This window comes from Cupressus sempervirens, chromosome 2, assembly GCF_028749045.1.
Source record: "Cupressus sempervirens isolate cs-2001-9-10 chromosome 2, ASM2874904v1, whole genome shotgun sequence".
In the NCBI taxonomy this organism is placed as follows: domain Eukaryota; kingdom Viridiplantae; phylum Streptophyta; class Pinopsida; order Cupressales; family Cupressaceae; genus Cupressus; species Cupressus sempervirens.
In genome coordinates, this window is record NC_143119.1 from 345,913,662 (window position 1) to 346,490,377 (window position 576,716).

The window sequence follows — 576,716 nt, forward strand, 5'->3', positions numbered from 1 at the left end:
ACCTAATGCCTCATTCAGTGTGGTAGAGTAGATGAAGAAGACAAATGTGAATATTTCCATGTGGGATATTTTTGCTACTATAACCATGCAAAAGAGGTTGTTGTAGCAAGAATTGGAAAGTATTGAACCAAAGGATCAACCATCAAGAGAAGAAAGTGCCACAAGTCTAGTACAACCATCAAGAGAGGTAGAAACAAGTAAAAAGGTTAGAACTCCTCCATTGTATGTTTCTCTAATTATAGGGGATAAACTAGTCCACAATTGCATGATTGATTCAGGGGCTAGTAGTTTAGTGATGCCTAGGTGTGTTGCTAATGTTTTAGAGATGAATTATGAGCCCATTGTTAGGGATGTAGTGCAGTTGAATGGTAGTATTGTCAAGACTATAGGGATCTTTGGGAATGTTGAAATGGACCTACATACACGCCCTGGTTGTACTATAACTCAAGTTATATCAGTTATTGAGGTCAAGCCACACTTTGCCATTTGTCTTTCAAGAAACTTCAGTACACAAATAGGTGGTTACATATCTTCTGATTGGTCATATATGTTTTTTAGAAAAAAATATGGAACCAAGGATTCAATCAAAGTAGAGCCTCTAGCACTCCATCATATTGAACCCTATACCCCTAATCTCATCAATAGCATAGTAAATGAGCCTGCCACTTCTCTAATAGAGACACCTGGTTTTCTCTTAGATGAATGGGCTATTGCATATCAATTTGATCCCATATTAGAAACCCTTGAGATAGACCTTGGTACATACTATGTGTCAAAAAAGGATGCTCTTATCTCTAGCCTTATAAAGGCCAAAGAAGATATGTGTGGCCTATAAAGTATGTATTTTGATGGATCAAGGAATAAGAATGGATCAGGGGCTGGTGTGATGTTGATTTCTCCTGCACAATTAAGGTGCTACTTCTCCTTTAGGCTCCAATTTAGTTGTACCAATAATGTGGCCTCAAGTAAGAGGAATTCAAGCCTTAAGTGTATATGGAGATAGTGAATTGGTGGTTAATCAAGTAAGAAATTAGAATATCACTAAGAATGGTTTACTCAAGTCTTATAGACAGAGTATGGGATTTTCTTGAAAGTTTCAATGTATTTAATATTCAGAGCATCCCTAGAAAAGAGAATAGGCATATTTATAGACTTGCAATAGTAGGTGCATCTTATGATATCCCAAGAACCTTGAAGCTAAAAAGAAGAAACTGATTAAAGTGGTAGTTAAGCCTACTATTTTTGACAACAACACCAATTGGCCAGCATTTGAATCTGATGTACAAATTGTAAGTTTCTTTTAGAATGAAGTAGAATTATCAAAGAAAAATTAGTCAAGATTACATGGCCAATATGGGGATCAGATCATCAATCCCAGTTCTAATAAGTTTCCTAAGGGTCTCATTACTTTAGAAAGTTTCTTCAACCCTGATGACCAAGCAAGAAACAAAAGCATGTAGCTGGCAACATAGATGATTACACACCAATTGTGTTGCTAATGGAAAAACCTTAAACATGGGGAAGGTATGCTTTGAAACTGGGCAAGAGAAATTCATTCATCTATCTCAAGAATTTAATGATATATTTGCTTGGACATTTGATGATTTAAAGGGTTTTGACCCAAGTTTGTTTTAGCATACCATAGATTTAATTGATAATGTCAAACCTATAAGGTAAAAATAGAGCCCAGTGAATCCTAAGATTGAACCATTAATGAGATAAGATCTATCCAAATTGATTGAAGCCAATATAATTTTCTCTATCAAGCACTCATCATAGGTAGCAAACCATGTCCCTGTTAGGAGGAAGAATGGAGAAATCAGATTGTTTTTGGACTTTTGAGACCTTAACTAGGCCTCCATTAAGGATCATCACCCTCTCCCTTCCATGAAACAAATATTTTCTAAGGTCAGTAGTTCAGATAAGTTCTCATTTCTTGATGGATTCTCTGGTTACAATCAAGTGTTGGTCAAGGAGACTGACAAATATAAGACTGCATTCACCACCAAATAGGGCACCTATGCTTATAGTAAAATGCCTTTTGGGATAACAAATGTAGGTGCCACATTTCAAAAGGAAATGGAGATGGCATTAAAGAACATGATTGAAAGGTTTGTTTTGGTCTACCTTGATGATATCACAGTGTACTCAAAGGATATAACAGATCATTTTGGTCATCTCAGACAAGTGTTCATAAGATGTAGAGAGTTTGGAGTATCTTTAAATCCAATTAAGTGCGTCTTTCTTACTAATCAAGGAAAATTGTTAGGACACATTGTATCTAAGAATGGTTTAACCATTGATCCAGAAAGAACATAGGAAATACTTGCTCTCTCCCTTCCTAGTCATAAGAAAGGTTTGCAAATTCTTCTTGGTAGAATAAATTTTGTAAGGAGATTTATCCCTAATATAGCTACCACGGTGAAACCTCTTACGGTCATGCTTAAAAAGAATATGGTCTTTTCATGGACCAAGGAAGGGAAGGTAAGTTTTGAAGAGATCAAAGCATCCATAGCCTTAACCCCTACTCTCATTAATCTGAACTTTGAGAAAGATTTCATTCTTTATACCTTAGGTGGTGAGTAAAGAATTTATATTGTCTTGACTCAAACAAATTATAAGAATGAAGAGAAACCTATTGACTTCTTCAGTGAAGGGCTTAAGGAATATGAAGATAAATGCAATTATATAGAAAAGAAATCCCTTGTAGTCATAAGATCTTTGAAGAAATTTCGGACACCTTCTGTCTCATACAAGATCCATTTGTTAGTACCCCATGCCAATGTGAAGGAATTTCTTTTAAGAAAAGATATTAGAGAGATGAGAGAAGCTTGGATCACTAAGGTAATGGAGTATGATGTTGACATCCAGATTACCAAGTTGGTAAGAGGGAATGGATTGTGCAGACAAATGATCTCATCTCAGGAATTAGATGAGGATGTCGCTATGGTATTGATAGAACAAGAAGAAGCAAGAAATGATAATCCAAGGAATTGGATGGATGACATGATGACCTTCTTGTTAGGAAATGGATATCCTCAAGGATTGGATTGAGCTAAAAGGAGACAATATAGGTTATAGTCAATTATTTATGCCATAGTTGATGGTATCCTTTTCAGGACGGATTTCAATGGAGCCCTATTGAGATGCATTGATACAAACCAAACTAAAAGAATGATTAAAGAGCTTCATGATGGTCTTGATGGTGGCCACTTTTTAGCAAGGACAACTAGAATGAAGATTATGAGAGTTGGTTAATACTAGCCATCCCTATTTTGTGATTGTCATAGACATGTGAGGAAGTGTGAAAAATGTGGCTTCTTCTCTAGTAAGAAAATATTTGCAGCTCTTCCACTTCATCCCATTTAGGTAGACCAACCTTTTACTCAATGGGGATTAGACTTTATAGGCCCCATCAATCCTCCTTCTAGCTCTAGTCATAAATGAATCCTAGCAGCTACAAATTACTTCACCATATAGGCAGAGGTAGTTGCATTGAAGGATGCTATAGAATTTTCAGTTGTTGAATTCCTTGATGGATTTGTGACTAGGTTTGGTTCCCCTTCAACCATTGTTTCAGATAATGAAAAATATTTTATAGGAGCCCAAATTTGCGTATGGGTTGTTGATCATAATATCTACTTGAGCGCATCCTCAAACTGCTATCCTCAGGGCAATGGATTGGATGAGTCATCTAAAAAAAACTTAATCAAGATTATGAAAATGACTAGAGGATAACCAAAGGTGTTGGCATCAAAAGTTGAAGACAACACTATGGGCTGAAAGAACAACACCTAAGAGGGCAATTGGAAATTCACCCTTTATGTTGGTATATGGTAGGGAAGTAATGCTTCCAATTTCATTAGAATTCCCATCTCTATAATTGGATCGTCAGTTGGAGCTAATGGAAATTGATGCCATGACATTAAGATGGCAGAGTTGATGGAGTTGGAAGAGGAAAGAAACTAGGCCATGCAGACCCTAGAAGCACATCAACAACAAATGAAAAAGAGCTTTGATAAGAAGACTAAGGTCAGAATTTTTAGAGAGGGTGACCTTGTGCTCAAGTGGGATGCAGATAGGGAAAAACCATGGAGGCACTCAAAATTTGTTGCACTATGGAGTGGTACCTATGTGGTTATTAGTTGCAAATAGGCTAATGATTTTCAATTAAGAAGGCCTAATGGTGAAATTTTGTCTATTCTAGTTAATGGAATATATCTTAAGTCTTGCTTCTGATAAAAGATGAGTATTTCATGTATATAGTTAGATTAGTTTCCTTCCCATGGTTTCCTATTTTCTAAGAAGTGCACAAGCACATGTGTTTTAAAGGTTGCAGAGGATTTTGATTCCTAGTTTCAGTTGCAAAGAGGTAGTTTTGAGGTTCCTGGGCATGTTTTCTACAATTTTAGGGTTTTTGCTGGGTGGATATTCATGCTTTCTATGACTCTATTTCCCAATGAATGTGCAGGTTGCTGGTCTATGCATAGTTATCTTGCTTCACCCCTAAGTTGCCAGATTTGTTGGTCATTTTTGCCTTCTTGCCAATATTGCCATATTGGAATTCAAACCTAGTTAAGGTTCATAGTATTCAAATATTTAAATATGGGGCATATGAGAATACTTTGGTTATGCATGTTATATCCTAAGTCCCAAGGTTAAGTCATATTTTAATATTTTTGCGAGGCCACAACTTTTCCTACCATCAGATCTTCCTAGATCTGCAGCCATTTCCTTGTTGCCTTATAAAGTTGCAAGCATTTTATTCAAGGAAACATAGTAACATTGTGATATGTGGATCTGATGACATCTTTCCCTTAGTGGGCCATAAAAGCATAGACTTGTTAGACAAGGTGGCACATGGACGAGTCTTGATTGGTTTGTATTCTGGCATGGTCAGTAAATTCGTTGCATATTCTGGGCCATCAGATGGAGGGAGATCAACGGTCCTCACTATGTCATTATGTAAAGTTGCGAGTATTTTAATTTATGTGACATAGCGAGAGGTTGACCCGTGGCATGTGGGTCCTATCTTTCTTATGGCTAGTAATGTGACAAGGTGATGAGTCAGACTAAACTAGCGTATGATGGGCATTTCATTGGTTGTCTCTGACATGGTCAGTTTGGTGGGCTACATGTTCTTAGTTTCTACTTTTGCCATCAAATTTTGGTAGATCAACGTCTCTCATTGTGTTGCTATAGGAAAAATGATCGATCTTTAGTTATAGTGACATAGAGAGGATTTGCTACATGTCTTGTTGGGCCCAGTTTGGCAAGCGCAACTAGGTTGACATCACAGTTAAAATTAACAATATTGTTAGTCATTGTGATCAAGTTTTAAAGGGTGGCACAATTAGTTAGATGATGCGGTCAAATGCATGAAGAATATATGAGGTGGAAAAAAGAAATAATATGGTTGGTCCACGTGGAGGTTTTTGGTTGCTTGACCAAGTTGACCTGCTGACTTTACTTATTCATAAGCCAAAAATGAAGGGAATTGGGTTTTCTTGCACAATTTGATCTTCTTGATCGATCCCAAACACTTCTGAATAAATGCAAGGCTAGAAACAACATGAAGGACACTTCTCCCACTATTTGATTGCCCATTTTGGGGTTTTTTGCATTGAATTACAACATTTCTAACATTTCCAGGGTCCTTCTAGCAAGGGTTTTAAGATTATGCTATGTCTAGGGTTGCTCCTGTATGCACCCAAAAATGGTCGCCTAGACTATGGGCCCCCATTATTCAATTTATCAATTTATCAAATTTTCTGAATCAATGGTTTGTAATATTTTATTAAATCAATTCAAATCAATTTCCTTGATCAAATTCGATTTATTTCATTTCTAAGATTGATCATTTTATTCCAAGTCTTATTTAATTAAAAGAAAATCTTCTCTTTTAATTAAATAAAATAAAATCCCCATTTAATTAAAAGAAAACCTCTCTTTTAATTAAACACTTCATCCACATTTAATTAATTAAGAGAAAAACCTCTCTTTTAATTTAATTAAATATCTTCTATTTAATTAAAAAGAACTTGCTCCCTTTTAATTAAATAAAAATCCCACTTAAATATCTCTTTTGATGAAAAAAGGAAATAAAATAAATTCTTTTTATTTAATTTCTCTACACTTAAAAATGTGATCTAAGTGGGATTTATCTTTCCACTTTCTCCTCAACCACTCCTCTTTTCTAATTGGTGGAATCTTGTCTCACATGGATCACCACTTTCTTCTCAACCACTTCTCTTTTCTCATTGGTGGAATTTTGTCTCACATGGATCAAGCTCTATTATCCCATATTGTTTGTGAGAAGCCTCTCACCTCCATAATTTCCTTTATAAGGGAGAGCCCTCTCCTCATGTTAGACACCCATGATTATGCTATCGTTATGTTGCAGGTTTGAAGACCAATTTTTGAAGGAGTTTGAATACAAAAGCTTTTTGTGGAGAACTTCTATTTTCTTGTCTTTTTCTCTCTTGCACCCATCATGGGCTTTTAGCTTAGATCTTGCATTTATAGATTAGATTTTGATTTCATAGATTAGATCTTATTTTCATGCATATTTGAAGATCATGGAGACTAGCATTCTTGCTTTTCCTCTTTGAATCTCTCATCTCATGGTGTACTTGCATGGGCACAAAAATAGGTCAAACTGAGGGCCTCCATTGCAAACCCTTGCACTCTATGAGTAGAGAGCTATGGATCGATTTGTGAGGGCTCATTCTTGAGTTTTCTTACATGTAATGATTCATAGAAGTGTGACAAAATTTTAGCACACAACTCCATGATCAGATTTCTTCCAAATTTGCAATAATTGTTGAGCATACTAGTTGATTTTGGTTCAGGGTAGAAAATATCTTAGTTATGCCCAAACTATGAAGGCAGATTTTGTATTTTTTGAAAAGGATTCTATACTATTGATTCCATGCATACTACTATAATTTCTCATGTCTCTGAGCCATTTCAATTCTCTACTGAGTCTCTTTTAACCATTAACATATTGTGCAAGACTTCTTTGCCTCTAGTTAATGTTCTTGTCTATATTCTGTAATTTGCATGATTGTATCTTCTTATGGCATTTGAATGATATTAAGTGAAGTTTCTTCCTATAGCATTATTTTGTTGTCTATTCTACATGTGGTTGTTGAATTAAGAAAATTTTGAATCTATATTCTTTGAGGTTATAACTGGTTAAATGTGCATTTATGGGTAGAGATAAGATCAAACACTCTATTTTGGTGCATCATCCCCTTAGATTAGAATAGGTAGACTTTTTTTCTTGCATTTTATTCTCCCTTTTCCTCTCTAAGATTAGTTAGGTGCATCCTGATAGTAGAGGAAGTCAGCCTTTTCTAGAGACTCACCTCACAGTTCAAGTCCCATAGCTTGGAGGTTGTTTCCATGTTTCACAAGGTTTTCCTTAGGTAAAAACTTTGGACAAGAGTGCAAACTTTTGTGACAACAATACCCACTCTTCATATCTATTTTTGTGAAATACACAACTTCACTCAAACAATCTATAATATTATCCATCCTTGGCAATGGAAATCTATACTTGATTGTGATCTTGTTAGTAGCCCACAAAGTTGTGCACATCCTCCATTCTCCATTCTTCTTTAGTGCTAATATAGTTGGTACAAAACATGGACTCAGACTCTCTTGTACCAACCCCTTCTGCAACAAGTCATGAACTTGCCTATTCAACTCTTCACTTTTTGCTAGTTTCATTTTGTCTGCTACTTTGTTTGGAAAACTAGCTCCTAGAATTAAATCCATCTAGTGATAGACCTTCTTCACTGGGAGTAATCCATCAGAAGCATTATCTAGCATGATATCACTTCTCAACAAATCTGCAACTTCTATAGGTACCTCCTCTATGTCTTATGTGCCATCTTTTTTTATTACGGTAAAACACATATGTTCATACTTTATACCTTGCAGAAAATCCTTTCCATCAACAAAATATTTTCTAGCAGCACTACATACCTTTTCTTCTTTCTCCTTCAACAACTTTAAGTTATGTTTCACTCCATTCTTTGTTAGAGTGTAAATATTCAAACTATCGTGACCTACCCAACAACACATGATATATGTACATAGGTATGATATCCAAAATAACCTCATCCTAGTAGCTTCCAATCTTGAAGTTCACTAGGCAATGATCACTGACCATGACCTTGTGGTCATCCTGCACCCAGGCAATACGGTATGGATGTGGGTGTTTCTGCCTTCTGATATTTAATCTCATGACCATATTTTATGACACTAGATTTTTAGTGAATCCACCATCAATGATCATATTACAACACTTATCTCCACATTTCAACCTTGTGCGAAACAAACTCCTCCTTTGATCAAGTTCATTCTCACCACTCAGCAAGACTCTTCGATTAACTAGGACTTCTCTTCTTTCAACATCTTCATAATGGGATGATTTTTCATCTTTGTCAACATGCACAACTCTGGCCTAGCCTTTAGTTCTTCTATTTATTCTTGCTTGGCACTCAGAACATTTAAAAGATTTGTGCCTTTTTTCTCCATCATGAAAACATTTTCCAACAAAAACCTCCTCTTCTAGATCCTTGTTCTCTTCCTCTCTAATCTCTATTGTTCAAATCATGGAAATGATTGAAATTATTTCCCCTCTTGTTTTGATCGCTACTATCAGCCTCATCCTTGTTCTTATGATCATCATTTTGGCCTCCCTAAGACCGTCTACCAGATCTTCTACCATGACCTCTTTCATTATTCTTGTTAACAAACTTCTTCTTCATTTTTTCCTCAAATCTTAGGGAAAGCTGGTATTCCTCTTTAATACTATAAATTCAAACCAGACTTAGCTCATACTGAATTCGTGGCCAAAAATTGTTAAGATAATGGTTGACTTTCTCCTTATCATCTTCTACATGGTCAGTTCTAATGAGAATTTGTTAGAACTCCTCAGTATACTCCTAAATAGATCTTCTCATTTGTATCAACCCTTGCATTTGCTTTAGTAGGTCTAGCTCATAATCCATTGGAATGAATTGTTTCTTTAATTTAGCTATCATCTTATCCCATCTCGTGAATTTTTCCTTCCCTCTTCTATTTCACTCCAATTGAATATGTTGCCACTAGATCTTCACATGTCCCTTCAATTTTTTCTTCCCAAACTTGACCCTATCAAGATCCTCAATATCTTCACACTCAAAGTATTCCTCCAATTCTTTGGTCTAATCAATCAAATTCTGTGGGTTAAGATTTCTCAAAAATGTGGGAACCTCAAACTTAGGTCTTTTTTTCCAATCTTGGAGATAACCTTGAAAAGTTTTTCTTCTTCTAGGTTCCACACTATCTCTGCTTCAATATTTTCTTCTTCTTTGCCTTCATCCTCACTTTCATCTCTTATGACAAGATTTATTCCTCTATACATTTATTCTTCCGATGCTTTCATCTATCTCTAGAGAGCTCTAAAACCTTGAGATGTAACACTTATGACTCTTCCACCATGCTCTCTTTGTGGAGGCAATTTTTGTGCTTCTATTGAAACCCTAGTGCAAATTGTTACACCCTTTATATTGGTGTATTGTTGAAAATATAAGAGGAGTAACTAAGAGGGGGGGTGAATTAGTTACCATTAAAATAAATTCCAGATCCCTTAGATGTCAACTATAAAATTCAAACTGATAAAATTGATTACTGTTGATACTTGATAAACACATAAAAATTGTTGAAACTCGGTAAATGTAAAGTGTGAATTACTTTAGTAAATCTTAAGATGTTATCAGTAATTACTTGCAAGCACGAAAGAAATAACATGAACACATGAGAAATCAAGATTTAACGTGGAAACCCAATTTGAGAAAAACCATCAATGTAACTAGTTACTATTTTTCACTCTTCTGAAGTGAGCCCTGCTAGGAGCCAACCCTATTAAAGGTTACAAAACACACTATTAGGTGTGACCTTGTTAAAGGATTTAATCACATGCTAGGAGTGGCCTTGCAAAAGGTCTTAAGAAAATTCAATGGAATCACCACCTTGTTAGAGGATTTATAAATGGTTGTTAAACCAACTTTGTTAAGAGATTTTAGTTCACTACTACAATGGTTAGAGAGTAACAATGATATGACCTGATTGTGATGCAACTAAGTTGTTGATTACAGATCTTTGCTCTGGTTCATACTTGATCCTTTCTGATCGAATAATACTTTTCTGCTCCATAAGGATATTTTCTTATCCTTCAAGTTTCCTTCCTCTTCTTATCTCTTTCAACTTATTCAACTTACATCTCATACACTTTGAAATCACAACTTGACCTATTTCTTATACCTTTCAGATTGTCAAGTCAGTTCAAATACAAATTAGAATAACCAATATTCATCACCTTAGTCGGCTAAAATCAATAGGTAAATAATTAAGCTTTTAATGCCAAAATAAGAAAATCCTTTGGTAATTAGGAGATGATTTCCACAGCTAGTCAAATTGTGATGTGAATATCAGGATTTAACTGTGTGATTTTTGAGTCAAACTCGATGACCCATGTTTCATGAGTAGTGATTCAACATGAATCCATCTCTCATGAGAATAAATGGAACACTTAGCACTCATTGGATCTAGGTGATGCTCACAGGGGTGAAGCACCAGGACTTCCCGGGAGGTCACCCATCCCAGTACTACTCCAGCCTAAGCGCGCTTAACTACGGAGTTTCCTCCACAGTTAAACCCAAAGCTTGCAACCCTCCCGGGAAGTCTCGGTGCTTCACCCCTATGAGCATCACCTAGATCCAATGAGTGCTAAGTGTTCCATTTATTCTCATGAGAGATGGATTCATGTTGAATCACTACTCATGAAACATGGGTCATCGAGTTTGACTCAAAAATCACACAGTTAAATCCTGATATTCACATCACAATTTGACTAGCTATGGAAATCATCTCCTACTTATCAATTGATGAGCTTAAGGGGCTTCCTAATGAATGGTTCATAAGGCACAACACTTGGTGAAGGTTTTGCAAATGGGGTTGCAAGCTTTGGGTTTAATTGTGGAGGAAACTCCGTAGTTAAGCGCGCTCAGGCTAGAGTAGTACTGGGATGGGTAACCTCCCGGGAAGTCCCGGTGCTTCACCCCTGTGAGCATCACCTAGATCCAATGAGTGCTAAGTGTTCCATTTATTCTCATGAGAGATGGATTCATGTTGAATCACTACTCATGAAACATGGGTCATCGAGTTTGACTCAAAAATCACACAGTTAAATCCTGATATTCACATCACAATCCTTTGGTAGCTGACCCAGCTCGATAGAAGTTGATTCTAAAGCGATTTCTTGTGTTAAAAAATAGAAGCTCGATTAACACTGCAAACTTACAAAATTTCTTTGGTAGCCGAGTGAGCTTGGTTAACACTGACTCTGTTCAACTTTCGCTTCATTAACCGAGTGAGCTCGATTAACACTCTTTTCTTCTTGACTTCCTTCAATGCCTGAGTGAGCTCGGTAGAAATTGCCTTCTATACAAAGTAAACTTAGGAATACTCGGTAGACTAGGAAAACTATTTTCATTGACCAGTGAGCTCGGCATGCACTGACTATCAACTGATATGACATTTGTGTAACATCAAAGACAACACACAATTAATCAATTGTATCCAACAGTGTATATAGGGTTATGAATAGTCAACTTGTGGCTATCTTAATCCTTAATTAAGTCATGTTATCATTATTATATCATTATTTAGGTAGGTAGGTTGGCTTAGGTGTTATGTAGGGTTGTGTCTATTCAACCTAAGCATAATTAGGTATATATCAGAGGTTGTGAGTCTTATTTCAACATCATATTGTGAAATGTGTTCTCATTGGAAATATTTGGAGGTTTCCCCCTCGAAGTGGCCTATTAATCTCAATTATTATCAAATATATATATATATATAATATTTCATATTATTTCTTCTATTGTGCAAGTCATTTCATTACAAGTAGTATTAGAGCATGATCTTGGCACCATAGAGGCAAGAGTTTTTCTCAACATTGGGGCAATTTTGGGAAGAGCATAACTTTTAGATTTGAGTGAATTTTTCAAATATTTTTAAAGGGTTTTTGAAGACCATATTAAAGAAGCTATAGCCCAAAATTTAACAAAATTGGAGAAAATTTGAGAAAATTATTTCAGAATTACTATTTTTACACAATTTACTGAGATCTTCATATCTCTCACATCTAGTCAAATTGGAGTATAACTTGTATTTGGTTTTGGAATACATAGTAGAGGAGCCTAAATTTAAAATCTTTGAGAAATTGGAAAAAAAAAAAGTAAGATGTTGCAAAATTAGGAAAATTCTCTCTCAAGGCAGCAAATTTGCTAATTTTTATTTGGATTTTTTCTGAGTAAGGGTATCTTGGCCCTAGTAAGTTTCAATTAAAAAAAAATTAAAAATTAAAGATTAGAGAATTTACATTTCATTTTTCTGATTTATTTCAAAAAATATTGGTTTCCATCATGACAGGGCCTTCAACAAGACGCAAATAGAATGTTACCACACCAAGAAAATTCTCTGATCAAGATTGGGAAGCAACAGAGGATAATAATCCCAATGAGGAATTTAGTAAGTTCAAGGAAGAGGTTAAGAGGGATATATGTGACCTACGAGGAGATATATCAGATATACATAGCATGTTAAGGACCTATATGAATGAAACAAGGAGCTCTCAAGCAATCAAGGTGAAACCTTCAAGTCAACTAATAATGACACAAATTTTAATAATCCTATGTTATCTAGGAATTTTTTTTTCCAAAGGTGGATATGCACATATTTGATGGCAAGGATCCTCTAACATGGATAAATCAAATGGAGAATTTTTTTGAAGTACATCAAATCCCACATGGAGAAAAGGTCACAATGGCTTCCTTATATCTATAACTAGATCAATTCACTTGGTATAGTTGGATTTGTACTCATAGGAGGAAAAAGGGTCTCACTATATCATGGTCAATTTTTACAGAAGAACTCTAAGTACAATATAGCAATAGTGTGACAAAAAACTTCTTTAGCCAACTTGCTAAGCTTCAACAAACAACATCTGTTAAAGACTATATTCAAAAATCCCAAAATCTATCCTTAAGAGTGAATACAATTACAAAGGAGAACTTGAATGATTTATTCTTGGGTGGTCTCAAGGATCACATTCAATATGAGGTACGCATGTTTTGTCTCAGCTCAGTAAATGATTCTTTTATATTGGCACACAAGGTAGAGGAGAAGTTCTTGATTCCTAGAAAGCAAGGGGCTAATGTGATAAGAGAAAAAGTATATTCAACATGTTCTCTTCCTCAACCTACTAGGTTGACTCCACAAAAAATTGAGGAGAAAAGAGAAAAAGAGTTGTGTTTCAATTGTGATAGCAAATATACCTGATGACATAAATGTAGTGAAAATAAATTGTTCTATATTGAATGTCCAAGTGACGAAGAAGAGGATGAGCCCATATCAAACAAGGATAGAGAGTCAAGTGAGGAATCACATGATTCTCAACCAATCATTTTTTTTCATGCACTTTCAGGTTTCAGTGCACCACAAACCCTCAAGGTAGTGGTTTTCTTAAAGAAGCAAAAAGTAACAATGTTGATCGACTTAGGTAGTACTCATAATTTCATCAATAAAAAGTTGGCAACTCTTCTAAATTGTTTTATATATCTAGCCCCAGAGTTTTAGGTTTTGATTGCAAATGGGGGCATAGTTAGTTGTTTAGGGAAGTGTCATAGCATCAAATTATCCATGGGAGATTATCAACTTGATACCCCAATGTATGTGATATATATGGGTGCAATGGATTTTTTTTGGGAGTACAATGGCTTACTACATTGGGAACAATTGAGATGAACTTCTAAGAACTATTCATGTGATTTCAATCAAAAGGAAAGATAGTGGATCTAAGGGGATTGAAGGAAAAATCCCCACATATGGTAAGCTTTCATCAAATGAAAAATTTTCTTAAGAAAGGTGCGAATGGATTTGTGGCCCAACTGTGTTCATTAGAAGTCTCTCAATCTAATGCTCTTACTTGTCCAAATTTACAAGGAATAATTGATCGTCACTCAGTGATTCTTGGAGATATACCTAAAGGACTTCCTCCTAAGAGGGATCATGACCATGCCATACAACTATTTCCAAGGACCCGACCACCAAACATCAGGCCTTATAGTTTCCCACACATACAAAAAAGTTAGATAGAAAAAATTGTTGAGGAAATGCTAGAGCCAGGAATTATCAGGCATAGCCAAAGTGCTTACTCCTCACCTGTTGTGATTGTGCATAAGAAGGATGATACTTGGTGCATGTGTCTAGATTATAGAGTGCTCAACAAGTACACCATTAAAGATAAGTTTCCTATTCCAGTCATTGATGATCTTCTAGATTAATTAAATGGAGCTATGTATTTTACAAAGTTAGATATTAAAACGGGTTATCACCAAATTTAGATTAAGGAGGAAGATATTCATAAGACAACATTTCAAACTCATGAGGGTCATTATGAATTTTTGGTGATGCCATTCAATCCTACCAATGTACCATCTACATTCCAAAGTTTGATGAATTCCATTTTTAAGAATTTCTTGAGAAAGTTAGTGTTAGTGTTTTTTGATGATATATTAATTAATAGCAAGACTTGGGAAGAACATTTGTAGCATGTAGATCAAGCACTAAAATTACTCTAAGATCATCAAATATATGCTAAGCCATCCAAGTGCGCTTTTGTCTTGAGGAGGCGGAGTATTTGGGACACATAGTTTCACATGAAGGAGTAAAGGTGGACCCTAACAAAATTAAGGCTATCATAAAATGGCCTATTCCAAAAAATATTAAGAAGCTAAGGGGTTTCTTGGGATTGCTAGGATACTATAGAAGATTTGTGAAGAATTATGGTCATATAGAAACACCCCTTACCACTCTATTGAAGAAATATTCTTTTCATTGGAATGGACATGCTAATGTATCATTAGAGCAATTGAAGAAGGCTATGTGTACAACTCCAGTGCTTTCCACTCCAAACTTCACCAAGGAATTCATTATGGAATGTGATGCTTCTGTAAATGGGATAGGAGCAGTTCTCATGCAAGAAGATCAACCAATTGCTTTTGAGAGTCATCAATTAAAAGGTAAAGATCAACTCAAACCTATTTATGGGAAGGAAATGCTAGCAATCCTTCATTCAGTTAAATTTAATGGGTTGGCACTTCAAGGTTAAGACAAATCATGATAGCCTAAAATATTTTTTGGAACAAAGACTATCATCAAAAGAGCAACAAAAATGGGTCACTAAGATGTTGGGATATGACTTTGAAATTGTATACAAGAAAGGAAAGGAAAATATTGTGTCCGATGAACTTTCCAAGAAGGATGAAAAAGATGAAGCCTTATTGTGCGCCCTTTCAATATTACAAGAAAATTGGGTGGTAGAAGCCAAAGAAGAGTGGCAAAATGATGTTGCAACAAGTAATCTCATCCATCAAATAAAAAGTGACCCTAGTAGTTTAGATAAGTTTTGTTCAAAGGGAGATATTCTTTGGTATAAAGAGCACTTGTATCTCTACAAGAATTCTACTCTTAAACACAAGATTCTCAAAGAACTACATGAGTCCCCAATTGGTAGTCATTCAGGATTTTTGAAGACATATCATCGAGTCAAGCAAGATTTATTTTTGGAAGGGCTAAAAGGTGATGTTCAAAAAATTGTGGCTAAATGTTTGGTTTGTCAAGGAAATAAGAGGAAACAATTAAGACACCAGGTCTCTTGCAGCCTTTATCTATTCCTAGCAACATTGGGAAGAGGTATCCATGGTCTTCATCACATGGCTTCCCAAATCTAAAGGTCATAATTTCATCATGTTAGTAGTTGATCGCCTCACTAAATATGCACATTTCATTGTAGTATCACATCCTTTTACAACAAGTATAGTGGCAAAAGTTTTCTTGGAGAATATTCAAAAGCTATATGGTACACCTAAGGTCATTGTTCTTTTTAAAGAGGGGTAAACACTTTAACCTGGAGCTATGAACCAGTGAGGTCACAAATGAGGGACCTCATCCCCATGAGATTTGAACCTTGATGGCAAGGATAACATCACAACAAGTTAACCATCACAACATGACACTATTGGCAAACCTAAGGTCATTGTTAGTGATTTTGATCCTATCTTTACTAGTCACTTTTGGATAGATTTATTCTCATGTTTGGGTACTCAATTGGTTCATAGTTCTTCATACCACCCTCAATTAGATGGGAAAACTAAGGTTGTTAATAAATGTTTGGAAGGATATCTACGTTGTTTCACTTCAAAAAAACAATCTCAATGGGTAGATTGGCTACCTCTTGCAGAATGGTGGTACAATACTTCTTTTCATAGCTCATCAAAAATATCTCCATTTTTGGTACTTTATGGATATCATCCTCCTTCCATCACATCATCATTAAAGGTGTCACCAAGAGTTTAGGTAGTAGAGGACCACTTGTTTCATCAACAACAGGTACTTTTAGGACTCAAGGAGAATTTAGCTATGGCACAAAATCAAATGAAACAACAAGTGGACCAACATCATAGTGAAAGAAATTTTGAAGTTGGGGATTGGGTCTTCTTGAGATTGTAGTCTTATAAACAAATCTCATTGAAACAACAAAAAATGAATAATAAGTTATCTCCAAGATATTATGGACCATACCAAATCATGCAAAAGATTGGTATTGTTTACAAGCTTGAGTTGTCACCAAAAAATACATTCAATTTTTCATGTTTCTTTTTTGAAGAAGGTAATTGGGTAGAATATTCCTACTCAAATAGCACTACCATAACTTGATGAAGAAGGAAGAACAATTTTGGAACCAAAGTGCATTCTTCAAACATGCATGAAGAAGCTGAGGAACAAAATCTGGACTCAATATCTCATCCAATGGAAGAACTTACCAGTTGAAGAGGCCACATGGGAGGATAAGGAGTTCATTCAAAATAATCCACACTTGGTTAGCATTGAGGACAATGCTTCTTTCAAGGGAGGGGGCATGCTACACCCTTAATATTGGTGTATATAGGGTTATGAATAGTCAACTTGTGGCTATCTTAATCCTTAATTAAGTCATGTTATCATTATTATATTATTATTAGGTAGGTAGGTTGGCCTAGGTGTTATGTAGGGTTGTGTCTATTCAACCTAAGCATAATTAGGTATATATAGGAGGTTGTGAGTCTTATTTCATCATCGTATTGTGAAGTGTGTTCTCATTGGAGATATTTTGAGGTTGCCCCCTTGAAGTGTCCTATTACTCTCAGTTATTATCAAGTATTTATATAATATTTCACTTTATTTCTTCTATTGTGCAATTTATTTCATTACACAAAAAACTTCACAATCAATGATCTATCTACATGCTTCGCCCAAACCATAGTCTTGGTGTAACTAACTCATAGTTGACAATCTATTTACACACTGAAGAACTCTTTCTCTGATACCACTTGATGAAGGGTACTCTCCTTAATACCACAAACACATAACAAAACCAAAGGAATAACATCAATTTGCGAGAAAAAAATATGGGCTTCTTATTATCACCACAAATGTGGAATTACAAAATTTTAAAATATAATATGCAAACCCACATGGGCATTTTCCTTACAATAATTTGTAATACAAATATGCAAACTATCACCTAGAGCTATCCTAGACAATGTACAGGCATTCCTTAAGTAGGCATTTTTACACCATCCAGGAAGTTTCTAGACATCAAACCCTAACCTTGAGACCAACTAACTCTAAAGTTAAATATAGACTCAGCTCGATACACCTTTGATACTTATTTTGGAAATTTTGGTTGGCCCAACTTTGGAAAGCCATAACTTTTGAACCATAGCTCTAATTGGCTATTGTAACCTCTTTTTAGAATTATCAACTTCTAATCTATAGGGCTTGACTCGAACAAGCTCTAGTTGACCCCATTTTGGAGCCCAGTTGGGGCCTCTAAGGTTTTTAATGCTGAGCATAAAGTTTTTATACCAAATTTACACACCAAAAATCTGCAATAACTCCATGAATACTTATGATATGGCACTAAGCCTCAATTGGTAGGCTAATATATCCAAGATGAACATCCACCTTTGGAATTAGGACATTTTGAGCATGTATGACTAACTTACTAAGTAGCAAGCCTCCAGAAACAACAACTCTACACTCATAAAACCCTTATTCAAGAAACAAAAATGAAATATTTTTGGGTGATACAAGAGTGCTCTTACACCCAGGATGCTCCTGCATCAACCTCTTATTTGACAAAATCATATGTCTCACTACAACATTATCTAACTGTAGTCTATCCATACTATTATATAAATCATAAAACTTATTAAGCTATGCAAAGTTGCCATTATTTATGATTGCAACATTAAGAGTTTCTACCTTAGGCTTCCAGGGCTTTCTCCCAATAGGTGCCTTCACCTCTACCTTTGCTTGCTCTACCTATCTTTCCTCGATTTCCTCTTCTTCAGATTCATTTGATTTAGACTCAATTACACGTGTCTTCCATCTCTATGTCTAGTCCACTTGCCATTTGCTTTGTTCTTTTATGTGAAGGAGATTCCATTTTCTCTTACTTGGCCTTAGTTAACATTGCAAACCTCCAAGTGCTAGGCAGTTAACATTTCAGACCTCCAAGTGCTAGGCAGGGTAACTATTTGAACCTTAGTGATCTTCTTCATCTTTTTCTTTCTAAACTTTTGGTACAACTTATGGTTGTAATTATGATACTACTATGTATGGTGCACTAATTGATGGTCCAACTACTGTGACCCCTTGTATTGATCTAACTTCAATTTCTAAAGGTTTATCCATTAGTATCTTAGATTGACCACTTGCTCTCATTTGTAGACCAATTCTCATTGCTTCCTTGTATTCTTCTCTTGTTATACCTAATTCCTAGAGAATTTCATCAATTTTCTTTTGTACTTTCTTCTTTATTTCTTTGTCATGAATTTACTATAAACTTCCTTCACTTTCTCCTCATAAGTTCCCCATCTAGGACACTCCTCATCTCTCTCATATTCTAGGATTATCTTTGTATGACCCTCTATCTGGTCCTTGGTCACTTCATACCCCATAGTATCAATGAACTTGACCCTTGGTTCAACTACCTCCATGCATGTTACATTAGTTTCAACCATGAAACATGTGTTATTCATATAATTTTATACCAAAGATCGAGGTATCATATACCTTTGCTTCATAGTTTCTTGAAAAAATTTCATCATTTTTGAAATGTCATTTATCATCCTATCTTCAATATGCTTCCTATAATGATAAGTAACTGTGCTCATTATGCAATTATTACTGTCTCATTCATGATCAAGCATTCCAAGTAATCTTTTGATTACTTGAAAGAATAGTTGTGTTAACAAGGACTCAAATATGAATATTTTATTATTTGTCTTTTTAAATCTATTAATATTATTCAATAATTGTTGTTTCTGAATCTCACACATATTTACCTTTTCCCTTTTCAATGTCATAATGTTGCATGAATTATTCCAGCAGGAACTAAATTAAGTCTTGAACTATAATTCATTTTGTAACCAATGATTTTGCTTATCATTCTAACTTTTGTCTTAGCCATCATGTCCAATCTCATATTTCTTCCATCAGAGTTAGTTTTTAGGTTTGTTTCTATCAATTTCTTCACACTCTTCTCATTTACTTGATTACTGCCCTCAATTCTTAAACTAGTAAGCTTATAGATTAGCTCATTGTCAAACATAATAGAGATTTCACCTACCCAAAAAATATTCTCATGAACTCTACTCAATATGATTATGATCCACTTGTGATTATCAAATTCCATTCAAAACACATGTCTGATAATGTTCAACACATTCAAATGTTCAAACCCTTGTTTCAATGGAAGGGCATTGTTACATACTAGGTCTATGTCTTTGTGGATGTCACTATCACTAATACTCTCAAATTTTCAATGTATGTATGCCCTAACATTTTCAACATGTAAAATTTTATAAGGAACTTGTGAAAAGGTTCCCATGGGATCATCTTCCATGGAAATATATGGGGTCTTATTAAACTTATACCTAGGCCTCTCACTTACATCATAAACTATAGGATTATCCATTTATTAAATTAAAATCTCAAATAATGACTGTGCACGTGGTAAATACCTTAATTTTGTGGAACTAGGGCTTGCTTCAATATATTCTTAAAACTCTTCAAATTCTCCTTATATTTTCTCCAAAGATCTCCTTTAAATCTTGCATGTTCTAATGGTTCTCAATGACTCAATTTCAACCCTTATATCACATCTAATTCATCTCTATATTAATTATGCAAGTACACAATCAACAAAAGTTTTTTTTGATTACTAGGAGACTTGTTTTCATTCACACACTCACAAAAAAACTCCAAATCTTCTGCATACTTAACCATAGCTTCACCTTATCACATTTTACCTCATACTAATTGTGCATACCTTAACCCTTTCTTTGATGCTTTCTCTACCTTTCTGATGTTAATTCCTTTATGAAAGTGCTTAATTCAATTAGGATGAATTAATCACTACAATTTATTTCAATCTGCCTTTAGGTGCTTCATTTGATTGCTCTTCCAAAACCACATGTAAGCTTGATGGGTCTTTGGCTTTGACAAATATTTTTAAAAATTCTTATGCATGTTCTCTTAGACTACCTTTTTGGGTATCATTAATTTTTTCATTTCTTCTGGCATTCATGTTCATGTTCCTTCTAAAATTTGATTCCTTGAATTATTCCTCATGTCCATTCTATAAAATCTTGCTATATGACCAAAGTTGTTACATAGCTAACATGCTGGTGTATTATTTCCAAATTGTGAAAATTCCTATTGCAACCACTAATTATTAATTTGCAACCACTAATTATTAATCTCCTATCATAAATGATTATTAAACTGCTAAAAAGATAATTCATGACTAATATCAAAAAATAGCACAACTGTAACTTCATGAATAAAATACAGAAATAAATTCACAACACAAAGAACACAATATTTTTGGACAAATCATACTTGTAAAAACCCCTAAGGGTAAACCAATTATGTAGATGGAAAATATATTAACTTCAGCAATCAAGAGATACAAAATTCCTTGCCTTTCACTAGTAGAATTCAAACAACCTCCTAATTTCTCCTATTAATATTTCCCACTTCTATCCCCAACACTATCATTGCACCCTTGCTAACACTACAAGAGTGTTCGCTATCACTGCAAACTCATTTGCTAACACTGCAAATGCTTCTACAAATTTGTGTTCACCAAATGCCTCTCTTGACCCCCTTTTATACTTCCTAAGAAAGAGGTCTCTAGTTGCTTCTTGGTGAAAGAAAACCTAACCAAGAAGTGTCTAGTTGCTTCTTGATTAAAACAACCTAACCAATAGGTTACTAGTTACTTCTAGAAGGAGTCAATTAATTAAAAAATATTTTTCTTAACTCTTACCCATTAGTTAGTAAAATAGTTATTTTCTAATTAATCACATATAGATTAATAGCTTTCCAAGCTACCTAAACTAACACTCCCTCTTAGCAAGGAAGTTGTTATGCATGACACCCAACTTATCTCTGAAGAAAATGAATTTTGCCTTCCCCAATGTCTTAGTCACAATGTCTGCTATGTGCTCCACTATAGCTGAACAACCCCCCATTGTACACAATCTCTAATGAAGTGATATTTGGTGTCTATATGTTTAGACCTATCATTAAATACTAAATTCTCAGATGACTTGATGCAAGTCTGATTGTATCACAATAGTCTCAACCTTTTGACCAAACAAGGCTACTAAAAACTTTTGAAGCCATATAGCTTCACATGTCACCATGCTAGCTACTTTGTATTTTTCTTTTGTTGAACTTAGAGCAAAAAACTATTGCTTCCCGCTAAACCAAGATACAACTCTTGATCTCAAACTGAAACAGCACCTTGAAGTGCTCCTTTTGTCCATTGTACTTCTTGCCCAATATGCATCAGTATAGCCTATCAATCTAATACCTTCACCTCAAACATATCTAATCCCATAATCAACTATACCAAACAAGTAACATAATACATGTTTGGTCATTGTCCAATGCACTGTCTTTGGTTTAATCATGAACTGACTAAGTGAGTTCACTGCAAATGCAATATCTAGCCCACAGTTGACCAAGTACATAAGCAAACCAATCAACTACCTATATAAAGTGGGATCTACGTCCTTCTCCTTAGATGTATCTACCTTCCTCCAATATATGATCATGGGTGTAGACACGGCTTTGCAATCCTACATCCTGAATCTCTTCAAGATCTCAATGCAATATTTCCCTTGACCAAGCAGAATCTCTCCATCAGTTTGCCACACCTCCATGCCTAGAAAGTAGTGCATGAGTCCCAAATCCTTCATCTAAAACTCTTCTATAAGGTCCCTCTTGCAATATTCTATGAGCCCTAGTGCACCTATAAGAAACAGGTCATCCACATAAAGAACAAGAATGAGAACTTCACCCCCAACCACCAAGTAGTAGAGGTCAACATCCACTTCACTCTTCATAAAGCCCATTTCCTCCAAGTATGTATAAATGTGCTCATACCACACTCTAGGAACCTTCTTGAGTCTATACAATGCTCTCTTCAATATGCACACGTAGGTCTCTTTGTTGTGTGCTACAAAGCCTTCTGGTTACTCTATGTATACCTCCTCCTTCAATTCACCATTAAGGAATGTTGTCTTGACATCCATTTGATGGATTTGACATCCCATCTGTGTTGCAAATGAGATCACAACTTCTATAGAAGTATACCTAGCCACTAGAGCAAATGTCTCATAGTAGTTTAATCCCTCCTTCTGAAAGAACCCCTTGGCCACAAACCTTGCCTTGTATTTCTCAATGCTACCATCTACATCATGTTTTATCTTATAAATCCAACATGATCCAACTATTACTCTATCTACTGGTCTAGGCACTACCTCTCACACATCATTCTACATAATTGAGTTATACTCCTCAACCATAGAATCCTACCATACTTGATGTCATGCAACCTCCTGATAACTGGAAGGTTCATCATCTATCAACTAACTAATGGCACATAGTCATTGAACTTGGCTGGTTTTCTCTACTCTCTAGTACTCTTCCTAGGAGCTCCCACAAACTCCGAAGTATCCCTTGGTGTCTCTTGAATCTCACAGTTCCTACTACCAACTGTAGAGGATAAAATATCAACCTTTAAGTCTTCTAGATACATTTCATGCTGCACCTATTACTCCATGCTCTATGAAACTTCACCAGCTAAGCCTACACTTGTACAGGTAACTGTACTTGTGCTTTGCTACGCTTGACTAGGCCTTGGAGCTTTTTTTGGCTACTCACTTTGATCATCTACTGGAAAATATTTGGACCTTCTAAATGCCTTGTCCTCCATGAACTTTACATCATGTTTGAAAATAATTCTTCTAGTCCTGGGGATAAAAATCCTATATGCCTTTTAAGTTTCATTGTACCTGACAAAGTACCCTCTCTATGCAATCTAATCTAACTTGGTATGTGTATCACCTAGAATATGGAAATATGCCAAACTCCCAAATATTCTAAAGTGACCAACATTTGGCTTCTTTCTTGTGAAAGCTTCCTCTGGTGTCATCTTCCCTAGTGCCTTGTGTGGAACCCTATTCTAAATGTACTCGCCTCCATTATCTAATCACATAACCTTTATCTTCCTTCCTATTGAGTTCTCTACAAGAGCCTTAAACTCTTGGAACCAACTAAAAACCTCATCCTTGGTCTTCAAGAAGTATATCTAGGTCTTCCTAGAGAAATCATCGATAAAAGTAACATAATATTCATATCCTCTAAGAGACTTTGTCAAAATTGGTCCACAAACATCTGAATGTACTAGATCAAGAACACCCTTGGATCTGGTATCACTCCTTGGAAAATATGCTTTCGCAAACTTCACCAACACACATCTCTTTCATACATCATCATACTTTGTGCTCACCTCTGGAACACCTATCACTATCTCACGGAGTAGTTTAAGCACTTCATGATGAATATGGCCCATCCTCATATGCCATAGCTCTACAAGATCTCTAGGATTATTGCTAATCATGAGTGCCTTACGAGTATCAAAATGCAACCTATAAAGGTGACCGCTCCTAACTCCAATAGTTATGGGTGATTTCCAATCCTTGTGCTTAATTAACACATGTGTCCTTCTAAAGAGTACATTATACCCCCTTATCCTAAATAATGGATATAGAAATCAAATTCATACCTAATCTTGGCACATGCAACACATCATGAATTATAATTATCTTTCCATTCTCCTTCTGAAACTAAACAAGCCCTTTCCCAACTGAGTTGAGTTTGGACAAGTTTCCCATAGAAATCTGGATATTGGTGTTCTCCTCCTTATAATTGGAGAAGTACTCTCTAACTCCTATCATATGAAATTATTCCCCACTATCTATCTACCATCTATAGTCTATGAGTTTGAGCTCACCATACAAACTATAAGTGCAAACTAATCTTTCATTCTATTGGAGATTTCTTCTGCACTTGTTGAAGTTTCCACCTACTTCTTTGCCTTCTTTCTTTCTAGGAAATTACTGACATGATAACCATACTCATGACATCCAAAGCACTTGATCTTAGAAAGGTCCTTCTTCTTCTCAATTTGTGAATTCAATCCTTTGCTAGGAGCCCTCTTTGCTTTTCCTTTCCCCTCTAGGGAAATGTTCTCATGTTCCACTTTACTTTTCTAACTCATGTTGGCCCCATTGACAAGACTTAGTCTAAACTCCTCCTGAGTGAAATTAGCCCATAGTCGATCTGACTCGATAAGGTATCTTGTCCACTAACAACTTGAAAAAAGATACTCCATTGTTTAGAAAACCCATTTAGGGCTATTCTCACTAGCTCACATCACTAGGACTATCTCCAATAGTTGCTAACTTGTCCTTGACAAGTTTAAGCCTAGTGAGGTAACATGTAACATCTTCTCATGGTTAATCTGAGTATTCTTTAGCTTCTCTCTGAGAACCATCTTTATGTCAGTGGTAGCATTCTGGTATAGATTCAAAATGGCATCCCACATCTTCTTCGTCATATCTAGCTCTGAGATATGTGGAACAATATGATCCTTGACACCATCGAGGATAATCCTCCTCACATTGGAATCATCCTTTTTATATGTTGCAAGTTGTGTCACATTCATTGGTATAGCTACAACATTGGTAACATTATCCTTGATACCATTCTCTTCCTACAATAAAGAAATTTTGGCCTTCCAAACACCAAAATTTGAGGCACCATCCAATCTATCTTGATCTCTCAAACCAGTTGAAACCATCTTAATGGATTAAAGCAATACTAAATCTAAAGAGATCAACCTAGGTTATATAAACCCTTAATTTCTTTCCTAGGGAAAAACTCTTCTACCTCATCAATGCTCTAATACCATGTGAAAATTCGTATTGCAGCCATTGATTATTAATCTCCTATCATAAACAATTATTAAACTATCAAAAAAATAATTCACGACTAATATCAAAAAATAACACAACTGCAACTTCGCCAATAAAATACGAAAAGAAATTCACAACACAAAGAATACAATATTTTCAGACAAATCATCCCTGGAAAAACCAGTTCTATAGATGTAAAATATATTAACTTTAGCAAATCAAGAGATACAAAATTCCTTGCCTCCCACTGGCAGAATTCAAACAACCTCCTAATTTCTCCTACTGATATTCCCCATTGCTATCCCCAATGCTATCATTATGCCCTTGCTAACATTGCAAGATTGTTTGCTATCACTACAAACTTATTTTCTAACTCTACAAATGCTTCTACAAACTCATGTTCACAAAATGCCTCCCTTGACCCCCTTTTATACTTCCTAACCAAGAGGTTTCTAGTTGCTTCTTGATGAAAGATAACCTAGCCAAGAAGTTTCTAGTTGCTTCTTGATTAAAACAACCTAACTAATAGGTTACTAGTTGCTTCTAGAAGGAGTCAATTAATTAACAAATATTTGTCTTAACTCTAACCCATTAGTTAGTAAAACAATTATTTGCTAATTAATCACATATGGATGAACAACTGTCCAAGCTACCTAAACTAACAAAAATCCAGATCCAGATTGATTAATAGATGCTCTATAATTTCTAGTGATTTGTCCAAAGTTGTTTCACTTGTAATACACAATGTTGCTTCTCATTCCATTATTTCCTTTGCCAGATCTTCCTACAAGGTTAGTACCTCTAAACATTCTACTATTACTATCACCACTGTCAAATTTAGGTTTCTTACAGTTAACTACTCTATGACCAAAACCATGAAAATTATAACAATAAAAATCAGTAACAAGTTTAAATGACTTACCTATGCAGTCCCTCTTCTTAAGAACAATTTAATTTCATGCATAACATCTACCTTTGAATTTTTATATCACTTCTTTGGGTGGTTTAGTTTTCTTAGGTTTCTTGAGTTTCTCAACATCCTTAGGTACATCATCAGATTTATTTGACTCAATCTTATTCAAAACTTCTTTTTCTTGTATAGGCTAAGGATTAGGTTCCTTTGTAGCTTTAGATTTCTTAGCTGGATTTTCTCCAATGAAATACCCAAGACTAGTCTTTGATGTAGTGCAAGGCATGAGAATCCCCAAAAGAGATGTCCTAGCCCCCAACAAATAACCACACAATAGAAACAAAACACAATAAACAAGATCTGATACCAAACACAACTCTTTATTCATAAGATAACTGATTACATGCAATGTGTTTACTAATTACATGTAATGTGTCAGGTTGTAAGGCCTTCCCAATTGCAGCCAAATATAAAACAATAATAGTTCTACAAGATCCCTCAAGATCCAATCCACATCTTGGCTAGTCTAGATCCACACTCTGATAGAGACCTCCAAGGAAGAGTTATACTTGTGCTTGCAAGCCCACCAAGCAATATCCTTGTTTCCCAAGCCTCAGCTAATAGCTCTTCTCAAAATTTGCTTCGTTGCTTCATTCTTATCCAAGCTAGATGATATGATTAAAGACTCCACAAGACCCCTTACTTGTACCCAATTGAGCCATAGGTCGGCTTGGTATGTTAAGAATTAAATAAACCCTTGCATCAAATGCACATTTAAGCCACAAGTCAGCTTACAACATAAATTAAATACAACCAAATTAATTACCAAGGTTAGCTCACACTAGAAACATAACACAAACAACTTTGGAAAAGCTGGAACCAAGACATGACCAAGCATTAGAAAACCACTTCTAAGTATTAGAAACTATCATTTTCACTCAACACATGAAGGAAAACTTGGTTAACACAACAAAATCAATTAATACTACAAACTCAATTAAAATTGTTGGCTAACACTGAACTTAGTTAACACGATAAGTCAATACTTGGTTAACATTGCATCCAAACTACAAAGTAATTACTAAGCCACACATATTTCTTTGACCAAGTTCCTTACCTCCAAGGCCAAAACACTCCAACATGTAGGATTTCCAACTATCCTAGGTTTCTCCTTCATCAGTCTTATTGTTCATCAATCTTCTCACTACTAGAATATAGTTGCTCAAGTTGTTTCTTAGACTAAGCTAACTCTCCTTTCATAATACTGTTATACTTATCAAGTTATACATACTATAACTTGATAGTTTCAAGCTTACATGTCACTTTGGTAAGGTTGAAACTCAGGTCTACTTTTTTAGACTTCAAATATTATTCAACTTTACTATCATCAATCTTTAGGCTCAACTTTAGACATGTAAGCTTAAGTCATGCTTTATGATCTCATTTTCCTTCTTCGGTCTTTAAACTTCATCACTTTCCTCGATCTAATCTTTAGGCTCTTTCTTGGATTTGAGATGATCTATCTTATATTTCAACTTTGTAGTGTAGTCTTTAGCATCTTTATATCTTTCTTTCAAAGCATCTCTTTCTTGAGTAAGAGTATCAATCTGCTCAAGAGCTTCTTCTAGGTTCTTATGTAAATATTCCATATCCACAGGGATATTACTCAAGCTATTAAGCTTTCTCTGAGTAACTATTCTCTAATACCAACTATTAGAAATTGGAAACACTGAGAGGGGGGTGAATCAGTAGTTCACAAACTTTAGCCCAAAATTGAATATCTTTAACAACTTTATAATATGCATAAGAAAATAAACTAACTATGGTGAACAATAAATGTAATCATGCAATAAGAGAACTCATAAGACCATATTTTTTTAAATAGGGAAATCCTAGCAAAGGAAAAACCCTTATGGGGATGGTACCCATAAAATGATCCACTAATCAAAGGTATATTGTGAAAGATATTGACCCTATTAGGAGTTTATTACATCTGTATAGTATCTCGGTCCTTGTTAGAGGACTTAGGCCTTGTTAGAAGCCTCAACCCTATTAGGAGTTGTTATATACAATTAGAAAATGTATGCAAGATGAGCTTGATTCCCAAACATGCAATATACAATATAGTTCTTTCAATGGAAAGAGATGGATACAAAAATCTCTTTACTACTACTGATATCTTTAATAGATGATACTACTTTTTCTTCTCTTTAAAACTTTATCACAATTCGCATTCCTCTAATCATAGATCAAAATTTGAATCATCAATATCACATTATATCACATAACAATTCACACAACTTCGTATTTGTAATCTTTCCTTTATACCTTGCTAATTACAAATATTTGTCTAGTTGGCCTTCATGCCTATACACAATTATCAAGATACAAAATTAACTTTTGTTGACTTAGGGTTAACATCTAGGATGTCGTCCCTGATTAGTTAGATCATTATTTTGTAAACAAAATAATCCTCTAACCCAAAAGTGCCCATTTCCTTATTATACTATGTTTTGCCTCCTGTGGTCTAGATTGTAGCATCCTCATATTTTGTACTATCTATCCTCAAGTGTGCATGTGCTAATATAACCTCTATAAACTATGTTGACTAAACTTTATTTGTTCTTACAGATAAACTATGTTACACTTAGACAATTTTCTAACTATACATGCCATAACTTCATCTTACTATTTTTCTCATTTCATACAGCTAATATGTTGCCATAAATGACAACATAAAAAATATCTAACCTAGCCAAATTTCCAACATATAGGTCTCAAGAAGAGGTACCTCAACATGTTGTGGAATAGCAACATGAAGGATATCTAAGGAAAGGGAATTAGCAACATCACATGTAGGAATATTGTACTTAGATCGAGTTAAATGTGTGATTTTTTGTTGTAAAGCAAAGACAGTTTGAACCAAGGCACTTTGGTAGGATTGGAAGTGATGCTAGTAACTATAGGTGTGCTAGATGGATTAGGAAAGGTATAAGAAGTGGAAGGAATATGTAAAGATGTTAGAGGAGGATGAGAAGGAAGGAATAGGTAAAGGGTTTGAATAGGTAAAAGGAACCACATTATATTAAGGTAATCAAGAAGGAATGGAAGTAAGAGGAACGAGAAGTGAAAGACTAGGAAGACCAACACTTAAAGGAGTGGAAACTTGGGTAGAAGTAGTCATAAGAGGTGGAGCATATATAGGTATCCTAGAAAGAGTGGTAGAAATTGGGATAGAAGGTTAAACACTTATGGAAGGAGGAGGATATCATAACTCTTGAGCACATTCCATCAAATACTTAACACAAGTATTAATAAGGTGAGATATACCATGCAAGATAGAAAGGTTGTTGTCATCATTATTAACAATTTTTTAAGAGATTCAAAAATAGAAACACTAACGAGATGTTGATTTTCTTTTCCAATTTAGCTATTTCATTAGAAATATTATCAACTTGCGAAGGAGGAACTCTTAAAGAATCATCATCATCATGGGATGGGTGAGAAGAGTTATGTTTTGGAATAGGATTAAGATATTATAAAAAGATGTGAGTATCATCATGAGTCCTAAGAAGAAAAGAGTAATCATGATCAAATGAGCCCATGAGTCTATGACTTTGCCTAAAGGGAATGCTATAGGTTAGGCTTCATGAGATTAAGCTAATAAAAAGTGAGATCACAAAATGAAACCCTAATGAGATCTAACCACAGAAATGTAACAAAGAGCATAAAAGAGAGATCTAACCACAAACAAGATAGTTAAATCTAACTCTAAGAAGAAAGAAGAGGAAGGGGCATAAGTTGGGTTGACCAAAAGAAGGTAAACACCTAATGAAATTAAAATAAGTGATCTAACACTACAAAATCAAGAGCTGACAGAGTCAACTCATGTGATGACACTTGCCCACTTACATAGTAGATTTCCTACGTGTCTATGTTGCCTCTGGGATTAGTTGATACTTGTGTCTTGGTACCCTTTGAGATAGTCTGATTTCAGGTGATTCCTTGAACCTAGATGTTGGTTTTGACTTTTGAGTTTGTTATCCAATTTGGGACTCAATTTTATCTCCTCAGGGTGATGGAAGTGGACCTTTTTGTGTTTCACAAGGTCACATGGTAGTGCTTTTTCTTATACCATTGAAATCCAACAGTTTGATGTTGTGGTTGAAGTTCCCTATTTTGTATTCTCTTTCATTCTAGTTCTTATGTACTATGATAGATGTTTATACTCTAAGTGTATTGTATTTGATTTCATTGATCTTACGAGATGATGTAATCTATTTCATGATGTATATTATTTCTGCCTCTCATACCCTGTGATCTATACAATGGATGATTGTGTATTCCATTTTTTGCCAAGTGGCATCTTTTAATTGTATATTATTTAAATGGATTCATACTTGTAGTTATTCTTTAATGTGGATCATATATTGGATTTAATATTAATTAATCTTAAATGTTATTTAACATCGTGGAACCCTAAGAGATGTAATCTATTTATGATAGTTGTTATGTATGTGATTATGCTTCTGCTATATTTTATCTTCTTGTTTATTATCTTTAAAAAAATGTTTAGCAAACTTTGTGAAACTTTAGGTTAATTCCTTTCGAGTTCCCTGGTGGACCATTACATCTGGTATCAGAGCCTAAGTTTCTACGTTGGGAGCTCTGGGTATATTGGAACTCCACTAGTTGTTAACTAGTTGAAGTGAAAACAAAACATGAACTGTTATATGTATTTATTACAAACTTGAACACTTGAACAAGTTGAACTTAAATGGAACGTAAACAATGTTATGTATCTTTTACAACTTTAACATTTGGAAACTTCAAACTTGAACAATTGAAACTTGGAAACTCATAACATTTATGTTCTTGACTTTTGATTTATGTCTATACATTATAACTTATATGTTTTCTGATGAATTTATAGATGTTGATCTTTTGTTTAGAGTGTTTTAGAGGATCTATTTCAGTATTTGTTAAAAAGATGAATGTTGGATCAATATGGTTTTTGGTTTATTATTAAACTAGAATTGTATTGCTCTAAGTGACTAAAAGTGTATACATAGTTAACTTATTTGTGTTAGTTTCTCAAATGAGCTTTCTGTTTGACATTATAGATAGTACTCTTCGACTTTTAGTTACCCTAATCATTGTAGTACGCTTCTAGGAGTAAGCCTAAGTTTAGGGGGAGTGGGCGTAATGCCTACCCCTAGTTGACTTTTCTGATTGTATTGCCATATTCTTTTAGGTCAATCTTCTAACTATGTTTTATGATTATCAATGCTTGGTTATCAGATTTGATTAGATGTTGTTTTATAATCAGTTGATTATATGTAATGAGTTACTAATTATTTAATGTGTTTATGATTATTTTGATGAGGATATAGGTATGCTCAGTTAGTGATTTCAATTATCTCATGATGGTTAGATAGATGGATTTATTATATGTAGTTTCTATGGTTACTTACCCCATACTTTCATGTGTATGGTGTATGTGTACATTTTTTTTATGTTTGGCATTTCTAATGTGGTTGAGGGAGGGAGTCATAGTCACTTGCTAGTTGAGATCTACACAATATACCACTTCCCACCATTGCATATTTAGTTTAGAATATATGTGTTTGTACATGTGTGGATTTTATGCAGATTGCAAGTATCGATTATTGACTTCCCTGAATTGCCAGGATGAGCGTACCCTATTGCAGTATTTCAATGGTATAAGTGGGGAGATAACTCTTCTGTCCAAATCCTAACCTAAGCCAATTGTCCTAGAAAATAGGACAAGTATTTGAGTTAGTTTCACCTTTCCAATTTCGTCAAGTGATGTGAATTCATGATTTTGACCCTAGAGTTTGTTTTGGTATTTTTATGATGGGTTTTTGTATTTCATCTTGTGGGTTTGTGATGATTTTCTATTTTAATTAAATCAAATTAAAAGATAATTTAATTATTTAACTTAATTAAAAAATTATAAAGAAATTCAATATTTAATTATATTCAGTTAATTAAGAAATTAATTAAATAAAGGAACTAAATTTAAAGATTTTATTAAAGTTCTAATTTTGACGTATTTATATTTATTTTATTTAATAATTATTATTCAAGAGTTTTATTTAAATAATAAACTCTAAATAATATTATTAGTTGAATTAATAAATATATTATTGAAACGTCTCGTAATTAAATAAAGAGAAAACATAAAATTAATAAAGTTTATTTTAATTATATTGCATTAAGCTTATGCATGAAATTAAAATATAATAAATTAATTAAAGAGAGAAAGAAAATTAATTTAATAAAGATATTTAAATTGTTAAAATTGTGCATGAAGATGTAAAACATAATAATAAAATTCAAAAGATAATGATCAATGACTTCCCTCTTGTGATTGCACAATTAGAGTCCCAAATTTAGGGGGGGAGAACTATTTATTAGACATTGGAAGTTCATTTTTCAATAATCGGGAATTTGGAGAAGCGAGTTTCAAGGAAAAGTTTTCAAAGGAAAGGGATTTTCTCGCGTTCTTTGTCCGATTATGTGTTTGCAGGTTAGCATCAAATTCAAGTAGAATCTAGTGTTTAATTTTGCAATAGTTTCAATTTTCCAATCTTTTGTTTGCTTCGTGTCTGGAAAGATCCATTCTTGGATAATTATTGATTTGTTTGATTTCTTTAATGAAACCCTATTGTGAATCTAAGTTTATTTTCATTTAAAAGTTTTATGTGTTGAGGAATAATTTTTTTTGGAAAACCCTCATGCTTGTAAATATTAATCAGTTGGGTTTTTTGTTTAAAAACAAAATTTATAATGTAAATTCGATTGGTTTATCTGAGTTTCCCTATCAGATTAAATTCGTAATATAATTAAAAAATATATATTTAAAAAAATGTATAGGGGGGTCTTGTTTTAAATTGTTTTTAAAATAATTTATATTTTAAAAAAATAGGGAGGGAGGTGGGTCCCACACCTCACTCCCCTCCCAGTGGCAGTACTAGTCACGATTGCACATAGCAGGTGTTGCAGCAGCAACAACATTACAAAGTACTATTGTTGCTGCCACAAACCGTTGTAGTAGCAATTTTAAATGTTTATTTTTAATTTTTCTATTTTAAATTAAATAATTTAATTTAAATTTAATCAATTTTTAATTAATTTAAATTTTAGTTTGATTAAAATTTAGTTAATAATATATTTTATTAATCATTTTCTTTTAACTATTAAAGTATGTTAATTTATTAAGTATTGCTTTAAAATTTTATGTTATTAGCAATTAATTTAATTAATTAATTAATTAATTAATTTGTTAATATAATGTCAAAAGGAAATTATTTAATGAAATTCTTTTTATTATTTAATATTTTTAAATAATTATTGGTTAATTATTTAATATATGATCCTATAGAGACAATTATTTTATGAATTAGTGGTAATTAGGTGATCAAATTTAAAAGTAGAAATGGGTTCTATTATAGGGGAAATTTATAAACTTTATAAAGTCAAAAACTTAGAAATGAAAACCTGAACTCTTATGTTTTGATAATGAATTAAATGATGAACAATGTTTAAATGACTTTATATGAATTATTGAATCATCTGGGATTCTAGTGGAATCAGAAACCATAGTAAATCTAGCAACTAGAGAAATGGAAACGTGATCCCTGATTGAAATTGAAAACTTTATAAACAGTCATACTTGGAAAGGAAAATTGAAACCCTGATTGTTATTAAACCTTGTGTTTTGAAAATGAAAATGAAAACTTGGAAACCTGTAAGTGGAAATTAAACCTTTGTGTTTTCATAACCTAAGGTATTGAAAAATTTATATTATATATACTGTATGCGATGTGTGGTTTACTAGTGTTGGGTTTCCAGAGTTTGACTTAGCTTTGACCAATCATGTTGTATCACCAGAGGCTTGGGAGTTTTGTCTTTGATGTCATGATGATGCTTTGTATAGGATCTTTGATAACCAACCATGGTAATGTGTAATGTTTTGTGCTATGATGAGTTTGATCAAATGATGATTATTGCTTTCCAGTGTTCTTGTGTGAAACTGAGGTGGATAATGTATCTTTTGTGATATAACCTTTGAGTCTTCAATCAATTATCTTTGGTTTGCTTTCCACTTTCTTGTGTAGACTAAGGTGATTAAATGATATGATATAGATTTGGTTTATGCGTACTTGATTTTGGATCAGTCCTATTAGGATGATCGTATTGGTGGAATCTGTGATTATGATCAGTAATATTTTAGTACATTCCAGTTGCTTGTTTAAGAATTAATGTATGGTTTTTAGTCATTTGAGATCTTTTTCTTTTGTTGAGCTTAGGGTAGGTTATCTATATGTCATGTTGGGAAGTGGCTTGCAATGGAGGTCAGAGCCCTAAAGAGGTTGCCTATGTAAACCATTGTAGGTTGTTTTAATAAGTGATAACATTTCATTAAATGGGTTTAAAATGAATTAATAAGATATGGTACCACATAAAGTTACTAGGGAGCTAGAGTCCTAAGAGATTACTAGGGTAACCTTAGAGTTGACTCATTAGTATGCCTTGTCTATACAAAAGGATATAGATACCACATAAAGACAATAGGGGGTTGGAGTCAAGAGAGGCTACTAGGGTAACCTTAGAGTTGGCTTATGCAATGACACTTGCCCACTTACATAGTAGATTTCTTACGTGTCTATGTTGCCTTTTGGATTAGTTGACTTGTGTCTTGGTACCCGTTGAGATATTTTTCTTCCAGGTGATTCTTTGAACCTAGATGTTGGTTTTAACTTTCAAGTTTTTTATCCTATTTGGGACTTGTGTTTACCTCCTCAGCACGATGGGAGTGGATCTTTTTGGGTTTTACAAGGTCAGGTGGTAGTGCTTTTTCTTATACCATTGAGATATAATATTTCAATGTCGTGGTTGGAGTTCCCTACTTTGTTTTTTCTTTCATTCTAGTTCTTATGTACTATGACAAATGGTTATACTCTAAGTGTATTGTATTTGATTTCATAGATCTTATGAGATGATGTAATCTATTTCATAATGTATATTATTTTAGCCTCTCATACCCTATGATCAGTACAGTGGATGATTGTGCATTCTATTTATTGCCAAGTGGCATCATGTAATTGTATATTTTTAAAATGGATTCATACTTGTAGTTATTATTTAATGTGGATGTGTCATATATTGGATTTAGTATTAATTAAAATTAAATGTGATTCAACATCATGGAACCCTAAGAGATGTAATCTGTTTATGATAGTTGTTATGTATGTGATTATGCTTCTACTATATTTTATCTTGTTGTTTATTATATTTAAAAAAAAATTGTTTGGCAAAATTAGTGAAACTTTAGGTTAATTTCTTTTGGGTTCCCTAGCAGGGTGTTACATATGTATGTATGTATGTATGTATGTATATATACAAAGAGAACTTTTTTAAGGCACTAAGTGACTTACCTCAAGATGCTCGACAAAAATAATGTAGAACAAGAAAAATGGGCAGAGTTTGCAAGAAATTTTACAAAAGCATACCGTAGAAGATATTTTTAGAAAGAAACAAGCCATAACCCAATTAAATAGGTCTATTTTTTTATTAGTTGGGTTGATATATATATATATATATATATATATATATATATATATATATATATATATTTAACTGGGTCATGGCTTCTACAAGGGAACGAGCCTCATGATTATGGCATTTACACCAAAGCAGAACTTGCTTCTTCAACTCCTTACACTCAACTCTTTGTTGAAGTTATTCTTACAATAGTGAGAATAGTTGCTACAAATTCATGGGAGCTAAGGGACCCTAAACCTATACTACATTTTCTAGAGACATGGGAGAAGTTACTATTAGCTTCAGTGCTTCATAACATTCTGGATCATATAGTGATGTCCAAATTAATAGCAATAGTACATACTTGGGATGCAAAGATCACAAGGGCACGACAACAAATTCCTATTGAACTGTCATCATATTAGGTACAATAAAATGAATGAGATGTAGATATCAGAAGGGCATGAAAATGAGATGCAAAGATTACAAGGGCATGACAATAAAATGCAGTGATCACAAGGGCACGACAATGAAATCCTAGATCTCCACATGATATATACATACATAAATACATACATACATACATGTATACATGTATGTATGTATACATAGAGATCTTTTTTAAGGTGTTTATTATGTCTTAGCACAATAGAAAAATTGATCCAGCAATCCAAATAATAAAACAATAAAACCCACTCAACCCATGCTAAGTGACTTAGCACAAGATCTTGTAGAAAAATAATGTTGACTGTTCCTTTTATTATACCTAATCTGATGAAAATTCTACAAGAATTTGTAACCAACTCAGGTAATCAGCAACTAGACCCATTTAACTGGGTTATGGCTTGTATATATGCATATATTTAACTAGGTTACAACTTCTGCAAGGGAATGAGCCTCGTGATTATGGCATTTAAGTACATAGAAGAAGAACTTACTTCTTCAACTCCTTGCACTCAACTCTTAACTGAAGTTATTCTTCTAGTAGTGAGAATAGTTGCTACAAATTCTTGGGAACCAAGGGACCTTGGACCTATGCTACATTTTCTGGAGACATGGGAGAAGTTACTACTGGCTTCAGTACTTCATTACATTATGGATCATATAGTGATGCCCAAAATAACAACGACAGTAGATACTTGGGATCCTCGCGGGGAGAGTGTGCCAATATATGCATGGTTACATCCTTGGCTTCCATTGTTGGGCCAGCGTATGGAGCCTTTATATCCAACCATTTGTTATAAATTGGGAAATCTGCTTCATACTTGACATTCAAGTGATGCATCTGCATATGCAATTTTATCACCTTGGAAAACTGTATTTGATCTTGCTAGTTGGGAGTAGTTGATTATTATTTTAATTGTACCTAATCTGATGATAGTTCTACAGGAATTTGTAATCAACTTAGCTAATCATCAACTAGAACAAATTAACAACAATAATAGATACTTGGGATCCTCACAGGGAGAGCATGCCAATACATACATGGTTACATCCTTGGCTTCCATTGTTGGGCTAGTGTATGGAGTCTTTATATCCAACCATTAGTTATAAATTGGGGAATGCACTCCATGCCTGGCATTCAAGTGATGCATCTATATATGCAATTTTATCACCTTGGAAAATTGTATTTGATCCTTCTAGGTGGGAACAACAGATTGTTCATTGTATTGTACCTAATCTAATGATAATTCTATAAGAATTTGTATTCAACCCAACTAATCAACAACTAGACCAAATTAATAGCAGTAGTAGACACTTGGGATCCTTGTAGGGAGAGCATGACAATACATGCATGGTTACATCCTTGGCTTCCATTGATGGGCCAGCATATGGAGCCTTTATATCCAATCATTCATTATAAATTGGGGAATTTGCTTCATGCCTGGCATTCAAGTGATGCATCTGCATATGCAATTTTAACACGTTGGAAAGCTGTATTTGATCTTGCTAGTTGGGAACAACAGATTGTTTATTTTATTATACCTAATCTTATGAGAGTTCTACATGAATTTGTAATCAACCTATCTAATCAACAACTAGACCAAATTAACAGCAGCAGTAAATACTTGGGATCCTCATAGGGAGAGTGTGTCAATACATGCTTGGTTACATCCTTGGCTTCCATTGTTGGGCCAATATATGGAGCCTTTATATCCAACCATTCATTATAAATTGGGGAACGTGCTTCATGCTTGGCATTCAAGTGACACATCTACATATGTAATTTTATCACCTTGGAAAACTATATTTGATCCTGCTAGCTAGTAACAATAGATTGTTTGTTTTATTGTATCTAATCTGATGATAGTTCTACAAGAATTTGTAATCAACCCAACTATTCAACAACTAGACCAATTTAACTAGGTTATGGCTCAGGCATATGCTATTCCCATTTATCATATGGTTGCAATGTTGGAGGAAACCTTTTTTATTTGTGCAAGATATGGAGGAAGAACAGTGGTGTTGGTAAACATTAAAATTTAATAATGCAAAGTCACCTTGAGGATCCTTCACACACCTAGTGCTCACAAATGTCTACTTAAGAATGTATGTGAACCTACAATGCATTGCTATGTGGTGAAATATGTAGAAAATCATATAATCCTTCATCACATAAGGTCTTTCACTTGGTGTGCTCATTCATTAAGTTAAATACCCAAGTTTTCATTTCAAATCATGCTTTATCTATTTTGGGCTTAAGAACTAGTACAACAACCTAGAAAGAGTACCTAAGAAGAGATGGATCTCACATTCATTCATTAATAAAATATAAAATTCATTCATTATCACATGAAGTAAAAAATAGTTATGAGCATCCTTAAAATAATCTCATAATGTCCAAGCTAACATCTAACATTAGTTCATCCTTTAACATTCATTAATAGTAGCACATAAACACATAACATTCAATCTCCAATTGATTAGTATGTGTTTTAAAAAATATATTATTGGACTGTGAGTCAGGAAGAAGAGAAATATCAAATTTGAAAAAGATGTACATAAATGCAATTAATTTTTAAACTTTAATTTTATAAAATTACAAAGAGAACCATAGAAATATAAGAAACTATTGTGATTTGTACTATTTGAAAATTAAAGTTACAAGTGATAAAGTTATATACCTTTGATCTAGAGAGCGCAAATAATGGAAATGAAGTATTGTAAAAATTGCAAGCTCAATTACCACCCTGCCCCCCCAAATGTGGATGGCACTATTAAGTAGAGAATAGTTACATTCATATATACTTACATACATACATACATGGTTAAGTGCTACCTAACTATGTCTAAGGCGTTTGCACACTGGAGGCATACTTTGCCTACCAAGCTACCTACATACATGTATCCACTGGATCAAGACCCTTGAACTACTCACTCTAATGAATATGTAGTCTTGGTTTCTAATTATTTGGATGTACTTGTATTCCTATAACCACTGGTGAGCTTTACTCACCTAATACAACTCTTCTCCATCATACACCCACTCAGACAAATCAGGCGATTTTCTATAATTACAATACCGTAATAGCTTGGTGAAACCTTTGTGTTGTAGTATAAAGTTAATGTAAGTTTAACCTATATACCTCCTAACTCATTCCTTATATAGTTATGTTTAAAAGCTTGTGACAATAATCGATGGGTCTAAATAGACCAGTCAAGTTAATGCTAAAACACAGAGTTTAGCATTCTATTTTCAAAAGTCAAGTACACTAGGTACATATAATGTCTTAAAATATAAGCCTCGTGAGTTAACATATAATATCTTAAAATAGTTAAGTGCTACCTAACTATGTCCAAGGCGTCTGAACACTAGACGCATACTCTACCTACCAAGTTGCCTACATAATCATATCCATGGGATCAAGATCCTTGAACTACTCATTCTAAGTAATATGTAGTTATGGTTTCTCATTTTTTTGATGTAGTTGTATTCCTATAAACATTGGTGAGCTTTACTTGCCTAACACAACTCTTCACCATCATACACCCACTCGGGTGAATCAGACAATTTTCTATAATTACAGTACCATAATACCCTATGCAACCTTTGTATTGTGGTTTACAGTTAATGTAAGGTTAACCTATATACCTCCTAAATCAATCCTTATATATTTATGTTGAAAAGCTTGTGACAATAATTGATGGGTATAAATGGACTAGTCATTTTAATGTTGAAATGCAAAGTTTAGCCTTCTACTTTCAAAATTTAGGTACACTAGGTATATTTAATGTCTTAAAGTATAAGCCTCATGAGTTAACATATAATGTTTTAAAATAGTTAAGTGCTACCTAACTATTTCCAAGGCATTTTCACACTGGAGGCATACTCTACCTACCAAGCTACCTACATACTCATATCGACAGGATCAAGACCCTTGAACTACTCACTCTATGGAATATATAGTTAAGCTGCCTACATACTTGTATCGACGGGATCAAGACCCTTGAACTACTCACTCTAAGGAATTTATAGGTATGGTTTCTAATTGTTTTTATTTAGTTGTATTCCTATAACCACTAGTGAGCTTTACTCACCAAATACAACTCTTCACCATCATACAACCACTCGGGTGAATCAAGTAGTTTTCTATAATTACAATATTGTAATACCCCGGTGCAACCTTTGTGTTGTAATTTACAATCAATGTAAGGTTAACCTACATACATCCTAACTTACTCCTTATATAGTTATGTTTAGAAGCTTGCGACAATACCCGTGGCCATGCTACCTATTGAGTGAGCTTTATTATTATTTTATTGTGCCAAGAGCTCTTTGTTTATATACATACATACATATACACATATACATATACATATGTATAAATACATACATACATATACAGAGATCACAAGGGCATGACAACGAGATGTAGAGATCACAAGGGCATGACAATGAAATGCAACGATTACAAGGGCATGATACCAAAATCCTAGATCTCCACTAATCTCCAAAGTACACAAGATCTCTCTCTATATATATACATGCATAGATATATACATACATACATATATATACACACACATACATACATACATGCATCTGCTTATGTAATTTTATCACCTTGGAAAACTATATTTGATCCTCCTAGATGGGAACAACTGATTGTTCATTTTATTGTACCTAATTTGATGACAATTCTACAAGAATTCGTAATCAACCCAACTAATCAGCAACTAGACCAATTTAACTAGGTTATGGCTTGTTTCTTTCTAAAAATATCTGCTATGATATGTTTTTCTAAAATTTCTTGCACATTTTTCCTGGGCTGCATTATTTTTGTGCAGGATCTTGAGCTAAGTCAGTTAGCATGAGTTGAGTGAGTTTTATTGTTTTATTATTTGGATTCTAGAATATGGGCTTTGTTTTATCATTGGCTTTGTTAAAGTCCTGATTTTAATGAAGTAACAAAGTGGTTTTTAGGGTGGGAAGGACTATATAATGAAGAGGAAACTCGAAAATTTGAATGTTGAAATGTTGAAATGAAAGCTATTGAGGATTAAACACCTATGAAAAAGTTACATAATAGTGTGAAGTTGATTTTAGATATTAAAAAAAAAAAAACACACACAATATAAATCATTCCCCATTTGTTTTGATTATGGAGAGTTGTGTGTGAAAGAGGGTGGAGAGCTTTAGACGAGGGTGAAGAGATTTGAATGTTGGTGTAGATTTCATTATCGTGCCCTTGTCATCATTGTATTTCATTTTTGTGCCCTTATAATCTTTGCATTTCATTGTCGTGCCCTTAGTGGAGATCAGTGAAGATCTAAGATTTTGTTTCCATGTCCTTGTGATCTTTGCATTTCATTGTTGTGCCCTTGTGATCTTTGTGCCCTTGCTTTGTGATTTCATTGTTATGTCATGCCCTTGTGATCTTTGTGCCCTTTGCAACACTACGACATATGGGGTCAAATTGTGATGACAATTTGTGATGACAGTGTAATTTGTGGTGTTCGGGCCAAATATAGTAGTGCTCGCTCTATGATTTTCTTCAAGGGGAGAATAGGTACCTATGTATATGTTCTTTTCTTTTCCTTCTAAACATATATCTCTTTATATTTTCTTTAGTAGGTGATTAGAGAAGCTTCTCTTTATGTATATGTATGTCTATATATACATACATACACACATATGTGTGTATGTATGTATATATATATATATATATATATATATATGTATGTATATAAATGTATATACATACATAAACATACATATACATAGATCACAAGGGCACAACAATGAGATGCAAAGATACATATATACATACACGCATACATACATACATATATTTGCATATGCAATTTTATCACCTTAGAAAACCATATTTGATATATACTCAACTACCAAGAGATAATATAATTTGTAAGTACATATTTCATTGTACTTAGTTAGGTATGAATAGTTTCAATTGAATTCATCTTAGGAGAGTGAGTCTACTCATGATGATAATGGCTCCATGTATTGGGTATTTAGAGGAGAGAGACTTATAGAAGATTAGATGTTGTTTATGGATATGGGATGATTCATTTGTGTGAATGGTTGATTAGGCAAGTTGTAGAAAATTAGGGTGTAAGTTGTAAGTAGTTTCATTAATTTGATAAGGGAATCAACTTTGAAAGAAAGATGAACAAAATTGCCATGTCCATCCTTATAATATATGTCTCTATCTCATAATAGAAAATTACCTCAAATGACAAGCAACAAATTATTAAAGATATGAAAAATCGGAAGTACATTCACCTATAATATTTTTGAAGGACAAAAATATAATAAAAGTATAATTTTATGGAAAAGGCCATGAGCTATGTGGCTCCACATTGTGGCTATTCCACTGTCCAGTAGTGGAAACACTTCATGTTAAATATGAAGATCTTGAAATTAAAAAAGATAACTATCAAAGATCTATATTTGTGTTTTAGGGATAACAAATATACTATCTAATTTTGAGAGAAATAATAGTCTTAAATGTATATGATTAAATAAAATAAACAAGAGTACTAGATGTAGCTATATAATTCTAGTATTACTGATTATGTTAAACAAAATGTTCAATAAAACAAGTATGAAGTAACATAAATGGATCATCTACTCGATCCTATTATGACTTAATGTGAATGCATCTGATCGTTACCTAGATGATATTATGCATGAGATCTTTACTCAATCACCAAGAGATAATATAATCTGTAAGTACATATTTTTGCATACTTAGTTTGGTATGAATAAATTTGATTGAATGCATAATTGCTTGTGTGAATACAAGACATGAATGATTAATTTAATTTAGAAAGTACTATGCAAGTGTCTATGTATGCATGTAAAAAGGTTTACATAATGAACTAATTTACATACATACATGCACATATGCATACAATCATCATAATCAATTATCCTTGAATATGACCAAAGCTATTATATATGAACAAGAGATACATGTTTAGAATGAAAAAAAAAGAACAATTAGATAGGTGCCTCTTCTCTCCTTGTAGAAAATTACAGAGCAAGGGCACGCAGATCACACAGGAATGAAAACAAAATCCTAGATTTGCACTGATCTCCACCAACGTTCAAAGCTCTCCACCCTCGTTCAGAGCTTTCCACCCTCTTTCGTGCACAACTCTCCACAATCAATCAAAACAAATGGGGAATGATTAATGTCATGTTTTCTTTTCTTTTTTTGTTTATAATCCATAATCCACAATCCATGAGATCTCTCTGCACACACACACACACACACACACACACACACACACACACACACATATACATACATACATAGATATACATACATACATGAAAACAAAAATGCACTTTCTAAGAGTTTACAATTGTTTGACAAAATTAATGTTCTATAAGAAATGCATTTAAAGAACTTTTAGGTCAAAAGCAAGAACATGGTGTTGAAACAATACAAAATGTGCTTGATATGAGAGGTCCACAAGTGAGGGTGTTGACCAATCTTAAAAAATTGAATGCTAAAATGGAAGCTATTGGTGATCAAACACCTATGCCAGAGCTACAACACACTATAAAGTATATTTTAGATAAGGTAGAGGCAGATATTTAGAAGTTTGATAATCAAAATTTAATGCACAAGAATGAAAGAGAAGGGGCGGTTTTAGAAAGAGAACGAGAAGGAGCAACTTTAGAAAAAGACTGCACGGCAAAAAAAATAGCTAGACAACATAGAGAATATTATGAGAGCCACTTGTTACAATCCAAGAAAGTGTTGCGGTAGGTACTATGACATTGGAATCACTTGCAAGTGTCTTTGAGAATTTATAGTCCAAATATCAAAAAATGCTTACAAGAGTGTTTGAAGGTTGGGAACCACTTCAACATCTTTTGCATGGTTTAGAGATAATATCATTGTGGTAGAGGGTTTTGGAAGGGAATGAGCCTCGTGATTATGACATCTACACAGAAGCAAAACTTGCTTCTTCAACTCCTTATAATCAACTCTTTGCTGAAGTTATTCTTCAATTCCTTGCATATGCAATTTTATCACCTTGGAAAACTATATTTGATCCTGCTAGTTGGGAACAAATAATTGTTCAATTTATTGCACCTAATCTGATGACAGTTCTACAAGAATTTGTAATCAACCCAGCTAATCAACAACTAGATCCATTTAACTAGTTATGGCTAGTTTCTTTCTAAAAATATCTACTATGATATGTTTTTGTAAAATTTCTTGTGAACTCTGCCCATTTTTCCTAGTCTACATTATTTTTGTGGAGGATCTTGAGGTAAGTCACTAAGTACGGGTTGAGTGAGTTTTATTTTATTATTATCTAGATTATGGGATATGTATGTGGTTGGATCAATTTTTTTGTTGTGTAGCTTAGATGTAATAAGCACCTTAAAAAAGATCTCTAAATATACATATTCAAAAGAAGATATAAAGAGATACCTATTTAGAAGGAAAAGAAACCAACATTTACATACCCTTGAAGAAAATCACAGAGCTAGGGCGTGACAACAAAATCGTAGAGCAAGGGTACAACACAACAACCAAATTGCACAGGAAGGGCATGACATGGCAAAAACATCACAGAGCTAGGACATGACACTGAAATCATAGAGCAAGGGCATGACAATGAAACACAAAGATCACAAGGGCACACCAAGCACATATGCATAATCACAAGGCTCATTCCCTTACAGAAGCCATAACCCAATTAAATATGTGTATATATCAACCTAGCTAATTAGCAACTAGACCTATTTAACTGGTTATGGCTTGTTTCTTTCTAAAAATATCTACTATGATATGTTTTTGTAAAATTTATTGCAAACTTGGCCCATTTTACATGGTCTACATTATTTTTGTGCAGGATCTTAAGGAAAGTCACTTAGCATGGGTTGAGTGAGTTTTATTGTTTTATTATTTGGATTCTTATGTATGTAGCTGGATCATATATGTAATGAGCACATTGAAAAATGTCTTTTTAAATATATAAAGAGATACATGTTTAGAAGGAACTATAAAGACATACATGTTTAGAAGGAAATATAAAGACATACATGTTTACAAGGGAAAAAAAAAAACATTTACATATGTACGTGTTCTTGTCATTGAAGAAAATCGCAAAAAAAGGGCACGTAGATCACAAGGGCACAACATGACAATGAAATTGCAGAGAAAGGGCACAACACAACAATGAAATCACAAAGCAAGGGCACAACATGACAATGAAATCACAGAGCAAGGGCACAACATAACAATGAAATTGTAGAGCAAAGGCATGACACAATAATGAAATCACAGAGCAAGGGCACAACAACGAAATATAGAGATCATGAGGGCACAACATCATTCACATCTCTCCACCTCTTTCGTGCAAAACTCTCCACCTCTTTCACACACAACTCTCTCCAAATTCAAAACAAATAAAAAATGATTGGCATGTTTCTTTTTTGTTTTATGCTCACGAGGGTGTCACAATTATGACACAGACATCAGTATTGTGATGATGTTGAGGACAATTGCAAAAAAAACATGAAAATGACCACAAATTGCATCGCCATCACAATTTGACCCCAAATGTTGTAGTGTTAATAATTTTTTTGAGCTCTCTTTTCTCTTTTCCATCTCTTTGTCATTGAATCAACATATTTTGAGAAGGATGCTCCAACTAGTGTTCTTTGGTCTCTTTATTGAGCACCCCCCAATTCCAATCTGGTTATTTCAAAATCAATAATGCTTAAGTTTGTGGAATCTCATTTGAATTTATAATTAAAAATCTCAATAGTGACCTCCTCTATTTTCAAATCTAGGAACATTGTAGTGGCATTTTTTGTTCTTTTAGACCTAGGAGTCTTGGTGTTGTACTTGCTCATAATGTCCTTAATTGGAATGGACATAGGTACTATGATACACATTTTAGTTACAAAATTAGTCAACTAATTCGACATCAATTTTAAAATTCTTTCATTAATGCATCTTTAAATGGGGTAGCCAACATGCCCATCACCTAACAAAGAATATCCATTATCCCTTGAACCTAAACTTCACTACCTATGGACACACCATTGTAATCTTTATCTTGGTCCAAATCCATTACGATGGACTACAAGGCTTCCTTTCCTATATGCTTATGAGCTTTAGTTTTGTATCTAGATCTATGAACTATAGGTTGGTTACTAATTAGTTCAAGTTTTGTCTCACTTGAACTCTCTTTCTCACATGCATGATCAACTGAAAGAATTACATTAGCTATAGGGGAAGACTATGAGTTTTTCTCTACTCTTTCTAATTGTGTGCTAGGTGTTTTCTCTTTTCTCTTTTGTTTCAGCTAGGCACTTGTGCATTCAATAATGGGTTTAATCTTCTGGTTGATGTCATCCTCTTCACCTTTTGTCCAATCAATAATAAGTAATATCAATTTTTTTTTTCAAATATTATTTATTCAACAACCACTGAACCATCTTCTTACAATCCATGTATATTCATTTTCAATTGAAAAAGGCTAATTCAATATAGTGATAGTATTGAGTGATCCCTCTTATCAACTTCTCTTTCATTGAGATAATCCTCCAAAAAATATTTAATATTAGGAGATGGTATTATCTGCACTTCTAACTCCAATGTTCTTCTTGTGAATCCCTTATTATCAAAACCTTCTCTTTCCTCATAGAACTTGAAATCAAAATTACACAAATTGCAACCAATACTGAGTGCATATTTCATTAATCCACATGAGAGTTTACCCAATTCGATAGGAAATATAGTCTCCCACTTATCCTTATGAAGGTATCTATTTACTACAAAAGTAAGTTGTCTACACACCTTTTCTAGTACAAAAGAATATTCAACATATCTCGGTAACCTTATGGGTTCATCTTTAAAATATTCTACTCTAATGTATGTGAACATGGGGTACTAAATCTATATGCTACGATAGATTCAAACCAATTGATAGGATTCAAGAAAAATCCTTTGTTCTGATATGCCAACTAATTCAAAACTTGGTTTACCCATGAACAAGGATGACATGCTAGGGACCAACAACCTTTTTGTAAGGAAATTGTGATGAGCGCAAATAGAGTTTGATAAAAAACTGGTAGTGGATGTTACCATTCCTTAATGATCATAACTATCACAAAATTCACCTCCCAAGAATTTGAGTTTCATATTAGCCCGAGAAGTGATGGGTCGACCATTATTCAAGTGATAATAATTCACCTTTTTATTATTGGCAAGAACATGATCTTTCTATAATTTGGCATAGTAGTTGTGGCTAATCATGTCACTAATCCAACATTCATGTGGGAGTCTTGTGAAGTTTGTGTGCATGCTAAGCAATACATCATATATAAAGATGTAAAGAAGTCCTTCTTAATTATTATGGTAAGCTTTAATAATTTTCATAGTGAGCCAAAAATTAACCATCCCCAATCTTTATACTATTTTACATCTAATATAATCTATGTATAGCCATACATCCATTCCTCAAAAAGATAAGTTTCAACAGAACCTTAAACCTGTGCAAAAGTACCACCGAATTACATATATAGGGTTTTATATTATCTTTATTTGAACTCTTAGCAAAATGTGAACCTCCCTTGTGGAAATTATGTGTCCAAGTCTTAGCTATAAAACTATTTTTTTATTAGGAGCTTCATTGAACAAGGCTAGGGATTGTGTAGGAGTTTAATCCAAGGTCTCATTTGGGATTTTGAGACTGGACATAAGGGTTTCCCAATTTACCCAGAGTGATACTTTATCATCATTTCCCCTAATTCATTTGGATTTGATATTATAATGTCTTACTCATTCTAAAATTAGATTAGGGCTCACAATGACTAGTGGGAAAGCAATGACTGACAATAAACCACTGTCAAGAGGAATCACACCAATGAAAGGCTTGTTGGAAATATGGTCAGTTAGATGTCTAGAGTGTTGTCATTTATGGCAACATGTATTCAACATTTCATTTATGCATTTAGAGTTAGAATTCTTTTTAAGTGTTAGAGACAGATGTGATTTGTACAGATGACAAAATTTGAATTAGCTCATGCACAAATGGGGATAGCTTTATGACAATGTCATAATGAAGTATGCCAGTGCACAGACGTTAATGGACTGTATGATGCAAGTTACAATTAAAATACTAGTTTGGGTATTGAACATAGCATAACAGAGCTTTGTGTTGTATGACTTAACGAATTATTTTGGTAACAAAATAATTACTTATTCATGGTTAGCTGACATCCTAAATTATATTTGGGCAAGCTTGTGAGAGCATGAAGGCTAAAACAGCATAGTTTTATAATCATCAAGGTATATATGAAGATCTTATCTTGCACAGATAAGTGTGCAATGTGTATGAGATGTGTGAGCAATATATGTTGATTTGAACTATTGTGAAGATAGTGTATGTGATGTGCGAACATATATGATGTGAGATCTAAAGTGAATTCAAAGCAAGTGCAAGATACAATAGTAAGAAAGTATTGTGTGCATATCTAGTCTTGTGGAGGAACATTATTGTATAATTGCATGTTAGGGTGGTGGGCTCTTCTTGCATACATTGTAATTGATCTACTAACTCATAACAAGTTTGGAGAAACTCCTAACAAGGTTAAGGCTTTTAGTAGGGCCTAGTCCTTTAACAAGGACTCAAGACACTATATGTACTTTATAGACTCCTAACATGATCAATATCCTTGACATGATTCTTTTGTTTAGTGAATCATCATGATGTGGGTATCATCCCCATTGGGGTTTTCCCTTAAACAGTGTTTCCCTAGTTAACAAATAATGGTATTATGAGATTTCTTTGTGTGTGGTTATATTTAATGTTTTGCATTGTTGGTCTACTTTCATATCCAAGTTATAAAGTAATTAACAATATTCATTTGTGGGAAAAAGTTTGTAGAATATTGATTCAGCCCATCTCTCAGTATTATATATTTCTAACAATTGGTATCAAAGCACAGTTACTCTAAAGAGGCTTAATAGCTTGAGTAAGATCCCTATGGACATGGACTAGTTAAAGAGAAATCTTGAAGAATCTCTTGAACAGGTTGATCTTCTTACAGAAGAAAGAGATAACCTGAAAGATATGTATGAAGATGCAAAAGTTTACATTGGCAAACTGAAAGACAAGATTGATGATCTAAAACTTGGTAAGGAATCAAATGTGCAGATTAGAGACAATCATGAAGTAGTAAATCTCAAGAAAGAAATTGAAATCTTGAAACTTGAGTTCAAAATTGTTGAACTTAAGTTGAGCCTTAAGAAAAATGGTAGTAAGAATGAACCTAATCTAAAATTTGAGAATGTAGACCTTAGATCCCAGTTGAGTCAAGTAACATCTGAATTAGACTCTATTAAGATAGAACACAGTTGACACAAGCCAAACAACAATTAGAGAAGCTTTACTCCAATTTTGAGAAAATTGATGAGCAAACTTTTTATAGAGACCCTCTTATGAAAAAATAGGTCTTGGATGTCTTATTGGAGAAAAATCAGCCAAGAAAGTTGAAATTAGGAAAGAACCAGATCCAATTGTAGAAACCCCTAAAGAAATTGATTAGAATAAGATTGAGTCATCTAAAGGAATTGAGCTAGTTGATTTGTCTGAGAAATCTAGTGAACCTAAGATAGCAGAGCAAGTTGATCAACCTAAATAAGTTGAATCACCCAAGGAAGTTAGGCATGAATTTAGAGGTAAATGTTTCATATGCAATGAAGTTAGTCATATGAAGAGAGATTTCATAGGTAAGTCTTTTAAACCTGTTACTAATTTCTATTTTTATAATTATCATGGTTATGTACATAAAGCAGTAGAATGTAAGAGACCTAAATTTAATGGTAATAATGGGAATAGTAGAATGTTTAGGAATACTAACCTTGTAGGAAATGAAAGAGGAAGATCCCAGAGTAGATCCAATGATGGTGAAAGACCTAATGGTGAAAGAAAAAAGATTGTATGTTACAAGTGTAACAATCCTAGACATATTGCAAGGAATTTAAAAGTACTTGATAATCATAATAGAACTAATCAGAGGAGGAATGCACTTGTATGTCAGCTATGCAATAACTTTGGACACAACAAGATTTTGCAAAATGGAGAGAAGGAACTTGAACAAGAATCCTAATCGTAGAAGAAGCAATAACATAAATAACATAAGGAATGATAATGGCAGTAACAACAGTTAGAAGGAAGCAATCAAACAACATGTTGATGAATTCAAAGAAGCATTTGTGAAAGCTTTTAATCTAGAGATTTATTGTATCATTTTGGAAGAATGGTATTTTTGTGCTCCTAAAGGGAAATTGAAGTAAAAAATTATTTGTGACTCATCCTATGTGAATTAAGTAGTTTCACCAAGAACAAAGCATTAGTTAATTAGAATTGATGGTAGAAGGTGAATTAGAAGTTGTACAGTTAACAATAGGTAGAAGATAGAGAGGAAGCTATGGTCGAGTGTGCAAGCTTAGATATGATCCTAGGAAGTTGTAAGACAGAAAACAAGTTTACTGGTGATTAGTGACATTATTTAAATTTGTGGTAGATGTGCATTTAATACAAAGTCCAATTTGAAATAATTTAAAGATTGTGAACAATATTGTGAGTATCATTTGTTCATGTGAAGTGTTTAGAGAGATTTGAGAGTGATTTGATAGCGATTTCAAGGGAGAAAAAAGGTGTTTGAAGTGTAAAGTTGCAGAAGCTCTAAACACGACATTTTAAGGAATTTTACAAAGCTTGAATTGAATTTCTAGTGTATACAGTTAAGAATTATGGAAAGTTAGATAGTATATGATGTCAGTGATAGGTTGAGGTATAAGTTCAAGAAATACCCATTTGATTCTTTAATGGATGTCCTGTTAGGCATGTTTTCACAAATCTGATGAATGCGCTTCATGTAGAGGATGTTAGAAGTTATATTCATTGCAACATTGAAAGTATTGGAGATGAGGACATACCTAAGGATTTCAGAGTTATGTGTAATAGTGACCTAACCCTTAAATCTAAGTACGTGCACCTCAATGAGTTAAGCCAAGTAAATTATATGTTCTACACAGAGTTTGACAATCATGAGTGGACCAGAATCATTCTGAGCGGAGTTGATGATGAGATTTTTTGGGTAGGTGATGTACCAATCACAATTGACAATGATTTAATTCACAAGGTCACTGGTCTAAGTAATGAGGGATGCAACCCAGCGAAAGATAGAAATGTAAGGAAGTTAGTTGAGACAAACCTATATACTAGATTTGATGGATGAAATATGAAGGTGGACATGATTCAAGACAAAGGAGTCAAGGTGTTAAATAAAATTTTAGGATATACATTTAACCATAGTTCAAGGGCTAACTTGGTTTCAGTAGGATGTATGCATACATCCTATGTAATGGTAGTTGAGAGAAGAAAAGTGAACTTTTGCAAGATAATCAAAACTCAATTACTGGACAACATTGTAAAGTTAAAGAAGACTAAGAATGTAGTTTTTAGATTTGAGTCTTTACTGACACATCTATTGTTCTATGCAATCAAACAATTCTCGGGTATGACTAGTTGGGAAAGTAATGATTGTTCTACGAAGATGGTAACACAATGTTATAGGGATAGATTGGGGATTATTAGATATAGTGACATTGGCAAGATGATGAAGAAATTTCAGACTAAGATGAAGCAGAGGTATGGAATCCCTCCCTCCATGGTGGAGAAGTATAGTAATGAATTGTGTTTTATGGTGGAAACTGGCAATACCTATATGGAAGTAGTTGAACCAAGGGTGAAATTCATTAAGCCCGTGGGATATGAAATGAGTGTAGAACTCATAGAAGGGTTGATGAGGCCAATTATTGCCTCTATTTTATGTTAATTTTAATACTCTATTTTTAATACTGGTAGGACATTTGTGAACTTATAACTAGTTGAACCTATGATAAAGTCCAAATAGAACTGTTAAACCATGGGTAGATAATTATGTCATATTTTGCCAATATTAAACATAGAATGCAGTATTTCATATAACCATCTGAATGTGTGTTCTAATATTTGGATTTAATTTGATTATTCTTATTTGCATAAATATTTCTACATCACAACTAAATTGCTAAGAAAGCAAGAAGCTAGAGAGTGGTCAACAACATTCATGAAGGAGCATTAAAGCCTAGCTACAATGGAGGAATCATTATGGAACTAGAAGACACAACTACTACAAAGGAGAAACTATTATTCCAAGAATGCAAGGATGAAGTGTTGTTATATTCCCTCTATGTTTACTATTGTACTGAATTGGTCGCCCAAACTTTAGTGCTTATACCGCGAGCTGTTATATTTCCCTCTTCTTCTCTAGCAGATTTTTAGTTAGATTGTTTTCTTTCCTATTTTAGAATAAGTGTCGATCATCTATTTATAGTGATTGGATTGATAGTTTTAGAAGGTTGGAAAAAGTTTATGGAAAAACATTGTTGTCTCTTGTAGCAAGTTATCTGTAGTTTTGTGTATTCTTCTTATGTAAGGAGTTTTTTAAATATAATGAAGTAATTCTTGGCTTACATTCTATGTTAGTAGATTAGCAAAATCCAACTAAGGGAGCCCACTTGGGAGGTGGATTATATTAGAGCAGTGTAGATTTACTTCCAACATTTCCAATATTTTAGATAGGAGTTATAAGTTTCTTCCTACATCATCATACTTTGTGAATGTTCCTACAACATCTGCAAGAGAAGTTATAGTAGATGGCCTGGGTTGAAATATAGGTTAGCATAGAGTTATATTTCCAACATTCATTTCAGTAAGGAGTTAAGTGTGTTGCTTTCTTGCAACACTAGTGTAGATTCTTTATATGCATTTTACTTTTTTGCAACATAAGCATAATGACTCTTCACGAAACCTAATGCACATACCGTGTCAACCATTTCAAGTATATGTCCTTGGGTTGACAAATTAAATGCACCTCATGGTGGGAGAATTAATCCTTAGATTGGATAAACTGTTCCTAAGTAAGGCCTTGGGCATAATTATCACACACCTATTGTGGAGCGGACCAAGGGTATGTGCATATCATACTCCAATAAAAAAAGGACACTAAATTCCCTAGATGGGGTACCTATGAGGAGAAGGTAAGGGAAATTCATTCAGAACTTCATAGTAAGGAAATTAAGAAAAATGTGGAGAAGAAGATAGATTCCATCCTTAAGGAATCAACCATGACTCAAGAGGAGTTTAATGAGCTCAAAGGTATTGTGTTGGAAATGAAAGCCAGTAGATACTCTGACATGATAATAACAACACCAATTGTTGTTGTAGCACTAACTGAAGGTGTAATAATTGCAAAACCTAATGCACAGGTACCCTATGTAGTAATTACGCAAGAGAAACCAATCAAAGTTCAAAAACCTAAGAAGCAATAAGAGGTTGAACCATTAGTTGCGTCTAGGAAGTTTGAAACATTGGTGAAAGTAAACTAGGAACTTACACCATCCACCAAGAAAAGGGTCAAGCAAACCACTAGTGGACCCAAGAAAAGGAGAAAAATATTACAAATCAGTGATTTAGAGGAATCAAAGGATAAAACTAAAGACAAGCCAATAGAACAAGTTGCACAAGAAGGAAGAGCACCAACAAGCAAGAAGACATGGAAACCAGAGGTAGAAAACCTAAACATGCAAATTATAAATGATGAAAAATTTGTACAGTTGAATAAATATTACAGCTTGCATAATAATATGGATAGATGCCAACTAGAGAGTGCCATAGTAAGAAATATGATCGTGAGAAACAAAAGGTTTGATACCATTCAAAACAAGATCCTAGAAGACCTATACAATAGATTATTAAACATGAAGAAAAGAGTGGTAGAAGAAGACACTAAGTTGAGAGAAAAAATGATTAACAAACTATGTGAAGTTAACTCTAAAGAAGATATGGACATAAATTTGAAGGGTATTGAACCCTTTCTAAGGAACAAAAGAAGATAAATTCTTCTGATGGGAGGCAATTACGAGGAAGTAAGGAAGGAAATAGATGAATCCATAGTGAAACATATGACTTTAGTACCTCTAGTCATGAAGGAGAGTGCACAACCACAACTAGATAGTCTGGTGTATGTGGAAGCTAGCACTCCCACTGGTGATGAAGAAGAAGTTGAGGAGACACATCAAGCACCATCAATGCCTCACACAATTATGGGTATTGAATCCATAAAAGTAGATAGTAAACACATCATAGTAGATGCAAAGGAGAACCCTTTCACAGCTTATGGAGCAACAATTTTTGGCAACATTACTGCCTACACTAGCTCTGACGAGGAAGATGAAGAAGAGGAAAATAAGAAACATGTAGAAGAGAAGAGGAAGGAAGAGATTAAGAGAAAAGAAGAGAAGAGAAAATAAGAGAAGGAAGAAAGATGTAGAAAAGAAATAGAGAGAAGAAGAGAAGAGGAAAGAAGAGGAAAGGAAGAAGAAGCTAGAGGAAGAGTTGGAAGAAGAGAAGAAAAAGAAAGAAAAAAAATTAAAGAAAGAAGAGGAGAAAAGAAAAGAAGTTGAGAAAGAAATAAAAATATTAGAAGACGAGAGGAAGAAAGTTGGAGAAGAAAAAAAGAAAAGAAGACTAGAGGAAGACAAGAAAAGTGCAGAACTAAAAGCAATTACATTGATTCCAGCAGCAACAACAGTAGTATTATCTAATGATGATGATGATCAGAAAGGACTAATGAGTTCTTTGAGAAAATTGCTCCAAAAGAATAAATTAGTTAAGTTTTTGGAGAAGATGTTATCAAAAGTCTTGGATAGGATACAACAAATAGTTACCACAACTATCACAAATCTATACTTGCGGTCAAAGGCTAAAGAATTGGTGAAATCTTTTGATGAATAATTCATAACCTTGTTTGAAGTGACTTCAACACAAGTGTAAGCCAAACATGACACATCATTGTTTGATACATTATGCATGAACGTAAGGAATGACTTGAAGGCACTTGATGTATGTATCAAGGAATTGAGAAAGAATATTGATGAAGGTAAGAAGTTGTATGGAAAATGCGCACTATCATACAAATACCTAACAGATTTTGAGAATTAGTTAAAGGGTTAGATGAGTGAGCTTCACATACTCACTACAAGGTTATAACTCCCTAAGGCCAACATTGAATATTTTTGAATAGAAGTAGAGAAGATCCATAATGTAATCAGAAGCCTAGAGACTTATAAGGATAAGATAATAAAAAGGTTCTCTACTCTTAGAGAGATTTTGTCACCTAAGATCAAAATCTTGTAGAGGCAATTGGAGGAGTGTCTTACAGCTAAGGTCTCCTATGATAAATTTTCCTGTACTCACTTAAGCATAGCAGAAGTGGCATCCTATGCATTTTGTGCACTCATTAGTATATCTGATATAGTCAAGGAGAACTGGAAGAAACAAGTTGAAAGACTGAAACTTGTTTATGTAGATTATTTTGCCAAGATATAAAGTTGATCAATATAAGGCCATACAATTTTTGTATACAATTTTTGACACCTTTTCCATTGATGTCAAAGGGGGAGAAGTATATGTAAGGTAAATTGTATATATAGGAGAAGTATATATGTATATGTAAGGGGGAGTACACTTATGTATTATTGTAAGGAGCGATAAGGAATGTAATGATCCATCAAAATTGAATAAAATAGTTTTTTTTTTTTGTGTAGTTACTTTTTTATTTACTTATGTTTTGTATGCCATCATTTTGTGACATAGCCAATTTTTTGAAATGTTGCCATCAATTCCAGAGAGGAAGATTGTTGGCATTGTTAGATGTCTAGAGTGTTGTCATTTATCGCAATATGTATTCAACATTTCATTTATGCATTTAGAGTTAGAAAATTGTCTAAGTGTTAGATAATTTATAGTAGTACAAAGATAGATGTGATATATATGGATGGTACAATTCGAATTAGCTTATGTGCAGTTGAGGATAACTTTATGAAAATGTCATGATGATTTATGCTAGTGCATAGACTTGTACAAACTGTATGACGCAAGTTATGATTAAAATACCAATTCATATATTGAACAGAGCAAAACATAGCATAACAGAGTTTTGAGTTATACGACTTAAGGAATTATTTTGGTAACAAAATAATCACTTATTCATGGTTAGCCAACATCCTAAATTATATTGGGTAAGCTTGTGAGAGCATGAAGACCAACAGAGCATAGTTTTATAATCATCAAGGTATATATGAAGATCTTATCCTGCACAGGCAAGTGTGCAATGTGTATGAGATGTGTGAGCAATGTATGTTGATGTGTACTATTGTGAAGATAGTATATGTGATGTGCAAACATATATGATACAAGATCTAAAGTGAATTCGAAGCAAGTGTGAGATACAATAGTAAGAAAGTATTGTATGTATATCTACTCTTATGAAGGAACTTTATTGTATAATTGCATGTTAGGGCAGTGGGCTCTTCTTGCATACATTGTAATTGATCTACCAACTTCTTTTAGGGTCGAAGCAACTCCTAATAGGGTTGAGGCTTTTAACAGGGCCTAGTCATCTAACAAGGACTCAAGACACTACATGTACTTCATAAACTCCTAACAGGGTCAATATCCTTGACCAAATTCTTTTGTTTAGTGGATCATCTTATGGGTGTCATTCCCACCAAGGTTTTTCCTTGGCTAGGGTTTCCCTAGTTAACAAATAATGGTTTTATGAGTTCTCTTTGTGTATGATTATATTTACTGTTCTGTATTGTTGGTCTACTTTCATATGCAAGTTATAAAATAATTAACAATATTTAGTTGTGGGTAAAAGTTTGTAGAATATTGATTCACCCCCCCATCTCAGTATTATCTATTTCTAACAAGGCTTATCTACCTAATCACATAATTTGGTCGAGATGACTTCTACACTTACTCCTTTTAAGTCTATATCTGTAACCAAGGGCCCTTTACAATTCATGTCGTCATCACTACCAAATAATTGCTTAGATGACCTCATAATTTCTTAATAGAGGATAAACAATAACACTCAACTTATGTATTGATGCACTCCAAGGAAGGAGAATCCCCAAAGAAAATGTCCTAGCCCCCAGCAAATAACCACACAATGGAAACACAATGCAAGAAATAAGATATGTTACCAAACACAACTCTTTATTCATAAAATAATTGATTACATGCAATGTGCCAGGATGTAAGGTCTTCCCGATTATGACCAAATACAAAGCAAGTAATAGTTCTACAAGATCCTTGAGATCCAACCCAAACCCTAGCTAGTCTAGATCCACACTCTAGTAGAAATCTCCAAGGAAAATCTAAACTAATGCTCGCAAGCCACCAAATAATCTCCTCGGTTCCCAAGCCACAACTACTAGCTCTTCTCAAAATTCACTCATTTGCTTCATCCTTCTCTCCAAACTTCTATACAAGAAGAGATCACTCCTTGAGAGCTTGATTACAAATGCTCATATGCCTTGCTTAAATAGGCACTTACCACCCAAGATGTTACAAACACAACCAATGTAGGATAAAAGGTAAATGCAACTACCTTATAACAAATATTTAATTCCCACCCAAATACAACTAAGCACCACCATGTGGGCAACTAGAAAATTACATTGCCTTTGTGGATCATAACAAATATTAAATTCATGATTTAAGGAACTTTGTACAAAATTATAAGATGCCACCTATACACCTCGATAAATGAAATGATAACTATTTCTTATTTTTTCTTTTTATGCCACCCATGCACCTCAGTAAATGAAAAAGCCTTTTCTCTCCATTTTTCCATTTTCTATTTTTTAAATTATTTTTTCCTCTAATTTATGTCACTTTCTCTCTTAATTTATTTATTTTATTTTATCATAGCCTCTTTTATTACGTGATGCAAGATGCTCCTGCATTAGATTCCCCAGGTAGATAGAAAAGTATGTCCCATACTTTGATGCCAAAATAAATTTCTCCAACCAACTTCATCTTCACCAAAGGTTTCCAATCCATCCCAGACAAAAGAAAAAACCTATACACCAACCATTTCATCTTCATCCATACAAACACTTGAATCAAATGAATCGCAACAACCTAATCAACATGCTCACTTATAGGAACAAACTGAACATAATAGTTCACCAACAATCCTTGTAACTTAAGAAAATCAAGAACACACAGATCCATAGTATCTTATAGAACCTCAACCACATCAAAAACATCCAACTCCACATCAGTAGCAACATCCATATCAACCATATCAGTAGTAATCAGTACATCCTCAATCATCTCATTAGCAACATATGAATGAATGCAAATAGATATCAATAAACCATATGCAAATCCCCATCCATATGTAAATCACCATAACCAACAATCTCATCATCCATAATAAGATGATCTAAAATTTTCATGTCAGATCCAATAAATTGATCATGAAAAGAAATCTCGTTTCTAGTCTCAACAAGGTTAGGAATCTCTTCTGTAAGCTTAGGTATCTTAATGACAATCGCAAGTTGCTCTACAGGTTTCATGTCATATTCGACAAACAGGTGAACAAAACCAACCATACATACCTCTTTAGTTTCAACAAAGTCATTCTTTACCTCTTCCTCAACAATAAATTGTCTTCTTCTCTATACAATCTTCTTAATCTTTCATACCTTCTAGATCGGTAGACTTCAACTCCATAAATCTTTGTGAAACTCAACTATCGCTTCCTTAACTCAATTGGTCAATCTAGATTCCAACCGAGTAGACATCTCTGAAATCTTCTTCTCCATCACATCACAAAGATTTGCAATCATTATGGGGTCCAATCTTCTTAGAGGTATCTTCAAAGATCTTTGCAAACCCTCTGCAACAAATCCACTCTCTTAACAATCACCAACCAAATCAAACTTTTAGTCAACAAGATCAATTTTCCATCTTTGTAACCATCAATCCATCCAAAAGTCCTCTACAATTTTTAGTCAGAACCACAATCTGCCACCTCACAACAAAGATATCTAGGACTTTAGAAGGAACAATCCACTACAAGATCGATTAGATCTAGTCACGATAAGATAATCTTCACCCCAGGTCCTGGTGCAAACTACCTCGACTTCGACAATTTGTCTAAACACTTAGGAAAGCTTCACTTTGATACCACTTGATGCAGTCCAAGACAGGAGATTCCCCAAGGGAGATGTCCTAACCCCTAGAAAATAGCCACACAACTGAAACACAATGCAAGAAATAAGATTTGACACCAAACACAACTCTTTATTCATAAAATATCTTATTACATTCAATGTGTTTGGCTGTAAGGCCTTCCCAATTTCTACCAAATACAAAGCAAGTAATAGTTATGAAAGATCCTCAAGATCCAACCCAAACCCTAGCTAGTCTAGATCAACACTCTAGAGAAACCTCCAAGGAAAATCTAAACTTGTGCTTGCAAACCACCAAACAATCTCCTTGTTTCCTAAGCCACAACTACTAGCTCTTCTCAAACTTCACTCCTCTACTTCATCCTTCTCTCTACTTCTATACAATAAGAGATCACACCTTAAGATATTGATTACAAATGTTCATATGCCTTGCTTAAATAGGAACTTACCACCCAACATGTTACATGCACAACCAATGTGGGATAAAAGTTAAATGCAACTACCTTACAATAGATATTTAATTCCCACACAAATATAACTAGGCACCACAATGGCCAATAAGAAAATTACATTGCCTTTGTGGATCACAACAAATATTAAATACATGATTTAAGGAATTTTCCACAAAATTCTAAGATGCCATCTACACACCTCGATAAATGAAATGACAACCATTTTTCTTATTTATTCTTTTTATGTGACCCATGCACCTTAGTAAACGAAAAAAGCATTTTCTCTCCATTTTTCCATTTTCCATTTTCTAAGTTATTGTTTCCTCTAATTTTCATCACTTTCTCTCTCCAATTTTTTTAAATTTCTATTTTAAATTTTATTTTATAATACCCTCTTTTATTTTGTGATGCAAAATGCTCCTGCATCATGTATAAAGGAAATTGCAGAAAAATAATACCAAGTATAGCTGTAGAAGATTACCTTGAATCATTCAAAAAGGCCCAAAGAAAAGTCCATGGAATCTCTATACTTCACCTTTTGAGTTGACGCCTTCAAAGTTTAACAAATTATCACCTTGAAAATGCAACTTTTAAATTGAGAAGGTAATTTTTGGCAAATATTGGGGAAGGAAAGGAAAGATTTACTTTTTGTGAAGGTTAATAGATTTGACATCTTATGACTGGTGAAATAAATACTTGTCTTTTCACTTTATTTGCCTCTTACTTCATAACAATTAGCTTGCACATAAGAATCCCCTTTCACAACCCAAAGCACCTAACATGCATTTATTACCTATTACCTCACATTTTAATGATTGCCTTTTAAAGATTAACACCATCAAAATGTCCCATCTTTCATGAGGTCCTACCACATCATGGTACTTTATCACATGTTTCTGTAAACCCTTATCCATTTTATTTTTGATAGTACTACACCTATTAATCAAACTTAGAGCATGGGGTCCACCACTATCAATAACTTGGATCATATTTGCACCGCTCAACTCGTTTGAACCATTTTGAACCCAGTTCAGAGTGGTTCAAATGGTTCAAAGAGGTTTGAAGGTTCAACACCTTTGAAGAGATAACTCAAAATACAATGGACACCATGTTAGAGTGATTAGAATACCTAAGTGGGGAAGGAGGGGGGAATCAATTATCCTTAGATCTAGATGCACCAATTCAACTTTTAACAACTTCAAACAACTTATTCAAACTCATAAATCCACTTGGCCAATATAGCAATTCATTAGTAATTCAACTTATTCATTACATCGCTAGTTCTCTATTAAGTATATGTCAAAAAATAGAAATATATAACAGTAAATAACATGCATCATGGAAATAACATTCACACAAGTATGACACTAGAATTTAATGTGGAAACCCAATTTGGGAAAAAGCACCAAGTAACATGCTACCACTTTTCAAGTTCTTTTGAAGTGAGCTCGGTTAAGAGCCAACCATGTTAAAGGTTATAAAATACACTATTAGGTGGGACCCTATTAAAGGATTTAATCACCCTATTAGGAGTGTCCTTGTTAGAGGTCTTTAGATCATTCCATTAGAATGTCACTTTGATCAAAGGATTTAGAATATGTATATTCGGTCAACCTTGATTAAAGGATTTTATTGCCACAATGGTTAGAAAGTAATAGCTAGGTTTGACTTGATAAAATACAACTCACTTTGCAAATTTAGATCTCTAGTTGACTAATTCCTAGTTCATTGACTAGACTTCATCACATTCTCCATCTCTGATCTACTTGGCAGCTCTTCAAAAAATCACTCTTCACCAACTTCTCACTTTCCTTTGTTGTTCTGTTCTTCACGAATTTGTCAGTCTAACAACCAACATAAAAAAACATCTCTTATGCCTCCTTAAATAGACGGGTTTAATCTTTTTTCACTTAAACATAATCGTAGATCTTAGGGTTTGATCAGATTCATTGAATTTGTTTATTATTTGCCCTTCTTCTTTCTTGAAACTTCTGGAAACTTCTCATTAAATCCTTGTCTTAGACCACTTACTTGATTCATGCATTAAATACACTAGCTCATTAATCCTTATCATTTACACATTTTAACTCATCTGTAAATTCAACAGTGTCAATCTCAAATCTTGATTCTTTCACAAACTGTTATTTTGTTGACACTTGGTCATTACTATGTTCTTCAACTCAGTCATCACTATTCTTTCTCTCTTGTCTTACACTGACTCACTTGACCTTCATGGTGCTCGGTCAACACTACAATTTTCTCTTCATCTTGCTCGGCAATTGCCAACACTCATCTAATAGTATTTGCTCGACAATAACTTAAGTTCCTTAATCTACTGCTTCAACTTCTTCATTGACCTAGTGAACTATCACTCGATCAAGCTTAGTATTTTACTCAACATCTTGTCTTCTAACAATCATCTCTTCTACAGTTCAACTCATCTTTCTTCTTCACTTTATACAATAATAAAATAATACATTATTTTGTCAAATACTAACTAATCAAGTGTTCATTGTAATTTCATCATACTTACTCCTCTTTACTTGATAACTTTACTAGTTCACCTTGTTATCTCCTCTTTTCAAATTCTCTTCATCACTCAACTGATATTACATTCTACACTATTAGAAAATGTATTACCAATAAGGTTTGACATCAACGACAACATAAAAATTGTAGTTTCCAACACACGATACAAAAAAGAACAAACCAACTCAAAGAAAAAGTTTGACAACAACCATAGACGAGAGCTGATTGATTTGAAGGGCATTATGATATTAGGAATCAAATGAGTGGTTCTGAACCATGAGTTTGATTAGACACATAAATAAATTAAAAAGGCAATTACTAAAAGAAGGGATAACAAATACAGAGGTAGAATACTCTTCTTGGTAACTTAAAGTGAGTAGAGCCCCACTTGCCTTAAAATTATGTCCTTGCAACATGACAAGCACCATGGTATATCTTGCTAGGGTAGTTTAGAAAACAATATTGGCAGCCCCTCAAATTTCAACCACCACTTCTCATATGGTTATTGCCTCGTATGATTGAGGATGTTAATGAGTACAACATGGAAGAGGAAGTGTAGTGGGGGGAGAAACTGAGGGAAAACAAAGGATATTTCTAGAGCCCACATAAGGAGGCATTGGATAATCATCTACTTCAGACTTTAGGATGAATGACAAGATAATAAATTTCTTTGTTGTTAGAGGACCAACAAGATTTTACTTGTCAGGGGAAATGATGGGTTAAGAATAGGGCTATGTTTTCATTTAATTTTTTTTTAATTTTTTTTTTTTGATATGTTTTAAGACTTTGTTGTTAAGTGTGGTGTCTCATGGTAGTCACTAGAAACTATTTTCCATGTTTTACATTCAAGACTATTAATTATGGTAGTATTGTATGATGGTTTATATTTTACTTATTTTGATGATAAGTTTTGTTTATAAAACTATAATTACCTTTATGAAATTCATTACGAATGGATGATTTGTGATATAGGTTTTGGTAGCAAAGCGATTCATTTTCCTATAGCCATGTGGTATGTGCACTATTAATTAGAATTGGTGTAATGAGTGGATGGATGCAAATAAATGAGTTGTATATCTTGTGTTGCTAATTTCTTTGTACAAGAATGAGTGAACATGGAAGAAAGATTATATTCAACAAATATATAGTGAGTAGGTAACATCCTTGGAAGACCAGTTCAAGATATCATAAAGAGAAGAGTAACAATTGAAGTGTAGTTCCAACTTGGCCACCATGATTCCTTGGGTGACTTGGTCATGCTATCTTTATTGACAAAAGATCTAGGGACTTAAGTTCTCTATATTCTCTCATTTAACTATGCATGATAAACTTGTTCTTCCTTGCTGAATCATTCTCATGAACTTCTTAATGTAAATAAATTCCACCATGAAGGAAAAACAATAGTCAATAGTAGTTGTAGGTAGTTTGTTAATTAGGTGTATAACTAAATTGTGGTACTTTTCTGCGAGTTAGCAACTAGAGATAAATCATACATTTATACTGTTATGCTATTGTGTTGTTCGACTTTGTTATCAACAATATAGATTGATTTCAGTTGCAATGTGTAATAAGTTCTTTTGTTATTAATAAAAGAGCAAAGCTTATGTTGAGTTCACATATTGTTAGTAACTTGGCTTTGCTCAACTACGAGGGCCCACTTGGTCAGTTGACCTTAACATTTTTCCTACTTTCCAAGTTAGTCTTCAAAGTCTTGTCGATTCTTCCAGCCACCTGAAAACAAAAGAGATAACTATTCCTGTAGCAGAGGCTTGAAGAGTAGTTCCTACATGTGAATTCTATTTTTTTTAAAATTTAAATTTCTTGTAGTTTGTTCCTTATGTTGGTATGTTAAGAATTTAATTCAAGCATTTACTTTCTACAATTTTACTTATAACTTGCCAAGGCTTCAATGAGGAACTTGCACATATATCTTGTAGCACCATTTCAAGTTTGCATCCCTAGTCTGACATTTAAATGCACCTTGAAAATTTGAAATAGGCAATTAGTTGCTTAGTGAAGCCAACTCCTTAAATACATGAAGTTCTCCTAGTTATTAACATGTTCTTGAGGCCAATAGTTAATTAAATATAATTCAATCTAAAGTACACAATTCCCTCCCTAAAGAACACATATTTAGTTCTATGCCACTTTATGAGTGTATTTATAGAAGTATTTGTTGTTCGTAGAGTTTTAAAAAGATTTATGTCATAAGGTGTACAATGAAGACAAGAGAAAATGACAAAAGCCTTAAAATAGAACCCCAATTATTTAAAAATAAACCCCTTGAAACGATAGAATGATATATCACTTAAATCTAGTACGTTAATATACATAATACAAAGTGGTGCTAATATAAATTCTTTAAAACTATTTTTCAAAGAATGGTCCAAAAAGGTGTTCAATTGAATTCAAACCAACCTTATAAAATTTAGAAAAGAAAGTTATATATGATATTAAAAAAACAATATCTCAACCTTGTAATAACAAAATAAATTTAAAATGTCAAAAAATGATATACACCTTTTTGTGACTTTTGTGTAGATGTTATTCTCACCTTTGATATAAAAACATAATTAATAGAATATATATATATATATATATATATATATATATATATATATATATATATATATATATATATATATATATATATATATATATATATATATATCACTTCTAATGAGACGTTCCTGACTTTTGTGTGTGCTATTCTCCCACATTTGTTGGCTATTAAGCTCGATCAATTCTTTAAGACTTTGTTTGGTTCGTGGAAGATGACAAGGATTGACTTTTTCAAAATCCGGATTTGAAATTTTTTGCATTTGTTTCAAAATTGACAAAATGAAATTAGAATACGAAACTTCCAATTTTGTCTCAAAACTAGATGTTTTAACTTCCTATTAGCAAGTCGTAATTGAAAATCAAAATCTGATTATATTTTTTGAGGAGTGTAAAAATAATAGATTGGACTACTTTTTTGGAATCCTCTTTCAACTCAAGTTTACGCGTAAAAATTTGTCTTGACACTCATCTTCACATGAAACAGACGGTCTAAAATCCCAAAAATAGAAATGAAGATTTGCAAAACCTTGATTTGATTAAATCAAAATTTATAGAAATCTTGATTTCTACAATTCTACTTACACGAAAAGAAGTGGTTTTAAAAGTTAGAGCAAGCAAAGTTGGGGCGGACTGCTCCCCTAGTCATTACAAAATTAGGCGGCTCCATATGATATGCTGTTATACAATACACAGGGTCAACAGTCCTGTTCGTTCTTGCGGTCTTCCTTTTTTCCTGCTGCAGGTGGTGTGCTGTTGGCTTTTTCTAAATCTTTTATTGCTGCATACAATTCAAAAATAAAAATATATAAGTTACTGCAATTTTTCACTGGGCGAAATCTTTAGGTTTCCTTCAATTGGAACTGGTTGATCATTCTTAATTAAAGTTCATATTCTAGCTCATTAATCGGAGAAGAATGTAATGCTGGACATATATCACAAACAAATTTCTCACTGATAAATTTTTACATTTAAGCACATCAGGGTATTCTGAAGAATGAGTGGAGCGGGTAAGTTGTGGAGTCTAGGAACAAAGATCGTTGCAGTGGGCAGAAACTATGCCGCCCATGCCAAGGAGCTCGGCAATGCTGTCCCTAAGGTCTGCTCATTTAACCACATATGATTCTTACTTTTTTTATTCGTTCACTCTCAAATGGCCGTCAGTGTTTAAATGCATACCCATTAGAAGGTTTTTGGTGCTTTTGATCAGGTAACAGTTGCTTTGTGATGTAATTCAAATGTTTGTGCATACTGTTGCATGCGTAAATTCGACCATGATTTTTACCAGCAATGGAATATGAATTTGTTCTTGATATTTATTCCCTTGCTTTTCTAATGGAAACACAGGGTTAGATAGAATATCAGCATCTCTTATACAGGTTGAAGTCTACACCTATATCAGGAATTTCTTTTGGTTACACAGTTTATAAGATTCATTCCATCAAAACCATCCAAAGATTGAACCTACCCCCGCTCAACTTCTGGTGATTTGTACGTTGGTGGATAGCCAAACATATCATAATCCTCACCAATTAGAAGGCAACCCTATAGTGCTTGCCTGGTATTTGACTATTTGTAGGTTGCTAAGATTTGTTTTAAAATAATTAGGATTTTCTACATTTTATGTAATACCGTGATTATGTTCAAGCTTTTTGGTTAGGAGAGAGGATCCAGTAGTTTAGCACCCTAACTTTGTGCTTTTCAAAATCTTACATGGAAATTTTAGGTCACATTCAGTTTTGTATAGCAGCTTACTTTGTAAGTCTCCTGTTTACAACTCAGGTTTTAAGGCCAGATCATCCAATATGATGCCACATCAAAATGCTTTGACAAGGTGTCCAAAATAGCCCCCCAAAAGTGAGACCAATCATAGTGCATTAGGGACACCCACACTTGTGCAGCCGATGTGACATCACTTTTTAGAAAAAGGCGCACATTTCATTCAATAATGGGTTATCATTATTTAGCTAAAATCATCATTTTTACAAAAAGGGACACATTTCATTCAATTATGGGTTATCATTATTTAGCTAAAATAACTTTAAAGTCACAACTAAACAATGTTGTCAAACACATTGAATATTAAATCAGCAAGTGTGGGTATTACATTCACAACTGCTATCACAACCATGAGAATGTGTTCAGATACTGGATCATCTCCCCTAACTTTATTTGGGAAGTAGGATTAGAATTTTGTCCAGGATCGTGAGAAGTATAGTTGCAGTCCTTAATTAATGTTGAAAGTTCTCTGTTTCGACATTAACATGAGAACAGCTTACAAGCTGTGCAGAAATCTGAGAAATTGGCTCTGCAATCAATACGTTTTCACTTGTAAAATCATTTTCTTTTAGCTTTTGCGGTTGAATATTTTCCTTCGGATATTCGTTAAGCAAAGGTTATTTATTCAATCAAATTCACTCGTATTACTTGCTTTTTGACATTTATCGAGGTAAACTGCACACCAAAAATTGAATGCCATAATTTACTCAATTTTATTATGAACAAGTCTTTTGAGGGATTTCAACTTAGATTTTTGCGATAAAAGTCCGTTACTCTACAACTTGGGCCCATCTCATTCAACATTTGTGCCAAATTGCTCGTCTGATTTAGGTCTTCTATTTTTCTGCTCTGGGGGGAATCCTAGGTGTAATGAAAATAAGTGAGAAATGAGAACCGTGTGGAAACTTTCTAAAGACATATATGAGTCTTCTAGGTGCTCCTCAAGGATCTCGAAGAAAATGCCATACCATGACAAATACTAATAAATGAATTAGGTAACATGCAAGATTCAGGTACAATAACCATGAACATACAGTGCACATCATAGTTAAGATGATTGGATTGATGAGAGTCCGGTCCTCCTGTAGAGGGTATAAACATGATTGATGATTGAGTTGCATATGTGGACTCATGCATATCCATAGAATTTGCCACTATAAAGCAAATGTACGTGGATTCAGTTTTGAGTGTGCCCTCATGACATTCAAAGAAGATGATGTAACAATATAGAAGCTGTGATAAAAAAGGAGACGGATGTCCTTACTGTTTTGTCACTTTTCCTTCAAATGTGTAAGATGGGATTCACAAAACAAACTTGCTATATTTGCGAGTGGTCATCCCAAAAAGTTCTATTTGGAAGACTAATGTGAACCTATTTCAAGGAATCATTAAAAGCCATGGATGAAGCAACACTAGATTTGATTGGAGCAAAAGGTGATAGAGATGAGATCTTATTGCGTGTCATTTGACTACATTGTTCATGCCTAATTGATGTGTGTGCACAAGATTGATGAGTATGAACACTTGATATATTTGCTGATGCTGAATTATTAAAAATCTAACAAATAAATGTGATTATTATGAATAAGTTGCTTTAGTTCATCAATTTGACATAGAAGACATCCATTTTCGTCATGATTTTTCTTCCCCATACTAACCACATTTGCTCATCCATGATTTAGGTGTTTATGTAAAATACTCAAATGGAAAGGAGAGAGAGAGTAAGAGACATGATCAGCTCCTCCAAGATTACTTATTCTCTAAATCAGCAAAAGCAAGTGCAAAACTACAAGTTCACTTCCCTAAAGTCACACAATCATGAGACCCCCTAACATATTATGATGATGACACTCTATAACTAATGCGATCACAATTGCTACTTGATAAATTAGTGAAATGGTCTTATTTTAGTGTAATACATATGCCAAATTAGACCACATTGCTAAAAGTACAATTTTGGCATAAATGCAATAGATTTGACTGCACCAATGAGAAAGAAGTACATGAAAGCTATGCACTTTCCATAAAAATTACAGTAAAAATTGTTAGTGTGAAACTCAAATGAAGTTGGGAAGTTCTTTAAATGATAATTGCTTAGCATCACTTGTGAGCATCTACAACATCTAGAAAATGAGACACCGAAAGAAAATAACCTTAGTTATCCTTGCAAAGCTTTCAAAAAATTAGCTCAAAAAAAGTAATTTAGTTCAGCATCGAACCAAGAGTACCTAGAGTGAACCCTTTGAAATTGAAGTTTAAAAATTAAAACATTGCAGAGAGATTAAGACTGGGGAAGAAAAGTGATGATGTCATGTTGATAATGGCAACAAAATATTCCAGATGCCATTGGAGTATTCTTTGATGTTAGATAATGCTATTAAGGCCATTTGTTTGGCAAGAAATTACCTTTTTACTTGAGAATTGCTGATTTAAAACATTAAAACCACCCACTTAACACAAAAATTTGCTTTTTATAGAAAACTATGGTTTTGGTTGCTCATCTTGTTGCAAAGCAAGGCATTATTGGATAAGTGACATTGCTACGAATGGTGGTGGTAGGGATGTGGGCCACCACTTCATTATTTTCTGTTGGTAGCTATTGACTTGGTGGTAGGACTTTGGGTGGTGGTGCTTGTGTAGGAGGTAGGGCTGTAACAAAGCCATTGCTATACTACCCTAAAAATTGTCCAATATTTTGTTTTTTAATATTTTTGATGGGAAAGATTTGTAGAAATGTTTAAAAGCATTCTTTTATGGCTATTGGTAAATGGTTTTGTGTCAATGATTTCATAGTCATTCTATGCATTTTTGTGCCTTTTGAATGTGATAGTTAAGTTAGATTTCACCCAATATGCTCTCAAGGATCAGGTATCTGTTGATCTAGCATACACATCTCAACTTTAAACAATTGTAGACTTGGCTTATTATATTAAAATAATGACATCAAAACAAATATTTGATTTTCTCAAACATTATGAAATCAACTATGAGCTTTGATGCTTCAAGAATTGCACAAACCTACTTATCATCGTTTTTAGATCGCTTAAATCATGGGATTATCCATACAAAACTTGTTTGTTTTGTAGTCCACATCCTTTGAGCATGCATATTGAGACATTTTATAAGTGTCCACCCACAATTTGATTTCTCAAATTGTCCTTTCAATTGGATCTCTTTTCTTTTTCTTCATTTTTGGTAACTTTGTTGGGGATAGGAATATGTGTCCAGAAGCCTCAGCTTTTCTTTGAAGTATACCAGTATCTTATAGCTTTTGGTTTCTTTTATTGTTGTTTGTCATGTTATCATTCCGTAAGAAAGATGTTATTAGGCATGTGGTAGGAGCAAAGGATTCATAGATCCTACCTCTAAGTTAATTGCAAATTATTTACCCAATAGACAACTGCTTAAAAAAAGTCACAAACAAAAAATTCTCAAGTATGGTGTATCAATCAAGTTTTTTTGATTCTCTAGACCATTTGATGCAAGAGAAAAGTGTTGGCAATTTGGCTAAGTAGATAAGTCGGAGTTGTCATTTATGGCAACATTTATCTTGTATAAAGAAGGTACAATGTACAAATAAAGATACAACAGTTAGACTTAGAAAATTCTCTAAGTATCAGCTAAGTTATCTGGCAGAACAGATACAACTTTGGTATGGGCAGTTGACTGAGGCATTATGGACATGTGCACGGTCAAGTACGGACGGTACACAGTGTCAGGATTACATGTTCAAGTGTGTGAGTCAGTATAGAAGAAGATACAACCATTTTACCAGTTGCGGCAGTATACAGACATAATAGAGCATGGCAAGAAAAGGTTAATTGTGAGTCAAGGAATTATTTTGTTTACGAAATAATTACTTGACTAATTAGGGACGACATCCTAGATGTTAACCCTAAGAGGGCAAGAGTTAATTTGATATTTTGTCAAGCGTGTGAAAGTTTAAAAGCCGAATGGATTGTATTTTGTGAATTAAGGTATAAAGGAAAGTTTATAAATGCGAAGGTAAGTGTGCTTCTAAGGAAGACTTTGTGAACTTTATGTGATGCGAATTCTGATGTATCATTAGAGGATAGCGAGTTTTGTGAAGAGCAACAAGTGCTATATCAGATATTGAAAATAGCAGCAACAAGCAAGAGGTTTTTGTATCTATCTTTTTGTATCAAGGAATTACATTGTAAGTTACATGTTTAGGCAGTGGGCTTAGCTTGTACAACATTTTGTATATGTATATGTATCAACTCCTAATAGGGTTGAGGCTTTTAACAAGGCCCAGGTCCTCTAACAAGGACCAAGCCACTATATGGATGTAATAGACTCTTAACAGGGTCAATATCTTTGACTAGATACTTTTGATTAGTGGATCATTTTGTGGGTACCATCCTCATTGGGGTTTTCTCTTGGCCAGGGTTTTCCTAGTTAACAAAATATGGTGTTATGAGTTCTCATATTGCATGGTTATGTTTACTGTTCAGTATAATTAGTTTTCTTTCTTTCATATGCAAGTTATAAGGCAATAAATAATATCTAGTTTTGAGCTAAAGTTTGTAGAATACTGATTCACATTCCCCTCTTAGTATTCCCTATTTCTAACAATTGGTATTTGAGCACAATTATACAACTTGCGTAAGATCCCTATGGTTATGGAACAGTTACAGAAGAACCTAGAAGAAGCTCTTCAGCAAATTGACATTCTTGCTGAAGAGAGAGACAACCTGAAAGAAAGATATGATGATGCAAAAAACTACATTGGGAAGTTGAAAGACAAGAATGATCATCTCAAATCCAGAAAGGAACATAAAGATTAGACAAAAGATAGTGATGAAGTATCAAGATTGATGAAAGAAATTGAGATTCTAAAACATGAGTTGAAAATAAGTCAACTGAAGCTAAGCTTGAAGAAAGATGATAACAAAACTGAGTCAGATCTAAAATCTGAGAATGCAAATCTAAGATCCCATCTTAAAAAAGTTACATCCGAACTTGAATCCACCAAGCTAGAACATGCAAAACTTGAAAAGTGCAATACTATTGTTAAAGGATAGTTAACCCAGACTAAACAACAATTAGAGAAGTTATATTCCAGTAGTGAGAAAATTGATGAGCAACTATATTTTTAGAGACCTTCCAATGATAAGACTGGTCTTGGATACATTATTGGAGAAAAGTTAGCCAAGAAATTTGAAGTAAGAATGGAACCGGATCCAATTGTTGAGCATCCTGAACATAAGAAAGATGACCAAAATAAGATTGAATCCAGTCAATCTAAAGATACATCAAAAGAAGTTGAGCAAGCAAATCAACTTGAGAGAATTGATGAACCAAAGCAAACTGAGCAAGCTTAATCATCCAAGGAAGTAAGGTATGAATTTAAAGGTAGACTGTTTGTATGTAATGAAATTGGTCATATGAAAAGGGACTGTACAAATAAGTCATTCAAACCTATTTCTAATTTTTATTGTTACAGCTGTCATGGTTTTGGTCATAGAGTAGTTCATTGTAAGAAACCTAAATTTGATACTAATAATAGCAATTGTAGAATGTTTAGCGATACTAACCCTGGAGGAGAAAGGAGTCCACAAAGGAACTAATGGAGCAAGGAGCAATATCATGTGTTACAAATGTAACAACTTTGGACACATTGCTAGAAATCGCAAAGCAACTGTTAACTAGTCTGGACCTAATTACAGAAACAATGCACCAGTATACCAGCTGTGCACTAACTTTGGTCAGATATTGTAGAATGGGTATGAGGAACATCAACAGGAGCCCAACTTTTAGAAGGAACAACAATATAAATGTCAGAAGAAATGATACCAGCAATAACAGTTAGAAAGATTAGTTGAGAGAGCATGTGGAAAGATTCAAAGAAGTATTTATCAAAGCAAAAGATCCATAAAGATCACATGTAGTATTGGAAGAACAATCATTAGATGCACCTGAAAGAAGATTGAAGTCAACAATCATTTGTGATTCATCCTATTTAATTTGAGCATCTTTTATAATTGAATTACAATCAGAAAAACAAAAAAGATAACAGACGACCAGTTAAGGTTTGCGTAGTTAGTATGAGGTAGTACATGATGAGACGAAGATATGGTTAAGAGCGCATGTCATTTGGAGATCATGTGTGAGTGCGCCAAAGAAAACAAGTTTATTGGTAATTAGAAACAACATTTTTACGAATTGCATACTTGTGCAATTTATGCGGAGAACAATTCGGTGAGATTTAAGGGATGCGAATGAGATCCTGTGTACCATTTGATCGTATGAAGAGTTAAAGAGTAGTAAAGTGTGAAGTGAAAGCGAATTGAAAGCTAGTTCAAGGTGAATTGAAGTGCGAAGTTCAGAAAACCCTAGTTATGCATTGAATCAAGGTATTTTACTTTTACGCAAGCATTTGAGTAGTGAATTAAGTTAAGAATTCAAGTGCTAAAATGGACAAATCTCTGATTCTTAATGTTGAGGAAGAAGCAAGACCTAGGTTGAAGATAAGCCCTGTGAAACCCCTGGTAGATGACCCTAGTGTAGCATTTTCAAAAATTTCGAAAAACGTCATTCACCTAGAGGATGTAAGTAGTTATCTCAGAAGCAAGTTTGAAAAAGTAGGAGAAGAACATGTCTCAGAGGAATTCAACCTAATTTACATCCAGGACATGATTTATAAACAAGATTTTCTAGTGAAATTGCTGTTTTATTACGAATTTGACAATGAAGAATGGACTAAGATTATACTAAGCAGAATTCATGATGGAAAGTTTTGGTTGGGAGACAATGTAGTAGAGATTTCAGCCAATCTAATTCATGAAGTTACTGGTTTATGCAATGAGGGTAGTGTACTTGTTAATGAAAAAAATGTCAAGAAAATAGTTTTGGATAACACAAAGTCAGTTTAGAATGGTATAGGAATAGTCATTAGCAAGAGCAAGCAAGATGATGTTAAATTTCTGAGTAGAATCATTGCAACAAGGATATGTTCTAGTTCAAGAGAAGATGACATGGCAGCTAGATTCATACAAGCAACCTATAAGATATGTATTGAAAGAGAAAAGGTTAATTTGAGTGAGATTCTTAGAGCACAGTTGGTTGAGAACCTTGAAAGAATTAAAAAGGCCATGAACAATTAATTTAGATTCCAATCCTTAATTACACACATGTTTTGCCACATGATTAAGAGGTTTCCATTCATGCCAGTATCTGAATTGATTAGTAGTGACAGATGTACAATGGAAAAGATATTGCAAATTCACAATATGCACCTTAGTGAAAAGGTCAACAACAACGCAAATCTTATTGTGAAGACAATTCAGAATGAGTTGAAGGAAAGATTCAGAATTCTACCCTCCATGATAGAAAAGTTTAAAAATGATATTTGTTTCATGGTAGATACTGATTAGTCTTACATTTAAGCAGTAGAACCAAGAATGTTGTATGTTGAGCCATTGGGCTATGAAGTTTATGAGGTAGAAATTGAAGGATGTGTAAAGGTAATCCTTAAACCAAATAAGGATGAGGAATTTGATAGATTTGGGACTTATGAAGAGCTGATGCAATCAGCCAACCAAGCATAGATTGAGAAAACAACAAAGAAAAAGATTGAAATAGTGATTACGAAGACCATGCAGCAAGCAAGACGACAACAAAAGAGGCGAGTGCAGTAAGGCAAACCATCACATGTATGAGGCAGACAGGTTGGCAAGGGATGATGTATGTACCACCTTTGGCATCAGCAGGACCATCTGAGGGAGTCACGATTGCAACACCATCTACAACAACACTTATAGCACAATATGCAATAGTGTCATAGGAGTAGACACCTATTACACCTTATTACGATACTAGATAATCGTCTATTATTAGTTAATGGTAATCTATTGTAAATATCTAGTTAGCTTTGAGTTCGCTTTCACTATTTTAGCTTTCTCTGTTAGAATAGAATGTTTCTATTCTTTACGATCATTTCCTAAGGAAACATTGTTTTATTCTTTTGTATATATTGACCTTTCAGTCTCTGTTAATAACAAGCAAGTATTTACCAATTACTTCATACTATGGTATTAGAGACAATACTTTAAATTTTTTTCAAAAAAATTTATAATTTTTTTTTGAAATTATTTGATAAATTTTTTTGAAATAATTTCAGAGTTTTCTTGTTTCAAAAAATCTCGGCTAGGGTTTATGTTCGAATTTTGGAGAATCATCAAAAGAAAATCATCGAATTTGTTTGAAGATTGCATGGTCTCTAGTTTGTGAATGAAAACAAGCTTGCATCCCGTGCGATTTTAGTTTTTTCGCAGAGCAGTCTGCCCTCAAAATCGTGACTTTAAACAACTTGTGTTTGTTGCTTATTGCTCCCGTTTTCGCTGGCTGAGGAACTTGGTGCTGCTATAATCCACAAGTTTTTGCTTTCTCGACCTTGTTTTTGCAGTGGTTGAGGGGCTTGGCGCTGCTACAAACCGTAGGCGTCTTTTTGCATCACATTTTTGAAAAAAATGCTGTTTTTTGCTTTCTTCATTTGAGTCTTCATACTCACACCTGCTACGCCATTTCTTTGGTGTTTGTTCAACATTCTTCAACCATGTTCGTCCATACTTCTGGGTTTTTCGAGCTCTCTTCTGGGTCACTCCAATTTTTTTGGGTCTTCCATTTTTTGTCTCGAAGAACGTGCTTTCACAGATTTTCATTGAAAAACGTGCCATGGCATCTCTGACAAAAATTCTACTCAAGCACAACTCCAAATTCAATGGTGGAAATTATGGCACTTGGAAGCAGCAGATCATCGCAATTTTTGAATATGGCAACACCAATCAACTTGTACTGGGCGTTACGAAGCGTCCGACTACTCCTGGTTCTGATCAGGATACATGGGATCTGAATAATCAGGGGGCAGTGATGCTTCTCAAATTATTCATGGCTGATGGTCAACTTTCTTAGATTCCATTCGACAAGATAGCTGTTGAGATCTGGACACATCTCAAAGGTCTTCATGAGACTTCTCAAAAAGTAGAGCTTTCTTTCTGAAAAACACTTTGTTTTCAATTGTCATGGATGAGCGCACCTTGCTCCAGGCACACCTGAATCGGATTTAGGAAATCCTTGATCAATTACTTGGCATTGGTCGCAAGATGGAGGAAGAGGATATTGTGGTTATCACTCTTCAGAGTTTACCAAAGTCCTATGAGAATTTTATCGAGACTCTCAACATTACATCTTGTGATGATTTGAAGTTCTCTGATCTCTGCACATTGTTGCTTTAGCAAGATCGGTGGAAACAACAATTTAGTATTAGCTTCGGCTCCACCTCCACAAAGCAAGCCTTTTCTACGAAATCCTTTTAAATTGATAAAGGCAAGTTTCAAAAGCCATCTCAGCAGAAGTCTTTTGCTCCACCATCAGATGGTTTCCGAAAGAATATTCAATGCAATTATTGCCAGAAGTTTGGACACATGAAGGTTGAATGTTGGAAACACTAAGCTGCACAATCTAAGCAATTAGGTTCGCAGTGTAATTATCCGTTCTAGAGTTTCCTTATGAAGTCCTGCAGTATGCTTCAGGTAGTCTTGTCATGTGCTTCGAGTAGTCTGGTTGTGTGCTTCAGGTAGTATCCCTCAGTGCTTTGGGTGACCAGTGCTTTAGGTCAGTGCTTCAGGTAGTTCTCCCTTAGTGCTTCCGGTGGCTAGTGCTTCAGGTAGTTCTCCCTCAGTGCTTCAAGTGGCCAGTGCCTCAGGTCTGTATGGTAGTACTTTGATGACTGTACGGTAGAGTGTATGGCCGTACGGTGTAGAGTCGAGAGTATGGAGTGAAGATCAAGTTGTTAAGTGGATGGTGTACGGATTGTAGGAAAATGACTAGTAATGCAACTAAAAATTAAAGACCCAAATTCATCAAATAAAGCCAAAACATGAATGGAGATAGAACATATATAATCTTCAAATAATATTTGCCACAAGATGGTGCTCCAATTTGCTAGATCTGAGCGAAGTATTACTATTGACGGAATAGGTTGAGGGTTGAATCCCATCGAAACTGGAAAGCTAAGCAGGGAAGATCTTTCACTTTTGAAATGGCAAAGAACGGAAAATTCCAATAGAAATTTGCAGTACAAAGAAATATAATCCAAATCGCATACCTATAACTACCTACAAGCCGTGCTTAAATATTGGTCAGGGAAAACCTTTTTGAGGGTGTACACAGATAGCCGACAACAACACTTACCAACAAAAACTAAATTAAAAATAGGTCCGAGATATATTAAATCAATCGGAACCACAAATACAAATATTAACGTGGGCCCCATATTAATTAATTAAATTAACTAATTAAAGGTCCTTTTATTATATTATTTAAATTCTGGGACTAGTTAATTAATTAATTAAATTAAATTATTACATTAAAAATTGGGGACATTACAAATCCTTGCTGGCCAAAGATTGCTTGTCCTCAAGCAACACGCAAACTCTACGATCCCAAACCATGTGCGAATGCAGATTGCCATATCTGCTGAAAACTCCATGCTTCTTCAGGATCACAAATTCAATTGATATGAGTAGACCGCCATTCGGGCTCTGCTGTGCCACTTTGATATAAACATTGTTATATCCAAAACCACCAGGATCCCAAGGGCGCTAATCATTAAACACATTGATGTTGAGATCCATAATCTTCATGTAAGCATCAATCTCCTTAGGAACTTCACAACACATGTAGATGCTATTATTTTTATGAGGAAGCACTTCGCATAGAAAAATTGGTCATGCACGACTTGGGCAACATTGAAGGGTAAATTTCATATTCAACCAACTGTGGTTGCTTGGGCAAGGAATCGTCCAAAGCATCTCCAGGAAATTGAACAACCACTGATGGAACCTTCTCATTTGGAGGGCCATTGACGGAACCCAAATTTTCATCGAGATGATCATTGTGTGTTGGTTTGACAATATTTGTGTTGGTATCTTCCTCCAGATTCTATTCCTTCATCTTCGATTCAGGTACCAAATAGATTATGTCTTTGTGGTAAATGATATTGCCAACCACCTTGCATTTGTCATCTTGCACTTGTCCATCCAATAGTTGGCACACAAAAGTATTCTTGGAGTATTTGACTAACAAATGTGCTCTCCAATCTGCTGGAAATTGAGCCATAGTGTCATCGAAGTCAAAGCTCTCCATTCTCTCAATAGGCTAACAGAATCACTAGCTTTGATACCACGGTAATGTTCCGTTCTAGAGTTGCCTTATGAAGTTCCATAGTATGCTTCAGGTAGTCTTGTCGTGTGCTTTAGGTAGTTTGGTTGTATGCTCTACGTAGTATCCCTTAGTGCTTCGGGTGGCTAGTGCTTCAAATAGTTCTCCCTTAGTGCTTTGGGTGGCTAGTGCTTTAGGTAGTTCTCCCTCAGTGCTTTGGGTGGCCAGTGCTTCAGGTAGTTCTCGCTTAGTGCTTTGGGTGGTCAGTGCTCCTTTAGTGCTTCGAGTGGCTAGTGCTTCAAGTAGTTCTCCTTCAGTGCTTTGGGTGGCCAGTGCCTTAGTTCCATACGGTATTACCTTGATGATTGTACGGTAGAGTGTATGGCCGTACGGTGTAGAATGGAGGGTATGGAGTGAAGATCGAGTTGTGAAGCGGATGGTGTACGGATTGTAGGAAAATGACTAGTAATGCAACTAGAACTTAAAGACCCAAATTCATCAAATAAAGCCAAAACACAAATGGAGATAGAACATATATAATCTTCAAATAATATTTGCCACAAGATGGTGCTCCGATTTGCTAAATCCGAGTGAAGTATTACATGCGACGGAATAGGGTGAGGGTTGAATCCCACCGAAACCGGAAAGCCAAGTAGGGAAGATCTTTCACTTCCGAAATGACAAACAACAGAGAATCCCAACAGGAATTAGCAGTACAAAGAAATATAATCCAAAATGCATACCTACAACTAATTACAAGCCGTGCTTAAATACCCATCGGGGAAAACCTTTCTGAGGGTGTACACAGGTAGTTGATGACAACACTTACCAATGAAAACTAAATTAAAAGACGGTCCGAGATATATTAAATCAATCAGAATCACAAATACAAATATTAACTTGGGCCCCATATTAATTAATTAAATAATCTAATTAAAGGTCCTTTTATTATATTATTTAAATTCTGGGACCGGTTAATTAATTAATTAAATAAAATAATTACATTAAAAATTGGGGACATTACATGCAGCCCAAAGCGCAATGTAGAGCACATTGAGTAGACGAAGTCTGTCTTTTATGCCTTTATGGCTAAAAGATTTGCAGATCATGTGAAGTCGTCTGCTTGGTAAATCGATTCAAGTGCCTCTTGTCATTTCACTCACCACAGAGATTGGTTTACTGATTGCCAACCTTATTTAGACTTTGTTATTTTTGGTGTCGGAGAAGAGTACACGGTTGTCAGCAAAGACAATATTCAGATTCATTCTGTTGGGAGGAACCTCATATTCCTCAATGTGTATTACGTTCCAGGGATGGAACTAAATCTACTTTCAGTCAGTCAGTTGCTATGACATTCTCCACACTTGGATGTCACCTTCAGTTCACATTAGTGCACCATCATTGATTGGGCGACTCAGTCTACTGTTGCAGTGGGTCTTGAGGATCATGGCCTTTTCAAAGTTACTGATTCTGGTGATTCTCTGGACTTAGCTATGGCTGCTCAGTGGTCTTCTGTCAACACACTTTGGCATCAGCAATATGGGCACTTAAATGTGCATTATCTCTCACAGCTTGCTCGGGATGAGCTTATTCTTGGATTGCCAAATATTCAGACTCAACAACTTGGAGTTTGTGATGCATGCCAAGCTGGGAAGCAACATCACACACCTTTCACCAGTGGTGATTCATGGCGAGCTTCTCAGGTACTTCAACTTGTTCAAGCAGATATTTGCAGTCCTATGGCCACTCCTATTTTTGGGTCCAGGTATTTTCTATTGTTTGTTGATGATTTCAGTAGAAAAATGGGAGTGTATTTCCTTAAAAAGAAATCAGATGCATTTCTTGTATTTCAAAAGTTTAAACCTTTAGTTGAAAAAGAGTTTGGGAAATCTATTATTACTCTTAGATTAGACAATGGGGGGGCATTTTGCTCTAATGTTTTCTCCAGCTTCTTGGATACACATGGCATCAAACGCCAGTGAACCACACGCTACAAAAAAATAGTGTAGTTTAATGTCAGAACCAGACAATCATCGAGATGGCTCGATCTATGCTCGACCATAGACATGTTCTGAAGAAGTTTTGGGCAGAAGCTATTAACACTACAGTTTATCTGTTAAACCGGTCACCCACAATGGCGGTCAAAGGTAAAACGCCGGAATTAGTCACTTGAAGGTTTTTGGCTTCCTTGCTTTTGTTTGGATCCCTGATGCGTCACGCACCAACTTGGATGCCAAGAGTCATAAACTCATGCTTGGTGGATACAATAGTCTTCAAAAAGCCTACCCCTTGATTGATGTTGAGACATCTCGTCTCATCTATAGTCGCGATGTAGTCTTTGATAAGCAGCGAAGACCATTCATGCCTGTTTCTCCTGTTCCTGATCCCGCATACCAGCTTATGAAGGCTCATGATTTGGGAGTTCGACTTCCATTAGGTCCACCTGATGGGAGGGCTCCAGTAGCTCCTGCATCTCTAGTTATACCAGTGATACCTGTACAGACACCTCCGGCTTCTCCTGCAAGATCGCCTCGCTTTGTAGATGCTTCACCTGAGTTTGATCCAGATTCTTTTGATGAGGAACTTGATCATCACGCATCTCCTGATACTAATGTTGGTCATTCCCCTAGCTGGCTTAAGTGGTGGGCTAAGACACTTGCTGATCTTTGTGATAATGAGCTCATCGATGAGAGAATTGCTCAGAAAAAGAGCAAAACTACTGAGTCTATTAAATTTGCTCTCATGGGCAATATTCATAGTGTGTTTGAACCTCAAACATATTTTGAGGCTAAAGGAATTCTAGAGTGGGAACAAACCATTACATCTGAACACCAGAGCCTACTGAAGAACAATACTTGGGTCCTTTCTAATCTTCCACCAGGGTAGAAGCCCATTGGCTACAAATGGGTTCACAAAATCAAAATACAAATCGGATGGTACTTTGGATAAGCCCAAAGCTCGTTTAGTGGCAAAGGGCTTTTCTCAGCGTCAGGGCATTGATTACGAGGAGACCTTTGCTCTTGCTGCAAAGATGAGCACCATTAGATTAGTCCTAGCCATGGCGACACAATTTGGTTGGAAGGTCCATCAGATGGACATCAAGAGTGCTTTCTTGAATGGTGATCTCCATGAAGAGGTCTACATGATGCAACCTCTTGGTTTCAAGGTTGCTGGTAAAGACCATCAGGCTCTCAGATTGGTAAAAGCTCTCTATGGCTTGAAGCAAGCCCCTCGGGTATGGTACATAGAAATTGATAAGTAGCTTAGTGATCAAGGCTTCAAGAGGAGTTCTTTAGACTCAAATCTGTACACCAAGACTACTGACAGTGACATCATCTTTCTGGTTATTAATGTGGATGATCTGATCATCGCTGGCAATTTGACATCTTTGATTCAAGGAATCAAACAAAATTCATGCCAGTCTTTTGATATGACGGACCTTGGGCTCATGCATTATTGCCTAGGTGGTGAAGTTTGGCAACAATCTTCTGGTATATTCATCTCTTAGTCCAAATATGTTAGGGTCTTGTTAGACAAATTTTGTATGTAGGATTGCAAGCCTGCATCTACACCTATGGAGAAAGGTCTCAAGTTATCAACAAAGTCTGATTTTCCTTCCATTGATGATACTACATACATGCAACTAGTAGGCAATCACGTCTACTTCTTTACTACTAGGCCTGATATCAGCTTCACAGTCAGCTATATTTCCCACTTTATGACAGCTCTTAAGGCTGATCATTGGATGGCAACAAAGCATGTGCTTCGTTATGTGAAGTGCACTTCAGATTTTGGAGTTCTGTACTTTCAAGGTTCTAATCCTAAAGTCAGTGGGTTCAGAGATTCAGATTGGGTAGATTCTATTGATGATAAAAAGTCAACTTTTGGATATGTGTTCAATTTGGGATCCGGTGTAGTCACATGGACCAGCAAGAAGCAATAGGCAGTTTCTCTCTACTCTACAAAGGCTGAATACAGAGGGACTATTAAGGCAGGATATGAAGCTATTTGGCATCATCGGATGCTTGGGGATATGTAGATGTCACCAGCAAGACCGACTACTCTATTTGTAGATAACGAAGGCATTTTCAAGTTAGCATGAAACCCAGTCTTCCATGAACGAACCAAGCATGTTGATGTTCACTGTCATTACATACGAAAGCTAGTTGAAGACAAGACTATAAATTTGCAGTATGTTCCTATCACAGATTAGACTGCAGATATTCTCACCAAGCCTCTTTGTCTTGATAAGTTTGTCAAATTCGGAGGACAACTTGTTGTTCTAGATAGATTAACCATTAAGGGAGGGTATTACGATAATAGATAATCGTCTATTATTAGTTAATGGTAATCTATTGTAAATATCTTTTTAGCTTTAAGTTAGCTTTCACTTTTTTAGGTTTCTCTGTTAGAATAGAATGTTTCTATTCTTTACGATCATTTCCTAAGGAAACATCATTTTATTCTTTTGTATATATTGACCTTTCGGTCTCTGTTAATAACAAGCAAGTATTTACCAATTACTTCATAATACATCTGCTATTCCACTAACCAAGCCATCGAGGGAAGAAGAGGAAGTGGAAGTGGTCGAAGTCAAGAGGAAGTCAGTCAGATTGGCTGAGGTAAAACAATAATCCTCTGATTCTCCTAGAAAGAAAAGGATGAAAGCTATGGCAATAGGACTTGGAAAAAAGGACAAGGAAATAATGCCAAATATACCTAAGAAGAAGATGCAAGGTCAAACAAACCTTGAGAAGCCAGCAGAGAAGTAACCAGAAGCTGTGAGCATAGGAAGAAAGGCATGGAAGCCTAAAATTGAGAAGCTAAACAATGCAATCATTGATGAAGGTGATTTTTTGTAGTTAAACAAGTTTTATCATCTCTACACTTTAAATGATAGATTCGATCTTGAGAATGCCATAATTAGACATAAGATAGTCTAATAAGAAATTTGAAGATGTTAAGGATGAGATACCTAAGGATCTCTATGAGAGACTAATGAATAGAAGAAAGAGGGTAGCTGATGAAGACAAAGGCATAAGAGAAAATCAGATCAGAAAGCTATGCCAGTTTGACAATGCTGAACACTTAGCCAGCCTAATGAAGAGTCTTGAACCTTATCTTAGGAACAATACAAGAGTTATATTGATAATGGGAGGTAATTATCAGGAAGTCAATGAAGAGACAAAAAATACCATTGTACGAATGATGATAGATCTGAATAAGGCAGTAGCAGCACCACAGGTCACCATTGGAAAGGACACAATGCAGATTGACAGCACAAAGGTGACTGTTTACACTTCTGAAGATCCATTTAAGGATTATGGCCGTAATGTTGGCACTTTGACCAGCTACACTAGAGGAAGAAGATGAAGATAAGAAAAAGGAGGAGGAAGAACAAAAGAAAGAAAAAGAAAGAAAGAAAAAGGAGGAAGAAAACAAGAAACAAGAAGTAAAGAAAAATAAATAGAAGAAGAAAAGAAAAGGAAAGATGAAGAGAAGAAGAAGGAAGAGGAAGAGAAAAAGAGAAAAGGAAGAGGAAGAGAAGAAGAAGAAGAAGGAAGATGCAGAGAAGAAGAAGGAAGAGGAAGAGAAAAAGAGGAAGGAAGAGGAAGACAAGAAGAAGGAAGAATAGAAGAAAAGAAAAGAAGAAGAGGAGAAGAAGAAAAAGGAGGAAGAGGAAAAGAAGGCAAGTGTACCTAGTTCTTCTAGGACACCCCTCACACTTGCAACACTGACAAGTCCTGATGATGATGATCAGATTGAACTTATCTCATCATTAAGCAAGATCATTGCCAAAAACAGAAAGGTGAAGGGCTTGCAAAGATCTCTGATGGAAGTCACAGAGAAACTTCAGAGCACCTTGACTGTAAAGTTGATAGAATCAGACCTGGAGGAAAGAGAAAGAGCTGCAGTCCAAGCTTTTGATGCCGAGTTCACAAATTTGTTTGACATTACATCCATTCAAGCTTAGCTAAAGCATGATGCGCAAATGTTTGACATTGTCTGTTAGAACATCGGAAATGACCTTGGAGCTCTTGATACATGCATCAAGGAGCTAAGAAGATGTGAGCAAGAAGGTAAAATACTGCATGCTAAGTGCACAGTGTCATTTAAGTTTACCATGGATAGCAATGATGAACTAAAGAGAAAAAATGAAGAACTACATGAATTGGTAGATCAACTTCAACAATAGAAGATTGAAGATATCAAGGCACAGATAGGAAAGACTTATGATGAAATAAGTCTTATTGAGATAAACAGAGAGAGGATTACCAAGAGGTTCTCACTTCTAAGAGAACATTTATCTTTGAAGACAGCAACTCTGGAACAATAGATAGAGGAATGTTTTAAGACAAAGACATCTTTTGAGAAGTTTGTCTACTCAGACTTGGATGTAGTGGAAGTAACGTCTTATGGACTGTGCGCCCTTCTCAACATATTTGAAGGAGTAAAAGAATAACGGGAGAAGAATTTCAATAGCCTAAAGACAAGTTTTGATGACTGTATTTCACGCCTATCTACCTAAGTACAAAGGTATAGATCCAGAATTTTAACTTGTATATAAGTTTTGACACCTTTGTCATTGATGTCAAAGGGGGAGTAATATAGGAAAATTGTATAATGAAAGGAGGAGTAATAGTATGATGCATAGATACATGTAGAAAAAGAGAGTAGTAACCATGCAAAGTATTATAGTCAAAGGAGGAGTTAAAATGTAATAGGAGATATAAGGAAAGATGGTTATAAAATATGATGATCCACAAATTTTGAAGTTGTGTAAATTTTGTTAAGGCCAAGTTTTTGTAAAGTTTTGATCAACATTTTGTGGCTTAGCCAATTTTCCCATATGTTGCCATCAATGCCAAAGGGGGAGATTGTTGGCAATTTGGCTAAGTAGATAAGTTGGAGTCATCATTTATGGCAACATATATCTTGTATAAAGAAGATACAATGTATAGATGAAGATCCAATAGTTAGACTTAGAGAATTGTCTCAGTATCAGCTAAGTTATCTGGTAGAGTAGATACAGTTTTGGTATGCACAATTGACTGAGGCATTATGGACACTTGTGCGGTCAGGTATGGATAGGACATAGTGTCAGGTTTACATGTTCAAGTGTGTGAGTCAGTACAGAAGAAGATACGATAGTTTTACTAGTTGTAACAGTATACAGACAGAACAGAGCATGACAAGAAAAGATTAATTGTGAGTTAAGGAATTATTTTGTTTATGAAATAATTACTTGACTAATTAGGGATGACATCCTAGATGTTAACCCTAAGAGGGCAAGAGTTAATTTTGTATTTTGTCAAGCGTGTGAGCTTGAAGGCCGACTGGACAGTATTTTGTGAATTACAAAAGTATAAAGGAAAGTTTGTAAATGTGGAGTTAAGTGTGCTTCTAAGGAAGACTATGTGAACTTTATGTGATGCGAATTTTGATGTGTGATCAGAGGATAGTAAATTTTGTGAAGAGCAGCAAGTGCTATATTAGATATTGAAGATATCAACAAGAAGCAAGAGGTTTTTGTATGTATCTTTTTGTATCAAGGAATTACATTGTAAGTTACATGTTTGGGCAGTGGGCTCAGCTTGTACAACATTTTGTATATGTATACGTACCAACTCCTAATAGGGTTGAGGCTTTTAACAAGGCCTAAATCCTCTAATAAGGACCGACCCACTATATGGATGTAATAGACTCCTAACTAGGTAAATATCTTTAACCAGATACTTTTGATTAGTGGATCATTTTGTGGGTACCATCCCCATCGGGGTTTTCCCTAGTTAACAAAATATGGTGTTATGAGTTCTCTTATTGCATGGTTATGTTTACTGTTCAGTATAATTAGTTTGCTTTCATATGCAAGTTATCAGGCAAGTAATAATATCCTATTTTGGGCTAAAGTTTGTAGAATATTGATTCACCCCTCTCTTAGTATTCCCTATTTCTAACAAAGAGTATACTCAACTTTTGTTAAGAGCAACCATTAATCTCTACTCCAAGAAATGGACCAACTTTTAGGAGATCATGACTCTAATACTATGTTGAAATTTATTTTGAGTAACAAATCTATCCAAAACCTCAATGCTAGTAAGATGAGATAAATTTATTAATGTCCAACAAGAGACCACAAGGGTCAAAGGGACTAGAAAAAGTACAAGGCAACAACCAATAGTGGGAGCACCAAATGGTGCCCACAAAAAGAACTAGCAAGAAAGCAAAAGAACAAGCAATAAAAGACTAAATACTCCCCAAAAGCGAGAAGTAGCCCTAAATTGAAGGATACAGTTCAGGGTGAGGTTGTGTCTTGAACCGTCTTAAGGAGTCATTCGAGAAAGAATGAAGATGCTGAGTGTGGCCTGTGCATGGTCTCACAGATCTGGCGTGGTTTGAAGAAGTATCGAGCAATTGTGTTTGCCCCTAAGTGGGTGACACATGCGTGAAGAAGGAGGTGATGAGCTGGCTTGAAGTCTGCCTCGATTGGAGCAGGAGCTCCAAGGTATGGTTATGAAGCTGTATGGTCTCCTAGAGAGGCAAGACACCACTGATCAGTGTATTTGAAAAATTAAAAAAAGGTACTTGCACTCCCTGAAAAAGGTAGTAGAACATCCCCCTGATCTCATAGTATATGGGGCAACGAAAAACAAAATGGGCCTTCGTTTCCACCTCCCCTAGGGGGTAGAGACGGTAAATCCTGTCCTTCCTATCAATCTAGTGGTTGATCTATATACATAATCAATGAGAGCCCACTCTAAAAGATCCCAAGGCGATGCAGAGGGCAAGAGTCTAGTGACGTGTGAGGTACCAAGGGCACAGAGTAACCTTGTCCTTGATATCCATGTGGTGCCCAACATAGAAAGCCATCCTTGGGCAGAACCCCTCCTGAGGGTTGCTCTTGTAAGCTAATCACAAAACCAAGAAAATGAATAAAGAATTGTTTTATTTTATATTATGGAGACAAGTTACATAGAGTAACATATAAATATATAGGCATGAATCAAGGAGATGACAAGTCCAAGTGGATTGAATTAACTCTCAAGAACTTCCAATTAGGTGAGTTAACTTAGTTTAATTGAGATAGAGGTGGCACTTGTCATATCACCTCATAATACATTTAGTTGATTAATATTTATCACTTGATATAATTACTAGGTTAATTTATTATTACCAACTGATATACTGTTTACATATTTAATATGTTTTATTGATGATTGATATTTAAAGCAACATATAATTGATCGAAATATTAACTAAATATAATTGATTGATTAATATTTAATACTAACTAAATGCTGACTACATATTTAACATATTCCATATGAAGCATGTGATTTAATAAAACCATCACAGCTTTAAGATACTTGTACGAAGCATTGTGTTTTAGAGGAGTATGATTTAGATGGGGGAAAGTCTCCAAGGGGAAGTATATGCCTCTTCGCCAACTAAAGGGGACTATAAGTATCTTGAATGTTTACCTCAATCCCATCATTGAAAGAAGACAAAAGACCACCGAAAGGATACAACAAGGAAGTCTAAGGCAAGGGCATTGAAAGGTAACAAAGATCACAAAGGTGAGAAATAATTCATCAATTTCTGAACACAACCACAAATATTTATATTGTTGTTTATATACGGGGTTGCACATTTGGTCGTATCTTGTGCATAAACTATTTCTCTTGACCTAATATGAATTTGGTTAAAATATATACACACACAAACAAATGGATACACACACACATATACACACACATATACATATACATATACATATGCATATGCATATGCATATACATATACATATACATATACATATACATATACATACACTAAAGTAACGAGAATCGGAATCGGAATTGGAATCAGAATCATACCAGAATCGGCAAGGCTGAATCGGATCACGAATTGGCCATGAATCGGAATCGAGTCATCCACCAATCGACAAATTTAAAGAACCCTTGAAATTTAGAGATTTTAACAATTTAAAACTTACTTCATGCACCCTTTATTTTAATATAACTTAAACAAAACATCATCAAATAGAAGCTAAAACATACATAACTATGGAACATAAATGATAAATCCATCACATACATAAATATGTTACATGTAAAATGTAACTTGTAGCTGAGGTAAATAGAAATCATAGGATCATAATGAGTCAGATCATAGAATATATGTAAGATGAAGATCCATGAAACATATGTCTATCAGTATCTGTAATGTCCCCTATTTTCTTCTAATAGAATTTAATAATAAGTGTAATAAAATAATAATAAAATGGATAAAGAATGCTTTACTTCAAAAAATGAAATATTATGATATATTATTATTATATTATAATAGATTAATAATAAAAATGATTAATCTTATTGTATTGATACAATAAAATACAAGGCTATAAATGATTATAAGAACATCATAGTTGTTATATTATTATTAGGACAATAATATATATATATATATATATATATATATATATATATATATATATATATATATATATATATATATATATATATGAAAGAACCCTGATTAAGATAATAATACTCTAAGATGACTAATTACTTCGGAATCAGACATCATTAAGATTACAAATAATAACAATACCCAAAGAATGCAAGGAAGGGACGTGTCTTTCACCAGGGAATTATGTTCTAGATATATAAGGAGGAATAGATGGAGAAAGAAAGGGGGGAAAAAAGAGGAATAAGCAGTGAATAGGAATAAGGATTATCGTTTGGAGATCTAGAATAAATAAATAAATTCGATGGTATGACAAAGTGGAGGAAAAGGAAAGACGGGGAGTAGCCACCATTGACAAAGGAGAGACCACCCCAGACTACGGGCATCTTATTCCGCAACGGCAGAGAGCTTTTCGTCAAACAGCAGAACAGTCAACACGTGCACAGGATTTGACTAGAGGGAGCCACATACTGAGAACGTGGGCAAAGACCATTGATTGGAAACTAGACACCCAGACATATGAGGAATAGTTTCAGACGGGCAAGGGAATAGAAGGCATCATAATAATAGGACAGAGCTATCTCCCAAATCGATAGTAGTATTGATATTTCTTCACCTCTCATCACACGAGAATACTAGGGATAGACAAGTGTAATAACAACTAAGTCTTTCACCGATAGTTCATTAATAGTGGGAGGGATTACTGGTCAGATTCCAGGATGCAAACACTTCACAAAAGACAGATTTGCAGAACAAAAGTCATTCCTCCTATATTCATGAGTTAATGATTATTCCGCATGAAGCATTGTAGATACATCTATATTTTATCGATTAAAGAGAATACAATTGAAGATTAATTATTTGGGAAGTCACAATAAATCATATTTTTCATCCTCATCATTAAAAAGGGCCATGACGGAATCAAACATATCTGTAGTGAATGCTCAAGGTATCTATGCAAAGATATAAATTCAACATAACTATCAACAACATATCAAAAGACATTAGTATTATACAAGGAAGACAATACAACAATGAATTCCTTATCATCTGAAAATTATAGAGCATTGATTCTTCTTTGAAAAGAATTGATGATATCCATTACAATATCCAGTCTGCATTAGGAGACAACTTTATATAGGCAATCAAACATAGAAGTATCGATAATAATGGATGCATATAATGGTATTGAGAACTTCCAGATTTACAAATGTACAAAGAACCGTCAAGTGACAAACAAGGTATGATATCCAACGATAGCTTGGAATGGAATAGCAACGTCAATGCCGACAGTTCCTGATTTGGAGTATATACAGAGGCAAGGAACCACACCATAGAAACTAGGAACTAACTATTTCAGGTTTACCTGGAACATGAACTAATATGAATAAAGGGAGATTGCAAAAGAGGAAAGTAGAGTATATAAAAAGACAATCGATTGTAAGATACTGTAGCAGCAACATCACATTTGGGAAGCTTGCTAGCAACACACATTTGATACATTACACTCACGATCATCTCGGTAGAAGCAATATCAGAAATTAAATAGTGGTCATGATTGGTATTGGCAGCTTACATCAAGAATATCATCAACAATCAGTGTTAAAACATTAAGATCAATTAATATATACAGTGAAACAAAGACAGTGCTATATATTTATATGTTGTGAATAATCAGATCTATTCTACACCAAAATGATACATTGCAACCATACCCCATATTTGTACCAAAATTAAGATGTATTGAGACAAATAGGTGATGTCTCATTATATGAGTCACTCAATAAGAAAAGTCTCTCATAGTGTTAAGAGAACTAAATTCATATCTTCGAAGGCTTAATGGGGAAAAGTATCTTTCACTTTGAAGTTCAGAGAACATTGTCTCTATATTCCAAGTAGTCTGACAAGGGACATTACAGTATCTATAAACAAAATGGAAAAACAAGCCTCTAGCTCAACCCTCATCATCATCCTCAAGCTTGGCTGGGTTGCAGCCTTAGCCTCAGCCGATTTTTGGCGATTCACAAGGGTGATTTTAGCTATTTTTTGCATGAATCGCATGAATTGGCGATTCATGCAATGAAATCACTGATCTGGTTCATGGGTTCAAAAACAAGCACAAACCATGAATCGAATCACCAAACCGGCGATTCAGGCGATTTTATGGCGATTCTCATCACTATGACATATACACATATATATATATACATATATTGGGAAAATTTATAGGCATACATAAACATAGGACTTTGTATTTGTTGCCCTTGTTTTAGTTCACCCTTTTTTGAAACCCTCCATCCGTAAGTATGTTAAATCCTGAGTCTAGACCTAAGTATATGTCCAAGTCCAATGGTCAGTTCATTGGGTCATGTCATTTCTCATCGGGCCTATTTCCTTTAATTATGCAGGTTTCTGGTTTTCCTTGATCACACTACTCCATTTGTGTTGTGCAGGGATTGGCAAAAGGTGGTGTGCGCGGGTAATGTTGGGTAGTCAGTATGTTTAATAGGTAGGTGAGTCTTAAGAGTTTCTCCCAGTGAGAAATAAGTCCAAACGAACAACATACTTCATTTAGTTGGGATTTTGGGTTTTCCCATCCTGTCTACTACTCTGATTGGAGAAAAAACAAAACAATTACTACCTTGCGGGTAAAAGCATGATCATCACCGCAAGAACTTAAGTGAAAGGAGCGAGAGTATTCCTTGAGATTCCCCAAATATACTTCTCCAAAGAAGAGGCTTACCCTTTGCACCCCCACAAAGAAGAGAATGCAATGAAATAGAGGCTTGTGGAACATTGAAAGAGTGCCCACTCCAAGCAAAGCGACGCACTAAAGGAGCATTTAAAGAACGTGTTCGGGTCTTCCACCAACAAGAGGAGTCACCGACCTATGCCATAAAACCAAGAATTGAGAATTGGAAAAGCTGATGACTTGAAGTTTAAAGAGGAGAAGGAAACAAAAAATCTAATGCTACGAGAAATAAAATAAATTTAAAAGGACTTGCTAACATAAGATACAACTGTTAACAATTGGGCATTAAATTCAAATGTACTCATTAACAAAGGGGTCATTTCCAAATTAAATGCATTACCCTTCGTTCGTGTGGCGTGGAAAACCTGGCTCAAGGATCACACAGGAAATCCATAAAAATGGATTTGGGGAGGATTTTTCCATTATAATTCTCAATCAGGCATTTTTGATTTTCGTAGCAGAATAGAGCCCTAGCATTCTTATATAAATTATTAGCCATGGCAATGAAATTTGCTGGATATGATAGTCTGAGTGGAATTGACTGCAAGTGGATGAATTTGAGCGACACCTAGTTTAAATTCTACAATTTGGGGGATTTGCACAGGAGATTGAGATCTGACCCAATCCATCCCATTAAACAAAGACTGAAAGAAAACAATTTGGTAGAAGCGACAGGGTTCTTGTGGATGTTCAAGCCCCTGCGCTGATTTTGGAGTGCATTGCTTGCTACGATTCCACCACACAACAAATTAAGATGTCGAATGATCAAGTGCTACTTACAATCAACAAGGACACAATGCATAATTGTTTCTACCTACCCACAGAGAAGAATTCAATGATATGGACTTATGGAACTTGGCGGGGTGTTATAATGAGAAGAAAATGGCAAGAAGGGCTGACCTATTAGAAACATGGTTCCAGGTGCCAAGGAGAAGCTGAAGTAAGTTGCCTAAAACACTTTATGGCATTGACCTAGAAAGAGAAGTTGTTCATATGTTGGTACTCCTGCATAGGGTTAAAGGAAATGAAGATGCCCTAAATTTTGTAGAGCACTATTATTATCTAGTGTAAGCAGTGTGTACTGAGGGCAAATATGTTGATTGGGCCCAGATCTTGAGTGAACAACTATCTAGTTGGCTCCAAGCAGAAAAGGTACAACCATTTCTTTATGTCATCTTATTTGATATATGCCTTAGCTACAATTCAGCTATGACCCAAGCTTCCCCATGTGAGTGAGTATGATGAAGACATTCAAGTGCATGACTTATACCCCTACCTCGAGTTGCACAATATTTATGTGGTGTTCATAAAAGTGAACGATGCTTTCACAATGAGGTTGTATAGAGAACTATAGGGATGCTAGGTGAGAAGATTATCTCCAGAAGTTGTCTTTGTTGTGACCCAATTCGATAGTTCATTTAGTTTCCCTCATTCACCTGAGTCAGAGTAGCTGGGTTTGACGAGTTCCCTTGGAAGTTGTTGAGGTATCTGGATGACAAGATCATCCTAATTGAGCTTTATCACCAGGTTCTAGAGGTAAACACTATTTCTGCTGATGTGTGGAACGCAGGTTATTTAATTCCCTAACACAGTTAGAGCTTACTCCTACATGTTGCGTTCCAATGCAAAGAACATGTTAAAAATGTTTAGTAAGAAGTTTAAGGTTGATTCATATGAAGTGATAAGATTAAAGTTCGACCTTGTCTATTACATTAAGGATCATCTGCAGCTAGGCCTAAAATTTAGGCACATTCTAGATTTGGAGGATTATTGGGCAGATGAGTTCGAGAGTAGAGAAAGGTTCTACTCTAGGCTAATTGTACAACAAATTAAAATGTATAATGTGAATATTGATGTGAATGGTGTTGAAGATGATACTTCGCATATGTAGCCATCTACATATCAGAGCAAGATTAAGGGCACTCCTATTGACTTCGCACCATCTATAGAGCCCATAGTGGAAAATTTGGACGAGTTGATGGTCGACATGCTAAAGAGAATAGAGAAGTGGGTAGAATGGACCAAAGCGAGAAAGAAAAGATTAGGTGCTTCACTAGCGGCCACGAATCCAACACAAGCCTCCCCTGCCACCGCTTCTAGCTCTGTTGCCGCTACATCCACCACATTAGGGCCCTTTCAGACCGCTAGTAGAGGAGACCAACCTTCAGAGAAAAATGTCCAGATTCAACCTACCTGCAAATGCTCCAAAAATAAGGTTGTCTAAACAGGCAAAAAAAGAAAAAGGAAGAGATAAGGAGAAAGAGACGGAAGTGGAAAAGGAGCAAAGTGTAAATGTAGAGGTGATCAACCTAGAGGGCTTGGATGGGAATCAACCTTATGATGGGCTTGACAAAGATCGACAACAACATGATACAACACAAGACCAAGGAGGTCAAGATAATGCTCCTAATATGGTGGCTTCTTCTAAGACAATTGGTTTCCTATTTTCTTCTAAGCATAAAGATACCCCTCCCATGGAAAGGAAGCTTTTGATGCAGGCTCCTTCCAATCTTCCCTCAATGTTTTGACCATTGAGTCATGGTTGGAGAATACCTTGTAAAAGAAGAGAAAAAGAGCAGAGGAGAGTGCTTCTCCCAAGGATCTAATTACTCAAGCAATGAAGCAGCGATTCCCAACCAAGAAGGATAAGAAAGCTCATACCCTAGCTGCCCTAGGAAAAAATATCAACATGAGGAATGTTGTGATGGAGATTTGCTCAAGTCCAGGGTGAGGGGAATATAGCAGAACTTTCTCCAACAGATTTTAATATTCAGACATGACATGGGGCTCGCAAGGCACAATACCACTGTGGAGATGTGGAAGTTTACGAACTTGTAGGTGGTAGAGGAGCTAAAGCTATTAAAGGCTCATCTGAAAGAAACCAACTTGGAGCTGTCCGAATATATTAGGCAATTACTAACACCACTTGCCACTCTGCTAGGAGAATCTTCCGTCTCCAAACCATGTGTTACATCCCAAATTTTGACCTAGTTTTAAAATTGCGCATAGCTGTTGGATTTAACAGATTTTTCTTTCATGATCATGTGAAGTAGGTAGTTATTTATACCCATAGTATTAACTGTTAATGAAGATGGTCGTTAACCATTATTTTCTATATGATGTTTAGTAGTTGCGTAATTTTGGAATTATGGTTAATAATTTAAAGTCTTTTAAATGTTTATCAAAAAATTCCTATGGAATTGTTATTATGGTGGAAGTGTTTCACGGGTGATTGCAGGAGAAGATGAAGGGGGGGAAGCATTGCTAAATGGGATCATCGGAATGGGATGCTTGCTTAGTCCAGTCAACAGGATTGATAGGTATGACCTTAAACTTCTTTGGTAAGGACCTAATGACTTGAACACAGGATACATCCGTGGGACCCGCGTGAGCTATGAAATAAATAATTTAAGAAACATAAAATAATTTAATTAAAATATAAAATGTACCTCGAAGGATTTTAAATGATCTTTCACCATATTATTATAATATATATGTATATACGTACCTATAGATGTAAAAATGAAGTGGCACCATTATATTATAATAATATAATAAAATGATGTCACCACACTAATATATTTACATGTACGTATGTAAATATAAATTATAACAATAATCGAATTATAACTTTCCAACCCTTCTTCCATCCTTTTTATTTTTCTTCTTGTTGAAACCGATTGAACACTTGGCATTTTTAATTGACAAATAATCTTTGAGTTATGGAGGCCAAAGAGTCTTTTAAGACCTTTTTATATCTTGAGTCGAGTGAGACAAAAGATGCAAGAGTACTCGTTCCCGCTTCTTCCTTTTATTATTGCATCTCTTCCTTGCTTATTCAGTTCATTTCCTAGACGATTCTCTGCAATAGACCTAGCAGATACCCGCAATACCATTTAAAGAAAAACTTGATCAAAGCAGCGTCATTCTGTACTCCCTACCGTATATGTATTTCCTTTTGAGCATATAAGTTTCTATACACTATGGTGACATCTTCAAGCAACTGGAGCGAAGCTGATTACAAATCGATTTGTAAACTTCAGAGAGTTCCAAATTTATATCAGGTCATGTGTTAATCATTCCAGATTGTGTTATTCCAATGTTTTAAATTGATTTCCATAGTGGCCAGCTAGGCTCAGAGACTTCTTTCCTTTCCATGATTACTTTATAAGCTTGCTGAATATTCCATGTCATTTGTTATTGATCCTTTTTTAAAACTTTGATAACATCTAGAATCATCATAGAAAAAATCGAATAGTATCTCTTAAGAGAGAGCTTTCAAGTGCAATACAACCTGGATGAATTATATTGTATGGAAAACATAATTCAATAATATTTTCAACTGGTCTCAAGAACATATTTTTTTTTCCCAAGTCACAATATGTGATAAGATATACTTAATGAGTCCTTGTAGAATAGAGCAGATTGCACAGAATTTCCAAACACTTGGGATTCACCGGCTGTAAAGCCATGTAAGGTGAAGAGGTGGAATGGATTTGCAATAACGCAGAAGAGAAATTAGAGATGATTAAATAAATAAATTAAACATACTTCATAGTTCATGCTCATCCCTGTAATGTAACCTGTTGTCAAGTCGAGTGGTGGTGAACCCAACAGAAATCCTTGGCCAAGGTAGTTAAAAGGCATGTTTTCCATCTAATGATCACTTGATGTCAGTGGTGTCAGTTATGTAGACATGTTCGTTTAATAACTGTGCAGACATTCTAAACACTAGGATGCTCAAGTGGCTGGACTAAGAACATCCCAAGCCCGATTCTGAGGTAGGGAGGGCCTTTCTGATTCAATAGATTTTGTGAGGATAAGTATGGTCCGAGGTTGGGAGGTTAAGCCTATGTCGATGCTTCTCCTCTTACCAAAAGCCGAGGCTTGCACAACTAGCTAAAGACCCTCCGGATAATACTTGTATGTTTCTTTTCTTCTTTTCTTGATAAGCATTTACTTGTATTTAGAAAAAATAGTTAACTTAGTTATTTCAGTTAATCATAGATACAGTTATTTTCAGTTGATCATTAATTTTTAGTTGATCGTTAATATAGTTATTTCAGTTAATCATAGATACAGTTGTTTTCAGTTGATCATTAATACAGTTATTTTTAGTTGATCGTTAATCTAGTTATTTCAGTTGATCATAAATACAGTTATGTTATTTCAAATGATCATGGATACAATTATTTTCAGTTAATCGTTAAGCTAGTTATTTTCATATGATCATTGATATGGTTATGGTTATTTCAGTTAATTGTTAAAATAGTTAATGTCATATGAAAAGGATTTCAGTTATCTTTTCAATGAATGTTGGAAAATCTTTATTTTAACTGTCTTTGTTTTTGATATGAAAAACCGTTTGTTACAATATGACTCGTTACTATAAGAGATCAAGGCTTTACCTGCCAGATTACATGAAGAGGGGGGTTTCGGGCAAATTGGGTGAGGATGGGTCAAAGATATGAAAGTCAGAGGGCTACCAGTAATTGAGAAGCTCAACAATCTCTACAAGGAAGTCTTAAGGATAGGAGAGGTAATGCTTGCTATCGAAGCATTGAAGAAGGATATTTGTAAGTATAAGGAGATCATTTTGTTGTTGCGGGAGGTTATAAATTTAAAGGTCAAAATTGCCATTAGCTTGGGAATATTGAAGAAAGGTGATGAGCCCTTGACGCATTGTCTGCATTTGCTTGAGTTTAAGAGGGAAAGTATAATCAAGGCTGAAAAGCATTGGAGGAAGGCATACGAGTTCGTAAAGAAAGAGGAGGAAACACTTTTTAAGTATCTCAAGGATCCACAAACAGAGTCACATGTGAGCAAGAGAGGAGAGGTCATTGACATTGAACATATGAAGCAATCATTTCAGAACTTCATTGACAAGTTAGTGCATCCTTCAAATTTTCAAGTTTCAAAACTTCACAAGCTCACTGCTTTGTATGGGATGCTCACAAAGACCTTAGAGAAAATGCAATCACGATTTGACAAGGCCAAGAAACTGGCGGGAGATCATGAGTATTGAATGTTTCGCGCTAACAGTGTGCAAATCCATAATGTGGATGACCTTTCAATTATCTTGGAGGTCATGAAAACTCATAAGTTGAATCAAGAAAATGCCAAGAAGGTTGATGATGGGAATGTAGAGACTTCGCTCCCTAGTTTCTTTTGTAATTATTGCTCTATTGTAAATAATCTCCACACGATGTCAGGTTCGATGTATTTGTGCTAGATTAAGGATCTTACCAACTGTATCTTCTCCTTGGAACTTGTACCTTTTCTTGGATCTCAAAACTCTTTTCAAATCTTTGCCATCTATCTTCTTTCAATTATTCTTGCCATAGATCTTTCTAACAAACTTCGTCCTTATCTTGGAATCTTCTAGAATAGTCTTGATCTTCACTTTATGCCATCCCTTGGTAAGTCTCTCAAAAACTATTCATCATTTATTGAATGGTGTTCTTCTTTCTCCGACCTTCTCCATACGCGGTTAATACTACACTTGGTTAACACTAGAAATGCTCAGTTAACACTAGATATGCTCGGTTAACACTTGTCTTGCTCGGTCAATACTGTTTTAACTTCTATCACTTTTCATTTGCTTCATTTACCGATCACTATTTCTAGCTCGGTGTACTTTATCCTTTCACTCTCCAATTTTATTCCTTCTCTTACCTGTAAGGAAACTTGCAACAAAAAATATAACCGTTTCCACATAACCCATAATAAATATGAAATAATTATGGAATTAAAATCCACATGCAAGAGAATAGACAACATACCCACAAAATGTGACACAAGATATATTTTGGGAAACCCTATTAAGAGAAAAACCTGACCTCCAAAAGCATCCATCACCATGTATTATTCAACAAAATACCATTGCAATATAACCATGGAAGCCTTCAAAGCCATAGCTACAACCAAACAATCTATGTGAACAAGCATGAATCCACACATCACCTTCACAAATACTTTCTTGGCTAACTTGTCTTGCGACTCTTTTCTTTGCCTTTTGCCCCATTTTCATAGAACAACTACCCTTGTGGTTGCTTATATAGTAGCAAGCGCCCACAAAACCACCAACATGAACCATGTGCTACCTAACCCTTTGACCCCACATTTAATATTGGACATTTAATTTTTTCCCCAAATTTAGATAAGTACAACAAATATTATCACAATGTCACAATACAACTCATCAAGAATATTCCATGAGAATCTCTACATGTTGCACGTCCATCTAGGTGCTTGTAGGTGCAATATTACATAATAAAATAAAATAATTAAATATAACAATATCATGCAATGTGTGCAACACCCATTATCTCAACATTAGCGACCAAACTAACTTATACATGATCTTAACACTTCATGAAATCATGTAAAACAATCAAGTCAACATTATACTATCATACATTGATTCATCAAATTCCTAATTAGGTTCACATACTTCACTTGTCATTCTCATCTTCATACTTTGTCTTCAACTTTGTTATTCAACATCACATCCTTTTGATGATTGCAACTTATATGAATTTGCAACACTCAAATAGCTTGACATCAATGACAATATAACAACTGATATGACTCTTTCACATATATTTTGCAGCTCTAATCAGACCTTCATCTTCATCAGCTTTACTTCTGTCCAACAATCTCACATCAGCATCAGTTTTGTCCAACAATCTCCCCCGTTGGCATTGATGGCAACACATTATGAAACATACCATCCAATACCTAACATCAGTTTTGTCCAACTTGATCATCTATTTGCAGCTCTGTTCTTCATTAGGTTTTCTTCTTTGTCCATCTGCAACTTATACTTTCTTTCATTCTCTCCCCCTTTGATTATGCTCTTCTTCTTCATCAACATTTCACCCTTTTGCACTTCAATCTTTTGAACTAATCAACTCCCCCGTTGACAACAATTATCATCTTCACTAATCAACTTTCCCTTTTTCTCATTCTCTTCCATACACTTATATTCTCTGCCTTTGAGTTCACACATCTATCATACATTCTCTCCCCCTTTAACAACAACACCAAAGGTAACAATAAGCTTCGGTTAGAAACTTATAACATCTTGTAGTTATACCATTTTCAAATAAAACAAAAAGGAGACATAAAGGTAGGTTCATACTATATTATGATTCCATGATATTTATAATTGTCTTGCACTAATCAATATGTTAATGTATATGATAGGTCTTACTAAGGAAATAAAATGTTAAAATATCTATATTTCATTATAATGGTCTTATTATGGAGAACCATTTAAAATTCTTGAGTATTATGTTTATCTCTCTTATTTTTGTAATTCATTATGTACTATAAGAGCTATGTGCCTTGATCATTTTCTCCAAGAATGTTATGGCAGGAAGAGGGAGATTGAGATTTAGAGGGAGCCTGACATGTTATTAGAGGCAACCTTGAAAGAGAAGATTGAGGATGTTATCAATCATCAGTGATCTCAGTGTTATTGATTAAGAGGGAGTGATCCATGATGAGATGGATTCTCCATTGATCAATAAATTGTCACAGTCTAGAGAACCTTGGTTCATACATTGTGACCATGCGATTTTAATGGGCTTACCCCTTGTGTATATCATGAGGAAGTGATGACTTTCAAATGATCTTCACTTGTATTTGGAGAAGTTGTTGTAAGGTGACGATCTTACAATAACTTGTATTATGAGATCTAACAATGAGTATATGGTGAATGTCCTGCATCTCAACATTCTGGGAGGCCATTACTCAAAGAGTACTTGATGAATATCATTGATATTCTGGGAGGCCAATACTCTTTATATCAGATGTGATATCAAACCTTATTTTGAGTACTTGGTGAATATCATTGACATTCTGGGAGGCCAATACTCTTGATACCAGATATGATATCAAACCTTATTTTCAGTAATTGGTGAATATTGTATGATATTTTGGGAGGCCAATGCTCTTGATATCAAATGTGATATCAAAACCTTTTGAGTACTTAGTGAATATCATTGATATTCTAGGAGGCAAATACTCATGATGCCAAATGCAATATCAAATGGTGGAAAAGTTTTGAGGTATCAAATGATATTAAAATTTGTAATTCTACTAATGGTGTAATATTTGTCTTTTGTTCATCCTCCCTAGCTAAGAGGGAGTGTTAATGTTTGATAACTTCTGTCGGATGAACATATGTATAATTATATAATTGAGTTATATATGATTAAATATATTATTAATTATCTTATTAACAAATAGACATGTTCCATGAAGGGATGTGTTTATTCATTTACCTATTCTCAATATATATATCTAAAGAGGATGTTGCATTTGGAACACACATACAAAATATATTGGCAGTGCTATCACACTTGTAGCGATCCTAAGAAAACTAACAATACACTTATATTCTCTGCCTTTGAGTTCACACATCTATCATACATTCTCTCCCCCTTTAACAACAACACCAAAGGTAACAATAAGCTTTGGTTAGAAACTTATAAAATCTTGTAGTTATACCTTGTACCTTGCATGTACTAATCACTTTTGTTTCATTCTAGCCTAAAGAGTCAACTTCTGCATGAACTCTGTAAATAGATTTTCTTCTAGTCCTAAGGAGACATGTCTGATTGTTGTGAAGAGAATCTTTAGATCTATGAAAGGAATAAAGGATTATGGTTTATGGTGTAAGAAGGATGGAGACTTTGAGCCGAGAGTTTATATTGATGCTGATTGGGCTAGAAATGTTGATGACAGAAAGAGTACTAGTGATGGAGCTTTCTTTTTAGGAGAAAGACTTGTAACATGGATAAGTAAGAAACAAAGTTGTATCTCACAGTCCATTGCTGAAGCTGAATACATAGTTGCTGCTATTAATTGTTCTAACGTTGTGTGGATCAAACTCGTATTAGAAGGAGTGCAAAAGGAAGTGATTGATCCAGTGACAATCTACATTGGCAACACAATTGCTATTAACATTTCAAAGAATCCGTTGATGCATGCAAAGACAAAGCATATATCTATCAAGTATCATTATTTGAGAGAACAAGTTCAAGAGAAACAAGTCAGATTGGGCTATGTGTTCTCAAAGGAGGAAATATTAGAGATATTTACTAAGCCATTACCTAAGGATGCATTTGAATATCTAAGAGGTAAGTTAGGGGTCCTTCCCCTATCTAATGTTCACTAAGTGAAGATGTAGGATTGCATTGATTCGTGGTTTATCATAATATCTATTTATGGAGTTGATACTGGTGTTCACTCTTTAGACTATCCTAAAGTTGTGAAAAGGATGTAATGAAACATACGTGATCAGTACATGCAAGGTGCAAGGTATGAAAGAAAGGCATTTTGGGCGAATTGGGCGAGGATGGGTCGAAGATATGAAAGTTAGAGAGCTACCTATAATTGAGAAACTCAACAATCTTTGCAAGGAAGTCTTGAGGCTAGGAGAGGCTATGTTTGCTAATCTCGAAGCATTGAAGAAGGATATTAGTAAGTATAAGGAGATCATTTTGTTGTTGCAGGAGGTTATAGCTTTAAAGGTCAAAAGTGCCATTAGTGTGGGAATATTGAAGATCGGCGATGAGCCCTTGACACATTGGCTGCATTTGCTTGAGTTTAAGAGGGAAAGTATAATCAAGGCTGAAAAGCATGTGAGGAAGGTATATGAGTCCGTGAAGAAAAAAGAGGAAACTCTCTTCAAGTATCTCAATTTCTACAGACAGAGTCACATGTGAGCAAGAGTGGAGAGGTCATTGACATTGAACATGCGAAGAAATCATTCTAGAACTTCATTGATGAGTCAGTGCATCCTTCAAACTTTCAACTTTCAAAACTTCACAAGCTCGTTAGTTTGGATGGGATTTTGACAAAAGCCTCAGAGAAGATGCAAACACGGTCCGACAAGGCCGAGAAACTAGCAAGAGGTCGTGAGTACTAGATGATTAGCTTTGACACTATGCAGATCCCTAACGTGGACGACCTTTCAAATATCTTTGAGGACATGAAAAATCATAAGTTGAATCAAGAAAACACCAAGAAGTTTGATGATGGGAATGTAGGCACTTCGGCTCCCTAGTTTCTTTTGTAATTATTGCTCTATTGTAAAATGACAAGTATCACTCTTCTTCTCACATTTTTTGTTCTCTCAAGAAATGCATTTTTTGTAACGGCTGGAAGATAAAGGGCCTATATATACTATTTTGAAAGTTAATTGAAAGGATTAGCAAATTTTGGTGTACATTCTCCCCTATTGCTGAGACAACTGAGGGAGTCTAAAGAATCTTGTCAAGATTTGTTGTTCATTTGTGGTTTTGTTTTCTCTTTTGTGTAATATATGGAATGTTGATGGAGCTGGTAGTAGTTGAATTTTAGCAAAGTGGAATCGTTTTGAAGTTTAATGATCATTGGGTGATTTGAGAATTATTGTGGATCTATTACATTTGTACTCAGTGTTGTTCTTGTTTTAGAGGTTAGATAAGTTGCTGCGAGTTACTCGTATAGGAGTATTGATAGCTGCATATAGAAGGAGGAAGAGGAAAGATTGAAGCTTATCATATTCATGGTTGTGAGTAGGGTAATGCTACAAGTAAACGAATTGTATGCCTGAGTCATTCATGGATATGTGGGACTTGGTAATTGCCTCTTCTACTCTCAGGTTAAGAGCATACCCATGTTAATTAGGAAATACAAAGAAATTCATTGCATATTCATTCACAAGGGAGCTATACCTTTATAATTCAGAGGGGAGTTTCAGGAATAAATATAACTTTCCAACTGTTGGGAATGTTTGCTCTTCATCATTTGGGCACAAAAGGGTAAAGGCGAGAGAAGAAATAAGAAGAAAAATCTTTTAACAAACAGTAGTAAATATGGGTATTCACAAAATGCAGTAAGACCATATAATTCATATGCTGTAATCAGATCTATATTAATGACGTTGTATTATATATGTAATCACATCAAAAGAATTAAGAAAATATATTTGTAAGTTATACTTGTATGACGTGAAAGTATTTTTATCAAACAAGCATCGTCCAATGACAATAATCAACCTTATGGGATGGGAGAAAAGGACAATATGAGAGAACGGTAAGGGCTGAGTTAGGACACCTATTGTAATCTTTCCCCTAATCCATATGGTAGAGTTTATATGATAGTTAAAGGACCTTAGCCATGTGACGGGAATAAGATAGAATAATGGAGGAGAATGACATAATGATTTTACTAGGTACACCAACCCCATAAGGTATGGAGCCAATGGGGATAGAGTATCCGCCTTTGGTCTAGAGTAGTAACAAAAAAGGGCACCTCATCATGTCTTCTTATTCAGTTCCCACTATGGTTATGGCCGATAAAAGTTGAAATGCTATAAGTACAACTATCTTTTTATTTACTTACAAGATACTAACAATTATGTATGTACTTATTTCATGGTTGCTAGATTTATATTCAAGCATAATGAGAGGGATTTCCTCCTTGCTAAGATAACTTTCTAACCCTAGATTTTACATTTTTGTTTGTAGAATCTTAACTGGGGCACGTTCTATAAGGGACATTACAAGTGGTATCAAAGAAAAATACAAGTATATGATTTTGACATTAAATACATGAAAGTTAAGAACGATGTTGTAGTTGATTCCCTATCCTGTAGACCTATATTGATACCATATCACCAGTTGCCATAGAAAGGAAAATTTCTCTAATCATTGAGTATGCCAAGGATCAATTCTCAAGAGATATAAAAGAAGGAAGGCTACAGGATGAGAAGTACCGAGTCATTGATGACCTCATTCTCTCCAAGGATGGGATATAGATCACTCCATGTTTGAGACTTAAGATAGAGATTTTGATGATGACCCATTATCTATGCACCAATGTACTTCAAGGACTTGAAGAAATTAAGAGAAAGGTTCACATGGAACTGACTAAAAAAGGAGATCTTAAAGTATACAAATGAGTGTATGGGTATGCCAAAGGAATAAAGAAGAGCACTCGTACACAACAAGTTTACTTCAACCACTACCCATACCTTGCCAGAAGTGGGAATGTATCTCTATTGATTTCATCACAAGACTCTCCAAGGTACAAGACAAAGATTCCATTTATATGGTGGTAGAACGCTTGACCATGCATGCACATCTTATGGCCATATTAATAGACTTCAAAGCCACTCAAGTAGGTGAGATATTTTTGAAGAAAGCTTTTGGACTCTATGGTCTCCCTTGAAACATTGTTAGTGATAGAAACCCCAAATTCCTCAACTTATTTTGGCAAGAGTTATTTGAATTAGCAGGAACAAAATTAAACACCAGTACTAGTTATCACCCATAAACAAATGGGCAAATAGAAATTGTTAACAAATGGTTGGAAGGGTATTTAAGAAACTATGTTACAGTATGATGAGGAGGATGGGTGATGTGGCCACATTCGGGAGAATATTGTTACAACACCACTCACCATATGTCAATAGAATTGATCCACTTGAAGGATCTATACGGATATGGGGCAACATCCTTTGGAGATTTAGTCCGATTTGAAAGTCGTGCATTGAGAGTTAGAGATTTCATACAACAAAATGCAAACATCATGAATTCACTTAGAATCAACAAAAGATACATGCCTATAGAAAAAGAACCAAGCACACTTTTGAGGTTGGGTATTGTTGATGTGAGTTTTGTTCCACTACAATATGTAGAATCAAATACTTAATGTTTCAAGGAGAAACACCAAACACTCAATCCTCTCTTGATATAAGGTCATCTCTCATGCTAAGCTTGCAAAGTAAGATCATGAAATGACTTAAAGGTTCCTTCTTAATCGTGGGCTTTACTCAATTTTATAATGTGATATGCTGGTTATCACAAAGGAACTTACGTAGTGTTTGGGGTCAACACCACAGTGATATTGACGACTTGAAAGTACTCTGATTTGAGAAAAAGAATATAGTGGGGACCTTGGCCCTACATTTTGCCACAATATATATAAAAAAGAAAACTACAAAAATATTCAAAAGAAATTCCAGTGATCGGATGATTCTAATTGATGAAATCAAATGTTTGAATGACCTATTGGCCCAAAATATATGATATCTATCTTTCTCTATTATTTTCACGAAGTTTCTCTATTATTTTCAAGAAGCTTTATTATTGATAATATTCATTCAATGGATATAAACTCTTGCACTTCTGAAGATTTGGCTTCACAATGTGCAATGAAAATATAGCTTTTGATTGTCCAATTCAACTCCAACTTAAACTTCTACTACTACTTCTATCTCTAGCTAAAAATGCAAGGAATTATGAATGACTTGAACTCTACTAGACATGATCTCACCAGTGGTTACACCCACCTAGTGAAAGCTTCTAAGGAATACACAAATGATTTTCACATTAATATCCTCTCTCCAATGATCCAATCCCATCAATGGATGGAAACCAAAGATACATCAATTGAATTAAGTGTTTTCATCGGCTTACCACGCACGACACCTTTACCATTGGCAAGAGGCTGGTGGCCCAGATTTGTTCGAGTCAAACAAGAAAACATCCACAATAACTTCCATTCAACTAAACTAGTTCAACATGAAAAGAAATCTGCTCTAAGTGAAAGATTAAGGAAACCATGCAACACTCAAAGCAATAACAAGTAATTCACTATGGAGAACCAACAATGAATTATCAATTAATTTGACAAGTATTATAGCAACAACTTCATCAAGTCTCTCCCTTAGCTATCCTACTCTAATCACCTAGATCTCTACTACCTCCAATCTCTAAGCTAATCTCCTCTATTTTCTAAAACTAATTCTAATGAATTACAAATGGGAAGGCTTCAGCCTTTTATAGCAGTTCCATTACAAGAGAGGGCCAATATCAATTCAAGATTAAGGGTCGAGATTTCTTCCCATAAACCCTAATTATGGTTGCCAAATTTGCAACCAATTACATGAAGGCACCTCTTTATGGGCCAATAAGGAAATTACAATAATTTTGGTAGCCAATGAGAAAATGTGACACTTGGCATGATTTGATTGACTGTGCTTGGAGTCTTGGCTTGTAGAGTATCCCCAATTTTTGTGATTTTCTACATCCTTTGAAATTTCCTCATGGACTCGACTTGAATCACTTGCATCTTTATGAACTTGTGATTTGATTCTTCTTGAATATGTCTTCATGTAGTTGGATCCTCTTTGCTTTCCTAAATTTCCTCTTCAATGTAATTTGGATTTGCAGGTTGATAGCTTGAACATGAATACTTCCTTCTCACTTGAGTCCTTGGGTTTTAGCCATCATCTTGTAGTATCTTCTTGGAGTTTTGAGGCCTTGATCATCACCTTGCCCTCTAGGTTCTCCTTGAATTCACCTTGTCAATTTCTGTTGGCATGATGATGGAGGGTATGTGCACCAACAACGCTTAGAAATTTTCCAAGAATGAATTTTGATTCAGTCCTTGTCAAATTCATCTTATAAAACAAAGGAGAAGAATTAAGCTTGTGGGGAAAAAAATCTGAAAATTTAATCACATCAATAAATAAGATTTATTTTACTTTAAAACCAACCATTTTGCAAAGTTGAGGCAAATTTTAATCTCATCCCAGTCCAAAGCATTTATTATTATTTATATTTATATTTAATTTTCTAGTTTTTGTCACTTTCTCACTCAATGTTTTTTTGTTTGGAGAGGAAAGGTAGGACAATTTTGGCGATTAACAAAGGATGATAGTTGGTTGGGGGAATTTCTGAGAGAAGGGAAATTTTTGAAGATGGGAAATTTCCCTAGGACATGGCATTTTTAAAATTTCCTCAATTGAACGTTCCTTGGTGCATCCTAGCTCTATTCTTGTTCATGGTGTTGCCCTCATGCTATAAATTGATCTTCTACTGCCTTAGGGGGTGGTAAAATCTGGGAGACTCAATGTGGGGAAATTTTCGAAGATGCGAAATTTCCATAAGAGGAAAATCCTTCGGAAAATCATCGATTTCTACCCCTCATCACCCTAAAATTGCAATGCCTTAAGCTATTATCGGATAAAGGCCTAAGTTTGAGATTTTTTGGAGAACTGAGGTGGTAGGGAAATTTTCGAAGATGCAAAATTTCCCTAGGAAGGAAATTTATGAAGATGCAAAATTTTCCAAGGAGAGAACATTCCGAAGATGCGAAATTTCCCTAGAAGGGAAAATTCCAAAGATGCAAAATTTCCCCAGAGGAGAAAATTCCGAAGATGTGAAATTTCCCCAAGACTCGGTTCTCTCACAAACTTTGTCAAACATGCAAACTCTTCTCTCTCGTACTAAAATTCCAATCTACACTTGGACTTAGGCTATGGAAATTTCTCTAAGTGGCACCAAAATGCCCTCACAAACTTGAGATAAAAATTGCTTCTCGATGAGCCAAAATTGCTCAAACTCATCTTGGACTTGGAGACTTGAAAATGTTTCCAACTAAAACCACCTAAGAAAATGATTCCTACCTGCTAAAACGAAAAGAGGAGTCCCCATTTGCAATTGAGCGCTGAAAACCACACAACAGAGATATGGTCCTTTCGAGATTGTAGCCATATAAACAATCATTTGTCAAAGTTAGTGGAGCTGAAAAAATCAAGCCTCAATTTTATGCTCCGTACAAAATAATAATGAGAATTGGGGAAGTAACTCATGAATTGGAGCTTTCCTCCAATAGCAGAATTCATAATGTGTTTCATGTATCATGCCTGAAAAGGGTGTTAGGGCAACATGTCATTCCATGCCTAGAATTACCACCAATGGGCGATGAAGGAATATTGATCCTAAAGACAGAGGCTATCCTCAACATATGAGAGAAAATGCTAAGAAACAAGACTCTTGAAGAATACCTACTCAAATGAAAAGGCCTAAAGACAGAGGCTATCCTCAACATATGAGAGAAAATGTTAAGAAACAAGACTCCTGAAGAATACCTACTCAAATGAAAAGGCCTACCAATGGAGGAAACAACTAGGGAAGGGCCTGAGATATTTGATCATCCAAACTTAAAATTGCTTGAGGAAACACAATCTCGGGAATGGAGGAGTGTCATATACCCCTCATATTTGTTGCTAAATAGATTTGTCACTTTGGATTTCTTGAAAAAGTTCACAATTATAGAGTGACAAACTGCCTACAACAATTGGAGAGATTGTTTCTTTAGATACAATCTTCCTTTGCATTTGAGAGGGGCAGCTTACTTGTAAGATCTAGTTATTTGATTTTTGAATTATAAACTTACAAGGAAAAAAAAAATCCTTTGTTTGGGATTCTTGATAACAAATATACAAAAAGCTATCAAGATTTTATTGAAAGATCACTATTCTATGTACTTCATTATTGAAAACCAAGGACTACACACAAGTGAATCCTAATAATGAAAATTAGATTCCTATGCCATACATACTCTTCCAAGATACCAAAGAACAAAAGAAAATTCAAGTGTTTCAGTTGTGGAAAACTGGGACATTATGCATCAAAATGCCCTCTAAATATCAGTGACTCCACTGATGATGAAGAGGAAAAATATAAAAATAAAAAAGGAAAGAAGCATGCTAAGAACAACTATAAGAAGAAGAAATCTCACAAGCACAAGAAGAGTTTTTACTCGAAGAAAGAAAATTAGAAGAGAGCCATGATGAATACCAAAGTGATGATACTGAAGATGAGATACTCTTTTTAGCCATGCCCAGTGAGCAAGTAGAAGATACTGATGAGGTTTGCAGCGAAGATGAAGGTGTTGATGAGGCAAGTAGTGAAGCCGAAGAAAACGTTGAGTCATCTAGTGTGGAAGAAGATGTAGATGTTATGGAAGAGTTACACTATGCATACAAACAAAAAATAAGAAACTGAAAGAGAGAGTTAATAATTACAAGGATGCAAATTAAAGAAATAAAGACTCAACTAGAAAAATCCAAACAAGCTGAGAATGATATGAAAAATAGTTTAAATGCAAAAAGAAGAGGAGTGTACCAAATTGAGTCAAGAGATTGAAAGGCTGAAAAAGGACCTATAAAAAAGCAATATCAAATTGAATAATAGTCTCAAATTTGAAAAGAGTTCTGAAATTCTATCCGATGTCATTGATAGTTAGAAACCATCCACAAGCAAGATGGGACTAGGCTATGAAGGAGAGTCAAATGATCAAGAGCATACATTCAAAGGCTTTGTTGAACAAGGATATAGTATGGAAGATTCATCCTTGAAATTTAAAGGAGTTGAACTTAAAAGAGATTATACAAAGCAAGGATTTAAACCCAACTTTTATGGATATTGTTATACATGCAACTATTTTGGTCACAAGGCGAGAGAATGTAGAACACAAATGAGAAATGCTAATGAATGGAGAAGCAGAAACTATAATCCATATTTGAACTATAATATTGTATGCTATAAAAGCAATAATCATGGGCATATAGCAAAATATTGCAGACTTGTTGATGGAGAGACTCATATAGATGATAAGAGATGAGTTGCCAAAGATAAGCACGAAGGAAAAACTATAATAGTTTGGAGAAGGAAGATAACCAGAGAAGGAGAAGCTAGTAAAAGTGCAACTTGCAATCAATACACCTAGTTTGAGAGGAGATGCATGAACTCAGGGGGAGATACACATGAGATATTCTTTAGTCCCTTGGTGAAGAAGAGTGAGATGGTTCAAGAATCAAATGATGTAAGACGCATTGATGTTTTGAAGATTATATTCAAGAAAATTGAAAGTTGATTGCATTGATGTCAAAATTTGTTGTGTAACCTTCAAGAGGCAGATGCAATATAGAAGCGTTGAGGAATTCTTCTCAAGGGGAGGATGAGAGAACTTTCACAAGGGGAGTTGTGATGGTTATCCCTTTGCCATTGATGTCAAAGGGGGAGATTGATAGAAGTATTGTCATTGATGTCAAAGAATTTCATGAGGATGAACAAAACTATAAGCATCATCAATGTCAAAGGGACGAAAAGCCAAAGCCATATCCAGAAGAGTCTTTTGTCAGTGATGCATTGGATAATGAAGGAGGTACAATAAGCAGCATAATGGTGGCATGAGTATCATTGATTACGATCTGACCATGATTAAAGCATGATTGCAAACTACGTTTTGTTTAAAACAAAAATCTGTATGGGGCAATTTATGTAACTAAACAAAAATATTTGTTTAGAAATGAAAGGGTGTCGTTTAGTCAAGAGTCATGTTTAAAATAAAAGAAGATATCCCTCTATCCGAAAGGTTGCCACTTTAGAGAAAGAAAAATGATACAAGTAGAAATAAAGAAAGACTGAGGATAAGCTGTGTGAAAAGTCTGCAGTGAATTAAGTATATGTGCTGAAAAAGAAAAATAAGATGATCTGTGCAAGCAATAAAAGATTAAAAGAGGCTGCATATTAAAGAATAAATACATATACTTCTAGTTTCAGATTCAGTATTCTGAAGTATATATATGTATATTTACAAGGGGAAGAAACTAAACAAGAAAAGAGCAGTGGGTAAGTGTGTCAAAAGCAGTGATAAAGGGATATACACGTGTATAAAATAAATCCGATATATTTATATCAGAATTATATATATTTGAAAAATATTAAGAAAAGGGATTATATTATATATCAGTTTAACTATTCCAGACTTGTGGAGAAATATCAACTTGTTTTGGTCATCTTGTGAGAAGACTTATAGTAAATCTATAAGTGAAGGATATTGTAGAAGTGTGCAAAGCAAAATAACATAAGAATTGTTGTGCTCAGAAAGCATCCATCTGCAGTTGAGTAACCAACATTGACAAGGTGGAAAAGCAATTTGTACGTAGTGGGTTGGTGGTCACAAAGACAGCCATGGGGGTTGGTGCTTCTAGTAGGTCGGTGCTTGTGAAGTGTGGGAGTTAGAGCTTCTAGTGAGTTGGTGCTCATAAACATAGGGGTTGGAGCCTCTAGTAGGTTGGAGCCTATAAATCATTGTAAAAGAACAATTTATATTTAAAGAAATTATTTTGCCGTGTTTTTCTCCCACATTTGGTTTCCACGTAAATCTTTCTGTTATTGTGTTCAAGCACATAAATGTTTATTTCAGCATTTGACGTTGATTGGATAAAAGTTTTGAATTGACAAATTTGTTCATATACTAATTCACCCGCGATCTCAGTATAATTGTGCGCTCTTCATATTCATGCAGGAAAAACATCCTATCTCACAAAAGGGGGTGCTTTCATGTGGACATAAAGTGAGGGGGTGATATTTGACAAGGTGAAACAAATGATGAGTACATGCCCAGTGTTAGTGTTACCAGATTTCCCTAAACTATTTCTCTTGGAATGTGGTGCCTCTGGTGAGGGGATAGGAGTAGTCATGCAGGACAAATACCCTATTGCTTATGGGAGTAGGAAATTGAAGCATTATGAGAAGTTATACTCCACCTACGATAAAGATATAGACATCATGCATGCTCTAGCTAAGTTTAGGCAATATTTAGTGGTCGACGATTTGCGGTATGAATGGATCATAACAATTTGCGTTTTTTCTTGGCTCAAAATGAACTAAATGAGAGACAACAAGAGTGGATCAACAAGGTTCAAGCCTATGACTTTCACATTGAATATTTCAAAGGTAAGAATAATGTAGTAGGTGATGCACATTCTAGGAGACCAGATAATGCTACCTATTGTGCTATGTTGGAGATTTCAACTGATTGGAAGTCTCAACTATTAGTTGAGTACTCCAAAAACACATTTGCATGTGAGGTCATGGATGGTCAAGTTTAGGATAATAGATACAAGGTTATTGACGATGTTATCTATTTCAAAAACATAATTTATTTGACTTCTGAATCCAAGCTTAAAGAGCAAATTTTGCTAGTAGTACATGACGACCCGATAGTAGGTCATCTTGAGTACTTTAAGACTTACAGGCAGGTTAGAGAGATTCTCTTGGAAGGGTCTTAAGGATGATGTCTGCAGTCATGTTAGAGGGTGTGTCACTTGTGAGCACAACAAGTTAGAGCATGTATATCTAGCTGGTTTATCCATGGATTTCATCATAGGGCTTCCCAAGGTGTAGGGTAAGGACAACATATTTGGGGTAGTGTACAGGTTGACGAAGTATGCTCACTTCTTTACAGCAGCAGCTGATTGGATTGCCTCTTAGGTGGCAACATTATTCTTTGGAGAGGTTTTCAAATTACATGGTCTTTCTAAAACTATCATCAATGATAGGGACAAGTTTCTTAGTATATTTTAGCAGGAGTTATTTAGTCTATTTGGGACATAGCTGACACCTAGCACTAGTTACCATCCTTAGATGGATGGCCAAATGAAGATAGTGAACAAGTGGATAAAATGGTATCTCCACAATTACGTTTTAGGACACTAACGAGCATGGGTATTGGTTGTACTCGAACGAGTATTGTTATAACTTGACTCATCATATTTTCATCAACATGTTTCCCTTTAGAGCATTATGTGGCTACGAGCCATTGTTTTTCATAGACTTGGCTTGGTAGATAGCAAAATTCTATTGGCTAAAGATTGGTTACAGGAACAATAGGACATCCTTTTAGCTCTTGCGGCAAGCTCAAAATCAACAAAAGATCTATGCTGGTTGTTACAGGACTGAGAGGTTGTTCAAGGTTGGGGACATGGTGTTTCTGCATCTTTAGCCCTATAGACAGAGTTCTTTGAAGAAGAGCGACACAAAGAAGCTTAAACCTAGATGCTATGGGCCTTACACTGTGTTGAGAAGGATTAGGGAGGTGGCTTATGAATTGGAGCTACTTGTGGACAACATGATTCATCATGTTTTTCATGTCTCATGCCTTAGGAAGGTCCTTGGGCAACGTACCCTGAGCTTTCTAGAATTAACTTGTCTAGATGAAGAAGGAAAGTTAGAGTTGGTGCCCGTTGATGCGAGTTTTGTGTCACTTACATAACATATTAGGATTTGAATATTCGATATGGAATATCAAATATGCAACTCCTCTCTTGAAAAGTTAATGCTCATGAAGACATAGGCAATAACTCCAATGTTCCTTACACCGTTGGATACTCGCTCAATTTTATTGATGTGATTCGCTAATAATCACGTAGGTGGCCTTACGCAAATCGTTGAGGATGACTTGGACTTTGGTGGGATGAAGGTGATGGTGGTTCGGTTTGTGAAATGTGCGGGTGGCAGATAATGTTGATGGTGGTGGTGATGGAGGGTGTGTTTGCCGATCATGATGTTTATGGGAAAACAGTGGTGGTGGAAGGTGAATGGATGTGCTCTGATATTTGACTAACTTCCCTAACTTCTCTAAGCTTTGACTACCGAGCTACTCACTATTCTACTCCTATTTCTATGAATGGAAGGTTAGCAAATGGACGGGGATCAAACCTAATGAGAGCTGACTAGCGGCCTCACTTCCACATGTGCAATAATTCGAAGGAATAATAAACTAGTTTACTGCACAAGGCTTCCCAACCAGCCGCTAGGATGCTAGTGGTCTAGTATTGATCCTTATCAAACATTTACCAATGCTACCATACAACTATCCATCTACTTTAACCTCACTTAAACAACTTCAAATGCAATTTACTTCAACAACTTGAAAGGAAATCTAACTATATGGAAGTAGAAAACATGCAATAACACCCAATGTTCTTAATCAACATGCAAATCACAACAATGAAAAAGAGAGCAATTTTGGTATTGTCTTTGCAACAATTTCTCCAACACTTTACAAATGAGAGCAAATGGCCTTATATAGGGGCCAGAAATACAACGAACAGTGGAGATCAAAACAAGATCAACGATCCAGATTGGATCCTCAAAACCCTGATTAGGGTTGCCACCCCATCGGCCAATGAGAAGCTGCCACCTCATCAATGGACCAATGAAAAAAGTGCAAAAAGTGGCAACCAATGAGAAGGCACCAAAATGGTGGCCAATCAGAAATAGACACTTGTCCTATTCTAGAAGAAAGAGAAATTTGCCACTTGGGTTTACATCAAATGATCTTCTAATATAACTCTTCCCTTTTCTTTCATTTTCTTAGCTAAGGCAATGAACTTAGCTAGCCTCTCGTTAACTTCTTCCATAGGAGGACAAGGTGTGTGCTTTGCCCTGAGTTCTGCTGACTTCGCCACGCTGCTTGCTGCTTGTAGTATCTTTTTGTGATCCTTCTCATATTCCTTTGCAAATTCAATAAAAGCACTGAGAGAGGAAAGGGTGCCCAAATGCCTTTTCTTGATAGCAACCTTCCCCAACTCATCCAATCTCGATCCAAAATCTGTCTCATTGATATCCTCCTCTCTGATATCCTCAAAATCAAGTGCCACCCCAACGTCACTCATCATGGTTGAAATGGAAGTGTCGATGCTTGGGCTATGCCGTGCAATCTTATTTATGTATTTCTTCAAGTGTTCTAAATCTGGTAGCCAATGCAACAAACCAAGATTCAACTATACTCAATCCTCTCTCATCAACCAACCTGGCCCTTTGCAGATATGCCTTTGGTAGCCCAATGAACGCTTGTAGCCTAGGAATAGCCAAATCTTTGATGGGAAGGGAATCTTTCCACTCCTCTTCGAATAATCTGAACTTCTCTCTAACAACCACTAATGATTGGAATGTTGAGATGAAGGAAGGCAAGAAATTTTGCCCATCTTGGATTGTATCATGGATCCAATCCCTGACTTCATGTAGTTGAGCTGATATATTTTCTGAATTGCTCTCGCTGTCTTGAGGAAGGGCTACCTGGTGCAGCTTTTGGATGGGTTGGCAATCTCTCCAATACTTGTTTTCGGCCTCCAATTTTGCTATTCTTTCATTTGCCTTCCTCAACCTTTCTTTGATTGATGCTATACCTTCCTGGACCTCCTCACACTCCATATCATCTGTATTCCTTCCCAAGTTATGTTCCACTATCTCATATTCCTTGGCCACAATCTCATCCACTGCCTTGTTGATTGTTGGAATAGCAATCTGAACCTTTCGGTGACCATCACTGTCATTCCTGATTACCCTTGCCACCATTTTTGCCATTTGTTTTTGGTTCTCGCTATCACCCTTTTCCATTAACCCTTGGATGTCCTCAACTGTATGGGCAGGTACCACCTTGCCTCTTGGCATAAGCATTTGCCTTAACCATAGTGGTGCAGTGCATCTCCCCAAATCTGGATTCGGTTCAACTAACAAAGCATCACCAATGGCCTCGGGTGCCTGACTTGTTGCCTCAATGTCGATTGGCCCATCTTCTTCTCTACTAGTTTCTACCATATCATTTCCTTGTTGGTTCTCCGAGAGAGGGGAGTACTCGGTGCTCTCACTATAGCCACTTGATTCCGAATAAGAGCTCACCTCCACCGCGGCCCCTTTATCGCTTGAATTGACCTCTTGGCTTCTAGCCTCAATTATACTTTATCTTGATGGTGCTGCGTGCTGTCTCTTGGTTGGAGGTTCTGGATGTTCTTTGCCCTTCTCTACCTCCAAAACTTTCTTCTTGCCGTTTCTAACCATCTCTTGTTGCCGACCACTTCCTTCATTCCTCTGTCCGATTGATTCTGCTTGTCTCTCTTTTGGCATCATCATCTCATAGGTAAGAGGAATCCTTTGCCTTTGCAGCTTCCTTAGTCTTTCATTATACCACGACTCAGTATGTAAATCTACTGCCCTTGTAACTGCCTCCAAGGAAGGATCCTAATGGTCATCCCAATCCACTAGATTCAACTCCATTCCTTCTACTGTATCAGAGTCTTCTCTTAGCACATTTCCATCATCCTCCAATTGATCCGAAATATCAAGGCCTCTCCATCTGATAGCCCTCATCATGTTCACCGACAGCCTTGAGAAAGCTAGCTTTCTCACATGAAACTCATCCTTGGCGTTGGCCCAAAAGTCTTCTATGGTGGGAACATGCCTGAATTCATTTTCATGAGATACCTTGATAAGACCCTTAGGATCAAATCCTTGCCTTGCTCTGTACCATCCTAGATGATACCATTCCAATTCCTTCTCCGTAGCTTCAAAGGAGGCGTGATTTGGGCAACTATCATTGCCAATTATGATTGAGAATGTAACGCCTATTTTCCCTTCATTTCTCATCATTCTATCATAGTGCTCAAGTTGCCTAGCCAATTCCATTAAAACTACCTTGTTGGGTGGGTATCTTGGAAGCCTCTTGGGACAAATTGTACTTCCTGCCACTCTAATGTATGTAAATTGAGGAAATTGGATGAACCAACTCCCATACTTATTAATTCTTGCTTCTGCTTCCGGCGAAAGTCTCTTAGCAGGTGTCCCTTGTAATACCCTTACTGTCTTCATGGTGAAGGCATCACAAAATATCTTGTAATCCTTGTTGTTGTGCAAATGGAGCTGCGGATAGCATTCATGTACCAAATATTGCCCTGGCCCACTACCAACTTCTCCTAAGGCCTTAAGTCCCGGACTCTTTTACAATCTAGCAATTAGGTAGAATAGATAGGAGCCCATGTAGAATTGCCTTTGGTTTTGCACGGTTCTGAGTTGCAATTCTAAGTTCTCGCTTATGATCTTAGCCTAATCAAACCTTCTTTTCCCCTTTTCAATCTCATCAATGAAAAAGTACATCCAATTTTCAAATTGCATCCCTTGAGCTAAGCCCATGATCCGGCTGAGAAGAACAACGAGATCACCATATTCTGGTTTGAAATCTGCCATCGTGAACCTTGATGATCTGCTAACACCCTTCTTTCCCTTGTGAATCCAATTCTGCTTTAGGTGCGTGAAATAGGCCTCTTGGTTATCTTGAAATGATTTGGTTACTTGATCCATCATCACAACCGTCATGCCTTTGTACTGGGGAATGTTGAATGTTTCTTCGATTTCTTTTTCGTCGATGTTGGCCAACACTCTCTTCCCTTCACCAAAAATGATGGATTTACTGTTTAGATCAAATTTGGATGCACATTCCAGGATCAACTCCAGACACGGTAATGTGGGAGGAAAAGCTGCTGCATGTACGATTCTGCTTTTGTATATCCTCTTTGCCAAGGGGGATTGTCCTTCCTTCAGTCTTTCCTTCATTTGTATCATGTCCATTGTACCGCAATTGGTGTCGGTTATTCTCTTCATTTTCAAGAAGAAGGGCATTTTGGGCATCATATCCTCTTTGTCTTTCTTAGTGTTTGTTTGTTTGGGATTTTTACTTGCGCTAACATCCTCCATGCTTGTCGCCCTATTACGGGATGGTAGAGTGGTGGACCAGAAGGCAAGTAGAACCAAAGGAAGCAATCCTTAGATTTCACACAAATCGCTCATGGCACACAAATCATGTCTGCTGTAGCAGAAATCGCCAAATAATGGAAGAGAGCTGCCCCTCTGCAAAGTCTTCAAATAATGAGAATTCTGTCCCAGGAGAAAAATCGCCAAGGAGTGGAGAAATCTGCCTTGAAACTAAATCGCCAATCACCAAAAATCTGCTCCTCAATAAAATTCACCTAAGCATGGAGAGGAAGAAATGAAATGTGAGGAAGAAATGAGAGAGAGGCCTCCTCTTATACCCAACTTCCCACTCCCTCTAAGCCAACCGACTTGGTCCTGGAGGAGAGAAAAAAAAATTAAAACAAAATTAAGGCCCACAATTAAATGCTTAGCTCAAAAAATTAATTTTGCCAAAAGGAAAATTGCACTTTTAAATTGCTATTTAGCTCCAAATTGCAAAAAGAAATTAAATGATGCCTTGGAGAAGTTAAATATTTCCATTTAATGAGGATTTAGTAATTAATACGTCATTAAAATTGGCTTTTGGCTAACCAAAAGCCATTTTTTCAATATTAAATTACTAATTTCATTAAAGACTAAAAAGTTTTCAAGGCAATTTTAATCCAATTAAAGCCAAATTTTGCAATTTTTTCTCCAAATCGATTTTGTTATGCCAATTAGAAATTTTTTGACAAAAAAAAAAAAAAATTGCTCCTAGAGCCAAAAATTGATTTTTGCAATTTAGCCCAATTTCTACAAAATTACAATTTTCACCAAAGAAAAATTTGAGATTTTCCAAAACTTAAGTCTAACAAAATTGTTTCTTTTCAAAGATTATTCAAATTTACACAATTATATCCAGATTTTCAAAAGAAAACATCTAAGTACAAATTTACAATTTTATCCTACCAAATATTGCTCTTTAAAATTTTGTCTAGCCTAAGGTTGAAATTGGTGGCTCTAGAAAATCAAGTTAAAACCAGGTGAAAATAAGCTAAGTCTCCCCACATTTGTCCTGAAGGTGCCAAGGCTCAAAATTCTCGAAAAATCAAAATTGTTGGACAATCCAAAAATTTGCCGAGGCGATAAAAAAAAAAGGGGGTCCCTAGAATTTTTGGGGCGATGGTGTCAAAACCTCACAACAGTGCCTACGAAGGTGCTTGAGATAAGGGAGAGGCAATTGCAGAATCCAACTGTTAAGGAGTATTTGGTTAGATGGAAGGATTTTCCCATAGAAAATGCAACATGGGAAGGTGAGCAGGTTGTTTTGCAGCTGACACTTTGGTAGCTTGAGGGCGAGCAATCCTGGGAAGGGAGGACTGTCATGTCCCCTCCCCTAAATTAAGCGTCGAAGCTCCTCCTAGCCTATTCCTTCATCTTGATAGGATAAGGTTGTTATGCAAGGGATGATATTAATAGGGGAAATTTCAAACATTATTTTTGAACATTCAATGTTCTCCATGTTTTGAAGACTTGTCATTATGAACTCTCGCTTTATTACTAAGGGACGTTACTTCAGGCTGGCAGTTAAGACAGTTGGCAAACTTTTGCACTTCTACTATGGACCCGATCCCTATCCCCTGTTGGCAATAACTCCTCCCTATCAGGATTCTTGCGTTTTTGCATAATGTAACACCCCATATTCCCAGCTTAAGTTGGAACTACTGGAGGGGGAGGACGCCATGCATTTATGGAATTTGTTACTTGGGAAAGAAGTTTGTAGTCAAGAATTCCTAAGGATGCCAATCCTGTAGGAAGTTGAGACTAGATGTAGTTCAGCCGAAAGGGAGTTAATCTGTTACATGAGATTCATGGGTGGCTGGTAATTCACACACTTAATGCAATTTTATATAGGGGAATACAAAGTCACTCATAAGTGTATCAAATGCTTGGGCATGCTAGACACTTTTTAGAAAGTCATTACATAAGTAGTTGAAGAGAAAGTTCATCTCAGATTTCGATGGTGTTCTTGGAAGAAGTTAATGTAGGTTCTATTGGTAGCCGTTGGTCTTTCGGTGTGTGAGTCAACCGGATCATTTAAGCTCGAACTTAGCATTATGCATATTCCTTGCATTGTGGGTAGAGGTTCTCGGTGTGTAGGATTGATAGCTGGCGCGGCTTAGCAAAGGCGTGTGGAACAATATCATCATTAACAGGGTGAAGAACAACTACAACGAGACTGCAAATAGTGTGTGGAGTTAAAGATTCAGCATTTTATTACACTTTTGGATGTTTGGGCGCTTCAATAACTTTTAAACAATATATTGGGTCACTGAACGGACCATTTCTGTTAGAAATTATGCGAGTTCCACACCAACCAACTGGGTTGGACACTCCTCTTCCTTCCAATATCGGGCAATCCCACTTTTCACCATTCTTATCTTCTCTTATTCTATTTCACAGTGAATGCCCTTCAAGGATCAGCATATTTGAATAAGTATGGTGTGAATGGTTGCTTGTGTAACTAATTTTTGAGATTCAGAATGAAATCTGTAAGTGCCTTTTATTGTTCTTTAATAATCATTATCTGTATCTGCAAGTTTATTGAGTAGATTGTTCTTATCATTAAAAGTATTAGCTCTTGTTGCATGAGCGGTTCACACTATTTGTGGTTGCGAGATATCAAGCATTCGTGTGAAACAATAGATTTTCTGTATTCCAAGTGAATTGGATAGTAAGCTTCTTGCATAAAAATGATTGTCTCCTACACAGGAAACAACTGCTATTTCAGGATGGACATTTAGCCAAAAATCTTATAAATATAACCAATTCCTAATTAAATGCTGATTCAGGATATAACAGTATCAATGTTTGACTCACAACTCTAGTGAGCAATACTTAATGGAAAGGGAATACCATCCATTCGTTTATTTCTGCAAACCTTGTTAATTTGACTAACTTGTCTGCAAATTTCAATTAGTATCAACTTGTCACTACGACCCTTGGGAACATGAGAGGGTTACCCATTGTAACGTGCTAACCTGATACAAGTGAACTTCTGAAATTGTATAAAATAACTGTCATATTGTTTTATCACAACAACTACTGGCAGTGATATCTTGAGCCCAATGTTTCCTTGGAGCTCCATAGTGGTGAGCATGGTGAAGGCATCATTCATTCTTTTGAAATGATGCAAACTTTGTTCCAACTGTAATTGTGGGTGGTATTCATAAATGAATGTTACATCATCATAAACACCATGTCAATCGTGACAACCTTTTCATTTCGGTAATTGCATAAAAGAGATCGAAAGTCATATACAAGTAGCAGTTTGTTTCAAGCTCCAACTAATGGTTGTGGAAACAATCACTTATAATTTCAGCCCAATCAATAAATTGGACACTTTCACATGTGATATGTTGATGAATACGAACATCCAATCTTCAAAGTCACAATAATCTTTATTTCCTGTTACCCTGCTTAGGAGGATCACCATGTTGGCAATCTTCAATCAATAAGGATATGTGAATCACCTTTGAGAATTGTGATTTTCCCTTTCTTGGTGCCATGTACCAGGTCTTAGCTACGGTGTTGAAACACTAGTCTTTATTATTGACAATGTATTCTTTTGCATATTCTTTATTACCATACAAGGTTTAGCCTCAAATGGGCAATCGAAACACTAGTGCAATGGACACTGGATCGAGTTTGGCTACCACTCTGCCAGCTGCTGCAATTACTTCTCGAGTGTCGGGATAGTATACTCTTATTCATTCTAATATGAGTTTTGGACACTGAACAGACACCGAGTGACCTCTTGCACGAGTTAAGCCACTGCTAAGAATCCTGGTTATAATGATGGCTCTTTCCTGATTCTCCATTGACTTCCAGAAATCTTGGATGCTGACATGCCCTATTGTTGTGCTGCTTATCTCTGGAAGCGTGCACTTGAGTATTAGGGCATAATCATGTCCTTGACATTTATACTTCATCTTGCCTGTCTCTAGTCATTGAATCTTGTCAACTTAAACTAACTTTATCAATATTTCAAATAGTAAGGGCACATGAAATGTTGTTATTAAGAAACAACCTTTCAATCTTCGCCCTACTATAAATAGAGTGATAGTTCCTTTGTTTCCTTATGACTTGCTACTATAAACCTTCATTCAGCATGTTCATACCTGACCATTCATTGGTCCATACTTTTATTGGTGTCAATTTTCATAAGACATACTTTACATTAACCTATTTCTCATCATAATCTTTTCTCCTTTGTCGTTGTGCTTTTAGTCACCATACTCTGCACTTACTGAATACCTCTGTTTGAAGTCTCTCACATTGGCACAAATGATGGTTGCTAGTAAAGATTGAAGGGCCAACTTCAATGGTCTGTTGATTGCACTGGCCTCAAAATTTCTATAGCCTTATCAACAAATCTAATTTATGAATTACCTGCACTCATCACAGTTCCTTGCTACGAGGGCACCTTATATAGCTTTTTGTTAAGCAATTCACTTATCATGTTTATGCTTTCACATTCTTTGTGCATATCTACCTGTGCAACACTTATTATAGTCTTTTTCCTTGAATGCTTCTAGAGCCTATTCAAAAGTGAATTTTGCAAATACCACAGATGCTTTGTTTCATGCCGTCCACAAATTGTGTGCATTTTGTCAAACTTTTTGAGAGCTTTGTCTGTGCTGTACTTCTACATGTATCCGAATGTGTATGTACTATGTAGTGCTTCGGAAAATACTTATGCACATATAATTTCATAGCTTATGAAAATGGAACCATGATTGTGGTAACTTTCTATATGTTCTCATTTTGGTGTATTTGGTAAAACAGTTTATGTGTACTATCCGTGCATCTAATGAGATCATTCTTTCTTAACTAATTTTAGCATACATTTTGAAGGCTTCCCACCTTGTCTCACAACTCACATTTGTGTACATCGGCAAGGGCTGCTAGCAAAGGGTGCGGGATTCATTTCAAAGCAGCATGCATCCGCATATTGCATTGTCTATAGATTTACTAATGCCTCTTCACTCCATTGATGTCACACTTTCCTGCCATAGCATTTGCTTTGACCTTTCTAAAGCTCTATTAAAAAATAATAGGAAATGGTTTGATTGTCTCGCCATGCTTCCATATGCTATTCCACTGCTCCAATCGATGTACACGGACACGTAAAATGCTTGGCAAAGGTTGTGAATTTGGTTTCAAAATTTATACAACCTTTTCAGCATAGACAAATTGAGCAAGCTGCAACTTTTTTGCTGCATGAGATTGGACATTCTGTCAAACAGTTTACAAGCCGCATCTCTGTTTCTTTATACCTCCATGTCTTGGGGGTGTGATTCATATATGCTCTTCAAACACCTAGAAAACATATCTGCACAAATGCCGCAAATCCTCAATCAATTAACCATACATGTGGTGCAATATGTGATTGAAACCAACCCACTTAACACATCATGCAAACATTATATCAAATGGTTGGCATACATTGTCTGTGCCTTCACATGTGCATACATTTCCTTCGCAATCTGTAAATCTTGATAGAAAACTAAGCATTTACATATCATACTTGACAGGTTCTCATAGTGCAAGTTTTACCATTTCATCCACAACATTTCATTGTGGCCTTCATTACAATAGTTTGCACTTTTTGTTAATGATGCCATTTACATGCATAGCCAAGGGGTATTTATGGCCGACGATAATCCATTTCAATATGCTTTGATGACTTGTCCCGAAGCCTTCATTTGCATAGGTTGAGAGGATATTTGCTGAAGTTTCCCAAAAGTGGCTCTTTGCATGCTGATTGCATTATTGCTTCAAGTGTTTCTAAACATTTTTTTCCACAAGTCATTTGTGCAAATCATTTTGTTACAACCCTTGATTTAACATTTAACATTTCTTTGAGGCAGTTGTCAAATTTACTGCTGCATTTTGTTTAACAAATTTATATCGTGCTATAAAAATAACTAAATATTTCGCTCATGATCTTGGGAATAAAGGATGCAAAGTTTAACTCGGAAAGAGGTTAACCTCTTATTTTCCTGTGGTATAAGAATCTTCATTAACTTTTTAGAATATAGATAGGCTAATTAACCTTCTTTCATTTATGGGAAGAGTTAATTAATTCACACATTTTGCACATTTTAGAAAAGTTAAACTTTTCACTGTTCGTAGGTTAGTGAACTAAGCATTTCTGAGTGAGTATAGAGGGGGAAGTCAAGTTGTAAAATTGAGATGGGAAACATATTAAATTAATTAACTAAAAATATCACAATAATTTTGTTAATTAATTTGAAAATTTTGCTTTCAAATTTCAACAACACTTCTTTGGAAAGGCGTTAATAACTTCGGTTGTGGAAAGGTCAAGTCTCGAGATTAGCACCAGAAATTGAAGATCATTGATCATGAAGGGTATTGAATCATAAAAAACTAAGTTAACATATTCGCTCATGCCCACTGGAACTCGATAGTCGATTCGTGCTAAAGTCAGGTTCGAATTGAAATTGTTTCAAATTTCTTTTTTATTGAGGAATTTGCTGCAAATCCGCCAAAATGGACCCTGGTTGAACTTGCAACGATTTTTGCTAGGCATTTGCTGGCGATGACACGCCCAAAATGAATGTAATGCGAATGACCTGTGAATGTGGACCACTTTAAATGGATTTTTAATTCTTTTTAATACTATATTTTTCATTGTTTTTGCTTTTAGGTTATGCATGCGATAACCAATCTTCCAGGTTTTTTGGTGCGCGCACGATAAATTTAAAACACTATTTAATATAAATCTCTATTTTTATTGACCACAGATTTGTCCTCTCACGATTAAGTTGCTGCTAACATGAGCCTTTGATGAAGTGATGACCAATGAACATTTTTCTTCCACTGAAGTCAAACTTACAAATCATTCTTCATGCAGTCCACATGATCCCTGCAGTTTTGTTTTCCATAAAGATTGTAGTCTGTCCATAGATACTGTTTAGAAAAATTATCGGTACATAAAGTTATAAAGACAACAGGTTATAAATTTTATTGGTACTTGATGGCTTTCTGAAGACAACAAAGAGGCTATAAAGTTTATACAACCTAAAAATATTTCTTATATATATATTTCTTTAATTCAGAAGTTCTACATGTGCAAACCTTAATATCTTTCTGTTCACAGTTCAATCATTGAAATCATACAATACTTTCCTAGTCCTCTGCAAGACCTGACAATTTCATTAACAATCATCTTTGGTGCTCTTCTATATATATATATATTCTTGTACTGACGAACCCAAAACGAATCCGAACTCGACCAAAAAAATTGGACAAATTTCGAACCCAAATGTCGAAACCACATCCGAACTAGAATCCAAACCGGCAACTTAGATAAAAAAAACATGTTTATGACACGAAAGTTTAAAATTAACAAGATTTATGTTCCAGAATAATGAAAGAGCTTTCCTACTTGCTAAGATAACTTTCTAACCCTATCTCTTGCAATTTTGTTTGTAGAATCTTAAGTAGGGCGCATTCTAGAAGGGAAGTTATGACACCTTACTACCTTCAATTATGAGTTGATGAGGTATTGGCAGCACTTTGTACCTCAAGTCAAGATGAACACATTCAATCATTCACCAATAGATGAAGAGAATTAGTTTCCTTTTAATATGCAAGTAAACTTATTAATTAGTGCAGTACCATACTTAACATATAATATGTCTAAGGTGGATGAAATTTTAAGGTGGATGAAATTTTACGCTAGTAAGGCTTAAATGGGTTATTTAGATGAAGGTGGAATAGAGGAAAATGTTAAAGAAATGTTGTAGGTCTAAGGTGCACAATTACTTAGTATGGACTTCATCTTTTGAAGTCAATTTTCTTGACAATCTTTAGCTTCCTCCAATGCAAATAACCCTAGTGGCCACAATAGAGGCTTCCTACTGTGAAGGTGCTAGCGATGGCTCCTGTAAAGGTGGGGGAATTCCAAACAATGAAGATAGATCTAGACAACGAGGAAGGCGTGGATCCAAATGTTGAAGATTCCTTGGGCAAGGACAAATAAGAAACACTCCTAGATATTATTTCAAAGATCTAACCAAAGTTTATATACTTTGAGAGATGATGGTCAAGAGGATGCAAAAGAGGTTCTTTTGCTAGTGGGAATGTGGTTGGAGGGCCAATGTTTTCCCAAATGCACTCTATCTCTAACTTGCAAGATGGTTTGAGGAAGTTTTGAGCTAAGTCTACTCTTATTAAGAAGCAGTCATGTGAGCTTGTTAACTTTCTCAAGAGGGGTTTTGTGTTGCCTCATACAAAGACCCTTTTTGAGGAGGGTTTGTAGCTTGTTCATATTGATTTGTCTCCCTTATCGAATTTGATTCCTATTATTTTTGTCCCCTATTTTTGGTGCGATTGATATGATTGCTAAGCTTTCGCTTTGTCTAGGTGTGGGTCTTTGTATGGGGTTTCCTTGGTGAAGGTTCTTGTTTTCCCTTTTTTCTACTCATTGTGTGTTCTCTCCTTGTAGAGTGATGCTACAGGGTAGTGTTGTGGAGGACTTCCATTTTGTGGAGCCTGAGACTCTCTTATTAGAATTCTATTCTTTCTCTTCCTTATCCATGGGTGGATAGATAGAGCTATTATTAGCTTGTAGTCTTCTCTAATTGGGAGAGTGCTTAGTCATAGACCAAACAATGATTATATTTGTAGATGGGCGTTCGATTGTTGGTTTTCTTTAGGTTTGTTGAGTGTGAAGGCTTTGATGAATAAATTGCTCTCCTTCAAGTCCATCAAGGGATGCTCCCAAGTTCTTCAAGGAGCTCCTTGGTTTTTCAATAATGCTTTTCTTCATTAACAAAGATGATTTGTTAGTTTCACTGCTACCAAGATCAAATTTGCTCCGATTCGGGTTTGTCTCCCAAAGCTCCCTATGGAGTTATGGGAGGAATGTATCACATATGATATTGTTGATGCTATTGGTAAATTTATTTTCATTGATGATATCACAAAAGCTAGAATGAGTTTTCTTAATGCTAGTTTTTTGAGTTTCTTTCGAATTCGCTCAACAATGTTAACTTGTCTCCAAGTTTCTTGTCTAGGAGCAAAACTTTAGTATGAGCCCTCTTGGCTGAACCACTTCCACAATGTTGGGAATTTCTCCTTGGTGTGCCAAGATATTCACAAGGATGCAATAATGTGCTAGGAGAAAGCTCATGGGTAACGCTTTAGGTTCCTCATGAAAGGAACAAACTATTTTTAAAAGAGTCTAATTCAAGAACATTTGGAAAGGTGTCGGAGTCTACGAGGAGAGATCCCATTGTCAAGGATGGTGACTATTGTAAGGTTAAGAGGATATTTTATGTAGTGATGGAGAGTCCTTGGATTGAGTTTTCTTCTTCAAACAATGGAAGGGCATTCCTACCCTGCCTCCCTTCTAAATTGTTTGATGAAGTTCGGTTCCAAACCAATTTGTCTATCTGACTTTTGGTCCATTGCTTTGTAATTGCTATTAGTTGTGTTCTTATGCTAGTTCTACTATTGCTAGATACTCTTTATCTTGCTCTTTGTAAGGCTTACTTTGTTTTCCTCTTAGTTGTTTTTCTTTTTTTGGTTCCTTCATTGATTTGTTTTCAGATCATTTAATGGTTTGAGCCCTTTAAAATGCATGCTTACCTCAAAAATAAGTAATGATGATTTGGGAGTGGAGACCCAAATGAGGCTGACTGGTAGTGCCCCCATGGGGGTTTGGGTGCAATGTCATCAGTAGGGTGAAGGTGAAGCACCCATTGTGTAGGTTTGGGAGCAACACCCTAATAGAGTGAAGGGACATTGCCCTTAATTGGGTTGAGGGGTAGTCCCCCTCATAGGATCCAGTGCTAGTGCCCCTGACATGCTCCTTATCAAAATATATGATAGGGTTGAGGGGGTAAGCCTCAACCAACAAGACAAAATTAAGGCCTTTGAAACCTTTACCACCATAGAAAATCACATTTTTGAACTACAAGCAAGAAAAAATAAATTATATAAATTTGGATGGGTTTTCAATAAAGAATTCATGATTTTTGAATTTACTTGCAAGTTTTATAGGAAAAAGTTGCTACAAGTTTTTCAAAAATGCGTGATTTTTTGGGCGAGTAACTCGTTTGACATTCAGATTCAAGAGTATTCACAAGTCAAAAGCATTTTTATCAAGTTATGCAATGCTTGTTAGAGAATCTCCATTTCATGGAGGGGTTTCTTTCTGAGAAATATCATATATAACTAATGTTCATTATTCAATTGTATTGATTTTTATTATACATGATTATTTCCACTCACTTGAACCTTGGATCTTCATGATAATTTTGTAGAGGCTTTTAGGATATGAGTTCCCTTGGTTAGAACCTCAACTTTAGCAAAGGGGTTGTTACTTTTTCTAGCTCATTAGTGACTTTCTTTAGCCATATGTTTTCTATTTTGTTTATAGCTAGGTAGAGAGTCTTTCTTTTTATGTTTGATGCTGTAATTTTTCCTTTCATGGAATGTGTTTGTTTATCATTCTATTCTACGCAAATGTTCAAAGTTCTATTTTAGGTTGATTGTTAGAATAGGCATGGCTCTATTGCTCATAGATAAGACATTGGTCAGCTTTTTTCAGAGACTAAAGATTTTCAATGGTTTAAGTTTGTACTAAAATTGATACCCTTCAGAAAATTTGCATTTTATGGTTTAAGTTAGGTTACCCTTCACATCAATTTGTCAATTTATCAGGATCATGATCTAGTTTGTCTACTAACAAGTATTCATAGATTGTTTGTGGATTAGGAAAGAAAAACTATGTTGAGACAAACTTTCAAAGGATGTGAAGGAGGGACATGGTTGGGGAATTGTTTTAAAAGTTCCTTTGGAAGTTTATTCAATTGAAATAAATGCGAGTGATGATGCCATGAGGGTAAGAGGCTCAAATGGCTATTGTGGTTAAAAATGACAATAAGGAGAAAATGTATTCATCTTAAGGAAGCATCACATCTTTTTAGTGTCATTGCTATTTTTAATTCCAATTTTAGTTGCAATGGCTAAATAAGTATGTCAAAGTGGATAACCTTACTAGACTTATGCACATTCTTGAGGTGTTGTAGGCTATTTATGTCTCAAATTTCCAATGGTATTGCTCGGTGGCAATGGCTATTTAGATAGTAGTCACACCCAAAGTATGACCTGCCAATAGGGAAAGTAAAGTGTTATGTTTGCACTTTTTAATGGGCATAGCTAGTCCAAAAGCACTACTTATGTGGCTGAATGGGAGGAAACATGCGATAAAGAGGAAAGCAAGATTCTACTTAGTATGAAAGTTCCTTCTTTTGTGTTGAATGCTAGTGAGAAATGATGATTCAAGTAGTGAAATCATTGGAAGGCATGTCAGAGGTTACTCCATTAGAAAATAAGATACAAGTCAAGCTTGCAGCTAGAACACCACTAGTCTTGCTGTTGTGGGAAGCCACCATCAGTTCTTTGGGAATCATATTTTGTCATGATTTCCTGCTAGACCCAAGGAAAATTTCCCTGAAATACTATGAAGGCAACCTGGAGGACAAGAAGGACGAGGAGAAGAAGAGTGCGGTCCATGCTAACTCTGTATTGCTCCTAATCATATAGATGTGTGAATGGGTGTACGTGCAATTATGTTGTATATAACATTTATTGGTATTCTTGAATGTCTTGACATGAACTGTGAACATTGTAATTTATGTATGTGATTTATAACATGAATATTTTTTCACTCTATATGATTAGATACCTTGACACTAGTCCTTGCATGGTGTCTAATATCCTGTTGGTGATAGTAAGAGATGAATATGAATATATGCCATCTTCACATATCATAAATCATTTTTCCTTTTATAAATGAGTACATATCATCACAAAATCATCAAGGAGTTCTTATATTAATATCTATTATACTAAAGCGATATAAATCTCCATTTCTGACTTTACAGGTGCCAGTTTTGTTTCTGAAGCCAACATCTTCATATGTAGAAAATGGCGGAACTATTGAGATTCCGCATCCGTTACAGTCATTGGACTATGAGGTAGAGTTGGCTGTTGTTATTGGAAAGAAAGCTCGAGATGTGAAACAGGTGCATGCAATGGACTATGTGGAAGGTATGATGTATTATTAAATTATTAAATAGAACCAAATTGGTGAGCTTTAATTGTACACATTTAAATTCATTCTTTATTCAAATTTTTATTGGCAGATATGCTAGATGCAATGCTGCAATACCTTTTGAGATTTATCTGTTGTGTTAGCGTGTTTTGAGCACTAAATCAATAAGGACATGAAAACCATTAAGTGTTGTTGTTTTGCTGTTATTGTGGTCCCACCAAAACAATTGATTCTATGTTGTAAGGCTCTATTACTTATTTCTTCCACTTTTTAAATTTCTTAACCAAGTTTAATATTTGAGAGTGGTATCTGAGTCATTGTTAACAATATCAACATAATGAGACAAATAAATTTGACCTCAAAAGTTGTACAGCCCCACTATTGTATATGTCAAACAAGTAGAAATCATGCGCACAATTTGACAACAAAAACAATTGCATTTCTTCTCGTCATTTCTCCCTTGTCTTACTCACATGTTTATAAATTTAATGACAAATGATCTAAGAGTATGTCTTGGCAAGAGACACTCGTAAATGGACTGATCGTGTCAGTTTGTGTTTATTGAAATATCAGAAGATATAATGGAATGGGATGAAACAATCATCAAGGATTTTCTTAACATTTTATGAATAGATTGACATTTTCATATGTTACAATTTGGAATAGTAACTTTATAGAAACAGGGTTTCATTGTTAATAATTTTAGTTTATAATGTTATGTCTATACTCAAACCACTTTTATGAAAACTCTTAATATTCATTTATATTAGCTACGGTGACGACCAAATACACACATTTTCTTAATAGAGTTCAAAATAAGTTGACTCCAATCTCAACTTTAGAAATTTGGATCTTTTCAAGATGAAAATTAGTTATGTTGATGGCTAAATTGAGAAATTCAACAAAGATAGAATCAAGATCACCAACCTCCCCTGAAAAATATAACTAATCTATTGATGTTCTCATCTCCAAGGTTATGGGGTCTGGGTCACAACTATGTTTGATGAACTAAGCGGTCAATATGATTTGTTAGTTTGTCTTTATTGGTTTGACCATTTTCAATCAATTGGAAATAATCATTAATAGTTCTTTTATCCTTTCTAAATTTGTTCTTTTCTTTTATGATGGAAACATTTTTAATCTAATCCTATTCTAACAGTTAATAAATAAAATGGCAAAAGAGAGTAGATTTTACAAGAAATAAGCTAATGTAGTAAGTTCCATATTCTGTTTTCAGTTCTTTATGACAAAAAATTGAATATTTTTACCAACCCACTATATTGCAATCTATTTGGCTCAATCATTCATAATGTAAATATAAGATTCTGAGGAGATTTTCTTGAGAAACAGAAATGAATACACAACTAATGTATTTTACACTCTAGTTCAATGTAGTTTTTTATGACATTCAAATAAAATTTGTGATCAAGCATTCACAAGATTTCCTCAACGAATCGACATGCAAGAAATGAAATAAAGTACTTCACCACTTGAGAGTAAAAGGATTTGAAGAATTGAATTTTTTTCATTGATTGTAAAGTTCATAACAATTCTAAGAATACAGCTATATTGAAATTTGATCTTCTTCTTCAGAACATTCCTTTAAATAATGAATACTGTATTTAAATGGTTTCCAAAGCAATAAAAAATGTAATGATAAAACAACGTCCTTTTGTTTTGGGTGTGTCTTTCATAGAGTAAAGAAGAACAAAGGGTCTCAACGATGACTAGCATTTTCTTCAAACATTGCATGCATCTCTTTTATTGTTACTCCTTCATGGGAAAAAGGCATCTTTATCTATTAATAGCATTTTACTTTGCTTTTCAAAAAATTATCCATGCAAAAGCATAGAGTTGTCTTCATGCAATAGGGGATCTGGATGCCCTATATTTGTCCTAAAATTTTGGAACAACTTGAGAGCTCTAGTAGGACCCATTTGCATCCAGAGATTCCATTTTCAGCCTCTCAAATTGGATCTTTTAAATAAGAGAATAAATCAATTAAATTCATAACTTAATTCTAAAAATAGAAATAAATTCTTTCCTAGAATTTGAATATTTTGCCTAGTTTTGTGTTCTTATTTTGTTGGCATTGCAAATGTTGTTAGAAATTTATTCAAGCTAGTTTATTCTAGCTCATGTAACTAATCCAATATGAATTTACAATCTTCAAGGTCATTTCCTAAATATTCCACCAACTTGGTTACACCAAGCAATTCCCTTCTAACAGTCTTAAATCACACTTGTAAAAAAATTGCATTGTCAACCTATGCAGCCTGATTCAACTCTTCTTCTATATTCTTCTTCAGGCTTCCTTTGATAACCTTGAGTCTAGCTTTTGCACTCCCAAATGCCTATGTCCATGTCTCATATTACTCAGCAAAATCTTTAGTATTACACATCACCTGATATTCTTCCTTTTGTTCTTATAGTATCCTTAATTTATATTCAATTATTAGATCTGTTTAGAAAGTAATTATCCGTGTACATTTTTGTACAAAACCGGGCTCCTCAACCTAAAGAAATCCTTCATTTTTCAATTCTTTTGAGCTCATTTTGGTTTTGTTTAAATTTTATTTCCTCCAACTTGTGAAGATTCATCTCATGAATCTCTTTTTCAGTTTTCAATTTCTGTATAAACGAATCATTTATCGCTTGAAACTTCTGAGTCTACTCATACAGTTGACAATGCAATCCTATAATGCCATCAGCATTTTTTAGGAATTTGGCAATCCATTTATAAATAGCATTAGACCTTCTCTTCATTTCTTTGTAGTGAAATCGATCTCTTGCTTAGACATTAAACTTAGTGTTTTGTAGAAGTGCTATCTGTTGGGCTAAAGGACTGATAAGCCCTTTAATAAAAACTTTTATTTCCTCTAGTTGTTGCATTTGTTCCTTATTAATTTGTTTATTTTTGTCCATCTTCATTACTAATATTTCAACTGCAATATCTAAGGTGTCGAATTCAGCCCAGAAATAAAGATAAACAACAATCAAGAAGAACAAAATAGATGCAATAAGATAAAAGAGAAAAATTATCGTGGGAAAACCCTACCAAAAATATCACTTTTATTGATCATAAAATGTTCAAGTGTACAACGCTTTTTGCTTGATGCGATATATATAACCAATGGAGAGACTCTTCACATTACAACTGAAGGTTTCTTGAATTTCGCAAAACATGACTTCATTTTTTCGAATATACAATTCTTCGTAGTTCCATGTGCATGTCTCAACACATGTTGTATTACACATGTATTTAATATTACAATTATTATCATAAATGTTCTCTTCAGCTGAAGGTGACCATAATGGTAATAATGCCCATATTTGTAGAGATAAAGATAGCTATCGTAGCTACAATCTTCAATACTCCTTTGCGAGAGAGAGATATTTAGCTAAACAATCATAGAAGGCTGCAACCAAAAAATGTCAATGATAAATCTTAATCATATAGATTTTCATAAAAAAATATAATTCATGGAATTACTCAACATGAAAAACCTGCAAGAATCACAACCAACTTTCATCACAGACTCTCTCAACTTGATGTTGTCATGGAATCTCTCAACATGACAAGTTAGTAAGGTTTATAGGCAACATTTTATCACAGACTCTCTCAACATGATACAACCACTGACTCTCTCAACATGACATCCAACTCCCATCACAACATATCTCAATGTGATGACATCATGGACTCTCTCTACATGATGCACACTATGAATCTCCCATAAGTGAAAGAGTTATCAGGTTGTCCTTACAATTTTAATAATTTCACATTAATAAGAACTCGTAATCAACAAGAAATCATAATTGAGACTCATTTCCAACAAGAGTCGCGAAATTCTACAATATCATTATCTTATTACAGAGAAGGAAACTCATTAACATGCATAAAATTGATTGAGATACTCATTAACATGCATAAAATTGATTCAGATACTCTTTCAACAAAGACTCCCTTTTTGTAGGGATGGCCTTGCTCGCCACAATACGATAATTGATGTAACCTCCCTCTAAGGCTGAACATCTGCCTTTGAATCTCATATTTGAATACAAATATGTATCATCAACTCAATTCGGTAAGCAACATCCTCATTTCATTGATTCTTGTTGCATCTTGCAACCAAGAGAGATTAAAAACTCATAAAATCAACTATAATAGAGAATAGTGCTAAAAGCATACACTATTGTAGTGATATAACAATTCATGATAAAAATTCAGAATATAATCATAAAAAAAATCTGGAAATTGCATAGAATGAGTTTAACCTCCTTGATTTGACACCATGAATTCACATCATCTTTACCTATGTTCGTAGGGACTCCATATCTTCATAATTTGAATCAATAATTTCAACAAAAAAACCGGAATAACTTCTTTCAAAGCAACATCAGGGTTCACAACAAATAGTCCAAAATGCCTACAACTAGAATTCCAAAAGAAGAAAAGACAATCCTAATCCGTATTGCAATGCAACTACAGCAAGAAGGGAGACACATTTATCTTAAACTGATGTGAGAGCATACTAGATGCCCAAGATGAGGCACAATTGATGACGGTACACAAGTGAGAACAAAGGGCCTTCAGTAAAAAATTAACACAAAGGAACCAAATCGCATGCATCCACCCAAGATAGTATCTTCATCTTTCTCAAAGTAAATAGGGGGCATCAAATGGACCCAAATCTAATTAATTAGCATGGAACAAGCTTGTTGTAACATACCATTTTTACTAAGCTAAAAGTAGAGAACATATTCTAAGATTATAATCGAATAACATAACGGAATGACATGAAGTAATTTACAAACCGATACATCCTACAGAAATGAAACTATTTCTGAATTGATTATATAAGATATACAATCAGAATTTAAGTAACGACAAAATCCATTTCATATGAAAGACAATTAATATAACTTCCAAAGCTAACTTCTATGATTACATTTGAAGAACAAATCAACTTAACCCTATTTGCAATTATACATTTCAAGTAAGGCAAGAGCCTACAACACAATGGTAACTTGTGAGCCTCTCATGTGGGAGATCTTGGGTTCAAATTCACTTAACACATAAAAAATAATTAATTACAACAAATAACAATAATTAATTTAGGCTTCGGCCGTTTATTGATCAAAATAAAATAAAATAATACATTTCAAGTAATATAAAAGTATGTACAAGTAAAATATTTAGAATTCATACATGAACTGAAATAACTGTCGATGTATTGTGCAAGCCTCGACATATGGTGAAGAGGAGAAACATTGACACATGCTTAACCTGCCAACCACGGACCTTAAAATATCCACCACAATCTCTTACGAGAAAGGTGTCATGTCCCCATTTTAAGATATAATTTTAATAAAAATTAAATAAATAATGATAGTAAAATCATATTCATGTATAGAGATAAGAAATAAAAATTACATATATAATATATTATCAATAAAATAATATTTAGTGTAATATTTTAAATAATTAAATAATAATAACTTTACAATGAATAAATGAATCAAAAAAATTAAATACAAGAGAATAGTGTAGAAAGTATGTTATCTTTCTAAATAAAATTTAATAATAAATGACAATAAATATAAAATAGATAAGTAAATAAATAATATAATAAAATTAACTAAATCTAATAAAAATATAAGAGTTGTAATAAAAAGATGCGACTCTTTAAAATTAAGGTATAAAAGGGAGGAGAGTTCTTTTTAAAGAGGAAGGAGGAGTAGAAGAAGAGATGAGTTAAAGAAGAATTATTAGAAGATGAATGAGAAGAAAGCGACTTTTTTTTCAAATATTTTCAATGATGAAAGGATGTGACTCTTTGGAAGGGTTGCAATTATGAATGTTGTTACTCTTCAAAAATGTTTTAACTATGAAGAGTTTTGACTTTTCAAAAGGGTTCTAATCATGCAAGGTTGTGACTTTTTGATAGTATTGTGATTATGAAGTGTTGTAACTTTTTGGTACTATTATGATTATGAACTGTTGTGACTTTTCAAAAGACTTTGATTAAAAGTGTTATGACTTTTTCAAAGGATTGTGATTATGAAGGGTTGTGACTTTTTAAAAGGTTTGTGATTATGAAGGTTTGCAACTCTTTGAAAAGGACATGGGTGATAAATAAAATATGGATGGATTAAAAGCAATTATACCTAAGAGAGTTGAACTACATTAGAGTAGAGAAAGTAAAGAAACTAAACTAATATATATTGAATGTTTGGAATTGAAGTATAATATACTTTATGAAGGATTATAAAATGAAAAACTTAAGGAACAAGAGGCGTGTTCATTAGCTATGTTTAATTTGTAAATAAATATGAATTATTTGGTAGATACAATAATCAAGATTAAGGATTGAGATGAGAACTTTATAGTTATCATAGACATCAAGTAAGAACTTGGTAGAGGGCATTCATTAGAATGTTGAGTTTCTTTTAAGAGAACTCAAAGATTAGTGTACATTCTTGACTGAATGTCGGGATTTCAAATTGGAACCCAGAGAGAGATTTATAGAGAATCTCTTAGAGACAATATATATTGTAGTGGTCAAACATATGCATATATTAGAGATAAGAGATTTGGTTAGAGAGGGGATCTCTACCAAGTAGTGTTATCAGAAAGAGACCTAAGGAAGACGTTCTTTATATGATAATTACGTAATAGATATAGTTCTCACCAGATGGTTAGGTGGTTTGAGAGGATCTCTTCCGAAGGATTTGGAAGAGTAGTATGGGTAGTATTTAGATTAATATTTACTTAATCCAATATTTTTAATGTGTTTCACATACAACTTTTCTATATTATATTGATGAATGGTTGCAGGTTACAACATTCAAATTTAATTTGGAAGAGGGGACATTTCAAAAGGCCCTCTACCCTGGGTTAGGCTTGAGGCACCATAATCCTGCCATCTGAGCATTCTGGTGTTAGACTGTCAGCTAAGCAACAGACAAGGTTGAGGAACTCCTCCATTAACCTTTTCTCTGTCAGCTAACACTCCTGGCCTCTAATTATGATCAATTATGGCAAGCATGCCTCTAATCTACATTGCCCAAGGATTTAGATGGGCAAATGAATAGCCCGATCACCACCGCTCGACTTGACAACTAAATATATTTTGGACAATCATGAGCAGACTCAGACTAAACAATTTTCTTTCTTTAAATGTTCATGCAATTTAGACATTGATTAATAGTTTATTCTTCTTGCAGGAATACCTCTCCTCTTCACCCATTTACACTTGGCTTTGCTAGCCTTGGGTGTATCCAAGGAGATTGCTGGTAATTATGAGATCCTTATCAATCAGTTTTTGTGAATATCATTCTGATTTTAATCATAGGTAGTATATAGCAAATACCAGTGTTTAAGTCAGAAAAATACTTTATTGCAAATGATGGAACAAACCTTATCCAATGTACAATATAATTTTTAATTAATTGTTGAGCATTCAGTCTTAAGGGAACTATATCAGTTTAGTCCCTAGGACTATGCACCCGATATGCATAGATAAGGAGCTAGTCATAAATAAAGAACGAGCAAGGCTCATGCTCCTCAAAAATTCTTACTACGTTTGAGCCTTGGTTACGACCCAGATAAGTAACCAAGCTTGTGATCATGATAGTCCTTCATTCGACAGTGATATATAAAGAGAAGTTTGCATTGAATAAGGCATAGCATGAAATAAGAAAAGACTTGTGAAATGTTTCATGACCTGAGAAAAGAATTCAATCATTAATGTGATCTTGAGGCAACAACTCCATGTGATAATGTTTCCACCAACGTGGCCCAACACTGCAGATCAAGTATGGTAATATGTTCTAGAATATGGGTAGAAAGAAGAGAAGATACTTTTGGTTTAGAGTAATCGCATGACAAGAAGGAAGTGAATAAAAAGAATGATCCTTCAGTTGTGGGGAAGGAAGATAAAGCCTCCCGTGCTTTCGGTTACAAGAAAGAGCTCGATATTAGTTACAAGAACATCATATTTTCAAATTTTAAAAGTTTGATGCCGATAAGGTGGCAACGCTCATCGATATGGAGTCATAATAAAACATAAAGATTATACTTTGTCTTGGTTTAAAACATATATATATATATATATATATATATATATATATAATGTCATCATGCTATTGAATTCTACCTATAATTGTACATACATATACATATATCTATACGCGTCTGTAACTTGAGAGTATGCATAATTCCTTTTTATCATTATATTCTCCCTAGGTACGCACACAGATATATATATATATATATATATAAAGTTACAATGTTGACCACTTCTACAGTCTCAAAATAAAAGAGAGGTATAGTTCTTCTAATGATATTAAATGTTAAATATTTCTCTTGTTATAAAAATTGACCAAGTAGCTGATGATTGTCCAAGGTATACTCCGTTGCCTAGCCATTAAATCCTTCACCAAATTAGTTAGAACCAATACCTGATGGTCTGATGATGGACTAAACTGGTGCCCCATTCCTTGAATCTTGTTTAGCAATGTTTCCCCCCCTTCATCTGCTCCTGCAACCAAAAATGCGTATTCCGCAATAATAACATGTTCCTTTATTTAAATTGAAATATCAAGAAAACACTGTTGGGTTTTCTAGATTTGCTGCAAATGTAATAGCACTGCCATAATGTTTGGTATGTACTATCCAAATGACTACCATCTCTCTAATATATGATGAAGTACGGATAGACATGTCTTTTCAGGGGACATGTCTATTTATTAGAATATAATTAATATAATGACAAATAAATATCTCATATATTTAATATATTAATATATGTATTATATCTCACACTTAAATATATAATATATATACTTGCACTATAGTTTATCCAACTAAAGCTACCAAATATTAACAAGCACAATAAGTGATAACTGTCACAATGGCTAACCACCACTAATATTTATTTTAAAATATAAGCATTTATTTTTAGTTGAAATAACAATAATCAACTAACAAGTCAATAACACATGAATCAATTTGGTTAATCATAACTTCCATTTCACAAGATCATGATATCCGAGAGTTTCTAACCAACCATTACAACGACTATAATATTATTTTAAAAGATCAAAAAAATTGGGATGTAACACTTGCTAAACACCAGAGGTTATGATAGACGATAACAACTCAGAAAATATGATTAAACTGATTACTTGATACTCCTAGATTGCTCACACAACAATATTAGAAAGCTCAAAAATTAAGAATAATAAGCGAATCATTCCAAGTACTACCCTAAGTGCTTCTACAAAGTTGGAAATAGAAAAAGATTGGCTAGATTCTGCCTATCCAAAAGTTGAGCCTATTATCAAATTTGCAAATTCTTAACAAACACAATAAAGGTGATCGATAGAAACTGCTAGAACTGGCTTTTGCAAAATGACAAAGATGAAATTATATGATCCAAATGATGATTTGGTTCTTGAGATAGCTCAAAAGCACAAGCCTGCGGAGAGGACTTAGGGAACAACAATATAACAATATCAATATTAGTAACTCCACTTCTAAGTGATTGCTGTTGCACTGAATATTTTCCAACTGTTGCTTTTGGCTAGCACCCGATAAATAACATTCACGATAAACATAGGACTAACTTTCAGGAAGAAACATATGAAAAGTATGGATGATGCTATAAAAAAGGTTTATACACCCAAGACTGAGAACCTCTTTGAAACATGACATCACACCAAAGCTTGCAAAGGCTACGTCTTGACTCGTTCCTCTTTCAAGTTTTGCTGCTTACATGAATCATAGCTAAGTTACCAGAAACAATAGTTGTCTCCAGACATTAAAACATCTGAACTATTTTGATGAAAACAAAACCATTATAGGTCCCGTTCCGAGAGAGTAGGCACGACACCCAAAAAAATAAAGTCTGAAAAATGAAATACATTCATGGTAGTAAGAATGAAATGAACATTACGCCCAAAAACGATCAAATTACAAAACTATTTGTAACGCTTGCCGCCAGAATGAAAATGAATAATGATCAAGATACAATAACCATTTGTAATCCCTCTAACTCTTTACTCCTATCTTTACACAAAAATGGAAAGAGAGATATGTGAAATACATATGACTTCCTTAATAATACCTAAAAACAAAGAGAGCTGACGATGGTAGAAACTGTTACAAAAAAATATGGATACTATGCTAGAGAATCGACAAAAATAATGTAAAAATCTTTCACTATAGAATTGACACAAAATAATGAATAATGTCTTCTGCTAGCAAAGAGGCATTGAAACGGTAAGCCAGTTTTAAGTTCGCATAAGCATGAAAAGTTACGAGATGAAGCCTCGACAACATAATGTGAACAAATAACCAAGACAGAGGCAACACAAAGCTGAAAATGACATAGCGAAAGAAAAAATAACCCAATATGAATAATGAAGAGAAGCCTTGACAAATTCCATATGCATCTATAATTTTATAGGGACTAAATGGAGAGCAAGAGACTCACTCACAGACGAAAAGTTTCAGCCTTGAAAGATTGGAAAAAATGGAGAGCAAGAGACCTGCCTGAAGATGAAAAGTTTGAAATCACTATTGAGAGCTGACGAACTTGGGAGCTTAAAGTTGTTTTGGGCGGCGAGCTCCAAAAATAAAGAATATCCACAGATGTTTGGCTCATAAAAACGCTACAAGATTTTGCTTGGGCAAATTATACTTTTGTAAGGTATTAATGAATGCATGAATTCAAAACATAAATACAGGCACGTTAGTCAAATAGTGAGATGTAAAAAATTTGACATTCCTCCAAAATTTGGGAACCACATGAAAAGAGGCAACAACAAGTGTTCCACATGAACATAGAAGAAAGAAAAGAATCGCGTCAATCACTCAAACATTTGGAGATAAGGAAAACAAATTTGAACATGTGTCCCAACAATAGATACAATGCCAAATAATTTAACATAGGCGGTGATTGTTGGAACAGAGGCCCAAAGAAATCACAGACGATAGAAATGAATATAAATGAATGTAGTAGCTCTCTCGAATTACGAGAAGAGCATAAAAGAAAGAAATTGAAACAATATGGACATGCACGAGTTTTTCTCACAGCCATCATAATAAACACATATATCCTTATACATTCTCCTTTCTTGCTATTATACAAACCAGGCTTCAATACCATGTTAAACAACAATTAAGAAGAACAAAAAAAATGCAAGAAGATACAAGAGACTCTAATGTGCCTTTTTGAGGTCATTAGAAAATTTCGAGTCCAACTAATAAAATAATTAAAAGTGAGTTTGAAGTTATATTAAAACTATTTAAAAACTCTCTTTTACTTAAAATAGGGAAAAGGTGACAAAGGGGAAATAAGATGAAAGACGAAATGAGAATTTAGCGGGTCACTTTTTGAGCATTAAAAGAGAAAGTACAATTTATTTTTCAACATGCTTGGATTTGAGATTGATTTTTTGGTATCTTTTTGGAGAACTTTTGGAAGCCTCTAGCTTTCTCTTTTTGAGACCTAAGGACAAAGAACCTTTAGGATTCTGGGTGGATTGGATGTAGCTTCGATTCATCATCTGTGGTGGACTTACATCAGAACTCACATCTGGGATTAGAGATGCATGTTGTATTTTCTCTCCAATCTGACTGTAATACTATTTTTAAGATTGAATTTTATGCATATCGTTGTTGTATTGCTGATTTATAATACAATGACAATTCTGAAGTTGTATTGAAGCTAAGTATTTTAATGAGCATTTTGGTTCATTGCTAGTTTCATCTGTTGGGTTTATTGGCAAAAGATGTATTTTGTTTTGTAAAATTATTTGTGAATGAATTTGGGGGAAATATCCATTAGGGACATTACGGTGGTATTAGAGCATCGAACTTGCCATCTTGTTGGGTATAGTCAGAGGTTCAATTAGAACATAGTTGTAGATATATAAACGGATCAATGAGTATTTACAGAACAAATTTTCTTGTTAGCTAATGAGTTTTCACAATTTAGCATTGACAAAATTACTTTTTAAGTTATATTATTTCTATGGGTACTGATAGTAGACTATATGGTGTCAAATGATGAAGTTTAAGGGAAATATTTTAGGAAGATGAGTCCTATATGGAATTGAGGAATTGTGGGCCGGATCGTATTTGGGATTGTTTGTTATTTTAATTGCAAAATAATCGTTAATGGTTTGATTATATTAAAGCCCTTGCTAATCTACCTTAGTTTTGTGACTAGAAGTGAAAAAGATTAAGGTTTTTTGAGTTACAATAAAAAATTAATATAGATTGAATTTTAAATTATTTGATCTTCTGATTCATAGAGATCTGCAGATAGTTGATGGAGAAGTCGAAGAAATTTAGAATGGATATATCAACAAATCTTTGTGTCATGAAGGAATGTGTATGTTGTGAATGGTTGATTGCTATGGATGAAAAATAAAATTTTCAAGGGATTTGAGGCGTTTGATCGACTATTGCAAACACAGGACACTAGAAATTTTTGGAAAAAAAAGCTATACTCCATTCGACAAGCTTTCCTAGATTAATTTTGATGACGTTTTGTATGTACTAGAGTGTATTGCATACAATAAGCCCGTGAGAGTTATAAGTGCCATCACCAGTTCTTTCGATAGTATTTGGAAATAAATTGAAAAATAGTTGAATGGACGTAGACGTCTGCTGGGAGTCATACTAAATGGGTGGTTGTGAATTTGCAAGTGTATTGTGGAGTCGTTACAGGCTATTTTGGGCAGAGTATTAGTATTTTGGCATAACTGGAGGAAGTGTGGAAGTTAACTAATGACAACTATCCTTGAAATACTCTGACAATGTCAGTTTTATTCCCTGTCTTTACTTCTTGTAGAGATTCAAATAACTTGTTAGAGTGTTACAAGATAACATCAGACAATATTCTTCCAAGTGTATGCTGAATTTGGAAGTGCACAGAATGACAAATGAAAATGTAAAACTAGCAGTCGCCTCTCGACTTTAGTGAGATTATCAAGATAACAACACCAGTCACATCCTACATTGAAAACATATTAAGGAGGGTATTACAATTGATTGTGGACAGCCTTTGGGGGTTACATGATGATAGGGACTCTACTTGTGGAAAGAAGGTAAAAATTCTAGAACTAATGGAAAAAACAAGACTTTTCATTCCCATGTTGGATCTTGGTCGTGAGGAGATGATTCATCAATTGTTTCAATGTCTCTTAAAAGAATTTAAAAAATACCATCCAGATAATGTGAGGACTTGCATTAAAACCATCATGTCATTAATCTGTGATGAGAATGATGACATATGTAAGCAATTAAAATCAGATTTGTTGGCTATGTGGAGAAGGGATAACATTATCTTACATTTTGCTTACGAGCTTGTGGAGGAACTAATTGAACAAAGGTTTGACATGTTCAAGGAATTTATGACTAAATGTGAGTTAACATCAGAAGGTATACAAGTTGAAGGGTCTTTGAAAATGAGCAAGAACCACATAACAAAAAGAAGATCTATTTTACTTGCAAGCATTTTTGGTCACTTGGTCACATTTGTGGGGATAACAAGCATGTAGAAACAACTCAAGAAGTGCAGATCACGTTGAGGAAATTGAGGATTCGTTGGTCCAACTTCAACATAATGAAGATCATGAGAGGGAACCCGATATGGATGATGGTAAGATTTGTACTAGCATTTTATTTGGTGAACTGGAGGGTTTTATTGACAAATATTATTGTAATCATAAGGCTAAATTGAGTTTCTCCATGAAGATGAGTTATGTGGAGACAATGACATAGTAGTTGAGCAAGACCATAAGGACCAACAAAAAATGAACAATGAGAACTCTGATTTTTATGACCACCGTTATATATCTACACAATGCCATGTAGACGGGGATGAAGCAAGTGAAAATGATTCAGAGAATTCACTTGATGGTGATCATTTCATTGATGGAGATGTTGATTTGAATGACAATATTCATGGTGATGTTGAAAATTCAGAATTGTCCTTGATGCATACTGATAGTTCCTATTGATTATCTAGAGACATAACACTAAGTCTTCATGAGATGGTTGCTATTTATTTGTGAGCTAGTGATTTTATCTTTATGCATAGTCCAACTATCAGGGGTTGTTATTTTGGGTCTGTTATTATTGTTTCAGATTTGGTCTATCCTCTTGAGGTTGGCGAGTCACAAGTTGATTTGTGGAGATTTCTCATCTTGAGAGACTGTATGAGATGATTACCCTTCCAGTAGAAGGGCACAGTGATAGTAGTGTCATCTTCTATATTGTTGGTCCGTTTTATGACAGCGATTCACGGTGGACTTATGAGTTTTGGTTGGGTGAATCAGTTTGCTTAGTTGGTTGATTCTATTACGATATTAGATAGTTTTTATTTACTCTTTTTTTGGTCTTTTTCTAATGGTCACTCTTTTTGTAATGTTTCCATAAACTCCTCCTGTTCGGTATGGAAACTCTCTCTCTCTCTCTCTCTCTCGCCGTCTCTTTCTCTCCAAAATGTTTCTATTGCTCTCTCTTTGTTTGTTATAGAAACATTCTTATGTATACTTGTATATATAGATCATTTATGATCTTTGTTTAATAACACATCCATTATTTTACCATAATATGGTATCACAGCAAATTCTTGGCCTCTTCAAATTTTTTTAATTTCTTTTTGAAATTATTTCTTCAAAATTTTCAAAATATTATCTTGAGTGTGCCCAAAATTTGGATTTTTTTCCTTCCAAACTCGACTAGGTATTTGACATACAAATCTTTTTGCAATTTTTTGGTGCATGGATCAAAATTTGCCTTTTTTTTCAATTCCACCCTTTGTTGAAGAACTCTGCAATTTTTTCAACTTCTTAAATCCGATTAAGGTTTTTTTGAAAACCCAATTCCCGTGTCGGATCAACAATTTTTTTGCATATCGCTGGTGGGTTTTTGTAGATCTCATCTAGTTTTGTCTCACTTTTTTCTGGGTGCATCATTTTCCATGCCTTGATTTTTAAGCCAGCAGAATCAAAATTTGATAGCAAATTCTATCGGGGTTTTTTGAGCTCTCATTCGGGTGTCTCTTCACATTTTTTTGGGTGTTTCATCAATCTTCGTCGAAGTTTGTGCCTTCCAAGTTTTTTCGCCCTTTTCATTGAAAAATGTGCAATGGCATCTCTCACCAGCCTTATGTTGGAAGATAGTCTACGATTCACTGGAAAGAACTACAACATTTGGAAGCATTTTAAGCCCACTCCTTTAACAAGGATAAAGGCCAATCTCAGTGTTCTGCACAGTCTTTAAATAGCTTTAAGAAGCGAATCCGGTGCAACTATTGCCACAAATTCGGTCATGTGATCCAAGAATGCAAGACTCTCATTGCTTCTGATCAATGGAAGTAGCGTGGATCCCAGCCACAAGCTAACATTGCAGAACATGTTGCCCTCTTTGATCAACCCGAGGCTGCCTTTTACGCTTTTTGAGGACATGCAAATTTCTATTTTTTAAAGATAGAGTGACTATTAAAGGAGGGTATTACGATATTAGATAGTTTCTATTTACTCTCTTTCGTCTTCTAATGGTCACTCTTTTTGTAATGTTTCCATAAACTCCTTCTGTTTGTTATGAAAACTTTCTTTTTCTCTCTTCAGAATGTTTCTATTTCTCTCTTTGTTTGTTATAGAAACATTCTTGTGTCTACTTGTATATATAGATCATTTATGATCTCTATTTAATAACACATTCATTATTTTACCATAATAGATCTAGGATGATAGGTGTTGACCGGATGTATGCGTGGCATTTTGAGGATTTTGTTGTAGTACTATATGGTTTGAGATTTCATGCAGTTATGATCAGAGTCACGCCACCTATTGATGCAATGATACTTGACAACTTGACATGGGATCCATGGATTTGGTTGATGGAGGAGTTGCATTTGGACACCTTGCTTTGCAGTGTGACAGGATGTGTCTCTAGATTAGGCTATAGAGCTATTTACAAATTTATATGGGGTCCTGGTACTGATCGCTTGGGGACAAGCAATCCCAAGGAGGGAAGACTATATTGTCCCCTTTTGAGGACATTAGAAAATTACTAGTCCAACTTGTAAAATAATTAAAAGTGACTTTGGAGTTAAATTAAAACTATTGAAAAAGTGTCGTCTAATTAAAAATGGGAAAAGTCGACAAAGGGAAATTAAGAGGAAAGATAGAATGGAATTTGGAGGCGGACTTTTTGAGCATTAAAAGAGAAAGTCCCATTCATTTTTTAACATGCTTGGATTTGAGATTGATTTTTTGGTTTCTTTGGAGAACTTTTGGAGCCTCAAGCTTTATCTTGTTGAGACCCGAGGATGGAAAACCTTTGGGATTTCTATGTGGATTGGACATAGCCTTGATTCATCATTTGCGGTGGATTATACATCAGAATTCACATCTGAGATTACAGGTGCATGTTGTATTTTCTCTCTAATCTGACTGTAAGACTATTTTAAGATTGGATTTTATGCATATCGTTGTTGTGTTGCTGATTTATATTACAATGACAATTCTGAAGTTGTATTAAAAGTTAAAACTGAGTATTTTTAATGAGCATTTTGGTTCATTGTTGGTTTCATCTGCTGAGTTTATTTGCAAAAGATGTATTTTGTTTTGTGAAAATTATTTGTAAGAAAAATTTGAGGAAATATCCATTAGGGATATTCCAGAGACACAAAATTATCCTTGGAAAACTCTTCCAAATGAAGGGACAAACCCAACTACATAACCAAAAATATCACTTTTATTGATCATACAATGTTCAAGTGTACAATGTTTTTCGCTTGATGCGATATATATAACAATTAGAGAGACTCTTCACATCACAACCGAAGGTCTCTTGAATTTCCCAAAACATGACATCATTTTTCAAATATACAACTCTTCGTATTTCCATTTGCATGCCTCAAAGCATGTCGTATGACAGATGTATTTAATATTACAATTATTATCATAAATGTCCTCTTTAGCTGAAGGTGACCATAATGGTAATTACTAATAACACCCATGTTTCTAGAGATAATTCTTCTTCTGTGCTTCGCTTATCCAAATTAATTCTTGATATTTGGTAGTCCCTTGGAGTCATCTCTTTTGCATATTCACCCTTTGTATTAGTGGCCATCTTTGCAATTATGGTCCCAGATTCATCCAAGTGTATGGTAGAAAAGATTTCTTGGTTTCTATTAGGTCTGACTTATAAATCTTGGAAAAAGGCAAAGGGCAGTGCTATGTCTAATGGCTCTGTCAGTGCCCTTTGCCATTTTTCTAGATTTAACTTTCTTTAACAATACAACCAATTGGAACAAAGAAACCAATACCAGGGTCCAAGATTTGTAAAGAATAGAGAGACAATAGTCACCACAACTGAAAAATCAATAGGAAAGTCAAAGAGGGCAATCAAACAACATAAACAACCACCAACAATCAACAGGCAAAACCCAACCCATAGGCATTCCCTAGAAAGCAGCAACCTACCAGAGCTCATCATCCTGAATGTAATGACCATTGACCACCCCCAATCTGACACATTGCAAATTCTGTTTTTTCTTCGTCTGAGTTTTAGAGTTTTCTGATTTCTTTTCTGTTTTATGATTTTCTGACTTTTTTGGTTTTTGCAATATTTTGAAGTGAGGAAATGCTAATAATAAATGCAATACTGGCAATAATAATATTATGAAGCAACTACAATCCCAACAAACTGAAATTATAGCATTATCAGAAAGAAATTGTAATCGACTTATCAATTGACATGATAACAGCTCATGAAAAATACAATCATCAACTGGATATGAAGTTTTTCCTTGGTGTGATTGCGTACAGCAGCAAACTCTTGATGGTGGTATGTCTGAAGCTAATCTTTAAACTCCTATAAACTTCCTAGGGAATGGGGCTGAAATGTGCTGTGATTGATTGGGATCTAACAGCAGACCTGAACGGCCTTATTTATGGGTTACATTTACTTGATTCTCACAAGCAGTTACCCTCTGAATGCCGCTGATGGCACGTTGTATTTTACCCTGGACCTTACTTCTAACCCAAATTGATTTTGTGCTTCTATGTCTTCCTTAAATATGCCTTGCAGATTTCATATGCAGCCTACGATTTTTCCATTCACAATCACTGTGCGGGCCTAGTGTCTTTGTCTTGCACTATTGTCTCAACTTGCCATCTATGTCTGCCACTGTACGGTCTGCTCTTACTTTTTATTGCCTGCCCGCCCTCCCTTAGTTGCCCATAGTACCTTTTTGTTTCATACATGTCTTTATATATAGTCTTTTTGTGTTTTGTTCGTGTCCCAACCGTATATGTGTCGTACGGTTCTGTTTTGCATGTCACATGTAAACAAAGTTTCCTGATGACCCAAGTGGCTTTATATTACCTCCGAATACCTTCAACTATACGGTGTGGTGGGTTCTATACCCCATGTGGAGGTCTATGTACAATGTCTTAACCACCGCACATGGAACCGCCATACGGTGATTAAGCCATGCTTACGATGACCAAGCCACTTATTCTATGACTAAGTCACCCATGTGGTTGACCTTCGTACGTGTTCTCTATTTGTTTTTCTACCACTCAATGGGTCTCAAGGCTGAATTGTGGCTTTCTTACACCTCTCAAATTATATCTTTATTCTCGACCCATTCACTCCATTAAGCACCTCCCTATCCAGGGTCCACATCTTGATGGCCCGTTTCCTCGCAACCTCTCAGATTTTACAATGCCCCAACTATTTAACTTTGATTTTTCTTGGTTTAATCCTGTTTCGTCCATTGTACTTTAGCACTAGTTGACCAGGTTGAAATCTCACCCTCCTCAAGTGGTTGTCATGCTACAACTTCTGCCACTGCTAGGCTACATCTATTGTCCATTGTGCCGTCATTTGGCACTCATCAAGCTTATTGAGTACATACAATTGTTCTCTCAAACTCTGCATATCACCCAACTTGTTTTCAATTCCTATTCTCAGACTTAGTATCATAAATTCCATTTGAACGATGACTTCTTGGCCATAAACGTTGGAAGGGCGTTTGACCAGTTGTCACCTTATAGGTAGTATGGTATGCCTACAAGATTGAAGGCAACACTTTCTCCCAGCCCTCCTGTTCCACTCCACATGTTTTATAAATGATCGATAACAATATCTTGTTTCTTCCCTTAGTCTTTCCATTGGCCTTGGGGTAGTATGGACTTGACAAAGAATGAAAAATCTTGAATTTTGTAGTCACCAACTTGATAATGTGGCTCACAAAATGGCCTCCTCTATCACTCATTAACTAGAAAGGAAAGCCATACCACATTATAATTTGTTCATAGATAAACATAGCCATACTTAATGTTGAAGGGTTTAACAATGGATGATGCCGCTACGAATCCCAATATCTTGCAATATATTATTCACCTGAGATTTTGATCGGGTTACATTGACCCTTAGATTAACCCTTGTCTTCATTATCATTCAAATTAGTGTAAGAATAATCTGTTTATGTAGGGGACCTACTATTCTAAAGGATCTGTTTATGCAGGGGCCCTACTATTTGTAGGATCTATTTGTGTAGGGGGAATTTTGAGGTTAGGTTAGGGTAAGGCTTGTCCCTTATAGAATGGTAAGGAATTAAGAATTGCAGGGCATGAAGCCCTATTCTTATCTTTATAATTTCTATGGCCCCCCTACCTTGACAATAGGTAGATTGTTCTAATTGTTTATTAGGCCCTTGCTTCAATCTAGTTTGTTAAATACTCGGTTGTTACCACTATGTATTGCCACCTTTGAGCCTAACTTGCCTTCAGGGGTCCAATAAAGCCCAAGCCCGAATGTTCAAAGAGTTCTCATGCGTAAGATGGATTTAGAGGCATGAAGTCCCTCTTCGGTGACTTTTTGGCTCTTTGACACATATCACACCCTATGACCCATTTCCTAGCATCACTATAGAATGTGGGTCGTCACAATCCTATGAGTGGCACTTTCCTTGCTGTAGTGTAGGGCTTCATGTGTCTGCTAGCTGAACCTTCGTGTTGCACCTCTATAGCGCACCTCTAGAGCACTTGATCCGATCCCATTTTAGATAACAATCCTTTGATCAGCTTGAAAGTTCTACTCTTGAGCACCAATTTTCTCCTCTCCACGAGTGGCATATCCTTTGAAAATTGGGATGTGGACAAGTACTCCCCAATGCTTGTGTAGTGAGATAAGAATACAATAGTGTGAAATGAATGGATGTCGTGGTAATCATTGTTCACCCCCTTAGGTGGTTCGTTGGACTTGATGCAGGAGAGCTGGTGGACAATTACATGGCTCTTTCCCAAGCACATTTTGATGGTGAATGTGAACTTTGACAACAATAACAACCATCAACTTACTTTGCCTTGGATTATAGGTTTATTGACCAAATACATCAATGCTTGGTAGCACACATAGAATGTGAGCAAGGTTGGTAGTAGGTAGTGCCTGAACTTTTGGACTGCGTACACCATCCCGAGAGCTCTTGCTCTATTGTGCTAGAGTTCTTCACCCTTGACAATAGTCTACTGGCAAGATAGATAGGATGGTCTAAGCCATGGTCGGCCACTTACACCAAGGTTGAACGTATGGAAAAACTAGAAGTGTCCACATAGACGTGAAACTCTTTGTCCCAATTCGTATATGCCAAAATTGGTGCTCCGACCAGTCTTGTCTTTAACTCTGTGAATGATGTACCTTGTTCGCTCCCCCATATGCATTTTTCTCCCTTCCATGTCAATCTCTCTAGAGGGCAAGAGACTTGAGCAAAATTCTTTATAAACCATCGGTAATAGCCAATGTGACCAAGAAATGATTTCACCTCTGTGACATCCGTGGGAGACTCCATCTCCACGAGCACCCTGACCTTATTGGGGTCTGTTTTTAATCCTTCTTTACAAATGATATGGCCCAATAACTTTGTCTGTAGTACCATGAACCGATAATTCTTTAGGTTGAGTGCCGACCTTGCTCTTTGACACCTTTCCATACATTCCCGAAGGGCTGTGATATGTGTGTTGTGCCCGCTATAAGTTGACCAATCATCGAGGAAGGCTTTCAAATTTCCTATGGACATCTTTTCAAAGACGTGCAAGATTATCCTTTGGAAAGTTGTGGATGTATTCCACAAATTAATAGGCATCTAGTTGTATGCGTATACACTATCTTCCACTATGAAGGTTGTCGTCAACTTGTCCTCCTTCACGATGGATATCTAGTTATAGCCGAAGAATCCATCCATAAATGAGTACTTCTTATGCCCAACAACCTCCTCTAGGATGGTATCTGTAAATGGTATGGGGAAGGGATCCTTCATAGTGATGACATTAGGACAACTAAAATCGACACAAATTTTGATTTAATTGCCGTCCTTTTTCAATGATATTGGAATCGAGGACACCCATTTGCTTGTCTTCACCTTGGAGATGATACTCGCCTCCAACATACACTATCTCCTCATTTACTCTAGAGGCTTAGATTTTAGTCATTTTGTAGGGCCTCTTCCATACAGGTACAACTCTAGGTACCAAAGGATTGTGGTGTATGTAGGACTTTAGCGGTACTCCCTTGAGGTCTTTATAGGTCGATGCAATTACATCATTATACTGTAGGGAAAAATTGAATGTTGTGACTTTCAACATGAGATTCCAGTCGTCCCTACTAGTTTGTTGCGTGGGTTTGCCTCATTTCCTAGATTTGTGAGTTGTAGGAAGGATTCTTCATACTTCTTCGGTTTCTCTACGCCAAACTTCTACGGTGGGGTCTCATTTGCATGGATCTCCCTTTCCTTGTAATCCTTGTACTGCGACAGATACAAGTCTCTCTTCGATTCTTGTTCTATGTCCTCTACCTCGGGCATAAAGCTGTGAAATAGTGCGTAATTTTCCATTTGCGAATGCAAGATTCCATTCATCGAATCAATTTCATCTTGTGAACACCACTCAAGTTCCATGACGCCTTCCTCATTCAACTCTTCGGTTTCTCCTTTCGTCCACTCTGCCATTCTCTCTAGGTGACTCTGACTCGAAGGAAGACACAAGCTCATTGCTCTTCATTTGGGTATGGAAATCAATGAAAAAATTGTGCCCTCCTCTCTCTTTTAAGAGAGTGTTCCTCTTCTAGTTATGATTTACCCTTGCTGCAACAAGCCACCCCCTATGGAGAATGACATCATATCCTTTTTTCTAGAGAGGGATTACAACAAAGTCTATGATGTGCGTATTCTGACTTGTTATGTTATTAGTGTTTTGAGGAGTTTGCTTCCATGTTGGATTGCATCTAGTAGGTTAAACAGTGGGGGGTAGAGAGTTGGTTTCCTCGGTTTCTTCCATGTCTCTTCTAGAAGTACATTTATCCCTGATTCATTGTCCACATTGGTATCCGTGAGAATAGTTCCTAGGATGCCCATCTCAACAACAATAGGGTGTAAGCCATTGTTCACTGCAAGCAACATTGGATCTATTGCAGATCCTTAGTGAACATTTGTATGTTTTGTGGTGCGGGTTGGCATAGAGAATCCACTAGGAACCTTACGATGTGTGGTGCTAGAGAAGGTACTTAACAATGTTGACCGTAATTGGGGTACACCGTGAAGGAGGTCTTGGATTTTAACCGGTACCTCCATGTGTAACTTTTGCCTTAGTATATTTTGTTCAGCTTCTGTCCTCCGAGATGTACCTGTCATCTGGTGTGTTTCTTTTCGTGCCATCATTTGTTTTTCGCTCTCCTCCTTGGCTTCCCGTACTCCCTGCTTCTTGATATGAGGGTTGGTGTACGTGGTCTACTTTGCTTGTGCTCGAGTGACGACCAATACTTCAACCCTTCAATGTTGAGAAGGTTGACACCAAGTTTTGGGTAGTTGGCATTGTCATGGTTAGGGCCGCACCATCGACGCAACTTCTGTGAGGTGTCTTCCTTTTGGCAATCTTGGGCAAAGTGACCCGATTGGTTACAAGCTTGACACTGTATCATTGGTCCTCCCTTCGCATCATCTTGTATCTAGCTTCAATTATTACTACCTCTCTTTCCTTGCCTATTGTCCTGAAATCCGCCAAACAATGTATTATTGTCAGTTGAGAGGTACTTGCTTCTCTTGATGTGGATGTTTGCTCATGTGTGAAGAGTAGTTGTTGGCTCCTCATTTCATATTATATGGGCATTCCCTCGTAGAATCACCCATAACTTGACAAATGTTTCAAAATGTTTTTTTTCAGACAAGACCCCTTTGTGTTCCCCTTCACCTCGCAATCGACGCACCACAACTCTCCTTTGTTAGTCTTACATGAACTCCCCTTCACTGCTTTAAACTCCTTCCTTATTCTGTCAATATTCTTTTGGAGGGCTTGTACCTTGTTGCTCAACTCCTCGTTGTTGCAACTCTCTCTAGACAAGTCGTTGCTGCCTGAAGATGACTTCTCCCTCTTCTTTGAGGTTTTATCTTCACTCTCCAGATCCATCGCCATGTCATAGGCATCAACATATGATGTGGGGGTACTATTTTTATCTTTTTCCACAGGGAAGGCATCAATACTTAAACGAACCATCTCTTCTTCAAACCGTCGACTGCTTGGTTGTTTATCTTCCCTAATAGTTCTTTGAGCCTTTGGTTTTGCGCTCTCATCGTTTCCTTCTTTCCTTTCTTCATTTTGTAGATTTTGGCTACTATTTCATTCTCAGCCTAAAAAAAGCAAAAGTCATTCTAGAGTTCATTTGTTAGATTAGCCTAGGTTTTTATCTTTTCTTTGTCCATATTGGAGTATTAGTCAATAGTGACTTCGCATAGGGTTATTGGGAACTAGCAGATCCATTCGTCCTTGTCGATTACTCCATTCACCAACAAACTTGTCTTACAAGTACGACAATGTCTGAGGGTATCCTTCTTCTCGTCACTAGTGAATTTTGGCAGTTTTTTCTTTTTTGAGGACATGGTTATATTTCTATTACTCTTGGTTGGTAGAATTCCTGACCTGATTGGGTTAGAGCTTGACAAATTATGCTGATTACTGCATCCTGGTGTTTCTCTGACAATCCTGGTTGACCAATATCCTCAACATTCCTATCCCTTGCTTCTTCCTCTTCATTCCTTTGGGCTTTCCTTGCTTCCATTTGTGGTGTAAGGGTTAAGTTCCCTAATTGGTTCTTGTTCTCTTCTATCAAGTCATTGTTGTTGTTTACCGTATGGGTAAATTAAGTAATGCATACAGACAATGAATAAGAACATGTAATAGCAATACTCTTTTTATTATTTGCATATGCCAAAGAGATTACATAATGCTTACAATGATGATTACAATGATCTCGGAGGATGTATATATACTTTCCGAAGAACCTTCCCAAAGGGGTCCGTCGGCTACATAACAAGAACCTTCTTGAAGGGGCCGTTGGCTACAAAGTATTTACTGACGACATCAACTCGTAGGCTACACAATATTTACTGACAACATCATCCCCTTCAAAAAGAAAAGTCATCTCCGGACGACAACATAACAAAACTCAAAAACAACTAATTACATTAATTCATAGATAAAAAACAACATAAACATCATGAACTAGAAGGCTGTCTCTGACTGTGTAGACTGGTTGTGTCATAGCTGATACACTTGTTCCGTTCGGACCTTTAAATCAACTCTGATCTGTGAGTTCTCCTCCACTACCTCCTTCAACATTAATGTGACCTCATGGCATTCAGCTTCTTTTTGATCATGTGCTTTCTTTGTTGTTTCCTTCTCCTGTAGGGCTGTTTCAAGTTGCTGATCTGCCTCCTACTTCCCTCGTGCAATTTCCTTGAGTTGTACTAACAGTGCTGTCCGCTCTGTTTCCCATGCAATCTGCTGGGTCGCAAGTTGGTCGGCCATCTCCTCCCGAGCCTTCTTTGCGGCCTCCTGAGCTTCTTGCCCAGCCTCTGCCCATCGTCTCTCTGTGAGCACCAACTTTGCCAGGCACTTGCTTCTCTCGGTGATGTCGTTGAGGCATGAATGGATATCCTTATCCTTTTCCTACGCTATTGGTATAGGACCTTGCGTCTGTACCCTTCCTTCTGCTTTCTTTGGTGCCGTTGCACTCTGATCTCCTCCTTCTGGTGACGTGAGGACCTCGACAACCTTGCTATTCGGCTAAATTGCCTCTAACACAAGATCCTCTCGCATGGGAGACTGGATGGAAGGACCTTTGGTAACAAGGGCAAGTAGTTGTTGTCTCAGATACTCACTCGCTTAGCTCGCTGAGCTAATCTGTATGGTTGCTGGCGCCTCGTGTTCAGCTTCCGACATGCTCAAATCAGCACCCTGATCCGTTGCATCATCCAACAGTGTGTTGGCTATCGTGACTACTGCATCCGTCCCAATCGCCTCTAACCGAACCTGGTCTTGTGCCCTTCCCTGACCATCTCCTCCCTCCATGGTTGTCGACTCTGCTACTGGATGTGGCTGAGGCAGACTTACTGCTACTGACTGAAGTGATACCTGCTCCTGAGGTACGAAGGTTGATTCCTGAACCATTGGCTGAGGTTGTGTTCCCATAGGTTGTGTGCCTGTAGGTGTGTCCACTAGTGACACTGTCCTCCAGCTTCCTGAAGGTTGGGCAGTTGCTGAATGTGAAATTGATCCTGTTACTCTTGCTGCTGTCCATGATCTGGGGTTTAGGGTGACGGGTCATCACCACTGGATGTTTAAACTGCCAGAACCCTGGGATGTGAACATCTGCCATAGTGTGCATATGCGGAGTTGAAAATGATGGCGTAGCTGTTACTGGTGCAGTCGTCAACTGCCGCGGAAAGCGAAGTGGGGTTGCTGAAATCACCCCGACTTCCTTATCATCTTCCTCCTCATCCTGCTCCACCTCCTCCATTTCCTCTGAGTCGTCCTCTTCACAAGATGTATCCTCCAAGCCACTATCTGTGTTTTTGGATTCCTGCATCTCTTGTTGTACCCTCTTTTGGCCAATGCCTTTCTACCCTCTAGGTGTGTCTAAATGCGTCCACTACATTATAGGAGGTTCGCCGGGTATTGTCGGACTTGGCTGGATTTCCAACTTTTCTTTGGGTATCATCCTCGTAGTTGCCTCCGGAAAGAGTCTGATGGCCTAGTGCGGCATGTAAAATGTTTTATGCTGCAATGTCATGAACTCATCCATGTGTGTGGCCAACAAAGAAGCCCAGTCATAAACCCTCCCATTCATGAGTCTGTTCATCATATTGACCAGCAGAAAGGACATGTCTGACGCCCTACTGAACCCTATAAGTCTACTCTTTATCACGTCCATGAGATGCCTCCAATGGCCTTCTCTAATGTCAAATTTCTGCAACCCTCTTCCCCTCGAGGTGTTGGTAAGGGCATCTTTCTGTTGCTGTACTTGATCCTTGCACACTAATTCCACTAGCTCCAATTTTCTTTCCTTGTCCATCTTTCTTGGCTTACTGTCAATTTTCTTTCCTCCTTGTGCCGTTCCTGGTATGCCGAATACCCTGGTAAAGTCAGTTGGCCAGAATGATACCACTACGTCGTATCCCAAGTACGAAACTGTACTTTTACGAGAGAGCCTGTCATATGCCTCAATCATGATACGCAACACACCTTCAAAATCTTAGGCAGAAAACTGGCATCCGGATTGCCCACTCTACCTGTGCCTTCCGTATGCTTGCTTTGACGAAGTGGTCATCCAAGTTTTCATTCCACCATTTCCTGCATTCCAATCCATTCAACCCTTCGAATGCTACGTTCTGCGGTGTTATCTGTACATCCGGCTGGTTCTGCACTTTGGCCCTTTGTTTGCCCTTGTCTTTTCCACCTGACCGCGCTCCAGAAGGCCCTGCTTGCGTATTTTGACTCATGGCTGAATCGTGATCAAGTTTCTTCCTCCAAGCCCTTTTTCCATCTGACTACATACCTAATACTCCTTTGTCAGTTTGCTGAATAAATTACTATTAGGTTAGTTACTACTTCCATATATCTTGCTTGAAAAATTCCTCTCCCTCCGTACGGTCGTCCTTTAACGCCTTGAATATGGCTGGTTCTCTCGTGTTCTGGTACGGCCCTGCTTCTCCCGTTAGACTGTATGCTTTATTTATTCTGGAGGCACTGACTTCACTGTATAGATGTATTTACTGTGTGGATGCAGCTCACTATCCCTTCATACGCCGTATGGCCATACGGCTGCCCTTGCTTCCTGCTGTGGGAGCACCGTACGGACACTATACCCCTCCTTGCTTCTGTATGGCTTCTTGTGGACTCTCGTGCGGGCTCTTTTGTGATGGCGTTGTTATTACTTCATTGACCTGCATGGGTACTATCTTCTCCACTTTGTTCTGTGTTTGCTCTAGGTGCCAGGGGTGCCAAAATGTTGATTTTGATCCAAGTGTACAGTGGCTGTATATATTCACCAAGATTTGTGTATCACCCTTCAAAGCCCTCATAAATTGTCCTTCATTCTGCAAGACCCTTGTGCCATGCTCTGGGTTTCAAAACATCAAGTCAAAAACTTAAGCTCAGTGGAATGCGTTACTGAGAGCAAAAGACACTACCAAGTCTCCTATAGCTTCCGTACGGTTCACTTCCTCTTTTTTTTCCCACTAAACACTGCACTTTGTCTTTATTAGCCCCCATCACCGTACGCTGGTAACTTATATCATGATGTCGTACGGCCTTGACCGTACGGGTGGAGGGTCGTATGACTTGTGCTTGCTCCCTTTATTTTTTTATTTTTTATTTTTAAATTTCCCTTCCTGCCATATGGTGCTGTGCAAGGCCGTACTTTGAAGACATATGTAAATTACCATTGTATGATACTTTTTCTTTTTCATTTTAAAATTTTTTTATTTAATTTTTAAAAAATCAATTCTCCCTCCCAGTTTTGTCATTCTTTGACCACGAGGGAGTCGTTCTAGCATTGTACATCTTTAGCTTCGAACCGTTGACTGCCTTTGGTATTTCTTGTCCGTCTAATGTCCACAACTTTATTGCTCCATTATCACCTACCTCTCGGATTTGGTATGGCTCGACCCATTTGATTTTAAACTTGCTTGGTTTGATTTCGTTCCATTCGTCATACTTCAACACCAACTGTCTTGGTTGGAACTTATTCAGTTTTAGGTGTTTACCATGCCACACTTTGCGCCTGTTTTGTGTCGCCTCCGTGGCTCATTATGGCAATAGCCGCTTCTCCTCGAGCTTGTTTAGATTATGTAACTTTTCTCTCGGGTTTTCCATGTCGCCTAACTTATTTTCCAGCGCGATCCTTAGGCTCGGTATCATGAATTTTGTTGGTACCACTGCCTCCTGTCCGAACATCAATTGGAACGGTGTGTGTCCTATTGTCACCTTGTATGCCGTGCGGTATGCGCAAAGGGTAGAGGGCAGTTTTTCCTTCCAATCTTCACCTTCAGCCGCACAAGACTTGTAGATAATTGATACCAAGATCTTGTTCGTAGCCTCAGCTTGTTCATTTGCTCTTGGGTAGTACAGGCTCGATAATGAATGATAGATCTTAAATTCAGTAGTGAGCAGTCAGATAACATGGTTAACGAAGTGTCCTCCCCTATCACTCGTCAACTGCAGTGGAATCCCGTACCCTGTAATTATTTGCTCATAAATAAATCTCTTTGTGCTTAGTGTTGAGTTATCTGGTAGTGTGTGTGCCTCCACCCACTTGGTCAAATACTCCGTCACTACGACAATGTATCGGGACCTTCTAGTTTTGCTCACCTTTAGAGGTCCGACTAAGTCCAACCCCCATCTTTCAAAGAGTTCCTGCGCGTGTGAGGGGTTAAGCGGCTTCTCGGCCCTTTGGCAAGTGTCACACCTGATGACCCATTCACGTGCGTCGTTGTACACTGTTGGCCACCATAGTCCTGCCAGTAATATTTTCCGTGCTGTGGTATTAGGTCCCATATGTCCTCCTGCTGGACCATCATGTGCTGCCTTTAATACTTTTGGTATTTCCTTCTCCAACACACCGTCACAAGATGTGATCTGGCCCCATTTTGTACAGTAATCCATTAATCAATTGAAATGTACGGCTCCTTAATACCAATTTCCGTCTTTCATTCTGTGGCATCTCCTTTGGTGGCTGGCCTGTGGAAAGGTACTCTTCAATACTCGTGTACCATTTTGGCAGTACTGCAATTTGAAATAACTGAGCATCAGGAAAATCATCATTCACGCTGCCGTCCGCTGGTTCACCTGTTTTAATTCGCGACAAATGGTCCATGTTGACATGTTTCTTCCCGGCTCGTAGAATGATTTTGAAGGTGAATTCCTGTAGCAAAAGTAGCCACCGATTGATTCTTCGTTGGATGATAGGTTTATTCACCAGGTACAATAGAGCCTGATGGTCTACATAGAACACGAATGGTGTTGCTAGTAAGTAATGTCGGAACTTCTGCACTGCATAGACCATTCCTAATGCCTCTCGTTCTGTTGTACTATAATTTTTCTCTGCCTTAGTTAGTAGTTGATTGGCAAAATATATCGGGTGATCTAAACCGTGGCTACCTGTCTGCGCCAAAGTTGCTCCGATTGCATAGTTGGATGCATCCATGTGAACATGAAATTCCTTGTTCCAATCTGGGTACGTCAACATAGGTGCTGTGGCCAACCATATCTTCAACCCTTCAAATGACTCATCCTGTTCTTTGTCCCATTTGAATAGTTCTCCTTTGCATGTTAACTTGTCTAGTGGGTATGATACTTTGGCAAAGTTTTTGATGAATCTTCTATAATAGCCTATGTGTCCAAGGAATGACTTTACCTCCGTTACATTTGTGGATGGCTGCATTTCCGTTATGACTCTGACTTTGTCTGGATCTGTTTTCAATCCCTCCTTACAAACTATATGTCCCAGCAATCTTCCCTACAGAACCATGAATTTGCATTTCTTTGGATTTAAGGCTAGTCGCGCCCTTCGACATCTTTCCATGCATTCGCCCAATGCTGCTAGATGTTTGTCTTTGGTGCTGAATACAGACCAGTCATCTAGGAATGCTTTGAAATTTCCGACAAACATTTTGTTGAATATGTGTAGTATGATTCTTTGGAACATTGCCGACGCATTGCATAGGCTGAATGGCATTTTGTTGTATGCATATACCCCGTCTTCTACCACAAATGTTGTTTTCAGCTTGTCCTCTTCTGCTATGCAAATTTGATTATATCCTGAGAACCCGTCCATAAATGAATAAATCTCATGTCCAACTACCTCCAATATGTTGTCTGCGAATGGTATCGGAAAGGGGTCCTTGATCATTACTGCATTGAGACATCTGAAGTCGACACAGATCTTGATTTGAGTGGTATCCTTCTTCAGGGATATGACTGTGGGCGACACCCATTCACTAGTTTGAACCTTAAAAATAATACCAGCCTCCAGCATTCGGTTAATTTCTTCGGTAACCTGCGCTGCATAGTTTTTATTCATCCTGTAAGGCTGCTTCCGTACAGGCATTGCACCTTCAACTAGCGGAATGTGGTGAACACACAACTTCGGTGGAACTCCCTTCAAATCCTTATATGTCCATGCGAATACATCTTTGTATTCCAAAAATATTTTAAATGCCGCTGCTTTTAGTACTGGATCCCAGTTATCTCCCACTAGTATGTTTTTTGGTTCGGCCTCATCTCCCAAATTCATGGTTTGTACTGTGGCTTCGTCGTATCTTATTGACTTCCCCTCACCGAATACATGTGCAGGTGTTTCGTCTAGTGGTGCGTCCCCTTCTTTTATTTTCATGAAATCTTTTGAAAATCCGTCCCCGCTGTGCCCTTCCTCTATCATTAGTATGTTGCAGCTCTGGTATAGCTCGTAATCCTCCATCTGCCAGTGAAATAATCCATTCACCGAATCGAAATTATCGTCCGTCGATCCGCCTTCCAATCGTAGGACTCCTTTCGGATCTGGTTCCATTCGCTACTTACCTTCATCCTCTTCTTCAGAATTAGATGAGAGAGCTTCCGCGCCCACCATTTGTGTGTGTAAATCAATAATGAATTTTTGTCCTTTGTTTTCCAATTATAGTGTATTCCTCTTCTAGTCATGTTTAACTTTTGCTTGTATGAGCCATCCTCGACCCAGAATGGCATCATATCCTCTCCTTTTCAGCGGGATGACCACGAAATTGAGTAGGAATGGCTGAGTTCCAATCATCACTGGTTTTGCCATTGGGACGCTGAGAGGTTTAATGCCGTGTTGGTCCTCTGTTAGCAACTAGATGTAGGTGGCTAGAACGTCGGCTGTCCCAACCTCTTCCAGGTATCTTCTGATAACACATTCACGTTGGACCACAATTGTGTTTGTGAGAACAGTTCCCAGAATTCCCATCTCGACGACCACCAGATGTCGTCCGGATGTAAGGGCTAGCAGCATGGGGTCCTTTGTAGTTGGTCCACTTTCCTTCTCCCGTCTTTATTCTCCTGGTAATTTAGCAATTGGAGCGATGTTTGTAAGTGCCGATCGGAGTTGAGGCATTGTGAGCAGCAGATCGTTTATTTTGACTGGTACTTCAGTTTGTAATATCTACCGTACGATGTTCTATTCTGTGCAATTCCTTGCTGAGGTACCAGTAGTGTCCTTCAAGTGTGCTTTCTCCGCCTACGTCGCCTTCTCAATTTCCACCCGTGTTTCCTCTAATCTCTTCTTTTCCTTTGTCGGGTCGGTGTACAATTTTGCTTGCTTCTGTGTGATTGCCAGAACCTGCTCTTCGTCCGTCCCAATGGTGATCAAATTCACTCCTGATTTTGGGCACTTGGCATCTTCATGATCTCTAGGACCGCACCATCGGCATAACAACTTTGGTGCGTTTGCCATTGTACAGTCTCGAGCAAAGTGGCCCCACAAATTGCATGCTCGACATTGAACCATCGGGCAGCCATTCGCATCGTACTGAATTCGGCTGCGACTCCTATTATTATTGTTGGCATTGTTGTTGTTGTTTTGCCCTCGTCTATTATTTCTGTACCCTCTCGACGTGGCACCCTCATTACTGGTGTTTTCGCTCCCTCCCGACACGGAAGCCTCTTGGGTTAGGAGCACTTGTTGAGGTCCTCTTGTTTTTCATATTGAATGGGCATTCTTTTGTGGAATATCCCATGATCTTGCAGATCTCGCAGAACTAGATCTTTGGACAGAATCCCTTCGTGTGACCTTCTATCTTACATTCTGTGCACCATAGCTCATTTTCCTTCGTCTCTTTCTGCATGTTCTTAAATTCTTTCATCATTCGGAGCATATCCTTCTGGAGAGCTCGGACCTTCTTGCTGTCCTTTTCATCATCCCTGCTATCTTCTTCCGAAGACGCATCGTCATCTGAATCGGATGAGCTACTCTTCTTCTTTTTTGTTTTCTGCTCACTTTCTAAGTTCATCCCCTGATCGTATGCTTCAGTGTATGATGATGGCGGCTTAATCTTCATTTTCTTTTGTAACTTCGGGCATAGTCCTTCAATGAACCATCTCTTTTGCAGCCTATCTGCTGGCTTACTTTCCATCTTGTTTATTAATTCTTTTAATTTTTTGGCTTATACTCAAATTGTATTATTTTTTTCTTGCTTTGTATTGTATATCTTTGCTATGATCTCATTGTCGTCGTGCGGCAATTGAAATTCGATGATAAATTCCTTTTTAACTTCCGCCCAATTGGTTAATTTTTGGGGATTTGTATTGGCAATCCAATCAATTGCTACATCCCTTAGGGTCTCTGGAAATTGTTGCACCCATTCATTTGTGTCAATTATGCCATTCGCCATCCAAATTGTTTTGCACGTCTTACAGTGTCTGATTGGATTGGCCGTTCCATCACCATCAAACTTTAGCAACTTCTCTTTTGCTCTTGCTATTATTACTTGAGTTTGTGTATGGGCACTATTCGGCACTACGACACCGGCGCTGTTTTGCACTTCGACATCGACGTTTTGCACTCTGGCACCAACGCTTTGCACTCTGACACTGACGCTCTGCACTCCGACATCGACTTTGTTTCGGGTAGTCGTCTTATTCCCAATAGCTGCGTTGTTTGGTGAAGAAAGGTATTCGTGAAGGGAAATTGTCCGTTCCGAAAGTGTATCGCGGACGAAGAGTTCACTCCACGCTCGTGCTCCCTGGGCACTCTGAGCCGTGTGAGTTAATTCCCTTCTGTCTGGATTCTCTTCCCTCGGCGAATATAGGTTCAAAAATTCCTCCCTTGCTTCTTCCACCAATTCCACCTGCTGTCGAGTCTCCTCCAACAATTCCTCGATGCTTCAGTGTCCGTTAGCAATCTGCTGAAACCTCCATCTGCGCTCGGCCTATTGTGCCAAAATTAAATTTTCTTGTGCGGTGCGTATTCCATCTTTTCCCTTTATCTTATTTCTATCCTTGTTAAACTGATTTGGCATTAGTCTTCATTCCTCTGCCTTCGTTCCAGGTCCATGGGCAACGACGCCAAATGTTTACCGTATGGGTAAATGAATTAATGCATACAGACAATGAATAAGAACATGTAACAGTAGTACTCCTTTTATTATTCTCATATGCCAAAGAGATTACATAATGCTTACAATGATAATTACAATGATCTCGGAGGGTGTATATATACTTTTCGAAGAACCTTTCCGAAGGGGTCCGTCGGCTACATAACAAGAACTTTCCCGAAGGGGCCGTTGGCTACATAGTGTTTACCGACGACATCAACCCGTCGGCTACACAATATTTACCGACGACAGTTGTTTGCTTTTTGATGTTATTCCTACCTACTGTATTCCCGACAGTATTCTTCCCTATCATACTCTTGGCTGTATTCTTTCCATATACTTTTCATCACATGTAGTACCTTCCAAAATACTTGAAGTGCAAACATCTTTTGCATACTCAGCTACTATGTCCTTTTTCCCATCAGGTGCTATTTCCTCAACGGAACCTAAATATGGTTTTCTTGATAAGGCATCAGCCACTGCATTCTTTCTTCCTTTGACAAACTATATCAAAATTGCAGGCCTGCAATTTACTCTCCCATTTTTGTTGCATTTCAGTCAAATCTTGAGGCTATTGTGATCAGTCTTAACATTGAACTTAGTTCCAATAAGATATTGTCTAAACTTGGCAAAGGCATGCATTAAAATAGCTCTTTTAGCTCCTCTCAGTTTCCTACTTTGTTTGCAATTGGATGTTTAAATTGTGTTAGGACAACACCTATCTCTTCTCCTGATGCACACATTCCAACTCAAAAGGTTTAGTAAAATCAAGTTTAGCCAATTTGTCAACATCTTTATTACCCTCCCTTTACATGTTTGATTTCTATCTCATAAAAAAATTCAACAAATCTACGAATCTTTCTACAGTAGAATTGATTTTCCAATTAGGTGTGCCTCGAGTTCTGATAACATTAATAGTAATCTGCGAGTCCCCTTCAATCTCTAATTACTTAATACATAATTCTTTGCAAAGCATCAATCCTTCTATTTGAGGTTCACCTTCAGCTATATTATTTGTGGTTTTAAATAGAGGTTTGGAAAATTTTGCACGTATTTTACCTTCCCAAGCTTTGCTGTTTTGCATCCTAACTTGATACAAAGTCAATTCCAGTATTCCTTGGCATAAGGACAATTGAGAAGGATGTGATCCACTGATTCCTCCTAATGTTGACATAAAGGACATTTGGATGGGCCTTCAAATCCCAATTTCCTAAACCATTCTGCTGTTAGGATTCATTTTTGCAAAGCTGCCCATAGGAACATGCCCACCTTTGGAGAGAAAACTTTGTTCCAACATAAATTCAGCAGGATGTCAATATCTTGCAATTGCTGTGTTTTGATTATATCGCTATACCCATCTTTCACTTTATATTTCCCATTATTGGAGCCACCCCAAATTAATTTATCAGGTCTATATTTGAGGGTTAGATGTCTTGAATAAAGTATTTTAACGAGGTTTGTTTTCACACCGGGTGGGATAGGAACAATGTGTAAATATTTCCATTGCCATCTTAGACAGGGATTTCTTGATGGTATGAAAACATAATCTCTATGTTTGCTGCCTCATATTTGTGTTAGGATCTCTTTGGTTCTAATAGATAGTCCGGTATTGTCTATCTGTGTATGACCATGCCATGAGTCTTCCCAAATAAGTGCCTCCTCACCACTCCCAATATCACATTTTAGTTTGGAATTAATGAAGTCCCTACATTCCATCATAAAATTTCAAATTTGGGAACCTTTACGAGGGTTACTAGTTTTGAAACGATTAATTGGCACAGCTTCACAAATGTATTTTTTAAAGAGAATAGAAGCCCATTTCCACTTAGGCTCTTGAAACATTTTTCCCAACAAGTTTTGCACCTAATGCTTTATTTTGCCATTGCAATTTTTTTATTCTAAAACCCCCAGCAAAATGTGGTTGACATAAATTTTCCCATTTAATCATGGCTGGCTGCTTGCTCTCATATAGGCCTTGCCAAAAGAAATTTCTTAGTTTACTGTCCAATTTTTTCTTAACACGGTTTAATAGGGGAAATATTGGCATTTGATAAATGGGTATGGCTTATAAAATTGATTTGATCATTGTTGTTCTACTGCATTTGACAACCACCCGCCTTTCCAACTTTCCATGCTATTATTCATTTTATGAGAAACTAGATCCCAAAGTTTAATTAACCTAGTGCCTTTGTCTAAAGGGATTCCTAGATACTAAATCCTAATATGCTACAAATTTCCTATTCATCAGTGGGATTAGTATTTAGGAAGAAAATCTCACATTTGTTGGCATTGACTCTTTGACCCGAGACTTGCATGTATAGTGCTAGGATTTCCTTTAAAATTTGGCTTCTTCATTAATACAGATAGTGTCATCAACAAATAGCTGGTGTGTAATGTTAGGTGCGTTTTCAGTAATTTTAATTCCCATTACCATCCCCTCCTTATGAACCTTGTTAATATATCTTCCTAAGGCTTCAGCCATTATAACAAACAAGAACAGTGAGATAGGGTTCTTCCTTTGAAAAGAATAGATATCTTAGGAGTTGATATGTAGCTGAATATCATATTTATCCATCTTTTAGAGAAACCAAAGGATTTTAAACATTTACATAGGAATCTCCAGTCTACTTTATCGTTATGCTTTTTGTATATATGAGCATACAAGGTTCATTGTTATTTGTTAAGGTTGTAGCTTTTGTTGGATTGTTTCTTACATGAGATACCTTGTTGATGGTAAATCATCTTTAAAATAAAATCTTATATATATAATATATATTGTATATGTAATATAATATATATTATATATATGATACATTATATATTATTATATAATAATATATTACATATATGGTTAACATATTAATATTACATATATGCTTTAAGTGAGTTACATATATGGTTATTTATATTACTATTATATTAATATGTTAACTAGTGATGTTTAACCGTATTGACATGTCTCTTCATGAGACTTGTCTCCTCTCATTTATAAGTCTTTATTTGCATTTGGAACACAACAATAAAAATGACAATTGTTAGTACGTTTGCAGCGATCCTAGAAATCAACACGGTATCAGAGCCTAACTGCAAATGTAATAATAGGAAAGGAGTCGAATACTTAAAGTCGAAGATGGTCTGAAAGATATCAAAAATTCTCAAAGGAAGTGCATGGAATAGGTCATGATATGGTGGATGACATAAGACTTTGCCAAGAGAAGTGTATATGTACAATATCGCTTCTACATGTTAGGACTACTGAGCCCACCATCATGACAACAAATGGATGATATATTCTTAACGAGACACTACCATGTCACACCTGAGCAGCACATCACGCTCCATATAAGTAGATGAGATAGTTTATAGCTCGTTGTGGACGCTTCAGTATAGAACCTCAAACAAACCCTTGCACACAGTTTTAATCAATGTGTATATAACATCTTATATTGGTCAGCCAGAAAATGGTGTTTTTCAGAATGGTTAAGAAAGAGACCTCTCCATTCAATGGCGAAAAGCCAGGGATTTGAGTTATACCTATTATCTTGTGACTCATTATAATTCTCTGAGCTGTCCATTCCATTCATTATATCAGTGATTCATTTTTTTTTTGAGAGGCTAGTGTTGCAAAATCATTGTACAAGTGCATGAATTGGAGGTGACTTTTGAGAAATTAAAGTGTAAATCAGAACAAATGACCGCGAATTGATATTAGATCTCTGCAAAAGTGAAAACTCTGGAAAAAAAATCATTATTAATTATTTAAAGAGAAACAAATGATAACTACTCTCTCTGTTTTATGGATGGCACACTTATTTTAACACGACATTTGATTGAAAATCTTACATTATCTGATTTGTTCTTCAATCTACTCATCAGACTTTTGGGCCTGGTAATCGTGGTGCACGTGCCTAGTCACTTCAGCAATTGGGTGAAGAACTCTATTTATTAACAAGAATGTGTACGCTAGCATATCTCACATACATGATCGTCAACTTCAATCCCTCTGATGTACCTTGATCATCATTTTAGCAAACAGTCATATGAATTGTTTGTGCTTGTTTAAGGGAAGATAATAATCTTTGCATACATCATAAGATGAGATGAGACGATAATATGTTACAATATGAAAGGAGACAACATAAGAGTATAAAATTAACTGATCCCTTAAGGTAAGTAGATACAATGTTTGAGGTAAGGTTCTTATCAATATAATAATAATAAGGAATATAGTAATTTTACATATTCCTAATTGTTCCTCTAAATGATATATAAGGACTAATTGAATAAATAATAATGATAAGGTAGATCATTATATATACATAGAAAGGGATAAATATGTACATTAATATCTATATAATATTAGAAAATTTCTAATTAATTATTATTATAGATGATTATTTGAATCAAATTTCTAATATTTTTATAGTTAAAATATAATGATATTATTATTGAGAATAATCATCAAAGGTGATTTTTATTACTATAAAAGAGTTATTTTCCTTGATCTTTTCTTTTGAGAACGTTATTGCAGAAAAAGGGAAATTGCTATCAGATTCAGAGGGTGTCTAACACTTATTCAAACGTAAAAGAAGTTCAGAAGATTGATGATCAAAGGAAGTAGGTGTATACTGATGTTTAAAGATCTATGCAAAACTAAGAAGAATTGTGTGTAAAAAATATCCATCATCAGTTGAGTAAGTAACATTGACAAGGTGGAAGAGAAAAGGGATGAATAACATCTTATGTACTATAAAAGGTGAGACAACCAATCATATGGTTGCTCCTAATAGAATACATTACAATCTCAAGAGAAGTCCTTAAATAAAGATATAAGAGGGAAAATCAAATGCACTTAGTCACCCCTGCTAAGAAAGAAATAATACACATTGAGTATGAGATGATTATTAAAGAAGATAAATCAAATTAAAAACTCTTAGAATAATGGAGAAAGTACAATTTCAAATATTAATTAGGAATCATTGAGAAAATTAATGATATTTCTAGATGGGGACACTGAAGATTTTGCACTATCTTTGAATGTTTGGATAAGTTAAAAGAGGAGGTTGTTGTAATAATTGTTTTCATACATTAGAAAAATGGTGAATTTTATTTGGATATTGAAGATGCATACTTTCCCAGCACAAAGTTAACAAGAGATAATGTTGCAAGTATTAAAGAAGGAAAGTTGAAGTTGCATGTTGACGGGCTTATCATGAATGCGAGTTTTGTAGTATATTTAAAGAATTCTATTGAACATGCACATTTGGTATAATAACCATCAATATATTTCTACTCAAGTTATAGACACAAAATAAAAGTGGATCTTATGGGTGAATGATGTAAGAGTGGGAATTTTACATTGAGGGGGGAGAATAATAATCAATGTTCCATTCCCACTTGAACCATACGTAGAGGGGAGATGTTTCGTTCTCAAATAATCAAAGAATGAAATCTCTACTATAATAGGCCTTCATTAAATCAACTCATATCATGGATGTACAGATAAGTATTCATTATCCTTGAGTATTACATTTTTTCTACTTATAATATCTCTTTTATTTGTAGTTCTACACATACTATAAGAGTTAAATTGCCTTGATCTTTTCCTTTATGGTTGACAAAATTCTTGCAGGAAAAGAAGGTTGGTACTTTACACATGCTACCAAATATTCAGCAGAGAAGAATTCATTAGTCATTTAATGATCAGGATAAAGTGAGGATCTTGAAGTGAATATCTTTAATGATTGAGATTATGAGTATACTTCTACATTAAGAGGGAGTATGACACTTCTTCGAAGGCAATATAGGAGCTTAGAAGATTAATACTCAGAGGGAGTCTAGAAATACATGTTTGTGACTGCATGATTTTGATGGGCCTACTCTTTAGTGCATCATGGGGAAGTATTGACTTATCACTAGAAAATCAGAAGATTTATATAAGATTCAAAGTGAGTTTGATAGGCATCCTTGGGTGAAGAGAGTTTCTAATGAAGTAACTACAGGACCTGACTTCCTAGTATCATTGTTCAGAAGGAGGACTTTTGAGATGCAATCCTTTGTGGATGATATCTTCTTTATGAGGAGAAGGTCTAATTGAAATTCCTTGTAATGTGCTCTCGTCTATAAGAGAGAAGTCTGAGGTGAAAATCCTTGTTCCACCCTCTAGTAGGAACTATGGTGGTTCATGGTGGATATCATGTAAGTTACTTCATGATGTTGTTATGATATGTAATGACAGGTGATGATCTTTCATTGACATGTATAAACAGAAGATAACCATTGTAAGGTGGCAATCTTATAAATGGTAGACCTGTTATCATGACACACTTCATTAAATTGTTGTCTTAGAGTGTTGGAAATCATGATAACGAATAGACACAAGGTAACCATTGTAAGGTGACGATTTTATAAATGGTAGACTTGTTATAATGACATACTTCATTAAATTGTTGTCCCAGAGTGCTAGAAATCATGATAACGAATAAACAGAAGGTAACCATTGTAAGGTGGCAATCTTATAAATGGTAGAACTGTTATCATGGTTCTTTGGGCTAGATTTTGCCGGACACCATGATAATCAACTAGTTATGGTTCTTTGGACCATATCTTGTCGGACACCATGCAATAGTTACTATTATAGACCACACTTAAGGTGGTGTTATAAAGTATGGAAATTGCTTCAATTGTGTGTTATGAAAGGTGAGAATTTTAGCCTCATAGTGAAATGAATATCATACTGAAATAATCTCTTCATATTCTTGAGAGCATAATGTGCTCTATAAATCCTCTCTAGCTAAGAGAGAGTGTTAAGGTTGTAGCTTCCGTCGGATTATTTTTTGCATGAGATACCTTGTTGATGGTAAATCATTTTAAAAATAAATATGTTATATATATAATATATATTATATATGTAATATAATATATAATATATATATATATGATACATTATAAATTATCATATAATAATATAATAATATATTACATATATGGTTAACATATTAATATTACATATACGCTTTAAATGAGTTACATATATGGTTATTTATATTACTATTATATTAATATGTTAACTAGTGATGTTTAACCGTACAGACATGCCTCTTCGTGAGACTTGTCTCTCATATTTATAAGCCTTCATTTGCATTTGGAACACAACAATAAAAATGGCAATTGTTATTACATTTGCAGCGATCCTAGAAATCAACATTATTTTGGGCAGAATGAATAGTCTCTTGGGTAGCATTTTTAATTTATTAGCTAAAGCTTTAGATTTATTTATATATGATCTTACACAAGGCAATGGTTCTGAAATCACCCAACTTTTCACAATTGGCTTTTTTGGGTGTAAGTGTTAGAAATGTGTTGTTGATTTCAATTAATAATGTTTCTGCATTCTTGGTAGCTTTTGTGGCATCCCATAGTTCCTTACCCAGAAAATGCCATTAGTTTTGAAAGAAAGCTGTTTGGAAGCCATTAGGGCTAGGGGCCTTGTCTGGATGCAGCTGAAACAAGGCATTCATAATCACTTCCATGGTAAATCCATTGTTTAACCATTTGTTGTCAATATCTGTGATTAATTTGGGGATAGAAGATAATAATTTTTGCCGTGCTTTGTGATTAGAGCGCATATAGTTATTTTTGGTATTAGAATAAAATTCTACAGATTCTCTTGTCAAATCTGTGGGGTCTTCTACTAGGATTCGAGAATTATTCTCAATTTTATTTATCCTATTAATGCTTTTTCTTTTTTTAGTGCTATTGTGGAAGAATTTTGTATTTTTATCTACTTCTGAGAGCGATGTTTCTCTAGACTTCTGTTTCCAATGTATTTCCTCTTTTATTAATAGCGCCTCATATTTGGCTAGTAATTCTTTTCTTCGAAATAACTTTCAATATTCATAGCATATCTTATTATTGCATCATTTAAGTCATTAATCTCTTGTTCAATGTTAAATTTTTCTTCAACTATATTCCTAAAATGTTCTTTGTTCCATTTTGTTGATGTCAGTTTTGTATCACTACATAACATATAGCAATTGAATACTTGACATGGAATATCAAACACTCAATCCCTCTCTTGGAAAGTAAATACTCATGAAGACATGAGAAAAACTCCAATGTTCCTTACACCTGTGGATACTAACTCAGTTATAGTAATGTGATTTGCTGGTTAATCACATAGGTGGGCTTACGTTATTCATTCAAGGATGTTGGACTTTTACTGTGATAGTGATGAATCTAGCTTTGCAATGTATATGAGTGCCAAATGATGTTGATGGCGATGATGGAGGGTATGTCCACCAGCAATGCCCTGATTTTCTAACTTTCTCCAAGAATGAATTCCAACTAGTACACTACTTGCTGCTTTATTTCTACTCCTATGAATGGAAAGATTAGCAAATGGATGGGTCTCAAATCTGATGAAAGCTTACTAGCAGCTCTACCTCCATAGATGCAATGATTCAAGGGAAAAAGACCAGATTACCACGCAAGGCTTCCTAACCAGCCGCTAGAATGCTAGTGGCCTAGTTTATAGATCCCTATCAAACATCCACTAATATCACCATACAACTGTCCATCTATTCTTACTCTTGCTTAACAACTTTCTTGAAATAAAATCTACTGTAACAACTTGAAAGGAATTTAACTCTAACTATTGGAAGTAGAAACCATGCAATAACACCAAGTGTCCCTAATCACCATGCAAGTCATAACAATGATAAGAGAAGCAATTTTGGTATTATCTTGAGCAACAATTTTCTTCAACCCTTTACAAATGAGAGCAAATGGCCTTATATAGAGGCTCAAAATTATGAGTGGCCAAGATTAAGAGGCAAAATCAAGGGCCAAGATTAAACCTTACAAACTCTAATTAGGGTTACCATCATTCAACCAATTACATGAGGGCACCAACTTTGTGGGCCAATGAGAAAATTACAATAATTTGTCAGCCAATAAGATCATAGGACACTTGGCATGATTTGATTGCATGCACAAGAAATTGCCACCTCATCAACCTTATCTTATAAATTTATTTAATCCTTGAGATGAGGTAAAAGCCTTGGATGCTTGAGCTCGTCCTTAGAAACTTTCTCATCACCACTTGAGCTTGCTTGTACCTGATATCCTGACTTTGAAAGGGTGAGGTCTCCATGCACATGGGGTAATCTTGCCCTAGCCTCGGTGGCTTGCCCAGATGTGAACCTCCTTGCAATTTGAGAGTCTTGGTCTTGGCCATCACCCTTGAAATCGAACTTGACCTCTCTCAACTTTTTGTCTCACTTTCCTCCTTCATTATCCTTGCCTTCCTTAACCTTCATGGCCTTTTCTAACCTTCCTATTCGAATTTGGTTTGCATGAATAGCCAAGCCTTGTCTAGCCTCAAATATTTTCAAATCGCTTCCTCCAAATTTGCTCTTCTTTGAAATTCACTCTTCATTGAGATTCACTTTTCAATTTTCACCGCCTCTAAATCAAATAAAAGAGTTAGGACCCCATATAGAATGGGTTTTGATTTTGCACTGTCCTAAGTTGCAACTCTAAATTTTCACTTATAATTCTAGCCCAATCAAATTTTCTCTTTCCATTTTCAGTTTCATCAATAAAATAGTACATCCAGTTCTTAAATTGCATACCTTGAGCCATGCCCATGATTCGGCCGAGAAGCACAATTAGATCGTTGTGCTCCGATTTGAAATTTGACTTGGTGAGCTTTGACGACTTGGTAACTCCCTTCTTGCCTTTGTATAACCAATTATGCTTTAGATGAATGAAGTAGGCCTCTTGATTATCCTAAAAGAACTTGGTTGCTTGATCCATCATTACCATTGTCATGCCTCTATGATAGGGAATATTAAATACTTCTTCGACCACTTGTTTGCTGATGTTAGCTAACACTCTCTTCCCTTCATTAAAAATGATGGACTTGGTCACAATATTAAACTAGGATGCACAGTCCATTACCAATTCTGGACAAGGCAAGTTAGGAGGAAAAGCCGGCGCATGTACAATTCTACTCTTGTAGATCTTCTTCGCCATGGGGCATTGTCCTTCAATCTATCCTTCAACTGTACCATGTTCACATGCCGATATTGGTATCACTTATTCGCCTCACTTTTGAGAAGAAGGTGGTCTTAGGCATCACATCTTCCTTGTCTTTTTTGGTATGTGTTCCCCTTGAGTTCTTGCTTGCACTAACATCTACCATCCTAAACACTTATTTCTGCCCCTTCGTTCTAAATGATATGGACTACACTTATCAATCTCCAACCTTCTTTCTATTGATGGAATCTAGCTTATTTCTGCCTCTCCAAATCCCATCTCTACACTTATCAATCTCCAAACTTCTTTCCTAGGGGTGGGACTATCACTGATTTTTTCCGCTTCGTTACTTTAGTATGGACTAAACTTATATCTCCCAACTTCAATCCTAGGGTGGTCTAACTTATTTCTGCCTCTCCAAGTGTCCTATCATGAAATCTACACTTATATCCCCCAACTCCAGCCTATCAATGGAAATAATGAAGTGGTGGATGATGAGTGCAAGAAGAAAATAAGGGAAACAAACCAAGCAAGAACAAAGAATAGAATCTGCCTTTAAAACCAATCTTAACCTCTAAAAATAAATAGAATTTTACCTTAAATCTATCTTTACCAATAATCGGTCCCTCTTCAAGTTCGGATCAGATCCCAGAAAATCTCAATCCTCCTTCAAAATGTGATGCCCTAGCCAATGAATTGCTTTTAAAAATCTGCTCATGCCACTGAATTTTGACCTTAAATTGCCAAAATCGCCCAATTTGAAAGAAATCGCTGCCCTAGGGCAGAAAAATCTGCTCTAAATCCGAATTTCAGTTCTCCAAATTCACCCAAAATTGCCAAAATTCAGATTTTAAATCACATTGCCCCTTCACCAAATAAAATTGCCAAAGCTGGGAGGAGAAATCACAGCACTTGGAGGAAAAATCAGACTTCAAACTTGCTGCCAATTCTGCACAAAAAATTGGATCTGCCCCAAAAATTCGACATAGGGCAGAAATCGTCTAAGCAAGGAGGAGAAAAAAATGCTACCAAGAAATGGAAAATCTGCCCCAAAAATCGCCTTAGCTGAAAATTCACCTCCCTTGGAAGAAAATCGCAAATCCAAGGAGGAGGAAAAAAGGAATGAGGAAATAAGAGGGGTGAAGCCCCTCTTATACCAAACTTTTTGCCTCGCCAAGTGGGCCGACCTGACTAGAGGGAAAAGAAATTAAATTAGTCCCTTAATTAATGGACCAAATTTAAATGCAACATTAAAATTACTTAGCCCTATAGTGAAATTGGTCCATATAGTTGCTAGTTTTGACCAGAAATTGCAAAATGGAAACAAGGTAAGCTTAGGAGATGTCAAAATTTTCATTTAATAATGTTTTGGCAATTAAAATATCATTAAAATCAAATCTAGCAAGACAAAATCGATTTTCAATTCCAAATTACCAACTTCTTTTAACATTTCTAAAATCCTCTAGGCAAAATTTTAACCAAATTAATGAGATTTTGCAATTTAATCTGATTTCAATTTTGCAATGCAATTTCAATTTTTTAACAAAATAAATCCTTTTCCTGGCAATCAAAATTCAAACTCCAATTCCAAATTCACTATCAAAAAATTCCTTTTCACGATTTTTTTTTGAGATTTCCAAAACAACTTAATTTAAAGTTTTTATTTTGAAAATGCTCAAGCTTATACAATTATATCAAATTTTCAAAATCCATCTAAGTTCAAAATTTGCAATTTTATCTTGCCAGATAACCATCAAAAAAATGTTGTTAAATTTTTTTTGGTCTAAGGATAAACTTTCATGTTCCAGAAAATCAAGTTTAGCACTGGGTGAAAACCAACCAAATCGCCTCTTGGCTCGAAGGCGTCCAAGGTGTGAAAAATTGTCAATTTGAAAACCTTTGGACAACTCCAAATCCTGCTAAGGCAACTGAAAAAATTCCAAAAAATCTGTGAAAATTACCAAGTCTTGCCCGAAAAAGGGGGTCCCCAAAGTTTTGGGGCGATGGTGTGAAAACTCAACAACATATTTTAAATTTTTGCTCTTAAGTGATTTAAAATTTAGATACAAAACAATACATTTTTGACCCTTCAAATGAGTTCTCTTTCCACCACATCTCTAATAAGTTCATAAATTCTTTGTGCTGCTATCCCTTGATGGTTTATGTTCCCCTTCGGTTTGTAATCTGACTGGAAAGTGATGTGAATCTGCATTTGTGAGAATTTCAGCAGATAAGGTGTAATCAAATTCACCATAGTTCTTTTTTACTGACAGGGTTATTGGGGCCATAGATATTTATCACAAAAAAGGAAATACGACATTTGGAACTCTTGCTCTTTCCTCCCATCTAATTCTTCCTTGAGATCACCTTCTCAAAATTTAATTTTCTAGGACACATATGATTGATAAACCACCCGATGCTCCAACTGATTCAACCCAATCAGTTTGCCATATTCCTAATTTCTGCTTGAATTTATTTGCCTCTTCTTCTGCAAGTTACTTTAGTCTACACTTTGTTAATGATCTTGAAAGCATTGCAAAATACAAACAAACAAAAACCAAAGGTAAAATAGGGCTGCATATTACATCAATCTGTAGTTGAAAATTTGTACACGTCTGGTAATAGATTATGTTATTTTATTGGCAGGATGGTTTACCAAGGTCAAAGCATATTTATGGATGGCCAAAAGCAATGTATTAAATTATATAAAAGTAGGTTGCCTATAGAATCTTTATTTTAGGGGTTATATCCTAATGAGTATCTGCTCATAGAAGTGGGCAGAATGCTTGGTGATTAGATGCAATCACTGCAGAGATAAAAGGATTATGCACAAATTATAGCTGTATAAAATCCATATATATATTATATTCTTCTTAGAAGAACAAGAAATAAAAACATTGTTGGATGAGGTTACATTTGAAAAACTTATTAAAGATAATTGGTACTGCTATATGAGAAATGTGAATTATGCATACATATGTGCTAGTCACACAATACAAACCTGTAAATTCTAGTTCAGATGAGATGTTGAAATTGACACAGTGATGCATTAAATGATAAAAAGTTTTTATCATAGCTAAAACCCATTCATTTTAAAAAATGCTTTCTTGTACAGTGTTCCCCACTACTTTGATAAGGTTCTCCTCCACATTGAGTTGTTTTTTGATATATTGGATCTTATCTGTAAAGTTTTTTATGCTTTATCTTTTCAGGTTATGCACTTGCCTTGGATATGACTGCAAGGGAGATTCAGAATCCTGCCAAGGTCTTTCTTCTCAGTTTATTTCCGAGCTTCAAAAAATGATAAAAGATCTATGTTCAATTTAAGGGTTGACATGTTGAAATCAGTAAACATTTTGATTGAATGACATAGCTATCAATATTTTGATGTTTCCTAAAGAATGTTTACACTTTGGACATAATAATTTGCACAAAAGAACTATGTTTAATATTAGGGTTGACATGTTGAAATCAATAAACATTTTGATTGAATGACATAGCTACCAATATTTTGACGTTTCCTAAAGAATGTTTAAGCTTTGATGAGAGTAACATGTAGGTCAAATGCTTGGTTCTTTGTTATGGATATGATTCAATTTTTTAATGAACCTTTAGAAGTCTATATGTATAAGCTAAAAATCTGAGAAAGTCGCTTAAATTATGCAACTCCCGAATATCCATTTTTAAAATTTATTTCTATTTACTATTTTCCTTTTGGTTATTATAATTCCATTAATGCATTAGAATATTTACTTGACTAATTTATAGCTAAATAAATAGGGTTCTTTGCAACTATAATTGATGGATAGATTGAGTCCTCCATTTTGAGACAAGATTATTCCCACCTTCTACATGTATGTGGTGACATCTCTGTAAAAGATGACAGACACAACCACCATGTTTGCATCAGCTGGATGCTTTTGTGGTTCATAAGGCAAGTAATTGTTTTTCTTTGCAATTGAGGCGAGCAAAACAATTGAACAATGCAATTTCCTTTGATGCTTGTTGAGATTGAGCAGTGGGATCCTTTGGGTGATAGAAAGAAGCCTTTTCCAACTATGATGGCTTATATGACCTTAGCTTGCTTACATTGAAAAAAGCATGGGTGTCGTTGGAAGATCTAAGCTCGACGACTTGGAAATATTGCAAGGTCTGTATTTGATATTTTTCAACTTGTGATGATTTACACAAACCACTTTATCTATCCGAGAAAAGCCAAATGTGATAAAATAGTTGGAAAGATGTGGCGGTCAATGTTGGCTATTGAATTCCTTGAATCTGGCAAAAGTTTACTGCAAATGTCATCAAATTTTCTGTGAAGCTTTGACAAACACTGCACAAATGAAGAAGCTATGTTTCATTCCTATTGGTGGAATGTATTTGGAATTGAAAGACCAAATAAATCTCATGAGAGTGTTTGTACTTGTCAAAAATGGAATTCATTATTGCATTACCAATGCAGAAAAATAGAGCACACAGGCACCAAGAATAGTGTGAAAGCAAAGCTGTCTAAATAAAGATCATGTCTAAAAATAAGAGTAAATTAAGAAAACTAAAAAGAAAGCCTAAATGACCATTAACTATGATTCTAGAAAGATTGGCTAAAAATAGCAAGAACCTAAGAGACAAAGTATTCTAATACTCACAAACTTTGAAAGAAGGATAACCTGAAGAAACATGAGCAGCTTGGTTGCAGTGATATTGAATGACATGTAGATAGTAGTTCTATTGACTAATGTGTTGATGAGCGTAATTTCTGAGTAATGATGAGAAGCGATTGATATAGCATTGAATGTTTCCATGTTCTAGCTTTTTTGTCTATCTTTTTTTTATAAATAAAAGCTTACTTTCTTTGTTCCGGGATTTGCAGGTTTCTGCTTGGAAGTAAGATTTGATTGTAAAATTTCTTCTCTTTGTCAATTATGGGAATCAAAATTCGTTTCAGGTGCCTAGAATTTTTTGCCTTTTCGAAGTTGTAGATGTGTATAGACCCAAAACATCAGTATATAAAGTCGCAACTATCTTGTTTTTATTCCATTTATCTTCTTTTTGCTATGGATTTTAATCATCTTGGTCTTGACGAGTAGCCTTTCTTAGTGTTGATGTGAGTTGTGTGACCCCCTCAATGTACATGATGCAACACTTCGGGCCCATTTGGTTACAAGCATAGGAATAGGAATTAGAATGGAAAATGGGAAGGGGAATGAGAACGGAAAATGACAATCTCACTCTTGTTTGGTTCATCTAAAATTTAATTGGGAATTTGGTTTAATTTTCAAAGATATAGGCATTAACTAAAAAAATTTGTCAATTTTTTCAAAAGAGAGATGGTTGTGGAGAAATCAAAAGAAAAAAGAATGGGAGACTTGATATGTTTATGACTGGTGTGGAGCCAATTATATTGAAACTCTAGGCAAGGATGCAGTGCTTTTCAAACATGGCTCACGTAGCTCCTATGAAACCAACATTTCTTTTTGCAGAATGTCTGATAAACTCATATTTTGCAAAAATAGTAGGGGCATTTGTGGACGAAGCAAACCAACTTGAGTAATTGTTACATTGAGCTCCTTCCTTGGATGACTGTTATCAATCCAAGCCTGAATGTTGTGTCCATTGTTGAGAGTGAGTTGTTTGAATTGGGCTCCAGATCAGTGCCCAAGAGACTTAAAGTTTACTAAAGTAAGATCATTGAGATCTACACTGCGTGGTTGTTGTTAATATCTTGAAACTCTTCGTGCTTTCCTCTATTAAACTCCACTACGAAGAGATGATGAAAAGCCTTCCCAATGGAGGGCACTGACCTGCTAGAGCTCCTACCAGATACTTATTTGGGGTAATGATAAACGCCAGGCTGTGGTGAGCATTTGAAGCAGATGGAACCATGTTGAATACGAAAGTTGTGCTAAAGGAGAGACTTGGGAGGAATCGAATTCAGGTTTCTCCGATAGAAGAATAGAGTGCACAGACCAAAGTGGTCCATAAATTCCTAATCTCCATTCCAATAACAGGTATTTTTGGTAATAGACCTATGCTCATTTTTGGGCTAAAATGGGAATACGTATTCCTATTCCCCATTCCCATTCCACAAACCAAATGAAGAATACAACCAGATATTCTAATTTTCAATGACTATACCAGTTGTATTCCAATAGCCAAACAGGCCCTTACTATCCCAAGATGAAACATTGAGTATATAAACCCCTTGAGTAAGGAAACCTTAGATGCTAAACAATGTGGAATATTGTGTGATCAACTAAGATGAGCCCTAGGTTTAGATTGCATACTTGCACTTTAATGTGGACACAACTTAGCTGATGATGTGGTTTGGTGGAAACCATAAGGGCACTACGCTATTCATTCAATGGGATATCGACTTTTCTTTGTGAATGAATGTAATATTCTCATCATAAAGTAGTTTATTAATCAAATCTTTACTAATGGGCCGATTGATTTAAAATATCTCGGACCCATTTTAGTTTTTTTTCTGTAGGTAAGTGTAGCCGTCGAATATCTTTGTACATCCTCGGAAAGTTTTCCCGATGGGTATTTAAGCACAGCTTGTAGGTAGTCATAGGTAGGCAATTTGGATTTTTTTCTCTGTACTGCAAATTCCTATCAGAGTTCAGTGTTGTTCGCCATTTTGGAAGTGAAAGATCTTCCCTATTTGGTTTATCCAGTTTTAGTGGGATTTAACCCTCACCCTATTCCATCGCATGTAACACTTCGTTCGGATTTGGCAAATTGGAGCATCATCTTTCGGCATATGATTATTGAACGATATTTATGTTCAAATCTTCATTCTTGTTTGGTTTTCGTATGATAAAATTCGGGCTTAGTAGTTTAGGGTGCACAATATCTTCCATCCATACTTCATCCATGACTAACAACCTTCATTGTAATTCTGTAATGCAACTCTACCATAGTACGACCTCCTAGTTCCCCGTACTACCTTCCTAGCTCACCTTACTACATTCATTGTCCACTGTACTACCTCCATAGCCTACTGTACGACTTGCATAAGTATACCGCACGGTCCTCCATATTCCTACCATACGGATGTCCTATAGTCACTGTACGACCCTGAGTGCTTAGTTGCTACACCTCCACCGTACGACCATTTTGGCCTACCGTACGACTACCACATACTCTACCGTATGTACTTGTTGTATACTCCTGCTCACTGTACCATCTTCCTAGGTTTTTTATGACTTTCCTTCAGCCTTGTTGTATGGTTGTACGGGGTGTGTAACTGGTCATCTAGCAACTGCGACGAACGAAACATTACAGTGGTATTAGAACTTTGATCCTGCCAGCCTGTGGACAATGAATGAGAGTTTATAGCCGAAAGAGAAGAAGAACCCATTCCGTTGATAGAATGGTTGTCGAATTGGAATCCATAGCTATTGAACTCATAGCACTACTGAGAGAGCTTGCAAGGAATCAGGCACAGATCAATGATACTCAACGACTCATGGAAGAGATTCAAGAAGTTGGTAGACAATTAAATATCCAGAGAACAAAATGGTCATAGCGCGGACTCGGTGTCAGGTAAAGAAAACCCTCATCCAACACTCTCTGGACCTTCCATGCCGTCTTTTTCCGTACGGACGAAGACATCACCCGGAGGGAAGCAACTGACCTTTGAAGAAATGCAAGAACAGCTGAGAGAAGATTGCAAAAATGTGAATTTGGAAGAAGATATATCCTACAATGGTTATGTAGATCTGAGAATGAGATATTCGAGAGGTGGAAATAGAGGATACTTTAATGATGATCTCAGGAGGAAGTTGAGTAAAGTAAATCTATCACCATTTGATGGATCTAGAACCATATCTACGCAAGCGTGGGTAATCAAGGCAAATGCTTACTTCCAGCTTAATTGCATGCTAGAAGAAGAAGCAATTAAATTTGTGGCCTTACACTTGGAGAGAGTTGTGCATGTATGGTGGCTTCATGACACCATCACACTGGGGCATGATCAAATAAATACCTATGCGGAATTCACTGACAGATTGATAGATCGATTTGACGGTAAAACTCCGGAACTCAATTTCAAAGTTTTGGCACAACTGAGGCAAACTGGATCGATTGACCAATACATTGTGGAATTTCTGAAACTCTCTATTTTGGTTAGAAACATTTTTGAAAGAAGACGGATAGTGCTCTTCATGGATGGACTGACAGAACCACTGAAGGGTTGGGTAAAAGGGTTTAATCCTGCCACCCTGTCGGAGGCCATTAAGAAGGCAAGGAGTATGACATTCATCAACAACATCATCCTCACGAAGTTACTCACATTCCAAACCGCCGGTGTTTCCAAGGGACAAAGATAACAAACCTCCACTGAGAAAGCCGTCGTTGGACGAAGTTGCTAGACAGGAGCTCCGAAGGAAGAAACTATATTTGTATTGGAAAGGACCATGGGAACTTGGCCATAGATGCCTCGGGAAAGGAAAACTCCACTACATTGAGGTTGTGTCCGATGATGAGGACAAACAGGAAGATATACCCTCTGAAGACAATCAACCCCATGAGGACACCAAAATGGTTGGTTTAAATCGTGTGGGAAGAATTGTAGCATTGGTATGGCGCAGAGGAACTATCGCCCTAGCTGGTAGCTTGAGTTGTACGGTTTTTCATGTACGGGGAACCCTTCAAGGACAAAGGGTTTTGGTGATGCTCGATAGTGGAGCTACCTTAAACTTCATAAACTCATCTCTGGTGAAGCGAAGATGTCTACCTATGGAGACACACGTAGGATTCTAGGTTAAGGTTGCCAAGGGACTCTTCTGCCCTGCACACACCTTGTTCCTCAGCTAAGTATCACAATGGCAAATCACACGATGATCGAGGATTTCTTCGTGGTAGACTTTGATGACATGGAGGTTATTCTGGGATTACAATGGATGGAGACACTTGATGAATACACTCAGAGCTTCAAACGGATGGACTTCACTTTTGTTGTTGATGGAAAGAAGGTTGTTCTTCGCGGAATGGAAAATGAGGGTCTGAAGGAAGTTTTTGCACATCAGATGGAGGCAATTTTTTGGCGTGATGACGTTGTTTGGGCTGCACATTGTTTTATCTCAACAGAACCTATAAAGGGGCAACGAACACCTCCCCAGGATGGTGATCTCTAGAATATTTTGAGTGATCATGACAGAGTTTTTATAGACATTCCTCCTGGCACACTACCTCATCGAGGGCTTGAACACTCTATTGAGTTGGAAGCAGGAGCCAAGCCGGTCATAACCACACCCTACCGCCATCCCATGAAATTCAAAGATGAGATAGAAAGGACAATTCAGGAATTGCTAGAGAAATGATGGATCTGTCCTAGTTGTCGTAGGTAAATATTGTGTAGCTGATAGGATGTATGTCGTTGGTAAACATTAGGTAGCCGACAGGCCCCTTCGGGAAGGTTCTTGTTATGAAGCCGACGGGCCCTTCAGTAATTGTCTTGTAGCCGATGGACCCCTTCGAGAAGGTTGTTCGGAAAGTATACACCCTTCAGGATCATTGTAAGCATCATCATAAGCATTATGTAATCTCTTTGGCATATGCGAATAATAAAAGGAGTACTACTGTTCTTGTCTGTTGTCTGTGTGCATTAATCTATTTACCCCATGTGGTAAACATTTGGTGCCGTTGCTCGATGGACCTGTTGCTGTTGCCCGATGGACCTGGCATGAAGGTAGAGGAATGAAGACTAATGTCGAATCAGTTAAATAAAAATAAGAATAAGCTAAAGGAAAAGGATGAAATACACATAGCACAAGGGAATTTAATTTTGGCACAATAGGCCGAACTCAGACGAAGGTTTCAGCAAATTGCCGACAAACACTGAAGCACTGAAGAATTGTTGGAAGAGACTCGACAGTGGCTCGATTTGGTGGAAGAAGCAAGGGAGGAGTTTTTGAACTTGCATACGCCGAGGGAAGAGAATCCAGACAGAAGGGGATTAACTCGCACGGCTCAGAGTGTTAAGGGAGCACGAGCGTGGAGTGAACTCTTCGTCCTAGATACACTTTTAGAACGGATAGCTTCGGTTGACAAAAACCTTTCTTCACCAAATAGCATGATTGTCGAAAACAACGCAAGTGTTAAAAGCAACGCGGGTGTTTAGAATAGCGTGGGTGTGTAGAACAACGCAGGTGTACAGAACAACACGGGTGTGCAGAATAGCGTGGGTACGCAACAAATCCCTCAACCTCGAACAATAATGGTTGAACCAAAGGAGAAGATGCCAAAGTTTGATGGTGATGGAACAACAGATCCAATCTAACATTGTAAAACCTGCAAAACAATTTGGAGGGCGAATGGCATAACAGATACAAATGAATGGGTCCGACAATTTCCAACAACCCTAAGGGGGGTAGCAATTGATTGATTCGCCGATATAGATCCCCAAAAATTAATCAATTGGGACAACGTTAAAAGGAGTTCATCACCGAATTTCAATTGCTGCATGACGACAATGAGATCGTAGTAGAGATATACAACATGAAGCAGGGGAAAAATGAAACGGTTCAAGTATATGCCAAGAAATTAAAAGACTTAATAAACAAGATGGAAAGTTAACCGGCAGATGAGCTGCAAAAGAGATGGTTCATTGAAGGACTGCGCTCGAAGTCACGAAAGAACATGAGGATTGTGCCACCATTGTCATACACTGAAGCATACAATCGGGCGACGAACTTGGAAAGTGAGCAGAAAACAAAAAAGAAGAAGAGTGGCTCATCCGAGTCAAATGACGATGCGTCTTCGGAAGAAGAGAGCAACGATGATGAAAAGGGCAGCAAGAAGGTCTAAGCCCTCGAGAAGGATATGATCCGAATGATGAAAGAATTTAAGAATATGCAGAAGGAGACGAAGGGAAACAACCTCTGGTGCACGGAATGTAAGATAGAAGGTCACATGAAGTGATCTTGTCCAAAGAACTAGTTCTACGAGATTTGCCAGATCATGGGACATTCCACAAAAGAATGCCCCTTCAATATGAAAACCAGAGGACCTCATCAAGTACTTCTCACACAAGAGGCTTCTGCGGCAGGAGGGAGCGGAAACACTAGCAACGAGGGTGCCATGTCAAGAGGGTACAGAAATAATAGGCGAGGTCAAAACAACAACAATGCCAACAATAATAATGGAAGCCGTAGCCGAATTCAGTACGATGCGAACGGCTGCTCGATGGTGCAATGCCGCGCATGCAATTTGTGGGGCCACTTTGCCCGAGATTGTACAACGGCAAATGCACCAAAGTTGTTATGCAGATGGTGCGGTTCTGGAGATCATGACAATGCCAAGTGCCCAAAATCAGGAGTGAATCTCATCATCGGGACAGACAATGAGGAGGTTTTGGCAATCACACGGAAGCAAACAAAATTGTACCCTAACCCAACGAAGGAAAAGAAGAGATTAGAGGAAGTACAGGCGGAAATTGAGAAGGCAACGCAGGTGGATAAAACACACTTGAAGGACACTACTGGTACTTGAGCAAGGAACTGCATGGAACAGAACATCGTACGACAAATATTACAAACTGAAGTACCGGTCAAGATAAATGATTTGCTGCGCACAATGCCTCAACTCCGATTGGGGCTCAGAAACATCGCTCCAACCGCTAAATTATCAGGAGAACAAGCAAGGGAGAAAGAATGTGGAGCACGTGCCGAGGACTTGATGCTGCTAGCCCTCACATCCGGACATCCTGCGGTCGTCGAGATGGGGATTTTGGGAACCGTTCTGATAGACACAATTGTGGATGGAGGGTCCGGTGTGAATGTGTTACCGGAGGATACTTGGAAGAGGTTGGGACAGCCAACGTTGTGGCCACCTACATTCCAGTTGTTAATAGCGGACGGACACGGCATTAAACCTATCGGCGTCCTGATGGCACAACCAGTGACAATTGGAACACAACCATTCCTACTCGACTTTGTCGTCATCCTGCTGAAGAGGAGAGGATATGATGCCATTCTGGGCTTGAGGATGGCTCATACAAGTAAAGATTAAGCATGACTGGAAGAAGAATACCCTATCAATGGAGTGCAGAGGCAAAAGATTCATAATTGACCTGCACACACAAATGGTAGGTGAGGAGACAGCGTTGTCAGATTCCGAAGGCGAAGGTGGGGAAGATGACGAGGGGAGGAAGATAATGGAACCTGATGAAGAGGGAGTATTGAGATTGGAAGGAGGGTTGAACGAGGACGACCTAGATTCGTTGAACGGCCTTTTCCACTGGCAGATGGAGGATTACGAGCTCTTTCCAAGCTGTAATATGTTAAGGGTTGACGAAGGTGAGAAAGAAGAGGGAAATGAATGTCCAAAGGCATACGGAGAAGTGGAAGAAGGAAAGGCGGTTACGGCTGAAGCTGAAGGGAAGAACATACAGTACGAACCCAGAAAAAGGAAAGATTCCATTGTATGAAACATAGTGAATGGACCGCGTGGAAAGAAAATGTTATGTCAAACCATGGATATAGAAGAAAGGTGCTGGCAGCAAGGAAAACACATCATACGATCTGCATAGGAAACAAAGAGGAAGGGTTTAATAAAAGCTTCAACAGTACGGAGTGAAGGTTTTAAAATCAAGAGTACAGTTATTGACGGCAAGACGGAATTCATGGTACTGAGTTTCGAGAACAAATTGGGCGATATGGAAATCCTGAGGGAGAGATCATGTAACTTCAATAAACTAGATGAGTGACGATTGCAGGCATAATGGGCCACTGAGGTAATATAGAACAGGCGCAAAGTATGCCATGATAAACACCTCAAACTAAACAAGTTCCAACCGGGACAGCTGGTGTTGAAGTATGGCAGACAGAACGAAATCAAACCAGGCAAGTTTAAAGTCAAATGGGTCAGGTCATACCAGATTCGGGAAGTAGACGATAATGGAGCAATAAAGATTTTGACATTGGACGGGTAAGAAATCTTGGAAACAATGAACGGTTCAAAATTGAAAATATATTAGGTGCGACTTGTTCCGTCGTCAACAAATATCGAGCAGTAGAATTTTGAAAAAAAGAAAAAGAAAAAAAAGAAGAAAAATTTGAAAAAAGAAAATAGAAAGAAGAAGAAGAAGAAAGCCATTGTATGGTCACTAAAGTGCACTTGAAAGGACCCGTTTAGAGATTTTAGTAGCCGTACGTTCTTTAATAGCCTCATACCCGTATGGAGTTTGAAGATTAAGTTCTTAGTTGGACACATATGGAGTTTAAAGATTAAGTTCTCTCTAGGCACATATGGATTTTGGAGATTAAGTCCTCTGGGCACCGTATGGATTTTGAAGGATAAATTTCCTGTGTCTGCATTGTACAGATTTAATTTAGAGGTTGACTTCTTTGTTGGCACTGTACGGATTTAATTCCACTGTATGTTTTTCATGACCGTACGGAGGCAACAAGGCATTAGTGATAGCAGCCGCACGGCTTTTGAACTAGGGAGATAGTTCCGCTGTTGTGACCGTACGGATTGAAGGATTGACAAAGAGCTTTCAGAAGGTATTTCATGGCCGTACGACACATTATAACTAGACATTAGCACTGTACGACATTCTTATTCAGTACGTGTGTTTCAAGTACGCTCACCGTACGGCTAAATGCGGGTCATTTTTTACTATTTTTGGGGCATCATCGGCGAATTGGGAGAGGAAGATTGTTTGAGTGAAGCTTTGCAGAGGATTTTGTTGTGTGTTGTGGCAGCTGGATTTGAATGCTGAGCGGTTCGCACTTGCATTTTTGTTTTGTTGAGCTTGTTTCTAGAGCACGGAAGGGTATTTGAAGTTGCACTTTCAAAGCGTTCATGGCATTTGCAGTGATTTGTCTGAATTGCTTAACCATACAACAGAAACTCTTAGATCATTAGAAGGAAGCAGTCAGAAGAGAAGGCAGAAGGAAGTAGTCAAAGGAGGAGCACCAAAAAAAAAAACGATGACAGATTGAAACAATTTAGAATGAGTAACACACGATGCCCAAGGGAAGGGAAAGACATAAGCAGGTAGTAAAACATCAGCAGTTGCCAGAAGAGTGTGGGATTAGAAGAAAATCACAAAAATAATGTGTTCCATGTAGTTTTGTGTGGGTTTCAAAATGCTAATATGGTCTTGGTGGCGAGGCACTGCCCCTCAACCCTGCTGGGGGCAATGCTCCCTAGAGCTCCAGTCGGTGCGGTTATCAGTCGTGGGAAGTGTGACCAGTTGATGGGACCTGGAGCTGTTGCAGGCATAGTGTCTGTGTACCAGAGGTAGACAGAGCACTAGAGCAAGCCTTTCAAGAGGGGTGATACGCTTTAAGGTACTTGTAGTAAGTGTTGGATGTGGAGCTGTCTTGGTGGATGCATAGAGAGTTCGGGAGGAGCTGATCATCCAGTTGAAGGCAGTACAACGACACTTGGCTCAGGGTACCTAGGAGTTGGAAGCAGAGAAAGCAACACGTGTGGCTATCAAGGTTAGCTTGATTAAAGAGACAGTATTGTGTTAGCAGAGGCTATAGATGCAACGTGGTTTGGAGACCAGTTTGGTACAGGCATGGGACGAATGTGAAAGTGGTGTGACAGAAACAGATCTATCTTGTTGTAGTTAGTCAGTTAATGTATTTCGTTTTGTTAATTTGTCTCGGATATTTTGTAATTGTCTTCCGGAGACGACTTTTTCTTTTGGGGGGATGATGTCGTAGGTAAATATTGTGTAGCCGACAGGATGTATGTCGTTGGTAAACATTAGGTAGCCGACGGGCCCCTTCGGGAAGGTTCTTGTTATGAAGTCGACGGGCCCTTCAGTAATTGTCTTGTAGTCGACGGACCCCTTTCGGGAAGGTTCTTCGAACAGTATATATACACCCTTCAGGATCATTGTAAGCATCATCACGAGCATTATGTAATCTCTTTGGCATATGTGAATAATAAAAGGAGTACTACTGTTCTTGTCTGTTGTCTATGTGCATTAATCTATGTACCCCATGCGGTAAACACTAGTTCTAGCCCTTTTACGTCATTAGTGGTATTGGTCAAAAAGGACAGGATGATGCGCATGTGTGTGGACTATTGTGCGCTGAACAAAAAAAAATAAAAATAGATATTCCATTCTAAGGATAGATGAGTTGCTAGATGAATTACATGGTGCAGTCTATTTTTTGAAAATAGATCTCCGTTGCGGATGCCACCAGATCCGCATGAGGGAAGAGGATGTAGAAAAGACAACCTATCGTTATCACTATAGGCATTATGAGTTTCTGGTCGTGCCATTCTGATTAAGAAATGCATCTACTACATTCCAATGATGCATGAATTGCATCTTCAACAAACAATTACTTAAGTACTTAATGGTATTTTTTGATGATATTCTTATTTATAGTAGGACATGGGAAGAGCACTTGAAGCATTTGGATGAAGTCCTAAGGATCATGAAGGATCAGTCTTTGTTTGCCAAGCAATCCAAGTGTGAATGTGGTATGACAGAAATATTGTACTTGGGACATGTCAGTAAATATGGCATTCAAGTTCATCAGGAGAAGATTCAGGCTATCCTTGATTGGCCTCCCCCAAAGTCACTCATGGAGTTGTGAGGATTTTTTGGACTGTATATTTATTACCGGAGGTTTGTAAAGGGGTTCTCTCAGCTCAACGCACCACTAATAGATTTGACAAGAAAGGGATCCTTCTAGTGGAATGAAAAGGCACAATTGACTTTTGATAAGCTGAAGGAAGCAATGAGCACTTGTCCTATGCTTGCTTTACCTGATTTCACTCGACTGTTCATTATGGAGTGTGACGCATCCGAAGAAGGCATTGGTGCAGTACTCTGCAAGATAGTAACCCCATAGCCTCTGAATGTAGGAAGCTTATGCAAATAGAACACTTATATTCCATCTACGACAAAGAGATGTTGGCCATCGTACATGCATAAACCAAGTTCTGGCAATATTTGTTGGGTGCTAAGTTTGTCGTTCATACGGATCACAACAGTTTGAGATATTTTTTGGAGCATCGGGACTTGAACGAGAGACAACAAAAATGGGTAATCAAGTTTTAGGCTTTTGATTTTGACATTGAATATGTGAAGGAAAGAACAATGTGGTTGTAGATGCTTTCTCTAGGAAACCCGCCATCTGCTTACTAACCCAGATTTCAGCCGACTAGAAAGCACATTTGTTGGTAACTTGATAGAATATTCCAAAAACTCATTTTCCCGTGAGCTAATGGATGGCAACACCCAGGATGATCGGTACAAAGTGGTGGATGCATCATTTACTATAAGAATCAGATATTTTTAGTGCCAGGATGCAAATTGAAGAAGAAAATCTTGAAGGAGGTACACGACTCACCCTTGGCAGGACACTTGGGTTTCCTCAAAACCTACAGACGTCTTAGGGAGAGGTTTTCATGGAAAGGACTTAAAGGAGACGTAATGCAGTATGTAAGAGAGTGTGCGGTCTGCCGATAGAACAAATCCGACAATACTCTTACTTGCCGGGTTACTGCAACCTCTGCCAATTCCATAAGTGGGAAAGCATCTCGATGGATTTCATAACTAGACTTACCAAGGTGAACGGAAAGGATTGTATCTTCGTGGTGGTTGACAGATTGACAAAGTATGCACATTTCATCGCCATACCCTTAGATTTTTAGGCCGCACAAGTTGCCGATTTGTTTTTTAGAGAAGTCTTTCGTGTGGACGAGTTACCCCGAAACATTGTTAGTGATCGGGATGGGCAATTCATCAATATCTTCTGGACAAAACTGTTTCAGTTGGTAGGGACATAATTGTCACCAAGTACGAGTTACCACCCTTAGACAGACAAACAAATGGAGATTGTGAACAAGTGGCTCGAAGGTTACCTTCGGAACTATGTTTCGTGTAATATCCCTTGTCAATTGGAACCTCAACTTGTTGATTTGTAGGTAAAAAAAAATTGTCAAACACTTTCAATACGATCTCTATGCTTCTTGTTTATGAGTTTTAGACTGATTATGCTTGCTTGAAATGATATCAAAGGGAACCTAAAACCCTGTAATTGATTACTGCTATATCTAAGAAAACAACTAAATGCATATAGATGAATGCTAGATGAAAAATGTGTACTTACAGCTAATTGGTATTTTGTCAAACAATTGGCATGCATACTATTATGTCAATCATGGAAGATATAAATATACACATTACATCAAATATATAGACTTGCAACTTATCACTTCTTCAGTGAGATATTTTCTAATTCAATGCTTAACATAATATTCCAAGGCTCTTGGCTTTGCAACCTCCAAAAAACCTTAATAGAAGTGACATTATAAATCTGATATAAAATGTGCATCTACAGCTATTTATGACAGCCACCTTTACAATGCCAAATGACCAATTTAAATTATGCAAATTGATTGTAGAACCTGATATACAAATCGCTCGATGAAGGAGATAAAATTGCAATCATAATCAAGCCAAGTACTGTAGCGCGGGTACTGTTCGCAACACTGTAGCAACCAGCAATAAATATATTCTCCAATTTAAGCACAATAGAACTCCAGAATGAAGCTCTCTTGAATGCCAAATTCATTGGATATTTCAGCACCTCAAATGGTTGCAACACTGAAGAATTGATGCTCTTCAATGGCTAACTGAAATAAAAAACCCTTAGTTTCTTCTCTCAAGTTTATATCAAATGCAATTGACAGTAATCAGATGCCTAACAATGAAGCTCTCACCTCTATTTATTCTTTTCCTTCACCCTTCTAGAAGGAAATAAAATATTATTTAATTGCACTCTCTAGAAGCTTCCCCCTTTTCAATACAATAATTAGTTGTGCTTCTAGAAAATACACTCTCTAGAAGCTTCCCCCTTTCTAATACAATAATTAGTTGTGCTTCTAGAAAATGCACTCTCTAGAAGCTTCCCCCTTTCCAATACAATAGTTAGTTGTGCTTTTAGAAACTTAAATTAATTAAATATAAAGTCACCTTTGAATTTATTTATTTATTGACTTTAATTTAATTTGTTTCTCCTTAGTTCTTCACTTAGCCTTTGGAGAATGAAAAGCTAAGAACTCCCTTGAGGGTCTAAAAGATGGGGAACATTACATTTCGGCACAACAACGGGCATGGGTAAAATGGATACACCTAGGGGAATATTCTTACAATACCACGTACCACATGTCCATCGGGATGTTACCATTCAAGGCTCTATACGGGTATGATCCCCTCTCCTTCATCGACACAGTTTTGGGAGATAGTCGTGCATCAAGGGTGAGGGATTGGCTTCAGGAGGGACAGGACATTCTAAGATACTTGAAAGAATACTTGCAGCAGACATAGAATCAACAAAAGATGTACGCCAATAGACACCGAATAGAGAGTAGTTACGAAGTAGGAGACTTGGTCTATCTCAAGCTCCAGCCATACCGACAATCCTCATTAAAAGAAAAGGGAAAGGAAAAATTGAAGCCACATTTTTATGGCCCTTATCGTATAGTTCGTCGCATTGTTGAAGTCGCCTACGAGCTGGAACTTCCAAAGGGGAGTCGTATTCATAACGTTTTTCATGTTTCCTGCCTAAAGAAAGCTGTGGGACAGAACGTCATCGTAGCTACAAACTTTCCACCACTTAATGAAGAAGGAAAGCTCATATTGGAACCAATTGAGATTATTGAAGTACGTGAGAAGACCCTGAGGAACCGAACAGTGAAGGAATATTTGGTACACTAGAAACACTTGCCATTGGACGACGCAACCTTGGAAGGCGAGCACATTCTATAGCATCCGACATTGTGTTTGTTTGAGGACAAGCAAAATTTGGGATAGGAGGGCTACAATGTCCCCATCATAAAATAGTTTATTAGTCAAATCTTTGTTAATGGGCTGATTTATTTAAAATATCTCGGACCTATTTTAGTTTTGTTTTTGTAGGTAAGTGTAGCCGTCAGCTATCTTTGTACACCCTCGGAAAGTTTTTTGACGAGTATTTAAGCACTGCTTGTAGGTAGTTTTAGGTAGGCAATTTGGATTATTTTTTCTGTACTGCAAATTCCTATTGGAGTTCCCTGTTGTTCGCCATTTCAGAAGTGAATGACCTTTCCTATTTGGTTTATCCGGTTTCAGTGGGATTTAACCCTCACCCTATTCCCTCGCATGTAACACTTCTCTCGGATCTGGCAAGTCGAAGCATGATCTTTCGGCATATAATTATTGAAGGATATTCATGTTCAAATCATCATTCTTGTTTGGTTTCCATATTATAAAATTTGGGCTTAGTAGTTTAGGATGCACAACTATCTTCCATCCATACTTCATCCGTGACTGGCAACCGTCATTGTAATTCCGTACTGCAACTCTATGATCTACGGCCTCCTAGTTCCCCGTATTGCCTTCCTAGCTCACTGTACTGCGTTCATTGTCCACTGTATTGCCTCCATAGCCTATTGTATGGCCTCCATCGCCTACCATATGACCTCCATAGCCTATCGTATGACTTGCATAAGTATACCGTACGGTCCTCCATATTCCTACCGTATGGGTGTCTTACAATCACTGTACGACCCACACGATCCTTAGTGCTTAGTTGCTACACCTCCACCAGACAACCATCTTGGCCTATCGTACGTCTACCACATACTCTACTGTATGGACCTGATGTCTACTCTTGGTCATTGTACCATCTGCCTAGTTTTTGTACAATTTTCCTTTAGCCTTGTCATATGGTTGTTTAGGGTGTGTAACTGGTCATCTAGCAATTGCGATGAACGAAACATTACAATGAACTGGTAGTACAAGTGTTTGATCCTAATTCTAACAGCATTTCTAAATGAAGTGCAAAGTTGTAAGGATTTAGAGATCCTATTCTAATCGTAGAATGCAAGTGATAGTGAATGTCTTTATGAACTCTACTAGACTTTGTCATCATCTTCCACAAAGCTAGTGCAATCTTCTAAGGTAAACATTAGATTTTCAAATCTTTACTAATCCTACCGACACCATCAATGTAATGCATATCGATGGGTAAGTAACAGTTGAAGTTCTAGTTGACCTTAAGGTTATATTGAAATCCCAATTGACCACACAGAGCAATTTGCAATTAGTACACTACAATTATAGTGTCACAAAAGTTCAGTCAACATTTCTTTCATCCAGCTAAATCATTTAAAGAAATTTCTAAACTATGATTGAGAAATCAAAGAACCAGACAAATACTCCAAAATCTTCAGAAAAAATACCCAAATTCAATGATATATTTCAATGTTGGCAACGTTAAAGTGACAATTCTCGAAAGACCCTCTTACAAATGAGAGGGTTAGGGTTTATAAAAGAGTTTTGAATACAATGAACAACCCATATTGATTTAGAACCAATGGCGAAGATCATCCAATAGGGAAACTACATTGCGTAGAAATATGTATGCTTTCCAGAAGAATGAAGCAATGAGAAAATTGCATTGTGATAGTACATTAAATGCATTCCACATGTCCACCTGTGAATGAATTTGATTGGATGACCTTGGACATGTAGGCTTGGAATTAGTTGATTTGTTGAAGATGAATGAATGCCACCTCAACATGTTTATCTTCTAATTTTCATTTAAACTCCACTTCTTTGTTCTTACAAATTCTTCATTGTTCTTGGAATTCTTTCTCTTGTATGTCTTGACTTTGTAGTAGTTGAATCCTTTGTATTTCCACTGCCATTGTTTGGGATTCCTTGTCATCCTTATCTTAATGGAAATCTTCTACATCCTTGAGTCCAACTTCCTTAACCTTGGTCCTTTTGAGTTTTTACCTTCTTGTGATGCTTGGGTCCTTCACTTGAATCCCATTCCTTGAGCTTGAACATCTTGAATACCTCGACGTTGTCGTCTTCTTGGATATTCAGACTTTGATTTCTTCATATTGTTGTTGTATGCATTGTTCACTTTCATTCACCATCCTCCACTCAATTCAGTCCTTGTGCATCATTCTTTGCACCAACCTGAAAGGTAATATAAGCCATTTGGATTAAAGTTTTGAACAGAACGGAAATGCTAATATTAAAGAGATAGAATACTTCATGATAACAACTTTTTAAGGATTGGGCTTGTAGAAACTAGGATTTTTGAAAATGAAATCGAAATCTGTTTTTGTCCTTTTGTATATGGAAAATTTCTTGAAATCCTTCTGAAAATACTTGACCCTCATCTGGAAATGCGTATTGTTGATGAAATTCGCTTTCTTCTCACCGATTTACATACTTATTTAATTCACCTACATTTGATGGTAATTCAACTGCATTTGATGGTAATTATACTGAAACTCGCCCCTTTTAGATCTTAACTATTTGGATCTAATTTATGATTTTTACTCCTTGGCTGGAAATTTCCTTTATCTGTTTTGAAAATTCATATTCTTAGGTCTGATGAAAAACTTCTGCTTTGGCTTCTGATCGAGTTTACCTCTGAAATGCTAGGGCTTTAATTGAAATTTGCCTCAAGTTTGAAAATTTATGTCCATTCCTTGAACATGTGCTTCAAGTCTGTCCTTAAGATTCACGTTTAGGGTTTTGCAAACTTTGCACCTTTTATCTGGTTTGTGTATGCTGCTAGGAAATTTTACCTTTGAGTGCTTGAATTCTGACTTGAGGTCTAATAATAATATTCGATTACTGTTTGCTCTTTTAGCTTGACCCCGATCTGGATTTCACTTCCAGATTTCTGCTGTAGCTTGCATTCTTCCCAAAGCAGACTGTCAATTTTAACTACTGATTTTTTTCTCCACAAATCTTCCTTCTTGTGTTCTAAAACACACATGCTTCATTGCAAATGGTGACCCCGACATTTTTCTTAGCAGCACAGTAATTTCACTTAGTTTGACTCTAGTTTGGTAGTAATCTTAGGTTTTTTAGTTGGTAAGACAAGTCTGAACAGCTATAGATCCAAGTCATGTCCACCTGAGAATCAAGGCAGTTGAGAAGAATGGAGGTGTGCGAGAGAAATCCAATATTTAGACAAGTCCTTGGAAAGGTTGAGTTTGGCATGATGATTATAATTGATCTAAGTTTGTGCTTCAGTCACCCAAAAAACGAGTGGGGGTGTGGTTGGAAGAATGAGAAGTTGAGGAGAAGTAAGCATGGTAGAAATGGAGAGTCGAAATCAGGATGAAATTGGAGATGACTTTTTGGTGTGGAGTCAACATGAAAATGCAAGACACAATGCAATCAAAGGCCAAGTTTGAGCATGCAAACATGGAATTTTGAAGAGTAGTTGAGAAAGAAAAAGATGAAAAGGTGTGGGGGAATTAGGAAATTGCATAAGGAAAGTCAACAGATTGTGAGGCCAAGACATGAGACAATTAATAGAAGATGTACTTGGATAGGTTGGATCTGACCTCCCCAAGTAAGTCCTGTACTTGGGCAGGTTGGAATTTTACCCCCCCAGGTACAAGATGGGACTCAGGGCTCCAAATTTGGCCCTCCCATGTTGATCAAATTTCAATTCCATTTGATTTTTTGCATGAAAATATGGAAGTTTGAAGAAGCAAATCAGGGCTCTTCACCAAAACAAGACTGATTTAAGGGGGTTGGAGATCAACTTTTCCATGAAAATATCATGATCAGACCTGTGATCAAGGAGAAAACATATGAATTAAGTCCAATGTTTCAAGGTGAAATCAATAACGAAGCCATCCCTATGAAGAAATTGAGGGAGAAGTCAAGTTGTTTTAGGTCAAGGTGGTACATGAATTGAAAGGTAAAAATGACATGGAGCTGGGACTTGGAGACGCCGGATTCCATCCTCACCAAATCCAAGCTGGGACTTCGACCCCCAAAATTTTTCCCTCAAGGAGAGGCCACATTTGGAAATCATACCAACTTCCAATACATGTATGGTCATTTCAAACCATATTAAGTCAGATCCAAGCAGGTAAAAAAGAAAATTGCTTTATGTGAAGCATGATTTCAGATCCTAAGACCAAGAAATTTATGACTTAATCTCTAATTTTGAGCTTCAAATCGATCCAAATTATTAGATTTTGAAGGAAAAAATGGAGTGTATATGAGTTAATCAATGTAGAGCAAGGGTGGTACTTGGAGAGGTCAGGTTCCAACCACTCTACGTACAGCCTTTACTTGCAGAGGTGGGAATCTGACCTTTTAAAGTCCAAGCTGGGACTTTAAAATTCCACCTGCCTATATGCTTATCAATATAATCTTAAAATCAATTTGCTGTTCCATTCAATGAAAATCGTTGATCAAGTTGATCTCAACGAGGAGTATATGAGAGGTAAATGGCAAATCATTTGAAATCAAATCAAGTGTGAAAAGATATCAGGGAAGATCTCTAATTAGGGAGAGGATTTATGATCAAATCTTAGATTTTGGAGTGAAATCTGGTTTAATATTGGGCTAAAGATAGGAATTTCCAAGTTGATTTCAACTCTTTGATATGATATCTAAGGGTGAAAATGCACAGTTTATAAGAGGTTCCATATCTATTTTGTGGATTGAATGCAATTATTTGTTTTGTTTTGCTAGGTGTGATGGCGGAAGAAGATGCTCTAGAGCAAGGTTGACAAGATCAAGTCCAAGACTTCAAGCAATGTAATTGTAATCAAACTTCTTATCAGGGTTAGCTTACTGTTTTTCCATGACAGGTTTATGCACAACGTATAATCTAAGTTCTGGAATGGATCCGATTGTAAATCCTTAAATAATATTAATTCTGATATAATACTCAATCGCCAATGCTGGTGTAGTTTTATTTGTAACTGCCAAACTTATAAGAAGAACCCATTAATGGATTTCAATGTGTCTTCTCAAGTATCCATTCAATCCTCTATAGAATGTCAACAGGCACAATACCAATAGACATGTCTATTGGATGGAGGCCAATATGAAGAGGCACAATTCGTTAACAATAGTTTGTCTTAACAATCCTATTAAGGATCGGGTGCATTAAATTGCTCAGGTCATAATAAGACATAATTAAATACAGGCCCAATAGCCTTGTATGATCTTTGACACGATAAGTAAGGTTGCAGATATATTTAGGATATGCTCCATGAGAGAAGAACATACTTGAGCATAAGGGATTCAAGAGATATGTAATAGCATATATGTGTGTATATATATTTTTGTTTGTCTGACCGACACTATCATTTTAACACTCCCTCTTAGCAAGGGAAGATAACAAGTATGAGTAGGTTTAGATATCACCTAGCACGTAATATTAAGGAATATCCAAATATCAAGTCATCATGACATTTGAATATCCTAGTTATGGTATGTGCACTGACATTACGTCACATGATGTCTGCCATAACATGTCATGGCATGTCAACCGACGTTACATCACATAATGCCCACCATGATTATCTCATTAGGATCATATTGATTTACCATAGATATCAAGTCAGCATGATATCAATCAATACGTCAGAGAGATGGTAACAATCAAGACATTTCCATGAATATCAAGTCAGCATGATATTCATCATGGTAGTAGAGTAGACATTGTAATGTCATCACTTTACAGTAGAATACAAGTGTGCATTATCTGAAAGATCGTCACCTTTCAGTAACATACACAGGAGATCCATAGAGAAATAGTCACACATTTGACAAAAGAGTTTATACACTAAACATTTTTAATATATTAGTACAAAATAATTTTGAGACTAGGTCTCAATTACATTTCAACTATACCAAGTTTCTTTTTGGCATGTTCTACCTTAACTTTAGAGAGAGGTTTGGTGAGAATGTTGGCTGTTTGATCACTTGTACTAATATATTTCAATTGGACTGTTCTCTTTTCAACCATGTTTCTCGCGTAGTTATAAGGAATCTCTATATGCTTGGACCGGTCATGGAATACAGGATTCACAGAAAGCTGATACAACTTTGATTGTCATAGTAGATGGTGGTAGGCTTTAGGGATTCACCAAATAATCCCACAGTTACAATTTTGAGTCATACTACATCTCTAGCCCCCATGGTGGCTGCAATATATTCTGCTTCTATAGAGCTTTGTGCTATTGAAGACTATTTCCTGCTAATCCAAGAGATCATGGCTGACCCCAAACTGAAACAACATCCAGATGTGCTCTTCCGATCAGTTACACTTCTGACCGAATCTGAATTAGTATATCCAGGTAAGTTTAGATCATCAATTTTATTTTTGAGTCCATAATCAATTGTACCTTGAAGGTGCCTCAGTATATATTTAGCAGCAACAAGATGTATCTCCTAATGTTCACACATAAACTAACTTAAGGTATTCATTGCATAGCAAATGTCAGGATGTGTATTAACCAAATACATTAGTGATATGATAATTTGTATATAAAGATTAGGATTTGCAAATCTAGATTCTGTTGCTGCCTCTTTTAGTTTATGTAGATTAGTTTCCATAGGTGTGGACATAGATGTGCAATTTAGCATTCCAAATCTCTCTGAAATATCAACAGTGTACTTTCCTTGGTTCAAAATGATGCCATAAGATTTCTGCCAGACTTCCAGTCCTAGAAAGTAGAGTAAAATACCCGAGTCCATGTTGAATTTTGAAGCTAGATCTTTCTTGCATTGAGTAATGAGGTGATCTTCTTTTGTAATTAGTAGGTCATCAACATATGGGATTAATATCAGCATATCACCTTTAACAACTTTAAATCAAAGATTTGTATCTGCATCATTCTTTGAGAACCCGAGTCCCATAAGATAGCTGTCAATTCTCTCATACCATGCTTGAGGAGTCTTCTTGAGTCCGTGCAAGGCTTCTTTTTGTGAAAATCCTCTTGTAACAAATTGCGCCTTATGTTTCTCTATACTACCATCTACAACATGTTTAATTTTGAAAATCCATTTAGATGAAACAACAAATTTCCCTTTAGGTCTAGGTAATATCTCATACATCATTTTTCAGAATGGACTGATATTCTTCAGTCATGGCATCTTTCCAGAATTGATGTTTAAGTGCTTTTGTTGCAGTTGTAGTTTCTGATGGTATGTTAGGCCTCTTACTTTCCCTAAAAGTGCCTTTGGGTGTTGCAAAACTTTCGACTTCCTCAACAACCTTCCTAGCCCAAAGTGGATGTTTCTTGTGGTTGATATTTTGATTTTCTTCTTGATGTTCCCTTTGAGTCTCAATATCATTTTGGATTATATTAGGGCTCCCTTTTGGTTGTTCCCTCCGAGTCTTACGAAATAGGATCTTCCTCCATGTTATTAGGTGAGTTATGATTTTCTAACTCAAGTGAACTCTTTGATCTTTTATAGGCAATGTCTTCCTCGAAAATAACATCTCTGCTTAGTTCTACTTGGTCTTGATCAGGAATATATATTCTCTAGCTTTTAGAGGTTTCACTGTATCCCACAAAGATCGCTTTTCTTCCAGAAGGTTTTAGTTTTGTCCTTTTCTCTTTAGCTACATGTATGAATACAAGGCATCCAAATATTCTAAGATAATTTATACCAGGTTTTATCCTAGTAAAAACCTCTTCTGGTGTTTTGTTTACAAGATTTGAATGGGGACATCTATTTTGTATGTAGACAATGGTTCTTGATGCCTTTGTTCAAAATGAAGAATCAAGGTTTTAATCATACATCATTGATTTTACAGCTTCCACAATTCTTCTGTTTTTCTCTTCAGCTACCACATTTTATTGGGGATATAAGGGTACAGTGAGCTCCCTCTTAATCCCAACATTAATACAAAACTCTTTGAAAATTTCTGAAGTATATTCTTTACCATTGTCAATTCTTAGAGTTATAATCTTCTTTCTAAAGAAGTTTTCTGTCAGAGTTTTGAATTCTTTGAATCTCTCTTTAGAATTTCTTCTAATTCTTTACATCTTAGAAAGTAACTCTAGGTCTTTCTGGAGAAATCATCCACAAAGATTAGATAGTATAGGGAACCTCCCAAGGATGGGGTGGATATAGGTCCATATAAGTTAGATTGGACAAGTTCCAATACATTTTTGGTTTTTCTTGAACTATTTTTATAGGATCCCTTGGTAGTTTCCCCTAAAGCATGCCCTTTACATGTCCCATTATGAGTAGGGTTTAGTTTAGGTATCCTTGTTAACTAATTTTTCCATGGAGTTTAGGGCACGAAAATGTTTATGCCCCAATCTTCTATGCCAAATTTTGTTGAAATCATGAGTTTTGTGGGTAAGTGCTTGTTTGGACTTAGTGCAGAGTTTGTATAGGTATCCTGGTCTTTTTCCTAAAGTTTTGGCTTTCTTAAAAGTGGCATTCTTAGGTCATGCTAGGACCATTCCATCCATGAATGCGATTCTATATCCATTATCTTCTAGGGAAGGTACAAATACTAGATTTATTTTGATCCTTAGTACAAATAGTATGTCATGAAGTTGAATGGTAATTCCTGATTCTAGTTTGCTGTTACAGGTTCCTACTCCTTCCACAGGATAAGCAGAATCATCTCCAATAGTTACCTCTTCCTTGGTTTCTTCAACCATAGTATCTAGATGTTCACGGAATCCAGTGATATGCCTAGATGATCCACTATCAATCACCCGAGTATTAAACTTGTTTGAGACATGATTTGATAGTGCTGAATAGAATAGGAACTTCTTAGAGTCTTCCTCTTGAATCGTTTTACTTGCTTTGGCATAGGATGCTTGTTTCTTAATTCTATCAGGGCATTTTGCAGCATAGTGTCCATATTCATCGCATTAAAACATTGGACTTGTGACATATCTCTCTTTTGCTTGCCCTTGCCATGGAAATTTCTCTCTTAAAGTTCTTCTCTCCTTTCTTTTGATGGTTGGTATTTAGAACATCAATGAAGGATTTTTGTTTGATTACTTTTGGTGACTGTCTAGCTTCTTCTTGTTAACAATCGGATCTTAGTCGATCTAGCTTTGGGAGTTTTGACCTTGCACTAATGCCTTGTTTGGACGATTCCCAAGAACTTGGGAGGCCACTTAAGGCTATTAGGGATAATTCCTTCTTGTCTATTTTATAACCAATGTTTGACAATTGATTTCGTAATTCTGTAATTCTCATAAAGAAGGCATTCACAGATTCACCTTTGTTCATGCTTGTGTGGTTCAGTTGTGTTTTAAGTGCTTCTTCCAGTATTGTTTATCTCGAATGTGTTTTCTAAGGACTTGAGCATGAGGTAAGCAGTTGTTTGCTTTGCTAGAATAGGTGCTATGTGATCCCTTATAGAATCTGCTATTAGTTTCATAGCTTTCTTATTGTTTTCAATCCATTGTGATTTTTCAGGCTTATCCTCGGGCTCAGCCCTTTTATCTTTTACATATGCATCTGCTTTGTTTTCATCCAATATCATCATGATTCGTAATTTCCATTTTATGAAGTTGTTGGCCTCTTTGAGGTGATCTTCGAATCTCATTGGATTTGTCATTTTTGGAGTTTTGAAGAGTGACAATACTTTGAAACTAACTTTTCTGATTTCTCAAGTTTAAATCTGATATTTTAATGACAAGGCTCTGATTCCATGTAATTGTAATCAAACTTCTTATTAGGGTTAGCTTACTGTTTTTCTATGATAGGTTTATGCACAAGGTATAATCTGAGTCCTGGAATGGATCCGACTGCAGATCCTTAAATAATATTAATTATGATGTAATACTCAATCACCAATGCTGGAGTGGTTTTATCTGTAACTGCCAAACTTATAAGAACACATTAATGGATTTCAGTGTGTCTTCTCAAGTATTCGTTCAGTCCTTTATAGGATGTCAACAGGCACAATACCAATAGACGTGCCTATTGGATGAAGAGGCCAATATTAACAGGCATGATTTGTTAACAATTGTTTGTCTTAACAATCCCAATAAGGATCGGGTGCATTAAATTGCTCAAATCATATTAAGACATAATTAAATACAGGCCTGATAGCCTTGTGTAATCTTTGGCACGATTAGTAAGGTTGCAGATATATTTAGGATACGCTTCATGAGACAAGAACATACTTGAGCATAAGGGATTCAAGAGATATGTAATAGCATATATGTGTGTTTGTATGTATTTATTTGTTAGTCTGACCGATGCCTACCATTTCAACGCGCAGGTATACCATAGAGAATTCAATGATCTAAAAATGACAAACTATTAATCAAGAAGACAAGAAAATGATGATTCTTGAAGATTAAAACAAGGATGTAAGCCCAAATTCATGATTAAGATCAAAACGGAATTCAAAAGAAGCAAGATGTGGAAAGAGAACGATCAAGGCTTCAAGTAGACGGAGTAATCACAATCTCGAATTTCCCTCAGAAATCCGAGCTCACTTTGAAGGATCTAAGTACATGAAGTACCTTATTATTCAAAATGTGAAGGCCAAGAATTTTTGATTTCAAGTACAAATTCAAGACGACGTCATTGGGTATGTTTTCAAAACCAAGACGAAATAGGGAGAATTTATGAAGATGAAGTGATTCAGGAATATGCACCATCACAGTGTATTGAAGGCTAGGTAATGTTGAGTATCAAGAGATATTTGATAAAGTTTATAAGCTAAGCATGTTGAGATGGTGCCCAATATTCTTGTACCATTCATAAACTCTAGTTGCACTTGGCCAAGATCATCCAAGCAAGTCATTCCAAGTGCATACATGGAGTCCACTTAATGCTTCTATTTAATTGGCTTTTTCATTGGTCCATGAGGTGATGCTTCGTTTTGTACTTGGTCAAGCATTTGATGATTGTAACTAGTAGTTATCTTAGGGCTTTGCTGGCTTAATCGTGACCATTTATCCCATTGTGAGGTTTTCACACCATTGCCTCATTGTAAATGGAGAACCCCTATTTTTGTTGTGGCCTTCGATTCTTATAGATTGTCTTGGTATTGATTTCCATGTCTCCATGTCTCCAAGTCCGAGAGATGAGTTTAGGCAATTTTGGCCTGCTTGAAATTCAAGTTAGTTAGCAAGAGATGGGCTAATTCTATTAAGTATATGTAGTTGACACCAAGTGATTGTGATGAAATGAGTTAGAATCGTTAGGAAATCTTTGTTCCAACCTTAATTTGAGCTTAGAAAGTTAAATAAGGTTATGGGAGGTAACATTGTTGAAAGCTTGCTGAGTCCTAAAATTGGACTGTCTAGAATCTTTTGAAAACTACCAAAATATTGAATTGTAGGACCTAATAATACAATGATGTAATTAAAGGTAGTTAGTTTGGGGTTGGGTAGTTGCTAGCGAGGGGATGTGTTGGTTGAACTTCCTAGCCAACCTACCTCTATTTTAGAGCATTGGAACATGAATGACGTACTGGTTGTTTTTGGTATTTAATAGAATATATTGGGTTCCCTCACCAACTTTACTATGTGCAATATTGGTATTAATCGTTGTGTTGATTCTAGTATATTTGAATACATGCTTTATTGTTTTGGTTATTATCCATTCTACGCTCTTGTGTCGTTGCCTAAGTTAGGTCCTAGAAGTCATCTATCGGTCAAAATGGAGTAATGGGTAGGCCATTCCTACCACAAATACAAGTAACAAACAGTAATAGAGAAGAGGAGGAAATCACAACTGAAGATCAAGTGACATGAGATATGGTGGTAGCCTGGGAAGCCTCTATTGACCAGTACATGCAAAGGGAAGCCCGAGAGAGAGCGGTTCTAGAAAGCACGGTATGGGACAAGTTTCCGGTGCCAACAATAGTGTATGACCTTGGACAAATTCCTTAGTTGTTGGCAAGGAACTTAGTATGCGTGGAGGAAAAAAGAGTTGAAGTACAAAGAGAACGAAGAAGGCAACAAGTGCTCCAACAATTGGCTGAAAGAAGTACATTGGAACCTCAGGAGAGAGAAAACCCAAAACATGCATTAGAAAAATTCATGCCCCTACTTGCAAACAAGGATCAAGGCAAGTACGAGACAAAGAAACTGAGGGAGAAATTGCCTTGCGACAACTTCTATGGAGTAGGGAGCATTAAGAAAGACGTCAGTACTTAAGAGAACTTCTTAATCAATCCCAAGGTTAGAATCAACTTGAAGATAATTTAATTGAAAATACAAAAGGGCATTGCCAATTTGGCATTCTTAGAAAGAGAGGACAAACTAGGGGGTGAAGGAGAAGTCTCCAAACGAAGCACCCAAGAAACTCTCTTAGCAGGAGGGAACACAGTCTTGACAGGAGGGAACAAAAGCCCGACAAGAGGGAACACAATCCTGGTAGGAGGGAATAGTTAAAGAGGAGCTCGAAAAGGATGCCCATTGAAACGCAAAAACTTCCAAGATTCACAGGAGAAGGAACGAAAGACCCTACAAGACATTGTAAAACCTACATTACTATATCGCAGGCAAACGAAGAAAATGACATTGATGAATGGTTAAAGGCATTTCCTACCACTCTACGGGGTATGGCTATTGATTGGTACACAAACTTAGAGGCTGGGAAGAAGGCCACATGGAAGTATCTTTGCACAACCTTCGAAGAGAAATTAAGACTCTTACGGGATGATGATGAGATCGTAATGAAGATATATAATACAAGGCAAGGAAAAAATGAATCTATAAGAGCATATAGTAGGAGGCTGAACGAGTTGATAGGGAAATTGGATAACAAACTTGTAGATGGGCTAGATAAAAGGTGGTTTATTGAAGGGTTGACCCCATCCCTACAAAGAAAATTGAAAATTTTCCCACCATCATCATTTACTGATGCGCGTTCTCACACATTAGATATAGAGAGTAAATGTTAGAGCTTATAGTCCACCAAGATAACTTGGGGGTGGGGTGAATCAGTTATGCAATTAAAACAACTCTCAATATCCTTATTAATTCCAAAACATGTAAACGATAGATGCAACAACCACAAAAAGATCACCATACACAATAACACCAGATTTGTTAACTAGGGAAACCCTTGATTAGAGGGAAAACCCTGGTGGGGATGGTACCCACAAAATGATGTACTAATATAAAAGTCCCTTGTGATAGGATGGACCTTGTTAGGAGTCAGTGAAATACATTTAGTACATATCAGCCGTTGTTAGGAGACACTGAATCCCTGTTAAGAGATTCCAACCCTACTAGGAGTTGTTTAGGAAGACAGATGGACCCACTATCCAAATAGCTTCAGTACTATCCTCACTGAATAATAAAATGATACATTAACACTATCCAACAACAACTTCTTTGCCAGATAGAGTTCCTTGTAAGCTCATCATGCCTCAACTGCACTAAACTCTTCTCTTATCCAAAGATGTTAGTATGTAAGTTCGCATAGTACAATATCCCACTCTCAAGTTGGCATATGACAAAATGATCTCACTAATAGTTACAATGCATGCTCTACCACAAGGAAAACATATTTCCTTTATACCAAGTCCTAAAACAAATTATTGAGTTGACGTTCAGATTTTCCCAATATACAGTAATAGGACCAACTTAAGATATTACATTTACATTTTATATCATTTTTTAAATTAGACTTAAATTGTCGACTCAAAGTCTTCATAACTCTTCATGCGTTGCTCATCTGGATATGCGTGATTAACCATAGCATCTTCATCATGTCTTCTACCTCTGTTTAAGTCCGCATGACCAAATTCTATTTCTGTGAGGAGAATCAATCCAAACAACAGTAACTACTACACATAAACTCTGTAACACTGCCTTCACTAAATCCATAATATATCTATCCAATCTTGATATTTCCTTACGCGCTCTTATTTGTAGCATCAAAACACTGTCAAACATTATCCCAACTACACTTAAGCTCATCTGCATTTCTCGAATCTCGTGAAACCAAACTTTGTTTGCTACTTTGCCAGTCTTCACACATACCTAGTATGTTTACATCAATGACAAAATCTGTCATGAATGTAACACACAACCTCTGAATCATGTCACCAACAATGCTAGGATACTCCCCCACAGTAATACCATCAACATTCATGCTTAATAAACTCCCCTTTTGGCATTTAGGGCAACATAGATGAAAAACATCTAAATTCTGTAAATACCAAATGTCTTTGGTGCATCTACTCCCCCATTAATGCTGACCATGAATGTCATTTGTACTATAACCATCATGCACAAGGAAGGTGTTAATCTTGCCCATACATAAGCAACTTTTCAAATCCTCTTCATCAATATTTTCAAATCCTCTTCATCAATCAAGTCTCTCCTTCAGGAACAACTCTCCCCGAAAGAATAGGCTCCTTTGCATCTTCCTCCCATTGACATCAATATGCAAGAATATTTCATGTCTTACTCTCTCCCATAAGATATCTCAAAATATTCATAACATATGATGTTTTCATGTGTATCTCTCCCCCATTGACATCAATGAAAAATGTATCATCATGTCAATTTTCTTCATAAGATATGCAAGAAGCTCAGGTGTCAAAAACACTGTTAAGTACTATTACCAGGAATTGTTAATGACTTAGCTCAAACACAGATACTCCCCGATAGAGGAAGCATGAAGCATTGAGTCCAAATTAAAGAAATAGTGCTCTGTTACCACTGGACTGATGTAATCTATGCATCAACTACTCAAAAGTAGGTTGGGGCATAACCTCGAGCATACCTCTCAAGTACTCAAATATGTCCTTCGGCAAAGGTTTTGTAAATATGTCTACTATCTGCTCCTTTATGCTAATATACTTTAGTCTGATCTCTTTTGTTTACCGCATAGGTTAATTAAGAAATGCACACAGATAATGAACATGAACAGTAACAGCAGTACTTCTTTATTCGCACATGCCAACAGATTACATTTAGAGCATCAGATAAGATAAGATGATTTACAATGATCCTAGACAGGGTATAAATACTTTCCGCCGAACCTTCTTGAAGGGGTCCGTCGGTTACAAAATCTTTACCGATGACATGAACCCGTCAGCCCGTCCGCTACAAAATCTTTACCGACGACAATACCCTGTCAGCTGCAGTTTCTACCGACGACATCTTTCTCAACAACTCTCTCTCAAAAAGTGATACTAAATGCATATATGCTTCATCTTTGAATGTGAAACTAGATTCCTCAACATACTCACTATACTTGTGTTATCACAATGTATGATAACCTGCTTTGTAAACCCAATCCCAAAATCTTTCAGTATTTATTTCATTCATATAATCTGATTACAATTGTTTGTTGCTGCTATAGACTCTGCTTATGCTGTACTCTATGAAATACAGTATTGTTTTTTTGCTTAACCAAGAAACCAATGTCCCTCCTAGAAAGAATGGTCCATCGCTAGTGCTATTTCTGTCATCTACACTTCTTGCTCAATCCGTGTCAGTGTATGCACATAAAGTAAAATCATTTGATCTGTCATACCATAATCCAAAATTAGGTGTACCCTTCAAATATTTGAAAATTCTCTTTACTGCTGCATAATGTAACTCTTTAGGATCAGCTTGAAATCTTGCTAGTGATTTTATGATTGTTGCAAATGTAATAGCACTGCTTGTTTAGTATGTGTTTTCCAAATGTGACAATCACTTATTTATATAGAGAATGAGATACGTATAGATATGTCCCTTCATGGGAGATGTCCATTCATAATGACAAACATTATATATATATATATATATATATATATATATATATAGTATCTCTTTCTTAAATATAGAAATAATAATAATATAGATATGTATATATATATACATACATATCTACACTAGAAATCATCTGATTGAAGCTACAAAATTTCAACACTCCCTTTTAGGTAGGGAGGATAAACACAAGACATATATTACAATATTGGTAGTACTAGGAATGGTAAATTTTAAAGATATCTTTAAGTAGAAGATATCCACCATTTTGATCATGAGTATTGGTCTTTGAGTATATCAACACATGATATTCACCAAAATAAGTGTAAGAATTTGCCTAAGGGCAAAATTTACCTAGGAACTAAGAACTCAAACACAAGCACACAGTAGACCAAAGAGAGAGAGAGTATGATCAGAATAACAATGTATTCAATAATTGGTTCATTAGAGTACACTAGGAGTGCCTGAATATAAAGGCCTCAGGAGAGGTTCTAGAATGCATAGAAGTTAGCATCATGATGTGTCATACAACCAAGCACATGTCCACCAGATATGGGTTATCCTCCATTAAGCACGGAAGTAAGTGCGGTGATGAGAGGATAAGCCTACAAGGGTGTGACACGCAAAACAGTGTTGTAGACACCATGTGCTTAAATAGAGTTGCGTACACCTGTGTTGTCTACATGACAACTCAAAAAGGTGTGCAAACTCTTAAGTGTCTCACAAATAAAAATAATAAAATAATGCATTAACCTAAGTAAACTTAAGTAAGTGTAATAAGTGAATACTTATTTACACCAACAATAAGTAATATTTTGATATAACATTTGATATCATGAGTATTGGTCTTCCAGAATATCAACATATGATATTCACCAAGCACTCAATAATGTTTGATATCACATGTGATATCATGATTATTGGTCTCCCAGAATATTGACATTCGATATTCACCAAGTACTCAAAAGGTTTTTATATCATATTTGATATGATGTGTACTAGTCTCCCAGAATATCAACATTTGATATTCACCAAGTACTCAAAAGGTTATGATATCACATCTGATATCATGATTATTGGTCTCTTATAATATCGACTTTCGATATTCATGAAGTACTCAAAAGGTTTTCGATATCATGAGTATTGGTCTCCTAGAATATCGACATTCGATATTTACCAAGTACTCTTTGAGTAATGACCTTCCAGAATGTTGAAACGCAAGATATTCGTACTATGAGTAATGGTCTTCTAGAACATTAAGTCGCATGATATTCACCAAGTACTTTGTGTAATGGTCCTCCAAAACATCAATTTGCATAACATTCATCAAGTACTCCAAGAAAAAGAAAAATATTGTTTATAAGGTATGTGCACACGCATTCATAATGCTTACCATATAACATCCATCATGCAAAGTATAGTCTATCATGGTCTACATAGACATCGTAAGATATCCATCATAATAGAAAATTAAGTTATTGTAATATCATCACCTTTCAATATCTTTTGCAAATACAAGTTACATCGTTTGTAAGTCGTCACTTCCTCATGATGTACACAGGGGTAGGCTCATTAAAATCACATAGTCACGAGGTATATTCATGAATTACAGTCCTCTTCACTACTATAATTTATTGATCACTAGAGAATTCTTTGGAGAATCCATCTCAACATGGTTTACTCCCTCTGAATCAATATGACCGAGATTACTGAAGGTTGTCTGAATCATATCCTTTACCTTCTCCTTCAGACGAATGTGTCAAACTCCCTTTGAACATCAATAAAGTTAGTTCTCAAGATATAATAATAACAAGGACTTATCTCTCTCCTTATCTTGAATTCAACTTAATATTATGTATGATTTCAATCATTCATTATTTCTTAGGATTTCATTATATATATACTTTATATCATAGTTCCAAGACTCTACGAGTCAAGCAGGACTTGCCGAGTCCGAGCTAGAGGCCATTAAAATGAGGTAGATTACCTTTAGACTTGTAACTTGATAAAGTCCTGACAAAGTCACCATGGACTCGCCAAGTCGAAGGACTCTCCTGACTCGTAGAGTCCCGAGCTCTGGACTCTCCCAACAACAAGACTCATAAAGTGCAAAAAATAATAACATAAAAGGGTAAAGTGAGTTGTATGTGCTTTGTATAACATCTTTTTGGCATAAAAAGGCTAGTCTATCCTTTGCTAGGGCTTGTGATAGAGAGAAAAGAGTTAGAGAAGAGTATTGGGGTTTTGAGATAGAAATTAGCAAACCTGTAAGCTCTCCCATATTGATTGTTGATTGTTTGTGCAACTTTGTAGCTTGCACTTAAGCATTGAGAGGAGTTAAAGGAAGCATTTGGAGGAGGCTTCTACAAAGTACAAACTTACATTTCTATTGTTTTTGTGAAAATTGAATAATCTTGTCTTTGTTCACTACAACATTTTCCTTCGCCATAGACAAATCCAGGGCACCAATACATCACTGATTGTATTAGAGACAGTTGATCCACATGCAAAGTAAAACACAAAGATTGTTGATCCTGTCTTTAGTGATGAATATGTGGAGTGGGTTGATTAAGTGGATTGGGAGGCAAAGGTAGTAGTGATGGTAGCTGAGTAGGCTAGAGCATGAGGAGACCGAGTGTATGACCTTGTGGCTAGGAATGATGGATCTAAGTTTGATGATGAGGATTATGTGGGTGAGGATGAGGATGCCCCTAAGGTTCAGCCTCAAACACAGGGAGAGAGGATGGCTCTAGAGTCTTGCATGACTTATGTTAGGTGTAATCGTAGGAGATAGGATACTATGAGCCTTAGTCTTCTACACTTTAGCTGTTATCTTGATATATGTTTTGTACTTTTGATTTTATGGATTTCATAATCCATGAATATTGTAGACATTTAATTGTGACACTATGTTTAACTTTATAGTATGTTCAATTTTTTCCTTCAGAAATTCGCTTCTATACTCATGTGATCTATGCAAAATTGTGTATGTGTGTTAAGTAGCTTCTATTTATCTCAATTATTGTGTATTTGATGTTAATTGACTAAAAGATGAATGAAAAAATCTTTAAATCTTAAAAAATCTTTGATTTTCATGGGTTTTCAGATTTTCCATGTCCTTGCCGAGTCTGAGTTTGAGCCCAATTTTGACTTTTCGAAATAGAGGCGAGTCCGAGTCCTATAACACTTCTTTATATACATACACAGTTAGCTTTACCATAAGAGATAATATTGATATCCATAAAACATTAAATATCTCTAACGAATACAATATCAAGTTAAAATAAATAGTTATGTACATTATATTGTTAAGGATATCGTTGCCGTTACACCAGAAGCTCGAGCTATCAATGAATGTCACAACAACTAGAGAAAAGGATCCATGGGAGGCGGTTAAGCACATGGCAGGAATCTATTGGTCTATGTTGAACGGTACCTTCACCTAGAAGGGACGAAGGCATCGACCTCCCAACAATCTCCCCCTAAGCATGATCCGGGGGATTTGAACCCGTAACCAAGTGCTCCGATACCACTTTTTGGAATAACCATTGTCTTTACATGAAAAGATCTAGCTGTCAATGAATGTCACAAAAGCCAGAGACAAGGATCCATGGGAGGCGGTTAAGCACACGTCACAAATCTATTGGTCTACGCTAAATGGTACCTTTACATGGAGGGGACAGAGGCACCAACCTCCCAACAATAGTCACATATATTATATGATCATAATATGCCATCTAATGTTTGTTTATAGTAAGGAGAAAGGAACATTAAGACACACTATACATACCTTTAATAATATTCTCTTAATGTTTGATGTCCTTGTTTCCCTCAACTTTGACCTTATCATATTACATTTTGATAGTATTGATATGTCTCTATTGTAACTTGTAATAAAACTTGTGATAATCTGTGTTATTATTATGGCCTTGTCCACTTACCAATCTTCTTTCACAATGCCCTTAGTACCTTCAGAGTGTGCCAACTATTCTGATTAGGTGACGAGTGTTAGCACGTTCACACTTGATCGGTCACGATAGGATTATGGGTCCTTTCATTTAATACAATCCTGCTTATCATGTTTCACGAATCTCCTATTCTTCTTAATTGTTTATGCATAAAACTCCATGTTTCCTGTGTATCAATGCTGATGAGAGTTTTCTATCCAATATCACACTGTTGATGTGGTCAGATTTCTCTTTTATACGTGTCACTCAGTGATTAGAGTTTCTTCATTTTCTGTCCACACATAATTGCCATTTTTCTGCCCAACAATTGTTCACTATGGAAATCCTGCGCTATATGCAAATGGTTTTTAATTTCTACCTTCCTTGAATAGTTATGTGGTTCCAGTAATCAATCAAATTCAAACTGTCACTTGTTGATCCCCTCATCTATCTCTGAGCCTCCTCTTCATGTATTTCACAATTTCAGATTTCTCATATATACACTAATTTAGTATGACTCTAGGAGACGATCCATGATACAATGTAGGAGATGCAACAAATGGGGACACTTTGCCTGTGACTATCAGAATGGAGGACAGAGTGGGCGAATGCTCCGCAAATGGTATGGACTGGGTAACCATGAGGATGCCAATTGCCCTGAGCAGAAAAGTGTGAACATGTTGGAGGTGGCAAGAGTAGAAGAGGAAGTATTAGTTATCACATAGATGTAGGCCAAGAAACCCACATATCCCGATGTAAGTACTGAAACAAAGAGGTTGGACGAAGCTAGGAGGGGAATCCAAGGGGTAATGGATAAGGAAGGAAAGTTAAGCACTCTTAAAACTTCCACCAAGTCCATCGTGGAAACCAACATCATGAAGCAAGTCCTGGAGACCATTGTACTAGTAAATATTGGGGATCTGTTGGAGAGCCTACCGCAATTAAAGGTGGTGATAGCACACATAAACTATACTAAGGAGGAACCATTGACGGAGTAAGTAAAAATGAGTAAAGACAATAACTCTATATTTACCATATGAATGGGAAGGAGTTCGACCGTGGTAGAAATGGAGATTATGGGATGCAAATTTACCAATACTATTGTAGGTGTAGGGTTGGGTGTTAATGCCCTCCCGGAAGAAACTTGGAAGGCTCTTGAGAAATCAACCGTTTGGCCAACCACTTTCTAGTTAGTAGGAGTAGATCAACATGGGATTTGGCCCATTAGAACCTTAATGGGACAAAAAGTAGTGATTGGGACCCAACAATTCCTTCTAGAATTTGTAGTGATTACCTTGGAGAAGAAGGGGAAAGATGCATTATTGGTGAGAGGATAGTTAATTGCACTAAAGACAAATAACAATTGGAAGAAAAAAACCTTTCCATTGAAGTAAATGAAATACACAATTAAGGAACCAGTCTGTAAGTCAAGAGCTTGCTTCTGATTCAAAAGTCGAGGGAGAGGATGTCAATGGAAATGGAGCCAAACGAATAAGGCATTCTATGGCTAGGAGAATGTTTAGAAGATGAAACAAGGTCCCTCAACTGTCTATTTCATCGATGAATGGGGGATTATGAAGTGTTCCAACTATAGTGCAATATGTTGCAGATCCAAGAGATGGAACTAGAGGAAGGCTATCCAGGCTATTACAAGGAGTGCATAGAAGGTATGACCTCAATTGACAACATTCAAGCAAACACATTTGATAAGGATAAAAGAACAGAGTATGAGGAGGCTAAGTTGTAGAAGTTGAATTTAGGCAGAAAGGACCAACCTAAGGAGACCTTTGTAGGAGAGGATTGGGATCTTGTATTGATAGTAGTAGCATTCATAATCTTTCTTGAGTGCAAGGATGTATCACCTGGACGTACAAGGATTGTAAAGGAGTGCCACGAGAATTGTACGTCCATCGAATACCTTTAGGAGCAAGACTAATGCTTAGGAGGCCTTATTAAATGAATAAGAATTATGCGGCTAAGTTCAGGAGATCACTAAGATGCTAGATGCAAGAATAATATATAAAGTACAAACCAATGAGTAGGTGTCGCCCATAGTTATATCCTTGAAAAAGGAGGGAAATCAAGTCCGGATCTATATAGAGTTTAGGTACTCGATTACAGTGACCATAAAAGACCCCTTCCCAATCCCCTTTACAGATCATATTCTAGAAGAGGTGGCCAGACAATAGATGTACTCCTTTATGGAGGAGTTTTCAAGGTATAACCAAATCAACATTGCTGAAGAAGATAAAGTGAAAACCAACTTGTAGTAAAGGACGAGGTAGATGCTTACAAGAGGATGCCATTTGGCCCATGTAATGCACTGACTGCATTTCGTAGGATTATTCTACACATCTTTAAGGAGATGTCAATTGGAAATTTCAAGGCTTTTCTAGACGATTGGTCTATCTACAGAGGGCAAGAACACCACTTGAAGGTGATAGGAGAATGCATGAAACGATGTCGAAGGGCTAGGCTAGCATTAAACCCAAAGAAATGCAGATTCTTGGTCCATCAAGGCAGGCTTCTCTGACATATAGTATGCAAATAAGGGTTGTCTAATGTTCCGAACGGTTTCAATAATGTTTTGGAAAGTTTCAGAGATTTCTCGAACAGTTTTGGAGATGCTCTCGAACGATTTATGCTTTGATACCACTATAATGTTCCGTTATAGAGTTTCCTTATGAAGTCCCATAGTATGCTTTAAGCAGTCTTGTCGTGTGCTTCAGGTAGTTCTCCTTTAGTACTTTGGGTGGCCAGTGCTTCAGATAGTTCTCCCTTAGTGCTTTGGGTGGCGAGTGCTTCAAGTGGCCAGTGCTTCAGGTCAGTGCTTCGAGTGGCTAGTGCTTCAGGTTGTAATGTTCCTTTCCCTATGAATACTAGAAATGTTACTTTGTGAAGCCACCGTAGAGGCAATATGGAGTACTGGAGCAACACAGTTAAGTGGTGAAATTGTACGGACACCTATTGAGGGGGCATAGACAAGGGAGTGGCTGTACGGTAGAAAGATGAATGGCAAATATACCATACGGTATCAGATGGATGGCCGTATGGAAGAAGAATGAGCAGGCCGTACGGTAGCACCAAAGAAGGCCGTACGGTGGGACATCAAATAGGGCCGTACGGTAGGTGGAAGGTGTACGATGGATTGAGTTCAACTGTACAGTAGCAGGCTGAGGGGAAGACCATATGGTAGCAAGCAAATTCAATAGGTTGTGATTGGAATATCTGGAGGCTGTACAGTGGATATGGAGGATGGCCGTACGGTAAGCAGAATTAAGCCAGAAGATGAGGTGATAGCTGATAGTTGGTTAATGTAGAGGTACGAATGGAAGGCGGTTTTAGTCTTTCAAATATAAACTTATAATCCCAAAATTCATCAGATAAAATCCAAACAATAATGGCAATCGAACACAAATAAATCCTTCAATTAATATATGTCGAAATGATAGGGCTTCTACTTGCTAGATCCGAGCAAAGTGTTATAGCTGATGGAATAGGGTGAGGGTTGAATCCCATCAAAACCGGAAGGGCCAAATAGGGAAGATCTTTCACTTCCTAAATGGCAAACAAACAGAGAATCCCAATGGGAATTCACAGTACAAAATAAATAATTAGAATGCATATCTATGACCACCTATAGGCCGTGCTTAAATACTTGTTGAGGAAAACCTTTCCCAGGGTGTACAAAGATAGCCGACGACAACACTTACCAACAGAAACTAAAATAAAAATAGGTCCGAGATATATTAAATCAATTGGAACCACAAATACAAATATTAACTTGGGCCCCATATTAATTAATTAAAGTAACTAATTAAAGGTCCTTATATTATTTAAATTCTGGGATCAGTTAATTAATTAATTTAATTTAAAAAAATTACAATAAAATATGGGGACATGACAAATCCTCCCTACCCAAAGATTGCTTGCCCTCAAGCAATCCGTTATCTGACGAAACACCAATAGCTCTAGGGGTCCCAAATCAAACGCGCAAGTAAGACAAGTGAAATGACATCAATCCTCCAGAGCACCACATTGCTATCAAACTTTCGCTGCGCCACTCTAATGTAATATTATCATATCCTGAGTCACTAGGATCCCAAACCAAACACATAGGCGAAATGAGTGAATTGTCATCAAACCTCCCATTGTTATTAAGCATCCGCTGTGCCATTATGATATAAACATTGTCGTAGCCTTCACCAGGATCCCAATGACACAAATTGATGAAATCTTTCATGTCATTATGTTCAAAAATCTCTTTGGCTATGGTCATTCGCACAGACGTTGATGCTGCACAAACTTACCCATTGACACAACCACAATGATCACTATTATATTCTCAACGGTTGAAACCTTGGCGAAGAGAGCTTCAATGGTGAGAATGTCGATGAAGGGGGGCTCAACTGTGAGAACCTCGGTGACATGAGTTTTGGTGAAGGGTGCCGCGATGATGGGAGCCTCAGCAAAGAGTATCTCAGAAAGGGAACCTTGGTAGAAAAAACCTCAATGGAGAGTACCTCGGTGGCAGACAAAATTATTGTAGATAAAACCTTTAATGATACGCGGAGCCTCGATTGAAGCCTCGACGATGGATAGAGCCTTGACAGTGAGCAATGTCTCAATGGTGAGAAACATAGCTGTTGCGATCGATGCAGCCACAATGACGGAGACACAATGACGACGTAGACAACCATGACGTTGTCGATGGATACAACTACGACAACAGATACACCCTTGATGACGGATACAAACTTGATGTCGGTGCCGGACACAATGATGTTGACAGATGCAATTGTGGTAACAAACATGACGATGGACTTGGCAATGGACATGGCTGGAGTGACGACAATAGACACAATGAAGATGACGAATATGGCGATAGTGACAACAACAGACACAATGACGGTGACAGACATGAACTTGATGACGGATATGGACTCGATGTTGTTGACGAACACGACGGTGATAGATATGAACTCGACGTGGGACATGACAATGACGGATACGAACTTGACGAGGGACATGAACTCAATGTCGGTGATGGACACGACGGTAACGGACACAATAGTGACAGACAGGACAACGGTGACAAACACAAACTCGACAATGGACCCTGCATCGGTGAGGACACAAACTTGACGACAGACACGAACTTGACGTTGGTGACGAACATGACGGTGATGCACATGACAGTGACAGACACAATGACGGTGACGGACATGAACTCAATGACGGACAAAAACTCGGCATAGGTGATGGACACGACAGTGACGGACATGAAGTCGATGATGAACATGGGCTTGGCGTCGATGACAAACACGATGGTGATAGATACAATGATGGTGACGGACACAAACTCGATGACGGACATGAACTCGGCATCGATGACAGACATGATGGTGATGGACACGACGGTGACAGACACAACGACGATGATGGACATGAACTCAATGACGGACATTGACTCGACGTTGATGATGGACACAATAGTAATGGATACAAACTCGACAACGAACATAGACTCAACATCGGTGACGGACACGATGGTGACAGATACGACGATGGTGACGGACATGATGGTGCTGGACACGATGGTGACAAACACGACGACGGTGACAGACATACAACCTTAGTGACGGACAAGACCACAATGATGGGAATAGCTTCGGTGAAAGACACGGAGCCTCGACAACACACACAACTTCTATGATGGACACAACTTCGGCAACTGATGAAACTTCCTCAACAGATAGTGCCTTGGTGATAGGCACGACCTTGAGCACAACTTCAGTGATGGGCACAATTTGATCCATCCATGTCTTCACAAGATCCGTGCAAGCAACCTCTTCAAGTTTTTGGTGTTCTCCCCATGTTGGTGTAGTAGAAAGATTTAGACAATCCTCCTGGAGCGGCCCTATCATCATGCCTTCATTCTCCTCATGTAAAGCATCACCCTTATCGTTGTCATCCATTTTCTCCCACTTGTGCAAATGAGATATTAGTTTTGCTTCACAATGCTTGAAAACATCACTGACCAATCTATATGCTGCTATAGAGGGAATACATTCTAGATTACGAACAACCCATAACATAGATGTGATGGGTTGGGATATTTCATCCATCTCTTCAATACACGAAATCATAAGATTCTCCATAGCAACTGTAATCTTGGTATCATGATCTTTCTTGATGGTGACCAAGAAGTGATGAAACATATCATGTACCAAATTTTGCAATTCAAGATCTAATAGAAGATTACTTACCTTGACATTTGCACTGTTCTCCAATATTGTAAATCTCCTACCAAAAGGGTCACTACTGAAGAGATTAAGACTTTGAAAGCTGTCCACTATCAATTGTAATATCTCTATCATGGTGTTATCATCATACGGTGCTTTAGGAGCCAAAATTCTGAAGACCTCACCGAGACATGCTGCAACTGCTAATATTTTATCCTTGTCATGGTGTCTCAAAAGCCTGGGTTGACTTAAGGCCTCCTTAATCGGCGAGAGGATTCTCTGTATAAATCTTGAAGGTAATTGGTTCGCCTGACACAAAAAAACTTCCAATATATCTAATGGAAGATCAACACCCTCACTAAGCTCTTTGCCAATCTTTTGTAGTGCCTTCAACCACCACTCTCCATTGCTGTTCGGGAGCGTAGTGTGATCCAAGTACCAAAATCTCTCAATCATCCCAATAGGCTGGCAAGATCACCATCTTTGATACCATTGTAATGTTCCAAACAGTTTCGGTAATGTTCTCGAAAGTTTCGGAGATTTCCTGAACGGTTTCGGAGATGCTCCCGAACAGTTTCTGCTCTGATACCACTGTAATGTTCTGTTCTAGAGTTTCCTTATGAAGTCCTGTAGTATGCTTTAGGTAGTCATGTTGTGTGCTTCAGGTAGTTCTCCTCTAGTGCTTCGGGTGGCCAGTGCTTCAGATGGCCAATGCTTTGAGTGGCCAGTGCTTTAGGCTGTAATGTTCCTCTCCCTACAGATATTGGTAATGTTACTCTGTGTAGCCACTGTGGAGGCAGTACGGAGTACTGGAGCAACACGGTTAAGTGGCAAAATTGTACGGACACCTATTGAGGAGGCACAAACAAGGGAGTGACTGTACAGTAGAAAGATGAATGGAAAATATACTGGACGATATCAGATGGATGGCCATACGGAAGAAGAATGAGCAAGTTGTACGGTGGCACCAAACAAGGCCGTATGGTGGGATATCAAATAGGGCTGTATGGTGGGTGGAAGGTGTACGTTGGACTGAGTTCAATCGTATAGTAGTAGGTTGAGGGGAAGACCGTATGGTAGCAAGCAACGTCAACAGATTGTGACTGGAATGTCTAGGAGATTGTACAGTGGATAAGGAGGATGGCCGTACAGTAAGCAAAATTAAGCCAAAAGATGAGGTGATATCTTATAGTTGGTTAATGTTGAGGTACGGATGGAAGGTGATTTCAGTCTTTCAAACATAAACTTATAATCCCAAAATTCATTAGATAAAATCCGAACAATAATGGCAATCAAACGCAAATAAATCCTTCAATTAACATATGTTGATATGATAGAGCTCCGACTTGCCAGATCCGAGTGAAGTGTTATAGGTGACAGAATAAGGTGAGGGTTGAATCCCATCGAAACTGGAAGGGCCAAATAGGGAAGATTTTTCACTTCCAAAATGGCGAACAAACAGAGAATCCCAATAGGAATTTGCAGTACAAAATAAATAATTAGAATGCATATCTACGACTACCTACAAGCTGTGCTTAAATACTGTCGGGGAAAACCTTCCCAAGGGTGTACAAAGATAGCCAACATCAACACTTACCAACGGATACTAAAATAAAATAGGTCCGAGATATATTAAATCAATTAGAACCACAAATACAAATATTAACTTGGGCCCTATATTAATTAATTAAAGTAACTAATTAAAGGTCCTTAAATTATTTGAATTCTGGGACCGGTTAATTAATTAATTTAATTTAAAAAAAGTACACTAAAATTTGGGGACATGACAGGTTGAGAATGGATCTTGACAAAATTAGTCATTGTTAAAATGAAAGCTCCCGAGATTGTAATTGGTGCCTAATCATTTTTGGGACACGTGGGATATTACAAGAGGTTTATAAAAGGATTTGTAAAGGTATTCCTACCTTTGGAGAAATTAACAAGAAAAGGAGAGAAATTTGCATGGGAAAAGGAGCAAGAGGACACCTTCCAAGAATTGAAGAGGAGATTGGTGGGAGCTCAAATCCTCATATATCTTGACTGGAAAAAGGAATTTCATGTCCATATAGAAGTATGAAACTATGTTATAGGCGCCACTCTGGCACAAGCTAGAAAGGAGGGACTAGACCACTTGGTGTACTTTGCTAGCAGGCTACTTTCAAAAGTGGAACGGAATCACAGTACCAAAGAGAGAGAAGCACTAGGTATGGTCTATGTAGTTCAAAAATTTAGACATTACTTATTAGCCACTCCATTTACATTTTTGTGGATCATCAAGCTCCTATGAATTTGTTTAACAAACCTATTATAAGGAAGAGTGAGTAAGTGGTTAATTCTTCTTCAAGAGTTTACTTTCAAAATCATAATCCATCTTGGGAAAAGTCATGTGATTGTAGACCAAATGTTAAGAATAATGTCAAGAGAACCCAATGGAAGCAAAGTAAATGAGGACTTTCCAGATGCTCACTTATTCCAAATTGTGGTATTACCTAGTGGCATGAAATTATCAGCCAATACCTATCAACTGTTACCTTTCCCAGAGACATGCAAGTGGTAGAAAGGGGAAAAAATGTATTGAAATGTAAGACATTTCAGCTTATTAATGGGTTCTTGTATAAGATGGGGCCTGATGGGATGGTAAGGAGGTGTTTGATGGAGAAAGAGATTCCTGGGGTAGTGAGAGAACCCCATGGGGGTTTGGCGTGAGGTCGTATGGGACTAGATGCAACAGCCAGGAAGGTACTACTAGTAGGATTTTGGTGGCCCACACTCCATGTTGATGCTTAGGAATGGGTTCTTAGCAGTGATACATGTCAAAGGGCGAAGAAACCCCTAAAAAGAGATTTCATGCCACTTTTTCCTTCGTAACCATAGGAACTATTCAAACTGGGGAACAACCAAATTTTCTACCAAATGCCTACATCCAATCCTGGGATATCTTGCCACCCTACTTCTTGAAGTATAGTTTTATATTAGTTTTTGCTTGGTAGTCGTCTGGACAACTTTTTTTGGGGGGGGGGGGGGGGGGGGTGGGGGGTAGATGTAGGTTGCAATAATACAATGATGTAATTAAAGATTTTTAGTTTGGGGTTGGGTAGTTGTTTGCAAGGGGATGTGTTGGTCTTCCTAACCAACCAACCTCTATCTAAGAACATTGGAACAAGAATGATGTGCTGGTTGTTTTTGGTAATTAATAAAATATACTGGGTTCCTTCACCAACTTCGGTACATATAACATTGGTATTAAATGCCTTGTTGATTCTAGTATATTTGAGTACATGCTTTATTGTTCTGGTTAGTATCCATTCTACAAGAATCTTTCTTATAAATCTTATGAAGTTGAAACCTATCTCAAACCTGATAGTATTTATATAAAATATAACTTGAAGTATAAGAAAACTTATGCCTAAATATTATATTTTATATAATTCTCTCGCCTTATGAGTTGAGGAAATTAGTTTAAAGAGCCGAGAGTTAAGTTGCAAACAAAATCGCAACACAAAACTTATGGTTAAATATTGTATTTTATATTAATTCTCTCGCCTTATTAGTTGAGGAAATTGGCTTCAAGAACTAGGAGTTAAGTTGCAAACGAAATCCCAACACTAGCTCGGAATTCGACCATGTCTTAGGACTCACAATCCCAACGAACCCCTAATTACTTCCTTATTAAAAGCGAGTTTCAAGTGCAAATTAATGAAAAAGTGAAGGGAGAATATAAAATGATGTGTTTTGGGGGTGATTTTGCTAAAACCAAAATAATCTCAAGGGAAGGGCAGAATCCACCTTGCATTTGGGATTCTTAACCCCAACACACATACAATATCCTCCCTCTCTTGACTCAAATTATTAACTCACCTTTAAATTTTTCGTTAATGTAGATGTCTCAAGATAATGGAGAGTTAACGTGGCATAATATGAATGTCAAATCCTTAGAAATCTAAGTGGAAAACTGAAAACTAGACTTCAACATGAACAGATCAGATTGGATTAGGTATGAAATTACCTTTTTGAAGTCATGTTGCAATCGTAATTTGCTTGAATGAGTGTGGAGTGATATAAAAGTGAAGTTGTGAAGCGGGAAAAAATTTCCAAGGTAGGATTGGAAAAATACGACAAAAACCCAAGGTAGGAGTGGAAAAACCCAACAAAGATCCAAGGTAGGAGTGGAAAAAACTTGACAAAAACCCAAGGTAGTAGAAAAATCGAATAAAATTTTCGGACTGACCCAGAAAAATCCGACGAAGACTGATAAGAGATCTTGAAATGATTCCTAGCTGGAGAGGAGTGAAAGATAATAACTAGATAATCAACCAGATTGAGTCAAAAAAATGGCTCAAAAGAGCAACTGTGTGTTAGTTTTGTTAGCTTTGGACAGCTGTTCGTCCATTTGCTATTATTTAGCAAGTAATTGTTTTGCTAACTAATTGGTTAGATTAGAAACAAATATTTGTTAATTAATTGACCACTTTTGGAAACAACTAGAAACTGACTTGGTTAGGGTTGTTAAGTTGTTTTAATCTCAACTGTCGATTGTAAATCAATCTCGGCCGTTGGTTTATCAACAGGAGTAGTATAAAAGGAGGTCAGGGGGGCATTTGGAGAACATGAAATTTGGAGAAACATTTGCAGTGCTAGCAAATGAGTTTGTAAGTTTGCAGTGTTAGCAAACAGTCTTGCAGTGTTAGCAAGGGTGCAACGTTAGCGTGGGAATAGTAGTGGGGAATATCGGCGGGATAAATTAGGAGGTTGTCGGAATTCTGCCAATAAGAGGCAAGGAATTTTGTGTCTCTTGATTTGCTGAAGTTTAATATAATTTCTCATCTGTAGAACTGGTTTTTCCTTAGGGGTTTTTCCAAGGACAATTTGTCTGAAAATATTGTGTTCATTGTGTTGCGCATTTCTTTCCGTATTTTATAAGTGAAGTTGCAGTTGTGTTATTTTTCGATATTAGCTGGGAATTTATTTTCAGCAGTTTAATAATCGTTTATGATAGGAGATTAAAAATCAGTGATTGCAATAGTTAAAATTTTCACACTGTGCAATCGATAGAAAAATGACACTTGCTACCCTTAAAATGCTTGAAAAGTGGTGCCAAGCAGAATGCAAGATCACAAAAAAATGTAGGTACATTGTGGATCAAGATGCAAAAACCCTAGTCAGATTATAAAAAAAAAGTTTCTCCCAAAAAAATCCGAGAAATTTATGAAATTTTGAACAAATAATTTCAGTGGAGAAATTATAAAATTTTGAAAAAAAGCTCTAATATCATATTATGCTATGTAATTGGTAAAATGTTTGGTGAATTTGTTGAAAAATTGTCATTGATGTCAAATAGTGTCAATACTATTAATATAAACACCGTCAATGACAATGACAAAGGAATAGATATTGTGAAGAGTCTTTCAAAGGATTATAACTAATAAAGATTAAACTTTAGTGGTTAGAGAATTATTAATTGATTCATGAAGGAACAACAACCACTATACAAAGAAGAATATCTTATTAGAGACCAAGAACAAAGAGTGTACTACAGTCCACAAAATAAACTAATCAAAAAGCTATAAATAAATGACAGCAGCAGCATGATGGAGTCATAGTGATAAACTATGTGATGCAGTAGCTTTCAAACTCTTTGTGGAAGCAGTGAACTTGAAGGGCGAAAGTTGTCTCCAGCACCAATGGTACAAACTATTTACGAAATGGAAATGCTTGAGTTTTTATATGTAAATTAAATAAGAAGACAAAGCACCAATAATCAGACAATAAGCAGCACTAGAATCAGATCTAAGGAGACTTACATAAAAACAATTAACATTATACTTTGGAGAAGAAGATTACAAGTTGATATAGAAGGCATGGAGTAGTAATATAAATAGAATAGAGTGGTAAGAGGTAAAAATGATGGTCCCAGCCAGTTCGAGTCAGAGTATAGGACAAACCAAGCAAGTAACAAGACCTGCGTGGGGATGCCGTCAGAAACTATTGTGCATAAGTTCAAATTTGAATGCTATGAAAAGGTCAAGCGTGGAGCATCGAATATAACATTGAATATGGGAAGACAATAATCAGCGATTGTGATTTAAATAGCTTATGCAGTAAAGACAATGGAAAGAGTATGATAGTTGATAGCAAGTATTGATGACTGTTAACAGAAGACACTGTGGAAGCATTTAGAAATTGAGTCAATGTATTAAAGACAAACAATCATCCAGATATGAGGGCTACATCAAGGGAGTGTATGATCAGATGCGATTAAATTAGATGCACAAACGCATACTCAGGACAACGTACACATCAAGTTAAATATACCAAGCACAACAGTGGAGTCCATTGATTGAAACAAACAGAGTGTTTCCCTATATTGAGTGACGTTAAAATTGATCGAGAGCATTCAGGATATACAGTGACATGTCTTAGAATGACAGTGACCTGATACATAAATATCATCACACACATATGCAGTATGCCTCAAGAGAAGTAAAGATTGAGCAGCATTGGAACAAAGATATTCAGCGATAAAGGTTTGACAAGGAGAATAGACAACAATTTGAGCGAATGAATGTCCACTGGAGATACACCTCATGAGTAAACGATATAACTAGTATGGATATCGTAAATAAATCTATCTAAAGAAATACCGATAGATATCCACTACAAAATAATTGTAATTTAATTTACTACATCTAAAATTATTTATATTTCCTTTATCTCTATTTATTTTGTATTTTACTAACTAAGCTTTTTATTTTAATTTCTTAAAAAATGGATGATTTATATCTCTAAATATTATAATTTAAACAGATATTTTATATGATATTTATTAAATTATTTTTAAAAGTATATTCTATTTATGATAAGATTTAAACTTTTGACATGTAGATGGTTGTCAAATTTAACCTAGAAGAATAAAAGTTAACATTAACACGCTCATACCATCCCACTCCCCCATTCTGCCATTGTAGAATGCCTATCGACATTAATTAAGAGGCATTCAAACAAAAGGAAGACAAATCCTCTATAAAAAGTTGACAGTAACAAAGAATATAGTAATAAAGAAAATATTATGGTTGCCGCTTCAAAACTATCCTTTATCAAATCGAATGACACAGAAAACTTAATGCAATGACAAATATAAATAACCTATGGAGTCGGACAACATTTTATATATAAATAACCTTTGGAGTTGGACAACATTTTATAAAGTCAAATTATACATGGCCTCAGGAGCAGCTTGGTGTGAAGTAAACAAATAAACTCTTTGCCCAGTCAGCGTATAAACAAATAGAAGAGAAAGCTAGCATACAAATTAAAGATCGATATGTATGAAATTCAAACGGCTGTAATTAAATAAATTATAGACACTATGTAAAAAGACGGCAGTGACAGAGGAGTCAGAAGTCTATATCCAGTAGGTAAAACATTCATTTCAATTGCCCTGGTTCAAGCGATTATTTTATTCAACTTACATTGAGGAGATCAATTTAATATATTGTGATATTATGAAAAACAATGAACTATATGCGAAGAAGGCAATGGACAGATATTGGTGACCGCTATATATATTTGTTATATATGCAAAAGTCCATAGTAAGGAATTCAAATTCACCCTATCAGCATATAGATGGAAGCCACATCAGTCAGCATGTATAAAATAGGAAGATGTGATTAATGAAATGATAATAAAATATGGAACAAGCATAACTTAGAGGAAGGAAACGATGTGTTAAAGTAAAAAGAGGTAAAAGAAGTTTTACAAATATTATTTAATTTAATTAAGAAATGATATGATAGTGAAAAGTCATATTTCTTAATATATTAAAGTATAAAAAATGAGTCATTGAAAAAAAGAGAGAATGTGACAAGTGAAACAGTAAATTGTGTGGAGGAGAAGAAGAATCAGAAAGTGTATAGTGAAGAATATGAAATAAAAAGGAGTTAGAAGTCAGCAGGTGAGAGAAGAAAATAGAAATATAAGAATGAAGAATGTGGGAAGTGAAGTGTAAGGAAGAATAGAAGTTTAGAAGAAGTATTATGGAGAAGAATAATAAGAAGAAAAGAAGTCAGTGATTGAAGAATGAAAAGGAAAAATTAAAGAATATATTCAGATTTATTTGATACATATATGTCAAGTGAATGTTAGTATAATATAAGAAAAAGAGTATGCAAAGATATATATGAAAAGTCAAGAAAGAGTGTGGAGTTGAAGTATGAGTACAAGAAGAATATATATATATATACATATAGATTTCTATATCTGATTCATATATGTACTTAGCAGTATTGTAGAAGGAATTATGAAGAGTTAGAATTAGATTGAATATATGAGAATGAAGGAAATAGACTGTTAGAATAAATAGCCCATTGATATAATTGAGGGAGGGGGAAGGGAAGGGGGGTTGAGGTGAATTAGTTATCCAATTATTATCACAATTATCAACCTTAAACAAACTTAACCATATGAGCAATATAAACTGAAACCACAACAAGATACTCATACACAGTAACACCAAATATGTTAATTAGGGAAACCCTTGATTAGAGGGAAAACCCCGGTGGGAATGGTACCCACAAGATGATGTACTAATATAAATGTTCCTTGTTAGAGGATGGACCTTGTTAGGAGTTTATCAATACATTTAGTACATATGGGTCCTTGTTAGGGGACTTTGAATCCCTGTTAGGAGATTCCAACCCTGTTAGGAGTTGTGGAAGACAGCTGGACTCACTGCCCAAACAGCTTCAAGGGCAAGACCAATGAACTCACTATCCAAATGATCTTTGCATTATTCCTTGCAAAATAATATAATTGTACTGTACTGTTCCTTCCTCTTTCTTTGTCCTATCAAACGGACTTTTGCTCCTTCTGATCTTGTAACCAGATCACAAATCTCACATCCAATAATTCCTTGGATTGCATACACACAATTTGTAAACACTCTACTCCTTTTCACACTTCACACTTCATACAATGATTACAACACATTACAAACAAGGAAAACATCTTTCCTTTATACCATATCTTCATAATAATTCCTTGAGTCGGCCTTGAGGCTTTCCCAATAAATTATAATAAGATAATTAATTAATTACAATTACAATAGCACTGTCGGCTCACAGTCTATACAAAACTTCACATGTGCGATACTAGGGTTTGCGCACCCATTGATGTCACCACTTGACTGTCCTTTATCACTACCTGACTGCACATTTTCTCATTGCATCTCAGATGTAAGATAGCAAACAAACATCAAGAATTGCTTTCCCAATTCTCTATCTCTGAACTGCTCTTTTTAAATCAGGTACAACTTCCATATGTCTTTGACTTAGACTCTGTGCACTTAACCACGTCATCAGGACATTGTGCTGAAGATGTCCGTAACTGCGCATTACTAGACAATCAAGCCATTGTTCGTACCATTAAGATCTCTATCTGCTACTCAGCTAGTCTTTACATAAACTATGTTATGTTGACATCAATGACAAACATAGTCATAAATGCAACATGTCAATACTCTACAATGCTTAGGATACTCTCCAATGTAGTATCATCAACATTCATGCTAACAATCTCCCCCTTTGGCATTGATGGCAACATGGATGGAAAAATTATCTAAGTTCCAAGAATACCAACTAGTGTTCTGTCGCTATTGCTGACCAGCATCAGTTGTCCACACGATAAAAAGAATCTCAATACAATAGGTGCATACTCCTAATTCTTAGACATCAATTGTTTCACACAATAAAAAGAATCTCAATACAATAGGTGCACAATAGGAGCATACTCCTATTTCTTAGACATCAATTGTTTACTTCACACTAAACAATTCACAATACATTAGATGCATATTCTTGCTTCCTTTTATGAATCTTTCTAAATCTCTCTAAAGAGATATCTCTCCTTCATGCATATTCTCTCCCCCATACTTAGGAGTTCTTTTCTCCCCAATACCTAGGAGATGTTTCTTTCACGCATACTCTCTCCCATTGACATCAATGTCAAAGACCTCAATCTCAATGTTACAACATACCAATTGTTAAATGCCAATTGCTAATATGCTGCACCAAATCTTCAACCAGCTCAAGTGTCCAAAGACACTATTCAATACCAAATACAAAGAGTCCTTAGTGACTCAGATCATCACAGATACTCCCCCATCGGGAAGCATCAACATTCAGTCCAGGATAACAATAGTGCTCTGTACCATTGGACTGATGCACTATCTGCATCATCTACTTAGAGGTAGGCAGGAGCATAACCCCAAGCATATCTCTCAATTACTCAAATGTATCTTTAGGAAAAGGCTTCGTAAAGATATCTGCAATTTGATCTTTAGTACTCACATACTCCAATCTGATCTCCTTTCTGCTGCTTTCTCGCTCAGCACATGATACTTGATATATGCTTAGTCTTAGAATGTAAAATAGGATTCTTAGACATACTCACAGTACTTGTGTTATCATAGTAAATGATAATAGGTTCTTCAAACTCAATTATGATATCCTTTAGCATTTGCTTCATTTACATAACTTTATTACAGTTATTTGCTACCGTAACATACTCTGCCTCAATAGTACTCTGTGAAATACAATCTTGCTTCTTGCTTAACTAATAAGACAATCTTCTTCCAAGAAAGAGTGCTCCACTACTGGTGCTCTTTTTGTCATCCATACCGCTTGCCCAATCTGCATCAGTATATGCACATAGAGTGAAAGCACTCAATTTCTCATACCAAATTCCATAGTTAGATGTCCCTTTCAAATATCTGAATATTCTCTTCACTGCTGCAAAATGATACTCCTTAGGATCAGCTTGAAATCTAGCTACAATCCCAACTGTATTTGCTATGTCTAGTCTGGTGTGAGTTAGATACTGCAAACCTCCAATCATGGATCTGTACTTCTTTTGCTCTACTGCAGGTGTCTCATCCTTGCTGGATAAGTTGTGACCAGTTATCATAGGTGTACCAACAAGTTTACAACTTTCTAAACCAAACCTATTCAATAAGTCATTCAAGTACTTAGCTTGTGAAATAAAAATACCATCATTGTTCTGTATAGTCTGCAATCCTAGAAAAAACTTCATTTGTCTTATCATGCTCATTTCAAACTCATTTTTCATCTCTTTAGCAAACTTATCACTTGCTTCATCATTACCTCCAAAATGATGTTATCAATAAATATTACAATAATCAACAAACCATTTTCAAGTTCTTTCAAATACAAGTTACCATCTATCATACCTTTAGCAAATCCAAGCTTTGCCAAATAACTGTCCAACCTTGCATACTAGGTTCTAGGTGCTTGCTTTAGACCATATAGAGCTTTCTTTAGTCTGCATACCTTGTCTTTGTCTTCTGATAAAGGAAAACCTTCAGGCTGCTCAATATATTCTTCTTCAAGTTATCCATTCAGGAAGGCTGATTTAACATTCATCTGATAAACCTTGGACTTATTTGTTGCAAAAGCCAAGAACATCCTTACTGCTTCGATTCAGACTACAGGTGCATATGTTTCCTCATAATCTATGCCTTCTTGCTATGAATATCCCTTGCATACAAGTCTAGCCTTGTTCCTCACAACTTCGCCTTGCTCATTCATCTTATTTCTAAATACCCATTAGTCCTTACATTTGCGCATTCAACTATTGTCTTAGTTCTATAGTTAAAACATCTGTATGCCTTGCTTTTCAATGAATAACCAAGAAACATACCTTCATCACTTCTTGGATCAAACTTACCAATATCATCATCTCTCTTAATCTAACATTTGTTCCCAAATATTCTGAAATACTTAACTGATGGTAAATGACCAAACCATAGTTCATAAGGTGTCTTATTCATACCTTTTCTAATATGTACTCTATTCAAAGTGTATACTGCTATATTGACTACTTCTCTCCAAAATGTCTTAGAAACATCATTCTCAAACAACATCGCTCTTGGTACTTCTGCTATTCACTTATTCCTTCTTTCAGCAATCCCATTCTGCTTAGGTGTTCTAGGTGAAGATAGTTGCCTTTTGATTCCATTCTCTTCACAAAATATGTTAAACTCTCTAGAGGTGAAGTCTTCTCCTCTATCTGATCTCAAACACTTTATCTTAAGACCAGATTTATTCTCAACTCTATTCGTAAATTTCTTGAACTTCTCAAAAGCTTCAGATTTCTCTTTAAGAAATGCTTGTAATGTTTCGAAGGAAAACTCGGCCTGAAGGAATCTTGTCTCAAAGGGAATCTTTGTTCGGAGGCAATCTCGATCCAAAGGAGAACTTGTTCAGAAGGGGGACTTGATTTGAAGGGTTTCTCGACCTGAAGGTCATTGCTCTAATACCAATGTAATGTTCCGTTTGTCCTGTGTGCCTAATAGAAGTTACTTGTTGGTCCCGTGTGTCTGATGGCTAGGTACTCGTTGGTCCTGTGTGCCTGATGGCCTGTTACCCGTTGGTCCTGTGTGCCTGATGGCCAATTACTCGTTGGTCTCGTGTGCCTGGTGGCTAGTTACTTGATGGTTATACATAATAGTTGAATGGAGTGAATAGCAATATATAGACTATTTGGGGTGGGCTATACGGTAGCTTGGAATGGATTACGAACGGTGGTGTTGATTGGCCGTTCGGTAGCTTGGAGAGTTGTACGGTATGGAGATGTAGTAGTACGGACAGAGATGGCCATATGACATGGTAATGTTGTAGCATGGGCAGAGATGGCCGTACAGAATGGTAATGCTTTAGCACAAATAGATGCACTTCGTGTTGCGCTAAACCAAGGGTAGCGGATGGTGTACCGATAGGTGTATTCAATCATGCAACAAAAATTTACTGATTCAAATAATCACGAATAATCATTCAATTAGTAATTGCCAAAAAATGGTGCTCCGATTTGCTATATCCGAGTGAAGTGTTACATGCAATGGAATAGGGTGAGGGTTGAATCCCACCAAAACTGAAAAAGCCAAGTAGGGAGGATCTTTTACTTCCAAAATGGCAAACAATAGAGAATCCCAATAGGAATTCGTAGTACAAACAAATAATCCAAAAATGTTTACCTACAACTACCTACAAGCCATGCTTAAATACCCGTTGGGGAAAACCTTTTCAAGGGTGTACAAAGATAGCCGATGGCAACACTTACCAATGGAAACTAAAATAAAAATAGATCTGATATATATTAAATCAATCAAAACCAATATCAGATGTAAGATAGCAAACAAACATCAGCAACTGTTTTTCCAATTCTCTGTCTCTGAACTGCTCTCTTTAAATCAAGTTCAACTTCTGTACGTCTTCAACTTAGACTCTATGCACTTAATGATGTCATTAGGACACTGTGTTGAACATGTCTGTAGCTGCGCATTACTAGAAAATCAAGCCATTGTCCGTACCATTAAGATCTCTGTTTGCTACTTAGCCAGTTTTTATAGAAACCATGCTATGTTGACATCAATGAGAAACACAACCATGAATGCAACATGTCAATACTCTCCAATGCCTAGGATACTCCCCAATGTAGTATCATCAGCATTCATGCTAACATAGACAGGGTATGAGAAGAGTGTGCTTTGAAGACAATAAGCTTCCAGACAAAGGAAGGAAAAGTTTTCATTTCTTGCGGAGCAAAATATCCATCATCAATTGAGAGAGCAACTGTACTAAGGTGGAAAAGAAGTTTGTGCGCAGTGGGTTGGTGGTCACAAAGATAGCAGTGGGGTTTGGTGCTTCCAGTAGGTTGGAAGTTGCGAAGTGTGGGAGTCAAAGCTTGCAATGAGTCGATGGTCATAAACATAGAGGTCATAGCCTACAAACTAATTTGTAAAAGAACAATTTATATATAAAGCAATTATTTGTCGTGGTTTTGGGTTTCCATGTAAATCTTGTGTCATTGTGTTCATATACATTATTATTTATTTCAGTATTTGAATTATTGTTTGGATAATAGTTTTAAATTGGCAAATTTGTTATTATACTGATTCCAACCCACACCTGTCCAGCCCCCTCCCCCTCCTCAATATAATCGTGTGCTCTTTGGTATTAGCAAATGATCGGAGAGATCATTATAAAGAATTTTGCAAATGTAAAAAAATAAAATGGTTCTTATAAACTATGTTTCCCCGAGTTTCCAGACAGGGACAGTAGGGGACTGCGAGACGGGTTTCTGGGACGACAATTGTTTTAGCCGATTATGGGGATGGAGGGGGATGACAAATGGGGATGGCTATATAAAATAGGCAATATCAAAATATTGAGAAATTTAAAATATTTATATGAAAACATGAATAAAGCATGTACTTAATACATATATAACCTTAAAATATAAGAATCAGTAGAATTCATATGCCATATTTGTGTTACTTTGAGAGTCAAAGTGTAATTTGTTCAAGAAGTCAAAAGTCAAAGTCCCCTAGGTGTCCCGAAGTCTCCGAGATGTTTCCGGGATGGGGACAGCTGAAAATATACTGGGGACGCATCCCTGGATAACACTGCTTATAAAAAATTGAAGAAAATCTTAGAAATAATTTTATCTACAAAGAATTATATATATTACATAATCAACCATTAAAGTAATAAAATAATAATTCTCTGATATTAATAGAATATAGGTATTCTTCATTTCTACTTCTAGATTCTTAATGCTGTTTACTCTTCTATATCTCAAATTCTGAATGTTCTACCTCCATTATTTTATTATTGGGTGTATTGTGATTCCTTCGTCGCATCCTTCTTCTTTATCCATGACCTCTCTTCTTCTTATAGTTAATGTAGCATCTCTGCAATTCTATTAATAAAAATCTATTTTTTGTGCAATTATTAGCAATTACATGGCTTTGAAATTTAGCAAGAAGTTTATTATTATTTTAATATCATATGCCCTTGGCAAATTCTGACATAGATATTTCTATTGGCAAGGCTGCAGGTCTTCCTTGGACTGTGGCAAAAGGCTATGATACCTTTACACCAATAAGCACTGTTGTATGTTTATTCTTCACTTTATCATTTGTTCCTCTCCATTTTAGTGGACACGTCACTGCTCTTTTTTCTCTGTGGTTATTTTTTTCTTAAATGTTTTTGACTATTTGATTAGGTAAAGATGATTTCACTACCAAATAAGAAAATATGATAGAACTAAGCTTTATAGCAGTAAGATTTAATTGTTAAATACGTAGTTTAGTGTGTGTTAAAGAATATGTGACACTATGCCTTTGCTAGTTCAAAGTTGTGTCATTCTTTGTAGGTTTTACATTGTAAAATCAAATAAGACTTAAGGATGGCAGTCAGAGAAAAATACTTAAATCAGATAAATAATACCTCATCTGTATTAGGATATGTATTTTTATTTTGGGCATTGGGATGTATATGTTAGAGAGAATATATTAAGTTTCCAATAGAATAGTGATGATGAAACTTCATTATATTTTTGGATGGGAAAATTTCAAATTCAAGCATAATATTTCATGCTTGGATGTCGTTTTGATCTGAACAAGATAATATATATTTATTTTTTACTATTGTTGGAGAGGGTAATCAGTCTTTTGAAATTTCCCTTGGTGTAATTATTCTTCATTAACACTGATATGTGTATAATGCATCACTTTCTAAGCTAGATGTAAGTTGGTTGATTTTGCATCTTTCGCATGAGCCTTAGATTAAGGGTTGTGATCCATTCTTATCTATAAGCGATTAAGGGTCAGAAATATTTCCCAGTGATCCATGTGAGGAAGGTATTGACCTTATGATATATCTAATTTGTTGGTTAGAGGACATGATGGCTACAAGGAGGGGTGAGACCAATGCTAATAAAGTTTAGGATGAGAACAATAATCCATCTATTAGCATCACTGAGAATGGATAACCACAGAAATAATACCGAAAATGTTGAATAAGAAAAGGGTTACAAATTACAATGGCTTCTGGAGAGCTATCCCTATTTTGAAGGATGACCTCTAATATCAGCCTTTGGACGAAGCCAAGACTCAACAAGTAAAATGTGGAGGTGCGTTTTGTGCCTCTCCCATTTGCTGTTACCTTGTACTTGAATCTGAGAACCATTGTGCAGCTCTGATTTGGATATTAGACTGAAGGAGGCTATTATCATAATTAATGTGGACTAATTGTGTTCCCAGTGTCAAACAATTGTTGAGAAGAATGATGTCTGGATTGTATTATGAGGATGGTTTGGGTTATATTTATCTTGATTGTAATGTCACCTTCTAGAATGGAGTTCTACAATAATAATAATATAAGATTAAATGACTAAAACAATAATATATAGTTACAATTATTACTATATTGATTATAATAATGAATAAAAAATGATAGAAATATTTTATGCCTCAACAAAATATATATAATTTTATTAATACAATTACTATGTATTATTGTATTTGCTATGGTATAAAAATAAAACATTGCATTGGTAATGCTATGAGATATCGATTATATCATATACACACACACACACACACACACACAAACTAGATATCAAGCTCATATATGTTAAATACAAATACCAAAGCATAATAAGAAACATATTTTTTACAAATTTTTAAATGTTGTAAAGGCAAGGGATGTGACCCTTTTAAGGGGTTATGATCCTCCTAACAAATAGAACAAAGATACAAAAAATGGTAAGGAGGATACTACAGAAAGGATCGAACAATTCTAGCTTTCTTTGACATTCAGATGCACATATTTAGAGATAGTTATCATGAACCATTACTCTATTTAGAATCATTTTTGGGAGAGATCGAAGCAGTTTTGAAATGATCGCAGCTGGGGCGGAGAGAAGGAAACAAACCTCATATGGATTGGGAATTACAAAATAGCGAAGGGAAAATGGATATATAAGTTATTTGAAAATGATGAAAGCATCAAATTCAACTTTCAAAAGGGGGATGTAACATTCCATATCAATGCTTGTACAACGTATGAGTGTTCCAGCAGTGTCCATGGATGGAGATGACATATGGGATACTTATTTCAAATCATGGATCACCACATTACTTACCTATAATTACTTTTATCAATATGCAGTCAAAATTGCTAGCTATTGTATTTATATTCCTGTCTGCAGGGATCAGATGGCCAAGGAAGTATTTGAAACATGGAAAGGAAATATCTAAATCTATATTGATCAGCGGTGTCTTGCACTTTATCTTCAGGAGGTCACCCATCTTTGACAGATTACCCTACAGTCTTTTATACCTCAAGGGCGTACTTCAGATTCACTCATTGCTGCCTTTTTCTCTCCGTTGTCTCCTCCACGGGGTTTGAAAAGGCCTTCCACTACTTCTCATTCTAGATCGGTCAGGCATTGCACTAGTCTCTCTAGGTAGCGACAGTCTTGCAACGGTTCTTCTTGACATTCTAGGACTATGGATCGTTCACGGGTGTACCCCTCTGTTACTAATTTCTTTGTGGCAAGGAAGGACCCTTAGTCCTTACCTTGTCTTCTTTATTGTTTTGTCTCTTGCTTTTGTTTCTTCTTAGTCACCGTTTGGTGCTTTTGCTTTGGTCGCCTCTTCTGTTTGTATGCTCAGTCCCATAAACCGTGTTAGTTTTTCGTGGACATTAATAATCTTATCTTATCTTACCTACAAAATCAATTCATTATCTGCAGAAATTGAAGGAGATCAGCAACAGAAGAGGGAACATCTAATGGGAATAGACAACCATCGTATGGAAAGAAACATATCTACATACAATGATATAATTGAATACCAAAGGATATACACTCAAGGAAGAAAGATATATATTCAGCAATGATGTGATTTAATAGACAATAGATGATAGATGGCAAAAGAAACGCGAAAAAGAAATAATTGTCTGGTCGAAAAGTGAAACCAAGACTGAGGATAACGGTGACAATAGACCATCCTAGCAATGTGGACTACTAGTAGCACATAGGGGAGATTGAACATAAGACATTTACCATCCAATCAGTTATTGAGTTCTAGTTTGTAGCAACTAGTCAGAAAATTGGCATAAACATAATTAGCAAACCTTTTTGTGTATAAAAAAGGAAGAAAGGACAGAGAAAACGGGAAGCAAAGAGAAAGGGATGAGAAACAAACCGGTCAGATAATACAATATTTAATTGCACTATTAATCAAACTATTCTGAACTTTAATTTATATTCCATATTACATCCCTCAGTTTGAATACATAAATTCTGTTATATCTACAAAGCAGATATCACAGCGTTAGATGATAAGACAAAGGTTATAACACTAAACTGATAAATCTTAAATGTAGATTTGAATATTGCACCCATACCACAATGTCTCAAATGCATAGGTATTGAGTGGATATTTTTGGGATCAACATGCTAGTGTTTATTCATACTGTATGTGTTAATTTTCACGGTGATGGGATAATACATAACGTAATCAATTTGGAGGCCAAAAAGCCATAATTGTCAACATATTTGATACTAGGAATTCAATTACAATTTACTACTATATGTTGAAGATGGTAGCTGCGATAGAGATCTTTATCTCTGGAAATATGAACGTTATTATTGTTATTGTTATGTTCAGCTGAAAAGGACACTTAAGTTTTTAATTTGTAATAATAAATAAAAATGACATGTGTCATTCACATGCATTGAGGCATGAATATTCTAAGAGTCATTTTTAATTATAGGAGTTATGAGAAACTCAAGAGATCTTCTGTTAGAATATGAAGAGTCTCTTCTATTGTTATATATTTGCATCAAGCAATAAGCATTGTACACTGAAAACTTTTATTATCAATAAAGATATATTTTGTTGTGTCGCTGGGTTTTTCCTTTCATTCTTGAAGGGTTTTCCCAGGTTATTTTTGGTGTTCTTTGTTTTAGTTTTTCTCTTTCTATTTGCTGGTTATTATCTTTGATTTCTGGGCTATAGTTTCAACATGGTATTAGAGCTCTGGTTCAATAACAACATATGAAGGAGTCTTTTTGTTTAAAGTGATATCTATTATAATACTGTTGTCGTTTTGAATTTATATTGTCTCCATTTCTTGTTTATTTCATATATGAAGCGTACCCACCTGGAGTTTATTGGCAAACTGTGGATGTCTGTGTGCATCGTGGGGTATCATTATATGAGGCATATATGCTTGAAATGGGGAGATGGCTTTAGGGTTTTTGTAAGGCTTCTGTATTGTTATTTACAATGGTAGGTGACGGGAATATGGATCTGAATTTGAATCTGAGCCCGTTGTCGATGCCTCTGCTATCGCCACCTCATTTGGTGTTAGCACTAGGGTTGGGAGCTGCCAGTGATGACTCTAATGATGGGATATTGATCGGGGAAGATATCTTTCGAAGATGCCTATGCCCGTGGCCATCTAGGTTAGAGTTGAATATTTTGCCAGACCATTCATAGGATTTTGGTGTTGATAATGGCGGAGGGAGAGGAGGAAGGGGTATGAGCGCGGAGGAGGAAGATGAAGAGGCATTGCGCGGGTTCTTCCAGCATCCCGAAGTTCAAAGTTACAGATCTATGGGGAGGTGCCGATGGAGGTGCAATGTAAGGCGTATTAGGCTAACCGTTCTCGACACAAGCCCTATTGTTGTCAGAACTGAGCCCATGTCTCCTTTTATTATTTTGAGGGCTGTCGATGATGGGAACATATGGAGTTCAACAGGATTCATAGATCTGAAAGGGCAAGCTCAGAGAGATTGGCTGCGATTCGAGAAAGAGTGGCTAGCATGGAAGGAATGATTGAAGCTTTGAATAGTCAGGCTAGAAATTCAAATGCGCATTCTGTTAGTACCAACGCTAATGCCCCTGTGGAAGAGCAAGCTGTTCAAGGGGCAACTAGGATTGCCATGTCAGAGGAGAGGCCTTCTATATCAAGCACAAATGCCATCATACAAAGAGGAAGCACGGAACAAGATTATGGGAGGTTGTCTTCTCAAGAAGGAAGCAAAGAATGTACTGTTGCATGGGGTCACCGAAAGTCTTGGTTTCATTCATTTCTAGAGGTATGATCGTGAAAAATGTAACGGCAAGGCAGACTAAATATTTCACCGCCTCTGTAAATAATGAATGCATCGATCGACAGCTTGGAAAGTCTCAAGGTAAAAATTGATTTCTAATTTATGTGCTAGTTGTCATTGCGAATGGTTTATGCTAGTTTGATTTTTTAGGATGAAGCAATAAAATGAAAATTTTCCTTGCATCCAGAGGGTAATGCTTTAGCTTGAAAGGGAGATTTTTTAATGACCAAAATAAATTAAGTCGATCTAATCTCTCTTAGTTGCAGAATCTTTTAGCTTCAGAGGGAGCCTTCATAATTTAAGAGGGAATGTTTATGGAACCCAAATCATTCTCATATATGCTTGTGGCATTTATAAAATTTGAGACTTAAATGGAATCAAGTCTTAGTTTGTTATTGTCTATTTTATTCTTGTAAATGAGATTGTAAGACCAGCTATGATAACTCTTTCACTATGCGATAGTGAACATCATGTTGAGAAAGTCCATGATGTCATCACGTTGAGAGATTTCGTGATGGGAGTCGGATGTCATGTTGAGAGATTCCATGACAGTTCACGTTGAGAGAGTCCGTAAACAAAGGCTTAGCTATGAGTCTTGCAAATCTTTTCATGTTGAGTGATCCCATGAACGTGATTGATTGTTACAGGTTTTCATGTTGAGAGATTCCATGAATGTGATTAATTGTTACAGGTTTTCATGTTGAGAGATTCCATGAATGTGATTAATTGTTACAAGCTTTCATGTTGAGCAATTCCATGAATATGATTGATTTTTATAGTTTTCCATGAATCTAATAGGATATATGGGATAAAAATTCATCATTAACATTTTGGTTGCAGTCTTTTGTGATTGTTCAGCTAAAGATCTCTCTCTCGCTAAGAGGGAGTGTTGAAGATGGTAGCTGCAATAGAGATCTTTATCTCTGGAAATATGAACGTTATTACTGTTATTGTTACGTTCAGCTGAAAAGGACACTTAAGTTTTTAATTTGTAATAATAAATATAAATGACATGTGTCATTCACATGCATTGAGGCATGAATATTCGAAGAGTCATTTTTAATGATATGAGTTATGAGAAACTCAAGAGATCTTCGGTTAGAATATGAAGAGTCTCTTCTATTGTTATATATTTGCATCAAGCAATAAGCATTGTACACTGAAAACTTTTATTATCAATAAAGATATATTTTGTTGTGTGGCTGGGTTTTTCCCTTCATTCTCGAAGGGTTTTCCTAGGATATTTCTGGTGTTCTTTGTTTCAGTTTTTCTCTTTCTATTTGCTGGTTATTATCTTTGATTTTTGGGCTACAGTTTCAACACCATATAGATTTCGGACCCCTAAGATAAGGTTAATGCAAGTAGTATTGACTATTTAATCATTGTCTAGTATTTGGATACCTATTGAGAATAGGGATCTTAACAAGAAGAAGTCTCTTACAATTAAAGCAGTATAAACATTATTCAAATAATATAAGAAAATTGACAAGGGACATTACATTGATGTGATATGCTGATTTACTTGAGAATGTTATGCTCATATGGAGGTGATTGGATTACATGATGATCTATTGGTATTGTCCTAATAATTCGTTGAGATATTGTTGTTCGACAATACTTTGTTATTATATGGTTCAGGAGTTGATATATGCTTGTTATTGTAGTACATGTGATTTAAATGTGTAGATTAATTGAAATTATTATTATGATGTTGTAGATGATGATTAATTGTGAAAGGGATGATATCGTACTATTCAAGTACATAAGAATCACCATTAAAATTTCCATTAGTGTCCATTCTGGTTTACTTGTAATCTTGTATATGTGCTTTTAACTATTTAATATATATGAGCAACTATGCTTGATATGGATATATTGTAGTGATGCTAGGTGCCAAGCATCGAGTCTGCCCGAATTCATAGGTATGAGCGTGTTTGTATCCCTGATAGTGGTTCCATGAGATAGTCACATTGGTTGTTCTTGATATTTTGCTAATATCATTCCTAGGTGGGATGATGCATCTTTATTTACATTATTATACTTCTAATTACCTTGTAGGCAAAATTCAGATTACCCTCCATAAATTGTGAAAGACCTGTAGAGTGTTTGTACATGGTCAAGTTATTCGTAGTGGTTGCAACTTTAAATTAAATATTGTTTTACATATTTAAAGGTAGAGTTCTTATTTACTAATAAATATGTTGTATATATATTCCATTTGATTATAATTTAAATAAATGATAGTTGGGGGCTTTTGGAGTGTTCCAAGTTTTCTTTTGATTTAATAGATTTAAGTTATTTTAATTTTCGTCAAATTACCATCTTTGAAAAAGGTTTTATATTTAAATAGTAAGTTCATTTTCCTCACTAGGTAATTTTTCAGTTTCCAATTTGATCTTCAAACCCTTCTTGGAGAAAATTGGTTTTGATTGGTAGAAGGAGATTTTGTGAAAATAATAGTGGGTAGTCTCTAGTTGGATTTGTGCTCAAATTTATTTCGATTGTTGGTATCCTTTTGAGATACGTGCTTGAATTTCAGCATATTAAGTTAAGAAAATTCATATCCTCTTTGCAATTCAATATTGTACATACATAAAAAGGGGGACGATGTAATGCAAAGGATTGTCTGCCTTTTCCTAATGCACAATCGGAAGAAAGATGACCCAATAAGCTCAAGTGGCGCTTGTGCCCTAAGTCAGTGCAATGTTCCTTAATCATTATGATTAATATGATATGGATTTTAGAATGAATGATATAATGATGCAAAATGGGAGGCTAAATAAGCAAAATTGACAAGGTTCAGAAAGATAGACGATGGAAAACAAACTCCTGTAACATATTGAAGTGGAAACCAAAATGTTGTACCAACTTGTAGTTTAAATTTGAAGTGATTTTGTAGGGGACAGATCAAATTGGGTTCCTAGGAATAGTTTGCAAAATTTTGTTGTGTTCCTTGTGTCTATCTAAAAATTTCATAGTCAATCCGATAGGTTATGAACTTTTGTGTTGGTTTCGATAGCTGCGTCACTTGTTCTTGCACATAGAAAAATGAAGAAAAGGTTGTGGAAAGGGGTTTTCCTTGGTCAAACCCCCCTTTAGAAATCAAATGAAAATGAAAAAAAAATTGCATAAAGGAAATAAAATGTAATGGTAAGCATTAGATCTACCTTGTAAATACCTTCGTGAACAAATATTGAGATCACACATATTCATGAAGATGCTTGTATGTTGCTTGAATTGTATTTGTTTAATTTTGAAATGAAGAAAGGAATCAAGGGTGCTCTGACAAATGCATTGATCCAGACTGTGTTAAAAAGTGCACACTTGCTTTGTAAGACCATATTAGCCCCCCTAGTGTGGTTTGGTACATGTGGACCTTGTATTGCATTTAACTACTTAATTCAAGGCTCGTTTCCCTCTTCTAATCTTTCTAAAAAATTATATGTCGTCATTTATTTGTATGCATGGCTACTCATTTATTCTTCCAATAATAAGCATCATGATTTAAATGCATTTTTGATTGGTTTTCCTGCATTTCACATCATATTTCTCCCTACTTCCTAATATTTCTTGGATCTAAGAACTTCCTAGAAGTTAACACCTATAGGCGGAGGTCAATGATGAAGGGTGCTCCCCTTAATACCACAAACACATAACAAGAAATAGAGAAACAATAACAATATGGAAGAACACAAAATGGGCTTCTTATTATCTCCAAAAGTATGGAATTACAAATTTTAAAAAATACAATATGCAAAGCCACATGGGCACTTTCCTTACAACATTCTGCAAGAGTAAGCTGCGAACCACCACCTAAATCTGCCCTTGACAACCCTACAGGCCTTTTTTATTTGGGTAATTTTGCGCCGGCCGAGAAGGTTCTTGACATTGAGCCCTAACCTTTGAAACCAACTAACCATAAAATTATATTATTTTATTACATAAAACAACTACAAATTATATTTTCAAGATTTTTGTGTAGCCCAACTTCTTGAGAGGATAACTTCTTAACCTTTTACCTTAGCAACTACTATAACCCCTATTTAGAAACGACAACTCTTGTTCTACTCTTTTCGAAGCCTCTAAAGCCTTCAAAATTGAGCTTAAAGTTTTTATACCAAAATTACAAACGAAAAATCTGTAATAACTTAACCAATACAGAAGATATGACAATGGAACTCATCTGGAAGGTTGATATATTTGAGATGAAACTCCACCTCTGAAATTAGAACATTCTTCTCTCGTATGAGCAACTTACTGAAAATAGTAAGATTTCACAAATAACGTCTCTGCACTGGAATAACCCATAGTGAAAAGACATAAACATAATTTTTTTGGGGTCATTCAAGATTGCTCTTGCACCAAGGATGCCTCTGCATCAAACACCTAGGGTAATTTGAGAAGTATCTTACATATCCTACTCTATAGGCAATTCCTGAATTATGCTTCTTTAGTATCTTACATGGTCAAAACGTCTTCATTTACAACTTGTTATATGTACCAATTGGAAATTGCTCATTCCTCAAATGAACCGTTACTTCATCCCCAACTTGAAATTTTCTTATTTGCTTAGCTTTGTACTATTTATTCATCTTTGTAATATGTTTCCTCACCTCCTAATGGATGTTCTTCAAGTGCTTGCAAAATCCTCTGCTACTATACTAGTTATCTCCCCTTTGTCCAACTTCCTCAGTTCAGAAGCATTTATGGGATTACTCCCATATACAATTTGGAATGGTGATTTAGCAATGCTTCTATTGACAATTATTATATGCAAATTGTGTCTGTGGTAAAATTAAATCCCATCCCATTGGATTATCTCCAGCCAAACATCTCAACAAATTCCTCAAACTCCTATTCACCACCTGTGTCTGTCCATCAGTTTGTGGATGATGTGATGAGCCGAATATCAAATCTGTCATCAGCTTTTTCTAGAATGTGCTCTAGAAATACTCAACAGACTTAGTCCCTCAATCTAAAAATACGCTTTTTTATAGACCATGTAGTCTCACCACTTCTCTAAAAAACTATTTTGCCACATAAACAACATCACTAGTCTTCTTGTAGGGAATGAAATGTGCCATCTTTGAAAATGGTTTTATCATGACCAAAATGTGTAGCCAATCCTCCACTATGCTTTGCTTTTATGAGATTCTCCCTCATAGATTTCTTTGGATACACAATTGACTTCAATTGAATATTATTCCATCCTGAATGATGAAAACCCAACCACTTTGTTTTGTCAAGTGTAATAAGTTTTGTATAAGCTTTGCAAGTTCACCTAAATCAGGATCCTTTGGATATAAATTCTTGAGTTCCTTGAACCTAACCACATCAATCTGCATCTCTATTAGCAAAAACTGTCTCCTGCTAAGAGCATTTGCAACCTTGTTAGACTTCTTGCTCTTGTGTTTTTAAACATGTGTAACTTTGCTAAAACTGAAACCATTTAAAATGTCATTGATTTAACTTTCCTTGGCTATTCAAATATTGCAAAGCATGTTGATCAGTATATAAAATAAACTCATCAGGAAGAATGTAGTGTCTGCACTTCTTTAATACTTGAACCATAGCATAAAATTCCTAATCATAAACAAAATATTTTCTTGTGACATCACTTAACTTCTCCTAAAAACGAGCAATAGGTCTACTTTCTTGGCTCAAAAGAACTCCTATTGCAATACCACTAGCATCATAGTCTCTTTGAAACACCTTATTAAAATCCGGAAGTGCTAAAACAGGTTGTTCTTTAGCTATTTGTTTCAACAAATTAAAAATTTTATCCACTCTTATAGTTCAGTTAAATTCCTTTCTATTCCCTCTCATTGTTTTAGTGAAGGATTCACAGACACTGCTAAAACTCGAGAAAAACTTTTTGTAAAAGCTATCAAAATCATGAAAAGATCTTACCTTACAAGTACTCCTTGGAGTAGGGCATTCGTGGACAACATTCACTTTTGTAACAAATGGTTTTTCATAACAAACAAAGACATTTTATAAAAAGATTTTCACCAACATTCATTGAATAGATAACTGAATTCCTTTTCATATGACATTAACTGTTCTAACTATCAACGATTAACTGAAAATAACTGTATCCATGATTAACTAAAATAATTAGATTAATGAGTATCTAAAAATATCTGTATCCATGATCAACTGAAATAATGAGATTAACTATTAATTGAAAATAACTATATCCATGATCAACTGAAATAACTAGATTAACGATTAATTGAAAATAACCATATCCATGATCAATTGAAAATAACTAGATTAACGATTAACTATCTTTTCTACATAAAAGTACAGTAAATGCTTATCATGGAAGAAGAAAAGAAACATACAAGTATCATCTGGTTGGTCTTTAACTGGTTGTGCAAGCCTCGGCTTTTGGTAAGAGGAGAAGCATTGACTTAGGCTTAACCTTCCAACCTCGGACCATACTTATCCCGACATAATCTATTAAATTAGAAAGACCCTCCCTACCCTGGGATCGGGCTTGGGATATTTTTAGTCCAGCCACCTGAGCATTTTGGTGTTTAGAATGTCTGCACAATTATGGACGAACATGTTTGCATAACTGGGACCATTGACATCAGGTGATCAATAGATGGCAATCATGCCTTTAAACTACCTTGGCCAAGGTTTATCTGATGGGTTCAACGACCCAATCACCAATGCTCAACTTGACAACATGAAAACATTAATAAGGATGAGCATGAACTATTAAGTAAATGTATTTAGTTTTATTGTATCATATTTGATTCTTTTTCATGTCTTTGCAAATACCATCTCACTTCTTCACCTTTTTCATGGCTATTCAGCCGGTGAGTCCTAGGTGCTTGGATTCTCAGATTAATCAACTTCGTTTGATGGTTCTCAATTGAATCATGAATTTTATGTATTTTCCAGCTTATCACAATCTGTGATTTAGAAGAGTATGTTCTTTAAAACTTGCAGCAAATAACATTTGGTTCTGATTATCAAAGACATGAGAAATATGATTCTGTGCCATGGATACTTTATTACCATTGGTTAACAACTCTTAAGTGAGTCAATTTATGGTACTTAAACATGATGGATATATTATAACTGCCTGCTGCTAAGAAGTTGGTTTACAAGGGTAGCTGATAAATAAATTCATAAATTACTTGAGGTTGATGGAGCAGATAACCTGATATATCTCTAGAAAGGTTTACTGCCTTGCCAAACACTAATGATTCAATTCTCTTTTTGAACGATCCTCAGGTGAAATCCACAAAGTGATTTATAGTCACATTTCTCAGCAGGGAAGGTATATTGTATTCAAACAGAAAAGAGATTGGCAATGCTAAATTGAATAGAGGTATATCAGATGGTAATGTAGGGATTCTGTGGGATAGATGGAAGTCGGATGCTTGTAAGATAGAAGTTGGGTGTCAGGAAATAATATCAAAGTCAGATACTTGGGAAGTAGAAGTCGGGTGTCTAAAAACTAAAAGATGTCTCCGCCTCACTCACAACTTCAATAAAAAGGAAAAGACGTGACTTCTTGGCTTCTGTAACATAAGAATTATCTTTGATTTTAAAAACGCCAAGTGTTAAATCGATTTCAAACAAGCAAGAAAATAAAAGGGATGGAAGAAAGTTTGAAGGTTATAATTCGAAAATTATTATGGTTTATATTTATCTACGTGCACGTAGATATATTGGTGAGGTGGCATCATATTATTATAAGAAAATAACATTATGGTGTCAATTCATTTTTATGTCTGTGTATGTACATAAATATATATTATAATAATATGGTGAAAGGTCATTTAATAATCTTTTGAGGTATGTATTAAATTTTAATTATTTTATTTTATGTTTGTTAAATTATTTATTTAATAGCTCATGCGGGTCCTATAGATGTATCCCGAAGTTCAAGTTGCTAGGTCCTTGCCAAGAAGTTTAAGGTCATACCTGTCAATCCTATTGATTGGACTAAGCTAGTATCCTATTACGTTGATCCCACATAGTAATGCTTCCCCCCTTCATCTTCTCCTGCAATCACCAGTGAAACACTTCCATTGTAATAACATGTTCCATAATAATTTTCATATAAACAAAAAAAAAGATGTTAATTATTAACCATAATTCCAAAATCAAGCAACTGCTAAACATCATATAAATAATGGTTAATGACCATCTTCATTAACAGTTGATACAACGTATATAAATAACTACCTACTTCACATGATTATGAAAGGAAAACCCGTTAAATCCAACGACTATGAGCAAATTTAAAATTAGGTCAAAATTTGGGATGCAACAACTTTCTCTAGGTCCATTTTGAGATCTTTTGAAACTACAAATTACAGATGCACTAACTCTTTGTTCAGAAAACTGCATTTTTTCAAATTAATTAGCAACTTCTCATCCTTGAACTTTTCAAACACCCTATCAATATGCATTATGTGCTCCTCCAATGTCTTACTGAAGATCAAAATATCATCTAGGTAAACAATGACAAACTTACTTTGAAATTCTTTCAGTACCTCATTCATGAGGTGAATGAAAGTACTTTGTGCATTGAGTAATCCAAAAGGAATGACTAACCACTCATACAATCCTTCTTTTGTCTTGAGGGAAGTCTTCCATTCATCTCCTCCAATCCGAATATGATGATATCCACTCTTTAGATCTATCTTTGTGAAATACATAGCTTTGCTCAAACAATCCATAATATTGCCCATCCTAGACAAGGAAAATTTGTACTTGATTCTGATCTTAATTATGGACCTAGAATCTGTATACATCTTCCATTTTCCATTCTTCTTTGGTGCTAAAACTGCTGGTACAACACATGGACTCAAACTCCCTTGAATAATCCCTTTTGCAACAACTCCTGTAATTGTCTGTTCAGCTCTTCACTTTTAGCTAGTGTTATTTTGTGCATTGCCTTGTTTGGAAAACTAGCTCCCAGAATCAAGTCAATCTAATGACTGATCTTCCTTACTGGTGATAATCCATTAGGCCATTATCGGATACAATATCCTGAAACTCATTCAACAAATCTGCAACTTTTGCAGGTATATTTTCTACTTCTTTACCATCTTTTAGAATTATAGAAAAACACACATGCTCATGTGTCATACCCTCTAGGAACTTTCATCTATTAACAAAACTTATTGTGGCATTACTTAATAACTTTCTTCTATGTCCTTCGATGACTTTAGCTTATGTCTCACTGTATCATTTGTTAGGGAATAACTGCCACGTCCTATCTAGCAACATATGACTTCCATCCATGGGTACAATATCACATAGTACCTCATAATGGTAGCTCCTAATCTTTAACTTCACTAGACACTGTTCATTGACCATGACCTTGTGGTCAACTTGCACCTAGGCAATCCTGTATGGACGTGAGTGTTTTTGTCTCTTAATCTTTAACTACACGACCATCTCTTCTGACACCAAATTGTTAGTGCTTCCACTATTTATAATCACAACACTTTTCCTCACACTCGCACATGGTGTGAAAGAAACTCCTTTGTTTAGGTTCATTCTCACCATTCAGCGAGACTCTTTTGTTAACTACAACCATCCTCTTTTAGCATCTTTTGAATGTGATGATTTGACATCTTCATCCACATGTGTAACTCTTGCCTAGCCTTCAATCCTTTTATCTATCCTTCCTTAGGGTTGAGGACATTCAAATGGTCTATGACCTTCTCCTTAGTGAAAACATGTTCCACAAAAACCTCCTCTTTCGAGTCCTTGTTCTCTTCCTCTTCCTCTTTGATCTTTATTACTTTAATCGTGGAAACGATTGAAATTGTTACTCTGCTGGTTTAGATTGCCACTGCTACCCACATCCTTCTTATGATCTTCATTTCGTCGTCTTCCAGGTTGTCTTCGTCTTTGATCCCTATTATTCTACTATTGTTGACCACATCTGTCTTATGATTTTCATTTTGGCCTCCATAAGATCATCCACCGGATCTTCCACCACGAACTCTTCTTCTTTGCCTTCTTGTAAACTTCGTGTTAATCTTTTCGCTACTCGTAGGGCAAACCAGTATGCATCTTCAACAAAGTTCATTCTAACCAGATTCAACTCCTCTTGAATACTTGGCCCCCAACCGTTAAGGCAACAAACAACTTTCTCCTTATCAGCTTTTATATGGCCTCTTCTGACGAGGACTCGTTAAAACTCTTTTATATACTCTTGAGCAAATCTTCCCACTTGCTTTAACCCTTGCATTTTCTTTTGCAAATCAAGCTCATAATTGATGAGAATAAACTGTCTGTTTAATTTATCTACCATCCAATCCCATCTTGTTATTTTCTCCTTTACTCTTTTGTTTTGCTCCAATAGGATCTTTTGCCACCAGATCTTCGCATGACCCTTCAGTTTGGTGTTTGTAAAATTGACCCTATCAGGATCTTCAATATCTTCATACTCAAAATATTCTTCCAATTCATCAGTCTAGTCAATCAATTCCTCCGAGTTAAGATTTCCCATGAAGATAGGAACCTCAATCTTAGGTCTTTTTGCAATCTTTGAAATGGCCGTGAAAAGCCTTTCTTCTTGGTTTAAAACATCGTCTCCTCCATCCTGATCAATATTTCCTTCTTATCTTTCATCCTCTCTTTCATCTGTTATGATAGGATTCATCCCTCTACAAATATGTTCTTGTAATGCTTGCATTTGTCTCTGGCGGGTTGTAATCTCAAATGGCGCAATTGTGGCTCCTCCGCGACTACCCTTTGTGGAGGTAGCTGTGCAGTTATTGTTGAAACCCAAAACCACAATTGTAGTGCAAACTACCTCACCATCAACAATCTGTTTACACACTCAACTCAAACCACAATCTTGGTGCAAAGTGCATTACAATCGGTGATCTGTCTATAGACTCTATACACTTAGGAACTATTGCTTGTAGACCACTTGATGAAGGGCGTTCTCCTTAATACCACAAACACATAACAAAAAATAGAGGAACAACATCAATATGCAAGCACAAAAAATGGGCTTCTTATTATCTCCAAAAGTATGGAATTATAGATTTTCAAAAATACAATATGCAAAGCCACATAGGCGCTTCCCTTACAATAGTTTGCAAAATAGAGGTACGAACCACCACCGAGAATTGACCTAGACAACTCGATGGGCTTCCTTATATAGACAATTTTCCAGCACTTAGGAAGGTTCTAAACATTGCGCCCAAACCTTTGAAGCCGACCAACCCTAAAATTATATTATTTTATTACATTGAACAATTAAAAATTATATTTTAAAGATTTTTAGGTAGCCTAATTTCCGAAGACCATGACTTCTTAACCGATTACCCGATGGGCTATTATAATCCCTTTTTGGAAATGACAACTACTAAGGACACAAGCGTTCTTTAAGCGAAGGTTTGACCTCATTGCAAAGCCTCTAAAGCCTTCAAAACTGAGCCCAAAGTTTTTATACGAAAAATTCAATCCCTAAATCCTCAATAACTTCACCAATACATAAGATATGACTATAAAACTCATTTGACAGGCTGGTATATCTAAGATGAACCTCCACCTCTGAAATTAGAACATTTCGATCTCGTATGACCAACTGACTAAAAATAGTAAGATTCCACAATTAAGAACTCTATTGTGAAATAACCCTTATTGAAAAGACAAAAACAAAAATATTTTTTGGGTGATGCAAGATTGCTCTTACACACAGGATGCTCTTGCATCAAACACCCAGGGTAATTTGACAAGTTACGCTGTCACGTCTCAAATGTTCAGAGGAAAACCAAGACGGTTAACCTCCTCCCTTGTCAACCATGATGAATTTACTACAAGTCTTCCTTTTGATTTGATTAGGTATTCTTCATATGTCTTGTTCCTTGTGCTCCTGCCAACATGCCTATCCAATATATTCTCAATGTCTAATGGAGCTGAAGTAGTTGCCAGAATACTCCACTGTGCTTCTATGACCTCATCTTCAAAACCTCCAACATGATGCTTTGTCAGATCTGAAATGTTATATGCTAGCGAAATATTCAGTTTAGTGGGCAACTCTACTTTAGAGGCATTACATGAATCATGCATCTTTAGTATCGTACATGGTCTAGAATTCTTCATTTAAAACATGTTATATGTACCGCTTGGAAATCACTTGTTTGTCAAATGAACCATGATTTCATCCCCAACCCGAAATTCCTTATGCTTCCTTTCTCATCTGCCTTAGCCTTGTATTGGGTATTCATCTTTTAATGTGTTTCCTCACCTCTTTGTGTATGTTCTTCAAATTCTCTGTGAAATGCTTAGCTTTTGCACTACTTATCTCTCCTTCGTCAAACTTCCTCAATTTAGAAGCATTTCTGGGACTACTCCCATATACAATCTAGAATGGTGATTTATCAATCCTTCTGTTGACATAATTATTACACACAAATTCTGCCTATGGTAAAATAAAATCCTATCCCATTGGTTTATCTCCAACGAAATATCTCAACAAATTCCCAAACTCCTATTCATCACCTCTGTTTGTCCATTAGTTTGTAGATGATGTGATGAGTTGAATTTCAAATCTATTTTCAATTTTTTCCACAATGTGCTTGAGAAATACCCAACAAACTTAGTGTCTCGATGACTAATCTCCCTTACTGGTTGTAATCCATCAGGCACATTATCGGATACAATATCCTAAAATGCATTCAACAAATCAACAACTTCTACAGCTATAACTTCTTTTTCTTTACAATCTTTTCGAATTATAGGAAAACACACATGCTCATGTGTAATACCCTTTAGGAACTTTCTTCTATCAACAAAACTTATTTTGGCATTACTGCATACCTTTTCTTCTATGTCCTTCAATGACTTTAGCTTATGTCTCACTCTATCCTTTGTTAGGGAATAGTCATCTGTATGACCATCATGCACAATACGCTTGTCATACTGCCATGGCCTACCCAACAACATTTGACATCCATCCATGGGTATAGTATAAAATAGTACATCATTATGGTAGCTCCCAATCTTGAGCTTCACTAGAGACTATTCATTGCCCATGACCTCTTGGTCATCCTAGACCTAGGCAATCTTGTATGAACATGGGTGTTTCTACCTCTTAAGCTTTAACTTCATGACCATCTCTTCTAAGATCAAATTGTCATTGCTTCCACTATTGATAATCACGTTAGAACACTTTTCCTCACACTTGCGCCAAGTTTGGTTCAGGTTCATTCTCACAACTCAGTAGGACTCTTCTATTAACTAGGACTTCTCCTCTTTCAACATCATTTGAATGTGATGATTTGACATCTTCATCCACATGTGCATCTCTTGCCTGGCCTTTAGTCCTCCTAGCTGTCCTTCCTTGGCGTTGAGGACGTTCAAATACTTTGTGACCTCTGCAGTAAAAACACATTGCACAAAAACCTCCCCTTCAAGGTCTTTGTCCTCTTTCTCTTCCTCTTCCTCTTTGTTCACTATTATTTTGATCATGAAAATGATTGAAATTATTCCTCCTTTGATTTTGACTATTACTATTGGCCACATCCTTCTCATCTTCATTTCGGCCTTCATAAGACTGTCCACCAGATCTTCCACCATGACCTCTTCTGCTTTTCCTACTCTCTAACTTCTTGTTCAACTTTTTCCTCTACTCTTAGGAAAAATTGATATGCCTCTTCAATATTACTCATTCTAACCAAAGTCAACTCCTCCCGAATACTTGGCCTCAATTCATTAAGGTAATGGATGAATTTCTCCTTGTCAGCTTCCATGTAGCCTGTTTTGATGAGGACTCGGTAGAACTCTTTTGTATACTTCTGGATAGATCTTCCCACTTACTTCAACCCTTGCATTTTCTTCAGCGGATCACACTCATAATCAATGTGAAAAAATTGACGCTTCAATTTATCTACCATCTGATCCCATTTTGTGATTTTCTCTTTTCCTCTTATATTGCGCCCCAGTTAGATCTCTTGCCATGAGATCTTTGCATGACCCTTCAGTTTGGCCTTCACAAACTTGACCCTATTAGGATCTTCGATTTTTTCATACTCAAAATATTCTTCTAATTCTTGATCCTATTGATCAGTACTTCTGGATTAAGATTTCCTGAAAAAGTGGTATCCACAATCTTAGGTCTTTTCCCAATGTTGGAAATGACCCTAAAAAACCTTTCCTGATCAACTTTTTCAGCTCTTTGGTCATCACTTTCATCTCTTATGACAAGGTCATCCCTCTGCAAATCTGTGCTTGCAATGCTTGCATTTGTCTTCGGAGGGTTTTAACCTTAGGTGGCACAACTTTGGCTCTACCACCACGTTTTCTTTGTGGAGGTATTTTCATGCTTATTGTTGAAACCTTAAACCATGACCCTAGTGCAAATTGCTTCACAATCGATGATTTGTCTACATTCTTAACTCAAACCACGATCTTGGTGCAAACTACCTTATAGTTGGTAGTCTGTCTACACATGAACTCTTACTCTAATATAACTTGATGAAGGGTGCTGTCTTTAATGGCACAAATACATAACATAAAATAGAGAAGCCACATCAATATGCAAGAACGAAAAATAAGCTTTTTATTATCTCCAAAAATATGCAACTACTCATTTTTAGAAATATAATATGCAAATCCACATGGATGCTTTCCTTACAATATTTTGCAAGACAGAGCTGCGAAACACTATCCAAAACTACCGTAAACAATCCTACATGTCTTCCTTATATAGGCAATTTTCCATCACCTAGGAAGGTTCTAGACATTGAGCTCCAACCTTTGAAGCTGACCCACTATAAAATTATATTATATTATTACATAATACAATTAAAAATTATATTTTCAAGATTTTCAGGTAGCCCAACTTCCAAAGACCATAACTTCTTAAACATTGACCTAATTGGCTATTATAACCCCTTTCCGGAAACCACAACTTTTGTTTTACAATTCTATTAGGTGCAAGCGTCCAATAATGAAGGTTTCATCTTGTTTCAAAGTCTTTAAGGTCTTCAAAATTGAGGTCAAAGATTTTATACCAAAAATTCAAACAGTAAATCCTCAATAACTTCACCAATACATAAGATATGGCAAACTCATTTAGCAGGCTGATATACCTAACATGAACTTCCACTTGTAAAATTAAAACTTTCTGAGCTCGTATGAGCAACTTACTAAAAATAGTAAGCGTCTACAAATAAAAAACTTTGCACTGGAATAACCCTTTTGAAAAGATAGAAACAATTTTTTTTTTTAGGTGATGCAAGATTGGCATTACACCCAAGATGGTCCTGCATCAGACACTTGGGGTAATTTGAGACGTGACCCTATCATGTCTTAAGTGCTCAAAGGAAAACCAAGACGGTTAACCTCCTCCCTTGTTAGCCATGATGAATCTTCCACAAGTCTTCCTTTCCATTTGACCATAAATTCTTCATATGTCTTCTTCATTATGCTTCTGCGAACATGACTATCTAGTATATCTTCAATCCTTAATGGAGCTGAAATAGTTGTAGTTATACTCCACTGCACTTTTGTGACCCCTTCTTTAACACCTCCTTCATGATACTCTATTAGATCTGAAATGTTAAATACTAGCAAAACGTTCAATTTAGTGGGCAACTCTACTTCATAGGCATTTCCTTAATTATGTTTCTTCAGTATCTTACATGGTCCAAGCTTCTTCATTTTCAAGTTGTTATATGTACCACTTGAAAATTGCTCCTTCGTCAAATGAAGCACGACTTCATCCCTAACTTGAAATTTGTTATGCCTTTTTTTGTCATATTCCTTAACCTTGTACCATGTATTTATTTTTGTAATGTGTTTCCTTATCTGCTTATGGATGTTCTTCAAGTGGTTTGTGAAGTCCTCAACTTCTGGATTACTTATCTCTTCTTTTTCCAACTTCCTCAATTCAGAAACATTTCTTGGACTACTCCCATATACTATCTAGAATAGTGATTTACCAGTACTATTGTTGACATAATTATTATATGTAATTTTGCCCGTGGTCAAATAAAATCCCATCCTGTTGGCTTACCTCTAACCAAACATCTCAACAAATTCTCCAAACTCCTATTCACCACGTCTGTCTATCCATCAATTTCTGGATAATCTGATGAGTTGAACTTCAAATCTGTCTTCAACTTCAGTGTCTCAATTTGAAACTATGCTCTTTGGTAGACCATGTAGTCTCATCACTTCTTTGCAAAACAATTCCTTGACATGAACAACATCACTAGTCTTCTTGCAAGGAATGAAGTGTGTCATCTTTGAAAACTTGTTAACCACTGCAAAAATTGAATCATGCCCTGTTGAGTCCTTGGTAGACCAAGAACAAAATCTATGCTGACATCCTCCCATAGCTTCTTTGGTACATGTAATGGCTGATACAACTTTGTATTCTGCTTCCCCCCTTTTGCCATCTGACATACTTTGTAACTTTGTACAAACTTCTTGATATTTTGCTGTATTTGTGGCCAATAATAATACTCACTAACTAGAGTAATGGTTTTATCTGAAACAAAAAGTCTAGCCAATCATCCACTACGCTTCTCTTTTATCAAATTCTCCCTCATAGAATTCCTTGAAATACACAATTGACTTCCCACAAATAACAATCCATCTTAGATCATGAAAGCCAACCACTTTGTTCTATCAAGTGTAACAAATTCTGTACAAGCTTTCCAAGCTTCACCAAAATTAGGATCTTATAGATACAAACTCCTGAGTTCCTTGAATCCATTCACCTCAATCTATATCTTTTTCAGCAAAAACCGTCTTCTACTAAGAGCATCTGTAACCTTGTTAGGCTTCTCGCTCCTGTGTTTAAAATCAAATGTGTACTTCTGTAAAAGCTCCAACCATTTCGAATGTTGATGATACAACTTTTCTTGACTATTCAAATATTGCAATGCCTGATGATCTAAATATATAAACAAAAGGCTCCTTAGGAAGAAGATGGTGTTGTAATGGCCCTTTGCCAATAGGCCACTAATAACCACTAATACTGAACTGTGAAATTTTGTCAAACACTTGACATGCAAACTAAATACACTGCTGAAAGTAAAATGTTGAATGAAAGAAATTGTTGTGCAACAAATCTACTCAAATAGCTGATGTAAAATAGTGCCAATATATTTATTCAATGATAACCAAATGCTTTTACATATGATATGCGATTTTCAACTCAAAGCATTACAACATGGCACATTACAAACCCACCCTCACTAGCTGAATGCAACTGAAAATTTTTTGCAACTACAAACTGAAATGAAAAGAACCTGGATTGAGCAAATGCTGAAGAGGAAATGATGAAAATGCAACTCCAACCTGCCCTCAAACTTGCTGACTGTACGGCATGCAGTTACAGCCGTACGTGTACGGACTGGTGCAACACTTGGCAAAAATAAATGCTGGTCTGAAAGGTGTCGGAAATAATCGCCAGGTCCAAAGGAAAATTCTCCCAGAAAATAAAAATCAAACTCCTAGCCAACAGTGAGATATGAGCATAAATGTATGTCCAGGCTGAAAATCGAACCTTGCTGGAAATATCCAAATAAGCCCAACTTGAAGTAGCTGAATACTATTTCCAAAGTGCAACCCTTCAAAGGATATGTCACCTCCTCTGTTATGCAAATCCTTAGGAGACTCTGTTGCTAATGATCAAATGACAATCTGTAGACCAAGATGGTGCCACAAATGTTCAAAGAGAAAAGTAGTGTAAACTCAAGTCATAGGATGTCCAAATGAGGGGCCAAGCACTCTATTTAATCACTTTTCTAAGAAGCTACTAAGAACTTCTAGAATTATCTACAAAATAGTCTTATGAAATTCCTTTATAATGCACGTTTATATAAAAATTAACTTTATAAAATAAAAAGTGCAACTCAACTCAAAATTATAATATTTTGGCTCCGCATAACACATAAAATAAAAATTTGATAAAGCCCATCTCTCCAAGAGCAAAATAGACCTTCCAATCCCCAAATAATCATCAGAATGACTCTGTCACCAAAATCATTTGCCTACGAGAGTCCATGATAGGCAAATTCACTGAAAAATAACATGTCATTAAAAAAGGAACATGATAGTCCACCCCTCCTAAAATTGCTTGCCCTTAAGCAATCTCAAAGTTGGATGTTGCAAAATATCTTCTCCCTCCCATGTGGCATCCTTCTCAGGTAAATCCCTCCACTTCAACAAGTACTCTCTGACAGTCCTCCTACGGAGCTGTCTCTCTTTGCTGTCAATGATGTACTTAGGAACAAGAACCAATTTCCCTTCATCATCCAATGGAGGAAGAACAGCTTAAGGCACAACATGCTGACCCAACGCCTTCTTGAGCCGTGACACATGAAAAACATTGTGCACCTTGCTGTCTGTTGGAAGCTCAAGCTCATAAGCCATTTCACCTATCTGTCTGATAATCTTGAAAGGGCCATAGTATCTAGGCTTAAGTTTCTTTGACCCCCTCTTCCCGAGAGTAGATTGTCGGTAAGGCTGCAGCATGAGGTAAATCATGTCACCAACCTCAAAACTGCTCTCTGTACTCTTTTGGTTTGCATCCTGCTTATGCTGATTCTGTGCTTTGGCAATATTATCTCTGAGAGCATCAACAATGTCCTTGCTCTCCTGAAGCAAATCCCCAGCATGAGGAATTCTAACATCACTCATATGCAAATCAACAAAGCTCGGTGCATTATAGCCATATAGTGCTCTGGAAGGAGTCATTTGAATAGACATGTGATAGGTAGTATTATAGCAATACTCACATAAATAAATCCATCAAACCCAGGCTTTCTGCTGATCAGCCACGTAGTTCCTCAAATATCCCTCCACCCACCTATTTACTATCTCTGTCTGCCCATCAGTTTGCAGGTGGTAACTGGTGCTAGGTGTGAGCTCAGTGCCACATAAATGAAACACCTCCTGCCAAAAATGACTCTAGAACTTGCTGTCCCTGTCACTCACTATGCTCTGGGGTATCCCATGTAGTATGAAAATCTCCTTGACAAAGACTTCAGCCACCTGCACTACCGTGTAAGTAGTAGTGATGGGAAAGAAGTATGCATACTTCGTCAACCTGTTTACCACCACATAGATGCAATCTCGCCCTTGGGCCTTAGGCAAGCTCGTAATGCAATCCATGGATATACACTCCCACTTCCTGTCAGGAATGGGAAGTGGCTGTAGGAGCCCTACTGGAAAGGTGTGCTCTTGTTTGTTCTACTGACAAATAGGGCACTCTCTAACATACTGCAATACATATGCCTTGAGCCCCTTCCATGTAAACTGCTCCCATAATTGCTTGTACGTTTTGAAGTATCCGAGATGTCCAGTTGTAGGTGAATCATGAAGTGCTCTCATAACAATACGCTTCACCTTCGATCCTGGGACTAAGAATATCCCGTTCTTGTAGATAATCAAACCACCCACAAGTGTATACTTGGTATCGACCTAGTATCGACAACTGTCCTATCAACAATCTCGGATGCCCATGAATCTCTAGCATACTCAACAATGATCAAGTGCCTCCAATCCTCTGATATCTGAATCATAGCACTAAGATGTGGTCTTCGTGACAATGCGTTTGCTACCACATTCTGAGTCCCTTTTACATGGGAGATGTCAAAATCATAAGCCTGCAGTTTACTAACCTACTTTTGTTGCCTGTCATTGAGATCTCTCTATCCAAGGAAATGTCTCAAACTATTGTGGTTAGTTTTAATGCAAAACTTACCACCCACCAAATACTGCCTGAATTTAACCAATGCATGCATAATAGCCAACATCTCCTTGTCATATATACTAAATGATCTTTTTGGCCCACGGAGCTTCCTACTCTCAAATGCAATAGGGCGCTTGTCCTGCATCAGAACAACACCAATACTCTCTCCAGATGCATCACATTGAAGGTCGAATGGCTTCGAGAAGTCAGGCAATGCTAACACAGGGCATGTAGTCATGATCTCCTTGAATCTCTCAAAGCAAGCCTGTGCCTCTGGTGTCCAAACAAAGGCTCCCTTCTTCAGCAAATCTATCATAGGAGTTGCATGGCATCAATACCCACTGACAAATCTACGGTAGAAACCACACAACCCAAGAAACCCTCTCAATTGTGTCAGGTTCTTTGGAGTAGGCCAATCCACAATAGCACGGATCTTATCAGGATCCATCCTTACTCCCTCTGCACTAATGATGTGACCCAAATACAATAGCTCTGTCATGCCCAAATCACATTTAGACTCCTTGGTATACAAGGACTCCGATTGCAGGATCCCCAAAACTGTCTCCAAGTGCTCCATGTGCTCTTGCCAAGTCCGATTGTAAATTAGTATATCATCAAAGAAGACTAACACATACTTCCTCAATTGGTGACGGAAGACCCTGTTCATGGTGGACTGAAAAGTCGCTGGCGCATTGGTCAGCCCAAATGGCATGACTAGAAACTCAAAGTGCTCGCAATGACATCTGAAGGCAGTCTTCTCAATATCCTTCTCTCTAACTCTAATTTGATGGTAACCGGATCTCAAATTAATCTTCATGAAGTAACATGCACCGTGAAGCTCATCAATCAACTCATCAATCTGTGGAATGGGGTACCTGTTCTTGATTTTTCTTTTGTTTAGCACCCTGTAATCAATGCACATCCTCAATGTACCATCCTTTTTCTTCACTAACACAACTGAAGAAGCAAAAGGAGACTTGCTAGGCCTGATGTGTCCCATCCCAAGAAGCTCCTTGATGGTTTTCTCGATCTCATCCTTGAACCTCTTAGGATGCCTGTATGGTGTAATCATCACGGGTTTAGCACCCTCCTCCAACTCAATGATGTGCTCAATTCCTTTGTCTGGTGGTCTACCAGGTGGAATGTCATTGAAGACTTTGTTATACTTCACTCAACCTCTGTATGTCTAGTTGGTACTCTGTCTTATGCTGTTCTTCCTGTGTAGGCATGAGAGTACATACGGCTGCCCGCTCAATGTCATCATGTTTGGTTAACCTCTCCAGCCGTCTGAAGGAAATAGTCCTGATGTCTCCATTCCTGATGGCTCTCAAAATGTGTTGCTTCCCATTCACTTCAAACTTAATCTCCATGTCCGTCAATCTGAAGGTGACCTCTCCCAATGAGCACAACCACTTCATCCCAAGAACAATATCCAAATCACCCATGTTGACAACATGGAAGTCCGCCTTGAACTCATAGTTGTTCAGGTGTAAGGGCAAATTTCTAACCATCTTGTTACACTTAAGAGTGTAACCATCAACAACCTGTACTCGTAGTCCCTCAAACTCCTCAATCATAATTCTACGACATTCAACAAAACGTGCATCAATGAAATTGTGCGTAGCACCTATATCAACCAAAGTAATAACTCTTTGCTCTACTAGAATACCACGCAGTCTAAAAGATCCTTCCTGCTGAATGCTAGACAAGTGTGCCTCATATAAGTGCAACTCGGGCTCCTCTTTAGTCTCTGGAGCTTCTACTTCTGCCTCGGGCTCTGCATCACTATGATCAACCTCATGTTCAAAATTATCAGAATTTGAACCTTCGTAGTAAGCCCACATAACCCTGTTGGTCTTCCCCTTAGGCCTCATAGAACAATCATGATCTCTGTCGTAGGGAGCCTTGTAGTAAAAACATAGCTTGTTCCTGCACAAGTCATTCAGTGTCTCCATATCCAAAGGTGTAGTAGACTTACCCTTGGTGTCACCTTTTTGCCCTTGTTTTTATCAAACTTCTTATTGTTCTTGAATGAAGAAGTGCTCCTGGAGGTGAACCTGTTGGAGGGTGTTGTGAGCTCCATGCTTTGTGCCTTCCTCATAGCCTCTTGCAATGAAGGGGGATCGAATGCCTTGATCCATCCCTTTAGAGGTTCAGACAACCCCTCTGTGAATAGTATAACCAACCTCCTCTCGGACACATCTTGCACCATCATTGATAATCTTTGAAACTCACTAATGTAGACCTCCAAACTGTCTATCTGTCTTAGCTGTGCAAGATCATGGAAGAAGACCTCTGGGTCTTTCTTATCAAAGCGCTCTACCAATCTATCCACAAAATCCTGATAGGATGTCACCTGATTTTGCTGCAATGTTACCATACCATGTGACCACCAATCATGTGCTGTGCCCTCTAAATGCAAAGTGGCATATTTGATAGCATCTGTCTCTGACATAGGCCTTAATGCTAGGAATGTATCTAACTTATAGATCTAGGCTTGTGTTGTCATCTGTCCGTTGCCGTCGAAAGATGGTAAGGTGAGCTTGCTAGCAGCTCGCTGCAACTCACTATCTTGACCTCCTCTAGGCCTTCAGTTCTGCCTGCTACTCCTCATGTGCTCTCTTCTCTGACTCAGGTAGGGATCTAAATTCAGCAATTCACGAACATGTGGAGGTACTGCCTGCCATTCTGCATTTGCAGCTCGAATATCATCTTGAAAGTCCTGTGGCATATCATCCTCTACTATCTCTTGGGTCATCTCTCTAAGGATTGTAGGACATGTAGGCTTGTTTGCAGTCCATGACCTATGCCTAGGAGCACCCTATGAACCTGCTACACTCCTGTTATCTTGCTCTAGTGTCCCCCTACCCTGTTCCTGATTCCTCGACCGAGCAACTCTTTCCATCATTGTAGTCAATGCACGTATAGACTGAACTATCTCCTACTGTCTAGCAGCCATAGCTCGGAAGAAGTTTCTAGCCTCATCCTCATTAGTCCTAGGGACTCTAGGTGGACTCTGTGACTGTCTTTCACCCATAGTAAGTATATCTCTGAATTCCTGCTCACCTTTAGGTGTTACTCTCCTGCGTGTATAATACTTGTGATATCCAAAAGCTGAAGAATGCATAAAGATTCTTTACCCAACAGGATGACAAGAACACCGCTCTGATACCACTGTAATGGCCCTTTGCCAATAGGCCACTAATAACCACTAATACTGAACTATGAAATTTTGTCAAACACCTGACATGCAAACTAAATAGACTGCTGAAAGTAAAATGCTGGATAAAGGAAATTGTTGTGCAACAAATCTACTCAAATAGCTGATGTAAAATAGTGCCAATATATTTATTCAATTATAACCAAATGCTTTTACATATGATATCCGATTTTTCAACTCAAAGCATTACAACATGGCACATTACAAACAAACCCTCACTAGCTGAATGCAACTGAGAATTTCTTGCAACTACAAACTGAAATGAAAAGAACCTGGATTGAGCAAATGCTGGAGACTGAATGCTGAAGAGGAAATGATGAAAATGCAACTCCAACCTGCCCTCGAACTTGCTGATTGTACCTCCTACAGGTACAACCATACATATACGGACTGGTACGACACCTGGCAAAAATAAATGCTGGGCTGAAAGGTGTCGAAAATGTTATGGAAATAATCGCCAGGCTCCAAGGAAAATTCACCTAGAAAACAAAAATCAAACTCCCTGTGAACAGTGAGATATGAGCAAAAATGTATGTCCAGGCTAAAAATTGAACCCTACTGGAAATGTCCAAATAAGCCCAACTTGAAGTAGCTGAATACCACTTCCAAAGTACAATCCTTCAAAGGATATTTCCCCTCCTCAGTTATGCAAATCCTTAGGAGACTCCGTTGCTAATGATCAAATGACAATCTACGGACCAAGATGGCGTCACAAATGGTCAAAGAGAAGAGTAGTGTAAACTCAAGTCATAGGATGTCCAAATGAGGGGCCAAACACTCTATTTATTCACTTTTCTAAAGAAGCTACTAAGAACTTCTAGAAGTATCCATAAAATATTCTTATGAAATTCCTTTATAATGCACTTTTATATAAAAAGTAACTTTATAAAATAAAAAGTGCAACTCAACTCAAAATTTTAATATTTTGGCCCCGCATAACACATAGAATAAAAATATGATAAACCCCATCTCTCCAAGAGAAAAATAGACCATCCAATCCCCAAATAATCATCTGAATGACTCTCACCAAAATCATCTGCCTACGAGAGTCCATGATAGGCAAATTCACTGAAAAATTAACATGTCATTGAAAGGGGGACATGACAGGTGTCTCCACTTCTTCAATGCCAAGTTTATAGAATAAAATTCTTGGTCATAAATATAATATTTTGTTTCTGCGTCATTTAGCTTCTCACAAAAATAAGCAATAGGTCTACCTTCTCGGCTCAAAACATCTATTGTAGTACCACTAGCATTACAGTCTACTATTAAAATTTGGAAGTGCTAAACAAGGTTCATCTGTAACTTTCTGTTTTAACAAATTAAAACTCTTATCCCCTTTTGTAATCCACTTAAACTCTTTTCTATCCTCTCGTTTCCGTTAAGGGTCCACATACACTACTAAAACTTCTAATATACTTTATGCAAAGGGTAGCCAAACTATGAAAAGATCTTACCTCAGTAGCACTTGTTGGACTAGGCCATTCAAGGATGGCCGTCCCTTTTTTTGCATCCATTTTTAGGCCTTATTCTAAAATTACAAATCTCATATACACTAACTCTTTCTTCAAAAAATTGCATCTCTCTAAATTAATCAGCAACTTCTCTTCCCTTAACTTCTCAAACACCCTATGGATCTGCGTTAAATGCTTCTCCAATGCTATATTGAAGATCAAAATATGAGCTAGGTAAACAATGACAATCTTACCTAGAAGTTTTTTGCTGGTGTCATTCTGTGTGCAGCCTTATTTGACAAATTGGCCCTTAGAATCAAGTCCATGTGATGACTGATCTTTATTGGTGGTAATCCATCAAGCACATTGTTGATACAATATCTTGAAACCCATTCAACAAATTTGCAACTTCTGCAGGTACATCTTCTGCTTCTTCTTTATCATCATTTGAAATTATAGTAAAACACACATTCTCATGTGTCATACGCTTAGAACTTTCTACCATCAACAAAACTTATTCTGGCATTATTGCATACCTTTTCCTCTATGTCCTTCAATAGCTTTAGCTTATGTCTCACTCTATCCTTTCTTATGGAATAGGTATTCGTAGGACAATCATGGACAACATGCTTGTCAAACTGCCACGACCTACCCAGCAACATATGGCATCCATCCACATAGTACCTCATCTTGGTAGCTCCTAATCTTGAACTTCACAATGTTCATTGACCATGACCTTTTGATCATCTGCACCCAAGCAATCCTGTATGGATGAGAACTGTTGTACCTTTCATCAATGACTCCAAGACTATCCCAAGTCTCCCGTGCATTCTCATTATCATTTTTAGTAATGTATTGTGGATCCAAGTCATTGATGTTCCTAAACTTCTGCTCAAAGTCAGCCCCATGCAAAGATAAACCAGATTTTGCTTTAAGATCTTCATCACAATCATCATTAGTATCCTTCATACTTGCATTATGGTGGTCACCATTATCAAAATGAATTTCATCTTGGATAGGATCTCTATCATATGTAGGTGCTAACATACCCAAATCCTATGTGTGATGGCCGATTGCTTTGTTCAGAAATAAAGTGCTTGTTGTCCTCCTCATGAGTGGTTGTCAGTGTGAAAGAGTCACTGCTGTATGGATGTGGGTGTTTCTGCCCCTTAAGCTTTAGCTTTGTTACCATCTCTTCAGACAACAAACTATCAGTGCTTCTGCTATGTTATTTTTTCTCCAAGAGAAAATAAACTTGCAAACTAATAGATGACTCAAAGCATGCAGAAGTTCGCTGTCATGTATGATCACTGAGAGTAGGCCCCAAAGTTCACAACACAAACCTTGATAAGGTGAGTCTTGCAATTTTGAAGATTTGAAGTAAACAAATAGTATCATTGCTCAAAACTGGAATTAGTGAAGAACAATCTGATTTTGTGGTTCTTGAAGAAACTTCAAACTGGAAATCCTCACTACCTTGAGAATGACCAACTCCCCTAAATGAGAGTAACCCATGAAATGATGTGAGTGGCCTGCAACCAAACAAGCTCTAAACTGAAAATTTGATCTATTATTTGCCAAGGAATACTTGAGAGTGGGCATTGTATTAATGCTCCAAATTCTTGTTAAAATCTCTCTCCAATCCATTTGTAAATAAAAACATGGAATAAGAAGATGGCTTGTAAGGAAATGAATAGCACTATCAATTCTAATCATTATATCATCCCTCCAAAACTCACTCCATATGCAATCTTGATTTGTCTCCCTTTTTGCACATTTCATATCCGGGGATCTCCCAAGTGAGTACTCAAGCACCTTATAAAGCCAAACACAAAACATTAGCAGGCTGAAAATCATGCACAAACTCAGGTTCTAAATCTTCTCCGAGATCCCATATCTTACTATTTTGACCAAGTGCAGCACTACAACCAAGAGTTGTTCCATCATCCAATTCAAAAAGTGGATTGTCATATGTTTTCTCTAGACTTGGCTCAAACAATAGGTTGTCACTGACACCACAAAGTGATTCTTCCAGGCATCTTTGTGCAAATCAAACGAATTGCTGCTATGACGAATATCAAAATGAGAACTGTTGTACCTTTCATCAATGACTCCAAGACTATCCCAAGACTCCCATGCATTCTCATTATCATTTTTAGTAATGTATTGTGGATCCAAGTCATAAATGTTCCTAAACTTCTGCTCAAAGTCAGCCCCATGCAAAGATAAACCAGATTTTGCTTTAAGATCTTCATCACAATCATCATTAGTATCCTTCATACTTGCATTATGGTGATCACCATTATCAAAATGAATTTCATCTTGGATAGGATCTCTATCATATGTAGGTGCTAACATACCCAAATCCTATGTGTGATGGCCGATTGCTTTGTTCAGAAATAAAGTGCTTGTTGTCCTCCTCATGAGTGGTTGTCATTGTGAAAGAGTCACTGCCAAGCTCACTAGCACCAATGTCTTTATAAATACTCCTCCGCAAAGGCTGTATGATTATCCAACATGTATCTATCTCAATCATTATCATTGGAAATACTTGTACTCAAATCCAATGCTATTGTTTTGTCTTTCTCTTCATGCACAAACTCATCAATAGTAACTGTATGCATGTCCAAAGAGCCACTTTGAAAATCTGTCACTCAGTCCTTATTTACCATAACACTATCTCCATTCAAATGATTTTCGACCAACCTCTTTTCATTTGTTTTGATTAAGTAAAACCATTCAAAGGTTTCGGGTCCTTTAAAACCTGTTTTTACTTAATCAAAACCTCTTTTCATTTGTTTGTTTCTTGCACTAGAAGAATATTTTTCATTTACTTCTTTCCTTATAAAGCTGGATTTTAACCAACCAGGATGCTTACACAAGTGCCAAAGATCTAGCATCTCCTCATAAGTCTTCATCTTTATGATCAAGAAGCCAAAATTCATCCATAAAAGAACAAACAAGGGTGTCCCCTACTTTAGAATGCTTTGCAACAAGAGACAAGAGCTTGCTACTGACTCTGCCACTGACTCTGTTACCGAGATGAGTTTGTTACTAACCCTCCTAGAATCAGCTAATCATCTGTCTAGAGATCATTACAAAATATCCAACTTGATGTTGGATTGCTCTTCCCTTGAGAGAGAGAGAGAGAGGAACTCTGAGAACAACTAGAACAATTTTTAGGAAAAATCAACAAACCCTTCAAACTTTGTGGATGAGAATGATGCTTCAAAAACAAATTGCAAAAATCAGAATTGCTAGAAACTCCTCTGTCCCTCCCTGGGCGCGCGTATCCTCGTATCCAATACTACCTAGATTCACGTTGGATATTGTACCCATGTCTTCCTAATAAACTTGATTTTCAAACCATACCAAATACTATGAGATTTGTTTAAAAGATTTAATGTAAATCTTCCCTCCAATCGATGTAAAAAACTCTATTAAAGCAAAAAAAATTAAAAATTAGTGTAAACAAAACTTGTACCGAATGAGAAAGACAAATAAAATGTTTTTCTTGCAGCAACCCATTTTTGGGTTACCTTTTAATGCAACTCGACTATGTTTACATATTGTAAAGCGTTAAATTAACTTATAAATATTGTTTGTAGCATTTATATGTCAATATTACTTTGAAGTAATGAAAATCCCCTACAATAACTTAGAAAACTATGTTAAATACATGTATATGAGTTGTTTAATAATGTCGTGTCCAGCTGTATCCATATTGGGGGTCTTAAAAAATTGCAGCATCCGTACCCAATACCATATTTGTATTTGTATCCGTATCTGTATCCGTATTGTAGCCATGCAACTTTGGCATAAATCCATGATTTTTGAGGAGAAAAATTGACCAAAACCCAACATGATTTTTGAGGTGAAAAATTGATCAAAACCCAGCATGATTTTTGAGGTGAAAAAAAAACAAAACCAAACATAATCCAAAACATGAATAAGAGAATACTTTGAGGAAAAATGGTAAAACCCACCAACTGATTTTTAGAAAAAAATTATAATCCCACACGGAATTCCATACAACTTTGTGAATTACAAAATCAGAAATTTCTAAGGGAAAAATAATAGGAACCTATAAAAAAAAATTTGAAGGGGAAAAATTATGGAAACCCATAAGAATTTTATAAGGGTGACAAACACAAGACTTCACATGGTAAACCAGCACATGCAAGCAACATGAAAGCACATGCAAGTACATGCAACAATAAAAAATTAAGGACTTTTGCTGCAACTCAAAAATTGCAGGATCAAAACCCTTAATCAGGCTTGTGATTTCCAGCAAAAATCCTCAGAGACGAACCACAAAAGTTTCATAAAATGCCTCCTAACAATTTTTATTTCTAAAAATCAAAAAACAAATTTGTGGAATAAAATTCCAGATCAAAAGAGGCTCGAATTTTTCTTAAACATTCTGCCAAATTTTATGAAATCCTATCAACATGCTCTTACACCATGTTATGGTAAATTGATGTTATAGTTGTATTAAACAGAAGAGATGAAAACTCCTTATATAGATTTACAAAGATGATGTTTTTAAAAGAAATAATCGTGAACTAAAGACGGAAATAGAAGCTACCTAATAAAATAAAGACTATCTTAGATGACCATTAATGAAACATTATAATATTCTAATAATGATGATATTGTTTTCTCAATAACTATCAACAAGCTATTGTAATATGCATACCAGATTGTTGCTCCGCTTATCAAATTGCCCAGTGGGTACATAACAACAAATAGGCAATTGCAAATCTAGACTACAAGTAAAATTACATTGCCATCTTTCGCATTCACATCTTCAACCCTTTTTATCAAAATGAACTAATTCCTAACAGCAGTTTTAAGCACTGATTCTTCAATGAACAGCAGTAGACATTAATCAGTAAAATTAAATGCTGTATAAAGCATATTATTACACTGTCTAGACTTATAACAGACCTGGTATGACCTCAACAGACAGCTACAGCACTCTTTATTTGCTGATAAATCTGCCCGACACACTTCCTAGAAGTCCCAGACCTGTACAACATCTCATCCCACGTATTTTCTAGCTGTATGGCAGCAACCAGGTTGTCAATTGATTCTGTATAATGCTTGTGTGGCTGGTGTGACTGGTTCTGGTTTGTAAGATACTCTTATAGCAGGTATGGAACACTATATAGAGTCTCCAACATATATGACAGCCTCAGTCTGTTGTGAGTAAAGATTTGGTTCCACTATCAATAATATATCAGGTCCTCTAGGTTGCACGCCATTCCCAAATCTCAGACTCTCAATTAAACACTTCCTAGATTTTTGAAACAATGCCAAATGTTTGAAACAATCTGAGTATACCTTAGTGCTCAAATACTCCACTATCCTGTTGACCATGTCTTCGAAAGCGAGAAGAATGGTATTCATGAGGGTTTACATCCTCACAAACCTTTGAAGTAACTCCAAATTCCACCAATTTCATATATTATCCAAGCATGTTAAAAAGAGAGTACTTCATTCCTTTTTATAGACTTTTTCATGAGTTCAATCTCTTGTCTTCTCAATGTGTGATTAAAATGACTTCATTTTTCTCTTATTCTCTTGCGACTCCTATTTTTCCAGCTCCCTATTTCCTCGTGACTCGTGTTATTCCACGACTTCTATTTTTCTTAAATATTTCCCCTTTACCTTTTATATCTCCAATGTTTTATTAAATGAACGAGAATCATTTAATTGAAATATTTCTCACATACTATATATTATGCATTAATAAAGTTAAATAATCAAATTTAACTTGATTAACAACTTTGTTAATGCATAATAAAATTATATCGATAATAAATAAATGATTTTGTCAATATTGATCAATTTAACATATACATACCATTCTATTGGAAGTCCAAATATAACTACAACTACTTACTATAAATAGTAAGTGTGCCCAAAAGTACCTTAGAACACCCCAAAATTAACTTAAACTAAAATCACCTAGGCCAAATGGCCTCAAAGTTCATTTTATGTCCTAGTTAACCTGCAGGACCAAGGGGAAATAGGCTAATGACAAAATTGTGTTGTGAACTCTAGAAGGGAGATATTACATGTCACATGGTGAGATGACAACTTTGGAACCTTCAACCCTAACAACTACATCATTGAGCTATCAATTAGGAGTTACATGGTCAATAAAGAACATCGAAATAGAGAGAGATTTGACTAAGTGATTATTTCTCACTTCCATTGTTAATGAACACTAATGATAATGAAGTTCCGATAATGAATTGATTAACCTATCAAATAAGTAATACGATTAGCTATGGTGGGAGGAATCCTGTCCATCACGCCTCTCCATGGGCAGATGATGAATATAAATATGAGCACCGTGACATGCTTAGAAGGCACATTATATATATATATATATATATATATATATATATATATATATATATATATATATATATGTATATATATGCCTTGTGGAGTGCTCACTAAGAGCAAAAGAGGTTGTAGCAACCAACAGTGCAAGCAATTCATATTTCATATCACAAAGGACAACTCTAGAAACATAAATCCTTAAAGTAGAGACGACTTCCCTTATGGGAGAATCAAAGCATATTAATGGAGGAATATCAGATACAACTGATATCTTTGTAGTTGAGATATCTCTCAATCTTGTATATGCAAAATGAGAAACACATTGTGCATCAGAGACAACCATAGAAATTATAAAGCACAATTTATATTGCTATATTAGACACAACTATTAGACACAACATTTGTATTATTTGTATACAGCTTTCTTGAAAGGCATGCATTCGGAACTATACATAATTTCCATCACTGTCAACATTTGTATTTGGAATTACCAGTAATCTGCATTATAACTTGTGTATGCACTTTGTATAGTCATACAATTAAGCCAATTGCATTATTTACTTCATTGTATGTCGCAGTTTGGATCAATAAATCAACTGGTCAAATTAGAATCGTAGAAATCTTGTAATTCTCCATAGCTAGCAAAAAGGGGACATTGCAACTGGTATCAGAGACGGGTTCCTACCAGCTTATTGGCTGACATTCATATTATTAGATGATAGAAGTGACTGAGGAAGTTGTTTTGTAAGTATGGGAATAGATGATAACCTTGCAAGCACATGCTTCAATGTATGGTCAAGGAAAACACAGAAGAAATTAGATCAATTATTGGTATTACTAACACCAACCAATAAGCTTCTCTAATGTCCCCATTTTGGCTAGCATTAGAGCTTGAGAGATTAGCATATTATTGTGATCCTCACAAGCTAATTATTGTAGATAGAGGGTCTAAGGCAGAGGCCTGGCTATGGGAGGGTTTTGTCTTCTTCATAATTTAGTATGTTCTACTTTGGTCTTCATTTGACTTTGATTGGACTTTGTTTGACTTAAATTGGACTTTGTTTTGGCTTAGTTTCATGCACCTACTATTCATGGCAAGTCTAGTGATGATTGAGAGGGACCCTTTTTATTATAGCAAATTGCATTTGGTCACATAGGGAAATAATGGGTGTGACTCTTGTTTAAGACGACGTATTTAAATGATAAGTATTTTGAGGGTTATTATTATTTAGTGGCCAAATTATTATTAAATTATTAAATGAGAGCTAATTGAAAGGTGTATTGATAAAGGCTCTTTAATGAAAAGTATGAGGAAGAAGCCAAGTAGTATTATAAAAGAGATTTCATGGAGAAAAAGAATTAATTCTTGTCTTCTTTTTTTAATTACTTGTTAAGTTTCTTGATGGTTTGATCATGGTTTTGTGAGAGGATAGATTCCTCCAAAACTGATTTGCACTTTGAGCCATTGAAACACATGATGAATTATACTTGATTTCTGAGGTTGAATTGCACTATTGAAGTCTCAGATCTTGGTGTTGTTGTATACCAAGATTAGTTCTTCATTTACAGTAAATTGTTCTACTGAGTTGGGTGTTTGGAATTTTCAGCCTTTCATTCTGTGGCTACTGTGATTGGAAGGCAGTTGGTATTGTGGTTGGCGCCTAAAACCCCAATTGTTTTCTTATTTATTGGATGCCAAGAGGTGCTTTTGGCTGTGTCTAATTCTCACGTCACTGGACGTGAGTGTTTCCTGCTGCCATTGAGGTATTACAGCTGTTGTGTCATTCTTCCTAGCAGCCACAAACTGCTTCAAGGAGATTGACATTTCCTTGTTGGACAGCATCTAATATCTACATAGCTGCGATCTGATCTAAGGTGAGAAGAATACACAGCTGTTCATGGTCATTATCACTGCTCTTCTGCAAGTTGATCTCTACAACTATATACAACTTTAATTTAATTGTTATTTCCATAGAGATGGTACGATGAATTGCAACATTCAAATTTGATAATTGGTATTGTTCATTTCAGCCTTATTTGTGTTCATTCTAAACAGTTGGTATTGGAATGAGGAGTTATAACGTTGCACCACAAGTGTTTGATAAAATGCCAAGTTGTAGTTGTGTCTACTATGCATGCCAAGTGTTCATAGAAATGTCTGCTATTTGTAGATGTACATTTCACGTATATAAATCATACATGTATGCACTTTAATGGTCAAGAAAAAGATTGTATCTATGTTTTAGCTCTTTGCTTGGATATCTAATAATGATTTGCAAGTGTCTAAACTAAATGTGAAACCATTACACGCAAGCAAAAGTAATCTAAAAATGGAGGACTGTGAAATAGAGGTTTCGTGCAAAGTGTTTGACAAAATGTCAAACATCCAAACATGAGGTAATTTGATGTTTGTGAATTAGAAACAATTGGGGTTTTCACACCTTCATAGAAAACAAAGAGAAAATATAGAAAAAGATGAGCATTTGAAGTATCATACCCTTAAGTATAGACCAACGATTGCTACATTTCTTCCAAAAGAAGAAAAACATGTATGAAAAGAACCCATTATGGTCAACCTATGAGATCAATGAAGAGAAGATCAGTTAAAAGGAGCTCTTCAAGATGATATTGTTGGAAACAATTGATTAATTGTGTATTGTCTTTGATGTTACACAAAATGTCATATCATTGCTAGTCAATGTATGTCGAGCTCACTTGGGCATTGAAGACAGTTTTCTATGTCTGCCAAGCATTCCAGAGTTTGCCTAGTTCAGAAGACAGTGTCTACCGAGTTCACTCAGGCGATAAATGAAAGTTTGCAGAAGTTGAGTGTTAATCGAGCTCACTCGGCTAATGAAGGAAATGTTGGATGGAACTGGTGTTAACCGAGCTCACTTGGTTACCGAAGTAACTTTGTGAATATTCAGTGTTAATCGAGTTCACTTGGTTAACACAGGAAAATCGTCTTGAGTTAGTATCTACCAAGTAGGATTGGCTAACGAAGGATTTTCTTGTTTTGGCATAATGAGTTCAATTGAATTATTTGTTGGTTCTAGCCAACTGAGGAGATGAATATTAATTATTCTAAGTTGTATTCAAGCAAACTTGACAATATGTAAGATATAAATACAAGGTCAAGTTGAAGATTGAATGTGTGGAACATAATTGAAGATTTAATGATGCTTAGAGGAAGCGAATTAGAAGGATAATCAAAATATCCTTGTTGAGGTGCAAAGATACATTCGATCAGGAAGGATCAAGTATATAAGCCATAATTGCGATATGTAATCAGCAATTCAGTTGCATCAGAAATCAAGTCATCTCATTGTTACTCTTTAATCATTGTAGCAGTGATCTAAATCTCTTAACAAAGTTGGCTTAACAACTATTTGTAAATCCTCTAACAAGGTGGCATTTCTATTGAATTGTCTAAAGACCTCTAACAAGGCCACTCCTAATAAGGTGATTAAATCGTCTAACAGGTCACACCTAATAGTGTGTTTTGTAACCTTTAACAGGGTTGGCTCCTAACAGGGCTCACTTCAGAAAAATTGAAAATCAGTAACTAGTTGCAATTGGTGGTTTTTCCCAAATTGGGTTTCCACGTTTAATCCTAGTGTCAATAGTGTTCATCCTATTTCTTTTATGTGTATGCAACTAAGTCAAAGTAAGATCAATCACAGATAATAGCTTACAACTTTCATGATAAACATTTGTCGAGTTATTTCAGTGTTTACCGAGTTACAACATTTGTTAATATAAACTGAATGCTCGTGTATTTGTCGAGTTACAACAAAGTTCTGTTTACACTAAGTTTTGATTTGTATTGACATCTAAGGGATTGTATTGTTCATTTCAGCTTTATTTGTGTTCATTCTAAACAATTGGTATTGGAATGAGGAGTTATAACATTGCACCACAAGTGTTTGATAAAATGCCAAGTTGTAGTTGTGTCTACTATGCATGCCAAGTGTTCATAGAAATGTCTGCTATTTGTAGATGTACATTTCATGTATATAAGTCATACGTGTATGCACTTGAATGGTCAAGAAAAAGATTGTATCTATGTTTTAGCTCTTTGCTTGGATATCTAATAATGATTTGCAAGTGTCTAAACTAAATGTGAAACCATTACATGCAAGCAAAAGTAATCTAAAAATGGAGGACAGTGAAATAGAGGTTTCGTGCCAGCGGATCTAGAAAATGACAGCAGATTCCTTCTGGGTTTTCAAGCTCTCTTCTGAGTACTTTGTTTTTTTGGGCCTTTCATTTTCTTACCTCGAAGTTTGTGCCATTTGAGATATTCACATATTATGAGCATCAGCAACATCAGAAGTCAGACTCGATTAAAAAGCAAGCCAATGTTGCCCAACACTCAGACCAGAAAGATTCTATCTACCATGCCTTTGTGGCCAACATATCTGCAAATCATGTGAAATCTTCTGCTTGGTATATCGATTCCGGTGCCTCCTGACATTTCACTCATAGGCGTGATTGGTTTGTTGAATTCACTCCCTATTTTGACTCAGTAATCTTTGGAGGTGGTGAAGAATACAATATTGTCGGCAAGGGCAATGTTCAGATTAGTTTGGAGGAAGAAAACTCATGTTCCTCAATGTATGTTATGTTCCTAGGATTAAACATAATCTTCTGTCTGTTAATCAGATTATGAAGCACTCTCTTCAATTGGATGTCATTTTCAGTGGAAATAAGTGTTCGATTATTGATCGTGCTTCTCGCACTACCCTTGCTGTCGGTCTTGAGGATCATGGTATTTATAGGCTTGCAGATTCAGGCGATTCCCTTGAGCATGCCTTCATCTCCAAATCATCCGCTCTCAGCAGCCTCTGGCATCAGCGATACGGTCACCTGAACATTCAATATCTAGCACGACTTGCTCGAGATAATTTAGTCCATAGCCTACTTGATATCCAAACCTAGAACCATCACGTTTGTGGAGCTTGCCAAGCAGGGAAGCAACATAAGACACCATTTAAGGATGGTGAATCATGGTGAGCATCTAAAGTGCTCAAGCTGGTCCATGTTGATGTATGTGGTCCTATGAATACTCCTTCTGTTATTGGGAATAGGTACTTACTCTTTGTGGATGATTTCAGTCGCAAAATGTGGGTATATTTTCTTAAGCAAAAATCAGATGCTTTTCCTGTATTTTAGTAGTTTAAAGCTCTAGTAGAAAAAGAGTGTTTCCTCCATCTGTACTCTTAGGACCAATAATGGGGGAGGAATTCTGTTTGTCTGCTTTCTCTTCCTTTTGTACTATTTGTGGCATTAGATGTCAGTTCACCACACCTCGCACCCTTGAGCAAAATGGTGTTGTAGAGCGTCAAAACCGTACCATCACAGAAATGGCTAGGGCTATGCTAGAACATAGAAATGTTCCCAGAAAATATTGGGTAGAAGCAGTATCCACAACTGTCTACCTTCTTAATAGGTCACCCACCCTTGTAGTTAATCATAGGACTCCTGAGGAAGCCTGGTTTGGTCGCAAACCTAGGATCAACCATTTGAAAGTTTTTTGCTCTCTAGCATATGTATGGATTCCTGATGCCAAACGCACTAAGTTGGATTCCAAAAGCCAGAAACTCATATTTACAGGATACAACCATACACATAAGGCCTACAGACTAATTGATGTAAATACTGATTGTTTAATCTTCAGCCGTGATGTTGTGTTTGATGAGGAACTCGAACCATTTCCGCTCTCTGCCTCCCCACCACATTTCGAGATTCAATCTTCAGCAATCTCTGACTTGGGTTCTTCTATTTTATATGAGTCATTTGATGCTATTGATACACCACCTTAGCCACTTCTAGATAATATAGCTCTTGCTCCTGCTCCTCATCCAGCTATTCCGACAGCATCTGATATTGGCTCCTCGACTCTTAGGCCAAAGTGGTGGGCTCAAATGATTAGTGATCTTCGTCCTGATGAACTCATTGAGGGTAGAACCTCCAAAAATAAGAGCATTCAACATAACACAATTAATATAGCTCTTATGGCCAACATCCACAGTATCCTTGAGCCCCAGACATATGTAGAGGCTAAAGGAATTCTAGAATGGGAACAGGCAATGGATGCTGAGCTTTAGAGTCTTCAAAAGAACCACACCTTGGTTCTTTCAGATCTCCCTCCTGGGAAGAAACCCATTAGCTGTAAATGGTTCTATAAGGTCAAGTACCATGCAGATGGTACCTTCGACAAATACAAACCCAGACTTGTTGCTTGAGGATTCACCCAATGCGAAGGCATTGACTATGAGGAGACATTTGCTCCGACAGCCAAGATGAGCATTATTCGCATTTTTCTTGCCATTGTAGCTCAGTATGGGTGGAAAGTTCATCAGATGAATGTGGAGAGTGCTTTTCTCAATGGTGAATTATAGGAAGAAGTCTACATGATGCAGCCCCCAGGTTTCAAGGTTGCCGGTTCAGAACAAAAAGTATGTAGACTCCAAAAGGCCCTCTATGGTCTTAAACAGGCCCCTAAGGCTTGGTACATAAAGATTGATCAGTACTTGGTTGCTCAGGGATTTCAGCGTAGTCCGTGTAATAACCCAATTAGGTTATAGCTTCTTCAAACACCAAAAATCTTTATACTTCAGTGGTTTGACATTTCGTCAAACACTTTGCAAGCAAGCTCTGATACCACTGTAATAACCCTTCTCAAATCTGCTCTCAAAGATGCTGATTGAAGGCTCAAAGAATTTTGTCAAACAATTCACATGCAAGAGACATATGACTGATATAGTATTTTAGCTTGCTTTAAATGACTTTTTTTTCAATTTGCATCAATGAGAATCTAGTGATAGAAGATTACAATGAACTACACAATGGCCTAACATGAGTGTGCTCCTAATTTTGACAATATTCAGTGCATATATTATGATCTAAGCATGAGAAAAGAACACCTACAGCCAACTGGCATTTTTGCAAACAGTTGGTATGCAAACTATCTAGCTGATAAATAATGAGATTGAATTGCTTAAATGACACCAACAACTATTATCTTTTTGATTGCAATCAAATTTCTAATACAATGCTCATGAAATATGGCCAAGACTTTGGCATTTACATGGATTACCAAAATGACAATGCTGGTATAATGCACACTTACAGCTGAAACTTATAATACCCTAAAAAAACAATACTAACAAGGGAACCTGGTTGTAGATGGCTGTAATAATTTTCCTTCAATGCTGCCCCTTCTGCTTTACTTTTTCGAACTGCTTTTTTTGCCTGCTTTTTCGGTTCCGCTTTTTCCACTTGCTTTTTTGATTCCGCTTTTTCCGTCTGCTTTTTCAGTTCCGCTTTTTCCGCTTGCTTTTTTGATTCCTCTTTTTCCGCCTGCTTTTTCGGTTCCACTTTTTCGGACTGCTTTTTCGTTTCTGCTTTTTTGAATTGCTACTCTGTTGAATCTTAAGACCATATCTTTCAATGGCGTCAAGATTTTTAGCTTGAAGGGATTTCGTCCTTCAAACTATCGAGACATAACCTCCAGAAAATTCTCCAATTTCTTTGATATTTCCAACCATGCTTAAAAGAAGCTCTTCCATTTCTTTTATAGTGTTCTCACAAGAGCTCCATCTTTCGTTTTCTCAATGTGGGATAAAACATAACTTCCTTTATGTAACTTATGTCTCCAATGTGTTATAAAATAAAGGGGACTCTTTTAATTTAAATATTTCCCACAAACTATAGTCTATGCATCAATAAAGTTAAATATTTAAATTTAACTTTATAAAATAGCTTTATCAATGCAAAACAAATCTTATCAATGATAAACAAGTCTTCTTGCCGATTTTGAACAATTACCATCGACATACCGCTGCCACTGGATGTCCACCCATGCCCAAGATGACTTACTATAAATAGTAAGTATGCCCAAAGTTGCCTCAAAATCCCTCAGAAAGACCTGCAACTGAAACTATCTAGGCCAAATGGCCTCTAAGCCCCTTTAATGTCCTGGTTAGCCTACGGGACCGTGGGGAAATAGGCTAACGACAACATCCTGCTATGAATGCTAAAGATGGGACATTACAGTTCGTTAGATAGTAATCTATATATTAAACACTCTGGTAATGATATTTTTTTCTTCTTGTCTATGTGGATGATTTGATCATTACTGGGAGTTCAGAACATTTGATTTTAGAAATCGAATAGGATCTATGCAGAACTTTTGATATGACAGATCTCAAATTGCTTCATTATTGTTTAGGTATTGACGTTGTAATGTCCCCATTTTAGCAGTTGACCAAGTGTGTGTGCATTAGCCTTCTTCTACATGGTCCCGAAGGCTAACGAAGGGTTTAATGGGATCTTGGAGTGTTTTGGCCTAGTCATTTCCAGTTTGGGCCAAAATGAAGTTGATTTACTCAGTTTCAGGCATACTTACTATTTTTAGTAAGTCGGCAGGACGCAGTGCAGGTCAATTTTGGTGATTGGATTCGATACTCCTCGGTGAGAGCTTTCCGATGAGCTATCACTCGCATTATTTGGAGTCCGATTGCTAATACATTTTAATGCCTGAAGTTTTATTAAAGTAACGTCTAATTTAATTGTAAAATATTAAAGTGTTACTTTAATATTTATTTTATGGTGATGTGTACCTAAGGGAGACATAAGGGGTATTTTAATATATGTTTTATATTACACATCTTTTATCCCACATTGCCCATATGAGTTGAGCGGACCCGTGGGAATAGAATAAAAGGAAGCATTTGTGACTTCATTAGACAGGTTGAATATGAGAAGAAATTGGTGTGTGAGTTGCAGCTTTGTTCTTGGCATTTGAGGATGTCTATCCTCTCTTGTAACATTCTAGACGTCATTCCCTTGGGGTTTGGCTTTTGGAATTCTTTCTTATTGGCTTCATTATCAGGCAGTTTAGTTGCATTTCCGACTATAGGCAGATTTGGTATTTTGCTCATATCTTCTTCACTACTTGTTCGACGCTTATGCCGCTTGGAGGGTATGGTATTATGAAGGTAGTGGACTGATTGGAGGACAAAGTATTGTAGCAGCAAGTTCGTAAGCATGGGCTGGAGTATTATGACAATATTGCTGAAGTAATTAGTGAGTTGATAAATTTGCCATGTATTTGGTTTTATGAATTCTGAAAATAACATTTTATTAGCAGCAGTTCATTTCCACTATGCATATTATTGTAGTTTCTTTCTTGTTTATGTTGTATGATACCAATTCCATGCACGAAACACAACAAACAAATAAACGTTTAATTTCCGGAGTTATAAGGGGTTTTAAGAAGTTGAATGCAAACTGTTTGACATAATTCCTTTCAGCAATTTGGTTTAGTTTTTTTGGGACATCCAGGGGTGCCCATTACAGAGGTTTGGTAGACTGACAACAGTGTTTTTTTGTCTAAGTCAAAGTATGCCAGAAATTTGCTTGACAGGTTTCGAATGTAGGATTGCAAACCTGCCACCACTCCTATGGAGATTGGTTTGAAATTGTCCGCACAATCTGTTTCTCCTCCTGTAGATGAAACACTATTTAGGCAGCTAGTAGCTAGTGTCATCTACCTTACTACTACTAGACCTGATCTCAGTTTTGTAGTCAGCTATGTCTCACGGTTCATGATGAACCCCAAAACTGATCATTGGATTGTAGCGAAACGTGTGTTACGCTATGTACATGGTACTTCAGATTATGGTCTTCTTTACACAAGGAGTACTACTTCTCAACTCAGTGGATTCACCGATTCCGATTGGGCCAGCGCAGTTGATGACAGGAAATCTACTTCTGGTTATGTGTTCAGTATCGGATTTGCAGGAGTTACTTGGACTAGTAAGAAGCAATAGGCACATGCACTCTCCTCTACAGAAGCAGAATATAGAGGAGCTGTCAAGGCAGTTTGTGAAGCAGTTTGGCTCTACTAGATGCTTGCAGATATGCATATTCCTCAAGCAGGTCTGACTTCTTTGTTTTCAGACAAGTAGGGAGTACTCAAACTTGCCAAGAACCTAGTGTTTCATAAACGAACCAAGCACATAGAGCTTCATTGCCATTACATCTGACAATTAGTAGAAGATGGATCTATTCAGTTACTCTATGTACCTACCTCAGAGCAATCAACAGATATTTTCAGAAAACCCCTTGGTCCTGACAAGTTTGTTAAATTCAGGGGATCTATTGGTGTAGTAAATAGATTGAGCATTAAGGGGGGTTATTAAAATAATCTTTATGTTTCTTTTTAGTGCTCACTATTATATATTATTATATCTTTGTAAATATTAGAATGTTTCTAATATTTAGGTGTAGTCTAGAATAGAATGTTTTTATTCTATTCGACTCTTCTCTTTGTATATATAGAGCATTTTGATCTCTGATTAATTAGAAAAGTATTCTGCCATTTACGTTTGTAACATTCATTTCCAATTAGTTCAATGAATTTTGCATTGAAAAAGAAATTAAGAGACAGGTATTAGGCCTTAGTACACCTCAGTAGAATGGTATAGCTGAAAGAAGGAACAGATCCATCATGTATTGTGCAAGAACATTGATGATAAAAAAGAATGTTGCAATCAAATACTAGAAGGAAGCAATCAGTACTATAATGCATACCTTGAACATAGTACAACTAAAGAAAGACTCAAGTCAAACTCCTTATGAACTATAGTATGGCTACAAACCTAATGTAAGTTACTTAAAAGTATTTGATAGCAAATGTTATATCTTGAAAGAATCCAATAAATGTAAATTTGATGTCAAAGGCGATGAAGGCATATTCCTAGGATACTCCTACAGAAGTAAAGCATAAAGATCTTTGAATTTCTCTACTCATAAAATCATAGAAAGAGTGAGAATTGATGAGTTTGCAGAAAAGAGTGAAGAAAAAAGCAACAAAGAACCTGAGGATTACAAAAGATTTGTTTACTATGAACTTTACACATTGCCAAATCTATTTGGAAGTCAAATAGCTTCACCTCTAGAATCCCCAAAATCTCCAAAAGCTACCAAGTTGCATCCAGTGTACCCGAGTCATAGTCTGAAGGACCCGGGTCGCAGTCAGAAGCTACCGAGTTGTTGCTAGAGCAATTCGAGTCTGATGGACCCGTGTCACAGACAATGGGACCTGAGCTTAATATAGAAGATCATGAAGAGGTTAGTGAAACTAACTCCAAATCCAAAGTACTTGTGTTAGCAAGATATGTCAGAAGGCATCATGCAACTGATCAGATCATTGGAGACAAGTCATATGGAACAATGATGAGAAACAAATTGAAAAGTACATGTTTGCTTGCTGAATTTGAACCTAGAAAGTTTAACGATGCTTTGGATGATGAAAGTTGGATTGAAGCTATCAATGAGGAAATATAACAGATAAAGAAGAATAAAACTAGACTCTTGTTCCTAGACCCAAGGATAAAAATGTAATTGGCACAAAGTGGGTATTTAGAAATAAGTTAAATGAAGATGGAGAAGTTTCCAAAAACAAACAAGGTTAGTATGTAAAGGTTATTCTCAAGAAGAAAGTATTGATTATGGTGAAACTTTTGCTCCTGTTGCAAGATTAGAAGGTGTTAGAACTTTACTAGTATATGCAATTCACTGATAGCATATGCAATTCACTGAGGATTTAAAGTTTTATCAAATGGATGTAAAATCTGCATTCTTAAATGGAATTCTTGATGAGAAAATCTACATAGAACAACCTGAAGGTTTTGTAGATTCTAGCAAAAGAGATATGCTTTGCAAATTACACAAAGCATTGTATGGTCTCAAGCAAGCTCCTAGAGCTTGGTATGAAAGACTTCATAACTACTTGATAAAATTGGTTTTCAAAGAACAAATAATAAAAATAGTCTGTATATCAAAGGACCAGATGAGAAGATTGTGTTGGTAGAAATATTTGTGGATGATAATTTATTTATAGGAAATGATGACTTGTGCAAGGCATTTTTAGAAGAAATGAGTAAAGAATTTGCAATTTCTATGTTTGGAGAGATAAAATTCTTTGTTGGATTGCAGATCTAGCAGAAGAAAGATGGTATCTACATTACTCAATCTAAATATATCAAGATACTAAAGAAGTTTGGAATAGAAGATTCAAGACTAGTTGGAACTCCTATGTCTACTGAACATAAGCTTTCCAAAACTGATGATTCCAAGGAGGTAGATCAGACCACATACAAATCAATGATTGGAAAATTACAATATGTAGTGCATACAATGCCTGATGTTGCATTGGTAGTTGGTACGGTGGCAAGATTCTTAGCAAATCCCAAAGAAAATCACATGATGGGAATCAAAAGAATCATGAGATATCTGAAAGGTACTGAAGACTATGGTCTATGGTACAAAAAAGGAGGCAATTTGGATTTGAAAGCATTCACAGATGCTGATTGGGCAAGAAGTGTTGATGACAGAAAGAGAACTAGTGGTGGAGTATTCTTTCTTAGTAAAAAACTAGTGTCTTGGACAAGCAAGAAACATAATTGTATTTCTCAGTCCACAGGAGAGGCAGAATATGTGGCAGCAGCAGTTAATTGTTCAAATGTTGTTTGGTTTAAGCAACTGTTGGCAGGTATGAAGGTAGAAATCGAGGATCCAGTGGTTATCTTCTGTGATAACACCAGTGCAATTAATATATCAAAGAATCCTGTGATGCATACCAAAACAAAACACATTGCTATAAAATATCATTTTTTGAGAGAAGTGGTAGAAGATAAAGAGGTAAAATTGAAATATGTGAATACTAAAGAACAAAATGTAGATATATTCACTAAGCCATTACCTAAGGATGCATTTCTGTATCTAAGAGGTAAGTTAGGGGTCATTCCCCTATTTGAAGCTCACTAAATGAAGTTTAGTGATGCATCAATCAAAGCATGTTGAAGATCAATTTGTTGATGCAATATTGCAAATGAGTCAGTACATGAGGTACATTGATATTCTCTAAATATTGTCTTTGGCATGAGATGTCAAAGAGGGAGAAGTTTATTGTCATAGAAATTTTATAAAGATAAAGTTTAAGAGATGTCAAAAAGGGAGAATGCACTTTGTCTGATATCAAAGATAGAGTTTGCTATTAGAAGAAGATGTTGAAGATAGAGTTTTGCTGACAAAGGGAGGAATTGAAGGCAGAAGGAGTTCACACTGATAAAGAGAGTTCTCATGGATGATAATTAGAATGAAACTAAGGATATGTTCCTTATTTTATTCTTGCTCTAAAAATTTCATTACATTATGACATGTTGTGTTGTCATCAATGCCAAAGAGGGAGATTGTTGGAAACAATTGATTAATTGTGTATTGTCTTTGATGTTACACAAAATGTCATATCATTGCCAGTTAGTGTATGCCGAGCTCACTTGGGCATTGAAGACAGTTTCCTGCGTCTGTCGAGCATTTCAGAATTTGCCTAGTTTAGAAGATAGTGTCTACTAAGTTCACTTGGGTGACAAAGGAAAGTTTGCAGAAGTTGAGTGTTAACCGAGCTCACTTGGCTAATGAAGGAAATGTTGGATGGAACCAGTGTTAACTGAGCTCACTTGGTTACCAAAGGAACTTTGTGAATATGCAGTGTTAACCGAGTTCACTTGGTTAACACAGGAAAATTGTCTTGAGTTAGTATCTACTGAGCAGGGTTGGCTAACAAATGATTTTTTTGTTTTGGCATATTGAGTTCAATTGAATTGTTTGTTGGTTCTAACCGATTGAGGAGATGAATATTAATTATTCTAAGTTGTATTCAAGCCAACTTGACAATGTGTAAGATAAAAATACAAGGTCAAGTTGAGGATTGAATGTGTGGAACATAATTGAAGATTTAATGATGCTTAGAGGAAGCGAATTAGAAAGATAAATAGAATATCCTTGTTGAGATGCAAAGATACATTTGATCAGGAAGGATCAAATATAGAAGCCAGAATTGAGATCTGTAATCAACAATTTAGTTCCATTAGAAATTAGGTCATCTCATTGTTACTCTGTAACCATTGTAGCAGTGAGCTAAATTTCTTAACAGAGTTGGCTTAACAACTATTTGTAAATCCTCTAACAAGGTGGCATTTCTATTGAATAGTCTAAAGTCCTCTAACAAGGTCACTCCTAATAGGGTGATTAAATCCTCTATAGGGTCACCCTTAACAGTGTGTTTTGTAATGTTTAATAGGGTTGACTCTTACCAGGACTCACTTCAGAAGAGTGAAAATCAGTAACTAGTTGCAATTGGTGGTTTTTTCCAAATTGGGTTTCCATGTTAAATCCTAGTGTCAGTTGTGTTCATGCTATTTCTTTTATTTGTATGCAACTAAATTAAAGTAAGATCAATCATAGATAATATCTTAAGATTTTCATGATAAGCATTTGTCGAGTTACAACAGAGTTCTGTTTACATTGAGTTTTGATTTGTATTGACATCTAAGGGATCTGGGTTATATTTTTGTGGTAATTGATTCACCCCTCCCCTCTTAGTTAGTCTTATATTTCCAACAGGTATATCCCTAAAGGACTACATAGAGATAAGGGTCAAGTATTTACCTAAGAAGCAAATAAAACATCACTTGTACCTAAAAAGGAAAAGTAGCAGTCATGAGCATTTAAGGAAAATGAGACGAGATTAGAATATAACAATTGCACAAGTCTCTCACATCCATGCACTATCAAAGGTAATGGAATTGGTTACAGCTATTAGATCCCAAAATTTTATCTTAATTTTAAGCTTGTTCATAACCGTTGGATTTAACGGATTATTCTTTCACGATCATGTGAAATAGGTAGTTATTTATATACATTGTATTAATTGTTAATGAAGATGGTTGTTAACCATTAACTGTTATTAGATGATTAGCAGTTGCTTGATTTATAATTATGATTAATAATTTAAGGTTTTTAAAAATGTTTATATGAATTTTTTTTAGAATTGTTATTATGGCGAAAGTGTTTTCATGGGTGATTGCAGGACAAGATGAAGAGGGGGGAAACATTGCTAAATGAGATCATTGGAATGAGATGCTCGCTTAGTTAAGTCATCAGGATTGACAGGTATGACCTTAAACTTCTTTGAAAAAAGATGCAACGACTTGAACACAGGATACATTTGTGGGACCCGCATGCGCTATTAAGAAAATAATCTATGAAAATATAAAATAATCTAATTAAAATATAAAACATACTTCAAGGGATTTTAATTGATTTTTTATCATATTATTATAATATATATTTATATACGTACATATAAATATAAAAATGAAATGACATCATTATATTATAAAAACTTAATAAAATGATGTCACCCCATTGATATACATACATGAGCGTATGTAAATATAAATTATAATAATAGTTGAAATTATAATCTTTCCAACTCTCTCTGCCAGCCTTTTTTTTTCTTTTTCTTTTTCCTTTCTTTTCCAATCGATTTAATACTTGGAAATTCAAAATGACATATAATCTTTTAAAACCGGTGGAAGCCAAGACGTCATGGCTCGTTCCTTTATATAGAAGTTGTGAGAGGAGTCGAATGCATTACTATTCCATATGTTTTCCATATTTTCGAATTCCTTCTGCATTTTTATTTCCAAATTTCTTTAACACCTGACTTCATCTCAATATTTAGTAATTTACTCATGCTGATACCTTGCAAATATCAATTATTAACTTGATCAAACATAACGATATCTATCCCTTGCCGTGCAAGTAATTCTGGCTGAGAATCAGAGGTTGTATGCACTGAAGGTGATGTCTCAAGCAGCTGAAGAGAACTGATCAGATTTCAAGATCATCAAAGCATTTCTGAATCCTTAATAGGTCATGAGTTAGCATTCCAATATGTTTATTTTCTATAGCAGCCGAACCTCTTTTTTTTGTGTCTACAATCACGTTATTTTTAACTTGCTGGATAACCACTGCAATTCATAATGAACTTTCTTCTTTCTTTCATTGTATCTAGAATCATCATAAAAGAAGTTGAATAGTATCTCTTAAAGAAGTGTTTCTAAATGTAATAAGAGCCTGTATGATTGTTTCTGATCTCAAGAACAAGTTTTATATTATTCATGATAAAAGATATCAAGAGAAGAGTGCTCATAATTTCTTAATACTCCTGGGATTCACAGGCAATGTAGCGATGAAATGGTGAAGAGGTGTAAAAGGGTAGAGTGCTCATAATCTTTTAATAGACCTGAGAATCACCAGTTGTGTAGCCATGTATGGTGAAGAGGTGGAATAAATCTACAAGAAAGAAAAAGAGAAATTAAACATGAATAATGTAAAAAAAAATACTTAATAGCTCATGCTTATCCCTGTAATGAAATCTGTTGTCAAGTCGAGCAGTGGTGAACGGGTCGTTGAACCCATCAGATATCCTTGGCCAAGTTAGTTTATAGGCATGTTTGCCATCTAATGATCACTTGATGTCAGTAGCACTAGTTATATAAACATGTCCGCTTCATAATTGAGCGGACATTCAAAACATCAGGATGCTCAGGTGGCTTAATTAAAGAACATCCCAAGCCCGATTTCGAGGTAGGGAGGACCTTTCTAATTTAATAGAATGTCTGGGGATAAGTATGGTCCGAGGTTGGAAGGTTAAGCCTATGTTAATGCTTCTCCTCTTACCAAAGCTGAGGCTTGCATGACTAGCTAAAGATCCTCCAGATGAAACTTGTATGTTCTATTCCTTTTCTTCTTGATAAGCATTTACGTTTCTTGTATGAAGAAATGATAGTTAATCGTTAATTTAGTTATTTCAATCAATTATGAATATTGTTATGATTAGTTAGTCGTTAATCTAGTTATTTTAGTTAATCATGAATACAGTTATGATTAGTTAGTCATTAATCTAGTTATTTCAGATGATCATGAATACAGTTATCTTCAGTTAATCGTTAAATTCATTATTATCAGATGAACAATGATAAGGTTATTACAATTAATTGTTAAAAGCAGTTAATGTCATGTGAAAAGGATTAGTTGTATATTTATGAATGTTGGAAATTCTTTGTTTAAACCATTTGTTACAACAACATAGGGAAAAATGAAATTGAAAATTGAAGGAAGGATAGTGAAAGAAATGATCATCAAACACCACTAGTGCAAGGAAAGGAAGAAGAGGCTATTGACTGGTTATGTATCAAAGATAGATAAAGCACATGGATGTACAAGGGTGGTGAGGATGACCTCACATTATCACAAGGATTGTTCATAAAAGATGGCATAGGAAAGATTGATTTCAGAAATCGTAATTCATGGCTAAAATTGTTCATGGATATCTACTACGACTTTCTTGCATCCATAGTTGTGAATGAGACGAATGATGCTTCGAGTACAAGCAAATCAAAAGTCATATCATGTATCCCACTTCGCCATCTTGAGGTTCAAGAACAAGACTGTATAACATCAAAGGTATGAAGATAAGTTACAGTGTAGTGGACAAAGATGAGCATTATAAGAAAACGGAGGGATAGTACCAAAAGATCACAAGATAGAGGAAGATGCAATGTATTGAAAAAAATTAGGTAAGAAACAAATAATGAGATTTTTGATTTAGACAAGTCTAATTTTAGAAATGAGTACACTCTTCAGCTTATTCCTAACCCATTATTTGAAGTTGAAATAGGAAAAGTTTATGATAACCTGTTGCATGGATATTTTGCAACTGATAGTTTTCGGTAAAAATTTAGTCGCAAAATAAGATGACTAGCCACAGTGTGTGAGACAGAGTCTCTCCTATCTTAAAGGGAAGACTCCCCTTTCTCATTGTTCTTTGGATCAACTCAAGGTAAGCAAGAAGTTGAGAGATTTTATAAAATGGGTGTTACCAATATCCTTTCTTCTTATCTTTCAAAAAAGAATCCACTTACTCGTGGAGTGAGTAATGGGCAGGGTGAATCTTCTCTAACTACACTTCTATCAAGAGCTGAAAACAGTGATACCGATAAACCTTCACTAACTCAAAGGCTAGCTGAAAATATACTGGTTTGGTTCTAAGTCCGGTAGTACTTCTATATGGAAAGCTTTATAATTAGGGCACAAAGACTCTTAAATGTAAGAATAACTTAACCCTTTTGTGAATGAAGAAAAAAGTACAAGCTACAGACAAAGCTTCTAGCTAATACACTTTCACAATTGCTCCTGGTCAAAGCTCTGGCTCTGATTGCTTCTTAACTCTTTTCTATTCAATTCACAAGATACAATTACTAAGAACACAAGATACCATGAATCAAAGATAACTTAGATGGATTATAGACAAAGCTTATAACTCATGCAAGCAACAATCTCACTTAATCAAAGTTAAGTCTCAAGTGCTCCTTTGTATTCACTTTTTCTCAAAATAGTACTTACACAAACAAAATTATGCTAGCACAATTTCTCCAGAGCTCTCTTGCATAAAGATAATGATGATTTTACAATCAGGGAGCACTCCTTTATATAGGCATAAGAGTTGAGAAAAAGGTGGAGGAAAAAGGTGGAGCACTTCAACCAACTTTGACTTTAACTACGAGAGAAAATAAGGGTTACATGCAATTGCACATGCAACTTGCATTACATCCTTTTACATACATGTAACTTGTATTACATGTAATTACACTTTTTCATGTAATGCATCCTTTACAACTACTAACATGAAATAAAAACAAAAACAACAATCTTAAAGATTGTTACTCAGTGCTTTGAATTTGACAATGATGTCATGTACTATGAGAAGATCAACAATTTTCATGGTCTTCGATATGGCTTCTGCTCTCACTACATTTGCATATGCTATTTGTACAACTTTGGAATTTTCTGCCATAGTATCCAAGAAGTGTTTCGTCGAGGATTTATACAAGACAAACTTGTTCATTGTGTGTGAACCAAAGTCTTCGGAATCTACATCAGCATTGATCCTGATTGTATATATTGAGTTTTTTCTTTCTGTTGTAATGAGATTACTAGATTCATCAATAACATGGCATCCCATCTGTTCCAAATCACAAGTAACACTTGTTTCAACTGTTTGACAATTGTTGTCGTTAGAAACTGTAGCTGACAAGGTGTTTTCATCGGTAAAGATTTTGTAGTGAACAAGTAGGTTAAGATTATTTTGTAGCCGACGGACTCCTTTGGGAAGGTTCAGCGGAGAGTATTTATACCCCGTCTTGGATCATTGTAAATCATCTTATCTTATTTGATCTTATGCTTTGGATGTAATCTGTTGGCATATGCGAATAAAAGAGTACTGTTGTTGCCTTTCATATTCATTATCTATGTGCATTTCTTAATTAACCTATGTGGTAAACATTTGGCGTTGTTGCCCTATGAACCTGGAAGGTGGGAGGAATGAAGATTAATGCCAAATCAGCTTAACAAGGATCGAAATAAGGTCAAGGGAAAAGGTGGAATCCATACTGTGCAAGAAACTTTAATTCTAGCATAGCAAGCCGAATGCCGAAGGAGATTCCAGAAGATTGCCGATGAAAATCGGAGCACAGAAGAATTGTTGGAGGAAACTTGGCAATAGGTGGAATTGATGGAAGAAGCACGGGAGGAGTTTTTGAATTTGTGTTCGCCGAGGGAAGATAATCCAAATGGAAGAGCATCGACTCGCACGGCTCAGAGTGCCTAGAGAGCACAAGTGTGGAGTGAACTCTTTGTCTGGGATACACTTCCGCAGGGGACAACTTCAGAAGATCCTTCTTCACCAACGTTCGCAGTTGTTGAGACCGCAGGAGAACAGTCCGCCGGTGTGGGAGAGCAGACTGCCGGTGTGGGAGTGTAGACCGCCGGTGTGGGAGCACAATCCGCCGGTGTGGGAGTGCGGACCGCCCGTGTGGAAGAACAGTCCGCCGGTGTGGGAGACCAGTCCATTGGTGCGGGAGTGCAGACTACCGGTGTGGGAGTGTAAAGCCATGGTGTGGGAGTGAACAGTGCCAGTGTTGTAGGACTGAGCAACGCCTGTTTACAAAAACCAATTGTGATGGCGGGACCAAAAGAAAAATTGCTGAAGTTCAATGGTGATGGTACGGCTGATCCCATTCGACATTACAAAACATGTGAAACAATCTGGAGGGCAAATGGCATAACTGATGAAGACGATTGGATGAGGCAATTTTCGGCCACCCTACAGGGAGTGGCAATTGACTGATTTACTAGTACAGATCCGCAGAAGCTAGACAGTTCAAATAACATTAAAAAGGAGTTTTTAGCAAAATTTCAACTATTGCGCGATGATAATGAAATTGTTGGCGAGATCTTCAATACCAAGCAGAGGACGAATGAAACTGTCCGTGTCTACACCAGGAAATTAAAAGATTTGATAAATAAAATGGCAAACAAGCCAGCGGATGGACTTCAGAAAAGATGGTTCATGGAAGGTTTACACTCGAAGTTGCGGAAGAAAATGAAAATTGTGCCACCGTCATCATACACAGAAGATTATAACAGAGCATTGAACTTTGAAAGTGAGTAGAAGACAAAGAAGAAGAAGAAGACTAGCTCATCTGATTCTGATGATGACGAGCCTTCCGGAGAAGATAGCAGCGATGATGAAGGTAGTAGTAAGAAGGTCCGCGCCCTGCAGAAGGACATGATTCGCATGATGGAGTTTAAAAATATGCAGAAGGAGACGAAGGGTAGTGAGCTGTGGTGCACGGAGTGTAAGACCGACGGTCATACTAAAGGATCCTATCCAAAGAACCAATTTTGCGACATTTGTCAGATCATGGGCCATTCGACAAAAGAATGCCCCTTCAACATGAAAACCAGAGGACATCAACAAGTGCTCCTGACACAGGCAGCTTCCACGTCCGGAGGGAATAGAAATGCAAACATTGATGGTGCCACTTTAGGTGGGTACATAAATAATAGCAGAGGGCAAAACAACAATAACAATGCGAACAATAACAATAATAATGGCGGGAGGAGTCGAATTTAGTATGATGCAAATAGACGGTTGATCGTTCAATGCCGAACATGTAATTTGTGGGGTCATTTTGCGCAGGATTGTACAACGGCATACAGACCGAAATTATTATGCAGATGGTGCGGACCTGGCGATCATGAAGATGCCAACTGTCCAAAATCTAGAGTCAACTTGATCACTGTCGGGACAGATGGAGAAGAGGTGTCGGTGATTACACGGAGGCAAGAAAAAGAGTACTCGGACCCGGCAGAAGAAAAGAGGAAATTTGGGGAAGCACGGGCGGACATTGAAAAGGCATCGCAGGTGGAAACATCTCAATTGAGGGACACCACCAGCACTTAGGCAAGGAATTCTGCAGAACAAAACATTGTACGAATTTTTTTGCAAATGGAGATACCTGTCAAGATAAATGATTTGCTTCTTACAATGCCCTAGCTCCGATCCACCCTCACAAATATTGCACCAGCTCCGAGGATACCCGGAGAACAAGGGAAAGAAATTGCTGGAGGCAGAGAAGACCAAATGTTGCTAGCCCTCACATCCAGACGGCATCTGGCGATCGTCGAGATGGGGATCCTCGGACATGTTCTCATAGACACAATAGTCGACGGAGGGTCCGGCATAAATGTCTTACCGGAGGAGACCTAGAAAAAGTTGGGACAGCCAACGTTGTGGCCCCCTACATTTCAGTTACTCACAACGGACCAGCATGGCATCAAACCTTTGGGCGTTCTCATGGCACAGTCGGTGACGATTGGCACACAACCATTCCTGTTGGACTTTGTTGTGATCCCGTTGAAGAGAAAAGGATACGACGCCATCCTTGGCCACGAATGGCTTATTCAAGCCAGAGTCAGACATGATTTGAAGAAGAACACCTTGTCACTCGAAAGTAAAGGCCGACGATTTGTTATTGATCTGCACACCCAAATGGCCGGGGAAGAGGCCCTGTTATCAGATTCCGAGGGAGAGGAGGATAAAGGAAGACAACGTATGGAACTAGATCGGGAGGGAGTCCTGCGATTGGACGGAGGCTCAACAGATGACGATCTAGACTCAGTGAACGGCCTTTTCCACTGGCAAATGGAGGATTACAAGCTTTTTCCGAGCTGTAATATGTTAAGGGTCAACGAAGGTGAGAAAGAAGAGGGAAATGAATGCCCAAAGGAATACAGAGAAGTGGAAGAAGGAAAGGAGGTTATGGTTGAAGCTGAAGGGAAGGACATACAATACAAACCCAGAAAAAGGAAAAATTCCACCGTCCGGAACACAGTGAACAGACCGCGTGGAAAGAAAGGGTTACAACGCACCACGAATGTAGTAGACAGGTGCCAGCAGCAAGTAAAACACACCATACGATCTGTACAGGAAACTAAGAGGAAGGGTTTAATAAAAGCTTCAGTGGTATAAAGTGAAGGTTCTCAAATCAAGAATATAGCTATTGACGGCAAGGAATGACAGCTGACGGAATTCATGGTACGCGACATGGAAAGCTTGAGGGAAAGATTGTATAATCTGAACAAACTCCAGGAGAAGCGATTTGTGGTTCAATGCACTTTGAAAAGATAGGCTACGGGGATAACTCAAGCATATGATTACGTTCTGCTAGCGGAGAAGATCATGCAGGTGTCTGGAAAGAAAGTTTTGCCAAGAAGAAGTGGTCCCGTGGACTTGGTATCTTGCGGGCACTGGCCGTGGACACTTGAGTATCCCACGGATAGGGTGTCCTGTGGACATTGCCCTCGGGCAGGGTGTCATGCGATCACATGGCTGCGGACACGAAGTGTCCCACGGACACGGGTCCGCGGACACCTTTGCCGCGGAAGGTAACGCACGGGTGAAACAATTCAAAAGATCCTTTTGCCACAGAGGGTGGTCCACAGGAAGATTGCAGTACATCGGTAGATGCAAAAGAAGGGTGACAGATGGTTTTCCAAAAAAAAAAAAAAAACAAAAAAAATGACTGAGGCAGTTCTGAATGAGTAATGGATGATGTGAAAGGGAAGGGGAAGCATCAGTGGTTGCCAAAAAGAGTGTGGAATCGGAAGAAAATCAAAAAAATGGTGTGTTCCATTTAGTTTTGTGTGGGTTTTGGAGTGCCCCAGGACCCCGCGGGGGGACCTCACCGGGGGCATTGCCCCCTGGACCCCCAGTCGTTGCGGATATCAGTCGGGGAAGTGTGACCAGTTGATGAGACCTGGAGCTGCTGCAGGCATGGAGTGTATGTGTACCAGAGGCACTTGGAGTGGGTGTTGGACGTGAGGCTGTCTTGGTGGATGCACAGAGAGCTCGGGAGGAGTTGATCATCTAGTTGAAGGCAGTTCAGCAACACTTGGCTCAGTGTACCTAGAGTTGATAGCATAGGTGGCTATCAAGGTTAGCTTGACTAAGAAGATAGTATTGTGTTGGTAGAGGCTACAGATGCATGGTGGGTTGGAGATCAGTTTGGTGCAGGCACAGAACAAATGTGAAAGGGATGTGACAGAAGCAGATTTATCTTGTTATAGTTAGTCATTTAATGTATTTTGTGTGTTAATTTGACATTGTCGTCCGGAGACGACTTTTTCTTTTGGGGGGATGATGTCGTCGGTAGAAACTGTAGCTGACAGAGTATTGTCGTCGGTAAAGATTTTGTAGCCAACAGGTCGAGGGGTTCATGTCATCGGTAAAGATTTTGTAGCCGATGAGCCGACGGGTTCATGCCATCGGTAAAGATTTGTAGGTGACGAATAGATTAGTATTGTATGTGGCCGACGGACCCCTTCTGGAAGGTTCGGCGGAAAGTATTTATACCTCGTCTAGGTACATTGTAAATCATCTTATCTTATTTGATCTTATGCTCTGGATGTAATCTGTTGGCATATGCGAATAAAGGAGTAATGTTGTTACTGTTCGTGTTCATTCTCTGTGTGCATTTCTTAATTAACCTATGCGGTAAACAACACTCTCCAAAGGCTGCCTGCAACTTTGTGATTAGCTTTTTCAACGTTTCCTCTTTGTAACCAATGAGTCCTTGATATCTGAAGAACATTTCACATGACAAAAGAATGTCACATGAAACCAAGGCATCCAGATCTAATCTTACCATTTCATCCCAATCATCGAGGATTTCCTTCAAGTTATCCACTTGTTGAGTCAAAGAAGAAATTAAGTTTCACTCCATTTCATTCATCTCTTTGATGTGCCTAAGAACTGCAAATGTCTCTGTGATGGCTCAAACTCCTTCAAAAATGATTTCCTATATCCAAGATTTAGCAGTTTTAAACAGCTTTCTCTCCTTAGGTGTTTGAGACATAATGAAAACACTCTAAGAAGATGTTTTTTAAGTAACCTTGTTTAGACGAGAGACCTCCTGTTTCAGTTGATTTTTCTTTTCTCATAGCTCATGATTGCTCTTTGATATATTAGCCAATGCATCTTGAGCATCTTGCAAACAACTCAAACATGATTGCTTTCCAATTTCAACCTTAGTAAACTTGTAATCAAAATGAGTAAGTTCCTCAATAGGTTTGTCCACCAAAGGCTCATCAACTTCAACAAATTTAGTTTTATCTGAATCAACTAAAATCCTTGAAACAATCTTGTCTTTCAAAGATTTAGATTTGTTCTTCTTGATAGGGAGATTGTCTGGAGGAACAACCACTTTTCTCCTCTTCGTTGTTATTTTGCTCAACTATGCAGGCAGGTACAGTAGAGACCATTGGCATTGATTCTGATTGTATTTCTGTTGTAACAAAACAAGATTCAGTCTGCATAGCTGAAGGCATTGGAACATGCTGTGAACAACATAAAAGAGCTTTTTGAAGGGCCAAGACTTCACAAGGGGTCCATCTTACTTACGCAAATCCACAACAAAAGGGACAACTTGGAGAAATCTCATCAGACTAATTAATGGGTCTTCTTTTGGTCTCTTAGACCGTTGGTCTTGTGGACATTATTAAAAATCTTTCAATTCATTTCAATGAGAATTTGGGCAATAAATTCTACATCCTTTGCCTCCCCTTCACAATCAACCGCCCTTGAAAGCATTGCCCCATTGTGGGAGACAAATTTCACATTTAGTAATAGATGGCTTTTGCAATCTTTCCATCCATCAGAGGCAATAGTCACCCTCATTTGGATCGAAGAATGTCTCATTCGATTGAGGAGGTTGTCTACATTTTTTCTCTCACTGTGTAATAAGCTAGTTCTCACCCTTTCATATGCAAGACCTAATTGGTATCCACTATGTGCTTGATTTGTTGTTTACACCATTTCTCTCCAACAAGGTGATCTTACGAGATTGAATGGAAGACCATTCACAAAGGGGCAACACACAACCTTTAGATCAGCAATTTCTCTTAAGTCATTTTGAAATGCCCTATCTAATGGGCCTCTTTTGCGGGTTGTGCTTTGGGGTGTTTCTACGTCTTCTTCATCCGTAGAAGGGATAGGTAAGAAAGGATGGTGTCTAGTTGTTGTTTGAGAGGGTGGTGTTGGTGGTTTGTGCTTTGATTTTGTAAGTTTAATGCAGATTTCTATGATAGTATTGATAAATGTATGGTTTTCTATTTCAGGTTCAATCTCTGCTAATGAAGGGCCTAATATGCTCCACAATATGTATAATGACAATGCAAAGATATGATAAAAGTTTCTTCAACTTTGATATCTGTATTACCTCCGATCTGCCTGCATTAATTGATTTCGATGCTTGCAATATCAGACAATAACAACATATATACAAGGGTGGTCGGGTATATGGGTGAATGGGCATGTCTCCAAATGGAGACATGACCATTCACCAATATACCCGACCGATGGTTTGATTACACTCGATGTTTAGTTATAACAAGACTAATTATTTCAAAGACTTAACAAAGCCCCATGCAAATCGATAATGATCAGAATGGAATGCGATTATTACTAAGATCAATCTTATATATATATATATATATATATATATATATATATATATATATATATATATTCTCATATGATCAGAGATATTGTCTTAACCGAAGCTACATGTTTTAATTCTCCCTCTTAGCTAGGGAAGACAAAGTGCTTATGAATTCTTCTCATTATAAGAAGTAATATTCTCTAGATATTTTAAGAAAATCAAGTCTCATGATATTCTTTCAATTTTGTGTATACATAGATATCAAGTCTCATGATATCCACTATAAAAGATCATGGCATATCCATAGATATTAAGTCACACAATATCCACCATTAGTTTAAACATATTGATCTTCAATATATATCAAGTCACATGATATTCATCATAAAAGTAATCTAATAATTTAAAGTCGTCACCTTATATTATTAGAGTCAACATTTTAATATAAAAGATTGTCTCCTTTTAATACTGAACATAGGGTAGGCCCATGAGTTATAGAGTCACACATATGACAAAAGAGTTTACACTTTAAACATCTTTATAAGGTAAAACAAATTTATAAAGTTTGAGACTCAATCTCATTAACTTACATTTTAATCAAGCGACGTTTCTTTTTGAAATGATCAACCTTCACTTTAGGAAGTGCCTTGGTAAGAATGTCAATTGTTTGATCACCTGTATTGATATATTCCAACTAAATATCTCTTCTGTTGTTTGACAAAAAGGGTAGTTAGTTATCGCTGCAGAGATGGTTGTGTCATTTCATTGGCACTATTTCGGAAATTATAAATGTCGTGAACACTTATTTATTTTGGCATCATTATCGTTATATGGAATATCATTGTTGTGCATGGAAAGCATTTAATAATGAATAGTATTTTGCATTGATTATATATTTTTCTTGTTCACCTATGAGCCGAACATTTGGCACCATTGCTAGTTCAAATTCGGAGTAGTATGGAAGGACGAAGATAAATGGGAAGAATAGTACAAGACAATTGGAAGATGAATGACGACGGCGAAACATAAATTTTTGAAGGAGCACGAGGCAATGCAGAACTTTCACATTTTGTATCACATAGGTCTAAAAACTTTTGTACAAAGGGAAGCTACGGAGAATGGGGTTACGACAGACAATATGTGGTATGCTATGTATGAAAGTCCAACCATGACCAAATTTCTAGACCAACTTCTCCGTCTGATTGCACAAGCCTACATAGCACATAAGAGATGCTAGGAGGAAGTTGAATGCAAGGAACGCCGTCAGGAGATCCTCAAGAAATTCTATGAGGAGAGAGCCACACGGCATTAGAAAACTGAACCATGAGCTATTGCGCTGTGGTGTCTAGGGCACTCAAAAGTCTGTAACTGTTGTCACATAAGTCAACACATTATCTATATAGAGTAAATAAATAAAAGAGTGTTTTGTTTTGTTTTGTTTTATGATGGTATATGTTCGATGCCCAATCTTTTAAATAAGGATAGGAATTTGAGGGAAGAAATCGACAAATTACGAACCATGCGTGGAAAAGACGAACGACAATGGAGAATAAGACAAGTCGTCAGGGAATGGATTGAGGGGTAGTTAGAGAAATCATTGAGTGTGGTAGTCCCAGTAGGGTTGACAGGAATCAATGAAGGGTGCCACAATTTGTCGGAATGATAGGGACGATGCAATGAGGTATTGTTGGAGGAAACTCGACATAGTTTAGCAGTGCTCGAGGAGACAAAGGAGCAATTTTTACATTGATCATGTACACCACTACGAGAGGGAATCTATGAAGTAGGTGAGGAGGCGAGGCCAACAAAAGACACCGAGGCAAGAGGAAGTGCCGGAGCGACACTAAACAGTTGTTAGAGTAACTTGCGGGGACCAACTTCGAATAGTTGAGTGACATGATCTAGTGGTAATGAATGGGTGAGAAGCACAAAGTCTCAAAAGAAAAAACTCCTGAAGTTCATAGGTGACGGGAAGGAGGATCTCGTGCGACATTGCCATACGTGTGAAACAATATGGCCCGCCAATTCAGTCATGGATGCAGATGAATGGTTGAACCAGTTTCTTGCCAGCCTATGGGGAGTGGCGGTGGATTGGTTCTCCGATATGGACAAGGCAAAGATCTCCACATGGGATGATCTGAAGAAAGAATTCCAGGCAGAATTCCGACTGCTTCAGGATGATAATGAGGTCGTAGCAGAAATTTAGAACTGTAAACAAGGGGAGGACACTGTTAGATCCTACAATTGAAGGCTTAAAGATCTTAGCTGGATGGGTACTCAACCAGCAGATGAATTAAAGAAATGCTGGTTTGTAGAAGGCCTCTGTGGGGCATTAAGAAGAAAAATGAAAATAGTTCTGCCCACATCATACATTGATGCATATGACCGTGCCCTAAATCTAGAAAGTGAAAGTAAAACAACAAAGAAGAAGAAGAAAAGTAAATCTTCATCATCCTCCGAGAGCGATGAATGCTCCACCGTGGGAAGTAGTGTTGACAGTGAGGAGGAGCCCAGTAAGAAAGTGAAAGCACTCCAAAAAGACTTAGAGCGGATATGTGCAAGGAATTCAAATCCATGATAGGAATAAGCGGCCGCATGGAGGAAGGAGAAATGTGGTGCACGGATTGTAAAGAGAAGGGTCATTCAAAGGGAGCGCGCCCCAAATAGGCAATGTGTGATATCTGTTAGGTCCTAGGTCATTCTACAAAGGAATGTTCATTCAACATCAAGAATAGAAGCCAATAGATGTTGTTCACACAGGAACAACCATCCACTTTTGGCACAACCAATGAGACCTAGGGCAACAATAGTGCCTCATCCGGCAGCTACCGAAACAATCGTCAAGGAGGATGGCGTGGGAATGACAATAGAAATCAAATACAATATGATTCCAAGGGAAGGCCTATAATCCAATGCCAGGCATGTAACTAGTGGGGCCACTTCACCAAAGAGTGTTTGAAGAACGACACTCCGCAAAAGCTATGTCGATGGTGTGGTCCAGGAGACCATGAAGATGCTAATTGCCCGAAACAAGTAAATCTCATTAACATCGACAAAGAAAAAGTTCTGGTCGTCATTCGCAACCAGGCTACCTATCCTGACCCTTGCACGGAGAAGTAAAGGCTGTGGGAGGCACAGGAAGATGTAGAAAAAGAAATGAAGACTACAAAGGATATGAAAGATGCTATCCCTCGGCAATCGGAGGGAGAGAACAAATTGGTCAATCAGATCCTGCAAATGGAGGTGCTTGTCAGAGTTCAAAACCTATTACAAGTAGTACCACAACTAAGGACAACATTATTGAATACCCATGCAAACATGTTGGAGACAAAAGGACAACCAACAACTCCAGGAGGGTCCGCAACAAATCCCATGTTGCTGATAGTAAGCAACGACCGTCATTTGGCGATGGTCGAGATGGGAATCCTCGGAACCATCTTGACAGACACCATCGTGGATGGTGGGTCCGGAGTGAATGTTCTTCCCGAGGAGACGTCGAGGAAATTGGGAAAGCCTACCTTGTGGCTGTCCACATTTAACCTACTCGGCGTCGACCAATAGGGGATAAAACCCCCGGGGACCCTAGTGGCTTAACAAGTAACTGTTGGGACGTAGCCATTTGTGCTGGATTTCGTAGTAATCCCCTTAAAGAAAAAGGGATATGACACCATTCTTGGAAGAGGATGGCTGGTGGCCGCGAAAGTATATCATAATTGGAAGAAGAATATCCTGTCAATGGAAAGTCGAGGGTAGAAGTTTGCAATTGATCTTCGAACTCAAATGGTAAGTGAAAAAATGGCCTCATTGTCGAAGTCTGAGTTAGATGGAGAGCACCGGAGAGATGAAGGAAGAATGAATCCGAATGACGAAGGTGTTTTAGAGTTGGAGGAGTGTTCAGAAGACGAGACAAGTTCATTGAATGGGCTTTTTCATTAGCAGATGGAAGACTATGAACTTTTCCATAGGTACATGCTTGGCATCGAAGAACCCGAAGATGAGGAGGCATTTCCACCATAGTTCGTCGAATACAGAGAAGGAAATGCGGCGATCAATGAGAGTCCCGCCCATTGCTTTGAAGGAAAAGAGATAAGATTTGAAGAGCCATCCATAGAGGTTACTAATCTTGGAGATGCACAGAATCCAAGGAACATACATGTGGGAGACGACTAGAACCCGGTACTGAAGGCCACAGCATTCAAAATCTTTTTGGAGTACAAAGATGTATATGTATGAACTTACAAAGATTTAAAGGGAATCCCGCCGAAGATGTGTGTCCACCGCATACAGTTGGTACTCAGAGCCATACTTGTGCGGAAGCACCCATACAGAATGAACAAAAACTATGCAACCCACCTAGATGAGGAAATATAGCAAATGTTGGAGGCTGGCATAATATTCAAAGTTCAAATAAGTGAGTGGGTGTCACCTATTGTGATATCGATGAAGGACGGGATCCAAATCTGGATATGTGTGGACTTCCAGTGGCTCAATGCGGTCACAATAAAAGATCCCTTCCCAATTCCGTTCACCGACACGATTCTGGAAGAAGTGGCCGGACATGAGATGTATTTCTTCATGGATGGATTTTCTGGCTATAACTGGATCTCCATTGTTGAGAAAGACAAACTGAAAACTACTTTTGTGGTGGACGATGGAGTGTATGCGTACAACCGAATGCCCTTTGGATTGTGTAACGCACTTGCCACATTACAGAGGATCATTTTGCACATATTTGAAAAAATGTTGGTAGGCAACTTCTGCGTATTTTTGGATGATTGGTCCATTTTTAGTGGACAAGACGACCACTTGAAGGCACTTCAGGAATGTATGGAGAGGTGTCAACGGGCGAGGCTGGCATTGAATCCAAAGAAATGTCGGTTCATGGTTCCTCAAGGAAAACTACTTGGACACATTGTTAGCAAGATAGGATTAAAGAACGACTCGGATAAAGTAAGGGTGATAGTAGAAATGGAAGCCCCAACAGACGTATCTGGAGTCAAGTCCTTTCTCGGGCACATTGGGTATTATAGACAGTTCATAAAGAACTATGCTAGAATTGATCTACCCCTGGACAAGTTGACACGAAAAGGAGAACCAAATATCTAGACTTTCGAGTAGGAAACCGCCTTCGTAGAACTGATGAATAGATTGCTGGGAGTGCCCATATTAACATATCCAAACTAGGACAGGGAGTTCCACGTCCACGTGGACGCATCAAACTTCACCATAGGTGTGACATTGGCGTAGACTAGTGGTCATGGTCTCGATCACCCAGTGTATTTTGCAAGTTGGCTACTATCAAAAGCTGAGAGGAATTATAGCACCACTCAAAGGGAGGCTCTTGGGATGGTGTACTCGATACAAAAGTTCAGACATTACCTATTGGCTACACCATTTACCTTTTACGAGGATCACCAGGCATTGATGTACTTGGTTAACAAACCAATCATCCAAGGCAGAATTAGCAGATGGTTGTTGCTACTACAAGAATTTACCTTCACCATCATTGTGCGACCCAAGAAGAGTCATGTCATTGTCGACCAGCTCTCCTGAATCAAGTCCGGGGAGCCACCAAAAGGGTTCAATAACGATTTTCCAGATGCACACTTGTTCAGAATCACCATTCTTTCGGAATGGTACAAGTCTATAGGGGAGTATCTATCAACGTCCCAATTTCCCAAAGAGATGCCGCTAGGCAAATGACGGAAGCTAGTTTTAAGAAGCCGAACTTTTCAGGTAATAAATGATCTTTTGTATAAGATGGGTCTTGATTAAGTACTACGACGATGTGTAATGGAGGAAGAAGTGCAAAGTGTTCTAAGGGAAGCACATGAAGGTCCGGTAGGTGGCCATATGGGACCCGCACAACAACATGGAAGGTTCTGCTTGCTGGGTTATGGTGGCCCACACTTTACAACGATGCACAGGAATGGGTGTTGAGCTGCGATACATGCTAGAGAACTGAAAAACCACTCAAGAGGGACTTCATGCCATTATACCTGTCCCATACCCAGGAGTTGTTTGAACGTTGGGGACTAGACTTCATCGGTCCACTGAAGGCGAGTAGTGCTCGACGCTGTTGATACATAGTGGTAACCACAGAGTATTTAACAAAGTGGGTAGAGGCACGAACACTACCTGATAATTCTGCAATCAATATGGCTAAGTTCTTGTATGAACAAATCATCACACAGTATGGCATACCTATTCAGTTGACAAGTGATAGAGGGGGTCACTTTGTCAACCACGTGATCAGATTATTGACAACATAATTCAAAAATTTTCATTTGTTGTCAAGTCCCTACTATCCACGAGCCAATGGTCAAGCAGAGGCCACAAATAAAATTTTGGTGGCCATCATATACAAATCATGTGGCATCGAATAGGCAGACTGGGAGGAGAAGTTGCCTTCGGTGCTGTGGGCCTACTATACCACATTTAAAGTCACAACAGGACAGACGCCATTCCAGTTGATGTTTGGCCAAGAAGTTGTGATACTAGCCGAATTTATGGTCCCAAGTATACGAATTGCAATTGACAATAGACTCAGAGATATGGAGAGTTTACAAGAACGCTTATACCAATTGAACAAATTGGATGAATGCAAATTAACAACACAATGGGCGACAGAAGTGGCGCAAACCCGTTGAAAGGTGTGGCACGACAAACATTTGAAAAGGACGAGGTTCCAGCCAAGCCAACTCGTGCTACGGTAGAACGACCGCAACGAGATAAAACTAGGGAAATTCAAGGTTAAATGGTGACAATAGATCCATAACACTATTATAAAGTGAGAGAAGTCGGCGACAATAGATCCATAACACTATGGACCTTGGATGGGCATGAAATTCTCGAGGCCATCAATGGATCGAAGTTAAAAATTTATCAAGAGCGACAGGGATGTGAAGTAAGAAATAATCGCAAAATTGGAGTTAAGTGAAAAAAATAAATAATAATTATTAAAAAAAAAAGAAACAAAAAAAAAAATGGACATGTGTTGTCTCGCGGACACTGCTGACACATGGTGTCTGTGCCTATTTCCACGGGGAATTCTATATATAAGACGCAACAAATAAGTTGCGGGAGTTATAAGTTTCTGCCGTAGACAGTTTTTTTCCTTTGCCAAGGTTAATCCATAGCAAGTAAGCCACTCGTGGGAGGAACAAATAAGTTTACGCCGAGGAGAGAAAGATAGTCTGCGGTAGCAGTATTGGTGTCAGTAAGGACACCATAAGAAGAGTATCCGCTGAAGGAAAAAAGGGAGAAGCTACGGTAACCATATTTCAAAGCATAGCATCCGCAGGGAAGTAGAGGGCAGCAAAGGCATTTAATGTGGGAACCATTGCCATCGAAGAATCACTGCTGCAGAAGACAAAAAGAGAGAGAAACCCTAACCATTTCTTTTGGTTACATTAAAAGACAAAATAAGAGACCGTTATTATGGAGTCCGCAGGGAAAAGAATGCAGTGGAAAAATCGGTTGAAGGCAAATATGGAAAAGAATGCGAGAGTGTTGGCTTCTGGAGTTTGAGTTGTAGGGCTGACAACATCCAACAGTAAGAAGTAGAAAGTGAAGGCTGACCTATCACACCTCATAGTTCAGTTTGAAAGGCTGAATGGCAGTGAGTGCCGGAAATGGTGGCAAGAGATTGCAGATATAGATGTAATCAAACAAATCCTGATACGAGCGCAAGTACATTGGGTAATACAACTTCCAGTATTTTCCATTCGGCTGTTTGAATTGATCTTTAGAACTATGATCGAATCGTACAACAAGAACAACAGAACGATTACATTTGTTTACAAAAAGCACCGTATGACAGTCTCTTTCAAACCACGAGATTTCAATAGGGTTTTTGGCATTGCTGGCCAAGGAGGTTGGAAAGTGGAGACCAAGAATCGCAAGTTGTCACAAGAACGTAAGGAGTATTGGATGAAATTAGTGGGCCACAACCTCACACCAGAGGAAATGGAGTCTGTGGTGAAGGGTGCCAAGAGCTGAGGACTATAGAGAGATTTTATTTGGGAGGGCCATTCGAGATGTATTATGGATGTAATTAAAAGCAGGTTGACGGGGGCAAGTTGGGCCTCAGCAGATTACATTCATGAACTGCATCATGAATGGTACCGTGTATGATTGGGCCACAATCCTCGCCAACAGGATAGAGGAGTTTATGACACTCCAGCATCAGACATTTTTCATGCTGCATCATGCCATCGACTTGTTTTTGGAGGCAACCCTTCATCAAGTTCCAGTCGGCGATTTTGAAGTTCTACCGAGGGGGAAGTTAGTGCCAGGAGAAACCCCAGTATTCTACTGGAGACATTTAGACACGGGTGGAACCGCGACTGGTGAGAAGAAAGTATTGCAGGGATTGGAGGCATATGAGGACACAAACAGTGGAAGGGAGGAAACCACAGGGAGCAGTGTGGTCAATTACAAGGAAGAGAGTACCTAGGTAGAAGTTGGCAGTGATGGGTCCACATTCTTCATCCCTCCCTAGTTGCCAATTTTGACACACTTGATAGCCACTACCTCGCTCATTCCTCCATTTGGCCAGAGACATGCGCCTGTCATCATGTCTCCATCAACGGCCATGACAGATGTTATGACTTCACAGACAGCCACGACAAATGTTATACCTCCACAGAGTTTTTCGCCAAACTCAGTTACACTAGCAGGGCCAGCCGTAGAGATAGTAGAGTTGCCAGCGCCAAAGCTTGAACCTTAGGTTCGATTAGATGTGATTGGCTCTGACGCTGTGGTCACCATATCTTACTTTTTGTTGGCCAACACCTAGCTAGCCCAACCAGTACAACCAGTTCCACCGGTACAGTCAGCAAAACCAGATGAGAGCATTGAGCTGATACATGCAGCATAGTTCGAGAAGATTGAGGTGATGGACAGAGCCAGTGCATTCCTACGACAACAATTCCGACTCATTCCTGAAGAAGTTGGTCCTTCCATTCAGTCCCCGAGGCATGGAGAGGTATCCCCAAGGGCAGCTGCCATCTTAGAGCCACAGGAGGTGGGAGTGCCACAGTCTGAGGATGAACCCAGAAAGGAGGAGGTGGCATCGGATGTGGACGTGGCTACTGCAGGAGAGGCAGAGATGGATACCGATGGGGAGTGGACCATCGATGATGTGGGAAAAGAGGATTATGGGTCGGATGAGGATAGATGCAAGGCATACCTCAAAGCTATGCAAGATGTGATGGAGAAAGAACGCATCGTTGCATGCCAGGCTTTGACTCGTAGGAGGGAGCTACATTTGATCTGAGCTTATATTCAAGGGGTTTGTCTTGAGCGTTTTCGCTCTTGCTTTGAGTTCAGTGGATGGCCAGTAATGTAGACACTGAAGATGTTAGTTGATTGGGCTACAGAGCCTGAGTTGGGACCGTGCAACACTCTGATGGAGAAGTTGGCAAACGAGATAGTTGGGTTATATAAAGGCGTTTCCTATGCTCATAGGCATATAGAGGCGGACAGGGCATCAGAGAGAATCACAGCTGAGAGATCTATGGCTGTTGAGAAGGAAACTAGGGAGAAGTTAGCTGCTGAATTGGCTAGCTAGCAGGCAGCATGGGTAGCCGAACGTGCAGTGCTTTTGTGAGACAAGGAGATGACTAAACAAAGACTACCGACGGCCGAGCAAGAATTGCAAACAGCCAAGGCCCAGGCCATGGACGCAACGCTTCTTCTGAAGGAGTCGGTGGAGGTTAATACGCGGACTCAGAAGGATTTATGCAATAGCACTGATCAAGTGTACGAGTTGTGCCGACAACAAAGCACTTCAGGGATGCAACCTCCTCCCTAGTCTATATTGTTTCTATGTTGTATGTTGTTTCCTATTTTGTTAGTTTTGCAATCGCTAGGAGGCAACTTTTCTTTTTTGGGGGGGATGATGTTGTTCAGCAAAAAGGGTAGTTAGATAGTTACCATTTCGGAGATGGTTGTGTCATTTCGTTGGCACCGTTTCGGACATTATAAATGTCATGAACACTTATGTATTTTCGCATCATTATCATTATATGGAATATCATTGTTGTGCACGGAAAGTATTTGATAATGAATAGTATTTTGCATTGATTATATGTATCTTTCTTGTTCACCTATGGGATGAACATCTTTCCACCATGTCTCTTATATAGTGGTAAGGAATTTCTATATGCTTGGATCTATCATGAAATACTCCATTCACAGATAACCTGATACTATTAAGATAATATCTTATACTTTCTATAATAGTCAACTACTTGTCTGTAGTCCGTCTTTCAGTCTAGGTAGGAATGTTTCCTATCCTGTCTCTAGTTTTGTTTCTAATTCCATCTTCAGTCTACGTTGTTTCTTTTTGAAACAACGTCCTTGTAATTCTTTATAAGGAACACATTTGTTCCTCCGTTAATCAATCAATCATTCGGAAATCCGTTAATTTGCCAACTCTTCTTGAATCTTGTAACATGGTATCAAAGCCATGATAAGGAATTTTTCGAAAAATTTATAATTTCTTTTGAAATTATCTACTAAATTTTTTGAAATTATTTCTAGGGATTTCTCTATAACATGTCCAAGATTTCTACTTTTTTGAGAAATTTATCTGTGCCCATCTAACTTTCAGCTAGGGTTTATGAATCTGAAAATCGTGTCCATGCAAAACGAAAGCCATTTTTATCTGCTCACGACTGGTAAAATCGTGCTTAGCAAATCACGTCTGATATTATTTTGTTTGGTTTGTAAGTCGTGTCCGATATAGCTAAGGTTTTTTTTTTTTTTTTTTTGAGTTCTACACACCACGATAGTCGTCTCTGCTCGCAACCTCCTAGTCTGCAAAATCCGTGCCTGTATCCTTGGGAAAGCTCACAATTTTTTTCTGCAAATCGCATCCAAATCACACGTGTTTGAAGCAACTCGCGTCCATATATTTTCAAGCTCATTTGACAGCAAAATCGTGATTGTAGGGTCAAGGATTAGTTCGTTTTGTCTGTATTCTTCATCATTTGCGCTCTCCATGGAAAAAAAATCTGCCTTTTTTATCAAGAAATCTGAAGTTTTTTCAAGCTTTTTTCAGCCAAGTCCGTTTTTTTTCGAAACCCTAATTTTTGGGGTCATAAATTTTTTTTGTTTGCAGATTCTTGGTGGGTTTTTCGAGACCTCATCTAGGTCTTCGTCAGAATTTTCTAGGTACCTCGATTTTCGAGCCGACGGACTTACATTGCGACTGCAGATTCGTTTTGGGTTTTCTGTCTACTCTTCTGGGCACTTGTCCTTTTTTTGGGGTCAGCCTCAGCATTGCCTCGAACTTTGTGCAAATGGCATCTTTGACTAATCTGATGTTGGAGGGCAGTCTACGATTCAATGGCCACGATTATAATCATTGGAAGCAGCGCATGTTGACAATCATCGAATATCATCATTTGGATGAGCTTGTTCTGGGCACAAAGACTCGTCTGATCTCCGACCAAGCAGAACAGGACAAGTTTGATGATCGCAATCAAGAGGCTGTTATGCTTCTTAAGCTCTTTGTTATCGATGATCAGCTACCGCAAATTCCTTTCGGCAAGTCAGCTGCAGAAATTTGGAAATATCTGAAGGAGCTGCATGAAACATCTGACAAAAGGCGGGCATTCTTTCTAAAGAATCAGTTGTTCTCCATTATGATGGATGAACGTATGTCCTTACAAGAGCATCATTCAAAGATTAAGGACATCCGCGATTTGCTCGAAGCTATTGGTCGAAAAATGGAGGAAGAGGATATGGTAGTCATCACTCTGAAAAGTCTACTAGCATCCTATGAGCACTTCATAGAAACACTCAACATTACGTCAACTAATGTTGATCTGAAGTTTCCAAAATTATGCACCAAACTTCTGCAGCAGGATCGTTGGAAACAACAATTTGGCAGCAGTGCTTCTACAGCCTTCTCAGGGCAGGCATTTGCTGCAAAATCCTTTCAACAGAATGTTGGCAACCATCAGTCTTCTCAGCCTTCCCAGCATCAACTTTCTGCTCAATCCTTGGATGGCTCTACGAAGCAAAATGTACAATGTAATTATTGTCACAAGTTTGGCCATATGAAATTCGAGTGCTGGAAACTTTTGGCTGCCCAAGCAAGGCAAAATGCTTCCCAGCCAACAGCACAAGTTGTCGAGCTTCTTGATCAAGGCGAAGCTGCATTTTTTGCCTTCTGAATTTGTTTCTGTTTTTATGGGTTTGTTGATTTTCTCCTCAAAAATCATTTCAAGTTGTCTGTAATACTCAAGGTTGCGTAAGATTCTGGATTTTATTGTTTTTTCCACAAAAACGAAGTTTTGTAATTGCAACTTATTTTGAGTCATAGCACTCTTCTGGCAAAGCTTCTTGGTTTCAACATTCTGTAGATCTAGGGAGGGTCTCAGTTATCACAGAATGTTTCGACATCCGTACGTTGACCATTAAGGGAGGGTATTAAGATAATATCTTATACTTTCTATAATAGTCAACTACTTGTCTGTAGTCCGTCTTTTAGTCTAGATAGGAATGTTTCCTATCCTGTCTCTTTTGTCTTCAGTCCAGATAGGAATGTTTCCTAACCTGTCTCTAGTTTTGTTTCTAATTCCGTCTTCAGTCTACGTTGTTTCTTTTAGAAACAACGTCCTTGTAATTCTTTATAAGGAACACATTTGTTCCTCTGTTAATCAATCAATCATACCGAAATCCGTTAATCTGCCAACTCTTCTTGAATCTTGTAACAGATACAACTTTGGTTATCATAGTGAATAGTGTTAGGTTTCATAGGCTCACCAAACAAGTTAGAAAGCAACTTCCGAAGCCACACTACTTCTCTAGCTCCCATTGTTGCTGCAATATACTTTGCCCTTGTGGATCTCTGAGCAATAGAAGCTTGCTTTTTGCAGATCCAAGCAATCATAGCTGATCCTAAATTGAAACAACTTCCTGATGTGGTTTTCCAATCTTTCACACTTCTGGCCCAATTAGAATCAATATATCCATGTAACTCCATGCTAGTATTCTCATATTTAAGTTCATACCCAATAGTACCTTGGAGATACCTTAATATATGCTTCAAAGCAAAAAGATGATTCTCACAAGGTTTACACATGATCTGACTCAATGCGTTCACAGCATAGCAGATGTCAGGTCGAGTATTTACAAGATACATCAAGGACCCAATTATCTGTCTGTATAAGGTAGGATCAAGTAGTTTGGATTGAACACTTGCTTCCTTTAGCTTGTGTAAGTTGGTTTCCATAGGTGTAGACATAGGTCAACAGCCCCACATTCCAAATCTTTTCAAAATATCAGCAGTATGCTTCTTTTGATGTAGAAAGATATTCCTAGACTTCTGATGTACTGTCAATCCAAAAAGGTAATGAAGAATTCCTAAGTCCTTCATTTCAAATTCAGAAGCTAAATCTTTCTTACAATGATTAACGAGATGTTCTTCTCCTGTAATCAGAAGGTCATCAACTTAAAGAATTAGAATTAGCATATCACCTTTAGTTACCTTGAAGTAAAGATTTGGATCAGCCACATTCTTGGTGAATTCAAGATTTAAAAGGTATTTGTCAATCCTTTCATACTAGGCTTGTGGAGCCTGTTTGAGTCCATATAGAGCCCTCTTCAATTTACATACATAGGAGGCAACATCGTGTGTCACAAAGCCTTCTGGTTGTTCTAGGTATACTTTTTCCTTGATTTTTCAACTAAGAAAAAGATTTTTTACATCCATTTGATAGATTTTCCAACCTTTAGTTGCTATGATGGCTATTATAGCTCTAACAGAGGTGTACCTGGCAATTGGTGCAAAAGTTTCTTCAAAGTCGATTCCTTCCTTTTGAGAAAAACCGCTAGCCACAAAACAAGCTTTATGTTTTTCAATGCTGCCATCTACAACATACTTAACTTTGAAGAGTCATTTTGAAGACACAATAAATTTTCGCTAGGTCTAGGAACTATATCCCAAACATCATTTTTTAGTATAGACTGATATTCTTCCACTGTTGCATATTTCCAAGCTTGATGTTTAAGTGCTTCAGAAGTACTTGAAGGTTTAGGGTTTGGAGTCTCACACATGAAAGCATTGTATGCCAATTTTCTATGTCTCTTGCTTTCTCGGAAAGTCCTTGAAGGTGCTGAAATTCATCTCCTTCCTATATAATTTTCCTTTCCCAAAGTGGCCTTTTAGAATGGTCAAGACTCTCTTCTCGAGTCTCAGGAAGAATCTCAGTTTCATTTAAAGTCTCTTCAGGGTACTACCTCTAAATCTCAAGAGCAGGAGCCTCTTCTTGGGATACATCAAATGTATCTAGTTCATCAGAAGTTTTGGCTCTTATGAAAGCAATGTCTTCCTCGGAAATGACATCTTTGCTTAGTTCTATTTGTTTCTGTCTAGGTATGTAGACTCTGAATCCTTTTATTGTTTCACTAAAACCAACAAGGATACCTTTTCTTCCAGAAGGTTCTAACTTTCTCCTCTTCTCCTTAGGTACATGAACATACACAGGGCATTGAAATATCCTTAAGTGATTGATTTCAAGTTTCTTTCTAGAAAATGCTTCTTCAGGGGTCTTATTATCCAAATATAAGCGAGGACATCTTTTTTGAATATAGAGTAATGTGTTAGTTGCTTCAACCTAGAAAGACATACTAAAGTTTTGATAAAAAATCATAGCCCTAGCAGCTTCGACAATAGTTCTGTTCTTCCTTTCAGCAACTTCATTTTGTTGAGGATTGTAGGGGACTATGAACTTCCTCTTAGTTCTGGCAAGTTTGCATTACTCTTTAAATATTTCAGAAGTGTACTCTTTCTCATTATCTATTCTCAGAACTTTAATGTTCTTCTCAGAGGACTTCTCAGTGAGTGTTTTGAATTCTTTAAACTTAGAGAGAATCTCTTTAGATTCTTTGCACTTAAGGATGTATATCCATGTCTTCCTTGAAAAATCATCAACAAATATCACATAGTACAAGAACCCTCTTGTAGATGGTAAAGACATAAGTCCACATAGATTAAAGTGTACTAGTTCCAACACATCTTTAGTTTTGCTCAAACTACAAGGAAATGATTTTTTAGTGTTTTTCCTTAAGGCACAACCTTTGTAGGATTCATTGTGAATATGGTTTAATTTGGGCATTCCGGTTACTAACTTCTCCATTGATGTTAGGGCATAAAAGTTGATATGATCTAATCTTCTATGCCATATTTCATTTGAATCTGAGGTGTCACGTACAAGTGCAAGGTTTGTCTTAGTGCATAGCTCATATAAAATTCCTTGTCGTACTCCTATTGTTAGAGCCTTCTTTATGGTTGAATTCTTAGGCCAAGCTAGTACTTTACCTTCCATGAATGCAATTCTATAACCATCATCTTCAAGTGCAGATATAGATATTAAATTCCTTTTAATACCTGGTACATAAAGAACTCTAGAAAATTAAATAGAATTTTCAGATTTCAATTTTATGGTGCAGGTACCAATTCCTTTTACAGAATGTGTAGAATCATCACCAATTGTAACTTCATTTGTTTCTATTTGCATGCTTTCTAGGTTATCCTGATATCCAGTGATGTGTCTTGAAGATCCGCTGTCAACTACCCATGTATTAGATTTGGTTGAAATCTAGCTGGACAATGCTGAATAGAAGGCATATTTCTTAGATTCATGTCCTTCGTTTTATTTATCACATTTTGCAAAGGATGCTTGAGGTTGAGATCGATCGGGACAATTTATCGCATAATGTCCATATAGATCACATCTTAAACATTGAATTTTGGACAAGTCTTTCTTCTGTTTAGATTGTCCTTTTCCATGAAAGTTTATTTTCCTTTTGTTGTTGTTCTTCTTTCCCTTCTTATGAGAGTTTGTGTTAAGAACTTGAATGTCTTCATTTAAGGTTTTGTGTTTTCCCTTTATAATTAATCTCGATTCTTCTTGAAGACAATCTGATCTTAAACCATCTAGTTTTGGGATTTTAGACTTGGCATTTATACCTTGTACAAAAGATTCCCAGGAGTCTGGAAGTCCTCGTAATGCTATTAAGGATAATTCTTGATTGTCAATCTCATAACCAAGTGCAAATAATTGATCCCTCAAATCTGTGATTCTCATGAAGAAGGCATTTATGGTTTCTCCTTTATTCATCCTAACATTATTCATTTGCCTTTTAAGAGCAAGTTTTCTGCTAGTATTATTGATTATGAATGCATTTTCAAGAGCTCGGAACATATGATATATTGTTGTATGTTTTGCCACAATAGGTACTCTGTGGTCTTGCACAACATCCATAATTATCTTCATGGCTTTTTCATTATTCTCAATCTATACTGATTTCTTAGGATCATCTTTAGGCTCCTCTTTATTCTCTCTTACAAAGGATTCCAATTTGTTTTCTTTCAATAACATCATTATATGAAGTTTCTAGGATTTAAAGTTATCAGAATTTGCAAGGTGATGTTCAAATCTCAATACGTTTGTCATTTTTGTAGAGACAATGGATTGTAAATTTAAAGTGAAATCTAATCCGTATAAACTTAATGTGATCTCTCCTTAGCCTCGCTTTGATACCATGTAAACTTTAATGCAGATTTCTATGACAGTATTGATAAATGTATGGCTTTTATTTCAGGTTCAATCTCTACTAATGAAGGACCTGATATGCTCCACAATATGTATAATGACAATGCAAAGATATGATAAAATTTTCTTCAACTTTGATATTTGTATTACCTCCGATCTGCCTGCATTAATTGATTTCGATTCTTGCAATATCGGGTGGTAACAACATATATACAAGGGTGGTCAGGTATATGGGTGAATGGGCATGTCTCCAAATAGAGACATGACCATTCACCAATATACTTGATTGGTGGTTTGATTACACCTGATGTTTAGTTATAACAAAACTAATTGTTTCAAAGACTTCACAAAGCCCGATGCAAATCGATAATGATCAGAATGGAATGTGATCATTACCGAGATCAATCTCATATATATATATATATATATACATAATCGGTTCTATATACAGTGATCATCATGAATAATGCAGATTATATTCATGCATATATACATATCAACATTCAAATCATATATATATATATTCTCATATGATCAGAGATATTGTCTTAACCAAAGCTACATGTTTTAACATATTTTTCTTGTTTCCTCCTTGACACTAACCTATCAGCAACCTGTTCTTTTAACATGGTAGCTATTTGAGCAACCAGCAACCCTTTCTTCTTTGTCTCCGAGCCCTCACACATAATGACCCCTTTATCACCAGAGCCTAGAAAATGATGTTTAACTCGGTAATAGGAGCTTCTATATTGTGTTTTGCAAAAATTAATTTTCCACATAAACCCCCCTTCTAGGACTTTGTTCAATTCGTGTTGTATACTTCCACAAATGAGAACTTCTATCAATTTTAAATTTTTGGGACCCCTCCCCACTCACTGAGCTCTGACTACACATTCTTGCAATCCATAACAAAAAAAAAAAAACATATTTCAAAACTTATACAAAAACTTGATAAAATTTAGAATAATTCGGAAAACTAAAACAAACTATCAAAGAAGCAAAAGGAAGGATCAGATGGATACCTAGAACACTCAACACTGATTATTGGAAGTGCAGCCTTCTCTTCGAATGTGCAAAATGGGCACACCAAAATGAGAGATTAAATGAGTGAAATGTTTTTTATTAGGCTCTTTTTAGTATTAGCAAGAAAAATGTATAAAAAATCTCATTGTTTAAGGTTTTTTTTCACTTTTTAAAGTAGTTGGCTGTGGGTTTGCCCAGGTTTGTGGCGAATCCCCATAGGGTCCGTGTCATGGCCTGTGGGTTCGCTCAGGTACACATTAGTGAAAACCGGGCCAAACCGATAGTCTATGGTGCAGACCCACCACAGACCCCAGGCGATCCAGACCCGTCTGGCAAGGTCCGAACCTTGCATGTTAGAAGATTATCCATTCAAGTTACCACAGGATGCAATTCTGAAAAAGATTCCTTTGAATCAAAGGTCAAGAGCGGATTGTTCACATATGATAGAAAAGAGGAATCATACTTTCATCATATATCTCATGTGAGATTAGTATTACCACCATGGAATCCTGGTTAAGATGACATGAATAGAGGATCTACTAACTACTCAGATATTTACCTCCATCACAATGAATAATTCATGCATACAGTTATGTTATGCAGAGATGAAACTTCCAAGTTTGGGATCCAGGAATCATTATAAAGCTATAAGAATGCTTATGGGCAAGCAGAGACTGTGATGTCCCCAAAGATGAACAATTTTTTAAGGTTAAATTAAAGATTTAAACCAATCTAAAAAGCATAAACTAATGCCCAAAGTCCTCAATTGTTGGCTCCATCATGGAAGATTAGTAAATAGTAATCATGGACAGTGATTAAGGAAGAAGGACTACAAGCATCAGCGATTTATAACCACTATACAATTACAAGGAAGACAACTGATATTACATAAATTGACACAGTGTAATCCATATTGTTAAACAATATCTAAAGGGCATGATATCGTCATCAAGCCAAAGAACTAATCTCCCATTGCATATTGTTACGTTGGAAACAGTAACCCATGTCACATGGTGAGACAAGATCTCTGGAACCTTCAAATGAAGAAACTAAGTCATTAAGTTTTCAATTAGGAGAACAAAATAGAGAGAGAGCCAATAAGTGATAATTATTCACTACCATCATTAATGACACCTAATGATAATGAAGTGTCAATAATGAATTGATTAACTTATGGAAGAAGTGGTACGATTAACTATGATAGGAGGCATCCTCTCCATTACCCCTCTTCATTGGCGGATGATGAATATAAATGTAAGCATCGTGATGTGATAAGAAGACAGATTATATGAGCTGATAAATATATTTATTTCCCTTGTGGAGCACTCGGTAAGAGCATAACAGGTTGCCATAGCGACCAACAGTGCAAGCAATTTATGTTCCATATCAGAGACTGATACTTAGAAGCATAAATCCTTAAGTCAAATCGGAGACGGCTTCCCTTGTCAGAAAATCTGTGCATATAAATAAAGGAATATAATATACAACTGATATCTCTGCAGTTGAGATATCTCTCGAAACTGTATTTACAGTATGAGCAACACATTATACATCAGAGACAGCCATTCATGTTGTAAAGCACAATTCACCTTACCATATTAGACACAACATATAAATAATTTGTATACAGCCTTCTTGAAATGTATACATTTGAATCTATACATAATTTCTACCACTATCAGCATTTTCATTTGGAATTACCAGTAATCTGCATTATATTTCACATATGCACTTTGTATATTCATACAATTAAGTTGATTGCAATATTTAATTCATTGTAAGTTGCAATTTGGATCAATAAATCAATTGTTCAAGTTAGAATAGTAGAAATCCCATAGTGTTCCATAGCTAGTGAGGGGAATTATAGATACCATATGAGAGTAAACATGATAGTAGAAGTGTCTCATTACAGGTAGCATATTGCAAAACCTACTTTTCAAAATTATATGGCCAGATTGCCTTATTTCAATAGATAATATTCACTGTATCCTGCGTTGTGAAGGAAAGATATTTCAATCCAGTCATAATAATGGAGTTATATTATTTCTTTCAAATGACTGATTTGTGTAAAGTATTTATTTTGGGAAAAATAGTTGTAGCAACATAGAATGCCTATTATTATCAATGTTACCTAAAGAGGCATAACTTGCCGAAATTGGGCTGTTCTAGGGTGGAAACATCTAGCAGACATGGGGACGCCTTGGAAACATCCTTGGTCGTCCCCAAAAAAGCATTTTTCTGGGAAAATCTGTCCCCAAATTCATTGAAATCTTCCAAGGATGGCTACCAGTTGTATACAACAGAGGAAGGAAGCTTTTTTTTTTAAATTCAAAAATTAATAAGAAATAAAGGGGCTCAATTTTAATGTTCCAGGTAAGTAATCAAAGCCCAATCTGTGTCATTCTAGTCGTTGGTTTGCAAAGAGCACATTAGCTTACATCAGATTTTACAGAGTTTTGTAATATTGGGAAGCCTTTGGTCTGTAAATGACACTTCAGCTGAAGTCAGATCTTATAGGCCTTATATGTGCCTTCGAAGTAACCCAATTATGAATATCTGGAGGTTGATAGTGAGGGTGGGTCAAAGTTCATCTTAGGCCCTGGTGGAAATCTCTTCCTTTGGCAGATTTTTGTATAGTGATAACAACCACCTTGATATTCAAAAGATTCTCATCCTGAAGGCAATTTTATTGGTTTATCTATGATGCAACCAGAATGTAGATACTGTTTAAACATATAAGAGTGATAGTAGAGAATAGTATATTTTGTTATGAATATATATTCAGTCCTAGATCAGCACATGGTCAGCCAGATTGTTTTACTTAAGTGGCTCTTGCAGGCAATATGATAAAATTTGTTGGATCTCTGCTGTGATGCAAAACAGTTTATGTATATTGATTTCTCAGGGTTCCATTAGATGAGACACCCTCTCATTAGTGGTAGTGATTTAATCCGAATATGATCCTGCATTAGGGGAGGCTGATTAGGGACAGCATCTTATTAAAATTTCGTTTGTCATTTTGTAGTTGAAACTTGTAGCCTTTGGGCATTTTGATGTAATTTTATATTCCTCTGTTGTCCCTTAAAAAATGGTTTCCTCCCATCTTCATCCCCGAGATGTGCCCCCTTGTCGCTGGTGTACCCCATCCTCGAAACATGAGATAATAGAGATTATTATGTTTTGCTAATAGTTTGTTGGCTTCTAGCAGTTATAAGCATCAGATGATTGATGGTTGTCTTCCTCTTGGCAACCATTAATCTTTTAAATAGATTGTCTATCGTCAATGAATATGATCTAGTTGAATCAACTCTGGTCCTCGACTAACTCTCTTTTTTTTTCAATAATGATTTCATGTGTGAATAAAGATATATTTAATTCTTGTATGTAGCATGCATTGTCGTCTCTATAATTAATCATGTATTCATTTTATCAGGTAAAACATTCAACAACAATATGCATGCAATTGATAAGATACATATATTTAGTAGCTAGACTCAGAGTGACAATAAGATTATCTCAAGTTTATCATGATTAACTTAATACATAAGTCTCATCACCATTTCCTTATGTTAAATAGCAACTACTGAATTACCTAATAATTCTTTGAATGATTCACTGAAAGAGTAGAATGAACTTGTTTTTGTGTGTCAATGAAATAATGTAACGTTTGTATGAGCTGTTAGAACTTAGAACCAATTTTTAAAATTTGAATGTTTTTTTCCTGTTTCACTAAGAACTAAAAACAAAGTAATGGAACCTTTTTAACTTAAAACAATTTTAAGAAGTCTGCATTGTATGTTCTCTTGTTTCAATGAAAGTGATGTCTGTGCCACAATTTTGTCATTATAAAGTCAATGATGAATTCTATGGCAGCAATTTGATATCTTCTAGCTAGGCGAGGTGTATAAACAATCACTTTATGTTACAGGTTCTTAGATTATTCTTTTGAAATTTTTGTAGATATCCAAATCCACGGTTTCAAATCCAGATGACCTAGAGCTATGGTTAAAGGTGAGAATTTGTATTGCTCTTCCTCTCACATGTTGTACTTATAATTTCAAAATATCGAGCTGATCCTAATGCATTTTTTGTTGCTGACTTATAAATGTTACTGTCAGATAACAAAATTACTTATTATGACTGAGATATTAACTTCTTTTCAGGTGGACAATCAAATTAAACAAAAGGGATCAACCAAAGACATGATATTCAAAATCCCGTATCTCATAAGTCACATAAGCTCAATAATGACTCTTTTTGAAGGAGATGTTATCTTGACTGGTATGTTACTATAATATGACCTTCATTTTACTTGAAACAACTACTGTTCTTTGCGTTGGCATTTTGCATATAAGGGTCTGAAATTATATCGTATGAGTGTACAACCAGTAACTCAGTTCTCACAGAAGCACCCTGGCATGTTCTAAATGATTTTTTCACTGCAGTTGATAAACACTATACACTCTTATATGTGCGTATAGTCATATTAAATGTCATTTTTTATTGCTTCACATACTTAGCTCATAAATAACCAATGTGCTCCCCAGATGTATTGTATCATTTTAAACTTTTCATGTCCAACCACTTCTTTTTGGTTACTGTGTATATTAATAGTTTCTTTTTCTTCTCTTTCTGCGAGGGACTGAATGCACACCCAAGAATGAAAGACTAATCAGAAAATGTTAATGTGCATCTCAAAAATGGGGTTATCAATGATTCAGTGCAAGAGGTTTCACCATTAATGAGATTGGATTTTTTAATTTTAGGAAATAATGCCAAACAAACTTGTGTCTAATAAAGAAAATGAATGTTCAATATGATTGATAACAATAAATATGCTGTTATAAGTTCAAAGGTAGTGCATGTAACATTTATGACCCAACTAAAAATAAATATTGCATTGGAACTTTTAATAACTATATTAGTGCTCCTCAATAATGAAGAATTTTGAATAATGTCACAGGTTCCGTTTAATCATTTATAATTTCTAACAATTTTATTGTCAGAGCTAGTTCCTAATCCTCTTGAAACATGTCATACAAGGAATTGAAGATGCATCTAGCTTAGCATGTTAATCAAGCACTATGAAAGGAGATCAATGATCATTGATATTGCAACCTTAGCCTTACTAAATACACGGGATTGGGATTCGGACATGACTTTTACCCACCCTATCATGACACTCCTTTGACAGGTTCTATTTAACATTCATTTATGGCTTTAGCATTCATTTATGGCACATTGTGGGTAATTAGGTTCACTGATTCATGAATAATTCTAATCAATTACTCATTATCCGTTGAATCCCAGAACAGAGTTTGAACAGGTCATTTACTAACTGAAGGATCAATTGACTCCAAAGAGGATAGAGTTTAATAGGATTGTCTGCCAGAAGAATATGCAGTAAAACCTGAGGCATTATCGTGTTTGTGCTAGCGGAGGATAGATGAATTACTGTATCGTTGTGAAATGTGTCATAGAAGTAAGTTATATCCAAGCTGTGGTTTCCACTGTACAAAGCATTCATATCCATCAATACCCATAAAATGAAGGTAGGTCAAGCATCCAAAATAAGCAAAACTGAAAAGGCATAAAAGTTAGTGATTCACCTTTACCATCTATAGGGTTTCAACAATGTTTCTAAAATTAAGATACCCAATCATGGCTTCCACTGTACAAAGCATTCATACCATCCATACCCACATAATGGAGATAGCTCACATAGTGAAAAGTAGTCAGGAGCAAGCAGAACTACAGATGTCAAGAAAATTTTAGTTATGAATTTTTACTCTGTATAATTCTAAAAGTAGTACATAGCTGTGATAATAAGTGATAACCAAAATGGTTAACTAAACTACAAATTTTCAAAACACTTAACTTGGTTCAGTAGACCTGGATAAATGTATACAAGTTGCACTTAAATTTTCTCATCTCTTCCATTTAATGTTACATATGTTTTCTGATCTCAAATTTCAATGTAAGCTTAGACACTTTTATGGAACTTAAAACGTTTAAAGTCAGTCACTATTGGATATCATCGTAGGTCTCTTTAGGAGTACTTTTTCTTCTCTCTTCTGGTTTCCTTGTCAGTTGTGTGTTCAAATGGCTTGTCTTCTAGGTTCTAATGCATTAGTGAAGGAGGAAGTGAAAAGATTCCCTTTCTCCTAGGATGTCAGTTCAGGTTCAAAGGATCAGTTCGGCGGTATGACAAAATTTTGAAAGGGGGTTTGGGTTCATTAATAGAAAAACATGTAAAATTTATACACACACACACACACACACACACACACACACACACACACACACACACACACACACACACACACATATTTATGATGCCTAGAAGCGTGAGCTAAGATTAGAATTTCGCATAGTATTATAAGAACATTTAAACAACAAAACACCATAATATGATCCAAACAATGTTTGGGGGAGGGCATTCTTATGAATGTCATAGAATGATCCAAGTATAAACTTGGTGGATGACATTTGTTATGATTCATGAATGTCATATTATGATCCAAGTGCACTTGGTGAAGTTTGGTCCAAGTATAACTTGGTGGTGGGCATTTATTGTGAATGTCATGGAATGACCCAAGCATAACTTGGTGGAGGGCATTCATTGTGAATGTCATAGTACGATCCAATACCTTGGTGGAGAAAATTCATTACGAATGTTAATCATTTCAAATTAGATGGATTATTAAAGATTTGAAATATTCAACTAGTTTTATTACGAACTTACCAATTTGTTTGTAATCATTATGGTCCGAAATTAACCCTAACAGTGGGGACATTACAAAGTATCATTGTCTCAACTTCAACTTATGGATTAAAAATTTATTTATATTCCTCTTCATTTTCTTCTTTTTTCTTCTCCTTCTTCATTGGCATTAGTTGACTTATAAATAGAGCTAAGGCCAATGGGATCAGCTGCACCAATAATATTATTGATGTCGAAATCTTCAAATTCATCAAGTGCGAGATGAGAAGTGGAAGCAACTAAGTCCACAAGCTTTGCATTTATCTCCTACCTCTTCATCTCCCCGCCTTCATTGTATTTATTATTCTCATGTGAGATGAGACATAAGTTGTAATTTACACGTACCAAACTCTTTGCTCTTTTTTATTGCAACCTGTTGCACTTTATTGAGTTTATGAAAGAATATGTGCTCTAATTTCTTTTGGACACTAATGAACTAGCAACCTATGAAAATGAGATAAAGTAAAATATTAAAATAAAATTATTAATCTTATAAAATAAAAAGTACTAGTAATTCATGAAGATAAACTAATTTTTTAAAAATAAAACTTGTGATATAATTTTGATTGCAAGGGGTTGTTGTTTACTGCTTAGGGGTAAACTGGATTAATACATGCGATAGTAACAAGAGACAAGGCATAACACAAAGATACATTGAATGCTTCAGGAACTAGATATATATTTCATTAATGCTTCAATGCTACATGTACATCATACGCCAATACACAAGATAGATAGCAATGACGAATAATAAATGCCGTTATCAAATAGGGTCAGTCCCAAATGAAGCGCTTTCTTGATCAATACAAGTATAGATGTTAAATTATTTAGAAAGCCATAATGGCTACCTGAGATGGCTCAAGGAACAATCTCCAAGGTAACTTATGCTACACCTCTCCGTAAAGCATGCTACCAAATTCGATGCTGCAAAGTGGAAACCCCACCATGGGACCCGAATTACCCTTGCGCTCAAAACATGTATGTGAGCCTCACATCTTGATGCCTTGTCAAATGTGAAGACCCTGATGGCCCACATGAACAAGAAATAAACCAACTCGGTTCCCCAACAAGGTAAAATGTGCCAATCTAGTCAGCCCAAAGTGTAGACCCTTACATACTTCCCCATTAAACTAATGGTGGCACCCTTGATACCTGTGCAACCTGCTTTGCATTGGGAGGTTGATCATGAACTGATTACTTGGATGTGAAAGGGTTCCTATCTTCAAGGAACTCCATGACGACCTCCTTATCGTGCCATGATGTTTCACCATGCTCCCAAGTGGTTGTCTCTTGGCCTTGCCAATAAAAAATGACCAAGAACTCTTGAATGCCCCATTTTCCTCCACCTTGGGTTCTCATTGCAATCACTTGTCCAACATGCCAGTCTAGATTATCAATGCTGTTGGCTGGCCCCCTGTGCGAAATGTTTGTTGTTTACCGTACAGGGTAAAAGATACTTAACGCATGTAATATAGCTCGATATGACACAGAACAGATACTTTATTCCTATATGCAATATGCACTCAGTGCTTACAATTTGAATACAATGATGATTCTCCAAAGTCCATCTCAGATGGTGTACATATACTTTCCCAAAGGGGTGACTCAACCGTCACGCACTCGTTTGGATACAATTCTACTGGTCAGCTACAAAATAGAGTTTACCGACAATATCATCCCCCCCAAAAGAAAAGTCGTCTCTGGACGACAATACAACAAAACTCAAAAATAACCTACTAAACAGAGGGATGCGTCCCTGGCGTAGTAGCCATCTGCACCCTCAACTCATTCAGCTCCGCCTGTACCTTGTAGACCTGCTCCTTCCTGACTTTCAGCTCCGCTTCTGTCTCCATCTGAAGCTCTAAAGTTGATTGCATCATTGCTGCAATTTCTCCTAGCTCTTTCTCCTTCTCCTCTGCTACTCTCTCCTTCTTTGTTGCTACCTGTTCCTTCTCCACTGCCAACTTCTGTAGCTAACTCTATCTATCTAACAAGGTTGCCCTCTTGGATTCCCAAGCTGCCCTCTCCGTGGCTAACCTGGCAGCTGACTCCTCCCGAGCCCTCTTAGTTACTACCTGATCTGCCTGGCTCCTCTGAAGGGTGTAATACACCTTCCTATTTAACTTCACTATGTTGTGAGTCAAAGCCTCTACTTGGCTCTCCATACCAGGATCTCTCGTCGTGGCTTAGTCATGTCGCATCTCTATAGTCTCCACATTCGGCCATCCTCGCTCCTCAAAACAGATTGTAAAGGCAATCAGGCATCCTAATCTCATGAAGGATATTACTCCCTCCAGCTCCTTCACTACTGCGTCCAAAGCCTGGGTCTCTGTAGCGGCTATCACCTGGCGAGCCCGAGTCGCTAGGGCTGCTACATCAGCAAGGAATGCCTCTCTCATCCCTACTTTTGGTGCTACTAGATGTTCCTACTACACACACATAGCCTTCTCTACTACTTCCGCCATATGCTCAACAATGCTATGTGGTAGTCCCTCAGCCTGTGTCTCCTCAACCTTCGGTAACTGCAAGGGTTTCTTCGGAACTGCTTCCCGCATGGGTGTTTGTAGGTATGCCACTCAAGGTGCTAGGGTACGGTGGAACCATGTACTTAGGTATGCACTCAACTTTTGGATTCGACTCTCTCTGTCTCGCTCAGGTGATGCTAACAGTGTCGTATCTACCGTAACCACTGCATCAGAACGCACTACATCTAATCTGACACCGAATGCCCCCAAACCCTTGCCTATCGGTAACTCTATTACCCCTATTGCCGTATCTATCTCAGTATCAGGTACCAGTGTCTCATCTCCAGCCTTTGGTAAAGCCTCGCGAATAGGCTCCATTGTTACCTTTGGAGCGGCTATTTCCATAGGTAACGGATGTGCCTCTGGAATGGCTCGTGTCTCTACGACGGGCTGCGTCGCAATAGAAACTGGCGTCATCACTACTAGCTGCTTGAGCTAACCAAAACCTGAAATGCCATGTATGCCAATAGGAGCCAAATGTGCCATAGCTGAAAGTGCAGGCCATGGGAATCTCAATGGCGTAGCTGTAATCACCTCTACCTCCTCATCCTCGTCCTCTTCCCCATCGGTCCTACTCTCTTCCGAAGAAGTCTCCTCTCGACCACTGCTTGTGTTTCCACCGTCTGGCCTCAGCCGTTTTTGTCCGATGGTCTTGGTGCCAAGTGTATCCAAATGTCTTCACTGCATAATCGGTGGTTTGCCTGGCGTGAGTGGTCCTAGTTTGGCCTCCAGTGCATCATTGAGGATCATTCACACTGTTGCCTCCAGGAATAGGCCAATGGCATAATGTAGCATATAGAATGTCTTGTACTGTAATGTCATGAATACTGACATCTGCCTGGCCAACTATGTTGCCTAATCATAAACCCTATCGTGCAGAATCCCATTCATTATTGCTACATGTGGAAATAAAATATCCGAGGTGCGACTAGAGCCTATGAGGCGACTCTTCACGATGTCCATCAAACAGCGCCAGTGACCTTCCTGTATATTGGATTTCTTCAACCCTCTGCCCTTTGATGTGTCTGAAAGGGCTTCCTATTTTGCCTGCGACAGGTCCCCGCACACGAGCTGCATCAGCTACATCTTTACTTCCCAGCTCATCTTTATAGGTTTACTTTCTATTTTCCTTCCGCCTTGAGCATGGCCTGGTATCCCAAATACTCATGTGAAGTCGGCTGGTTTGAATGACACCACTAAGTTGCAACCAAGACACTCAAACGTATTGGTTTGGGAGAACCGATCGTTTTTATCATGATGCGTAGAAACCCTTCATAGTCTCTGATACAAAATAGTGGCATTTGTACCATCGATTCCAGCTGTGCTTTCTGAATGCTAGCCTTCACCTGATGGTTATCTGGAGTCTCCTGCCACCACTTCCGACATTCTGCACCATTCAACCCTTCAAATGTAACACTCTACACTCTAGGAATATCTGTCGTAGCTGACTGTTTTGGTTGCTTTACTTTCTTCTTGCTTGGTCCTGTATTGGTTCCTCCTGCTACACGGACTCTGGATGGCAATGTCTTCATATTCCTGTTCATGGCTGAATCTTCGTCCAGTTTGTTTTTCCAACCCCTTTTGCCAGCTGAATGCATAATTGTCACTTTTTGTTGTTTGCTCAAATAAACCAAAATTCGTTAGGTCAGTTACCTCTCTGTACAATATTGTTTCTAAGTCTTATCTTACATCCGTACAGATTCGTACGACTCTTACTCCCCCTTGAGAGTGTATGGCTTCTCTATTTTCCAACTCTGTATGGCTATAATATTTCCTCCTCCTGAGGTTATATTGTTTCTTGAAGAGTACGACTTCCACTTCCTCCTTGAAATCGCCATACAATGAATAATCACTTGTAATGCTCTAGTACTGATTTCTTTTTCTGTATAATACAAAGTTTAGTCAATATTCTATCTTTTCATCTGTTCATCGTACGACCGTACGGTATCTCAAATGGGCTGCACAGTGTTCTTGCCCCCTCTCCTTATGCCGTACGGTGTGTCGTGCCTTCCTTCTGCTCCTGGTTACCGTACTAGACTTCTCTACTTTTGACGACGATTTGTTCTCCTTAAGACTGTACGGAAGTGAGGTCATACAGTTATTTTATGTGCTTCTCTCACACGCCTAGGCCGTACGGACAACCGTACGTTGATTGCCCTCTTCTTTCATACAGAAGCAAATTGCTGTACGGTTTGTGAATTGCTGCTTTGGGCCGTATAGTGTTTAAGCTTAATCTCTTCCTGTATGACCGTATAGTGGTGACCTGATTGCCTCTAGAATCCCAAGGCCGTATGGTGGTTGCTATCTCATTTCCTGCTTTGTGATTTTACATAGGCTGTACGGTATTTATTTGTTCCACCTTTGTTATAGGGCTCTCCTTATATCCGTACGACCATATGGTCACTACTTTAGAATTGGTGTCTCTTTTACGGGTTGTACGGTGGTTCCTATAGTCTTCTTTTAACATTATATCTTAGAAGGGTCGTACGGTTCTGAGGTGATTTTCTTGACTAATGCTTTCCTGTTTATATTTTTTTATTATGTTTATCAACTTAAAAATAAAAATACAAGATTTCATTTTACACTTATTTTACATATATACATTATTTACTGTTGTTCTTTTCTATCAGTTGTTCATTGGCAGGAGAACATTCCTCTCATGATATATTTTTAACTTCGACTCGTTCACCGCATGTGGTACTTCTTTCCCATCCAGCGTCCATAACTTGATTGCCTTGTTATCGCCAACTTCTCGTATCTTGTACGGTCCAACCCATTTAACTTTGAACTTTCCAGGTCTGCTTTCGTTTCGTTCGTTATACTTCAACCCTAATTGGCCTGGTTGAAACTTATTTAATTTTAAGTACTTATCATGCCATGCCTTCTGTCTGTTTTGTGTGACTTCTGTGGCCCATTGTGCCTGCAATCGTCGTTCGTCCAGTTTGTTCAGGTTGTACAATCTCTCCCTTAGGCTTTCCATGTCGTCCAACTTGTTCTCGATTGCTATCCTCAAACTCGGTACCATGAATTCTGTCGGCACCACTGCCTCCTGTCCGTACATCAGTTGGAACAGAGTATGTCCGGTAGTTACTTTATATGAAGTACGGTAGGCCCATAAGGCTAATGGTAACTTCTCTTCCCAATCTTCTCCCTCAATTGTATAGGATTTATAAATCACTCTGACCAAAATCTTGTTCGTGGCTTCAACTTGTCCGTTGGCTCTCGTATAGTATGGGCTTGACAATGAATGATAGATTTTAAATTCAGTAGTGAGCAGTCAGATGAAATGGTTAACAGAGTGTCCTCCCCGATCACTTCTCAACTGCAGTGTATCTTGTATCTGGTGATAATTTGCTCATATATGAATCTCGCTGTGCTTACTGCTGAGTTGTCTAGTAGTGCGCATGCCTCAACCCACTTAGTCAGGTACTCCGTTGCCACCACAATGTATCTGCACCTTCTGGTTTTGCTTACCTTCAGGGGTCTGACAAAATCCAATCCCCATCTTTCAAAAAGCTCCTGCGCATGCGAAGGATTCAGAGGCATGAAGTCCCTCTTCAATGGTTTCCCAGCTCGCTAACATGTGTCACATGTCTCTAGCGTCGTTGCGTACGGTTGGCCACCATAATCCTACCAGTAGTATCTTTCACACAGTTGTGTCCAGCTCCATGTGTCCTCCTGCCGGTCCTTCATGCACTTCCTTTAGCACCTTTGGAATTTCCTCCTCTAGGACGCACCGCCTTAGAATCTGATCAGGTCCCATTTTGTATAGTAGCCTGTTGATTAACTGAAATGTCTGGCTCCTTAGCACTAGTTTCCTTATTTCATTTGGTGGCATCTCGCTCACAAATTGTCCCGTTGATAGATATTCCCTGATATGTGCATACTAGGATGGTAGTTTTGTAACATGAAATAGCTGTGCGTCGGGAGAATCATCATTAACTCCTTTCGATGGCTCCCCCAATTTTATTCTCGACAAATGGTCTGCACTTACATGACTTTTCCTTAGCTGCACCACGATCTTAAATGTGAATTCCTGTAATAATAGTAACCATCGACTTATCCTTCCTTGAATAATCGGCTTATTCACTAGGTATAGGAGTGCCTAATGATCTACATAGAATAGAAATGACATTGCCAACAGATAATGTCTGAACTTTTGAACTGCGTACACCATCCCTAATGCCTCTCGTTCCATCGTACTATAGTTTTTCTCTGCCTTAGATAACAATCTACTTGCAAAATACACCAGATGGTCCAATCTGTGGTCACCTGTCTGCTCTAGTGTTGCTCTAATGGTGTAATTTGATGCATCTACATGAACATGAAATTCTTTGTCCCAATTCGGATAGGCTAGAATTGGTGCCATAGCCAACCTTGTTTTCAATCCCTCGAAAGCTTCATTCTTTTCGGCTTACCATTTGTAAGGTTCACTCTTGCAGGTGAGTTTGTCCAACGGGTAGGAAACCTTCACAAAGTTCTTAATAAATCTTCAGTAATATTCGATGTGCCCTAGAAATGACTTTACTTCAGATACATTCGCTGATGGTGGCATCTCCAAGATTACATGAACCTTGTCCAGATCCGTCTTCAATGTTGCTTTGCAGACAGTGTCCGAGCAACTTTCTCTATGGCACCATGAAACTGCACTTCTTCGGATTCAGTGCCAATCTTGCTCGTCTGCACCTCTCCATGCATTCTTCGAGTGTCGTTATGTGTTTTTCTTCTGTGCTAAAGATTGACCAGTCGTCCACAAATGCTTTAAAACTTCCAACAGACATTTTATCAAATATGTGTATGATGATCCTCTGAAACGTCGTCAGGGCATTGCACAATCCGAATGACATCCTGTTGTATGCATAGACTCCATCTTCCACAATGAATGTTGTTTTTAATTTGTCTTCTTCAACGATGGATATCTGATTGTATCCCAAGAACCCGTCCATGAATGAATAAATGTCATGCCCCGCTACTTCCTCCAGGATGCTATCCGTGAATGGTATCGGAAGCAGATCTTTAATTGTTACCGCATTTAGGCATTGAAAATCTATGCATATTCTTATTTGCATTGTGTCCTTTTTCAGAGATATCATGATCGGTGATACCCACTCACTCGTCTGTACTTTAAAAATAATTCCTACTTCCAGCATCTGATCAATTTCTTCTGTGACCCATGCCGCATAGTTTTTATTGATTCGGTACGGCTGCTTCCATACAGGTATTGCACCTTCAATCAACGGTATCCGGTGGACACGTAACTCTAGTGGCACTTCTTTTAAGTCTTTATATGTCCAGGAGAAGACGTCCTTGTATTCCATAAATATTTTGAATGTGATTGCCTTCAAAATTTGGTTCCAATCATCTCCTACAAGAATACTATTTGGATTCGCCTCATCCCCCAAGTTCATTGTTTTCATCGTAGGCTCTTCATACTTCATTGTTTTATCCTAACTAAATTTATGGGCCCGTGTTTCATCCACTTGCGCTTCTCCCTCCTTTAGTTCACTATACTCCTTCGGAAACTCGTTTCCTTCCTTTTCTTCCTCGACACCCAACATGTTGTAGCTCGGGAAGAGCTTGTAATCCTCCATTTGCCAGTGTAGCGGTCCATTCACCGAATCTAGGTCGTCATTAGTCGACTCTCCTCCTAATCTCAATACCCCTTCTTCATCTGGTTCCATTCTCTTTTTTCCTTCGTCATCACTCTCGTCTTCACCTTCTGAGTTTGACGATGCTGCCTCTTCCCCTACCATTTGTGTATGTAAGTCAATTATGAATCTTCTGCCTCCACATTCCATGGATAGGGTGTTTCGTTTCCAGTCATGTTTTACTTTTGCTTGCACCAACCAACCCTGTCCAAGGATAGCGTCATACTCTCTTCTTTTCAGTGGATGACCACAAAATCTAGTAAAAATGGTTGCGTTTCAATCGTTACCGGATGTGTCATCAAAGTTCCCAATGGTTTGATCCCATGCTGATCTATTGTGAGTAACTAGAAGGTAGGTGGCCACAGTGTGGGTTGTCCTAACTTTTTCCATATGTTTTCCAGTAACACGTTCACGCCTGACCCTCCGTCCACAATTTTGTGTATGTAAGTCAATTATGAATCTTTTGCCTCCACGTTCCATGGATAGGGTGTTTCGTTTCTAGTCATGTTTTAATTTTGCTTGCACCAACCAACCTCGTCCAAGGATAGCGTCATACCCTCTTCTTTTTAGTGGAATGACCACAAAATCTAGTAAAAATGGTTGCATTTCAATCATTACCGGATGTGCCATCAAAGTTCCCAACGGTTTGATCCCATGCTGATCTACCGTGAGTAACTAGAAAGTAGGTGGCCACGGTGTGGGTTGTCTTAACTTTTTCTATATGTCTTCCAATAACATGTTCATGCCTGACCCTCTATCCACAATTTTGTCTATCAGTACACTGCCCAGAATGCCCATCTCAACTACTACCAGATGCCTTCCTATCGTAAGTGCCAATAGCATCAGGTTTGCTGCCGTTGTTCCACTACCGTCCCTTCTTGTTTCCTCTATCACTCTCGGGAGTGGTGTCATATTCATAATGGCTGTCCACAACTGTGGCATTGTGAGAAGGTCATTTAATTTAATAGGAACTTTTGTTTGCATTATCTGCCTTATCATGTTTTGTTCTGCTAAGTTCCTTTTTGAAGTATCGGCAGTGTCTTTAACTGGTGATTTTCCTGTTTTCATCTGCCTTTCCAGCTCTGTTCGTGCTTTTTGTAACCTCTCCTTTTCTTCTTTTGCATCAGGAAATTTCGCTTTCTTCGCTTGCTCACATGTAACCACTAGTACTTTTTCATCACATGTTTCAATGCTTAATAGATTTACTCCTTACTTTGGGCATTTTGAATCTTCGTGGTTTCCCGGACCACACCATCTACATAATAGATGCAGCATTTCCTTTGTGGTACAATCTCTTGCGAAATGGCCTTAGAGATTGCACGTACAACACTGTATCATTGGCCGTCCACTCGCGTCGTACTGTATTTGGCTCCGGCCTCTATTGTTATTATTGTTATTATTGCCACCCCTTCCACGTTGATTATTGTTGTGATATCCTCCTGAAGTTGCATCGTTGTTTGTGTTATTTCCGATGGACACTTCCTGCGTTAGTAACACTTGCTGGTGTCCTTTTGATTTCATGTTAAACGGGCAATCTTTTAGGGAATGTCTCGCAACTTGGCAGATATCACAGAACTATTTCTTCGGGCATGATCCCTTTGTGTGGCCATCCTCTTTACAGTTCGTGCACCACAATTCTCCCTTCACTGAGTCTGGATTCTTTTTCAAATTCTTGAATTCTTCCATCATTCTTAGCATATCTTTTTGTAATGCTCGAACTTGTTTGATTCTTCGTCACTACTGCTACTTTCAGATGATGAATCGTCTGAATCCGACGATTTATTCTTCTTACTTGTCTTCTGTTCGCTTTCCAGCTCCATCACACGATTATACGCATCGGCGTCTAACGCTGGTGGTACAATCCTCATCTTTTTCAGAGCCGGCTGTAGCCCCTCAACAAACCATCGCTTCTTCAATCCATCTACTGGTTGACTCTCCATCTTCCCAACTAGCTCTTTTAGTCGTCTTGCATAAGCATGAATTGTTTCATTCTTTCCTTTCTTTGTGCTATATATCTCTGCTACAATTTCATTATCGTCCCATAGCAGTCGGAACTCTGCTTTAAACTCTTTTTTGACGTCCGCCCATGTAGTTTGTTCCTAAGGGTCAGTGTCCGCAAACCAATCAATTGCCACACCCTGTAGGGTTGCTAAGAATTGCTTGACCCAATCATCCTCGTCTGTCATGCCATTTATTGTCCATATGGTTTCGCACATCTTGCAGTGTCTGATTGGATCTGTCGTATCATCACCATTAAACTTCCGCAATTTCTCTTTGGGACCTACCATCGCTACTTTCGTTTGATTCTGTGGTACTTGTGTACCCACGCTATTCTGAACACCCGCTTTGTTCTGAGCACTCACGCTATTCTGTACAACTGCGTTGCTTCAGACAACCATCTTGCTTCCAACAACCACGTTACCTGGTGAAAGAAAATCTTCAAGCGAAGTTGTTTGATTCTTTGCCTGTATCCGTTTGTTAGGTGTATCGGGAACAAAGAGTTCACTTTGTGCTCGTGCTCCCTCGACACTTCTAGCTGTGCGAGTTGCTTCCCTTGGCGTATACAGGTTAAGGAACTCCTCCCTTGTTCCTTCCACCAAATTCAGTCGCTGTCGAGTCTCTTCCAGCAATTCCTCGGCACTCCTTGGCCTACTAAGTGAATGCACTCCCTTCGTCTATGCCCTTTCACCCCTGTGGTGTCCGTCGGCAATCTGCTGAAGCTTTTGTCTGCACTCCGCCTGCTGTGCCAGAATTAAAACTTCTTGTGTTGTACACATTTCATCCTTGTCTTTTACCTTGTTCCTATCCTTGTTAAAAAAATTCGACATTAATCTTCACAACATTCCTTCATTCCAAGTTCGTCCGGCAACGACGCCAAATGTTTACCGTAAAGGGTAAAAGATACTTAACGCATGTAGTATAGCCCAATATGACACAAAACAAATACTTTATTCAGATTGTAAGCATTGAGTGCATATTGCATATATGATAGGGTAAAAGATACTTAATGCATGTAGTATAGCCCGATATGACACAAAACAGATACTTTATTCAGATTGTAAACATTGAGTGCATATTGCATATATGAATAAAGTATCTGTTTTGTGTCGTATCGGGCTATACTACATGCATTAAGTATCTTTTACCCTGTACAGTAAACATTTGTCATTGAGTCTGCATCAGCATGATGTTGCCTTAGTTGAGAGACATGAAAGACAGGATGGGCTTTCATGTGCAAAGGCAAGTTGAGGTTGTATGCTACCGGGCTGATCTTCTCTACCACTTCGAAAAGACTATCCCATCTTCGAACCAACAAAGTTCTCAATGTTTTGGGTGCTTTGAATTGATTTGGATCCATGCGTATCAATACCCTCTCTAACGGTGAACTCAAGTATCTTCCTATGCTTGTTAGCGAACTTCATCCAATCAGAAGCCTGTGTCAAGTGATACCGTGCCCAATCAACCCCTTCTTTCTAGGACTGAAAAAGTTCAGTAGCTTTTCTATCTGCACCTTGATATCCGACCATCATAGTATGGGGTGAGTGGTTGATTGATATCCGACCATCAAGCATTTTGGGCGAGTTTATTTGATCTGATGCAACAAAATGCCACAAGTAATCTTCAAGGATGCCATTTATCTGCTAGGTCTGCTCGACTGTCTAGGGATGAAATCTAGAACTCATCAACAAGCGAGTATCCACTGTCTTGAATAATTTTCTAGAATGTTGAAGTAAACAACAAATCTTGATTACTTCCAATGTTCAAAGGGATGCACCAAAACTTGACCACATGCTTGAAAAACAGATCAGTTGCATCCTTAGCTAAGTAGGGTGTCTTGCATGCAATAGAGATGGCATACTTACTGAATTGATCCACAACAACCATTATGCCAGAAAATCCATCAACATTAGGCAACTATGTGATGAAGTCTATACTCACACTTGCCTAGGGTCGAACTGGAACTGGTAGAGGTTGCATCAATCTTGCGGGTTGCATTATCACCCATTTGTTTTGTTGGCAAGTGAGACAAGTTCTTGTATATCTGTCAACATCCTCTTGCATGCTCACATATCTATCGACATCGTCCAGCATGCCAGGCCAATAGAAACCTCTCTCCAATAATGCCATTGTTCTCTTATGTCCTAGATGGCCTACCTAAATGGAATTGTGGAACTCATGTAGCACCTCTTTGCAAACATCCCTCCACTTTGGAAGGTAGACTCAGTTGTTGGCATAGTACAAGATACAATCTCGGATCATGAATCGCCCTGTCCAGGTTGCTCGGGCTTGCAAAACAATCTGCCAAGCTTGGGAATCATACTCGAAGCCTTCCTCGATCTTCTCAATCATCTCATTAGACAACATCACTTGGCTTTGGCCCATCACTTCCAAAGCACCAAGTTGTGCCTTTTTGCTAAGTGTGTTGGCAACCACATTTTGTCGGCCTGGATTATACACCATCTCAAAATTGAATTGTGCTAGGAATTCTTGCCGCCTCGCCTGCTTTGAGGTGAGCTTGGACTTTTAGAACTAGAAAATAGGTAAATTTGCATAATGAAAGCAACCACAAACTTTCAAAGAAATTCAAACTAATCTAATCTACCATTGAAGCCATTGGAATGAAGGTGCATAAGAGTTCAATTTATAGAACTTTGAAGCCAAATGCAAGAATTGGAAAGAAAGAATGCAAATTGGAAAGATGTCATAATCATGTGTGAAACTTGGGAAATTATGCCACAAAATGGAAAATTGTGATAAAATATGACAAATTATGACAATGTGTAAGAATTGTGCATGGAAAGGTGTAAGAAAAATGGAAGAAGAAAGTGTAAGAAAAATGCATAGAAAGATGTAAGAGGTATAAACTAAAAATTAGGAATGTGTAACGGTGGGAAATTTTTAATTTTAAAAACTCGTAATTACCTCTAAAATGGAAATTAGAAATTATGAATTAGGAATATGAAATTAGAAAATGGGAAATTAGAATTAGAATTTAGGAAATTAGGAATTCCCATAATTCATAAAAAAATGGAGTCAATTAATTAATACATTAATTAATTGAGAAAGGTTAGTAGAGGGGAATAATTAATAATAGGGGACTGAAATAAAATGATCAAGATATAGGAATAGACTATGGGTTATCTAATCCCTATAGGAGAAATTAATAGATTGATTGGCCAAGATGATGAAATAAATACAAAAATCAACCCTTTTGAAGAATTGCTATGAGAATGTAGATCGAATGTGATGATATTGGAAATGATCAAGGACATGATCAAATTGATGAAATAAATAATGCCAGATGGACAGAAATTGATGACTTGTCAAGGACACATGACAAGAATTGATGACATGTGACATTTAATAGATTCTGCAAATGCCATAGGTTGATTACAATTGATTGATAAGGATTGATCATAATAGCATCAACAAACACAAGAAATGTTATTAAAATTATTGGATAAGGACATGATCAAACGTTGAAGAACTCAACAATGTCGAGGATCGAATTGATAAAAATGATGACATGCCAACGACACATGACATGAACTGATGAATGTTGATGAGGCATTGAAGGATGAAAAAATGCTGGACTGATGATGATAAGATGATGACATTGATATGTTTCGTATCGGTTATGAGATGATCTACATCACATTAAAAAGGGTTACAATTTATTAAGAATATATCAAAAGATATTTAGAGAACATTATGAAACAAGTCTAAATGATGATCAAGTTGGCCAAAAGATCGAAGTTAGTGAATTGAGAAAAATGGGACAAGTTAGGATGCAAAGGTGATGAAAGAGTAGGTGCAAATCATTTTTTAGCATCTAGAGGATTGTGTCTTGAAGTATGTCGAACTTACATTATCCATTTTGACCACAAACGGGATGCCCAACAAGTAGTGTCTCCAAGTCCTTAGGCAAAGCACAATAGTAGTCATCTCTTTCTCATGTTCCAAATAGTTCCACTCTTTGCCATTGAGTTTCCTGGACTCAAAGGAAATTGGATGTTCATCTTGCTTTAGACTCTTGTTGCTTCATTATCTCGAGCTAGGCTATGAATGTTGTACTCTTTGATTCTTTCTCGTCCTTTATTGCCTCAAGCTGAGCAATAAGCGCTGCCCGTTCCGAGTTTGAGGCTGAATGTTGTGTAGCTAGGTTCCCTTCTACTGCAACTAATTGGGTAGTTGTCTCCTCTCTATCCTTTTGTGCTGCTACCTAATTTGCCTTACTTTGTTGCAGAGCATAGTAGGTGTCTTAGTACACCTGCACTATCTCGCGAGTAAGGGTCTCTACTCAGCTTTCCACTACAACTCTCCAACAATCCAATCCCGTTTCAACTTGAGAGTCTCTGTGTCAGGCCATCCTTGTGCCTTGAAGCATGCAACAAATGCAACATGATAACCTACTCTCATAAATGAGAGAACATGCTCCGACTCCTGAACTAACCCCTCAAGTGCTCATCTTTGTGCAGAGATCACCACTTGGTGACCTTGAGTCATTACATCTGGTAACTAGGCATCAACGTCCTCTCCCATGTCCTTGGACGACCCGACTGCTGGCTGGTCTTGTATGCCTATTGCCATATCTACTACCTTCAACATCCTTTGAGCACTATCTACTGGAGGTTTTCACTCATCTATAGGGGTGGGGTGGCTCTCTCCTTCTGGAAGAACTATAGGAGATGCAACAAGTTCCCTGGCCTTAATCTCTAATACCTCTCACATAGGTGAGAGAATGCTAGATGCTTGTGCCACTAGTGTTTTGTTGAGCTTCTAGCTCAAATAAGCACTCAAATTGTAAAGTCCCCGTTTTTGGCCAATTTGTGTAGTTGATTGAGTTAGCTCATCATAGCGACCCTTGTGAGCTGACAAGGTGTTTTGGGGGTCTTAGTTGATTACTTAATATTTTTAGTAAGTTTATTATGGGTAGTTGCTATTTTTAAGAGTGCAGTGGACGGTTTGGCAGTTGGTCGTCACTTGTGGTTGATCAAGTTAATAATTACATGAGCTCTTATTTATTTGTTCATTGAGTTGTGCTATTATAATAATGCTTATATTATTATAACGATGACTTAAAGAGATATTTCTAAAAAACAAGTTGGAAAATTTCTAGTGTTGAGTTCTTTTGGGAAACTTCCATGTTTTTTGAAGTGGAAATTTATGGAAAGTTTTGCCAACAAAAAAGGCATATAAGTGAGGGTTCTTTTTATTGGGAAAAGGCATGCTTGATTATATATTTGATTTTGTGTCTTTGCGGCTTTTTCCTTGGTTCTTAATTGTATGCCCTTGCTGATGTATAAGGGTTGGAAATACTTTGCAAATTAGCTGCTGAGGTATAGCTAAGTTTGCTCAACTTCTTTACTATCATTACTGTATTTGAGGAGTGTTTTCATTCCACTACTGAAGCATAGTAGATCTGATATTTCTTAATTAATCTCCCACTGTATCCCTATGGCTAAGGAGAGAACGGTGGACATCTCCGAATCACAATAATTCAAATTGTCTTCCAACTACGAATTCTGATTGGGGAGAGCAACTAACTTTTTGAGGACGGCATTTTTGGTGTTACAGTGTTTGTGAAGTTAGAGTAGTGCCCATAAAGACAACGTTGCATCTTGGAGACTGCAGACGGCTTGAGACCAATCCTGCGTCCATTTTACCTAGCTGCTGGACATGGAGTTACTACCTGCAGTTGCTCATTTGGAGGTCATGTCTTCATCCTGCATTTCCGTATTGGTGGCCGGCCTACACATTCATTTTGGGTAGCTATTGGTGTTGGAATGGAGAGCAACTTTCATCTGTGGTTGTTGTATGGTTTGAGGAGCCACGTGTTAATAAGGAAAGAATCATTGGTAGTATGAATAGGCAAAACACTTGCTTTCCAGGTGCCAATGAATTAATTGTTATGTTGATATATGTTTGTCAAAAACATAATGCAATGTATATCTTCAGTTTCAGTTGGATTATCTATTTTGTCTATAAGAGAACGTTGAAAGAATTGCAAAAACGATAAGAAGTGCAGAACTATAGCCAGCTTGGGTCTTTATAGTGGTATGTATTTTATTTAAAAAAAAAAAATCAGAAAATCATCCAACATATAAAAATATCAGTTTGTGCATCAATATAATGGTTTGGGCCAAGTCAAAGTTTTTACAATGGTATCAGAGTGGTTTCCTGCCAACGTGTAGGAATTGGGCTCAGTTTGGTTAGTGCTTGGTTGAAGTGTAGTCAGTAATCGATTTGTTATCTTCTATGTCATTGTTGATGATCGGAGGTTTGTGTTGGGTATGCAGTATACCCGAAGGGGACGTAATTCGCCTCCCAGGGAAGGTGAACCGGAGATTTAGTTTAGTAGCTTGGGTGGTTCTAGTGGCATTGAACTACGATCCACAGATGCTAAGGTTGATAGAAATGCCCTGTAGGCATTTAGGAATATTGCAGCCAGACAACAATAGATGACATGTACTACAACAATTATCTAATATTCTACAACAGATAGCACTTCCTCGAGGATGGAGTAGGGAGAGAACTCGATATGTTTCTGTTAGTTCTCATAGATCTCGAGTCAAGGATAGAACCTGAGATGGCGTTGGGTATAGAGATGTAGATCGGGTTCGAGTTGAGGATTGTGGTGGATTAGTTGACAGAGCTAACATATGTATTGGCACTCATGATAGGCTGCGGAGGCCCATGTTTGTGAGACATAAGGTGGATGCGGTCAGTATTGAGTTTTGAGGCCGCTCCTTTTGCTAATAATGTGCTAGCACACTTTACAGGATGGGATGCTTTACCATAAGCTATTAAAGATCATTTTAATTTTGATAGGTTCCTAACTCAGAAACGAGAGCATTCCAGAGTGAGGCTAGGACCTGAGAGACATCAACCTTGATAGTCTAAGTTACAACAAGTTGCCAGTAAGATGACGTTGGAGCACTTTGATAGTACTAGGAGAGTTACAGCTCGAGTGTGGATTCATAAGCTCGATACATATTTGGCTTTGCATCCTATGTCTGAAGTGGATGCTATCAGATTTGGAGTGTTGCATTTGGATAGAGCTGCCCATGACTAGTGGTACCATGGATTGGTTTGTTTGCGACATGATCAGATCACTTCCTACCAGGAGTTCGTGGATTTCCTGATCGAGAGATTTGATAGGAAGGATTTGGAGGTGTACTTTCGTGAGTTGGCTCAGTTGAAGCAGTTTGGTGGATTGGAGAGCTACATCAATGAGTTCTAGAAGTTTTTCAGTCATGGTTTATGATATTTTAGAGCGCAAACGAGTGATGTTATTCATGGAGAGTTTGACTGAACCAATTCATGGATGGGTGAAGTCATTGCACCCATCTTCTCTATAGTTAGCGATGAGGAAGGCACATGACTTGGAGTCCTCTTCTCGAAGCAAATTTGCTTCGAATTCTTCTACTCTTTTGCTTGATGATGAGAAGTCCCGACCAATTGTTGAGGATAAGGGCAAGTCAGTGAAGAGATCTGATGACACTTCTAGAGAGGATTTGAGGAGGCATAAGCTTTGCTTTTGGTGCAAGGGGCCTTTCTCTAAAGGTCATACTTGTGCATTAAGGCCAAGGGGAGTGGCAAATCATGGTATGTGGGTTTACATTGTTATGATTGAGAATGAGTCATCACAAGAACATGAGGATGCCAATGAAGATGATCATACTAATGATAGACTTTATACTGTGATGAGTATCTATAGTTTGGTATTGGACTCATGTTTAGGATTTGCACTGGGTACAGAGTTGGCTTGAGCCTAAGTTGGATTTCTGCAGGATGATTGGGTAGGCATAATGAAGGAGAGCGTGTTGAGATCTCCTATGAATTCGCCAGTTAGTGATGTTCCAACTTTTACATCATTAGCATAGACATTCGGTGCCATGTTGCAGGTTATGTTATGGGTCCTGATGATGGCATTGGCATTCAGTTGGTTTAGTGAGGATGGGGACATCACTTGCTTCTTGTGGGATCCTGATGGAGGTTTTTGTTTCATACTGGATTGCTTGAGGACAAGCAATTTCGGGGAGGGAGGACTGTAGTGTCCCCGTTTTTGGCCAGTCTGTGTAGTTGATTGAGTTAGCTCATCATAGCGACCCTCGTGAGCTGACAGGGTGTTTTGGGGGTCTCAGTTGATTACTTACTATTTTTAGTAAGTTTATTATGGGCAGTTGCGCAGTGGATGGCTTGGCAGTTGGTCGTCACCTGCAGTTGATCAGGTTAATAATTACATAAGCTCTTATTTATTTATTCATTGAGTTGCATTATTATAATAATGACTTAAAGAGATATTTCTAAAAAGCAAGTTAGAAAGTTTCTAGTGTTGAGTTCTTTTGGGAAACTTCCACATTTTCTAGAGTGGAAATTTATGGAAACTTTTGCCAACAAAAAAGCTTATAAAGGAGAGCTCTTTTCATTGGGAAAGGGCATGCTTGATTATATATTTGATTTTGTGCCTTTGTGACTTTTTCTTTGGTTCTTAACTGTATGCCCTTGCTTATGTATAAGTGTTGGAAATACATTGGAAATTAGGCTGTTGAGGTATAGCTAAGTTTGTTCAACTTCTCTATTGTCATCACTATATTTGAGGAGTGTTTCATTTCATTGCTGAAGTATAATGGATCTAATATTTGTTAGTTAATCTCCCACTATATCCTTGTGGCTAAGGAGAGAATAATGGACATCTCCAAATCGCAGTAATTCAAATTGCAGAATTGTAGCCAGCTTGGGTCTTTACAGTGGTATATATTTTATTAAAAATATCAAAAAATCATCCAACGTATAAAATATCAGTTTGTGCATCAATATGATGGTTTAGGCCAAGTCAGGGTGCTATACTTGCCTGGTCGATACCCTCTCTAGTCGCGTTGACTAGCAATGCGCCATCTACTATGACAATGACATTTGACCCAATCACATCCAACCGAACCTGTGGCATCTCCTAGCTAACGTGTGTTTGCTCGTGCTTAGGTACCTCCATCACTTCTTCACACAAAGCCCTAGCTGGTGAGGTGTGTGACTTTGTATCTGGTATCGAAATGGTCTCAAGTACAATTACTACCTCAGAAATGGCTGCTAGCTTAGGAATCATTATGGATGCTCTCTCTGCTGCTACTACAACCAGAGTCATGTCAATAGGTCTTCTAATCTATTTGAAAGGACTATGCTTACCCATAGTGGTGGTCAAATGAGAAGTCGTGGAGAGAAGAGGTCGTGGGAACTATAGTGGTGTCACCATAATAACCTCGACCTCCTCATCTTCCGTCTGTTTGTTTTCTCCCTCATCTATGTCACTAGCACTCTCGGATGAGGTTTCATGTCTGTCATTTTCTGTGTTCCCACACTTGGATCTTGAGGCCACCTCTTGTTTGCATTGCTTGCCTGTTATGGCCTTCTGTCCGCCTGGTGTGTCCAAATGGCGCCATTGCATAATGGGAGGTTCTCTTGGAGCTAATGGTCCTGGCCTATCAACTAGGATCAATTTGGCTATTGCATCCAAAAAGAGTCCAATAGCATAGCGTAACATATAGAATGTTTTATGCTGCAATGTCATAAATTCATACACACAGTCTAAAAGTAGCACTACCCAGTCATATACCCTTCCTATCATAATCCTGTTCATCAAAGCCATCTATGAAAATGAAATGTCTAAGCATGGTTGGACCCCGCAAGTCTTTTCTTCACCAAGTACATAATGTAGCAACATATTCCCTCTCTAATGTTTGATTCCTTCAACCTTCTTCCTCTGGAAGTCTATGTCAAAGCTTGTTTTTCTGCGTCAAATAGGTTGCTCCTTTGTCTCCTGTTTCATTTTCTTTGCTCCATGCAATTCAACCCTTCAAACTGTATGATCTAAGGCGTTATATGAGATGTTGCAGGTGCATGTACTTTTGGTTGCACCTTTTTTTCGTGTGCCTATCCATCCTACAACTTTCACTCTTGAAGGGAGTACTTGGGTATTCTTGGAAATGGTGTTGCTGGAACTTGACTCGCTCACTTGTGTCTGCAATCTTTCTCTCCAAGGCTGTTTGTCCATATCCATTTCTTGATTTGTCTTTTGTGCGGCAAGAGAAATGGTTAGGGTTTAGCCTGTACGACTGCAACTCCTTTGTTGTGGTTGGTACTAATCGCGTTCTGCCTTGTAGCTTATTTGCCTTGAACCCATCTCTTTCTTGTACTTGCACTATTTGGTATGCTTGACGGTGCCTATCCACAATGCCTCAATCTATTTTTATGGTCATACTTTAAATTCTTGCTCCATGGAAAAGCCATACGACAACTTGTATGGTATTGAAATGTTGTTGGCGTTCCCCACCCAACATACCATATGGTGTTGCTTTCCTTGCACAATGATAGGCTTGTCTACATGGTATCGTATCATATCGTAAATTCACGGCCCAATATATTTGTGCTCCTCCCACCGTACGCCATCTATGGCTTAGGCATGTTTTTTTCTTTGTTTCTCCAACCATAGGGTATCCTATGTAATGTTTGTGCACTGCCTTAGGTAGACTTATGTTACTATACGGTGTTTGTAACTTGTTATGCGTGTAAGTGGTGTGCTCTTGATATGTCATACAGTGTTGTGGCTTACTTGATCTATCCCCAAAGCACTATAGTGTATGGTGTTCTTGTGCTGCTTTGCAACATAGCACTTTTCCTAGAGTGTACGGTATTGTTTTTCATTATTTTTGCTTGTGCTATATGTCACCTTATGAATACTGTACAATATCGTGCTTGCGTTCTTGTGTTGCATCACACAGTGTTCATGAAATGTACGTATGGTGTTATATATGTATTTTCATATGGTGCTCTTATACATAATCATACGATGCTTGGAGTGAATTTGGTTAGCTTCAGGTTGTTTATCATGCCACGTCTTACGCTTGAGCTGAAATACTTCGGTGGCCCACTTCGCCATTAATCTTCGTTCATCGAGCTTGTTCAGATTTTAGAGCCTTTCCCTCAAACTCCATTTCACCCAACTTGTTTTTTATTGCTATTCTCAGGCTTGGAACCATGAACTCGACCGACACCATAGCCTCCTCACCATACATCAATTGGAATGGAGTTTGTCTCATCATAACCTTATAGTGGTGTGGTAGGCCCATAACACAAATGACAACTTTTCTTCCAAATCCCCTCCTTCGAATTTGCATGACTTATAGATCACCAATATCAATATCTTATTTGTTGATTCAACCTGCCCATTTGCACTTGGGTTGTATGAGCTCGAAAAGGAATGAAAGATTTTGAGCTCCATTGTGAGCAATTGGATGACATAATTTACTAAGTGTCCTCCCACGTCACTTGTTAGCTGCATTAGAATACTATAGCTGGTAATGATTTGTTCTTAGATAAACCTTTCTGTACTTATTGCTGAGTTGTCTGGTAGGGTCCATGCCTCTACCCACTTCGTGAGATATTCTGTTTCCATGAAAATGTACTGACACCTTCGAGCATTGCTTGCCTTCAGGGATCCAACAAAGTCTAGCCCTCATCATTCAAAAAGTGCTTGTGTGCGCAAAGGGTTAAGGTGCATAAAGTCTCTTTGTAGTGGTTTTCCCGCCCTCTGGCAAGTATCGCAGCTCATGACCCATTCCTTGGCGTCGTTATACAGGTAGGCCACGACAACCTTGCCATAAGTATATTTCGTGTTGTTGTCTCGGGATCACTACAAAGTCAGGGACGAAGGGTTGCGTTTCGATCACCACTCTTTTTGTCATTAGGGTCCTAGTAGGGTTTAATACCATGTTGGTCAGCACCTACCAGTTGAAATATCAGTGGCCACAAGGTTGTTTTCCCTAATTTCTTCCATGTTTCCTTTGCTAATACATTAACACTAGAACCTTCATCTACAATGGTATCCGTTAGGATGGTCCCAAGGATGCCCATTTCCACCAATGTAGGGTGTCTTTCCGTATTCGCAGCAACATCGGGTCCTCTATCCCGAGAGGAATCTTTTCAATGGAGCATTCCCTTTCATTGTAGTACTCTTCACTAGCCCATCTAATGCCTCCGGCGATGGTCTGATGTTTAAAATCAATGTTCTCAATTGTGGCATTGCAAGAAGGTCATTTCGTTATATGGGGACTTCAACTTGCATCACTTGCTTTATGATGTTTTGCTCAGCCTGAGTCCTCATTGAGTTGCTTGCAGTATCATTTGTTTCCTTTCTTTCTGACATCATTTCCTTCTATATTTCAAGTTTTGTTTCCCACATCCATTTTTCCTCTTCTGGGTTTGGGTACACAACTATCTTCCCTTGTGCTTGGGGGACTACTAACACTTTCTTACCATTTCCTTCATTGTTCAAAAGGTTCACCATTGGCTTGGGGCATTTTGACTCGTCATGGTGTCCGCGACCACACCATCTGCACATAAATTGTAGTGATTCACTCTTTGTACACCATCTTCACATAAATTGCAGTGCTTCACTCTTTGTACAATCCCTAGGGAAGTGGCCCCATTGATTACAAGTATGACATTGTATCATCGGCCGCCCACTTGTGTCATACTATATATGACTATGACCTCCATTGTTATTATGGTTGTTGTTTCTACCTCCTTCTTGTTGGTTGTTCGTATATCCTCCCGACGATGCTGCGTAAGTGTTTTCATTCCTCGTTCCCACAGTGCCTAAAACAAATACTTCGTGTCATTAAAACTTGTTTGTGGCCTTTAATTTTCATAATGGACATTTGTTAGTGGAATGTTTGGCTATCTATTTGATGCTGTAGAACTGGTTTTTGGGGCACGAGCCCTTTGTATAACCTTCCTCTTTACACTCTGTACACCATAAGTCCCCATCGGTGTTTCGGCCAAGATTTTTCTTCATGTTAAATTCCCTCATTATGCGCAACATGTATTTTTGTAGTGCCTAGATCTTCTTGTTTGATTACTCATCACTGCTCTCTCCGAAAGAATCATCTTCCTCATCGGGTGATATATTCTTCTTCTTCCCCATCTTACTTTCTCTTTTGAGATCCATCACTCTGTTATATGCATCAATGTATAATGCCATGGGTACTATTTTCTTTTTTTTGCGAAGTGTGGGCTTTAATCCTTTGATGACTCAACGTTCCTTCAAGTCGTCAGTTGGTGGGCTTTCCATCATTGCCATCAACTCCTTCAATCTCTTCCCATATCCATTGACAATCTCATCCTTAGCCCACTAATTGATCGCTACTCCCCTTAGAATGGCCAGGAATTGTCACCACCAGTCATCTTGATCCGTTATGCTGTTGGCAGTCTATATAGTCTCACATGTTTTATAGTGTTGCACAAGGTCTTCTGTACCATCTCTTGAAAATTTAGACAATTGTTGCTTCTGTCCTACCATAGCTAGTGGCTGTTGCATTGTTACAGGTGGCTGTGTTGGTTGTAGCAATTGCTTTTTTTGCACCTTTTGTGGGGTTTGTGTATGCGCTTGTGCTTGCGCACATAGGTTGCACTGTGGTGTAGTAGGCTTTGAAAATAGGGTTCAGTTACCAAACTATACCCATTCCCTCAGTGTATGTGACAGAGTGTCTTGGTTACCCCGTGCTTGTGCTGCTTCAGCACCTCTAGCCATGTCGGTTCCCTCTTCACTCCTCTGATTCTCCACCCATGGTGTTGGAGACAAGTTAATGAACTCCCTCGTTTCCTAAAGATCCAACTTAATCGTTGTTGTATCTCTTCTATTAAGTCCTCACTACTTATCAACTGCTGACGATTAGGCTAACCATGTTCTCTGTTAGTCAATACACCTCCCATAGCATTGTGGTCACCCTCCGTGACACCACCATAGTCTCCTTTGGCAAGTTGCCTGAGCCTTTGCCTCCATTTGGCTTGTTGCATGAGGATTAAAGCCTGATGTGAGACGTGTACAACATCCTTTGTTCTTTTCTATTTTTATCCTTATTTAATTGGTTTGGCATCAATTCAAAACATCATAAATGACAAAGAATACTTTTTATTTATTTATAATCTCTGTACTATGGGTTGTCTATACGACCGTTACAGAGTTACAATTCCTCTTTTCCTTCAACATTTCCAAGTCCTAAGGATCATGAGTTGGACCTCTGTCGGGTCTCATCTCATTCGTCTTCTTCTCGACGGTTATATTAGACAAAGTTTCTCAAAGTTTGATGCCGACATTGCTCCCTCACATATTCCTCCCTTCACCTTGTGTGTGCAAACCGTGTTCTCTGTTGGTCAATTCACCTATCGTAGCACTGTGGTCACCCTTTGTGACACCACCATGGTCTCCTTCAGTGACTTGCCTGAGCCTTTGCCTCTGTTTGACTTGTTGCGCGAGGATTAAAGCCTGATGTGCGACGTGTACACCATCATTTTGTGCTTTTATATTTTTATCCTTATTTAATTGGTTTGGCATCAATTCAAAAAATCATAAATAACAATGAACACTTTTTATTTATTCATAATCTTTGTACATCACGGGTTGTTGCTACTGTTACAGAGTTACAATTGCTCTTTTCCTTCAACATTTCCAAGTCCTAAGGATCATGAGTTGGACCTCCGTCAGGTCTCATCTCATTCCTCTTTCTCTCGACGGTTACGTTAGACAAAGTTTCTCAAAGTTTGTTGCTCCCTCACAAATTGCTCCCTTCACCTCACTTGTGCAAGGAATGCTTGCATGAACAGTCAGGGAAACTCGTGCAGAAGTCAGTTTGCTATGGGACTCATGTTCAAGGAGTCCCAAACAATGTCCTTAGGAACTTCTACATGTACGACTTTTCTTTGTACAAATGTTTCAATCATTGCTTGAAACAATATTTAGAAATTTTTCGTGAGCACGTGCTTGCCTTCAAACAACTCGGTCACTCCATCATTAGTTCTAATATTCTCTGGTACAAGTATTCCCATTTATTCTACGTACGCCATTCGTTGCATTGCTCTTTTTGGATTCAAGCAAGAAACGACACCAAATGTTTACTACTTTGGGGTAAACTGGATTAACACATGCTACAATAACAAGATATAAGGCATAACATGAAGATACATGGAATACTTTACAAACCAGATATATATTTCATTATTGATTCAATGCTCCAAGTACATCATACGCCAATAGACATTATAGATGGCAATGACCAATAATGAATGCCTCCTCTCTCCAACATAAAGTGTAGATATAGATCTCAAATGGGTGCAACTCAACTGTCACGTTATAACAGAACGCCCTTCGGTTACTAACACCTATAACACATGTCTTACTAATCCTGATGGCATAACACACTTTTGTCGACAATAGCTGTAGCATTTGGAATCTTTGGTGACAAAGGCACTAGCAACTATGAGCATTCTTCCTAAATCAATGACAAAGAGTGTCATTACTTAGACCTCATGCATTCACAAACTTATGAACTCATCCAGAATTAAATCTTGCATATCATCATCAGGAAATAGTCTTTCAAATGTCGCCTTGTACCCATCAAAAACTTCAAGATCTCCATATGGCAGCAATCTTCCCAGGAGATCAGTATATTGCAGTTTTACAAGAGTTGGACTCGCCTCTAACTCAAAAAGTCAAAATCTAACTCGGACTCGGGCTCGGCAACTAGACTCGGCAAATTGAAAAACTCGTGAAATTCAAAGATTTATAAGGATTTAAAGATTTTTTCATGCATCTTTTCATCAATTAACATCAAATACACAATAATTGAGATAAATAGAAGCTACTTAATACAGATACACAATTTTGCATAGATCACATAAGTATAAAAGTGAATTTCTGAAGGAAACATATTGAATAACACAATATATGGTAATAAACATAGTGTCACTGCAGTGTCAAATGTCTACAATATTGATGGATTACGAAATCTATGGTATCAAAAGTTCAAAATATATATCAAAATAAAAATATATATCAAAATAACAACTAGAGTGTAGAATAGTAGAAGACTAAGATGCATAGTAGGTTATGTCGTCCTATGAGTACGCCTAAGATTAGTCATGGAAGACTGTAGAGCCATCCTCCCCCCTCTATCCGAGGCTGACCTCATCCTCATCCTCATTTTCACCCTCACCCACATAATCCTCCTCATCGGACTCAAATCCATCACTCCTAGCCTCAGGGTCTTGCACTCTGTCTACTCGTGCTCTAGCCTCCTCAACTGCCATCGCTACTGCCTCAGCTTCCCGATCTACCTAATCAACCCACTCCACGTCTTCATCACTAAAAGTAGGATCAACAATTTCTGTGTTCCATTCAGCATGTGGATCAACATTCTCTAATACAATTGGTGATGTATTGGTGCCCAGGATCTGTCTATGGTGAAGGCAAAGGTTCTAGTGATCAAAGACAAGATCATTCAATATTTTGCATTGCCAACTTATTGCGCTTCTTTGAGTGTATAAGCCTGAATAGACTCCAATTACTTTCGCAATCTAATACACTAGATGGCTAGCTCAAGATGCAAATCACAATCCTTTGTAAATTTGGCACCTTAGTGTTAAACATCTCTCACCATGCATTTGGAAGAAGAAAATTTTGAATCAATTCAATAACTTTTACTTTATCAAATTAAAATGGTAATAGAGTTAGAAATTAAAATATACAATCATTGATTTTTACCAGGCATCAATTATGTCCTGTTTTTCTTGCACAACTCTCGTGCAAATAAGTCCCTTTGAGCTTTCTTAAACAACTCAATCTCAAAGACTACAATTGTTCCAACTCTTGAATCAGGTGACATTCTCTCTGCAACATCATAGAGGGCACTTCACACATCATCAACCTTGAAATGTGGGCTGAATTGGTATGTTGGATTAAGGAAGTAGGTCGCTGCATGTATAGGCTTGTGAAGTAGATTGTGCCGACGTCTTTCAATGACATCCTGTATAAGCCCATACCTATGTCAATTCTTTGTAGAAAAAGAGTGAATGGCCTCCTTCACCCTATCCATACCCTCATAAATGTAGTCCATTGATGGCTTCTCTCTATCAACAATTCGTAGGAGAACAAGCGGCTTTATGAACTGCATTCATTATGAAAGTTGAAAGAGAAACAATCAGCTTTAAGTTTTTTCTTTAAAAAATGAACAATAATTTTATAACATAAATTCATAAACAAAAAAGTTGAAATGAGGACAAAAAGGAAAGTTGGTAAATTACCTTCACATTCTCAACGATCGCTGTCCAAAAGGAAGCCTCATAAAAAATGCGATCAGTTGTATCAATCCCAACAGTGGTCTTTGCATATGATGATGCGATCCACTACTCTCTTACAAACATGCATCTCAAACCTCCCTTTGAATCAAGCAAAGATTGCAATGTGAGAAAATTGGTTGCACATCTAGTGACCCCTGGATGAGACAACTCCTTTTGTTTTGTGTATTTCCTCATGAGGTTGAGGACCCATGTATGATTATATATGAATTTGCATACACTCCTTCCTTGCTCTATAATTAATTTTAGCCAAGAGAGTTTACCAATATCCTCTAACATGAGGTCAATTCAGTGAGCAGCACAAGGGGTCCAAAATAAGTGAGGGTGTCTCTCCACAAGAAGCTTTCCTGTAACAACATATTTTTTTGCATTATCTGTAACTATCTGCACCACATTCTCCTCACCCACGTCCTTTATCACTTCATTCATGACCTCACAAAGATATTCAACATTCTTTGTTTTTCCTAAGGCATCAATTGATTTCAAAAAAACAGTGGCACCTAAAGAAAAATAAATTTAATGATCAATGATCAATCATAATTTCATAATTTATAAACTTAATCACTTAATCAAGATTCTAAATTTTGAAGTATAAGTTCTACTTCTAAATTTTTAATGTCTACAATTACCTGATGAGGAGACAAGAAAGTTGAAGAGTGTTCTACTCCTTCTATCAATCCAACCATCAATCATGATGGTGCAACCCTTCGTTTTCGACACCTCATGCTGCTCCTTGATTGCACCTTCTACATCAGCCACCCTTTGGGTCAAAATAGGGCTTCCTAGCTCATTAGCACTAGGGGCTTTGAACCCCGAACCACAAATAGTAACAACATTAATTGCAATTTGCCAATAAGGTGACCTAAACCAAATTAAATAAAATTTAATGCTTTCCAAATTATCACTGACAATGCAACTACATATTTAGCTGGAGGTAAACTACCTATCTAGACTATCTATTCAAGATCTACAAGGATATAGAGGGGAAACTCTTTTTTTCAACTGAAGCAATTGATTGAGGAAGAAAACAACCACAAATTAATTCTTTTTATTCAAATCTACAAGAAAAATTAGAAACTTGATTCCTATATAATTTTTTTTACTTCATTCTTTTTTTTTCAAATGTTAGTTTGTAGATTTATAGTGGGAGATTTGTTGTGTTGGCATGCCAATCATTCTAAAGAGAGATATTTGTATTTTTTCTCATCCATGTGGTGCTTCTTGGTGGAACGAAATTGTAGTTTATTCGAGAACATTCACAGAAAGAAGAGAAATAGGTTAACCTGATTGTGCTTTAATAATCTTGTCTCTGTTTGGTAAAATCTCTTCCTTCAAACTAGAAAGGTGGAGGGTGTTTCACATGAATCCATTTACTTGGATTGTGCTAGCAGCTATCCCCATTTTAGCTCACCTTCAGTTGCAGTGAGGTTTAGCTTATCAGGGATCCTCATAGGCTAATAAGTTGCATAGATGGTCTCAATCTGTTCAGCCAGAGGCTATTTTCCCACTCTAGAGGTCAAGGATGTTCAAGATTCCTCTTTGTTTGAGTTAGATTGGCACACTTACTATTTATAGTAAGTGATTATTTCGGGAAAGGCAAGGTTACTATCCTCAGGAGGGTACCTGAACAGTTGATAGTAGTTGTGCTGACATCGACAAAGTTTTTCATTTTGAGGCTTACTATTTATAGTAAGTCAATTATGGCCAGTTTTAATTTGTGACAAGGCATCTAGGTGTGAAGTTCAAGCAATGAACATCTGGAATTGGAGTTGATCATTTGAAGGAACTAATAAGCTTGTTGTTTGTTTAATAATTATTAATTCACGCTTGATAATTAATTAAAAGCTTATTATAAGTGTGACAAGTGCATTTAATTATTATTTTAATGAGTTGACCCTGGCTGCCTAAGTGTTGATGGACAAAGTAATCGTATATTATATTTTAAATGTTAGAAAAGTATTGGCATCAAAAGAAAGCATATATTGAAATTATGCGCTAGTGTAACATTGAAGCCTAATAGAAAATTCCCTTTGGAGAATTATAAAAAACCTTAGCAAGAGGAAATTGAACCATTCATGATTAGTGCACTTTGCTTTGTTTGTGTGAAGTTGAAACAAGGGTTTCTATTTCTGAGATTGAAGATTTTGAATTCTTCCATGTCTTTTTCAGCATAGTGAAATAATGAAACACCCAACAAATTAGGCCAGAGCTTTGGGTTCATCCATAGCCTAGGATAGATATCATTGTTTGCAGGAATCAATAATAAAATGTCCAAATCGATCTTAGATGTATCATCAAGGGCAGGAGACAGCATTGTCTACAGATCACAGCTTTCATTGAGGTCTGCGTTTGACCTTTTGGGGGCTGCCATTCACCTTGAGGGCAGGGGAAATCATTTTGAGCCTTTGTTTTTGATAGAAGAGCAATGTGGGATGGTTGAGATGAGAGATCTAATCTAGAAAACTAATTGTAGTTAATCCAGCCTATCTGGCTTAATAATCTTAAAGCCAGACACATCTTTCTCAGAAAATTTACCATCGTTAAACTTGCTAGCTTCCCTATAATTTCAAGTGAGAACAGCTGTCAGACAATGTGTGCGGTGAGAGTTTGAGTTTTGTAGGTGTTAAGTGGCAAGCATTGGAGTCAACTGGTAGATAGCTCAATGAGATAAAGATATCCTGCTTCAACTAAACAAAGTGCAAGCCTGTGCAACCTTGGGAGTCTTGGTTTGGGACTTAGAAAGTTAGACGGGTACAATTAAATCAGTTTTAACTCGTCTACACTATTCGATATGGTATTTAATACCATTTTACATATATGAAATGCAAATTTCAGGTTCTTGTTTTGGTGAAAAGAACTCACTAATATTTACCTTTGAAATGGGTTATACGAAGCTGATTTGCAATCTTCTTGCATGTTGACTTAGATAACACCTATTGGACTAAAATTTCAACTCGCTGTTATATTGGTTTAAACTTTTTACCCAGTGCTATATTAGAGTGCATTTAAATTTTTAGAGATTTTTTTCATATTTCACACCCAGTTCTGTAACTAATCTCAGAAGAGTAATTTATTGAATGTTCTATATCATAGTCAATATAGTTTTGAAATGAGAGAAAATTCAACTTCTTGTCTGGGAGAAAAGAATTGCCTAAAAGTTACCTCTGAAATTTGATATGAAGCCGATTTCCAGTTTGCTTGCAAGTTGACTTGAATAATGTATATTAGACTAGAATTTCAAAGTACTGTTGTATTTGATTTTTCCTATCTGCTACGTCAAAGTGCTTTTGAATTTTTAGATATATGTCCTTTGTTCATAAAGCACACTGATATTGTTTTTATTCCAGGTACTCCTCCAGGTGTCGGTCCTGTGATGGCAGGTCAGAAAATAACTACAGGGATAACTGGCCTGATTGAAATGTCCTTTGATGTTCAACCACGCCAAGTGGTAGTTGCATAGAAAACTTAAAGATGATGAGACAACATATATGAATGTTGATGACAGTTCTATTATTTGAGATGAAAGAAGTCTTGTGGCATTTGTTTGAAAAGTAGAATCCTTCAAATTGTTTGATTTGCTGATTGTAATCCACTTGGATTTAAAATGAATTGGTGTCGATGTATTAGCCTTTACATGAATGAATTTTTAAACCAGTCTTCAGGATGTGAATGTGCAAAGTTCTCAAAAATTTGTTCTTCGCATTATTTGATGGAAATATGTATTTTTATCAAGTTCAATGATCATTAGAGTGAACATTTAATAGCATGTCTTTGAGGCATCTGCATGTGTCATCACTTTCATCGTAATTGAATCATATCTTATGTAATGAAAATGCACGTGGCACTATTCTTAGAATTCTAGCATGTATTAAATTATTGCAAAATGCAATACCCCACCCAGAGATCCTTGGAAACAAGGATAAACATAGCCCAACATTTTTTTTTTGATAAACTAAAGCATGAATGCAAGCATAAAATAATCAAAAGAGCACAACGGAAGACTTAACTAACCAACCAACTAAAGATCCCAAGCGTTCATCACTTACAAACGCATACAATTTTGACTACATACATAAGCATACGAGATTCATTTTAAAACCCAAATACAAGTTCCTAGGTGATTAAACATACAAATTCATTTACCCGTCTAAAACATAACCATAGTGAAATGACGACGCAAACCCAAAGATATCCAATATGCAAATTGTTATGCTCTAGGAAGATGTGTGACCTAAAAAGGGTATCCAAAAGTATTGATTGTATCTTCTTGTAGTGCGTGAAAGTATCCACTGTTTGCCAAACGACAAATCAAGTTCGATGCTCATGCAAGCCAAGATTGGCTCCCATGCAAGCCACTTTCTAGGATCATATGAGATAGCCAACTCTCATACAAGACATTGTCAAGACATATGAGAGAATGCATATCTCATACAACAAATTGCTATGTTGTACGAGGAATTGCATCTCCACGCAACATCAAGAAAATACTTCTAAAATGCATAAAAGTAGGGAAAAGATGAAATCTCCACACTAGGGTGTACTGAATCCACGCAAATCGAGGAGTGGACACTCGAAAGCATAGAAATGAATCTCAAAGCTTGAACATGCTAATTTATGGATCACATCTAAGATCCAAGCAACAAGGTACACCATCATCCAAATAAAGTAAATGCATAAGCAAGAGAGGACAACCACTCATTTAATACATATACAACATCGCAATGAAGGGAACATAACCATAAGATAAATCTACATACATAGCATTGAGATGCAATAATACAACATATGAGCATGAAGCAATATAATCAAGGACATCTAACATGCTTTTCTATCAGCATCTCCAGTCCATAGCAGTGGTAATCGAACATCAAATAAGAAATAAGATGTAACATTTAGATACATGAATACACCAAAGTAACCATAACGCACATCGTCGCATAACATGATATCAAAGCATCAAAACAATAACATAATTCACAAGGAAACATAAACTAGAAAGCCCAAGAATCCAAGTCAACATCAAGCTTCGGCCTCACAACTAGATGCATACTGTTTTTATACACCAATCCCCAGCAGTGGTATTGGTAGCTATGCCTCCCAACCACATAGTACCCTTAGGCCCACACCTGTCATACTGATGGAAATAATGACCCAACTACAATCACATAGGACAATTACCCATGGCTTACACACACCCCAATCAAAGTATGATACCAACATCTATATGCTTATGAAGACTATGTAGTACATCAAGCCACTAGTTAGACCCATTGTAGGATAACTATGCAGGGACTTCAGTGGAGTGTAAGTTGCTTGGCATTGGGAAGTCCAAATAGATATGGTATGGCTCAACCCCTAGGGAGGTCACATACCTAACATGACTCAATTCCAACTAAAGGCTACATGACATGCCCTTGTACTAACTTTTGCAGAAGACTGGTAGTTGTACAAACATTTGCTTATTAAGTTGTTTAGTCCCATTAATTAGTTTTGGTTATTGGTGGCTATTTTCGCCCCCATTTAGCCCATCACAGATAACTAATCTAAGAAAGGCTGGACTCTTTGCAGTGGCTTAATACGCCAAATTTACAGTTAACACTTAATGTTAATCCTCCTGCATTGTTGCCATGCATCACCATTCTGGTGAAGTGATGGTATTTCCCCTCTCCATGCCCAAATGCTCATGTTGTTCCCACATGTCCTTGCTTTCACGACATGTGTATTTTTTCAATGGTAAAGGAGTGGGGTTCTTACGGTAGGCTTTAACTTTGCATGTTCCTACATTTTCCCTGCCATGTGTCTCCATTCCGTTCATTGAGTGTTGTTGCAACATTTCCCTTGGCTTCAAGACCTGAAATTGTGCCACATGGCGAGGGGTAAACTTTTCATGTTATTGCATCCTTATATTTTGATAACAGTTTGATTTGATTTCTTGCAGCCATGACATGTTAGAAGGTTTGTTCCTTTATTGTTGAATGACTTTTTGGGCCTTGTTTGCATGATGTCAATGTATCTCGATGCCTCTTTAATGCTTGTAATGATCAAATCTTTTGGATTGATCCTTTTATTAGCTAGATACATTCATTTTTGGCTCTTTCGGTCACTTCCAATGGCAAGTTGTTTCATGATCAGATTTTATTCTGATATTCATTTATTGTTCTTTGCAATCTAAACTCCACCATGGTTGGGTTTGAAATTTCATGTAAAATCTGGGTTATGTCTAAACTCTATAAAGGCAAAGTTGTAAATATTTTTCTAGGTTCTTTGTTTTCATTGGTAGTAGCCTTATGCTCTGCAAATGTATTCCTATTGCCTTTCATTAATAAAATTCCCAGTTTTACCTCTTCTTTCCAATATGATATATTGTGCAATTATTGCCTTATATGGATTGTTTTCTTTTCTATTTTCTCAAATTCATGTGTCATGTTTAACATGTTGGTTGTTGCTAAAATGTGAAATCCATTTCCTTTTAGCATCTAATTAGTTTCTAACCTACATACAAGTTCTTCGAAGGTAAAATAGAATTGGGAACTGCATATTTGGGTCTTTTATTCATGTTTAGTGCATTCATAGGAAGAGGTAGTAATTGAGTTTCAATTAGGTGCATCACCACCTTTCGCTTTAGCATTTTAATTTTATGCATTTCTTCTCCCTTTTCCTCCCAAGCTTAGTTTAGATGCATCCTAATTGTAAGGAAGTTGGCATTCTCTAGAGATTCAACCTCAAAGCACAAGTCCCACACTTGAAGGTTTTTTCCATGTTACATAGGGTCGTTCAAGGATAACATGTCAAACATGGGTGTAGACTTTTGTGTTAACAATTATCTAATGCTTAAACCTCTTCATATGACCTTGCAAGTCACTTCTGGGTTGGGGTACATAAAAGAAGTCACTCCACACGTCTACCCCACATACCGATGCTCGTCACATGATGAGTGACCATGGGCAATGCAATTTCCCAACCCAACCCCCAAATGAACAATCACTCGAGCGACCTCTATTTGGTTGTTTGGGTCTTGCAAGGTCTGGTCATACATAAGCACACGTGCTCGTGTGTGGGCACAACCAACTTCACAAATTTAATCAAGTAATACCAATGCAAAGGTTGGATATGAGAAATGCAACAATGACACAAGTATAATAACTCACTCAACTAGCCTGTGTTTGGGAGTATGGATTTCACACAAATTCTAATAATGTAATGAATCACCAAGCATCACTAACTCACTCAACTAGCCTAAATTAGGAGTATGGATTTGACATGAATCTGAATGTCCATGAAATAAAAGCATAACATGAAATACAATCCATTCCCACAATAAAACTAAATTTCATCAAAATTCTAACAAATTGTGGGTGGCATGCAAAACGAGGCAATAAAACGCCAAAAAAACCAAACTTCTCAGATAACAACAAAACTTAAAACCCATCACTAAAATATGGTCAAACGACTAAGGGTCCAATAAAATTCATAAACTAGGATTACATTCACAATCCAACAACTTCTATGAAATTCCCCAAGTCCATAAAATCAATATGAAAACACAACTACAGATCAGGAAATAAAATACCCTACATTGTTCTATAACAATTCCAATTCCATGATCATACTTGTGGCAAGGGCTACTAAATCAATCCCTTCTTAATCGAACCAAACAAGTCTGTTGGCTCCTGATTTGATAGAAATTTAACTACCTTTTATGATGATAGAAAACCTAGTAATTAGTTAAAAGGAGTTCTGAAGATCAAAATAAAAGGACCAACTAACAAGACCTTAAAGTCTTCTCCACTTTGAACTCTTCTAGAAATTAAATTTACTTAGCCTTCTTTCTTCTAATTCAATAGCAATAAAGAGATGATAACTAACTATTTTACCAAACCTTAGATACTATGAACCAAGTGCAAGTTGACATTTCACATTTGGATAACAAGAACATCAAAAGATTGATTGATTGATAAAAGTTTTATGCATTGTGTAAAACATTCCAATCAAATCAATTCACAAGGATGACCAGTGCCTTATCCATTGGGCTATAACTAACAGAGATCACAAAACTACTTCTAAATGTTATCTTAACACTTTGTATAAAGACTTATCTATATTCATTTCTAGATCTCATGCTTATCATATCTTTTCTTAAATCCATAGTGTTCTTTCAATTTGCATCAAGCATTTACATAATCCATTAAATTATCAGCAAAAAGGAAATTGAAATATAATTCAAAATGAACTACAATTGAGACTTAATAAGCTTTGCTATCAAATCTCAAAGAACAAAACAAAGACAAGAAAAGAGACAAGATATGAGATGAAATCAACTCTCTATATTTGTATTCATTACTTTGAAATTGTATACAATTTCAGTAATCACCTGTACTAGAAAATAAGACACCTAGACTAGCAACTATAACTTTTGTATTAATTTTGGAACTATTTTTATAGTATGCATGGACTGACCAAAAATTTACATAGACTCATGCAATGAAAGAAATTTGGACCGTCCTGTAGCCTTGGGAACTCACTTATATAATGTGAGTTGCAACAAGCTTTAGGCCTAGAGGAAAAATGACAATTGTCCTTTTAAAAAAAAGACTACAAAAGGACAAAACTGTCACAATCAAAACTTGCACGGGAAGAAACAAAACTAGTGATCTTTTCCCTTGGTAATAGAATGGCTTCTTCATTGGTTTCTTTGTGGTGGGGTCAATTTTATTGTAGCAGTTTCTTGCACATCCATAGTACCTGATGATTGATTTTCCTCCTTTTGTTGTTCCTCAGGTTGTGGGACCACTTCTTCTTTTGTTGTGCCAGGTTACACATGTTGCAAGTTGTTGATCATTTTATTTGTCATATGTCTAAACAACATGATCCACTAACTGTCTTTTATATGCTATTGTTTCTTTGTCTAAAAACACTTCTTGAGAAGCCACCTATAGCAACTGTTAGAAGAATATTATGCCATACACTTGTTGAAAATTGGGTTATCTGACCAATTGTAACTCAAAATTTCTTTCTCTCTTCAAAATATATTTTCTTAATTTCTTAATTTCAACAAAATCTTGCTTGAAATAATCTAAATATAATTGGGCTTGAACAATTTCTTTTGTGGTTCTTGCAAACCAAATATAATTTTCCTTATTTATCACTTTATTCATTTGGATACTCATTAATTCTTTCAATTCATTTCCACATTCCTGTTTGTTTTTTATAATAACTATGCCCCTATCTTGATGCTAAGTTTTCAACTCTACATGTAGCTCCCATAGCTTGGTTCTCTCTTCTTCACCTATTTCTTCTACAGTGGCACCTCCTTGATGCTGAGGTGTGTCATGAATCTCAACTATTGGCCTAGTAGGTGGTGGAGGAGCTAGCGAAGAAGCGATCAGAAGTTGGCTTGATTCTTCTCCTACTTTCATTTTGCCCTACTACTAAAAGTTTGAGATGATTTTCTCCATCTCATTTATTTTTCCACCTCTTTCATCATAGGCTTTGAGAACCTTTTCAAAAATTTTATTTAGCTCAAGGAACTTGTTTTTATCCTTGGCAGCTACTACTGCCCCAAAATCAGCTACCTTTTCACTGTCTACTGCCTCCACCCTATACACTATGAGGCTCCTTGTATGTTCAAAATCTGCAACTTGGTAGATTCTGGCCTTGTCTCTTTTCTGTGTTGACCACATAACTAGGGCTTTATGATCATAACTGTATTTTACCCCTTTATGGGCTTGCACTACTTCCTCTTCAATCTTGAATTTAGTTTCTTTCTCCTTCCTCACTACATAAAAAAACATTGCATTAGCAATGTCCCACTCTAGCCGTATTAAGATTCCCGAATCTTTTAACAATTGTCTTCCCCTAGCAGGGGTTATTTGGTTAAACTCTTGCATCAAGCTAGCCTTAAGCTCCTCCTCAATGTTAGAGTCATGTCTAGTAGGTTGCTCTGCCTTTATTTTCTTGCACTTAGCCTCAAAGGTCCCAATATTATTTCTCCACAAAAAATAGATGAATGCTCTAGACTTTACAAAATTCTCATCATCTAAAAGCTTCCTTTTTGCTTTCTCCACAATAGGGTCAATCTCCTTTCCCTTGAAATTCTCCATAGTGAGGGCTAGGAGTGGCATGGGAGGCTTTGCAGATGCTCCCTCTTCCACCTCTGATATGGTTATTACAATGTTATCTTGAGCTCCCATTTTTTGTACTTGTTCTCTTAAGTACTCTTCATTATCAAAAATGGATGGGGTTATGTGAGGGGGAGTACTCATCTTTTGATGAATAACCTTGTTCTAACTTCTGTTGTTTAGCAATAGGTACAGTAGGACTTTTTGAAAGTTTTCTCTTATATAGAGGAACAAGCTATATGTTTACACTTTTTGCCACAACATATCCTACCTTCTTCTACAAGGTATACTAACCTGGGCTTATGATGACTCTGTTTGCTAGCCTCTTCTCAATTTCTATGGCCTGTTTGGGTAGGCTTGTATCAAAATTGTCTTTTTCTCATTTAGGGTTTGCATGAACCTAGCAAAATTGTTCATAAGTTTATTGATTTTATCTCCCCAATACTTCATATCAGCCAGGGGATCATACCATCTAATGCATTAGTAAACTCAAGAATTCTACTATACACTTACCATTTATTCTTTTCTTACTTCTTGTTCTTGCAATGAAAAATATTTTCTAATTATATCCTCAGGAAAGTAAACAAAATGCTCATATGACTTAGCTTTAGTCCTATCTTAAAATAGATCATAAAAACCCTCTCGATCAATAAAACAAGGATGGGATTGGGCTATCTGATATTTATCCAAAAACTTACCTAAATGTCTCCATCCTCCCTTAGGGAACACAAAATTGTGGATGACAGTGAAGTGAGGGAAAATTGTACCTCTAGATTTGCCCACCAACTCCTTTTCTTCTAGTCCCCTTATCTGCCACAAGAATTCTGCAATCCCAACCTTGAAAGGCACCTCGTAGGGAAGAACACGGGGCTTCCCTTGGAAACCATATACTTTGAAAAATACTAGAAACTGAGTATGGGATGACATCTCCCTAGTTGTGGTTCACTTTCAGTCCCTTGGCATGACCTTTTGGCCTGATTATCTCTAGTAAGGGCCAGGGTATTCCCAGGTTGTCTCCTATTAAAAGAATCCTCAACTTTGAGGCAAACACAAAATCCTTAGCTTTGAGGCAAGCTATTGGTCAAACTGAACAAAACTGGCATCTTTAACCTCCCAGGTCATATCAACACTCTACAGTTGAACATGTAACTTCCACCCATCCTTCTCCAACTCCAGCTTTATCTCCTTAGAGAAAGCAGAAACTTCTTTGTACAAACACATGTACATCAATAGTGAGTACCAACAAAAGGGCTTCTCAACCTTGGCCTTACTGATGCAAATTAATCCATTGTGGATTTCCTCTATGAGGTATGTTGCAAAGTCAAATATGGAACTCATACCATATTGCAAAGTTTGGGCAATAATGGAAACTAGGCATCCTTGGATGTGATCTTTCTCATCCATCCCAAAAAGTCCGTAGAGGGAGAAGTAAAGTGCTTGTGCCCTTGGATTGAAGTATTTATTCAATAATGGTTTAGAGGTATTAGGTAGATGCCCTATCCTCAGAAAATGTTCTTGCAGTGGCCCTCTTCTTAGGTATACCCTCTAAGCATAATATTGTGCTTGTAAATCATCTTGGTTAATCTTTTCATGTAACACATGATTAGGGTTTAACATGAAGACCTCCATAATTACCTCAAGTGTGACTCTAAAGAGATTTTCTCAAGCATGATTCTTCACTACCCTTAGCACTAGGTCATACCTCTTTGCTATCATTGTCAACAAATCATCATCGAAGAAGACAATAGGGACAATCAACTTTCTAATCAAATTGTCAAACATTGCTTAAAGGAGTATCATGCTTCCTCACAGGAAACTATTTTTCAAATAGCTCCAAACCCTAAGTAGATGTATCAGTATCTCTTAACCAATTAGCTTTGTCATAGAAACCCTCACTAACCAGGAATATAGGATTTTTGGGGACTAATTCTTTCCCTATTGTTGTCTCATTAGTGGAAAAGGGCAATTGCTCCAGAAAACCATTGTGCATATTCCTATGCTGGCAGTCCACCTTCCTAGAGAAATCTCTTTGTGGAGGCTGTTAGAATTTAATAAGATCAATAACCCAGAAAACTAGTGCAAAGAATAAATATCTAAACTATGAATGCAAATGATACAAAATCAAAATAGCATCATAGAGTTAGTCTCCAAGAGAGTAATGCAAATGCTGAAAGCAAAATAGCATTAAGAGGATGCAAAAACAAGAGATGCAAATACAAGCCAGGTAGCATACTTATATAGGCTAGGAAGAGGGAGGAGGTGACAACACCAACCAATGAGGAGCAACCATCTATCGGACTAAAGATAGAAAAGTATCTTCCCAAGATAGCTAATGGATGCTCACATGTAGGAAGGTGACACCTTACAACCATTCACCTAATAAGACATGCTTTATTAACCTAAGTGAGATTACTAAAAGTGTAAGAAAAACCTAGCAAAATAGGAAAAATTAAAAAACTACACTAACACCCCTCCATAAGCAAAGCTTAGGTGGATGTAGAAATGGGTCCCGACAAGTCAAGCCTAATGAGGTACCCATGTACATAAAATTCCCCCAAAAGAGAGAGAAAAGAGACTCCCCAAAGAAAATTAGGACTCCAAGTGAGAGGAAGAGGCCCCCCCAAAAGATGAAGCATCCTGCACCTCCAGCAAAGCTTGCAAATTTTGTCCGGTAGATCCACTTACATCGAACAAGTTTTCTTCCCTTAGGAAAAGAGACAAGATCCCAAGTGTGGTTCCTCATCAAGGAACTATACTCTTCCTACATAGCTATATCCCACTCAGAAATACCAGAAGCCTCATGAAAGGATTGTGGATTTGAGGCAGTAGCAATGAAGATATGTAGAGCATCCTGGAATTGTGAACGAGTCTGCTTGGTGTCTGATGGATCCCCAACCCAATCACCTGCAAACTGCAAGGTCTGTCTAGCCCAAAGTGGACCAGAAGATGGAGAATCTAGAGGAGAATCATCAACCTATAAATGATGACTAGGAGAGGAAGGAGGTGAGTCCTCTGAATCACTCTCTGCATCAGAAGTGGAGGTAGAAGACTGCTCAAGTGAATCTGACCCATTAGAAGATCTATCATGTATTCCAAGTGACTCCAATGTCAAAGTAGAAGGCAACCCTGTGACCATGCTCTGTTGGTTAAGCTGATGCAAGTAGTGGAAGTTAAGATGGCCAAACCGCTCATGCCATAATCTGCTCACATCATTAGAGTGAGTGAGTGAAACAGTCAAAGGAGGATCAGGAACAAAGTGAGAAAACATATAGAGTCGTGACTGATGATCTGCTCTCCCAACTGCAACTGTAGAATCATTGTGCAACTCACGTATCTCCACTGAATTAGGAGTGAACTCAACCCGCTTGCCTAAACCTGTGTGAGTGATCTGGTGTACCGATAGGAGATTAGTTAACAATGAGGGTACACAAAGAACATCATGGAATGTGCCATCCCCCACATCAACAAACCCTATCCCAAATAAATATGATTTGACACTTTATTTTAGTGTGTTTACAACTACCACTAGAAAGAAATACTTAGTGGTCTTGATTTCAATGCATTACAAACCCTCATGAAGAGCATATGCTAAAAGTGAAACTTGGACATAATAATCAAGGAAACAAATAGCACCACTGTGATCTACTCAAAAAATCATGCACTTTCAAAAAAAGAATCACTTCGATACGAGGTCGTATGAGAAAGTTATGATCCTCTGAAGTTTTCAAAACGAGAACTGTGCACAGTCACGGCTGAGAATCTGCAATTTCTGAAGAATTCATGCATGAAAATAAAAAAACAACTCCACTAGTGGATAGAGCACAAAAAAATAGCCAAGTTCATAATAAGAATCATCAAAATCGGAGTCTGTATGAGCAAGAACGAGACATTTGAAAACTGCATTCATATCTGCAACTGCCAACGGAGAGGGGTATGGCTGTAGCCTTTCATGCTCGATTCTGCAAAATATACAGCTTGCATGCAAAATCTAGAAGATAGTCAGATGGTTTTTTGGGGCTACGAACAAAACCCAGAAAGCGTTTTTCTTGTTGATGTACAGAAGATGCTGCTGTAGTGTAAATTAGATGCCTTTAATAGTAAAAAACGGCTCCCCAGCAACCAAAATATGACATGCAAATGCTGGATCAGCTTCCTAAGTCCATCAATGGCATGCTGAAACTTGCAATACTGATTGAAAACTCCAAATATGCAAGTTGGTTGTCAGATTTGAGATTGAAACCCCAGAGAAAAATCATTTTTGTCAAAACTTTTCCGATTCTCAGGATCATCCAAAGATGCAAGAGAAGAGTATACTTCGTTTTTCAAAAAACTACAATAAATTTTATTAGCCCCTGCCCCCCCCCCCGAATCTCTCAAATAAGGAAACTAAAATCTACTCTTGCACATAGAAAAGCTCTGATACCATATTAGAATCTGATAAGATTAATAACCTAGAAAACTAGTGCAAAGAATAAATATCTAAACTATGAATGCAAATGATACAAAATCAAAATAGCATCATAGAGTTAGTCTCCAAGAGAGTAATGCAAATGCTGGAAGCAAAACAGCATTAAGAGGATGCAAAAATAAAAGATGCAAATACAAGCCAGGTAGCATGCTTATATAGGCTAGGAAGAGGGAGGAGGTGACAACACCAACCAATGAGGAGCAACCATCTATCAGACTAAAGATAGAAAAGTATCTTCCCAAGATAGTTAATGGATGCTCACATGTAGGAAGGTGACACCTCACAACCATTCACCTAATAAGACATGCTTTATTAACCTAAGCGAGATTACTAAAAGTGTAGGAAAAACCTAGCAAAACAGAAAAAATAAAAAACTACACTAACAGAGGCATCTTATTGATCTAATACAATTGAGACTAGAAATTTTTAGAGAATCGAGATTTTCAAGTACTTACCCATAAGTTTCTACCTTCAACTGAAAACTCTGTTTGCAACAATTCACTGTTCAAGAAAATCACTCTCTGAGCTCTGGTTCTCTACACTTGAATTCTCTTTCGCTTTGTAATTGATTATGCATTGAATTCTAAGTTTTATGCAGATTTTCTTCGCACGAATTTGCTTTGATTCACCATCAATGCTCCAACAGTCAAATTATAAATGTTAAGTCAAAATTTTGAAATTTGGTCGTTAATTTGGGCACGATTGGACGGTCTTGTTTTAAATTGAATGATTGCATTACTTTTTTGACAAGTTGGACATGTGTCAACATGTCACATTCTTGCTTTGACTAAAGTTCGAGCACCTTCAAAATGCAAGAAGGAAATGATCGTTGATCTTCATCAAATCAATGATCATGAAAGATCCTAGCTGTTGTTGCATTCCTTCTAAAAACTTGGGCACACTGAGACACATGTCAACATGTCACTTTCTCGCTTTGGCTAACATCATGCATATTCATAAAGTGAGAAAGTGACATTCGTCGATCCTAATCAAATGTACAATTAAGATATTTTCCTATGGTTGTATACATTGTGTGGCCCACATGGACACATGGTGACTCATTGCATTCTTGCTTTGGTTAAACTTTGCACAACTTCATAATGCAAGAATGCGACAACCATCGATCAACTCAAGATCTAACAACTTAGAAAAATCAATGTCTTTTGTTACAGTCAGCAACTATGGCCAACCAAAAATGCCACCTCAAAATTTACACTGATGACATTCCTTTGTGGCTTGTAACTCGGTCTAGTCCCACAAAGTCCACGTGTCAACATGTCACATCCTTGCTTTGAATAAACTTTGAACATTTTCAAAATGTGAGAAAGAAAGGATCATTGATCTTCATCTACATCCACTACTAAGAAGATGCTCATTTTTTACTATTTGAAAGTAAAAAGGGGCCTGCAGGGATAGGTGTCATGTCGTTGCTTTATCACTTTGGCTAAATTCCTCACACCTTGAAAATGTGAGAAAGTGATGATTGTTGATGTTCATCTAATCAACTACTTCAAAAGTAACTCACCAACAGGGTTTTGAACAAGGCAAAAATAATATGCAAGCTAACCATGAGACGACCTTGGGTTAAGAAAGAGTTCCATGCTAGGGAAAAGACATAAATTTTGTGATTTTTTTTCAAAAGTTTGCAGAAAAACCATATAAAAAGATTTTTTTTGAAGGGTATTAGGGCTCTATTCAAACCTCCCGCGCACATTTGAAATGTGAACAATATTAATCAATTTTTAAAGCGAACCTAGGGCACAATTGATATTAGGGCATAAGAAGGAATTTTCTAGGGCACGATTAATCAAGAGACATATAAACCCTAATCACAAAAGGATAACTGGATTTTCTCACAACAAATTTTGAAGGATTTTTACCATGTGAAAAACCCAGCCAATAAAGTCAACAAGCAAAAATGAGATGGCACACAAGATGAGGTGATTCCAAAATTACCAAAATTAAAATATCTTGGAATTCAATGAAATTGAAAGCCCATTGAGAAAAAATGCTTGAACTAAGGAAAATCAAATAAAATTTGACTTCAAGCACACACAAAAATTGACAATGTAACAATGCCTAAACCTATATTTCTAATTTTGTAAATGGAAATGCTCATCACCTATCCAATCAAGTGATGGAATTGCATAAAAAATGGAGGGGAATGTTAATTCTCCACTCCCTAACATTTAGCAACCTAAAACAAAAACTACAACGAAGCAAAAATGATAAAATAAGAAAATCCTACATCACAACCAAACATGCAAAATGAGAAAAATAACTAGAAAATAAAGAGGTTGCCAAATCAGATGAAACCATTAGGGAAGTGGAGCAATCCAGATACAAATTCAATGAGTCGCACCACACAAATCTATCAAACAGATTGATCACAACGAGCAAATGAATGAATTTCACCAAGAGGGTTCGGAAGAAATTCCTCATTTCTCAAAGACATGAAAATTAGGAAAGTGAGAATATAAACCCACTTTTGGAATAATATAAGCACTTTATCAAGTGATTCATAAAATAGACTATTAATCCACTTAATAATCAATTCACCCATTTTCCAAATTAAGTTATGCAATTTTAATTAAATTGGAATTCAACTACAACAAATAAGCTAACAATAAAATAAATTAAATCAAATAATTAAAATCCCTTGAGCCCATTAAATCAACATTTTATTTAATAAATTTTGTGACAGTTGCATAACCCTAAATGCATAGGCACATTCACTTGTTTAATCACATAATGCATTGTGAATATGGATTTACCAATTGCCAGAGGGTTAATAACAATAATATAAGGATACATTGGCCATACAAGGACTATATTGGCATAAAATGAAAGGCTAGATCACTAACTCCATATGCCATTGTTGGGGACATAAGTCTAACACTGTAAACAAATACAATCAAGTGTACATGCACAATATATAATAATTGAAACAACAATTATGTGTAATCACATAATAAAGCATCTAATTAATCTTATTTAAATAGTTATTTAAATAACCCATTTAAATGATCCATTTTCATAAGTTTATTGAATGGACCAAGGTAAATGTTTGTAACACAATAATCCTTGAATCCAATATGGACAACTCATTTTTCCATTATTCTAAGCATTTAATAATGAAAATGATAACATAATACTCAACAACATAAATGGCATCATAACATAATATCTTAGACAATCATCATGTAGTAACATCATAATTTTGCAATACAAAATACATCAATTAACATAGAGTGCAACCATTGTTCATATCTTAAGGGTACTCATGGAACAATATTATAATACCATAATTCAGGGTAACCACTAGCACAACTTCAGTGAAACCATCAAACACATCATAATCACACGAATCAAGCATATAACATAATCAACCTATTGATACAGTAACATAGACCAAATCATTCTAAGGGTGGAGACTACTCATAGGTCCAAACAAGATCATGCAAAAAGAAAGTGCATCAATATTACATCCATTCAAACAACTTATTGAAATCAAATGGGAGATGCACTACATCATCCCCCCCCCCACAAGACTAGACTTACTAATGGAAGCATGCAATCCAAGAATAGAAATTGAGCTACATCAAGTGCAAATCAAAAGCAAAAAAATAAGAAAACCTCATTGAATTATCACCAAATCTCTCCAATACTCACAAACCATGTTGTCTACCATAGAAGAGGGTCAACCACGAGATAAAGAGTGTTATGCTAATGCAAAGTCCTTCAGGAAGGAACTTAATGCGCACTAGAAGAAATCATCTAGCCACAAACTTTGCACCATGAGGCAAGGAACATGCCACTCAACTTTGTCATGTGGTGCCCAGCTATGAGACGCACCTACAAAGTGACCACAAACCAAGGTCAAAACACTAAGTACTTCTCAATTGATTTGGAATCATGGGGAAGAAACATCCCAAAACACCCAAGAACACTACCATGTAAAACATGAGCATTCTTAAATCTAATGAGAATTTCACAAGAATCTCACAAACCCTCAAGACACAAAGGATTGTCAGTTCTTTTCCAAAATTGCACTCTTCTAAGGGATACTATGTCCAACTCAGGGCAAGAGAAGAGTTACACATGTACCAAGTTTCATAATCACAACTAAGAGCACTCATAACAAGGAGTTTCAACACTATGCTCCTTCCTTACAAAGGGATACAATGAAACTAACCACCAAGCATAGGAGCAACATTGTTTCCATGGTATAAAAAGCTCAACTATCACTAGGAACTAGGATCATTCAACCTTACTAAACAAGGCATCACCTTCCAACAAAGTTGCAATGATCTCCATTGATGGACAAAATCATATATTTAGCTTTTTATGGATGCACAAGATGGCAAGATGTGACCAATTATACCATATCCCACTAGTAACACACTAGGGATACTATTCTCAACCTACAAATAAAACTTGATCAGCAACCTCAAGTCACCAAAAAAGGCACAACTTGATTGAGATACATCATTCAAGACATGCAAAGGGGGTATAGAAACTAGTGTCAAGCCTAGAAATGAATCTCAATCAATCTTCACACTAAGTTGGCCCAAGATGGGTTGGGGAATGCACAATACCACCAACCATCCTAACACTATTGTGATATTGTTGCAACCATGACCATCTTCTCACTTGAGAGAGGAAAGCACAAAAGTGATGCACCAACATCAAATCCTACAATCAAGGTCAAAACTCATAGGTGGACGAAGTCTTACCCAATCAACCAAAGGAAACATCTACACTAAGAAGAAAACACTCATAGTTTTTACTTCACATCACAAAAGTATATTGGAGTCATAAAAAACATGCAAAACAAAGCACAAATCACAACTAAGGACCAATAAGATTATAGAGGAATAAGGGTTTTTCTTTTAAGACATAACATGAAAGTTTAAATTTCTCCAATAGCCATGAATTTGATAAGTCATGATTGAATTGGCCTCTACTTGATAAAGGGTCTTGAACATCCATTTTCAGCTTTTGAAAGTACAAAAAAGTGTTCATTGTTTCCCATATGAAATTTTGTATTAGCAAAGTCTCGTATGAAGATTCCCACATAACTAGGCGACACAACATGTCCTAGGTGACAAAATGCGCGATAACTTCTTTTATCAAATGAGATTTTAGGATCAACACAAAATTGCCTTCATTCAAGAGGCTATAACTTTGCATCCTCGATAAGACCTAGAGATAATGGAACTTAGAGAGTCCTAAGACATAACAAGTTTAGTTAGCACTCAACAGAATCACAACAAAGTCAAAAGCGAACAGTCTTGGTTACCAAGACATGCAAGAGACAAAATGTCCTAAACAACATAATGGAAGACATGCCCAAACCAACATTAGACATGAAACAAGAGATAATTTACACATTATAAACCAATATAAGTTTACTTACATGATTTTTAATTATCTAAACCATCTTACAAGCAGTTAAAGAACAATGCAAGTGAGAGATTTCCAATGCAAGGCAATAAGAATTATCTACCAATTAACAAGTACAAAGCCTTTCTATTGAATTATCTTTGTGTTCATGAGTAGTATTATATTTAATTTTCATTTAAAAAAAACACATTTTCATTAACACCTTAACATTTATTCACCGTACTAGTATGTTCTCTACGATGTTATCCCTTTTATATACTACCAAAGGTTTGAGTTGAGCATGATAGAGTCACAATACACAATTGGAAAGTAGTAGAAAACATTTGGAATAGTCACCATGAAAAAAATGAAGAAGACCAAATGGTGTAATTATCAATTCTAGCACTAAAACAAAGTGACGATTGTCACAAGAAAGTGATAAAGAGATATTGGTGACTAGTCCAAGAAAATAAAATATCGAAAACCAATGTTACCCCAAACAACATGTGGAAATAAGATATCACGAGCTCACAAAGAGACACTCCCACTCATTTAACAACAACGTCAACCATATGGGAAACCTATACATAGAGATCCCAATGTTTGAACATGATCTCTGATACCAAATGTAATGCCCTATTTGGAGAAACTTGGAAAAAAGGATAAACATAGACTAAGATTTTTTTTATTAAAAAATTAAAGCATGAATACAAGCATAAAATAATACAAACATCACAATAGAAGACTTAACTAACTGACCAACCAAAGATCCCCAATAGTTCATCACTTACAAACATATATAGTTATGACTTCATGCATAAGTGTACAAGATTCATTTCAAAATCCAATTGCAATTTCCTAAGCGATTAAAGATTCAAATTCATTTACTAGTCTAAAACATAACCATGGTGAAATGACAACCACTTGGACCCAAAAACATGTCATACATGAACAAATATTCTTTAGGAAGATGTGGGAACCAAAAGGGTATCTAGAAGTACTAATTGCATCTTCTTGAAGTGCATGAAACAACCCATTGTTTGCCATACAAAAAATCAAGTTGAATGCTTGTGCGAGCTAAGATTGGATCCCTTGCAAGCATTCTACACAAGTCAGGTAAGTCACTTTCAAGGATCATACAAGATTAAAAAAATCCTCATACGAAACTTTGTCAAACCATACAAGAGAATGCATGTCTTATAAGAAAAATTTCTAAGTTGTACAAGGAATTGCATCTCCATACAACATATGTACAACACATCTTCTAAAACACATAAAAGTATGGAAAAGATGAAACCTCCACACTGGGGAGTATCAAGTCCACACAAATTGAGGAGTGGAAACTTGAGAGTATAGAAATGAATCTCAAGGCCTAAACATGCTAATTTATGGATCATAGCTAAGATCTAAGCAACAAGGTAAAACATCATCCAAATAAAGTAAATGCATAAGCAAGAGAGGAAAAATAGTCATCTATACAACATCGCAATGAAGGGAACATAACCATAAGATAAATCTACATCTATAGAAATGAGATTCAATAACATATTACATGAGCATCAAGCAATATAATCAAGGATATCTAACGTGTTTTTCTACCAACAACAATCGAACATCAAGTAAGCAATAAGATACAACATCTACATACAAGAATACATCAAGTAACCAATAAAGTCTAACATTGCATTACATGATTTAAAAGAATCAAAACAATAACATAAATCACAAGGAAACATACACTATAAAGCCCAAGAATCTAAGTGAACATCAAGCTCTAACCTCAAAATTAGAAGTAGACCATCTATGTACTCCAATCCCTAGCAGTGGTATAGGTAGCTATGCCTCCCAATCACATGGTACTCTCTGAACCACACCCATTTTGTTGGTGGAGATAGTGACTGGATCACAATCACATAGGAGAAACACCCCAATCAAATTATGATACCAACATCTATATGCTCATGAAGATAATGGAATACCTCAAGTCACTGGTGAGAGCCACTATGGGATAACTATGTAGGGACTCTAGTGGAGTGTAAGTCACTTGGCATCAAGAAGCCAAAACTATTAATGGTATGACTTGATTCCCCTTGGGAGGCTAGATACCTGGCATGGATCAACTCTAAAGAGAGGCTAGATGTCTTGCCCTTGTACCATCATTCGTAGAAGATTGATATCCATACAAACTCCACACCCTTGTAACATGTTTCGTAGAAGATTGACATTTATACAATTGTTTAGTTATATTACCATTAACTTTTAATATCCCATTAATTAATTTTGGTTATCACTTGTCTAAACCTCTTCATGCTACCTTTTCAACCACTTCTAGGTTGTGGTACATGAGAGAAGCCACTCCACATGTCTACCCTACATACCAATGTTGATCACACAATGAGTATCTGTAGACAATACAAGTTCCCAACCCAAACCCCAAGTGAACAATCACTCAATTGACATCTATCATACACACACACATTCTCATGTGTGGGCATAACTAACTTCAGGAATATAATCAAGCAATACCAATGTAAGGGTTGGATATGAGAAATGCAATATTGAAACAAGTATAATAACTCACTCAACCGACCTATGTATTGGAGTATAGATTTGACAAGAATCTTAGCAATGCAATAAATCACCAAGTATCACAAACTCACTCAATTGGCCTAACTCCAAGAGTATAGATTTGACACAAATCCAAAGTTCCATGAAATAAAAGCATAACATGATATGAAACATGGAATACAATCCATTTCCCCAATAAAACCATACGTCATCAAAATCGTAGAAAAGTACAAGTAGCATGCAAAATGAGGCAAGAGAAAACACCTAGAAATGAAACTTACTAGATAACAATAAAATTGAAATCTCATCACTAAAATATGTTCAAATTACCAAGAGTAAAATAAAATTCTTAAACCAGGCTCAAATTCACAATCTAGCAAATTTAATAAAATTCCCAAACTAACAAAATCAATATGGCAACACAACCTTTGATTGGGAAATAAAATACCCTAGAATATCTTATAACCATTTTGATTTACAATCCCACTTTTTGTGGCAAGGGCTACTAAATCAAGTCCCTAACCAAGCCAAATAGGTTGACAAGAAAACATAGGACGGTGTGCAAAATGAGGCAATGCCAAAAATACCAATAATTGAAACATCTTGGAACTTGATGAAATCAAAAACTCATTGAGAAAACATGCCCAAACTAAGGAAAGTCAAATAAAATTTGACTTCTAAGGACACACATAAAACTTGACAACATAACAATGCCTAAACTTGCATTTCCAATTTTCTACAACAAGTGTTCATCCCTATCCAACTGGGTGATGAAATTGCATAAAAATCAAGGGGATCACTAGTCCATTTCCTAATGTCTAACAATTGAAAGAAAAAGTGAAAATGATAAAAGAAGAAAGCCCTACCTCACATCCAAATAGTCAAAATGAGAAAAGAAAATAGAAAATAAAAAGGCCACCAAATCAGATGAAACCATCAGAGAAGTGGAACAATCCCAAGACAAATCCAATGAGCTACTCCACACAAAATTTTTCCAATTGGAGTGATCACAATGAGAAAATTAAAGAATTTATTCAAGAGGGTTTGGAGAAAATTCCTCATTTCTCAAACACATGAAAATAGAAATGTGAGAACAAAAGCTCACATTTGGCATAATGTAAGCACTTTATCTAGTGACTTCTAAATTATATTGTTAATCCACTTAGTAATCTATTTTCCCCTTTTTCAAATTAAATCATGCAAATCCAATTAATTTAAAATTCAATTGTAGAAAATTAGACGACAAATAAAATAAAGTAAATCAAATAATCAAAATCCATCTAGCTCATTAAATCAATATTTAATTCAATATTTTTTATGATAGTTGTGGAACTTGAAATGTGTAGACACACTCACTGGTCTAGTCATGTAATGCATTATGCATCTAGATTTACCAAATACTAGAGAAATAATAATAATTTAAAGACACATTGCCCATACAAGTGTTACGATTAACAAGGCAAAAAAAAAAATTACATACAAATATAACCAATATCAGAAAGTAATTATGCACACAAAAGAGAACACAAGACACATAGATTTAATGTGGTTCATCCAATCTCTAGGCTACATCCACCAGCAATGAGTCAAATATTATTATAATATAGTGATTACAACCTGATTACAATCTTTAATCCCTTATGGCTCAATACCACTGCAATAAGCTATTACCGCATCACATTCTATGAAAATCCCTTACCCTAAGGCATTTTATACAAGTATTTTTGTCTCTTTAGGGTTAAAATTAGTTACAACATGTTGGCCCAAAAATGCCGATAAAATAGCCCTAAACCTCGCCAAGGAATACAAAGTGTGCACAATACTTCCCTAACCAGTCAACACAAACTAACAATGAAGACAATATTGACTCAACATGAAAGGCCAGATCACTAATTCCATGTACCACTGTTAGGGATAGAAGTCCTACATAGTAAATGAACACAATCAAGTGTAGATGCACAATATATAATAGTTGAAGCAACAATTACATGTAATCACATACTTTAATTTTATTTAAATAATTATTTAACTAGCTCATTTAAATAATCTATTTTCTTAAGTCTATCGAATGGAACAAGGTAACTATCCATAGCACAACAATCCATGAATCCAAAATGGACAACTCATTTTCCCATTATTTTAAGAATTTAATATGAAAATGATAATAGAATACTCAACAACATAAATGACACTGTAACATAATATCTCAAACAATCATGATCCTATAGTAATATCAAAATTCTCTAATATAAAACAGACCAATTCACACACAGTGCAACCACTATTTATATCTCAAGGGTACTCATAGAACAACATCATGATACCATAATAGTTTAGGTGACCACTGACACAACCTCAGTAAAACCATCAAACACATCATAGTCACATGAGTCCATTATAAAACATAATCAACTTGTTGATACAATAGCATAAATAAAATCACCCCAAGGTTGTAGACCACTCATGGGTCTCAATAAGATCACTCGAAAAGAAATAACATCAAGGTTGCATCCACTGAGATGACTTAGAGTAATCCAATAGGAGAGGCACTACACAAAATCTTGAGAGAATATTTTCATATTAATTATGAGGTGGAGTACACATTTGAGAAGTTGAATTGGTTCTCTTGTCTCTTGTTATGGGAAACATTCAAGTACCTTGTATTGAACTATAATGAAACATAAAAATTCCTTTAGTATGTGCTATTAATTTTTATGTCTTGTAAGTAATTGGTAACCTAACAACTAGAAAAGTCAAAACCCTTCATAATCAAAATCCTTTCAAAAGTTAAAACCTTGATAATCACAATCATTTTGATAAGTCACAACCCTTCATAATTACAATCATTTTGAAGAGTCACAACCATTCATAATTACAACCCTTTCAAAGAGTCACATGCTTTCATCATAGCAACCATTTGAAAATGTTAGTTCCTTTTTTTCCTTCACATTCCTTTCCTTTTCCATTAATCCTTCTTTAATTCCTATCTTCTCCTCCTCTCCTCTCCTCTTTAAAATTAACCCTCGTCCCTTTTATATATTAGTTTGAAGGATTCACATCTCTTTATTACACATCTCTTGATTTTTCATTAAATTTAGTTACTTTATATCATATTATATATTTATTTTGTGTTTATTATCATTTATTATTAAATTATATTAATAAAGGTGACATACTTTCTACAATATTCTCTCTTGTATTTAATTTAATTTATTTATTCATCTATTGAAATTTTATTATTATTTAATTATTTTAAATCTTATATTAAATAATATTTTATTGATAATATATTCTTTTTATTTTTATTTTTATATTTTTATATTAATTTTAATGTGATTCTATCATCATTATTTATTGAATAATATTGTAGTTTCTAATAGTTACTAAAATTCTATCTTAATAATTATTTTTCTTTTAACCAATTTTAATAGAAAGAAATTAGTTTTTGTATCACATGTACATGATAATTATAAAGTTTTCTTAACTAAATACAAATAAAATACAATCCAATATATCAATTTAACTACCTTCACATGAAAATGAATCTACAAAACAAATTAGTTTATTATTATTTGAATAGAAACAAGCTTAAAATTGAATTAATTAACAATTTGCATAAATCAAAGAGCTTGAGATGGTGAAAGTATATGTTCTTATTTCTCTTGTTTCTTTCTCTTGATTGTCATCTTAAAGAGTGAGAGCATCATCAAAGGTTTTACATCTCAACCATTGACCTTTTTCCTTTAGGAGAACTTTCTTTTAGAAGTGACTTGACCCTAGTCTCAAGGTGAACAAATGGTATTGAATGTTTATTGTCATCTGAGACTTTGTGTTAATAACCCACAATTGTCTTAATCTATAATACCATATGCACTTCTTTACCTATGATAAATGGCCTTCCTAATTATACATGCATTATTTTTTTGCATGACTAATTGCTATTACACCATTTCATAGCATCACTTTGGCCAAGGTTTCCATTAACAAATATTTTACTTCATGTTGTCTTTGATGGATTCAAACTAAATTTTTTTGTTGATAAAAATTATGTATACAATCAAAAATAATTTTCTCCATTTGTTTCTTGCAATTAGATGATTTGATTCTTGAACATTTGTTAACTTTTTCTACTAACAATAGATTCATAAGAATTATTCTACAAGGTAGGGTTATTGTTATCTCTAAAAGCTGCACCCTGATTGGATCCTTTAATTCGGTCACTTCTAGTAACATGGAAACACTCCTAGGTAGTGCGTGTACTGGGATTAGGAGTGAATCTCCAGTTTCTAGGCCGGTTCCTTATGATGCTTCACCTATTTGCTCCTTAAATAAAAAATTAAACTTGGGAGGGAAAGATATAGAAGGATTGCTTGCATGAAAGTAAATGCTAAAAACTAAATTGAGGTGATACAAATGCTGAAAACTAAATTTAGGTGATACACCAAACAATAATATGGGAATATTGTTGACCTAACATGATGAAGCATTTATGAATAGTTAGGGGGGGGCACAATATTGACCTTAGAAAACTCGTATATAAATATTTCACAAGAAGAGTAAACTTTAAACAAGGTGCTAAGGGGAGCGATGAAACTCACAAGTAACAACTTGAGAAGAAGCATAAACCCACAACTTGTAACCTATATGAATATTCCAAACTCATTTGCAGATAAAACTGGGACATAATTCAGGGATTTGAAATAAATCACAAGAATTATATCAGACTAGTAACTTACACAACAAAAACAAACACAATAAGGGCTTCTGAACTATTCCTTTATTCAAGATTCAAAGAATAGTTCAACAAAATTCATCAAACTAGTTACAAAGTGATCTACAAGAAATATTATGAAGAACTCCTAAGAGATCATGCCAAAATTCTTTCTTTTTGCAAAAACCCAAAACCCTTGAAACATATTTACAACTACCTTTTATAGAGTTTAGGCATAACTCAAATCTAAATTATGGAGTTCAAACCCTAACCAAAGATAGAGTCAAGTTGTAGAGAGCAGCAATAAATTAATATTAGAACTAAATTTGATCATGAAATACAATCTATTGTAATGAAGTGAGCGAAGGGGGAAAAAATGCACCTAGTCATAAGAAATCAAATCCCATGAGATTTGATCATTACAATAATTAATGAGGTGTAGAGATGCATAGGTGTCATGTAAACAAGGCCAAAGAATGCCATTCAACATTAAAGAATGGTTCGTGTAACGTGCCATGGCCACAACAAAAGAAATCATGCTGCTGTCAAAAGAAAATGCAGGATCGGATAACATGCAATGTTAACCCACTATGAAAATGCAGAGTTGACCCACATGGAATAAAACTAATTTCCCCCCAATAAGATGAGTTGTCAATGTAGATCTTCATTTAGAATTAGATAGCTCATATGCTATAAGAAATCTCCTCAACAAGTGATTAAAACCAAATTGTAGATCAAGATCATTTCATTCTCCAATGAATAGTTGTAATACACTTCAAAATATCTAAATATGTATAAGAGTAGCCTAGCACAAGAAGGATCCACCATGTGGCATGAATATGTTGGTTAGTACATTCCCAAATGTATGGTAGAGGAGGCAGCATGTGATTTCACAATTTTGTGGAAGAAAGAAAAAGTCATTTCCTGAAATAGAGAAAATGGTTCATGTAGAATGTTAACCCAGTGGGGAAATGCATATTAACCCACAACTTAGCAAATGAAGGAAAATGAGCTAACTCAGCTAATGAAGGAACTAAACTAGCTCGATCAATGAAGAGACTGAGTTAACACGAAATGTTAACCCAACTAAAAGTTTGTTAACCCACATCAAATAATTCAACCCATTGAAGATCTCTCAAATGAGTTATTAATGATGGGCTGAATGGGGGGAAAAAATGGCCAATGGTTATATCCCTTTTACAAATCAATAAATCAATTATTTCTTTGGTTTACATATCTCAATGAAAATTCAACTAGCCTAAAAATCAATGTCAACCCATTATGTATGTTGAAAATGGCTATTGATGTCAAATGGAATTGGAAATTAAAATCACATGGATTCTTTATTGTGTATAATAGTAAAGAGAAAAAAAAATGGCTCTATTTAAATATATTAGCTTATTTTTGTGGGACACCATTTTGTGATTTCATTTTTTGTGAACAAAATAAAAATTGATCTATATATATATATATATATATATATATATATATATAGAGAGAGAGAGAGAGAGAGAGAGAGAGAGAGAGAGAGAGAGAGAGTACTCAGATGTAAACAAAAAAGAATAAGTTCTTTCAATATTAATTACAATGCTAGTTTGATTGCGCTAAAAGTAATACCAATAATGATAAATCCATTGAGAATGAGTTCATCAACATGAATAATTAAGTCCCCTCAAGTCCATGTCCTCTATTCCACCTTTTTTTGGATCTTAGTTGATGTTGATGACTCCAAGGGGCTGCCAACTAAAGTCCAACTCAAGTCCCTTAATGGAATTTGGATTCAACCCGTAGACTATGAGGGTATCCCTTTAAGATGTTAAATATTTCATGACAAGTCATGTTTCTACAAAATGTGGGATTAAGAAAGACAAATAGAAAAAATATTCCTCACACTGGAAGGATGCTTCTACTCACCATTATATTGTTTACAAGGGATCACATTTTTTGTATGGTTAAGCTCTGTCCAATGGGTTGGAGTAGGCATAAGATGATGTGTCTCCCCTAGAATCTTCTTTGAATTCTTCTATGAAGGTGAATGTTGGCTCCACTATTTCAAGTGCTATTGATAGGAAGGTTGTCCCTATCCTTATTGATTTGACTTTTATTACTACTCTATTAGTGCATGAAGTTGAATCTCCCACTTAGCTATATTTGATGTGTCTCATGTCATTTTTGTGCTTATGAAGAAAGCTTTACATGTGGTTGAGGTAAATGTTATTTCTCCAAATGATGGCCATGCCCTTTCTTTGTCATTAAATGTATCTATTTTGGCAGGGCCTAATTATTTTGTGGACCCAAGCTCTTGGTAAGCCAAGGCTTCCATGGTTGAAGATGGATGGAATATAGTTAAAGGAAAACATTATAATAAATCCTCTCTTTTTGATATCACACTAAGATCCCACAAGAAGGGATCAAAGGAGAAATCCTAGGTTTTAATGGTTTCATGAGTTGGGTAATTAGACAATTATCTTTTTTGGATTACAAGTCCTATTTTGGTGGAGCAAGTGTGCTCCTTGTCTCCCTCTGTCTAGGATTTTTCTTGTCTTGTTTGACTTGTTTCTCATTTATGGAACTTATTGCATATCTTTTGTAGTTGGGTTTTAGGTCCCTCTGTTTTCTTTGTTTTAGGTTCTAGGATCCCTTAAGATCACGTTGTCTTCTAATAAAAAACATGAATAATTAAGTCATTTCATCATATATAAGCATGTATATAAATTTACAATGAAAGGTGAACTTTACTAATTCACTTGAGGTATTGGGAACACTTATAGATTTGATAAAGACTCAATTTACTAAGATGGACATTTTCAGAGGCTTGTAAAAATGGTGATGCCAAAAAACTAAGCAAGACTGCTAACAACCCAAACAATAATCTTTGTTGATGTTGATTTGGGTTTTTTACTGGCTCAATTTATAAATAACCAAAAAGATGAACTTTAGATAAGAGACTTAAATAACTTTGTGTTTCTTGTATTAGAACTACAAGAATGACCAACATGAAAGTTGAATACTATAAGTTTTCTCTTCCACTAGAAATAACAATTTCTTCAATGGTATGAAGAGTAGCTCCCAGCCAATTGGGTGTTAAGGAGATACCTTTGGATTCTATGGAGAAATATTAAACTTTGCAACAAATCACTCACACATGATAATATGATGATAAATATTTCTATCCAAATCAATGAGGTGACCAAGTATTTGTAGGTTATACAAATGGATGCTTTTGTTACTCAATGTCAATATTTATGTCCATATATTTATAACCCATTGTATTCACATACCTATAGCCATTCACTATTTTAAAACTATATGTATGCATGAATTCATTATCATTTGTCTATATGTACGCTTGATGTATGGCATATAAAGCATATGCTACACACATGTGTTTATGTATGTGTGTATTTGGATGCATCACTTTGTGTGTGTATGTGTGTGTGTGTGTGGTTATATGTATGTATGCATGTATAAATGTGTGTGTATACATGTAGGTATGTATTCATCTCTAGGTATATGTATATGTCTATGTGTGTGTACATACGCGTGCACACACAACATGTTCTATTAAATTGCTAGAGTGAGATTCTAAAGAACATTCTTATGAACATAAATTATTAATTCTATATTTAGGTCTAAGATAATGAAACAATCATGAAACCTACCATTACCAAAGAGGAATAAGACTAACTACCAGAACCCTATGACATGATGATTAAAATACTTAGCCATGGGTTTAGCTCTAATGAAAATTCTAACATTCCAAAATATGTGCGTACTTTCTAATTAGACATTCTTCCTCCTTTCATGAGGGAAATCTTCACATTCTTTGAAATAAGAAATTATTAACCATACATTTATTTCATAATAAAATATTAAAGTAAGATAACCATCAAGTTGTTAGTATATTGTTGGAAGTCCATTTGAAAAGTAAGATATAGGTGGGGGGGTGGTGGGTCAATCAGGATCTATAAAAACTTCTATCTTTTTGAACTAAATCAAATGTATTTACCATTAAACCATCTCATATCAACATCATATAACCATAAACTGAAATACATTTAACTATTCATCACATCCATAAACATGAAAGTAAATGTAAACACATAACACAAAAGATTTGGTTACCTGTAAACCCTCCAAGGTGAAGGTAAAACTAGGGTGGGGGTGACACCCACACATATTCACTATTGTAGCAATAAAGTTTTCCTATTAAGGATACAATTTTTGATCACTTCTAGTGATGCACCCTATGAGGGGTATGCCATGCTAAGAGTGTACAAGACTTATTTCAGTCTACCTTGATTAAAGGGTTTGAACATACAACTAAATAAGCACTTTATTAGGAGATTTGTATAGGCCTATTAGGACCAATCTATCAAGAGATTTACCCTGATTCACTTGCTAGAATGTATCATTTCCTGATCCTTTGGTTAGTACTCTACAACTAGATTAAAAATCTCCTCTTTCCAATTCTGATATGATCGCCTATCTGAAAAAATCTATTAAGTCCTTTGCTACTAGGTTTCTATGCCTAGTCTTTTCTTACAACCTTCAAACATAAGCACTTACACCTCTCTCTCTCTCTCTCTCTCTCTCTCTCTCTCTCTCTCTCTCTCTCTCTCTCTCTCTCTCTCTTCCTCTCTTATTTAGGGTTTAGATCCTCCATATATAAGCAATTGGAGAATATTCTAGATCATAATCAACAGTCTAGATTTCTCCTTTTTCTAATTAGGTACAATACCTTCATAGGGATTGATGACCTTTGAAAATATATGTAAGCAACTCCTTACTTGTCTTCACAACCTTTAAATCATGTATATAAGTAAGCCAAAATGGTGTTCTTAAGTGTTTGTGCTATTCCAAACACATATACCAAAACTGGTTTACTCAACACTTGAATACCTTGACACTTGGTCATAACTAATACTCATGTTGTCACTTAGCTTCTAGATGCTCTAGACTAACTATATGACTTGGCATGACCTAACTCTATTTATTTTGGCATCTGTTGACTTTTGACTTACTCAACATAAACTATCACTCGATACATACTAGGGTGCTCAATAACCTAAGACTTGCTCGGCTTAAACTAAAATATAAACAAGTCTAGAACCATTCAACCTTCATTAGGTGGCTCACTGGTAGTAATGATTGACCAACTCTTCTTAGGAAATGACTAAGTGTTTGACATTAATAAACAACATGACTTGGAGATCAACAATCTCCCCCTATGACATTAGTGGCAAAATGTTTTTGCCATGAATGATCATTCCATTCAAAATTACAAAATAGGACTCCCCCTTAGACTATGACTTAGTCTTCATAAAGACTTCACTATATACATCATGTACATGTTTTCTTTAAAAAAAGTAATAGACTACATTCAAAATTACACTTTGCCATACCCATAACTTCAATCTTTAGCTGATTTTACTCTTTAAAATATGCTTATTCTTCTAATTCCCCTTGATATATTCCCTCTTATTTTTGTCACTTATGGCTGCTAGGGTGAAGGGGTCAAACCATATTTGTCCAAAAATAGTTTGTGAATTTGTATAGCCATGATAAGTGCATTATCCCAACTAGTTCTAATAGATTCTAAAACTAAAATTTTAATGTTGAGTTGAGCAATTAAATCAACTAGACTTTCTGCAGTAGAGAGATGGGAATCTCGACTTGCTATCTCCTTTACTATTGCTAGCTCTCTGTGCATTACCTCCAAATGAGGTATTAACATGGATTGAATAGAAATAAATTTATCTCTCATGCGGCCATTTGTGGCTTGTAATTTATCCAATATCCCTTGGGTGAAAATTAATCTATTAAAATGAATAGAGCTTGAACTTGTGTCCATGCTCAAAGAATGTCGTATAAACTTCAGGTCTAGCTACACTTTCTCAATCTGATCTTGAATATTTTGTGTGAACATCAGTACATCACACAATATTTTATACAAAAATTGAATATTATTTACAACTCCCCTCTATTGTTTACAAGATTAGAAACTTCAACTTAACTTACATAAATCTTGGTTGACACTTTCTCCAAAAATTGTTTCTCAAATTTCTTTTCAGACTAGTGCAGTAATTTATCATTAGCCTCAATTTCATCATTGTTAAATTTCTCAGCAATGTGAAATAAATGGTCTATTAGAGGTGTCTATTCATTAATAACCTGTATATCAAATGAATCAACAAAAATATCCTTGATCTCGTGTAGTAGTTGCTTCTATTGATGTTCTCTTTTCATTTCTTATTGCTTTGTCTTTATGGGCAATACATCTTGTAAAATTTTCTTATGATCAAGAGTCACATTGTAAGGATCAAACTTTGGAATTGTCATTACCTTATCTAGTGTCACTGGCCTTCCAGGAAACTTGACCTTCTTCTTCACCTTTGGTGTGTTGGTGCTCGACAATGTTATTTGTAATGGTGTCACTTCAACACCTAGCCTTGACATATCTTGACTTGTTATTGCAATAGTCTCCTTATGAGTAGATACCATCTATTGATTAGGTGTAGTAGTTTTCTTTGTTCTACTTAGTGTATAAGACACTGCACTTGGCAATTGAACCAATACTTGAACTTCTACTTACTCTTTTGGTTCTTGTGATTCTTCAGTCCTTTGTTGCACAACCTCCTTCATTCCCTCAATATGAGGTCCTAAGGCATCCGTTGTAGAATTATTTTCATTCTCTTTCTCATTTCCTTCTTCTTTGTCAATGCCAAGATTTTCCTTGGGTGTTGAATGTACAAGTTTAATTATTGCCTTACCCTGTTCCTTGACACTTACACCTTACATGTTCTTTTCTTCAACTATGATTGTTGAATGTACATGTATTAAATCCATAGTTGGTCCACTCTCTATCCTTAGATAATCATGAATTTGTATCAAAATTAGATTGATGCATTGTAGAGGTGTATCTGAGGTTGCATTGATGAATACTTCACTTTTGAGTTCTTCCTTAGTTAAGACATTAATATTTGGTTGTGTTTCCTTAGGTATGTCTTCAATAGTGAGAACACCTTGTTCTTCACTCTCCTCTAACTTTCTTCTTATTTCTTCCTCCAATTTTTTTGACTCATTATAATCTTCCTTATTATCCATTTCAACTTCAACTTCTTCTTTCTCCTCTTCTTTTTATATTGAGGTTAACAACCCAAATGCCTTCTTCCAAACTAATATGCTTTCTTGCACTACATCTTTAATTTTATTTTTTAAATTTTTATAAGCCCTTGTCTTGGGCATAAACTTCTTGGCATAATCCCTTAGGGCTAATACATATGTGTCTTTCCCAAATCTGGCATAGTCTGGGCTAATGTGGTTTCTCTTATTTGTCTTTCAATAGATAATGCCCATTTCCACTTTGTATCCATTTTATTATATAATTCTTTTGGAATTTCCTTACCCAAATCTATAGGTGTATATTTAAACTTTATCATCATATCTAAAATAGCCTACTCAACCTTCTCTTTATCACATTTCTCTAAAGAATAATATTTTACAAGCTTAAAACCTAAATTTCTTGCTGAATTTCTAATATTATCACATACCTTTTCAATGCCTTGAGGATATTTCCTAGGAACAATCTAAAATTTTCTCATGTCATCAGGTTTAGTTCTTTCTCCTTCATCCTCTTCATCATTGGACATAACTACAAGTTTCATCCTTGGTTTCTTCTTCTGACTTGTCTCAGTCCCTTTAGTAACTGATTTCCTTTTCAATGCAGACACACCCTTAATTGGCTTTGTAATCTTTATTGTCCCTTTGTTTGACTTGGCAAATATAGGAGATGCTTCCTCAGATCCTTGTATGGTTATTCTTCTCTGAGGTGTTGAGGAGGGAGTTGTAACCCCTTTCTTTAGATTCCTCTTGACCTTAGGATCTACAATTATTATAATCTTTTGTTGTTAGAGTTTTAGGTGACTCTACAACACCCCCAAGATCAAATGAAAGACCAAGATAACTTCCACAAGAGATTGGCAAGACAATTACATGAAGATGCAATAATGCTATTATTGATAATGGACTTGATTGACACCCAATTAATTGATTTAAAATGTACATAATATTCCTCCTTATATAAGAGAGGTGATAAGAGATGATGATAAGGAGAAGATAAGCTATCACCGACACAAGGTGAAATTACATGTTCACCAAAGGTGGATCATCCTCCATTATGCAATGAAGTATGTGCAAAGATGAGGATGATAATGTGATAAGTACAATAAAGGTGGAATGAGATAACAACTATGACCACCTAGAGTGGAATTCTCCTACACCATGTGTTTAATTGAGGTGCAAACTCCCAAGTGCCTCAATCATAGACTACTATGCAATGCATTATCCTAAGCAATCTTAAGTAAGTGTAATTAGTGAATATTTAATTACACCAACACCCCCCCTTAAGTGAAACTTAGGGGAATGCACTTAAACTCACAATGCAAGATGGGTCCTTACTACTAGGCCATTTTAGGTACCCATGTACAATATGCAATGCAATCCATGAAATGCAATCTATCATAAAGTAGATAAAGAGAGAAAGCAAGATGCATGGATGGATGGAGTACTCAAGACCCCCCAAAAATTGTATACATCATATATATACAAATCATGATCCCCCGTAGGAAGGAAATAAGGAGACATGATATCCCCCCCCCATAATGAAGAAGCTCCAATGTAGATGAAGAGTACCTACAAGAAAAATATAATCTAATGCCTACAAGAAACATGCCTCCCCTTAGGAAGAGATAAATACATCAAATGATGAAGAAGCCACTCCATGTAAAAAGTGAGGAAGGAGGAAGAAGGTCTCCATGTATGCATCTCTAAAGACTAAATAGGTGTCTCCAAGCTCAAAGATTCTGTCACACCATCAACCTATTCTATGAGATGTGGAAAGCTAAGAGAACATGAAGAGTTGGGAAATTCAATCTCCAAAGAAGGTGGAGAAGTATCTCAAAGAGAAACCTCCTCAGATGTATTAACCAAATCTGCATTATGAGACTCATCTGAAAGAGCATCTAGGAATTCATCCCACACTGCAAGATCTGAAGCATAAAGATCATCCTGTTGAATAGTAGAACTCATGTCTGAAGAAGCAGGAGGTGGAGGAGTAGGAAGTTCAACACTTTTCTTAAGAACAAAATGATTCAAGTGTCCAATGTACTCTCCACATGAATTATTCACCCTTGATAAAGGGTTAGGTACATCATGAATATCATCATCATTATCAACAAAATATGCAAAAGAATACAAGCGTGATGTATGATCAACAAATCCCATAACTATGACATCTCTAGTTTGCATGTCCCTAATATAGACATAATCAGGAGTGAACTCAACAATTTTACATTGTGCCCCATGAGTAATTTGGTATATGGAAAGGATATTAGTGGTAAAGGATGGTACATAAAGAACATGATTTAATGTACTCTCTCCCATAGAAATAGAACCTTTCCCACAAACCTTCATGTATGTATTATTACTCATCAATATAGGTGGATAAGTACAAGGTTCAATCGAAGAAAACATATCCATAGAAGATGTCATATGATGTGATGCACCTGAATCAAGAAGTCATTTACCTTGCTCAAGATGTGCGGAAGCAATTAGTGCTTGTACTTTGCCTCTAGATGATGATGTAGATGTAGTAGCTTCCTAATATTGAGAAGAAGGAGAAGACACTGATGAGGGCAATTGGATATTGTTCTTTTGAAGAATGTGAGTAAGATCATCAATCTTCTTATGGAAACATTTATGCTCATCATGTCCTAGCTTTTTGCAATAAGCACATTTATCTCTCTTTCTTCTAGATGATTTTGCTCTTGAAGAGGACTTGGATTCAATATTATGTTGTGAAGGAGAGTCATAACCTTTTTCATGTTTCTTAGGATCCTTTTTTTTTTTGTTTCCCTTTCCTTTGGGAGCCTTTGGAGAGGAGTCATTTGCAACCAACGCTTGATACTTGGAAGGCTTCAATTGACCCATGTGTGCTAAATTTACTTGTTCCCTTGTGAGCTGAGTTGCAAATTCATCAAGACAAAGAATTTTAAAATACACTACCAAGAACATCCATAGTAGCATAGAATGTGGAAACAAAGATTGAATATTCAAAACCTAGCTTGGAAAGAATAGATAATATCAATTTCTCATGATCTTTAGTAATGCCACAATTAGAAACCTCCAATTTGATGGAATTGAGCTTAGAGAAAAAGTCTTGAATATTGTCAAAATCACATGGACTTAGACCTATAAGCTCATTCTCCAATTTGAATTTTCTTATTCTATCAGGTTCACCAAAAATTCCTTCCAATGTAGTCTAGGCATCATGAGGATGTGTGCAGGATGAAATATGATATAGAAAATCATTAGAGATGGTAGATATAAGAGAGCCAAGTGATTTATCCCTTCTATTAGACCATTTCCTTCTTTCTACAACACTTGTAGCTAGTTCTAGATCCTATCCAAGAATCATTCTAAGCAATCCAATGCTCATCAATTGATTAGAAACTGCTTGTTTCTATTCATGATAATTATATGGAGTGAATAATGGAACTTTTGAAAAATCCATAATGAAATCAAATGATGACTAAAATCAATTGGTAACTCCTTCAAATTATTGACTCAATTAAGAAAATTGAAATCTAAGTATTCACCAAGTGCAAATATAGCCAAAAAAGCCCTATTTCTAAAAGTGATATGCCCACTCCAAATCACTAAAATCTGACTATAGATCTAAAAAGTAGAGGAGAAATCATGCACTATCAAAAAAAATTGCACCTAAAAATGTTATTGAATGTTCCCAAATAGAGCCTTGAAAGTTATGAAAAATGGGATTTGCGATTTTTAGAAAAATTCAAAGACAAAGATCCAAAATCACCTGCACCACTATGTAGATTGTGAAATTCTACCCCAAAACAAAAAAATTTCTCAAAAAAAGGAGTCCATATGAGGGAGATATCGTTGTTTGAAAATTGCCTCTGAAATTATTTCTTTTGAATCACCATCGTTGCACCTTCAAAAATCAAATGGCTCTAGATTTGGCCTTAGATGTCTAATTTGGATGAAACAAAATCCAATTTAGGAGTTTTTGGACCTCCTCTATATGATGCTAGCCTATGATTTGCACCAGGAAGTTCCAATTTTCACCTAAAATAGAAGGTCACAAAATATGACTCCCAAAATCTCCTTCAAATTGTGATGCCCAAATTGCCAATGCTGCACCAACAATAATTCAAGCTAAGATTGCACTTTTTGAGAAGAATTCTTCACACCATGAGAGCTCTGATACCATGTTAGAGTTTTAGGTGACTCTACAACACCCCCAGGATCAAATGAAAGACCATGATATCTTGCACAAGAGATTGACAAGACAATTGCATGAAGATGCAAGAATGATATTATTGATAATGGACTTGATTGACATCCAATTGATTGATTTGAAATGTACATAATAGGCCTCCTTATATAAGAGAGGTGATAAGAGATGATGATAAGGAGAAGATAAGCTATCACCCACACTAGGTGGAATCACATGTCCACTAAAGGTGGATCATGCTCCATTATGTAATGAAGTATGTGTGATGATGAGGATGATAATGTAATAAGTACACTAAAGGTGGAATGAGATAACAACTATGACCAGCTAGAGTGGAATTCTCCTACACCATGTGTTTAATTGAGGTGCAAACTCCCAAGTGTCTCGATCACAAACTACTATGCAATGCATTATCCTAAGTAAGCTTAAGTAAGTGTAATTAGTGAATATTTAATTACACCAACATTTTTTTTGATACTTGAGGCTTAACAAACACCAATTAGTTTCCTTTTGATTCATCCTCCTTTGAATCCTCATCTTCCCCTTTTCCTTTTTTGATCTGCAAGGGCCCCTTTGCAAGTTTTCCTTCAAGATCTACTATCATTTTCTTTCTTTTCCTATCTATCTTGAGAAATTTTGTTTGCATAAGTATCTTGATCTTGGTTATCTCATATGTGTTCAATGGCTCAGCATTCTAACTAATTTTGCCTGATAGTAAGGCTATCACTATTATAGATATCTCATCAACATTCACTTCATATTTCATAGGCCTTAGCCATGCAATCCTTGGTGTAATAGTTCAGGAATAGGTGTAGTCAGTATATACCATGAAGAAAATGTGATCATAGTAATGATCAATCATTGAATTGGGGGTTCTAATATTGTTCTTCATTTTTCTATTGAATTCATCAAAAAATTCATGTAAGATAGTTTCAAACTTCTCTCCTCATTGCTCAATGTAACCATGTTGGAACCATGTTGGAATTAAAAATGGGAAACATATACTTTTGAGGGGCAGGGGGTGAATCAGAAGTTCTAATCTTTAACCAATAAAACTTTTAACTTCAAAACAATCCATGCATGAACATATTGAAATAACATGTAAAGAAAATACATCCACATAAATACTTGACACCAAATATGATTACCCTGAAACCCTCCAAATGAGAAGGTAAAACTGGGTTGGAGATGACACCCACAATTCTTCACTACTATAGCAATAAAGTTTCACCTGTTATGGTTGCATAGTTTGACCATTTTCATGATCTTCCCTATGAAAGGCCACCCTTGTTAAAGGATTTTAATACCCTATTAAACGTGTGTCTGGCTAAAGGACTTTAAAACACTCACTTGGAATGCCACCTTGTTAAAGGATTTTACAATGATTGTTAAATCAACCTTAGTCCAAAGATTTCACCCTGCTGATATAGTTGTTAGGAAGTAATAGTAGAATGTTTGATCTAACAACTTGCAACTTTTCTTTGCTGATTTCAGATTGCAGTTCTATCCATCTTGATCTTCTTGATCTATTATAACAATGTTGTATAGCTTCTCCTCTATTTTGCAAATTGATTCTACAATTCTTTCACACTTCTAAGTTACCTTGAATACTTTCTGATCAATTCACCCCTTTTACTTCCTTCAATTCTTTGCTCCCATCATTTCCTCACATACACAATAACATACTAAATTATGGGGCTTTGTCTCCCTCTAAAAAGACTTTGGTGGCTTAGGGTTAGGTATGAATCTACGAATGAGATTCATTCACTTTCCCTCTCAATTCTTTCCATTTTTCTAATTGGTTGCATGTTGATCGCATAGGGAATCCAAATAGATTTGATCTTATTTTCAAAGCTTCGAGATCTATCCATAAGTCAGCTCAAAAATGGTTTATATAGTCGTTTGTGTCATCACAAACAACTAGGTCCATTCTGTGTTACTCGACACTTGATAATACTAATGCTTAGCACTTACTATAATTCTATCTAGCTCAGTACTTGAACTTGCTCGGCATCAACTATTCACTCGGCACTAGAGTGGCTTGAAACTCATTGCAACTGAGCATCTATACATATTATACTCGGCATGTTTTACTAGCTTGACATGAACTTAGTAAATATCTTAAGAGTGTTGACACTCAATTTTCAAAACCAATCTAAGATCAACAATCTCCCCCTTTGACATGAGTGTCAAAAAAACTTAACTATTCATAATGAATCTAATCTCCTTGAGTATAATACATTTACAACTTTTCATATATACAAAACTTCAAAATTTTCAAAATTTTGTAATAGACTATATACCTCAAAATTTTGCTCAAACTTTTGTACTCCCTCTGAGTTAATGTGCCTAATGTGCTCAAAATCTCTTCTCTTTACTGAGTAGATTTGCTTCATGTTGATACTCTTTGTCTTCAAAATACTAACACTCTATTTCTATCTGATATACTATGCCTATTATTTTTCTGGTTGCTCCCCCTTTGCTTGCTCTCCCCCTTTTTGGGTTATCTCCCTCTTGATTATCTCCCCTTTCATATTTGTATCCCCCTTTTTGACATTGATTTAAAAGGGTCTATACACTGATTATGTATTTTTCCAAAAATTTCTTGTGGACATCCATTATAATCTTTAGAGCAACATCCCAATTGTCTAATGCAATATCTAAGGATTTTATTTGGATGGTTGTTTCTACTGCAAGATGAACTAGTCCTTCCAAAGTTGAAATATTGGGATCTTTCTTTAATATCATTTCTACATATGCTAATTCCTTTTGGAGTATTTCCATATGAGGGGTAACGAAAGATTGTATATTAATCAACTTGGCTCTTATGTTAGCCTCTTCTACTATTAAAATAGCTAGTTGATTTTGTGTATGAAGAACTAAATTAAAGTGCTTCTCACTCTAAGTTGCATTTGGGGTAGTTACAGACCTAAGATCTTCAAGCTTCTTTCTAGACTTAGAATTCTCTGGATTATTTCTTGTGTGAAGAGTGTGGGATCACACAATTTTGTGTATAATGAGAATATGTTCTCAAGTACTTTCTTCACTTTCTCAAATTTGTTAGCCAATTCTACTTGTGATAGTGCTATCTCACCAGATATTTTCTCATTGGCTTTTCCTTGAAATTTCTTTTCAGACCATTCCATGAGTTTAGCATTGGTATTCTGGTCTTCATTAGTCACCTATTCCACAATTTCTAACAATTGTTCTAATATGGGTTTTGATTCATCAAGTGTTTGCAAGCTAAAAGCATCTAAAAAGATGTCTTTGATCTCCTAAAGTGCTTGCCTCTATTTATATTCTTTCTTGTGTATTTCTTGATTTTTCTTTATCTCCAATGTTTCTTGCATGATATTGATATGTTCTAATGTCATTGTTGCATAATCATATTTGGGTATCACTATGTCTTCATCTAAAAGTGCATCACCATAGTGAAATACCTTAGCAACCTTTGTTGAACTGGAGCTTGGTGTTGAAATTTGTAGTAGTATTGCATCAGTGCTAGACTCCTGAAGGACTTTAGTAGGAGTGCTAGAGGTTCCTAAGTTTACCAATGTCTTTATGGATTCTTGCTCCTTCTCCTTGGGTATGTCCTTTTCTTCATCAGATCTATCTTGATCAATTATGATCAATTGAGGTGCACCTTGTGTTTGTGCATTAAGTACAAAAAAATCTATTTATCCTTCTTGTTCTTTTGTAGCATCCTTTACTTTTGTATTCTAAACCACATCAACTTTTGTAGTAGTGTCAACCTTTGTAGACTTATCCTCTATTTGTATTAATTGTTGAGCATTGGTATTTGTAGGGATGGCAATAGGTGGTTCTTGTGTGTTCACCTTTTCCCTTGTTATGGCAGCTACTGCCTTTTGTAGTTCATCCACAATGACCAATACATGATTTTCACATAACCTTGCTTGTAATGTGGATTGGTCAATTATCTTTTTCAAATCCTCTACAGTTAATGGATTGGTGTGTTGAGGTAATTTTTTAGGAACATCTTTCATTGTTATGGTCTCTGCAGTTGTGTTTGTGTCATGTGGAGGGCTCATGGCTAGCAATTGTGAGTCTTCCACACTTTATTCTACTTGCTGCTCATTAGTTGTTGTCATCTCATCTTTCTTTTGTTGTATCTCCTCCACAGTAGTGTCTTCTTTCTCATTTTCTATTTCTTCCTCCTTGTCCTCATCTTCTTTCTCATTATTCCTTCCCTCAAAGGGATCTTCTTCTCCTTCTTTGATAGTTGTTAATTCATATATTAACCTCCACATTTGTGTGGATTTCTTCACAACATCCTCAATTATGTTCTATAAAATGTTAAATGCTTTGTACTTTGGTGTAAATCTACTACCATATTTCTTATTTTCCTTAGTTTTTTGTCCCTTTTACAACTCTAGCATTACTTGTGCTAATGTTGATTCTCTTATTTCTTTTTCCATGTTTAGGTAATAGTATCATTTATTCTTAACAATTGTATACACATATTTAGGCATTGTATTATCAAATTCAAGAGGAGTGTTCTTGAATTTTGTCATCATGGCATATACTGACTCTTCAATCATGTTTTGGTCTTCTCTACCAAGTTTTCCAAATTCAATTTTTTTCAAACCTATCAAATCTACATTGTCTCTAACATTATCATAAATTTTTTCAAGATCAGATTTGGGAGCATGACTTACCATTCTAAATTGGCTTGTGTCCTCTGATTCTATCTTCTCATCATCTATCTCTAGTTGTGCTACATATTTTCTTCTTGGTTTCTTCTGCACAAGACTAGTTTGTTCAATAGCCTTATTCTTCTTCTTTGCCTAGTCCTTGGCTTTTTGAGTAGTTGCCCTTATAGTGGCTCTTTTTGCTAGAGCTGTAGACTTTGTTGCACTAGGTTTTACAATCTTCTTTGCCTTTGGTTGTGCAACTGGCTGTGTCTTGGCTTTTCTTTTCTTTGGTTGTGGCTTGGCTGGTGCTTCCTTGGCATCTTCTCCATTGTAACTTTCTTCTTCCTAATCCTCAACCATACCTTAGGTCAAAGCAAGAGGTTCTTAACCTTGTACCTCTTCTTCCTCTTCTTCTTCTTCATCATCTTCTCCATCATTATCTTATGCTCCTTCCCCAAACTTTCCTTTTAGTTTCTTCACCATTTTATCTTTCTTCTTCAAATTTGAGGTTATCTTTAATTCCATCTCAACATTTGACTTAACAACATCATAATTACCAAAAATTTTGGCAGTCTTGTCAACTTCTTCAACAAATAATGCAATGATAGCAACTGAAGCTTCATCAATATTGATTTCATATCCTAGAGGCCTTAACCATCTAACTCTAGGTACAATAGCTTGGATGAAGGTGTAGTCAATGTCTAATAGAAAGAAATATCATTGTAATGTTTCTCTACTAGGGAAATAGGAATTCTCAACCTCTGTTTCATGGACTGCTTGAAATCTTCAAAATAGCTAGTCATTACTGACTCAAAATTCTCTCCCATTTGCTCAATATACTCATTGATTTGCATAGCAACTGGCCTATTTGTCTTCTATCCTACTCTACCAAAAGATGGGAACTCATTTTGAAGATAGAAAAATATACATATTAGTATTGAACCAAACTTACATTGAGCACTCTTTGACTTCCTTATTGCTCCTAGGTTTTCCATTATCTACTGCAACTGGAGTTGTAAAAGATCATAGGTATGATCTTTCTTGACTATCTTATAGCCTACATCAATTGCTATACAAGGAAAACTATTTATTTTTCTTGACTAATAGAATTTATGTGAAATGACTGTAAGAAAAAAGTCAAGAAGTGGATCTATGATAGTGTCAATAGTCATTCCATGCTTGTTCCACTTAGCTCCTATATTTCACTCAATTACTTGTTTATAATCACTTCTTAATGTCTTGGGCCGATCTAGGGTTGGGTATCTAGTAACCCTATGTACAATTCTTTTTGAAATTTTGATGGGCCCACCTTCTAACCATAGATAACCATCATGTATTCTTCTTAGAACAATTTTGATCCATTCAATCTAGGGCATGGGTTAAGCCCTTCCTCTCTACAATTTTAAATTCCTCCCTTAACTCCTTGTTTTCACACAATTTTTCATACGCTTATCTGATTTCCATGTCTCCAATGCTACTTACCTTATAATTATAACATATGCTCACATCTTGGACCATTACAACCTTGGGCAGAATGATAGATAACATGCTTGTTAGGTCATTCTTATAAGAAGCTTTTGGTATGGCCCTAAAATCTAGTTGTTTGACCTCATTGCTAACTAATTGAACTTTGAACATGTCTTTCTCCTTTACATTCTTTGAAATTGAGGCCATTATGCAAGCTAGGGTTTAACAAATATGAAACTGCATAGCTCAATAGGTGAAGAATACCTTTGAAATCTATGAACTAACACTCGATCTTCGCTATGATCCATTAAAATACTTTTCTCTTGCTTGTAAGTCACTTCTTTTCTCTACTTGCTCTTTCTCTATGTTTTTAATGACAAAAAATATGTGAAATTCACCCTTATACCCTTTCAAAATATAGCATTGATTGCATGGTACATGTATAGCTGTAAACTTGGCTTCAAATATGATTTCTATTTTACTCGACATCCATATATTTTACCATTACTCGGTAGCTATTGGAGTTTCTTTTACTCAGCACCTATAGAAATTTTCTTCACTCAACAGCTACTATTGACTTGTCTTCAACTGACTTTGGCTGACAGCTCAGCACATACTAGTGCTTTACTCGGCCGTAATGTGAAAACTTGAAAATTTTGACCTTGGATTTTCCTTATTATCTTGCATCTTTCTTCATGCTAATATATCTCTTTCAATACTAACTTCTTTTGGAACTAATGTATGATAAAAAAATTTAAATATCAATCCCACATACCTCCTTTTGCTTAATTTAATGACATGTGACCACTTGACCTATCAAGTGAAGTGATCCCTATGTTTGATGTGTTGCATCCATATTTCTTCCTCCATGTTTTATTCATCTCTCCTCTAATGTGTTCAACATCTACCTTGCCTTTTCCTTTGTTGAACTCTAAGTTAGGTGTATTTTTCCTTGTTGGGTAGTACTTGCTGATATGACCAGTCTTCAAATAGCTGAAGCATGTAGTTTGACTCAACCATCTATTGTAGTTACCACTGAAGTGTGTTCTTATGCAATTTTTAGGAATGTCTCCATACTCTTGACAATAATGACAACCGTGTCTTGTATTGTAATCCCAATTATAAGAGTTTTCATAGCTTCTTCCCTTTGTTGACTTGTTTGATGACCATGTGGACTTGGATCTACATTCAAAGGCTCTGTGCTCAAACTTCTAACAATTGTAGCAATGTCCTTCAAATTTTGGTGCATGCATTATTCTGGTTTTGCATTCATGTTCTTGATGACCTTGTTTGTTGCACTTGTGACAATGAGTCATGTTCTTAGGCTTAGCATTTTGACTAGCATTCTTACTCCTACAAACATTGGCTATATGTCCTTTCTTACCACAATGATGATAAGTAGGTTTAGAATGCTTAGGTTTATTGTTTATTTCCTCAGCAGCTTTGGATGATTCTCCTTCTTCAGTGCTTATGTAGCCCAATCTTGATCTATCTTTACTGGATCTAGGGGATTTCAGTAGTTGCTCAAAGTATTTGCTAGCTTCATTTGGCTTGTTGAAACTTTTAGCAAACTCCTTTTCTCTTTTCAAGTCATTTTGCAATTGTTCATTCTACAACTTCAATGTAGTTATTTTAATGTCCTTGACATTGAACTCATGATGAGCATTCATCATTTGGCTTAGGATGTCCAATTTCATATTTGATATCCTAGATAGCTCTGCTAATTTTTCTTCCAATCTATTTGCAAAAACTCTTTTGGCTTCTTCAATCATGGGGCCTTGTCTTCTATAGCTTTCTTCTTTTGTTTAGTCACCTCACATAGCAATATAACTTGTGATTCTTATTCCAACTTGATATTTTTGATTTCTTCAGCTTGTGCTCTATTCTTTTCCATAAGATCTACAATTACTACATCGAGTTCACAAGAGTTTCCATTTGCAAATAACTTTGTGGTGTCAATCTCTTTATATTGTGTGTCATTTTCTTCTATAGCAATCTCTTTCCTTCTCTTCAATGAAATTCTCAAGGCATCTTTGGCTTCATTTAGTTGTTGTTGTATGAGATGTATCTCAATCTCCTAATTTTCAATGGTCTTCTGCAACTTGTAAACTTCCATTTCAAGATCTTTTCTCCAAGCTATTAGGCTTCTCTTGATGAGAACTTGGCTTTGATTCCAATTGTTGGAATTACAAATGGGAAACATATACTTTTGAGACGAGGGGTGGTGGTGGGGGGGGGGGGGGGGGGGGGGGGTGAATTAGAAGTTCTAATCTTTAACCAATGAAAGTTTTAACTTCAAAACAATACATGCATGAACATATTGAAATAACATGTAAAGTAAATGCATCCACATAAATACTTGACACCAAATATGATTAACCAGAAACCCTCCAAATGAGAAGGTAAAATTGCGGTGGGGATGACACCCACAATTCTTCACTACTGCAACAATAAAGAATCACCTGTTAAGGTTACATAGTTTGACCATTTCCATGATTTTCCCTGTGAAAGGCCTACCCTATTAAAGGCTTACAAAGGATTGTTAGATCCTACCCTGTTAAAAGTGTGCCTGGCTAAAGGACTTTAAAACACTCACTTGGAATGCCACCCTATTAAAGGATCTTAAAATGGCTATTAAATCAACCTTAGTTCAAAGGATTTCACCCTGCTAATACTGTTGTTAGAAAGTAATAGTAGAAAGTTTGATTTGACAACTTACAACTTTGCTCTCCATCTTGATCCTATTGATCTATTATAACAATGTTGTATAGCTTCTCCTCTATTCTGCAAACTAATTCTACAATTCTTTCACACTTCTAAGTCACCTTGAATGCTTTTTGATCAATTCACCCCTTTTATTTCCTTCAATTATTCACTCCCATCACTTCCTTGCATACATAATAACATACTGAATTATGGGGCTTCATCTCCCTTTAAAAAGACTTTGGTGTCTTAGGGTTATGTACGAATCTACAACTGAGATTCATTCATTTTCCCTCTCAATTCCTTCCATTTTTCTGAGTGGTTGCATGTTCACATAGAAAATACAAATAGATTTGATCTTATCTTCAAAAGCTTCGAGATCTATCCATAAGTTGGCTAAAAAATGATTTACATAGTTGTTTGTCCCATCACAAATAACTAGGTCCATTTTGTGTTACTCAACACTTGATAATACTGATGCTTGGCACTTACTATAATTCTATCTGGCTCGACACTTAAACTTGCTTGGCATCAATTATTCACTTAGCACTAGAGTGACTCAGTACATGAGTGGCTCGACACTCATTGCAACTCAGTATCTATACATATTATACTCGGCATGTGTTACAAGCTCAGCATGAACTTAGTAAATAGTGTGTTGACACTAAATTGTTAATACCAATTTGAGATCAACAAACCATTGATCTTCTTGGTTACAAGTATGGATTTATCCCACACAATATCTCCTATGGTAGGAAATGAATTTTTTAAATAAAAGAATATGCACATTAGTAGTGAGCAAAACTTACATGAAGTGTTCTTATCTTTCTTGATGACTCCAAGTTTTTCTTCTAACTAGATCAATTGTAGCTCGGAAAGATCATATATATGATCCTTCTTAACAAATTTGTAGCCCAAATACACTACTACACATGATACACTATTTAGTTGGCTAGATTGATAGAATTTGTGGAAAATCTCTCAAACTGCAAACTCAATAACAAGATCCTTAATTTCATCAATAGAAATTATTCAACCATTCTATTTAGCCTTTGTTTGTTCCTCTATAATTTTTCTAGCTAGGCATTGCATGGTCTTTACACGATCTAGGGTAGGGTACCTAGTCATTTGATGATTAATTACCTTTTTTATCTTGACTGGCCCATTCTCTAGCCACATCTTCATGTCATGTACCCCTGCTCAAAAAAAAAATCCATTAAACCATAAAAACTTTGAGAAAATCTAGGGCACGGGTAATCCCTTTCTTGGTAACAACTCTATTTTTTCTTTTAATACTCCATTCTCGTACAATTTTTCATAAGAATTTCTTAGCTCAAAATCACAAATTTCTCCAATTTTACACATATAGCATGAGCACACATCATGCACCATGATGAATTAGGATGAATGGATGATAATGTTCTAGACACATCTCCAGTCATTGCCACTTCCAAATATGCTTTAAATTTTGGTGTGGGGCATGTATCATTCCTCATTATTTGTGCATTGTTATCCTTCAAAGCTTCCTTTCCAATTCCAAATATAGATTATGCCATAATGAACTAGAGTTTTGAAATATTGCAATAATTTAATGAAGCAACTAAGTTTAGTTCACAAACTTCACTTACTTTTGGTTTTTCCAACAATACATTTTTGAATCACATTGTTTTGCACAAATCACTGTATCAATCACCTTTGAATTTCTTTGTAGGTTCTCTGATCATTGGGTGACTATAAATGATATGCAAAATTTTCCATATAGTTTCAAATAGTCAAATTAGGTCTTCAATAAATGCTTCATACAATGGTAGGTGCAATGTAGTTAGCTTGACCTCAAAATAAGAACTTGGTTACCACAATACCTTCCTTCCATCACTCAATCAAGACCACAACTTGGTCACTATTACCATTTCCACACTTGGCTCAGTCAGCCTATCAACACAGTTTGTATGGGATCTTGATTCACACAATGATACTTAATTATTATAGACACTAATACTAATTTACTCAACACCAATAATGTATATGAATTATTTCCTCTGTTCTTTACTCAAATCTATCCTAATGTATCTTAATTCATGCAAATATGGAATTTTAACACATCTTAGGTTAGGAACTAGTGTATAATGTATAGTTCTATATATACCTTATTTACTTAGTTAGCATTATTGTGATCACATGATCTATTGGATTAGGTGATCTCAGATTCACTGGTTCCACTACTACCTACTTCTTCCTTCTTTTTTCGAGTTTGATTCATCTGGTTCTTTGTAATCTCAACAATATTTTCACCTTTTCTTTTTTCATTGCTAGGTGTTGGTGCTCTAGCTTTATGATTTTTTCTTACATGTACAATCCTATGATAACTATAACAAACCAAACTTCCATTCATCCAACTCTTATATGTGCCTCTAAAATGTTTCATGATATAGTTTTCTATAATATGACCATATTCACCAAAATAATGACAACTATATCTTGTGTTATAATCCTAATTGTGAAAGTTACCTTATTTGGATGTCTTTCCTTGATTCTTGGTTGTCAAACTATCTTTTTTGTCTTAGATCTACAATCTTTAGCTTTATGTCCATACGTCTAACAGTTGTAGCAATACCCTTCAAATCTAGATGTAAAAGGTGTATTACTAGCCTTTGACCTACATTCATGTGCTTGGTGTCTTTGCTTCTTGCAATTAAAATAGTATCCAATGAATTTTGTTTAGGATTTTGCTTACCATTTTTGCTTCTATAGATATTAAATATTTTTTGTTTCTTGGTTTCCCACAGTGATGACATGTAGGTTTTTTGTGCTTGGTCTTTGCATTAATACTCTATTATCTAGTTTTTGATGATTCTCCTTCTTCAGTAGATGATAGGTACTTGGTATAGCCTATTCCAAAGGTGTCACCAAGTATTCTTGGTGTTCTCATCAATTGCTTAAAGTATTTCACAACCTCATTAGGTTTATTCATCCTCTCAATGATTTCCTCTTCAAATATTAACTCATTCCTTAGATTTGTAGTTTCTATGTCCTTTCTATTCAATTCTTGATTTGTAAGTAACAATTGATTTACCATATCCAATTGATTGTTTGTGAGCTTCTACACATAAGATATTATTTCACTAAGTCTTGTAGTCATTTGTCTCTTTTCATCTTCTTCCATTGTTTTGTCTTCTTTATCATTCCTTTTTAGTTTAGTCGCTTCACATAGTCTTACTAATTAGCTTTTATGCTCTCTTTTCAATCCATTAACCTCTTCATTCAGCATGTTGTTTCTTTCCAATAGATCTTCTATTATTGCATCACTTTTACTAGAATTTCCATCATCAAGTAGTCCTTCAGTGTCTTCTTCTTGATCTAGAGTGTCACTCTATTGGATAGCCAATCCCTTCCTTCTTTTCAAGGATTTCTTCAAATCCTTTCTTTCTGCTTCAAGCTACTATAGTATGACTTGTATGTCAAGATTATGGTTCTCAATGATCTTTCCCAACTTATAAGCCTCCGTATCTAAGCTCTCAACTCTCAATTTTTTAGAATTCTTCTAAGAGAACAAAGCTCTGATACCGACTGTTGGAAGTCTATTGGGAAAGTAAGATACTAGGGGGGGAGTGAATTAGGATCTATAAAAAACTCTATCTCTTTAAAGGTGGCATAGTGTGAGGTAGGAGAACCCCCAAAGGAGATGTCCTAGCCCACAACAAATAACCACACATCGAAAAGACAATAAGAATGCAAGATTTGATACAAAATCACAACTCTTTATTGATTTAATAACTGATTACATGCAATGTGTCAGGCTGTAAGGCCTTTTTGGTTATGACTAAATATAAAGCAAGTAGTAGTTCTACAAGATCCCTCAAGATTCAATCCAAACCCTAGCTATTCTAGATCCACACTCTGATAGAAACCTCCAAGGAAGATCTCAACTTGTTCTCGCAAGCCCAACAAGACATCTCCTTATTTCCCAAGCCTTGTCTATTGAAGTTGATGAAAGATCAACCCCACATCTCCCAAGAATCAATTGCATGAAAAAACCTATTATAGAAGAGAGAAGCAAAAAACTACAGAGGCAAGAATTGCTAGATCCATAGATGCAACATTCTTGAAGAGCCAAAAAAAGAATGAATACAATGAGAGATTGTCCTTATAAAGGAGATCAAAACCCTAAAAAGGTCCAACCTAGGTTGCCTCATAATAATTAATAAAAAAAATTAGTTATTAGATTCCTAAAATTTAGCTTAAGTAGACTAGGGTTAATTAGAAAATATCTAATTACTCTAACATCCCCCCTTAAGATAAACTTAGGGAATAGCTAAAAACCTAGAAACTACTATTGAAAGTAGAAAATGGGTCCCAGAAAACAAGGCCTAGTGAGGTACCAAAGCACAACCAAATCTTTGAAAAAGAGGAGAAATAGATAAAACCACATGAGAAAAACCCTACTCAAAAAAGAGATGGAAAACATGCTGAAAGAAACTAGTGAAGGACTGAAGAAGCCTCCAAACTAGAGAATGTCCTAGAAGAAAGTCACAAAAGATGATCATGAAGAACATCACTAAAGAATGTAGAAGCTTCAAAGCTCTATCAAAAGTAACTATTGATCTAAAGAACCTTTACTAAAATAGAACTTGACTAGGTAGAGAAGACTATAATTTGCATCGAATCAAGAGACGCAAAAAGAAAAATAACTCAACTCGAAGATATAGATGGCATGAAACACCAAATCTTGAAGAGTTGATCAATGGAACCAAGGAAGCATGAGAAACAATAGAAGAACTCCCTTAATGAAGACAAGGGTGAGGTTATAGGCAACTAGAAAAGTGGGCCAAAAGAACTACATGTCAAGGAACCACGATCAAGATGTACAAAAGAGTACATATGTGTGTACTAAGGTGATAAATCTTAGACACATCATGAGGCTAATGTCACGAAAGGGACACTCACTAGATAAAGGAAGATGGTAAACAAAGACAAAACATCAATCCCCCATGACACTTTATCAGAGTAGTGCATGTACAATAAGGAAAAAAATATGGTGAATCCCAAGAATACAATAATCTACATGAGTGTCCTCAGATGAAACTACTCAAATTAGAAGGAAAAAAAAGACAAACAACTAAAATGAAAATATAGATGTTGTAAAGCATTTTATTTTAGTGCATTTGAAAGAATACATACAAATGATGTCTAAATAGACCAGAAGAGGCATAAGACTAATATAGTAGATAGTACAAGTCATGAAGAATCATTTGAAGCAACAAAATCAATCCTCGAACCTAAAAAAACCAAGTTATCCACCAGAATGCAAAAATACAGAAGACTAAATACAATGTGCCTAGAGCAGAATCTATAAAAACAACTAGCATCAATGGAAAGAGCTTGAAAAGATCTTTCCAATGATATCAAGAATTCCCAAATCAAAGATCAAATGCTCAAGATATGTCTCCTAGAGTGCAAAAATGAACTCTAGACTTTTACATCCAAAAAAGCCATCAAAACTGAAAACTAACTATACCACTATGATGGGCTAGGAACCAACTTTCAAGTGATATCTCATATTTAGAAAACAGAGTCCCTATGCATGAGATATGAGCAAAAATGTGAAAGTAGGTCAAAATAGAGCTCGAGGAGATGATAGGAACAATGATGCAATGCTAATGTGGCACTAACATCAACAAGTGACGAGCCCAAATTTGAGGCAAAAAGATGCCACAAAATGATGCTTGCTCAGAAAAAAGATTTGACCATCAGAAACAAAATGCTAGAAAAAGGGTTGATGTCGAATTAAAAAATGGTGGCCAAAAGTAGCACATGTGTTTAAAATAAAATAAAAAATCCATTCAAAGGGCCATAAACCACTATGTGGGGGAAAAAAAAATTCTGCATGCTGGAAAAAACACAGTCACCCTAAAAAAACCACTTGTGCACCTAAAAATTAAGCAAGCCCAAAAAATGTCGTCAAATCATCCACTAGAAAATGCTTTAACTCCAGGAAAACATGTGAATCATGGAGAAAAATGCCAAATCAGTAGCAAACATACATTAATCAAGCCCAAAATTAAAGGACCAAAATAGTACCATCACCAATCACATTTAACAAACTAACAAAGAGGCATATTTAGATGAGACACATTGATTTATGCCATGTGGAAGGTGTAGGTCATGGTTGTGGGATCCATACATGCTAGTTCCACTATCCCATGAGAAAAAGGTAGTCCCATCTTAGTAGCTTGTTTGCACTATGGATAACCATTGTAAAGTCCAAAATAAATCATCAATAATGAAACAACCATGTTAGAAGTGGAATTAGTCAAAAATTCACACCAAATTAAAATTTTCCCAAAATCATGCCATGTATGTTTCATGCTGAAACCACATATCAAAAAACTATCAAAGATGTCACAAAAGTTGCCTTCTCCTCCAAATAAAGCCAACCACAATGCTAGTTTTGGAAAAATCCTAGAGATGATTATAAATTTTGATAGTGGAGGTGAAGATTCAACATGGGACCATGAGTGGATTTCAAAGTCATGGACATCACATTAAATCTAATGGAGTGATTCCCAAAGTCATGGACATCACATAAAAAAGGCACATGACTTGGAGGGGAAGATCTGCAGATCGAGAACTCCAAGACTAACACCTCAAAGTGCAAAGGGTCCTCCAATATTTGGTGGGAGGAAGAACCACCTTTTCTTCGTAGCTGGTCTCTCCATTAACAAAGGGGATGTGGATGCAGTATCAAATCTCATGAAAAGGTGTTGGAAAAAATGTGCCTCCACTCCCATCTACTCCAATATCGAACTCTTCATCTAAAATAGATGTTCTACATTGATTGACTTAAGTAATACATAGTACAAGGAATTGAGATCCTTTCATATTATGTTCTCAACCATGAGCATTGACTGTGTTCTATGGTCTCCATCAAATTGGTTGTATTGTCTAAGAGAATGAGGCTCGAGTCAAGAGGGGACACATGGAGATAGTACAGGTCCCACAAATACACATTTATAGAGGGGTTTCTACTCAAAAAATCACCTACGAAATCCACACATGAGCTCTAATCCACACATGACCTTGACCAATCACAAAGGGTTGCACAAAGACAAAACAAAAAACTGTCTTCCTGAATCAATCAAATTGCGCCCAATCGTGAGATGATGTAGAAGCAACGGGTGCAATGATGACATAATCTCCAAGGGATCGATCAGACATAGAGGATAACATGAATTGAATTGATCCAATAAAATTACCCAATGAGAGAGCCCAAGTTGATAGCAAGTCAAGAAAGGAAGGAGCTCACTATCCCACAATTTTCAAGTAGGCACAAAAATCAAATAGCAACCCAACAAAAGTTTTAATAAAAAAGGTCTCCATCTATGTATGTAAAAACACATATACTCCCTTTTGCAAAAAATTCATTGCCTTTGTTTATAAAAATAAAAATAAGTTAGGATAATAATTTTTTGATAAAATAAAAATAAAAATTAGTGTGTAGATTTGTGTGCCCAGGCTAAAACATCCTAGGTGCAAAAAACTTTTTCCTTAGATTTCAACAACGTCCAAACCAAATGTATTTTATAAGGAAATGGGGTTTTTTGAGCTCTCTGAGCTCAACGATGATGTTTTTTTCTCTTAAGTGACCCCCTAGATCCAATAAAAAAATGTTGAAAGCTAATATCTAAAAATTGATGCCAAATCTCTCACAAACATAATAGAGGCATGAAGATCTGAATCTCTGATACTATGTTGAAGTTGATGAAAGATCAACCCCATAGCTCCCAAGAATCACTTGCATGCAAACACTTGTTCTAGAAGAGAGAATCAAAAAGTTATGGAGGCAGAATTTTCCAAATCCATAGATGTGACATTCATGATGAGCAAAAAAAGGAATTACTATTATCAAAAAATGAATGAATACAATGAGATATCATCCTTATAAAGGAGATTGAAACCCTAAAAAGGTCTAACCTAGGTTGCATCATAATAATTAATAAAAGAAATTAATTATTAGATGCCTAAAGTTTAACTTAAATAGACTAGAGTTAATTAGAAAATATCTAATTACTCTAACATCAGCTACTAGCTTTTCAAAGTTTGCTCCTCTACCACATGCTCTTCTCCAAGCTAGATGATTGTGGCTAAAGACTCTACAAAAGAACCCCTACTTATACCCAACTAAGCCACAAGTCAACCTAGTCTATTAAATTTTTTTAAAAAAACCCTTACATTAAATATATGCACAATATCTATAATTTGAATTAAATGTCAAAAGGTTTGCTCATAGACAACTTGGGCAACACAAAAACTAAGACATGACCAAGTGTTAGAAACCACCAACGAGCATCACCAACTCCACCAAGCATAATAGAGCTCCTTCATTGATCAAGATAACTTGGGTAGCACTACTATGGAGTCCCTAGTATAAACTAAGCCATAATATATGTTGAGTTCCTCCTTTGGTGACTAAGTCCCTTCAATGATAAAACTACTTAGTTAACACTACAACCAACATCACCAAGCTCCTAGTGCACATCAAGTACCTTCAATGACTAAGAACCACATCCTTCTTTGAATGAGTCACACATCTTTCTTTGATTGAGTCCTCCAACTCTAAGGTCAAACCACACCATCCTACAAGATTGCCAACAAGCCTAGGATGCTCCTACATCAGAAACTCTAGGTTCAAAAAGATGTTCTCAGTAGCTAGAAGAACATCTTCTGGGACTCAATGCACAAATCCCAAATTGGTTCTTCACATACATATCCTCCAAGTCCTCAACTTGTATATTCTTTCTCATGTTCCACTTTTTCTTCTTCACATCCATCCTTGGTGTGCTACAAGTCTAATTTCCACACTGATCTCTAACCCTCTCATAATCTTTCAACTCAATTCAGTTGCCAATACTTAGGTTCCTTCTACTATGCTCCTCATTCTACAAAGGAATTAGGGAATGCTTCATGCCACCTTTCACAATAGAAAACACATTCTTGACACAATCATGAATAGTCATGCAATCATATTGCCAAGGTCTACCAAGAAACAAATGATAACTATTCATGTCTACAATATCACACAACACTTGATCCTTTTATTGCCCAATCTAAAAATCAACAAGGCACTACTCCCTAACTTCCAAAGCATTCTCACCTTGCAACCAACCAATCCTATAAGAATAAGAATGTCTCACTCTCTTCAAACCAAGTTTCTAAACCATATTCTTAGAAACAAGGTTATTTTTACTACCACCATCCACAATCACCTTGTAGATTTTACCACCAAACTTACAATGAGTACCAAAAATTTACTCCTCTGAAAAGAGTCCAGTGTCCTCTAACCAATCAGTACTTGTAGAGCTAGTAAATTATCTCCTTTCTTAGGTTGAGTACCATGGTTTTCATCCTCATTCACAACAATAGTTCTTTTATCACTAGCATGAGGATAGTTATAAGCTCTATGTCCTTCTTCATGACATTTGAGACAAGTACCCTGAAACTCAACTCTACCCATCATCTTCTTCTGAGCAATAGGTTTTGGTTCATCTCTTTCACTAAGTTTAGCCTTTTCAGAGTAGTCTTGCTTCTCCTTCCCTCTGGAATTACCTTGACTTTTCCTCTTCAACTTATCTTCTACCTTCAGGGAATACTGATAAGAATCCTCAACCAAATCAATGTTCAACATACCAACCTCATCTTGGATATTGAATCTCAAACCATTAATGTACTGAGCTACCTTCTCCTTTGATAATTGTCTATTCTTAGAAAAAATAATTAACTTGTAGAACTCCTTGGTATAATATTTCACAGTCATATATTTCAGTTTCAAATTCTACAACCTCTTGAATAACTCAAGTTCATAATCAGCAGGAATGCACTTAGCCTTCAACTTAGTTATCATCAACCTCCATCTAGTGATCTTCATTTCACCTTCCTCCTCTCTGTCTCTTTGTGGTTATTTCCACCAAAGCGAAACATTGCCTTTCAACTTAGTTTGTGCCAACCTTACTCTAAATGGATCTTCAATATCCTCAAGCTCAAAGTAGTCTTCCAATTCACCAATCCAGTCAATCAAGTCTTCAAGATTCAAAGTACCTAAAAAATTAGAAACCACCATCTTATGCTTCAACTTTAACTGAGATCCAAGTCTAGAAAACTGACCAACCATATTTTCCATATGCCTCTCCACATGATCAATTCTATCCTTATAGCTTGATCTAGCAACTTCAAATTCTTCAACAACTTCCTCATAACCATCTTCAATACTCACATGCCGAGGTACACTACCTATAGTACTTATGATCTCGGTGATCATATCACTCTTCATCAATGACAATTTCTCTAAGAGCCTTGCTTTCACAACATCACAAAGGTCATCAATCACCCTAGGGTCCAATCTTATTAACAACATCTTCCAAGATCCTTTGTGAACCCAAATCACTAAATCTACAAATCTAGAAGATCAATCAGCTCCACAAGATCAACCTTCTCTTCCAGCCTTTACCCAAGTCCTAGTGCAAATTGCTTCTGGTTCGACAATCTGTCTGCATGCTCAGGAACAAATATGCTCTAATAACATCTGATGGAACGTAAGAAAAAATAATCTCCAAAGGAGATGTCCTAGCCCCCAACAAATAACCACACAACAAAAACACAAAAATAATGCAAGATATGATACAAAATCACAACTCTTTATTCATAAAATAACTAATTACATGCAATGTGTCATTTTGTAAGGCCTTCCTGGTTACGACCAAATACAAAGAAAGTGCTAGTTTTGCAAGATCCCTCAAGATCTAATCCAAACCCTAATTAGTCTAGATCCACACTCTAGTAAAAACCTCCAAGGAAGATCTCAACTGGTGCTCACAAGCCCACCAAGCAATCTCCTTGTTTCTCAACCCTCAACTACTAGCTCTTCAAAGTTTTCTCCTCTGCTATGTCCTTTTCTCCAATATTTATGATTGTGATTAAAGACTCCACCAATGACCCTCTACTTATACCCAACTAAACCATAGGTTGGCCTAGTCCATTAAAAAATAAAATAAACCCTTTCACTAAATATATGCATAAGCCACAAGTGTTGCAACACTCATTAAATACCTACAACCCAAATTAAATGCCAAAAGGTTAGCTCACAGATAACTCTAGCAACACAAAAAACTAAGACACAACCAAGTGTTAAAAACCACCATCAAGCACCAACAACTCTACCGAGCATAGCTGAGCTCCTCCATTGATCGAGCTCGAACTTAGGAAATGTTATTGTTGAGTTCCTAGTATAAATGGAGCAACATGATACATAGAGTTCCTCCTTTTCTAACCAACTCCCTTTAATGATCGAACTACTATATTAATATGACCCGACCAACATCAATGATCTCTTAGTGCATGTTGAGTTCCTTCAATGAATGAGCACCACCTCCTTCTTTGATTGAGCCACACATCTTTCTTTGACCAAGTCCTCCAATGCCAAGGTCAAACCACACCATCCTATAGGATTGTGTTGAGATAATGGGTGTTGCACACAATGCATAATATTATTATATTGTATTATTTTATTTTATTATGTAATGTTACACCTAGATGGACACGCAACATGGAAAGATTCCCATGGGATATACTTGATGAGTTATATTACAACATTGTGATAATATTTCATGTAATTATTTAATATTGGGGAAAAGAATTAAAATTCCAATATTAAATGTGGGGTCAAGGGGTTAGGTAGCACATGGTTTTAGCACATGGTTTATGTAATACCACTTGGCATTTTTGTGGGAATTGCTACTACATAAGCAGCCACAAGGGTAGTTGTTGTTATGAGAAAAGTGAGAAGTGAGAAGAAAAAGAGAAAAAAAAAAGAGTCAAGTAGGACAAGGCTTGACAGGTTAGCCAAGGGAGCATTTGTGAAGGTTGGAAACATGGCATGGCATGTGTGGATTCATGCTTATTCACATGGGTTTCTTAGTTGTGACTATGTATTTGAAGGCTTCTATGATTGTATTGCAATGGTATTTTTGCTGGATAGTATATGGTTATGGATGCTTTTGGAGGCTAAGTTTTTTTCCCCCAATGAGGGTTTCCCAGAGTATATCTTGTGTCACAAGTTTTTTTGGTATGTTGTCTATTCTCTTGAATTTGGATTTTAATTGCATAGTTATTTTAGATCTATTATGAGTTATGTGGAAAAGGTTATATTCTTCTTACACGTTTCCCTACGAGTCGTATTAGAACTATGGTTTTATTATTGTAACCCTAGATTGATTCTATGGAAATCCATGGGAGGACAAAATAAAGGGCAACATATATAATTTGTTTATTGAAGATCTGAGGGTTTTGGGTTTGCTATTATGATGGGATATTGGTAGATTTTTGGCATGAAAAATTGTTGGACAAAATGGATTTTTCGGATGTTTCATTTAAATGAGAGTTTTAGGGGGAGCTTGTAGAAATGTCCTCTTAGGTAAAAATAGACCAAGAAACATTGGATCTAGGTCGATATTTTCATAAATTTTGATATATAATATGCCCTAGTTTGGCCATGTTTAGATGAAATGAAAGAGGTTTTTAGTTTCAACTAGTGATGGTCATCAAATTTAATCTTGTCAGAATTTTCATCACAAAAAAAAATCACAGTGAAAATGGTAAAAGACTGTCTTAGTAAAATGGTCATAAATTTCTCTTGGGATATCAGATTTCAGAATTCTTAAAGGTCTTGGAAAGCTACTTCAAAGCACTACAACTTGGTGTAGGTTTGGTTTTGTGATTTTGAAAATTTTATAGGTTTTAAGAGCCTGAAAGTTAGATGTTATTTATTTTGAGCACAGACTAGGGAATAAATTAGGCATATCGAGTCAGATTTTGGACTTTGAGTAGTCAACATAAAGTTTTTGGAGAGCTCTACACATTGTTCCACATTCAGTGAAGGTTTGACATGATTTATTTGGTGATATATTAATCTGAATAGTTTATGGTATATATTGACTATGGTAGCATTGTGAGTTTATGACATTATATGTTTGGAGATTTAAGATTTGATGTCATTGTATACTCAGTTTATATTTTAGATTGGTCTCATGATAATAAGATTATTAATATTTGGTTTGGATATGTATGATGACTTGTTGGGTCTACAAGTTGTGTAGTGTTGTAAGCAGTCAATACTTACAAGTTGCATTTATGGCTTGGATATGGGTTGTCTTTGCCCATTGATCTTTCAGTATTAGTGCATATTTAGATCGGTGGTTTGGATTTGGGTTGTCTATGCCCTAAATCACATGATTTGTTGATTTTTCTTCATGTAGAAGGGATGAGATGTTTTTACCAGGTACAATCATGGTGAAGGATTGTGGTTGACTATTTTATGTGACATGTTGGACATATTGAGAGTCAGATGCTCAGTTCAAGGATATGATCATGGTGTCATAGATTTTGGCATGACATGATTGGATATATAGGTATATCCTTGATGTTGATTAGTTTTGATTCTTGATTTGGTTATGGTGGTATATCTTCTTGGTTGAGGATCATGGTTATTTGGTTTCTTTTGAGGAGCTCATGATGTGCACTTTGAGTTCTTTTATGGTTTGATGCCTTGGGTTGACTCTCATGGTTAGAGGATGGGTTTTCCATCATGATTTCATAGATAGCTTGGATACACGATTTAGTGGGAGCTTGTGACAATGATGGGGTAATAGTGTAGGATTAGTTCTTGGTTTAGTTTGTATCTTCTTCGTTTGGAGATCTTGGTTTCACTTGGTATTGACACTTTGGTTGTGTGAGTGTAGAACTGGGGGATCTTCATGTAGATGTATTTTATGATGCCTTAATACCATGGTTGAGTGAGAGTTTTTGGCATTGGTATATTTATTGACTGTTTGTAGATGTTGAAGATTTGTCTTAGATCCTATTGCTACTAAAGAATCTTTGACATTTGAATGGTGCACTTGTTATCTTCATGGTGTGTGAAGATGGTTAGATCTTGAGGACTTGTGAGGTTCTTGGTTATCTTCATAGTCTGTGGAGATGGTTCTTCATGGTATGTGGAGATGGTTTTTTATTCATGGTGTGTGGAGATGGTTTCATCTTGAGGACTCATAGGGTTCTAGGTAAAGGTGTGGTTTATACTTTCATTTGAGATGTTATCCTTGGTGTGAGGCTAGTTTTATTATTATGTCATGGTATACTCTTGATACACGTTTAGAGTTTTGACATGTTATAATATGTTCATATGGAGCATGCTATCTCTTTGGTTGAGATGGTTAGATCATGTTGTCATATTTATGTTCTTGAGGCCATGATTGGAACTTTGACATTGATTTTGGTTTAGTTTCTTGATATTGAGTACATTGATCATAGGCTGGATACTTCATGATATTGCTATGTTGTATTTTGAGTTGGCATGGATTGATTGATTACAAGTGCTCATGGATACTTAGAGATAGTGGTGATGCTAATTTCTCTTAGATTAGAGAAGTATTTTTTGTGATAGTTGATGGTTTCAATAGGAAGTCCAAGGGACATTCACCTAATATGGACTTGAGAGGAGATTGTTCTTAGATGAATCTTGGTTGGAGACTTGGATATCTTGATGAGAATTCTCATTTCCCACTATTGGTCTACTCGGCGGTTTGCTATTTGAGAGGTATAGCCCATTATTTCTATCAGGTGCATTATGTTTATACCTGTCTTTCATAGATATGGATCTTGAGCTATGGTACATGAGTTAGTTTTGGAGGGTTCATTTGAGAGATGGTATAGCATTGGTTATCTCCATTTTCATATGTTGTTATGCTGGTTATGTTTGGAAGATGGTTTTATATTTGGAATATTCTTTGGTTTAGGAATGGTTTAGGAGTTTGATCTTCTTCTGAGAGGCTTACATCCATGATTAGTTATATGGTATGGTTTGGGTGTTGTTGAGGCTTCTTTTTAGGGTTTTATAGAGGAGATCATACTTGCATAGTTTACATATAGAGGTGTGTGTAGAAGGACATGGTATAGGTTATGATTTACATAGTTTCTCTTTGGTCTTGGTTATCTTCCTAGATGTTCATTTTTACTTAAATTAGATTTGAGATTTGTTGGAGATTATGGTCACCTATTTGTGCTCATGTATGTCATGTGAGAGATGACATTTTTATTCCTTTATATCTTTCCTCTATTGGTTGTGGAGAGCTTGGGAGACTATTGAAGACTTGTTATGAGAGTTGTTCTTGTAGGTTATTGGTTTATATGTTGTAGATGTCATTGATACTACATGGATTCACTTATTTGAGATGTTGTGGGTGGATTGCCTATAGATTTGACATTATATTTTGTAGTGGGAGCTTCTTGGTATATATGTGGTAGGTATTGCTCTTAAGGCTTGTGATTGTAGGTTATAGATTATATATGTTGATGATGTGAGATTCACTTGTTATACCTTTGGAGGTATGGATAGTTGGATGGATTTGGCATTTATTGTGGGTGCTATTTCAGCTATGGATATTTTTGACAACTACAGATACATGTGATTACCTTTGGATTAGGTTTTTGTGCTTGGCATTTTAGTTGGTACAAGATTTTATGATCTTCTAATGTGACAAGTTGGGTGGATTTCTCTTTGAATGAATTCTATGTATGTCTAGTGGTACTGGCATAATAGGAGGTGGGATCATTCATGTTTGAGGTGCTAAATACCTTGATATTGTTTTGGATACTAGGATGGAGCACTTCGCATACTTTGATCCATGATGGTAGATGTGCTGGGAGGGATTTCTCCCTTGTTCATTTATGTGGCTACAAATTGACCCTATACTATGTCTACAAGAAGTGGGAGATTGTTCATATAATGGGTGTTGCACACATTGCATAATATTGTTATATTATATTATATTATTTTTATTATAGTAATGTTGCACCCAGATGGTTGTGCAACATGAAAAGATTCCCATGGGATATACTTGATGAGTTTCACTTTAACATTGTGATAATATTTTATGTAATTATTTAATATTGGAGAAAAGAATTAAAATTCTAATATTAAATATGGGGTCAAGGAGTTATAAAACACATAGTTTTAGCACATGGTGTATGTAATACCACTTGGTAGTTTTGTGGGACTTGCTACTATATAAGCATCCACAAGGGTAGTTGTTGGTGTGAGAAAAGTGAGATGTGAGAAGAAAAAGGGAAAAAGGAAAGAGTTGAGCAAGACAAAGCTTGATAGGTTAGCAAAGGAAGCATTTGTGAGGGTTGGAAGCATGGTATGGGATGTGTGGATTCATGCTTGTTCACATGGATTTCTTGGTTGTGGCTATGGCTTTGAAGGCTTTCACGGTTGTATATCAATGGTATTTTTGCTGAATAGTACATGGTGATGGATGCTTTTGGAGGTTGGGATTTTTCTTTCAATGAGGGTTTCCCAGGGTATATCTTGTGTCACAAGTTTTGTTGGTATGTTGTCTATACTCTTGCATGTGGATTTTAATTGCATATTTATTTTAGATCTATTATGGGTTATGTAGAAACCATTTATTCTTTGTTGCAAGTTTCCTTATAGATTGCTAAAAATCCTAGGATGCTCTTGCATCAAAAGCAAATCAAATGTATTCACCATTAACTCATCTCATATCAACATCATATATAAATGGAAATAGATCTAACTATTCATCACATCCATAAACATGAAAGTAAATATAAACACATAACACAAAATATTTGGTTACCCAGAAACCCTCCAAGATGAAGGTAAAAATGGGGTGGGGATGACATCTACAAATCTTCACCACTACAACAATAATTGTTAAGGCTACAACATTTGATCACTTTTGGTGATCTACCCTATAAGGGTTCTTCCCTGCTAAGAGCTTACAAAACTTATTTAATCTACCTTGATTAAAGGGTTTGAACTTACAACTAAGAAAACACTCTATTAGGATATTTGAATAGGCCTATTAGGACCACTCTGTTAAGAGATTTACCCTGATTCACTTGCTAGAATGTATCATTACCCAATCCTTCTATTAACACTCTGATGCTAGATTACATATCTTCTCTTTCCAATTCTGATATGATCTATCTAATAAAATCTGTTATGTCCTCCACTGCTAGATTTCTCTACCTAGTCTTTGCTTTTTACCATCAAATATAGCCTCTTTCAAACTTACACTTGTCTCTTCACTCTGTCTTGCATACTTTGATTTAGGATTTAGACCCTCCTTAAATAACCAAGTAGAGAATATTCTAGAGTATAATCAATGATCTATATTTTTCCCTTTTTTCTCTTAGTCCTTCTATTTTTTTGATTGGTTACACTGGCTTCATAGGGATTGATGACCTCTAACAAAACACATAAACAACTCCTTAGCTATCTCCACAGCCTTTAAATCATGTATAAAAGTTAGCCAAAATGGTTTACATAAGTTTTTGTGGCATTCTAAACACATATAACAAAATTGGTTTACTCAGTACTTGAATATCCTGACACTTGATCATAATGGATACTCATGTTTTCATTCAACTTTTGAATGCTCGACACTAACTATGTGACTTGGCATGAACTAACCATTTTAAGCTTAGCATCGACTGACTTCTAACTTACTTGGCATAAATTGTTACTTGGTACATACTAGGGTGCTCAACAACCTAAGACTTTCTTGTCTCAAATTGAAATGTGAACAAGTCCAAAATCATTCAGCCTTCATTGGGTGGCTCAGTCATAGTGATGACTGACCAAATCTTTCTAGGAAATAACTAAGTGTTTGACACTAATCGGGAACATGACTTGGAGATCAACTACCATGACCGAAGAAGACTAAGGCTAACTAACATAACCTTATGACTTGATAATTAAGATACTTAGCCATGGGTTTTGCTCTGATGAAAATTCTAAGATTCCAAAACATTTTTGCAATTTCTCTCTTAGATACTCTCCCTCCTTTCATAAGGGCGATCTTCACATTCTTTGGAATAACAAGTGATTAGCCATACATTTATCTCATAGTAAAATATTAAAGTAAGATAACCATCAAGTAGTTAGTATACAACTTTATTCATCCTTGAATATTAATTTCTACAAAAACATCTTTCTATAAATAATCCTTATAATTAAATAACTTCATACTTCCCATCAAATATTTATTACAATTATTTTAAAACATATCACCACCCTGTAAAATAATAATCCTCAGTGATTGTGAATCACAGTTATTATATTGCTTCCCATTAAATGCTAACACAAAATATTATAACATAGATTAATAACATGAAAAAATCCTCTCAAGTAGAATTGTCCTCTCCATATTGATCCCATTGGACCTTTCTTTTTGTAACCTCACAGTCACATAAGTGAAACCTACATATCATGAGCACCACGAGTGGTTTAATCATGACTACCCATAGATCCTACATGTTTAAGGAGTTAATTGTGGGCTCAACAATTTTTATGTATTTCTTTACATACAAAACATGAAACCATTGTGCGATTGGGAAAAAGTCAGTTGTAGAACAACTTTGTAGGCTACTAGGTTAGTAACTTTTATGAACTCAAATGGTCTCACATATCTAGGTTTCAATGTGCATTTAACATTTGCATATCTATTTTTTGGGATTGAACTCATAGTAGATTAATATATCATCTAAGAACACCAGAATAATCTTATATAAATAGTCCTTCTAGAATTCATTCTTCAGCTTCATAACATTAGTTTGAGAGTTAGTAAGCCCAAAAGGTAGCACTATGAATTCATAATGTCCAAATTGAGTTTAGATGATACTTTTATGCATATGTTCTAGTTTTAGTCTAAATAAGTGATACCAAAGCTACAAATCTATCTTAGAAAATACCACCACTTTTTTCATTCAATCAAATAAGTCATCAATTCTTGGAAAGGATTATTTTTTCCTAATAGCATTTTTTTCCTTATGAATATTATTGGTTCTCTATAGGGATTTATACATTAGATCTGATTAACATTTTCTAATTACCTTATGAAAATTTTCTTTTAATTCTACTATCTCAATGGTGTATATTGTATAAGGGCCTTAGATAATAAAAAATTCTCCTTGTACAAGATCCATGAAGAAATGAAACTCTCTCTTTGTGGGAAGTCCAAGTAGCTCTAATGGAAACACATCCTAACACTCCCAAGAGTATGTATACCTTTTAGAGAAGGAATCTACCCTTTTGTTGTCTTCTACCACCACTCTTTCAAAGGAAGAGGACATTTCACAAATCATCGCATCATAAAAATATGTAACCTCTTTTAGCTCCTCTACTTAATCCATTTTAATTGCGAACATTTGACCGAAATTTTTTGTACTCAAGAATTTATCATTATACTGCTAAGATATAGACCTTCTTTCCCCTTTCATCTAGAAACCCCACTATCTTAGAGTATTACTTTCATTTTTTCCTATGCTTCCATAACTAGTTCGTCCCTTAGATTGACATGCCTAGTAATTTTGCAAAGAAAAATCAACCATTTTTTTTTACGAAAAAAATACTTGTTGGGTGAAAGCACAAACCTATGTCACCATTTGTGATATCCAATAGGGTTACAGCTGAAAGGGTTTTGGTTGTAACAGTTTTGGCCAAAATGCATATGGCCCTTTAGATGTGGCACTTTTCTATGCTGACATGGTAGGGGGGTTATGGCCAAAACCCTTTCTACCAAAAGGGTTTCAACCGTAACCCCTGTAGATTTATAAAAACCAAAAAATTGCTTGTCAGAGGTCATTTCACTGTTGCAGTTTTGTGTTGCGGTTTTCAAGTGGTTAGAGTGTTTTGGCTGTAATAGGTAAGTGCATATATATATATATATATATATATATATATATATATATATATATATATATATATATATATATATATATATATATATATATATAATTTTTTTTAGTTATTACATGTTAGCATTAATTAAATTAATTATATTTTAAGTGTTTTTTTAGTAGTTGATTATTTAGACTATTTATATAGTTAGATCTTGATATGTTAAAGATAAAAAATTATATAGTTATTTTTAATTAAATATGTACTTTTAATCATAAATGTAGATTTTACATGATCAAACATAGAAAATTCAAATTGAGACTTAGATAACTAAAGTAATTACACTTGATAAAATATTAACATAGTACAAACTTTTATAGATAACTAACATGTAACTTGAAACATTAGGTAGAACTAAACTATAATAAGTTCTAGTTGTTCAAACTTGAAAGTTTAAAATTTGACCAACTTCAAACTTAGAAAACTTGGAAACTATAATAACATGTACATGGAACTTTGAAAACTTGTTAAGACCTCAAGATAGCTAAAAATTAGTTACATTTTAGAAAACATTAACATAGTAAACCTATATGTACTAAATAACATACATGTATGCATATTTTTTGTTCACATACATAAGCTAGATGTACTAAATAACATGTGCATATTTTTAGTTACATTTAACTTTGTACATATTTATATATATACATGTTTTAAATTAAATTTAACTTTCAATTTTATATGTACTTATGTATGTATATCTTAACTCTGCATTTATAAATAGAGATCTTTGCATATATCATTATGGCATCTGGTACTGGTGTAGCACCTATGTCCTTAGGGGAGGCTAGTGTTTAGAGAGGGGGTTGTAGTGCTGAGTTAGGCACAACACGTAGACTGAAATCATCCTCTGAGGAGAGATAGCCTTTGTTTGCAAATACTATTGCTAGGTTATCTTGCGCTCTTGACTATCTTAATTCTACACTCTTGGCTTCTACCCTAATAGGGAGAAGATTATTTATATTAGAGATGAGTTGTTCCAAATGATCAAGACGATCTCTATGTACAACACATTTGATGATATTAGTATTGAGACATTTTACTCTTCCCTTTCTCACAGTGTCACTAGAACTATGAAGTATACACAGATTGATGGTGAGGTCTCCATCGCTATGGTGAAGATTATGTTTCCTTTTTATATAGATAGGGCTAGGGTTAGAGGTTATTCAATGATGAAGTGTACAGATCAGCTCGTTGCTCCATTTATATATCCTCAATGGTTAGCTACGCATCATAGGTGGCCACAAAAAGATGAGTTTCCTCTTAATTTCTGCAAACAATTGTTTGCAAAATTTCATTTACATCATGATGTCGATTATACAAATTTTCCAGGTTATGCTGGACAGGGCCTTAACCGATTATCAGAGAGATTTAGACCTACAAATACCCTTGTGCCTATTAATAAATGAGTAATGGTGGGTCCAAACCTTTTGATCATGCCGAGAGGTCCACAGATGACTACTGCAGGTTCGACTATTCCTGATGATACAGTTAGGAGTCAGATATTTTCTAGCATTGCCATAGTTGTGACACACTTATAGGAGATATCTTCAGATAGATGTGGCAGATATATGTTACGATCACATGGTCCCATTTTGATAGGTGCATCCTCTAGCACAAGAGTTGATGACCTACATGAGATAACAGATATACCATCACCACTAGAGGTTTTAGCTATATTAGATGTGGATGCATTGCATCGTATGGCATCTTATTTAGCATCTAATCTTCTTGGTTCATATTGATCCTTGTCGATAGTCACAGGGATTCCTCTTCATGGCATTAGTGGACACATTAGACATATTTTGTCATGCACAACAAGATCATATCCCTCACAAAGACAAGATGATATCCCTACACATTCTATAGCACCTACTCCTACAAAGGGTCATACAACACCTATCCCCACACCTACTCAAGATCTTGTAGCACCTGCTCCTACAGAGGGCCATACAACACGTGTCCCCACAACACCTATCCCCACAACTACTCAGGATCCTATAGCACCTGTTCCTACATAGCCTGGCCTTAGAGCACCTGGATTCCATGACTTAGATATTACTCTATCACTACATGATTCAGATATTAGTCAGATTGGCAGAGCATTACATGATGCTACGATAAATATTGTAAATTTATATATGTTTTTATTTATCTATTACTTTAATTTACACATGTATACAGTTTGTTTAGCATACTCAAGATCTTTTATATATATTCAATTTAACTTGTGTACATGTACATGTGTGTTCTATAGGGTCTTAGTGATAGTCTGTTGTGTTTTGGAGATCTTCAGACCCTGATAGATCCTACACAACATGAGTCACATGTATGTTATGTAATTTTTATTATATATTTGATAGATATATATTGTATATATGATATAATACATGCACGTATACATGTATAATTTTATAATTTTACAAATTTCTTTCATTTGACACAAGGTTCAAATCTAGATCATAGAGCCTTTTGGGGTCAAGGATCAAGAGGGGGATGTGGTTGATCTTAGTTTACACGTCTATTTCATTGTTGTTGGGATATATATATATATATATATATATATATATATATATATATATATATATATATATATACATGTCATTTTAGATACTTTGATATGGAGATGTATGCTATTTCAGATAACTTTTATATGGATATGCATGTTATTTCAGATACATGTCTTATTTCAGATACTTTTATATGGATGTACATGTTATTTTAGATACATTTGATACATGCGGTATTTTAGAGACATTTGATGTGGTATTTTGGAGACATTTTATATGGTATTTCAGATACATTTTACATGGGTACATACATTATTTCATAGATGTATTATTTTGCATAGATGTACATATTATGTTCATGTCTTATGCTCATGTTGAATGTATGTATGTTTTCAATATTCATATTTTTATTTCATAGATCATGTGTTATTTTGTAATGTATGTGTTACACTATTTAATCAATAAATTTAATACATATTTAAGAGCATAAAGAGTACTAGTTAATGTCTTATGTACATGTTAAATTGATCTTTTAATGTCTTAATCTTTTATGTTTTTGTATATTATATTCATCTTAACGCCTTAATCTAAGTGTAATAAACTATATTTAATGACATGTCTTAAGAGGAGATCCTAAATTATACATATATAGGAATGTAGATTAATACACAGATAAGAATATAGCAAATACATGTACATAAGAACATATAAAGAGTATGACCTAAAGAATGCACATTACAACATTTAATTAATAAAATTTAATACATATAAGAACATAAAGATTATATATATAAATACATAAGAGCATTAACAATCATAAGAAAACATAAACAATGTATATAAATACATGCAAATACTAAAGGGGTTGTCTTAAGGAGAGGTCCTAAAAGGTGGTACTAAGGGGATGTCCTAATAGGTGGTCTTAAGGGGAGGTCCTAAGAGGTTGTCTTAAATTAGAACATAAAGAGTACTAGTACTAAAGAATACATTATGTGAACTACAACATTTAATCACTAAATTTTTTACATATAAGAACTTCAAGAATACATACGAACATAAAGAATGTAATACGTGCTATTATAGTTCATACATATTTAAGAACATAAAGAGTACTAGTAAAGAATACATGATGTGAACTACAACATTTAATCACTAAATTTAATACATATAAGAACACAAAGAATGTAATACATATTTTCAATATTCATATTTTTATTAATGTTACATGTTATTGATAAAAACATAAGAACATATAAAGAGTATGACCTAAAAAAATCATGTTACAACATTTAATTAATAAAAGTTAATACATATAAGAACATAAAGATTATAAACATAAACACATAAGAGCATTAAAAATCATAAGTAAACATAAATAACGTATATAAATACATACAAATACTAAAGGGGTTTTCTTAAGGAGAGGTCCTAAAAGGTTGTACTAAGGGGATGTCCTAATAGGTGGTCTTAAGGGAAGGTTAGGTAATAGGTAGTCCTAAGGGGAGGTCTTAAGAGGTTGTCTTAAGGGGACATCCTAAGAGGTTGTCTTAAATGAGATATCCATGTCTAATTTAAATAAAAATAACTTGAAACATGTCTAATTTTGCATATCCAAGATAAACAATCTAATATATACAAATTTATAAAATAAATATCCTATCAACATTAAATGTGAAAGTATAAGAGCTATATAAACATAGCTGAATTAGAGCTCCACAATAAGTACATAGGTAAACTAGAGCTCCACAAACATTGTATTGTTAGGATCCTCTCTAGCTTTTATTATCTTTAGAAGTTTTCCATGTTCTTCAATAGACAGTTTCCACTTTTAATTTCCATGATGTCCTCTTCTTTGTATTGCTTCAAATTGTAACTTTGTTGCTATAACATGGTTACTGTAATGTAAAACTTTTTCTCTAGGCTTATATTCAATAAATTCAATACCACTATCAGTTACCCTTGTTTGTTGATAATATATTCCTTCAATAACAACTGATCTAATTGGATATGATTGTTCATTAGTATCTATAGTTCCTTGTAGCAACTTGTGTTTTGCTTTTGTGCATCTTAAAAGATAATAGTCCACATTTTCCACATTATCTAGTAAGGCTTGAACTACAAAAATATCTCTTGCATGTATATAAAAATAGATAAATATAAATTAATTTTAAAAATGAATATATATGTATATTAATCTATATATATATGTATATGTACACAAACCTACCATAACTAAATTAGAAATGCACTCATAATCAGCTAAATATACATGATCATGAATGTCAATGTCAATGTTAGCATCTACAAAAGGAGGCTTTCTAACTATCTCGTTCAAATCTTAATGTGAAATATATCCATTCACAATATTTTCACATACACCCACTAGATTGTCCTTAATGCAGTCATCACAAAAACATGTTTTCTCTCTTACTTTAATTACTAGGGCTTATGGTTTCCTATAGTCATCACTTGATGTAAACTTCTAATACTAGGAATCATTTGAAAATTGTAAGGATTAGATTGATCTATATCTGTTACAAATATGAAAAGTAATTGTCATATTTCAAAATAAATATTTAATAAAAAACTCAAGAATTTGAAAAATACATTAAAAATAAATGTATAAAGTTCACCTTTCACTTCCCAAAAGTAATGCTTATTGTATTCAGTATCTCGAGTAATAAAATAACTTTGCACCATTCAACAATTTGATTTGCACTCTCTATCATATTCCTTGTATGTACATACACCATGCATATAGATAATTTTAAATATATGCTACTAGTATTAAACATGCACATTAAATGCATATTTACCTGCAAGTTCATGTTGTCAAAGTGCATGCTTTATACATGCTCTTTCTCCATCATGCTCCCCTTTTTCATGTCCACTTTCAAAGAAATTCCATAAAAACCTAACATTGGTTATAGCATGTTGCATTGCTAACCAATTAAATGCTTTTGCAAATTTGAATTGTCCTGTGAACATGAAATGATAAGTAGAAACAATTATCTATGTACATGTATCTGTAAGAATTTGTCTAAAGGCAAGATTCACCCAGGAACTAAGAATTCAAACACAAGCACACAATAGACCAAAAGAAAGAGAGTATGATTAGAATGACGTTATATTCAATATGCCATGATAAGAGTACACTAAGAGTGCCTGTATATAAAGGCCTCTCAGGAAGCACCTACAATGTCTTTAGAAACAACCAAAAGATAAGACAACTAAGCACCTTATCCAACATTCTAGATGAATGGATAAGAATGAAAAAGTGTCATATGTGTGTAGAAGATTCCTATGTTGTAGACAACATGTGCTAGAAGAGGTGTGGACCCCTATGATGTCATCATGACAACTCACAAGAGTGCACATACTCCTAAGTGTCTCACAAATAAAATAATGCAAAATAAATAAATAATGCATTAACCTAAGTAAACTTAAGTAAGTGTAATAAGTAAATACTTATTTACACCAACACCCCCCCCCCCCGCCTTCTGAAGTGCAACTTAGGGGAATGCCCTTAAGCTTACAAAACTAGGATGAAGATGCATAGTGGGTCCTAGCTACTAGGCCATATTAGGTACCCATGTACATAATGAAGATGCAAATCTCTCATTAAGCGGGGAAAGAGGGAAAACTTCATGGAAAAAACCCTCCCCCAAAAAGAGAGATAAATAAGGATGCATTGATGGATGGAGTAATCAAGACCCCCCCATTACGACATACATCCAATATATACAAGAAAGAAATGTGAGAAGGACAAAACCTCTTAAGAGGAAAAAGTTCTCCCCAAAAAGGAGAAGAAGGAGATGAGGTAGTCCCCCCACCTTAAAAGTAATGTGTCAATCAATGAGTAATGTTCCGACATAGAAGCCGATCCACAATCGTAGAATGATTTTCTTCCCCTTTGGAAGAAACAATGGAAAGGGTACCTGTGAGATACATCCCTTGTATGGAGAAGAAATCTCTATGATGATTAGTGTCATTGAAACCTGTCCAAAAGTCCCTGTGTCGATACTGATGATGGCTTCCTTGAATACTGTTGAAGAGAAGTACAGATTGAACAAGGAATGTGATAGAACCTACTTCAGGAAGCCAAGTATCTTCTCAAATGTGAAAGAGACCTCCTGCAGATGCTGTAGATAAGAATCCACAGTCACACCAACCTAGAAGGATTGATCATGTAGAGAATGTGCAATAACTATAGAAGAATCTGGCTGAGCAAAGAGAATCAATAAATCATCATATAAGTCTCCCATATCTGTTGTGTGTGACTCCAAGAATAGAGCTGAAATTTATAGCAAGAAATCATCACCTGGAAGACCATGTGTACCCTGCAGTGCTGAAGTACATGAATCTATCACTGTGGCAAAGGATGGAGTATCTGCCTCAAAAAGAAGATGGATGTCATCAATAATGTCTCCCACATCTTCAATGTGAGACTCCACGAACAGGTGTGCAATGTCTGAAAGGAAGTCTTTTCATGAAGGTAGAGTAGGAAGACATAAAGTATCCCGTTGCACTAAATCCAAAGCATCTGTGGGTGGAACATGATCAGTAGGAGCAACATGGAGCTGGAGGTGTGATCTCATATGAGGTTGAAGAAACCATAGCTAGAGTGACTGGATGTAGAAAGTCCTCTGGAGATGGAGGATCACATGAATCTCCATATGCTTCCCAAATAGACCACCAAATATCACAAGGAAAATGTGCCAATCTAAGAGGACCAAAAGATTCCCTACTCATACTTTTACACAGAAATTGATTAAGCTTGATAATATATGTCTAATCAAAATGTGGTGGCATTGAATAGAGATAAGAAAACAATCTTGGATGTTCTCTTAGATGGTCAATTATCAAAGTCCTCCATTTATAATAGTTACTTGTTGTCAATTGTGGTCTAATACCAAACTAAAAAATCTAACAAGACTCCATGAGATCAATCAATGAACCCCCAAAGAATCAAATAAAATCAAAGAAACCCCCCCTAATGTATGATTCGGCACTTGGTAGCCACTTGCCAATTTAAGGCCTATTTTTGAAAGTAATATTTATGTCCATAGAACCTATAATGTGATTGTAGATTTGAAAAGTAGACAAAAAATGTGCACTTTCAAAAAAAATGGAACCTGATTTAGAATCTAGATTAGCTCGTACTAAGCATTTTAAGTGGCAAAATTCAAGATTTTGGAGTTGCAGAAAAATTCAAGAATAGAGATGTCAAACCACCTACACCAATGTGTAGATCACATAATTCTACCTTAAAACAAAAAAGAAATTCTCGCAAAAAGGAGTCCGTATGAGGAAGATATTGCTGTTTGAAAATTGGTACTACTGTTATTTTTTTTTAATCACTGTCATGCCTCCAAAAAACAAATGGCTCTAGATTTTGCTTTAGATGTCCAAATTGGATGAAACAAAATCTGATCTGGAGGTTTTTGGACCTTCTGAATGTGATGCAAATATCATATTTGCACCAACAAGCACCAATCTTCACCTGCAAAAAACCTCTCCTATGGCCCTATGGCCAATTTTTTTTTGGAAAATAATGCAGATCCAAAAAAAAATAGTAGAGATGCAAATTAAATGTATAGATCTAAAATGATCATACCAATTTTGCAAATCGGTCCTTTCAGTGTCAGTTTGCAAAAAAAAAAATGCCTCACAATTGACTTTGGCCTAGGGTAGGCAACTTTATAGCCAATTTTCACCAAATCAGCATTTCGGACACAATGGAAAGGTCAAATTTGATGCTCGACACTCCCAATTTCTACGATACTCTAGAGTCGGGCTACAGTGCTGAAGCAACAATGGTCTCAAAATGGCTATGTGATGAGAAAATCTCCAAGAGCTCTGATACCATGTAAGAATTTGTCTAAAGACAAGATTCACCCAGGAACTAAGAACTCAAACACAAGCACACAGTAGACTAAAAGAAAGAGAGTATGATCAGAATGATGTTACATTCAATATGCCATGATAAGAGTACACTAGGAGTGCCTGCATATAAAGGCCTCTTAGGAAGCACCTATAATGTCTCTAGAAACAACTAGAAGATAAGACAACTAAGCACCTTATCCAACATTCTAGATGAATGGATAAGAATAACAAAGTGTCATATGTGTGTAGAAGATTCCTATGTTGTAGACAACATGTGCTAAAAAGAGGTGCGGACCCCTGTGATGTCATCATGACAACTCGCAAGAGTGCACATACTCCTAAGTGTCTCACAAATAAAATATTGCAAAATAAATAAATAATGCATTAACCTAAGTAAACTTAAGTAAGTGTTATAAGTAAATACTTATTTACACCAATAGTATCAAATCAAAATAGGCATGTACAAATAAATATAAGTTAAAATAAAGTTAAATAAATGTGTAAGTTCATGTATACTAACCTGCACATCCATTAGACCAAATCTAGTGCTTTGAAACATTTATTCCACGATTTCTAAGATCTTCAAAGAATATTGCAAAACAATGAGCCACATAACTCCTATCATGAACTCTACCATCACTAATATAGAAATGAACCTCTTTGATAATGATGCGTTGATTTTCATCCAACCTTTCTATCTCATCCACCTTAAATTGTGCATGTCTATAGGTCACTTGCACAAATATTGCAACTTATTCAAAATGATAATATTGCCCTTAAAGCTCTGTTTGAGATGAAAATGTATAATTCTCAGAAAAATCTACAACTGAAAGTATACAACCAGGTGGAAAACAATTTTTTGAATCATAAAACTGTTTAGCTTGCCATCATGCACCATGACAATGTTGGATATGTGGATATATCAATGGATGGAACTTGGTCATAAACTCATCATAACACAATTCACTTTCCTTTAATACAATTTTTTTGGATTCATCTCCTGTCTTATTTTGGTATGTCTCATATTCATATCTCATCCATGAAACTGGTGTCGATTCATTAATATTCTCAATTTGCATTGAAAATTTGCATAAATCTTCACAATCTTCACACTAATTTTTTATGCATTGCACTTTGAACTCATCTGAATCTTCTAATTTATCACATAATATGGACTTCACAAATTGTGTTGTATTGCTAGGGATGACCAAACTAGGATCAAGTACTGCCATAATTTTTTTATATGATTGTAAGTGTAGACCAAATTCAACATGATTTCGATAACAAGTTTCACACATCTTATTTATGCGTACAAAGGAAGGACACAAACTCTCAAACATTCTTTGACATATTTTGACATTTGAAAATTCTTGCTTGAATGTTTGAAATAATTCACTTTAAGTTATATCTATGAAATATTTTGGATATTCAATTTTGGCCCCTGTCTCTTGATCTTTAATTTGTATACTATCACATCTGTTGGAAGAAACATGAGAATGTGTGGTCCATAATTCAATAACTTGTCTTTTTACATCTTCAAAAATTCTAAATTTTTGAGGAACTCAACAAATATTCACCTAGTTATTCTCAATGTTATCATCTAGCATATTTCTCCTCTTGATGTATCTCTAAACATTTCTTCTAGATATATGTAGTAAATTAGAAATTGCATGTACCTATTTTCTATGTGTCAATTTTCTACTAGATATAGTAGTCATCAATGCTCTACGTCCATTACTCAAATCACCTCCTCGAGTTGTGTTGTCAATTTTGTTATAAGCATTTTGCAAGTTTTCAACTATTTTTTTATTAATATTATGCACATGGTTTTTCCTATTATCAACACCTAACAACTCCAAAACAGGTCTCATATCTTTTCTCCTAAATAACTTGACAAATAATTGTGCTTGTCCAAATATACTTTTATCTTTGAAATATTCATCCCACATGTTTTGACAATGCTTTCTTATAGTGTTATTATTTATCATATTTTTAGATAGAATTTGGTTAAAAAGTAGTTCCTCATCCAAATCCATCAAATTTGCAATGCCTTTTAATTTTTTTCTATCATTAGAAGTGTCAATTTCTTCCCCTTCATTACTTTCATTCTCTTTATGAATCTGATCCTCTTCAAGAATTTCAATAGGTTGGTTTTGGTTACATTTTGTATGACCTTTCATTTTGTCATCTCTTATTCTATCATATTTCCTTGATCTTTTCCTTTTACTGCCCATTGAATACTTTAATCTATAGAAACACAAAATTTAATTTAGATCTCACTAAATACTAGCTAATGCTTCAATATACAATACATAAAAATAAGTAGACGGGAAAAAACACCTTAAAAATATTCGATCCTTTGTAGTTTTGATTAAATCTGCAAAATAGTTGCTGAAAATGGCTTCAAAAATTGTTGTCTTCTGAAAATGCTCTTTTATTTTTCATTTTTTTCTATATTTATTGAAAAAAAGAAAAAAACTAACTTTATTTTATATGAAACCGCCAACTTAACTGCTGGCAGTTTGATAGGCCGACAAGGGTTACGGTCAAAACCCTTTCAGCCAAAAGGGTTATGGCCAAAATGGTTTTGGTTGTAACTGTCTATGTGGCATCCTAAGTGGCAGCCACATAAGCAAAAAATAGAACTTCTGTAAACATCTCACTTTGAAAGCCAATTTGACCTACTAAAATGAAGTTTTTAAAAAAACTAAAAATATACTTCTGTAGGTCTCAGAGTCAAGATTATGATCATATAGATTTTTTATTATTTTGATTATAGATAATATGTTATAGTTTGAAAATATTACAAGTAGGTATTTTAAGATTTAGGAAGATGTCTATTCAAAAAAAGAAAAACAGAAATAGTAAATCATGTTTAAAAATTATTAATTTTTAATGTTGCACTAGAGGAGAAAGTCTTCTTCAAGAATATGTAATTTGTTTTAAAAAATATGTAGATTTGATGAAAAAAGTTTGACGGGAAAAAAAAACTATCAATTTTTGATAACTTTGACTTTGATAAATTATAACTTAAAAAATATTACCCGAATTTCAATTTTTCTTTTTTGATGCACTAGATATACATGTCAACTCTAACATATTTCATAATCAAACCAAAATATGATCATTTGTATATATTTGTTTGATAGGAAAAAAATTCTATATTTTCAACATTTTTAAAAAATTAAAAAATAGACTTAAAAAATTCAAAAATAAATAAAAATTTCACTCAATTTAAAAAAAAAATCAAAAACATAAATTTCATCCAATTTTACACATTTCATTAGTTTACATCATCTTCAAATTCTAAACACAAATGCCACTGTTATGTCATTAAAGTTCTAGAGTTCAAATTCTGATATCACTTTCCTTTATAAAAGGTGACACAAGTTTATGCTTTTACCCTGTTATGCTCAATTTATGTCTTTGTGTAAGAACAATTATTTACTTATTTTATATGGAAACAAATCATTTGTTTAACACACAAATGAAAGTATATTATGTCCTAAACATAATACATTTAATACAAAGGTTGTGTCATATCACATCATCTCATCTAAGTAATGAACTTGGCAATTTAATATACAAGTTGTAACTATATGTTGAGCATTAGGTGCCATGGCTATACATGGATTTCAAATGAGGGTAGTTATTAACTCAAGATTCACAAAATTCATTTTTCTTTTACATAGTGATTATTTAGATAGACTTATATCAATTTAGGATCATACATCTTGTTGTATTCCAAGTAGTGTAATCATGTTTCAAATCTAAGAAACATGATATACAATTTTTCCTTAAATAAAATTTAGACTTATTATACAATTTAACACTTGACTTCTATGTGTGTGTGTGCGCGCGCGCGTGTGTTATTTCATCTTTTCTATAAATTAATAGTTTATCAACATGTTTTAATTATAATAATACAAAATAGATAAGTGAGATGTAATATAATTTTGAGCAACCAAAATAGATTAAATATAATATTCAATAACATTTTGATTTCTTTATTCAAAATATATATTTTAGATTAAAAAAATAGTAAATGCTATCCAAACTCCATTACAAAGAATGTTAGTTGTTCATATATATATATATAAAACAAGACAAGTTAGTTGTTCTTATATATATGGGAAAGAGCTTAAAAAAGGAGATTGAAATTTCAGATTTCAAACTATAATTTAAAGATCTATTACGTAAGTCTAAAGGGACTAATATTTCTATGAATTTGCCGGACGATTTCTTTACATTCTTAAAAAAATCTTATGTACTAAGACATACGTGACATTATTTACAAGCTGAAAATTAATTACAAATAGGGTATCGAGACATGTCCATCACTGTCCATTTGCTTGGTAAAAAATGATACTTCAGTGTGAAATATAGAAAGTATAATAAAACTATTCAATTTGGTAAGATAGATTAAAAATTGATTGGTACATATTTGGACATGTATTCAATATAAAGATAGAGTGGAAAATTTTGCTGAAGCATTCTGACTTATTTGGAATGTGAAAATAATGGGTGCGTCCTAACAGCAAACAGAATTACAAAATTCATCAAAGAGGAAACATCTGTTTTTTCAATAAAGGAACTTCGTTATATGTTATATTCGGTTTGGTTGGTTGTACCGATGCTGATAAGGATAATGGAAACACTGATAAATATATAATCATATTTCAAAGCAACGTCTAAATAAAAGAAACATGATTTTGTTCGTTGGTATTTCGCTGCAAAGTACTACAAAACCTCTTAACAAATATTACCTACCCATAGGTTCAAGCACAAGCACGTCCTAAGGAAGATATTAGTGTTATAGACAACCCTGACACTTATATTTAGTTTTATAGACAACCATTGAAGTATTGGAGATGCTATAATGTGAATAAATTTAACACATCAAACAAGAATTTAATTCATTTCTGAAAAGATAGTTCGATGGTAAAAAGGAAAGTAGTAAAATCAATCCCAAATGGATTGCCCTGCACTCTCACAACATTAATGAAGACCAAAGCAAGAGTGGGGTCTTATGAATATCCCACCCTACTGAAATGTTCATGAGATGATTGCAATGTGACTAAATTATCCACCATTGCTAATAATTATGGCTATTGAGTCAGTGGATTGGAAAATGAAAAGCCTACTACTAGCACTTGCACCTTTGAAGGGTGCAAGGGTTAAGCCAATAGTGTTGTATATTTTGATGGTGTACTTAAATTTTATTTTCTCTCTTCAATACACACACTTTACTTGTCTACCTCCCTATACTTTCTGTCATGTATTTCTTCTACAAACATAGATTCATTTCTCCCTTCCTATATTCAATTCTCCCTCCCTATCCCTATTTATCTTACCCCTCTTTATTATTTATCTCTCATTATCTATATTATATTTTCTCTATTTCTCTTTGATCTTCTCTATGCATCTATCTATATATTATCTATCACCTCATATGTCTTTGTCATTCTATCTCTTATGCTCTCCACTCCCCACTCCCCTCTCCCCTCTTCCTATTTCTTTCCCTCCCACTACCCTTTTTTTCCTTTCCCTTCAGATTTGTCTCCTCTCAAACACAATAACTCTCTCTCTCTCTCTCTCTCAACTTTTCCATCCCTATTTTTTTAATCAATATCAATCTTCTCACCTCTCTATATCTCTCTTCTATCTTCATATTATTCATCTTATTCACCCCCACAACCATTCTCTCTTTATCCCTTCTTATATCGTCTTTCCCCTCTAATTATTAGAAATGCGTAACCTAGCCTTTTTAAATGCACACAATTATTGTAGAATTTTAGAATAGTTGATAAGTCCATTAAATATATAAAAGGGACTTTAAATTTATAATGAAACTTTAAATTGAATCCACGATCACTTGGAGTTAACAAACATATTATTTGTATATAAAATATAACATTTTAAAATTTTCTATTATCACTAATATTATATCAAAATCACAATATTATTAGATTTTACACAATGTTATATTATTAACTCATAATTTCATATTAAAAATATCTTTATTATATGTTAATTTTACACTCACTCATTAAAATTATAATTTATTTTTTATTTTTTAATTCATTTCTAAATATATTGCATAGCATGCCTAGACTTCATATAAGTATTCCTAATTAATAAATCAAATATATATTTGAAATTAGTTAGTTGAAATATTGAAGTAAGTTTATTTCTTTTTAGAAAAATATTTATATTAGATTTAATGAATAATTAATTGACAATTATTAAAATAGTCAAATTCAACTATGTCAGCAATTTAAATCCCAAAACTATCATTATATTATCATACATTTAAGTTTTACAAACATTTAATACATTATAAAATCTATATAAACTTGATAATACAATTGTTTTCCCTATTTCAATTATACAAATATAGATGGTGGTTGATTTTTCTTATAATGAATAAGAATAAAATAAAATACAATTCACATGAAGAGATTTGCTAAATTTACTTTAATGAATGAATTTTTTTGATTTTGTATTTATGGTACTTAACAGTAATGTTTTTCTTGTCAAATTTGTACAGATATAACATTCAATAATACTTGATTTGAAATACCTTTTCTTATTATAATTTCTATATATCAATTGATTAAAAATAAATAAAGAAAACTTACAAAAGTATGCTATAAAAGTTTTATGGAAAAATTGTTAATTGTTTGTTTTTGGGGGCAAGTAATTTGCTGGTGGACATTATAATTCAACTTGTGAATGTAAAAAGTTAATTCTTGGATTTAATGTTGACATCTCGCCAAGAAAGATATTCATTCACTTATTGCATAACTCAGACCAAATGCAGCGGGAGAACAACTGATGGCTATATTCCCCGTTTCCGCTTTAATGAATCTCTACAGTAAAAATATTGCAATATTGATGAAATGTTATTCTGCAAAATCTACAGTCACGAATAGAAAAATCTAACAATTGGTAAGAAAGCGTTTTCATGTGCCAAGTTTATTTCCATGGATGCCTCGATCTCCTCCCTGGCGGTTCCTCCGCGGCACAACAATTTTCTCAGCATCATTTTCTTTGACAGGACAGTATTGAGTTTAGTGAATCTTTGAATAGTAGTGGTGCATTTTTGCAGATCAACTTATCCAGGCCTCGGATGGTATGGATTCGATTTGAATTGTCAAATAAAATTCACATGTTCGGCCTATAGAGTTGTTGTTCATGCAAAAGGGGTGAATAGATCTTTGAATATTATTATATGACTTCTACAATACGTAAGGCACTTGCTTCAGAAAACTCCATGGAAGTTCATTCTACGACCTCTCCTGCACGCCGAGAGAGAAATGAAAGCTGTTGCTTTCCACTTTATAATAATGGAATCTCCATCGGCCTCGAGCGTATAATGTTCTTTGGAGTTTATTCTTTTCAGGGAGGGAATCGCTTGCGCCTGTTGGAGGTGTTAATCAGACAGCTATTAAAAGAAGGGAAAAGTCGTTCTACATTTTCACAAGAAGAAAGCAAAATGGATTCTTCAGACGAGTCACTGCAAACCATTGCTCCAAATAGCAGTAGTAGAATTAGGGCCAGTTGACTGGGCCGATGACGAAGTGGTTGTGATTAAGTGTTGCAGATTTTATTTTACGGTAGTCATCTTTCAAGAACTTGGATAGGAAATTATGGAAGATCTTGTCATTGTACAATACTGTCAAATCATTTTATCTCACTTATTTAAAGTGTATAGCTTTTAATTGACAAATAGTGGAAGGTAATTGGGTTTAAAAAGGGAGCAAGCAATCCAATGCCCTTTCTTCTCCGCAGAACTTTGTGGCTGCTGCAATTTTCATATTATAGATCTGATGAGATTTTTGGCAGCCTCTAAGGAAGATGTGCAAAACATAGAGAGCTTGTAATGAAGTTAAAAAGAAAGAAAAGCATCTAAAAGGAATACGAGTTTTCTTCCTGTGCTATTTTTTTATTATCTTACATGGGTATGAACCTACAAAGAACTCAATTTCATTGGGATGGGATCTGAATAATTTGAATTTGTTCTTGATGGAGAAGATTTGATTTATATGAATGCTTACAATACAACAATACATTGAATATTTTATTTGGGTTATACACAATGGTATTCTAAATCACCTTTCTTTTTCCTTAGTTTATTACCATCTATTTACTATAGTAATTCAAGCTACAAAGTATATTGAAATTGAAGAACAATTATCATAACATTTAACTTTTATTTGTTTACTCTACATAACATTTTAGTAGTTGAAGCATGCAATGCAAATTTCCTTCCTCATCTATATTCAACTTATATTTGGAATAGATTTCAACCATGTTCTTTTTCAACTCTTTTAACAACAAATCAATCGAATTAGGAAAACTATTTGAGGAATATTTTCCTCTTGATAAAATAAATACGACTCTCAAGGACTTACTTATGAAAATATGTACTTTTCATGTTTTCTCTTAAACAATTCATCTCTAAAATAAAACAACATATTGCATAACATAAATATCTCAATTACATGACTCTTAAAGAGAAATCTTCAACAACTTGAAAAAGGAGTGAAATCTATTTGTATCTTTTTCCCAACTTGAGCTTCAAAGTAAAAAATTTGCAATAAAATTGCAATTTAACCATGGGATGCTCACCTCCCAACCTAGGTCTCTACATGACCTCCCCAAAGATTGGAGAATCAAGTTTGAACAGGTAACATTCAAACATACAAACTTTAATACAACATATTTACAACAAGGAGCCTCCACAACAAATTACCCAACCAAGGTTTTCACAACAAGTCTACTTGAGACCCAAAATGAGGTGAAGGTGAACTAAGTATCCACAAGGAGAACGCCAATAAGATACAACATAAAACATATTACCTTCAATAAGGACCAAACATGCTAAAAAACTTCCTTCCTTCTTTTCATACAAATTATCCCTTATCACCCCCTAGAGCTTCAAAAGAAAATTTGGTACATGGAGCCCTTACATCCATTTTTTTATTCCTCTCCTACATAAGGAGAGACTCTACACTTGATGGATTGTCAAACTCCCTTCACCCCGAAGGCTACTCTGCCCTCCCAAGGGTGAGTACTTGTCTTGTGTTGGAACTCAAAATTGCATCCTCGATTTGAGAACATTTCTAAACTTTTTAGTCATTTTGAGCCCACATAACCACATTTAATCCCTGTTTACTCGGTTGTCCTTTCAAGGCCTATCGAGTGTTTTATGTTTCTAACACCTTGCATTTAGCATATCCATCTGTCTTCTATTGATAAATTTTTATTATAAATCATTCCATGAAGTTTTGTTTTGAGTAATGTCCAAATCTGCATTTTTGCCCAAGTGTCAAACAACGATAGGAAGCCTAGTTTGTATTTTAATATCTTTCACCCGATCATGTTTCATGACTCACCTCTTTGAGAGTGTTTAGTAAGTATATCAAAGAACCTGTGTTTCAACTTTTTATTCGTTTTGATTAGGTTTTGAATCCCTCAGATTTGGTTATTTATTATTTTTGATTAAGGAAAATAGGATTTGAAAGGGCCCTGAAACCCCATTACAAAGTAGCAACAGACAAAAGGAGAAACATGTCACCAACCAAAAAGGTGACTAAGGTGGCTACAAAGATAACTCAGTACAGCTTAGCCACTACACCAGGTTTTAACCAGGCACCTGGAACCCCATGGTTAAAAAAGATTAGCATTAAGTCCCTAACCATGAACCACAACAACAGACAATAGGCCAAAAAAATCAGGAGCCAAAGCGGGGCAGGGACTCAAGATTTCCCTTTCGGTCCCACCTTTTGAGAATACAATGCCATGTCAAAAGCTGGGTTGGAGATCTTGACCTTTTTCTTCTTGACGGTTGTCCATCCGTCCTCTACCAAATCGGTAGCCTTCTACCAAGAAAATTCATCATCTACACAGCCATCCCCCACAACCCTTGTAGCCCGAGGACACTGGAATGAGGCAAGAACATCCACAGCAGAAGGAATTGCAAGAGAGGAGCCCTCAACCAAGGCGAGAATGGAAGGAGGGGACTCCACTGTTGGAGGATGGGGAATAAAAGATGGCACCACTAAAGGGGCATCAACAATACCAGATGAGACCGCAACTAGGGCAACAACATCACTAGTCGAGTCAGCCACCAAAGAAATCAGAGGCAAGCTAACAACCCCAACAAGTGAGGCCTTTTGAACCGTGTAGTGATTGTCTAAAATCCCTTTCCACCAACAGGGAGACTTCTTTGGTTTGGAAATATCAGAACAACAATAAGCAACAAGGTGTCCAATTTTGTGGCATTTTTGAGATCAGAAGGGGATGCCCTCATAGTCAAGCATTTGAATCCAAGATCCAAAAGAGGAAATCGGCTTAATCTTTTCGGGGAGTCCCTTGAAAACGTCAATCTCCACAAGAATGCGAGCATACGTCATCTGAAACACATTGAATGATGTCATATCAACCAATAAGAATTCCCCAATGGCCATCTCCACAGCCTCTAAGACAAAATCCAACCACAGGTGAATGGGGAGATTCAGTAGCCTAACCCACAGTGGGATTTTATTGAAGGATTCAATCAATGGGTCGAAATCCTAAAACCAGGGTTTGGCCATCAAGGGGAACTTCTCCCCCCATGAGAAACCCCGTTGCAAAATGACATTTCTGTCATCAGTAGATGCAAACTTCACAATGAAAAAACCCTGAGCCACAAGGAAAATCTGGGCCTCATCCGTAATGAGGGGTTCCCATTCACAGGAGATCCAGGCATGCAGGGCCGACAAAGAGGGCCAAAAGCCCTTAAACCAAAAGATAGCAACCATGGATGAGTAATCATCCACAAACGAGGCTATCTTATCAAAAATTTCATCCTCAAGATCCAAGCAGATTGGGATGCCAACAACAATAGGAATAGCCTCCTGCACCCCCAAAGGTTTAACTGGGGCAATGTCAGCCTCATACGCTACAACATCAGCGTATGAAATAGCCGACCTACCCCCTTCACAACGTGACAGAGAGGCCAGCCCCATAGGATCAAAGCCACCAAAACTAGGCCCAATGGCTTCAGATGGGGAATGAGCCCGAGCTAGGTCATCACGAAAGGTCATTGTAGATCCGACACTGCAATAGGGGCCAACCCAACAGCCCGCACACCCACAGGAGTGCCTAACCCAGGTGATAGCTTGGACACAGCAAAGACAGGCGCAACAGGAGAGGCGATGTGCAGAGGCACAGAGACAGGTGCAACAGAGGTCATGGGAATCGCCGAACAAGCGTCGCACAAAGCCCTTGATGCTTGTTATGTTGATGCATATTGTTTACAATTTTGGGAGGCCCTCTTTGACTAGTTGTAACTTTGAGTTAACTGAATGAAATAAGAAATTTCCTTTTACATTGCATTATAGAGGCCATACACTTGCTATATTTTAGATTTGAGCCTATGAGGAATCTATTTTTAACTTATTTTCAAATGCGATTCTAAATGCAATTTCTAAAGCTTTACTGGTGTCAAGAAGTTCAGATTGATCAATACCCCTATTTGAGATGTCATAACTATAAATACATGATGGATGAGGCCAAATAGATTGTTCCACTATGTTCTACTCTGAAAATTCTTTAAGTGTGTCAATTCTCAAGTCTTGACGAATCTGTTTGCACACTTTCCCAGGTCCATTCCATTTGTAAAGATCACTTTTCTACCACTGTTCCTAGTTCTGCAAATCCAAGTACCCCACTTCACCCACTTTCCAAATGCGCCCACTTATTCATCATGAGCCCTAATCATATATTTATACTCTCCTCGTGATGGTGAACTAATTACCCAATTTTCAAGCCCTCAAGTGTTAGTTTCACTTGTTTTTAAAGCCAAAACTAAATGCATTTTCTTGTTTTTTGACATGTTTGTTCGTAGGCAATTTCAACTGAGCAACTTTGACAATCAATATATTTTGACCCAAATGTCGTCATGAGATGAAATCTGACAGGGTAAGAGAATGTGGAACAAAAAATCAATGTGTCCGATCCTAGAGCTCACTCAGGTGTTTTGGTCAATTTTTAAGGCCAATCAGAGGACCCCTTGGCACAAAATTGACAGTTTATAGAAGTGGTAAAATAAGTTTTGAATGATCAAATAGTGAGAGATTCTAATCCAGATCAAATCTAATTAGTTTAGGAGCTCAAATCAGTGGTTTGAAATATCATATGTTTTAGTTTGAAATTTCTTTAGCTGGACCCACTTCGGGATCCAACTGAATTCAATGTCCTAATAAAACAATGTGAGATTCAAATATGGTTTAAAAGCAAGGTGAATGTTTTAACAAGTGGGGAAGGCTTTGATTAAGACCTTTGCTAGTGTTTTTCTTGTGGAATGTGGTACATTTTCTTCACCTTTGAGACAAAAGTTGTGCATCGAGTTATAACCAAGCATTGAAGTTTCCTTTGTGACTCTACAATCAGCTTACTAAGCATAAAATGAAGCAAAGAAGAAAATTGAAGCTTACTTCTAAGCTCCTAATGCATACATTTGTTGAGTGCTTTGCCACTAGGGACTATCAAGCTATGATAGTCAGGAGCTCTATTATAGAAATCTTCTTCCCAACTGGTTTGTGAAAACTACTGATCAGAAAGCAAATCACCAAAATGGGGATTTATTGTAAAAGATAATGGTGATATTGGATTGATCACCTCCAATGCCCCTGCAAATTTTGAGTATGATCTTGATACAGAGTGCCTCCCCATTGGAGTATTGTTAAAAACAAATACCATTTGTGCTATGGTGATGAGTTTGAATTGTATAAACCACCCAACCTCATCCAGCTTGTATACCATGTAACAACCAAATTGACTTCTCCACCTGCACCCTTCCTGAGTGCTACTAGACATTCTAATAAATGCAATAATGTCTCTAAAAATGAGTACACAAACTTTGAAGTTTGGGAGCGTCCATGTAAGTGAACGTTGAAGACCATAAATGTGCCTGGCAAACTATACTTTTAAAATCCAAAGTAAATGATTCAAGGTGGCTTTCACTGAACTATACTTTTAGTGGCTAAGACTATGCACATTAGCAGATGCTGATTACTGTCTCAATGGTAGATGGAAACGAATTTGCCCCTGTGGTTAATGAAAACGTCAACCAATCTTGAAAACTCCTTTACTCTCCTCTGTGTGCCCTGCGGCTCAATTCAAGAGAAAGCATTTACCTCAGTTACAAAGTTTCAGAGATCAAATCAACGCGTGGAAGAAAGAAGCCACTAATTGCCAATGTGGAGTGTGGGCATAGTTCGATTGTTGCAGAGTTACTTTCAGGAAATGGTGGCGTTGGGTTTGATTGGAGGATGGTCTGCGCTTTTCCTGCTAGAGCCGCTAAGCATGAGCAACAACATTGGAAGAAGGGTGTTTTGGCGCCGCCAGGGAGAAGAACCGTATACACAAGGTGAGATGTTCTAGTGTGAAGACGGTGGAGGATATAGCATGGAGAAGGTTCCTGTTGCCGCTGCAAAGAAGCCACCGTGTTCAAAAACTCAGCTTCATTTTCTCATTGCACAGGTCTATACTTTGTTGGGAGTTTTTAAGAGGGTGTAGTGCCTGATCAATCTTTTCCAAGAATAGCATGTGTTTTAACACATAGCGTGAGATTTTAATGGAAATTGACAAATAAAAGCCAACCATTGAGTGATCTTCCTGGAGTGTTACGCAATGAGAAGAATAATAAACATTATCATAGTTTAGATGTATGTGGATCGAATCACCATTGTTTCATCATTCATTACTGATCACAGTCATGTGCGGGGCCTGCGATTTTGAAGGAACAGTTCAAAACTTTAATCCCATATTGCCCGCGCCAGGGGGATTTTATGTCTGTCCGTTTGGTTGCTGGAATATAAATTAAGCACTGGCATTCGGAATGCTGGCTTTGGGATTCTGGAACTTGGAATCCAGATTATGATTAGGGAATCCAATTTGGGACTGTTTGGTTGACCAAGAATTCATTGTGAGAATACAGATTTCCTCCGTTTGGTTGCACATTGTGGAATTGGATTACTAGCCAAAATAACATGCAAAATATTATCATCCAGCTGTAGCATTATCATCATGCAAAAAATTCAATACTTATTTGGTTTGTTGAATTCCAAACATTTTTAACAAGTATAAAAAGATTAAGTCATGTTGAAAGTAAACATTATCATAACGGATGAAAACGAGATTGTACTAATGGATACTAAAACTTTTGTGACTCTTGCTCTATAAAAAAAATACCATTGATTATAATTCACATAATTACTGATATGAAATATGTATATTGTTCAAGTTTCGTTGAATGAATCCGAATCACAAGAATTGATGAAATAAGAGTCAGAAACATCCCATTAAAAATATATATATTTGTAGAGATCCAATAAAAAATTTGATCATCACAACATTCAAACTCGCAGGTGCAAAGTCTAAATTTTTATATTAAATTTTTACAAAATCTTACTTGCAAACACTTTTACGCTAGAAAAAAAATCAATAGAGTAGATTGTTTTTGTCCTACATACAATTCATTTAACTGAGAAACAATGTATGTGAAAAAGTTATTCCACCAAACTTTTTTGCAATAACTACTGAGGTGGATCAGGCGGAAAAAGCTTGATAAATTACTCAACAGTGGCAAATATATGAGCAAGTAATAGCAGAAAATTTTTCCCCCATTTAAAAAAAATAAATTTCAAAAATTAGTCCAGAAAAAAGTGCCCCCAAATGGGCATCCGGAAGTCAAACCCAATCAAATTTTACTTTAGTTGAAATCCTCATTTTCAAAAAATGGGATTTAAAATGGGAATTAAAACGAAAATTCTAAATAACAAGTATTTGAAGGAATTTGGAATCCTTGTTTTGGGGGTCAAATAGGGATACCGGATTCCACTTTTTTCCAATTCCAATTCCGATTATGCGGACCCAAACAATGGATTAGAATTTTTTTAGAATTTCGAATGCCAATTCCATTCTAATTCCAACTACCAAACGGGCCCTAAGTACAGAGCGCTCACCTCATATCTATCTTAAAGACAAAAGGCTTTTGGAAGCCAAAGGCACGCATGGAGGGCCCTCATGTGGATGGCCAGTTGGCGGAAAAATTAAAATTTGATGTCACCAGGAGGACACGTGGTGTCTAGTCTAGGGGGACACGTGGCGTCCAGTCATGCTCTAGCAAGATGATGATGTCACCAGGAGAATAGGTGGTGCCCAGTCGTGCTCTCATAGGCCTAACTGCACAATGATGATGTCACCAGGAGAACATGTGGTGCCCAGTCGTGCTCTCATAGGCCTAACCGCATAATCATAACAAAACTGTGGGATGACGCAAAAATGGTCAGCTTAACCATGTCACAAGGTCCCAGGTAGTAAATGTTGAGTGGAAAAAGTGATGTGACCATACAAAAAGGCTTAGGAGGACACGTGGCGCCCAATCATGCTCTCACAAGCCTAACTGCATAGTCAGGACAAAATCGCAAGATGACACAAAAATGGTTAGCTTAACTATGTCGCAAGGTCCCAAGTAGTAAATGTTAAGTGGAAAAAGTGATGCGACCATACGAAAAGGCTTAGGATGACTCATGGCACCCAGTCGTGCTCTCACAAGCCTAATCACACAGTTAAGACAAAACTGTGGGATGATGCAAAAATGGTTAGCTTAACCATGTCACGGGTCCCAGGTAGTAAATGTTAAGTGGAAAAAGTGATGCAACCATACAAAAAGGCTTATTTTGCAACCTTGCAAGAGATAACTGCGATTAGCTAGAATGAGTTTTGAAGCCGCAAAACATAGTTGATCACCTAGTTCCACAGGTTAAGTTGTAGTTAGGAGTTAAACTTGTGAAGATGCGATGAATTGACACATGGTAGGACACTCCATTGAGGCAGTGAGGTGGCAGTGATGACAGAGTAGTTCCAGCGAATCCCACAATGACACGTGGCACCTACGTAGCAGTCAATAGGAGTTTGACCTCACAAGGTCCCAAGCAGTAAATGTTAAGTGGAAAAAGTGATGTGACCATGTGAAAAGGCTTATTTTACAACCGCACAGGAGTTAACTACGGTTAGCTAGGATGAGTTTCGAAGCCACGAAATGTAGTTGATTGACAGGTTGCATGACTTAAGCTGCAATTAGAAGTAAAGGTTGTGAAGATGCGAGGAATTGACATGTGGCAAGGTGCTTCGATGAGGTAGTGAGATGGCAACAATAATAGAGTAGTTCCAGCAAGTCCCACAATGACATGTGGCACCTACGTGGCGGTCAATAGGAGTTTGACCTAAAATTGAAAAGAGGGGTAGAATATGAAATCTTAAAAAATTTGATTTCTATTGACCTTCATTCAAAAATTTGAATGTGCAAAGCCTAGGATGAAAAATTTAAATGTTTTTGAAGATTTTCTATAGTTTAAACATATAGGTTTTGAAAAAATTTCATTTTAATCTCTAAACATGAACTGGGACTTGATTTTTCAAATGAGTTCTAGAGGGGCAATTTTTACTAGAAATATACAGTACAATATATTGTTGGAATCGAGAGAAGGATGAGCTATCTAGATATGGAACAAGAAAATGCAAAGGTATTCACCAGTATAGGTTGTAAGTAGATTTGTAAAATGTGGGGTGTTCTTAGTAGAAGGAGAAATTTTCATGATTAAGCATCAAATTCAATTAGAAGAGTAGATATGAAGTTTGTTGACTCCAGATTTGGAGTCCAAGAGCTTCTTTTTGCCTCTAGAAGTCATTTAGCGGGTGTTTTCTGCCCTTGTTCTAAAATTAGATCTTGCAAATCAGTTACATGTTTCTATCATTCTAAAGAAAATTTCAAAGTATTCTTCTATAGCAAAGAAAAGATCTGATTTTCCATTACAAAGAGAAGGTAGAGAGATATTCTTCATAAACAAATGGAAACTTTTCAAGTGGACAAATGGTAGCATCTAATTTGATCGAGGAACTCTTCTCTCTTTATATTCTCTTCTCTTCTCTTTCTTTAGGGTTCTAGTTTTTTGTTGAAAAATCCTTTCAACTGCTATGAGACCATAGGTTGGTTCTAGTTCTTGGAAGTTTTTCACTGTCATGATACCACAAGGATGGTTCAGGTTAGGTAGAAAATTTCTGTCATGACTGTGATTTCACCATTCTTCAACATTTCTCATGTAATGAACAACAAGTTAATGAATTACACATTGTTCTAGCTTATTCAACAATTTCATGAAGTTGCTTTCATGCATCTTATTATATTTGTTTCAAGAAAATGAATAAAATACAACAACAAGTTTATATTCAGTCTGAATCTTGTCTCCTATTCATGTTGTTTGTGATCTTCTGTGATTTATGTACATGGTGCATATTGTCTAGTTACAATCTGTTCTAGGTTGTATGTGTTGATATGTTTTGCTTATGATTCAAGGAGTCATGTAAATGCTTAATTTACCATCATAGGGTTGCAAATTTCATGAAAGGATAGGTTGAGTATGAGATTTAGAAAGATGCAGATGTCCGATTCATAAGGTGAATGGATAGATTTGGAAGTCTTGATACATGAAATGTCTCAATGATTTCCAAGTATGCATTTTAGTGATTTGTGGAATTGCCCAATAGACAAGGCACTGATCAGCTACAGGATCAAAGTGTTGTGTTGTCCATGTCTTGGTTTTGCTGAAATTAAATTTATAATCAAAATCCTTTTCCCTTTCTATTTAGGAGCTTAAAAGAGTTACCCTCACTTATCTTATCAAGTTCATATGTCGTGATTCTAGCTATTTCATGTCTATGTTGTTCGCATAAGTGTTAGAAGATTAAGGGTATTATCTTCTTTGTTAGATTCGAGTGTATGCTTTAGCACTAGTACCATATGAATGAATCTGAGGTATACCTACCTAGGTTTTACAGAGCCTAAAGTAGAATAAGGGTTTAGCCTCGTAGTTGGCCCTAGTGTCTAAATAAATATGTTGAACATGGGAATTAGCTGCCCCTAGATGTATTCTATTCCTATCACTAGGTTCTTGGAACATGACATTTTAAAACACCAACACCTTGTACACCCAAAACCTCACAAGAAAAAAAAATGGATACCATAAACTCAAACCATAATTACATACACGACAAGAGATCTCACATGTAATCATTTCAATCTTAAAATAATATTCAACAACTCCATGACAAAGACATTATTTTAATCTTGCAACAATATATAAAAAATTGCATTTCAAAGGTGAATTTATCAACCTAAGATCCAAGCTATAGGAAAATAAATTTGTAGAAGAGCTCCTTTCAAACCTCTAACTAAGTTTCTCAAGACTTCTCCCAAAATGTATAACTTATGTCTATCCCCAAATAGGAGAGTGGTTGAACACCCAAAAGTGTCTCTAACTTCCTCTAAAAAGGGACACCTCCTTCTCCTAGCTGACTCTCATAAATGAGGGTATGGGATCCCACCCTCTACAACTTCTCCATGTCTCCCTCATAATTAGGATGGTGACTAAAGGTAATGTATGGAGTAAGGACTTGTCCAACCTTCAATTTTTGTCACATCTTATAAGTTCCCTTTTAGAAAGGCCATAAATAAGGTATGAGCACCTTTTTGACTAAAACTCACCCCCCAACCCAAGGTACTATAAGTGGGGTAGGTTATTTTGTCCCTAACTACACCTTGGGGTCCCATTTAGCTCCCTAAAACTCACTTCAAACTCACCTACTGGATCAAAAGATTTAACTCAACTCAAGGGTCATAGAATCATGTAGTTTGTATTGGAAACACCAAAGGTTACTAATAAGGTTAGGTTTCACCTCCCTAATCCTTGAATGGACATGTCATTACTACTTCACATAACATGTGTCAATTGGCACTACAACATCCACATCACAATTACACTTGACATATCAATTTAAGATGGAAACAAAATATATACATAATAATCATCCCTCAATTCATGTTTACAAATGAGAAATGGTACAAAAAGGTTTTTATCTCTTCATTAGACATATCCTTGGCATAATTGATTCACATTGGTTCAAACTTGATTCTCTAGTTTAATTGCATTATTAATATCTTGCACACTAGATCAAAGAGTCGGTAGTCCAAGAAAACCTTAATTAAAATAAAGATGGATAAGTAACATCAACAACATGTATAATCACATTCATACTATTAATCAATTATCAAACCAACATTTTGTAAAATCAATTTTAATATCCAAAACATGCATTTATAATGTATATAAGAAATCAAGGTATTATGCAATCTTTATTAAACATACATTTCATTATAGAACCAAAATTCACTTGTGTCCCATAATTACATCATGAAATTAAAAATGAAAATTTCCTCAACTTAATACTCACATAAATGTAGTAAGCACATAGAGTACATCAAGGTATCCCAATACAATCATTTAACTTCTAATTAACATTCCCACCTAGTTGATCAATGCTTACCACAGTACAACAATTAATACAATTCATCACAATATCCTTATGGAACTGCTCATACAATAATTTATTTTTAATAATTACCCTTAAGTTTTTATAGGAGGACTTCTAATCTTAATATGAGTTCCATTCCCAATTTTTAAATAATCTCCTTAAGGGTAATTTAATGAGTTATAATGTCATAATAACCATTCAAATTAGTTATCCATATACTAAACATGGGATATCACTATGACATCAACATCGAGTTAGAAATCAACATAATCCATAATATCAAGTTCTGGTCAAAAATTTAATCAACTTTCACAATATATTGACATAAGGTGTCTAATAAAAATTTCTTTAGAATAAATTCAAAACTATAACAATTTGGAATATAGCTTCACACACATCAACCTAGGAAGGGATTAAAAATGCCTACATGGATAGTATGAATAATCAAAATCTTATTAGACATTATTTCAAAATGTGTTATCATCAAAATAAAGCAAGGGGAAAAATATATGAGAGTTCCATTCCTATCAAATCTAACAAGGAACATGTTCCCTTTATAACACCACATCTCAATCTTCTATACCTCTCTAGTATCTTATAGGAGAACATAAACAAAAAATGAAGATTTGGTAAAGTGCTTGAGAGAAGGAACTTCACATAAATCATGGAATAGGAGTCTATGAGTGCTACTTATAGATCAACCTTTGTACTCAACTTAAACTTCAAACAAACTACTCTAGCTCTTGATTGACAAGCATACACTACTAACCAAGTCCTCTTGGAAATATTGTTCATTTATTTTGGAGATATTATATCATAGGATATGAAGAGAAATGAAAAATGATAGGATGTGCACCACTCACCAAATCATGGGGATAATATTATGCATTGGGATAATAAGCCCTATCCTACAAGATGGATCTAATAGGAACAACCCAGTGAGCTCAGATTCCAACTTGGGATATATGCTTTATAGGGTTAGATTTGACTGATTCCAATAGAAATTCTAAGTTGCATGTGAATTTGAAATGATAAATCTGATCTATTAAAGAAAATGCAAATAAAAAGAGGTAAGAATGTGCACTTGGAAAGGGAAATGGAAAATTATATTTTGAACCTAAATTTTCTAACTATTGGAATTGTAGATTTGACTAATTTTCTTACCTAGAAATCTATAATCTATTTTGGTCTACAATTGAACTTTTTATTTTAGAAAAGGACATTTCTAACCCAATTGAACTAGTCTTGGGACTAGATCAAATATGTCAACCTAGTCTTAATTTTCTTTGGACAAATTTTTTAAATGATCACTTTGTGATCTTTGAACCTAGATTATGATTCTTCAAATGACCCCCGACTTCTATAAACTACAAATATGACATCCTTTGTATGTGGGTGATTATGTAGGGGCCTTCTACAATCAAACCCCCATTAGGGTGATTCCAACCTCCACACATAACCATTAGAATATGTAAAATGTGGTGTACTTATGAATCTGGAGAGTATGTTGACAATGTTAATGAGTTCAAATGCATAGATCTAACCCTAAATGTGAAAGAGTAAAACCCTATCATGTGAATGCAAAAACTCTTTAATTGAATGTATGAAAATGTAAAAATGACAGTATGAAGTATCAATGCATAGGTCTGAAAATAACAAGGAAATCATACCAGACTTTAGGGAAAAAGTACGTGCCTAGTTATTCTGATAATCCATTTGAAACTCCATGATAATTTAGCATTTAATGTCTTGAATGCTTGATTGAGATTATAGATAGGTAATTTGAATTCTTGAATGAATTCTTCAAATTTTAACCCTTGCCTCAATGGATTCTATAAAACTTGGGCTTCTACCATGCAATTACTTTTTGTGGTCAAATTGGATTTTTCACCTAGGATTTAATTTTATTATTGCCAAATTTAAGTAGTTGGCTCACTATTATAGTCATTTTAGAAGTCAAAATTAAACAACCAACCATAGATCTAGAAACCTTTCAAACCCATTAGAGTGGACCTAAGCCCTAAATATAGGATAAAGCCTATAAGACAAGGCTAACCTAATTAACCTAGTCCCTAAGAACTTTGGTTGATCTTGAGAGATGGATCATTGATAATTATGTTGATCTTAGATTGGTTTTGAAAATTGAGTGTCAACATAGTTAAGTTATTTACTTAGTTCATGTCGAACCAGTAATGCATGCTGAGTACAACATGTAATTATAAGACCATGTCGAGTTACAATGAGTGTCAAGTCACTGATGTGCCAAGTCACTCAAGTGCTGAGAAGATAGACCATGTTGAGTGATTCAAGTGCCAAGTGAATAATAGATGTTGAGCAGTTCAAGTGCCGAGTCAAAAGCAAAATTGTAGTATATGCCAAGCATTAGTAACCTCATATGCCGAGTAACATAAATTGGACATATTTGTTTGTAATGACACAAACAACTATGTAAACCATTTATGAGTTGACTTAAAGGCAGATTATGATATTTTGGAAATAAGGATGAGTCTATTTGCAGAATCCCTATGTATTTTCATGTAGCCAATAAGAAAATAGGAAGGATTAAGTGGTAAAATGGATGAATCACAGCCGTAGATTCATACCCAACCCTAAGCCACCAAAATCTTTATATGGAAGATAAAGCCCTAAATCTTTTAAGAAGTTACAATAAGGTAACAAGGGGTGAATGATAGAATTGTCGAAGTGAACAAGAGAGTTTGTAGAGCATTCAAGGTGACTTATCAGTAAGAGAAAATTGTAGAATTAGTTAGAGGAGAACAAAGGATAGAGAAGGACACAACATTATTATATCTGATCATGAAGGATCAAGAAGGACATTGTGTAGAGTTGATCTATTATCAGGAAAGCAAGTGTTAGTTACAACATTTATGCTAAGACATTCTAGTAGGTGATTTCAGTTAAATATCCTAGGTGGAGTAGTCCTAACAGACTTTACCAAATCCTTTAATAGGGTGGCATTCCATGTGAGCGACCAAAAGTACTTTAACTAGGCACACTTCTAATAGGGTGTTGAAATCCTCTAACAAGGTGGGACTTAACTATCAATGTAAGCCTTTAACAAGGCAGGCCTTTCATAGGGCAGATCATGATTTATGGTCAAATCATTGTAACCTTAATTGGCTACACTTTACAACTGCAATAGTAAAGATTTGTGGGTGTTATCCCCACCCCAATTTTACCTTCTCATTTGGAGGGTTTTTGGGTAACCGTATCTAGTGTTATGAGTGTTTGCTTACTTATATGTTTTGCATGCATTTACTTTACATGTTATTTCAGTGTGTTAATGCATTCCATGTATGAATGGCAAAAGTTTTATGGGTCCAAGTTTAAACTCTTGATTCACCCCCACAACCCCCCCCCCCCCCCCCGCCCCCCAATAGAAGTTTACTCCTTTCCTACTTGTAATTCCAACAATTGCTATCAGAGCTAAGTTCTTAGAAGGGGAATCTTTACAACTTAGAGGAAAGATCTTGAAATGGAAGTCTACAAGCTGGGAAAGACTATTGAGAACTAGGAGATTGAAATACATCTTATACTACATCAACTGAATGAAGCTAGAGATGCTTTGAAGAGTTCCTTAAAGAGAAGGAAAGAAATTGTTGTAGCAGAAAATGACACAAAATACAAAGATATCGACACCACAAAGCTATTTGTAGATGGTAACTCCAGTGAATTTGATGCAGCAGTTGTAGATCTAATGGAAAGAAATAGAGCACAAGCTAAGGAAATCAAAAATCTCAAGATAGAACAAGAATCTGAAGCCATGATGCTATGTGAAGTGACAAAACAAAAGAAGAAAGCCTTAGAAGACAAGGCCATGATTGAAGAAGAGAAAAGAATCTTGAACAAAAGATTGGAAGAAAAGTCAACAGAGCTAACTAGGATCTCAAACATGCAATTGGATACCTTAAGCCAAATGGTGAATACTCATCATGGGTTTAAATGTCAAAGACATTGAGATAACCACATTGAATTTGCAGAATGAACAACTATAGAATGATCTAAAAAGAGAAAGAGAAATTGTTGAAAGTTTCAACAAGCCAAATGAAGCCATCAAGTACTTTAAACAATTATTGAAATCTCCTAGATCCAAAAATGATGTGGTAGGATTAGGTTATACAAGCACTGAAGAAAAAGAACCATCCAAAGTTGTTGAAGAAAAAAACATCAAAGGTAACAACTCCAAACTTACTTTTCATTTTTGTGGTAAGAAGGGACATACTAATAATGTGTGTAGAGGCAAGAATACAAATCAAAATGCTAAACCTAAGAACATGACTCATCATCATAAGTGCAACAAAAAGGTCATCAGGGACATGAATGCAGAACTAGAACCATGTATACACTAAGATTTGAAGGATATTGCTACAATTATCAAAAGTATGGACATAGATATTTTGAGTTGCAGATCCAAATCCATGTGGTCATCAGATAGGTTGTCAAAAGTAAGAAGTCATGGACACTCTTAAAATTGGGATTATAATACAAGACAAAGTTGTCATTATTGTCAAGAGTATGGACATATCCCTGAGAACTGCATTAGGACTCACTTCAATGGTAACTACATAAGATGGTTGAGTCAAACCACATGCTTTAGTTGTCTAAAGACTAATCACATTAGTAAGCATTGTCCAACTAGGTCAAAGGCACAAAGTTGTATATTTGATAAAGGCAAAGGCAAGGTAGATGTTGAACACATCAGGAATGAGATGAACAAGACATGGAAGAAGAAATATGGTTGCAGTACATCAATTGGAGAAAGCATCACTTCACCCAATGGGTCAGGTGGTCACACTTCATCAAACTAAGTAACAAGAGTTATGTAGGACTGATACTCAAATACAATACTACACATCAGTTCTAAAGGAAATAATACTGAAAAAGAATACATTAGCATGAATAAAGATGCAAGGTGTTGTGAAAATTCAAGACAAATCTTTAAGTTTTTCATGTTTTTGCTGAGCATGGAAAGTCTTCAATAGATGTCGAGTGGAATACTAGTTAGTGTTGAGCTGCTAGGCTAGCTAGTTGATGTTGAACTCGTATAGTTGTTGAGTGATGGTATTATCTATAGATGCCAAGTCAATAAAAATTGTGTTGATGCCAAGTTTACAGCTGTATAAGCACCAAGCATTAAATGCAAAAGTTTTGAAGGGTATATGTTCATTTTTCACATATTTCTCATCATTTGAATTTGAGCAAGAGCAAGCAAAGTGAGAAGGTGACTCAGAAACTCATTCAAGGAATTTGAAAAGATCTCAACAACAATTTCACACCAGTTCATTGGATTTTCAAGGTATTTATCATAAGCCAAGCTACGATGTTTACATTTTCATAAACCCTAGTTTGTCAAATGACATCTAGCTCTAGAAATGTAGAAGGGAAAGAGGTTTTAAATGTACAACTAGTTAGTAACAAGGTCAAAAAACCCATATTCAAAGCCATCCCCTACATAGAGTATAAGCAAGACCCCTCAAGTGCTCTTTCAATGATCCCACCAAAGGTCATTATGATTCAAGATGTTAGAAAATGCTCCAACTGTAAGATAGGAGGAATAGGTGACATGGAAATAAGGGAAGCCTATGATAGATTATGTGAAAATAATGTCTTGAAAGAGGAGTTCAAAATAGTTGAAAGGAAGGGTTTGAGGCGTGCCCTATATTTTCCCACGGTATTCAAAATTGAATGGATAAAGATTGTATTGAGCCAAATACATGACGGATCCATGTGGCTAGAAGATCGATTAAAATTTCAAAGAGAATAATTCATAGGGTAACTGGCTACCCAAACCTAGATCAGCCCAAGACTATACGGAGTGACTCTAAAGAGGTAATAGAGAAAAATACAGTAGCCAAATGGAACAAGAGAGGAATGACAATAGATACTATCATAGACCCACTACTGGGCTTCACCATCAGGGTTATTTATCACAAGTTCTATCAATCTAGCAGATTGAATAGTGTACCCTATATTGCAGTAGATGTGGGATACAAAATTTTGAAGAAAGATCATACTTATGATCTAGCTAAGCTTCAACTACAACAATTAATGGAAAATCTTGGAGCAATTAGGAAAACCAAGAGTGCACAGTGCAAATTTGGATCAATACTTATTTGTATATTCTTCTATATACAGAATAATTTTCCCTCCTTTGGCAAAATAAGTTGAAAAACAAACAGATTAGTTGTTGCTCAAATAAATGATTACATTGAACAGATGGGTGAGAATTTTGAAACACTAATGACTAGCTATTTTGAGGACTTCAAAAAGTCAATGAAGCAAAGAATGAGAATACTTGTTTCACTGGTTGAACAACACCATAATGGTGTATGTTTCCTAGTTGATGTTGATTAGACCTTTATATAGGCTACCATACCAAGGGTCAAATCACTAAGACCTCTTGGATATGAAATCAATGTTGATGATGCATTCGTAGCAATCACAACACTCCTAGCAGAGGAGATTGACAAAAGTGCAAAAATATTTGGCAATTATGATGTAATGAAGTCAAAGATTGAAATAGAGTTAAAAATTGCCTCTACACTAAAAAAGAAAGATAAGCTAGTAAATAAACCTAAGGCCAAATTTCGTGAAGGAGCAGGTGAGGAAGAAGAGCAAGAAGATGAAGAAGATGAAGAGGAAGAGAAAGAACAAATCCAAGAACCTCTTGCATTGACCCAAGGCTTGGGAGAGGACAAGGAAGAAGAAATAGAAGGTGTTGAGGAAGAAGAAGTTGAGAAAGCACCAACACATGCCGAGCCAAAGAAGAGAAAGGCCAAGGCACAACCCGTGGCTAAGAAAAAGGAAAAGAAAATTGCAAAACCAATCCCAGCTAAGTCAAATGCACCTACCACTAGAGCCAACACACATGCCAACACATAGAAGGCCAAAGAAAAGACTCAGGCTACAGAGCAAACAGGCCAAGTGTAAAAGAAGCAGAGAAGCAAATACATTGCACAACTTGATTTAGATGAAGAGAATACTGAATTAGATGATCCTAGCCAATTCAAAGTGGTAATTCATACACCACTTTTTGATCTTGAAAATATCTATGAGAATGTTAGAAATAATGCAGATTTATCTAGTTTGAAAAATATTGATATTGAAAAACTTGGAAGAGAGGAGAAAACTCTAGTTGAAGAAGTAGTATATGTAATGATGTTTAAATTCAAGAACACTCCACTTGAATTTGACAACACCATACCAAAAGGATTATATGCCATTGTTGAATAGAAGTGGCATTATTGATTAAACCTAGAAAAACAAATTAGAGAATCAACATTAGCCTAGGTAATGCTAGAATTAACAAAAGGAAAAATTGCAAAGGCAAACAAGAAATATTGAGGAAGGTTCACACCAAAGTATAGAGCCTTCAACATTCTCCAAAGTAACATTGAAGATGTTGTAAAGAAATCCACCCAGATGTGGAAATTGATTTATGGATTACCAACTATCAAACAAGGAAAAGAGGATCCCTTTGAGGGTAGGAATAATAATGGTGATGAAGATGATGACAAAGAAAAAGATAATACTACTGAGGAGGAAATACAAAAGAAAGATGATGACACAACAACAACTGATCAACAACAAGAAAAACAAAGTGTGCAAGACACACAAATGTCGAGTGTCAGCCCTCCTCATGACACTAGTGCAACTACAAAAACTGTAATTGTCAAGGATGTTCCTAATATTTCAGCTCAGAACATCAATCCTTTAACTATAGAAGATTTGAAAAATATATTAGACCAATCTACACTACAAGCAAGGTTGTGTGAAAACCCAATATTGATTAGTGTAGATGAGCTTCAAAAGGCAGTAGTTGATATCACAAGGGACAAAGTGAATATACAAGAACCACTTTCTATCCCTATAGTTACTCAAGTACAACCTTTAATCCAAACAATAGTAGATAAATCTACTAAGGTTGATACTAATATCAAAGTTGACAAAAGTAACAAATTTCTACTATTGAAAAGAAGTAGGAAGACAAATAGGATAGAAAGATGCATATGTACTTGAGGCACAAGAACAAGGTGCCACTCAAATCATTATGATTGATAAAAAGTAGATCTAAAGAGAGTAAGGATACACTAAAGGAAAAGGAGCAAGAGGCCATTCAAGAATTGGTAAATCTACCAACATCTGGCACATCTCCTATAAAAATCCTTTAGAAGCCAAGAAGCTGTACCACTACAAATCTTAGCACCAAGCTCAAGCTCTTCAAAAATTGAAAAGGTAATTCAATATGGTGACATCACTTTAGATGAAAAGATAATTATTCCTAAGTATGATTATGATACAATGACTATAGAGAAAATAGAAATTTTGCAACAAGCTTTAGAAAAGAAGCATCAGGAAATGCTTAGGAAAGAGTATAGGCAAAAACAAGCATTGCAAGACATTAAAGACATCTTCTTAAATACATTTAACTTGCCTACACCTAAAGAGTCAAAGCCACTAATGGAACAATTGTTAGATATTTTTGAAAATATTATTAATGAAGATTTGGACACAAATGCTAAACTTTTAGAATGGTCTGAAAGAAAGTTTCAAGGGAAACTAAGTAAAAAAATATCTAGTGACATATCACTTACTCAAGTTGCATTAGCAACCAAGGTTGAGGATGTGAAGAAGGTACTTGAAAATATCTTCTCATTGTACACAAAATTGTACGATCCCACACTCTTCACCCAAGACACTAGAAATAGAATTTTGAGCCTATAGAGGAACCTAAACATTTTAGGTATGCAGCTACCTAGGAACCTAGCTCAAAGTGAGAAGCATTTCCATACATTGCTTTAATCACAAAGTCAATTAGCTATGTTAACAACAAAAGAGGCTAATATAAGAGCCAAATTGGCAAATATTTTGGCCTCTCTCATCCCACACATGGAAATTCTCCATAAGGAATTAGGCCATGTAGAAACTTTGTTAAAGAAAGATCCCAATCTTTCTACACTAGATGGCCTAGTACATCTTGCAACAGAGCTTGCTATCCAAGTTAAGTCATTAGATGTTGCATGTGAAAATTGGGATGTAGCTCTAAAAATAATCATGAAAGTCCATAAATCCTTTTTGGACAAATACATTATAAGTATATAGCCCATTTTCCATCAGTGTCAAAAAGGGGGAGTGAAATAGCAAGAAGCAAAGGGGCGTAAGTATGAAAGGGGGAGAGATAATGAAAATATGGGGAAGCATGAACAAAGGGGGAGTTATCAATTTTGACCCTAGTGATATGCATTTTTGAGAAACACAATGTAGAGATAGAGATAGAGCAAAGCAGACATCAGCTAAGGAAGAGCATAAAGAGTATAAGTGCATTAAATTTAAAGAGTATTAGTTAGTAGAGACAAATATATTTAGAATGGAGAACAAATTTTGGATAAGGAACAAACATATTAACTCAGGGGGAGTTATACATTTTGAGGTACATAGATTATTGCAAAAAATTTGAAATTTTTGAAATTTTGTATGTAAGCCGAGTCATGGATATGTTCTACTTGAGAAGACTAGATTGATTATGTATATTCAAGTGTTTTTGACACTCATGTCAAAGGGGGAGATTGGTTTTGACAATTGAGTGTCAACACACTTAAGTCATTTACTTAGTTCATGTTGAACTAGTAATGCATGCCGAGTACAACATGTAATTATAAGAACTGTTGAGTTGCAATGAGTGTCGAGTCACTCATGTGCCAAGCCACTCAAGTGCCAAGTAGATAGACCATGCCAAGTGGTTCAAGTGTCGAGTGAATAGTAGATGCCAAGTAGTTCAAGTGTTGAGTCAGAAGTAGAATTACAATATATGTCAAGCATCAGTAACCTCATATGCTGAGTAATACAGATTGGACATATTTGTTTGTAATGACACAAACAACTATGTAAATCATTTCTAAGCTAACTTAAAGGTAGATTACGATCTTTTGGAGATAAGGACAAATCTATTTGAATAATCCCTATGTATTTTCATGCAACCAATCAGAAAATAGGAAGGATTAAGTGGAAAAATTGATGAATCATAGCTGTAGATTCATACCTAACCCTAAGCCACCAAAGTCTTTATATGGAAGATGAAGCCCTAAATATTGTAAGAAGTTACATGAAGGTAACAAGGGGTGAATGATAGAATTAAAGAAGTGAACAAGAGAGTTTGCAAAGCATTCAAGGTGACTTAGCAGTAAGAGTGAATTATAGAATCAGTTAGAGGAGAACAAAGGGTAGAGAAGGACACAACATTGTTATATTTGATCATGAAGGATCAAGAAGGACATTGGGAAAAGTTGATTTGTTATCAGGAAGGCAAGTATTAGTTACAAGATCTATGCTGAGACATTCTAGCAAGTGATTTCAATTAAATCTCCTAGGCAAAGTAGTCCTAACAGGCTTTAGAAAATCCTTTAACAGGGTGGCATTCCATGTGAGTGACCAAAATTCCAACTAGGCACACTTCTAATAGGGTGTTGAAATCCTCTAATAAGGTGGGACTTAACTATCTTTGTAAGCCTTTAATAGGGTAGGTGTTTCATAGGGTAGATCATGATTCATGGTCAAACCATTGTAACCTTAATTGGCTACACTTTACAACTACATTAGCAAAGGTTTGTGGGTGTCATCCCCACCCGAATTTTACCTTCTCATTTGGAGGGTTTCTGGGTAACCATATTTGGTGTTATGAGTGTTTGATTACTTATATGTTTTGGATGCACTTACTTTACATGTTATTTTAGTATGTTAATGCATGTGATGTATGAATGGTGAAAGTTTTATGCGTCAAATTTTAAACTCCTGATTCACAACCCCCACCCCCCCCCCCCCCCCCCCCCCCTCAAAATTGTACTCCTTTCCTACTTTTAATTCCAACAAATTAGACAATGTGAGATCCAAGACTATAGTTGATTCTAACTATGGGATTCAATTTTGAGACCAAAACAAGGTGTACTAAGGTTTATGAGAGAGAATGAGTTTTGTGATTAAAGAAAAATAGAGGAAGATAAATACAAATTCAATCATACCTCCATTTTTCATAGGTTTGAGAGATAAGAGGATTCATATTTGAATTAGGTGTATTAAGATCAATTTTGAAGTCCAAGAATGTAAATCTATAATGTAAATATAATAGGGTAGGTTCTAAATGATCATTAAATTGTTGAGCACACAAGAGATTACAATTTAGTATGGAACACTTAACCTCCACTTTAGTGGTATATGATACTGTGTATATGTAAGATAAAATATAAATAAAATTAGTAAATGAAAATGATATATCAAAGTTCACATCATGTAGATCATGCAAGAAACCATTAATAGCTACAACTTGCAAAACCATGTGCTAGTAAAAATCATAAATCAACTAGGGCCTATAATCACCCAAAAATGGTCATCTAGACTATTAGCCCCCTTCTCAACATTTTATCTAAAATATTAAATCATTTATCTACATCAAATCTTTAAAAATTAATTTATTTGATTTTATCCTATAGTTTGACCACTATAACCTAAGTTCTTATTTAATTAAAAGGAACATACATCCCCCCTTTAACTAAATAAAAGACCTATTTCATCCCTTATCCTAAATTGCACACATAAAGTCATTTTCCTATTTTAAAACTAAAAGAAAATACTTTTTGTCTCACATGGATATACAAAAGTCAATTCTTTATGACTGGTGGAAATTATCTTATGCATGGATCATGCAAAAGTTAACTCCCCACCCTTGATTAGATCTTCTTGTCTCATTATCTCTACCATCCATGCTTCTTTAAAAGGAAGAGCTCTCTCCTTTTTTAAGGATCCATCTTCTTTGCATTAGTGTTATGCTGAAAGTTTTTCTATAGGTACTCTTGGAGCTTTTAGAAGATCTTGTGGCTTCACACTAATTCTTTCATAGCATAGTATTTTAATTTCATATTGCATAGGTGTAATTCCTTTTTTTCAATAGAGTAGCACACTTAGTTTAATTAGGAGGCTTGTAGCACTCCCATCTTGCTAGTTAGTTCTTTGCTTAGGTGAGAACCATCCTATTTTTATTTTCTTTCCTTTGCACTCCATGACTAGGGAGCTCTAGGTCAATATTTGAGGCTCTCAATCCATGAGATTTATCAAATAGAAGGACTTAGAGAAGTGTACATTCTTGTATATGCATTTTTGGTACCCACTGTGGGGCAGAATAACTCTATTTTGCCTTTATTTTTCATATTTTTGCCACTTCTTTACTTGTTGTTTCATCTATTTTTATTTTTCTATTGTCAGTGTTATCGTGCAATAATTTTCTAGTATCATACAATATTTTTTCCTATACATGTGATAATTTACTAGTTAAAAGTATCTCTTGTATAGAACTTTTTTGCATCTATGTTCTACAAAATATCACACCCAATAATATGAAATATCACATGGGCAAAAAGTATTGCTTGAACATATAGTAAAGTGTTGTACGATATTTATGTATGAGAAAATATCACTTGGTTTAGAACAAAAGGTTGTTTTAGTTTTTTATTAACATTTTGAGTCCTTGAAATATCTTATTTCTGGGTTTTCTATATTATTTACTATCTGACTAGTGCTTTGCAGGTTTACTATAGTTTTTGACTAACCCCCTTTGATGTACTAACTTATTTGTTTTGTAAATTTGCCTAAGTTGCTTGGTAAATTTCTCATTGAAAAGAATGCATGTCAAAGATTATTTGCTAAAAGGGATACTAATATTTTTTTGCAGGGCTTCCCAAGAAAAGAAAAAAAAAATTGTGGTTGATTTTTTATTTCATTTCTATGTGAGAAATATAGTTTTTTTTTCTTTCCTAGGAACATAAAATTGTGACTAGGTCTCATTACTGGTAGTAGAGTATGCTCTTCACCTTTGCGATAATCAATCAAAAATCTTGATCCTTCATTCAGTCTCAAAAGTGAGTGATATATTCCACTTTTTAGCGGTCTTAATTATTCCTCTTGATGTATTTGGGGGAAACAATAAGAATAGGAGAGTGTGCTCTTCACACTTTGGGTGAATAAGAAATATTGACCACTTTGTTCTGGATCCATTTTATCTATATCTCCTAGTGAGATATCTCCTTTAGAGGGCTTTCTAGTGGTGGAAAGATATCAATAGGAATGACCCAAAGTGGGAACGAGCATAACCTAGCCAACCTAATCCACTATAGTCACAAAGCCCTTGAAAAAGACTAAAGCCTTGGGGGGCATAGAACTTGTCTCTATTTAGTAGAAATACTTGTGGGATTGTGACCATGAGGAAATTACTAAGTGGGAATGCTTAAGGTACTCTTGTGGCCACAAGGTCTATCTTGTTATTAGGTGCAAGAGGAGTTTTGCGAATGGAACCTTTTCCAAAAACCTTAGGATTAGAAGCTACCCTTATTATCCGCTCAACATATTGGTGCAAGGATTGATCCTAGTGGACTACTCATATCACCCCAACATTTACACTCATCATTTGTGTCCCTTTGGTTGTGCCAATGACACCTCCATGACAAATCCAACATCTATTGTGGGAAAAAACTTTGTGTGAGGCAAGGGGGAATCAAGTGTGTGCCAAGTTGTTGAGTAATGAGTTGTGTCCTTTAGGTAGTTCTTCTTGGTGTGTTTTGGATAGACTCATGGAAATAGTTTGGACATACACATGATGTTAGCATTCATAGGGTGTCATCTTTGATATCAAAAGTGTTTGTGTTGAAAAGGTTTCTTTATCCCTTGTTCAACTATTTGAGACATGCCTATATCCCCAATTATTTTCAAAACTTTGTGTCTACTATTGTAAATTGGATTTTTATTCTTTCACAACTGCATTCTATCCTAAAAACACCTAAAATCAAGTCACATGCTACAAATTTTATTGGCCCTTTATTGTATGCAACCTTTGAGAAGTATCCTACGATACTTCTAATTTTCCATAAGTATTGCACCAATTAACAAACTTCAGTGCCTTTCTATGTTATATTCTATCATATGAATTGTTAGGAGGTATCATCTATCTAGAAAATATTGCTTGCCAATTGTAGGAAATATCATATGATAAAAATTGTTGATCTTATATTGCTTGGTTTGTTGTAAAGTATTGTTTGGTTCCTTCTACTTATAGAATTGAGTGAAAATTGAATTTTAACTGAATTAGGGGTGTTTTTACCTTGTCTTACCATGATATGGTCTAAAATTTCCATGTTTGGTGCTATCTTAAGCTGAAAAGATGGTTTTAGTCTCTCAGATACAAACTTATATGGAAAGAATAGTGCAATGAAATAATTAACATTATTGGGTGCCAAAAATTTGTAATACTATCAGTATTGACTGAGAATTACAATATGAACCAAGTACTCACAATGACCAAACTAATGTATAGGCCGAGTTAGATGGTATTAACAAAGTTGTATAATACAGACTAAGTTAAAAGTGTAATGAAGATTGAGACAACTAGATTCCACCTAACTAAGCACACAACATTTATGAGAGCCCTAGTTTGAATGAATGAGGGTATATAGTCAAAATTTGAAATAATTTTATACACCCTATATTCATATTTTGAGAGCCCAACGTGATTTGAACAATTTGTGAAATAATTTCTACGGTGATTACAAATGAATTTATTATTGAAGTGTGATTGAGTATTAATATTCAGCTATGTCGAGTTGTTCAAAAAAATAAATCTCAAAACCTTAGCATGAAAAATAGCATCTGGATCATCATTAGCTATAAAGAACTAAGCAAAAGAGGTAAGAAATGTTCAATTGGTGAAGAGTGACACTTGTCCACCCAAATACCATTTTATTCTTAAAATTTCTATGAAAGGAGATTCAATGAGTGTATTATCATCAATACCACCTTGGGTTATTATGATTCATGATATAAGGAGTTGTTATATCTATAAAATTGGAAAAGTGGGAGATTATGAAATTTGTTTGGCATATAAGAAATTGTATAATGAAGGAGTATTGAATGAAGAATTCAATATTGTTGAGAGGAAAGGGTTAATGTCTATCCTATATTTTCCAAGAAATTTCAAAATTGAATGGATTAAGGTTTTCCTAAGACAAATTCATGATATGGAGTTGTGGCTAGAGAATAGGCTAGTCAAAATCATGAAAAAAGTTATTCATGCTATCACAAGATACCCAACATTTGATAAAAAGAAGACCATGCAATGCTAGAGTAAAGAAGAAATCAAGGAAAACACCAAGAAAGAGTGGAATGAAGGGGGCATTCTATTTCAAAAATCACTAATTTATTGATTAGATTTGTAGTGAGAGTGATTGCACACAAATTCTACTAGTCAACCTGATTGAATAGTGTGTCATCTATGGTTGTAGATCAAGCTTAGAAGATTGTAATGAAAGATCATGAATATGATCTTGCAAAGCTCCAATGTTTACAACTAGCAAAGAACATTGTATCAATCAGAAAGGCTATGAATTCAATATGTAAGTTTTGATCATTGATAATATGTATTTTCTTTTGTACACAGAGTTATTTTCCTACTATTGGAAATGTTGTCTGGCAACAAGGTAAACTTGCTACTAGGTAGATAAGTGAATTTATCAAAAAATTGGGAGACAATTTTGAGAATGTGTTAGATGGATATTTTGATAAATTCAAATGAAAAATGAGGAGAAGAACAAGGATGCCTTCATCATTAGTTGACAAATACTATAAACATATGTATTTTCTAGTTAACATCGACTACACATATGTTCAGATAGTTCAACCAAGAATAGCTTGGCTTAAACCTTTGGGATATGAAATTGACATTGATGATGTGAATGCTTTAATTAGTGCACTATTAACATAAGAGAATGATGCAACGATAGAGTCCTTTCGAAAGTATGAAGAAGAAAAATAAATAATAATAGTAGACATAAAGATTTATTCTACTAATAAGAAGAGGAAAAAAATTATTAAAGACTTAGAAGGGATACTAGGTACCCAAACTAGGAGTAGAGGACCATTGATGATCACACAAGGTCTTGGAGAGGATCAAGATAGTGATGGTGATGTAGAGGAACAGGAAGAAAGTGTAGAAAAATAGGGTAAAGCCCGAGCACTTATCACCCCACCAGCAAACAAGGCCAAAAAAGTAAAAATCATTGAGCCTAAGGTGAAGGAAACTCTAAAAAAGGTAACATCTAAGACCATCTCTCCTCTTGCACCACTGAGACTAAGAACTAGAGAAGAAACAATAGATAGCACACCAAGACTCATTGAAGAAGGGTGTTGTAAGGATTATAAAACCTAGTGAAGGTTCTAGTGGCACAAGTATAGTGAAAGGAAAACTACTAGCCACCAAGGTCAGACAAAGAAAAGAAAGATGATAACAAAAAAAGAAGATGAAGAGGAAGATGTAGAGAAGAGTGAATCTGATGAACCAGGTCACTGTTGAGTTACTATTCATAAAAAACTTAAATCTACTGATGAGGTATGTGACAACATTAGAAACTCTATAGGCTTATCAAGCTTCAAATTTATAAAGTATGGAACATAAAGTGTTGGTGACAAGACAAAGGTAGAAGAATCCATATTAGAGATGATGGCTAAGTTCAAAATAACACCTATAGAGATAGGAAGCTATTAGGAATAAGGTGTATCAACCTTGGATAATTCCTATTCTTATTATTTGTTTTGTAAATTTATTTTTTGCAAATAATGTAATTAAGTGTGAGTGTACATGTCTAGTTGGCATGTTGATGTGTCACACCACTTGTATATGTTGGCATCTTGAATTGTGTGTAAGAAAAATCATGACTGAAATGGTTATGACATATTCCTATGATGTGTAAGAGCTATCTTCAGAATAATTAATTATGTGTAAGGAAATCATGACTAAAATGGTTAGGATGGATTCCTATGATGTGTAAGAGCTATCTTTTGAAGATTTAATTATGTGTAAGGAAATCATAACTAAAATGGTTATAACAGATTCCTATGACACATTAGAGCTATCTTTGGAAGATGCTCTAAAAATAGAAAACACATTATATAAGCACTTTGAGGAATGTAGATAGTAGAGAGGGAGTGTGAGTAGCGTATTGTTGGTTGCTACTAGATAAGTCATCCATGTCCTAAAAGAGCTTGCACTGTAAGTGTGTTGTAACCTTTGAGTTAAAGATAATACATTGTGTAGGTTTTGGAGGGGTGGGGTTGTTTTAGCAAAAGGTTTTTCCCCACTGGCATATCTTTGCATTTATGTGTTATTATTTCTCTATCTATTTTTTATATTCATGGTTGAATTCAATATTATTGTTTACATAATATTGAATCTATAATTATAAGGATTTTAAAAGAATTTGCAAATACTTTCCTTGCTATTTCCACACTTCAGTTTCCTTACAAGTGGTATTAGAGCTTGAACAACTTTTGATCCTAGTTGTTGGGTAGGGTTTTTTGAGCTAATCTCAAGTTGAGTGGGAGTTTTGTGCAATTTATTTTGAATCTTATTTGCAGATTGAGATGGCTAGTTCATCATATGAAAAAATCGAGATGGAGAAATTTAATAGCAGTAATTGTGAGTTGTAGAAACTCAACATGGAAGACTTGCTTGAAGATCATGATATATGGGAGGTGACTTCACTTGATGTGAGGCCCACAACACTATCTCAAGAAGATTGGGATCTCAAGGATAAAAAAGCTAAGTTCTCATTAGAATCTATCTAGCTGATTTAGCTCTCCTAAATGTTCTTGATGAGAAGACCACAAACAGTTTGTGGACATGGCTTGGGTTTGTGTATCAGGCCAAATCTCTTGTGAACAATTTGTTCCTGAGGAAGAATTTTTATTCTCTAAGAATGGAGGAAGGAGGATCTATTATAGATCATCTAAATGATTTTAATTTACTAATTGCATAGTTGACATCATCTAGCATCAAGATAGAGGAGGAGGATCAATGTATGACCCTGTTATGTTCCTTTCTAGATTCATAGGACCATCTTGTGATGGCTCTTGGAAGTACTTTAGTCACTTTTATAATAGATGATGTATTGTCTTCACTGTTATTTGAGGAGACAAGGAGAAAGTCATCAGATTCAGCTAATGAAGCTCTTGCTATTCATGGTAGATCCAATGACAAAGGCAAGAAAAATGACAAGTCTAGAAAGGGTAGATCCAAATCCCATGGAAAATCAAAGACTCCTAGAAAGTTCAAGGTAAAATGCTGGAACCATGCTGGAACCATGATAAGACTAGGCACTTTTGTAAAGACTATAAAGAGCCAAAGAAGAAGAAGAAGGACTCAAATTTAGGTTCAAAAAAATCTCAAGAAGATGGTGATGCTTTCATTATAGCCTTGGCAGTGCATGTATCTAATGATGTATGGTTGATAGACTTGGGTGCTTCTTTCCACATGACCTCTCATCAAAGTTGGTTCTCAAAGTATGAATTTTTTGATGGTGGAAAGGTGTACTTGGTTGATGATTCTCACCTAGAGATAGTTGGATGAGGACGGGTCACTATCAGATTCCCTGATGGATGAGTAAAGGGGATCAATGGGGTAATGCACATACCTAGTTTGGCATGAAACCTATTATCTATAAGTATGTTGAATGATGTAGGTGTACAAGTTGTTTTTTCTAAAGATGGATGTAGGATGATGATAGGAGCTATGGTGCTTGCTAAGGGTACTAAGAGAGGTACTATTTTTTAGCTTGATGAATGCATTTCTTAGTGTAATAGTTCTTCTATTTCAAAGAAGAGAGTAGCTATCACTTCATCCCCACCATCTAAATGAGCAGTAAAGAAGATTGTGGTTATTGGTTCTAAAGGAAATGCAACATGTGTACTTAAGGGTGCAAACACATTGGAAGGAAAGCTTCCTGCAGAAAAGATAATGTTGTGGCATATGAGATTTGGCCACATCGGTGAGAAGGGTCTCAGAACCCTGAAAAACAAGAAACTCATTAAGGGGTTAAATGATTGTAATCTTGAGTTTGAATTCTATGAACATTGCATCTATGGTAAACAAAATTGTGTTCAATTTTACTCTAGTTCTCAAAAATCTTTTCATGTTTTGGATCTTATTCATTCTGATATATTTGGTCCTATAAAAGTTCCTTCAATCTCCAAGTCTTTATTTTTTGTATCTTTCATAGATGATTATAGTAGAAGGACATGGGTTTATTTCTTGAAAAGTAAGACAAAAGTCTTTAGTCAGTTTAAGGAATTTAAAGCCCTTGTAGAGAATCATACTAGTAAGAAGATTAAGTCTGTGAGAACTAACAATGGTGGTGAGTTTTGCTCAGTCGAGTTTGAATAGTTCTATAAAGAATAAGGTATCAAGAGGCATAAGACAACTCCTTACACCCCACAAAAAAATGGAGTTGCAGAAAGAATGAACAGGACACTAATGGAGAAAGCTAGGAGTATGCTTAGTGGAGTTGGTCTTGAACAATAGTTTTGGGTTGAAGTTGTGGCTACTTCTTGCTATTTGGTTAACAGATCTCCTACATTAGCTCTTGTTAGTAAAACACCCATGGAGTTGTGGTCTAATAAGAATCCTCCGATTAAACATCTTTGTATTTTTGGTTGTGAAGCTTATGCACATGTTCCAAAGGAGAAAAGATCTAAGTTGGGAAACAAAGTTTTCAAATGTATTTTCATCAAATATGGTGTTGGTATGAAAGGATACAAGCTTTGGGACCCTGTGACTAGTAAGGTGTTGTATAGAAAAAATGTTATTTTTAGAGAGCTAACATATTCTCCTATTGTTCTACAAACATGAAAAAGAAAAGAAGGAAGATATTGTTTAGTTGCCTCATACCCCTGAGAAGATTGAACAGAAAGACCATGTTGGTTCTAGTGATGAGGAGAGCTCTAGTAGCTCTGACAGTTCAAAAGAAGAAGGAGAATAACCTCAACCTCAACCCTTGAGGAGATCCACAAGAGTAAGGAAGAAGCTAGAAAAGTTTGGTTATTCTATGTTAGATTCCAATTGTTCCTTTGCTTTGATTACTAACATTGATGAGCCTAGATCTATGAAAGAGGCTTTGGATATGAAAGATGCAAGTTCTTGGATTGAGGCCATAGATGATTAGATGGCTTCATTAGATAATAAAAAACTTGGGACCTTGTACCTTTTCCTAAAGGAAAAAAACTTGTTGGTAGAAAATGGGTGTTCGAGAAGAAATTCTATGCAGATGGTAGTGTTGAAAGGTACAAAGCTAGATTGGTTGTGAAGGAGTATTCATAGGTAGCGGGAATAGATTATGGTGAAATATACTCTCCTATTGCAAAGTTGACATCCATTAGATTTCTATTATCTCTTGCTTCATCATATGATTTAGAGATAGAATAGATGGATGTGAAGACAACTTTCCTTCATGGTGATTTGGAGAAAGAGATTTATATGTCACAGCCTGAGCACTACATTGTTAAAAGTAAAGAATCTTTGGTTTGCAGATTAAAGAAGCCTCTATATGGTTTGAAAAAATCTCCTTGGATGTGGTACCTTAATTTTGATGCCTTTGTGTTGTCAATTGGATTTTTAATATCAAAATTAGATCATTGTATTTACTTCAGAGTTAAAAATGATCACCTTCTTATTGTTGCATTACATGTTGATGATATGTTGCTATTTGGGAAGGGTAATGGTATGATTTCTAATTTTAAATCTTAGTTGTCAACATAGTTTGAGATGAAATATCTTGGGGTAGAAAGGTACATCTTGGGTATGGAAATCAATAGAGATATGTCTAATAGAAAACTTTGGTTGAGTTAGAGTAAGTTTGTGAAGTCTGTGTTGGAAAGTTTCAGCATGGCAGATTGTAGATCATTGTGTGTTCCTATTTCTATGGGAACAAAGTTATCTATAGATGATTGTCCAAAATCTCCTAGTGAGGTGGAGGACATGAGTAGAGTACCTTATGCTAGTGCAATTGGCAGTCTTATGTATGCTATGGTCTATACTAGACCAGACATTACCCAAGTAGTGGGAGTTCTAAGCCAATTTATGGCTAATCCTAGATGGGTACATTGGATGCAATTAATTGAGTATTCAAATATTTGAGGGATACATCGTATTACTCCATTTATTACCATGGTAACTCTTCTAGAGCTTTGTGTTTAGTTTTTATTCGTGGGTTTGTGGATTTAGATTACGCAGGTGATATTGATAGCAAGAGATCCACCAATGCTTATGTGTTCACTATTTTTGGTGGTGCTATTTGTTGGATGAGTAAATGACAACCTGTGGTTTTTTTGTCCACTATAGAAGTTGAGCACATGGTTGCTACTCATGCTTGTAAGGATGCCATTTGTCTTAGGAGATTGTGTTATGATATTGGTGTTGATGCAGGATAGATTACTATTTGTTGTGATAGTCAGAATGTTATTTTCCTTGCAAATAATCCAACCTTCCATGCCAGAACAAAGCACATTGATGTGTAGTTTCACTTTGTGAGAGATATAGTGGAAGATGGAAAGGTAAATTTGGAGAAGGTAGATACTATAAAGAATGTTGCAGATGCATTAAGAAAACTAGTGGGCACAGAGAAGTTTAGATGATGTTCAGAGTCTATGGGCCTTTTGGCCTATAACAGTTAGTTCTTGTTATGTTCTTGTTTCTCTTACAAGGTGTTTGAAAAGTAGGAGAATGTTAGGAATAAGGTGTCTCAACCTTAGATAATTCCTATTCTTATTTTTTTTTGTAAATGTATTTTTTTCAAATAATGTAATTAAGTATGAGTGTACATGTCTAGTTGGCATGTTGATGTGTCACTCCACTTGTATGTGTTGGCATCTTGAATTGTGTGTAATGAAATCATGACTGAAACAATTATGACAGATTCTTATGACACATAAAGCTATCTTTGGAATATTTAATTATGTGTAAGGAAATCATGATTGAAAAGGTTATGACAGATTCCTATGACGCATAAGAGCTATCTTTGGAAGATTTAATTATGTGTAAGGAAATCATGACTGAAACAATTATGATAGATTCCTATGATGCATAAGAGCTATCTTTGGAAGATGCTCTAAAAATGGAAATCACATTATATAAGCACTTTGAGGTGTAGCTAGTAGAGAGGGGAGTGTGAGTAGTGTATTGTTGGTTGCTACTAGATAAGTCTTCCATGTCTTGAAAGAGCTTGCATTATAAGTGTGTTGTAACATATGAGTTGAAGATAATAAATTGTGCAAGTTTTGGAGGGGTGGGGTTGTTTTACTAAAAGGTTTTTCCCCATCGTCATATCTTTTCATTTATGTGTTATTATTTATGTATTTATTTTTTGTATTCATGGTTGACTGCAATATTGTTGTTTACATAATATTAAATCTATAATTGTAAGGATTTTAAAAGAATTTGCACAATACTTTTCTTAACAGATTAGTGTAGGAAGTTGTTTCTACACATGAGTTTCCTTACAAAAGCAAAATTCCTAATGAGTTGATGCCAAGTGGCAACATGAAACAATAACTAAAAGACAAATAAGAGAAGGAACATTAGCTAAAATCATGCCTAGACTAACTGCTAAAAAAATGACAACATATTTGGAGAAGTATAGGAATAGATGTGTTCCTAAATATAGAACATTTATGATTTTGCAAAATAAAGTTGAGATTGTTGTACAAAAAAATGAACTACTATGGAAGAGCATTTTTGGACTAACTATAGATGAAAAAGGTAAAGGAGGTATACAGGAAAGTGAAAAGGATGAAGTAACTATTAAAGACATAATTAGTGATGAAGAAGACACAAGTGTGCTAAGCTTATAGAAATAGGGAAGTGTATCCCCTATTCATTCCACTAGATCTATCACTCCTGTAATTCAAAAAATAAGGGACTATCCAAAACTAGGAGGGACATAAGCTCCATTTCTCAATCCTACTACTTAGAGTCCATCAGGTGTTGAGGATCAAGAAAAAGACAATGAAGAAACTAAGACTTCAAATGTGAAGAAAATTTAAGACATATAATTAAATGTAGATCAATCTACTATAGGCTAGGAAGGATCACAAATCTTTGGACCTTCTGAGTGAATCAAAGATAAAAAAGCCAAAGAAAATGAGAAGGAAAAGGAATAAAATAAGAACGACATTTCATAGATTGAGTTGAGTGTTCCCTAGAAATATCATATACCATATTTGCACAATAGGTGCAAGCCCTTATAGATCAAATCATGCCTAGTGCTACTATTTCCATCTATAGCATTGGTACTCAAGTTAGACTGAATACCTTACCCCACTCTAGCCCTTGCTATGCCAAGCAACATCACTCCTAAGAAGGGAAAAGTGAAGAAGAAGAAGATCAATTCTCTGGGTAATGTTGTTACCTTCAATTAAATTATTAACATACTAGATTGGGATTTTAAAAATCTCACATTTGAACAAATTGTAATCTTGCAAGATATTTTGGCAAGAAAGAAAAGACAAGAAGAGATGAGAATAGAGAAATAACAACAAAAAATATTGCATGATATCAAAGATATATTTGTTTATGCATTTGATCTTTAGAATTTTTCTGAGCAAGCCCCTTGCATCTCTCAATTAGTGCAAATTATTGAAAAAGTCAACATTGGGGATATAGAGGCAAATGAGAATTTAATGGCCTCATCAAAGAAAAAGTTTGACAAAAAGATACTGGAGAAAGTTTGCACTGTGATTGCAATGAGGAAGGTTGAATTGTTAACACTTTTATAGAATTTGGAAGAATTTGTGAAGAAAATACAAAATCTATACAATAATCTTTGTGACTTACCCAAAATCAACAATGAGTTCCAAGCTAGCATTCAAAAGATTCAGGTTGAGTTAAAATAATTAGGCAACTCTATCTCTTAATTAGATGGATCAAGTTCAATGCACCACAATATGTTATTATTTGCACAAGGGAGATGGGCTGAGCTACACACAATAAATAGAAGAATGAAGGCCAAGATTATCTCCATACAATCCATGTTGATACCTCATTTGAAGGTCATGCAACATAAGTTGGCTTGAGAAAAGGATTTTGTTAAAAAATATTATAACCTAGCTTAATTGACTTAGTTACAAATTTGGAGATCAAGATACATGGTTTGGAGTTAGTAAGAACCACATGAATCATTCTCTTATGATGATAATCCAAACTTAGAAGTTTTTCATTGACAAATATTGGTTTGATTCCATCCTCCCAACCCCATCAATAGACATAAGTGACAAAATTGAGGGGGATAAGAAAGAAAATGAATGTAGAATGCTTAAAAATGATAAAATCAGAGATGTTGGGCTTAGGTGAATAATAGGAGATAGACCAAAGGTATAAAAAGAAACATCAGACTATTTGAGTCATGAAAAATATGTATTCTATATATGAGTATGATGTAAAAGAATGTAATATTTTTGTGAGTCCTACATGGACCGAGTCATAGGCCTAGGGGGAGTACTATTATTTTTTATACTATAATTATGATATCATGAAAAAGTTCTTTTTCTACTAATGTGAAAGGGTGAGATTGTTGATCTCTCTAGTTTTGTTCTCTATCACTATCAAACACTTAGTCATATACAAGGTAGAGTTAGTCATATACAAGGTAGAGTTAGTCAGTCATCACTACTATCGAATTAGTCTATACAAGACAAATCATGTATTTGTAAAGACTTGTAAATAATCTTATAATCTTATATATGATGAGCTCTATAGGCACTAATCAATTCTTTGGTAGTTATGTATTCTCATTCGAGCTGAGTTTAGTAAATGCCCAACAAACAGAGTAGAATGGATGTTGAGTAATAAAGGAGGAGCTAAGTTAGTTAAGGCTGAGTATTAGTAGGAAGAATAATTCTGAACTAGCATCACAAATAATATATTTCAATTAATACAGTATGAACAAGAATGTCTAAAATGACACAAACTTTGAGGTAAATTATTTTTTAGTTGATATGTAAATAACATTTAATGTTCAAAGATTTTTTTACAGAGGTTGTTACATGTTTTGAATTAGATCGTCGATCCCTATGAAGAAGGAACAACCAATTAGGTGAAGATGCAAAAAGAAAAACATCTAAATCAATTATCTTATTCTAGAGGACTCTAGAAATGTCTTTAAAATGGAAGATCCAAACACTATTCTAAATGAGTAATGGTGTATGTGCAAAAAGAAGTGAAGGAGCTAGGTCTTGGAGGTTGCAAGAAAAAGTTGTGAAGTAACAAAGTGTAGGGAACTATTAAAGTAGTGAAGAGAAGATTAAAGATATATTAGATAGAAGATCAGATCATAGATTGGAAGGAGAATATCTATAATCAACATTGATAGTGCAGATTGAAGGATTAGATATTGAATTATTTTGGCAAAGTGAATTAGGGTCAATCTCTTAATAGATTCCTTACTACATTGTAAGTGTTAAATCATTTAATTAAGGTAGACCTAATAGTCTTTGTAAAGCTCCTCATAGAGCAGACCCCTCATATGGTAGATCATTGGAAGTGATCAAATTTTTAGTCATAACAAGATGACTTTGTTATTATAGTAGTGAAGATTTGTGAGTGTCATCCCCACCCCAATTTTATCTTCACTTTGGAGGGTTTTTGGGTAACCAAAATCTCTTGTGTTATGTGTTTATATTTTCATGTTGATGGATGTGATACATAGTTAGATCTATTTAAATATTTGGAAATTGAAGTTATGTTACAAATAATCTAGATATGAGATGGACATTGTGGTGAATTTAGTTAGCTTGTTTAGAAATTTTAATTTTTTAGTGATCCTGATTCACCCCCCCACCTCGCCCAATCTGAATATCCCTATTTCCTAATAAACTTGCAAAATTTGGTATTAGTGAAAATTTCTCTTGGAAGAAGTTTAATAGCTTGAGCATTTAGTTATTGGAGATGGAGGCTTATAAACTAGGAAAGATTATTGATAATCAAATGATTGACCAACTCATACAAGAGAAACTTGAAGCAACGAGAAAGGAGTTAAGGAAATCCTTAAGGAAAAGAAAGGATATGTCTATTCAAAAAAATGACACACTTTATCAAGAAGTTCATACTCAAGGATTGCTTGATGATGGAATTTCTAGTGAAAATAATGTAGCTATTGTAGATTTTTTGGAAAAGAATTGCATTCTAAATGAAGAAGTTGGAGGATTGAAGAGAGAACATGAAATTCAATTAGTAAGGCTATGTGAAGTAATAAGAGTAAATCTAAAGAAGATAAAGTTATGGCTAAAGAAGAAAAAAGACAAATGGCTATTATACTTGAAGAAAGATCATTTGATGTACAAAAGCTTACAAACAATCAACTAGACATTATGAATTGACTACTACTTTTAAATCAAGAGATAAACAATAAAGACATGGACATAGAAAATCTAATATCAAAAAGTGATCAACTGAGGAATGAGCTAAGATTAGAGAAATAACTTGCAAAAAGGATGATCAAGCCTAATGAAGCAATAAGATATTTTGAAGAACTAATGAGATCACCAAGGTCATCTAGTGACACCTATGGATTAGGGAATACCAAGCATCAATCATCTAATGAAGAAGGAAAATCATCCAAAAGTGTAGAAAAAATGAGTGCAAAGTCAAAAGGAAAACCTACATGCTATCACTATGGAAAATTTGGACACACAACAAACATTTAAAAAAAGAAAGATTGGTAAGAAATACCCTAAACCTAAGTTTATTGGTAATTATTTTAATTACAAGAAGCAAGGTCATAAAGCACATGAATGTAGAAAAAAATTCAACAATAAACCTACATGCTATCATTGTGGAAAATTTGGACACACAACAAACATTTAAAAAAAGAAAGATTGGTATGAAATACCATAAACCTAAGTTATTGGTAGTTATTTTAATTACAAGAAGAAAGGTCATAAAGCACATGAATGTAGAAAAAAGTCAACAATACACCCACTACACCTAGATTTGAGGGATATTGTTACAATTATCAAAAGTATGGACATAAAGCACATGAATATAGATCACAAGAAAAGTTTGACTTGACAACCAAAAGGAAAGAAAATGCACCTAAGAAAGGAAACTCTTAAAATTGGGATTACAATACATGGTTTAGTTTTCATTATTGTGGAGAGTATGGTCATATTCTAGAGAATTTCATTAGAAAAAATTTCAAAGGTAATTACAAGAAATGGTTGAATGGATTTTTTTTGTTGTCATAAGGCTGGACATGTCAGTAAGAACTACAAGACTTGAGCACTAGTAGTAAATAATGAACACATAAAAGAAAAAGACAAAGTGGATGTAGAACAAACAAAGAAGGAAATGAATCAAACTTGGAAGAAGAAGATAGAGGCTAGAAGTAGTGGAAAAAATGAAGTTGGGATCACCCAATCCAATGGAGAAGGTGATCAGACTGTCCCAAATTGATCAAAAAAAGTATGCAAGTAACTACAAATTCAAATGACATAGCATACATCAGTTCCTAACATAAATTGTGCAAAGTTCATATCTATATAGGACAAGATACATTAGAACAAATTTATGGAAAGAAAAATTCAATGAAATTATTTACATTATTGGGTGTCAAACATCACTAATAATATCAATATTGATCAAGCATTGTAATATGGACCAAGTACACACAATGACCAAACTGATGTATAGGCTGATTTAGATGGTATTGACTAGGTTGTATAATGGAGACCAAGTTAAAAGTGTAAGAAAGAATGAGACAATTGGATTCCACTTAATTAAGCACACAACATTTATGAGATCCCTAATTTGAATGAATGAAGGCATATAGTGAAAATTTGTAAGCATTTTACACACCTTGCATTTAGGTTTTAAGAGCCCAGAGCAATTTTAGCAATTTTTGAAGTGATTTCTATGGTGACTACAGGAAAATTTGTTGTTGAAGTGTGATTGAGTATTGATTTTTAGTTGTTCTGAGTTCTTTAGAAAGATAAATCTCAAAAACCTAGCACAAAAAATGGTATCTGGATCATCATCAGTGACAAAGAATCAAGGAGAAGAGGTAAGAAATTCTCAATTGGTGAAGAGTGACACTTTTCCTCCACCCAAATACTGTGTTATTCCTGAAATTGCTATGAAATTAGATTCAATGGGTGCATTATCATCGATAGCACCTAGGTTTATTATTATTCACAATGTATAGAGTTGTTATATGTGTAAAATTGGTGAAGTGGGAGATTATAAAAAAATTTGGCATATCAAAAGTTGTGTAATGAAGGAGTATTGAAGGAAGAATTTAAGATTGTTGAGAGGAAAGGGTTAATGTGTGCCCTAGATTTTCTAAGAAATTTCAAAATTGAATGGATCACAGTTGTGTTATGTCAAATTCATGATATGGAGTTATGGTTGGAGAATGGGCTAGTCAAAATCATGAAGAAAATCATTCATGCTATCACAAGATACCAAATGTTTAATAAAGAGAAGATCATGTGATGCTAGCGTAAAAAAGTAATCAAGAAAAACACTAAGGCAAAGTGAAATGGAGGAGGCATATCTACTTGAAATAAAATGAATTTATTGATTAAATTTTTAGTGAGAGTAATTTCACACAAATTATACTAGTCAAGTTGATTGAGCAAGATGTCATGTATGGCTGCAGATCAAGCTTGGAAGATTGTAATGAAAGATCATGAATATGATCTTGCTGAGCTCCAATGTTTAAAGCTAATAGAGAACATGTTATCAATTGGAAGGGCTAAGAATTCAATGTGTAATTTTGGATCACTGATAATGTGTATTTTCTTTTGTACTCAGATTTATTTTCCTACTATTGGAAATTTTGTATGGAAATAAGGTAAACATGCTACTAGGTAGATGAGTGATTTTATTACAAATTTGGAAGACAATTTTGAGAATGTGTTAGATGAATATTTGATAACTTCAAATGGAAAATGAGGAGAAGAACAAGGATTCCTACATATTTATTTGACAAATTTACTATAATGATTTGTGTTTTCTACTTGAGACTGTCTACACATATTTTTAGGTCATCTAGCTTAAACTTTTTGGATATGAGATTTAAATTGATGATGTGAGTGTAGTAATTACTACACTATTAATAGAAGATATTTAAGCAAATTCCAAGTCATTTGGTAAGTATGAAGAAGAAAAAGAAAAATTAATAGTAGACATAAAGATTGCTTCTACTGATAAGAAGAGGAGGAAAATGATTATAGACCTAGAAGGGAAACTAGGTACATGAGTTGGGAGTGAAGAACGATTGATGATCACACAAGATTTTGGAGAGGATCAAGATGGTGATGGTGGTGCAGAGAAGAGGAAGAAAGTGCATAAAAATAGGGTAATTCCCTAGCACTTGTCACCCCACCAGCAAAGAAGGCCAAAACAGTCAAAATCATTGAGCCTAAGGTGAATGAAACTATAAAGAATGTAATATGTAAGACCCTCTCTCCTCTTGCACCATTGAAATTGAGAACTAGAGTGAAAACAATAGCTAGTACCAAGCTACTACTGAATAAGGCTATTGCAAGGATTGCAAAGCCTAATGAAGGTTCTAGTGGCATAAGTGTAGTAAAAGGAAAACTGCTAGCCACCAATGGTCAGACAAAGAGAAGAAAGATGATAACACAAAAAGAAGATGAAGAGGAAGATGCAAATAAGACTAAATTTGATGAACCAGGTCAATGTCGAGTCACTATTCATAAAAATCCTAAATCTACTAAAGAGGTATGTGACAACATTTGAAACTCTACAAGCTTATAAGCTTCAAATTTATAAAGTATGGAACATTTAGTGTTGTTGATAAGAAAAAATGTAGAAGAAGCTATATTAGAGATGATAGCTAAGTTAAAACTAACACCTATAGAGATAGGAAGCAAGATTCCTAATGAATTGTATATTAGAATTGGTTTGAAGTGACAATAGGAAATAATAACTAAAAGGCAAATAAGAGAAGGATTATTAGCTAAAATCATGCCTGAACTAATAGCTAAGCAAATGACAACATTTTTGGAGAAGTGTAGGAATAGATGTGTTCCTAAATATAGAGCATTTATGATTTTGGAAAATAAATTTGAGGTTGTTGTACAACAAAATGAACTACTATGCAAGAGCATTTTTGGACTAACTATAGATGGAAAAGGTAAAGGAGGTGTACATGAAAGTGAAAAGGATGAAATGACTGTTGAAGGCATACTTAGTGATGAAGAAGAAATAGGTGTGTTGAGCTTATAGGAATAAGAAAATGTATCCCCTATTCATTCCACCACACCTGACACTCATGTAATTCAAAAAATAAGGGACTATCCAAAAATAGGAGGGTCACAATATATAATTATCAATCCTACTACATAGAGTCCAACAATTACCAAGGAGCCAGAAAAAGAAAAGGAAGCAATTAAGGCTTCAAATGTGTGGAACAATTAAGACAAATAATTATATAAAGATCAATGTACTGTAGGTTAGGAAGGACCACAAGTCTTAGAACCTCTTGCAGAGGGAATCATAAAGACATAACCAAAAGAAAAAGAGAAGGAAAAAAATAAAATAAGAATGATATTTCACAATCCAAGCTGAGTATGCAAGCTCACACTCCAACCCTAGAAATTCCAGATCTCATATCTGCATGATAGGTACAAGCCCCTATAGATAAAATCATGTTGAGTGCTACTATTGTTGTCTCTAGCTCTAATACTCAAGATAGACCGAGTTGTGAAACTCCTTCACGCCCTCTATCCTAACTATGTTGAACAACAACTCTCCTAAGAAGGGAAAAGGGAAGAAGAAGAAGAAGAACTCTCTAGGTAATATTGTTACCTTGGATTAAGTTAGTAACATATTGGATTAAGCTTTAAAGAATCTCATTCTTGAAAAAAATGTAATCTTGCAAGACATATTGGCAAAAAGAAAAGACAAGACATGAGAAGAGAACAAAAAAAATGACAAAGTATTGTATGATATCAAAGATATATTGTTGATGCATTGGATCTTCATAATATTGATAAATATGTTACTTTCATCTCTCAGTTAGTTCAAATTGTTGAAAAATTCAACAATAAGGATATAGAAAGGATATAGAAGAAATTGAGAAGTTAATAGCATGGTCAAAGAAAACATTTGAGAAAAAGGTACTAGAGAAAGTTTCCACTATGATTGCATTGAGGAAGGTTGAACTGTTGACACTTGTACAAAATATGGAAGAACTTGAGAAGAAAGTACAAAATCTGTACAATATTCTTTGCGACGTGCCTAGATTCACCAATGAGATCCAATCTAGCATTTAGGATATTTGGGATGATTTAAAATTATGAGGCAAATCTATCTCTCAAATAGTTGGATCAAGTTCAATGCACTACAATAGACTATTTTTTTCACAAGGGTGGTTGGCCACGCTACACATAGAAGATAGAAGAATGAGGACCTAGCTTATCTCCATGAAATTCATGTTGATACCTCATTGGGATGTCATGCAATGTGACATGGCTTTAGCAAAGGATCTAGTTCAAAAAGATCATAACCTTTCTACTGTTGATAGCCTAATTGAATTAGTTGCAAATTTGGAGATCAAGATACAAGTTTGGAATTAGTAAGAATGACATGGGATCATTCTCTTGCCATGATCATCCAAACTCATAAGCCATTCATTGACAAATATGGTTTGATTGAATCCTCCCAACACCAAGAGAAGACATAAATGACAAAATCAAGGAGGATAAGAAAGAAAATGAATGCAAAATGCTTAAACTTGATCAAATCAGAGATGTAGAGCTCGGATGAATAACATAAGTCAGACCAAAGGTATGAAAAGAAACATTAGACTATTTGAGTCATTTAACATATATAATGTATATGTGAGTTTGATGTAAAAGAAAGTTTTTTTTTTTGAGTCCTACATGGATCGGGTCATAGGCATAGGGGAAGTATAATCATTTTTAATACATTAATTATGTAATCATGACAAAAAAATTTGCCACTAATATCAAAGAGGGATATTATTAATCTCTCAATTTTTGTTGTCTATTACAATTAAACACTTAGTCATATACAAGGCAGAGTTAGTCATCACTGTGATTGAGTTACTCTATATAGGCTGAGTCGTGTATTTGTAAATACTTGTAAATAATCTTGTATATGTCAAGCTCTATAGAAGCTAATAAATTCTTTGGTCATCAAGTATTCCTATACAATCCAAGTTTAGTAAATGCCAAGAAAACAAAGTATAATGGATGGTGAGTTAGTTGAGGCCGACTATCAGGAGGAAGAACAATCATGACTAAGCATCAAAAACAATATGTGTTGAGTAACACATTATGAACAAGAATTTCTGGAATGATACAAACTTTGAGGTAAACCATTTTTGAGCTGAGATGTAAATAAGATTTAATGATTGAAAATTTTGCTACAGAGGTTGTTACATGTGGATCATAAATCCCTATGAAGAAGAGACAAACAATCATATGAGGAAAAAAGGGAAACATCTAGATCATTGATCTTATTCTAGAAGAATCTACAAATGTCTTTAAAAGGGGATATTTAAACCCTATTCTAAATGAGTAATGGTGTATGCACAATGATAAGTGAAGGAGTTAGGTCTTGGAGGCTGCAAGAAAAAATTGTGAATTAATAGAGTGTGGAAACCTATTGAAGAAATGAAGAACATATTAAAGATATATTAGATAGAAGTTCATATCAAAGATTGGAAGGAGAAAATTTGTAATCAACATTGATAGTGCAAATCAAAGGATTAGATACTGAATCATTTTGGCAAAGTGAATTATGGTAAGCCTATTAACAGAGTGGCCCTAACAAGCCTATGTCAATCTCTTAATAGAGACCTTACTTCATTGTAAGTGTTAAATCCTTTCTCAAGTTAGACCTAATAGTCTCTATAAAGATCCTAACAAGGTAGATCCCTTATAAGGTAGATCATCATAATGATCAAATTTGTAGTTCTAACAAGCTAACTTTGTTACTACAATAGCAAAGATTTATGGGTGTTATCTCCATCCTAGTTTTAACTTCACCTTAGAGGTTTTTTGGGTAACCAAAATCTCTTGTGTTATGTGTTTATATTTTCATGTTGATAGATGTGATACATAGTTAGATCTATTTTAGTATTTGAAATTTTAAGTTATGTAATGCATAATCTAGATATGAGATGGATAATGTGGTGAATGCAGTCAGGTTGTTTTGAAAGTTAAAAGTTTTAGTTATCCTAATTCACCCCTGCCCCCCCCAGTATCTTAGTTTCCCAATAAACTTACAACAATTGTGACTTCAAATTTATAACTTAAGTCTTTAGATCTTCTTCTATTTTTTCTTATCTGAAATCATACTCTTTAGTGATGTAATCTCAAGTTCATTATTCAATATTTCATTTTCTTTTTTCTTTTTAATCTTGGAAATGGATTCTAATTATTTTCCTTAGTCTATAAATTTTTTTGTCCTAGATCTTGAATTTTCAATTCGGTCTTTCAAATTCTAAATAAAATTTTGTGCATATCTAGGCTTAGTCTACAACTTGATTCTTTTATCATTTACCTATTTCATTCATCAAGATCTACCTCGTAGTTCCTTTTCAAATCTTCTAAAGTCATGATGATCTCCCTCAAATTGTTAGACATCTTCTAAGTAAAATACATTTGATATCAATTATTAGAACTAGGTAATACCAACAGGGGGGTGAATCAGTATTCCAACACTTTTTGCCCAAGTATGGATACCATAAATTAACTTCAAATGTGTATGAATAGTTAAATTTAGTAAAAATAACAAGAAACCAAAAAAAAACTTGTAACATCATATTTTGTTAATTAGGAAAACCTTGGCCAAGGGAAAACTATTATGGTAATGATTTCCATAAAATGATCTACTAATCAAAAGTACATTTGAAAGGCGTTGACCCTGTTAGGAGTCGATTACATAAATATAGTATATATGTCCTTATTATAGGACTAAGTCTCTCTAGAGGAATCAACCCTATTAGAAGTTGTATTACAAAAAGGTTAGCTCACTTCTATTATAATAATATACAACTTTACAAGTAGTATAGAGAAATACCAAAATTTTGACTATGTTGATATCTTAAATATCTTATTATTCTTTTAGTGTTCCTTTCATCTAATAATGTATATATAGCTCTTCTCTTCTCTAATCATAGAAAAAGGATTTCTAACATGAATAAATCTTTCACATAGCAATCACAACTTAGCATGAGAAATGACAAATTTTCTCATACCTCAATGCCATTTTTCTTAAGTGTCATATCTAATTGGCCCTATACACTATAAAAGCATTACCAATATTTAATATTAACACCATCTAGTGAGGGTTAACATATAGGATTTTGTCCCTTCATTCCCAATTCCTTTAATTGATAGGTCAATTTAATTCCTTAGTTAAAATGATCGTGTTATCTTGTATCCTCAACCTTTACGATGATAAATTGGTAACTAGTTTTTAATCTAGAACTTCTACCAACTAAAAAATAAGATAAGTAATATTGGATATATAATTTAGACTCTCCATATTACCATATTCCATAATTATAGCTTAGTAAATTCTCCTAATGAATCTCATTGATGAAAACAATATGATTGTGCACCATTTTCTAGAGTTAGACAATTTTCTTCACTATGACATACCAAACTAGGCCTCTAAGCACTTTCCAATTTATCATTCAATTATTTTAATTTCTCTTGCATCTTTTAATTCTCAATGACTTGAGTGTCATAATATTTTTCTAACCTATTTTAGTTGAAGATAGCTATCTATACTTTCTTTGTCTAGATCTTTAGGTTTTGCCTTATCTATAAATGAAATTATGTAAGGAAATTAGCCATCTCAACACCACCAACCATGTTTCATGTCTAGACCATCTTGTCCCATTGTCTACTACCTTGTACAATTATCAAATGTGGATTTTTTGTAGAATTGGAAAGTGACCATACTTCAAGTGTTTTACTTCTTGGATCAAAACCTAAACCTCTAAAAAAATCACCACACTCTATCTCTGATCTAAAAATTGGGTCTAGTTGCCTTCTAATTTGATCAATAATAAACAAAGAATGCAAACTCTAGCCTAGAAAAAAAAACATATCATTCTTGGTGACAAGGTCCCTATCTTTCTCCATTGTCAATGCATGATTATTTTTTTGATCATATTGTTGGAGATCATTAACAAGATCTTCTTTTTTCTCATTAGTTAGACCATATTTCTCCAAGTTGTTCCTCACTTCTCTTTCTTTTGAATTGAACAAGAAACTTTTAAACTCATCGATATTTACAAAATCATCATCAAGAATAAATTTATTACATGGAAGTAACCTCTCATCCATTTTATTAGAAATAATTAAAGCATTCTCTCCATCCTCCTCACCTTCTAGTGGCTTGTGTAGTTCTCCCATTCTTTTCCTTAGTTAGCAATAATATTGACATTTATTCACTACTATGGCCTTATTTTTATCTTTCAATAATAATTTTTCAATTTTTTTCCTTTCTAAGGTAGTATTTGAGAGGAGTCAACCTTGTCACCCTCTTCTACTTTTTCAACACAATCTTTCTCTAGTGGTTGAACACCTTGAGAAGATTTCACATCTTCAGGCTTTACCCTTTCCTCTACCCCACCTAAAAAAATTTCTAATTCTCCATAATCTCACGATAATTTTCCATAAGGGTGTTAATTCTTGGCCAATAATAAATCTCATGATAGAAACCCTTGAAATTAGGAACTACTTGTTTGAATTCAGATTCCACCACTTTAATATCATTTTGATATTTTTTGTTTCATTCCACCTAGATTCAATTATTTCATTCATAAGAACATCCTCATTGATTAATTGTTCATATTTTGGTACAATACTATTAGTCATATGAAGTATTGTTTTCTTTTCAATATTATTAGGGTTATAAAATCTCAATCGAGTACTATCCAATTTATACTGCCTAAGGAAGGAATTCATCTTATCTGTAGCCCATTTTCCAACTGAAAAAATTTACCGACTGCCTATAATATAGGTAAAAATGTTCCTTTCTTCATATAGGGACCCAAATATTCCTTGTCTAGTATGGTTAGTTTCCAAATAAATTCAATGATTCCTACCATAACAGGGAAAAATTTAGGGAGTGAGTAGGGTGGACATGGACATCCAAAAACTCTAAAAAATAGAAAACAATTCAAAATAAAAAACATCACCCCAATTGGGCTTAATAGATCCTTTACTATTAGTACATGGTAAGGAATTATCATTAGTCTAAGGATCAATGGAATCCTCTCATCAAAAACTTCTAACATTTTCTTTATTGGGACAACAATCCATTTTTGAAAAGACACATAATCTAAATGATATGTAGTGGAGTTGTAAATTTTGGTCCATGATTGGAAAAGATGGGTCTCAAATTGATCCCATTTCTTCAATTATAACTCATTATTCCTATATTTATCATTATATAATAGAATTAGTTGCATCAATAGTGATTAGTGAAAAAAATCTACATGGTCAAGTTTTTGTTTAATTCCCAAGAGGTCATTATGTGCTTTGTTTATGATGTAGCCCACATAATCATAGTCATTATTAATAGGAGGATATTCAATATCTATTGTGATTGTAAGGAAGTTCTATGTAATGTAATTTGTACAATCACCACCCAAGATATTGTAGAGACCATGCACAATATACTTCAAATAATAGTTAAACCTATCACCCCTAACTGATAATGTAACTAAAAATTCTCTTATTGTATGTAAAAGAGTTATATCAATTGCTAAGTTGTCATTTATCTCAAGCCTTACTTGGTTAGACATTATGTTAATTTAATAAAGTGTCATATCATTTGATTGATGAAGAGGATTTAAACATAGTATGATGATAACAATGTTGATAAGTATTCATATTCAATGGACACTTGAATAAATTGGACCCTAACAATGTAATGTTGGTTTGATTGTTTTGTAATCATGTAAAGTTGTGATGAAGTTCATGTATTCACCAAGCTATAAAAGTTACACTAACTAAAGAGTCTACAAGGTGAAAGAAGGAATACAATATTTCCCAAGATACTAAAGTATGAACCAAATGCTTGGAAAAGTAAAGATGGAGTTTAGTCTTAATCAAGTTATTCTAGTGTTAACCAAGCACAGTGTTACATGATACAAGTTGTAATGTTTATCGATCATGAGATAGAATAAAAAGTAAAGAAAAATATGATTTGACACCAACTTTTGATGCAAATAAAGAGTGTTTGAAAATATTAAAGGATAGAGTCAAATTTTGTTACAAGATCTAAGGCTAGAAAAATACAATGAAGATCCAATGAAGTTGATTTAAGAAAGATAAGAATGAGCATAAATTTCAATAAATTTCTATTTTCTTGGTGTCTAAATTCAATAAATTTGAGATCTATGGATGTGTTTAAGTGGTAAAATCTAGAAGGATCTGGAAGGTCGAAGTTAACTATTGAAGTAGATGATTGAGACCATTTTTTGTTGTTGATTTTTGATGATAGATGCAAACAATTGGAAGAGAAAAAGAAGGAAGAAGAGTAAGGTAAACTAAGTAGAATAGAGGAAGGAAGATCAAGAAAAGTGAGAATCAGCCAAACAAAGATCAAAAGGAAGAAGACTAAGTAAAATAGAGATTTGATAAAGCAATGATAGTGCTAAACCTAAATAGGCATTTGACTATTACTTTTTTGTCATTTTAGCATAATATCTCTTAACTAATTGAACCTAACAAGTCTATAAAATCCTATATTGTAACATCAATTAGTGATATTTGTAAGTTCTTTAAATTAGGCCACTCTTTAGAAATTTCAAGGAGTGGTAACCTTGACATGATATTTGGTTAAAATATTATAACTAGGTCATACTAAAAATGTACATATAACCCTTTTATAAGGTTGGCTCAGAGATCACTTTAGAAGAGTGAATTATTTGGGTTTCTGGACCCAGGTGGTTTTCCCCTCTATAGAATTTTCACAGTAAAATTTTAGGTTTAATTGTGTGATTTATTATGTCTTTCAAAGTTTATTTGATGCTTTATGTATTATGTTGCAACTTGGTGTAAGCTAAATAATTATTTTGATACTCAACACAGTCATAAACATTGAGTTAATGGTTTGAATTTAAATGTTTATAAGTGGAAGTTAAGATGTTGAACGTGGATTACTAAATTAGTATTATAAAATTTTATTAAGTTTAATTTGGTGCTGAATTGATTTAAGGCTTGTGGGATAATTAGATATAAATAATAAACCCCCCCACCTCCCCCCACCTGCCCCCCAAAATTTGTATCATAGAATAGTGCTTGAAGGAAATAATTTAAAAGAGGCTCGACATAAAGATCTAGAGATATTATACATGAGAGAGGCACCCAAGTTGAATAAGTAGAACTTCTCCTCATGAAAAAATACAATGAAACTACACTTTTCTATAGTTGGATATCATGCTCTAAATTGGCTATAAAATTTATATGTTTCTCTTTCTAGTTCTATAATTATGGTTGAAATGAATCAAAAAAGAGAACACAATAGTGTGATGATTGATATTGCATCTTCCTTAAATGATATGAAATTTGATGATATTAAGAACTGCAGAAATGATAAAGAGATGTATGAAAAATTAATACTTGTACATGGTGAAGATAAGAATTTATTAAAAGCTAAGTTGAAATTTTTGAGAGGAAAATATGATGACATGAGAATTAAGGAAGGTGATAACGTTACACGATATGTGAACTAGATGAAGGAAGTTATAAGTGCAATCAGAGTTGTAGGAGGTGATATTAGTGGAAGTGAAATTTTAAGTAAAGTTCTTAGAACCCTCTTACCTATCTATGCTATAAAAGTGTCCATAAATCAGGATGTTAGAGCTATGCCTAGTAATGTTCTTACACTTTATGGTTTAGTTGGCTAGTTGACTACATTTAAATTGAGATATTATTAGAATGGTATGCATACACTTGGGAATGCTTTCAAGTCTTCGCTAGCCCTTGGTAGTTCAAAGAAAGACAGGAGCAATAAAGATGAATATCATGCCCAAAATTTGAACAAGAAACACACACATACATACTTTTAAATCTTAAATTTTTGAAACACTTTAATAATTCATACCAAAGCATTAAGAGATTATTGCTACAAATTTCAATTTCTTTTAATCATATTTAAGGAAATATTTAAAGTAAAATATATTCACAATATTGAAAGTCTTTTCAAATATTACAATCACAATTTGATCTTTACAAAAAATCAAAAATTACATAATGAAGATCTACAAATGATCTTTTTCAATACAGAACTTTTACAAATTTTCATAATAAATCTTCTTGAAATCTCCAACAAAAATTGAAAATCTTCCAAGCTTTTCTTCAATACGAATCCATTTAGAAACCTATACAAAACAACACTGGAAACCATGGAGAGTTCACTAAATAAGCTAGGTCTCTATGAGACCACCCACTGAGCTTGGAGAACTAAGATGATTAGGGTAAAAATCAAGCACAAACACACAAAAAAATAGCTACATGATACAACATTCAATACCCTTTTTGAGCTTGCACAACAGGTTACCATAGCAACCAACAAAATGCGTGAAGGTGTGCTTAGAACCTTGAGGATAAGCTAAATACATAAAACCAAATTTTTCCTAACAAGGAATACAAAATAAATACCAACTCTCACAAAAATTCTCCCCTTATCACCCCCCAAGAGCATAACAATGTACTGGCACATGCAACCCATACTACACGTGTTGACATAATAGTCAAGTTTGTTATAGTGGCATAAACTTATTCAGATTGTAAGTATCTACTAAGATTATTATATAGTTAACAGTGTTAACCAAGCATTTTAGCTGTCATCGAGTTCTACAGTTGCTATCAAGTCCTTTGGAAAAATTTTAGTATATGCCAAGTAGTTACAACTATTGTGAAGATCACCAGTGTAAACTGATCATCTCAGTGTATGCCAAGTTTACTAGTGTTAACTGAGTCATGCAGTGCTTATTGAGTCCACATTTGATATAATGTGATTCTAGTGTTAACCAAGCTACTCAGTGTTAACCAAGTGATTTAGTTTTTACTGAGCCCGTAGTGGAAGCATTGACTGAGCGAGGTAATGTGAATCAAGTGATTTAGTTTATATGTTGAGTTTTATAGTATTTGTTGAGTCACCAATGCAGATCAAGTTCAAGACTACTTGGAAGTGATTAGTATGGACTGAGCTTCTATGCCTATCGAGTGCATGATGATTCCAAGCATTGACAATGGATGTCGAGTATCAGAACCTCATCGAATCAGTCATCAGAACTCGAGTGTCTACACTTGAGCCAATTTTGTAATATTTGTGTAAAATGGTATTGTGGCCAACTTTGTAATTGTGTAATTGGATTGATAAATATGTAATGTATTGTATCATATCCAAATCATGATGATATCAAGAAAGAAATGCAATGTAATCAAATATAATCAGAGAAGTGTAGAAGAGAAAATTACAAAGACTATAGTAGTATAAGGAGCAACAAAGACATATCTATCATAGTAAGGTAATTTATACACACAAAAGAATCTCATTTATCAAACCACATTGAAAATTAGAGATCAGCTACTACTTTATCCTAATAGGTGGATTAGTCAAATCCTTTAACAAGGTAGACCTAACAGTCTTATGCAAATCTCTTTATTGAGTGCATACTCCATTGTATGTTTGTAAATCTTTAACAAGGTGGACCTAGCAATCCTTATTGCTCCTAATAGGGTAGATCATTAGAAGTGATCAATGTAAGCATTAACAGGCCAACTTTATACTACAGTACTAAAGCTAGTGGGTATCATCCCCACCTCAGTTTTTCTTTCTATTTGGAAGGTTTCTAGTTCACCAAATCTATGTGTCAAAGTGTAATGTATGCTTTCATGTTTTTAGTTTCTCATGCATGCAGTTAGATCAAAATTTTCATATTAGATTAGTTGTTAATTGGATTAAAGTTTTATAAGTTACTGATTCACCCCTCCCCTCTCAATAACTTATCCTTTAAGAATATTTCCAACAATTGGTATCAAAGCATTATGGTTCTTAGAGAGAAGTTTGACAGCTTGAGCAAAGATCAAAGGCCATGGAGATATTCAGACTTGACAAGGCTATTGACAATGAGAAGCTAGATTTGAAAATGGCTATTACCCAACTCAAGAAAGTAGAGGAGCAACTCACTCAATCCCTGAAAAGAAGAAAAGATCTTGCAATTCAAATGAATGATCATTTCTACATTGAAGAAAGAATTGAAGACCTTCATTCAAGAAACCCAGATGAAGCCAATGAAGCAATCAAGGAACTCCTAGAAAAGAATGGCTCACTGCAAGAAGAAGTAAGAAAACTAAGAAGAGAAAGAAATTCAATCAGTAAGAATATGTGAAGTTATGGAATAGAAAAGCAAGATAAAAGAAGAAATAGAAGGAAAATAAAATGAGATTCAATATCTATCCCTTCAGCAAGCTGACTTCATTAATCAACTCACTAATGCAAATGAAGAAATCATACATCTAAGATCAAAAAAATGAAAGATTACAAAATGATCTAGACTTTGAAAGACAAACCAATGAAAGAATGATGAAATCCCAAGTAGACATGAATCAGTTGAATGAGAAAAATCTTTATAGACAAAAAGGAAAAGCAAGAATTGGATATAAAGAAGAAGGAGAATCTTCCAAGCGAGGAGCTCAAAATAATCAAAGGCCTACTTGCAACCACTGTGGTAAGATAGGTCATTCATCAAAAAAATGTAAGAGCAATGGGAAAGCAAAATTTGATGGAAAGTGCTACAATTGCTATCAACATGGTCATAAGGCTAATGAATGCAAAGAGAAACCAAGATTTGAAGGCAAATGTCACAAATGTAAAAAATATGGACACAAATCATCAGAATGCAAAACCAAGATATTGAATCCAGCATAATAGATTGTAAAGGCTATATTTGGTTGGGACTACAATGCTTGGTACAGATGTTATTAATATGGAGAATTTGGACATATTGGAAGAAATTGTGTAAAGCATCATATGAGGAAAAGAGATACTACAAAAAGATGTTTCATTTGTACTAAACTTGGTCATCTTTCCAAGAACTGCATGAATATTGGAAGGATTGAAGTTGAAAAGAAGGCAAAGGCTAATGACATTGAAAAATTGATGAGACAAAAATGGGTTCCAAAATCTACTGAGAATGCAAGTTCAAGATGATGAACAAGTTACTCAAGAATTGAGTGACTCCACCATTTCTACTTAATCTCTCAAAGTAGAACTAGAATTGTAATACTAAATGAAACATCATACATCAATTCTAGTCAACAGGATGAAAGATCCAAATCAACATTTAAGATACAACAAGGATTACTAAGCATTCACCAAGCATGATTACTATCTTACCGAGCAAGGATGGGTTACAAAATCTACCAAGAAAGGTCAGGAGTAATTAAGATACATATGGCTACCGAGTGACAAAGACTTCACCGAGTGTTCAATAAAAGTAAGTGGATAACAGTTTGATAATTTGATCTAACATTTTCACCAAGAATTTGTGACAAAATTTGATATAAGGAATGAAATCGAAGTCATTTTCACCATGAAGTTTCAAGAGCTATTGCGCAAAGCAATCTTCAAGAACATTCAAGCAAATTGAGCGAATTGTTACCAAAGTTTTTGAATTCTCTCAAACCCTACTGAGTGAAGATGGCATCCAACAATAGCAAGGCAAAGCAAGGTTCAAATATGTTGGTTCATGAAGTTGTATGGAAAGCACCAGATTTCAAGCTCGCTCCTACCATCACAGAAACCCTAGATCCAAGTGGAGCATAGTCTCAAATCCCTCCAAAGGTACTATTGATTAATAGCATTCATTTTCATTTCAAATGTTAGGAAATTGGTACACTAGAAATGGATGAAACCCTAGAGAAGCTATGTGTTGATGGCATTTTGAAACCCAAACATCAACATCTCGAGGCTAAAGGATTAACCCATATTCCTCACATGCCCCGTGAATTCCAAGCGAAATGGATTAGGTTTATTCTTAGTTGGATGCACAATGGATAGTTGTGGTTGGAGAAAACAAATTTTATCATGAAGAAGATTATTCATAGAGTCACTGGTCTCCCCATGCTAGTAAAAGCCAAGATGACCAAAACCCTAGGTTAGGCTAAAATGGAGAAGAAAACCATAGCTGAGTGGGATGGAAGAGGTATGAAGATAAGTAGCATAACTAATATGGAATTGAAGTTTGGAATTCATATCATTTCCCACAAGATCTATTGTTTGAGTAGGTTAAATAGTGTATCATGCAAGGCAATAGACTTGTCATACACGATAGTCAAGAATAACCTTTCTTTTGACCTTGCCGAGCTATTGTTGAAACAATTCAACAAGAACATGGGGAGCATCAGAACATCAAAGAACAACCCATGTAAGTTTGGCTTAGCTTTGACATGCTTATTCTTTTATGTTCAAAAATTCTTTCCTTCAAAAGGCACTGTTGTATGGAGAAAAGATGTGCCTATGCTCTGTCAAATTAATGAGTACATTGCTAAGATGGGTGAAAATTATAATAGTATTATGGATAATTATTTTGATGCATTCAAGGAGAAAATGAATAACAAATTCCAAATCCCCAAGAAACTAGTTGAGGATTACAAGAATTATATATGGTTTATGGTAGATAGTGATAAAGTATACATTCAAGCACTTAGGCCTGGAATTGCATGGGTAAAACCTCTTGAATATGAGATTAATATTGATGAAATGAAAGATATTATTGAGGCACTAATATATGAATTAGTTGATCCTAAGGTAGCGTATTTTGGTACATATGATGAAGCCAAGGCCAGGATAAAACTAGAGATCAAACTCCCTTAGGTGGTAAATAAAGGCAAGAAAATAATTGCCAAGTTGAAAACAAGTTCTACTCTTTTGTTAATCAAGGGAAAAGGTGAGGATGAAGAAGTAGAGGATGAGAAAAAAATAAAGGAGGAAGAGCCACTAAAGAAAAAGGGCAAGGTAATCATTACCAAGCCTACTAATCCATCCACTGTAGTGTTCACCAGGAGATCCTCCAGGAAGAAATCAGACAAGGAAGGAGAAGACATAATATTCAAGAAACCTCCATCCACCTTCTACGATATATTAAAGGATTTGCAGTTAGGGGCCAACATAACCAACTTCAAAGCACTGAAATATGAGATTAGGACTGAAGTAGAACAAAAGAAGATTGAAGATTTGGTGATAGACAAAATGGGTAAGTGGAAATACTCACCAGGTTAACTTACACTTTAGATTCCTAGTGTTTTGATGGAAAAGATCAAGCCAAGATGGGAATTTGCAAAGCAAACTACTAAAGACATATATGAGAAAACCTTGAGGTAGCTTATGCCAAGCCTAATTGATAAAGAGGTGAAGGAATCCATGAAGAAGAATGAAGAAAAACTAACCTTGAAATTTAACACTTGCCTTATATTGATGAAAGACATAGAGTATAACGTGAGGAATGCTACAAATACATGGAAGAATATCTATCTTCTTCACAAACTGAGTGATTTTGTTGTTGATGTGAAAGATGATAATGATAAAGAAGAGAAAGATGAAGACAAAAATAATGAAGAGGCAACACATTTTGATAACATTAATGATGAAGAGGAATAGGAGCAAGAGGCTACCAAGGAAGATACTCATGATACAAAGGAAATTGACCCATTTAAGATTGTTGTAGTGGTTATAGCCTCACTTCCTCACTCTCCAAGCAAAGTATTAACAACATCAAGCATAGAGACAACCTCAACAAGATTGACTGTGACCAGGACAACAAGCACAAACATCCAATCAATCCTTGCACCAGTTCAACTCAACACAACATTGACTAAAGTAGCATCCACTTCATCTACCGAGCTGCAAAATCTTCCCTCTTTAACCATGTTGGATACATTATTTTTGGACACAAAATTTTTGGATACATCAATTTTGGATACTATAGGTATTTGTATCACTAGTTCAATGAGTGCAGTATCAATTTTTGTGGCTAGTCCTATTATCTCTACTATTGTTTCTATTCCTAGTAAGCAAGAAATAAGTGTACAGATAGTTGAGACCAAGTCTTAACCAAGCACAAAAATTTTAAGTAAAGGAAAAGAAAAAGTGTAGGATATAGATCTTGATGAGGAAATTGTGATCCTAAATTGGGACATTTCCAAACTCAACCTAGACTAGATGCAAACCTTTGGAAAACTTCTCCAAAAGAAAGCCAAGTAGCAGAGGCTTAGAGAAGAAAGAAACAAAGAATTCAAAATCATTGAGGATGCCAAGAATATTTTTACAGAAGCCCTAGGTATAGAGGTTGATAATTCTCAACCAATTTTGTATCAATTAGCAGAGGCAGTCTAGAAGTTCAATGAAGATTCAAATGGATAGGATAAATTATTACAAAAGGTAGAGAAAAAGTTTGAAAATAAGGTGTTAGGGCACATTGTTCAATAAATTTCTATTTATCAAGTAGAATTATCTACTATTTTGGGTTCTCTAGAAAATTCATGTATAAATGTATCATTACTTTTTGGTAAATTGTGTGATGTTTCAAATTTTACTATAGAAATAAAGGATAAATTGTCTAAGATTGATGAAGATCTCAAAGCAAGTGCTCAGCAATTGTAGCTTGACCCAAGTTCAAGGTCTACACATTTAAAGAAGATCATATTTGTGACAGATATGTAGGCTAAATTACTTAGAGAAAAAGTAAGAATCAGGTCTACATTGGTAGATATCCAAAATATGATTCTTCCCAACATGGATGCACTACAAAAGCACATTGCACATTCCAAAACCCTCATCCATGATAATAACACATGATTGAATTGTAAGTAGAAGTGTGGATTACACTACACACATGTAAAGTCTTGCAAAAGGATTGGGACAAGACTTTGGTGCTCATATTGAAGGTACATTTAGATTTCTTGTCTCATTTTGGCATCACTGTGTAAATATATATAGAATAAATCTTTGGCATTAATGTTAAAAAGGGGGAGAAAAATGTTAAAATTTGTAAAGAAAAAAAAGATGTAAAAAGTTATGGGGCAGAAAATGTATTATAGAAAAATGTAAAAAGCCTTACCATGTACAAAAAATAAAACAAATGGGGGAGATAGATGTTAGAAAAATGTAAATATGAAAAGAAAAGTGTACAATAAATATATAAAAGGAAGATGTATTCAGATGTATAGTATACTATATATTATACTATGGAGGAGCCTTACCATGTACAAGAATATATCTTACAAAACCAATTTTGAAAAATCTCAAAAATAGTATAATCTACCAAGTTAGAATCACAAGGTGATGGATAAAGGTACTCAAGAACTTTTTGAATTTAGTTTTGATTGATAAGTGTTTTTTTCACTAATGCCAAAGGAGGAGACTGTTGACATAATAGTAAAGTTTGTTATTAGCGACATACACTTATTTAGATTGTAAGTATCTATCGAGCTTATTGTGTAGTTAATAGTGTTAAACAAGCATTTTAGTTGTCACTAAGTTCTACAGTTGCTACCAAGTCCTTTGGACAAATTTTAGTATATGTCGAGTAGTTACAACTATTGTGAAGATTAGTAGTGTAAACTGACCATCTCATTATATGCTGAGTTTATCAGTGCAAACTAAGTTGTGTAGTGCTTACCAAGTTCATAGTTGATATAATGTGAGTCTAGTGTTAACCAAACTACCCAGTGTCAGTTTATATCGAGTTCATAGTGGAAGCATTAACCGAGCGAGGCAATGTGAATCAAGTGATTCAGTTTATATGATGAGTTTCATAATATTCACCAAGTCACTAGTGCAGACTAAGTTCAAGGCTACTTAGAAGTGATTAGTATGGACCGAGATTCTATGTTTACAGAGTACATGATGATGTCGATCATTGATAGTGGATGTTGAGTATCAAAACCTCACCGAGTCAATCATCAGAACCTAAGTGTCTACACTTGAGCTGACTTTGTAATATTTGTGTAAACTGGTATTGTGGCTAACTTTGTAATTATGTAATTGGATTGATATAAATGTAATGTATTATGTCATAGCCAAATTATGATGATATCAAGAAAGCAATGCAATGTAATCAAATATAATAATAAAAAGTACAGAAGAGCGAATTACAAAGGCTACAACAGTATAAGGAGTAGCAAAGATATATCTATCACAGTAAGGTGATTTATACACACAAAGGAATCTCATTCAACAAACCAAGTTATAGATCATAGATTAGCTACTACTTCATCCTAATAGGTGGATCAGTCAAATCCTTTTAAAAGGTAGACCTAATAGTCTTATGTAAATCTCTTTACCAAGTGCATACTTCATTGTATGTTTGTAAATCCTTTAACAAGGTGGACCTAGCAGTCCTTATTGCTCCTAATAGGGCAGATCATCAAAAGTGATCAATGTAAGCCTTAATAGGTGAACTTTATACTACAGTACTAAATCTAGTGGGTATCATCCCCACCCTAGTTTTACTTTCTATTTGGAAGGTTTCTGGGTCACCATATCTATGTGTCAAAGTGTAATGTATTCTTTCATGTTTTTAGTTTCTCATGCATGTAGTTAGATCAAAATTTTCATATTGGATTAGTTATTAATTAAATTAAAATTTTATAAATTATTGATTCACCCCTCCCCTCTTAGTAACTTAGCCTTTAAGAATATTTCTAACAACACATGTATCCCTCTTCCTTCCAAGGAAGAGACTCTGCACTCAAGGGAAATGCCCAACTAAACCCTTCACTTGAAGGCCATTTCTTCCCTCCCAAGGGTGAGTGATGTCCTTCTACATCCATAACATCATACTCTCAAAAACAAAGAGAAAGAAAGAAAATACAAATTCATTTACACCCAACAATACAACATGGACAATACACATATGTATCTATAGCCAAATTTACATAACTTTTATTCAATAAAACATTGCAATACATAATTCCTCAAAACATGGAAAAAGCTCCAACCTTTCTCCAAGTTATGGCAAATGGACTGATTTGAGAAGAGCCCTCTATCCTTCCTTGATCAAATCTCCAAAAAATAGAAAATCTCTAAAACTAGAGAGTGGGTGAATGAATGTTCTATTTTCAAAAATCCTCTTGAATAAGCGAAAAAATCAACTCCTTGTTTTTCTCCATTATGAAATAGAAAGAAAAATCTTCAACTCCACCTAAGTTTCCCTATTTGATTGTAACTCCAACTCATTGAAGATAAGGTGAGAACTTGGGTAAGATTTCTTCTAGTTTCACAATACTTAAAAAATGGGATTTTAAAAGGGTCAGAAAAGTGATTCAAACTAAAGTAAATCAAAATTAAATCACTAACATATGATACTAACATGTAGGTAACTTAATTTTACCAAAAGAACACCCTAGGACTCTAATAAAGCCCTCTAAAGTCACCTTCAACTTAAAATCCAAATTTAACCTAATTAAAGCCTCCATATGATAATTTTATGCAAGGGAATATAGCTTAAACATTTCTAATTGGTTATAAATAAAGTTGGATTCCTTTTGCTAATATCTAAATTTGACTTGCGACTTATACACATAACAATACAAGTGCCAAGTAGCACTATAAAATATACACTTAATAGTATGAGTGGCAAATATAATCTAAAAATACTCATTCAAATTGCATTCACAAATTAAAATACTATGCAATGAGGCCAAGATCACTTCATTAGATATAGCCTTGGTATTCTCAGTAGATACAAAGGTATAGTCTTGATTCTCCATTTTACCATGGTTATTTCTTGCACACTCAAATTGCATAATAGTAGTCCAAGATAAATATATCATATGCATATATAAATCCTAACTCAATTCTATATTCATAGTTGAATCAAAACAAAAAGCATTTCTCAATCGAATTTCAAATACCATTTTTTTTCATTTCTAGACCATTGTGCATATATAATACTAGCATAATCAAATTAAACATGATGTGAGTATTTTGCTAAATTTCACAATTTCCAAATATATAATCCATCTAACCTTTGCATTCAAATATATTTTCATACTCCTCAATAAAATAACCATCCAAGTACATAAATATAAATAATCGCCATGTATCATCAATAAGTTCTAACATCATAATAATCACTATAAAAATAAAGCATCCCATAGTATCAAACAGTCTAAATAATAGTCCAAAATAGTCCAAAATATAACAAGGTCTCAAAATATAAAGTATCCAAAATGTAAAAAAAAAATTATGATATTCTATGATGGGCCAGGGTGAGGCCTCACAATGAAAGTGATTTATCTAAAGGAAAAGGTAAATTACCCTTGATCTATTTCAAATGTAATGAAGTAGGATTTTTTTTCTAGATTCCCTAACAAGTATAGGGATGAAAAGAAAGATTACAAGTATAGGAAGAATGAAGACTACAAAGATGAAGGGAATAAGTCATGCTACATTGTTAAGGAAGAGCACACTGAGTCAGATGTTGAAGAAGAGAAAGATGGAGTAGAATTGGTGTATGTTGCAGTGAAAGAAAATCCTAATGAGAAAAGGTATCAAGAAGGTAAAGAATTATTTTTCATGTTAGTAAGAATGATTCTTGGATCATCGATAGTGAATGCTCACATCATATAACTAATGATCTTAGTAAGTTTGATAAATTTGAAGAATGTGATGGTGAACTGTTAAGCTAGGGAATGGTATTCCATGTCTAGTGAAAGGTAAAGGATCATTGATTATCAATGATAAATTACAATGTGATGATTCATATTGGGTGCAAAGAATAAAATAAAATCTATTGAGTGTTGTACAATTGATCATTATAGGTTGTAAGCTTGAATTGCACAATAGGAAAATGAAAATATTTGATATTGATGGAAATCTAACTAGTACTAGTGAACAAACTAAAAGTAATCTATTCTACCTTGATTCTACACTTAATACATGTTTTTTTTTTTTTTTTTTAAATTTGAAGATGTGTGGTTGTGCAACAAAAGGTATTGTCATGTTAACTTTGAGAACAAATTTAAGGTCAGTAGAAAGAAAAGAGTTGGAGGCTTACCAAATCTGCAAAAATCTAAGAATGTTATGTGCAAAGAATGTCAGCTTGATAAGATGATAAAGTCAAGTTTCATGTGTAAAATAAATAATTCTGATGATATCTTGGAACATGTGCATATTGATATGTGTGAACCAATGAGAGTGGGAATTTATGGTGGTGATATATATTAAATACTATTTGTTGATGATTATTCGACCATGATGATTGTCATCTTCATGAAAGTTAAATCACGTGCTTTTGATATGTTCAAATGGTACAAATTTAGTTTTGAAAAGAAGACTACTAACAAATTGAAATTTTTAAGATCTAATAGAGGTGGTGAGTTTATGTATGTTGATTTTACCAACTTTTGTAATGGCAATGGAATCAAGAGAAAATTATATGCACCGAGGACACCATAATAGAATGGAGTTGCTGAAAGGAAAAACATGTCTATTGTTGATTTTGCAAGGAGGATAATGATTGAGAAAGTGATTTCTTGGAGAGAAGTTGTTAGTACTATAGTTTATACTCTTAATTAAGTTAAATTGAAGAAAGGAACAAACAAGACACTCTATAAACTCTGGTATGGTCATACACCTAATGTAAATTATTCCAAAGTATTTATAAGTATATGCTACATTAAAAAAGATGCAAGAAATGGTAAATTTTATTCTAAAGGTGATGAAGGTATTTTCCTTGGTTATTTTTCTAAGAGAAAATATTATAAAAATTGTTTGAACAAAGCTACTAATATAATGATTGAAAGTGAAAATGTAAGGATTGATGAGTTTGTAGAAAAGAATGATGACGATAGCAAGGAAGTTGATGATTACACTAAGTTTATATATGTTAATGATGACAAATTTGATGTAGTACCCAAGAAGAAACATGTAAAATGTGAACAAAAGTATAATGTTATTGAGCTTTGGGAGAATTCTACCAAGCACCAACCTAATCTACTCAAGCCAAAGATAGTATAACTCGAGCAAGGATAACTTCAGTGCCTAATATTTGCCAATTGGCTAATCTCACTCATCAAGGACACCAAATTTGGAATATGTTTTGAAACTTTTTAGATGTCCACATTCACCTATACTTTAACAAAATTTAGTTCAATTCTTAGGCCAATTGCCAATAATATTACATAAGTATTTGTACTTTAGTGATGAATTCACCAACAAAACCTAATTTTTCTATGTGGTAAATTAAATATTTTTGCCTACAATTTCCAAGTATTGTCTTAATCAATGGTCACATTTTCCAATATTTGGTAAAAATTTAAGTTAACTTAAAGATTAAGTCTATAGATTTAACATTTGTCTCTATTTCAAATACCTTTCATGACACTTTTTATTGTTTATCACTTTAGTCCAAAATAGATTTGAGTGGGGATACATATCTTTATTTTGGGGACTTTCTTTAAAATTTGGTATCCTTTTAAAACTTTGACTTAACATAGGATATGGGAAATTGATTTAGGATCATCCAACAACCATAAATAATAATAGAGTTGCCCACTTAGTGATATCAATAATTTGGAGGGAAATTGTAACAATAAAAGTCATGGGCTAAATTTAACTTTAAAGTTTGATAATTAATTAGGATCCATATAATAATATAATAATAATAAAATCATAGTTTCTAGGTATGTGTACTTTTTTTAAAAATTTTTTATCAATAATGAAATATTTGCCAGGATTTCATAGAATTTTCATATGACTAAAAAAAACACAAATAAAATTACTTTTTTGGCTACTTAAAATAAAAGTTCGCCAATAGAAATTAATTTTTTTCCTCCTGAACTAATGTTTGGTTCGCCAAAATTTTATACTTTTTCACAAAGAAAGGTTTCTTAAAGTTATCCCTGAACTCGAGTAGAGTGTTATGCCCCTACCCAGTGGAGATAATGGTAGAGGTCAAAGAACTAAACCTTTCTTAGCCAAATATGTGAGAAAGAACATTCACTTGAACAAATAATTGGAGATAAAAGTGTTGGAATCATGACAAGAAGTAATTTGAAGAACCTTGCATGCTTAATTTTTGAATTTGAACCTAAAATTGTGAAAGATGTACTTGAGAATGAATATTGGATAAATTATATGAATGAAGTGATTGATCATATTGAGAAAAATAACATGTGGATTTTGGTACCAAGACCTACTAATAAGAATTTGATTAGGACAATGTAGATTTTAAGAAACAAATTGAACGTAAGTGGTGAAGTTATGAGGAACAAGGAAAGATCAGTTTGCAACGGATATTCTCAAGAAGAGGGAATTGATTATGGTAATTTGCATTTTCCCCTATTTCAATATTGGAAGGAATCATAACATTGTTTTCCTATACTAATTACAAGAAATTCAAAGTGTATCAAATAGATTTTAAATCTACATTCTTAAATGGAATACTTAAAGAGGAAGTCTACATAGAACAACTAGAAGGATTTGTTGAATCTGATCAAAGGAACATGGTCTACAAATTGAACAAAGCAATACTATATGGACTGAAGCAAGCACCAAGATCCTGGTATGAAAGGTTACATTCATACTTGATTAAAGTTGGATTTGCAAGAACTAGTGAAAATAGTAATTTGTACTTGAAGAGTTAAGCTGAAAATATGGTTTTGATTGCTGAAATTTTTGTGGATGATATTTTATTTGGTGGTACTAAGTTCCTATGTAAATGATTTGTTGATCAAATAAAAGAATTTGAAATTTTTATTTTTGGTGAGATCAAATTTTTCATTAGCTTACAAGCTCATCAAACAAAGAATGGTATATTGTTACTCGGTCTAAGTACATAAAGGAGATCTTAAATTTTTTTGGTATGGATGAGTCAAGGCTAGTCTATACACCTATGGTGACTAGAGTAAAATTATCAAAGGAGGATACTACAGTTGAGGTAAATGAAACACAATAGAGATCAATGATTGGTAAACTACAATATGTTGTGCATAGTAGAACAAATATTGCATGTGCAACTAGAATTGATGCAAGGTTTTCCTCTAATCCTAAGGAAACAAACATGAATGTTGTTAAGATGATATTCATATATATTAAAGAGACTAAAATTTTTGGATTATGGTACAAGTACAATGGTGATTTTGAACTAAAGGTTTACATTGATACTACCTAGGTTGGTAATGTGGATGATAGAAAGAGTACTGTTGGTAGAGCTTTCTTCTTAGAAGAAATATTAATAACATGGTTGAGAAAGAAACAAAACTATATTTGGGTAAGTGCACCAAGATGGTGTAGAAAAAGGGGGGTATAAGTGGACATCCTTTTTCTTAAATCAGGTAAACCTAAACTTGAACGAGACATTTGAGGGTCATCCACTAAAAATGACAAGATGTGTAAAACATATAAACTATAGTACTCTAAATCTACTTTCTAAACTACTAATATTTTACAAAATGGATAAGATTAGGTGGGTCAAACCCTACACACACCAAAAATAGTTCCTATTTTTTTTAGAAAATATAATATAGTTGTTTTCATGTGCAACAAAAAAGACATAATTATATTTAGTATTTTGCATATCCCTTTTGTAGGATGATAGTTAAGAGTCATATCTAGAATTTATGTATTTTTTGTAATCTTATGATTAGTATTGTTTTTGTTATGAGTTATTGAATAGACTACATCCTAAAATTTTGGTACATGTTCATGTGCTAAGCATAACTTATATCAAAATAATTGAAAATGGAAATTTTTTCTTAAATGTGTATGGAATAGTAATTTGTAATTTATTTTGAATTTGATTAAGTATATCAATAGTTACTAAAAAAATGGTAGACATATGTTTGTGAGGAATGTCAAGGCATTAGTAAAAGTAATTAAAGTTTATAATGTTAATTTTGTTCAAAAAAAGAAAAAATATATAGTTAGAAAGCTAAAAAGACATGTAAGATTATGGTGGTGATTTTAGAGATACCCACTTCACCATTAGCATACCTGATGAAGACAATGATGATAATTCATCTTAGAAGATGAAAAACTATTGAAAGCAAAAAAAAAATGGAGGGAAAACAATTTCCCAAGCCTTTAGGTCATTTTTCTAGGCTATCACCAATCCATAAACCAATTAGGTTCTTTGGATTCAAATAACTCGATTGGCTTATGAAAATAAAAAATACATTCAGAAGCCGATTGGGTTTTGTATAACCTGATCAAGTTATATTTAACCTGATCGGGTTCTACAAACCTTGATCAGGTCTTGTATTATTGCTTCACAAGGTTAGATTGAGGGAGAGAGAGAGAGAGAGAGAGAGAGAGAGAGAGAGAGAGAGAGAACTACCTATCGATATTGATGCAAAAATGTTCAACATACCCCAATTGAAATGATTATGACAAATACACTTACGTCACCCGATCCCCCTAATGTGACAGATAAAGTTGAAATGATGAATGTACATGATGTAAATAATGAAAATGTAGAGCATGGGCATACATCATCTCCTAGAATAATTCGTAGAAAACCAAAGTTTCTAATTGACATTGATGAAATTTTTTTGAAGCCAATTCATGATAAATTTTCAGAAATAAATTGTAGGAGAATTGTTCAAAATATTTGGAATAACTATTTTGAAAATTTTGGGGTTAAGAACATCTGAAAATAGTACTTAAAGAAGCATTGTTAGAAATATCTTTGATGCATACAAATCTATTGGCTCAAAACCATGTACTAAAGATGCTAATACAAATGAAATGAAAAAAACTCATATGGTAAGCAAAAAAAGTAAATCATTAAGGATAAGTAGAACAACATTACTCAAAGCCTTAGTGAGGTGAGAGAAAAATGAGAATTCTAATGAGACTTCTCTTTGGTCATTCCCCCTTGTAAGGATAAAGTTATTGTTGATGCACTAAGAACATTAATAGAAAACTTTTGGCATGACAACACAAGGGCTTCACCAAACCAAAAAGATGTTGTCAAAAGACAAACTGGAAAAGTAAACTGTGAGCCATATGCACAACATTTTTTGGATATGACTCAAACACAATTTTATTGTCATGCCCAAAATGTAAGGGCAAAACACACAATTTTGTTTTTTTTTTTAAATTAAATTGATTGTGATCTTAATGGAACTTAATAAGGAATATGATCCTAAATTCATAATTCAAAAGGGTGATGAATAATCCTTAATCTAATCTAATTGTATTTCTAATGAAACTTAACAATGAATGTGATAACTTGGTGATCACAAGGTCGGACTATTATTTCATGTCAATATTCAAAACATCGCATTGAAAACTCCAATACATCAATTGCCTTTCAATATCAAGATTGAAAACTTAAAGATGCTTAATTAAAAACAATATCTATCATCCATTTTCTTACATACATATGCACAAATTTAAATCACATGAGATCAATACAAGGAGTCTTTCATAATCTTTTTCCTTTCTCTATTATGCATCATGGTTCAAGGCTCCATCGGGAAAGAACCAGTAAGAAAACCTGATGTTGTTGCCAATCATTCACAATATAATTTATATATAATTTACAATTCAATGATAAACTCTTCAAACTTCTTCACAAGACTTCCTTCTTTTAACTTCAAATCTTCATGGAAACACAAGGAGAACAAGAGCTGACCCAAGGTGATTCAACACAACACAAATAAACAATTCAACATACACCCAAACCGGTTTAACACAATAGATCCATCCATAGGACCCTATTTAGGGGGGAGGTGGATTTTCCCAATGGGAGATGTCAATCACCATACCTTAACATAGCCCTTTCGGGGCTAAAATCTCAGGAACTTTCTTTGTTCCACAAATGCCCTTTCGGGGCCAATCCAACAAGGAATTTCTTTCCTTTCCATACTCAAGATTTCACAATATCAACAAGGTATGTGATGACCGGTGGGGGCCCATACACCCTACCCTTTTTTCCCTCCTCTCACCATGAAAGGAGACTCTGCACCATTGAGTTCCAACTAAAGTCCTACCCCCAACATGGCCACTTATTCCCTATCCAAGGGTGAGTAATGCCAAATACACCCCATGAAAACCCCTCAAAACAATACATCAAGACATACAAGGAAACATCAAGAACAACACAAAAACCCCTCTAAATCAACCCAACATACAAGCAAGAAACATGTAACAACACAACACTATATGCAAGAACAAGCATGATCAAACATGGAGAAAGCAAAATACAAGAGCCAAGAATCCTACCTTCACCAAGGAGTTATGGTAACAATGGAGGTTTGAGAAGACCTTATCCTTTTCTTCCTTCAATCTCCAACTATCTTCCAAACTTTCTCTAAAACTAGAGATTGGGTGACAACCCCAAAACTACTCCAAAATGCCCCTAAGTAAGCTCAAAACTCAACCACCTCCAATTTGCAATAACTTTCCCACTTGACTTAGGTTTCTAGAAACTTCTAACTCAACCTCCACCACTAAAGCAAACCTTAGGGTAGAGTTTATCTTGTCAAACTCATGATGACACTTCAATTTTCGCAACAAAGGAAGAATGAGATATTTGGGGAACCATAAAAGTCAACAAAAGGGGCTAAGGCGGTGGAAAATGCCCCCAACCCATACCCATACCCTTAGGCATTTAGATTACATGATTTTTAGGCTTTTAGGATTAATTGGAGACCTATCAAAAGTTAGGAATATTTTAGGACCTAAAAGCAACTCTTAAAATGCAAATTAAACGCTAATTTGGATTAGGGGTAATTAAATCTCAAATACTATTGATATGCAAAAAGGCACTAACCTAGTTTGACATAGATCTTTAGGTCACTCGATTAACCCTAACCATCATGCTAGAATGCATCTACAATTTACGAGTGTCAAGTGACACCATAAAATCACTGTTACGAAACATTAACATTTACTGATTATAGAAAGATACATTCATTCGATCCATGACACAAATAAAATACGAATAAGAGCGTTTGCATATTTCATCAAATTTAACCCTGGTTTCCACAATTGATGCATCAGATTCAGTTTCATTTCTTCATTAGATTTTTCAACTAAAATATCCTGCACACTCATTGCACACATCAATAACATAAGAAAATCACATGCATATATGTATATAATGTATCAGGGGAATTCACATAAATTAAAACATCCATCTTTCAAATAAACTAACTGTTTATTTCATTTTTACTCACATTTACATCAGAACTCACCAATTCAACATAACATAACTTATCCATTAATCTAGATTAAAATACTAGAATAATCATCGTTAGGCATACATGTACCTAATCATCATAACAACACCAATTAAAGAATACTGAACTATATGAGGCATAAAACTTAATCATCGAGGTATTAACTCAACACCCTTGTCATTAGGTGAAAATACTTCACATCATCATTAGTGAAATTTTAATGCCTTTAACAGTCGAGATAATGTAGCAATTCTTGAGTCACCTAGTATTACAACATGGATATAACAACTGCTATAGATCTCATTAGGACATTCTCAATATAAAACATAACTTCATATCCATTCAATTCTCATACAATAGATTTTAACTAAGGAATTTATATTTACTAAGCATGTGTGAGGAGGAACCTTACATCCTCCTCCACTAGGCTTTGACTTCCTCCTGGAAGTCACGCAACAAAAATTTTCATCTTATGCTAGGCCTTGTCTAGACTTGTTTCAAAATTTACTCTCATAAGAGGAAGATAACGAGTTTCCATACACAATCAGGGAATATAACATATTTACTTAATTATTCTCACTGAAAGAAAAATTCAGTCCAAAATTCTAACATTACAAATTCCAAGGTCAATATTCCTGAAGACATAAAGGTCATACACAAACAACATTCAAACCTAGCATAATATACTAATAAACTCTCTAAATATCATAGATATCCCACATACTCACTACATACTTAATCTAGATATTATCATAACTCATTTTGAATTAAGTTAAAATATAAAAACTCTTATCATTAACCATTTACAACCTCTAACCCATCTTCTACCATGACCCGACCCATCATATTTGTTACCTAACCAACTTGAGTTGTAACAATCCTATATTCACTAACTACCTTCTAGGTTTAAAATTTAAATGCAAAATATCCCAATACTATAATCATTTCATAATTTTAATTTCCAACAAAAGGCTTAGTAACATAAAATTTCTAACTAATCCATTTTCCATTTTAACCTTCGCTAACTACCAAGAACTTTATTTTTAACAATAGCTAACATCATCATAATAACTCTAATCTCTAAAACAACTTCAACATCCCTCTCCAAATTAAATACCTATTATTATTTTTAAATAATTATAATTATTATTCATTAATCTAATACAATCTAATTTATAATCCTAATTTTAGAACAACCATGCCTAAACATTTCAAATAGTTGAATCAAACAAAGACAACATTACATTTTAAAGTCATAGAATTATTTATTAATAATATTAATGTACTCCATTCCAAAGAAATACTAAACAAAATAAATATTAACATAAAAAATAATATAACACTAAATATTATAATAGTAACAATTAAAACAAGTTAACTAACTATACTAATATAAAACATTTAAAAAAATAACATACACGCTTTAATTAAAACTAAATTTATATTAACTAACTTTTACTACCATTAATTTAAAATCTAACATTTATTATGCTATTTAAAATCAAAACAAAATAAGTCTAATCTTAATTTTGAATACCAACTAGCTAAATTTAAAAGCTTACTAATTACTTAACAAAACATACTAAAATTTAAATTACAACCAAGATCTCACTCATTTATACTAACTTTATGACTAACGAACCAATTACACCTAACTACTCTAACACATACTAGCCTTTAACTCTAACTACACAAACCTGCCTAGCTAATTCTTACCCACATCACAATCTAACTACCCCACTAAGCCTCCCTACCACTTGGCATCCTATCCACTTACTTCCTAATAACCAATGCTATGGAGCACTCCCCCATGACTAGGCATGCTACACTAAGTACATAGTGCACCGTCCTAGGCCTGCATGGCCATCAACTTGCCTTGGGTACGTATGGCAAAGAGAGAGGCATGTGCAGATGCTTTCCTTCAAAAGCCAAACTAAGGAAACAATCAAAAATAAATAAATAAATAAAACAAATTAATAATTTCCTTCCCAAATTTGGGCTATGTCAACTCATAAGCGAGGGAGCCCAAGCATGCACTAGAAAGCTAACTAATTTTAGTGGGTCGGGAGAGCATTCCTTTCACTTACCAATAGGAAAACATGCTGAATTTGAATGGCTCGAGGATGCTTCTAATACCAAGGCTATTTAGTTTTGTACGATATCATTAAACGACTAAAATTTTGAGAATCTAGACTTCTGATTCTGTTTGTTCCCAATGGATCTCTTATACAAATGGCCCCATCCCGATAAATGCGTGCCTGAAATCTAAAATTAAACCCATATTTTCACAAAATCTCATGGCAGAGGTGATAAATGCCTAAAATCGCATGGCAGAGGTAATGAAGTGAGTTTGAAAATAGACGGCTCCATTGTTGACTTGGCTGGGCACTTTGTCCAAGTACTGTGACCGCTTTCCCCAAGTTGTCTCACGCTGACTGAGGAGAAACGACAAGTCAGAGATGGGGTGCATTGAATGGAGGTGAAGATGTCTTAATAACTTAACGCGTCTGAACAGATCCGTGTCAAACCAAATCCGCGTGGGGTAAAAGTCACCACGTTTAATTTGCTTCCCCCTCTAAATTGCTACGTAGATACACCAAACATACCAAATTGTTTCATCTTTTAGTAATCCACCCAAAAAAAATAGACTTCCAATTTCGATCAATTTAGGAGTCAATACAAAGCAAGGAGTTGGAAATATATAATATATCAAGTTTAGCAAAGAAAATTGTTTTTGGCATTAAGCTATAGAACAGAAGCGTTAGCTAAATAATCTATTTACAATGAATAAGATATCATTGTTGCCAGAAACGAGAAACGAGAAATGTAACTGCAAGAGTTTTTTTTTTTTTTAAAGTTGGATAAAAGAAATGCATGTATATATATATAGTTAATTTGATATTTAAACTGTTTCAAAAATATAATATATGTAATATTCATAAATAGCTAATCAAAACATCTGTCCACCTGTAGTTTGGAAGATATTATTACTAAAATTGTAACCTTTGTCTACAAAACTTTAAATTTAAATTGAACTATTATTTACTAATTGGAGGTATAAGCACCATATTTATTGAGATTTATTGAGATATTCCCACAAGTGTACATTTAAGTAACAAAAAAAAATTAATTACTATTAGTGTACTCCAATTTTTAAATAATTAACTACTAGTCTATGCCTGGTTACTCTTGTTGGATTTGGCAATAAAATGAGCAACTGGAGTTGGTAATAAAATGAGTAGCTGGGCTCACACCTGCTCGGTAATGACAGCTGGGCTCGCACTTTCCAACTGAAGTGCAGTAAATATAAATTTTAAAATTAAAAACAAGAAAGGAGCTTAGAAACGGCCGTTGGCAACGGAGAAACCTGTTTCTGCCATTGAAACACGAAACAAGCCTTTGTCGTTACGTTTCTGGCAACATAGTAAGATATACAATACATATACATGAGCTTCCAAAAGAATCCATGGCATACAGTGCAAAAATATAGCATCTATTATTGTATACAATGGACAAGAGATTTTTTTTAAAAATCACACAAATTGTAACTACAACTAGCCCCTGCAAAACTACTGGGAAGAATAGTAACCATTTGCGTCACAAGGACGATCAGACACCAAAACACTGCAATTTAGTCTCTGATAGTAAACATCATGCTTGCTAATTACCAAATACCAATCAAAGGGAATTAAATCCAAACCAGATGATTCATTCCAAAAATAAGGGCACAGATCAAAGAATGTCGAACACCTAAGCTAAATTTTAAATAATGAGATTCAACAATGTCAATTATCATCCAGAGATATTATAACATCAAAAACTACATTTTTATTCTGTTAACCACTCTGTCAGGTTAATTGATCTCAAGTCTCAACAAAAGACAACATATACAGAAAATAATGGTTCCGTTAGATGAAGAGCCTTGCATAATATGTATAGTAAGGAAACGTATTAATAACATAATTACTCCATTTGTCGAAGGACAAGGATGCACATTACTTCCTTTTCTAAAAAGCTACAAACTTCAATTTAGATGAGTTGAGCCCAGTGCAAGCAATTGAATTTTGCCCACATTGGGTGTGATGATGGTGAACAGCAAGTAGAGTAAGTGAATGCATCATATACTAAAGAGAACCTGAAATTGATTTGCAATACCAAAAATCAAGGAGATACAATAAATAACATATGGCCAAATATTTGGGAAGAGTAATATTAACTCACGTAAACTAAAATGGGATGTTGCACTATCACCAAGCGCTTTAAAAGCACCTACCCAAGCCATCCAAGTGGACTACACACTGACCTTAGTAGCTGATCACTGACCATGCTGACTTTTGACAGATCTATCCCTTCTCACGTATGTGCACAAGCCTTCAAGGGTAGGCGCTTAAAGGTAATAAAGAGACAGAGTTATTTTTTTCTCTTTTTTTGTTTTTGCCAGTCATGTTTCTTAATAAGGAAAACGCAGCCCGAGGATATGCAGGGGAATTGTACGCCTAGCAAGGGAGTGGGTGGAGTAAAAAGGCAAGGGAGTATATCAAGATAAGGAAATTGGTCAAATCAGTAGGCGACCACATGCTAGTGAAATCATTTTTTTTTATGAAAACTCATTTACTCCAACTCCTTCCTTACTCTATCTATAGGCATTATTCCTCTCCCACGTGGGCATGTTGTCCTACCTGACTCTTGCCGATTGATGGAGAAGTATGGGTGAGGTTAGACCTCTTAATTGAATAGATCTAATGGTCAGCGTCTAGGATTAGATAGGGGTAGGAGTTATGTTTTAAAGTAAGGTAGACGGTGAGTTAGGATGTTTTATAATATATAAATATAATATTTTCTTTCTTTCTGATTTAAAATCATAATATTAATAAATTCTCAAACAAAAATTTAGAGAATCTTTTAATATTCTCTGTTACTTTTTTTTTTGAATTTAACTAGCTCTCTCATACATTAACCAGCATCCTGTAGATGCTTATTTTCAAAATATGCATATACCTTTTCTTTTTTTTTGTGTGTAAGATTTTCAAATTTATTTATATAGTCAAGGGGGGGGATTTTTTTTGAGTTATAACATAAAGTTTAGATGTCTGGTAAGCACAATAATATCGAATTATTTCTTCCTCTAATATGAGGATACAAAAAGAGATTCAATTCATGTGGTTTTAATTGTCCAAACTTTACATGGACCCATTTTTGTCCAAGTGTTACGAAACCCCGCTCTATACCAAAATGTCATGCCCAAAATGTAAGGGCAAAACACACAATTTTGTTTTTTCTTAAAATTAAATTGATTGTGATCTTAATGGAACTTAATAAGGAATATGATCCTAAATTCATAATTCAAAAGGGTGATGAATAATCCTTAATCTAATTTAATTGTATTTCAAATGAAACTTAACAATGAATGTGATAACTTGGTGATCACAAGGTGGGATTATTATTTCATGTCAACATTCAAAACATCGCATTGAAAACTCCAATATATCAATTGCCTTTCAATATCAAGATTGAAAACTTAAAGATGCTTAATTCAAAACAACATCTATCATCTATTTTCTTACATACATATGCACAAATTTAAATCACATGAGATCAATACAAGGAGTCTTTCATAATCTTTTTCCTTTCTCTATTATGCATCTTGGTTCAAGGCTCCATCGGGAAAGAACCAGTAAGAAAACCCGATGTTGTTGCCAATCATTCACAATATAATTTACATATAATTTACAATTCAATGATAAACTCTTCAAACTTCTTCACAAGACTTCCTTCTTTTAACTTCAAATCTTCATGGAAACACAAGGAGAACAAGAGCTGACCCAAGGTGATTCAACACAACACAAATAAACAATTCAACATACACCCAACCTGGTTTAACACAATAGATCCATCCATAGGACCTTATTTAGGGGGGAGGTGGATTTTCCCAATGGGAGATGTCAATCACCATACCTTAACATAGCCCTTTCGGGGCTAAAATCTCAGGAACTTTCTTTGTTCCACAAATGCCCTTTCAGGGCCAATCCAACAAGGAATTTCTTTCCTTTCCATACTCAAGATTTCACAATATCAACAAGGTATGTGATGACCGGTAGGGGCCCATACACCCTACCCTTTTTTCCCTCCTCTCACCATGAAAGGAGACTCTACACCATTGAGGTCCAACTAAAGCCCTACCCCCAACATGGCCACTTCTTCCCTATCCGAGGGTGAGTAATGCCAAATACACCCCATGAAAACCCCTCAAAACAATACATCAAGACATACAAGGAAACATCAAGAACAACACAAAAACCTCTCCAAATCAACCCAACATACAAGCAAGCAACATGTAACAACACAACACTATATGCAAGAACAAGCATGATCAAACATGGAGAAAGCAAAATACAAGAGCCAAGAATCCTACCTTCACCAAGGAGTTATGGTAAAAATGGAGGTTTGAGAAGACCTTATCCTTTTCTTCCTTCAATCTCCAACTATCTTCCAAACTTTCTCTAAAACTAGAGATTGGGTGACAACCCCAAAACTACTCCAAAATGCCCCTAAGTAAGCTCAAAACTCAACCACCTCCAATTTGCAATAACTTTCCCACTTGACTTAGGTTTCTAGAAACTTCTAACTCAACCTCCACCACTAAAGCAAACTTTAGGGTAGAGTTTATCTTGTCAAACTCATGATGACACTTCAATTTTCGCAACAAAGGAAGAATGAGATATTTGGGGAACCATAAAAGTCAACAAAAGGGGCTAAGGCGGTGAAAAATGCCCCCAACCCATACCCATACCCTTAGGCACTTAGATTACATGATTTTTAGGCTTTTAGGATTAATTGGAGACCTATCAAAAGTTAGGAATATTTTAGGACCTAAAAGCAACTCTTAAAATGCAAATTAAATGCTAATCTGGATTAGGGGTAATTAAATCTCAAATACTATTGATATGCAAAAAGGCACTAACCTAGTCTGACATAGATCTTTAGGTCACTCGATTAACCCTAACCATCATGCTGGAATGCATCTACAATTTATGAGTGTCAAGTGACACCATAAAAATCACTGTTACGAAACATTAACATTTACTGATTATAGAAAGATACATTCATTCGATCCATGACACAAATAAAATACGAATAATAGGGTTTGCATATTTTATCAAATTTAACCCTGGTTTCCACAATTGATGCATCAGATTCAGTTTCATTTCTTCATTAGATTTTTCAACTAAAATATCCTGCACACTCATTGCACACATCAATAACATAAGAAAATCACATGCATATATGTATATAATGTATCAGGGGAATTCACATAAATTAAAACATCCATCTTTCAAATAAACTAACTGTTTATTTCATTTTTACTCACATTTACATCAGAACTCACCAATTCAACATAACATAACTTATCCATTAATCTAGATTAAAATACTAGAATAATCATCGTTAGGCATACATGTACCTAATCATCATAACAACACCAATTAAAGAATACTGAACTATATGAGGCATAAAACTTAATCATCGAGGTATTAACTCAACACCCTTGTCATTAGGTGAAAATACTTCACATCATCATTAGTGAAATTTTAATGCCTTTAACAGTCGAGATAATGTAGCAATTCTTGAGTCACCTAGTATTACAACATGGATATAACAACTGCTATAGATCTCATTAGGACATTCTCAATATAAAACATAACTTCATATCCATCCAATTCTCGTACAATAGATTTTAACTGAGGAATTCATATTTACTAAGCATGTGTGAGGAGGAACCTTACATTTATGACATTTTTCTTCAAAGATTTCCTCAAATTAAAATAAGCCAAAGATTTTTTGAGATGACAAAACCATTCTATGTTAAGATAAACCATACACACACTACATGTTGTTGTAGCATTCATGTTGAGTTTTCTATGCATTATGATGTTTATCGTTATATATGTTGTACTTTGCATAATAACAAAATATTGTAGGAATGTGGTCTACAATTACCTCCTAAGTCACCAAGAGAATTTATTACAAGTGTACTATGTAAACGAGATGATGGGTGCATTTATTATAATACCATGTGTTTGAAAAGTTTTGCCCTCAATGTGTTGGTTTTCAAAAGTTGCATAGATGCCTAATCTAGATAGCACACATGAAATTAATAAGACACTAGTTTCTCTTGAAAATTACAAGTTAGTTATACATGGTGTTAAATATGGAAAATAATTAAAGAGGTGTGAATTAGTGAAAAGTTATATATGTGTAGCTGATTTTATGAATTTATTTCAAGAGAAAATAGTTTATAAATACATAGGTCATACACATAGAGCTAGATGTTTAGATGAGCAATTCAAGTTGTGTAAGGACACTTTTCCCTTGGGTACAATTGTGTCGATTGTTGAATTCATTGAAAAATATATACTAAAACCTCAAAATGAAGTTTAACCAATATATTACAACTCTATACAAGTGTCAATTTTTGTACATATATAATTTATTCATGCACATGATAGCATAGAGGATTACAAAAAAATATTGAGTATCACTTCTATATCATAGATGATCAAAATCATTCATTAGAGTTTGTTTAAGGATGTTTTAGAGTTTTCTATGACAATTTGAGGGAAAGAGATGAAAGACACAATCAACACATTATATGGTCAGACAATTGCACCACACAATTCAAGAATGCAAGGATGTTCTATTGGTTGACTAAGATGCATGTGACAAGTGGAGTGCAAAATTTTTGGAATTTAATTGAGGTTCAACATGGAAAGGGAGAGAATGATGGTGTTGGAGCATGTGTCAAAAGAGCCCTTAGTAGAGAGGAATTAAAGTATGAAGGTGGCGCAATATTAGAAAATGTTGAACAATTGTCCAATGGTACAATTCTACAATGGGATTAGGTAATATAGGAAACTCTATGGTTTCTAGATATTTTTGGTTGATACATGAACCTGAGATTGAAAATTTGCAGGATTTTTGTACACTTACAGAATCAAGTGAGATGCATTCATTTCAAAGTTCAAATGTAATGTCACTAGCTATTCATATTAGAAAGCATGCATGCTTTTTCTCTTCATGTATGCATTGTTTATGGGATGAATGTGGATCAAAAGAGTGGGTTGACCAATGGTCTTATACACCTCTGCATCCAATTTATTCATATAAACTTCTTACAACAATACAACTTAGCCAAGTTGAAGCATCAATAGATTTTGAGCATGTATCTAACCTAGGTGAACCAAGTACTAAGTTATCAATTTAATACTTGGTTAAAATAGATTACTTTAAATTTTTCCATTAACTTATCCTTCTATATAATGCAGGTCATGTATATGTAGTTATTGTATATCATAATAATGATGAAGGAATAACTTACTTTGTATGTCAGTGTACTAAACCCAAAAAGAAATTGATAGCTACAGTCATTGATGGTGAGGATATTGAGTACCCAATAGGATCTATCATTATGATAGGCACATGGTTTAGAAGGTAGTATATTTTTTTCCCCTACCATAAAGATCTTTTCAAGTCAATTTGTCATGTATAATGTATCAATTTTGACTTTAAATTGTCTTTACAGTTAAATGTAGGTACCCTATCAAGAATTCTACCACATGGTTATTTAGGATTTTGAGACACACAAACATATTCTTCATTACTCTAATCTTATTGTTGCAACAAATATTTAATTGATACTGTATTGTGGTAGACCTCTTAACAAGAAGTTGTGGAAAGCATATGAATTTAATCATGAGGCAATACTTGATAGAATAAGGGTTAGAGATGATCTAGAAGGTTCCTTTGATTGAGTGTGTGCTATATAGCAGAATCATTCCACATATGGTAGAATAATTTTAAATTTTTTTGTAAATATGTTATGAGAAATATTGCAACTTCGCAGTGATGTGCATATGTAAATGCCAAAATTTGTATATAAAAAAGAGAAGACATGTAACATGTGCATATTTTTATGCCATGTTTTGTATAAAAATTTGATAAGAGATGTCACATGTGCATATTTAGATACTAGATTCTGTATATAAAATTGATAAGACATGTAACATGTGCATATTTATATGCCATATTTTATATAAAAATCTGATAAGAGATGTCACAAGTGCATATTTAGATGCCAAATTTTTTATATAAAAAAGAGAAGACATGTAACATGCACTTATTTAGATGCCATAAATATTCTTTTTTTTGGGTTTGATGATATCCTTAAAAAAACTCAATTATCTTCAACTTATATGGATTTAGATGGTTGTCCTCTTGCATTTTTCTCCCAAATTTCCAAAACATTAGGAAAATAAATTATAGATTTGGATACCCATTTGACTTCTCTACAACATATGCAAGTCTTGGATAGCGTTGTTTTGGGCCATGTCCTTGCTGTCACACTATGTCACTCCTTTTTAGGCTTAAAATAGCCCTCCAATTAGCACAAGGCATGATGATGATGTCATCATGAGGTCAATAGGGTCTACAAAGAATTAGGGTTTTTTTTTTACCATAGGTAATGTTTGTGGTTAGTTTTGAGATGATAGGAATGTCATTTGACCAAATTGGTGAAAACTTACAAAAAAATGTAAAAGTTGCATTGTGCAACTTTTTGCAACTTTCAAAAGTTGCTTGAGAAAATTTTGGCAAGAAAGTTGCAAAGCATTGAAGAGGATTCGTAAAGGGTAACTAACCACACAACCACCTTATATAAAGCATGAGAAGAGAAAACTTGCATAATAGTGCAAAATGTTGTTAAAAAGTTGCAAAGTGCAAATTTTACAAAAGTGTATTTTTTGCAATTTGGAATCTGACTAGAAACCTTCTAAGCTTTCAAAATATGTTTCCCATGCTTATATTGTCAAAAAAGTTTTAAAATAACTGAGAGGGGGGGGAGGGGTGAATCAATTATCCAAAGTCTAAATTCCATAATAATACTTTTTCACTAATTATAGTGAGCCCATTAAACTACTCATCCATCCAAGCTTAAAACAATCATCTTAGCAAGTTACAGCAAATCAACATGCAAGATCAACATATGACACAATGATTTACATGGAAACCCAATTTGGGAAAAACCACCAGTAACATGCTACTCAATTCTCACTCTTTTGAAGTGATGCCGTATTAAAGGCCTTCCCTATTAAAGGCTTACAAAATACTATTAAATATGACCTTGTTAGAGGATTTCAGCATACTATTAGGAATGGGCCTAGTCAAAGGACTTTGGAACATTCACTTGGAATGTCACCCTGTTAAAGGATTTACAGCTTGGCTATTAAACTAACCTAAGTCCATAGGATTTATACTAACTATTACAATTGCTAGAGAGTAACAATAAGAGCTTTTGATCTGATACAACTCACAACATATCTTGTAGATTTCATATCACACTTCAGTTCAATCCTTTGCTTGGCTTCAATCACTGTGACTCTGACAGCTTGTCTTAATTTCAAGCTTTGTCTCCTTGAGTCTTCTTTCTCATCATACCAATGCAATCATATCTGTGGTCATCTATCAAAATAGAGTTTCTATGCTCTCTTCCTCCTTAGCACCTTCTTCAGCACTTCATGCTTTCATGCTTGACCAACTCTTTTGCTTCATGACCTTATGACTCCCTAAATAGAAATCTAGAATACTTTTCCCACTCAATTCTCCCTCTCCAACTTTAGGGTTTCCATAGATTAGGTAGGATACAATTTATCTATCCCATATCTTAGTTTTATCTAGAAACTTCATCTAGAATCCAATTGTATTTGCCAAAAATGTTTTACATAGTGTTCTGTGCCACCAGCTCATCATTCTTATCTTTTATCCATTTCACAAAATTCTAGATAATAACCATGTCAGCTCAGATCTGGTGAATCTTTGACTGTTCAAAATAATGCAGTAGCTTGGCACTTTTGACTTTCTAATGCTTGGCACATGAACACAACTCGACACTTGATCTTCACTCGGCACTTGATCTTCAAGTATATTGTCAATACATCACTTTACCATTGTCTTAATTGATCTTTGCACTTTATTCCAAAACCATAACTTAGCCTTTCCCTTAGGTGTTTTTATTACATCTTATTGATTCCTCATCAATCAACTAAGTGATAGTGCTTGGATCTTATAAGCAATTGCCATTCCAACAAATAGCAAGTTTGACATCAGTGACAAAATATTGATTGAACACATTCTATAGCAACAATATCTTTCATACAATGATCTATTTCAATTAGATTACAACATATATACCCTAGCATGGGTAGTTACAACTTTCCAAACCTCCATTTTCAACTTTTTTTGAAAATTGCAAAAGTTGCTCAAGCAACTATTTGAGCAACTTTGCAACTTTTGAGCAATTTTTGCTCTTGACATCTTTTTGGTCAAATGGGTCCATCTGGGATATTATAGGACCCTAGTTAATATCTCTAGGACCAATTAAGTAACCTAATACCTTATTTTCCCATCCTTAACAACTTTTAATCTATTGAGCAACTTTTGACCAACTTAGGACTTAATGAGCGATTTTGGCTTTTCCTAGCAATCCATGGCTGCTCTATTAGCTCAAGCTGGTAAATTTTAGGCTAGTACCAACCTAATTTCAGCCACAACATCCCTTCAACGGTATCAACTATACAGAATGGAAGCATCCTAAGGGTCTCTAAGCACCATTAGGCTACAATTTTTGATCGGTCACTTCTCTAAGCTTGTGCAAGGTATTGAAAAAATGTCAGGTGCTACAAGATTGTGTTATCTAAGCCTAAAACACATTGTATTCTATTTCATCACCTAGCCACCCTACTCAAGATAAAGTAGAATAGCTATTGGAGGAAAATAACTTTTGATTGACCTATATTGAAAGGGCGTCTATTTTGATCAGCACCAAACTTGATATATGACGTGATAAAAGCTTTGTAAGTCTCAATTTTTAGAGATTAAACTTTGTTTGGATTTGGCATTTGTATCTCACCTATTTCCAAAATTTGTAATGTTGCTTAGTTAAAATGAGCAAGGATGTATATATTTCAAAATATTAGTCCTAAGATCGAATCATCTACTTTGTTAGCTCTGGTTGGTCAAGTTTAGGCTAAGACCAACCTCATTTTATCCACAATGTCCCTCTAGCGGTATTGACCACACTAAAAAAATTTTTCCCTAAGGGTCTCTAAGCACCTTCGAGCTGTGATCTTTGACCAAACATTTCTCTCAGCTTGTGTAAGGTATTGAAAAACTATCATGTGTTACAAGATGATTTTATCTAGGCCTACAACTAACTATCTCAATTTTTAGAGATTTAAATTATTTTGGATTTTGCATTTGTATCTTGCATATCACCAAAAGTTACAATGTTGCTCAATTAAAATGAGCAAGGTTGTGTATATTTCAAACCATTGGTCCTAGGATCAAATTGTATGCTCCATTAGCTCCAATTAGTCGGGTTTATCCTAGGACCAACCTCATTTCAGCCACAACATCACTCCAATGGTATCAACCACACTGAATGGAAGTGTCTCTAAGGGTCTCTAAGCATTATCGGCCTAAGATCTGTGACACAAATAAAAAAATCATGACATATTTTTACTTTTCATGTCTTATTACATCAAAATAACTAACATATGATTATATGTTATAATAAATTTGATAAACATGTTACATTTTCTATATAAAATAATGAATGTTCATGTGTTTGATTAATTGTAAGAAAGTAAGCTGAAATACAAGTTTGTATGCACACTTTGAACAAGCTAGATGGAAATCTAAGTTTAATGGATATCAAAATGAACAATATATTATGTCATATCAATCAAATAGTTGCAAAAAGATGTTATGTCTCATTGGTACAATACAAAATTTGAATACCTAACAAATGTCGAATGTGACAATAGAAATGTCAAATGTGCACAATACAAGTCTTCAATATATACAATACAAAAGTTGAATACCTAGAATATTTTGAATGTGTACAATACAAATATCAAATGTGCATAATACAAATCTTGAATATATACAATAAAAAAGTCAAATATATGTCAATATCATGTGATGAACATAACTACATATGTATATCACTATCAATATCTATGATTGTGCAATATCATCAAAATTAAGCTTCTTTCATGTATTTTGTGGCTCATTAGGTATCTACAAAAGAAAAAATAAAATACGCTATCAAATATCTTATCTATTAGTAATATGAAAATAACTAGAAATTGGGTTCTAAATTATGGATAGTTGAGTGGTTCATTACCTCATCGCTTTGTCCCATGGTTGGACTGAATGATAATGTTAATGGGCTCCTTCGTTGATGGGTGGGACTCCTAACAAAATGGTGAGGTAGAGTGATGATGAGAAACATAACTACCAATGAATCAATTCTCATAGGAGGAACAACCACTGATGAGTCAATGCTAGTATGAGACATGACCTGTATGGTAAGCAATAAAATGTTAGCATTATAGGGTGGCATTAGGGATTTTGAAATAGAGTAAAAAATTAAAAAATGCATTGTAGCTTGAGCTAGATCTCTTGTGCTAGAAGGAGGTAAAACCATTCATGAATCAATGCTGGTATGAGGCACAACTTGTATGGTAAGCAATAAAATATCAGCATTATAAAGTGACATTAGGAATTCCAAATAGAGTAAAAAAACATAAAAATGTATTGTAGTTTGAGTTAGATCTCCTGTGCTAGTAGGAGGTACAACCACTTATGAATCAATGTTCGTATGAGGCACAACCTATATGGTAAGTGATAAAATGTTAGAATTATAGAGTAGACATTAGGGATTTCTATCACACACACAAGAAATCCAAATGGAGATCACATAAGGGCTTCAACTAAGACTCTACATACATACCTCTAGCCTCTATTGTGTTAGAATTTGTATGAAACAAATATATGCATAATTGAATTAAAGATATAGATTAATAAAGAGGAAATAAATTGTCAGAATAACAATACAATAACAATCTTAGATGTAAATGCTCAAAGGCATAATAGCACCAATATTTCCTAATTGTGTGATGTAAATGCTCAAAGGAATAATAGCATCAAACTTTCCTCCTTCCTAATACATAAGAGTTAGCCTGCTCATATAGGCAAGAGTCACCTACCAAAGTAGGTGGCACATGGTCAAATCCACCTACCAAAGTTAGGCATCTAGCAAAGGTAGGAGACATGTGAGAAATGAAGACATGTGTTTAATTCCTAAGAGGAATTAAATATATGTCTCATAAATATCTCACAATAACCTAAATAATAAAACTAAACTCACATAAGTAAACTTAAGTAAATGGAGAAATAGGGAAAATACCAATTTACTCTAACACCCCCCCTTAAGTGCAACTTAGGAAGATGAACTTAAGCTTACAAAGCTACATGAGATGCAAGATGGGTCCTGTCTACTAGGCCATATTAGGTACCCATGTACAATATGCATAAAACATGCAATCTCTCATAAAGCAAAGAAAGAGGGAAAAACTAATGGGAAAAACCCTCCCCAAAAAAGAGAGATGGAAATACAAGATGCATGGATGGATGGAGTAATCAAGACCCCCCCTATTATGACATACACCATGCATATACAATAAAGTATCCATCCATAGGAAGGAAACAAAGGAAGTGAGACCAAGTAGCCTCCCCTCAATGGATAATGTACACCAGTGATTGATGCTCCAAATGTGATGTAGAAATTGCTACATAAAACCTAAACCATGTTCCTCCCTTTAGAAAGAAACAAGAACAAATGTGTATGAGAAATATCTCCCCAAATGATAAGGATAAACCTCAAAAATTGTGGAATCTTGAAAAACTACTCAAATGTCCCCACATTGGTACTAAAGGCAAGCCCTTCCAAGATATGTGCAATAAACCACTTTTTTGAATAGGAGAATGTAGGATCTAGTGAGGATGAATATAGAATAGGTACTGAAGACTCAATTGTCACCTCTGAAGATAAAGAGACTTCCTGCAACTATTGTACATAAGGGCCCACAGTCACTTCAACCTTGAAAGATTGATCATGTGCATAATGTGTGTGAGAGTCAAAGTGTTCCTTCATAATAACTGAAGAAGGATCCTCATCATCAAAGAGAAAATGCATATCATTGATGATGTCTTCTAAATCTGAAATGTAGGATTCCATAAACAAACTTGAATTGTCTATCAAGTAGCAATCTCTTGAAGTTGTAGATGGAAGAAAAGGAGTGTCTTGTGGTACTAAATCACCTGAACCTATGAGTATATAAATCTCATCATCATCAGGACCAACTGTAGGTGCAATATCAATAGGAGGAGAAGTAATGGATGGCTCTTTTAGATCACAGGAAAGGATACCTAAGTTCAAGTAGCCAAATTTCTCCTCAATATATGAATCAATACTATAAGTGTGATCATAATACACTGAAGAATTCCTATCATCATCAGAAGAAAAGTCTGCAAAGTAATATATTTGAGATCTATGATCAACCACTCCTATAGCAATGATCTCTTTTCTCTCTAAATCTCTGATAAGAATAGATTTAGGGGTGAATTCAACAGTCCTTCTTGTTGGCCCATTAGTGAGTTGATATATGGAAAGGAGATTGTGAGTAAGGTGGGGTCCACAAAACACATCTTTCAATGTTCTCTCTCTCTTATCAATTGTTTGTTTCCCAATCACATTCATGTATGTATGATTTCCCATCAAAATAGGTGGTGCATTACAAGGCTCAAATGAAGAATAAAGAGACTATGAAGATGCCATATGATGGGAAGCTCCTAAATCTAGAAGCCATCTTCTTGAAACATTACTTGAAGTAAAAATTAAGGCTTGACCTTTTTCCTTTGTTATATTTTCCTTTAGCAACATTGGAATGAGAAGAAGAGGAAGTAGTCATTCTTGAAGGAAGTTTTATTTGATTTTTCTTAAGAGTATTCTTAAGTTCATCAATGTCATTCTTGTATCAATGATGTTCTTCATGTCCTTTCTACTTACAACATGCACAAGTAGGCTTTTCCTTTTTAAATTATTCCTTATATGAGGAAGAGGATTCAAATTTTCTTTATGATGTGTTATGTTTATTATTTTGTTTCTGTTCAAGATTCCCCACTTCTTTCTATACCTTAGACTCACTAGCAATTAATGCTTGTGACTTGGATGTCTTGATGATACCCATTTGAATTAGCTTTACTTCCTCTTAGATTAGAAGATTTTAAAATGCATCAAAAGTAGGTTCAACATATGCAACTCCCATAGAAACCTAATTTTTATGAAAGGCAAAAACAAATACAGAATACTCAAGACCAAGCTTGAGTAGCACATTGAGAATCAATTGTATATCTTCCTTAATTATCTTGCAATCTTGTAGTTACATTCTTAGTTGTCTAACCTTGGAGATGTAGTCTTGGATGTTATTGAAGCTCTTTGGATCAAGATTCATTATATCGTTATCAATTTGACAACCCTTAATCTTGTCATTTTACCCAAAAAAAAATTTAAGAGTATCCCAAGGCTCTTTAGGTGTCTTTGTAAGAATTTGGCTTAGGCCAGAATTCACCCAAGAACTAAAGAACTCACACAAGCACACAGTAGACCAAAATAGATAGAGTATGATCAGAATGATGATATTCATTCAATAACTTGATTCAAGAGTACACTAGGAGTGCCTGAATATAAAGGCCTCAGGAGAGCTTCTAGAATGCATAGAAGTCAGCATCATGATATGTCATACAACCAGGCACATGTCCACTAGATATGGATTGTCCTCTATTAAGAACAAGATTAAGTGCAATGATGTGAGGATAAGCCTACAATGATGTAAGCATGCAAATCAGTGGAGTAGACAACATGTGCTAAATGAGGAGTGTGGATAACTATGTTGTCAACATGACAACTCGATGAATGATGCATACTCCTGTGTTGTACACACCATGTGCATAATTAGAGTTGTGTAACTCAATGATAGTACACAAACTCCTAAGTGTCTCACCTAAAATAATAATAAAATAATGCAAAATAATTAAATAATGCATTAACCTAAGTAAAACTTAAGTAAGTGTAATAAGTAAATACTTATTTACACCAACACCCCCCCTTAAGTGCAACTTAGGGGAATGCCCTTAAGCTTACGAAATCTAGGATGAAATGCATAATGGGTCCTGGCTACTAGGCCATGTTAGGTACCCATGTACATAATGATATGCAATCTCCTATATAGCGGGGAAAGAGGGAAAACCTCATGGGAAAAACCCTCCCCCAAAAAGAGAGATAAAAGAGGATGCATGGATGGATGGAGTAATTAAGACCCCCCCATTATGACATACATCCAATATATACATAAGAGAATAATGAGAAGAGGAAGAGAGACAAGATGGGCTCCCCCCCCCAAAGAAGAATGTCGAATAGTGAATGCTCTGATGAAGAAGCTGATCTAAGACTATAGAATGGTGTTCCTCCCCTTAGGAAGAAACAATGCCAAGGGTACAACTAAGATGCTTCCGTTGTGTGTGGAAAGAATCCCATGGATAAGTGATGTCTCTAAAACTTGCTCAACTGGCTGAAGAACCTATCCCATAGAAATGTTTTTCCCTGAAACTGATGAAGAATCTTGTTGCAACTGCTGATCATAAGTATCCACAATCACTTCAACCTGTGAGGATCGATCACGTAGAGAATGAACAAGAGAGTCAGATGGAACCCTCATGACAACTAAAGAAGGTATTTTTGCATCAAGAAGAAGAGTCAGATCATCAATACTGTCCCCCAAATCTATCACTGAACCTATATCTAGAAGACTGAAGGTACCCTATTGTTTTGGACCTATCACTATGGAAATGTATGCATGTGGACTGAACTAATGAAGTGACCTCTCACTGTAACTATCGACAGAACTCCACATATCTAAATTTGTTGAAGTACTATCACTAGAATCACTATCAATTTCTACATTTTATGATGTGCGAAGAGGAGTAGAGGACAAGCTTGGTGAACTTTCCTCAAAATGTACATCCTTCTCCACAAATATTTGATGTTTCTCAGGAGCTAGAAGTCTATATGCCTTCACACTATCTTCATAACCAATGAAGGTACAAGGCTGAGATGACTATGCCTTGCATCCCCTGGAAGATTTCTTTGCCCATGCAGGACAACTGAAGACACTAAAGTGTGTCACAATAGGTTTTCTATCGCACCATGCCTCAAAAGGAGTTTTTCCATCTAAGGTTGGATGAGGAGAACAATTAAGAATGTGAGTGGTAGTTGAGATTGCTTCAACTTCTAATGATGGATCTAGAGACTTGGCATGAATCATGCAACTTGCCATAGACTTTAGAGTTCTAATCCTCAAAGCTGCAACATCTGTCTTATGCAGACTAAATGTTGAAGGAGTCTAAAGATCAGTTTTCTCATGTCTACAAAAATCTTTAAGTCTTTTGTTCACATCCATGCTACCATTGTCCATTTGGAGTACTTTGATGGCCTTTCTGGATTTTCATTCTACATGAGTCTTGAAGTCTAGAAATGTGTCCAACACTTCATTCTTGTTATGCAAAAAGTAGACCTAAGTGAACCTTGAAAAGTCATCAACTAAGGTAAGTATGTAGCGACCCTGGCTGAATGCAAAAGGACCTACTAATACCATGTGAACCATTTGAATAACACCTGTTGCTCTGGAAGACTTCCCTCTTTGTAACTTCCCCTCTAGATGCATTTCCACTGAATCTGTTGAACATTCACTCTTAGAAAAGTTGATTTGAGGTAGACCTTTCACCATGTGGTATGTCCAAAGTTGCTAAAGATAGCGATAGTCAAGATGACCATATCGCTCATGCCATAATTGCATGTTTGAATTGGATTGAGTTAACAAGGCTTTTGAAGAAGACTTGGGTTCAAAATGTGAGAAAGAGTACAACCTCTTGTGATCATTCACTTTCCCCACTACAACCAAGGAATTATCTTTACAACTGTGCACTTTAACTGAGTCTGGAAGGAACTCAACTCTATGTCCATCTCCGAGGTGAGTGACTTGGTAGATTGAGAGCAGATTTGAACTCAGGTTTGGAACATAGAGAACTTCTTGAAACTCTCCATTTTCCATCTCCACATTTCCTTTTCCTTCAACTTCCATTTTGCTATCATTCCCCATGAAGATGTGTGGTACCTTTGAGTGATTCAATGAAGAAAAATCCTCCTTTGAAGAATCCATGTGATATGAGGCACCTGAGTCAAATATCCATTCCTTTGAAGAGTTTGAATTAGCCATGAGTGCTTGCCCTTTGCCCTTAGAATCTAAAGATGACCCTTTATCCTTATAGGCATTAGGAATTGGAACATTATATTTCTTCATGATGTTGGTTAATTCATCAATCTTTTTGATATAACACTCATGCTCTTCATGACCCGTTTTCTTGTAATAAGCACACTTCTTCTTCTCCTTATTATTGTTGTTGTCCTCTTTCTTATTGGAATTCGAGGACTTGCCTTGTTGATTGGATTGTGGTGTTGCCTTTTCTACATCCTCAGATTTAATCTTCCATTTCTTTTTACCCTTTCCTTTACTTGAAGATTGTGTAGCTAAATTTTGAGAACCCTCATTGGCCACTAATGCTTTGGACTGAGGTGATTTGAGAATCCCCATTGATTTCAACTTCTTTTCTTCATCATCCAATAGTTTTGCATATTCATCAAAAGTGACTTTCTTGTAGGCAAACCCTAAGGTAGTCTTTGAGGTGTTAAAAGAAGATACAAATGTGGAATATTTTGATGACAGCTTGTTATGAATGAGATAGATCAGTTTTTCATCTTTGATAGAATTTCCACAATCAGTAAGCTTTGTCCTTAATTCATTCACCTTGATGATGAAGTCCTGTATTGAGTCATATGACTTAGGATCTAAGGAAACAAGCTCATCTTCAATTTTGAACACATCCTCTTCAGACACTGTACCATAAAGGCTTTCGAGCGTATCCCGAGCTTCCTTGGATGTAGTACATTTCTTGATTTGATACATGATCTTATCATCTACCTCCAAACATATATCACCTAGGGCTTTCCTATCCATGGCTACCCAATCTGAAATGTCACTTATTGATACATTATCACCTGCTTGTTTAGGAAGAGTACCATCTACATATTGTGAAACTCCATTATGCATTAAGTGATACAACATTTTAATTGACCATGAAGCATAGTTATAAGGAGTTAATTTAGGAAACTTAAAGTTGTCCATAATGTAGAAAATGAAAGAAAATTGCAAAAAAGAGAGAACACAACACCAAGAATACCCCCCCTTTTCACTAAATCAAGAAACCCCCCCAAAATAGATGCGTTGGGCACTTTATCAGTAGTGTGATTACAATGGGCCACTTGCCAATTTTGGCCTTTGTGGACTTCTGATTTTTCTTGTTACAACTTCTTAATGGAGTACAAATCTGAAACTTTACAAAGTGCTACAATTCTGAAGCAATACAAAGCAAAGAAAGGCCCTATTGCTGAAAGTGACAATTTTGTCCACACAACCCTACAATCTGATACCAGATCTAGAAAGTAGATAAAAAAATATGCACTTTCAAAAAAAATGGAACCTATTTTTGACTCCAAATGTGCCTATACGGAGCATTTGAAATTGCAAAATGTAGGATTATCCCGGTACAATCACCAAAAAATGCAATTTTTGAACAATCCATGCACCAAAACAAGAAAATAGCTACCCCACTGAAAACTCTAAAAAATTTTACCCAATTTCAAAAAAAATTGCACTTGATTTGGAGTCCGGATGTGCAAGTTATGGCCTCTTGAAGTCGGACTGCCAAAAAAAAAATCAATTTGGTGAGGGGGTGCATCAGCGAAAAGTGAGGTTAAATTTGATGGTCATACAGCCATCGCAGTAGTTCTAATTTGCCCTGGAATGATGTCCAAATGGGTGTCAATTTTAGGCTAAGAATATGATGATGTCAGCAGACTCTAGGCCCCATATGACATCAATGTGATGTCAAAATGACATCATCTATGTATGGATTGTACAGATAGATGACAGTGCCAGGTGATATGTCTTATTGATAGTATAATGATACAGTGCTGAGTTGGTATGCTAACTCTATAGGACTATGACATGTTGCAGTGTGCAGATGACTGGACGTAAGAACGAATTGTTTGGTGCCACGTGGCAGGGCTGTCCACTGATTGTCTATGTATCTACGAGAATATTTCATGCCTGAGTTTCTATGCACATTGTGACCGATGCTTGAAGGACTTTTAACGACGCTGATCACCGGGAGGTAGACTGTCTGTTGTCGGGGTTTACAGGAATGCATCAGGTTTTTCAAACATAAATCCCACATGCATGGGAATAAGGTATCAAGTGCTAAGTAAAAACCAGAGTGCTCACCACCTACAGTGAAGTCAATCGCTAGTTGAGGCTGTCGAAATGTTCCTTCGACTGCCGGTTTGGCTCTGCCAGTCATTGAAATGTGTTGCTTGTTGTATAGTACGGCCCGTGCGCAAATTTGAACAAATATGAAGCCTGCAAAAATATTTATATCATAACCTGCGAAATAAATTCCGCAAAATTGTAGGCCGGGGGTTGATAGCCCAGTTTTGTAAAGAATTTTCTCTGACCATGGAAATAATATCAAAAATACTTTCAAAAAATACCCGAATTACTTTGAAAAATAAATTTGAAAATAATTCTGAGAATGCCAAATAATTCCTTTCGAAAAATACCTGAATTACTTCAAAAAATAAATTCAAAAATAATTCTGAGAATGCCAAATAATTGCAGAGAATTTAGATTCGAAAAAATAACTAATCAGATCAAATAAAATGATCATACCCAATTGCAAATCGGGGCTTCCGGGTACTGATTTGCAAAAAAAATTTGTCTCACGATCAACTTTCACTCAATATAGGCAAATTTATAGTTGATCTTCACCAAATCAACGCTTCGGATGCAAAGGAGAGGTCAAATTTGGCTCTAGACACTCCAAATTTTTGTGGATCCTCCAGAATCATGTCGAGGTGTTGAAGCATGAACGATCTCAACGGCTACGTGATGAGAATCCTCCTCAACTTTGATACCATGTAAGAATTTGTCTTTGGCCAGAATTCACCCAAGAACTAAAGAACTCAACACAAGCACATATTAGACCAAAATAGATAGAGTATGATCAGAATGACGATATTCATTCAATAACTTGATTAAAGAGTACACTAGGAGTGCTTGAATATAAGGTCTCAGGAGAGCTTCTAGAATGCATAGAAGTTAGCATCATGATATGTCATACAACTAGGCTCATGTCCACTAGATATGGATTATCCTCCATTAAGCACGGGATTAAGTGCAATGATGTGAGGATAAGTCTACAATGGTGTAAGCACGCAAATCAGTGGAGTAGACAACATGTGCTAAATGAGGAGTGCAGATAACTATGTTGTCAACATGACAACTTAGTGAATGATGCATACTCCTATGTTGTAGACACCATGTGCATAATTAGAGTTGCGTAACTCAATGAGAGTACAAAAACTCCTAAGTGTCTCACCTAAAATAATAATAAAATAATGCAAAATAATTAAATAATGCATTAACCTAAGTAAAACTTAAGTAAGTGTAATAAGTAAATACTTATTTACACCAACAGTCTTAATATATTCCAAATGAAATTGTAAATCAAAAGAGACTAAGGAGAAATGTAGCCCAAATCTTCTCGTGATTGACTTCCCATACTTGAAGAGCATTAGCATCAGTGGGTGTGGTAATAGTTTCCTCTACATATCCTATGCACCATTTTCCCTTAGATAATTCCATACTGATTTTTTTCATGTTTCATAATTATATGGAGTTAGGAGTTCAATTTGTGATTTCCCCATTTGTATGACAACCATAAAAAAAAATCAACACAAGATCACACCCCCAATTTCACTAGTTCAGAGATCACCCCCCATAATAGATGATTTTGGCACTTTATAATTTAGTGCATGTATAATTGCCACTTTTGAAAAACATGGAGCAAAGTGGACTTTTGATTTTAAGAATTACAATTTTCAATCTGATGTAAATGAAGACTTATATAATAAGGACAATGGATTTTTAGGAATCCAAACAATTACAAGTATTAATTTTGGCCAAAGGTTGAAAGTACAATTTTAATCCAAATAAGACTATACTTTTATAGCATATTTGTATTCTTCTCAAAAAATTATGCACTTTCAAAAAAAATAGCACTCCAAAATCTATTTTTATGAGCCCGTACAATGCTCTCGAAGTTACAAAATATAGGATTACACAAGTACAATCATGAAAACCTACAATTTTGGATTATCATATGCATCCTAAAATCAAAACTAACACTCCATTGCATTATTTGGAGAATTCTACCCCAAAAAATAAATTTGCATCCAATTTGGAGCCGAATGACCAAGATATGGTGATTCAAAGTTAGACTACCAAAATAAAAATGCAATTAATGAAGGGCAATTTAGAAATCTGTGTGATTAAACTTGACAGGCTATTGGGCATCACAATAGAGTAAAATTGATTAATAGAGATGGGCATATGGACATCAAATTTAACTTCATGTGGTTCTGCAAGATATATTTGGATGAAAGAAAGATTAGAGCAAAAGAACTCCATTTTGGATGAAAGAAAAGTCATTTATGATTTTCTTGAGCCTTCTGGATGCAATGGTATTGTCTATTTGGCTTGAAGATGCTCAATTTAGCATGTCCTTCATAGTTGAGCTACAAGTATGTGCTTGTGATTGATGCAAATGAACTTTGATTTGGATGAAGAAAAAGTTAATTTTGACTTTTTTGAACCTTTTGGATGCAATGGAATGGTCAGAATGGCTCTATGAATCCATTAGAGTGTTGTAATCAATAGATTAAGAAAGCACTCATATATACAATAGAGATATTATTGGGTCTTCATAAATCCTTTCTAGTTCTCCATTTTGTATAGAAACGCAAGATAAGAGCATAAGAAATTTTCCAAGACCTTTACAAAAATATGATCTATTCTGTCAAACATGCTCTAGTACCATGTTAGAATTTGTATAAAACAAATATCACCAAAATCTAATGAAAGATATAGATTAATAAAGAGGAAATAAATTGTTAGAATAACAATACAATAACAATCTTTGATGTAAATGTTCAAAGGCATAATAGCATCAATATTTCCTAATTGTGTGATGTAAATGCTCAAAGGCGTAATAGCATCAAACTTTCCTCCTTCCTAATACATAAGAGTTATCCTGCTTATATAGGCAAGAGTCACCTACCAAAGTAGGTGGCACATGGTCAAATCCATCTACCAAAGTTAGGCACCTACCAAAGTTAAGAGACATGTGAGAAATAAAGACATGTGTTTAATTCCTATGAGGAATTAAATATATGTCTCATAAATATCTTACAATAACCTAAATAATAAAACTAAACTCACATAAGTAAACTTAAGTAAATGGAGAAATTGGGAAAATACCAATTTACTCTAACATGTTGTGTTTGATCCTATCTTTGATGCTTGAGAATCCTAACAAAATGAAATGGGAAAGGATTTGCATGAAGTCTCAAAGAGTTTTGTAATAGGTAAAAGATAAATAACACGTGTTAATAAGACAAATTATTGATAATTATTATAAAACTAAAAAAATATATTTACTCATTTGTAAATGCAATTGTTTAATATGTATATATAAAAATGTATACTATAAACTAAAATTTATGAGAAGGAAAATATGAAATTTTACCTCTTCTATTGCCTCAACATCGACAGTCTTAGGTGCATTCATTAGCTCTACAAAACTAAATTGTCTCTACATATACTCAACAAAAAATTGAACACATATTCATCAATATTGAGTACATATATATACATTAATTCATAATAAATTTCAAAATATAAAATTGACTTGTATTTAATACCTTTTTTTTGTTTTGGTGTTCTTGCTAGTTTCTTTACCTTTTCTCGAGACCTGAAGCTATGCGGAGTACCCTAAGAATAAAAAAATATAACATAAGAGGAATCAATAAGACACATCATGAGTTCAACTCAAATCGTAAACTTGATAGGTGTGCAAGCTATGATACCACATAGCTCTCAAGGCCAAAGTTAATGGCAGAAAGTGTGGCATCATCAATTTGAGAAATTTCAGCCTCTGACAAGCCCCATAAAATAGTAAAGAGTATTGTTATAAATATGTGATGATGTTGTAAATGGAAAGAAGGCACAATAAAAACAAGAATATCATAGGAGGGAAAGAATAAAAAAGGACTTAAAATATGATATTGGAAGGATAGTACAAGGCATAAATTGAAAACAAAGAGACTGAGAAAGGAAAGAGAGATGTGAATGAAATTTGGGCACCTTGTCAAGAAATAAAAGTGGAGATTCATGATCTCCATGCTCTTGCAAGACACCCTATGTGATAAGGAAGTTCTTCAATGTGGATGGGTATATGGAGGATGAACTCATGAGATTCATTAGATAGAATTAGTGTATGCTAGGAGTAAGATATGTGGATGGGAATTAAATGGATTTGATGAATTTGGGAGGGTTTCAATGATGATAGGAGATAGAAAGGTATTATTGTACTTTTAAGAATACTAATTAAGAAATAATATTTCAAAGCCAATGTATTATTGTACTTTCAATAATATTTAAAAAACCTTACCTAGGGTGTTCTTGCTCCTAGCCTCGCACCTTTAGCAAAATGAGTACTATGTGGTGTTCTTGTATTGCTTGCTACACCCTGCATTGCATATTGTTTGAACATATCAATCTTAAGTGATCTATAAAATAAAAATATATATTTACTTTTATGATATTTAGGTGATTAAATAATATCATGTCAAAACCCATGAGGTTCATTAGATGGGGTTTCAGTAATGCTAGGAGAAATAAATGTGGATGGGAATTGGATGGATTTAATGAATGTGAGGGTTACAATGATGGCAGGAGATGGAAGAGGATCTATAAGTGGGTTGTTAGTTTCATACCAATTAAGAAACAATATTTTAAAGCCTATGTATTATTGTAATTTTAAGAATATTTAAAAACCTTTACCTTGGTTGTTCTTTCTCCTAGCCTCACAACTCTAGTAGAATGAGTACTCTATGGTGTTCTGATACTACGTACTACACCCTACATTGTATATTATTCACATATCAATCTAGAGTGATCTACAAAAAAAAAATTTAAAATTTTTATGATATTTAGGTGATTAAATAATATCATGTCAAAACTAAAACAGACAAACTTGTGTCCCCTATCCACCAAAGACCATCTCCATCAAATCATCTATGAGTGTGAAATCTCCACCTCCCCATGAATAAAAAGTATGTCCACAATGGACACATGGATGAGATGACACTCCATCCTGAGACATCTCCATATCTATCTCATCACACATGCTAATAGATAAAATGAAAATGTTGATTGGGCCCCAAAGACTATAATGATGCACATGATGATGATGCAAGTGGCACAAGTGAGGATAACACTGGTGGTGTAGGTGACACAAGTGGAGATGACACTGGTGGTGCAAGTGATGTCAATGGAGCTGTAGTAGGTTGTAGTGGCTGAGGTGTCATAGGTGATGATGATGGAGCTATCACATGTTGTGATGATTCTAAAGGTGCATCTAATGATGGTTGAGGTGTCATAGGTGAATAAAAACCTCCTAACTATGAGCCATGGTGAATGATAACATCTATCAATGATGCAACCACATGAAGAGTTTGTAAATTAATAAATTCCTTTAAAAGTGATGGGAGCACACATGAAGCATGGTTTTTCATGCTATACGTCTCCTCCCATGTTGTGGTACCATCCTACCAGTCCCATGTATAACCTATGCAGAGTCTCTCCCTCTACCCTCAAACTGACGAATGTCAATGTAATTTGGCTTTTTGCCAATGATAAACTCACAATATAGATTTCTCAAAAATCATAGAGGCACCTCATAATTATTACATGGTGGTAGGTCAAATGCCATATACCACCTATCCCAAAAACATGATCTCGTCCTAGTATGAGTGCACCAATGCATAGCAAAAGTTTTATTGTGTGTAATAGGGAGTTGCCAGATATAGGATTGGTGAAAAGAGAACATATAGTGTATTTCTTTATGTCTTTAGCTTTCACTTGCTGATATGATAACCCATCAGCATAAAATGCATGATACTCATCCCTCCATGTACCCCATTTCACAACCTCCCTAGACACTTCATTTTCATTTTGGGCCATTTATTCAAGTGTATTCGCTAGGGTTGAGTGGTGTGAAAGTGTAGATGACTAAAACCTAATGACCATTTGGGTAATGTTAGCACTATTTTGTGAGAGTTGATTTATGAATTTCTCTTGTGTACTAGTTAGATAATGTAATTGTATGCATAGAGGGTTTATAGGAGGTGGTGGTTGTTGAACATGAGCACTAAGTGAAGGGTTTTGTAGTTGTGTCACTATAGGTGGAGAGTTTTGTGGCTGTGTCACAATGGGAGGAGTGTTTTGTGGTTGTGTCATGATGGATGGAGGGTTTGATTGTGTAGGAGGTAGTCTTTTGTCTCTCTCTCATTTTCCTGGATTCATTGATGCATCTATATTATTATTATTTTAAATAATTACAAAACCACATTACAAAATTTGATAAAAAAATTCATAAACAATGAATAAAATAAAGACTTACCTCATTGTTGGGCATCATGGATGGAATTATAATAAAAATTAATTTTTTATGATAAACCTAGTTGGGTTTTGATGTTATCCTCCGCACTCCACACTGCTGCTATCGTTTGAGGGTATAAAAATGCTCTCAAACACAAATAATAGACAGAATATATAGTTTACAAAACCTGATCAAATTTTGTAAAATTTGATTTGGTTTTTTGAATTATATTATTTAATAACCTGATCGGGTTACTAAAAAATTTTCTTTTTTTTTTTTTTTGGGGGGGGGGGGGGGGAAGGGGGGTGTCCACTTTTTTGTACACCAACTTGGTGCACACACCCATTTCACAATCTATTGTTGAAGTTGAGTATGTTGTTGTTGTTGCAATTAGCTATTCTAATGTTGTGTGGATTTAAAAATTGTTGGAACAAATGTAAGAAGTTACTAAGCTTGTTACTATCTAGTGTGATAACACTAGTACAATAAATAAATCAAACAATCCAATGATGTATGCAAAAACTAAGCACATATCTATCAAGTATCACTACCTAAGAGAGAAAGTAAAAGAGAAGTAAATAAGGCTTGAATATGTGAATTATAAAGAACAAATTATAGATATATTCACCAAGCTATTTCCTAAGGATGCTTTTAAGTATCTAAGAGGTAAGTTAGGGGTGGTTCACCTATCCAAGACTCACTAAGTGAAGATGAATGTTGAATCAATTCATGGATGATCAAATATATATTTTTGGAGTTTATGTAAGAGTTGAATCTTTAGGGTCATTTCTTGAAGTTTTCAAAATTCTTGTGATTAAATTGGTGTAAACAATACATGCAAGGTACAAGCTATAACTACAAGGTTTTATAAGTTTCATATTAGGACTTATAGTTATATTTAGCATTTTTGTCAAAGGGGGGGAGAATGACTAAAGGGAGAGAGAATATATAGAGAATGCAATGATGACTCAAAGTGGGAGAAAATAGCAAAATGATAGAATAATATAATAAAAAAAATTAAGTAAACTCAAATGGGGATAAATTTTGAAGATAATAGATCGAGTCTACCTAAATATGTTGTAGAGAACTTGAATGATGTTAGAGAGATGAAAATTTGTATTTTTGTCAATGCATACATTTGATTATCATATGTTAGTGTTTTGTAATGTGAAATCTTATGTTATGTGTTTTCATGATTGCCAAAGGGGGCATTGTTATCTAAAATTGATAATGTAACTAAAAATATTATTATTTTATGCAAAAGAGTTATATCAATTTTTACATTGTTATTGATGTCAAGCCTTAGTTGGTTAGACATTATGTTAATTAAGTACAATGTCATATCATTTGATTGAAGAGGATTTGAATAAATGATGATGATGACAGAGTTGATAAGTATGGGTATTTAATTGGCATTTGAATGAATTTGACCCTGATAGTGTAATGCTCATTTGATTTTTTTGCAATCGTGTAATGTTGTGATGAAGTTCATCTATTCACCAAGCTACACAAGTTACACCAACTAAACAATCTACAATGTGAAAGAAGGAATACAGTATTGTCTAAGTTATTAAAGTATTAACCAAGCACTTGGCAAAGTAAAGATGGAGTTTACTATTAACCAAGTAATTCTAGTGTTAACCAAGTGGACTATTACCCAAGTTAAGTTGTAATATTCACTGAGTATGAGTTGAAAGAACAAGTTAAGAAAGATAAGATTTAATACCAACTTCTGATGAAAATAGAGAATGTTTGAGAAGTTCAAAGGCTAAAGTCAAAGTTTATTACAAGATCTAAGGATGGAAAGACATAATGAAGATCTAATGAATGATATTTAAGAAATATAAGAATGAACAAAAAGTTCAACTAGGTTCCATTTTTTAGTGTCTAAATTCAATGAAGTTGAGATCTATGGATGTGTTTAACTGGAAAAATATGGAAGGATCTAGAAGGTTGAATTTAACTATTTAAGGAGATGATTCAAACCATTTTTGGTTGCTAATTGTTGATGATAGATGTGACTATTGAAAGAGGAAAAGAAGGAATAAGAGAAAGACCTGTGAGATGAGTAGAACAAAGGAAGGAATATCAAGTAGAGGAAGTGCAAGGTGAAAGAGAAAGAATGAGAATCAACCAAAAAGAGATCAGAAGGAAGAAGACTAAGGAGAATAGAGATCTAATAAAGAGAAGGTAGTGCTAAACCTAAAGACATCATTTGACTACTAGTTGTTTTCTATTTTAGCATAAAATATCTTAACCAAGTGGACCTAAAAAGTCTATGAAATCCTATATGGTAACATCGATTAGTGATGTTTGTACCTTTAAAGCAAGATACTCTTTAGAAATGTTAAGGAGTGATAAGTTCTAGATGATCTTTGATTAAAATTCTCTAACCAGGTCACACTAAAAATGTGCATGTAAATATTTTGCAAGGTTGGATCTTAGAAGAGATCACTTCAAAAGAGTGAATTATTTGTGTTGTCAGTCCCAGGTGGTTTTTCCTTTTACAGATTTTCCACGTTAAAATTGTGTATTCATTTATGTGATTTCTTATGTGTTGCAAAGTTTATTTCATGCTTTATGTTTTTTTTGCAACTTGGTATTAGCTAAATAATTATTCTAATACTCAATATAGTAAAAAATAGTAAGTTAATATTTTGAAGTAAAACATTTATAGATGGAAGTTATGATTTTGAATGTGGATTATTGAGTTAGCGTTGTGAACATTTCTAAAGTTTAATTTGGTGTTGATTTTTTTAAGGCCCAAGGGATAACTAGATATAAATGACTCACCACACACACCCCCCCCTCCCCCACCCCCACTTAGTTATCTAACAAAACCTAGTCAAATCAAAAGGAGCATTGACATTGTCTAGAATAGGAACATGTTTATTAGTATCCCTAGGAACCTTCTTTGGAATTGCTTATCCATTCTATAGTGCTTCACTCATTTTATATACATGTTTCTCCTCCTCAAATTCAATTTCCTTGCTTTTGGAACTAATGAGACCAAAATTTTGAAGGAAATTGGTCCTATCTAATTTGGCTAGTGCTATTCTATCTTTCTCCTTATACATTTAATAGATGGATAATAGTTTTTAGCTAGTGCTTGAACTAAATCAAGGTCAACATAGACATCTGGAAATATGATATTTTCTAAATTCAAGTTCTAATAATAATAACTTGGATTTGGCTTCACCTTGTTATTGAAGAAATATAGAAATAATTGATTCTAAGTAGAATCTTGTGTTTCTGGATTCCTACACTATGTACATTTTCCCCTCTATGTTTGACTAATAAAAAAAATAAAAAATTAGTCATCTCTTTACTTATAGATTATACAGATGATCTTGGATCTATCATTTTTGTAATGAGTTTCTATACAATTTTACTAAGAAAATCTCCTTGGTGGATTCACAACTCTACAATTTTTGGAAATATTACAAACACCTTTTATCACTGTTAAACTCAAGGGATATTAATAATTTTATAGGGAAATGATTACCTATGATATGAATTTATAGTTCTTGGATGAGAAGTAACTCACTGCCATATATCGAAAGGAACAATCATATTACCCTTATACAATGTTCTTTAAAAAATATTGCTTTGTTAAATTTCAAAATACATGCAACCAAAATAATCCAGAATGTCATTTTCTTATTGGTCAAGACCCCTTATTTACCCACAAGAATTATAAATTGCATGATTACAAACCTTATGTTTTACCTTTTCATGATCATGTGCTTGAACCACTATAGCTTACTTTACAAGATCGTAAATTCAATGTAACTTTTTGAAAGACACCTATGATCATGCATTGAGGGTTGCCCTTAAATTTTTTTCATCATAAAAAACATAAAAATTTAAGTCATCTTAAACTTGTGAGCCTGTGATAGCTATGAAATGACCTTTAGAGAAGATTTGTAAAGCATTTAAAAATTATGACTTTAACAATTGTGATAGTTTGCTTGAAATGTGTAAATTTTAAAGGGCCTAAATTGAAAGAGTGGCTAAAGAGGTTACATGTATCTAGCATGGCCCACCATAGAAGGGCATCAAACAAAATGGTCTTAATCTATTCAAAGTAATAGAGACAAGCCAATAGGAACCATAGCATTGAGTAAGGTTTCATTTCAAATAATTTAAATTTCCATCTTCTAACCCAAGACTCAAGCCAACTTATCAAGTCCATGGATTTTAAAATTATTGTTCTCATTTCATTAAGATGCATGCTCGTAGGACCTTAGCTCAACTTAGGCAAACCCTTTGCAAGCCCACAACCTAACCAAAATCACTTAAGTCTAATTATTATGTTATCCTAGTAGGGGCTATTTAGATAGTTTCCTAGCCAAATGGTGGGGCTCCACCTTCAAATTATAACACATGGTGCTCTTTACTTATAACATAAATAAATTCAATTTAATTTATCCTTTTTTCAAATATTGGAAAGGTCTTGCAGTTTTTAGATTAGAAAGCTCCTTCATTGTCAAAGATGGAAACCTCCTCTATTATCAAAAATTGGAAATATTTTTACATAGGAAATTTGTTGTAATTACAATAGGAAAGGTAAATTTTTGGGGGAGGGGGGGTGAATCAATACTTTAAACTTTGACCCATAAAACTTTCACCACTCATCCATCTCATACATTCAGCAAATAAATTGAAATACCACGTAAAGCATATACATCTAAAGCATGTAAATAAGTATTCACACATATATGACATAATATATGGTTATCCAGAAACCCTCTAATGAGAAGGTAAAACTACAGTGGGGATGACACCCACAAATCTTCACTGTTGTAGTAATAAAGTTTATCCAATGAAGGTTATAATGTTTGACCATGAAACATGATCTACCCTGTGAAAGGTTTGCCCTATTAAAGGCTTACAAATACTATTAGGTCTTACCCTATTAAAGGATTTCAAGACCTTGTTACAAGTGTGCCTTGTACTTTGTTAGAGGATTTCAATGCAATCTATTAGGACTACTCTATTAGGAGATTTAATTGATTCACATGTTAGAATGTCTCAACGTTGATCCTATGATTAGCACTCTTATGCTTGATGACAGATCACCTTTATCTTGCTATGTACTTGATTCTTCTTGATTGGATATCTCTCTGATGTTCATTGTTTCCTTCCTCTTTTCCTCTTTAATTGATTCTAAATACAATTCAGATCATGATACCTTGGTCACCATGAATGTCTTGGTTTACACATGCAAAAGTCTCATGGATTATTCATTCATTCCCTTTTACGCTCATAGAAAGTTTAGGGTTTTTCTTCCTTAAGAAGACCTAGGTGACTTAGGGTTAGGTATGAATCAATGATTTTGATTCATCCATATTGCCACTTAAACCTTCCCTTTACCTAATTGGGTGCATGTAATGCATAGGGATTCCAACTTAAGATTCATCCTTATCACCAAAATATCATAATTCAATGTATAAGTCAGCTCAAAAATGGTTTTCATAATAGTTTGTGCCAATACAAACAACTATGAAAAAATTGTGATACTTGAAAACTGAAGTCCCTAGTGCTCGACTCAAGCTAACTTCAATATTATCACTCAGCATCTAAATGACTTGGCATGCACTACTTGCTTGACTTCTAAATCACTTGACACATACTAACTACTTGGCACTTGAGTGACTTGACACACACTTGGCATGCTCTAACTTATATGTTTTGCTCAACATATGTTACTTGTTCGGCATGAACTAGGTATATGATTTAAGTGTATAGACACTCACTAGTCAAAATCATTATAAGATCAACATTCTCCCCCTTTGACATGAGTGTCAATACAATTCAGATCGTGATACCTTGATCACCATGAATGTCTTGGTTTGCACATGTAAAAATCTCCTTGATCATTAATTCATTCCCTTTCATGCTCATAGAAAGTTTAGGGTTTGTCTTCCTTAAGAAGACCTAGGTGACTTAGGGTTAGGTATGAATCAATGGCTGTGATTCATCCATATTTCCACTTAAACCTCCCCTTTACCTGATTAGGTGCATGTAATGCATAGGGATTCTAACTTAAGATTCATCCTTAACACCAAACTATCGTAGTTCAATCTATAAGTTAGATAAAAATGGTTTACATAGTAGTTTGTGCCAATATAAACAATAATGAAAAAATTGTGTTACTTAGCAACTGAAGTCCCTAGTGCTCAACACATATTGACTTCAGTACTGTCACTCAACATCTAAATGACTCAATATTTATTGCTTTCTTGGCTCCTAAATCACTCGACACATATTGACTATTCGACACTTGAGTGACTTGGCACTCACTTGGCATGCTCTAACTTATATGTTGTGCTTAACATATGTTACTTGTTCAACATGAACTAAATAAATGACTTAAATGTATAGACACTCACTAGTCAAAACCATTCTAAGATCAATAATCTCCCCCTTTGACTTGAGTGTGAAAAATACTTGGTCATGTATTAATACTCTTATTCTTATGAGCATAACATTACTGACTATTCATCTTCTATACAAAATTTCAAACTATCAAAATTCTGCAACAACTTATATCTCAAAAAAAAGCTCACAACTCTCCCTGAGTTGTTTGATCTATTCTATTTTGAATTCTGTACCAAAATCTCTTGTACTGAGTAGATTTTCCTCAACTGATACTCTTTCACTTGCTTTCTTCTCTTACTCCCCATTTTCTCTTACTCTTCCTCCCCATAGCTCTTACTCTCCCTTTTTGCACTAATGTCGATGGGTCATACACTAATAGTGTATCTGTCCAAAAAGGATTTATGGACCTTAAGAATAATATTAAGAGTGGCATCCTAATTGTTACAAGCTACCTCCAAAGACTTAATTTGGATGGCTAGCTCAGAAGCAAGGTGTACTAGGTGATCTAATGTAGAAAGATTGGGGTCTTTCTTCATAATAATTTCTAGATAGCCTAACTCCTTGTGTATAATCTCCATGTGAGGAGTCAATGTAGTCTGGATGCTTATCAATTTAGCCCTTATGTTGGCTTCATTTGTAGATAGTGCTACTAACTAACTTTGGGTTTGCAATAGGGTCCTAAGTGTTTCTCACTTTGAGTTAGAATCATAGGCAATTTTGCACCTGATAAATTCATTTGACTTTCCAAGATCAGGATGTGATTCCTTATTTCTTGTGTGAAGAGTGTAGGGTTACACAATTTGGTGTATAGAGAGAAAATATTCTCTAGTACCTTCTTCACACTTTCTATGTTAGTTGCCAATGCAACTTGTGTAAGTGTTATTTCACTAGATATCTTCTCATTTACTTTACTTTGAAACTTCTTCTTAGACTATTCTAATAATTTGGCATTAGTATCAAGGTCTATATCACTTACTCTTTCCACAATGTTGGTCAATTATTCAATGATTGGCATTGTTTCATCTTGAGTAGGAAAACTAAATGCATCTAAGAAGATGTCTTTGATATCAAGCAAAGATTTCTTCTGCCTATTCTCCCTTCTAAGCAATTCTTGATGTTTCTTTCTTGCTAGGGCTTCTTGAAGTATACCCATCTACTCAATTATTATTGCTACAAGATTAAACTTGGGTAATATAATTTCTTCATCTAGGCTAACATCTCCATAGGTTATTACCTCTTCTACCTTAGATGAACTAGGACTCAACACTGAGAATTGCAAAGGTGTTGCATCTATGCTCAGCCTCTAAAGAGCTTGACTAGAAGAAGTGCTAGATTTTGGTAAAGTTACCAGTGCTTGAATTGATGCTAGCTCCTTTGGCTTGTGTGTCAAACTAGTCTCTTCAGTGTTGTCCTTTTCTGCCTCATTGATTTGAATTTCACCTTGTTCTTGTGTTGGAGGTGTAAGTGAGTCTACCTAACCTGTTTGACTCTGTGTCTCACTAGTGATTGGTGTTTCCACCTTGTCCTCTCTAATTGTCTCAACCTTATCTATTGCAACTTTTGGTACATTTTTTGAGACTAGAGTGCCATCTGTGTGTGTACTGATAGTGCATTCTATTATCTCCTTCCTCTAGTATACAACCAAGGGTTGTGAAGGTTGTACACTAGTGACTTGAGGAGTGATTGTAGGTAGGTCTTGTGTTTTCACCTCCTCATTTACAATTATAGTCACTAATTTCTGAATTTCATCTACACTAACCAATACAGGATTATCACATAATTTGGCCTATAATGTGGATTGATCAAGTATCCTTTTCAAATATTTCTCTATTAGGGGGTTGATGTTTTGATTAGTAGGATCAAAAACATACTTGACTATAATAATTTTCGTATTTACACTTATGACCTGTGGAGTACTGGGCCTCAATATTTATGTAACTTGTGCACTCTGGTCTTGTTGTTGCTCTTTCTCAGTTGTTTCCTAATCATTATATTCATATTAGTGCCTCCCTAAACTATGCCTTCTTCATTATCATCATTTTCATCGTCTTTGACCTCAATAGTTTCTTGTTCACCTTCTTTGACTGTGGATAGTCCATATGTGATCTTTCACATTTCTTTGGACTTTAGTACAACATCTTCTATGTTGTTCTATAATATGTTGAATGCCCTATATTTAGATACAAATCTCACAACATATTTCTTTACGAATTTAGATATTTGTGCCTTGCTAAGTTCTTTCATAACTTGAGTGAGGGTTGTCTCCCTAATTTTCCTCTTTGTACCTAAACAATAGTATCATTTTTGCTCAACTCTTTCATATAGACTTTTAAGTATGGAGTTGGCAATTTCTAGAGGGGTTTTCTTGAATGTAGCCATCATGGCATATATTGCCTCCTCTACTTGATTCTTCTCAACTTTTCCAAGATTTTCAAAATCAATGTGAGAGAAACTTGATAAATCAACATTATTTCTAACATTCTCATGTAAGTTATCCTAATCTAAACATGGATTATGACTCACCACTTGGAATTGGTTGTTGTCATCAGATTCAATCCTTTCCTCATCAAATTCATCCTGAGAAACATATTTTCTTCTAGGCATTTTATGTGCTTCACCTTCCTACTCTCTAGGCTTGTATTTCTCTTTAGCCTTTTGTGCAATGATTCGTGTTCTGGCCCTTGTGGTAGGTGTTGTTGGTTTGGGCTAGCTTGGTTTAGCGACCTTTTTAGGTCTCGTCACTACTTGTACCTTGGTCTTTCTCATCTTTTGATTAGTAGGAATAGGTGTTTCCTTGGCTTCTTCTTCCTTGGTACCTTCTATAATCTTTGGTTTTTCCTCTTGTTGATCCTCACCCTAACCGTCTGCCAATGCCAGTGGTGCTTGAATCTAATTGTCTTCTTTGTCTTCATCATTTTCCTCTCTTTTTTCTTCCTTGGCACCTTCACCAAATTTTTATTTTAGTTTCTTCACTAGTTTATCCTTCTTCCTAATCACTGAAGCAGTCTTCAACTCCATAGTAATCTTTGATTTGGCCAAATCATAGTTACCAAAATCTTTGGCATCTTTGTCCACTTCTTCTACAAGTAATGATATGATTATTGTAGAGGCCTCATCAACATTAATCTCATAACCTAATGGCCTTAGCATCTCACTCGAGGAATTTCTACTTGAACAAATGTTTGATCAACACCAACTAAGAAACAAACATCATCATAATGTTTTTCCACCAATGATACTAGAATCCTTAATCTCTTCTTCATGGATAGTTTGAATTCCTCAAAATAGCTAGTCATTACTTACTCAAACTTGTCACCTAACTATTCAATGAACTCTCCTATTTTAACTGCAACAAACCTATTTGTCTTCCATGCAACATTACCAAATGTAGGAAATGTGTTATGTACATAAAAGAAGATGCATACCAAAATAGATCCGAATTTACACTGAGAACTCTTTGTTTTCCTTATTGCTCCCAAATTTTCAATCAATTTTTGTAGCTATAGCTTGACAAGATCATATGTACGATCCTTCTTCACAATCTTGTATCCCATATCCACTACAATGCAAGGTACACTGTTCAATCTACTTGATTGATAAAACTTATGTGCAATTAACCTCACTCCAAAAGCTATCAAGGGATCTATGATTGTGTCTATGGTCATTCCCCTCTTGTTCCACTTAACCCCTATGTTCTTTTTAGTAACTTCTTTGGACTCACTTCTCATATTATTTGGCCAATTTAGTGTTGGATACCCTATTACCCTATAAATTATCACTTTTTTGATTTTGATTGGTCCATTATCTAACCACACTGAGCTATCATGATTTCTGCTCAAAATAATATTGATCCACTTAGTTTTGAAAATGTCAGGGAAATCTAGGGCACGAGTTAACCCCTTCTTTTCTAGAATCTTGAACTCTTCCCTCAACACATCATTTTCACATAATCTTCCATACTCCTTTCTAATTTCCATGTCACCAATACTCCCAATCTTACAATTATAACATTTTATGACATCTTGAATCATTAAAAATTATGGTGGTATCATAGATAATGCACCACAGAGATCTTGTTTGTATGCTATGTCTGGAATATTTTCATCTCATTGCTAACTAACTAAACATTTAAAACTTCTTTTCCCTCTACACCTTTCATTTTGGAAGAACTGGACACCATTATATAAATCTAGGGTTTACAAAATTTGAAATATCATAGCTCAACTCATGATAAATACCTTGTAAATCCTGATGAAATGATGTCAAACAACTACTCAAATCTCTTGCATATGCTTCAGATGAAATTTCTAGATTTCCTTTAGCTCTTCTTACTCTCTCTCAAATTTGAATGATGTTAAATGAGCATAAATCGATCAAATAGCCCTTCAAAACACTACAATTAATGTTAAGTGCTTACACAAATGTAAGCTCAACATCAACTAATTTTTGGCTCACTCAGCATCCACTTGTCTTTCCATTCACTCAACAACCATTATGGGCTTAGAATATACTAGCATTTCACTCAGAAACCATAGGAAGCTTTTCATGCTCAATGGTAACAAGAAAAACTAACAAAACTTAAAGATTTTTTTTTGATTCCTAATAACACTTTGCATATTTTTTCATGCTTATGTAATCTTCTTAGAACTAAATCCTTGGAACTAATGTATGATGCATACTTTTTAAATATCAGTCCCACATACCTCTTGATTGCTTAGTTTCATGAGGTGTGATAACCTAACCCATTGGGTGAAATGATCCCTTCTCCACTTGATGTTCTACAATCCTTCTTTCTCTTCCATGTCTTTTTCATTTCATTTTTGACATTTTTAATAGCTGCCTTGCCTTTGCCTATATTGAACTCACAACTTAGTGCCTCTAATCTTGTTGGACAATATCGACTAATGTAACTAGTCTTCAAATAGCTAAAACGTGTGATTTGACTCAACCACCTTTTCTTGTCACTCCTAAAGTGTGTTCTAATACAATTCTCAGGAACATGTCCATACTCTTGATAGTAGTGACAATTGTATCTTGTATTATAATCCCAACTATAAAAGTTATCATTGTTCTTTACCTTTGTATTCTTGTTTGATGACCACATGGGTTTGGATCTACATTCAAAAGCTCTATGTCCATACTTCTGATAGCTATAACAATATCCTTCAAATATTTTAGTGTGTATGGTCTTGGTTCTACATTCATCTGCCTGATGACCTTGTTTGTTGCACTTATAGAAGTGACCCATGTTCTTTTGCTGAACATCCTAATTTATAGTCCTTCTCCTACACACATTAGTGGTATGTCCTTTCTTACCACAATTATGGAAAGTCAATTTGGAATTATTACCTTTGTTACTCCTTTCTTCAGCACTTTTGGATGATTCTCCTTCTTCAATACTTGTGTATCCTAGTCCAGATGCATCATTGTTAGATCTAGGGGATCTCATCAATTGTTCAAAGTACTTGATGGCTTTACTAGGTTTATTGAAACTTTTAGTAAACTCCTTTTCCCATTTTAGATCATTGCTCAATTGTTCATTCTAAAACTTTAGTGTTGTTACCTCAATGTCCTTGGCATTTAGTTCATGGTTTGCATTCATCATCTAACCCAAAGTTTTTAATTGCATGTTAGCAATCTTGGCTACCTCCAATGATTTCTCTTCAAGTCAGCTAGTCAAAAATCTTTTGTCATCTTCACTCATGACATTTTCTTCCATATCTTTCTTCTTCTATTTGGTCACCTCACATAGTAATATCGTGTAAGATTCTTGTTCTCTCTTATGATTTTTGATCTCTTCAGCTTGGGTTCTATTATTTTCCATTAGATCTATAATTGTTGCATCAAATTCATTGGAGTTTCCATTTGCAAATAGCTTAGTAGTGTCCATCTCTTTATACTGTGTCATTATCCTCAACAGCAATTTCCTTCCTTCTCTTTAATGATTTCTTTAGATAATCCCTTACTTCATCTAACTAATATAGAATGAGTTGAATTTAAATTCCTTAGTTCTCAATAATTTTCCTAACTTGTAAAATTCCATTTCCAAGATCTTTCTTCAAAGGTGCAAAGCATTTCTTTTAGAGAACTATACTCTGACACTAATAGTTGGAATTACAATAGGAAAGGTAAAATTCTTGGTTAAAGGCGAGGGCGGGGGGGGGGGTGTGAATTAGTGCTTTAAAATTTGACCCATAAAACTTTCACCACACATACATCTCATGTATTCAACAAATAAACAAAAATACCATGTAAAGTCCAATGAGAAGGTAAAACTGGGGTGGGGATGAAACCCACAAATCTTCACTACTACAATAATAAAGTGTATCTAATGAAGGTTACAATATTTTACCATGAAAAATGATCTACCCTGTGAAAGGTTTTCCCTATTAAAGGCTTATAAAGACTGTTAGGTCTTACCTTGTTAAAGGATTTCAACACCCTGTTAGAAGTGCGCCTTGTTAAAGGACTTCAACTCACAATTAAGTAAGCACCTTGTTAGAGGATTTCAATACAGCCTGTTAGGTCTAATCTATTAAGCGATTTAACTGATTCACCTATTAGAATGCCTCAGAATTGATCCTGTGACTAACACTCATCTGCTTGATGATAGATCACCCCTATCCTTTTGTGTACTTGATCCTTCTTGATCAAATGTCTCTCTTATGTTCACTATTTCCTTCCTCTGTTCTCCTTTAACTGATTCTAAAATGCAATTTAGATCATGATACCTTGGTCAGCATGAAATTCCTAGTTTTCACATGTAAAACTCTCCTTGATCATTCATTTATTCCCTTTCACACTCATAGAAAGTTTAGGGTTTGTCTTCCTTAAGAAAACCTAGGTGATTTAGGGTTAGGTATGAATCAATGACTATGATTCATCCATATTGCCACTTAAACCTTCCCTTTACTTGATTGGATGCATGTAATGCATAGGGATTCCAACTTAAGATTCATCCTTATTGCCAAAATATTGTAATTCAATCTATAAATCAGCTCAAAAATGGTTTACATAGTAGTTTGTGCCAATACAAACAACAAAGAAAAAATTTCATTACTCATTGATTGAAGTCCCTAGTTCTTAGCACATACTAACTTCAATACTATCATTCGGCATCTAAATGACTCGGCGTGCATTGCTTTCTTGGCTCTTCAATCAGTCAGCACATACTGTCTACTCGACACTTGAGTGACTTGGCACTCACTCGACATGCTCTAATGTATATGTTGTGCTTGGCATATGTTACTTGTTTGGCATGAACTAAGTAAATGACTTAAGTGTATAGACACTCACTAGTTAAAACCATTTTGAGATCAACAAAATTGTCTCTAAAAATTTGATCAACCCAATATATCATTTTATTTTATTTTTTTATCTTCTTGTTCATGTTTAGCTTACTCCTCACCTTTATGGTAGAAAAAGGTAATGATTCTTCTCATGGATTAGTAGATATAATTTAGGTCATATTTATAGAAACCCTTGTAATACCCCAAAATTGGCACATTGCCATATTAACCAACTTTCGTCTAGTCAATTATTCCTAAGTCCTATTCTACTAGGCAATTCTAATGTTGTTAATCGCTACTCTACCTAGATGTCAAATGCAAAAAACCCTAATATGTATTAATCACATTATTTATTTAATTCCTAAGTATTGACTCAAATTAGCTACATAAACCTATTGATTTAATTTAATTTAATTATAGGTTTTCTACTTTAATTAAATTAAAATTACCTCTTTAGTTGATGAAAAAAGGAATTAAGTACATTTAATTTAATAAGATATCTCCTCTTTTTAATTATTGAATTTAATTATTCAATTAATTAAAGTTATCCACTTATGAGGTCATATTCTATTTTATTAAAGTAAACATTCTATAAAAGGGATTAACTCCTTTTATCACTTAAAAGGTGATTAGTAAACTCCTTTTATCACTCAAAAAGGTAACCAGTTAACTCCTTTTATCACTCAAAGGCAACCATTTAACTCCTTTTTCATGACGAAGTTACCTTTATGACTGGCTCTCCTCTTCAATCTTGATCATCCATTCTAATTAATCTTGACCGTTGATCATCTCTTAAATTCTATAAAAGAAGCTCTCTATTCCTCATTATGGAGGGAGAATTTTGGAATTTACATCAACCTTATACTAGAATTCTTACTCACTTTGCTCACATTTGCATAGCTTTTATTTCATGCATTACAATATCATCTATATTTTAAATATGCATCCATTTAGCATACTATGTTCTTTAATTTCTTAGTTTAACAATGCATTCTCATCTAGATTAATTTGCATTCTCATTTAGCTAAAATCCTTCATTCTGGAGGTTTGGTTGCCCGCTTCTCATTTTGAAAGCAAAGGCATAATCCTTCTAGTTAGAAGGCAATACGTTGATTTGTCAAACTATTTTAGATGAACAATTCAATGTTCATTCTAGGATGGTTTCACATATAATGACCATGTTGAAGTGTGTGTGAGGATCTGAGGCCTGCATTTCACATACACATCTCCGGCGCCCACTGTGGGGCAGGAAAAAACAATTTTTCTAGCCTCATTTTATATATTTTCTACATTTTAAATTGTTCTATCAGATTCATCTGTATGATTTTCCACTTTTTTGCATGGGAAATCTAATTTTCATGCAAAGACTTGAAGATTTTGTAGCTTCCTCATGCAAAAAAGTGCATGGGTGTGCAATTTTTCATGTGGTAAACTCAGTTTCTTGCCATAGGATGATGCAAGATTTCACACAAAATTTTGCAAACAACACAGTTTTTAAGATTACAATTTTTTTAAGTGATGTTGGACTAATAGTTTTTCTCTGAAGTATATCTTTTGGATTTTTGTTTCTCTATAGCATAATTGTGGTTTGTAGGATGCTTGATGAAGACACCTTTTATTAAAACATTTCAAACACATACTAATTGTGTGAATGCATGATGTTTGTCAAAGATATGCATGAAAAAGACTTATTTCAAACCCACATGAACATTGTGTCTTCTTTTATTGCTTTCCACATATAGTATAAATAGTGTTTGTGAGATTTGTAGGGTGAAAAATAGGGGAATAGGGGAGTATGCTCTTTACCACTTGGAAGTCATGACCAAGGGTAAATTAGAAACCTAGAAGCCTCTAAAAGATGGCATTCGAGGGAGGCAAGCAAGTTAGTGATTCTCCCAAATGAAGCCTTTAGAGAAGAGATAATGATTTCCTTTTAGGAGATCAAAGTCTTGGAATATGCCAAGCTGGGATTGATTAAACTAACTTGGTGATTAATATGTCTTGCATGTTTGGGCAAGGAAATGAGGTAAAGGAGTATGCTCTTTCCCCTTGAGGGAAATCAAAAACTTTGACCCTTAGATTCGAACTACCAATCTGAGACAACCTTTAGAAGGCCTACTAGAGTGATCCAACCTTTAGGAATGACCCAAGTGAGCACACTCCTTTCATTGGAGATTCCACCTCACTCTAATAAAGATGATTTGTTGACAAAAAGACTCCAAAGCCATATTAATTTCCTCTTCTTCATTCTAATATCACATATCAAGAAGAGGCTCTATAAACTACACTGGTCAATATTGGCCCCAGTCTTGCTAGTCAAGTGTGTGCACTTACAGATATTGGTGTGGGTTGCTGGCCTCAACTTCAATTTCAAAGCCACTAGGGATTAGTATGAATAGAAGCAGAGTAAGATTTCTACTTGGTTCACCTTTGAAAGGAGGCATAATCTTTGTGCAAGGAGGGGGAAGAATCTCTCCTGTAGAACACACCATAGGCATCCAACTAGGTGTTGGAAGGTGGTATATGTGCTTGACCCCCTACCACAAGGGTGTTCATTCAGTGTATATCTTATTGAGCCCTTTAAATACACCAAAAACATGGGTGCCCTCTAGGGGGTGACACGATCATGTGAGGTGCACACATGCACATAAGTGTTGGTTTAAAGAATAATTTTGACAGCTAAGTGTCAATACACTTAACCATTTTTCACTATACATGCCAAGTAATATCAAGTGCTGAATGATACAAATTTTATTAAGTGCCAAGTAATATCAAGTGCTAAGTGATATAGAGTTTATCAAGTGTCAAGTGATATCAAGTGTCGAGTGATCCAGAGTGATCAGGTGCTGAGTGATACAGTTTTGTTTAGGTGTCGAGCTATCCAGGAAACAGCTTGTGTCGAGCATCAATAATGCTTCATGAGCCGAGTAACTCAGAATATCAGCATAAGAGTTTGTAATTGCACAAACTATGATGTAAAACATTTTTGTAGCCGACACAAGGTAAATCTCAAAAGATCTAGAGATAAGAAAGAATCTTTTACATTTCCTATGCAATCTGCATGCAGCCAATTGGAAAATTGGAAAGGCATGCAACCAATCAGCAAAAGGCAAGTATTGAGCAAGAAATTGAGATTCAATGTGGATCATAGATCCATACCTAACCCTAAGTCTTTGAAGTCTTTTTAAGGAAGAAAAAGTCTCACTGTAACAAGGATGAAAGAGGGAGAACAATGTTAAAGGGAAAACATAGTGGAGTTTAGTGAAAGGAGACATAGAGGGTAAGAGCAGCAAATCGATATTTAGTTGATCAGAACAAAGAAAAGGAGATGAATAGAAATTAGATCTCAGAGGATCAAAATCAAAGAGAGAGCCCCAACAAGTGCCTGCATTCAGCAATCAAGGATTGCAAACTATCAGGTTTATAATACCTAATACTCTCTTACCATTGTATTAGAAATGAAACCCTATGTAGATAGGTTGGCTTAACAGCTATTTGAAGATCCTTATCAAAAGGTGATTAAATCCTTTAATAGGGTGACACTTCATGTTAAGTGTTTGAAAATCCTTTAACTAGGTCACTATTGACACAGTGTAAAGCCTTTAATAGGGCAGACCATCATAAGTGGTTGAACAATATTGCTGCAATGATTTTGTGGGTATCATCCCCACCCCAGTTTTACCTTCTTATTTTTGGAGGGTTTCTAGGTTACCAAATTCTAGTGTTATGTGTTGTTGATGCATGTATTAGTTTCATGTTTATTTTATGTGTTTACATGCATGCAATTTACTTTCAGTTAAAAGTTTTATTGGTTAAAGTGTGATACTTTTGATTCACACCCCCCCCCCTCTCATAAGTATTCTTTCCATATTTGAATATTCCAACAATTGGCATCAAATCATCAAGGTTCTCACAAGAAGAAGTCTAACAACTTGAAGAAAAAGATCTAAAGATGGAAGTCTTCAAATTTGGGAAGATTATTGAAAATCAAGTGATTGATGTGCAACTGGCTTTACACAAAGTATAGGAAGCAAGGGAGGAACTGAGAAAATCCTTGAAAAGAAGAAAGGATTTAGCCATAGCTAAAAATGAGATAAACTACAAGGAGATTGATACCACAAATATATTTGTCAATGGAGATACTAAAGAGTTTGATGCAACAATTGCAAAACTGATGGAGAAAAACAAAGTTCAAGCAGATGAGATAAGATCTCTCAAGATGGAACATGAATCACAGGCCATAATGTTATGTGAAATCACTGAACAAAAGAAAAGAGTAGTTGAGGAAAAAGTCATTATGGAAGATGACAAAAGAAATCTTGCAAACAAACTGGAAGAAAAGACAATTGAATTAACAAGGATCTCAAACATGTAGATGGATACACTTGCCCAAATGATGAAACTTCATCATGAACTCAATGTGAAAGACATTGAGATCTCTACACTAAAGATGCAGAATGAACAATTGCAGAATTACTTGAGAAGAGAAAAGGAAATTTCAGAGGGCTTAAACAAACCCAATGAAGCCATCAAGTATTTTGAGCAATTGCTGAAATCCCCAAGATCAACCCATGATACATCAGGACTTGGATACAACAGCACTGAAGTTGGAGAATCATCAAAGAGTGTTGAACAAAGAAGTGACAAAGGTAAGGATTCAAAACCCACTTGTCATTACTATAATAAGAAGAGGCATACTACTAATGTTTGCAGGAGTAGGAGAATCAAACAACCAAACACACATAAAAGCAAGAGTTACTGTCACAAGTGCAAAATGCAAGGACATATGACACAAGATTGGAGATCTAATGTCACAAGGACACAAAGATTTGATGGAAATTTTCATAATTGAAAAAAATATGGACATAGGGCATTTGAATGTAGATCAAAGCCTATGTGGACATCAAATCAGCCAGCAAAAATAAAAGGGAATGAAATTCATTATCATTGGGATTACAACACCAGGTATAGCTGTCATTATTGTCAAGAATATGGACATGCTCCTAAAAATTGCATAAGAACACATTTCAAGGGAAACTATAAAAGACGGTTGAGTCAAACCACATGTTTCAATTGCTTGAAAACTAGTCATATCAGCAGGAATTGCCCAACAAGGTCAAAGACACCAAGTTTTGAGTTCAACAATGGAAAGGCAAAGATAGATGTTGAACACATCAGAAGTGAGATGAATAAGACATGGAAGAAGAAAGATGAGTGCAGCACATCAAGTGCAGAGATCTCTTCACCTAATGGGTCAAGTGATCACACTTCATCTAATTAAGCAAGAATGGGTGTGTGGGACTGATATACTAAGTTATATCATACATCAGTCCCAAGACATAGAAGAACTACAAAGAAGAAATCAGCATAAGAAAATATGCTAAGTCAAAATCGAGAGTCTTCCAAAAAATTTTGAAGTTGTCTTCAGGTGTCGAGTTGCTAACAGCAACCGAGTTGATAGTTGATGCCGAGCTATGAAATATCAATGGGAGCCGAGCGAAGTGAAATACAATGGGTGTCGATTCATGTTGAAATCCTTCAGGTGCTAAGTAGACAGTTGTCAGCACACTAAGCATTAATTTCTTTGTTTTGAAGGGTACATAGGTCAATTTTTGATCTTTTCTCACCATTCAAATGCAAAGCAAAGGCGAGAAGAGCGCAAAAGATCAAGGGCAGCTTAGAAGCCATTTGCAAGGATTTCCACAGCTATTCAACATGAGTTTAATCGATTTGAGGTATTTTACTTGTGTGCCGAGCTATGCAGTGTTTATAAACTTGTTTAAACTATAAATCGTAGTTTGGAAAACAATGGCATCTAGGTCTAGAACCACTAAGGGCAAGGAGAGTCATGAAATACAGTTGGTTAGTAATGAAGTCAAGCAACCAGAGTTCAAGCCCATTCTAGAAGTTGCATACAAGAATGATCCTACAAGTGCATTATCCATTATTTCTGATAAAGTTGTCATGGTCCAAGATGTTCATAGATGTTATAACTACAAAATTGGAGCCATAGGAGATCTAGAAATTTATAATGCATATGACAAGCTATGTGAGAACAAAATACTAAAAGATGAGTTCTCAATAATCGAGAGAAAGGGATTGACCAAAACCCTAGAGTTTCCAATTATTTTCAAAGTTGAAAGGGTACGCATAGTTTTGAGCAGAATACATGATGGAGCCTTTTGGTTAGAAACAGGGCCAATGAAATTTACCAAGAAAATTGTTCATAGGGTTACTGGTATTCCAACCCTAGATCGGCCAAAGACCCTGTGTAGTGACAAAAAGGAAGTAATAGAGAGAAACACGGGTGCTAAATGGAACAATAGGGGAATGAATATTGATACAATCACAGAACCCCTACTAGATTTTGCTGTGAGAATTATTTCACACAAATTCTATCAGTCAAGCAGGTTAAATAGTGTGCCTTCTATAGCAGTTGATGTTGCATAAAAATTGGTTAAAAAGGATCATACCTATGATCTAGCAAAGCTCATGTTTCAACAGATTAATGAGAATCTAGGAGCTATAAGGAAGAGCAAGGGAGCTCATTGCAAATTTGGATCAGTTTTGGTGTGCATGTTTTTCTATCTAATGAAAGAATTCCCTTCTGTGGGTAAGGTGAAATGGAATCTAGATAAAAAAATTGTTGAATAGATCAATGGATATATTGAACAGATGGGTGATAATTTTGATGCCCAAATGACTAGCTACTTTGAGGACTTCAAACAGTCCATGAAACAAAGAATGAGGATTCCAGTTTGATTGATAAATATGAAAAAGACATTTGCTTTCTTGTAGATATTGATTATACTTATATATAGGCAGTCATACCTAGAGTAAGATGGCTTAGGCCACTAGGTTATGAACTCGATATTGATCAAGCCTCTACATCAATAACAGCTCTCCTTGCAGAGGAAGTTGACAAGAATGCAAAAGCCTTTGGAACTTATGATGTTGTTAAATCAAGGGTGGTAATAGATTTGAAAATTGCCTCAGCAGTAAAGAAGAAAGAAAAATTGGTAAGGCAAATCAAGAGAAAATTTGGTGTTGAAGGAGAAGGAATAACAGAAGAGGAAGAAGAAGACATTAAAGATGAGAGAGATGAACCTCAAGGGTTAGGAGAAGATAAAGAGGAAAGTGCTGAGGAAGAAGAAGCTAAGGAAGCACAAGTTAGAACCAAGGTCACAAAAAGAAAGGCCACAACTCCTCTTGCTCCTCAACCCAAGGCAAAGAAAGTAGCTGCTCCTGCACCAAAGAGACCTACTACAAGGGTTGTAGCACAAAAAGCCTAAGAGGAGGTAGAAGAGAAGAAGAAATCTTCAAAGAAGATTGCTACCGAGCCAAAGAAGAGAAGAGAATTTGTTGCCCAGCCTCAACGAGATGAAGAGAAGACTAAGTCAGAGGACAACAGCCAATTTCAAGTGGTAAGTCACAAACCTCAGACTGCTATTGATAAATTATGCTCAAAGATTAAGAATGATGATTTGAAATGTTTAAAGAACCTAAATTTTTCTAAGCTCACCAAGGAGGAACAAAATAAATTAGAGGAATCAGTGTATGCTATGATGGCTGATTATAAGCACACACCTCTAGAGTTAGATGAATCAATGCCTAAGGAAATGTACAAAATTTTAGAGGATAAATGGCATTTTTGTTTGCAAATGGAAAGGGAGATAAGGGAATCAACATTAGCCAGATTGTTGTCTGATTTGACTAAGGATCGAATAACAAATGTAGTTAAGAGGCATAACAATAGATTCACTCCCAAACATAGAGCTTTTACCATTTTGCAGAACAAAATTGAGGATGTAGTTACAAAGTCCACAAGATTGTGGAAGATAATTTACAAGAAAATAGAAGATTTTTACAATGAAGAATATAAGGAAGAGACAAGTGCTAGGAAAAAGGAGATGAAGGCATCAGGAATTAAAGAAAAAGAAAAGGAACAAGTGGAGAAGAAGGTTGAAGAAGAAAAGGAAGATGAAGAGGCACATATAGAGGAGAAAGAGGAAGAGAAAGATACAGCTGAGCAACAAGATCAAAGTGTCCAAGACACACAACTATCACCTCCTAGTCCTCCTCATGCCATCATCATACCTGTAGAGATTGTCAAAATCAAGGATGTTACAAAAACTTCTGGTCCAAACATCAATCTATTAACTGCAAAGGATTTAGCAAAAATCCTTGACCAATCAACACTAGTAGAAAAATTTTGTTCAAGTCCTATATTGGTTAGTGTTGATGAATTGGAGAATCCAGTAGCTAAAACAAAGGCAATCAAGGTGAAAACACAAGAACCACCTTCGACCATACAATCTACTGGTATTCTATTCTTTCCTCCACCACCTCTACACAGTGTAGTCACTAATACACTTCAGATGCTGAGTGCAGCAGCAAGGGAAGTCAATGAAACATTTGAATAACCAATAAGTTCAACCCCACCTATTGATCACCAAAAGGATAAACAAGCTGAAGAAAAAGATGAGACAAGTAAGAAGGAGGAGTCTACAATACAAATATTGGTTGCATTACCCAAATCTAGTACTCCAACATAGACTCTTCAGTAGCTGAGCACTGATAGGTTACCATTGCAAATTAGGATACCAAGCTCGAGCTCATCAAGGGCAGTCAGGAAACTTCACTATGGAGTTCTTGAGCTTGATGAAGAAATAAAGATTCCACATTATGAATCTAGCTCTCTCACTGAAGAGAAGTGTTGGATACAATTGAAAATTGCATGATTGTCTTTGATGTTACACAAAATGTCATATCAGTCATCAGACAGAGTCTACCGAGCTCTGAAGGTAAGTACAGCTGTTGACAGAGTTTTTCGAGCTTGCAAAGGAAGTTCAGTGTTTACCGAACTCACTCGGTAAACAAAGGATATGAGATAGGTTGTCAATATTTACCGAGTTAACTCGGTCATCGAAGAAAAGTAGCAGACAGTGTTAACCGAGATCACTCGGTCATCAAAGAAAAGTAGCAGACAACGAAAAGTAGCAGACAGTGTTAACCGAGATCACTCGGTCATCGAAGAAAAGTAACAGACAGTGTTAACCGAGCTCACTCGGTCATCAAAGGAAAGTCGGAGAAATCGGTGTTTACCGAGTTCACTCGGCGATTGAAGGATTTCACGAAATTCTCTGTATTAACCGAGCTCAGTCGGTTAACGCAAGAATTATTTTCTGTGCAGTATTTATAGAGTTAAGTCGGCCAGCGAAGGATTTCTCGAAGGTTAAGTAATTAAAATTAATTACTTTATGTAATGTATAAAGCCGACTTATAGCACAATTATTTATAATTGTAACTTGTATTTGAGCCGACTTGATAATCTGAAAGGTATATATGAAGGATCAAGTTGCGAATTCAAATATGAAAAAGAATGAATGTGAGAAAGCTAGCAGATATAATTGAATATCTAATATGCGAATTATAAGGAAGATCAGAGCAAATTTTTGAAGGATCAGAGATGCAGAGTTGCATTTGATCAGAGAAGATCCAGAGGAACAGAACAGAGATCTATATCAGCAAAGATAAGTTGTATTTATTTCAGATCACTCATTGTTACTTTCTAACAATTGTAACAGTGTTTTCAAATCTCTTAACAGAGTGGGTTTAACAGCCTTTTGTAAAATCCTCTAACAAGGTGGCAATTCAGTTGAATTGATCTAAAAGACCTCTAGCAAGGCCACTCCTAGCAGGGTGATCAAATCCTCTAACAAGGTCGCACCTAACAGTGTGTTTTGTAACCTTTAACAAGGTTGGCTCCTAACAGGGCTCACTTCAGAAGAGTGAAAAACAGTAACTAGTTACATTGGTGGTTTTTCCCATATTGGGTTTCCACGTTAAAACTGGTGTCTCTTGTTTCTTGTTTCTTGTGTTTTCAGTTTGATCATATGAATATCAGCAATGAGTATTTTCCTTTGACATCTTAAGGGACTTGTGTGAAAAGTTATTGGAGTAACTGATTCACCCCTCCCCTCTCAGTCACTCCATTCTCATTTTCCAACAATTGGTATCAGAGCATATTGGTGCTTGCAGGAAAAGATTTTAAGGATCTAAGCCAAAGATCAAGATGTCTTACAAGAGAGAAATTTCAGGACTCAACAAAAATAACTTCTCTGCATGGCAAGGATTGATGAAACTTCACTTGGCTACTATTGGTGATACAGGACTGAAATATCTTGATGAAAAATACAAAGAACCCTCCGGCACATTATCTGTCAATGATATTGCTGAAAAGAAGACTCATAACAATATGATGATTGACATTGCATCTGCACTAAGATATGAAGAATTTGATGATATCAAGGATTGCCAAACCGCTTTTGACATGTGGAACAAGCTGAAAGAAATCTATGGAGGAGATGACAATGTGAAAAGAGCAAAAGCAGAAAGTCTAAGAGGACAATTTGACCAAATGAGAATGAGAGAGGATGAAAACATTGCAAAATATGTTGATAGAATCAAAGCATGTGTCAGTGCAATCAGGGCATCTGGAGGTGATATCAAAGAAGAGACGGTTATAAGCAAAGTTCTCAGAACCTTGCTTCCCATCTATGCAATCAGAGTTTCTGCAATTCAAGAAAGAAGGTGTGAAGCAAATCATAATATCAATTTGGAGGCTATAGTTGGAAGACTAACCGCATTTGAATTAGACAACTTTGACAACTATGTTTCAGCTTCCAAAAACACTGAATCAACATTTGAGGCCAAACTTTCACTCAAAGATAAAGGCAAAAAGAAATCAGAGTCAGAAAGCAATGATGAATCAGACCAAAGTTCAGACAGTGATCTTGAAGTAATTGAAGCTCTACTGGCAAAGAAATACTCCAGAAGCAGAGGAAAATATAAAGGTAAAGTTCCTCTAATCTGTTTTTCATGTGAAGAAATTGGTCATATTGCAGCTAGGTGCCCAAACAAGCAGAACAATGATGAAAAGAAGGGTCATAAATGGAATAGAAAGAAAGATTACAAATCATTCAAGAACAAAGGTAAGAAATCATGTTTCATGGCTGAAAATTCTAAGGATTCTGATAACAGTGAAGATGAAATTGTTTATATTGCTGTGAAAGATGATTCTGATAGTGATGAGGAAGATAAAGTGGCTCTTATCTCTCATATAAGTATGAATGATACATGGATTATAGACAGTGGTTGCTCTCATCATATGACTGGTGATAAAACTAAGTTTGATCAGTTTGAAGAGTATGATGGTGGCAGTGTAAGGTTTGGTAATAATGAACCTCGTTTCATAAAAGGAAGAGGAAGAATCTCTCTAACCAAAGAACTTATATGCAACAATGCCTATTGGGTTGAAGGTCTTAAACATAACTTGCTAAGTGTGGCACAGTTACTCAATACTGGATTTAAGGTGGAATTCATGCATGGAAAGGCAAGACTGTTGAATGAGCAAGGAAAGCTGATAGGATCTGGCACACAAACTAAAGGTAACTTGTTCTACCTAGAACTTGGTGAATACTCATGTTTTATTGCTCAAATAGAAGAAAGTTGGTTATGGCATAAGAGGTTGTGTCATGTCAATTTTGATAATCTGGTGAAGATAAGCAAATTCAAAAAGGTAAGAGGCATTCCTAATATAAAGAAACCTGAGGTCGGCTTATGCAAGAATTGTCAGATTGGAAAAATGGGAAAGACTAGTTTCAAAAGTAAAAGCTATCAGTCTAAAGATATATTAGAAATTGTGCATACTGATTTATGTGGACCCATTGGAATTGAAAGTTATACTGGAGAAAAGTTCTTCATTCTTTTTGTTGATGATTACTCAAGAATGATGACTGTTATGTACCTAAGGAATAAATCAGAAGCTTTTGAGAAATTCAAATGGTACTTGGCAAGAGTAGAAAAAGAAACAAGGAAAAGATTGAAATGCTTAAGGTCAGACAGAGGTGGTGAATTCATTTCACATGAGTTCAATAACTTTTGCATTGAAAGAGGAATTAAAAGACAAGTCTCAGCACTAGGAACTCCAGAACAAAATGGGATAGTTGAAAGAAGAAATAGATCCATTATGGATTGTGCAAGGACCCTAATGATTGAAAAGAACATTGCTATCAAATACTGGAAGGAAGCTATTAGCACTGCAGTTCATACCTTGAACCGAGTACAACTAAAAAAAGACTCATTCAAAACTCCCTATGAATTATGGTATGGCTATAAACCCAATGTAAGTTATCTGAAAGTATTTGGAAGCAAATGTTATATTCTGAAAGAATCTAGAAAAGGTAAATTTGATGTAAAAGGAGATGAAGGAATATTTCTAGGTTACTCTTGTAAAAGCAAAGCATATAGATGTTTAAATCTATCTACTCACAAGGTCATAGAAAGTGCACATGTGAAAGTTGATGAGTTTGCAGAGAAATCAGAAGAAGAAAGCAAGAAGGTTCCTGAAGACTACAGAAGATTTATTTACATTGAACCTGATACTATACCAAGTACTCCAGTTTATCAGGAATCCTCAACTCCCGATTCATCAATGACCGAGTTGCAGGAAGTTCAAACCGAGACACAGGAAGTTTTTACCAAGCTAAAAGAATCCGAGTCACTTTCAGACTCTACCAAGCAAGTATCTACCAAGTCTGAATCTACCGAGCCAGAACAGCAAGAATCTGAAATACAAAGGGACAACAATGAAACTCATTCAAGATGTAAAGAACCTGTGTTAGCTAAATATGTCAGAAGGCATCATGCTCCAGATCAGATCATTGGTGACAAATCTGAAGGAACTCTGACAAGAAGTAAGTTAAAAGACACTTGTTTACTTGCTGATTTTGAACCCAAAAATATTAAAGATGCATTGGCAAATGATAGTTGGATTGAGGCTATGAATGAAGAAATAGAACAGATAGAGAAAAATAAAACATGGACTCTTGTATCTAGACCCAAAGATAAGAATGTGATTGGAACAAAATGGGTATTTAGAAATAAACTAAATGAAGATGGCAAGGTATCAAGAAACAAAGCTAGACTAGTATGCAAAGGATATGCTCAAGAAGAAGGTATAGACTATGGAGAAACCTTTGCTCCTGTTGCAAGATTGGAAGGTGTAAGAACCTTACTTGCATATGCTGCTCACAAAGGATTCAAAGTTTATCAGATGGATGTCAAGTCAGCATTTCTCAATGGAATACTGGATGAAGAAGTTTACATTGAACAACCTGAAGGTTTTGTTGATCCAGATAAGAAGGACATGGTCTGCAAATTACACAAGGCGCTGTATGGTCTAAAACAAGCTCCTAGAGCATGGTATGAAAGATTGCATAACTATCTTACTCAGATTGGTTTTCAAAGGACTAATGATAACAGTAGCTTGTATATAAAAGAAGGTCCAGATAATAAGATTGTTTTGGCAGAGATATTTGTAGATGACACTGTTTTCACAGGCAATGATGATCTATGCAAAGAATTTTCAGAACAAATGAACAAGGAGTTTGAGATGTCTATGTTTGGTGAGATTAAATTCTTTGTAGGTCTTCAAATCCAACAAAGTAAGAATGGCATCTTCATCACACAGTCAAAATACATCAAGGAGATATTAAAAAAATTTGGCATGGAGGATTGTAAACCAGTTGGAACCCCTATGTGTATTGGATTGAAACTTACCAAGGAAGATGAATCCAAAGAAGTGGATCAAACACTGTATAGATCTATGATTGGAAAGTTGCAGTATGTAATACATACTAGGCCAGATATTGCCCTTGCAGTCGGTATTGTAGTAAGATTTTCAGCAAAACCAAGAGAAACTCATATAATGGCAATCAAAAGAATAATGAGATATTTGAAAGGAACTGAAGATTATGGGCTATGGTATAAATTTGGAGGTAATTTGGATTTGAAAGTATTTACTGATGCTGATTGGGCAGGAAACCTTGATGACAGAAAAAGCACAAGTGGAGGAGCATTCTTTCTTGGAAAGAGATTGGTTTCTTGGACAAGCAAAAAGCAGAATTGTACATCCCAATCTACAGCAGAGGCAGAGTATGTTGCTGCAGCAGTAAATTGTTCAAATATTGTTTGGTTTAACCAGTTATTGCAAGGAATGAGGATGGAAATCAAAGAACCAGTTGTTATGTTCTGTGACAATACTAGTGCAATCAATATATCAAAGAATCCAGTAATGCATTCTAAGACTAAGCATATTGCAATCAAATATCATTTTGTCAGAGAATTGGTACAAGACAAGGAGATCAGATTGGAATATGTCAATTCAAAGGAACAAATTGCTGACATATTCACAAAGCCACTACCTAAGGATGCATTCTTGTATCTCAGAGGTAAGTTAGGGGTTACACCCCTATCCGAAATTCACTAAAAACAAGTTTTAGTGATGCATCAACGCATACCAAAATGAAAATCTATCTGTTGATGCAGTCAAATCTGGAAGCCTTGCATATGAATCAGTACTATAGGTACATTACAATTCATTTAAGTTCTATTATCTTTGGCATTTGTTGTCAAAGAGGGAGAGATTTACTGTCATATCTTTCTGAAATTTGTGTGAAAAAGAAAATTCTTATGAAATTCCTTCACAGAGGGAGATTACTAAAAGAGGGAGAGTCTATCATCTTAGAAGGAAAATTGTTTTGTTGACACATTGTGCTAATAAGGACTTGATTTCAAATTTCATTCTGCTATGAAATGTTGTGTTGCCATCAATGCCAAAGAGGGAGATTGTTGGATACAATTGAAAATTGCATGATTGTCTTTGATGTTACACAAAATGTCATATCAGTCATCAGACAAAGTCTACCGAGCTCTGAAGGTAAGTACAGCTGTTGACAGAGTTTATCGAGCTTGCAAAGGAAGTTCAGTGTTTACCGAACTCACTCGGTAAACAAAGGATATGAGATAGGTTGTCAATATTTATCGAGTTAACTCGGTCATCGAAGAAAAGTAGCAGACAGTGTTAACTGAGATCACTCGGTCATCAAAGAAAAGTAGCAGACAACGAAAAGTAGCAGACAGTGTTAACCGAGATCACTCGGTCATCGAAGAAAAGTAACAGACAGTGTTAACCGAGCTCACTCGGTCATCAAAGGAAAGTCGGAGAAATCGGTGTTTACCGAGTTCACTCGGCGATTGAAGGATTTCACGAAATTCTCTGTATTAACCGAGCTCAGTCGGTTAACGCAAGAATTATTTTCTGTGCAGTATTTACCGAGTTAAGTCGGCCAGCGAAGGATTTCTCGAAGGTTAAGTAATTAAAATTAATTACTTTATGTAATGTATAAAGCCGACTTATAGCACAATTATTTATAATTGTAACTTGTATTTGAGCCGACTTGATAATCTGAAAGGTATATATGAAGGATCAAGTTGCGAATTCAAATATGAAAAAGAATGAATGTGAGAAAGCTAGCAGATATAATTGAATATCTAATATGCAAATTATAAGGAAGATCAGAGCAAATTTTTGAAGGATCAGAGATGCAGAGTTGCATTTGATCAGAGAAGATCCAGAGGAACAGAACAGAGATCTGTATCAGCAAAGATAAGTTGTATTTATTTCAGATCACTCATTGTTACTTTCTAACAATTGTAACAGTGTTTTCAAATCTCTTAACAGAGTGGGTTTAACAGCCTTTTGTAAAATCCTCTAACAAGGTGGCAATTCAGTTGAATTGATCTAAAAGACCTCTAGCAAGGCCACTCCTAGCAGGGTGATCAAATCCTCTAACAAGGTCGCACCTAACAGTGTGTTTTGTAACCTTTAACAAGGTTGGCTCCTAACAGGGCTCACTTCAGAAGAGTGAAAAACAGTAACTAGTTACATTGGTGGTTTTTCCCATATTGGGTTTCCACGTTAAAACTGGTGTCTCTTGTTTCTTGTTTCTTGTGTTTTCAGTTTGATCATATGAATATCAGCAATGAGTATTTTCCTTTGACATCTTAAGGGACTTGTGTGAAAATTTATTGGAGTAACTGATTCACCCCTCCCCTCTCAGTCACTCCATTCTCATTTTCCAATAGAGAAGATCAATGAAATTTAGAGTGCATTGGATAGAAGAAGGAGACAAGAAGCACTAAGAAGAGAACACAAGCACAAGCATACCTTGAACAAAATCAAAGACATATTCATAGAAGCTTTCAGCTTAAAGTCTCTAGATGAGTCAAGGCCAATCATAGAGCAACTATCTGATATAGTTGACCAGGTGACTAGTGAAGACCAGGATACAGACGCCAAATTACTAGAATGGTCAGAAAGAAAGTTCCAAGGCAAGGTAAATGAGAAAATATCTGATCATATAGCACTATCAGAAGTGGAGTTGGCTAAGAAAATTGAAACAGTCAAAATTGTAATTGGAAACATATTTTCCCTGTACAACAAGTTGTGTGATTTTTCCACATTCACACAGGACACTAGCTAGAGAATACTGAGCTTGGAGAGAAATCTGAAGATTTTTAGCATGCAACTCCCTAAAAATCTAGCTCAGAGTGAGAAGCATTTTGCCCAATCATTTCACACACAAAGAGAGTTAGTTGTCTTAACAACAGAGGAGGCAACCACCAAAGCCAAATTGATGCAAATTCAATCCTCAATCACGCCTCATTTGGAAGTACTTCATAAGGAGTAGATGTATGCAGAGACAATCCCCAAGAAAGACCCCAATCTTTCTACATCTAATGGACTTGTACACCTAGCAGCAGAGATTGCCATCCAGTATAAGTCATTGGATGTTGCACTAGCAAGTTGGGATGTAGCTCTAAAGGTACTCCTTAAAGTAAACAGTACATTTTTGGCCAAGTATGGCATTTCCCTATCGAACCCTTGACATAAGTGTCAAAAAGGGGGAGACTAAGTATGGGGGAGTTAAGTAGAGATTAAGTATGGGGGAGATATAAGCTGAGAAGGAGATACAGAATGAAATGGTAAGTATGATGAAAGGGGGAGAATTTTGAAAAATTTTGATATAACATATTGGTCAGAATGTAGAAACAGGACAGAAGTCACTGAGTGTCCAAAGCATAATCAACTCACAGGGAGTCATAAGGTATATTTTTATTTGTTCTTAAAATTTTTTAGCAAATAAGAGGATGCATGAAATAATGTCAAGATCACAAGATCTTAGTTAAGTGTTTTTTCCACTCATGTCAAAGGGGGAGATTGTTAGTTTAAAGAATAATTTTGACAGCTGAGTGTCAATACACTTAACCATTTTTCACTATACATGCTGAGTAATATCAAGTGCTGAGTGATATAGAGTTTATCAAGTGTCGAGTAATATCAAGTTCCAAGTGATCTAGAGTGATCAGGTGCTCAGTGATACAGTTTTGTTTAGGTGTCGAGCTATCCAGGAAACAGCATGTGCTGAGCATCAGTAATGCTTCATGAGCCGAGTAACTCAAAATATCAGCATAAGAGTTTGTAATTGCACAAACTATGATGTAAACCATTTTTGTAGCCAACACAAGGTAAATCTCAAAAGATCTAGAGATAAGAAAGAATCTTTTACATTTCCTATGTAATTTGCATGTAGCCAATTGGAAAATTGGAAAGGCATGCAACTAGTCAGCAAAAGGCAAGTATTGAGTGGGAAATTGAGATTCAATGTGGATTGTAGATCCATACCTAACCCTAAGTCTTCAAAGTCTTTTTAAGGAAGACAAAAGTCTCACTGTAACAAGGATGAAAGAGGGAGAACAGTGTTAAAGGGAAAACATAGTGGAATTCAGTGAAAGGAGACATAGAGGGTAAGAGCAGCAATTCGATATTCAGCTGATCAGAACAAAGAAAAGGAGATGAACAAAAATTAGATCTCAGAGGATCAAAATCAGAGAGAGAGCCCCAACCAGTGCCTGCATTTAGCAATCAAGGATTGTAAACTATCAGGTTTATAATACCTAATATGCTCTTACCATTGTATTAGAAAGGAAACCCTATGTAGATAGGTTGGCTTAACAGCTATTTGTAGATCCTTATCAAAAGGTGATTAAATCCTTTAACAGGGTGACACTTCATGTTAAGTGTTTTAAAATCCTTTGACCAGGTCACTATTGACGCAATGTAAAGCCTTTAATAGGGTAGCCCTTTATCAAGGCAAACTATCAGAAGTGGTTGAACAATATTGCTGCAGTGATTTTGTGGGTATCATCCCACCCCCATTTTTACCTTCTTATTTTTGGAGGGTTTCTGGGTTACCAAATTCTAGTGTTATGTGTTGTTGATACATGTATTAGTTTCATGTTTATTTGATGTGTTTACATGCATGCAATTTACTTTCAGTTAAAAGTTTTATTGGTTAAAGTGTGAGACTTCTGATTCACCCCCCCCCCCCCCCCCCCCTCTCATTAGTATTCTTTCCATATTTGAATATTCCAACAATAAATTATGGGACAAAGGTTTTGCCTTCTCTACCAATTTTTTTTTTTAGGGATAAAATTGTGTTTATTATCGAGTCTTTAAACATGGTCCAAACTTGTCAAACAAACTAAATGTCAAGACTCCTCCACCCCTCTCGGTTGCTTTGTCCTCAGTTGGGTTGTTTTAAACTACTGCTTGCTTCCCATTTTTATCTAAAAACCAACTATTTTGTTCAAAACAACCAAAATGTTGTTTGAAACTTGAAAATGGTCTTACTATTTGTCTGAAATTTGTCAAAAACAACCAACAATCTGTCCAAAATTGCTTTAAACTTGCAAAATCTCTTCAAAATTTAGTCTCTTTTGTCAATCTAGTTTTTGTTTTTGTGCCCAATTTTCCAAAACCTCATGCTAAATTCTTTTATTGTGCATTTCTTTGCACAACCTTGCCTAGGTGTTCACGTGACCCTATGAGAATCTTTGTGTGAGATCTTGTAGATCTGTCTTGTTTGTTAGAACCCATACTTTTGTCAATCTACCACATCCTCATGTGGCTCTGCACAAGTCCCCACATGGTAAAACTCTATTTTTGTGAGTCTTTGCCTAGGTCTCTATTTCTTTTCATGTAGTTCCCTGGGGTTCCTTGTATGGAATTGTGCCTGTGAATTGTCAAAATTTCTTGTCAGAGCTACCTACACTCTAAATCTGGTCTAATATCTACAATATTTTACCTTTTCTTTGTCTATAACTAGTTTCAAATAGTGGCTTCTTTCTTAGCTAATGACTTGTAAATTACAAATAAACTAGTCTTGTCTCTTGTTTACTTTATCCTTGGGCTTTTGTGCTTGTCATATTGTATGTTACAATAGTCATAATCTTTGGTTGTTCTAGCCATTACTTAGATAACTTGTATCTTAGTATAAAGTAAACTTATCTTGCTTTTTGAGACTGCATTCTAGTGTGGTCCCTATTTAAGATTTCTCTTTTTGCCCTTATCTACAACTATAGCAACAAGAAATGGAAATGTGTTTTATCCCCAAAGACCTAGGCGAGGTAGAGCTAGGGGTACTAATCATGGTAGAGGTCACTCTTTAGTTCATACATGGTCTATCTCTAGTTCATCTAGTGAGGAATCTTCATGATCCCCCTCGCCTATTAGACCATCTCATATTTGGAGAAAATTCTCTATAAACTTACAAAAATCTAGCAACCCCTTGTGTGAAGAGGGTCCTAAAACTATCAAAGGTCATATGTCTCCAAACAATATAGCTAAAATCTTATTCAGACAACTTTTTCAACCAAGACATATTGAAACTTATCACATTCCCGTAATGGTCGATAAAGAAACCAAACATGGAGAGAAAAGTAGAGACCAAGATCAAAATAGGGATGAAAGACATAAGGAACCTCTCTTTACTGATGAGAATGAAGAAGAGGTCAAAGTACTCCCGAATCATATCAAAAAATTTCAAAAGGAGAAAAACTTCCAAAAGGTCATGCAAATCTTACTTAACAAAGAGAAAGAGAAATACTTTCTCAAACTTTTTGAAGAAGGAGCCAAGCTACCTCATCATTTCAACATTGAAACTATCATTACACCTAAAGAGGAAACTAAGACTTCCAAATTTCAAAAACAACTAAAAATATGTAAGACTAGTTAGCTCAAATGATGAGTGATAATGAAAAACCTACAAAAATGTACACCTTAGATGCTCTTTGTCTAGTTCCTTTTGACAAGAGTATAAACATGCCTCCTTTTCCAAGAGGAGTTGAATTACCTAAGTACAATAAATACTTTGGAACCACCAATCCCCATGATCATTTGTAAGAATTTGGAGCCTTGTCTATGTAATTTATGCATAATCAAACATATCTCATATGTCTATTCCCAAGAAGTCTAGGTGGTTAGGCTATGGAGTGGTTCTCACATTTGCATATTGGTATCAAAACATTTGATGAAATTGCTAACTTGTTTGTCCAACATTACTCTCACAACATACAACACCCAGTTAATATTTGAGACTTGCACAACCTTAAATAGAGAGTTAGGGAACCTTTCATCACATTCCTTCAAAGATGGAGACAACTTTATACTAAATACTCACACAAAATTCTAGAAACAGAGAAACTTAACATCTTTATGGATAACCTCTTGCCCAATTTTAGGTATAGAGTTCAACTTCAAGGTCCACATACCTTTGTAGACATGGTCACACAAGCTATCTAGATAGAGGAATTCATGGTTAAAAAGGGTGAAATAACCCTTCAAAAGGATACTAAACAAGGGTCAACCTCTAATAAAGACAAGTCTAGATATGTGAAAAAAAACTAAGAGGTCATACATGATAGAGTTGTTGACAACATTACTCCTAAACCTGCCAAGGTAGTGTTCAATCTCACAGATAATCTCAAAGCATCCAAGAATGTTGAGAAACCTCTTCCTAACAATAAGAAATCTAAGAAAAAACCAAGGAACTCATAGGCTATATGTCCTAAACAAGATTTTACACCTCTTGGTGAACCTTTGGACATGGTTTATAAGACCTTGTTACAAAACAAACTCTTTTCTCCATTTGACAATTCTCGTCCTTATGATCCACAACCATGACCACCATGGTGGAACGAAACTTAATTTTGCAAATACCACTAAAACAAAGGTCACAAAAATAGTAACTATATTAACTTGTGTCACAAAATCCAAGATTTAATTGATGATAGTGACATTGTTGTTGATGGACATAACAAGAACTTGGATCACAAGGCTTTCAAGGAGTCATTCCCTCACTATGAAAAGGGAGAAAACTCAAAACTCAAAACTAACAACAAGGTCAACTATACATATTCTAACAATGATGATGAGATAGTTCATATGGTTGAATTAGTAGATGTTGAGTATTGTGACGTTATCACCATCAAGGATAAACAAGATAAAACCAAACCTAAGACACCATTTGTCTTAAGGGGTCTTACTTCCAACACATCTAACAGTGACTCATTGCAAACTTGTGCCAATTTTATTGCACATTCTTGTGCCAAGTTAGTTATTACTCAAAGGCCCCGTGCCTTCTACTCCTGAGCTAGAACAACACAAAGACAAAAATCTTGTTGGTCCATCTATCAAAGGAAAAAAACTTGCTAGTTACAGTATACTCGATCAATTACAACAAACAAATGCTCAAATCATGATCTTTGAACTGCTCAAAATTTTTCTTGCTCATAGGTAGATTCTTGACAAAGCCTTCTCTAAGGCAAGCATCCCTCAAGATCTTGATATTGAGAGGTTCCAATCTATGGTAGGTCTTTTGACTTCACCTTGCTATATGACCTTCTCTAAGGAAGATGATAATTCACTGAATCACCCACATAATCAACCTCTACATATTGAGGTTATGATACACTGGAAACATGTCTGACGTGTGCTTATCGATAATGGAGCTGGTTTGAATATTGTTTTTGCTACTTTGCTCAAACAATTAGAGTATTCAGAAGAGTTTGTTGACCCTTGTCATAAGATAACTATCAAAGCGTATGACAAAGTCAAGCACAAGTATTTGGGTCTTGTTGTGTTACCCCTTTGAGTTGGTCCTACCGAAAGGGATGTCACTTGTCAAGTCTTGGACATTCTCTTATCTTACAATATTTTTCTAAGAACACCATGGATACATGAGATGCAAGTTGTACCTTCTACTTATTATCAATGTGTAAAGTTCCCAGTTCACGGCTCTAAAGTCACTATACCTGCAAGTACTAGCTATACATGTAACATGCTAAAATCTACTACAAATTTTGTACTTACTAATAGAGAGTCTATGGATTATCATGATAACAAGCTAACGAAAATTGAGTAGTCACTAAAGCTAAAAGAAACTGGGATGGGTGAATATCAAATGAAACCTATTATGTCTTTAACATTTGTTCTTGAATCTCCCCATCATTATGGGAGACCCTCTAAAGTGAAGAGACCTTTTGTGTTGACACCTCAAACCAATTATAATGGTATATTTGTCAAATCTATGGTCTCTTTTGAGGAGGAAAGTGAAAATAGAGCTATTGCTGCATGGATCTACAAAGAGGAAACTCTAGTTGACCTCACAAAATAGTCTCATGAAATTACTCAAGAGAAGTATGGTCTAGGTCTTAAACTCATGAAACACTTTGGCTACAAGGGAACTTGTCCTATTGGATGTAATAAAAATGGTATAATTGATCTGGTCAAAGTGATAGCCAGGAGGAATAGAGATACATCTGGTCTAGGCTTCACGAAGATTCCCTTCCATTTAGAGATCAACAAAGTTATACCAAAACATAAAAATTCATCTAAAAATGAGCCACAAGCTAAGTCTAATGACCATGAAGATAATGTTGACAATAAGGATCCTTATCCTTATTCCATTCCTAATGATCTTACTAAATTCTTTGTTGAACCTAATGATTTTGTACCATGTGTCAACACCATGGATGGTGATAGTGTTTCTTTTAATGATACTACTGATTCACATCATAACCAACAAGAACCAAAAGAGTCTAGTCATGCTTTACACATTGAGTATCTTTTTAAAAATCCAGATGATGGAGAGTTTTTCCCTATCATTTTTGGGGAATTCTACAATCTGTCACCATGTTACACAAATTCTAAGGAATATAAATTTGACTCTCTCTTAGAGGCAACTATAGACAAAGATATAGATCAAGTTCATGTCTATGAGAACCTCCTTGAAGTAGGTGAAGCATCCAGGGTTAGGTCAGATGAATCTTATCCAACTAGTGTCATCGATTCTTCGATTAATGATGTTAGAACTCAGAGATATTCGAACACACTTATGGACAAAGCCACTCTAGGTCTCAAATTACTTATTTTAGCATTTGATTATTATACTATGAATGCTATTGAACCTATCAGTTTTATTTCACTCACCTATCTTGAGTTCATAGACTAAAATTCTATTGCATCTAGTGAAGTCCCTACATTCTAGAATGACTATGCTCTCACCTATTACTTAAACATTATTGAACTTGTATTGTCTTCCATCAGCAAAAAAAGTGTCAACATGACTAAAGCTAAGATCAAATATCTCAGTCATACAATCAAAAAGAAAATAAATAGAAGGTCTAATGGTGAAAACTGCATTGTGGTAGTGTTAGAACCTTAAAAAGTAAAAATAAAAGACGTATCCAAGGGCGAAAAGCTCTTTGAGGCACTTGAGGATGAGATATTTGATGCACTTCCAATTCATTTTAGGAAAGATCATTAGTATTTATAGAACCAATGTAGCTAGTCAACTTGGGAATAGAAGAACATACTCACATGATACATCTTCCATAGTCATTTTCTTCAAAAGAAAAAGAGGAGATCATTGCCTTCTTCCAAGAGAAAAAGATAAACTTTGCATGGACATACTCAGACATGCTAGGATTTGATCCTAATCTTATAATGCACCACTTTTCCATTACACCGAGCGTTAAACCAGTCAAACAAAAACTTAGAAAAATGTATCCTCATGTTGCATTTCTTCTCAAAGCCATACTAGAAAAGCTTTTGAAATTTGGTTTCATCAGAGCTACTAATTATGTAGAATGGATATCAAAGATCATTCTAATTTCCAAGGATGACAAATCTATTAGAGTCTATATAGATTTCTGAGATCTGAACTTAGCATGTTGAAATGATGAGTTTACACTCCCCAACATTGATATGATAGTGGATATGATGGTGGGATATGAAATATACTCACTCATGGATGGATTTTCTAGTTATAATCAAATTAAAATTACACTAGATGATCAGGAAAAGACTGCTTTCACTTGTGCATGGGGAACTTTCTTGAAAAAGCTGGTGCTACATATTAGAGGGTAGTTACTACAATTTTTCATGACATGATGCATAAGACAATGGAGGACTATGTTGATGATACATTGGTTAAGAGTGCAAAATGAAATACTAACCTTCAATATTTAGGACCTATCTTAGATCACATGGAGAAATTCAATTTGAGACTTAATCCCAAGAAATGTGCATTTGGTGTAACATCGAGGAAATTGCTTGGCAACATTGTGTTTGGAAAAGGAATCAACGTTGATCCAAAGAAATTTCAAGCAATCATGATATACCTCCACCTCATAATATTAGTCAGACGAGGGGCTTACAAGGAAGACTTCAATCCAATTGTTGATTCATCTCATAGTTGGCAGATAGGTCACAACCTTTTACCAAGACACTACATAAAGGTGTAAAATAAAATTGGAGTCAAGATTGTGAGTAGAGCTTAACATAGATAAAATAATACCTTGCTAATCCACTAATCTTGATGCCTCTTATTTGTATACTTTAGCAATGGAATCATCTCTGGGTATCTTGCTAACACAAGAAGACAATGATAATAGGGAAAGAGTTATCTACTATCTAAGTCACCCACTAATTTCTTATGAAATGAATTATAGCATCACTGAGAAATATTGCTTGGTAGTTGTCTTCACTTCTCAAAATTTGAGACACTACATGCTTGCTCATACTATGTGACATGTTGCTAAAATTGATCCACTAAAATACTTACTCAGCAAGGCAGCTCTAACAGGAAGATTAGCTAAGTGGGTCATGATACTAAGCAAGTTTGACATTCAATATGTTGAACAAAAGGCTATCAAAAGGAAAACAATCACTAATCAGTTAGTAGACGCACCAATGGAGAGTCTTCTTCCACTCAACATTGACTTCCTTAATGAATCAATTCTAACAATTACACATCAAACTTAGATGACATTCTTTGATGATTCCTTCACACAACAAGGACCAAGTGTTGGATCTTTTTCATTACATCATAGAGGTACTCACTACCTAAGGCATACAAGATTTTTTTTCCTTGTACAAATAATATCAAAGAGTATGAAGCTCTCATTAATGGCATGAAGATTGTAGTTGAATGGAGAGTGGATCAATTAAACATCTTTGGTGATTCACAACTTATAATCAACTAGGTCAATGATTTATGTCAGAAAAAGGATGACAAATTAATCCCCTATAAAAACAAGGTGGATGACTTGAAGAAATACTTTTCTCATATCACTTTTCAATAGATTCCTTGGGCAGACAACAAAGCGGCTAATGCAATGGCTACTCTTGCTTCCTTGTTACAGATACTAAAAAATGATCTCTGACACGAGTTCCTGGTGGAAATGTTACTCTACCCTACCTATGACTCTCCCAAATCTAGGATGACCCATTCTATTGTAGGACATGATTCATCTTGTGACCAACACATATACTCTTACTTACATGACCAAACCATCCTGGACAATCTAATCTAGAATGAAAAACATCACCTTATCCATAATGCTTCACAGTATGTTATTCTTGCTGATGACTTGTTTAGGAGAGGTCTTAATGGAACACTTCTTAGGTGTCTAGAACTCAATGAGTCCAAATGTGCATTAGTAGATGTACACAAGGGCATTTTTTGATCTCACTCAAATGGCTTGACACTAGCTCATAAACTTATTAGAGTCGGTTACCATTGGCCGAATATGGAGCAAGAGGCGATCAAATATGCTAAGTCCTATAAGTAATTTCAAATATATGAAAATATAATTCATGCCCTAGCTAGAGATCTAATTCCATTTGTTACACTATGGCCATTTCAACAATGGGCCTTCGATCTTATGGGTCAGATTCACCCATCCTCTTCAAATGGACACAAGTTTATCATTACCACTACATAATACTTCATTAGTGGGTAGAGGTAGTCCCTCTTTCCATAGAAAATGGAAAAAGTGTTGCTTTGTTCATTATGAATTACATCATATGCAGGTATGGTGTACCTTCCTCCATTATTACTGACAATGGAAGAAAGTTTAAAAAGAAGGATTTTAAGGAGTTGTGTAAAAGGTTTAGAATCATGTAACATTGGTCTTCTAGTTATTACCCCCAAGGTAATGGTCAAGTGAAAGCATCCAACAAGGCAATCCTTAATATTTTTCATTTCACAATTATTAATTCTAGAAGGGACCATCACCTTCAGTTTAATCAAACTTTATGGGTTTATAGAACCAGTATTAGAACTCCAGATGGTACAACACCCTTTTCTTTAGTATTTGGATCATATGTTGTGCTTCTAATTTAGATTGAGATTCATACTTTAAGAATCTCCATGAAGGGCCTCACCACTGATGAAGACTATAGGATATCTTAGCTTCAAGAGCTAGAATCGTTAGATGAATGTTAGTAAGTGGCATGTGATCATCTTTGAGCTTATCAACAACATATGCCTAGAAGTTACAATAAGAAAGTTAAGCCACATGACTTCCAACCGGGTCATCTTATTCTAAGAGAAAACCCTAAGAATTAGCAACAACAAGTACAAAAGGGGAAGTTCAAACCTAACTAGCTTGGGCCATATATAGTCACTGTAGTGTTTGGATTTGGTGCTTACTAATTTTCTACAACTGAGGGAGAGGCACTCAAGGAGCCCATCAACACTCTCCACCTGAAGTGGTTCTACAACTAATTTGATCTCAAAAGTTCTCTATATATACTTAAATATCTTGAAAAAATCTAAAAATTGCGAAAGGTCTTGAAAAAAATTATTACCTTGGTGAAAACCTAGCAATAGGCACCTTGATAATACCAAAAAAATGGAAAATTCAAAAATACAAAAAAAATCCAAAAAAAGAGAGAAAAATACAAAAATATTAAAAAACAAAGAAAAGTGTCATTGGTGAAAATCTGAAAGTAGGCATCATGGTAGCAAAAAAATGAATTTCTACCAAGAAGGTGAAAACCTAGTAAACAAGTGCCTCTTTTTCATAATGTTATATCTTGAGGTGCATCTTTTGGCTCCTATACAGTTATTTTCCTACTTTTGTTTCCTTATTTTTCTCATGTATCCATGGATTAAATCTTGTCATAACTCGAGGGCAACACCCTACAGTGTCATAGGAATATCTCACAACAGTCACAAATTGTTCTAACTGCATCTACCTACTACCACTCATGTCATTTTTTGAGATTCCTCTTTATAGAATGTCTCACACATCAGTCACCATTTGTTCTAACTATGTCTATCTACTATCACTCATGTCACTTTTTGAGATTCCTCTCATGGAAGGTCTTTCTTGCGTCAGACACTAGTCATTCTAACTACATTTGTCTACTATTGCTTGGTTTCCTACTAAGGTTCTTCTTATAGAAGATTCCTCTTTGACTTTAGTCACAATTTTTCTAACTGTGTCTATCTACTGTCACTCATGTCACTTTTTGAGATTCCTCTTATGGAACGTCTGTCACATTAGTTACTATTTCTAACTGTGTCTATCTACTGTCACTCATGTCACTTTTTTAGATTCCTCTCATGGAACGTCTCTCATGTTAGTCACTAGTTGTTCTAAATGTGTCTGTCTACTGTCACTCATGTCACTTTTTGATTCCTCCCATGGAAGGTCTTTCTTGCATCATTCACCAATCATTCTGACTATGTCTGTCTACTGTCACTTGGTTTCCTACTAAGGTTCTTCTTACTGAAGATTCCTCTTTGACTTCAATCACCAGTTGTTCTAACTATGTCTATCTACTATTGTCCTCCTACTGATCAAGATATTTCTTTCATATATGTTCTAAACATTAATACTTGAAATCAATCCTATAAAACAAAAACTGAACTCAAAATGATGAATTTGTTTGGCTACTTTGAGCTTATCTATGTTTGCTTTGCTTTTTCTTTTGTCATGTCTTCTTGAGCAACCTGATGGTGTCATTTTTTACTAGAGAAGCAAGGACTAGGGGCATGATCTTTTCTTTTCTTTTCTTTTTGGTTTAGTTCTAATGATCAGAAGCATACATATAAATGGGGTGTCCACTATAAGAGCCTCCATCTTGTATTGGATGGTCGTGTGTACCTCTACTCCTTTTATATGGATAAATTAGTAAGGTTGGTCCTCTCCTTGCTTATTGGAGTGAAATCTTTATGCTACAATAAATACTAGTACTCATCTTGCTAAGTTAAAGTGTGGGTCACTACAAGTATATATGGAAAAAATTTGTCTTAGGTTACAGATGCAAGGGTCATTGTAGAAAAAATACTTATTGATTACTTAGCATAGAAGGATCTCCCATGTGTCTAGTGTGTCTGCATGCAAGAAACATTCTAGTCATCCTAGCACTTATGCTCTAATGCCTATGTTCACTTGCTATATTAAAAGGGACAAATGTTCTGGTTGTTCTAGTTTCTTGTACCTCAAATGCTTGCATTTAATCCCAAAAAGACTAGAACATATGTCCTATTCATATTTCCATGATTGCAATGTTAGTGGGAATTTTATGATGTATGGGGATTTTCTATATGCTCAATGATGAAAATTTTATGAAGCTTGGTAACTAGACCTAGGGTTGCATCTAGCATAGGGCTACATTGTATGTTTTGCTTGCATTAGTTTGATCATGGATTCACTTGCATCCTTCATGACGAGGAATGGTCAGCTTCTTCAATTTATCACATTTCTTCATGGTTGCACAAGTGTCTAGTGTTTGGTTCCTCCCCTTGATCTTCATGGGATACATGTCGCTTCAACAAAAATGGAACACTGCATGAGATGTTAGTTCATTCACATTTTTCATTTCATACATAATTTCATAATCCATATCATTTACACTGCATTCATACATCACATCATATCTACATTCATAATCATAAGCATAAATATTTTATGTACAATAGACTATAAAAAATAGAAAGTGACACATGTGATGGTACTCGAATCAAAATCTCATATATATATATATATATATATATATATATATATATATATATATATATATATCAAAAGTGTATGTCCAGGGAAAAATTGTATGCTACTCAAGCAGTATTGATCAAAAAATGATACAAAATGGTGTTGGTACACCAATGGATATAGACCCAAATCAAAATTGGAGTCAAAATAATCTAACTCTCTCCTACTCCCTTACCTCCTAGAGGTGGTGGAGGAGGCATATTTGGCCTAGCTACAAGACATGCACCTCCCAACTCTTGAGCATACTAAGAAAATTGAGGCACCTGCTCAGCCTCATCTAGCACGAATACTACATATGCCACAAAATAATAGGCCACTTAGGCTACCTATAGGTGGATATCATCCTACTGCTACTCTGATCTCCTCTTGGCAATCTCTAGCTGCTCTCACAGCTCATGAATCTCACAATCTTGCTTTGTTATCTAGGTATCCCTAATAGCTACCTAAATCTATAGCTCCCCTAACTACTAAGAGGCTATCATATCCAATCTCTAGCCCTCCTTAAAGCATCCTAAGTCCCTATAGTAGGCTGGTCCTACATCTCCTCATCTAACTCAACCTACTGCTTGGCTGGCTGCTGCTCCTTTGTGTGGGGTCTTTGCCACCAACTCTGACTTGTCCCACTACCACCTGCACCTGGATCTATACCCATTTATCAAGGTGGGATCTAAACCTATTGGATCTATGTCATTTCCCCTTTTCAAATAATTAAAAATAATAATCTTTGCAAAGGCAGGCAGGCCCAAAAAGATGAAGTTTCAGCAAAGGGGGATAATCTTTGGAAGCGAATGGACTAATAAATAAAAATTATTATTAAAATATGTTTCATTAACCCCTCTTGGACATGAGTTAGGTTTATGCCCTCTTTTAAGGGTTTTGGAGGCATTCTGGGCTCATTCCAGAACTTGATTTTTGCTCATTCTTTGTTATTCTTCAGAGGCTGCCAAACCTGTGGAGAAGGAGACCCAAGAACGGGAGTTTGCAGGTTTCCAGGGAGACCCAAGAATGGTATTTTTCAGGTTTCAAAGAAGGCTAAGGATGGGAGTTTGAATCCATTCCATGTGCATGCTCATGCAGAGTTTGCCTTTGTGCTGAACAGTGCAGATTTGTGGTTTTTTGGGTGTGTTTTTTGTAAGAGTTTGGTGTTTCCGGTTGAGTATTTCATATCAGTTTGGGTTGCTGCTGTATTTAAAAATTTTATATGTTAAAATAGACCTGAATATATTTATTTTGATATGATTATACTTCTGTGATATATTATTAATTTTTTTGTGGTGATTCCGGGCTATTTTGTGTTATTTTCGGGAGCCCGATGAGCATTGTTTTGTCCTCCATTTGGAAGCTATTGTGTGCATGTTATAAAGATCTGGAAATTTCATTTTGTAGGAAATTATTCTTCTGAAATTTCTATAAAAATTTCAATTTTTAGATTTATTAATAATATGTGAAGTTGTGAAGTTTTTGGCACTATTTTGGACATACCCGATTTGGGGTTTCTTGAGAAATTTGGTGGATCTTTGTGATATTAGTTGTTTGATCTTGAAAATCTGATTAGAGGATTGAAATATCATGTAAAATTGGAAAAGGGACATTTCGATGGTATTAGAGCCATGATCTTGCCAACCTAAGGGTTTGTAGAAGTTTGCATGTCAATTTTGACAACTACCCAGATCTTGCATGTCAATTTTGACAACTACCTAGATCTTGCATGTCAGTTTTGACAATTACCCAGATCTTGCATGTCATAATTTATGGTTGCATGTTGCTTCTAATCAGTTGCATGTCAAAATCTATGGTTTCATGCTGCTTCTAATCATTTGCATGTCAGTTCTTGGTGAATTTGGTGGTTGCATGTTGCTTCTAATCAGCTGCATGTCGAAATCTATGGTTGCATGCTACTTCTAATCAATTGCATGTTAGTTCTTGGTGTTTGAAGAAGTTATAACCTATTGGGGTTACACTCTACTTTATCTAGAATGAACAGGTATAGTACAGAGTCTCAGAGGACACGATCTTGGACAATTGATATCGAGAGTCAGAACAGTAGAAAGGATGGTTATTTAGACATTCGAGATAAACTTAAGAAAATAAGCCATGACATGTCTGAACAGTTGGTTGAACACCACCGTATAATGAATGACATGTTGTCTGACCCAACTAAGGTGGATAAGTTGACTAGATTTCTATTTGGCAGATTTTCTCACAGGGCAGATGACACAATTACCAAGAACTTGCATGAGGATTTTGAGAAACTAGCTTATAGCCAGGCGAAGGTCTCAAATTCTACTTTTCCATAGGAGGTAGTGGGTTTAGATGATGATTATGAGGATTTTGTTGTGCATGATGGTGAGATAGCTGGTAGAGATGAGCAGACATTGAGCATTCATGACTTTGTTGAGAAAGAGTATCAGGCACAGTTAGATGCTTCATCACATGAGGTTGAGGCAGGTAGTACTCCACATGATTTGTCCAGCCAGCTGAAGGTGAGTGAAGACAATATTGTGACTACATTATCTCATCATGAAAGGTATGTGGAGTTAGTTGGTATTGGTCATATTACTCAAGTGAGGATTTTTCTTGAGTTACCAGCTGATTCTAGTTTACAGATATGGACTCGAGATTGTTATATTGGTATTTGGGATTCAATTGACTGTAAATCTTTAACACTTTTTGGTAGTAGTGATTGTTTGGGTGCTATCATGGATTTGATTAGCAGATTGCATGGTGTTGTCTTTTCTTGTGCCAGGAGCTTATCCGATGTTGGTATTAGCTTTTATACACTGGTGTTGGGCTTTGTTCATATATCCAGTCGACCATACTTGCTAGAATGTGTTGATGATATTTCATATTTTCCAGTGTGTACAGATGAGTTCCAGGATCATATTGGCATTGATGACATCCAAGAGGATGCAATGGGTAGTTTTAAAGACTTAGTTTCCTTGGGTACAGAGGAGTTGGACAGTAGTGCTAATGTTTTTGATACTCTATATGTTGATATGAGCTTTAGATTTGATTCACAGGATATGGATTGTAATACTCTAGAGACTAGTGACTTTGAGGATACTCCTTTAGATAGTGCATCAGAGGAGGTTTGTAGGAGACAGTCAAGCCACTGCCATCATGTGTCTAATCAGTTGAGAGTTAGTGACTGAGACATTGCTATCACTTGCCAGCATTTTGATGCTGCTCGTCAGTTGTTAGTAGTTTATGGATGGGGTTCTCCTACTAGTGATGAGCAAGAAGGCAGTTATCTTTCCTTGACAGAGATCCACTCTTTATGGGAGGCTATTCGGATTTTGAGATAGAATTATATGTAGTTGGTAGCCGATAGAGATTATCTTATGGAGTAGGGCAGTACAACATATGATGCATTGTTGGCCAAGGAAGATGAGGTGAGTGAGCTTACTCAGCAGCTTGAAGTGACTTCTGAGATTCTTGAGAGTACATAGTTGGCTTTCAAGGAGTCACAGTTTCATTTGGCTAAGGTGACCATGGAGTTACAGTGACTACAGTCTTTACCTAATTCTATACAGTCACAAGCTGTGATGTTTGGTGATCCGAGGATGTCCATGGCCGAGATTGTCAGAGATAGTGGAGATGGGGATGCATCCATCCTTGATACTAACATTGGCATATCAGGTCCATTCCCACTAGAGTTAGGTTTAGTTGAGTTGGGTGTTGCAGCAGATTGTTGTGGTATGGCTGCTAATGGCACGAAGACTAGAGATGTTGTATCAAAGATCATGTGTGATGTTGGTGAGTCAGTAGTTGGCATGGTTCCTACTAGTAATACTACTCCCTTGGTGATATCTTCGGAGGTAGTAGTTAGTTCAAACATGGTTAATGATCAATTGCAGTTAGTTTCATCTGGATTACAGTCTGAGCCACTGACTAAGATTGGCGCATTCTATCGGCATTACACTATGAGATACGCTCATCAATTTACCTTTGATGACCATGTTGATGAGATGATGATACAAAGATGTACTTTGGTTAATAGTGCTTGTCATCAGTTATGGGATAGTTTGATGCCTTGGGATGAGAGTTGTGATGGGCATGACATAGTGATAGGTTCTGTAGTTGACAGCTTGATAATACATGACTTAGAGCAGGAGTTTGGTAGTGATGCTTCAGTAGTTGTTGTTACTAATTCTACTCCTTTGGCTATGACATCTCCTAGCTTAGCTGGTAGTCAGTCATAGTGGGCTATATCACTTGTTCATGGCAAATTTGGTTTGGGGTCCATTTCTTACTCTTTATCTTGTAATGTCTTTTCACCATCAGCAATGCATGGGAGTTATGGTTATGAGATAGTGGCCGGTGATTTGCAAAGTTGTGTTGACTGCAAGAGTTGTACAGTGTGTGGATTCTCCATACTTGGTACAGTTTCATTCAAGAGCGTTCACCATTGTTGTAGAGTTGGATTGTACATTTCGTATAGGCCAGTGGGATACGTTGATGGTATTTACTATGTTGGTAGTTTGATTTGTCCACTTTACTTAGGTTTTGATGTTCTAAGAGTTTGTCTCATGGGTTTTTTACTATGGCAGTGGTGATTTTGGAGTTTGGTTGAGCTGTAATTATCAGTTTGATTATGGATTCCTCTTGGTCATATTGCAGAGGATATTGCAGGAGCCTGTGTTAATTGGCAGTAGTATAGTTCATGACTACATTTGGGATCTAGGTGGATTGATTGGTTTATTGTTCAGACATTGCTTGAGGACAAGCAATATTTGGGAGGGGAGGACTTGTCATGTCCCCTTTTCAAATAATTAAAAATAATAATCTTTGCTAAGGTAGGCAGGCCCAAAAAGGTGAAATTTCAGCAAAGGGGGATAATCTTTGGAAGCAAATGGACTAATAAATGAAAATTATTATTAAAATATGTTTCATTAACCCCTCTTGTATGTGATTTAGGGTTATTCCCTCTTTTAAGGAGTTTGGAGGCATTCTGGGCTCATTCCAAAACTTGATTTTTGCTCATTCTTTGTTATTCTTCAGAGGCTGCCAAACCTGTGGAGAAGGAGACCCAAGAACGAGAGTTTGCAGGTTTCCAAGGAGACCCAAGAACAAGAGTTTTTAGGTTTCTAGGAAGGCTAAGGATGGGATTTTGAAGCCATTCCATGTGCATGCTCATGCAAAGTTTGCCTTTGTGCTGAACAGTGCAGATTTGTGGTTTTTTGGGTGTGTTTTTTGTAAGAGTTTGGTGTTTCTGGTTGAGTATTTCATATCAGTTTGGGTTGCTTCTGTATTTCAGAATTTTAGATGTTAAAATAGAGCTTAATATATTTATTTGGATATGATTATACTTCTGTGATAGATTATTAAGTTTTTTGTGGTGATTCTAGGCTATTTTGTGCTATTTTCGGGAGCCCGATGAGCATTGTTTTGTCCTCTGTTTGGAAGCTATTGTGTGCATGTTATAAAGATCTGGAAATGTAATTTTGTAGGCTGTTATGCTGCTGAAATTTTTGTAAAAATTTCCATTTTCAAATTTATTAATAATATGTGAAGTTGTGAAGTTTTTGGCACTATTTTGGACATACCCGATTTGGGGTTTCTTGAGAAATTTGGTGGATCTTTGTGATATTAGTTGTTTGATCTTGAAAATCTGATTAGAGGCATGAAATATCATGTAAAATTAGAAAAGGTACATTTCAATCTAGCATCTCACCTATTGTGATCCCTACTATGGTCCCTATTGTGGTCCTTGTGGTGGCTACTGTAGTGGCTGCTATGGTGGTACCTATGGTAGTCCCTATAGTCTAGGAGCTACCATCCCCACTAGATCTATAAAGCATGGGAAGGGATGGCTCACAAAATATGTCTAATAAGCTAGCATCATCCCTCCATCTGCTACTACAAGCAAGTAGTCCCAATGTATCACAACTAAGTTGTGCACATCAATCATAGACCTCCTAGGATCTAACCTCTACAACCATGCATGGCCCACATCTCTTGCCAGTTGAACATAGGAGTAGTACTCCTATGAGATATCCTGAGGCTATCCATATTGACACCACACATGAGTCAGTGAGAATCACTCAACTATCTATATGGATTGACCTATAAGTGGTCATTAAACAAACATGTGACTCAGCTCCTAGGGTACATCATCCCAATCCTCACTCTCTCTCCAAGGCTGACATATAACAGATACCAAGTCATCAAGATGGACCCTCCACTGATCAGTCTTCCCTAAAGTTGTCTAGATAAGTTATCCTCTATACCTACAAATATCTGGCTCCATAGGCTTTCTCATCATCAAAGATGGGCCTCATCACTGGCAGGTGCTCCCATGCCTAGATCTATATAACATATACTCCAATGACCATTCTCCTCCTCTCATGATACACTATCTTGTGCATCTCATGCAATGACCCCACCCATATGTCTCTAGGGTCTCTAACATCATCTAGAGAATCTTGCCCCATCTACACTCTAATCCATGCTAGCCTCTATTAGGCATCAAGAAATAGCCAATTTAAATCCCCAAAAATGACGTTAATTTGTGAGTACAACCATAAGTATGCACAAGCTCCTCCAATGCGATCGCTCTATGTATATTCAAGTCCTAATGAAAGATGGCCTATAGTGCCTTTGTGCCTACCTTGGAATTCATGTCATAGACCACTCTTGGCCCATGGAATGGTATGCAAAGAATCTAGTAGATGTCCTTTGGTGTCCCTATCATCTCCCCCTAGGGCAAGTGGAAAGTGCTCATCTCTAAATGGAAATGCTCCACTAGTGTTGTAAGTAGGTCATGATTCACCTAAACTAGTAGAATCTGGCATAGATATGACAAACCCAATCTATCTATATGAGCCATGTCAGCATCAGTAAGCTGTTGTAACATAGCTCCATATGGCATATAGTATGATCAAAACCTAATGTCATCAAAGGTAACATGCACACACAAAAAAACACAACATGTAAATGATCAATCTCTGCTTGACAAATGAATATGATGAAAATAAGCATAAAAATTGCAATGAAAAATCAAAATTTCAACTTAAAACTTGCAAAAAAACACTAGGATTTCATGCAAAATCACATGTCCTCATGCGAGATAGAACTTGTTCACACGAGGGAACAATTCATCACATGAAAAGTGATTAAGTATTCAGCAAAAAATGCCTAAAATTTAGGGCTCCTCATGCAACAAAAGGGGATCTCCCATGCGAGA

General features: G+C 35.7%; 1 protein-coding gene across 2 annotated transcripts; it reads left to right on the forward strand.

The window, feature by feature from the left end:
* The first annotated feature begins 65,735 nt into the window (after positions 1 to 65,735).
* Positions 65,736 to 349,667, forward strand: LOC149572544 (Fumarylacetoacetate (FAA) hydrolase family). Of its 2 annotated transcripts, XM_089813653.1 has the most exons (8): positions 65,736 to 65,870; positions 66,110 to 66,224; positions 129,442 to 129,607; positions 176,341 to 176,393; positions 232,695 to 232,757; positions 315,837 to 315,887; positions 316,040 to 316,157; positions 349,351 to 349,667. In XM_089813653.1, exons 2-8 carry the CDS (start codon positions 66,123 to 66,125, stop codon positions 349,461 to 349,463), a joined length of 666 nt encoding a protein of 221 aa, XP_089669779.1. In that variant the 5' UTR covers positions 65,736 to 65,870; positions 66,110 to 66,122; the 3' UTR covers positions 349,464 to 349,667. The 2 variants fall into 2 exon arrangements, with proteins under 2 accessions (XP_089669779.1, XP_089669780.1); XM_089813654.1 differs by lacking the exon at positions 232,695 to 232,757.
* The last annotated feature ends 227,049 nt before the right edge of the window (positions 349,668 to 576,716 follow it).

Excerpts from the sequence above, each read along its gene's own strand:
- LOC149572544 (XM_089813653.1), top strand. The coding sequence starts at position 66,123 with ATGAGTGGAGCGGGTAAGTTGTGGAGTCTAGGAACAAAGATCGTTGCA. Across the intron at positions 66,225-129,441 it reads TCGGCAATGCTGTCCCTAAG|GTGCCAGTTTTGTTTCTGAA; the intron begins GTCTGCTCATTT and ends CTGACTTTACAG. Across the intron at positions 129,608-176,340 it reads TGCAATGGACTATGTGGAAG|GTTATGCACTTGCCTTGGAT; the intron begins GTATGATGTATT and ends TTATCTTTTCAG.